This window comes from Homo sapiens, chromosome 11 (genome assembly GCF_000001405.40).
Source record: "Homo sapiens chromosome 11, GRCh38.p14 Primary Assembly".
NCBI classification, from domain to species: domain Eukaryota; kingdom Metazoa; phylum Chordata; class Mammalia; order Primates; family Hominidae; genus Homo; species Homo sapiens.
The window spans coordinates 134006184-134566628 of NC_000011.10; the positions used below are offsets into that span (position 1 = coordinate 134006184).

Below are 560445 nucleotides of genomic sequence, written 5' to 3' on the forward strand. Positions count from 1 at the left end.
TTTTGATTTCTAACTGGCCATTCCCCGATGCCAAATGTACTTCTGAACATGTCCTGCCATCATCAACTAGCATGTATTTAGTGCATACAAATTTATTTTTAATACCAATCTGGCAATAAAGGGTGAACTTTACTATCTGACTCCTCCTGGCCTCTTAAATCACAGAAAGATACAGAAATTAGTTTTTTGTTGTATGGCTGGGGTGCAGTGGTGCAATCATAGCTCACCATAGCCTCAAATTCTGGGCTCAGGCCTCCCAAGTAGCTAGGATTACAGGCATGAGACATGATGCCTAGCTAATGATTTTTTTATTTTTGTAGAGATGGAGTCTTGCTATATTGCCCGGGCTGGTCTCAAACTCCTGAGCTCAAGTGATCCTTCTGCCTTGGCCTCCTAAAGTGTTGGAATTACAGGCATGAGCCAGTGTGCCAGGCCTAGAAATGAATTTTGTTCATCTGTAACACTTTTCCCCCTTACTTGACATAGACCCTGAAATTTATTAATCTACTTAATTCAATCAGTTGATTCCACTGGCATTTGTGCCATATTTTTTAATACCGAGACCTATGATGTACCAAGTACTATGCTAAGCGCAGAGTAAACAAGAGGAACATTTCTTTGTTTTTGTTTTGTTTTGTTTTGTTTTGTTTTGTTTTGTTTTGTTTTGTTTGAGACAGGGTCTTGCCATGTCACCCAGGCTGGAGTGTTGTGGCATGATCTTGGCTAACTGCAACCTCTGTGTCCCAGGTTCAAGTGATTCTCCAACCTCAGCCTCCTGAGTAGCTGGGATTACAGGCATGTGCTACCATACCCATCTAATTTTTGTGTTTTTATTAGAGACAGGGTTTCACCATGTTGGCCAGGCTGGTCTCAAACTCCTGACCTCAAGTGATCAGCCCACCTCGGCCCCCCAAAGTGCTGGGATTACAGGTGGGAGCCACTGTTCCTGGCCCATTTATTTGCTTTCGATAGGATGAGGCAACTCTCCTTTATCAGCAGGTTTGGCTACATTAAAAGACGTTATTGTAGAGAACATAATGAAAGAAGCCTGCCTCCTAGAGAAACAGAAGAGCACGTCGTGTTAGTTATCTATTGCTATTTAACAAATCACTCCAAAACTTAGCAGCTTAAAACAATAAACATGTATTATTTCACACAGCTTCTAGACTCAAGGAGGAATCAGCTCAGCTTGATGGTTCTGGCTCAGGGAGCCTCTCAAGGCTGTAGGTGAGACGGAAGTCATCTGAAGGTGACCGGGGCTGGAGGGTCTACGTCCAGGTGGCCACCCACACACCTGGAAGGGCAGCCCTGGCTGCTGGCAGGTGGCCTCCTTCCTCCCCTGGTGGCGCTCTCTCACGGGGATGTTAGAGTGGCCTCAGGACATGGTAGCTGGCTTCCCCTAGAGAGAGTGATCCAGGAGAAAGCTAGCATGAGCCACAATGGCTTTTATGACCCAGTCTTTGGAATTCACATTCTGCTACTTCTGCAATTTCCTATTGGTCACACAGGCCAAGTCCACTCAGTATGGGAGGGGGTTACAAAGAATGTGGATGCCAGGAGGCGAGGATCGTCAGGGGCCATACAGGGGGTTGGCCAGCACACATAATTGGACAGCAAGGCTGAGCGTGGTGGCTCATGCCTATAATCCTAGCACTTTGGGAAGCTGAGGCAAGCAGATCGCTGGTGCTCAGGAGTTTGAGAACAGCCCGGTCAACATGGCAAAACACTGTCGCTACAAAAAATATAAAAATCAGCCGTGCTTGGTGGCACATGCCTGTGGTCCCAGCTACTCTGGGAGGCTGAAGTGAGAGGATCGCTTGAGCTCAGGGATTCCTGGTTGCAGTGAGCTATGATTGTACCACTGCACTCCAGCCTGGGCGACAGAGCAAGATCCTGTCTCTTAAAACAAAAATTAAATTAATTAATAATTATAACAGAGAATGAACCTCAGTTACATTGACAAATGTTACTCTATAAGACACCATTGCAAGGCTCCTGATTTTGCACTAGGCAGATAACTGTGGCTTCCATTGCACTGCCTGAGGCGGGTCCTTGAGGGAGTGCCTCCTGGGTATTTGCTAGTGCTGAGTGCCCACAGCCTCTGCCCCCAAGTAAATGCAGCTCCCTTTAGCCCCTTGAGCACAGGTGATCTCTCCCTGCTGCCCTTTGAGAGGCTGACTACTGATGAAGCCGAAACCCACCTCTCCTCTCCCTGCTCTGTTAGACCTGAAGACACAAAGTGGAAGGAAGGTGAGGAAGGCATCAAAAATCTGCCCATCAGTGAGCTGCTCTGCTTCAAGGCTGCTCTGATGGCACAGGGCTGATGTGACTCCTGGGCCCGCAGCGCTTTGGGAATCAAGCCTGATCTTAGAGGTTGGCGGGTTCTGCTGACACTGTTTAACCTGGTGAATAATAATAAAAACCTGGACCGGTCTGCTCAGAACCACCCAGCTGGGGCCATCCAGGGAGAACACAGGGCAGAGACATGCTGGCCTGAGCTGGAAGGCAGCTGGGACCTTGTAGCCTGTGAGAATGACGTCATCTGACAAGAGAAACCTGCAGAGTGAAGCAGAGCTACTCCACCGGCCTCCACACACTGCAGGACTCAAGGTAGGTGTCAGGACCTCTGCAAGGAGGAAGCAGATCTGTCCCAAGGCACCTTATGCAAACAGCAGAGCTGCCAAGGGTGAGTTGAGATGCAAATACTGAGGACAGAGATAACAGCATTTCCCTGAGCCCTTGGCTCAGCAGGAAGACAGTTCACCTTCCACAGCAGTCGGGAGCTTCTGAGCTGCCTGGAGAAGCCACCCAAGCCCTTCCCAGCCTCCCTGCCTCTGATCACTACCCTACATCTAGAAAGAATGCACAGCAGAGCCAGCGGCCTCTGAGCCCTTCCCTTCTACAGTGGTCTCCACACCCAAGACAGATAACAAATGCAGGCTCAGAACCATCTTACTCTTCCTAGGAGCTGCAAGAGTGTGCCTAGCTCTAATCTAGTTGTTTTGCATAAATTGTTTCAAATCTGGGTTTATATTGTTCCCTGTTTTAGAGCCTTCTTGTCCCAAATATGCATTCTTTGCTTTTTTCAGCACATACTCAGACAGAGAGGCATCTGTACATTTTCCCCTTTAATTGGAAAGGAAGATCTGAGTCCCTAATCCCTATCCACATGGCCACGCCAAGGCATCCTTACCCGACAAAGGGCTTTAGTACACACACACACACACAAACACACACACACGGACATACACATACATACGTATACACATATACTCTACTAAAACAAATGTTAGAGAACGTATATGTAAATAATATTATACATTTCTTAGAGTATTTAGAAAAAGGCAAATACCCTAGAAGAAAAATTGACAGGAAACCTGAAAAAGCAGTTAACAGCAGAGAATATCCAAATGGCCATTCAATACATGAGAATTTCTCAGTGGTCAAGAAAATGCAAGTTAAAACTATAGTGAGTTACCACTACACACCCATCAGAGTAGTTAAAATTGAAAGGACTGATAATACACACAGGGGCAGTGGCTCACGCCTGTAATCCCAGCACTTTGGGAGGCTGAGGCAGGCAGATCACTTCAGGCCAGGAGTTCGAGACCAGCCTGACCACCGTGGTGAAACCCCGTCTCTATTAAAAATGCAAAAATTAGCTGGGTGTGGTGGCGGGCATCTGTAATCGAATCTGGGAGGCAGAGGTTGCAATGAGATGAGATGGTGCCACTGCACTCCAGCCTGGGCGACAGAGTGAGACTCTGTCTCGAAAAAAAAAAAAAAAAAAAAAAGGACTGATAGTACAATGTTCACAAGGCTGTAGAACAACAGGCACTCTCTTGTGTTCCCGGTAGCAGTTGGAAATGGTATAATCACTACAGAAGACTGTCAATATCCATTACAGTTGAACAAATGCACCCCCCATGACTTAGCAACCTTACTGCTAGACACATACCCTACAGAAATGCATGCACATGTCCCCCAAAGGGCACATGTTAGAATTTCATAGCAGCAGCATGATTTGTATAATGAAAAGGATTAAAAACAAGCCAAATGTCCATCACCAGTGAAACGAATAAATTGTGGTATATTCATATAGTAGAATAACCAATAAAAATTAATGAACTACAGTTATACAAAACAACATGGCTAAATCTCAGAACATAACCTTTAAACATAATCTCTCATAAAAGAAAGTAAACACAAGGAATACATGCCATGTGGTCCATTTATACACAATTTACAAAGGGCAAGACTGCTAGTTTTTAGTAATGAAAGTTTAGGTAGTAAAACTATGTTGGTTTTCATAAGAGAAATGATCATGATCACCTTCAGGGCAATGGGAGGGGTGGTGATTGGGACCAGTTGTGAAGACAGAAGCTACTAGGATATTGGCAATGTTCTGTTTTCTTGACCTTGGGTGGTAGATATATAGGAATTTGATCTATGATAATTCATTGACCTGTACATTTTTGTTGTGCATTTTTTTTTGTTTGAGCATATATTCAACAATAAAAACAGTAACTGGCTGGGCGCGTGGCTCACACCTATAATCCTACACTTTGGGAGGCCAAGACGGGAGGATCACTTGAGGCCAGGAGTTTGTGACCAGCCTGGGCAACATACTGAGACCCTACCTCTACGAAAAAAATTTTTAAGTAGCCAGGCATGGTAGTATGCAGCAGTAGTCTCAGCTTCTTGGGAGTCTGAGGTAGGAGGATTGCTTGAGCCTGGGAGTTCAAGTCTGCAGTGAACCATGATTCATGCCACTGCTCTCCAGACTGAACAGCAGAGCAAGACTCTGTCTCAAAAAAAAAAAAAAGGTAGGTGTGGATAGTCACAACGGTAGCAGTTGTGCTTCTTGCTTTCCCTTAGTTACCTTGATCAGTTCAGCCTAAAATTTGAGATGGCAGAAAGTACTATGAATCTGGAATTACATCAAGAAAGTTATTTTCCTTCTTTAAGATTCAGTGATTATATCTTAAAATGTGATACTACCTATTGTAGATGGTGCTTATGAGGATTAAATCAATGAACATGGGAATGTGTTTGGCACATGCTAGATACCCAAAGTTTGTTCCTCTAGTAGTAGCAATAGTTGCTGTTGGTGATGGTGGTGGTGGTGGTCATGATGGTGATGGTGGTGGTGGTGATGGTGGTATTGTTGTTTAACTTAGGACATCAAATAGTGAGGCATTATAGGAAGGAAGACCAGACCTGGAGGCTGTGAGCTGCTGTTCTGGTTATGTATTGCTACATACCATTCACATTATCCTATAACCTAGTGGTTCAAAACAACAATTTGCTTGTACTTACAGCCACAAGAAAGGCAGGGTTCAGCTGAGCAGTTCTTACTGAGGGTCTCTCATGAGGTTGCATTCAGACCTTGACTGAAGCTGCAGTCAGTGAAGGCTCAGCTCAGCTGGGTCTCCAAGAGGCTGGCTCAGGTGCTTGGTGGTTGCTGCTGGCTTTTGGCTGAAAGCTCACTTGGAGCTACTGGCTCTGCCTTTGGTCTGGGCTTCCTCACAACAGGTGATCCCGTCTCTGAAAGTGAGTATCCCAGTGGGCAAAGTAGAAGCTGCATTGTTTTTTATGACATAGCTTTGGAAGTCATCTAGTGTCACTTCTCCATAATTCGTTGGTTAAGGTAGTCACAAACATGCCCAGATTCAGGGATAGGGGCATAGAATTTGCCTCATCTTTTGGTGTTCAGTTTACCATGAACACTAAGATTGTGTGTGAATTCTGGAAACCATTCCTCTGACATTATAAGCAGCCTTGCATAATGGTTAAGAGTTCTGTCTGGGTTCAAATTCTGACTCTGCCACTTATCCTTTGGAAGTTACTTAAAGTTCCTGTGTCTTAGACTCCTCATTGGTAAGCTGAAGTACTACCTTCACGGACTCTTTTGGAAGGAGTATGTGGTCCATGGTGAACAAGCTCAATGAATGTTATCTTTTAGTATTGTTTCCGCCTAGAACGATATTCAACCCCATGGTGTTGGGCTCCGGTCCTGTCACTCCTAACATCATTCTTAGGCACCCCACATGCTTCCTATGGAGATAGCTTCCTTCCCGGAATCTCAGCCATATGGCTGCCTCTGGAAAGGATGGGCCAGGCCGTTACAGTGGGAAGAACCCTCGAATTGCAGCTGGGCAGGCCTGAGTCCAAATCTTGCTTCTGCCTCCTATTTGAGGGACGTGGGATACATTGCCTGTTCTCTGAGAGGTGGTCTCCTTATCTGTAAAGAGGAGGAAAATGAAACCTCCTTGACAAAGGGGCTGAAGAAATTCAGTGAGAAAGTGTTGATGGGATCACTTAGTACAGTGTCCAACACTTCATGGGTATTTGGATTTTTTGTTTATTTTTAGTTTTCAGAAGAAAAAGAATATAAATCTCAGAGATCACCAAAGAAGCATATCTCAGTGGCCGAAATAAACACCTCAGTTAAACCATTCATCTTCTTTGACCAAGTTCAGGGAAGCATAAAATCTTTGCTGAGGTACTTCTGTTAGAGTGGGAAGAGCCCATTTGCTCATTCTTTCATGCAACGGATATTTATTAAATACCTACTGTGCACAAACAAGCAAAAACAAACAAGTGGGGGTCTTCACTGCCTCCTAAAGGGGTCTCCTCCAGCTCAAGAGAAGATACTACCCACACCAGCAGCCCAGAGGAGCATTGCAGTGGACAAAGGCTTGCTCTGGTGAATGTCCAGTGATGGTCTGTGGTTCCCGACATGGCTGAGGTACAAGGACAGCGTAGTGGAGTGTGAGATGAGGTTAAGGGTGCCACTGCAGGAAGTCGAGGCACAGGCCTTTTCTGAATTTATAGAAAACATCAAGGCCAGAGTTGGATGGAGCCCAGTGGTGCAAGGGGAACTGCACCAGGTCTGACCAGCAACCCTAGGGAAGAGAGTCGAGGGAACGTGGATCTAGAAGCAATGATTTCCCTCTCTCAGGGATTTAAAACCCACAAGCAATGAGGCGCTGGAGATCAGGATTGAATGCCACTCTCCCACTGGGGCTTTACAAACTGCCCAGCCCAGCTGACGGCTCCTTCAAACAAGGAGGCAGCTCTGCTCTACAAAGACAAGGTGGTGGTTGAACTCAGGGCCCCTGGAGCAAGGGCTCTCTACCCACAGTCCTCACAACAATGGGATGCTGGGGGCCACAGGGGAGTCCCGGCTCTGGGAAGAGTATTGCTGCTTCCTCTTCCTTGGATTCCAGCCACCAATGAATTTACCATTTCTCCACTCAGAAAATGTGAGGCACCCCAGAGTTTCTAGATAGAACAAAGCGTATGCACCCCCAAGTAAACTTGTGTTTCAGCTTTTTTATAATGACTACATTCAGTCTCCACAGAGGCTATTTCCATAGAGCCCTCAAAATGAAAACTATACAAATGGGCCAAAGCCAAACAAAATGAGAATAGGTTTGTCACATTTTTGACAAACTGCCCAAAAGTTTGTCAATAGCACTCAGTTCTCTGAAGTCACCTCATGACATCTACTCCATCCACCTCTCAGAAGTCACAGCCAGCCGCAAGTTTCTGCCATCGGAAGGGCACACAGGTCTGCACTTCCGTCCGCTAAAAGAAATAGACTTAGGAAAATAATTGAGGGTTCAGGGGAAGAAGAGTTTCCTGAGGGGACAGCCAGGGACAGATTAAACAAATTACATCAGGGTGACAAACACACTTACCTTGATCTATGCATTATATAAATACTGAATGTCTCATTTTATTTTTCTTAACTTAGTTTTCTGTGTCCTACGGATGGTTGCTCATATCATGCTGTCCATCTTTAGACTTGATTCCTCAAAGACAGGTCTTTGTCTCAAATAATAATTTTTATTTAAAAACATGAACAAGGCCAGGTGCAGTGGCTCATGCCTGTAATCCCTGCACTTTGGGAGGCCAAGGCAGGGGGATCGCTTGAGCCTAGGAGTTTGAGAGCAGCCTGGGCAACATAGTGAGATCCTGTCTCTACAAAAAATACAAAAACTAGCCAGGCAGGATGGCACAAGTCTATAGTCCCAACTACTGGGGAAGCTGAGGTGGGAGGATTGCTTGATCCCAGGAGTTCAAGGCTGCAGTGAGCCATGATCGCTCCACTGCACTCCAGTCTGGGTGACAGAGCAAGGTGCTGTCTCAAAGAGAAATTTGGAAACACCCAAGGAAGTGTATCCCCTGCCTAAAAGCGAGAGCCTAAGCATGACGGAACTGCTGCTGGCAACCCTGGGAGAGAGGCAGGAGGGTTCTGATGTAAAATGTTCCTGATAACTAAGAACAAAAAACTGGAAAAAGCAGACTAGCGATAATATTTGTCAGGGGCACATGATTAGATTAAGTGTTAGAAGAAGGAGCCTAAAAATGGTGTAGAGAGAGAACCATAAGCAGACAAAGCCAAGTTACAGCCATTATAAGGAGCACTGGGAGCCCCTGCAAAGCCCCAAACACCTCACATGGGGGCACTGGAGAGTTGGTGGCCGAAGGGTCCAAGACCTCAGTGAGGCAGGAGGAACAAGTGCAGTTAATAATCATGCGCTGTAGCCTTGGAGGTTGCTAAGGGATTTTAAGTGTTCACAACACACAGTGATAAATATATGAGGTAATGTGTATGTTAATTAGCTCAGTTTAGCCATTCCATAATGTATCAAAACATCACAGGCCGGATGTGATGGCTCACGCCTGTAATTCCAACACTTGGGGAGGCCGAGGCAGGTGAATCACTTGAGTTCAGGAGTTCGAGACCAGCCTGGCCAACATGGCAAAACCCCATCTCTACTGAAAAAGCACAAAAATTTGCCGGGCGTGGTGGCACACACCTGTAGTCCCAGCTACTCAGGAGGCAGAGGTTGCAGTGAGCTGAGATTGCACCTCTTCACTCCAGCCTGGGCGACAGAGTGAGACTCTATCTCAAAAACAAAACAGAACAAAAAACCCCATCATGTTGTACATCAAAAACATATGCAATTTTTGTCAATCAAATTAATAATTTTTAAAATAAAGTTAAAAAGAAAAGGGTGTGGAATATTTAAGGAAGAAGCATTCATTCTTAATGGCTAATCTTTAAGAATGCAATAAGCCACCATGCCCAGCTAATTTGTATTTTTAGTAGAGATGGGGTTTCTCCATGTTGGTCAGGCTGGTCTCGAACTCTCAACCTCGGGTGATCCACCCGCCTTGGCGGGATTACAGGCATGAGCCACCACGCCCAGCCTAGTTCATCTTTCAAACATGACTTTCTCTTTAGATGTATGAAAAAAATTTCATAAAGAATGCTATTTTCCCAAGAAGCAGGTGAATGCTTGGACTTGGAACTATAAGAGCACATGCTAGGTGCCCTTAGTGTGTCATTAGACACCCTTGCTGCACTGCTGGACTGGACCGATTCAAAAATAAAACAAAAGGTCTAAACCCAGATGCATCCACTCCTCCCCAACAACATCCAGTCCACCATGGCTTCATTGCCTGGAGCAGGAGCCTGAGGTGGGCGCTGCAGTCTGGCTGCTGCACTGAGTCTCACACCTTCCACGGAGCCCTCACGCCCAGCTCTGCATTTCTCCTTGATCCAGACTGTTCTGTGGGTATTTTTAGCCTGGCTTCTTGGCAGTTTCACAAATGCTTTTCAAGATGCTTATGGCCATGTACTGAGAACTGCATGGTAGAAAATTGGGGAGCTCCCGTGAAATCTGCCCACTATACCTTTGTCCTACAGCCCCCCTCAAGAGGGTCCCCATCTTGCTCTCTGTCCCAGTTTTGCTCTCTGGCATGCCTGCTGCCAGAACCCTAGGCTGGATCTAGCCTAATAACTTTGGCATGAAATGAAAGGGAAGGCTCTTAAAGATATTACTTTTTTGGTCATTAAGCAAAGAGTCAGTTCTCCAATGGACTAACCTCTATTTGACTTTAGGATGCTAAGCACATGGCTTATGAGCTTGGAAGTTGTGATTCTTTAACTTCAACAAGAGAATGCTACACCAGAGGAGGGGGCCGGGCCACAGGGAGGGCAAAGTTGCCCATTTGACACCTATGGAAAAATAAGTAAGCATGGAGATCCCTTTCCTCTCTCTTCACTCAAAAAGTTTAGGAAGTATGGCAGCAAGGCAAATTTAGATGGAAAGAAAACTTTGCTGATGTTGGGATGTCATGTTCTGTCTTAAGGGCTTGAGAGATGCTAGTCATCTCCTACATACTAGGCTTAAAAGCCCTTTCCCTTATGAGATGTTTCGGAAGAAGAGAGATGGCTCAAACACAAGTATACCCAGCAGTGGAGTGGGGTGAGCTAAAGATGAGTTGGAGTAATGGGAAGAGCATAGAGGAAGGAGTGACTCTAAGTAGCAAGCCACTCAGCACTCCTGGACCTCAGTTTCCTCTTCTATTTAATAAGGAGCTGAAGTGAACGTCCTTAGCTTTCAAGCTCTGACATTGTATGATTCTGGAGGTCTTGTCCAGTTTGAGAAGAATGTAATTCCAGATGGCGAATCCCAGGATTTGTAAGGTTACATCACTAGTCACTGCCAGGTCAACTTTCTCAATTACTTGTGGTAGAGTCTTGGACTCCTCTGATGCCACAAAAAAGAATAGATTATGTCCCTGGCAGGATGCAGGCTCACAGACAATCCCTTGCTTGAATTAAATGGAAACTTTTTCACTTGATGAGCATGGAAAGGGTGGGGCTGTGGGGGGAGAGAGAGAGAAGAAAATATAGCAGGAGAACCAAGACTCTTGAGAAAGCTCCACTGTTGGAGGAGACCTCTCCTGTCCAAAGAAGAGAGGAGATTATGTCATAGAAATACATAGCTATCCCTGCATATTTATTCATGCACCTAGACAAATCACAAGGTGAACAGGGAGATGCCAACCCTGTTACGGTCCTCATGCCCAGATCTTCTGTGTCCTTCTTAAACACAAGGCAGGTGATAGGGCGTGTGGACCTGCCTGCTCCCTCACAGTGATGGATGTTGAGTGGCACTGCAGGGAGGCAGGATCTTGTCACAGCCCTTCCCGTTTCAAATATTTGTGCCAACCACCTGTCGGCATTCCCCTCCTATATCCAGAAAACCCACTGCATCTTCTTCCCTCAAATACGGTGGCACTGGTTGAACAGCACAGCCAAGCCAGAAAGCATTGTGGTTGGGTACCAGATGAGTATCTGCACTCACGTATGAAAACTCTCCGCTATTGCTCACATATAAAATGATGTTAGTATCTGTCCCTTCTCATAAGAAGGTAACATGATGGAAGATGTGGACGTTTCTGAGAAGTCTCGAATGCAGACAGTTATGGTCACTGCCCTCTGTCAAGTGCATGGCTGGCATCCTAGACTTCTTTGTCACACAAAAGACATCTCTGCCTCTCGCCACCTGGAACAGACATCTTGCTTCTGTCTGTTTCATTGATTGCTGTCTCATTCTGTTCCTTGCTTAAAAAATCTTTTTCCCTTGCTGATGCCTCTTACTTCTCTCTCTCAACTGTTATTTCGGCAGCTCTGCTATTTAGCTCCATGGTGTCATAGCAAACAGTTGGTGGGAAGGAACTGTGCTAAGTGACATCGCATCAAAATTCAGGACTGGCTTCTTAGTGGGTAGAAGCCCTCTTCAAAGCTCATCACAATTTCATTGCTTTACAGGGATTTCCCTTTGGCGAGACAAAGGAAGGCAGCCTTTAACCCCTCTACTTTCCCACCTCTAGCTACACAACGACCGCTCCCAGGAGGGAGTCCAGTGGATCCTCATTGCCAACATGGCATGGCTGTGACCATCCTGCCTCCTGGGGGAAGGAGATGTGCCAGCAACGGGAGCTCAGGGCAGCCAGTCCCTGCTTTCAAACCCACACAAGCCCGACAGCCCTCTTGCTAGAATATGTGCTTCATGTTTGCAGAGCTGTGCATATTCTTCTGCACACATTTGAACTCAGCAAAAAGAGAACACGACTCTCTTTTGAGACACTGGCGGGTCTGCGGGCTACCCGGCCTGCACAAGGGACAGCCTGGCGAGCAGAGCCAGGGGCCCCATGCCCGGCTCTACCTCTTCCGGGCTGCGTCACTGTGAGCAGTTCCCTTCTCAGCCTGCTGATCCACAACAGAGTTCACAAGCTGTCGGGAAATCATCGCCTTCGTCCGTTCACGAAGCATTATGATGTGGTGGACTGAACATGAGCCTTAAAATCAGGCAGCATGCTAACCCTGGCTCTGTCCCTCCAACTGTGTAACTACCGGCAAGCTGCTTAACCTCCCCAAATTCAGTTTCCCCATCTTAGAACGAAGATCAAATGATAAAAGATATAAGTCTCCCACTTACACATACATATTCTTCTAGGGATGGGAAAGTGGATTTGAAAGAGAAACTATAACCTGTTCCTTGCGAGTCTGTGAGGAGGCTGGCCTGAGACTTTCAGACCCCTCTGTTCCAACAGTTCCCAATTATAACTCCTACGTAGACTCATAGATCCTGCAGCTACGGTTAAAATCAGCAGCAATTACAAAACCAGTCATTTGTTGAAAACTACTGTGTGTCATTCTACTCTTTCCCTTTCAAGCCTGAAAATAGAGATGGGCTATATATTTTTTAATCACTAAAATATAAGACAGCATATGCTAAGTGGCAGATGATGGAATTGCACAAGCAACACGTAGCCCTGGAGTCCAGGAGGAACTGACTATCCCAGACGCCATGGGAGCGTGCTCCATCCATCCCGTCCCCCACCGACTCAAGGCTCCGCTTGACTCTAACCAATTTCCATCTCAGGTAGAAGAGGACAAGCAAAATGCGTTATTAGGAGGATTTTTAAAACTCGAAGATTTCAGCTTTCAGAGGACAAATCAGGTCATCCTCAAGCCTTCCATGAATGAGTTGTTCTTCCCAGCCCCAGTTTAGGCAGCGATGTCAACAAGAGTGTCACGGTGGCCCTACAGGGGAAGGGGCCTGGCTCAGAGCTGTGTTCAGATGGGAATGCCAGCAAACAGAGGAAAAGGCAGAGCTTTTATTTTTCTATGTTTCTCCTTTTTTTTTTTTTTTTTTTTTTTTTTTTTTTTTTTTTTTAGACACAGGGTCTAGCTTTTTTGCCTAGGCTGGAGTGTAGTGGTGCAATCATAGCTCACAGTAACCTGAAACTCCTGGGCTCAAGCAATCCTCCTGCCTCAGCCTCCCGCATAGCTGGGACCGCAGGCATGTGCCACCATGCCCAGCTGGCATAGCTTTGATCTAACTAGCATCTAGCCAGAATCCAAGTCTTAGTACCTCCCTGGGCTTGTAAGGAGAAACTGTCAAGAATTTTTCTCCCCATTTCAAAGATGAGAAAACTAAAGCACGAAGTAGAAAAAGATGTTTACCCAGGTTTCAAAGAAATTTGAGTAGAAACTTGTAGTGAATACTGCCCGTGAAGGCCAAGTAGCTGGGCAGACCCAGGGAATATCTTGGAGGTGCCATCTCCCTCCCAGCCTGCAACCCTTCCCACTGAGGGCGGGCTGAAGCTGGACAAGAGGCAGGTAACTTGAGCCAGGCAACAGCTTGCAGGGAAGGAGAAAGAGGAAGAGACCTCTCCCTGGGGAGCCGGGTACTCTTTTGCTGCTGGGTTTATGTTTTTGGAATAAATCACTTGGTATAATAATAGAAATGGAGGCGCTGGAGTGAAACATCGTGACAAGAAGAGTTCCCACTGGCATTGCAATCGATTTTTTTTTTTGGCCCTGATGTCCTGTTGCTCATTGGTGGGGGGAATCCTGACCCGACCAAGGGGAAGGGGAATGGGCTTTCTTCACCCTCAGCTCACTCCACCTACCAGGATAGGGCAGGTTCCCTCACCACCATCTTGACCAACCCTGAATCTGACTGTCTAGGAGGTCTAAGCATCCATGAACCATATTTACTTTTGTTTGGTTTTCTTGTGTGTTTGGAAGGCAGAGGATAGTTTTGGAGCTGGAAGGGACGTCAGAGGCTATCTTGTCCAATTCTCTCTTTTTCCTCGAGGTTAGGGTCAGTGACTTGCCAACATCATCGAACTGGTTCATGGTGGACCCAGGACCACACCTGCCTTCTGACTGTCGTTGGATCACTCTTTCCACCACAGCATGCTCGCCCCAGAGAGAGGCCAGCTGCCTCAGAGCCCACCATCCATCTGGGGAGATTTCTAACAGATCCAGCACCTGCCCCGTGCTGTCCCCTTGCTCTCCCAGGTGGAAACGGGTGGCCTCCTTCCTGCCCTTCCCTCAACCTTAGCTGCCCACTTCATCCCTCACCACCCTCCAACGCCCACTCAGGCACCACATCCAAGGGCTTCCTGCTCCCCTGCTTGACTTGACCGTCGCTCCATTCCCTACCTAAAGCTCCTGTACTTGGGGCCATTGCAGCTGACATGGGCCCATCAGATTGTAGTGAAGCCACGGATGTACCCGCTTGCACGAGCATTCCTCTGAGGGCAGAACCCCTGCTTTAGGTGACAAGGCCATGGCGTCTGGCATAGTGCCTGGCAGGCAGGTAGGCAGCGATGTTCGTTGGGTGGATACAGAATTGCTCACATTGCAGCAGGTGTCTGGCCTGCTGAGGGATGTCTGCCCCACCCCCGGGAACTAGCAAGGCTTCCAGTTTCTCCTGAGCCTCCCTGTGCTCTCCTCCACCGCGGGGTTAGGAGGGCGCCTCCGATGGGGGTGAGAACAGCTGTGCAGCTCATGGGAAGAAGCCGCAGGTGGAGTGGAGGAGGCCCCTTGGAGGCGGTGACGGTGGGGGAGGGAGGCCACACATTCCAGATCAGTGGTGGGAGTAGTGACGATGATGAGTCCAAGTGTAAGGAAACGCTAAGTCACCAGGAAAATCAGGAGCCACCCTGGATGCAGGAGAAATCAAGGAGACAGAGAGAAAATGACTGGTTTGTCTTCTGCAACTTCCTTCAGAGCTTTGCGACCATCACAAAGGCTGTGGCAGGAAGCAAGGTGGTGCTTCCCCAGGCTTCATGCCCCATGGCGACAGGCCCAACATCCCTCTGTGTGTTCCCCAGGCCAAGGGGCTACACCAGACCCACAATGCGTATGACCCTGGAGCCACGCAGGGGATGCCTAACAAAGGGTTGGGGCAGGATTGGATTCAGTTCCCGGAGCTGTGCAGCCTACTGTCAGCAGAGCTCCCTGCCTGGAGAAGGCACCAGCGACAACAGGAAGAGCTAGGAGTTAGACAGCCTGAGTCTTATTCCTGCTGTTCTACCAACAAGCAAGATCTTTGATGAACCATTTCATCTCATGAGGTGTCCGTTTGCTATTCTGGAATCCCAAAGGTATATCCTAAATCTATGCTTCCACAGTCACCTGCCCCTCAAGCCTCTGGCCGAGTGTGGTTCTGCGCCCCCACAACCAGGGACTGACAGTGCATCGTAAATGCCTTGTACTCACAAGACTCAGCAAAGATCTGGTTGTGCCAGGAATTCAAAGTAGTTGGATTCCAGGAGGACCAAGACCCAAATTTGCAAATGGAGGACGTACAGGGGAAATCCTTGCAGCCAAGAGCACAGATCTTGGGCTCAGCACGTGCTAACCAGTGGGTCCAGGGAGGAAACAGAACGAGGCCAGCAGCCGAGGCCACCTGGATCTTTCCTTCCCCTTTCCTTTCTCCCGCTGCGTGTGTGTTGGGGGTGGTGGGGAAGGGGAATTTTGTGACCAAACCTACTAGTAAGACTCTTCCCTCCCCTTCACTAAGTGGCGGAGGCAGCCGGCTAGTCCCTCCTCTGAAGAGTGATCTTCTCCCTAAGAGAAGCCAACTGGACTCTAAAACATTGTCTTGGCCGGGCGTGGTGGCTCACGCCTGTAATCCCAGCACTTTGGGAGGCCGAGGTGGGCAGATCGCCTGAGGTCAGGAGTTTGAGACCAGCCTGACCAACATGGAGAAACCCCATCTCTACTAAAAATACAAAATTAGCCGGGTGTGGTGGTGCATGCTTATAATCCCAACTACTCAGGAGCCTAAGCCAGGAGAATGGCTTGAACCCGCAAGGCGGAGGTTGCAGTGAGCCGAGATTGCACCATTAAACTCCAGCCTTGGCAACAAGAGCAAAACTCCTCCTCAAAAAAGAAAAATAAATAAAAAACGAAACACTGTCTTCTCCGTTTTCGTTTTGCCCTCCGTATAGCGGCAGCTCAATCTATATGCTGATTTTTGTTGTCCACACATCAAATGGCAAGAGGCTGCAGCCCACAAATGCTAACTGTGCAGGAAGCTTCACAGGACAGAGTTTGTTTATTGTTCTGCAGCTGGTAGAGGCTGAAGGACATTGGAAGAACTGGGCTTCTTGGGGCTGAGATGGGTGCTTATAGGCCTTCAGCCCCTCCCACCAGGGAGGAACATACCTCTAGGGAGATGTGAAAATTGCAGTTTTATTTCTAATGATCTCCAGGGTAAAGGTCTTGGTTACCTGGCTCCCCACTCTGAGAGTTAAACCATCCTGATTGTCAGAGTTCCTGCTGCTAATGGAATGTTCCAGATGTATCTGCAGGGGAGAATTTTGACAGGCCTGAATCCCAGACCTGCTGCAGGATGCTCCTGAGAAAAATAACCTTTGCATTTCCCAATTTCACCACAAACACTGGAGAACGGGTAGGAAGTGCTGCATAAATTGTTTGCACCTGGTGAATAGGCCAGCTTGCGGCAAGAGTCCCTGGAAGGGTCATGTGGTTAGGCACGGTACCAGGCAGGAGAAAACAAACAAGAACACGAGAATGGAGAGGGAGCATCTCTGGGTGAGGTTGGCAGAATCCCAATCTCTGTGTGGGCCACCCCAGCTGTGGGTCCTCACAGGAGCTGGGGAACCTGGGAGCTGTGCTCTGTCTGGGAGCGCGCTGCGGCTCTGGCTCAGCGTCCTTGAGGATAAAGAAGGAACATGCCTAACTTTGCCCATTTGCATTTCATATCCATCATCTCGATTTTGCATTCTGGCAACTGTGCAAAATCTAATCCTCACTCTTCTTACTGGTCAAGTGTTCTTACTTCTCCTTTGAGGTACACAAAAGTTGAAAAAGAATTAGAACTTCTTTTAAGGCACATGCATGGTGTTGGGTTGGATGAACCCATCCAAGATCTAGCCCCAACCCCATGACACAGTCCACCCCCCCCTCCCTCAGATTGACCACACAAAAGCAGCTGGACCGGAGCATCTTTACTATTCCAGACTCAGCTCCCCTAAAAGTCCACTGCGTCCTGACTTCTGCTAAGATCCTGCACTCAAAACAAAGTACTGCCACCAAGGTCTCCTCAAAAGCCATTGGGCGTTTTCAAGGTATGTGTACCTGGGCACCTTCCCCCAAGGTGTAAGGTCAGTTACCAATAGGAAAACAGCCTCTTTAATTAAATATTTACTGTGTATATTGTGTACAATTTTAGACTACCTGTATGTGTGTGTGTGTGTGTGTGTGTGTGTGTGTGTGTGTGTGTGTGTGTGTATAGGTAAAATAATATTTGGTGATTTGCATCTTCATTTCACCCATCTTACTGTCCCTGGTGACAGCTGTGCGTGACTCACGCTGGCTCTTCTGACCCAGGTCTTCTTGCTTATCTTTGGAATATAGAAGAGAGGTGAAAAATGTGAATGCAGCCTCTTTTAAAACACATGCTCAGTGTGGCCTCTCCCAGGATGAGGCGTTGGTTGCTCCCATCCCAGGTCTAGTCCCGGCTCTGCTAACATTTCACAAACACTATCTCTTTGAGTCCCCATGAAGTAGGTAGTTTTGTCCTCATTGTACAGACTTGGAGAGGTTGAGCCGCTTGCCAGAGCTGGGGAGTGCCTACTTGGGGCTGAAATCTAGGTCCCCTTAACTAGAAAGCCTTAGCTTAGTATCTTGCAGTGGAGGAGCTCCTGACCCCCACTTCTGATGGGGTGCATCGGAAGTGCTTTGAGTGGGGCTGGGCGCAGTTACTCACACCTGTAATCTCAGCACTTTGGGACGCCGAGGCAGGGGGGTCCCTGAGGTCAGGGGTTCGAGACCAGCCTGGCCAACATGGCAAAATCCCGTCTCTACTAAAAATACAAAAATTAGCTGGGCGTGGTGGTGCACGCCTCTAGTCCTAGCTACTCAGGAGGCTAAGGCATGAGAATTGCTTGAACCTGGGAGGCAGAAGTTGCAGTGAACCGAGATTGCACCACTGCACTCCAGCCTGGGCTACAGAGCGAGTCTTCGTCTCAAAAAAATAAATAAATAAAATAAGTGCTTCGCGTGTCCAGGGCCCCGACTCCGAGGGAAGACCCTCAACCTCTTCACATTACCACTGGACCATTAAAGGGTTAAAACATCTTTGATCTGGAGCCTCAGCTGCTCATCCTTCTGTTTTAAGGGCCTCTGAATCATTAGCCTTTCCAAGCAGCCTCCCTCTGCCGCCTGAGGCAGGTGAAGTGGGAGAGGGGAGCGGCCCGCCTGGGTCCTGAGTCAGCGCTGACTCCCCACGCTGTCCTCCACAGATTAATCACCTCCAATTACAGCTTCTGACTGGGCACGAGTCATTCCCAGCGGCGCCTCCTCGGGCCGACCCTCGCCCCCCTGCAAACAGGCTGCCTATCCGTCCAACATGCTTGCTGTACTTCCCAGAGCCCCAAAAAGGTACCCCGGCAGCAAATGACTCAAGGATGAGGACCCACCCTCTTCCCCCTCACCATCTGCTCTCAGCAACATGAGTCTTCTGGGGGCAAAAAGAAAAGAGGACATGAAACTCCTCCCTTCCAGCAGCCTACAGAGGCCTGTGCACCCTTCCATTAGCAGGTTGGATAATTCTTCGTGGTGTTTCTCCTCAGCAGTGACTAATAAAGCTTGTTCTCATTTCCACTAATCACACATCCTCATAGAGAAGGGTGACACACACTTGGCGTGGCTCTGTGACACCCCTTGGAAAGTGTTCCATGGCCCACCCAGCCTCTTTTCCTCGAGCCCCGCTCTGGCCTCCCTCACACCTGCCTCCCTTCTGCCCCTGCCAATGAAGCCGGGGCCCAGCTGCCTCGGTGGAATTCCTAAGCATCCTGCTCTTGGCTGCTGACCCGGGCACATGGGCACCCAAGGGCATTATGCCATCTCCCTCCTCAGCGGGTATCACACTGGGCTCCCTGCCCTGAGCTGCCAGCCAAGGGAAGGGCACACAGCCCCGTGGGGCACGAGCCGGGCCTCAGTGCCAGGGTACTGAGTGCATTGCTGTAGTATATGGCACAGTTTACCAAGAACTTTCCCGATTCTTGGGGCACGAGCCGGGCCTCAGTGCCAGGGCACTGAGTGCATTGCTGTAGTATATGGCACAGTTTACCAAGAACTTTCCCGACGTTGTTTCATTTGATCTTTACGTAATCAATAGTGCTCACTATACAATCATCCTCTATAGAACATGGTGTTCCCTAGAGGTAAGAAAGCTGAGGCCTGAAACATGCACGTAGCCCACCCACACTCAATTAGTAAGTGGCAATGCGTGACTATTATGCCATAACCCAGCTCTGGCATTAGGGTCAGAAGCCCTCCCCCACAAAAGTCCTCTCTGTATGAGCTTTAGAATTAGGCAGACTCATGGCTGAATGCTATTCTAATTCCACTTTTTATCTAGTGGTAGATACTGTCCTATGCACTTCGCAAACCGTTTCAACTCATTTAACTCCCACCACTGTCCTCTGCGGCGGGAGTTATCAGGATCCTTAATTTGCAGCTTTGAGAGTAGAGGCCGGGGTCCCCTAGCTCATAAGGGCTGCAGCTCTCATCTGACTCTGGCCCAGGGCCGGACTCTTCACCACTCCTCTAAGCTACCTGGGGCTTCTCCAACTTCTAACGGCACGAACTTGGACAAGTCACGGAAGTTTTCTTATCATTCCAATACTCTCATCTTTTCAATGGCAGGGGTGAGACCACCCTCCCCACAGTGCTGTGTGGGGGTTAGATGGGATCGTGAGAACAGAGTATATAAAACACTGAGCTCTGGCCCAGCATGGAGGGAGCACAAGCTAATAGCACACTCGGCCCCCAGGACAAAGCTGCAAGAGGACAGGGGCTGCGAAGGATGGACCGTGTTAGGAGGAAGATTCCCCGTCCCCTAGTCCTAGAGGTCCACAGCAAGGCAGATGCTAGATCCTGGGGACTCTTGGTTGGGGCAGGCACAGGGAAGCACGCCACCTGCCCCACTCCCCGCCCTGTGTCGTATTCATTCCTCTTTGTAAGCATATCTCTCAAATCAACCTGGCCAACCAGTCCCTGAGATCATTCTGATTCTAAAAAGCAAAATGTCTCTAATTAAGGTTCTTACCTATTGGGGACCTTAGTCATCTTTGAAAAATCTGATAAAAACTATAAACCATTGTTTCAGAAAAATTCACATATACCCAGGGACACAGGCATGCTCTTACAAGTTGAGGTGATCACCAGATCACAAAGGGGTCCGTTGGAGCCTAAGTTTATGAGCCTCTTTTCTGTATAATTAGGAAACATCCTTATAATCTTATCACTAGTATCATGGGGAAAATTGCCAAGTCTTTCCTTTCCTTTTCCTCTCCAACTTCATACCTAGGCTCTGCCCTCCCACACACTCCTACACCAGCCCCCGATCCTGGCTTCCCTCACACTGCCCCGGGCCAGGGCCGAAGCTGCAGCGGTGGTGGCAACAGCATCAGCTGTTGCTAAGGAAGCTGAGAATGCAGGGTGGGGGCCGGAGAGTGGGCAGCAACCCAGCAGGGCAGCACCCCCCATGCATGTCTGAGCACCTTGGGCCCTGGAAACGGTGTTCCCAGCTGGCTGCCATGGCAACAGCAGGCTTCGGAGCCATTCATCTCGGTCTGGACAGCTTCCCCTACTCGCACTAGCGCTTTGTCTCCCTAAGTGGCTAACTGAGGTGTGAAAGGGTCTGTGGTGAGTGGACAAAGGAGCACAAAGGGCAAAAGGTGGGTCATGCGCCCCACACTGGGCAGGCACCCTGGGGGGTCTGAGAGGCCAGGGAGGGGGTCTGGGCCAGCTCCCTAACAGAGGGCCTGGCTGCTGGAGAAGCAGCTCAGAACACAGAGATGGCCATGCCTCTCCCAAAGACCTCTGCCTGTGAGCCTCAGCTACTTGCCCAAGAGCCATCCTAGAAAGGAGAAGTACTGGTTACATCCCAGGTAAGCCAGCAGCCAGGTGACACTTGGTCACTTCTAGATGTGGTAACTAACTGGATTTTTCCTCAGGCTGATAGGGTGCGTAAAAAGGTGAGAGACTGGGCACGAATGGGAGGGTTCCTAAGGGTGAGAGATTGGGAGGGAATGACTCCTGGGCCTAATTTAAACAAAGCTAAAAGACAGATGAAGTCAGAGGTGAATGAAGCAGTTAAGGTCTTGCCTTCAGCTCAAGACCACCCATCTGGTTGTAGGTACTGTTTAGCACTATTGCCATCTGAAAGGACTGTCCTTGGAAGCACTGTCCGTGGGACCATTTATTGAGTGGAGATTAAACATTGTACCTATCTCAACGTCATCTTCAAAGTGAGATTAAGTACCTGAGTGAAGTATTGTCCTCTTTTCACAGATGAGGAAATGGAGGCTTCAAGGTCAAACCCCTTGCCCAGAGACATGCAGCAGAAAGTGATGAAGCTGAGATTTGAACTTGCACCTGTCTGCCTGCAAATCCCATCTCTTCCTGCTGTGCCAGAGACAGCAGAAGGGCCCACGGCTGTGTAGATGTGGCCTATTAGCCTCTCAAGTCTAGAGCAAGCCCCTCAGTGTGGGGCCCCTCCCTAGCCGCACTTCCTGCCACACCTGTCCTTCAAGCAGCCGCCTTTCTTTAGAACCCCACGTCTACTGTGGTGATCACTCTGCATAGCTGCTTTAGAAACATATGAAGATAACAGAAGGATCTCATCTGCAACCCAGAGCTCTCTGTGCCTGGTGGTGACTCCCAAGAAGCTCCCATAAGGAAGAGGTCCCTCAAAGAACACACTGAACACAGTGGACCCTCTGCTGCCAAAACAGGCAGGGAAGCATCTCCTGGAGCCTGCTTGGTCAGCTCTGCTCTCAGAAGCTTGGAGGGCAAACGGGGGTGACTGGACCCAGCTGGAATAATGGAAAGAATGGGAACTAGCACTTAGAAGCACCTACTGTGTTCCAGAAATTCTGGTGCATTTATCTGTGTAGCCTTCAAAATAGCTCTGTTGGGTTGATAGTATTTTTGCCCCATGTTATGGTATAAGAAACTGAGTTCAGAGAGGTTAGGTAACTTGAATCAGGCCATAAAGCACTTAAGCCCAAACTTAACTGGCTCCAACATCTCCATCATTTCTATTCTATCCTCCGACCTCCCCGACACTGTCTGCTCCTTAGGGTCTGTGAAAGTCAGGAATCCCCAACTCAGTCTCTTAGCTGGCTGTCCAAGTAGTCCACCTTCCTCCTCAGGGCTCCCTCACCCACACAGCAGATGGGCATCTTTCATCCTGCAGCTAATTTTATTTCTCTTTTCCCATTCTTCTCACCCTCTTGGCTCAGTCCAAGCAGGAGAGCAGGAGTCAGAGCCAGAAGCCAGAACAAGGCTCTCAGCCCATCTCTTTCTCCAAGGGGCAGGCAGGAAAGGAGACAGTGGGATTCCCATCAATGCTGAGTGCCAAGGAGGGGTCATCAGGAAAGCCTGCAGATGGGGTCTCGGTCCCAGGCCTGGCCCCATTGCAGGGTGAACCCTCTCCAAACTTTCCTCTCTGATCTCCAATTCCCCAGGAGAAGCTCTGACATCCACAGCCCTTGCCAGGATCATGGGGAAGGTGGGGTTGGGGAAGCACACACCCCAAGAGGCTATTATCATTCTGTGGGATGGGCTCTCTGTCTCCGTCTGACTTTTCCTCTCCAGGCCAGAAGTAGACCTCAGGCTCAGCCTGGTTTGGGTGCTATGTCCCTCTTTGAGACCAATTCTTGGGAGGTAGTTTGCAGTCATTGGAAGGGCTCAGGATTAGGAGTCAGAAGACTTATGTTCTGTTCCCATTTCTGCCACCAAAAAGCAAGGTGGGTTGGAATAAGACAGTTTGCCTTTTTGGGCCTCAGTTTCCTCTTCTGTAGTAATTGGGCCAACTAGTCCACTCAGATTCTCTAAATTGCTTCTCTGAGCTCTGGAACTTCCTTATATGTATTCCATACCTCCCTGCCCCTACTGACATGCCTTCCAACCCCAACAGCCCAATGTTTCTATCCTATCCAGACCCTGCCAAAATAGAAAGAGTACAAGGCAGTTGGTTTGTTGGTGTTATGACTTCTTTTCTTTTCAGGCAAGAAGTCAGATTTAAATTGTGCCTCAATCAGCACCGAAGCTGGAATGCTCAAGTCTCCTACACAATGGCTTACATAAAAACAGCTCACCTCTCATTTCTCTCTCTCTTTGTTCTGCTCTTTTCCAATCACTCGGTCAAGTAATATCTATTAAGTGGATATGTCTGCAAGGCACTGCGCAGAAATGTAATCCAAAATGACAAGGTCCTTGTCCAAGAGGAACTTAACAATTCCACAAGGATCCAGCACAGATGGGAGCTTTAAAGACAGCCCACTGCCCTCATGCAGGGGGGGAAGATAAAGGATTTTTTTAATGCCTTTTAATGTTTTAAAGTTTCTTTTACCTACTTCAGTTGTTAATTTTATAGTGACATCATGTTTTTGGTGTCTGTCTTTGAGTGTTAAGCCTGTCTTCTGTCTCCTCATCCAGGGAGGAAGTCAAGCTGCTCCAGACATCAGCACTCCACTTCACAAACTCACCACCCATGCTCTCTCCTGTGGGGACCTCAGCTTTGCACCTGGATGTGCCAACCTGGCTCCTGCATTTCCATACCCCAACACAAGAGTCTCAATGCAAGGGTTGTAACATGCCAGCAGTGTCTGTACAAGCAAACGATGGCACTCGTAGCATATGGAGGGCGTGGGGCAGTGGAGCTGTGCCTTCCCCTCTCCTGAGGCCCCTGGGCTTCGAGCAGTCTTCACGCTCCTGAGTTCTTTCTCAGAATTCCCTCCTAAACCTCTTAGCGAGTAAATGCTGCTTGCCATATCCTCTCTTCCTTTAGTCTTGACGCCTAAATACTCCACATCTGCTCCATAAATAATAACTTCTCTAGAGCTCTTTATAATTTACGAAGGGCTTGCACCTGTAGTTTCTCATTTAATCTTCTCAACCATCCTGCGGGACAGGGTTATTATTGCTCCTTCTTTACAGATAAGAACCTGAAGCTCAGGGAGATTTAGTGAGGGGCCCAAAGCCTCACAGCTGGACCCAGCTGAACTAAGCTGGACTTAACCGAGCTCTTTCGGCTTCTATATGAAATTAGAGGGAGAAACTGCTTCTCCCCACTGAGTTCTCTCCTCCCCTAACGTGTCACATCCCCTGCACCTGGTGTTCTGGGAAGCTCACATCTCAAGCTCTCTCCTGGACTCCTTATACTGCACAGAGCCCAGAGCTCCAGACACAACAAGAGGGGGTTCCACAGAAGAAGGGGAATAAAAGAGATAAAAGAGAGCCAAGGGCACCTGCTGCTCACTCCCGACCTGGGGACCAGGCAAAGTGGCCCAGGCCAACGTTAGAGTCCTCTGTGGTGGGGTCAAGGGTTTAAAACACATAGTGTGGTTTCAAGGGTTTCTTAGGGTTGATTTTTTTTTTCCTAGACAAATACAAAGAAAAATGAAGAAAAAATTAGGACAATGTCCCAGGAGCCTCAAGTAAAAACTAGGAAGCAGCTGGTGGTGGAGGAAAAGCCACGCCAGGGAGATAGAAATGGAGTCTCCAGGCCGGCTGAGGCGTGTGTTTAATGGAGGCCGGCTGTGCAGGTAGAGGACGGAAGTGTCGGGAGCCCTCCCTGCAGAAGAGGTGTGTCGACCCCACAGCTGCCAACGTGTCCCAGAATGAGGCCCCTCGTGAGTCTGCAAGGGCTGGAAAGCAAGCCTGCCCCAGGTATGCGTGGGGCGGGGGCTGAGCCTCCAGCGCCCCCAGTGTTCATAAGGAAGAGGTGCGTGGGAGCTCCCTGGGGGCTCAGGCCAGGGTCAGGAGCTGTGGAGAACTGCGACCACCCTGCTCCTGGCTACCTCGAGCCCACGCTGGCTCATTTGGCAGTGAGAAGACAAATGCCAGGTGGGGCTTAGGAGGAGGACGGTGGGGAGCATAGAGAGGTCGGTGGATGAGAAAGACGGGAGGGGACTGGGGCAGAGGAAAGGGCTGGGCCCCCAGGATGAAGGGGAAAGGCAGGCAGGTGATCTGCAGGTGGGAAGGAGAGAGAAGATGGGAGCAGAGAAGAAACCATGAGGCCAGATAACAGGGCAGAGAAAGGAGACGGAGAAGCCACAGGGGCTCGGGGAGTGACGTGACATGTGGGTCACCTGTGAGGGCAAGCACCCCAGTCCTCTCTTCCTAAAGGCTGGTGGAAACAGGGGGTAGAAGGTGCCGGATGCCTGCCACTCATGCCCTCTCCTGCCTTCCCCCGTCTCCCTCATCTCTGTACCCTCCCCTGGGGGCTGAGCCCAGGTTCTGCTCTGCTTCTGAGTCCTCTTGTCCCTCAGTTGCCACTTTCTGCGTTTTTCCAGACTCTTTCTGTCCATTCACCTGCCACAGACAAGGGCTAAAAATTCAGAAGCCAAGTTTCTGATGCCAGCTCTGTTCCTCAAATGCTGGGCCGCACTGGTGGAGTGCCCTCTAGTCTGAACTCCACAGCTGCTTCATTGATACCCCTCCCACGGAGTTGTAAGGGGATAATAGAGCGGATGAAAACGGACTGTAAAAGCACCAAAGGATGAAGACACTTTGGATCCTACGTTTATTTCCAGGACTGAAGCCCTCGGGTTTCTTTAAGAGGAGACGTCCTTGTGCTCGTCCTTGTCCTCGTCCTCCTGTGCACCATGGCTTTTGCTGTGGGCCTGACACACCTTGGGGCTGCCTTGTTTCAGGTCAGAAGAGGAGAACTTGTAGAGTGAGCCATGCTTGGGTGGAAGGTAGGTGGGCTCACCAACATCCTCTACACAATTAGTACAGACTGTGATCTGAGGTGGCGTCCTAGAGCTAGAGGCTAAGAAGTCTCATGCCTGAAGCAGATCTAGGCATTTAACACGCAGAATAAGCTAGGTGGGTTTTCAAGGAGCTGCTGAATATGCATGAGAGGCAGCAAGAGAGAGAGCAGGAGAATGAACATGGGGGAGACGCAGAGAAGCACACAGAGGCATGACTGATAAGGGCAGAGGAGGAAAGAAGGTCTCGGAGACCAGGGCATGAATGTGGTTGCACAGAGACGGGGAGAAGGATGGGGAGAAATGAGGAACAGGAAGAAGATTCCGAGAGAAATAAAGAGGCCGAGAGGAGCTGAGCCAGGCAGCCGGTGGAGCAGGCAGATGGAACAACAGAGACAAAGAACAGAGCCACAGAGTGGGCACACAGCAAGGCCTGGCAGCCAAGCCCTGTGGGTTTGGTGGGAGCAGATGCTTGTATGGGAGCAGCAGCTGATGGCCCCCAGCACGTGCATCCTTGTTGACTCCAGGCCCAGCACAGCCTCCTCGGCAGCCGGCCTTAGCCTGGAGGAGCAACCCTGGTCCAGAGAGGCAGACGAATGGCAGCCCTGCCCCGTGGGGGCTCCGGTTCTTCTCCTCCATCCTCCTCCAGGCTCCGCCCACCTGCTCCGTCTGCCTCCCAGGGCCTCGTGAATCCCAGGGAAGCCATGAGCTGCCACATCACGCCCGGAAGGAAGCGGGCTGCGTTGGAGGGGTGAGTGTGAACCGCTGCAGTGTGCTTAGCTCTTCCTCGGGTGGGAGCATGTGCAGGGGTGTGCACGCTGTGGGAGGGGCGAGAGGGGGAGAAACGTCTGGGCTGCACGGGAACTAGCGCCAAGAGGCTGGGACGAGGCGGGGTGGGGACAGATCCCCGGCAGCACTGCTGGCACAGCTGCCACGCCCAGAGCCCTCTCCACCCCTGGCTGCCTGGATGTGAGCATCTGCAGCTCCTTGCCGCCACCCAAGCCACCAGACTGCCATAACCTCTGAGCGGAAAGGATCTGAGTGGACCCTGGTTTTTGGGTCAGAGGAGCCTTGGGGCTTCCTTGACCTCATTCTCTCCAGCTGCTACCCACAGGCCATTTTCCCATCACTCTACAATAGTCTGGTGTGAGTGGTGCCCCCACCCCAAGAAGCTCAGAAGGGCCAGGGAGAGGGAGGTTTCCACCAGGACCTAGCCTTCGCCCCAGTCCAAAGGCAACTCCCACACTGCCCTCCACACCCCCTCAAGCCCCTCCACAAAGGACATCGTCAGAACACTACAGGGACACCCCGACATCAGGCTCCCCACTGTGCCTGGGGCAGTCCTCGCTGGTCCCACACCCAAGGTCAGGGGTGCCTGCCAGTGGCCCAAAGTGCACAAGAGGCAAGCCCTGGGAGGGAAGAGGGTAGAGGGGAAGCGGGTGGGGAGGACAGTGTCGATTGCAGGCGCAATCCGAGCAAAAGACGGGCACCACAGGAGCCAGATGGGCCAAGAAGAAACAGAAGTTCAGTAGGAAGAGACAGATAAACAGCAGACACCAAGCAAGCAGCCAAGCATATGCTTTGCAAGCAGGCAACACAAGCACCCAGTAGGGTTTGGGGGCTGGGGAGGGTACATGAGCCCACAGGGAGGGGGACATTAGGTTTGCTGTGGGCTGACTCTGCCTGGTTAGAATCAGTGATCTAATCCTCTCCACGGAGCCTCAGAAACATGGAGCTGCAGCCGGTGCTGGCAAGGAAAAGCAGCGTTTGGCAGGGTGGAAGGAAAGAGTGCTTATGCTGGTGCCCGAGAGATTGGTCTCTGGTAGAAGAAACATAGCCCCAGACTTGGAAGCCCGAATAGCCACGTGCTGTCTCCAAGACTCAGAGCAGAGACCCCTAAAGCTGAACCGGATTCACAAGAGGAGCAGAGGACCGCCTCCCGCAAACCCGGGAAGTCCTTGAGCCCTGCAGGTGCCGGCTTTCCCTGCTAATGAAGCCCATCTAGGCTGGAGCCCTCAGTCTGGGTGATGTCATCCTTTTGAGCTTCAGGCAGGCAAGGGGTGGAGCCAGGCTAGAGCTTTGCAGAGTTTGCACGCTCCACCCCTGACTGCTCTGACTTCTGGGCCCTGTCTACCCAGCTCCCTCTTGGCCACGGCTTCCTGGCCAGCCCTGCTGGAAACCGGGAGCTGCTGCAGAGCTGGAGGAGGGAGGGGGTCACCCAGATCACCTCTGCAGAGAGCAGGGCCTGGCCGGGGATGGGCTTCACAGAGGCCCTCTTCCACCCATCCATGCTTGTTCCTACGTTCACTTCAGGGAGCCCTGAGGTTTTGCGGGAACCCAGGGTCCTGGGACCCCAGCCTCAGCCTCTCCCCTCCACCTAGCATGTCCAGAAATGCTCATCTGCAGTACCAAGTACCAGGTGTCCCAGTGGAATTTCTTCTCTGAATACCACTCCGGGGAGGAATAAAACTGAGGGAGATAAGCACCACCCTGGGTTTGTTCGTGCTGAGCTAAAGGAATAAAGGCTCTGCACTGAATTGGAGCCTGTTCTAAGCCCCAAGGCCAGCCAGCCCTCCTGCAGAATGGTGCCTTCACCTCTCACATGCTCCTGCTGGACATAAGCCAGCGCTGTGCCAACTGCTGGCCTCCCTCTGATGCTGGCATTGGCCCCAGCTTCCTGCCTCCCCTCCTTCAGGGCTACCCTAACCCCTACCAGCCACCATGGCTTGAAGCATTGAGGTCTCTGGACTAGATAAAAATGTGGTCTTCCTCTGCCCATCATAGATGTGTAGGTGCTACTGGGGGTTTCCTCTGACAGCCCTATGCCTACCCAGGGTAACACAGGTGCAGGAAGCAGCCCCGGCTGGTCGGGGAAACTCACCACACCACAGGGCCTCTTGTTTGGACTCAGCTGCTTGGCACAGCCCCAGTGCCCAGGAGCAGAGAGGAGCTTTCCCAGGTGCAAGCCCTCAGAAAAGCCTGGGAGCCAAGCCTCTGTGTGCCCACGTGCCCAGGGCAGATGCCCCGCTCAGTGCCAAGGCCCTCTTAGCCCTCCCCAAGCCGTCGGCTCTGTAGCCATATGTCTGGGACAGACAAAAGTGAGGATGAGGGTGACACAGGCGGAGGAAAGGAGCGGGTGAGATTTCTACTGCGATTCATGAAGCCCTGGGCTAGGGCCTCAGCAAGACCGACCGGCACAGGCCTGATTCACAGCAGGAAAATGCTGCCCCGACTTTGCCAGCTCTTGACACACCCTGATAGCCTATAGCATCATGCATATTACACTTTGCAGTCTGCTTTCTTAGATGTTGAATTGTATTCCCACAACATTGCCATAATGGAGATAAGGCAGATAGTATTTTAATCCATTTTATGGATGAGGAAACTGAGGTAGGATTTGAACATCTATTTCTGGAAGGCCTCACAAGGCATGTGAAGGTATACAAAAATAAATGAGCAAAATAGCGTGTTATGAAGCCCAGGCTCCCAGAGGCCTGGTATCACCATCCTTCCCTACATCACACAGTTTCCCATGCTCAACTCAGAATGAAGAGACACTGCGATAGCTAGGAGCAGAGGCTCTCCCCCACGGACAGCTGCTTGAGGAAGGAGTGAGGAAAAGAGAGCAGGCAATTGAGTGATGAAGTGGACTGTCGCCTGGCCTGTGTGCCTGGGACCTGGGCATGGCCCGCATATGCAGACGGCGTGAAGGCTGTTGTTTCTGTGTGCACATGTGTACATGTCATGTAGGATGTGTATTCTGTTTTTAGGCCTGTACATACGTAGATCCATTGTGTGTGCTAGGAAAGGGCATTTCATATGTTCCAGCTAACTGTATCCAGTAACATGTATGGATGGCAAATGCGCGGACCCGAAGGATAGAAAAGGAAGACGAGGATGGTTATGTGGAAACGTGAGCAGGGTCTGTACATGTTTGCTGGATGACTGTAAGAGAAGAATTATACACACGGATTCAAGAATCCGCCTGTGAGGCCGGGCTCGGTGGCTCATGCCTGTAACCCCAGCACTTTGGGAAGCCAAGGCGGGCGGGTCACTTGAGGTCAGGAGTTTGAGACCAGCCGGCCAACGTGGCAAACCTCCATCTCTACTAAAAATACAAAAATTAGCCAGGTGTGGTGGCGCGCGCCTGTAATCCCAGTTACTCTAGAGGCTGAGGGAGGAGAATCTCTTGAACCCAGGAGGCGGAGGTTGCAGTGAGCTGAGATGGCGCCATTGCACTCCAGCCTGGGCGACAAGAGCGAAACTCCGTCTCAAAAAAAAAAAAAAGTGCACGTGAGCATAAGCTTGTGGGTGTGGGTGCACAAGCGTGGACTGTGTATAGCGATGGCTAAGTGTGTAAAGAGCTTGAGTACCAGCTGTAGAAGGGCATTTCCTGGGGGGGTCCCTGCTGAGACGCCAACTCAGGTGCTTCTGTGCCCTTCTTGCAGTGGGGTCCTTACAGGGCCGTCCCACGAGCCTGCTCAGAGCCAGGCAGCCCCGGCCAAGCCCGTGCCACAGTGCAGCAGCTCCTTCACCATCCACGCTCCTCCCAATTCCGCAGAGGACCCGAAACCTCAGTCCCGAGCAGATCAATTGCCGCTGATAACATTTAAATTCTGGCCTGGAGGTGCCGAGGCGGCCCTGGGAAAGAGGAAGGGAAAGGTGGCACGGATTTCAAGGGAGGGACTCGGAGTTAACAGATCTGATCCTTCCGAGCCTGCAGTCTCTAGCCGCGCGCCCCCGCCCCCACCCCCACCGCCAAGCCGAAAACCCAATCCTGGGCCCACCCATTTGCGTGGATGCCACAGCTCGGCCGGAAGGCTTCAGCGTGGGAGGGGGTGGGGGTGACACCAGGGCTGCCCCTTGAGAGCGACACCGGCCTGAACCCCGTCCTCCCCGCGCCCCCCAGCCCCGCCTCGCTGCAGACGGTTCGCCTTGTCCACTCTTCTCGACTCTTCTCGACTCTTCTCCACTCTTCTCGACTCTTCTCCACTCTTCTCGACTCTTCTCCACTCTCCCAACCAGAGGGCCCGGGAGGGGAGCGGGAGGAGGGGCGGTGCAGGGGCGGGTCTCCTCCGAGCAGGGCGGCCCTCAGCACCCCTTCCCGGACGTGCGCCCGGCACGCCCACACTCTCGCACGGAAAAGCCCCACTTCTCCTCAGCGTCTGGGTGCTGGGCCGTGCTGGGCCCTCCCCCGTGGAACTGGGATTTATGAAGCCGTAACCGGCCAGCGCCGCGGCAACCTCCGCTTCATCCTGGAGCCAGGCCGGCCTCCTGCGCCGCGGAGGGGAGGGCGGTGGGCGGGAGCTGGGCGGAGGCGTGGGGCCGGCGGAAGGCGGCGGGGAGCTCTTCCCGGGAAAGGCCAGCACCTGAGGCTGCACTTTCTCCCCGTTTCCCCTCAGGAAAAGACGCACCAGCAGCCTAGAATTCGAGGCACTGCAGAGCCGGAAGGGGCCTCGGCGCTGCTCCCTCCGCCCCCTCATTTCACAAACCGGAAACTGAGACCCAAAGCAAGGAAGGGACTTGGCCAAGGTCAGAGCTCACCTGGGACCACACGAAGATGATAACTTGCTAGGAGTTTTGCAAATGGGTTTGTCTACAGTTTGGTAGAATTAAAACATTGTTTTTAGTTCAGATTTGCAACAGTGGCCGGCTCCCTCTAATCCACAGTGGTGGAGCACTGTGATTGACATTCAGCTGCAAAGCTCTTGCTGGGAAACGCGGTGGCCGAGCCGTCAGCACAGGCGGCAGCTGCCTCCCACACTTAAGACAGGACTTCTAAAGCCACAGTCCCTCAAACGGCAGGCAGGTTTGTGAATGTTTCCGTGTTCTGAACATTTTTCTGCAAAAGGGTTCACAGCTTTAATTGATTTACAAAGAGACGTACACCATGGAAGAGATTGAGAATCATTTCCTTAAAGCAACAAGAATCTAGGCTGGGGAGAAATCAGATTTTAGGAACGAGCTGCTAGGCACCGTAGCAGCATTCAGAGACATGAAAGCATTGGATTGTTTCCTAGATTTAAGAGCATATATTTTGCAACATGAAAGGGCTTCTATGCTCTAGAATGTAAGTTCCTCAAGGATAGGGGTCTAGTCTATCTCTTCACCTAAGGTATCCTTAGATCCTGGATCAGTGCCTGCGCGTAATCACAGGTGCGAACACACATGTGATTAATTTGTTAGTCTGCACAGCACTTCCCTTTCCATGCCCACTCCTGCCTGGTCTCCAGCAGTCGTCAGAATTGCCATCGTTAAGGAAACCCTGATGCAAGAATTGCAAGAATGACTCTGTTTGTTTGTTTGTTTGTTTGTTTGTTTATTAAGACGGAGTCTCGCTCTGTCGCCCAGGCTGGAATGCAGTGGCGCGATCTCGGCTCACTGCAAACTCCACCTACCGGGTTCACGCCATTCTCCTGCCTCAGCCTCCCGAGTAGCTGGGACTACAGGCGCCCGCCTGCGCGCCCGGCTAATTTTTTGTATTTTTAGTAGAGACGGGGTTTCACCGTGTTAGCCAGGATGGTCTCGATCTCCTGACCTCGTGATCTGCCCGCCTCGGCCTCCCAAAGTGCTGGGGTTACAGGCGTGAGCCACCGCGCCCGGCCAAGAATGACTTTGTAAATCAGTGTTGACATTCAGGACCTTTTTCATTTCGTGTTAAAGACTGATCACCCTGGGAAAATCAAGGCAGTCCAGCCAAACCCCAACTCCCAATCAAATGCAGTTTGTATCGAACCCCACGACTGCCCAGCACCTTTGGGAAGCCCATTGCTTTCTATGCAGACGCAGAGCTCCCAGAAAGCACAGGTGGATGTGCTCAGCTTGCCTTGTGACGTGAATGCCTGAAAACAGAACAGGACTAAAAATTCACTGTCTCAGAGCCTGCAGCTTGGGAGTCTGAGTTCTCAGGGACAAGAAGAGAAGAGTTCCCAGTGTGGCAAGGACCAGGCGGACCAGCCTTAGGCCGGGCTCTGGTTCCTCCCCTCTCTGTGGATTCCCTTTGATCCTCCCCTCCTGCCCCACTTTGCAGCCTCCACAGCTTAGCTGCTAAATCACTGGGGATTAAGACGCTAGGGGCCGGAGGGGAGGGCAACTCGTCCTGGGACAGAAAGGGCTCCTTTCCTGGGAGGGGTGAGAGGAAGCTGGGGTTCTCAGGGCCCCTGGCTGGGCCAGCCTTCCTGCCCTCCCCCACCAGCCTCACCCCCGTTAGCTGAACCTCCCGTGGACAGGCAAGCTCAGAGAGGCAGTTGTGCAGCTGCTGCTTCTGTCTGGGGCTAAAAATAGTCTCCTCTCCGCCCATGTCCAGCTCAGGCTGGGCCAGAGCTCCGAAGAGGACTCACAGGCAGTTGGGGGGACAGAAGGTGGGGCCAGAGACAAGTGCCCCCATGGGCAAAGAGTAGGTGAGACGGGGCAGGGAAGGTAGGGCTGGGGCCTGCCTCTCAGCTCTGATCCCCCAGAAACTCCCTTAGGAAGGAAATAGAGTTTCTCATCCCTGTGTTTCTGAGGGGAAAAGGAGACAGAGAAAGGTTGGGCAGGCTGACTTGGGTCACGTACCAATACCTAACGTTTATGAAGTGCTTGTCAGACACTGTTTTAAGCTCTGTAGATGTCAAAGGACCCCATGACGTAGGTATTATTATTCCCTTTGACAGTTGAAGAGATGAAGGCGCAGAGGCATGAACTCCCGTAGCCAGAGAGTGTGAGCTGGACTCTACCTGGAGCAGCCTCGGTGCAGAGCCCATGCCCCCAACCATGTCCGTGGTCGAGGCCCAGCCCAGACAGGGCACAAAGGGGCTGAGGAAGAGGAAGTAAGATGCCAGGGTTGCCATGCAGGAGGGCAACCCCAAGTGAGATGGGCATCGTGGCCTAGGGCCCACCTTCCGGAAGAGCTCATCAGAACTTCGGACACACTGCATGGGCCTAGACCCAGGGCTCGTTGAGCTCCTCCCTCGGATTGGCTTCGAATTTTAGGTGAATCCTCTCTAGCAGCCACATTCACCCTTGCAAGCCTGCACTTTGTCATCTTCTGAAAAGGTGCAGGAACATGATGCCCAGCTGACTCCCAGGGAGCGGGAGCCCCAGAGGCCAGCGGAGCACAGCCGCAGCAGGCAGATCTGTTGGGAAACCACGGGAGTATAGGAGCAGGGCTGGGGGCACCTGAGGGACTGTGGAGCCTGAATTATTGAAACGCTTAGAGTAAAGCAGATTTAGATTTCACAAAGACAGAGGTGAAGGTGGGTGAAGACGGAGGGAAGGATTTAAAGGGAAAGAGAAAGAGGAAAGATAAGAATGAGGGAGAAAGAGGAAGAGAGAAAGAAAAAGAGAAATAGAGTTATCGAAGATGACTGCAAGTCTGGCCTCTCTCAACCCAAGGAGCCAAGGAGGGGAAGGCCGGCCTGAGCAGCAACGTAGACAAGAGCTCAGGAGGGCAGGGACAGAGCCCTGGCTTCAGCAAGAGCGTGGGGAACAGAGGGCAAGGGGGTCCATGCAGCCCAGGATGGCAGGGTGCTCATACACACAGCCTTGGTCCTGTCCCCTCTCCCATTGCCGCTTTTGAGCTCACCTTGTTTAAGGCCAAAGCACACACCATCCTCCCACAGAGCCACTAATGCAATTAACAAAACACATTCATAAATCTTGCATGGCGTCCGGAGCTGTCTCCTCTCCCTAAGCACAAAGGCCAGCTCCAGAGATGCTGTGCAGAGAGCTGTCTGACCTCTCCAGCGTCAGGGCCCCCTGAAAAGTGCAGCATAACCCTTAGTAGGACAGAAAGACCATTGTCTTCTGCCAACCATTACAAAGTGGAGTGGGGCTGGGGTTAGGAAACACAGACAAATCAGAAGAGGCTGAGAAGGCGGAGATGAAAGTGCATAGGTGTTTGCAGGGAGCTGGGGAATAGTTCGTGCCTTCCAAGCTCAACAAGAGAGCATTCAGCAGAGACCAGAGAATCACCACTTTTGGAGGGTGATTTTACCTTGTGAGAACAGAGCACAGGGTGTGTGGGACCCAGGGCATCTTCGGCAATGCGGGCGTGACTTGGCGGGATGTCGGTGTTTGTGTTTGCATGTGTGTGTGCGTGCGTGCATGCTCAGTCTGGAAAACTGGTGACTCACTAAAACACCGAGCTTTCTGATCTGAAGAGCTTATATTCGGCTATTTTTAGCTCGTCTTGTCTCTTGGCCCTTTTTTTCCCCTTGTCTGTTTTCAAATGTAGAGGAGTCTGGAGACCATGAATGCCGTGTGTGTGTGTCTGCTAATTTAGAGCTTGGGCCCAGAGGTGGGTACCCCTGAAGGTGCAGAGATGAAGGCACGTGGGGTGTATGTGTGTACAGCAGGGACACACTGACACAGACAGGGTGCACATGCTCTTATTCTGGCATGTACACACGCGTACCATGCATACGTGCAAGCAGGAGTGAGGCCAGAAACGTCCCTGGAAACTCCGGCCTACACTCTCTTCACGTGGGTTGGTGTACAGCTACCCACTATGCATACTTCACAAGTATAACTGCCTCCCCACCCCAGCCCCTGCCTCACACGACCCAGGTGGGCACACTCTCATGAGGCACATGGCCACAGGCACAGTCTGGGCCTATCTTGGGGAATGGCCCCAGCCCCTGTGCCTTGTTTCTTCTCTGTTCAGCCACTCTTCCAAAAATTATGACTTCTTCTCAAGAAGGCCTTTCTCTGCTGGTTGGCAATAGGAAACACGAAGTGCCAGCTTCTGCACTTGGCTTCTCCTGGGACTCATTCAGCTGATCCCACCTGCCCACCACCATTGGCCGAGACCGCCTCCCCAGTCCAGTGGTCATCCAGCTACAGGGGGTCTGGCAACTGCTTAGAGAGGCCAGGCAGGGGTCAATGCTGTGTGAGCTCCGTTCCTCTAGCCGGGAGAGAGGGAGAAAGGAGAGCGAGCTCGGATTGCCATCTGCCTAGGTGCAGTGTGGGGCAGGCGGGGAGCGGAGCTCGGACTGCCGTCTGCCTAGGTGCAACGTGGGGCAGGCAGGGAGCGGACAGCACTCTTCAAGGCTCTAGAACGCTGGTGGGTTCCTGGACCTTGACTCTGTGTGACAGGACTGTGTATGCAACCCAGTGTCAAGAGCAGAAATGCGCAAATGCTGCCTATGACCAGTGCCTCAGTGATGCGGCACGCCTGGGAAAGGGCACCCACAGCCTCTCTTTCCACACAGCACACATGCTGTGCACTCACGCACAGCAGCACGTGCCTGCATGCACACACTCTTAGAAGCCTGCGTGAGAGAGAACACGAGCCTTCGTTACTCCAGACACCAAAGCAAGCTCTGAGCTGCATCATCCCTCAAGTCTGCAGTTTAGGCATGGCTCAGAGGCCCCAGCCAAGGCGGCCAAAACCCAGCCATGTGTTGCTCCTTAAGCCATGTCTTCTGCTGAGAGTCTGCGTCAGCCCAGAGGAGGGGCCCTCGGTCTCCCTTGCCTGCCGGGAGGCCCTGTGGTTCCTGGTGTCCAGTGGGCTCAGCGTCACGTCCTGGAAGGAGCCACTACCCGCCTACTGCCCCACTGCATTCCACTCCACACACATTTGGGGATCCAGCGCTCTGTGCAAGGCACTCCATGTCATCATGATGAAGGAGGACCAGCCGGAGTCCCCACCCCCAGACCCCTGCCCCAAGATAGGCTGGCACAGAATAAGATGCCTGCACAATTAGCCATTGCAGGACTCGTCACCCAGGGTGTGTGTGGTCATGAGCCACGCAGAAGGGATAATTCTCTCTTCCTCCTGGGGCCTGGGGGCCTTCACAGAGAACAGGACAGGGGCTTTTGCCTGGGCCCTGAATAATGAACAGATCTCCCCAGGCCAAAGAGGAACTTCTCAGGCAGGGAACTGGCCTGCATGAAGGTGTGGGATTGGGAAGCGTGGACAGGGGCTCGTGGGGAGAAATCAGATCTTGCCAGCAGACAGACTGGAGCTCAAGCCTGCCTGACTTGCCTCCGGTTCTGTGGCTCTTGCCTGAAGGAGAAGTGATTTTGAATTATCTACCTCTCTTCTTACCCCACATGGAAGGAAAAAGTCTTTTTATCTTGAAAGATCTGGACTCCTTCTGCCTTCTGAGCATCTGTAAGATGGAGATACTAATAGGGCCTTCCCTATAGAGATATTTTGAAGATTAAATGAGAGACCTCATGGAAAGCTGTTAGCACAGAGCTGAGTAAGTAAGCATTGTCATTAGTTATTATTATCCTATTTTATAGGCTACCACAGTGATTCTCAACCGATTTTACCCCTCAGAGGTCATTTGGCAATGGCTGGAGACATGTTTGGTTGTCACAACTTGCAGGAGTGGGAGGGAGGCTGCTCCCCGCCCCTGGTGGGTAGGGCCAGGGTGCTGCTAAGCACCCACCATGCACAGGGCAGCCCCCACAGCAGAGCAGAGCCCCCCCAGAATGCAGAGAGCACAGAGGCTGAGAAGGCCTGGGCTGGGGGGTTTCACCTTCTCCTGAAGACAGTGCGGTGACCACGATTTTCAAGCAGGGAATGACATCATAAAATCTAAGTTTCAGAAAGAAAAATCTGGCAACATTGTGACATGTCTAGAAAGCTCAGCCAGGGGCACTGCAGACCTGCAGATGAGACCGGGGGGAAGGAGGGCTGGGTCTGCAGCAAGACCAGGAGGCCGCACATTGGCAAGAAGAGAGCAGGAGAACCTGCTGAGGGCTAGAGGAAGGAAGGGACAGGCCTGGGGCCACTGGAGGACCCTAAAGTTTCCAGCGCATGGACCTGAGCAGATGGTAGTGCCGCCTTTCAACAGCATAGGAAGAAAAGACTCCATTTGGGAACTGTGTCCTCCAGGGCCCAGGTTGGGGGAAGCTCCTCCACCAACCTGTACGTGAGCCATGCCCCTCCAGTCCATCTGCTCCCACTCAAGGGGGGACCACCCTTCAAGAGACCCTCACCCAGCCCATCAGTGCCCAAGAGAGGCAGGCATCCAACTGCACCATCTCCCTCTCCTTCCCCATGCAGCTCCCTCTGAATGATGATCAGTGAGGCCCTGCAAGACAGCCTCCCGAGGCCGAGCCACCGAGCTACAGGACGAAGATGATCTTTCTGGGCTCCTGATGTCCAGACCCTGTCTTGTCTTTCAGCATGTTCAGAATACCTGTGGCTGCTGTGGGCAGAGAGGAGGTACCGGGGAAGTCCTGGCAGACTTATCTATCGGCAGAGAGACTGAGTCTCCATGCCACCCCAATTCCCCCTGCCCTTTTGACTGAGCTCTGAACACAAGTTAGAGGAGCTGGGGGAAAGCTCCAAGCAGTCAATACATCAACCAGTGAGCACGTGACATGTCCTGTCTCGTGCTCAGCGCTGGGGAGGACATCCCCACAAATATCACAGCTCAAATTCACTGGTTGGGAAGGCAAGACTCACAGGCAGAGAAGAGTCAAAAAACTATTAAAGAGGCCCCTGGCATAGTCTGAGGAGCCCTGGATAGAGGTAAGACCAGAGTTCTATCCCCAGGCCTCAGGCCTGAAGCAGGTCCCTGTACTTCCAAAAGCTCCAGCTACACCAAGTTATAGACAACTTCTCATGGCCTGGATTGTGGATGGCAGTGGCGCATCTGATTGATGGGTACTGATGCCTGGAGCACTGTGCTGAGGAGGAATCCGAGGCAGCAGCAAGTTTAGTAGGACTGTGATGGCCAACCGGCGAGGCGAGCGGTAGGTGCCACCGGGATGTCATGGGGATGTACCTCCTGCTTATTAACCCTTCTGGTTAAGAGCAACTGACTGGAGCCATTTCTAAGGACTCCTCCAGCTCCCAAATGGGATAATTCTATGATGGAAACGTTACATTTCAAGGCACTGGCTGGAGCAGAATAAGGCAAAGCAGGAAGAGATCTGCATGGGTTGGGCTGATCAGGGAAGGCTTTGGGAAGGAGGCGGCACTTTAGTGCGGCCTCAAGGTGGGGGAGTGTGAGTAGCTGTACCGGAGGTGGGAGGACGTTTATGTGCATAAAACTGGGGCTGAGCATGGGCTGTTCTTGGTACAGGAGGGAGGCGGCTAGCATCGCTGGAATGCGTTGTCTGTGTTTGGGGCAAGTATGATTACATATGGGAGAGCACACTGCCTGAGAGCTTCCCACATTGAAGCCACAAGCAAAGATGACGTTCCATGCATGCTGGCTTCCAGTCCTCACAGCTCGTCTTCAAGGCAAATGCTCTTCCCAGCCTTCCCTAGCATTCTGTGACTTGCTCAGGGCTACCGCTGGCAGGTGCGAATCCTGCATTCAGCCTGGGCAGTGCGGTTCTGATGGCTTCGGGCATAACTTCTCTGCTCTGGTGCCTTCTCTACTCTTAGAAGCTGACCAGTAAGGAAACCCAGCAATGCAGTTGAGACACCATGGCCGGATCTGTGGATTCTAGGGACCAGGAAGAGGCAGGAACAGCTGTAGACTGAGGAAGGAGGGCCTTGCTTGAGCCATCAGTCACACAAACAGATCCAAGCAAAGAACAGGGCAAGGTGGACACAGATCAAAGATGGGCACTAAATGCCACTGGGTTAGGGCTTGCTTTAGACCCCCCCAAGTCCTACATAATCTACTGGAAACAACAAAAAGTGTCCCAACCCTCTGGGAATAGGCAAGAAGGTGTGGGAGGTCATGAAATTCCAGGGACGTGGGGCTCAGCCTGTGAGGATGGGAATAGAGCCTGCCATGGTCTTAACACCAGCCCAGAGGCAGAAGGCAACTGTCTAAATAAAGATCTCATTTCAGACAAAGCTTAACCCTGCCTTTGCCCAGGCCCGCAGCCTCCAGCTGTCTCCACGCTGTCCCTGCCTGGCACCTGGTGGTGCGCTGGGGAACTTTCTCCCTCCTTCACAGCCCTCTCTCCTTCCTTTCTCCTTACTGGGTTCACAGACAGCTCCAGCCTCCACTCAGCTTGGCCTCTCAGTTCGACGGCACGCAGAAGATGCTGCTGTGCGCCGCCCTGCCCCAGGCTCCTGAGCAGGGGAAGGTGCTGTCGTGCGCCGCCCTGCCCCAGGCTCCTGAGCAGGGGAAGGTGCTGTCGTGCGCCGCCCTGCCCCAGGCTCCTGAGCAGGGGAAGGTGCTGTGTCTCGTCTTGCTTTCTTCACCTCTCCCACCACCCTGGTCCCCACCCATCCGGGGATGGATCCGAAACCAGCCCGGGTATGAAACTCTCCGGCCTCTCTCCCAAACATCCTCGTGCCCCTGCTCCCCTTGCTCTGGTCCCACTCCATCTCAAGCCCCCTCTGCAGTCCTCCCTTCTGGTTTCTCCCTCTGGCCTCCGGGAGGCCTCTGGTGCCCGCACAACTTCCTGGCATTGAGGAAGGACCAGAGCTGTAACGTGGGGCTGGAAGGTCCCAGAACCACCAGCTAGTCCTGCCCTGCCAGCCTCTCCTTGTTAAGCTCTCCCTCCTGCTGTTCAGTCTATGCTCGACGACTAGAGGCCTGATTTTGAAACTCTCTTTTGGGGCCACTGGGTCAGGCCAGCCCTCCTCACTGTCAGGAAATGTATCCTCATTTCTTACCTTAATTTCTCAACCGCAGCCGTTCTTTCTTGCTCTGAGAAGTCACCCGGCGTGATGCTGCGGCCATGCTACTCCTCAGCGCTCTGCTTCCCAACCAAAACAATGCTCCTTCTCATCTTTTCCAAAGCTTCCGGCCCCAGCAGTTCTCGGACCTGGGGTAGTTTCCTCCCCGCAAGTAACAAAGGAGGACAAGCCCCAGCTTCTCTAAGATGCCTTCAGCTGCCTGGAAGAGGCCTGTGGAAGGCCCTGCAACTCTCCGCAGACCTCTGGGCATTGCTGCTGCTTCTCAGTGCCCCTCGTCCCCTCAGCCAGGTGAGTCACCATCATCCTCGCTCCTCCCAGACCCGAAACCTCTCCTCTCCCATCCTTCCTTCTCTTTGTATCTCTTTCCGTTTAAACACGCGAACGAACGCGTGTCCACACACGCATATCATTTCGGGCCCTATCTGGAGCTGTCATTGACAGAACTCAAATTGTGATAGGCAAATTGGCTTCAATGTCAGAGACAGGAAACCCAGTATGCATCTCCCGGTGCCTGGAGAGCGAGGAGATAAGAGAGCAGAGATGGGCTGCCTCGGCCAGCAGCACCGGAGCAGGGACGGTAGCCAGGGAAGCAGGTCTTCTGCGGCTCCGGCTCAGGCACCAGAGTCCTGAGTGCTGGGGACCCTGGCTTGATTCTTACCCCCAGCGTGATGTGGGATAACAAAAGGAGGATGGAGCACCTCCGAGATGCACTGAGCCCTTCCCGAGGGCTTCTCTAAGACAACCCAAGTTCTTTCCTAGCGGGAATCAGACATCTACAGCAGGGACCCTTAGCCCCCAGATGCCACATCCTACATGTAGGGCCGGTCACTGCCCTGGCAGTTAGGAGGGGACGGGTGAGAGCTGCTGCCGAAAAGAGGAGCAGCCGTTCCAATGCCATCATACCTCTGCTTGTCCCCGTTACATAAAGCTCCAGCTGACTTGGCGTAATGACTAAGAAAACTTTCCAAACTTTCCGAAGACAGTTGGTGATCCTCTACCCTCCCGGTGACTGGTGAGAACTACCCCCACAGAGAGCCAGCAGAGAGGAAGGCTCCCAGCTCCGGGCCCTGACTCATCACACACACAAACACTCCCCAGCACTCTTTCCCAAAACAGTTCCCCTCCCACCCATCCACCCTCCTACCGGGGCTGGGTGACAAAAATGAACGCCCCAGAGATCTTGCCAAGTTCTGGGCCACGCTCAGCCCAGGGAACACGCAATTCCCCGTAGAATGGGAGGAGCAGGCCCCGCCCCCTCTGGAAGCAAACAATGTCCATTGGAAGGAAACGACCACCTGACTCTACAATGATCACTGTACTGTTTTCCAAATACCTTGGACCACTCTCCCCCAAGAAAGAGTTCAAAGCTCTATAATCATAAAATATTAGAGCTTAAGGCAATCTTAAAGGTCATCTGTAGCGCCTCTCCCCTTCCCTGCTTCCATGCATCTACACGTGGATTCATTTCTTTATCTATCTGTTCATCAGATAGCCACTCAGTTCCTACAGTTTGCCCATGTGCAACGCACGCACTGGAGGCCTCACAGACGCACTGTCTCCTCAAGGCGCTTGTCATCTAGTGGGTGAGAAAGCAAGTGACAAGGCGTTGGAATAAGTAGGACAGGCACTGTGGTAGGAAGAGTGCATGTTCTAGAAGCACCGAGAGGGCACGTCACCCCCACCTTGGGGTAGTGGGGGGAATTCATGGAGACTTACTGGGAGATATTATATATATCTATGTATATGTACATAATAAATATAAAAATGTATTATAAGTAAATATATAAAATATAAACAAAAATATAAAATATATAAATATATATTATATAAAATATACATATATATTTTTTGAGACAGAGTTGGGCTGGAGTGCAGTGGCACAATCTCGGCTCACTGCAACCTCTGCCTCCTGGATTCACGCAATTCTCATGCTTCAGCCTCCTCAGTAGCTGGGACTACAGGCACACACCACCACGCCCAGCTAATTTTTGTATTTTTAGTTGAGATGGGGTTTTGCTGTGTTGACCAGGTTGATCTCGAACTCCTGGCCTCAAGTGATCTGCCTGTCTCAGCCTCCCAAAGTGCTGGGATGACAGGCATGAGCCACTGTGCCCAGCCTGGGAAAAATTATATTTAAGTTGAGCTATAAAAAATAAGGAAATTCCTTTTCAATCAATAAGAGGTCTGCTCATCACTCAGTACGGCTAAAGCATAGTGTCAGGCACACTGCATGATGATGAATCGAATGTAGTGTCCACACATAGAGTTTAACGCCTAGTGAGGGACATACAGTAAAGGTACGCATGACTAGAATATTCTATGCTCCCAATAGAAAGAAAAATGTTCAGGGATGGCCATCCCAAGTGCCCTGACTTAATCATCACACATTATATACATGGATCAGAATATCACATGGTCCCCAAAATATCTACGATGTATGAAAAAACCAGAATATACCTCGAAGCACCAGATAATGCTCCTAAAAGAAGGATCTGTGGAGTCCCAGGGAGGGTTTCAGAGAGGATGAGGGAAGTTCCCAGCTGGAAAGACTTGCAAAAGCCCCATGGAAGAAATCTGAGTTCACCTTCAGGATGGCTAGGATTTAAAGGCACAGAGGGAGAAAGAAGGGCATTCTGAGCAAAAGCCATGCTACCAGCAAAGTGGAAGAACCAGTGCCGTCTGGGGGAAGAAGGATACACCAGTCTGACCGAGGCACACGACAGGCAGTCGGGGCAGACGCGGCGTGAACACAGGCAAAGTCTGAGGACGCTCTGAAATTGAAAGCCAGGCCCTGCAGTTTCTCAAGGTCACAGAGTGAGGAGAAGAGCAGGACTTCCGACGTGAACTGCAGTGCTCCTTCACAGATGACAGATGGCACTTTTCCCCTTGTGATGCTTTGGCCCCTCCCTGCTGGAGGAACCCTGTGGCTGACTCCTCCCCTCCCCAGGGGGTCTCTGGATGCAAAGCAAGGAGACCCCAGGCTAACAATCCAGGCTGTTCTACTCTGGCTTTTGCATTTTTTTTTTTGGATAAGTACGTGGCCAGGCAAGGTGGCTCACACTTGTAATCCCAGTACTTCCAGATGGGGAAGCAGGAAGATCGCTTGAGCCCAGAAGTTTGAGACCAGCCTAAGCAACATAGTGAGACCTCATCCCTACAAAAAATTTTAAAAATTAGCTGGAAGTGGTGGCACACACCTGTGGTCCCAGTTACTTGGGAGGCTGAGGAAGACGGATCGCATGTGCCCAGGAGTTCAGGCTGCAGTGGGCTGTGGTCGTGACACTGCACTCAGCCTGGGTGACAGAGCGAGATCCTGTCTCTAAAACACAATCAATCTATATTTTTAAAACTCTTTTGAAGAGGGCAGCAAAATCCACCCCACCAACTGAACTAGGGTCGCACCCTGGCTCCTAAGCAGCCCAGTGTGAAATATTTGGAACTCTTACGGCTGTTCTTTCTTCTTCCTCATCTCCACACAAATACACTAACCTACGGCTTTCAGTCTTAGCCCTTTATTGCTTTATGTACATGCCCGGCTCAGGGCTTACATCCATCTGGGTATCTCTGCTTAAGACTGCAAGTTCTTAAAATACCGGGATGCTGCCTGTAATCCCAGCACTTTGGGAGGCTGAGGCGAGAGGATCCCTTGAGGCCAGGAGTTCGAGACCAGCCTGTGCAACACAGAAGACACTATCTCTACAAAAAATTAAAAAATTAGCTAGGCATAGTGGCACATGCCTGTGGTCCCAGCTACTCCGGAGATTGAAGCAGGAGGATCACTTGAGTGAGGGAGGTGGAGGCTCCAGTGAGTCGTGATCGTGCCACTGCACTCCAGCCTGGACGACAGAGCGAGACCCTGCCCCCTCGCCAAAAAAAAAATACTGGGATGCTATACACAAAATTGCCTTGAAAACTTGAGCACGGAACACCAAACAGCTAAGCGTGCCGGTTTGGGGAGGGCGGGGGAGGAATAAGGAGCTGCAACGGTAAGAGGCCGCCACACGGTGGCGCAGTGAGGCTGGGAAACGGTGCACCCCGCGCAGGAGGGGGCACTCCCCGTCGCGGCCACCCGGGGTGGGCAGGAGGCGGCGCGGGCTGGCTGGTCTCTCCCGAGAAGGTTCTCTCCCGAGAAGGGTGCGTCTCAGGGCTTGTCAGTGGACCCCTGGAACATGGGGAAGACGCACAGACAAGGGTTTCGCTCTTTGCTCTCCTCTCTCCTTGTCAGACCTCTGTGACCAAGAGAGGCCCAGGGGCACCTGAAGGCCACCACGGTTGTATCCTGCTCTGAGAACCCATCCCTAGGTTGGGAGAGGGAGCAGCCGTGTGCAGGTGGAGATCCTAGCGACAGGAGGAAGTGCCTGCCTGCGTGCGTGCGTGCCTGCGTGCGTGCGTGCCTGCGTACGTGCGTGCGTGCGTGCGCACTTGTCCTTGAGGTGCAGAGACTGGTGAGCAGGGTCAAAGATGCTTTTTTTTCTTAGTCTAATGAGCTCTTGGAAACAAAGCTAATCTCTGGAGGGAAGACACACCCTGGACATTTGCTGCTGGCCTGGAATGGATGTTTTAAGAGCCCATCCTACGAGACGGTTGGAATGCTTTTTTTTCCTTTTTTTTTTTCTTTTTGGTAGAGACAAGGTCTCACTATTACCCAGGCTGGTCTTAAACTCCTGGACTCAAGCGATCCTCCCGTCTCAACTTTCCAAAGTGCTGGGATTACAGACAACAGCCGCCATGCCTGGAGGTTTGAATGCTTCTAAGAAGCACAGGACATTGATGATTACACATTGTATCCGTGTATCAAAATATCACATGTATCCCACATGATAATGTACAATTATCATGTATCGAGTAAAAAAATAAGCACAGGAGAGCTTCCTTTCTGTTCTTATCCAAAACCCTTCCTACACATAGACTGGGCACATCAAAAATGTTCCCACCACAGTCCATATTTGTTACTAAATATACACTCCTGGCCGGGCGCAGTGGCTGACGTGTGTAATCCCAACACTTTGGGAAGCCGAGGCAGCATAGTAGTTCAAGACTGGCCTGAGCAACATGGCAAAACCCCATCTCTACAAAAAATACCAAAAAAAAAAAAAATAATAGCCTGGGGTGATGGCATACACCTGTAGTCCCAACTACTCAGGAGGCTGAGGTGGAAGGATCACTTGAGCCCAGGAGGTCAGGGCTGCAGTGAGCCGAGATCACGCCACTGCTTTCCAGCCTGGGCGACAGAGTAAGACCCTGTCTCAAAAATAAAAAGGAGCCAGGCGCGGTGGCTCACGCCTGTAATCGCAGCACTTTGGGAGGCCGAAGCGGGCGGATCACCAGGTCAGGGGTTCAAGACCATCCTGGCTAACACAGTGAAACACTGTCTCTACTAAAAATACAAAAAAAATTAGACGGGCATGGTGATGGGTGCCTGTGGTCCCAGCTACTCGGGAGGCTGAGGCAGGAGAATGGCATGAACCCGGGAGCGGAGGTTGCAGTGAGCCGAGATCGCGCCACTGCACTCCAGCATGGGGGACAGAGCCAGACTCCATCTCTAAATAAATAAATAGTGGAAAAAAAATTCTACCAGTGTCCTTTCCAGACACTCCTGAACAGCTTTCTGCAAAATGCTGATCATAAGCACGTCTATGCACGTGTTACTGGAAAGGGGTCCCAATCCAGACGCCAAGAGAGGGTTCTTGGATCTCACTCAAGAGAGAATTCGGGGCACGTCCATAAAGTGAAAGCAAATTTATTAAGAAAGGAAAGGAATAAAAGAATGGTTACTCCATAGGTAGAGCAGCTCTGAGGGCTGCTGGTTGCCCATTTTTATGGTTATTTCTTAATGATATGCTAAACAAGAGGTAGATTATTCGTGCCTCCCCTTTTTAGACCATATAGGCTAACTTCCTGACGTTGCCATGGCATTTGTAAACTGTCATGGCGCTGCTGGGAGTGCAGCAGTGAGGACGACCAGAGGTCATTCTCTGCCATCTTGGTTTTGGTGGGTTTGGGCCGGCTTCTTTTCTGAAACCTGTTTTATCAGCAAGGTCTTTACGACCTGTATGTTGTGCCAACCTCTTATCTCATCCTGTGACTCAGAAAGCCTAACCCGTGGGAGTGCAGCCCAGCAGGTCTCAGTTTTTTCACCAAGGCCCCATTCAAGATGGAGTTGCTCTGGTTCAGATGCCTCTGACACACAGATGCCCACAGATCCATCTTCACCTCAGCAATGCCTCTCACACACACAGCCACTGCAACCCTGTGTGTCTCCTCCCGAGAGGGTCCCTCAGACACAGTCGTGTATTTCGCCACTCAGAAAGGCGGGTTCGCCTTCCTACCTATGCACACAGAGGCCAGGAGGACAGACACAGTGCGACACAGAGGCAGGAATAGCAGTTCCATGTGGGCTGGGGCCCCCGCTCCATTTGCCCCTGCGAGGGAGGTTTGTTTCCCGCCTGTGCGTGCTGTTCTGGGCTCAGCATGGAGACGGGGGCGGGGGGGGGGGGGTGGAGGAGGAGGGCGGAGAGCAGCTTCTCAGAGTCAGGCTCCTTCCCAGCTGCGAGGGCAAACAATTCCCAAGAAGAGGATTGGGAATTCTCTGTGAGGGCAGAAGAGTGTGAGGAGAACAGGCTCGGGCGGGGCAGGAAGGATTGCCTGAGAACGTTGAACTTGGCCTTCGCAGGGCAACCAAGAGTCAGAGTTTTCGTTGATGCCAGAAAGAGAAGTTAGGAGTGTGTGGGTCTGTGCGTGTGAAAAAAGGGAGGGAGAGGCAGGAAGGGGACAAGGACAGACATCGAGGTGGAAGTAAGCAATTGAGAACATGCACAGAGTCAGACTACGGGAGCAAAGGGGTAGAAATAAGGAATCTTTAACTTAGAAGCGGAAGATTGGGAAGAAGAATAAACAGCAAGAGGCAGGGGATCCAATCTGGGAAGCGTGCAGAGAGAAAGGGGCCCAGAGCAGAAAGCTTGCAGGTGGAAGGAAGGAGGACAGGCGGGCAGGAAGCCCCAGGCCTGTCCAGAGCCCCGCCACTGCAGGAAGGCACTGAAGGCCGGGAGGGCAGCTCAGCTCATCTGTTACTTACAAGCACAAGCTCCCCCCAATCCCGATTAGCAGGAATTACGTGGCATATGGCTAATCCTCCTGCCACAGTTATTAATACTTTCCAGACACTGCCGAGGGAACCAGGCAGCCTCCTTAGGCCCAAGGCTTCCCCCAGCCTGGCAGGGCCGGCCACCCATGCCTGCTGCAGGGGTGCTGTGGCCCAGAGGAGGGGAGGGGAGTGGCTGGAAAGCTTTCTCTAAGTCCTTCAGGCGACTCTGAATCCTCTGGAAGCACATGCCACAAGCTCTTCCTTTTTCCAAAATCCATGTGTATGTTGTTTGGTTTAAATAGTCACAGAAAACTTGTGATAGAAGGAGAATATATGATATCATTCCCATTAAAAACTGCCAGGCACAGTGGCTCACGCCTGTCATCCCAGCACTTTGGGAGGCGGGTGGATCACCTGAGGTCAGGAGTTTGAGACCAGCCTGGCCAACATGGTGAAACCCTATCTCTACTAAAAATACAAAATTAGTCGGCTGTGGTGGCACGTGCCTGTAGTTCCAGCTACTTGGGAGGCTGAAGCAGGAGAATCGCTTGAACCCCGGAGGTGGAGTTTGCAGTGAGCCGAGATTGCACCATTGCACTCCAGCCTGGGCGACAAGGGAGAAACTCCATCTCAAAAAAAAAAACTTAGGAAGCTGGGAGTGGTGGCGTGCGTTTGTACTCCCACCTACTTGGGAGGCTGAGATGGGAGGATTGCTTGGGCCCGGGAGTTTGAGACCAGCCTGGACAACACAGTGAGACCTCGTCTTTATAAAAAATTTTTTAATTAGCCAGGCATTGTGGCACACAGCTGTAGTCTCAGCTATGAAGAGGCTGAGGTAGGAGAATTGCTTGAGCCCAGGAGGTTGAGGCTGCAGTGAGCCATCACTGTGCCACTGCACCCCAGCCTAAGTGACAAAGCGAGACCCTGTCTCAAAACAAACAAAAACAAACAAACAACAACAACCAGGAAAACAAATCCAAGAGAAGGGAAAGGATTTAATCAAGGACTTCTACTCAATAGCAAAGTCTGGCTGTCCTCATTTCCAGCCTAGCGGATGGAAACTGGAAGCTAACTTGCTGCTCCTGGCTTAGGGAGACATAAAAAGATAAACAGGGGAAGGGGAAGAGAGCAAGAAGGGGAGATGAACTTCTGATAGTGGCTAGTGTGCAGCCAGGTGTCCAGCGAGCACTTAGTGAGTGCTTTGTAATTGATGACTTGCCGGGCTTTGTCTTAGGTGAGGTGCAAAGTCGACCCTGAGATGGTTTGTGAGGAACAAATTGCTCCCGTGGGAAGTAACAGAGGAGTGCAGGGGGCAGGGGGGAAGGGAAAGAAGCCAAACAAGAGGGCCATTTCAGACCCGTCCCAGCCTCAGCCGACCCTGCGGGGGAGCTCTGGGGACAATTACTCCTCAGTTTGTCCCAACTGGAAGCAAGGTAGCTGTGTTTCCGTAGATATTGCAAGGGGGCAGAAATTGCCAGGCATTTGCAGTTCCCTGAGCATGATGGAGAGGTGGCTCTGGTACCCCCAGGCAGTCCTCTGAAGAGACCTGTGGGTGCAGGTCTTTAGAATCAAAGGAAACGGGCTGGGCGCGGTGGCTCACACCTGTAATCTCAGCACTTTGGGAGGCCGAGGTGGGTGGATCACCTGAGGTCAGGAGTTTGCGAACAGCCTGGTCAACATGGTGAAACCCTGTCTCTACTAAAAACACAAAAATTAGCCGGGCATGGTGGTGCACGCCTGTAATCCCAGCACTTTGGGAGGCTGAGGCAGGTGGATCACAAGGTCAGGAGTTCGAGACCAGCCTGGCCAACATGTTGAAAACTCGTCTCTACAAAAATACAAAAATTAGCTGGGCATTGTGGCGAGCACCTGTAATCTCAGCTACTCAGGAGGTTGAGGCAGGAGAATGGCATGAACCCGGGAGGCAGAGCTTGCAGCGAGCCAAGATGGCACTATTGCACTCCAGCCTGGGCCACAGAGGGAGACTCTGTATCAAAAAAAAAAAAAAAAAAAGGGAACAGAAGAGACAGCGCCCCAGCAGGGTCTGCTACAAACATAAAGCAAGTGCTCTCAGACCCTCTCTACTCTACTGACAGGTCATCAACTTCGATTTGTAAAATGTTTCTCCCCTTTAGGCGTTCACAGTCCTCGATTTGTAAAATGTTTCCCTGCTTTAGGAGTTCACAGTCCAGCAGCGAGACAGTGGCATGCTATACCCCTGTGTTCATATAGAATGTGCACAGTGATAGGTGCTAGTTCAGCGATAGAACACAGAACAAGTCATTGAATTCTGGCCGGGTGGGTCAGGGGAGTATAAAGTTGGATGGGACTTGCTCTGTGCCACGCCCTCCCCTGTTAGAAAGCCTTCCATGGCTGGGCGCAGTGGCTCACGCCTGTAATCCCAGCACTTTGGGAGGCCGAGGCGGGCGGATCACCTGAGGTCGGGAGTTCGAGACCATCTTGGTCAACATGGTGAAACTCCGTCTCTACTAACATACAAAAAATTAGCCGGGCGTGGTGGCACATGCCTGTAGTCCCAGCTACTCAGGAGGCTGAAGCAGGAGAATCGCGTGAACCCAGGAGGCGGAGGTTGCAGTGAACTGAGATCGCGCCATTGCACTCCAGCCTGGCAACAGAGCAAGACTCTGTCTCAAAAAAAAAAAAGAAAAGAAAAAGAAAAAAGAAAGGCTTCCATTACGCTCCATCACCCATGTAAAACATTCAAAATAACTTAGCCTAAATATCAAGGCCCCATGCTAGATACCCATCCACCTACTATACGATCTGGAAGTCATATATTTCATTTCTATCCTTTTAAGAATTACCCTTAAGCGTTTAAAATATACCCTTAATTTAAAATATACCCTTTAATTTTGAAAGTTTAAATCTAATTAACCTTTACTGACCTTTCAGTACTCTGAATTTCTTCTAACCCTAGTTGTTCATGTTATCATTGTCTAGTATTTTAGTTTTTTTAACCCTCACAGATAGGTTATTACTATTATTGTCTTGTAGAGTCTATATTGACTTACATATGTTCACCTGCTTCCTACATGTTTTGCTGATCGTTGCTCTTTTATCCCCTTGCTTCCTCTGGGTACAGATTTGCTTTTTTTAAACTTAAGCTTTTCTTTTAAATCATTCATTAGTATTTCTTTCAACAAGTAAAGAGGTGACAAACTCTCTCAAATTTTTTTCCCTTTACTCTTGAATCATCACTTAGCTGATACAGAAACCTGGACTGACTTCTTTTTCACCTTAGCACTTTGAAGCAATTATTTCATTTTGTTCCAGCTTCTATTGTTGTTTCCCAGTGAATAGCCATCTTTTGACTGTCACTAACCTTGAGACTTTTCTTAGTCTTTGAGTTCTGTCTTTCACTGTGTTATGTCTAGCAAAGACCCATGCGGCTAGGTGTGACAAAACAAAATGAGATATCTCTTTATCCTGGGGTATCCTATTTAGAATAGCTTCTTCAAACTAAGAACTCGTGTCTTGGCCAGGCATGGTGGCTCAAGCCTGTAATCCCAGCACTTTGGGAGGCCAAGGCGGGCGGGCCACGAGGTCAGGAGATCGAGACCATCCTGGCTAACATGGTGAAACCCAGTCTCTACTAAAAACACACAAAAATTAGCCGGGCGTGGTGGTGGGCGCCGGTAGTCCCAGCTACTTGGGAGGCTGAGGCAGGAGAATGGCTTGAACCCAGGAGGTGGACCTTGCAGTGAGCCGAGATTGCACCACTACACTCCAGCCTGGGTGACAGAGCAAGACTCCATCTCAAAAACAAAAAACAAACAAAATCCCAAAAGAACTCATGTCTTTCACCAATTCTGGCAAATTCTGAGCCATTCCCTCTTCAATTACTGCCTTTAGACCCACATTTTTATTTTATCCCACTACAACGTGTTTCTATAGCGTACATCTCTTAAATTTGTTTTTTTTTTTTTTAGATGGAGTCTCGCTCTGTTACCCAGGCTGGGGTGCAGTGGCCTGATCTCAGCTCACTGCAACCTCCACCTCCCGAGTTCAAGCAATTCTCTCCTGCCTTAGCCTCCCAAGTAGCTGGGATTACAGGTGTCCTCCACCACGCCCAGCCAATTTTTGTATTTTCAGTAGAGATGAGGATTTCACTACGTTGGTCAGGTGGGTCTCAAACTCCTGACCTCAGATGATCCACCTGCCTCGGCCACCCAAAGTGCAGGGATAACAGGCGTGAGCCACTGCGCCTGGCCAACATTTTTTTTTCTATTTCCATATGTTTACCACTGTGGCTCATCCCGGATAGTTTTCTAAGATCCATCTTCTACTTCACAAGTTTTCTTTCAGGCCACTGTTCAATCTTCTGTTGAGAGGTTTTGGGTTTTGGTTTGGGTTTTCCTGTTTCTCTTTTTCTCATCTGCCTGTTCTCTCCAGGTGTCCTTTTTATATCTCTGTGTTTGCTAGTCCTTGTATCTCTCTGTACTTTGCAAGCCCACTTATCTTATTATCTCTTTTGGATCATTCTGTTATCTCAGAGTTTGGGAGGTGCAATGCCTGTCGTGTAGGTCTGCTGGGTCCCACCTGCCGCATAGGTCTGCTGGGTCCCACCTGTCACATAGATCCGCTGGCTCCCGCGTGTCACATAGATACGCTGGCTCCCGCCTGTCACGTAGATACGCTGGCTCCCGCCTGTCACGTAGATATGCTGGCTCCCACCTGCCGCGTAGCTACGCTGCCTCCCGCCTGTGGTGCGCAATTTCCCCTGTGGTTTGTCACCGGTTAGCTCCTCTTCATCAGAGATTGTTCCATTCTGTGGGGGTCGTTGATGTTCTGGGACATGCTAGGAACAGTTGCACCTTTTGCTTCAAGTGGTTGGTCTAGAGGTTTCCCCAATGTGACCACAGGTTTTACATTAATTTCTGGGCTTGGAGACTTCCACACCATGGGAGACGGTGTAAGTTCACACCCAACACCGGCATGTGACGCAGGCCTGGAGACTCTGTCGCCCAGGCTGGAGTGCAGTGGCATGATCTTGGCTCACTGGAACCTCTGCCTACTGGGTTCAAGTGATTCTCCTGCCTCAGCCTTCCCAGTAACTGGGATTACAGGCATCCACCACCATGCCCGGAGAATTTCTGTATTTTTAGTGGAGACGGGGTTTTGCCATGTTGACCAGGATGGTCTCGAACTCCTGACCTCAAGTGATCCTCCCAAAGTGCTGGGATTACAGGTGTGAGCTACCACATCTGGCTGAGACTTGAGTTTCCCACAGGAAATGGTTTTTCTTCTCTCCCAGAACCTAGGGCAGAAACTGAAGGATGGAGTTTTTTCCTGGCCACCTTCCCCTGAGGGAGCAGGATGTCGGTTCCAAAGTCCTGCTTGGAACGGGCCCTAGGGTCTCTCTGACCCACTGGGTGGGTCAGAGCTGCTCCCCTAACTCTTTCTAGGACCTCCTCCTCCTCCTCATACTATCGTGGCTCTGACTTGCAAATTTATTTTGGCTTTGAATTCCTTCCTGTGTTGGTGACTTGGAGGTTTATTTCTCTATTTCAAGCTCCATGTGCATTTTAATTTTTCTGCCCTCTTATTCAGAATTTCTCTGTACAATGTGGTAGTATGGCAGACTCCATCATTCTGAGGTTTCCTGGATCCCCAAGAAAAAAAATATTGATTTTTCTTCCCATCTCTTCCATGGGAACATGGATTCTTTGAGGGGAAAAATAAAACAAAACAAAACAAAAACAAAAAAACAAAATGAAACAAAACTGTGTCCAAGCTCTCTCTGGTGCTGAGTTCCTAGCTCAGTCCGAGGCACAAACACAACATAAAGTTTGCTAGAAGAACAGTTAAATAGTGTTAGGTGATTATCAAGAGTTACTCCAAGTCTTTCCCCATCTTTAGGAAGAAAATTTTCTCAATTATTCTAAGCACGAAGATATTATTTTATTCCCAAAATGCTTCATAGGTGGTTCTGCAATGCACGCCCTTATGACACCTGTGTGAGTGTTTTTCTTAGCATTCTAACGTGTTTCTTGAACAACACTGTGTGGTACACCCCCCGGGATGCCTGAGATGAGGCCCTTCCTGAACTGGTGGTCCGATTGGAAGATATGATGTGGAAACCATAACTCTGACATGATATGTGTCATAGTAAGCCACGAGTATCTTGGCCAGTGGTGAGGGGTAAAAGAATTTACCAAGGTCGGACATGGTGGCTCACGCCTGTAATCTCAGCACTTTGGGAGGCCGAGGCGGGTGGATCACCCGAGGTTGGGAGTTCAAGACCAGCCTGGCCAACATGTCAAAACCCTGTCTCTACTAAAAATACAAAAATAGCTGGGTGTGGTGGTGCATGCCTGTAATCCCAGCTATTCAGGAGGCTGAGGCAGAAGAATTGCTTGAACCCGGGAGGTGGAGGTTGCAGTGAGCCAAGATCACGGCATTGCACTCTAGCCTGGGCAGCAAGAGCAAAACCCCATCTCGAAAAAAAAAAGAAAAGAAAAAAGAAAGTAGGAAAGTACATTGTACGTTGCCAGGGAGCAGTGGGCAAAACCAGCAGGAGAGAAGCTGACTGCGAAGAGACAAAGGCTGGCTGGGGATTTTTATAGGGTGGTTGTTGGGCGAATTGATAATGCCAAGGTAGCAGTGAGCTAACCTGCATTCTTCTATCAGCTGAGGTGTTTGACAAATTGAGGCATTTGATGACCAGCAGGAAGCCTGTGAGTTCTGCACCTTATCTGCTCAGGAGGGCTGCATGTCCTGGGCCATAAAGAAAGGCAGGCCTATAACTTATCTCCTTCCTCTTTTTGTCTATATGTTCCGGACCATGAGGGAAGGCAGGTCTATAGCTTATCTGCTTCCTCTATCTCTTTGCTTTCTCCTGGTGGTGCCAGCCTGACTCCTTTTCCCTAATTAGGACTCCACAATGTGATAGGGAGCATTGTGTTTGTCGTAGATTCATTCAAGAGGAACATGTTTGTTTGGAAGAAAATGTTATAGGACTATTTGGGAGAGGAACTAAGGCTTCAGGAAGCTTGGGAATGAAAGGAGATGCTCTGAGGCCAGAGTGGCATTTCGCGGGTTGAGCCTGAGGGATAAGGAGGAAGGAAGAGGGTGGAACCCTTGGGAAGAGGGAGGTCATGTGCTTCCTCACGTCGCCAGCGTGGTATCACTTTCCCAAACTGGCATGCTGCATGGTGAAGAATAAAAAGCACCTTGATAGAATTATACTGAGATGCTGAGAAATCCATAATCATAGAGTGATATTTAACAAACCTTTTCCAGGAATTGATAGCTGAAGCCAAAAAACAAAAAAAAAGTAAGCAAAGGTAGTAAAGTTTTAAGTAGCATAATAAAGAAATTGAACTGAATAGGTACATATTTAGAACTCTAAGCCCAAACATTTGAGAATACACACGGCACATTTAAAACAATTAACCATTAGTAAGCCATAATGTCAGGCTCAACAAATACAAAAGCATTGATTTTATATGGACCTTGTTCTCTGACCAAGGCAGTCATTGATGGTAACACAAGCCCAGGCTTCATATATTGAGAAGCTTATAAAGCAGACTTCTAAATGATAAGTGGTCAAGTAGAGATGACAAATGAAATTATAAAATACTTGGGACTTAGTGACAGTGAAGACAGTGTGTATTACAAATTGTGGGATGTAGCTACTGCAGTACTTAGAAAGGATTATAGCTTCAAACATACACATTAGCAAAGGAGGAGATTGAACACAGCATTAGACTCTAGAAGTCTGAACTAGAATCACAGTAAAAATATGGAATTACAATCCAATGCAATGGAGTGTGGGAGAGACGCACCCACAGTGTTACAGAAGCACACAGGAGGTCCACCCAAACCATCCTGGAGGGGACTCTGGGGCCAGGAAGTTCTACCATGAGGATATGATGCTGAAAGGGGTTCCAAGAGGACATGGTGATGTTAGGAAACTGACTAGTGTGAAAGGAAAATAAATCTTGGGACCCCAAAATCACTAAGCTGAAAAGTCAAGCTGGGAACTATCAGGCAAGCCTGCCTCCCGTTTTGTTCCTAAATAAATAGCTATAAAGATATTAAAGATACATACCTCCCTCACAATCTGCCCACAAGGAAATTCCTTGTGGGCCTCAAGGTCTTTACTCTAAAAATAGTTCTGTTGAATTTCACCTTGGCCATGTAAATTGATAGCTCATCTTCACAGGTACAGGATAGAAAGTCATCCCTGTGCTCACCTGAGACAAATGCATATCTGTTTGCTTCTTCTGCTCTATTGTTTATGTAAAAATGCAGATTCACTGAGCTGGACTAAGGCATACATGACTATTCCTCTACGCCTCTCTCACATGTAAGTTGTGATTTCAGTGAAAGGCTGATTAAAGACCCAAAATAATGCAGCCTTTTGTCTCTTATCTACCCATGACCTGGAATCCCCGAGTTGTCCTGCCTTTCTAGACCAAACCAATGGACATCTTACATGTATTGATTGATGTCTGCTGTCTCCCTAAAATGTCTAAAAGCAAGCTGTGCCTGACCACCTTGGGCACCTGTTCTCAGGATCTCTTGCGGGCTGCATCATGGGCCAATGGTAACTTATATTTGGCTCGGGATAAATCTCTTCAAATGTTTTACCGAGTTTGAGTCTTTTCAGCGACACCAGGCTGACGGGGAGGATAATACAGGCAGCAAGGACTGCGTTGGCAACTGCAGTGGCTCGCAAGAACCTGGCAAGTTTTAAGAACCACAGCTGACTCAGCGGAGCTAGATTCAAGGCAGTAGATGAGGGGGTGGTATGAGATGCGGAAGTTGTGATGCTCAGGAACATAGGGTGTGTTTTTTCATCCATGACTTCTTTAGTCGTACTAAGGCAGGGGTCCCCACTCCCCAGGCCGTGGACAGGTAGCTGTTACCAGCTGGGCCGCACAGCGGGAGGTGAGGGGTGGGAAGGAGAGCATGACTGCCTGAGCTCTGCCTCCTGCCAGGTCTGCATTAGTCTCATAGGAGCACAAACCCTTTTGCGAACTGCGCACATGAGGGATCTAAGTTGCACGCTCCTTATGAGCATCTAACTAAAAAGCCTGATGATCTGAGGTGAAACAGCTTCATCCGGAAACACTGCCCCACCCAACCCTTCCGTGGAAAGCTTGTCTTCCACAAAACTGGGCCCTGGTGCCGAAAACGTCGGGGCCTGCTGTACTAAGGGGTGTTAGCTACATGCTGAAGGTGCCAAGAATTTCAAGCAGCACGACGTGAGCAGATGTTAGCTCTGCAGGGCGCAGGAGTCTTATATTCATTCATTCCAGAGATACTTATTGAGCACCTCTTACTGTTCTAGGCCCTAGTCACAGTTTTGAAAAGAAACATCTAGATACAGGAAGACATACCTACAGATCATTTTAACAATCCAGATGAAAAATGAGGGAGCTGATATTGGGCCAGTGGTGGTGGGGGTGGCCACTCCTTCCCTGTGGGGAGTGCACAAGGAGAATCTTGTACCTCCAAGCTCAGCAGAGTTTCCTGTTTCCTTCCTGTGTTCTGTCTTGGGCAGCAGCTGGTGGTAGGCCTGGGGCACAGGGACAGTGCAAACCTAGGGAACAATGCCCGGCTGGAAAACAACATATTGCCTGGAAGATAAATGGACTAAGGTGTGACCTCTGAGTGTAAGGGTTGCAGAAGCATAGGTGCCCTTTGCAGATGTGGGATTCAAGCTCTCTGTCCTTCATGGGGTGTGTGGCCATCCGCACTGGAGTAGGTCTCCACTGAGTGTCTTGAGTGCTTTCAGGATTCTGAGAATCACCCAAGAGGACCAAATACGTCCACTCCTCCTGATCCAAAATTTCATGGGAATATAATTTCATGGCATTAAAGACAAAGTATAGAGTCTTTTTTCTTTTTTTGAGACAGAATCTCGCTCTGTCACCCGAGCTGGAGTGCAGTGGTGTGATCTTGGCTCACTGCAAGCTCTGCCTCCTGGGTTCACGCCATTCTCCTGCCTCAGCCTCCCGAGTAGCTGGGACGACAGGCGCCTGCCACCACGCCCGGCTAATTTTTTGTATTTTTAGTAGAGACGGGGTTTCACCGTGTTATCCAGGATGGTCTGGATCTCCTGACCTCGTGATCCGCCCGCCTCGGCCTCCCAAAGTGCTGGGATTACAGGCCTGAGCCACCACGCCCGGCCTTAACTATAGTCTTATCCAGAGCTCTTATCTGCTTGCTCAAGGGGCATGGTCTTGAATAATTTCTGGGGAAAAGGTTTCCTGTGGAATGACCCTCTTCACGTTAGAAACCTAGGAAATCAAATTATGTCCCCCCATTTCCAGTCCTGGAACAGGATATCCAGAACCTCTTCAGTGGCCACCACTAAAAAGTGTCCTTCCCATCCTGGAAAGCTCTGAGTCACATAAATTGCTCTGTCAAATGCCTGGCCCAGAGCTCTTTGGAAGAGCTTTCCCCATTCCAAAGCCCTGAAACCGAGGGTTGACCCTGGCCGGGACTCTGTGTAAAGTGCAAGATCTCAGCAGCAGAGGAGGGAAAAGAGCGGAGGCCCAGGTCTCTCACTGGTGCCGCCAGGAAGTAAACACTCCATGGTGTAATTTGTGTGAAGAGAAAATTATCTCTAATTGGAGGGCTGGAATAAAAATATCTCCCATCTGTAAACAAAGTAGTTGGAGCATCCTGGAGGCACAGAACTGGAGCACCAGAGTGCTGCAGGTACCCTGTGGGCCACCCCACCCAGATCGTCTCAGCCCCAACCCACAAGCAGCGGGCGCTCCGGGACCTCACCGGAAGCCAGTGAAGGCGGCATACCTGTCCCTGAGGCTCATCAGTGTCCTCAGCCCCGAGGCACAGTCCAGAAAACAGCTTCTCACCTTCTCCCCAGGCCAGGGCAAATATTCAACAAGTCAGGTGAAGAGGGTAAAAAAATGCTGGTCTGTTTTATGTCATCACAGGGATCCCTCCTGGAAGGTGACTGGGGACTGCTGTTTACTGGCTATCTCAGACATCTTTTCTCAGACACCTTTTCTTTGGTGTCTGCAGGGGCACCTGCTTCTCCACATCCTCAAAGAAAGAATTGAGGCAGACACCCTGACACAGGCAGAGTGGGTGATATTCTTCATGGGGCCTGAAGTGAGAAATTCCCAGGAACATCAGCCCTAGGGAAGCGATTCTGTGTCAAGGGCTTTCCTTGTGTTATTGTCCACTGTTGGTTGTCCTGTTGTGTTTTAAGGTGCACCAGTAAAGAGCCCTTGGCTGATAGAGATACCACCAGGATACTTTAACTCCTGCCCTAGCATAAGGGTGTGACTCTCTTTAACTCCTGGCATGTATGATATTTCTACTGAAAGACACACACACACACACACACACACACACACACACGAACACCTAGCCTTCTTTTGGTGAAATGCAAAAGGTTTATTAAATAGCTGCTTATGAAAGCCTCTCTCTAGGAAGCCACTTGACCAAAATCTGCCATTGGTATATAAACTTTTTCAGCAAAGGAGAGAAATGTGCAAATAGATCGAACTGCGGAAGAACTTTTCTTCTTTTGCAGACCACAAGCGGCATATGTTATTGGAGAAGATGGAAGTTTTGTCTGCTACTGTTTCCTTAGAGGGAGGTGGGAGAAGGTTTTCCTATTTAAATAAAATTAAAGAAATACTTTGAAGGAAAAAGCAGGGGATAAGAGTTGAGATAAAATGTGGGATAACATAGTTGAAAATATTGTGAGGAAGATGGGACTTAAAGAGAGGAGAGATGGAGAAACAGAAACATACCCAGGTCTTTGAAAAGCCCTGAAGAAGAATGCTTTAAAGAAGGACTCTGAGGTCAGAGACTTCCATTAGTCAAAGGATCCCACTTCTCTCATGCGATGCGGGTTGACTTCAGATGATTGTTCAGGGCTAGAATAGCATAGTAAAGGAACAGAAGTCATGGATCACATTCCTTTTTTTCTTTTTTTTGAGACATGAGGCATCGGTCAATACATGTAAGGTGTACATTGGTTCTGTCTAGAAAGGTGGGACAACTATAAGTGGGTGGGGTTGGGATTTCAGGTCATAGGCAGATTCAAAGATTATTCTGATAGAAAGGAAGGTCTGGTCTGGCTCTGGGGCAGTGGCTCGCTTCTGTAATCCCAGCACATTGGGAAGTTGAGGCGGGCAAATTACTTGAGCCCAGAAGTTCAAGATCAGCTTGGGCAACATGGTGAGATCCCATCTCTACCAAAAAAAAAAGTAGAAAAATTAGCCAGCTATGGTGGCGCACACCTGTGGTCCCAGCTGCTCAGGAGGCTGAGGTGGGAGGATTGCTTGAGCCTGGAGGTTGAGGCTCAAGCATGAGCCACGATTGTGTGCCACTGCACTCCAGCCTGAGTGACAGGGTAAGACCCTGTCAAACAAACAAACAAACAAAAACAAAAAACAAAACAAAAAAAAAGCAAGCAAGAAAGGAACGTCTGTGTTAGAATAACGGTTGTGGAGACCAAGTTTTTATCATGCAGATGAAGCCTCCAGGTAACAGGCTTCAGAGAGAGAGAGAGAGTCTGTTGTATCAGTCTTTTTTGTTTGTTTGTTTTTAGACGGAGTCTCATTGTGTTGCCCAGGTGGAGTGCAGTGGCACGATCTCAGCTCACTGCAACCTCCGCCTTCTGGGTTCCAGCGATTCTCCTGCCTCAGTCTCCCAAGTAGTTGGAACTACAGGCATGCATCATGATGCCTGGTTAATTTTTTGTATTTTTAGTAGAGACAGGGTTTCACCATGTTGGCCAGGCTGGTCTCAAACTCCTGAACTCAGGTGATTCGCCCACCTTGGCCTCCTAAAGGGCCTGGATTACAGGCCTGAACCACCGCACCTGGCCCTATCAGTCTTAAGATCTGTTTTAATGTTGATGCTGGTCAGTTGGCCTGAATTCCAAAAGGGTGGAGGGTATAATAAGGCATATCCAACTCCCCGATCATGGCTTAAACTAGTTTTTCAGGTTAACTTTGCAGTGCCTTTGGCTGAGAGGAGGGGTCATTTCAGATTGTTGAGGGGCTTAGCTTTTTTTTTTTTTTGAGACAGAGTCTCACTCTGTCACCCAGGCTGAAGTGCAGTGGCGCAATCTTGGCTCACTGCAACTTCCACCTCCCGGGTTCAAGTGATTCTCCTGCCTCAGCCTCCCGAGTAGCTGGGATTACAGGCGCCTGCCACCATGCCTGGCAAATTTTTGTATTTTTAGTAGAGACAGGGTTTCACCATGTTGGTCAGGCTGGTCTCAAACTCCTGACCTCATGGTCTTCCCTCCTTGGTCTGCCAAAGTGCTGAGATTATAGGCGTGAGCCACCACGCCTGGCCAGGGCTTAGCATTTTATTGTTGGTTTACATTCAGTTCCCCGAGCTCTTTTAAGAAGTGCATGTCTCCCTAGTAAGCCACACCTTAGAAATAAGCATATTCAGATGAGTAATGCTGTGATGGAGGCAGAGCCTCCTCAGCCCTGCTCACGGAATGCTTCCAGGACTTTGCTGCTGGCCTTATTGAGCTCTGATTCCCTTCTGCACAGGGTCAGAGCTCTCCAGGGAACAATGAAACCCTAAGGAAGAGCAGACCACTTCACAGCCACGTGTGTCCTACCCCACTCTGCTGCATCCCTAGTTAGACTTCCATTCCAGGAACTGTCTCAGCTGTTGGTAATGACATGCCGACTCCATCTGCAGAGGAAAATCAATGTCTTACAATGAAGCACCTGCCATCCACTCTCCTAGGAACCTCTGCCCCTTATAGAATATTCATGCAGCCCTTTTTTGTAATCTCGGTCTGAGTTTCAAAAGATTCCCTAGCAGGAAGACCATTTAACAGATAGACCATTTTACAACGCAAACACTGAAAATTCCGCAGGAGAAAAGAGGCACTGGTTTTTGAAAACCGTGCTCTGTCCACAGTCAGACACCATCTCACATTTCCAAGTAACCCAAACAGTTCCTTCAGTTAGGTAAATATGCCTGGCCATGTGACCAGGAGCTAAAGGGAATAATAGGGAAAACAGAGGGCAGAAAAAAATGTCAGTGGGCATAAGACGAATTTTCTTCTTTTTAATTTCTCGATTTTGTGCTTGATAAAGGGAAAGAGGCCACCATTATAAAACAACTTTTACACACTTTTACTTGTGATTTAGTGCATGGTGACCTGGAACATAAAGAAGATTTATGAAAGGAAAGACAGAATCATAGTAGGTAATTGAGTTATTTTTTAATTTTTATTCTGTCTTTATAAGATTTTTGAGAAGGTAATCAATTAACATAAAGATCTGAGCAGTTATAAAGATTTACAAAGAAGATTATACAGTGATGGAAACTGAAGCATATTCTTGGCAACAATCTCAATCTATTTCACGTTTCCCGGCTTTTACATATATAAATTTGGTATACATAATATGTAAATATACTTCTATTTTGCATGAAAACTAAAAATACTAAAAAAGTAGCATGAGTATATGAAAAAGTTAAACATTAAAAATATTAGTTGGAAACTGGCTTATTTTACTAACAATTATATTCAGAATTCTGTTGCTAGACTGCTGTTTCTGGGAACATTGGAGGTGTACTTTCTATACTTGCTAAAATACAAGCTTTTCAAGTATTTTCCATAGTATTAAGTGAGACTTTAAATACTCTTGCTTTTTTAGATCTAATTTCTGCTTTAATTTATCCTTCTCTTCATTTTTCCTGTTTGTCCTCATCTTACCTGTTCTTCCCTGGTTTTACTATCTCCCAGTATTCAGAAATCAGAGCAAATAATTAGTCTGCTTTTCTGCAGAATAAACTATTGGGTATGCCATCATGCTTTTGATCTACCACATAAACAAATTATTTTAGCAAGACATCACTTTTATATGCTGTATAATGTATGTATTGCTTATGTTTTAAGCAGATTTCAGCTCTTTTCCTTCCATCAATTTGGAATTGGGGGCCCAAAAGATGTGAAGGCGATAATGCTTCCAAGATAACTGGGCTGCATCCTTATTTGTAAAATAAGAAATACTTTATTTCCCAAATTTTAAAGGAGTGTTCCTTCTCCGACCTGTTGTGATGGATTTATTCTATAGCTATGGAAATATACCCTGCTTCACTCTTGTACATACTTCTTTACTCTCCTCCCGCCAAGTTCATTGAAAGAGAACCCATGTGCCGGTCCAGAGCATCGCTGCATCCGTAAGCAGCTAGACCTCAGCTTCCTCTGTCACCATGGTGCCGGCTCGGCTGGGCCCGGCGGTCGCCATGGTAACTGGGGCGGGTCGCAGGGTCCTGGCAGGCTGGGCGCATGCGCGCGGGGACTACAAGCCGCGCCGCGCTGCCGCTGGCCCCTCAGCAACCCTCGACATGGCGCTGAGGCGGCCACCGCGACTCCGGCTCTGCGCTCGGCTGCCTGACTTCTTCCTGCTGCTGCTTTTCAGGGGTGAGTTTGCGCGTTTCCGCTGTTGGGAGACTAGGGTCTGGGGGCGACGGAAGCAGAGCGGGCCGAAGCTGCTGGAGCCGGTCCGGGCGAGGATAGCGGTCCTGGCTCCGAGGGCTCCCGGGGTCCCGGGCCGGAGGGGCGGCGCGCGCCCGCGTCCCCGCAGCCAGGGCTGGGACTCGGGCCTGGCTAGGGCGGGGGCCCTGGGACGCCCGGCAGTTGGACCGGGGCGGGGAGCTAATTTGGGATGGGGGGCCCGTCCCAGGCAGTGAGTCGGTCCCGGACAGCCGTCGGACCCCGGGGGCGGGCTCTTCTCGGGCGGGGTCCTGTGCTGGGCGGTGGGCTCATCCCCCGGGTGGGCTCCTCCCAGGCGGGGTCCTGTGCTGGGCGGTGGGCTCATCCCCCGGGTGGGCTCCTCCCAGGCGGGGTCCTGTGCTGGGCGGTGGGCTCGTCCCCGGGGTGGACCCCTCCCGGGCGGTGGGCACGGCCCTCTGGAGGGAGCGCGGCAGCTGCGGCGTGGGCGCTGGAACTTGCTGGAAGACCCTGCGCAGCAGTGCTGTGCTCTCCAGAAGGGACGGTGAGCGGGGGACGTAGCTGAGGACCGGCGAGGCAGAGCTCCGAGGCCTGGCGGGCTGCTTGGTCACAGCCCTCTGGGGATCTGCAGTTCATTTGACTCGACACAAAGGAACTGCTTTTCTTTTACAGAAATAAAATGGATATCAATCCAGTACCTTTTTTGTCTCTGGCCTGGCCGAGGAGACCACGCAGACTCTTATCCGGAAATAGCATTCGGGGCATTTGATCAAGACACACTAATAAACTTGATAGTTTTGTGCATTTTCTTTCCCTCTGTTTGGAATTCTCATTAGATCCACATTTTCCTGGACAGTTGTACAGAGGACTAAAATAGCTTTCCTTTAGTGAGCTTGTACTGTCTACTAGGCACTTTGGAGCCATTATCTCGTTTACTCCTTTCAGCAGCTCTGTGAGATAGGTTTCATTAATCCATTTTCAGAGTCAAGTCTAGTCTGCTTTCCAAGGCTGCATTCTAAGTAGTGAAGCCTCAACTTCATATTTACCTAAAGCAGGACACCACACTCTTCCCCTGGCAGCCATCCGCAGGTAACCAGACCAGGACCTTTTTCGGTTCTTAGATTATTTTATTGTTTGAATTGCCACTGTCATCCCATGATGTTTTCCAGAATATACAAATTAAAACACGGAGGGACTGTTTAGGAGTGAAGGTGGACAGATTTTGGAAAACAAAGCATTCCTGTGTTTGGTGCTTTATGCTAATGGGATGCTCGTGATGGGCTGTGACAAAAGATGAGTTTTAGCGTATAGATTATGTACGCTAAGGCAAAGTCTGTATACTTTGCCTGAAAGTGATTCCCAAAACCAAATGCTGTTGGGAGATAAGTGATCAAAGGCTAGCCAGGGGACAAGGGTGTCAGGAATGTCCAGCACCCGCTGTGTTGGTCACACTGACACTGTCCTATTCACAGCCTGGAACAACTCTCTATTGTTGAAAAGATCTGTTCACGTGAAAGTTTGCAGTTTTTGTTGCAGAAGCATTTGGCAGTTTAGCTCAGGAATGAATTTCAACTTGGTAGTTTGTTAATAAAACTAGAAAATGCAAAGAGCTTCACTTACCCTTAACCTCTGATTTCCTTCCCCTAAGGGACTAGTTTTGTGGCTTTTTTGCTGGTAGGGGCTGGGATTCACATGCAGAGCGTAGGAGGAAGAATCAAATTTTGCAAACTAGTTCTAATGACAAATAATCGAGGTAGTAGGATGTATGAATCCACTTTGAAGGCGTGTAGCTATCTTTTTTTTAGTAGGGGCTCTTTTTCCATTATTTGGTTTATGCTTTAAGCTACCCTAAAACTGTTCTTCCAGAAGTCATGACTACTGTGTCCTTTTTATTTTTTATGATTATTCTCAATTGCTATTACTATTTATTTTCATCTTAAAAATTTTGGTTCTTGATATAACAGCAAACATTTCTTTTGTGGTTACCCTTTGCCAGGCTCTGTTACAAGAATTTAATGTTTGCTAATTTATTTAATCTTGATAACTCTAAGAAGTCGTTACTATTGTTGTGCCCTTTTGTGGATGAGGGAACAGAAGTATGGAGAGATTCAGACCCTTGTCGGGAGTGTTATCCTGTGCGTTTTAAATGGGAAATCCTTCATTATTTGTGTTAATCCAATTTTTAGTTATTTGTATTATTCCATTTGACGGTGGAGTTCTTTTAATGGATCAGTTTAAACAGATTATCAAGTTTTCAACACTATGTGGTTTGTATATAAAATATTCTTTTGTTGACTCATGACAGGTGCAGTTCAGCTTTACAAATGTTATGCCACATGGCTTTTTTGAATGATTGTGTACTCATTAGTGTTAGGTTTCCAAATCTTTGATATTCTAGAGAGAAGTGCCTTATTTAGAATTAAAACAGCAACAGTTTTCATTCTTCAGATAAGACAACTTGTGTGCTGAAGCATATCAAAATCTGAAAATCAAAATTTCTGGGAAATTTTTGAAAAAATGTTTAATTCTTTTATTTGCATCTGTTTGGACTCCAGTAACGTTTTTTAGAATGGCATATTCTTTTATGTTCTAATTCTTAATTATCTGGCAGATATAATCATTGTCAGACTTGTGTGTATGTTTTAAAAAAAACAAAGAACACCTGTCTTGAAAGCATGCAGTACTTTATATCAGCTGCTCATTCCCACATGACTTGTTGATGGGCATTTGTTCTTCAGTGCTTCAGGCTAAGGAGACTGAATGGATAAGTACTAGAGATACTTAATCATAAGTAATTGCAGTATTACATTCAGGCAGAATTATCCACACAACCCCTAAGCTCCATGGAACTTGTTCTTAAACTCCATGGGGTGGGTTTAAATCAGTTCTTTTGAAAGCAACCAGACTTTCCTCAAGTATAAGATGGCCACATAATGTAACAGACGCAGCTATGGATTTAGTACATTCGACTAGCAGCTGTTAGAGATGTGGTATTAGCAAATTCCTTCTCCATAAATTCTTTGAATTTTTTAAAAGCACAAATGTAGTAAAAGAAAGGAAAATATGTGTGAATGAAGTTAGGATGTATGGAGTCTGCTGAAGAATACCCTAGTGGTGAAGTTGGATTTTTTTTTTTTTTTGAGACTGAGTTTCTGATGCAGTGGCATGAGCTCAGCTCACTGCAAAACTCACTGCAAAACTCCGCCTCCCAGGTTAAAGCCATTCTCCTGCCTCAGCCTCCCGAGTAGCTGAGATTACAGATGCGTGCCACCTTGCCTGACTAATTTTTTTATTGTTTTTAGTAGACATGGGGTTTCACCATGTTGGCCAGGCTGGTCTTGAACTCCTGACCTCAAGTGACCTGCCCGCCTTGGCCTACCAAAGTGCTGAGATTACAGGCGTGAGCCACCACGCCCAGCTGGATTCTCTTTTAAGATATGTTTATAGTTGGCCGGGTACAGTGGCTCACGCCAGCACTTTGGGAAGCCGAGGTGGGCGGATCACAAGATCAGGAGATCAAGAACATCTTGGCCAACATGATGAAGCCCTGTCTCTACTAAAAATACAAAAATTAGCCGGGCGTGCTGGTGCTTGCCTGTAGTCCCAGCTACTCTGGAGGCTGAGGCAGGAGAATCGCTTGAACCCGGGAGGTGGAGGTTGCAGTGAGCTGAGATTGCGCCACTGCACTCTTGCCTGGGGTACAAGAGTGAAACTCCGTCTTGGGGGAAAAAAAAAGATGTTTATAGTCAGGTGGTGTGAATGTTATGCTGTCAAAGTTGAATGCAAATTTCAGATCTTTGCATGTACTCTCAGAATTCTAGCAGTATATGCAAATAGCTTCACTGGAGTGTAAAGCGATCCCGAAAGAAAGTTTTGGTAAGCACATTCTTTTACACCTAGTTTAGCAAGGACAGTATCCACTGTGGTACTCTATATGGAGAGCTAAAGCCTTAATTGACTGTCTCTCTGCTTCTTGGCATGGCACACAGAAAGCTTCCTGAGAGTTAGCCCTTGTTTCTGATGTCCCAGGAATGCTGTAGTGTTTTGTGTTGGTGTGTTTCTTTTGGTTTTAAGTAGTATTTGTTATGTGTTATATATTACATTTCCCATGAGTAGTTAATACATACAGCAGAGGTTTCAGTGCTGCTTGTATAAAGACATCAAACTATTTAATAGAGTTAGGACTATATGAACATTTTTTCTTACATTATCTTTCATTTGCAGTTTCCCAAGGTTTCTATGGTTCAGCCTTCTTCCTGAAAATTATTGCCAAAATCAAATTCTGCCATAGTCATGCTATCTGCTATGTTTGACAACCTCAGCCCACAGTGATCCTTCCTATCTCTAAATAAGCTTAGATCATAGTCTCTAGTTCAGTTTAGTACAACACCCATTTATTGAGTATCTATGACGTGTCAGGCACTGTTCTGTGTGCTAGGGTTGCAAAATGGGTAAAACATCGCCAGTCCTTAAAGAGCCAGGGTAATTGACTCCGATTTACATTGGGCTTTAGTTGTTAGGTGTCAGTGCATTGTATTTTCTCAATGATAATAAACATTTTGTTGGTAACAGAGGCTGAATTTAATTTTTTTGTATCTTTCCAGAGGTGATTCTAGTAAATATTCAGTTTATCTCACTTTGTCACTTGAAAGTGAGTTAACATTTCTTAAACACTCTCTTTGTGTCGAGGCATTTTTAAAAAAATGTCTTATTTCTAGTGGCCCTAGGAACTTCTGGAAAAGTGTCAGTTTGTACTACAGTAGTTATTCTGGAAGAAAGAGAATGGTAATAATTTATTGACTTGGTTTAATTTCAGAATCTTTCTGCCATCTGCTTTTGTGCAGTTACAAGGTTAAGAAGGAGAAAAAGATGGAGAAATGCTTATGATATCATTTAAGTGACACAAGCTGCAGGTATACTAGTATATACTGTATGATTACGATTACACAAAACATCTATGCTTAGGGGAAAAAACAGGATGAGAATGAACCAGACTGTTGATAGGGGCTGTTTATGAGTGGAAGTGTTACAGCAAATTGTTTTCTGCTTTTCTTTGTTTTTGTTTTCCTGGTTGATTCTTGTATTCCTTTGTCTGTTTTCCAAATGTTCTTTGATGAGGATATTTTTTGTGTAATGAAAAAAGTTGCATCTTGGTTTGGCTTCCAGTAGATACAATAGTGGAATTTTAAATTTGGCACTAGTAATGGGAAAATATAATTTGTTTGTTTAATGTGATAGCATGTGGATTGTGCCTTTTTCTAGCTTCTTAATATCAGCCACATTGGATGAAGGAGTGGCTGACTGGAAGTTCAGTTGCTTGATAATGTATTGTTTGTGACTCATTTGAGAGATTAGTTGCCACTGACTTTTGGGTGGGGGAGTCAGCTGTGGTGTCCTCAGCAAATGGTTAGCTGGAAAACTGAGAGCTGCCGAGATTACCGGCCTCCCCCCTTCTTTTTGAACACACTGACAAAACGATCTGAGTAATGGCCTTTGTTCACCTGTTCAAAGCGAGCCAAAATTTATTGAGCACCTACTCTGTGGCAGCCCCTGGAAGATCTCTGTTTTCTTCCTCTTGAGTGATAAAAATACAGGGTGAAATTGACTTCTGTTGAAACTAGACTCTGAAAGATGTTTCCCGAAGCACTCTGTCAGCTGATGTGCCCCATCACTTCTTCCTGCCCAACATGGACTTCCCTGTTGGATGTCTTTCTCTAAGGAAAATATTTAATGTCTTTAGAATGAAGTGCAGCTGCCTGGAAGCTTAGAGACAATGCAACAAATCCAAAGACAGCTGCTTTTTTTTTTTTTTTTTTTGGCAGGGGTGGGGCATGTTTTTCCTTTAAAGCATCTCTGTCAGGGTACTGAAACTTAATCAGCCAATCCATATTTATTTGGTAGTCTCCATTTTCATGGCAGTAAAGCATTCCATGGGCAAAGCAGGAGAACTTAAGATAATGTCTTCCCTTTACCAGAGGGAACATATAGTTTAGTCAAATAACAGAGCAGCATTTGGGTAAATATTCTGTGGGTTTAGAAGTGAGAGCACTTACTCTCTCTGGGCTGACCTGGTAGAGGAGAATTTCAAAAAGGAGCTGGACTTGTACAGATAATTGACTGACTTAAGTATAGATTTGGGAGGGACAGCGGTGTGGATGGGAAAGTGGAGGAAATAATGTGGGCAAAGGCATGGACTTGGGAATGCACATGTTTTGTTTTGGGATGAGTGAGTTATAATGATTAATAACACCTGCCAATTACTGAAAACTATGTGATAAGCATTGTGCTTATTGCTCTATCTGGGGTCTTAGTGAGCTTGGGCTTCTATGACAGAATACCACAAACAGGGTGGCATAAATAAGACATTTGTTTCACGGGCTCTGGAGCCTCACCTGGGTAATTTTTTGAACATTTTTTTGTAGAAACAAGGTCTTACTATGTTCCCCAGTCTGATCTTGAACTCCTGAGTTTAAGGGATCCTACTGCCTTAGCCTCCCAAAGTGCTGAGATTATGGGCATACACCACCATGCCCTCCCTGAATTTCTTTTCAGTTATTCTACTTGTTATATGTTGTGGTTTGTATACCTGTGAGTTTCTTTCTTTCTTGAGAATTCTCAGTTCTTATCCATTCAAATATCACCTAGCTTGTACCTGCTTAACTTTTTCTTTCTGTGACTGCAATTAAACATGTTTAGTCATTCTGTCCTTCAATACTGTTAACCTCCTTTGTCATTTTTTCATGTTCTTGTCTCTCTGTGCTATTCTGGGTTCTTTATTCATTTTTGTTTTACAGCTAACTTTTTCTGCTTCCAGCTGTATCTAACTTATTATTGATAACCAATCAATACACAGTTTTTCCACCAATTATATTATTCATTTCTAAAATTTTCTTGGTTCTTTTTATAATCAAGTTGTTTTTTGCTTGCTTAATTTTTTTACTCCTTTTCTTTTCTTTTCTTTCTTTTTTTTTTTTTTTTTTTTGAGATGGAGTTTTGCTGTTGTTGCCCAGGCTGGAGTACAATGGTGCAATCTCGGCTCACCGCAACTGCCACCTCCCGGGGTCAAGCAATTCTCCTGCCTCAGCCTCTGGAGTAGCTGGGATTACAGGCGGCCGCCACCACGCCTGGCTAATTTTTGTATTTTTAGTAGAGATGGGGTTTCTCCATGTTGATCAGGCTGGTCTCGAATTCCCGACCTCAGGTGATCCGCCTGCCTCGGCCTCCCAAAGTGCTGGATCACAGGTGTGAGCCACCGCACCTGGCTTACTCCTTTTCAAATTTTTAAAACATTGTGTGCACAGCTGTTTTGTATTCCATATGTGATATTTCAAATATCTGAAGTTCTTAGAGATCTAAATCTGTTGTTATTTCTTATGACTTGTACATATGGTGGTTTCTTTGCTTGTATTATAAATGGATATTTGATTGATATTAATCTGTGAAAATCTAGGCCTAACCTAAGGATACTTTCTCTTTTTTCTATTGGTGTGCACCACCACACTGGGGGAAGTATTTTTTATTTTATTTAATTTTTTTAGAGACGAGGTCTCACTATATTGCCCACACTGAACTCCTGGTCTCAGGTGGTCCTTCGACCTCAGCCTCCCAAATAGCTTTCTTTGCAATCTCACTAACATCTATTGCTTTTTTTTTTTTTTTTTTTTGAGATGGAGTCTTGCTCTGTTTCCAGGCTGGAGTGCAGTGGTGCGATCTCGGCTCACTGCAACCTCTGCCTCTTGGGTTCAAGCGATTCTTCTACCTCAGCCTCCCAAGTAACTGGGATTACAGGCTCCTGCCATCATGCCTGACTAATTTTTGTATTTTTAGTAGAGACAGGGTTTTGCCATGTTGGCCAGGCTGGTCTCGAACTCCTGACCTTAGGTGATCTGCCCACCTTGGCCTCCTAAAGTGCTGGGATTACATGCATGAGGCACTGCACCCGGCCTGTTTTTTGATTATTTAATAGCCATTCTGACTGGTGTGAGATGGCATTTCGTTGTGGTTTGGATTTGCATCTCTCTGATGATGAGCGATGTTGAGCATTTTTTTGTATGTGTGTTGGCCACATACATGTCTTTTGAGAAGTATCTGTTTATGTCTTGCCCACTTTTTAATGGGATTATTTTTTTCTTAAGTTCCTTATAGATTCTGGATATTAGTGTGTCAAGGATGCCTTTTTTTTTTTTTTCTTGAGACAGAGTTTCGCTTTTGTTGCCCAGGCTGGAGTGCAATGGCGTGATCTCGGCTCACTGCAACCTCCGCCTCCTGGGTTCAAGTGATTCTCCTGCTTCAGCCTCCCGAGTAGCTGGGGTTACAGGATCCTGCCACCATGCCTAGCTAATTTTTGTATTTTTAGTAGAGACAGGGTTTCTCCATGTTGGCCAAGCTGGTCTCGAACTCTGGACCTCAGGTGATCCACTCGCCTCAGCCTCCTAAAGTGCAAGCCACCGTGGCTGGCGCCTTTTTTTTTTTTTTTTTTTTTTTGAAACGGAGTTTTGCTCTTTCGCCCATGCTGGAATGCAGTGGAAATCTCGGCTCGGAAATCACTGCAACCTCAAGTGATTCTCCTGCCTCAGCCTCCTGAGTAGCTGGGATTACAGGTGCCCGCCACCATGCCACGCCTGGCTAATTTTTGTATTTTTAGTAGAGACAGTGTTTCACCATGTTGGCCAGGCTGGTCTTGAACTCCTGACCACAGGTGATCCGCCCGCCTCGGCTTCCCAAAGTGCTGAGATTACAGGCGTGAGGCACCGCGCCCGGCCAAGGATGCTTTTTCTTGAGAGTGCAGCCTTCCACTGAGTGACAGTGCCTGTCTCTGGGGTGACTAGCTGTTTCAGGATCCCTGGCATTACTTAAAAATCTCAGGCTCTGCTTTCCTCTTGCCTACCTTTCTGCTGGTCCAAGGGCTCAGTGTCCCCACTGGAGTGTTTTTTTATTTGTTTGTTTTTAAGCTGGAGTCTCGCTCTGTTGCCCAGGCTGGAGGGCAGTGGCATGATCTCGGCCCACTGCAACCACCACCTTCCAAGTTCAAGCGATTCTCCCGCCTCAGCCTCCTGAGTAGCTGGGATTACAGGCATGTGCCACCACACCCGGCTAATTTTTGTATTTTTAGTAGAGACGGGGTATCGCCATGTTGGCCAGGCTAGTCTCAAACTCCTGACCTCAGGTGATCCACCTGCCTTGATCTCCCAAAATGCTGGGATTACAGGTGTGAGCCACCGCACCTGGCCCACTGAAGTGTTAAAATGACCCTTTGCTCTCAGTTTAACACTCCTACCCATCTTTCTGCTCTCTGGTTTTAGCCTACAGCTATATTGGTTTGTCCTTTTAAAGATTTCCCCGACTTCCTTGTGAGACATGGAATAAAAACTATGACTTATGTGAGATCTCGTTGTTGGAGCAGAAGGGCCCTCCAGGGCATCTAATCAGCTACACTTGTGAAAACAGGAATTGGAGCTTTACTTCACCTGTTTCCCCTCTCTTAATGGAAGAGTCACACACCCTTCTTTAAGTGTTCTTGTTATTAGGGTAATGTTTTTGTTTTCCTTTTTTAAATACAAAATTATGGGCCGAGCACAGTGGCTCACGCCTGTAATCCCAGCACTTTGGGAGGCCAAGGCAGGTGGATCACCTGAGGTCGGGAGTTCGAGACCAGCCTGACCAACATGGAGAAACCCTGTCTCTACTAAAAATAAAAAAATTAGCCTGGTATGGTGACATGCGCCTGTAATCCCAGCTGCTTGGGAGGCTGAGGCAGGAGAATTGCTTGAACCTGGGAGGTGGAGGTTGTGGTGAGCCAAGATCACGCCATTGTACTCCAGCCTGGGCAGTAAGAGCGAAACTCTGTTACAAAACAAAACAGAATTATGAACTTAAATATTTGCTTTTTTTTTCATCGCATACACCCCCAGGAAGTTCTGATATTCTTGAGGGTTGGGGTTGTATGCCTCTCCCTAAGAATCACTGCTTTAAGGATGGCGCTCTGTTATTTAAAAAATATACCAAACCCTACAACTATAATCTCTGTCCTTGAATTAGTTTGTCTGAAAAGCAAACATCTATCATTAACTTAAACTTTGGAGAATTATAGCTATTCCACACTAGACAGCCACCTGAAACAGCACCTACTTAGTCTACTAGTAACAGCTATAGATGAAGACATTCAGGGACAAAATACAAAGGTAACTTTACCGAGCTTTCCAGCTGAAATCTGGATTCCGTTCTCCACAGGATGAAGTGCTGGTTTACTGAAAGGTGCCGTCTGATGTAATGTGTGGACAAAAACCACCCACTGCATCTCTGGAAGGCTCCGTTGTTTGCAGCCTTTCAGATAGTTTTCTGGGTGAAAAAAAAAAGCACTGTATCGTGGGTGTTAGGCATTTTGGATTCATTTCCTAGCTTTGCATGTGATTCATTTTTTAGACCTTGGGGAAATAATATTGGTTGTAATCCAAATCACTTGAAAGTAATTTAAACCCCACCTCTCTCACACTACCACCAAAACATCCACATTTCTTTCCCTTTCTTATTATATAACCCACCTTAGATATATGAGTTTTAGATCCAAAGGAGTGACTTTGTAGGCATATAATTTGTAACTGATTAATTGAATTAGTTCATATTTGTTAATTATAATTGCATTTGAAGGTTTTGAAAATGTAGTCAACAGAAATATCTTCCTCTTCTGAAAATTTAGGTGTGTTTTGTAGCCAGGTAAACTTGGTTTGAAGCCTTCCTCTATCGAGAGAGGTTGGAAAAATTTATTCAGAACCCTCGTTTTTGTTTGTTTGTTTTGTTTTGTTCTTTTTTTTGTTTTTTAAATCTACAGCTTTACTTACTAGATCTAGTGTTTTAAGAATTCCTGTGTTTGTTTACCATGAAGAAAAAATGAATAACCAATTGGTTGGGTTGTTATTTTTAATTCAATCTGATTTCTAAGCATCAGATATGAAGTTTTCACTCTGACCATACTTGGTCTAGCTGATAAGTCCACTGGTGATAAAGAATGAGCTTAGAACCTTTGCTGTGAATCACTAAAGCAGTAGCTGAGTAAAGAAAAATTCTCAATCTTTTATTTGCCAGACACTGTTTTAGACCTTGGGGTAACGTCAGTGAAATAGCTTAGGTTTTGACTACTTCATAGGAAAAGATGAAATCTATGGACTCCTCCAAAAAGTGCTTTTATGCATGATATGGTTTGGCTCTGTGTCCCCACCCAAATCTTGTAGCTCCCATAATTTCCTCATGTTGTGGGAGGGACCCAGTGGGAGATAATTGAATCATGGGGTGGGTCTTTCCCATGCTGTTCTTGTGATCGTTAGTAAGTCTCTTGAGATCTGATCGGTTTAAAAAGGGGAGTTTTCCTGCACAAGCTCTCTTCTCTTGTCTGTCGCCATATGAGACATGCCTTTTACCTTCTGCCGTGATTGTGAGGCCTCCCCAACCACGTGGAACTGTTTAAGTCTAATAAACCTCTTTCTTTTGTAAATTGCCCAGTCTCGGGTATGTCTTTATCAGCAGCATGAAAATAGATTAAAAGAGTAAACTGGTACCAGTAGAGTGGGGCGCTACTGAAAATACCTGAAAATGTGGAAGAGACTTTGGAACTGGGTAATAGGCAGAGGTTGGAACAGTTTGGAGGGCTCAGAAGAAGACAAGAAAATGTGGGAAAGTTTGGAACTCGGTAGAGACTTGTTGAATGGTTTTTACCAAAATGCTGATATTGATATGGATAATGAAGTCCAGGCTGGGGTGGTCTCAGATGGAGATTAGGAACTTGTTGGGAACTGGAGTAAAGGTGACTCTTGGTATATTTTAGCTAAGAGTCTGGTGGCATTTTGCCCCTGCCCTAGAGATTTGTGCAACTTTGAACTTGAGAGAGGTGATTTAGGGTATCTAGCGGAAGAAATTTCTAAGCAGGAAAACATTCAAGAGTTGACTTGGGTGCTGTTAAAGGCATTCAGTTTTATAAGAGAAGCAGAGCATAAAAGTTCAGAAAATTTGCAGCTGGACAATGTGATATTAAAGAAAATCTTGTTTTCCGAAGAGAAATTCAAGCTGGCTGCAGAAATTTGCATAAGTAACAAGGAGCCAAATGTTAATCCCCAAGACAATGGGGAAAATGTCTTCAGGGCATGTCAGAGGTCTTCACAGCCACCCCTCCCATCACAGGCCTGGAGGCCTAGGAGGAAAAAGTGGTTTCATGGGCCGGGCCCAGGGTCCCTGTGCTGTATGCTGCCTATAGACTTGGTGCCCTGCCTTCCAGCCACTCTAGCCATGGCTGAAAGGGGCCAGCATAGAGCTGAGGCCATGGCTTCAGAGGGTGCAAGCCCCAAGCCTTGCAGCTTCCACGTGGTGTTGAGCCTGCGAGTGCACAGAAGGTCAAGAATTGAGGTTTGGGAACCTTCACCTAGATTTCAGAGGATGTATGAAAATGCCTGGATGTCCAGGCAGAAGTTTGCTGCAGGGGTGGGGCTCTCATAGAGATCATCTGCTAGGGCAGTGCAGAAGGGAAATGTGGGGTCAGATCCCCTACACAGAGTCCCTACTGGGGTACTGCCTAGTGGAGCTGTGAGAAGAGGGCCACCATCCTCCAGACCCCAGAATGATAGATCCACTGACAGCTTGCACTGTGCACCTGGAAAAGCCACAGACACTGAACACCAGCCCGTGAGAGCAGCGGGGAGCAAGGCTGTATCCTGCAAAAACCACAGGTGGGTAGCTGCCCAAGACCATGGGAACCCACCTCTTTTATCAGTGTGACCTGGATATGAGACTTGGAGTCAAAGGAGATCATTTTGGAGCTTTAAGATTTGACTGCCTTGTTGGATTTCAGACTTGCATGGGGCCTATCGCCCCTTTGTCTTGGCCAATTTCTCCCAATCATTTTGGAGCTTTAAGACTTGACTGCCTTGTTGGATTTCGGACTTGCATGGGGCCTATAGCCCCTTTGTCTTGGCCAATTTCTCCCATTTGGAATGGCTTTATTTACCTAATGCCTATACCACATTGTATCTGGGAAGTAACTAACTTGCTTTTGATTTTACAGGTTCATAGGCAGAAGGGACTTGCTTTGTCTCAGATGAGACTTTGGACTGTGGACTTTTGAGTTAATGCTGAAATGAGCTAAACTTTTGGGGGACTGTTGGGAAGGTATGATTGGTTTTGAAATGTGAGGACATGAGATTTGGGAGGGGCCAGGGGTGGAATGATATGGTTTGGCTCTGTGTTCCCACCCAAATCTCATCTTGTAGCTCCCATAATTTCCTTGTAATGTGGGGGGGAACCGATGGGAGATAATGGAATCATGGGGTGGGTCTTTCTTGTGCTGTTCTCATGATAGTGAATCAGTTTTATGAGATCTGATGGTTTCAAAAAGGGAAGTTTCCCTATACAAGCTCTTCTCTTGTCTGCCGCCGTGTGAGATATGCCTTTCACCTTCTGCCATGGTTATGAGGCCTTCCTAGCCATGTGGAACTGTAACTATGATAAACCTATTTCTTTTGCAAATTGCCCAGTCTCGGGTATGTCTTTATCAGCAGCACGAAAATGGACTAATACAATGCATATACATGAAAAGTTTTATATACTATTTTGGGGGATTTATAACCCCCCCAGAAGACCATTTATGCACCACCTCAGGTTGAGAAGCCTGCTTTAGGGCCAGGATCCCTATAGAGGACACATATTTTTAGAGTGTCTGCTGAAATAGATGCTAACTGCATGTAAACTTCAAGAGTGGTATGCAAAAGCATTATGTTATTCTCTTATTTATTCTTTTCATGAAGTCTCTTGAAGCCTGACTTTTCTATTTTATGGATGATGACTATTAGTGTCAAACATCTGGTCATTTTCTATGTATATTTCCAGCTTAAGTTACTCTCTAGAGGTAGGTCAGAGATGAGACTTTGATTTAAATTGAAAACAGATTATGCATGTAATTTTAGAGATGCTTACTTCTGTGATTTTCACAGTGTTTCATCCTGTTAGTACAGCTTGTGCAGACTTAAGGCATATGAAAAATAGGACAAAATGCTGAGATGAATTGGGTGGAATTCCTCTGTCATCTACCTCCGGTGTCCATTTACAGCAGATCGCTCCCTCCCTTTCCCTATTTCTCCCTCACTCTTTCTCTCTCCAACACAGGCAATAGTGGTGAGAGAAGGTTTTTATAACATTGGATGAGGGATTTGGACTTTATGGAAGCCAGAACAAATATTTTCTCCTTTACTACCCTGGGGCTAGTATCCCACATGCTGTTTGCAAATTGCAAAAAACATTCCTTCAAGTGAGTTTGGAGTCAGGTAACTTTTTGAGGAGGAGTGTTTTTGTTTTGCTCTCTCCTGAACTCACAGATTTTACTCTGTGTGCGTTTCTTGTCAAGTACATTTCCTACATGCAGAGTAAGTAAAATCTGTTAAAACTTTGGTTGTCATTATTCTAATGTGTGAACAGCATCTTTTAGCTCACATTAAAAAAAAACACCAAAAAACCTCTTCTAATGAAACCTTGAGGAAGAAAATTAGCTGGAGTTTAGAGGCTCTGATTTTAAGCCTCCATGATGGGTCCTTTTCTATACCTCCTCTGTAGTGGAGTAAGGATGTGACATGCTTGGGGTAAAACCTCAGTGTCCAGTGGAAATCACCTTACCATCATGGCAGAAATCGCTGGATTTGGCTTTCCAGGTGACAGAAATGGGGCACTTCTTTGCATGTTCTTTGCATCTGCCCTTTCATAGAGAATTGGGGAGATGGAATTGGACTCTAAAGAAATATTACCTTTTTTTCTCTTTTTTCTATGTAAAAGAAAGCTTATGGCTACATAATAAGGAGAAAATTGGTCATAAGACTTTAATTCATTTTTCTACTGGGGGATCACAGGATTTGTAGCATGGTCTTTGGCTCTGTAGAATTATTCTGTCACTGTATTCTGAGTAACCCTGAGCATTGCCATTTTTCTTCTTTTGTTATCATGGCCTGTCTACCTCAAATGCAGGTCATGATCTTGTCTTTCTGTTCATCTCTTAACTCATTCCCCAACATCCAGCTTCATATACCTATCTGTAAAGCCTTTTTAATGGATCTCTTCACTGAGGTGATCTCTTCCTCTTCTGAATTCCTATCATGAAGGAGCATAGCTAGACCGAGGTTTGAATCTCATCTCCGCTATGTGATTGTTGAAGTCAATTTCCTTATCTATAAAAGAGTAGTAATAGCGTAAAGTAGCTTTGTGGGGTTGTTTTACAAAATACTGACTATATATAAAGCTCCTATCAAAGCATCTAAAAGTAACAAAAATAACACAAATTAAAATTAATACAGTCAAATTAATTAATTCATGTGAAGTGCTTAGCAGAGTACCTGTCATAGTAGTAAGCTCTCAGTGTTAGGTTTTGTTTTTCATCAATAAGTGGGAGAGATTTGCTGTTACTAACTGTGCTTGTTCCTGCCAGTACTTCCATTACTACTATGTTGCAGTTCATTTGCTTCTTAATTATTCAGAGGCAGATTTAAAGGGAAGCTCATCTAACCAGTTTTAGAGCCCCTCGCTTACAAAGGAACCACTTACAAGGCCCTGGATTTCACCTAGCAGTGTGTCCTCAAATTTTCAAAATAAGATGCTTTAGCTACGGTCAGTTAAGATGGTTCTCTTCTTCCACTCTTCTTCCCTCTGTCATACTTCTCTTTATGTTGGGTACTACTAAATTGCCACTGGCATTTTTCCCAGCCAAGGGAACTTGAATTGGGTACATATTCAGTTTGGGTTAGTGGGATCACTTAGGTGGTCCACAGCCACTGTTGTGGGTAGTTGTTCTTGCTGGGCATCTCAGTATTGGAATGGCTGCCAGGAATACTCTGCCATCTTATTTGACTCACCTAGGTTTGTAACACGAATTTGTAGGGCCTACCGTGAATGCTAGTGTAAGCCCCTGTAATGCCATGGCAGTGTGGATGTGGTTGAAAAACCAGGTTATGAGTTTTCTCATGTCAAAGGGTATTTAGGATTAGTCAAACTACAAGAAAACTTGAAATGCCCCCAGATTTAACAGTGGTCCTTAAAACTCTGCATGATTTGCAATAATGAATTATGAAGTAGAAAGAAACCATTCCAAACTATTAATATTAAATTTTAAAATTAACCATGCTAAAGGGAAGTCTTAACTATTATTTCCTAGGCAGATTACAAAATCATGGGCATATGATGAGGTGATCAAAGATCCTAAATATGTAGCAAAGATTATAGAGACTAAGGAATTAATAAACATATTGTTATTTTTCTAAATTTTGTTTTGTGTTGCCAGCTTTTAAAATTTGTAATATTTTTGTGATTTCTGTTCTCATTCTTAACAAACATTCTTTGTACCTAATTTCATATTCATAACTTTATGTTTGTTTTCCTACTGGGGGCTCCACTATGACTACCCCAGTCATAGTCTTCCTTGAATCATATCATTTGTTGTTGTATTGACCTACTAATTTAAATCTTTAATGGCAATATGCACTTCCTCTGTGTGTATCTTGGCTCTAAGTAGTCTGCGACTTGAGGACGGGAAGCTTGTCTTCTGTGTAGCGTAATATTTGGAACATCATATACATACAAATATTCATTGATAAGAGAACATCACAGTGTAAGGAGGTGAGTTTCTATTCTTTAGTTGTGGGTTTGGGAGTGGGGCAGGTACTTCACTAGCTATTTTGGAAGGGGCTGACAAGTGTTTCTGTTCAAACGTATTATCGCCTTAACAGATGAGAAGCCATGGATGAGTTTGTATGTTTCTTTATCTTTATTTTAAAATAATTTGGAGTTAGAAGACCTGGGTTCTGCTTTGATTGCTGATACTTTGTAGTTTTGAGGTTGTAATAATCTCCTCACATATTTGAGCCCTATCGTATTAATCTGTAGAGAGGTGATTGTAATTCCCACTTTACAGAATCATTACAAGGACCAAGTAAGATTGTGTGTGTAAACAGAATTTTAAGTTATAAAATATTGTGCAAATATAAAATGTTATTCTCTGCTTTGCTTTATTCCTTCTGAGTTCTGAAGTATCATGAGTCCTCTGGTTCTTCAAAACTATAGGTTACAATTCTAATTTACAATAACCTTCTCTTAAAAAAGCTCCCTTTATGGCTTAGTTAGATGAGATAGCAAGTTTTAAAATCTATTTTCCTATATTGGAAAAATATTTTATCTAGAGGACAGACGAGTATCCTGGATTTTTTTTTTAAAGAAAACAAAAATCTGGTTTTAAGTTTCATGAGTAAAGAAGAAAAATTTCTCTTTGACATTCTTGGATTTAAAAAGTGGTTCAGTGATATTTGTAGAAAAGATTAGACCTCCTATGCCTAGGGGAAATTTTCATGCCTGAACTAGGAAACTTTGAATAATAAGAGGTTTTAGTGGAAATTCCAGCATATTTTTAAGTAAAGGAACTGCCAGTACAAATCAGTGAGTTTACATACAAAATAAACAGCTTATTAAATAAATAGCTATTAAGAATGAATGAGTTCAGGACAAGAAAATGCCACGTAAATAGATAGGGCTCCATGTTCCATAGGCTGTTTCCACCTAAGAGGTTTTCTTATTTCAAGTTTTAAAAAGTGTGTGAGTGGTTTTTTTTGTTGTTGTTGTTGTTTTGTTTTTTGATGCGGGGTCTTGCTCTGTCTCCCAAGCTGGAGAACACGGTTCGCTGCAGCCTTGAACTCCTGGGGTTCAAGCAATCCTTCTGTCTCAACTTTCCATGTAGCTGGGACCACAGGGATGTACCACCATGCCCAGCTAATTTTTTAATTTTTTGTGGAGATGAGGTCTCACTTTGTTGCCCAGGCTGGTCTCAAACCCATGGGCTCAAGCGATCCTCCTCCCTCAGTCTCCCAGAGTACTGGGATTACAGGTGTGAGCCACCACACCTGGCCAAGATTTTAGTATTGTCTTTTCCCAAACACGCTTAGTGAAATGAAGCAACAGAAATGTAATGTCCTGAGATTATTGTGCCATGAAGTATTACAATGAAGGAGATACACACACACGCACACACACACACTTTTTTTGCATATTAGGAAAAAGTAGGGAAGAGTATGGAAGAAAAGGAAAACACTGTAAATCAACAAATAAAGTATTTCTGTTTAAGAATCAGAGAGTATATATTTTTCAAGAAATGCTGAAAGAAACCATATGCTTAGGCATTAAAACAAAGCATTATGGACATAAAATCATGACCTCCCACCTCTCTCTTGTGGATTATATTCATATTCATTTGAAAGTGTTAGTTGAAGTCCTTAGAATCTGGAAGAATTTATTATTGCTTGAAAGTTAGTGGCACTCATTGGAGAGCAAAATCTTGGACTCTGCCTTGTTACACACCTAGCTATATAAGGTACTTTTTAAAAACCTTTCTCTTCTTACGTATACAGGTTGTTGGTGTTAGACTTCTCTGGAAGAAAGAACTGTCTTAGAGGCCAAATCTAGTCACTCAGTAACTGGGCTGATGATCAGGGGACCCAGGTTTTGCCATGGATTTACACTATGCTCTCAGCAAGTTACTTAATCCCTTTATGTTAAGTTTTCTACCCATAAAGCAAATACCTAACCCTCTTAATTCGCATGGACATATAGGTTCTAGAATCTTAGAGCTTAAAGGTATTCTGTAAACCAGTGTTTATCAACTTTGGTACTGTTGATATTTGGAGTGGATAATTTTTTGTTATGGAGGCTGTCTTGTGCATTGTAGGATGTTTAGTAACATCTCTGGCCTCTAAATACAAGTGGCAATATCCCAGTTATGGCAGCCAAAGATGACTGCAGGCATTTCCAGATGCCCCATGGGTGGCAGTATCCCAGTTGGGAACCACTGCTGTAAGACAGGATTCAGCAAGAGGTAGCTGATGCCCAGGGATGTTCAATGCCTGCTTTAGAATACATCACTGTTAAGTGCTGGGACCAGGACTAGAACTCAACTTTATTAATATACTGCCAACCCATTTATCCAGCTTTCCCCTTAAATTCACAGTTTCATTCCATTCCAAAAGCAGTGGCATATGTTTAAAATTTCGACACCAAAACAAAAATTGACAAATTCTCTACATTTACCAATGATGTATTACCCACTTGCTTCCATTTTACCACCCCCGAAGCTCTTATCATACCTTGCTAAAGAAGCATTGCTTTCCTTATCCTTAAATGCTTACGAAATGCTTGGGCAACATTTTTTTTTTTATTTTTTATTTTTTTAAATTTTAGGTTTGGCTTCATTGTATCTGTATCAATCCCAAAAGGTAGAAAACCAAGTATAGAAGGTTATATTCTTTAAGGAAAAAACGGAATACAAAATCTATTTTACATGTACATCCTTTTCTATATACTTAAGTTGTACAACCAATTCTAATGACAAGATGCATTTAAATTTGTGTTCTGGAATAAATTGCTAAAATCATTAACCTCTGAACATTAAATCACTAGCAATAGAACAATATATAAATAACAGTTTTAAGACACGGATTTGTGAATATGTCATTGCCACAAAGACAGTAAAATGTCACTTAATTGGGCTTGGTCTGCACATTAACACACCTAATTACTTATGGTTTATATATATCACATCTGTGTTTGTTTATTTTTTGAGATGGAGTCTCACTCTGTCACCCCTGCTGGAGTGCAGTGGAGCAATCTCAGCTCACTGCAACCTCCGCCTCCCAGGTTCAAGCGATTCTCCTGCCTCAGCTTCCCAAGTAGCTGGGACTACAGGCACTTGCCACCACGTTGGGCAACATTTATTAAGGGCAGTCGGAATGGATGGTTTGGGAGGTGTCAGTTCACCATTATAAGCCATATAGGTGATTGTAAGTTGGATATGATCTGTGGGACATTGAGAACTATGGAATTCCATGCTAGTGAAGAGCACTAGAGGATCTCGAATTGAATGTCTGTTTATCAAATAAATCAACATGCTGCCTTAGGTGTATGCTGAACCTCCTTGTGTCTCCCATTCTTTCTTTATATACTTTCCAGTTCGTGGTTTTTAATAAAGGCAAATTCTGCACACATACTAAGCAGCACTTAGGATATTTTGTTTGGTTGTTTAATTCCATATCTGATGTTTCATTATCATATCCTAGGTTTTCTTTTTCTTTTTTTTATTATACTTTAAGTTTTAGGGTACATGTGCACAGCATGCAGGTTAGTTACATATGTATACATGTGCCATGTTGGTGTGCTGCACCCAGTAACTCGTCATTTAACATTAGATATATCTCCAAATGCTATCCCCCCATCCCTGTACCCCACAACAGGCCCCGGTGTTTGATGTTCCCCTTCCTGTGTCCCTGTGTTCTCATTGTTCAATTCCCACCTATGAGTGAGAACATGTGGTGTTTGGTTTTTTGTCCTTGTGATAGTTTGCTGAGAATGATGGTTTCCAGCTTCATCCATGTCCCCACAAAGGACATGAACTCATCATTTTTTATGGCTGCATAGTATTCCATGATGTATATGTGCCACATTTTCTTAATCCAGTCTATCATTGGTGGACATTTGGGTTGGTTCCAAGTCTTTGCTATTGTGAATAGTGTCGCAGTAAACATACGTGTGCATGTGTCTTTATAGCAGCATGATTTATAATCCTTTGGGTATATACCCAGTAATGGGATGGCTGGGTCAAATGGTATTTCTAGTTCTAGATCCCTGAGGAATCGCCACACTGACTTCCACAATGATTGAACTAGTTTACAGTCCCACCAACAGTGTAAAAATGTTCCTATTTCTCCACATCCTCTCCAGCACCTGTTGTTTCCTGACTTTTTAATGATCGCCATTCTAACTGGTGTGAGATGGTATCTCACTGTGGTTTTGATTTGCATTTGTCTGATGGCCAGTGATGATGAGCATTTTTTCATGTGTCTTTTGGCTGCATAAATGTCTTCTTTTGAGAAGTGTCTGTTCATGTCCTTTGCCCACTTTTTGATGGGGTTGTTTGTTTTTTTCTTTTTTGTTGGAGTTCATTGTAGATTCTGGATATTAGCCCTTTGTCAGATGAGTAGATTGCAAAAATTTTCTCCCATTCTGTAGGTTGCCTGTTCACTGTGATGGTAGTTTCTTTTGCTGTGCAGAAGCTCTTTAGTTTAATTAGATCCCATTTGTCAATTTTAGCTTTTGTTGCCATTGCTTTTGGTGTTTTAGACATGAAGTCCTTGCCCATGCCTATGTGCTGAATGGTATTGCCTAGGTTTTCTTCTAGGGTTTTTTTCAATATATGGAAATTCACATTTCGCTTGGGAACATGAAGGAGAAGATATACAAAAGGAAAACTAGATGAGAACAAACAAGCTGAGTAAAAGTAGTTGTCAGAAAATAAACTGAATGATAGGTAGGAAAGCTTCAAACTATTAAGTAAATGCTGTGCTTTAAAGTTAGGGTTAGTAGCCTGAACATCTGGATCCTGGAGTGCTTTCAAGCTCTTTGCTGAGAACATTTCTAGATTTCAGTGTTGTCTGGTTAGCAGAATCTTTTCTCGGACAGCCATGTAACAAAGTTGTCTATCTTTTGAAAACTCCAAACTACTAAAGTGTTGGAAACCTGAAATGCTTTGCTTTGAAGGTAAGATGATTAAAAAAAAATCTATTGAAATATTTGAACTCAGGTATAATTGACTTGTTATGTAATAAGATTCTGAACATGTATACATACACAATATGAAAGAATTTCAAGTCCCAAACTTGAGTTTGCAAATGAAGACAGACATTTAGAGTAACTATGCACCATGGTTAGGTTTACTTGCTGTTTTTCTATTCCTCCTGTTAAGTACATTGTAAACTACCTTAAGCTAATGTATTGGCTGGCTAAGATTCCTACAGGGTTCATTCTTTTCATTGGGCATCAATAGTGTCAGTGGTATTTTCCATTTGAAATGTGATGGAACTGAGAGACACTGTGGATTGGCTTAGAACTGAACCACAGTTAAAAGTGGTCATCTGAGGACCAGCCTGGGCAACACAGTGAGACCCCCATCTCTATAAAAAATAAAAATAAGGGCTGGGCGTGGTGGCTCATGCCTGTAATCTCAGCACTTTGGGAGGCCGAGGTGGGTGGATCATGAGGTCAGGAGATTGAGACCATACTGGCTAACACTGTGAAACCCTGTCTCTACTAAAAATTAAAAAAATTAGCCAGGTGTGGTGGCACGCGCCTGTAGTCCCAGCTACTCAGGAGGCTGAGGCAGGAGAATCGCTTCCCAGAACCTGGGAGGTGGAGGTTGCAGTGAGCCGAGATCGTCCCACTGCACTCCAACCTGGGTGACAGAGCAAGACTCCATCTCTAAATAAATAGATAGATAGATGGATAGATAGATAGATAGATAGGCATGGTAAGCCCAGAAGTTAGAGGCTACAGTGAGCTACGATTGTGTCACTGCACTCCAGCTTGGGTGACAGAGTAAAACCCCGTGTCAAAAAAAAAAAAAATTGTTGTCATCTGAGTTACAGCTTTGGTAGTGGGTGAAGTGGAGGGGCAGAGACAAGTTATCACTTAGAATTTATAGCCGACTAAGTCTGGATCAAGGATGTATCATGCAAATAAATGTGTGCAATGGATGGAAAAGTTGCCTGAGGCAAGGGAAGAAGGGAGCTACTCCAGTGCTGTGTTTGGGGGTGTGGGTTTTTTTTTTTTTTTCTTTAACTGTAGGAATTTATGGATAGTATAAATTTGGGAAGCTTGAAAAGTGTGCATAAAAATATTTATAATCTTACTATCAGGGCAGTATTGCAACAATTCAGTATTTGTAATATATCTACTTCTAGTCATTTCTGTACATTTTAAAAAATAATTGAGTTCGTACTCTAAATATAATTAAGTATACTACTCTTTTCATCCCCTTTCGCAGAATTCTTTAGGGGCTTTCTGTTGCTCTTGGTGCAAAGCCGAAAGCCTTGAGCTTCTTATGACTGCTCTGATTTTCCCTCCCTGCAGTGGCCTCTTGCTCAGTGTAGTTCTGCTCCCTTGGCTCACTTTCATTTTCCCACACATGCCCAGAGCTGTTGCGTGTGCTGCCCGTTGTGTGTGATGCGCTCTGCAGCCACCTTGTTGCCTGGCGGAGCCCTCCTTATTCATCATGTTCCACCTTAAACGTCACTTCCTGAGGGAAGCTTCTCCTGAACCCTCCTTATTCATCATGTTCCACCTTAAACGTCACTTCCTGAGGGAAGCTTCTCCTGAACCCTCCTTATTCATCATGTTCCACCTTAAACGTCACTTCCTGAGGGAAGCTTCTCCTGAACCCTCCTTATTCATCATGTTCCACCTTAAACGTCACTTCCTGAGGGAAGCTTCTCCTGAGCCCTCTTTATTCATCATGTTCCACCTTACATCTTATTCATCATTTTCCATCTTACATGTCACTTCCTGAGGGAAGCTTCTCCTGAACCCTCCTTATTCATCATGTTCCACCTTACATCTTATTCATCATGTTCCATCTTACATGTCACTTCCTGAGGGAAGCTTCTCCTGAGCCCTCCTTATTCATCATGTTCCACCTTACATGTCACTTCCTGAGGGAAGCGTCTCCTGAACCCTCCTTATTCATCATGTTCCACCTTACATCTTATTCATCATGTTCCATCTTACATGTCACTTCCTGAGGGAAGCTTCTCCTGAGCCCTCCTTATTCATCATGTTCCACCTTACATGTCACTTCCTGAGGGAAGCTTCTCCTGAACCCTCCTTATTCATCATGTTCCACCTTACATCTTATTCATCATGTTCCATCTTACATGTCACTCCCTGAGAGAAGCTTCTCCTCAGCCCTCCTTATTCATCATGTTCCACCTTACATGTCACTTCCTGAGGGAAGCTTCTCCTGAACCCTCCTTATTCATCATGTTCCACCTTACATCTTATTCGTCATGTTCCATCTTACATGTCACTTCCTGAGGGAAGCTTCTCCTGAGCCCTCTTTATTCATCATGTTCTATCTTACATGTCACTTCCTGAGGGAAGCTTCTCCTGAACCCTCCTTATTCATCATGTTCCACCTTACATCTTATTCATCATGTTCCGTCTTACATGTCACTTCCTGAGGGAAGCTTCTCCTGAAACCTCCTTATTCGTCATGTTCCACCTTACATCTTATTCATCTTGTTCCATCTTACATGTCACTCCCTGAGGGAAGCTTCTCCTGAGCCCTCCTTATTCATGTTCCACCTTACATCTTATTCATCATGTTCCATCTTACATGTCACTCCCTGAGGGAAGCTTCTCCTGAAACCTCCTTATTCGTCATGTTCCACCTTACATCTTATTCATCATGTTCCATCTTACATGTCACTCCCTGAGGGAAGCTTCTCCTGAGCCCTCCTTATTCATCATGTTCCACCTTACATGTCACTTCCTGAGGGAAGCGTGTCCTGAACCCTCCTTATTCATCATGTTCCACCTTACATCTTATTCGTCATGTTCCATCTTACATGTCACTTCCTGAGGGAAGCTTCTCCTGAGCCCTCCTTATTCATCATGTTCCACCTTACATGTCACTTCCTGAGGGAAGCTTCTCCTGAACCCTCCTTATTCATCATGTTCCACCTTACACGTCACTTCCTGAGGGAAGCTTCTCCTGAACCCTCCTTATTCATCATGTTCCACCTTACATCTTATTCATCATGTTCCATCTTACATGTCACTTCCTGAGGGAAGCTTCTCCTGAACCCTCCTTATTCATCATGTTCCACCTTACATGTCACTTCCTGAGGGAAGCTTCTCCTGAACCCTCCTTATTCATCATGTTCCACCTTAAATGTCACTTCCTGAGGAAAGCTTCTCCTGAACCCTCCTTATTCATCATGTTCCACCTTACATGTCACTTCCTGAGGGAAGCTTCTCCTGAACCCTCCTTATTCATCATGTTCCACCTTAAACGTCACTTCCTGAGGGAAGCTTCTCCTGAACCCTCCTTATTCATCATGTTCCACCTTACATGTCACTTCCTGAGGGAAACTTCTCCTGAACCCTCCTTATTCATCATGTTCCACCTTACATGTCACTTCCTGAGGGAAGCTTCTCCTGAACCCTCCTTATTCATCATGTTCCACCTTAAACGTCACTTCCTGAGGGAAGCTTCTCCTGAACCCTCCTTATTCATCATGTTCCACCTTACATCTTATTCATCATGTTCCATCTTACATGTCACTTCCTGAGGGAAGCTTCTCCTGAACCCTCCTTATTCATCATGTTCCACCTTAAATGTGACTTCCTGAGGAAAGCTTCTCCTGAACCCTCCTTATTCATCATGTTCCACCTTACATGTGACTTCCTGAGGGAAACTTCTCCTGAACCCTCCTTATTCATCATGTTCCACCTTACATGTCACTTCCTGAGGGAAGCTTCTCCTGAGCCCTCCTTATTCATCATGTTCCACCTTACATGTCACTTCCTGAGGGAAGCTTCTCCTGAACCCTCCTTATTCATCATGTTCCACCTTAAATGTCACTTCCTGAGGGAAGCATCTCCTGATCTCTCAGATTCACACCCCCATTATACACTTTCGTGGCCCCTATACTTTTATAGTATTTATTGCAATTGCAATTAATTATATATGTAGAATTAGAATGTTGTTTGTGTGTGTTGTTTATTTGTGTATTATTAGAAGGCAGGGACCATGACAGTAGGAATTGTTCACTGCATTTCTTGGCCCAAATATAGTACGTGCTAGATGCTCAATAATGTTCGACATTTGTTGAATAAATGACTGAATATATTAATAAATGAGGAAATAGGCAGCAGTCTGCTTCCTTCATATGTAACACGTATGTTAAAAGATATGCTTGGTAGTGAATTCTGAAAGTCTAATGTAGTGAATGAAAGTGTAATATTGGGTTCTTTTCTTCATGTGCTGTGTTAAATTTAGTTAAATTTCAGTAATGAATCTTAGAAAACTGTCAGCATTAGGTCTGTCAAACAAATGTGAGAGGCAGAAAAGTTCGAAGAGAGAAAGTAAACCAGCATTGTTTCCCCACTTACTGAAAATAGGTTTTGTAACAGAATGGTGCAGTCTAAATGAAGAAATACACCTGTTAGGAATACCTTCTAAAGATCTGTTTGCATGTACTAATGCAAATATGGAAAACTCTTTTTTTTTTATTGGCACATGAAGTCTTTTGACTAAGATTTGTTCTAATAGGCCCAGCGCAGTGGCTCACGCCTATAATCCCAGCACTTTGGGAGGCTGAGGCAGGCAGATCACGAGGTCAGGAGATCGAGACCATCCTGGCCAACATGGTGAAACCCCATTTCTACTAAAAATACAAAAAATTAACTGGTTGTGGTGGCACATGCCTATAATCCCAACTATTCAGGAGGCTCAGGCAGGAGAATCACTTGAACCTGGGAGTCGGAGGTTGTAGTGAGCCGAGATCGCGCCACTGCACTCCAGCCTGGCGACAGAATGAGACTCTGTCAAAAAAAAAAAAAAGATTTGTTCTAATATTAAATACAAAATCAAGCAAATCAAATAGAAACAAAAGAGTCTAGGTTAAAGCACTACGGAAGTACTCAGTTACGAGTGTGCTGTTAACTTGCTACATGACCACTTACTAAATAGGGGCTACTTTTTCGCCATCTTAGGAAGAAACTGAGTATACCAGACATCTTAAACATAACAAACATCTTAAATGTTGTCATCTAAGATTCAGACAGGTTTCTAAATGTTTTTGTCCTTGACTTGCAAACACTCAGTGGACACATACAGCCCTCTAACCCACTGTGTCTCAAATGTTGATGTACATGATGTCAGTTGCCATGCATTTTATTTATTTATTTGTTTTTTTGAGATGGAGCCTTACTCTCACCCAGGCTAGAGTGCAGTAGTGCGATCTTGGCCCATTGCAACCTCCACCTCCTGGGTTCAGGTGATTCTCATGCCTCATCCTCCCAAGTAGCTGGGATGACAGGTGCGCGCCACTACACCTGCCTGAGTTTTGTATTTTTAGTAGAGACGGGGTTTCTCCATGTTGCCCAGTCTCTGGTCTCGAACTCCTGGCTTCAAGTGATCCTCCTGCCTCGGCCTGGGATTACAGGCGTGAGCCACCACACCCAGCCCGTGTAGAAGGCATTTATGTAATGAACTGACATCCTTGGAGTGAGCTTTCAGTTTAGTATAAATAGGTAAGGGTTTGGATTCTCTGATCATCTTCTTGGTCTGTTCACTTCCATCCAGAAGGCCTGGGTCTGGATTGGCACCATGGATCTGGTTGAGACAAACAATAAGGCAAGGGCTTGTATGTTCTTTCTTTCACTTTATCGTACTTCATAGCCAGTACATAGTAGTGTTTTATTATGTTATGTTATTTCCTCTATTTTAATTTCTTCTCAAATCCAGGGGCCAGTTGTTTGGGCAGATGTTTACTAGGGACTCTAATCACCTGCTCTTCACCCAAGGAAAGGCAGTCTCTGAAGTCTCATTTCTATTATCTAAAAGCTAGTTCTGCATTTTCCCTTCCTGCAAGCAAGGAATGGTTTTCTTTTGACGTTTCCAGCTATGGTTTGCTTTGAACTGACTTCTTTGTTGTATTGGGGTGTGTGCTCAGTTAATGAGTAATGAACACGATTGGATTCTTCTTTCCTTGGGTAGATACTGGCCAGAATTATTCTTTACCTATGCTGTACCAGTTAATAAAGGACTCCTCAGTTTGTGCTTTCTCATAATTCACCAAATCTAGCAAATCTAGTATCTTTAATTTGGTTTATTATTACCATTAAATATTAGCTGTATGCCCACATTTTGCTAACATGTGGCACTTTGTAGAACTGTTAGGGGACTACCCAGAGAGAGTGCAGTGGTGGTGTGTTTTGGGGTTGTGGAAGAGGGCTGGAATGTAGTCACTGCCCTCCAGAAGTCCCTTTGTCATATATAATACAGAAAAGCCTTTTTCTTGTCCCCTCCACACCCCATCCCCCGCATCCCATCAAGCTGCTTAGGGTGAGGGGAAACACCATGAGAGAGGAATGGCAATAGTGAATGTGTTTTGATTACTCTTTACCATCCTCTTCCCTCAATAGTTTGAACTTTCCTTAGAAACAATTTCTAAGAGGGAATTTCTTAAGTGAGTACTAGGAAAGTTGGCAAATTTTGGAAACAGTGTTTAGTGTCTGTGGTTGCTGTTCTGCATTTCAGGGCGCCTTGCCTACAGATTAATCCCAGCTGGCCACTCTTCTACAGCACTTGCTCAGGAACAGGTTGTATTGACTCCTTCATTTGAGATTCGGTGAAATTCGCAAGTACCTCTGGAATCATTTGATGAACCTCTTTGGAGCATTAGTGATGCAACTTAATGTCTTTGGCAGGGACATTTCTTCTCACATCTTATTGATACTGGGTTTGAGGAGCAGGCTGACTTCTGGTTGTGTAGTCAGCTCTCGGTTTTTTTCTACTAATGGAGAAGGGAGGCATTATAGGGAATGGAAAATTCAAGTTGCAAAGCATTAAAAACAATTTAAAATTATGTTTCATTTAAACTAACAATTGCTGTATTTCTGACCAAATAATGTTTACTTCAGGATAATGTTTTCTTGATTTATTTTTATATTACAAGTTGCCACTTTATAAATTCTACAGATCATGGAAAGTAGTTTAAAAGAGTGATCTTCAGATTTTTAAATTTAAAGTCTATTCTTAATTTTCTTTTATATATATGTATATATATATTTATATACACACACTTTGCACTGTAAGATATTGAGTTTATGACATTAAGGACTCTGGCCCTTCAGTTCTTGAAAATTTAGTGCTTATAAAATTGTGAGGACTATATTCTAATCATTTTCAGTCAGTGAAAAACCTATATACTTTATGAAGCACGCAGGAAACATCTCCTTTTCTGCTTAGTTCCCCTAAAAATGTGGATCAGATCCATCTCCTGGGCCTAGTCAGTATTGATTGAGTGTATACCCAGGGCATCGTGCTAAAGTGTCACCCAAGCTCTGCTCTCCAGGGGAAGAAGAGCTAGCCATTCCTTTTACTGTGCATGCATATGTATATAGCTCACCTATATCCAGAAAACTTAGTTTACAAATGGACTGCTTTTTAGGGAAGGAGTGGACACAAAAGTTCAACTTCAGAGAGGAAAACTAAGAGCAATGCCAAATTAACTGAAATCTTCTGTTTTGAAAGAGGTCTTTTAATTTAAAAAAAGCTAGTTCTTGGAAAAAGCACAATAATCAAAACCAAATGTACCTCATTAGAAAGTTCACGTGAGATAATTTGGGATTTGCAAAATTAGTTTTAATCAATTGTGAAGGACAGCAAGACTATTTCTACCTGTGCCAGGTAGAAATAGTATGTATCTAAAGTCAGAACCATTAGTGTCGGGGCAAGTATAGATACTCATTCTCTGTAGTTGGGTCAGTTGTCTTCCTTATATGTTCGCCTTAGCTAAAATGGCAGAGAGAAATCCTTGTTGCATCATAACAAGGACATTGTCAAAGTACACTGAACTCATGAATTAGACAAATAGCAGCATTGTATCTTCTTTTTCTGGGCCTGATTTTGAGGTATACTGCACTTCCTAAGGGTGATTTCAGAGCTAGCTTGCAGGTGGAGCTCCACCTGCTGATACTTGTGAGGGATAGCTCAGTAAGCACTCCTTCAGCTAGCATGTTTCCCACTAACATTCACACTGATACTCCAGCCTAGAGAAAGACCTTTGGGTTACACCAGTCTCCAGAAAGCCTTCATTTAAATGCAACTAGGGAGAGGCGTGGTGGCTCACCACCTGTAGTCCCAGCACCTTGGGAGGCCAAGGTGGGCAGATTGCTTGAGCCCAGGAGTTCAAGACCAGCCTGGGAAATATGATGAAATCCCATCTCTGCAAAAAATACAAAAATTAGCCATGTGTGGTGGTGCATGCCTGTAGTCCTTGTATGCTTGGGAGGCTGAAGTGGGAGGATTACCTGAGCCTGGGGTTTCGAGGCTGCAGTGAGCTGTGATCATGCCACTGTACTCCAGCCTCAGTGACAGGGTGAGACCCTATTTCAAAAAATAAAAATAAAAATAATACTACCAGGTTGCATGGGGGAGGAATGAGGTAATTGTAAAATGAAGGTTTCAGGGAAAAGCCTGGGCAAGCAGCTCTTGGCCTGGGAAAGGCAGGCCCAGGAACAGATTTCAGAGTTGTCCCAACAAGTTGGGTGAAATCTGTTTCTATTTGCTTCATTTTCTTTTTCTCTCCTACTCCTCACTACTTAGAAGGGGATTTGAGGGACCCATTTAGATCCTTTTCTCACTGTCTCGCCCTCTCTCTGATGGTGGTATTGAGGATAAGACAGTATTTGTCATCTGTAATTAACTGTACTGCATTTGTAAGGCAAGTTGTGCTGTACTTGATTTTTATGTTTCTTTCAAGATTTCTGCCCTTTGCCTCCTGTATTTTTCTATTTATTTGTTTATTTATTTAGGGACAGAATCTCGCTCTGTCACCCGCCCAGGCTGGAGTGCAATGGTGCGATCTTGGGTCACTGCAACCTCCACCTCTTGGTCTCAAGCAATTCTTCTGCCTCAGCCTCCTGAGTAGCTGGGATTACAGGTGTGCGCCACCACGCCTGGCTAATTTTTGAATTTTTAGTAGAGACGGGGTTTCACCATGTTGGTCAGGCTGGTCTCGAACTCCAGACCTCGTCATCCGCCTGCCTTGGCCTCCCAAAGTGCTGGGATTACAGGCGTGAGCCACCGCGCCCGGCTTGCTTCCTTTATTTTTCTAACCTCATCATTTTCTGCTTTGCTCAGTGGAGATTTTCCAATAATGTCACCCAAAATATACTTTTAAGTCAATGTGTGCTATTTTTTAAGTCACTTCTGACTTTAATGTTAGACCTCTCCTTTGATGAAAGTTAAATCTCATGACATGGGAGAGTGACATTATATCTTTAATTAAGATGTTAAATTCTTCTCAAATTCTGTTTCTGATTAGAAAAGTACTTTGAGGTGAATCCCCCTTTCCTCCTTAAAAAAAAAATAGTGGTCAGTTCCTATCTCTAGGTCTTCAGTGAAATGATCCCATTTTTCTGATCCAAACAAGTTTCTGTGGCTCATCTGCTCTGCAGAGCCCTGTGTCTTCTGAGGAACGATTGCTTTCTGCATAACATACAGTGTTCTTTGCTGCTTTCCACCCACAGAGCCTTTCTTGCTGAGGAGGAGGTGTGATATAGGAAAATTATGAGGGCTTTTCAAACTCGCTTGCATTGATGGCCCAGATGGTGAGGAAAATCCCTTGGGGAGCTAAAAATTGAATGGGTTATAGCAGATTTTTAAAATCCCTAATTAGACTCTCCTTCTCTTTAAGACCACTTTTGAGTTACCACTGTATTTATATATCTGAGTCCTGTTTCCCAACTGCTAGTGAGCTCCTTGAGGGCATCCTTGGGTCTGTACACCACTGAAATCTCAGCACCTAGAAAGCAGTTCTCTAATAGTGGCTGATACCATGTGAATGCATTCTCTGCGTCAGGTCCTGTACTCAGCACTTTACGTATGCTCTCTTACTCTTACAACTGGAGGAGAAAGGTATTATAATTATCCCCATCGTATGGATGAGAAAACAGAAAGATTGGTGAACATCCAAGCCAGAAACACTTGATAAGCAGTAGAGATAGACTTCAAACTCAGATGTTCTAGAGTTTCAGCTCTTAACCACTATATTATACTGCTTCCTTACTAGACAAACACTTAGTTTTAAAGTAAATATTTTTTGAGTAAAAAAGTGAATGAAGTAAAGTTAACTAAAGTTAATTTCCTGAAATCACAGTGATGTTTATGTCTTCTTTCAATAAACCATTCTCGGTATAAGTGGTCAGCCAGGATACATGTTGCTGTGCCTGGTGCTCCTTGTAACTCAGGAAGATATTGCCCCATTCTAAACAGCCAGCATGGGGTAACAGTGTAAGCACTGTGAACATTTCTTCTCTGTTCTTACCCATCTTCAAACAGAAACAACCAGGAGCAGTTTAACAGTGATACTTGAGTTATGAACTTCATACATATTGCTTAATTGTAATGGCAAATTAATGTGTTAACATTTATAGAATGGTACTGTCATTGAAGTTTGAATTTAAATGTGGGTTTTAACCCAGTTCTATAATAATTGCTGTGCTCTGGGAAACACTGAATCTTTTCAAGGAGGACAGCTATTTAACTATAAGTAGAGTCATTTGAAATGCAGAAGACCAGAATATTTATTCAAAGAGTGGTAGCAAAGAAGTGAGATGAGAACTGAGGTGGAGTGTTCTTTCCATCCTAGTGGAGAGAACACAGAGCTGTGAGTCAGGGTATCTGGAATCTAAGCATGTCTCCAGGCTTAAGTTTCTATTGTGAGTTTAGCTAAGGCATTCCTGTTGATAATACTATTGCTCTAATACCAAAAAGTGTCCACTAGAAAATAGAGTAACCTTTGTGCCTTTGTAATGATAGTGTTCTTTTGGTATAATACTCTACTACCACAAGTATTGCCTTTTATCATCTTAAAAACAAATCTGATCATATTTCTCCCCTTATTTATTCTTTTTCCTCCAGTTTTTATCGAGTGCTAGCTATGTGCCAGGAATTTATAAGTCCTTTATGTGTGATAACTCATTTATAAGCTCATGCCTGTAATCCTAGTATTTTGGGGGGCTGAGGTGAGAGGATTGCCTGAGGTCAGGAGTTTGAGACTAGCTTGGGCAAGATAGCAAGACCGCATTTTTACAAAAAATTTAAAAATTAGGTGTGGGGTACACATCTGTATTCCCAAGAGTCTGAGGTGGGAGAATTGCTTGAGCACAGGAGTTTGAGGCTACAGGGAGTTGTGATCATGCCACTGCAATCCAGCCTGGGTGACAAAGTGAGACCCTGTCTGTAAAAATTATAGTAACCTATTTAATTATCTCAGCCACCTTACGAAGTAGGCACTAATTTAGACATTTCATAGATGAGAAAACTGAGGCACAGTAACATACCCAACGTAGCATGGTAAGGGATGGAGTTCATATAAAACCCAGACAGTTCAGCAGTATTCGCTGTCCTGCAGCCTCCGCTGCTGATAACCCAGGCAAACAGGGTCTGGAGTGGACCTCCAGCAAACTCCAACAGACTTGCAGCTGAGGGTCCTGACTGTTAGAAGGAAAACTAACAAACAGAAAGGACATCCACACCAAAACCCCATCTGTATGTCACCATCATCGAGGACCAAAGGTAGATAAAACCACAAAGATGGGGAAAAAACAGAGCAGAAAAGCTGAAAATTCTAAAAATCAGAGCGCTTCTCCCCCTCCAAAGGACCGCAGCTCCTCACCAGCAACGGAACAAAGCTGGACACAGAATGACTTTGATGAGTTGAGAGAAGAAGGCTTCAGAGAATCAGACTTCTCCGAGCTAAAGGAGGAAGTTCGAACCCATCGCAAAGAAGCTAAAAACCTTGAAAAAAGATTAGACAAATGGCTAACTAGAGTAACCAGTGTAGAGAAGTCCTTAAATGACCTGATGGAGCTGAAAACCATGGCATGAGAACTACGTGACGAATGCACAAGCTTTAGTAGCTGATTCAATCAACTGGAAGAAAGGGTATCAGTGATTGAAGATCAAATGAATGAAATGAAGCGAGAAGAGAAGTTTAGAGAAAAAAGTAAAAAGAAACAAACACAACCTCCAAGAAATATGGGACTATGTGAAAAGACCAAATCTATGTCTGATTGGTGTACCTGAAAGTGATGGGGAGAATGGAACCAAGTTGGAAAACACTCTGCAGGATATTATCCAGGAGAACTTCCCCAACCTAGCAAGGCAGGCCAACATTCAAATTCAGGAAATACAGACAATGCCACAAAGATACTCCTCGAGAAGAGCAACTCCAAGACACATAATTGCCAGATTCACCAAAGTTGAAATGAAGGAAAAAATGTTAAGGGCAGCCAGAGAGAAAGGTCAGGTTATCCACAAAGTGAAGCCCATCAGACTAACAGTGGATTTCTCGGCAGAAACTCCGCAAACCAGAAGAGAGTGGGGGCCAATATTCAACATTCTTAAAGAAAAGAATTTTCAACCCAGAATTTCATATCCAGCCAAACTAAGCTTCATAAGTGAAGGAGAAATAAAATCCTTTAGAGACAAGCAAATGCTGAGAGATTTTGTCACCACCAGGCCTGCCCTACAAGAGCTCCTGAAGGAAGCACTAAACATGGAAAGGAACAACCAGTACCAGCCACTGCAAAAACATGCCAAATTGTAAAGACCATCGATGCTAGGAAGAAACTGCATCAACTAATGAGTAAAATAACCAGCTAACATCATAATGACAGGATCAAATTCACACATAACAATATTAACCTTAAATGTAAATGGGCTAAATGCTCCAATTAAAAGACACAGTCTGGCAAATTGGATAAAGAGTCAAGACCCATCAGTGTGCTGTATTCAGGAGACCCATATCATGTGCGGAGACACACATAGGCTTAAAATAAAGGGATGGAGAAAGATCTACCAAGCAAGTGGAAAACAAAAAAAAGGCAGGGGTTGCAATCCTAGTCTCTGATAAAACAGACTTTAAACCAACAAAGATGAAAAGAGACAAGGCCATTACATAATGGTAAAGGGATCAATTCAACAAGAATAGCTAACTATCCTAAATATATATGCACTCAATACAGGAGCACCCAGATTCATAAAGCAAGTCCTTAGGGACCTACAAAGAGACTTAGACTCCCACACAATAATAATGGGAGACTTTAACACCCCACTGTCAACATTAGACAGATCAACGAGACAAAGTTAACAAGGATATCCAGGAATTGAACTCAGCTCTGCACCAAGCGGACATAATAGACATCTACAGAACTCTCCACCCCAAATCAACAGAATATACATTCTTCTCAGCATCACATCGCACTTATTCCAAAATTGACCACATACTTGGAAGTAAAGCACTCCTCAGCAAATGTAAAATAACAGAAATTATAACAAACTTGTCTCAGACCACAGTGCAATCAAACTAGAACTCAGGATTAAGAAACTCACTCAAAACCACTTGACTACATGGAAACTGAACAACCTGCTCCTGAATGACTACTGGGTACATAACAAAATGAAGGCAGAAATAAAGATGTTATTTGAAACCAATGAGAACAAAGACACAACATACCAGAATCTCTGGGACACATTTAAAGTAGTGTGTAGAGGGAAATTTATAGCACTAAATGCCCACAAGAGAAAGCAGGAAAGATCTAAAATTGACGCCCTAACATCACAATTAAAAGAACTAGAGAAGCAAGAGAAAACAAATTCAAAAGCTAGCAGAAGGCAAGAAATAACTAAGATCAGAGCAGAATGGAAGGAAATAGAGATACAAAAAACCCTTCAAAAAAATCAATGAATCCAGGAGCTGGGTTTTTGAAAAGATCAACAAAATTGATAGACCGCTAGCAAGACTAATAAGAAAAGAGAGAAGAATCAAATAGATGCAATAAAAAATGATAAAGGAGATATCGCCACCGATCCTACAGAAATACAAACTACCATCAGAGAATACTATAAACACCTCTATGCAAATAAACTAGAAAATCTAGAAGAAATGGATAAATTCCTGGACACATACACCCTCCCAAGACTAAACTAGGAAGAAGTTGAATCCCTGAATAGACCAATAACAGGCTCTGAAATTGAGGCAATAATTAATAGCCTACCAACCAAAAAAAAGCCCAGGGCCAGATGGATTCACAGCCGAATTCTACCAGAGGTACAAGCAGGAGCTGGTACCATTCCTTCTGAAACTATTCCAATCAATAGAAAAAGAGGGAATCCTCCCTAACTCATTTTATGAGGCCAGGATCATCGTGATACCAAAGCCTGGCAGAGACACAAAAAAAGAGAATTTTAGACCAATATCCCTGATCAACATCGATGCAAAAATCCTCAATAAAATACTGGCAAACCAAATCCAGCAGCACATCAAAAAGCTTATCCACCATAATCAAGTGGGCTTCATCCCTGGGATGTAAGGCTGGTTCAACATACGCAAATCAATAAACATCATCCGGCATATAAACAGAACCAAAGACAAAAACCACATGATTATCTCAATAGATGCAGAAAAGGCCTTTGACAAAATTCAACAGCCCTTCATGCTAAAAACTCTCAATAAATTAGGTATTGATGGGACGTATCTCAAAATAATAAGAGTTATTTATGACAAACCCACAGCCAATATCATACCGAATGGGCAAAATCTGGAAGCATTCCCTTTGAAAACTGGCACAAGATGGATGCCCTCTCTCACCACTCCTATTCAACATAGTGTTGGAAGTTCTGGCCAGGGCAATCAGGCAGGAGAAAGAAATAAAGGGTATTCAATTAGGAAAAGAGGAAGTCAAATTGTCCCTGTTTGTAGATGACATGATTGTATATTTAGAAAACCCCATCATCTCAGCCCAAAATCTCCTTAAGCTAATAAGCAACTTCAGCAAAATCTCAGGATACAAAATCAATGTCCAGACATCACAAGCATTCTTATATACCAATAATAGACAAACAGCCAAATCATGAGTGAACTCCCATTCGCAATTGCTTCAAAGAGAATAAAATACCTAGGAATCCAACTTACAAGGGATGTGAAGGACCTCTTCAAGGAGAACTAGAAACCACTGCTCAACGAAATAAAAGAGGACACAAACAAATGGAAGAACATTCCATGCTCATGGGTAGGAAGAATCAATATCGTGAAAATGGCCATACCGCCGAAGGTAATTTATAGATTCAATGCCATCCCCATCAAGCTACCAATGACTTTCTTCACAGAATTGGAAAAAACTACTTTAAAGTTCCTATGGAACCAAAAAAGAGCCCACATTGCCAAGTCAATAATAAGCCAAAAGAACAAAGCTGGAGGCATCATGCTACCTGACTTCAAACTATACTACAAGGCTACAGTAACCAAAACAGCATGGTACTGGTACCAAAACAGATATAGATCAATGGAACAGAACAGAGCCCTCAGAAATAATACCACACATCTACAACCATCTGATCTTTGACAAACCTGACAAAAACAAGAAATGGGGAAAGGATTCCCTATTTAATAAATGGTGCTGGGAAAACTGGCTAGCCATATGTAGAAAGCTGAAACTGGATCCCTTCCTTACACCTTATACAAAAATTAATTCAAGATGGATTAAAGACTTAAATGTTAGACCTAAAACCATAAAAACCCTAGAAGAAAACCTAGGCAATACCATTCAGGACATAGGCATGGGCAAGGACTTCATGTCTAAAACACCAAAAGCAATGGCAACAAAAGCCAAATTTGACAGATGGGATCTAATTAAAGAGCTTCTGCACAGCAAAAGAAACTACCATCAGAGTGAACAGGCAACCTACAGAATGGGAGAAAATTTTTGCAATCAACTCATCTGACAAAGGGCTAATATCTAGAATCTACAAAGAACTCAAATTTACAAGAAAAAAACCTCATCAACAAATGGGCAAAGAATATGAACAGACACTTCTCAAAAGAAAACATTTATGCAGCCAAAAGACACATGAAGAAATGCTCATCATCACTGGCCATCAGATAAATGCACATCAAAACCACAATGAGATACCATCTCACACCAGTTAGAATTGCGATCATTAAAAAGTCAGGAAACAACAGGTGCTGGAGAGGATGTGGAGAAACAGGAACACTTTTACACTGTTGGTGGGACTGTAAACTAGTTCAACCGTTGTGGAAGACAGTGTGGCGATTCCTCAGGGATCTAGAACTAGAAATACCTTTTGACCCAGCCATTCCATTACTGGGTATATACCCAAAGGATTATAAATCATACTGCTATAAAGACACATGCACACGTATGTGTATTGTGGCACTATTCACAATAGCAAAGACCTGGAACCAACCCAAATGTCCATCAATGATAGACTGGATTAAGAAAATGTGGCACATATACACCATGGAATACTATGCAGCCATAAAAAATGATGAGTTCATGTCCTTTGTCGGGATATGGATGAAGCTGGAAACCATCATTCTCAGCAAACTATCGCAAGGACAAAAAACCAAACACCGCATGTTGTCACTCATAGGTGGGAATTGAACAATGAGAACACTTGGACACAGGAAGGGGAACATCACACACCAGGACCTGTTGTGGGGTTGGGAGAGGGGGGAGGGATAGCATTAGGAGATATACCTAATGTAAATGACGAGTTAATGGGTGCAGCACACCAACATGGCACATGTATACATGTGTAACAAACCTGCACGTTGTACAGATGTACCCTAGAACATAAAGTATAAAAAATATATATAAATAGTCAAAAAAAAGTGTTTTGAAGTGAATGAAAATAAAAATGTGACATCAGAATTAAGACTAGGCCACTAAAGCAGTAACTAGGGTGAAATCTACAGCATGAAAGACCTATATTCGAAAAGAAGAAAGGTCTGAAATCAGTGAGTTCATCTACTTTATGAAATTAGAAAAAGAGCCTGGGCAACATAGCAAGTCCCCATCTCTACAAAAAATTTAAAAATGAGCCAGGCATGGTGGTAGATGCCTGTAGTCCCAGCTACTTGGGACATCGGGGCAGGAGAATTGCTTGGTCCCAGGAAATTGAGGCTACAGTGAGCTAATATTACGCCACGGCACTCTGGCTAAGCAACAGAGAAAGACCTTGTCTCTAAAATAAATAAATAAACAGAAAAATAGGAAAAAAAATCAGAAAAAGAACACATATTCAAAGTAAGCAGAATAAAGAAGATAATAAAGGTAAAAGCAGAAATCATGAGACTTCAGAAAACAAAAACAACAGAAAAAAACCAGTAAGTCCAAAAGCTGTTTCTTTGAAAATATCAGTAAAATTAAGAAACCTCTACTAGACTAATTGGGAACAATAGAGAAAAGAAACAAGTTAACAATGCCAGGAATAAGATAGGTGACTATAAACACATTAAAAGAATGATAAGAAAATATTATGAACAACTTTATGCTTAAACATTTCACAACTTGGATCAAATAAATTTCTTGAAAGACACAACTACCAAAGCTCACTCAAGAAGAAATAAGTGGCCTGAATAGCCTAACATCTACTTTTTAAAAATAATTTATAGTTAAAAAAAAAACTGCCCACAAAGAAAACTCCAGGCCCAGATCACTGGTGAATTCTACCAAACATTTAAGAAAAAAAAGACACCAATTCTAACGAAACTCTTCCAACAAAGTGAAAAGAAAGAATTATTTCCCAAAGTATTCTATGAGGCCAGAATTACCCTGATATCAAAACCAGAGGCATTACAAGAAATCTACAGGCCAATTTCCCTCGTGAACATAGATGCAAAAATTTCAAACAAAATCTTAGCAAGTCAATCATAAAAAAGACCAAGTTCTGGCTGTTTGTGTGTATAGGAAGAAAACAAAAACAAAAACCAACCGAGGTTTATCCCAGGAATGCAAGGTTGGTTTAACATATGAAAATCAGTTAATGTAATTCATTATAATAACGCAATATCACCATATTACATTCTCAACAGATGCAGAAAAAGCACTTGACAAAATTCAACATCCATTTATGATAAAAAAAACTTTTGGAATAGGAAGGAACTTCCTGAGACAGACAACAGCAAAACAACAGAGGTAAATCAATAAACCAAAAGCTGGTTCAATTAAGCCAAAAATTAGGAATAGAGGGAGTTTCCCAATCTGATAAACAATATCCATGAAAAAGTTATAGGTAATATTATATTATTGGTAGAAACCAGACAAAAATACCTGCTCTCACCAGCTCTTTTAACTTTAATACAGAGTCTCATTCTATCTCCCGGGCTGGAGTACAGTGGCACAATCTCAGCTCACTGCAACCTCCACCTCCCAGGTTCAAGCAATTCTCGTGCCTTAGCCTCCCGTGTAGCTGGGACTACAGGCACGAGCCACCACACCACCCCCGGCTAATTTTTGTATTTTTAGAAGAGAAGGAGTTTTACCACGTTGGCCAGGCTGGTCTCAAACTCCTGGCCTCATGTGATCCACCCACCTCAACCTCCCAAAGTGCTGGGATTACAGGCGTGAGCCACCGTGCCCGGCCTGCTCTCACCACTTCTATTCAACACTGTATTGGAGGTTCTAGCAGTGCAACCAGGGATGAAAAAAAGAACTTAAAAAAAATTAGGAAGAAGTAAAGCTGTCTTCATATCTTTATTTGCAGAGGACATTAACATTTATGTCAGGGATCAGCAAACTACAATCCAAAGGCCAAATATAACTGTTGCCTGGTTTTTTGTTATTTGCTTTTGCAAATAAAATTTTATTGGAACACAGCCACATCCATCCATTTACTTATCAACTATGGCTGCTGTAAACCCAAAAGATCTGAGACAGGTCTCAATCAATTGAGAACTTTATTTTGCCAAGGTTAAGGACATGCCCGGAAGAATAAAACATGGAATCACATAAATGGTCAGTGGTCTGTGCCTTTTTTCAAAAATGATTTTGAGGGCTGCAATATTTAAAGGGAAAAAGTGGGCTGGAGGGGAAAGAGGGAGAATGTGGTAATCCACATGTTGCAAGAGAAAAGGAGCAGGTAGGGAAATAGTCAATTATGTATTCATATTGTGCCCAGTAAATAAATACTTTACATAAGATAAGGTGAACATGGAGTAGCTACCTGGGGAGATACTGAACCTTTTCTCTATAGCTGTCTGCTTAGAAACAAATGGAAAGGCAGCTTCTTGTAGGACACAGCTTTCAGCTTAGTTTTTTCCTTTTGGCAGAGTGAAGTGGGGTCTGAGTTTTTATTTTCCCTTCACATTGCTTTCACTCTAAAATGGCAGAGTTGAGTAACTGTAGCAGAGATCTTATGAATGGAAAATAAATACAAGATGCTTAACCTAATTTGCATCATTTAATTTGCACCTTAATGCAAATTAAAACCACAGTAAGATACCACTGTGCATCTATCAGAATGACAAAAACTAAAAAGATTGACTATACCTAGTGTTGGTGAGGGTATCAAAAACAAGATTTCCCATCCATTGCAGGTGGGAATGTAAAATGGTAAGACCAATTTGGAAAAGTGTGATTAAAAATGAAAAGATAGACCTATTATTTGATTCAGTTATTATACTCCCACATACTTATGTAAGAGAATGAAATCATATGTTTATACAAAGATTTGTACACAAATATTTATTTGTAGCATCTAAAAACTGGAAATAACCCAAATGCCCATCAATAGTAAATAAACATCTGGTGGTATTTCCATAAATGGAATATGACTATTCAGCAATAAAAACTAATAAATTATTGATGCATGCTGCCACATAAATGAATCTCAAAATAATTATGCTGAGTGAAAAAGGCCAGACAAGAAGAGTACATATGGTATGATTCCATTTATTTAAAATTCTAGGAAATCCAAACTAGTGACAAAATCGCTAAGTGGTTGCCTGGGGACAGGGCAGATGGGGTGAATAAGGAAGGAAGGGCAGAAGGGAAGGATTACAGGAGCATTAGGAAACTTTTGAGGGTGGTGGGTAGGTCGGCTAGAAACCTGGGAGTTGCTGGATATGTTCGCTATTGTGGTTGTGGTGGTGGTGGTTTCAAAGCTTTACGTATATGCTAAATTTTATCGAATTATATGGTATAATTTAAATATGTGCACTTTATATGTCAATTATACCTTGATTGTTTTTTTAAAAGTCCAAAACCAAAAAATTGGGCTCTGATGTGTGGCCATGTGAATGAGTGATCTGGTGAAAAAGGATACACTAGCTCTGTACCAAATCCCTGACTCCCAAAACTGGACATAGATATGGAGGTATTCTCTCTCTCCCTCTGTGAGAAGCTTAGGGTATAAGAATATATGGCTCATATGAATCCTTGAATTAATTCTTTGTTCTCACTCTACCTTTCCTATGTCTACACTACATGCCTGTACCATACCCAACACACATCCATCTTTTTTTTTTTTTTTTTTTTTTTTTTTTGAGATGGAGTCTCACTCTGTCGCCCAGGCTCGAGTGCAGTGGCGCGATCTCGGCTCACTGCAAGCTTCGCCTCCTGGGTTCACGCCATTCTCCTGCCTCAGCCTCCCAAGTAGCTGGGACTACAGGCCCGCCACCACGCCCTGCTAATTTTTTTTGTTTTTTAGTAGAGACAGGGTTTCACCATGTTAGCCAGCATGGTCTCAATCTCCTGACCTCGTGTTCCGCCCACCTCGGCCTCCCACCATTCATCTTTTAACTATGGAAAAATACCAGTGAAAATCAAGGCATTCATTTTGTGCCATTATGCACAATCATAAGGGAAAAGAAAAGAGTCAGTAAAATCCTAGTGTTAAAGAGGAAGAAACTCTACTTCTCCTCATACCATTAATTCGATGTTAGGGAAGGATCATTGCATGGTATGACAAGAATCAGAGTTTCTCAGCATTCAGTTTTTGGCCCTGTTTTTGAAATTCTGTAGAATGAGACCCTACAATGTACCAAGGAATAAGGAAGAAAATGGGAAAGCAGGAAAATGGTTAAAATCACAAGGTAAAAGAAAGCTGAAGCTTAGAAAAAAAGTTTGCTTTCATTCCATATAAACAATAAAAAGGGAATCTCCATTTTCTTTTAGATAATGCCTCTCAATTAACAAAAATTTCATTTTCAGCTTCTGTAGATCCATAAATTAATAAGATACCTACACATCAAATGTCCCTCAGTTATAATGGAAGCCCAGTGTGCTCACAGGATCCAAACACCTCAGCGATCTGAAGTCCAGCCTCTCCACCTACCACAACCTCCATAATCACACTAATTACATTTTTAAAATCAAGGAAGACAGTGGATCTCTAAACGTGAAAAAAGAAATACCTTCTACTATGTGAAAACTGCCCATCTCATATGGCAACACTTTTATTACGGTAAAGCAATTTATTTATTTATTGAGACAGAGCCTCGCTCTGTTGCCCAGTATGGAGTGTGGTTGCATGGCCTTGGCTCACTGCAACCTCTGCCTCCCGGGTTCAAGGAATTCTCCTGCCTCAGCCTCCCAAGTAGCTGGAATTACAGGGATGCACCACCACGCCCAGCTCATTTTTTGTGTTTTTAGTAGAGACGGGGTTTAACCATGTTGACCAGGCTGGTCTTGAACTCCTGACCTCAGGTGATCCACCTGTCTCAGCCTCCCAAAGTGCTGGGATTACAGGCGTGAGACACCGCACCCAGCCAGTCAATCAATTTAAAATGGGCTGTATACTTGGCATCAGAGATGGAAGTGCAGGTTTCAAGTCACTCTATCTAAATGAAACTACTATGTGTGTGTGTTCATTATATAAATTATATATGCTGACACAGATATACTTAATTATGTACGATGACACACACACATATTTTGCTAACATTTCCTGCAGTATATACTATGTGTCCACCACCAAGTTCCTTACCAACACTGAACTTTTATTAACATATTCCTCCCAACAATCCTATGAGGTAGGTACTGCAATTACCCCAATTATAGACAAGGAAACTCACTCACACAGAGGTCACATGGCTACTAATTGGTACCGGTGGAGGAGATCAACTCAAGTAGCAACTCCAGAGTACATGCTCTTACTCGTTTTGCCTTGCCCAAACTTAAGATAGCTGCCTTCATGTCGTGTAAGAGGATATGACCTCCAATATGAATGGAGAGGGGTAGAGCATGAAATAGAGCATGAAAATCTTGTCTCATTTGAGGTCTGAAGCCACAGACCAAAGAGAAAGTTATATATGCTGTCTTCTGTGTGATGGGCTAGGGCCTGGAGTGGGCTCCAAGTAATACCCAGCAAGGTCATCAACAGAGCACTCCAGTCCAGTGCACTCTGGGAGAGGGATCACTTGAACCCAAGGGCTAGCATCTCGGTCACTTGAATCTTCAGTACCTAGCATGGTAACTGGCATATATTAAGGGATCATAAATGTTTTACTCAATGAATTTCAACAAATGAATCTTTTACAGAGTAGTAATTGACAATGTGGGTTCTGGGACTGGACTGTCTGGTTTTTTTTTTTTTTAATACTTTAAGGGTACATGTGCACAACGTGCAGGTTTGTTACATATGTATACATGTGCTGTGTTGGTGTGCTGCACCCATTAACTCGTCATTTACATTAGGTATATCTCCTAATGCTAACCCTCCCCGCTTCCCCTACCCCACGACAGGCCCTGGTGTGTGATGTTCCCCTTCCTGTGTCCAAGTGTTCTCATTGTTCAATTCCCACCTCTGAGTGAGAACACGCGGTGTTTGGTTTTTTGTCCTTGTGATAGTTTGCTGAGAATGATGGTTTCCAGCTTCATCCATATCCCAACAAAGGACATGAACTCATCATCTTTTATGGCTGCATAGTATTCCATGGTGTATATGTGCCACATTTTCTTAATCCAGTCTATCATTAATGGACATTTGGGTTGGTTCCAAGTCTTTGCTATTGTGAATAGTGCCGCAATAAACATCCGTGTGCATGTGTCTTTATAGCAGCATGATTTATAATCCTTTGGGTATATACCCAGTAATGGGATGGCTGGGTCAAAAGGTATTTCTAGTTCTAGATCCCTGAGGAATCGCCACACTGTCTTCCACAACGGTTGAACTAGTTTACAGTCCCACCAACAGTGTAAAAGTGTTCCTGTTTCTCCACATCCTCTCCAGCACCTGTTGTTTCCTGACTTTTTAATGATCGCAATTCTAACTGGTGTGAGATGGTATCTCATTGTGGTTTTGATGTGCATTTGTCTGATGGCCAGTGATGATGAGCATTTCTTCATGTGTCTTTTGGCTGCATAAATGTCTTCTTTTCAGAAGTGTCTGTTCATATCCTTTGCCCACTTGTTGATGGGTTTGTTTGTTTTTTTCTTGTAAATTTGTTTGAGTTCATTGTAGATTCTGGATATTAGCCCTTTGTCAGATGAGTAGGTTGCAAAAATTTTCTCCCATTCTGTAGGTTGCCTGTTCACTGTGATGGTAGTTTCTTTTGCTGTGCAGAAGCTCTTTAGTTTTAATTAGATCCCATTTGTCAATTTTGGCTTTTGTTGCTATTGCTTTTGATGTTTTAGACATGAAGTCCTTGCCCATGCCTATGTCCTGAATGGTTTTCTTCTAGGGTTTTTATGGTTTTAGGTCTAACATTTAAGTCTTTAATCCATCTTGAATTAATTTTTGTATAAGGTGTGAGGAACGGATCCAGTTTCAGCTTTCTACATATGGCTAGCCAGTTTTCCCAGCACCATTTATTAAATAGGGAATCCTTTCCCCATTTCTTGTTTTTGTCAGGTTTGTCAAAGATCAGATGGTTGTAGATGTGTGGTATTATTTCTGAGGGCTCTGTTGTGTTCCATTGGTCTCTATCTCTCTTTTGGTACCAGGACCAAGCTAAAACACTTTTTAATTTCCCTTTTGATTCTTCTTTGACTTACAGATTATTGAGAAATGTGTTAGTTTCCAAACATTAGGATTTTTCAGATGCCTTTCTGTACTGATCTCTATTTTAATTTCACTGTGGTCAGAAAACAAACTTTGTATGACTTGAATCTTTTAAAACGTATTGTGATTTGTTTTATGGCTCGGAATATGGTCTACCTTGGTAAATGTCCCATTTGCACTTGTCAAAAATATGTATTCTGCTGTCTTTGGGTTAGGTGTTCTATAAATGTGAAGTAGGTCAAGTTAGTCGATAGAATTTTTAAAAATCAGCATTCTTACTGATTTTCTGTCCACTTGTTCTGCTATTGAGAGTAGTGTTGAAATCTCGAACAAAGAATCCTATGGATTTGTTTATTTCTCCTTGCAGTTCTTTTCAGTTTTTGCATAATATATTTTGAAGCTCTGTTACTAGGTACATACATGTTTAGAATTTTTATGTTCTTTTGATGAATTGACCTCTTTATCGATTTTTAAATTTATTGTTATGAAATGACTTCCTTTATCATTATGAACTAACCTTTTTTATCCCTGGTAATATTCTTTGCTCTGAAATATACTTTGATACTAATATAGCCACTCCACTTTTCTTTTGGCTAGTGTTAACTTAGTATATCTTTTTTCATCCTTTTATTTTGAAGCTTTGTATCTTTATATTTAAAGTTGCCTTGCTTTTTTAGGAGAAAATCTAATCTAACAATATATGCCATTTAATTGGGATGTTTAGACTATTTACATTGCGTTTACTGATATAGTTAGGTTTAAGTCTTTTCTCTTGCATTTGTTTTCCTTTGTTTCATCTGTTCTTTGTTCTTTTGTTCTTTTTATGCCTTCTTTTCTATTGGGTAACTTTGTTTGGTCTTTTTTGTTGGTTTATTAGCTATAACTTATGACCTTGATATATTTAAAGAGTAGTGGTTAGGTGTTTTGCAGAAAGTCTTCAATTTGAGTTTATCTGATGTTTTCTCATGATTAGACTTGGTTTATAGATTGGGGGAGGGGGTCAGGTGCTGTGCGGCTAATGCCTGTAATCCCAGCACTTTTGGAGAATGAGGTGGGAAGATTACTTGAGCCCAGGAGTTTGAGACCAGCCTGGGTAACATGTGAGATCCTGTCTCTTAAAAAAAAAAATTAGCAAGGCATAGTGGCACACACCTGTAGTCCCAGCTACTCAGAAAGCCAAGGTGGGAAGATGGTTTGAGTCCAGGAGTTTGAGGCTGCAGTAAGCCATGATTGCGCCACTACACTCAAGCCTGGGTGACAGAATGAGACCATGTCTCAAAATAAATAAATAAAAAATTGGAGGAGGGGATAGATACCATAAAAGTGCAGTGCCCTTCTCATCATATCAAAGGGTATATAATATCATCATGACATGTTGCTGGTATTGCTACCCTGATCACTAGGTTTAGGTGGTGTCTACAAGGTTTCTCCACTGTAAAGTTAGTATGTTTCTTTTTCCCTTTCTATTTTTTAGGAGTTCAGCCCACACTCAAGGAGATGGAAATTAAGCTTCACTTCCTGGAGGGAGGAGAATCAGATAATTTGTGGATGTATGCTAAAATTACCATAATAATTAATAAATATTTCGGTGGATAAGATGTTATGAGGCTATTCAAGTATTCTGATAAAGTTTTTTCATGAATATTGGCAGTCATTAGTGGATGTTCCCTATAGCAGTTATTACTATGGTGTTCTAATGATTATTTCCTATTTCCCTTATTCTTTCTACATTTGTTCATTGTAATTCTCCTGTAAAGAAAATTTGGCCTCTGTCTCTCATTTATTTGCTTATTCATCATTTATGCATATTAGTGTGGATTTATGGGTATTGTATTCTTTGTATTATAATCCAATAGTATCATAATTTTTTTTCTTAAAATCTTCCAGCTTTGGCCACTGGAAGCTCTTTCAGGTGGCTGGGATTTTTTGTCGTTGTTTGTTTTTTAGCACTTTCTTGCTCTCTGACACTACAGGGTGCTCCAGGCTTATCTTGTATTTTCCCTGTCCTAGAATCAGCCATTTTTCAGGGAGCCCTGATTCTTTTTACTAGAGAATGGTATATGGGAAACTAGACCTGGGTACTAGAAATGCTTTTGGTTATCAGGTGTCACTGCTTCTAGGCTCTCGGTGAACAGGGCTAGGAGATACATGTATTTATATCCACGTATACACACATATCTATACTATTTCTCTATTTGTATCTATGTTAAAATAAACATTAGTTTATAGTGGTATGTCTGACTCAAATTCAGCACTACAGGGTTAATTCTAGCATTTTCCCCTTGCATATTCATTCTTTGATGTGAGAAACTTGGCTGTCATTACCTACAACGTATTTATAGTTATTTGTTTAACCAAGACAAGGATATCTGCTCACACCATTTCTACTCAACACCATATTGGAGGTTCTAGCCAATACAACCAGGCATGAAAAAGAAACTTAAAAAAAAAACAATCCACGGCCAGGCACAGTGGCTCATGCCTGTAATCCCAGCACTTTGGGAGGCTGAGGTGGGTGGATCATCTGAGGTCAGGAGTTTGAGACCAGCCTGGCTGAGATGGTGAAACCCTGTCTCTACTAAAAGTACAAAAAATAAAATAAAATAAAATAACCGGGGATGGTGGTGGGCACCTGTAATCCCAGCTACTCAGGAGGCTGAGGCAGAAGAATTGCTTGAACCCGGGAGGCGGAGGTTGCACTGAGCTGAGATCACACCATTGCACTCCAGCCTGGGCGACAAGAGCAAAAAACTCCATCTCAAAAAAAGAAAAACAATCCAAATTGGCGGGGAAGAAGTAAAGCTGTCTTGATGTCTTCCCTTATTAGAGAGAAATATTTGGTAGTTTGCAGTCTGTTCTACCTCAGGAGAGACTGCAGTAAAACTGATGTGAACATCTCAGAATTCAACTGTTTTGTAAATACCACCACCCCTTCCACTTTCCTTCAGCATCCCAGTTACCACTGGAATATTTTATAGCATATTTATTTTTCCTTTAACATGTTAAACCTAAAGCCCAGGTTTTGCAGCTTGAATATGTTTCCTCTTGTTGATATGACAGTGGGATATGACAGTGGAGTGAAACAAAGCAAACGAATAACTGGTCCCTGTCTTCCATGCAATGGTCTTTGATAGGTGAGATTCCCTTATATTTTCAAGTTCGGTTCCTGAAGTAGCTCATCCATTCAGATTCTGAAGAAGGGTGATCACTCCTGCACTGTCTTCAAGATAACAGTGAAGGCTAGTTCCATGTACCTCCGAAGGGTACTGTGAGCCCTAAAGAGGCTATACTGGATGGGGGTTAATGCAGAATGTCTGCAGTTGGAATGCAGGTGTAACTTTGAATTATTTTTTTGTAGCATATGAGAGCACACATTCCTCTCTTGGAATTCTGATACCAGAATCTGTAATCACATGCAAATAGTGTTTATGGGACTGGGCTCACACAGAAAGTAGCTTCATGCCAAGGTCTTATGCTCAGGGCAAATATTAGGGATAATGTATTTCCAAATGAGTTATTTTACTGAACAAGAATATGCCTTGACACATGTTCTGTGTTTAGTCATACACATTTGTCATGCCTCAGTACCTCTAAGATGGGTCTCATGGCAACAGGCAGGAGGATTTTATGTGTTCATCTGTGCTTTAGAGCCAAGAATATTTTATAATTGGTCTGACTGGTCTGCAGTTAGAAAAAGTAACAGTGCCAGGCTCATGCAAAGATGGTGACCCTCCCTCCACCCATCATTTTTATATTTCCATTATTTCAGTGTAGAACTGAGCCCATGGTGAGTCAAGCCAAGTGCTGTACAGTTCCATCTCCTTTGCACAGGTTCTCCCTGAGTTACTGAAAACACTGGGAAGTCATTGCACCACTACAATGGAAGTGGTGCTGTCCTTCAGGCTATTCTCACTTCCTCCTCTCTGTCCTCTCTTTGTCTCTGGCCTCCCCCTGCCTGTCTCCCACCAACCCCAACCTTGTCTGCTCTGCTGCCTTCACCCTGCCTTTACTCTTCCTCCTCTCTCCCTGCCACCACTCCTTCTTTGATATTTTATCCACGTTTTTACTTGGTGGTTTGATGGTGAAAGTGTATATAAGACCCAGCCATTCCCTTTCTCTTTTGTCTTTCCTCATAGCTTCGATTAACATGGCAATAATTTCCTCCCCATGATAATCCTGGACTTTCCACTTATGCTTTAAAAGCCTTTCAATTGGAGATGAGAGCGGGGTTGGTTAACGGTCTTTCCAGGTTAGCCGTTTCTTCGAACACTTCTATTTAAGGTGGCTGCTAGGTGGAGTTTTACTCTGGTGTTATCTGACTGGATTAATCAGATTTGTGCTCAAGAAATCTTTTTTTTTTTTTTTTGATACAGAGTCTTGCTTTTGTTGCTCAGGCTGGAATGCAGTGGCATGATCTCAACTCACTGCAGCCTTTACCTCCTGGGTTCAAGCAAGCACATCGGCTAATTTTTGTATTTTTTTTTTTAGTAGAGACAGAGTTCCGCCATGTTGGCCAGGCTGGTCTCAAACTCCTGATCTCAAGTGATCTGCCCTCCTCAGTCTCCCAAAGTGCTGGGATCACAGGCATGAGTCAGCACGACTGGCAAGAAGTCTTTGGTGGTTTGGGTTTGGAAATGATAGAATCAAATAGAAAGAAAAGATTGTACACTCAAAGAAATAGCACCTGCTTTGAGGTCTTCCTGCTGGCTTAACCCTGGGGTGTTACATGGTACTGCTCTGACTCAGCTTTTAGGATCGCCACTGGAAGAGCTTTTCATATAATGTCTATACAGTGAAATGACTTAAGATTTTTCTTTTAAGAAGTGCCATTGCCAGAGTATTAGTGTTTAGGATTCTCCAGAGAAACAGAACTATTAGGAGATAGAGAGATAGAGATGTATTATAAGGAATTGACTCACACGATTAAGAAAGCTGGTGAGTTCAGAATCTGCAGTATGGGCTAGCAGGCTGGAGACCCAGGAGAGTCGACGATGCCAGTGAAGTCTGCAGGGCAGTCTGCTGGAGGAGTTTCCTCTTGGAGAGGAGGCCAGTCTTTGTGTTTTATTTAAATGATCAGGTGAGGCCCGCCCTCATTATGGAGGGCAGTCTGCTTTACTGAAAGTTCACAAATTTAAATGTTAATCTCATCTTAAAAACCCTCCAAGTTGACACATAAAATTAACCCTCACAGCTAGGTTTATTTGGAATTCCATGATACTTGGTTGGGTCTTTTTGTACTTTCATTTTCAATGGTCTGTTTTGTATATAACCATTTAGTTAAGCCAGGTCACAAAATATAACCAGGACTTCAGCTGGCTGTGCTCTTGTCAGAACCCATATTTGATCGATTTACTATATACTTTGCTGTGTGTATGGGTGAGTGGGTCTGTAAAATGCTGATATGTGTTCTTTATCCACCCCCACCTCCCACCCCCCATTTTCTCTTAAATTCCTTAAAAAATTGGTGAAGGAACTAAGACATTGCTGCAAAGATGCTATTTTATGGGATATATTCTTCTCTAGGGTAGACTCTGCGAAGCAGCTGTACAGCAGCGGTCTGCTGTGAAGGGTAAACATGTAGCCTTTCTCCACTAGAAAGCCTGCGCTGCCGTTGTATGTTTAGGCTTGAGCCTCAGCGGCTAGTGCAGCCTCGCAGTAATGCATGCTGACGTGAGTCCTGGTCAAGGAAAAATGTCTTTTGAGCAAGAGACAAACTGGACAGAATGCCAGCAAGCTAAATATAACTCCTTAGAGAGCCAGACATGCATAAACTAGTTCTTAGTGAGCAACACATCAGATTCAGAGTGGAAACATTTTCTAAAAGAACTTCTTTTCCTTCTTGGCTTACTGTAATGAGTATAAACCCAAATTAATTTAATTTTTCGTGGAAAGCTAAGACAACCATTGATTTTTCTCTCAGCATCTCTGCAGTTAAATGTTAGTAGCCATTGTTAATGTTGGAAGCCTCCCGTCTCCCAGTGCCCCAGCATTCTGTTCATGAGTCAACAAGTCTGCTCTGCTATTCCGATGAGTTTCACTACCACAAGGAAAGAGGACGGGGAGTTTGCACATTCAAACCTTGACGAATCTGGGAGTTCAGTTTTTCATGGACCCTCACTCTGCTTCAGGATGCTCACGCCATTATGTGAAAACTCTTAGCAAAATCCATCAAAATGAGCCAGGCTCTATGGAATCAGGAAATTTGTGGGCTGAGACTAACATTACCTCAATATCTGTTATGGCTTAAATGTATTGTTTTAATAATATTTTATGTTAGTTCTTTTTGCCTGAAGCTGTAGAAGCATTTTATAGCCAGTAACTCTTCAGAATAGTACAGGAAAGCAGGCGTCATCCTCATGCTCAACAATAGAGCTGTGTTTCTGTGCACCAACCGCAGATGCTGGGTCTGGCCCCCACAGAAGGAGTGCCTCAGTAGGGCATCCCAAATGGGGCTGTGCATAGCGTCACTCCAGAGGCTGGGGACAGTGCAGATCCAGACCTTTCCCAGCCTGTTGAGTTAGAACTGGGGGACTGTGCTCCAGGGCGTGAGGAGGTGGGTTGGGAAATGGTATTTTAAACAAGCGAAGTGATTGTCATATAACTTGTCTGGCATCAGATCCGCAGACTCTGGCAGAGTTTCCGGAAGGTCTCTCAAAACTGAAATAAGAAACTGCAGTTGTTGTCCACAGCTGCTAAAATTGTTCCAAATTAGGAAAGGGAAGGGGAAACAGAACACAGTAGTTCCAGAGAAGAATCTGAGGAGCCGTGTGAGCTAGGAAGGCCATTGTGAGCAGAAGCGAGTCAGTATTTCCTCATTTCCTCTCCTGCCTTATCATTCCCATCTGCCAGCTCCCTCCTTTTTTTTTTTGAGCATGTAAAACATGTTTTGTTGTTCTTTAAAAGGGTTCAGGGTTTGGTTTTAAATCAGGCTGCACACCTTTCAAATCATTCTGACATCTCTCTATGTCAAACTGGCTTCAGCTAGCAATACTTCATTAAATCCAAAAGAAAAAGATTCCTTTAATTTTAAGGAAAAAAATCCAGTTTTGAGAACAATTAACATTAGTCTTTAATTTAAAAGAAAATGAGGGCTAATGTTTCATGTTGCTTTATACATCCTTCTCCTCAATACAGAACCAGGAATGTAATTTTCCTAACTTGGGCAGGCACTGATACTGATGGACACTGCGTGCATGTGTGCGCACACACACACACACACACACACACACACACCCTCCTCCCAAACAAAATTCAGAGTGTGTCAAAGGGAAAAGGTTTGTCATGGTATTGATCAAAACACTTGGAGTCAACACTGTCTACCTTAGCTTAGCACGTGTGCTGTTTTGATCTTGAGTCTATATTAATGGAATCTGTTGTTGTGTTTTGAAATGGAGAATTTTGGATATACCATTATTTTTTTACTTTTAAGTCCCAGAAACAATTTCAGAAAGCATTATTTTGTTTTGTTTTCTGGGATGGGAGAAGAGAGAATCTACAGATTTGTATTTAGTTAAAAATCAAAACTCCAGCAATAGGAAATAGGCAGTTCACATAGCCGGCCAACATTTGAGGTATCATCAGTGTGAGACAAGGTCCCGGTCTGTTCCTACTGGCCTAGCTGACGCTAACAAAATGGGAGGCTTATGGCTCTGCACAGCAAATTCCAGCAAGATAAGATGACTTTAAGCCTGTATTCAGAGCCTTAGAAGCAGGGCACTACTGAGAATGTAATATTTAGAGGTAAAAATAGTGCAAGAGCCCCTGATGGTACCCCTCTACCTGCTTTGTCCATGCAGCCTGATCGTAACTGCCTTCCACAAAGGATCAGAAAAACACCTCTTCTGGATCAGTCCACTAAACCCAGCCAAGAATCTGCAGAAATGCTGCTACACCGCTTCACCAGCAACACAGTCCCTGCGCTACTCACTGCGTTGCCCAACGTTGCTTTTCTACCCTGTTATGGCCTGTGGACACATACTCACTAGGCATCATCGCTGGTTTTAAACCAGGGATATTTTTTAATCTCAAAAGAACCTAGTAATAACAAGGCAATCAATGGTTAAACTGAACTTTACATATAGGGGGCAGTTTGGAAAACACCACAAGCATTTCTCAAGTCGAAAATATGTGAATTCGCTGCTATTTCTTTGACCGTTTCTGAACATTCACAGTACAAGTCCTAAAATAAAAATTTTAAGCTACCAGCATTCTCTGATACTAGACAGAAAATCAGAGTAACGCTACAGCCCACAATTGTACAGGGTGTAGAAAGTAGGCCCACTGCCTGGACATCTTTGTTGATGGCCTGGAGTCCTCCCTTTTAGAAGACAAGTTTCTGGGATATCCACTTAGTTTCACTGGTTAGGGAAGAGAAGAATTCAACTCTCAGCTAACTTCTTTGAGAAGAGACTCCTCTTAAAATGCCATTTCCCCACTAATTTATCAAAATAAAACAAAAGGCTCTTGGCTACTTTGTCTAGTATTAGATAGGGTTTTGAGGAAAAGAAGCTAACATGAACACCCTTTCATCAGTAAAGACTAAAAACCACCTGGATCATATAATATATCTATATGTCACTGCTTTTATTTATTTAGTTATTTGTTTGTTTATTTATTTAAAAGTGCCCAGGTGGGCTTAAGGCTGCCAGACTGCACGTACATCTACGGCAACAAGGGCTTCTATTCCATCTACAACTTGCATCAGGGGAAAAAGGGACATGTAGGAGAGGAAGGAAAAAAGGAGAAAAATACACCACCACCCCCCCCCCCCCAAAAAAGGGAAAAAGATCCCACCACAGGGAGATCTATGTGCCAAGCATAATGAAGAGTGTGCTCCCCAGACAGATGGTTCTGCACAGGCTAATGTTCTGCTGGTTTTCCTTAGAGACCTATTTTGAAAAAGTTTAAAAAGACAGATTTCAAAATAATTCAATCCTGGCAGAAATTCAAACTCCAAAACTAGGAGCAAAATCATCCTTCACTGAATTAATTCCTTTTCTCTTTCTCTTTTCTTAAACATTTTATTCATTTTATAGAGAGATTTCTTTTTTGTTTGCTTTTGTTCCAATCATGAGGAGAGTGGTTGAGGAGTAGTGAATCCATCACTACTTTGATGACACAGGTAAGATTCCAGATTCACATTTCCAGGTACCAAGGGTTCCCTCTAAATGCCACAATCAAGTGAGCCTTCATTTACATTTCTTTCTACTGAACACAGCAGTGCCCGTTGGTATCTCTGAAGCGTAATCACATCTTAGGTCAGTATTTCTCCAAGTAAAGCAGCTGTTTGGAATTGAAGGCCCCCCTTCTTTTTTGTGTTATAAACTGAACTGCATCTTCGTACTTCATTCCATATTCAATCAAAGCAAGTGCAACCAGCACAGGTGCCCTTCCCAATCCCGCAACACAAGGCACTGCAACACAGCCACCTGGCTCTTCACAGAATTTGGTTTATAACAGGTTTAACCAATCATCTACTATCTGATTAGGGGGTGGAGCTCCATCATCAAATGGCCAATCTAGAAGGTGGATTCCTTCTTTTTCAACTGGAGCTTTATCATACGTAGCATCACAAACTCGAACCAAAGTCATCACTCCATACTTCTTAAGTTCCTCTGGGAACTCGTTGAGAGTAGCACTGGTAGGGTTGTGAGTTACAAGAAAACGCATGTTCTCACAGGAAATCTCCACAGGGGCTGGACGGTTCATTATGGCAAATGAAAAATGTGAGTGTGCGTGTGAGTGTGATGGGAAAAGTGAAAGAAATCAATAAATCAAAATGTTTCACAGCAGAAAACATTAAAAAGACCACTAAAATGCCTATTATCAATCAGTGTTTTCTCTATTCAACTTGTTTATTCCTTATGAAGCTTCTGTCTTCAAGATAAGCAAAGTATTTAGAATCCACTTGAATCCAAATTCAACTTGGGCCTCAATTTCTGCAGATGGATACCTTCGGACTCCAAAAAAATCCAACTACATAAGCAGCCTTTACTACATTTAGGCACTAGTGAGGCAAGTTAAAAGTGTAGGTCGCTTTCCACTTGTTTCCTTGATGCCTAATTTTACTGGAGTCATTAAAAGAAATATGCTTGCAATTAAAAAAAAAAGCCAGCTATTTCTGAGGCCGGTCGGTGTGTCCAGGAGTGTTCAAGGCAGTGTTAATTATGGCACATAGAACCTCTAAGCTTGTCAGCGAAAACGCTGTGCTGAGCCCGGCAGAAGTCTGCCCTCACACTCAGAATCGCCGTAAATGTGCAACGTATATTCCAACGAAAAACGCTGGCGAGCGGGGACCGGGCATTGAAGTCCGGCGGTGGCAGGAGCGAGGAGGCGCCCCTCTCCTCAGTTACCTCTGCGGCAGCGGCGACGACACCCCCCAGCCTCAGCGCGCGACACCCGCCCGGTGGCGGCGGCGCGTCTCCACGAGTCTGTCTTGCTGCTGCTCCTGCAGCCGCCGCTGCCCTGTGGTGTCGCCTCCCGAGGTGCACGGCCGCCGCCACTGCTGCTCCAGCCGCTCCCGGACGGACAACGGCTACAGCCCGGCCGATCGTGCCGCCGCCACCGCCGCTGCACGGGCAGCCAAAAGCAGCTCCCGCCCCCTCTTCTCTCTCTCAACTTAGTTCCACATCTTCCCTGGAAGGAAGAGATGGCTGTGTTGAAGATGACGGTGCCAGCTGCACATCATGTCAGAGGCTTTTTTTAGGTCGCTTCCCTTGCAGACTCATCCAAGATAGGGTTTTACTCAAACAATGGGATCTCCTTTTAGGCTTCAAGGTCTGATTCATGTTTTCCTTTTCGTACAGATCCTCTTCCCACTTTATTTGTTGCTTTCTTTTTTAGTTCTGGATAGATTTTAATATTGTATTTCTTCTTATAAGATTATACAATAAAGCAAGAAGTAGGGAGTAAGAGGCAAAACTCCCAGCTTCTGGTTTTTACTTTGTACTTGTAGCCATTGACCTCGCTAGCATCCGATCCCCTGTCTGGGACATGAGTGTAGTCATCTTTCCATCGATGGATGCTGGGAAGCTGAATCGGTGTTGAGAACGTGCTGTGAGACGCAGCACAGAATGTGAGCCCCGACAATACTCAGGAGAATGTACAGCTCGTTCAAGTCCCAGCAGCACTGTGTGCTCATCCTGTAGCTCCTTCCTGCTTTGCTAATTATCAAAATGTTGGTAGGAGAAAGCACAGTGTCTGCTTTGTTTTTTCTCTACATTAGACATCAGTCCTACAAGCTGGTTGACAGGCCTCTTCAGAAAAAGCACCCCGATGGGTTCATTTTCCTCTTCAGCAGAATAGTCAACTGATCTACAGGAAGCAGCGTACCTTCACACTTGCTCTATGTCAAAATCATGCTCTTTGTGAAACTAAAGGTCTCACTTTCCTCTGTCCTTCTCTCTCTGCACACTGCTGATTGGCTGGCTCCTCATATGTGAAAATTCGTGTTCTGTATAGCTGGTAGGTTTTCCTGCGACATCCCTTCCCTGTCCCACCCTTGTCTTCCCAGGAAAAGCATAGATTTTCCTTGTGGACAACTGTCCATAAAGGTAGAATGCTAGTAATACTTGAGCCTAGAAATTACTTAACCAGATGACAGTAAAACTTAGAAATTGATCCCAAGGTCCTCTGGCTCTCTACCCTGCATTTGCTTTGCTGAGGCTCTCTAAACAAATGAGGAAAAGGCTGTTGTTCAGAGGTGGTGACTCATATGCAGATGGATGGCCACAGTGCGCTCCATCCCTGCCATCTCTCTTTGTCATCCTCTGTCTTGCCCATGCTGCAGTGCCTTGCAGATTTGTTTATATGCATGACTTTGTCATCTGTTGCTGAGAGCTGAGGAAAACCTCCTGACTGGTAAGTGCCTGTGCTGTTTATCTTAGGGCAACCCACATTTCTACATGCTTTAAAGCAGGCTTCAGAACTGGGTTACTTTTTATACAGAAGTGCATGTTGCCTGAGCCTCTTTATTAGTGTGGTTCAAACATGAGCACACAGATATGGGAGGGATTTTGCTGAGGACTGTGAGTTGGAGATGATTCAGGAAGTCTATGACAGAGCTAGGATAGCAAAGTCAGTTTCCTGGTCAGGTCTTCCTGTGTAGAAAACTGTGCTAGATACCACTGTGCATGGCAAGGGGCATGAATCTGGAAGTAAAACTGTCTTCTGTCTAAACTCTGAATCCTAATTTTGTCTCCACTCTAAATCCCACTGATTATTAGCTGTTTAATACCTAGTTCTGGCCTTAAGGATAATAATAACTTCTCCTTCTCTGTCATTGTGACAGATAAACTGGCACTGATGCATTGTAGGATAGCTTTGCCTTTGGGCCATCTTAGTGTCACTTAGCATTTGAGAAATAAGTGGCTAGATTATAGAGAAGGAATTATCAAACTATTATCTCTTGCCACATTTCTGGTCAAGCATGCACACAATAAAAACAAAACACCAAAGCGTGTAGTTAATCTCTTGCATGAAGTCATAGGAAGAAGAAGAATTGTAGGCATCAGAATGTAATAGAAAGAGTGTTAGACATGGAGTTTAAGAATACAGCTTGAAGTGCTGGCTCCATCACTTGGCTGTGGACTATAGGCAAGCCACTTGGCCACATCATCGGTTGTAAATTGGAAATGATACCACTTGCTCTGACTGTCTTGAAGAGTGACCCTAAGGAATTAATCTGAATCATTTTCACTTCCTTCCCTACTTCTGGAACTATGATGTCTGATGGCCCTGGTTTCAAGAATAAGAACTAATGCCATTGTAGTGAGTCATTTTAAAACTTGATGCCTTTTGGCCGGGCGTGGTGGCTCACACCTGTAATCCCAGCACTTTGGGAGGCCAAGGCAGGTGGATCATATGAGGTAAGGAGTTTGAGACCAGCCTGGCCAACATGGTGAAACCCCGTTTCTATTAAAAATACAAAAAATTAGCCGGACGTGGTGGCACATGTCTGTAGTCCCAGCTACTCTGGAGGCTCAGGCAGGAGGATCACTTGAGCCCCGGAGGTGGAGGTTGCAATGAGCTGAGATTATGCCACTGCATTGCAGTCTGAGCGACAGAGTGAGACTCGATTTCAAAACAAAATAAAACTTGATGCCTTTGAAAATAAATACAGAATTAGTTTAATATATTTCTAACAAGTAGGCACAACAGAGAATGGAGTGACAACCGCTGCTCCTAGAATCACATTAAGAAAGGCATAGAAGAGAGGAAACAGAAGAGAGTAAGTGAGGCTGGTCAGTATTCAGGGGACCTCTCCATCATCACCTGTGCACTCTCTGGGCTCTTCTTACTCCTCTCTGCACTGGATGTCCAGACAGACATGCCTTTCTTGTTGGGAACCAAGTGCCTCTAAGAAAGCACATATTGACCCCCACTATGAATCAAACAGTGGTTTTTTTGTTTATAAAAGTGAAATCAGTCTTTGGGGTGTTGCTTACAGTTTAAAAAAAAAAGGAAAAGAAAGAAAAAAGAAAGGTTTTCCTCTTGGGCTTTTTAGCCTTGGCCTGAAACTGAGCTGATATATTGTTATTATCACTTGAGAACACAACAGCCTGAGGTCCAGTCGTCTCCTTAATGTAGCTGGGGATGCCATTCCATGTGGTTTTAGAAATCCTTTGTTATTTCTGCTCACCTGCAGAGACAGCCCTCCTGGGAGTGGACCCCAGAGTCTGTATCATCAGAACTCACCTCTCTCTGAGCTGGGATTAAATGTCATTGAACAAAATACTTAACAGCCTTTGTCAACTGTGAATTCAAGCATATTTTGGTACTCAAAAATTTAGAATTTCTGTATTTGGTATAAAGTCAGATGATATGGTTTGGCGGTGTGTTCCACCCAAATCTCATCTCAAATTGTAATCTCCATGTGTCAAGGAGGGGGCCCTGGTGGACGTGATTGGATTATGGAGTTGGCTTCCCCCCATGCTGTTCTCATGATTGTGAGTTCTCATGAGATCTGATGGTTTAAAAGTGTGTGGCAGTTCCCCCCTTATTCGCTCACTCGTGTGCATGTGTGCTCTGTCTCTCTCCTCCTTTCCCCTGCTGCTTTGTGAAGAAGGTGCCTGCTTCCCCTATGCCTTCCACCATGATTGTAAGTTTCCTGAGGCCTCAGCCATGTGGAACTGTGAGTCAATTAAACCTTTTTTCTTAATAAATCACCCAGTCTCTGGTAGTTCTTTATAGTGTGAAAATGGACTAATATATTGGAAAATACTATTTTTACATTTTTTGTATCTTTCTCTTGCTCTGTATTCATTTCCATTCCCCTCTGTATTAGTTTACTAGGAGTTGCCTAACAAAATACCATAAAGAGGTGGCTTGAACAGCAAAAATGTATTTTCACATAGTACTGCAGGCTGGGAAGTCCAAAATCAAGGTGCTGGCAGGGTTGGTTTCTCCTGAGACCTCTCCTTGGCCAGTAGGTGACTGCCTTCTTGCTGTGTCCTCATATTATCTTTCCCCTGTGCAGGCACATCCCTGGTATCTCTTCAAGTTCTTTTTTTTTTTTTTTTTGACAGAGTCTCGCTCTGTTGCCCAGGTTGGAGTGCAGTGGCGTGATCTCGGCTCACTGCAAGCTCCACCCAGGTTCACGCCATTCTCCTGCCTCAGCCTCCCAAGTAGATGGGACTATAGGCACCCGCCACCATGCCTGGCTAATTTTTTGTATTTTTAGTAGAGATGGGGTTTCACAGTGTTAGCCAGGATGGTCTCAATCTCCTGACCTTGTTATCTGCCCACCTCGGCCTCTGAAAGTGCTGGGATTACAGGCGTGAGCTACTGTGCCCAGCCTCTTTTCAAGTTCTTATAAGGACACTAGTCATATTGGATTAAGTCCACACCCTTATGACCTTCTTTAACATTAATTACTGTCTCAAATTTAAAGCCTTTAAATTTGAAACTTGCTATTCTCTGGACCTCTGGAAAGTCATTGGTCCCTAGATAGCAAGTAGAATAATGATAATAAATGGTCCCTCTTCTAAAATGTTTAACTTACTTATCTTCAGTTATTGGTGAAAGAAGGGTAAGTTTTTAAATAATATTTTACATTTGAGAAAAATTGGAGTATGCAAAATCATATTAAAAGTCACTAAGAGGCCAGGCGTGATGGCTTACGCCTGTAAGCCTAACACTTTGGGAGGCCGAGGTGGGCAGATTGCTTGAGCTCAGGAGCGCGAGACCAGCCTGGGCAACACGGTGAAACCCCATCTCTACTAAAATACAAAAAATTAGCCGGGCGTGGTGGCAGGCGCCTACAGTCCCAGCTACTCGGGAGGCTGAGGCAGGAGAATCGCTTAAACATGGGAGGCGGAAGTTGCAGTGAGCCGAGATCGCGCCACTGCACTCCAGCCTTGGTTACAGAGTGAGATTCTGTCTCCAAAAAAAAAAGTCAGTAAGAGTATTAAAAACGGCCCCAGATAGTTCATAGCTTTGTCATGTAACAGAGTTTTGAAGATGGAATTATAAGCACATCGAGTAGTTACCTCTGTCCTGGATTAAGCTACCTAGTTCTGGATTGAAAACACATTTGCTAGTTCTACCTGAAGCAATTAAATCCTGGGAAAACATAAGCCCACAATGCCAGTTTACCGACTTACAGTGAGAATGAGAGCTCCGTTATCAAAGAAACATTGAAAGAGCAAAGACACTAACTCAGTCTATGTTTGGATTGGTGTAGATTTCTCTCATGCCATTTGCTATATTGTATTGAAACTATCTGTGTCTTTTTCCCCTACTTAAAATAAGTAACTTTTCCAGAAACTTCTTGGGTTCTTAGGTATTATGGTTGGGAATCAGATACAAAGATGAATAAGAATTACTAAAAAAAAAATAGTGACAAGGCTAACTTACAGTGATCTCAGCAAAATGGTGGACTGGGAAGTTCCAAGCTCCTGTTCACCAGCAGAAAAATTAAAAAATCACCCAGTAGCTATTTGAACCGACGTTGTAGAAGCTCTGAAATCAGTCAAACGAAGATTATAGCAACCAAGCAAATATCTAACCAAAAAGAGCCATCTTTAAACCAGTAGGAAAGATTTGTGGTATTTTTACACACCCTTGCCCTACCCTCTCCCTGGCATAGTAGCTGATTTGGTCTTGAAGAGGCAACAGCTATTCCGCAGCTTTCCTCTCAAACCGGAGGGAACAGAGCAGACATTATTTGCAAATTAATGTGTATGTCTATTCCAGCCTTTCTGGGGGATACCTGAAGGCCTAATGCAAGGTGCTTGTCTCTGTCTTGTATAATCAGGGAAGCAGGCAGTAAAACCAGTGGGCACTGCTATTAAAAGCTACAGAGTGACTATAAACCTACAGACGCCTGAAGAGATTCTGGCTGGACATGTACAATAGGCCCTGTAAGGCCCAGAGGAGAAACTGGGTGAGATTCTTAGGAAATTACGACTCTCAAAAGCAGCCACATGTATGAAGGAAAATAGAAAGCTGTGATCATGTCAGGCAAGACACATGATCAGAAAAGCCCTGACAAGATGCTAAGATTCATCCCAGGCTGATCTCTAGATTCAGAATAAGCCTAGCTAAGAGATGAAGGAGTACCCCTGCACAGAGCCAGTCTCCAAAGACTCAGACGGCTATAATATGCTCTTTTTTGGGGGGGCGGGGGGGTGGTTGTTGTAGTGTTTGTTTATTTCAGCTTTTGGCACTTAAGACAGTCTTGATTATACTCTTATAATAGCTGAACACAAGGTTAAGGAACCTCAGTGACCAAACTTGAAAAGGAATAGTCTTCTGAGTCTCAAATGGACTACTACAGCCTTAAACAGTAATTTTTTTAAAAAACACAGCAAATCTTGGGGGAGGGGGGACAATCTGATTTCCAGAGTTAACCGTATTATAATAATCAAATGCCAGATTTTCAACAACAGCATCAACAACAACAACAAAAAATAACAGAGCATACAAAGAAACAGGAAAACATGGCTCATTTAAAGGAACTAAAGGGATTGACAGAAACTGTCCCAGAGGCAGCACAGATATTGGACTTATTAGCCAAAGACTATTTGTTTAAAATATGCACAAACACCTAAGGGGAGAACATGGACAAAGAACTAAAGGCAATCAGGCAAACAGTCCCTGAAGAAAAGGACACTATCAATAAAGACATAGAAATTACAGAAATGAAACAAATTTTGGAACTGAAAATACAATAACTGAAATGAAAAATTTACTAGAGGGTTTCAACAGCAGATTGATGCAGATAGAAGAAAGAACTAGCAAAGTAGAAGTTAGGACGATTAATTATCAAGTTTGAGGAGCAAAAAGAAAAAGGAAGGAAGAAAAGTGAACAGAGTCTAAGCGACTCATGGGACTAATAAGTGGACCATCATATGCATTGTGGGAGTTTTAGAAGGGGGAGAAATACTGGGCAGAAAGATTATTTTGAGAAATAATGAAGAATAAACTCCCCAAATTTGATGAAGGGCATAGACCCACAAATCCAAAAATCTCACTAGACTCTAAGTAGAATCAACCAAAGAGACTCACACTGAGACACATGATCAAACTTGACAAAGAGAAATTCTTAAAAGCACCCAGAGAGAGGTGACTCAGCAGATACAATTAATCTTCAAGAAGACTATAAGCTGAATTTTTACCAGAAACCTTGGAGGCCAGAAGGAAGTGGGGTGATATATTTAAAGTGCTGCAAGAAAACAATTGTAAAACACAAATTCTATATCCAGCAAAACCATCCTTCAACTATGAAGCAGAAGTTAAGACATTGCCAGATAAGTGAAAGTTGAGGGAGTTAATTACCACCAGACCTCTATAGGAAATATGAAAGGGAGACCCGCAGGTTGAAATGAAAGAATACTTAGACAATAATTCGAAGGTGTATGAAGATATTAAGATCTCCGATAAAGCTAATTTCACGAGTTAATATTTATAATTTTGGTTTATAATTGTGATTTTTGAAGAAATTATAACACAAATTCAGGTCAGTTATGTCCTGATTATATCCCAGTAGGTTAGACTCTGGTAAGACAATTTCTCTTTTGGGCAGGCCTTGTTAAGGACAGAATGCTTCAGAGGTATTTCAAAATGGCTAACATTTCCCCTCCCTATGCCAGGAGTATGGGGGGATTTTTCTCCCATCTTCACTGAGAGAACCAGGGAGGACCCCTGGAGATAAAACTCACGAGAATGTCTGGGGGGGCCTGCTAAGACTGGGCCCCATAGAGTTTTTAACTCTCAGACTTGTTGGCACTGAGCCTCCAATGATTCATCATTTATAGTTTAGGTTTTCCTACTCTGGTACTGGTGGTTCCTGCAGAGGCTTCTTCTCCTGAGTTTCTGCTCTGCAGGTTGGGATTCTTTATCTGCCTGTCTGTCTCTCCAATCTGGAGACAGTGTTTTGACCTGTGACCTCACTTCTCTGACAAATCTAAGAAGAGTTGATTTTCAGGTTGTTCAGCTTTTTACTTGTTGTCAAGATGGATGAGGGTTTCCAAGCTGTTTGCATGCTAGACTGAGAACCAGAAGTTCTGCATGTTGGTTTTGTATCCTGCAGCCTTGGTGAACTCATTTATTTATTCTAATATTTTTGGTGTGTGGAATATGTAGGGTTTTCTACATCTAAGATCATGCCAGCTACAAACAGAGATAATTTTCCTACTTCCTTTCCAACTTCGATTCCTTTTTTGTCCTTTTCTTGACAAACTGCTCTTGCTAGAAATTCCAATATCATGTTGAATAGAAGTGGTGAAAGTGGGCATCGTTGTCTTGTTCCTGATTGTAGGGGAAAAACTTTTGAGTCTTTCACCACTGAATATGCTGTCAGCTATAGGTTTTTCATATATGACCTTTATCATCTATAGAAAGTTCTTTCTATTCCTAGTTTACTGAGTGTTTTTATCTTGAAAGGATTGTTGCATTAGTTCAGATGCTTTTTCTGCATTAGTTGGGATGATCATGTCATCCCAACTTTATTAATATGTTGTAATACTGTAATTGATTTTTATGTGTTTCAGGAAGAAATCCCACTTGTTAGGTACTTAACTCCAGCCGCCTCTAGTCATCTTTCCACCCAAGGGGAGTGGGGACTGAGACACAGTGGTGAAGGTCACAGCCCAAGGGTATAGTCTTACTGAAAGACTGAGACCTAATCATAGGTCTATAGAATCCTTCCCCCCTACACACACACCTTACCACCACAACACTAAAGCCTTGTTTACTACAGTTTATTTTCCTGGGTAATCATGTCTGGCTTTCAGCAAAAAGTACAAGGCATACTAAAAAGCAAAAACAGTTTGAGGAAATGGAGCAAGCATCAGAACTCTGATATGGAAGAGATGTTGGAATTATCAGACTGGGCATTTAAAACAACTCTGATTAATATGCTAAGGGTTCTAATGGGAAAAGTAGATAACATAAGTAGATAACATGCAAGAACAGATGGACAGTGCAAGCAGAGAGATGGAAATTTTTAGAAAGAATCAAAACGAAACACTAGAGATAAAAAAAACTAGCAGAAACGAAAAATGTTTTTGATGGACTCAACCTCTGAGCTTGAGGATATGCCAACAGAAACATCCAAAACTGAAGGCACAGAGAGAAAGATGACCTAAAAAATGGAACAGAATATACAAGAAGTGGGCAACTACAGAAGATTAACATACTTGTAAATGATAATACCAGAAACAGAAGATGAGAACAAAAATATTTGAAGCAATTATGACTGAGAATTTCCCCAAATTAATGCCAGACACTAAACCACAGATCCATGAAGCTCAGAAAACACCAAACAGGATAAATGCCAAAAAAAAAAAAAAAAAAAAAAAACATCTAGGCATATCATAATCACACTGCAGAAAATCAAAGATAAATAAAACATAAGAAGACAGAGGGGAAAAGTACCTTAGCTATAAAGGAGGAAGAATAAGAATTACATCGTACAGTATTTGGATTGTATAGTAATTCTGTGTTTAACTTTTCAAGGAACTGCCAAGCTTTTCATGGTGGCTGCACCATTTTACATTCCCATCAGCAGTGTACAGGGTTTGGGATTCTCCACACCCTCACCAACTCTTATTATTTCCCCCCTTTAAAAGAAATCATAACCATCCTAATGGATGTGAAGTGGTATCTCATTGTGGTTTAGATTTAATTTCCTTAAAGGCTAGTGATGTTGAGCAACTTTTCATGGTATATCTTCTTTGGAGGCATGTCTATTTGAACTCTTTGCCCATTTTAAAATTTGTTCAATTGTGTTTTTTTGGTCGGTGAGTTGTAGGAGTTCTTTATATATTGTGGATGTTAATCCCTTATCATATATATATGCTTTGTACATATTTTCTCCCATTCTGTATGTTGTCTTTTCACTTTCTTGGTAGTGTCCTTTGATGTTTAAATTTTTTTTGATGAAGTCCAGTTTACCTATTTTGTTCTTTTGTTGTCTGTGCTGTTGGTGTTGTATCAAATCATTGCCTAACCCAGTGTCATGAAGATGTTTCTCTATGCGTTCTTCCAAAATTTTATAGTTTTAGCTCTTAAATTTAATAGTTTTAGCTCTTAAATTTAGGTGTTTTATATGTTTTAAGCTAATTTCTGTATTTGACTTAATATAAGGGTCTAACTTCATCATTGTGCATGTGGATATCCAGTTTTCCCAGCACTGTTGTTGGAAAGGTTGTCCTTTCTCCATTAAATGATGTTGGCATCCTTGTGGAAAATCACTTGACCATATATGCAAGGATTTATTTCTGGGCTTTCTGTTCTATACCTTTGATCTGTATGTCTGTCTTTATGCTGTGGGGGGACCCCACACTGTTTTGATCATCTAGCTTTGTAATAAGTTTTGCAATCAGACGTTGAAATGTAATAAAGATGAATAAATACGGTATTTTTTAATCCTAAAATGTTAGCTCCATGAGAGCACAGATTTTTATCTATCCTTTTTTTTTTTTCTTTTTTTTGAGATGGAGTCTCACTCTGTCGCCCAAGCTGGAGTGCAGTGGCCTGATCTCAGCTCACTGTAACCCCCACCTCCTGGGTTCAAGTGATTCTCCTGTGTCAGCCTACTGAGTAGCTGGGATTACAGGTGTGATGCCCGGCTAATAGATTTTTATCTATCTTATTCATGTATTAGCCCTAATATCTAGACAGGTATCTAGTATATAATAAGAGATAAATAAAAGCTGTTGAATGGCCAGGCGCGGTGGCCCACCCCTGTAATTCTAGCACTTTGGGGGGCCGAGGCGGGTAGAACACCTGAGATCAGGAGTTCGAGACCAGTCTGGCCAACGTGGTGAAACCCCATCTCTACTAAAAATGCAAAAAATTAGCCAGGTGTGGTGGCAGGCACCTGTAATCCCAGCTACTTGGGAGGCTGAGACAGGAGAATTGCTTGAACCTGGGAGGCGGAGGTTACATTGAGCTGAGATCACACCATTGCACTCCAGCCTGGGTGACAAGAGTGAAACTGTCTCAAAAAACAAAACAAAAACTGCTGAATGAATGGAATCTCCCAGAGAGCTTAAGAGTATGATGGACAGGCCAAAATAGGAAATTGAATAGGAATAACAGCATTTGACAAATTAGCAGTTTTCCTTTTTCCGCCTTCCAAAAAACCCTTTCCTCACTCTTAAATAATGTAACTTCAGTATGAGTATTCCTGTAGCACTGGATTCAGTGTGTGCACAATTAAACTTCAGCAGCCACCGCTGCAAGTGGGCTCCCAGAACCCATCTCCTAAGTACTTCTGTCCGAATCTTATCCCCAGGCATTGGGCAGGATTCTGGATGAGTTACTTACGATGTCTTCACGTGTTAGATTTGTGCCTTCCAATCCTCACACTACCATTCTTTTATACAGTTACTACTACATTTTAAAGTGGCACCTTGGTCTGTTGGGGATGGGCAAGAAAGGAGCTCTAGAGTATTAGTAAATTTAAGGATTATTTGGAAATAGAAGAATTGTGAGGAAGGACTCTCAGCTTGGGACCTTATCTGATGTAGTGCCCAGCCATTGCAGATAGTCATTTAAGCTAGAACTTTACATGACTTGTAGTGGCCCTCTGCTCTGGAGTCTTCCTGGGATATACTGCCTTCTAGGATTGGCATAAAAAGCTACCTGTATTTAAATCTCATGTGTAGTTCATGAAAAATAAAATACAAAGCTGCTTGTGAAACTTACCTAGGATAGTTGAACAAGAGAGTGGTCAGGCCAAGGCTTCATTAAGAAGTATAAAAAGGCCGGGCGCAGTGGCTCACGCCTGTAATCCCAGCACTTTGGGAGGCCGAGGCGGACGGATCACAAGGTCAGGAGATCGAGACCATCCTGGCTAACACGGTGAAACCCCATCTCTACTAAAAATACAAAAAATTAGCCAGGCGTGGTGGTGGGCGCCTGTAGTCCCAGCTACTTGGGAGGCTGAGGCAGGAGAATGGTGTGAACCCAAGAGGCGGAGCTTGCAGTGAGCCGAGGTTGCGCCACTGCACTCCAGCCTGGCTGACAGAGCGAGACTCTGTCTCAAAAAAAAAAAAAAAGAAGAAGAAGTATAAAGCATTCATTTCTTTGCCATAATGCAGAGGGATAAAAGAAGTGACGATTGCCATTATTTAGCTTCTTTGAAGTTGTAAGAAACAAATTGGTTTAGTTTACCTTCCAAGTTTATTATAAAGATACATATCTCAGTTGGCCTTCACGAAAATTAAACACCATTTACCTTTTATGTCCTCTAGTTCACCTGTTGTTACCAACTCTAGTATTTCCACCATTTTGACCAATCAGCCTGTATCTCCTTATAATGTACTTCTATTTCTCTAGACTATAAGCTCTCCCATTTTCTTATTTCTCTTGGCTTCATACTTCTTAAGAGAAAAGATGTGATTGGGTTGTCCAGTCATCATCCAGGTGAGCAGTGCTCTCATGACTCACCTCTCAGGTCCTTGATGGTCTTTGGGCCAGAGCTGATCTCTGGTCATAGTCCCTTAGAGCCAGTGGTGGTGCCTCGTCGAAGTCATGGTGCTCATACTGAGAGAAATGTTTATGGCCAATAGTCCCTTAGAGCCAGTGGTGGTGTCTCGTCTAAGTCGTGGTGCTCATACTGAGAGAAATGTTTATGGCCAGTAGTCCCTTAGAGCCAGTGGTGGCGTCTCGTCAAAGTCGTGGTGCTCATACTGAGAGAAATGTTTATGGCCAGTAGTCCCTTAGAGCCAGTGGTGGCGTCTCGTCAAAGTCGTGGTGCTCATACTGAGAGAAATGTTTATGGCCAGTAGTCCCTTAGAGCCAGTGGTGGCGTCTCGTCAAAGTCGTGGTGCTCATACTGAGAGAAATGTTTATGGCCAATAGTCCCTTAGAGCCAGTGGTGGCGTCTCGTCGAAGTCGTGGTGCTCATACTGAGAGAAATGTTTATGGCCAATAGTCCCTTAGAGCTAGTGGTGGCGTCTCGTCAAAGTCGTGGTGCTCATACTGAGAGAAATGTTTATGGCCAATAGTCCCTTAGAGCCAGTGGTGGTGTCTCGTCTAAGTCATGGTGCTCCTACTGAGAGAAATGTTTATGGCCAGTAGTCCCTTAGAGCCAGTGGTGGCGTCTCGTCGAAGTCGTGGTGCTCATACTGAGAGAAATGTTTATGGCCAATAGTCCCTTAGAGCCAGTGGTGGCGTCTCGTCGAAGTCGTGGTGCTCATACTGGAAGAAATGTTTATGGCCAATAGTCCCTTAGAGCCAGTGGTGGCGTCTGGTCGAAGTCGTGGTGCTCATGCTGAGAGAAATGTTTATGGCCACTAGTCCCTTAGAGCCAGTGGTGGTGTCTCGTCGAAGTCGTGGTGCTCATACTGGAAGAAATGTTTATGGCCAATAGTCCCTTAGAGCCAGTGGTGGTGTCTCGTCGAAGTCGTGGTGCTCATGCTGAGAGAAATGTTTGTGGCCACTTTCCTTAGAAGGAGCCCGTGTGGCCTTGGTAGAGACTCGGAGCCTCACATATCATTCTTTACTAGTGCATCACTGGGCGCTTTCATTTTGAAGGAGAAGTAGAAGGGGCTGCACATGCATGGTATGTATTTCTGGCTCCCAGAGGGAGTAGCCATGGTTATCCAAACAAAATAACATTATCTTCACTTGTCCTTTGTTCTATAACTTTTTGTGGAAGTGTTTTAGGAACCAATAGCAATTCAGGTATATTACACTTCTGTTTTCCATCCCTTTTTATTGAATTATTGTTTAGGGCTTTTGCTAGAATTAGTGAAATCTGACTATTTAGAAAGAAAAGATCCATGTAGCTGGGCCATTAAAGAAGATAAAGGAAAAGAATGGGCTGTGTGAGGCTGCCCAATATGCAAGGAGTTAAAGCAGCTTGGAGCAGAGTTGCTCTGTGATTTTCTTTAGCGGTTATCATAAGCCAGGACCCAGAGACCTTCATCAAGGTGTTCTGTATGAAGGCCTTCTTTGGGGATGGCATGTTTTATTAGAGGCATGGCAGCTAAAGAATAATATTTTGTAGGTAGTCCATGTACCTACTTGATCTTCTCTCCAAGATTAGTTGAGAAATTTTGAGACCATGGTAAACAGGTTTCTGATGTTTGCCCAAACCCATAAGGAATCAGATGCTAGTTTTGAAAGGGATTGCCATGCAATTAGTTATCTTGCTTTCATCAATGATATAAACTCAGCTTCGTGAAAATTACCGTGTTATATTATTATTTTTCTCATTTCAACAAAGACCGGTGAAAACTTCTTCGTGGACTGGAACCACCGGGTTGCTCATACAGCGAGGTGGACTCCTAGCTGGTTGATAACCATACCCAGAGAGTGTTGATGCCGTCCCGAAGGGAAGAGTTCCAGCCCAAGAGTCTGGCCCATATCACGTGCCACTGAGGGTGCCTGTGCAGGATTGGAAGCCTGGGGAAGAGGGGAAGATGGAGGGAGAAAGGGCAGAAGGCCCGGGCAGGTCTGGGAGGAGAGGTGTCGAAGGGTCAATAGGAAATGCTTAGACAAAGGCTTTAAAGCTCTGAGGGCTTTGTTCTGGGACTAAAAAGGAGAAGGAATTCTTAGAACTCTTCTCTTTCCCTTGGCTCCTTCCAGTGAAGGTCAGATTTGAGAGAGAAAGCAGTTAACTTGGCTTACCTAAGAGACTTTATTGTGGAATATTTTTCCATCCTCTGTGGTTAGTAACCATAGCCTACGCAGACGGGAAAACCTGACCTCAGTGCAAGGTTTCTCTGCCGTTTGAGATACATTGTCTCTGATTTTACTTTTCTTTCTCCTTCAGGCTGCCTGATAGGGGCTGTAAATCTCAAATCCAGCAATCGAACCCCAGTGGTACAGGAATTTGAAAGTAAGTACAAACGAAATGCCTAGGATAATGGGCACCATCTACTGGACATTTGATGTCTTGCAGCCAACTCAGGACACATCTGTCTCTGTAAGTGTGCCAGGGAGATGTTCCGGGTGGACTGCTCTGCGGTGCACAGGCCTGGAAGCATGGCATCAGCAGGCCGGCAGTGAGCCCTGTGCAGTTTTCCATCAGCTGTCATCGCACTCCTGCCTGGCTTTGTGATCACACAACAAATAAATTTCTTTTTTCTTTTTGAGATGGAGTCTCGCTCCTGTTGCCCAGGCTGGAGTGTAGTGGCGCAATCTTGGCTCACTGCAGCCTCTGCCTCCTGAGTAGCTGGGATTACAGGCACCCGCCACCACACCCAGCTGATTTTTGTACGGGGTTTTGCCATGTTTGGCCTGACTGGTCTCAAACTCCTGACCTCAGGTGATCCACCCTCCTTGGCCTCCCAAAGTGCTAAGATTACAGGTGTGAGCCACCGCGCCTGGCCAAGAAATTTCTTATATACAAGCAGGGTGTTTAAGGGAGGGGTACACTATGTAGTAAAATCCTTGCTAATTATCTTTATTGTTTTTCTGGCAAAAAATCCTTTCTCAAAGTCTCTTGGAGTGTGGAGTTGGCTACGTTTTTAATCTGCATGAAAGGCCTCTTGAATTAGAGCTTGCAGGGTCTGGGTGCAGCTGAACGTAGAAGCACTCCACATTCACCGAGAGCTCTTTTTCTTCTTTGCGTGTTAGGTGTGGAACTGTCTTGCATCATTACGGATTCGCAGACAAGTGACCCCAGGATCGAGTGGAAGAAAATTCAAGATGAACAAACCACATATGTGTTTTTTGACAACAAAATTCAGGGTATGATCCTGTAGTCCTCTTGCCTGCTGACCTTTCCTCTGTCCATAGACCTGGGTATACACTCTTGGCCAGAAACTTACCTCAGACTGGTAACCTGCATCTGTAGCTAGGACCGTTTTTTTTTTTTTAAAGATTTATAATTATGGAAAATTTCAAATATATGCAAAAGTAATGCAAATGGTATATCAAGCCTCCCTGTCCCTGTCCCCCAGCATCAACAAGTGCAGTTCATTAGCTAGGATCTTAATCTGCTCACAGCCCCATTTCTTTGGGGAATCAAAGTGAACATTTTCCTAGGCCATCTTCTCATGATCCTGATGTGAGTGATGTAGGTGAGTGAATGAGAAGGACCATATGTTTCAGCAAGGGCACAGCACAAATGGACTGAGCCACCCACTGTGTTTCTGGCTTGGTGCTGGGGTTGCCGATGGGGAGAAAACACGGTGTACCCTGAAGTGACATCCTCCCGGGTGGGAGGATGGTGGTCAGGGAAGGCTCCCCAAAGTGGCCTCTCTGGGTGCGGTGTGAAGGGTGGCTGGTTAGCAGGCAAGATGGTATGGAGGGAGGTGGTGATCAGGAGAGAATGCTGTGTATGAAGACGCAGAAGCAACAGACGGACTGGCTGATGGGAAAGACTGGAAGTTCCCCACTGTTGCCGGTACATGGACAGGGAGAGAGGGAGGAGAGGGGGGAGAGGGGCTGGAGAGGTTGCCTGGCCAGGCAGACTGCACTGAATGCCAGGCGAGCATGGGCGGTATCTGAGGGCCCGCTGTGAGGCTCTCAGGGGAGGTGCCGTGGCTGCATCTATGTTTCAGAAGACTGAAGTGGCTGCTGTAGAGAAGAGATTGGAGGCGGCACAACTCAGAGCAGAGGCCCAAGTCAGAGGCCTTCTGCAGAGTCCGGGAGAGGGCTGGTGGGGGGCCCCAAGCTGGGGTGCAGGCAGGGAGAGAGACTCGAGGGGAGGCCTGCTGGGGCTTGGCTGTGCCAAGGGGCACAGAGGGAGGCAGGCAGGTGGCTGGAGAGGAGGATGGCATCCTTTTTCTGACAGGAGGGCGGGAGCTGCAGGAGGTACACATGCAGGCTCGTGCATGAGTCGGAGCCTGTGGAGTTCTCAGAGAAGTTGAGAGTTGAGAGGGATTTGTGGAAGCAGCTCCAACACAGTCTTGCTTTGGGTTCTCAGTGTCGCCGGGAGCCTGAGTCTCCTCAAAAGAGTTTTGCTTCCCACTCACGTGAAGTCCCTCCTTTGCCTCTTATTTTTGGAGTGATGGAAATGTTCTTCTCAGAACACAGATCTGTTTTCTTTGGCTACTCAGGCTGACCCTGCTAAACCCTGAGCATGTAGTTAGAGCATCAGAGGAACCAGGTGAGAAACTCTTTAAAGAACTTTCCTTTTCTGGGGATTAAACATTTTGCTCTTAGCCACAGGGATGGGGAGGCCGAGGGAGACGGTTTCCCGCACAGAATGCCGGGGTTCGGGGAGGATGCAGCTGTACTTGGCCTCTTTCCTCGCCTCAGTGCAGGGCTGCACCAGAGGCACCCTGGTGGGGTTTATTTACTCTTTTCTCACATGGTAAAGGTTCGAATCCTCCACTAATGGGTGGGTGTATAACAAAGCTTCCCATTCGAAAATGTTGTTGCCAACGTCTGTGCTCCATCGGAAGCATCTTTTAGTGTGCTGTTTTTAGTGTATTATGGCAAGCCCTTCATGTCCTTGTCAGCAGTTGTCAGGTTTAGCGATGAGTAGTTGCTACTCTTTTGTGTCATGTTTTCCTAACTCCTTCCCCTATTTGTTGTTTTCCAGGTTCTTCCTGCTTCTTTGAAAGTGTTATTATGTCTTATGTTTAAAATGTTTTTTTATGGAGCTGTAATTCGTACCGCATCCTTTTAAAGTGTGCAGTTCAGGGGTTTTTAATATACTCACAGTTGTGCAACCATCACCACTATCAAATTCCAGAACATTTTCATCATCCCACAGAGAAAGCCCGTACCCAGCAGTAGTCAGTCCTCCTCCCGCATCCCTGGCAGCTCTGATTCCACTTTCTGTCTCTGTGGATTTGCCTGTTCTGGACACTGGATAGAAACTGTGGTCTTCCATGGCTGACGTCTTTCACTCAGCATCCTGTTTTCAAGGTTCATCTGTGTTGTAGCCTGTGTCCGTACTTCATTTCTTTTCACGGCTGAATAATGTTCCATTGTAGATATACCACATTATTTTACCCATTCTATTGATGGACATTTGGGTTGTTTCCACTTTTTGGCTATTATCAGTAATGCTGCTATCAGTATTTGTTTACAGGTTTTTGTGTGAACCTAAGTTTTCATTTCTCTGGGATAAATGACCAAGAGTACAACTGCTGAGTCTTACAGTAGTTGCATGTTTAGTTGTTTAAAAAACCGACAGAGTGTTTTTCAAAGCTGCTTTACGATTTTACACTCCTACCAGCAGTGTATTTTCCCACATCCTTACCAACACTTGTTATTGTCTGACTTGTTAAGTTCTAGCCATCTTAGTGGGTTGGAAGCGGCGTCTTGTGGATTTGATTTGCATTTCCTGGTGACTAATGATGTTGAGGGTCTTATTTGTGTATTTTCTTTGGAGAAATGTCTGTTCAAATTTTATGTCCATTTAAAAATATTTTTTTTTCTAGAAACAGGATCTCACTGTGTTGCACAGGCTGGACATGAATTCCCAGGCTCAAATAATCCTCCCACCTCAGCCTTCTGAGTAGCTGAGACTATATGTGTGCACCACTGCACCCACCCTTATGTCCAGTTTTTAAATTAGGTTGTCTATTTCTTACTGAAGTGTGAATTCTTTATTCTGGATGCTAGGTTGGATGTACGATTTGCAGGTATTTCTCCCATTGTGTGGATTGTTTTCACCTGCCTTTGTCCTTTGAATTTTGATGAAGTCCGGTGTAACTGTTTTTAGTGTGTGCTTGTGCTTTTGGTGTCATATCTAAGAAACCATTGCCCAATCCAAGGTCATGAGGGATTTATGCTTATGCATTTTTCTAAGAGTTTTATAGTTTTAACTCCTATGTTAGGTCTTTGTTGTATATGGAGTGAGAGAGAGGTTCAACTTCATGTGTTTGCAAGTGGATATCAAGTTATCTCAGCATCATTTATGAAACATTGGTTGTTTTTCTAGTGGTGTTTTTTTCTATTCATGGGCGGTCCTTCCTGGAAATGAGGAGGAGGAGGTGAAGTTCCTGGTTTTAATGACGGAGACACATGGTAATGAGTGTGTCTTGCACACCAGGAACTATTTTTGGTGTTTAGGTTACAGATAGGAATAGGTCATGGTTCCTGTCCTCAAGAGAGTTCACTTCTGTACTCGGGAATAGAAATAAATATTGATCTGCAGGCTTCCTTGCTGTGGCATCTAGTGCTAGCCCCAGAAACCACCCTCTTCAAGTGGCAAAGATTTCTTTAAAGAAGTTTTTTAGTGCCTCGTGTCTTTTCTGTAGGAGACTTGGCGGGTCGTGCAGAAATACTGGGGAAGACATCCCTGAAGATCTGGAATGTGACACGGAGAGACTCAGCCCTTTATCGCTGTGAGGTCGTTGCTCGAAATGACCGCAAGGAAATTGATGAGATTGTGATCGAGTTAACTGTGCAAGGTAGGAGCTCATGCGAAGGTGAGACATTGCCACCATAGGATGCAAGAGATCAGTTAGTGTCTTGGTTTCTTTCCTTCTAGAACTGTATCCCTGAGGGCTTCACATGGCTTAGGGAGGGGAGAACTGTTGAGAGCTGAGACTGCCTGAGTTGGGGTAGAAGGTGAGAAGGGAAGTGAAGTTCCTGTCACTTCCTTCCACCAGCTAGAGGAGGCGCTTTAACATATGGGAGGGCAGGATGCAGCGGTGGCTTGTCAGTCTGCAGTTGTGATCCTGGGAACAGCAGTGGCGTGGGAACCCCTCGACTGGCTGTCTTGTCTTTGGAGCTGATTTCTTCTGGGCTTTAATAAGAATAGAGCCCTGTCACTGAGATCTTAAACACCACCCCTTTTTCCCCACAGTGAAGCCAGTGACCCCTGTCTGTAGAGTGCCGAAGGCTGTACCAGTAGGCAAGATGGCAACACTGCACTGCCAGGAGAGTGAGGGCCACCCCCGGCCTCACTACAGCTGGTATCGCAATGATGTACCACTGCCCACGGATTCCAGAGCCAATCCCAGATTTCGCAATTCTTCTTTCCACTTAAACTCTGAAACAGGCACTTTGGTAAGATCTCTTCTAAGAGGTGAGGATGGAGATGTCTTTGTTGGGGCAAGAGATGCTTATTGTGAAAAGAAGATTAGGAGAGATACTGAAACTTCTTGATAAGACAGGAGTCAAAAATCTAGAATGTTAGGGATTCTACAGGAAAAATGACCCTTCTTCCTTTTATAAACAAGTACATTCTTAGGGGGTAAAATAAGGAAGAGAAAGAAACCATAGATTGAGACCGAAGAGGGATATTAAGCAAATGTTACTAGGGCCCTGATCGGATAATCAACTGTAAAAGTCATTAGACAATCGGGGAAATTGGATTACTAGGTGGTATTTGATGATCTATTAAGCAACTGTTCATTGCTTTAGGCATGATGAAGGTATTGTGGTTACGATTTTTTACAGTCTTGTAGAGATACTGAAGTATTTATGGATAAAAGGTGTTTGGAATTTGTTTCAAAATAACCCAGTGGTGGTGGTGGGAGGTGGGGGAGGAGAGGAAACAGATTGGTCATGCACTAGAGGACAAAGTGACCTGGCCAGCAAACCACACCAGGCTTTTACTGCATGTGGTTCTCTCCTGGGAGGTACCTTCTGATCTGTGGACCATCCAGTTCCACGTAGTCATCAGACAGATTTTAACAGGGTCCTCTGTGTTCATTTTGCCAAAATGTTGCCCCAGGAGCAGTCATCATTGAAGAGCCCTTTTACCAGAATAAAAGCAAGGTTCCACCTCCCATTTCGGATGTTGCCAGGCTTTGGTGTCTCCAGTCCCAAGGGGATTGGTTGTTGGGGAGCTGTCAGGCAGGTATCAGGGAGTGGGTCAGGGAGGAACATGCACAGTGCTGGGGAAGCTGAAAGCAAGCGAGCAGGTGTCGACCTAGTTCTGGACCCAGCTGGCTGTGCTCTCAGAAATCGGCCCCATGATGGGTCCGATTATTTACTTGTCATTCCCTGAAACAGGTGTTCACTGCTGTTCACAAGGACGACTCTGGGCAGTACTACTGCATTGCTTCCAATGACGCAGGCTCAGCCAGGTGTGAGGAGCAGGAGATGGAAGTCTGTGAGTTTCTTTTTTGAAGAGGTTTCATCGCAAGACTGGGAAGTGAATAGAACATTTTAATTTAATATTATACCATCAGCTTAGAGAACTCTTCCGCCATGGGTTAGCTTTCTTCTGGAGCTGCCTAGGTCCACCAGAACCCACTGCACAGTGAAGGGAAGGCTGAGAAAACCGAGTCCAGATAAGCAGGTCCTCAAAACAAAACCTTCTGGGATCTGCTGGTGTTGGGAACGTGGCCAGCCTTGCAACTTTCACTGCAAGTTTAGTAAACTCCATTCTTTGGTAATTGATAGAATTATCAAAATGTAAGGTGGTGTCAGGTCTCCAGAAATTTATCCAGTTATAACCCTCTTGTAGAAAACTGACAGTTTTAGCCCGAGTAATTTTACCTGCAGACAAAGCTTAGCCCCTAGAGTAATGTTATCTCAGGGCTCTGGTTCCCCTAATGGAGGGGCGTTGAGAGGAGGGTGGGGGCAGAGAGGATGTGTCCAAATCACTTGGGGAGCTTTTTTTTTTCTTAAAAAACAAAAAACAAAAAACACCACAGGGTCTTGCTTTGTTGCCCAGGCTGGAGTGCAGTGAGTGCAGTCACAGGTCACTGCATCCTCAAACCCAGCCTTCAAGCCATTCTCCCACCTCAGTCTCCTGAGTAGCTGGAACAACAGGCACACACCACCATGCTCAGCTAATTTTATTTTTTGTAGATACGGGGTCTCACTGTGTTGCCCAGGCTGGTCTCAAACTCCTGGCCTCAAGCAATCCTCCTGCCTCGGCCTCCCCCAGGTGCTGGGATTAACAGGCATGAGCCACTGTGCCCAGCCAGGAGCATTTTTTGAATCCTTCCCTCCTCCCTATTTGGAGCTCTCCTCAGAGCAGCATTTTCCAAAACTGCCTGGTGATACCCATTTGGGACCACTGTTTCACATACAGATTCGAGCCCACCTCAGACATATGCTAGAAATGTCTGTGTGTGAGACAAGCGTTCCGAAGGATTCTTCTCATGTGTCACGTTTGAGAAACTCTGCTCTAGGGTTGTTTTCTCCTGCAGTTTTGCCCCAGACCTACTTTAGCCTATTGACTTTTTAGTGATGAAACTTGGGAATTGACATTTTAACATCAAAATTGCATGCCAGGCGTGGTGGCTCACACTATAATCCTAGCACTCTGGGAGGCTGAGGCGGGTGGATCACCTGAGGTCAGGAGTTCAAGACCAGCCTGGCCAACATGCCAAAACTCTGTGTCTACTAAAAATACAAAAATTAGCCTGGTGTGGTGGCAGGCGCCTGTAGTCCCAGTAACTTGGGAGGCTGAGGCAGAAGGATCCCTTGAACCCGGGAGGCGGAGCTTGCAGTGAGCCGAGATTGCACCACAGAACTCCAGCCTGGGTGACGGTGACGGAGCAAGACTCTGTCTCAAAAAAAAAAAAAAAAAAACGATTGCAAGTTTACTTTTTGTTTTTGAGATGGAGTCTCGCTCTGTCACCCAGGCTGGAGTGCAGTGGCACAATCTCGGCTCACTGCAAGCTCCGCCTCCCGGGTTCACACCTTTCTCCTGCCTCAGCCTCCTGAGTAGCTGGGACTACAGGCACCTGCCAACACGCTCAGCCAATTTTTTGTGTTTCTAGTAGAGACGGGGTTTCACCACCTTAGCCAGGATGGTCTCGAATCTCTGACCTCGTGATCTGCCCACCTCGGCCTCCCAAAGTGCTGGGATTACAGGCGTGAGCCACCGCGCCCGGCCTGCAAGTTGATTTTTAAGTGTACATTCATCTTTGAGAACCAATACACTAGGATAAAGGAGATTTTTTTAAAACTTCCAAGTTACTTGGCTCTTGTTGATAAATTCCCTGCATAGTTTTCCATGTGTCGCTTGCTTGAAGGAACGGCTGCCAGAGCCCCATATGAAAGTGACCCAGTGCCTTTGCCCAGTGTATAGACATGAGAAAAGGGTTCCAGGGGGTTTCCTCTCAGAGGGCTTATAGATCGGAGGTCAGGCAGCCGGCAGAGACAAAGCTCTAGTTCTTACCTAGGATTCTTTACTTGTTTGTTTTTTGAGACAGATTCTTTAAGGCTTGAAGCTACCTTTCTTCCCCGCAGCAATCTGCAACAAAGGGAGGCCCTGGAAATTAGGGATTCTTTTCTTCTTGGGATCCTGGCTCCTAATCTTGTCCTCATAACCATTTCCTCCATAAGTAATCTCAGGCATTCAGCCAGAGGATTTTTAAGCCTACAGTGCCAAGCCCACTTTAATACACTTTTCAGTGCGACTGCATTTCAACTGTAGAAGTCTCAGTACTTTTCACGTGTGAAGTTAGGAGTTATGGTGTCCTATATGTTCTAGGCTAGAAGGATTGTAAGTGTTCTCTCTTCTAGCTGGGGTAGGCCTGAGGGGGCAGGGGGCAAGTGGGTTTGGGGTGAAGGAAGGAGGCACAGCAGGGCCAGGGCCTTTTTAAATAACAGATAGTGTGTATCATGGCTTCCACCAAACCTCCTTTTCTTCAGATGACCTGAACATTGGCGGAATTATTGGGGGGGTTCTGGTTGTCCTTGCTGTACTGGCCCTGATCACGTTGGGCATCTGCTGTGCATACAGACGTGGCTACTTCATCAACAATAAACAGGATGGAGAAAGGTGAGCCTGCCTTATGTGAAAAAAGGGAAGTTCAAGCTGGCAATAATATAACAACCCTGTTGCTAAACTGCTCTCTTCTCCTCATAGTTACAAGAACCCAGGGAAACCAGATGGAGTTAACTACATCCGCACTGACGAGGAGGTAATCATTTAGTAAACCTGGAAACCTAGGTGTACCCAGCAGGGAAAACAACATTCCCCCTTGGAAACCACACGGGTCTCCTGGGAAGATTTCTGAGTGATTGTGCAGCTCCTGAGCTCCTCAGCCCCTTCACAGTAACACACACACACACACACACACACACACACACACACACACTAATGGGATTTGTGCTTTGCAAGCGCTAGTGATGGTACTTTTTAAGAATGATTATTCCATCTGTATTTAGCCCATGTTAGACTTACTCCGTGTTTTTCCCTGCTTGCCACCAGGCCCCTTGATGGCTCTAACTGTGTGTTGGCTTTGCAGGGCGACTTCAGACACAAGTCATCGTTTGTGATCTGAGACCCGCGGTGTGGCTGAGAGCGCACAGAGCGCACGTGCACATACCTCTGCTAGAAACTCCTGTCAAGGCAGCGAGAGCTGATGCACTCGGACAGAGCTAGACACTCATTCAGAAGCTTTTCGTTTTGGCCAAAGTTGACCACTACTCTTCTTACTCTAACAAGCCACATGAATAGAAGAATTTTCCTCAAGATGGACCCGGTAAATATAACCACAAGGAAGCGAAACTGGGTGCGTTCACTGAGTTGGGTTCCTAATCTGTTTCTGGCCTGATTCCCGCATGAGTATTAGGGTGATCTTAAAGAGTTTGCTCACGTAAACGCCCGTGCTGGGCCCTGTGAAGCCAGCATGTTCACCACTGGTCGTTCAGCAGCCACGACAGCACCATGTGAGATGGCGAGGTGGCTGGACAGCACCAGCAGCGCATCCCGGCGGGAACCCAGAAAAGGCTTCTTACACAGCAGCCTTACTTCATCGGCCCACAGACACCACCGCAGTTTCTTCTTAAAGGCTCTGCTGATCGGTGTTGCAGTGTCCATTGTGGAGAAGCTTTTTGGATCAGCATTTTGTAAAAACAACCAAAATCAGGAAGGTAAATTGGTTGCTGGAAGAGGGATCTTGCCTGAGGAACCCTGCTTGTCCAACAGGGTGTCAGGATTTAAGGAAAACCTTCGTCTTAGGCTAAGTCTGAAATGGTACTGAAATATGCTTTTCTATGGGTCTTGTTTATTTTATAAAATTTTACATCTAAATTTTTGCTAAGGATGTATTTTGATTATTGAAAAGAAAATTTCTATTTAAACTGTAAATATATTGTCATACAATGTTAAATAACCTATTTTTTTAAAAAAGTTCAACTTAAGGTAGAAGTTCCAAGCTACTAGTGTTAAATTGGAAAATATCAATAATTAAGAGTATTTTACCCAAGGAATCCTCTCATGGAAGTTTACTGTGATGTTCCTTTTCTCACACAAGTTTTAGCCTTTTTCACAAGGGAACTCATACTGTCTACACATCAGACCATAGTTGCTTAGGAAACCTTTAAAAATTCCAGTTAAGCAATGTTGAAATCAGTTTGCATCTCTTCAAAAGAAACCTCTCAGGTTAGCTTTGAACTGCCTCTTCCTGAGATGACTAGGACAGTCTGTACCCAGAGGCCACCCAGAAGCCCTCAGATGTACATACACAGATGCCAGTCAGCTCCTGGGGTTGCGCCAGGCGCCCCCGCTCTAGCTCACTGTTGCCTCGCTGTCTGCCAGGAGGCCCTGCCATCCTTGGGCCCTGGCAGTGGCTGTGTCCCAGTGAGCTTTACTCACGTGGCCCTTGCTTCATCCAGCACAGCTCTCAGGTGGGCACTGCAGGGACACTGGTGTCTTCCATGTAGCGTCCCAGCTTTGGGCTCCTGTAACAGACCTCTTTTTGGTTATGGATGGCTCACAAAATAGGGCCCCCAATGCTATTTTTTTTTTTTAAGTTTGTTTAATTATTTGTTAAGATTGTCTAAGGCCAAAGGCAATTGCGAAATCAAGTCTGTCAAGTACAATAACATTTTTAAAAGAAAATGGATCCCACTGTTCCTCTTTGCCACAGAGAAAGCACCCAGACGCCACAGGCTCTGTCGCATTTCAAAACAAACCATGATGGAGTGGCGGCCAGTCCAGCCTTTTAAAGAACGTCAGGTGGAGCAGCCAGGTGAAAGGCCTGGCGGGGAGGAAAGTGAAACGCCTGAATCAAAAGCAGTTTTCTAATTTTGACTTTAAATTTTTCATCCGCCGGAGACACTGCTCCCATTTGTGGGGGGACATTAGCAACATCACTCAGAAGCCTGTGTTCTTCAAGAGCAGGTGTTCTCAGCCTCACATGCCCTGCCGTGCTGGACTCAGGACTGAAGTGCTGTAAAGCAAGGAGCTGCTGAGAAGGAGCACTCCACTGTGTGCCTGGAGAATGGCTCTCACTACTCACCTTGTCTTTCAGCTTCCAGTGTCTTGGGTTTTTTATACTTTGACAGCTTTTTTTTAATTGCATACATGAGACTGTGTTGACTTTTTTTAGTTATGTGAAACACTTTGCCGCAGGCCGCCTGGCAGAGGCAGGAAATGCTCCAGCAGTGGCTCAGTGCTCCCTGGTGTCTGCTGCATGGCATCCTGGATGCTTAGCATGCAAGTTCCCTCCATCATTGCCACCTTGGTAGAGAGGGATGGCTCCCCACCCTCAGCGTTGGGGATTCACGCTCCAGCCTCCTTCTTGGTTGTCATAGTGATAGGGTAGCCTTATTGCCCCCTCTTCTTATACCCTAAAACCTTCTACACTAGTGCCATGGGAACCAGGTCTGAAAAAGTAGAGAGAAGTGAAAGTAGAGTCTGGGAAGTAGCTGCCTATAACTGAGACTAGACGGAAAAGGAATACTCGTGTATTTTAAGATATGAATGTGACTCAAGACTCGAGGCCGATACGAGGCTGTGATTCTGCCTTTGGATGGATGTTGCTGTACACAGATGCTACAGACTTGTACTAACACACCGTAATTTGGCATTTGTTTAACCTCATTTATAAAAGCTTCAAAAAAACCCAAACATTGCTTCATTCTTTGTTATTTGCTCTTACGTTGGGTTTGTCTCTTCTTCCTAGCATTTCAGTGGTTAGGCATGCACACTAAAAATGCTATCAATCACCCATCCACCAGGGAAGTCAGTGCTGGGCAGGAGGTCAGCCTGTGTGCTCAAGAGCAGTGCTGCGCCTCTCCGCCACCGAGCCCACCTGTGTTGCGGTTCCCACTTGGGATGGCAGTGGGCAGATCTCAGTGGCATCCCATCCCCCAAACCAACCAACGCACATCATCACTTTGTACTTTTGCTTTTGTAATACTGGGATTAAAAAACAAACCAACTGCATTTCTTTCTGGATATTGTTGAACAAAAATAGCATTCAGTTTACCCACTAGTGCTAACAGAAGAGACTCAAGCTGTTCCCCCATCATGGGAGCAGCCCTTAACAGAGGGCTGCACAAATCGGCAGTGCTGCTCTGGGGAAGGCTGCAAAGCCATTTTTTCCCAAGAAGGGATGCTGTTCATGTCTGTTAGGGAAAGCACACCGCCTCTGCCTGGGCACAGATGAACTGCCCTTCAAGACAATCATCTTTTTTCTAATAGGGAAGATTTGGTTTCATTCCTCTAACAAACAAACATGCTTTATGTAAAATTAAAATGATTACCAATAAGAGCTCTGTTCTAAAAACAGAAAAATCCTATTGACTACTGGAAGGCTGTATTTATGCTAAACCTTTATTACTTTTAGAAAGCTGTACACTTTTTTAAAAAATTTGCACTTATAAATAATAGAAAAAATATTAGAATCAAAATTTCGTCATTACAGATGGGAAAATATGTACTATAAGGAATTCAAGTTAACAGAGGCTTGATTTATATAAAAGAAAGCTGCAGTTTTAAAGTTGTGTTCCTTAAAGACCAGATTATAGCTTATCTGAATGGGCTTGACACTTTCAAATGGAATAAAGTTACAATATTAAACAGATTAGGGTAAGAAAATCTAAATCTGGCACATCTCTATTATTTGACAGTGTTTAACCAAATACATCATACAGAATAGAAGGTGAGTGCCAGGCCCCTGAGGAGGAGCTCTCGTGTTCCACAGCAAAGCGCTGCCCAAGGACTGCGGGAAGTGATCCAGCTGCCTTCACACGGAGGACACGAGACTGCTTCCTCAAGGGCTCCTGCCTGCCTGGACACTGGTGGGAGGCGCTGTTTAGTTGGCTGTTTTCAGAGGGGTCTTTCGGAGGGACCTCCTGCTGCAGGCTGGAGTGTCTTTATTCCTGGCGGGAGACCGCACATTCCACTGCTGAGGCTGTGGGGGCCTAGGGAAAGGACATGTGCAGTCATTCTGGAACTCAGAAAAACCCTGACAGAAACATCCACCTCAAAAGGAACACTGCTAAACTTACGGTTTATCAGGCAGTGATAAACATAAGATGTCATTTCCTTGACTCCGGCCTTCAATTTTCTCTAAAAGGGAGTCAAACAAACACATTCAGCTTTCCCAGAACCTCAAAGGCAGTGCATCTATCAGCCCAGAAGGACACCAAGAACTTGCCTTTGGCTGACGACGGAGTCCGTGGTGTCCCGATGTAACTGACCCCTGCTCCAAACGTGACATCACTGATGCTCTCTGCATAAAGAGGAGACACCACTGAGTGAAAGCCGCGTGGTCTATCGGAGGTCTCTGTTCTAGTTGTCCGTGGGACGTAGGCAGGGTGTCCACATCAGTGTCCCAGCGGCGGCCCTCAGACCTCCACTGGACCCTGTCCCAGGGCCTGGCAGTGTTGAGGGCCCCTCCTGGGGATGCTCCTTTCCGTCTCTCTGACCCCCTTCTCTGACCCGCAGCCCTCAGGCACTCGGCTGGCCCCTGGGCCTCACTGTTCACGCCTCTGGCTTCCCTCCCGCCGTCTTCCATCATTGCCCCTGTCCCGGTGACCGCCCTGTCCCACTTACTACACCTCCTACTGTGGCTCACCCAGATTCCCTGAGGACACTTCAACTCCTTGCCTCTGCACCTCCACGCGTGCCTGCTGGTTTCCAGCCAGTGACTGGAGCATGCGCGCTGGAAATATGGCACCGTGAGCAGCTCCTCCACATGGAATCAGCAGCCAAGTCCTGTCCCTTCTACCTCCAGTCGCCGCCTCATCCTGTCCCGTCGTGCCACACTGGGAGCGGCTCAGTCCACCTCCCCCCTCGCCCTTGATTGTTCATGGCACCTACCCGCAATGAACCCCCTCCAGTTTGCCCTCAGGAACAGGAGAACACAGTTGAGCAGATTCCACCGCAGCTTGGGTGTGAATTCTGGCTCAGTGTCTCACCAGCTGTGTGAGCTGCTCTGAGACCCTCAGGTTTCTTCATCTCTTAAGTGGGTATAAAAACATAGCTACCTCATTGGGGGGCTGCCAGGACTACATGAGGTTATCCACGTTGAGTGCTTAGCATCGTGCTGGCTGCAAGGGCAGTGCTCAAGAGATGTTAGCAGCCACTGTCATTTATTAGCAGTATCATCCCTGCATCACTGGAGTTATGTTTCATCAAGAAGCTGGTAAATTTACTGCCCTGCTTCAAGACACCTCAATCGCTGTGTTCCTAGGAGAGCCTGAAGTCCACCCTCAGTCTCAGCTGGTCCCAAGCTGCCTTTACAGACTCACCTGTTAGGCTCAGGTGCACGCGTGCACAAACACGTCCACCCTCCTGCGTCCTCTTCCTCAGCAGGCCCTGTCTGCACATTATGCTTCTCTGCACCCCCCCCCCCACCGCCCCATCTGCCTACACATGCCACCCTGTCTTGGAGGCCCGGGTGGTGCAGCCTCACCCCTCCTGGGTGGTGCAGCCTCGCCCCTCCTGGGTGGTGCAGCCTCGCCCCTCCTGGGTGGTGCAGCCTCGCCCCTCCTGGGTGGTGCTGTACCCAGTGCATAAGCTGCCACCAGCACACTCCCGGGAACAGCACGGGCTGGGCAGCTGCTTGCTGGTACCACTGAACCTGCTGCCCTTCTGCAAGCACATGCGAGGAGGCAGCTTCAGAGCGCTCCCCGTTCTCCACTTGGTGTCTTGAGTATGGACTGTGTCTTCCCATTTACAGTTCAAAGCTCATCAGCGCACTGCAGCTGTGTACCCGATGGCTACTTGAGTGTCACTAATAGACGATGGTAGAGAATTCCTCATCACTGCTAGATCTGCTTATTCTGTTTCGGTGAAGTCTCTCCTTGTGCTGTCACATGAAATTCCCTTCCTGACACACACACTGCTCTTCCTGTTTGGAAGCCCATATGCACTCCAGGAAATTAGTCTCCCATCTTTACAGAAGCCCGGGTGCGGGGGCTCTGACGTCCCCCATGCACTGTGCGTAGAATCGAAGGCAGCAGCGTCTGTGCCACCCGAATGGTAACAGTAACAGGGACTTGCTAAAACCCCCACAGATTTTCAGTTAAAATCCTCGCTCTGAAAATTGACTAATTTTCATTTCCATTTAGCAAAGCCACTGTGAATTGGTGCTGAACTGGGTGGCATCTTTCCTGCCAGCTTTGAAGAGCTGAGACACTTCCTGACAGTCTCCCCCACCTAAACTAAAAGTTGCCAAAAAGAATCTGGACGTATAAACCACAGAGAAAACAGAACTGAGTGCTTTTAAACTATCTAACAGTTCTCCCAGGAAGGGGAGACCTCCAGGCATTTCTTCCTGGTTCAGTATAAAGAGAGACGGACAGAGACTGCATCAGCAGGAATATTATGTCCAAGAGCCTGGAGCAAGAACAAGTACTCTACCAACTCAATGACACCGGGCGCCTGATTTCCAGCACAAAGCGTGGCTCCACACAGGCAGATGAGGGCGGCATGAACCCTCCACGCCAGGCTGCCCTGTGGAGAAACACGAGCTGCTAGGAAACAACCCAACACTGACATCAGGGACTCAGGATGAGCACAACGAAAATGAGATGCGTTCTCCCCGTTTCTTCAGCATATGGCACCTCACTGCCAAAATAGAAGCTCTTGGCACTCCTGAGCCAGGAACATCGAACACACAGCAAGCTCTAACACACAGAACATCGCACCTGTCCACGACGCAGGATCCCAAATTACCCACTGCCTTTAATGACAAATGCCGTCATGATTCGGTTGTCGTCTGAGGGTGGGGGTGGGATAAACTCCCTTCAAAGGGGGACCTGGATGAAAATTACCTCTAACCTGTTAACTATTCTAAGAGATCACAGCATCAGTGTGACAGAACCAAACAAGCAAGTAGCTAGAATACAGCAGGTGCTCCACACACATGAGCTGACTGAAGCAGTGACTAAACGAACGGCAGGACACCTTGCTGCTCTGTTACCAGGAAGAGCACCTTAGCACGCTCTCATCTTCCCCTGCAGTCAGGACTAGGAGACAGGCTGGAGAAGGGGCACAAGAGTTGGGACCAGAAGGCCTGGGCTCAGCGCCCAGCTCTGCCCTCCCAGAAGTCTCCGGGAGGAGATCTCTGACACCTCCCAGGTTCCAGGCACTGTGGTCTGTGGAAACAGTGAGGAGTGGAATGGCCAGGGACGAGCGGGGCTGGATGCAGCTTGCTGAGGGCACTGTGCACAGCCGGGCGCAGAGCGAGGGGCACACAGGGACACGGCGGCAGGGCCTAGCCACTACTCCACAGATTTAGGACAGGAAGCATTTCTTCTTCCTGTAAGAGTTTTCTCAAAATAATGGTTTTTATGAGGTTTGACACAATATGAAGCTATCACACAAGATAATAGGAAAAGAATACTCAACTCTCCTAACTCACCTCTGTTTTGAAATCAAAGGAAAAGCACAAACAGTAGGAAAAAACATGGAGGGGAATGAGACACAGGCTCCGAGCAGGGGTCCCCGGGTCTCTGGTCTTGGCAGTTGCAGAGCGTGCATGGTACCTGCTGGTGCTGACGTCTGCCCGCCCTGGGAGCAGGCCCACCCAGCAGCGCCCAGTGCACCCGGACAGCCCAGAGACACGGAGGGCCGCCTCCAGAAGGCACCACTGGGTCAGTCACCCAACCTACCTGTGCCTCAACGGCATTGTCTGCTCCGCGGGCCACTGTGGTGTTTGACTGACTGAATGTAACGACACTGGAACAACATACTCGGTCAGTGCTCATGGATCAAGCGACCGTGGTCACTGTGAAATACTCCACCTCAGCAATGCACTCATGGTTCTGACCATCAGAACTATCCTGCACCGGAAGGAGTTTTACTGCGACTCTAGCAAACACATCACGAATGCAGGAGAGACTGAGGAGAAGCCCACGTGTTCCGATCAGTTACTCACTCTCGGGGGTGCTGATGGCCCGCTTGGTCACGTGCTCAATCTCGCCATTCGACTCTTGCTCCAAACTGTATGAAGACACTAGAACAGAAAAGGTGCTGCTATCCAGAAATACCCCCAAACAATAACGAAGAGCAAAACAACCACATGAGAAAACATATCTGCAAGACGTAAAGTCAAAATCACTAGTGTTTACAATTTTCTTATAAAGAGGCAATTCAGGAAGAAATACAAATAAATGATAAACATGAGAAAAAATGTCCATTCTCATTAGGATTCAAAAAAATAAAAGAGTCTAACTTGGCATAAGTGATAGAGGACAGTTTGACACTATCCAAAGTTTTTAAATATCCATGGCCTTTGACTGCTGGGAATTAATCCCAAGGATTACATACATACAAGGCTATATGTACAAGGATGTTTACTGTGATAGTATTTGTATGGAAAAATTGAAAATCAACATTTCAAAGAACAGGATAGTAATAAATCAGTTATTTCCACAGCCACAATGCTATAAAGCCACTGAAAGCAAAGGTTGGAAAGAAAAGTTCATGGAAGCTGTCTACTACATCTACTACATCTGACTTAAGAATGCAGGGAAACAGGTCATAAAACAATGCACGCACAGATCACAATTCCATAAACAAAACAAAACACGTGTGTGTAAGAGGAACAGAATAGCTGGAGGAAGGAATGCCTCACTGCTATGGGTGAGTTTCATATTTCACTCTATTTTCCAAATCTCCTAGAATAAATATGCATTGTTTTACTACCCATGATCCTAAAAGCCCAATTAACGTTATTTGTTTTAAAGATAAGAAAACACACCGCTTTGAAAGGAATAAGAAGTAGCTTGTTCTGTGTTTTCATCTGTAAATGCTCTACTGTGTCTGGCACCAAACATAAGGCTTACCCTGACTGCACGTTTTTTCTGGGCTTCCAGAATTTAAAGTGAAAGGCAGCACTCCTAAGCTCCGACTCCGATGCCTGCTCTTTGACTCCACGGCTTTCTTGACAGAATTCAGGATTGCAATGGTGCTCAGGGACATGGGCCTGTGGAGAACAGCCACAGCCGCTGACTTTCTCACTGCAGACCACTGCAGAGGTGACAGTGCTGCACTGTGTCCCCGCGTGCCTCCTCACCGGCGCATCCCTCACCACCCTCATTCAAACCTCCCAGGGCACAGTGTGGAGCGGGGTGGCAGGCCAGACAATGACAATGACTTTCCTGCCCACGCTTGGGAATGGCAGGGACGCCTCTGAGAACATCGCCACAGAGAACCAGCCCTGATGTGGCCTCCAGGGGCTCTTTACCTGGCTTTGGGCAGCAACCTCTGCAATGGCCCTGTTTCAGGTGTAGGAGATGATACTGCTACATGGCCAGCACTTGCCCTGGGTGTGCAGGGCTGGCTCACGGCAGGTGACATGGCAGGGTTTTCTTGGCCAGCAGGAACTGGCACTGTTTCTAAACACAGGGCAACCTGGTAGAGAAGATAAAGAGTATGTACATTCTAATACTTTTTAAGTTTTCAAAAACGGATATATGATAGTTGTACATGGTTGGGGGTCCATATGAGATTTTGATACATGTGGACAACGTAATGATCAAATCAGGGTAATTGGCATCTCCATCACCTCAAACGTGAGTATCTTTTCTTTGTGTTGGGAACATTCCAATTCTTCTATGTACTTTGAAATATACAGTAAATTGTTAAACTGTAATATCTCCACTGTACTGAATACTAGAACTTATTTCTTCTATCTAACTGTATTTTGGTACCCATTAACCAACTTCTCTTCATCCCCCTTCTCCCACCCCTTCCCAGCCTCTGGTAATCACCAAAAATCCACTCTCTAACTCCGTGAGATCAACCTTTTTGGCTCACATATATGAATGAGAACATACAATCTTTGTCTTTCTGTGTTTGGCTTATTTCACTTAATATAATGTCTTCCAAGTTCATCCATGTTGCAACAGATGACAAGATTTCACTTTTTATAGATGAAAAGTACTCCACTGTATATGCACCCCATTTTCTTTACCATTCATCCACTGATGGACATTTGTTTCCAAATTTTGCTATTGTGAACAGTGCTGCAATAAACATGGGAGTGCAGGTATGTCTTCGACATCCTGATTTCCTTTCTTTTGACTATACAGTCAGCAGCGAGGCTGCTGCCTCATATGGTACCTCTACTTTTAGTTTTTTGGAACCTCTATACTGTTCTCCATAGTGGCTGTTCTACTTTCCATCCCTACCAACAGTGTACAAGCCATTCCCTTTCTCCATTTTAACACTTTATTGGAATAGAATCTTCACGTACTATGAGCAAGTCCATAAGTAATGTACTTTGAAGCCATATCAACCCTGGGTAAGTTGAATTTCCTTTTCAGAAACAGAATACTATGAGAAAGCTGCCACTTGTAGATGCTGTGGCATGACAGAAGAGAAAAAGGAGTATGCTACTTTGTGCTCATTGGTCTTTCCTACAAGAGATCTGCCTGCATTCCTCAGGACGGTGAGCAACAGCTACTCCTAGAAATGGCCGTGTGCCGGTCTGCTCTAAAGAGGGAGTGCTGGGGGAAGATGCGGACACACTGACACACCCTGGCAGACCTAGGATCTATAGTCACCAGCTACTGCTGCTGCCAGCTCGCTTCCTGCACCACGTCCTCATGGAAGGGAGGTCTGGAGCACAGTAAATCCATCACAGACAGAAAGGCACGAGGGAGTGGCCAACAAGCAGCACTCTCGAGGCCTTCGGGCTGACTAACCTCTGATGACGGAGATCTTGAGAGGTGCCAGACAAACGACAGACTGGTAGCAGACAGCAGACTGGACTGTCTGGTCACAGTGCAGTGGGCCCCACACCTACCTGTGCCACAGGTGCCACCTCAGCACCTCCAGCCGTCCCGGCCACATCTGCATGTTTTGCTAGCTCCTGCTCCTGGACCAGCTGTTCCTGGTACTTCTTCATGTCATACTCAAGCTCTGATGCCAGCTGTTTGTCAACTGCAAAGAAGTCCTTGAGCTCATCTCGGTAATCCTGCATCACCTCCTGAAACAGAGCCAGGAGCATCCTTTCATGTTTTCTTGAATAAAAACGTAAAGCCCTAAACCCCCACGACACACCTTCGCCTGTGTAACAAACCTGCACATCCTGCACGTGTACCCCTGAACGCAAAATAAAAGTTAAGAAAGAAAAAAGCCCCCCAAGTCATGTTGCTTGATAAATCATAGGAACAATAGGACTGACATTACTGAAAGCAGATGATTTCCATTCCAGTAACTAACAGGTACAATGGTATATTTGGAGCAAACACCACTGGCCACACAAGCAGAAAAATATGTGAGTAACTAACAGTTCTCTCTCTTAGGAAGCATCCTGGCTATGTGGCAGTTAATGGGCAATCTCTCCCAGGTTCCCAATGGGAGAAAGACATGCTCAGACACAGCCTCTGGAGCAAGTCCCAGGATGCATGGATCTAAAAGCTGCTCATCTGTCTACATTAGCCTCCCCATTGGCTCTCAGGGGATTCCAACTAAGGCTCAAATCCCATCTTTGTGTCTTCTTCTGAAGATTTTACAGAAAACCTTTTCTCATACCTAGGGAAAAACATTCTTAGGTCTTAAAGAGGGGTGCCAGGGGCAAGACCACTTTGCTAAGAGAAAGAATCATTCCACCTAACAGTAATAGGGAGAAAAAGACACTGCAGTTCCAACTGGGAGGGAAGTCTCAACAAAGAGAAGGAATCCATGCACTTTTCCAGCTGCCACTAGGAGTGGGTTCCACAGGCCAATGAAGAGACTCCCTCAAGCTACTGACAACAAGCAACGTGTGGCCATCCTGTGTGTGTGCTCACAAGCAGGAGGAAGGCTTATTTTTCTTAAGTGTTTAAGTAGTCTATGTAGGATCAAAGCTCTGTTTTTGTTTTTTTTTTTCCTTTCTAGGGTCTAAAGTCAGGCAATAAATACAAGAATATTTGGAAGTTTTTATTTTTATCATACAATGAGACTATCTTTCCTACCTTGGCTTCCTAGTATAAAAAGCTATTTGAAAATTTATATTCAATGTAATTTTTGTTGAGGCCTTTATTGGAAAAAAAATTGTAGCATTTTTTTGAGGAAGAAAAACACATAATGTGAACAGAGCTATAACTGCTGAATTAAAGAAAAACTATGTTGCATTTATTTCTTAGTAAAAGATTTTGCAAGAAAGGTCTGAGGCCCCACTTAGGTCCGCCCTGCAAGTCAACACATCCTGGGTTTGCTCCGACTGAGCTCCTCATGGTCCCCTTGCTTGACAAAGAATTCAGCCTGGTGATGGCAGCTCCGAAGGCAGCTCCTGCAGGGCAGTTATTTCCTGACCTTGTGAATCTGAGTCAGTGCAAAAGGTAAGCACCCTGAAATCAAACCCGAAGACTCACTTTCACCTTACCCCCAAGCAGCATGAACGAAGATGACTGTGTTCTTGACCCCAGCTGGGAAAGTTTTCCAGATGGACTTGAACTCCATTAAGGGAAGACGTGCTTGGCACAGTGGGCCGGCTCTTCACGGCCCTGGCTGCACATCCAAGGGAAAGAGCGGCTTTGGTGGAACCCACAGCCAACCCCTAGCTCCACAGCAGTTACCAAGGTAATGTTGGGTTTGCAGAATTTGGGGTTCTAATCATTCACGGATTGCCTGCACTGTCATAACTGGCAGAAGATCCTAAGTAATGAACTGGTAGGACAACAACCACAAAAGCACAGGCTCCACCCTTACCCTGAGATAGTGCATGAGTTCCCGCAAAGCTGGGATCTTATTTTTCTCCAGCACAGTCTTCAGGGAGATGATAATTGGAATAATATTTTCTATGAAATTCCTCTTCTGAACCTGGTAACACAAACAAAGACATGTTTTAGATGTATGAACTTCTGAAAGACAGGCCTCTCCTTGATCTAGTTCTTTGAGTAGAGCCACCCTACCACACTATGTAAGTTTATTTTTGCTTTTCATTATGATACTGGATGTAGAGGACCTCTGCTTTTCTCTGGGAGACTTTGTAAGCATTACCTCAAAACACTCTGAAGGCTTTGTAAGATAGGGTGGGGACAAATACTACTCATATATTCTAAATGGGGAAAAAGAATTAGAAACATGTTGAGTAGCTTTTGACAAAAGCCCCAAATCTCCACAGAAGACCCTGAGGGACCTTGGCTCTTGCTCCACCTTCAGTCCTCAATTCAACACCCTCCCCTTGGAACAGAAGTCAGCTCGTTCTGGCTACCCAGAGGGACACTTCGTATTCCTGCTGGTGAAGGGACAATGGTCTAAAAATGGCTAAGCATGAAGACAGCCAGCTCTGTCTCTCTCTCTGTGTACACATCTACAAAATACTATGAATTTATATATATAGTACCTGATTTGACCAAGTCTTCACACTTTACCTTGAATGATCACTAACCACAAATATTCTCCAGTGAATCTCTTTAAATTAAAAAAAAAGCACTATAGTAGCCCACATATGCAAGATTTATCCTCCTGAAGCTGAAACTACTCTTTTCCTTCTCATTTAAAGTCACTAGTGTATGTTTCTTCCTTGTAAACTACTCATTTCTAAAAAGTCTTATCAGAGTTCCTGAAACAGAAGGACAACAAGTAGAGAAATAAGCAATTTAATAAACCCAGATGTGAGCAGATGTTATGTTCAGGAATAGTCTTAAGAAGTGGCTTCCATGCATTCACTTGACAAGTATTATCAAGCACCTTCTCTGTCCAGGCAAAGAGCTAACCCTCTGAGGATGCAAAATGAAGCTAAGCATCCCTGCCCTCCAGCCACTTCTAGAAAGTGTGTGTCTCAAGGGAAGAGGTGTTAAGTGGCAGGGTGTTAGGGAATTTAGGTATGGAGATGGGATGCCTAAGGAGTGCATGGCCATCTGATGGATGATCCTGAGGATGTGTGGAGAAGGGAGGATGGGTGGGTGAGGGCGCTGCAGACTTTAGACCCAGAGGCAAGAGCACACGAGTAGGGGGCAGCTCGCAACTGAGGTGCAGATGGCAATTTGAAGTGGAGAGGTTAGAGGTGAGGATGGAGGGAGGTATGGGAAAGGTGGAAGGCACACCAGAAGTTCTTGTTTACCTTGAAAAAGAAGAATCAGGGTTTATTCAGAAGATGACAGGAAGCCACCAGCATAGTTTTTAAAGATTTCACTAGTGAAGTATAACATATGTAATAAATTTACCCATTTTAAACAAACACTTCCATGAGCTTTGACAAAAGTCTATATGGAATAACCAGCACTACAGACCACTCACCATCTATCACCCAAAAGCTTCCTGCCACCCCTCACAGTCAACCTGCCTTTAGTCTGTTTCAGATATAATAAAATGATCAAATTTGTACTTAAGAAAGACTGCTGGGCTGGGTGTGGTGGCTCATGCCTGTAATCCCAGCACTTTGGAAGGCCGAGGCGGGCAGATCACGAGATCAGGAGATTGAGACCATCCTGGCAAACACTGTGAAACCCCATCTCTACTAAAAATACAAAAAAACTAGCCGGCCGTGGTGGCTGGTGCCTGTAGTCCCAGCTACTAGGGAGGCTGAGGCAGGAGAATGGCATGAACCCAGGGGGGCAGAGCTTGCACTGAGCAGAGATCGTACCACTGCACTCCAGCCTGGGCAACAGTGTGATACTGTGTCTCAAAAAAAAAAAAAAAAAAAAAGTTAGCCAGGCACAGTGGCAGGGGCCTGTAGTCCCAGCTACTCGGGAGGCTGAGGCAGGAGAATGGCGTGAACCTGGGAGGCGGAGCTTGCAGTGAGCTGAGATCGCGCCACTGCACTCCAGCCTGGGCGACGCAGTGAGATTCTGTCTCAAAAAAAAAAAAAAAAAAAAAGAAAAAGAAAGAAAGACTGCTCTGGCAGCAAGGTGGTACATGGCCTGTGACAGAAAGAAACCAGAAACAGAAAGGGTGGTAAGGAAACCATGGAAATGGGATAAGCTTAAATAAGGTCAGAACTAGAGAGATAGATTGGTAAGAGAAAACAGGCAGGATCTTGTGGCAAGATATGATCAGAGTCTATATCCTTGGAGTCAAAAGCCTCCAGAGGCCAGGTGGGAAATACACATTGGCAATCCAGGCTAGGAGGAAAACACAGGCCTGCAGAGGCCTGTGGCAGCCAAGCTCTGCCCCAGTCATTCAGATCCAAATTCTACACTTCCTGCCAACAAAAGCCTCAGCCTGACACACCAGACTCCAGTCTGCAAGAGCACCATAAACTGTGGGAGAAAGAGGAGATGAAGAGCAGAAAGAAGAGATGACTGAGGGAGTTTTGACAGAGTAAGTCAGAGACACCCGGAGCACGTCCTGGCAGCAGGGGGACCTGAGCTCAGGCTCATGAGAAATGCTGGAGTGGGAAACAGGTTTGAGAATTGTCACCATCTGGCAAGAGTTAAAGCCATCAGTAAGAAAGAAGTCAGCACCAGAGCATGGCACCAGGATTCCAGGGAGAACACGGAAGCCAGTAGATGGTGAGAAGAGTGGGACACTCACTTGTGAAATGAGCTTAGGGGAGCTGCACACTCACTTGTGACATGAGCTTAGGGGAGCTGCACACTCACTTGTGACATGAGCTTGAGGGAGCCGCATAATCACTTGTGACATGAGCTTGGGGGAGCTGCACACTCACTTGTAAAATAAGCTTAGGGGAGCTGTACACTCACTTGCGACATGAGTTTAGGGAGCTTCACACTCACTTGTGACATGAGCTTGGGGGAGCTGCACACTCGTGAAATGAACTTAGGGGAACTTCACACTCATGAAATGACCTTAGGGGAGCTGAACACTCACGTGTGACATGAGCTTGAGGGAGCTACATACTCACTTGTGACATGAGCTTAGGGGGAGCTGCACACTCACTTGTGAGATGAGCTTAGGGGGAGGGGCACACTCACTTGTGACATAAGCTTAGGGGAGTGGCATGCTCACTTGTGACACAAACTTAGGGAAGCTGCACACCCACTTGTGAGATGAGCTTAGAGGAGCTGCACACACTTAGATTAGCTGAGGGGGAGCGGCACACTCACTTGTGAAATGAGCTTGCGGGAGCTGCACACTCACTTGTGAGATGAGCTTAGGGGAGCAGCACACTCACTTGTGAGATGAGCTGAGGAGGAGCTGCACACTTGTGAGATGAGCTTGGGGGAGCGGCACACTTGTGAGATGAGCTTAGGGGAGCAGCACGCTCACTTGTGAGATAAGCTGAGGGGGAGCTGCACACTCGCTTGTGAGATGAACTTAGGGAAGCTGCACACTCACTTGTGACATGAGCTTAAGTGGAGGGGCACACTCATGAGCTTGGGAAGGGCGCACTCGTGAGATAAGCTTCGGGGAAGGGGCACACTTCTGAGATGAGCTTAGGGGAAGAAGCACACTCGTGAGATGAGCTTAGGGGAGTGGCACACTCATGAGATGAGCTTGGGGGAGTGGCACACTTGTGAGATGAGCTTACGGGAGCAGCACACTCACTTGTGAGATGAGCTTAGGGGAGCAGCACACTCACTTGTGAGATGAGCTTGGGGGAGGGGCACACTAGTGAGATGAGCTTGGGGGAGGCGCACACTCGTGAGATGAGCTTAGGGGAGGCCCACACTCGTGAGATGAGCTCAGGGGAGCAGCATACTCATTTGTGAGATGAGCTTGGGGGAGGCGCACACTCGTGAGATGAGCTTAGGGGAGCTGCACACTCACTTGTGAGATGAGCTTGGGGGAGGTACACACTCGTGAGAGGAGCTTAGGGGAGATGCACACTCACTTGTGAGATGAGCTTGGGGGAGGCGCACACTCGTGAGATGAGCTTAGGGGAGCTGCACACTCACTAGTGAGATGAGCTTGGGGGAGGGGCACACTCACTAGTGAGATGAGCTTGGGGGAGCAGCACACTCACTTGTGAGATGAGCTTGGGGGAGGGGCACACTCAGTGAGATGAGCTTAGGGAGAGCAGCACACTCACTTGTGAGATGAGCTTGGGGGAGGCGCACACTCACTAGTGAGATGAGCTTGGGGGAGCAGCACACTCACTTGTGAGATGAGCTTGGGGGAGGGGCACACTCACTAGTGAGATGAGCTTGGGGGAGGGGCACACTCACTAGTGAGATGAGCTTGGGGGAGCAGCACACTCACTTGTGAGATGAGCTTGGGGGAGGGGCACAGTGAGATGAGCTTAGGGAGAGCAGCACACTCACTTGTGAGATGAGCTTGGGGGAGGCGCACACTCGTGAGATGAGCTTAGGGGAGCTGCACACTCACTAGTGAGATGAGCTTGGAGAGGCACACTCACTAGTGAGATGAGCTTGGGGGAGCAGCACACTCACTTGTGAGATGAGCTTGGGGGAGGGGCACACTCACTAGTGAGATGAGCTTGGGGGAGGGGCACACTCACTAGTGAGATGAGCTTGGGGGAGCAGCACACTCACTTGTGAGATGAGCTTGGGGGAGGGGCACAGTGAGATGAGCTTAGGGAGAGCAGCACACTCACTTGTGAGATGAGCTTGGGGGAGGCGCACACTCGTGAGATGAGCTTAGGGGAGCTGCACACTCACTAGTGAGATGAGCTTGGAGAGGCACACTCACTAGTGAGATGAGCTTGGGGGAGCAGCACACTCACTTGTGAGATGAGCTTGGGGGAGGGGCACACTGAGTGAGATGAGCTTAGGGAGAGCAGCACACTCACTTGTGAGATGAGCTTGGGGGAGGCGCACACTCGTGAGATGAGCTTGGGGGAGGCGCACACTCGTGAGAGGAGCTTAGGGGAGCTGCACACTCACTTGTGAGATGAGCTTGGGGGAGGCGCACACTCATGAGAGGAGCTTAGGGGAGGCGCACACTCACTTGTGAGATGAGCTTGGGGGAGGCGCACACTCGTGAGATGAGCTTAGGGGAGCTGCACACTCACTAGTGAGATGAGCTTAGGGGAGCTGCACACTCACTAGTGAGATGAGCTTAGGGGAGCTGCACACTCACTAGTGAGATGAGCTTGGGGGAGCTGCACACTCACTAGTGAGATGAGCTTGGGGGAGCTGCACACTCACTAGTGAGATGAGCTTGGGGGAGCTGCACACTCACTTGTGAGATGAGCTTGGGGGAGGGGCACACTCACTAGTGAGGTGAGCTTGGGGGAGGCGCACACTCGTGAGATGAGCTTAGGGAGAGCAGCACACTCGTGAGATGAGCTTGGGGGAGGCGCACACTCGTGAGATGAGCTTAGGGGAGCAGCACACTCACTTGTGAGATGAGCTTGGGGGAGCAGCACACTCACTTGTGAAATGAGCCTGGGGGAGGCGCACACTCGTGAGATGAGCTTGGGGGAGGCGCACACTCGTGAGAGGAGCTTAGGGGAGCTGCACACTCACTTGTGAGATGAGCTTGGGGGAGGCGCACACTCGTGAGAGGAGCTTAGGGGAGGCGCACACTCACTTGTGAGATGAGCTTGGGGGAGGCGCACACTCGTGAGATGAGCTCAGGGGAGCTGCACACTCACTAGTGAGATGAGCTCGGGGGAGCTGCACACTCACTAGTGAGATGAGCTTGGGGGAGGGGCACACTCACTAGTGAGATGAGCTTGGGGGAGGGGCACACTAGTGAGATGAGCTTGGGGGAGCAGCACACTCACTTGTGAGATGAGCTTGGGGGAGGGGCACACTCACTAGTGAGGTGAGCTTGGGGGAGGCGCACACTCGTGAGATGAGCTTAGGGAGAGCAGCACACTCACTTGTGAGATGAGCTTGGGGGAGGTGCACACTCGTGAGATGAGCTTAGGGGAGCAGCACACTCACTTGTGAGATGAGCTTGGGGGAGCAGCACACTCGTGAGATGAGCTTGGGGGAGGTGCACACTCACTTGTGAGATGAGCTTGGGGGAGGTGCACACTCGTGAGATGAGCTTAGGGGAGCAGCACACTCACTTGTGAGAAGATGATCTTAGGGGAGCAACACACTCACTTGTGAGATGAGCTTCTTCTGAGCTTCCTGCATGACTACATTTGCCAAGGCCATGTCATCTTCTTCCATAAGGAGGTCTTTGTCTGGTTTAGATCTCATTGCCAAAAGCTTGATCTCCTTTGAGCTGAGGACCTCAAACGTGTCTGAGAGTAACTCACTGGCGTCCAGGTCCAGGGGTAGGATGCCATCAGCAAAGCACGCTGAGAGACAGAGAGAGAGAAAAACGTGAGCTTCTGAGAAATGCTCTGGCCCAGAGAGGAGGTGTAATTCCCACAACTGGGGGGCCATCTGAGGCTGTCAGGGGGTCTGCAAGGGTGTTTTGTCTGGGGCACAGCTGATGCCAGAGAAGGACAAGATGACAGGGGTCTTCCTGCAGTGCCAGGGTCTCCCTTACTAGAGGCCTGCTGGGCCATTATCAACACAGCATTTCATTTGCAAACACACACATTTTCTCCCACACACACTGGGCTTACCCAAAATACTAAGGCAGATTTTGGAAGTGATGTTGAATCGCTGTTCATCTGTGAAGTGCTCTAGAAGAAATTTGTAGATTTTCATTCGTCTCTCTTTGTTTGACTTTCCCTTCAATGAAAACAGCCGCTTCTCTCTGTGGCAGAACGGGACAAGTTCACTGCATCACATGGGCACGGGTGTAAGGGATTTAACACTGCACTTTAACTGCATCCTAAAAGCTGCATGCCAAAGACTCCAGTGCACTACAGAGATCCCAGTGCTCATCACAGGCGCTGCCCTTAGGAAGCGATTCTCACGACTGTATTTTCTTACGCCATCCTGCCAAGCCACAGTAAAGACCTGGGGCAGGGTCTGCGTCCAATCACTACATGCAAAGAGCCTAACCTCCCCTGATTCCCCCAGCTCTTACCCAGATACAAGGAGACCAGACTTAGCTGCTTCACTGACCTCTCTGACTGGGGGAACTTGTTGTACTTCTCATGCTTCTCATAGTTATTAAAGTGAAAAATACATTCAATGAAGTGTTGGAAGAACATGACAGGGTTCCTCTTCAGTAACAGGTGAGCCAGGCAAAACTCCCCGAAGCTGCAAAGGTGAGAGAAACAAAGAGGGAGACCCATTTGCTATGTACCAACAGTCTCTGAATACACCAAGAACTCTGCTGAGCAGAGGAGAGCTGTACATAAGCGTAGGGATTCAAAATCTATCCCAATAAACAGTTCCCTCGGATCCAAAGAAGACAGAAATTCAGCTATTTGGTCTGTCCTTGCTCCACAGCTTCCTTTCTAATCCAAGGTAAGTATATTTTTTCCACCAGGTTTCCTTTCAAAATTGACACAAGGTGTTGTCATCCAGCTGCAGTTCAAGTGGGGAAAGTAATCGACCAACTGAACCCCAAAGCTGCTTCTGCAATCAGAGGCCAGTGGTCTTATAAGACTGATGCAATGACAACAGTCACCAGAAAAGGGATATCTGGCCTTCACCTCCCAACTTCAAGTTTGTTGCCCACAATTATGAACAAAAACCAATTTTAGTAACTGGAACTTTTTTCAAGAATAAGGATTAATGACAAGAGCTTCACAGTTTGGATCAGGAGGACAAGTTCCCTCTGCAAAGCAACTGACTCAATGCGCTTTGGAATCACCAGCAAGCCCTGGGCACTCTCCTTCCACCCATGCCCTCAACATATCTGTGCAATGCTGCACATGGGACACAGATGCCACCAGGACCCTACCAAAATGAAGATTTTCAATGCCAGATGTAAACAGGCAAACTGTTTGACTACAGGCCACCACAGAGTTTCTGTTCATCACGATAGTAGGTGACAGAGTGCCAAAGCACTGATTTTTGCTCAGGGGTCAAACTAACATGGTGCAGGACTCACTGTGATACATTCACACTGTCAAGACCAGTGTTTTAATTTAATATCAGAGCTCAAATGCAATTTCCACCCACACAGGAGCACCAGTCAGCTCTCCTTGGGAGAGGAGCAGTGTCAAAGACTGTCCAAACAGCAGACACTGGCTCTGGAGGGCATTGGGACTGTGTAGGAGACTGACTTCTCCTTTCCCCAGTGGTGCTCCTTATGCCAAAATTCAAATCAGTTTGTGTTCACAGCACACATATCAATTAAAAATCAGAGAAGGTAGATGAGAAATCATGATGGAAGTAAGCCCAGATAAAAATTCCACTGTAGATAATTACACCTTGACTATTCACCTAGGAAATACGGGAGCAGCTTGACCTAGAAATATGAAAACAAAATAAATAAAACTCTATTCAATAACGAGAATTCCTTGAGACAAAATTCACTTAAGGACAACCAGAAGCACCTGTCTGATCTAAGAGTAGTCAGTTACTTTGTACAAATTATGTTGTTTAATGACCCATGTTTGAAAGGCAAAGGTCACAGCATCAGATGAAGTTATTTCTAAACAAGGGTTACTTTGGTAAACCATCTGTGACAAGAATGAAAAAAACCACTAAACAAACAAGGATTTATCTTCTGTGGTATTTTATTATAGTTAATCTACTATGGCATGGCAGTTTCCACATTATGTGAACTTTCTCCTCAGAAATGAAGTCACATATACGAAAATGTAAAGCCAGATAGAATCAGCAAATCTTCCACAAGAAGAGGGTTCCCTCTGAGTTTGGACTTATGTCAATGCCAATCGACTCAGTTTAGGTCAAGAATACACATGGGTGGAGGTGACCAACAGACAAGATACTGCGGAGTTTAAGCCCTAGTGAAAAACTTGCTGAACCATCTATACAAATAAATTCCATAGCAACATAAAACCATGCCAGGATTCACACGCTGAGGGCTGAAAATGTAGTCACAGAGCTTTCTAGCAAGAGAAACTGGAAGCCACAGCCAATGTGTGATATCCACAACTCATCTTGGCTGCTGTATTCACTGGGACTTTATTAAGAGGGCAAGTTTCAGCCTTGATTAGATTAAGATGCACAAATCCTGCAAGCTTCCTAATTGGAGAAGAGGGACTATTTTGTTTCTTGTTTGTCTGCTGAAAAGTTAGGAGAAATTAACATTCCAAGTAATGCTTCCTAGAACATTCCTTTAGAGTGACAAGAGGCAGCACTCTCTAGGTATGTGGATTAGGAAACCTCCAGGATTCTCAAGAAATCTTAGTAAGCTGGGAGCTCGTTCAGCATCCTCTCCCCAGCCCTCAGGACCACCACTAGGAACGCACATACCCACACCACCAACTCAGGGATGCGGTCTATGGATTTCACACAGCACGAGCTGCACGAATTATATGGAACACAAAGGGAAGACCAGCTAAATCTGAGTGATTACCTTATTACAGCCTTGTAAAAAGAAGTTATTACTCTCTCACTAAGAATCGAAATCCAGGATATTCAAACAGCCCAAAAGGCCACAAGGTAAGAGCCATGTGTCCACTTCTGTTTTCAGCTTTAGTAGGAAACATAAAAATCTGACTTCAGATTTCTTCATGAGCTGAATGCCATTCTGAAACAGGGTGTCTGCTCAATAAAGGCAGACTCAAGAGTTCATGCTGAACTCATGTTCCTGACCTGGCCTACAACACATCTATCTCAGGTTAGGACTGGGGCTCAGACCCATTTATACCAGAATTCTACCTGAGGCTTGAAGCAGTATTTCCTACACCCTAGTTCTCCCTGGCCACCACCCCAAATCCAAGCGCCTGTGATGGTCTGTCTAGACCCTGGTCATCCCTGCATTGCTGCTTCCTTCCTCCATGTACTCTGCACTCCAGGTTCCACGGTGAATCAGGCCCTACCCTCCACAGCCAACTCTCAGGGCACTCCCTATGCTTCCCCTTCATAAATGTGGGCCGGCTGTCCTCCAAACACAGCAGTTCTCTCTCAGCCCTCCCAAGGGGAGGCTGCTTCATCCCTCAGTCAGAGGATGAGGAGCACATTTCCCGGACCCCCAGTGCCTTCCTGCCTTCACCCACCAAATGTTCACGGCATGTCTGCTTGGTTTCGTGTTCCTTTTCTAGGGATGCGGAACAACAAAACCAAACTCATGCCCCTCAGGAAACCTACACATAGCGTGTGGACCAGATAGTGTGTTGCCAAAAGTGTTCTGACACTGGAAGACAGCTGGAAGTGGGTCCAGTGAAGTGCGGAGAGTGTGGGCTGGCTGCTGTTAAGACGCCTCCACCTCCACCTCCCCGTGGTGCTCCCACCATCTGCCTCTTGCGCTCTCTGCTACCTGGTTCCCAGTTTTGCTCTCCATTCCAAATCCCCGCAGGACTCCCCATGCAGATGAGCTACTGAATGCCCTAACTTTCTGCTTTCCTGACTTCATTGTTTCCAGTGACCATCCCATCTGGACCCAATGTCACCAGTGCAGCCACGTCGTGGACCCTGTTGCCACACTGGAGATCAACTGATGACTACCCTGCTGATCCTTCCAGTGGTCTGGCTCCTGACTCCCTCACCCCATTCCGATTGTTCCATGGCTTCACTAAGGCCTCCAGATAGTCGCGTGCTTGCTTCCTTTTCTCCCAAACCAGGCCATCCTTGTTGTTGCCCCCTTTTCTATCTCAATGGTCCATTATTTGAGGCGCTGTCCTGCCTTGAGCTTCTGGCCCTGCCTCTCTACACTCCTGTGGCAGTGCCCGCAGTGCCCAGTTAAACTACAATAATCTGCTTAGTACTTGGCTGTTGCCCTGTGATTACAAGGCCACCACCTATCGGGCAGACAGGAAGACAGATCATAGAATTCTGTAGCCTCCAAATTTGGGGTTTATACCAGCGATTAAAAATGTCATACAGGCCGGGGTGGTGGCTCACGCCCAATCCCAGCACTTTGGGAGGCTGAGGTGAGAAGATTGCTTGAGCTCAGGAGCAGCATCGTGAGAACCTAATGCTACAAAAAATAAAACATTAGCTAACTATTTGGGAGGATGAGGTGGGAGGGTCACATGAACTTGATTGAGCCCTGATTGCTCCATTGCACTCCAGCCTGGGCAACAGAGCAAGACCCTGTCTCAAAAAAAAAAAAAAAAAAAAAAAAAAGTCACACAGAGCGGGCAGGCAGTGCAAGGACCTGCAGGGGAGGGCAGAGCCTCATTCTACAGAATGTGGGTGATGGGGAGGCAGGGCTGCAGGAATGAGTGGGGTCCAGCTCTAGCCCCTGTGGCCAGCCTCAGAAGTGACCATCGTCCAGATGCAGCCTGTGGCCAACAGCTCTCCGTGGAGGAGCTGTGACTACTGAGGCCCCCAACCTCATAGCTGTTCAGTAGGGGGCTGCTGAGGAGGTGCTCAAAGCCCCAGATCCCAGGGAGGCGGGGGATGGTGGGGACAGCACAGGTGTGGTCCAGGATGTCCTCTTTGAGATACCACAGATGGATGAAGGCTTGCAGAGCATGTGCTGCTGAGTGAGGCTGATGGGGAGCAGACCTGGTTCTGTGTGCAAGAGGTAGAAAGCCTTCCCCCAGAGCTGTCCGTGCTACCTGCCCCTGGCCCACCCGGACAGAAACTCCTCATCATCCGCAGCACCCCAGCTACTGAGCTGCTGGAGGATAGCAGCACTGGGGCGGCCCCACCATGCTGCAGCCCCTGGCCCCACTGCCACCTGGCCTAGCCTCTGCCTGCACAGGGCTCCTCATTCGACCTGGATGGAGGGCAGACCCTGATGCAGGGACTGCCCTCCATTCAGATTGTCTAGACTCTATCTGAAGTCCAGCTGGTGCACACACCTTGAAGAGAGCCACTGGTACCTTTTCCCACCCCGCACAGAGACCCCAACTCACTGTCTGCTTTGTGTGGGCCGGGGTGGAGGGGACTACAGGCTGGGCTCACTAATAAAGACCCAGAACCTCAAATTAGCCGGGCGTGGTGGCGCACGCCTGTGATCCCAGCTACTCGGGAGGCTGAGGCAGGAGAATCGCTTGAACCAGGGAGTCGGAGGCTGCAGTGAGCCGAGATCATGCCATTGCACTCCAGCCTGGGCGACAGAACAAGACTCCATCTCAAAAAAAAAAAGAAAACAAACAAAAAAACAAAACAAAAACAAAACCCAGAACCTCTAAGAAAAAAAAAGTCATAAAAAATTCAATAGGCTCTGCCACCATAGTCTCTTCCTAAGATCTGCATTAGCAGAAACACACGAAAAAACGTATTGCCTGCTGTGGTGACTCAAGCCTGTAATTCCCACACTTTGGAAGGCCGAGGTGGGTAGATTGCCTGAGCCCAGGAGTTGGAGACCAGCCTGGCAAAAACGTGTCTCTACAAAAAAGTACAAAAACTAGCCGAGTATGGTGGCATGCACCTGTAGTCCGAGTTATCTGGGAGGCCGAGGTGGGAGGATCACTTGAGCCCAGGAGGTCGAGGCTGCAGGGAGCCATGACTGTACCACTGTACTTCAGCCTGAGCAACAGAATGAGACCCTGTCTCAAAAAAAAAAAAAAAAAAAAAAAAGCAAACAAAAAAAACAGTATCTAACATAGCAGATAGGCGTAGCCTTTGGCCTAAAAATCAAAAGTCAGGCACAGAAAGATACATATATATATACATATATATATACACACCACACACTCTCACTCATATGTAAGAGTTAAAAAAAGGGAGGGTCACAGAAGCAGAGAGAAGAATTGTGGTTATCGGAGGCTGGGAAGGGTACAGAAAGGCTGATTAGCACATATAAAATTACAGGAGGAGTACAGGAAAATGCTCAACAGCACTGTAGGTTGAATATAATAACAACAATTTACTGTCTATTTTCAAAAAGCTAGGGAGAGGATTTTGAAAGTTCCTGACACAAAGAAATGATAAATGTTTGAGGTGATGGTTCTGCTAATTATCCCGATTTGATCATTGCATGCTCTATACATGTATCAAAACATCACTCTCTGTCCCATAAATATGTATAATTATTACACGTCAAATAAAAAGAAAAGGAAAATTTCCAGAGAACAGACTAACTTAAATTACAGTTAGCAAATGTAGTCATCAGCTTTTCAAAGCTGAAAATCATGGTCTACATTTGAACCATGGTTTCAACAAACCCAGGATGCGGACATAAAAGGGATAGATTAAGGGGGAAGTGTTAAAATGCTAGAAGAGGCCCTGGTAATCTTACTACACGGTAAAGTATATCTATGCTCTTCATTTGATTGATGATCTGAACACCCATATGTACAAATCCCACATACAGTTTACTCATTGATCATTGCTCTTTTTCACATACACATATAGGGGCTAACAACAGCGGGGAAAAATGAGGAAATGCAGGTTAAGTAACCGATTTTACCTCCCAGGTGCATCATCTGAAAGCATTCCCAGCCTGTCTGATTACACCTTCTCCTGGGCCACGTACTGCGTAAAAAGTCCTGAGAGTCAGTATAGTGGACACGTTGTGAAGGTAAGAGGGTGTGTGAAGCTATCTAAAAAAAGGTGACAGCCTTAGCTTTTTGCCTCTGGTTCTAGAAAGCAGTAAGTAGAATGTTAGTTTTACTGGTTTGTTATGTGAAATGTTCCCCTCCTTGGAAAATCACACCTAAAGAAAACTGAGCAGAAACTTCCACGGAACTCAGGGTAAATTATTGGTGGCTATATTTAGATCCAGAGGGACCCACTGTTAGCAGCCATTTATAGTTAATGAGCTCTGTAAAGACCTCTTCCCCACTGTGGGGCTTTTGCTATGGCATTCAGCATTCTACTTTCCAACTGCAGACTTGCTTGAAAAAGAATTACTGTTACAACAAACTCTAGGGTAGCAAATTCTATCAGACCATTTCTCAACCCCTTGAAAAAAATCTTTAAAAAAAAAGATGCAAGGATAGAAATTAATAATTGCCAAAGTCACTCCCCCACGCCACAGAAGTCTGAAGAAATGCCCATTTCCAAGGAGTCTTGTCATCTGTACACTTGATTCCACATTGTGCAATTTCATCTTAATTCCTAGTTTCCTCCTTAAAATTTCTGCAATTAAAGTCTCAGCTCTTTATCAAAATTAACTTTTTTTTTTTTTTGCCTAGAAATTAACAGTGAGTTTCTAGTGGCTGCTACTCTATACAGTGTAATACAGCAAGCATATAATATTCTTCAAGCTCCTTCAGGAACAGCAAACACTGTCAGCAAGTGCAGTCAATGCTGAGATTATTCAATGATGAATCTAACCATTTTCTTTTAAACTTGTGTGCAAAACAAAGGTTTGTTATATTGCTTAGCATCTTAAAAATCTGCTAATTTTCCTGGCACCTACCGAAAGCTCACTAAATCCTACTTAACTCTAAACCAATCTGAAAAAAAAAGAAATCCAGCATACATCAGAAATGAGGTAAACTGTTGAGTCGTCTGACGTGAGGAAAAGATTTACCTGGCAATGTCTGGGTGTGAATCGATCAGAGTGCTGACAAATCGGAAGAACAGGGAGCCCTTCCATTTCACAAATTCCTCCTGTGCAGAGAGAAGCCGGCATGTTTCAGAGTGCGTCATCATGGGCAAGCCTCACTGTTCCCAGCCACACCCCACCCACCACGCGGTCTGTCCCCGGCACACTGGCTGAGTGCACAGGCACACACTTCCAAACCGTCGGAATGTAGTGCCGAGAAGTGTATGTGCAGAACAACATCACCCTTCTACCACAGGAGAAAAATGACTCAAAGCACATGGCATTAGAGGGATGGTGCCACCCTCTATTTATAATACGGTTCGTAATACATGAAAAGATGAGCATACAGAACATACCAGGACAGACATACAACCTAAGTGAAAGGTGTTCTCCCCATTATAGGCCAAACATGGGCTCTCAGTGTGTATAAAAATATCTAACGCTCTGCAGAGCTCTATAGTTCACTAGGTTTTTCCGCACACGGAAACGTCCCACTGGACTTGCAGAGCCCAGCGCGAACACCATGATCCCCATTTGACGAAGGAAGAAGTTACCTCTCAGAAATGTGGACTTGTCCAAGTTAAAAAAGAATAACAGAATTCAAACTAGAACTACTTGTCTACTGAATATGCTTTTCTCTACATGGTACTTATTTTCAAAATGAAACTTCTCACTGCTTGACAGGATGTCTGAACAAAGTCCCAAAATGAACATTCACAAGTAACGCCGTTTAGAAGGTTGTGCTAAACATCAGAAGAGTAAAACTCCAGACCAGAGATGAGACAATTATTTTTGGATTCTACTACAAAGCAAGCACATTTCCTATGCTACTCAAATATTCCCTTAAACCAGAAGCAATGGTGAAGGGGAAAGGACAGATTGAACCCCCCTACGCACCTGCAAGAGATTGGTAAGCAAGATGAGTGTCTGCTTCCGGATGAATGGGTCGGAATCCTTCAGACACATGGAGATGTTGGGAATATACTTGTCCACCATGATGGTGTAGCGAATGCAGAGATCGCACATTACAATGATGACGTTGTTGCGGACAGCCACGTCCTCACACACCTCGAGCTCTCGCACCAGGGCTGGGATGCTCTTCTTTGCCAGATCCTCGTGCTGTAAGCACAGCTTACCTGGCACAGAAGACAGGAAGATGTCTCAACTGTATTCTAAATCCTAATTCCATTCCTAAATTTTCTCCAGATACATCTTGCTAATGGCTTCTATTTCATCAAAGTTAAAACATCATGCCCACAATCACAAACAACAAAAAACTAAAGGCAGACAGACCCATCTTGAATAGTCGAATAAAAATACCTAAGGAGAAATAAACTCCCCAGGAGTTATATACTATGGGATGTTCCTTTACACTAATAAAATCATCTTCCTTTTAAAGTCAACATTTGAATTTCGCAGTTATCCCCTTACCTGGAAAATGATCAGCAAAGCCTGAGAGGTGAAACATTTTACTCCTGATTATACATATCCTCTACAGATGCTAAATACCCATGCTGAATTTGAAATCTGAGCTGGGTAAATAGGAAAGAATGCATGTCCCCTTTCTTTCTTTCTTTCTTTCTTTCTTGTTCATAGTTGAAAAGGCTGCTGAGTTTTGTTTGTATGTTTCTTTTGTGCCTGGGAAATGTTTTGCAATTCTTAGGTATTTGAAAAATAACTAATATTACAAAAAAATTAATAACTTAGGTAGCATGAAATATACACTCACACTAAAGGAAAAATAAAAAAACAAAAAAACAAAATACAATTTCCAGCACAGAGGTCAGTGTTTTCAAGATTAAAAATAATTTGAGTTCATGGAGAAATATGTAAATAGTCATCTAGCCAATTCTGGAAAGTACTAAATAAACCATTTCCTTTTATGGAAAATTTATTTCTTCATTTCCAGAACTCAGTGCAGTGCCCGGCACAGAACAGACTTCGTGGGGCTGCATTATGAATATTAAAATATTACAGGAATATTCAAGTCAAGTGAAGGTATTGAAAAAAAATTACAGAAACAGGTATAATTGTAATAAATTAACATAACCCTACTGAAAAACAAAAGCTCCCTCTAGACCCTCTAGAGAGTACCTTAGTCTTGAGGACTTATCAGCCTGAGGGCTCTCATGACCAGCACGCAGTTATGCAGAGCTCAGCACTCAGATCAGAGCCACCTCTAGGAACCACATGGCTGAGAGCAGACACAGACAGGCTCCGCAGCCCCTGACACAGTCCCATGGCTGGGCTTACTTAAGACAACAGCTACACACAGAACGATGTCAAGCCCCATTCTCCCATGTTTTTCTTACCTAAGGTAATGATGGCATGTGCTCTAATCACAGAGGGCATGACAGAACCTCTGACCTGGGGGGGTGGCTGAGACGCTGGGGCCTCACTGCTGCCTTGAGATGATGGTGCTGCAAAGAAGGGAGAGAAAGTTACCGACAGAACCTTGAAACGGCATGCGTGCTACAGAGTATGATTTCAAATGCCTTACAGTGGTCAGCATCAGCAGACGAAGCCAGGACGGACTGAATCAGAAGGAAGATGCGCTTCTCCACCCTGGCTGGACACAGCTGGGCTATATCCCCTAAGGTAAAAATGTACTTCACCTACAAAGATAATTGGTTTTACAGTAAAAATAAGGCAAAAGAAAAGTGAACTCTAGCTAGATTAAGGACATGTCAATGGAGTATTTCCTTTATCCCCCAAATTTAAAACAATGTTACTAGTTTTCGTTTCATAAAAATACATGGCTATTGTAAAAACTTAGTCACTATGTAATGAAACTCATCCAAAATTAGGGCAAGCATATAATTTTATCATCTAAATCTAGACACATCTGCAAGTAAAAGGGGGTGCTATTAATAATTATTTTGTGAAAATAGGTGTACGCTAGGGTTATCTTGGGTAAACTGGGATACATCTACCTATAACCCTACCACCCAGAGACACCATTATTGTTTTTGTGTATAACTTTTTCAAAGTATTTCTATAGTCACGTGGCTTTATGTTTACTTTTCTTATACACTTACCAAGTATAGTATTTTGAAGTCTGCAATGATTACTTTGAATATTAGGCATCGTTTCATGTCAATATGTATGACACATATGTTTAATGACTACATAAGTATATGCCATTTCAAAACTAGGACTGTCGTCATAACTTACTGCACTATTCCAGTATCAATGAACACTGATGCTGTTTCCCTTTGCTAATGTTTCGATTAGCTCTGGTGAACACCTGTGTATCCTTAGATACTGCTCTCTTTCCTCAGAAGTAAAATCCAAGGTAAAGAGTATATAAAGCTATTTCACATTTTGAAACACATTTTCAAGTTGCCCTCCAGATTATTTTTCTATGTAGACCCCATCAAAAACCTACTCACAGCTGCCATGCTGTGTTTCTTCATAACATTCAGTTTAACAACTAAGTAATATTGTTCTTTTTTTATTTACACCCCAAATGAAGGGATGATGCTGAATAGTAAAATGTCAAATAAAAGCTTATTCTAGGGTAAGAAAGCCAATAACAAAGTATATGAGTTTAAAAGAATCTTGAAATACTGTATCTCTTCATTAAAAAAATATTTAAGTTCTATTTAAAGAAGCAAGAATGAAACTATGTATATAGGGCAAAACCTCTCCATATATATTTTGACTGAAGAGTAGATTTTGATGACACGGTTAACAGTTGAAAAAAACCTGGGGGAGGAGGGGTGGGGACAAGACTCACTGACCATAGTAAGCATCTTTCTTAATGTGGGCAGAAATGAGAAGAGCAAGACCCTCTAGAAGCCCTGGGCCAAGCCTGTGCTACACTCCCTGGTGCTCTTACCTAAAGCACCCAGGTTCCCATAGTGAGGCTCTGTATTCCTGATCACGTGCACAGTAGTGCCTCAGGCTCAATGGTCTTCTCTTTGAACAAATCTAAGCTTGGTCGGTGATCACTGGGCGTTAGGAGAGCTAGGCCAACAAGCAGAAACTGAACACAGAAAAGACGTGCTCCACTAATTTAAACATATGAGAAAAATGGCCCGTTTTGGTTAAATAATGATCTGTGCTGAATGGCATCAAAAAGCAGCTCATTATTTCCTTTACTGGACAAAGTCAGATGTTGGAACCAGAATTACTGCCATACATCTTATCCCCAGTCAGCCACTGAAATCAGCCCACTGTCCCGTCCTGGCTCACGGGAATTTCTTGCACCGTTTACAGTTTCTAAAGCAGGGGTGCCACAGAAAACAATCTTGGGGCTCCAAGGTCATCTGTGTTCTGAATTGTCAAATCTCTCATTTTATTTCAGTCATTACTTGGCAATTGCTCAGCACTGTTCCCCAGTTCTACTGTCTGATGTTCAAATAGCTCAGAAGACATGTTAAATTTTTAAAAAAGCAAACACACAAACCAAAAACACTATACTCACATTATTATTTCTTACCTTACATTTCTAAGCTTGACTATACCAACCTTACAACACATACTGTGTTTTCCCTACTGAAATCAGGCTTCTCATAAGACTGAACTAGATGAAGCGTATACCATTGAGTTTCCCCACCGATAAAAAGTATATAAGAAAAAAATGAATAGGTTATCAATTTAAAAATATCTTCTAAAAAGAGAAAGTAAGCTCTAGGCTAAGACAGCTCTTTTGTTAAAAGCATTTAAAGCGTACATGACAAAGTCATCTTTAATAGAACCTCACGGATAAAATGGAAGCGAAAAGAATGGTTAGGAAAAGCAGTCGCTTACCAACAGGTCTTCGTCCATATTCCCTGTTCCATTCTCCTTGAGAACGATGTTGGAGAGGCGGTGCTCGCAGGTGGAGAGTACATCCCCACACACCTGCGTCAGCAATTCCTACGGCAAGTCAAAAGTCATCTCTGAAGGGCCCCGCACATCTCCCAGACTACCCATGAAACACCATGTTCTCAGAAGAAACTATGATCTTCAAATGGATAGGCTGTAGGGGTGCTTCCTAGCTTTCCTCTTTCCCACAATTTGTCCAAAACCACAATGACATGCATTTAAGCAATCTAGCCATGAGTACTGGCTAAGTGGAATTTATAAAGAACGGTGTATATATCATCTTTCTTTTTACATTTGCCCTATAAGAGCAAAAGGCCAAATATTTACAATGACCCCATGTAGTAATTTGTAAGAGATCTATAATAGTAGTGCTCCTCCAAAAATACAGAAATAAGCTGTAGTTTTGCTGCCATATACAGATGATGAATTAACTACTGTGATAAACATTTTTTAAAGACATAAAATAGAGTTGCTACTCTTCTGAAATTTATGCATTAGGGACAAGTGTTCCGTGTCTCTCACTGATTACAATAACTTCAAGGGGTGACTTCTAGTGCACATTGGACTGTTCCTCTATGCCAAGGAAGAGAGAGAGCTCCCAACCACATTCTAGAATTCTTGGACCTCATTTTCTGTAGGAAACCATTCCAAAACACCTAGGTTGAGCTAAGGGCCTCCACCCCCTTGCTTCCATGTTACCCGATGCCGACTTTTATTTTAGGAATGATGACATTATGTTGAAATTATCTGCTGATGTGCACGCACCTCCCCCACTCCTCTGTAGTGCCTTAGGAAGGGACCTGTGTTAACCATCATCCAGTGCCTGGCAAGCCACCACTATGAGCAATGCTTTTAGTCTGACTTGCCCTAACGTATCTGGAAACTATTGGCTTTATTACTTCTAAAAGAACTATTACATTTAAAATTTTAATAGATTGCACAACCTGGACCACAACATTGGCCCAAAGAGTTTCTGCAATTCTTATGCTTGATCCCAATGAGGCCAGAACCTGGGTACTAGGACTAGTAAGTTTCGGTATCACAGAATCTGGGAAAGCTGACAAGGCCACCCAATCCTGGCATTCTCTCCACATGGCAGCCTGTTCCAAGTCCTTGTCCAGCTTCTCCTGAATACCTCCAATAACAGGGGACATGCTCTGGGGCAAGCCCACCATTTTGGGCAGACCTCAGTAAGTTTTCTCTGCAGTTCACCAAAATTTATAATTTCCATTCATTGGTCCAGATAGGTTGTCTGGGAATACCAAATAAATCCAATTCTTTTATCTGAAAGTCCTTCATAAATTTGAATTTAGCTAGGCAGCCTACCGTCCCCAACCCTTCCCTTCTCCATGCTAAAGACTCCAGGCCCTTCTGCAGTTCCTTACATAACTTGCTTTGTGATACCCTTATTTAACTGCTCTCCTCTAGTTATATTCAATTTCATCAACACTTCTCTGTAAATTTGTCACTGATACTGAACTATCAGCCAGCACACAGGATCACTGCTCCTCTTGTTCTAGACACTATTTCTACTGATACAAGATCTCATCAATTTTTTAATGACAGTCACAAAACAGATAACAAAAATGCCCAAAGACCACAGTCCTTTCATATATACTGCTGCTGAGCTATATCTTTGGGTAATCTGTTGCTCTCAGTAAAATAAATGATATTCACTTACAGAGAAAAGAAAAGGAGAAGCGTGTTTAGGGGAAACAAGCGGGTCACATGGATTGAAAATATCCTAACATTCCAGACAATCTCAGGGCCTTGCTCCTCTGTCAACCACCAAGTGAGGTTGTGTCGGCAGATTAAAACCGTGGCGGTCTTTGCTAATGCAGTAGTAAGCCCCACCCGCTTCCAGCTCTCAGTGTCTAACCTGAAGACAGTTCTTGCCTTCCTCATAGGCTCTCATGACAATGTAACCACCGTCCTAATGGCCCTGGGCCAGCAGCAAGCGGCAGATGACTTCCTAGGCCCTGACTGCGCGCTGTACACATGATTCTTTTTCCAACCAGTGCTGGTGAAAAGAAAATTAGGAAAAAGTCAGAGGCCTTAGTTCTAGTCCCAGCTCTGCCGGTAGTAAGTTGTGTACCACTGAGCCTGGAAGGCTTGTGGTTTCATAGTCTGTAACGTTAATTCCTCCTGATCACTCTTTCCTCAGTCTTACCACGCCTGTAATCCCAGCACTTTGGGAGGCTGAAGCAGGCGATCACTTGAGATCAGGAGTTTGAGACCAGCCTGGCCAACATGGTGAAACCCTGTCTCTACTAAAAATACAAAAATTAGCTGGGCCTGATAGCATGTGCCTGTAATCCCAGCTACTCGGGAGGCTGAGGCACGAGAATTGCTTGAACCTGGGAGGCGGAGGTTACAGTGAGCTGAGATTGCGCCACTGTACTCTAGCCTGGGTGACAGAGTGAGACTCCATCTCAAAAATAAAAATAAAAGTTTGTCATATAATTTCTTGGGTCTTGAGATAAAGGGTTAGAAAAATCAAATAATGCAAGTATCCCTTTCATCAATAAAACAGCTTAAAGATAGATACCAGAAAAACACCAGGCACCATTTCATAAGAAATAGGTCAACAGTCTTAAGTCCCAAGCAAAAAAGTTACAATCATTGTTTTAGTTGATCTGTTAGAAGTAGAAAATGTAACATCTTAAGGAAGGGCTTTCTCTAATGAACTTGGTCAAGAAAAGGAAACACAGGAAGGTAGTTGGGGAGATCAGCTGAAGCCATCATTTTCTTTTATTCTGGAAAACTTAAATATATCCCAGCAATTATTTAATTTTTGTTTTCTATAGCCATTATTAATAACCCCAGCTCTACATTTTTTCATTATGATTGGTACTAAGAGTATATCTCATGATAAAAACAGAATAAATATATGGTAATAAAATTATTTCTTCAGTTACTGGTATGCATACCTTTTAAGGAGTCAAAGTACCTCTCTGCCTCCCATAAATCACTGATGTGGATTTCTGTTTATATAAAAACACTAGCTGTGGGCTATAGGCAACTGTGGGGACACGATACCAACAAGAGATATTTGAGTAGTGTAACCTCATAGTAACAGGACAGGCATGTCCAAGATTATGACTTATCAGAAGGTCAGAAACCTGTTCTGGAGGGAACTTCCTGCTTAAGTGGAAAATTGTCTATAAGTGTTCTTGGAATGAGAGTGGAAGTCAAGGAGAAAGAGAACCTTGCAGAATTCTCACCAGGAAATGACAATCAACAGGAATGCTTACCTAAAGACACTCGCACCTGCGATCAAGGTGGTGACCATCTAAGGGTGCCGTGTCTCTTAGGCAGCTAAATCTTCTTGGGGAATGTCAATTGCTAGTTATGTAAACCTTGCCTTGTTGCGGCAATAGCTGCGGGGGACATCCTTACACGTCCTCTTATTTATAGAGAATGCTCCTCACACTTCAAAACACATACAGTAACATCCTAAGCTCAAAGAAGTCAGAAACATGTCAGGGAAAGTCTGGCCATACCTGCTCCTCTGCTGGTGTCTCTGCAGATGCTCTACAAAGCCTCTGCAAGGCGTCAACAGCTGAACTGATCACCTCTAGAGACCACTGAAATCCATTCAGCTTACACTTGACAGCATCTATGAAGGAAGTCAAAACCCCTGAAGTTCAACTGCTTAAATATATTCAGGTATATATACACACACACACACACACACACACACACACACACACACACCTGAAATGAACAGCAATGCATTTTCACATAAGATTCTCCAGCAGACACTCACCAGTCACTTTGTCCCGGGTGCTCTTAGGAAGATGCTTTGCAATATGCCCAATCACACAGAGAATATGTCCTAAGGTGTTTGAATTGGGATTCTGCTGACTAGAGAAAGGGCAGGAGGAATATGAAGGGAGAAGCAAGTTAAACACTGCTGCCAACAAAGGCCTTTCTTCTGGATTAATAACACTGGAGGAAGCAGGGTAGGTAGCATGGCTTAGGAGTCAAGCTGTGGGAACATCAAGGCATTTAATGTACTTGGACAAAGGGGAAATGGGTGAAACATGATTCTTATTTTTTTCATGCTTGTTTTTATACCAGGTTTTAAACAGAAGGTCTCTGTATATGAATAGCTATGAAAAAGCTCACTTCCTTAAGTCTTGGGCTTTGTTTCTAAGACTCTTCAGTGTCATTACTGGTTAAATTAGAAGATACAAACCTGCTGATTTTCTCCCAAGATTGTATTATTCTGCTGTAGTCCAGCCTGGGTGAGGAGCCAGCAATCTTGGAGAGCAGCATCCAGGCAGGTGCCGAATGTTCCGTGCCAGTGTGAGATATTACATTGTTTATAAAAGTGGGTGAGAATTTTTCTTTCTTGGACCAGATATGAAAAGCCTTATTTAAATATCGGCTGGAAAAAAAAAAGATAGAAAAGCAGAATTGCAACTGTAAATATACAAAATGATTCAGATGGGAGCCTCACTGAAAGGGTATCAACTTCTGCTGCTCCAGGACTCAAGTGGCACATGAAACTTATATGTAGACGTTCCTAATTAGTGGCGTGTCTGATACCAAACTAGGTATCTTTTAAATTTTTATTATTCTACTATCAGTTATATTCATTTTTCCCCTCATAAAATATTCCTTAAAGTAAAGAATAAAATTTCACAATTCATTTCAGACTCTTCTTATCCTCCTCCCCTCCAAAATTTCTACATAACTGCATGGGGTCAGTTACAGATACATCCAGAGCTTACACAGTTATAGTGACAAAAATTAGTAACATTGTCCTTTTTTTTTTTTTTTTCTTGAGATGGAGTCTCGCTCTGTCGCCCAGGCTGGAGTGCAATGGCGCGATCTCGGCTCACTGCAAGCTCCACCTCCCGGGTTCACACCATTCTCCTGCCTCAGCCTCCCGAGTAGCTGGGACTACATGGCAGGATTGTAAATGACAACCTAACAATTAAATATGATGATATTAAATGAGCTAAAATATGCAATAACTTAATACCACTCAGAAATAGATATTTCAAACCTTTTCAAAATAAAAAACAATGCTTCTGATGTACTAAAGTGTTTGTGTTATATTACTAGTTTTTGAGACAGGGTCTCACTCTGTCACCCAGGCTGGATCACAGTAGTATGATCACAGCTCTCTGTGTAGCCTCCACCTCCTGGGTTCAATCAATCCTCTTCCCTCAGCCTCCAGAGTAGCTGAGACTACAGGCATGGTCACCATACCTGGCTAATTTCTCTCTCTCTCTCTTTGTCTGTCTTTCTTGAGACAGGGTCTCACTATGTTGTCTAGACTGGTCTTGAACTTCTGGGCTCAAGCCATCCTCCTGTCTTGGCCTTCCAAAGTACTGAGATTATAGTTGTGAGCCACTGTGCCTGGCTGTCACTGTTGTTTTAGAACTATCTCTTATTTTACTTCTTCCCAAGTCACTGAATGGGATCATATGATTCATGAGACAATGCCATATTATATATTTAAATGAAGAGAAAAATACACTTCTTCCCTTGATTAATTTTTCTTAGACTTCTGGGAAAACACATACACATACATACCCACACGCGAACATCAGGAATTCCTCATTAAACTGTTTTTAGAAGGGAAATTCTCAAAACATACAGAATAAGGTAACTGTAACAAAATAAACACATCTATATACCATAATAAGCATATGCATATAAATGAAGTTTTGCTAATATATCAGCTATTGATTAAAAATCCATCCACAGATGTCAAGTCTTACTACAGTTAGCTTACAACATGATTTATGTCTGATTTATGTCCAAATACCACAAGATATAAGCAATGAACAAGTATTTTTAAATTTATTTAAAAATAACGATATAAAATATTAAGTAATGTTTATTATATGTAGCCAACAGAATTGGGAAAAAATCCTCTGAACTTGCAGAAATCTCAAACTTGGCTCCTCTTTGACAACTCCCAGCCCTCCACTCCCAGCCAGCCTCCCAGCCCAGCTGAGGGCCACAGCCATTCCCCACCTGGGCAGACTGTGACCCAACACACTAACTTCTATCTTAGTACCAAAACCAACGGCCATGCTTCAGGCCCGTCTCCATGGCCTCCACCAGAGGTTACTGACTACTCTTGCGCTGAGACTCTGGTCCACCAGTTGGATCTCTTTTCATCTCCTGTAACTAATTCCTGTCTTCTAATAACTAATTGCTGATTTGAAAAGCTCTATTCTTAGTCCTCTTATCTCCAACCTAACTCTGGGTGACCTCATGCATTACCAAGAGCTCCCAACTGAGGTGTGACAAAGCATTCAAGTTGAAGCTGGGCTTCCATCTCCAGCACTCCCTCTGTCCTCAACCTGCCCGACTTCTGCTCTCCACACCTCAGTCAACAGCAATTGATTCAGGCATTTTCCTGAGATTTCATAGAGCCTTCTGGCCTCTGAGCTTTTGCATGACTATTTCCTTTCTGGTAACCCTTACTACTCTGGCTGCTGAATTCCTACACATTCCCAAATATTCTACCCACGCCACTACTTCTGGGAAGCCACCCTAAGCCAGAAGAAGAAAGAAAGAGGACAAAGAGGAAGAAATAATCACCAAAATGCCAGGTGCCCTTCCTCTGTTCTCCTGTAGCTCCCTTTCCACTAAAATTGTGACTTGCTTTTGTCTATTTCACTAGACCAAGAGCAACTGGAGGAGAGGAAGTGCACTGAACTATTCTGTGAATCTCCAGCACTTAGAACCAGTCCTGGAAAATGAAGTCCTCAAAATATGTTTGTTCAGTTGAATAAAATATTTCCTCTTCCAACTCCTCCAAACCTCAGGCTCAGCTTTCATCACCTCTACCATTCCCTCCTATAGGGCCTTTACAGAGGTGATGAAGTTAAAACGTGGCTGTTAGGGTCGGCCCTAACCCAAGCTCAAGGTGAGAGGTGAAGCCAGTTGGACTTCCTGGGTCAAGTGGGGACATGGAGAACTTTTCTGTCTAGCTAGAGGATTGTAAGCACACCAATCAGCACTCTGTGTCTAGCTAAAGGATTGTAAATGCACCAATCAGCACTCTGTGCCCAGCTAAAGGATTATAAATGCACCAATTAGCACTCTGTAAAAACACACCAATCAGCACTCCGTGTCTAGCTAAAGGATTGTAAATGTACCAATCAGCACTCTGTAAAAACGTACCAATCAGCATGCTGTGTCTAGCTACAGGATTGTAAATGCACCAATCAGCACTCTGTAAAATGGACCAATTAGCAGGACATGGGCGGGGCCAAATAAGGGAATAAAAGCTGGCCACCCGAGCCAGCAGCAGCAACCCGCTCGGGTCCCCTTGCACGCTGTGGAAGCTTTGTTCTTTCGCTCTTCACAGTAAATCTTACTGCTGCTCACTCTTTGGGTCCACACTGCCTTTATGAACTGTAACACCGCAAGGGTCTGCGGCTTCATTCCTGAAGTCAGTGAGATGACAAACCCACCAGGAGGAACAAACAACTCCGGATGTGCCACCTTTAAGAGCTGTAACACTCACTACGAAGGTCTGCGGCCTCACTCCTGAAGTCAGCGAGACCACGAACCCACCAGAGGGAAGAAACTCCAGGCACATCCGAACATCTGAAGGAACAAACTCTGGACACACCATCTTTAAGAGCTGTAACATGCATCGCGAAGGTCTGCGGCTTTATTCTTGAAGTCAGCGAGACCAAGAACCCACCAGAAGGAATAAATTCCGGACACAAAGGGTATCCTTATAAGAAGAAATGCGGACACAGAATGAGACACCAGGGATGTGCATGAGGTCACAGCCAAGGAGAGAAGCCTCAGGAGAAACCCACTCTCCTGGCACCATGATCTCAAATTTCTACCTTCCAGAACTGTGAGAAAATAAATTTCTGTTGTTCAAGCCACCTACTCTGTGGTGTTTTGTTATGGTGGCCCTGGCAAATTAATACAAAGAGCTGTATCAATTAAAATTTTAGACTAAAAAATGCCTATATAGAACTGTGCCCTTTAAAAAATACTAATACATTCTGAATACTCTGTTTCTGAATGTATACTGAACAAGACATTTGTAGTTGTATCACCCATTTCATCATTAATATTATTTATTTGTACCTTTTTTCTTGTCATATCTCGGCAGAAGTTTATCTTTTCCATTAGGCTTTTTGAAGACTGTTTTTCTTTCCCAGTTTTTAAATTTCTAAATTTTAGCATTTCTTTTCCTCAAGTTTATTCAAAGACTTTTCGTAACTTCTTAAATTGAACCTTTAGCTCATCAGTTTTCAGTCCTTTTCCTTTTCTAATACACATTTAACGTTACACATTTCCTTCTAAGTACTCCATTAAATGCATTCTACAAGTTTTGGCACGTATTCAGTTCCAAAAATCTTCCAATTCACTGGTCTTTGACCTTCGAGTTATTTAGAAGTATCTTTTTTAATTCTTCAAATGCTCTTTTTTGAGGTTTTCCTCTACTACTTATTGTATAATGCTCAGAGAACATTATCCTATTAATACAGAATTGTTGATATTTAAGATTGACTCTGAAGTTGTACATAATCAATTTTTATAAATGGTTCACATAAGCTTAGAAATGTGTGCTTATTGGGCATGGGGTTTTATACATATCCTTTAGGAACACATAACTCTTCCAGGTATAATTCCTTTATCATTATAAGTAACTTTCTTTACAACTGATGACATTTTCCGTTAAATTCTATTTGACTCTATTTTAAATTCTATTCTATTTGATACGGCCTTCTTTTTGCATTATTTTTCTAGTAACCTTTTTCTTACTTTCAGCATTTCTGGTAATTTTATTTTAGGTGTGGCTCTTATAAACAGTATGTAGTTGGATTTTGGTTTTTATATCCAAAGATTTTGTCCACTAACTATTAAATGGAAGTCATTTACATTTATAGAGATTACTGACCTATTGGATTAATTCACCCTTTTATTTTATGATTTCGATATACCATGCTTTTTATTTCCTTCTCATTTTTTAACCTCACTTCTGTTCTGCGTTTTCTTGCACTGAACTTTCTTCAGTGTTACTTCTGTTCTACTGGCTCAGAAGTTACATACGACTATCCCTGGTTGTCTGCAGTGTTAACTCGAGTTTAATGCCAATCAGCATCTCTAATCTCCTCCTATCCAATGCTAGAAATGCAAGTAAATGCACCCTCCAGCTCATCCTACATACTTTTTTATATTTTAGCTTCACCTTGCTTTCAGTCATCTCAGTTAATCATCCTCATATCATTGTTGTTACTGATTTTTAATGGCTATGCTTAATTTAGATTTATCTATGTGTTTATCGATTTCTTAGCAACTTTTCCTTCTCATTCCTCCCTTCTGAATTCAGCTTCCATCCTTCTGAAGTACATCCTTTTTATTTTTTTGAGATGAGGTCTTGCTCTGTCGCCCAGGCTGGAGTGCAGTGGTGCAATTACGGCTCACTGCAGCCTCCACCTCCTGGGCTGAAGCGATCATCCCACCACAGCCTCCCAAGTAGCTGGGACTACAGGCGTGCGCCACCACAAATGGCTTTTTTTGTAGAGACAAGGTCTCACCACATTGCCAGGGATGATCTCAAACTCCTGGTCTTAAGCAGTTCTCCTGCCTCAGCCTCCCAGAGTGCTGGGAATATAGCCTGGCCTGAAGTACATCCCTCATAGATGGCCCTTTAGTGGAGAGGTGGTGGCGATAAACACCCTTGGTTTTCTGCTCGTCTCAATATGGCTTTATTTTACCCTGTATGTTGAATAATCTGGTTGGGTGCAAGATTCTAACTTGATGTGAACAAGTTTTGTTTGAAATGTTTTTGAGACATTTAGAATTGTCGACTACTTGCTTCGCTTGAAATCCTCACTCCCTGTTTCCATTTGAATAATTTTCTCCTAGTTATTCCTCTACTTCTCCATACTTCTGAATTCTTTTGACATGGCTATCTTCCTCTGCTGAAGCCTTCAATGCACATCTTCTGCAAGGTTCCTCTTCTAAACTTGCATTTTTTCTTACTCATTTTATAATCTCCTTAAGCAGTTTCATCCACAACCTGATTCCAGGTTTAATAATGAGCCCATGTTTGTTTGTTTGTTTTAATGTCTCCTTAAAGACCTCTGAAATAAATGAATACCAAAAATAAGACAAAATTTTAAGCAACACTGGAAAATAAGAAGAGTTGCCATGAAATCAGAAGTCAAGAGTAATTTCAGAAAATGTGCAGCACGTGAGTTCTGGGCCACTTTTTTTCAAGTATTAGCCAACTTGGGCAGAGGTGGCTATCACCTACAATGATAAACAGAGATTGCATGGTGGTTACACAGGCATACTCTCTTTGTGATATTTACTGACCTTATGGTTTGTGTACTTTTCTAGACATGCTATACTTCAATACAAAAGTTTTTATAAAGAAAAATAAATTTTAAAACCTCCCAACAGCTTCTCAGGAGCTGTAGAAGGCCTCTCCTGCTTTTTTGCAAAGAATGACTACTACCTTTCATTACATTAACATGAATTAATACATAGAGCATGCATAAGGAGGTATCTCTAAGAAAAGTGAAAAAGCAGTAGACTCTATTATTAGCTAAATCTCTCCATTCTAGAAATCTCAGGAAAGCATAGGGTGGGTAGAGGTTGAGTATCACTCATCTGAAATGCTTGGGACCAGAAGTGTTTTGGATTCTGGAATATCTGCATATACTTAATGAGATATCTTGGGGATGGAACCAAAGTCTCATATACACCTTGTATGCACAGCCGGAAGGTGATTTTATTTTTCGCCTGCGGATGCTGAACAGACTGTATGCTGTGAGCCTGCATTCTCACTGTGACCCGTCTCATGCGGTCAGGTGTGAGATTTTCCACTTGTGGCATCATGCTGACATTCAGAAAGTTTCAGCTTCCAGAGCATGTTTGGATTTTAGATTTTTGGATTACGGATGCTCAACCTGTACTGAGAAAACCATGAAGAGATCCTAGAGTACAACGGCTGCTCTTACAAATCAGGAAACTAAGGCTCAGAGAAAGTGATTTTTGCCAAGGCTGCAGAATGGTATTTTTTGATACTAAATCTATTTTCTTTCTACCGCATGATGATTCCTCCATCACAGATCCTAACTCCTAACTACAATATTCACTGTACAGTGTATGTTCAATAAGTGTTATCAAAGGGGAAAAAGCCTGCAGTGTTAGTTAAGTCAATTAATCCAATGAGGTGTTAAAAACAGTTTAACTTGCAGGAGCTAGGAAGTCATCCTTCGTGATAACCAGTATTGGGGAAAGGTGATATTAATATGTATCTCCATCAGTGTTGTCTACTACATATGAAGACACCAAAATCTGAAACTGGAAAGCGTCAGACAGATGCAAAGGAAGTGACCAAACAGGTGTCACAAACATACAGGCGATAAAAATATCTAAGAGATTGGAAGTCAGTCAGGGAAAGAGAGACCAATACTTAATCTTCACATACACTAAGTAATCTGGAAAGCTGATTTTTCGAGGACCAATAGGAGAAATTTATTAATACAAAGTCCTACGGCCTTCTTCTATAGGGAACACAGGTCATACAGTTAACCTACCTCAGTTCCTGGCTTTCGGTGGTGAGGAGAGTAAGAAGCGCCCAGGCGAGGACCTGGCTGTCGTCCCCAGAGTGAAAATGACTGTGATGCCGGATGTTCTGCAGCAGCAGCTGGTCCAGGAACTCCAGGGCCTTCTCCTGCACAGTGCTCTCGCAGTCCATCACCACCGGGACCACCCCCCGCAACCAGGCTTTCTGGATCTGCACGCATCTAGGCTGAGCCTTAGGAGTGAAAGATTATGACATGAGAAGGTCTAAATACAAGTCAGGGAAGTTGTGATCAACATTTTGAGATGTTAAAAATAATCACACCTTCAACTGCAAATAGACCATAGAGTGAAAAAAGAAAAAAATTCAAAAAATATACAAAAGCAAAGCCAGCTTAATGTAAATCACTGCAAACCAAAATTTTAAACTCATACATTAAAGTCACTATTTTACTAGTAGCTACTAGTAAATCAGTACTTTTTTGGTCATTAAAAATCAAGAGCAAATAATAAATATCCCAAAGAGCAATTAGAACAGATGCTGACAGAAAAAGTCAAAATATGCATTGCTTAATGCCTTCTATTATGAAATAAAGAAATAAACATACTTCTAAAATTCTTTGACTAAAATGCTAACTAGTAAACAAAAGTAAATTAAATATAGTACTTGTGAGTCTGCTTTTTTGGCAATATCATCTATCTATGCCCTAATTGACTAAATTTAATCTAGGCCTCTAGCTTAACCAAATCAATTTTAAATTTTATTTTTCTGTGTGAGATTTAAAGTGAAGAAAAGGGCCGGGTGCAGTCACTCATGCCTGTAATCCCAGCACTTTGGGAGGCCAAGGCAGGCGGGTCACCTGAGGTCAGGAGTTCAAGACCAGCCTGGCCAACATAGTGAAACCCTGTCTCTACTAAAAATACAAAAATTAGCCAGGCATGGCAGCACCTGCCTGTAGTCCCAGCTACACAGGAGGCTGAGGCAGGAGAGTTGCTTGAACCTGAGAGGCAGAAGTTGCAGTGAGCTGAGATTGTGCCACTGCACTCTAAGCCTGAGAAACAGAGCAGGACTCTGTCTCAAAAATAATAATAATAACAATAAAGTGAAGAAAGGGCTAACAATTGGCATTCTCTAGCATTAGTTCCTAATTATGTTTAATAGGAAGCACAGTCTATCACACATAATTCAAAAATACCTCCTCCCTTACATTGTACAGTTCTACAGTGGACTTAGTAGAGTTTTTAAAGGTCAACTTAACGTTTAGCAGCAGGTAATTATTGTGTGGAATTACTTTTAATGTAAAATACCATGCATTACATATATAATGTCCTGCCTCTCACCATAAGGAGTTCAGTAAGAGACTGGAGGGCCTGCTTCCGGACAGACACTGCAGGGTCCCGACACTGGTCCTGCAGAATCCACAGGTCTTCCTTCATGCCTGAGACATCACAGTGTTTCAAAATACTCACTAATACCTAGAAGGCATAGACGCAACATGAACTGTTAACTGCATAGCATCAACTCACAAAGATAAACTGTTAACAAAGGAACACTTCCTTTAAGTTTGTGGTTCTTAACATTTTGGGGTCATGGATCCAACCTTCCTCCTCACAACATCCCATTTTTCAGAATCCAATTTGCTAAGGCCTCTCTCAGAGAAAAACAAATTTTATATAAACAAATATTTACAAACTATTTTATGAACCTATTAAAATCCACCCATGGTCCCTAGGTTAAGAATCCCTATTCTAAACAAATTCAGGATATAAATTTGTGGTTCTTAAAAAAATCAGAAACCCTGTAGGAAAGCTTAAAAATAAAAAATCTTCCAGTTCGTCTATGATTCATATACAACAGGATCAGGGTCAACTAACAGTTAGGCGAAAAGCAAATTAAGTAATGAATATGGCCTAAGAGTTTAAAAAATATTCCTTTGCATTTCCAAGTTTTTAGTGCTTAAAAAAAAAAATGTGCAGAGAAAACTCCCACCTGCAGTGCAGACTTCCTAACGTTGGTCTTCTCATCCCTGATCCTCCTTCTCAGCATTGCCATGACACATCTTTCTGTAGAGGGAATACCAAAGGGTCATCACAGCTGGAGAAAAGTCACACAGCAGCTAACATTTCACCACACAATACCCAGAAAATACACTCATCTTAAAGACTCATTAGCTTGTTTTAAATCCTAAGAAATGAGAGTGTGGAAAAAGAAGAAAATGTGAATAATTAGGTATTCACTGTAATGCATATAAACTTTGGAATATTAAAAATTTGGTTTTAAATCTCAGCCCCTACCTCTAAAATTGTGAATGAATTATTTATCTCTTCCATTTTGTTTAGCTACAAATAGGAGTATCTAACCCATAGGATTATTTTAAAGATTTGATGAGGTAATATATAACAGCAGCTTTAAAATGTTTGACTTGAAGACATTTTTTTATAAGAGACAGGGGTCTCATTCTGTCACCCAGGGTGGTGTACAGTGGTACAATCATAGCTCACCGCAATCTCAAATTCCTGGGCTCAAGTAATCCTCTCTCCTCAGCCTCCCAAGTAGCTAGGAATACAGGCATGAGCCACCATGCTAATTTTTTTTTATTTTTCTGTAGAGACAGGACCTTGCTGTGTTGCTCAGGCTGGTCTCGAACTCCTAGCCTCAAGTGATCCTCCCAACTCAGCCTCCCAAAGCAGTGAAATTATAGGAGTGAGCTACCACGCCCAGCCTTGAGGCTTCTTTATATTCTTAAAAATTACTGAGGACCCTAAAGAGATTATATCTTTTAATACTTAGAATCAGAAATTTAAACTGAGAATTGTAAAAATATTTATTAATTCATTTTAAAAGAGCAAGATATGTTACTGTTAGTACTTTTTCATAAAAAATAACTATATTTTCCAAAACAAATAAACTAAAAATAGTGAAAAGGCTGGATGTGGTGGAATGTGCCTATAATCCCAGCTACTGGGGAGACTGAGATCAGAGGATCAACTGAGCCCAGGAGTTCGAGTCCAGCCTGGGCAACACACCAAGACCCGATTTTAAAAAAAAAGAATGGCATTGTTTTAGAGTTTTGCAAACTTTAAAATGTCTGGCTTAATATAAGCCAGCTTATCTCTCATCTGGCTTATATTAAACAGGATTCTCATCTCTGTTTCTACCTGCAATCTGTTGCAATTTGATAAGTCATGGGACCACTGGAAAACTCCAATATACATTCGTGAGGAAATCAGAGTGTGGAAGGCAAATGAACACTGCACTCATTTTTACTTCAAGGACCCCTGAGGGTTCCCAAAACACACTTTGGGAACTGCTTATATATAAGAAGGCAGCTTAAAAAATAAAAGATGGAAAACAATAGAGAAAAATCAATGAAACTAAAAGTAGGTTCCTTGATAAGATCAACAAAACTAATACACCTTTAGCTAGACTGGCGAAGAAAATAAGAAAGAAAATTGAAATTGCTAAAATCAAGAAAGGAGGGACATTACTACTATTAGCCTTACATAAATAAAAAGGATTACAAAGGAATACTATGAACAATTTTATGCCAACAAATTAAGTAGCCTACATAAAAGAAACAAATTTTTAGAACGACAAGTTTTAGAAAGACACAAACTACAGAAACTGACTCAAACAGAAATAGAAAATCTGAATATACCTGTAACGAGTAAAGAAACTAAATTAGTGGCCAGGCGCGGTGGCTCACGCCTGTAATGCCAGCTCTTTGGGAGGCCGAGGTGGGTGGATCACCTGAGGTCAGGAGTTCAAGACCAGCCTGACCAACATGGTGAAACCCTATCTCTACAAAAAATACAAAAAAATTTGCCGGGTGTGGGGGCGGGTGCTTGTAGTCCCAGATACTCAGGAGGCTGAGGCAGGAGATTTGCTTGAGCTGGGAGGCAGAGGTTGCAGTGAGCCAAGACTGTGCCATTGCACTCCAGCCTGGACAACAACAGCGAAACTCCATCTCAAAAAAAAAAAAAAAAAGAAAAGAAAAGAAAGAAAAAGAAACTAAATTAGTAATCAAAAATACTTTACACACACACATACACACACACCCCTTCCTAAGGACCAGACACTTAGTGGAGAATTCTAACAAATGTTAAAGCAAAAATGAACAACAATCCTTCATGAACTCTTTCAAAAAATAGAAAAGAATACACTTTCCAGCTCATCTTAGGTGAGTACTACCCTGATAGCAAAACCAAAACATCTCAAGAAAACAACGGATATAGTTTGAGTATTTGTCCCCACCCAAACCTCATGTTGAACTGTAACACCCAGTGCTGGAGGCGGGGCCTGGTAGGGGTGTTTGGATCACTGTGGCAGATCCCTCGCAGCTTGGTGCTGTCTTCAGGACAGCAATACTGAGTGAGTTCTTGTGAGATCTGGTCATTTAAAAGTGTGTGGCACCTTCCCCCTGACTCTTTCTCCTGCTCCCACCATGTGAAACGCCTGTTCCCTTTTGGCTTTCTGCTATGATTCTAAGCTTCCTAAAGCCTCCCCAGAAACAGATGCCAGTGCTATACTTTCTGTACAGCCTGCAGAACCATGAACCAATTAAATCTCTTTTCTGATAAATTACCCAGTCTCACATCTTTTTTTTTTTTTTTTTTTTTGAGACAGAGTCTCACTCTGCTGCCCAGGATGGAGTGCAGTCGCATGATATTGGCTCACTGCAACCTCTACCTCCCAGGTTCAAGTGATTCTCCTGCCTCAGCCTCCTAAGTAGCTGAGATTACAGGCACCTGCCACCATGCCCAGCTAATTTTTGTATTTTTGGTAGAGATGGGGTTTCACCATGTTGGCCAGACTGGTCTCGAACTCCTGACCTCAAGTAATCCATCCGCCTTGGCCTCCCAAAGTGCTGGGATTACAAGCATGAGCCACCACGCCTGGCCACGTATTTCTTTATAGCAATGCAAGAATGGCTTAATACAACAGACCAATATTCCTTATGAATATGACACCAAAATTCTCAACAAAATACCAGCAAACCAAATCCAGCAAGATACAACCATGCTTGGGATTTATCCCAGGAATGAAATGTCAACCTGTGAAAAATCAATCAATGTAAATTACAGCATGGTAACAGAACAAAGAAAACCACACAATCATCTCAAAATAGATGCAGAGAAAGCATTTGCAAATTCCAACACCTTTCCATGATAAAAACTCAGCAAGCTTGAAATGGAAGGAAACTTCCTCATATTGATGAAAGTCATACTAAAAACCTCACAGCTAACGTCGTACTCAGCGGTGAAGACCAAAAGCTTTCCCCCTAAGTAAAGAAAAAAGACAAAGAAGTCTACTCTTTGACTTCTTTTCAACATCATTCCACAGACTGTAAACCAAAAATAAAATTCTAAGGCTCTCCAACCATCTGAATGGACTTCCTCCTCAGCCAGGGCACTCTAAAATTTAACCTGAAGACTGGTTCAGACCATGACGGGATGTGGGGGTCAGACATGCCTCATTATACCCTCCAGCATTAACATCAACACAGTCTTTAAGTCTGATAAGAAACGTTTACAATCTATTCTCTCTGAAGCCTACTATCTGAAGGCTTCCTCTGCAGTAATGAACTTTAGTCTCCACCACCCTTTATCTTAACCCAGACATTCCTTCCTATTGAACCCAGTTCTTTAGACAAACTCAGCCAATTTTCAACAAGAAAAATTTAAAATCTACCTATAAGCTGGAACCCTCCCCACCTTGTCCCTGCCTTTTGGGACCAAACCAATGTATCTATTAAACGTATCTGATTGATGTCTGATGCCTCCCTAAAGTGTATAAAACCAAGCTGCACCCAACCACCTTGGGCACATGTTCTCAGGACCTCCTGAGGGCTGTGTCACGGGCCATGGTCACTCACATTTGGCTCAGAATAAATGTCTTCAAATATTTTACAGAGCTTGACTCTTTCTGTCAACAAATAGGTAAGAAAAAGAAATGAAAGATATCCAGATTGGAGAGGAAGAAGTAGAACTACCTCTATTTACAGATGACTTGTTCTTATATCAAGAAAATCCTAAGGAATCCACAAAACAATCATTAGAGCTCGTAATGAGTTTGGCAAGGTTGCAGGACAGAAGATCAATTATCAAAAATAATTTGTAAAAACTAGCAATGAACAATTCAGAAATGAAATTAAGAGAGCAATTTAATTTGCAATACTATTGAAAAGAATAAAAACACTCAGGACAAAATTTAAAGAGCAACAATGGTTCACTGAAAACTACAAAACATCACTGATACAAATTAAAGACCGAAAGAAATAAAAAGACATCTGGTGTTCATGGATTAGAGGAATTAACAAACGAACATGGCAACACTCCCCAAACTGATGTACAGATCAATCCCTATCAAAATCCAAGATGGCTTTTTTTTTCTTGCAGAAATTGGCAATTAATCTTAAAATTCATATGGAAATACAAGGGACCCAGAATAGCCAAACTAATTTTAAAAAAGAACAAAGGGACAGGAGGAGAACTCATACTTCCTGATTTAAAATTGACTATCACAGGATACTATGTTAACACCAAAATATGACTCTGACATAAAAATTATTTCTGGGAAGACAGTTAAAGCAGACAATTAACAAGCAGCAGCAAACAGAGAAAAAGCTCTGTCTATCCTTTCCCTTTTCTTTATTTATATGGGCAGTATATAAATTCTCCTTTACACACGGGGTCTCTGGACCCTTATCAGCCCAGAGCAATTCACAAAACTCACTCCATTGTTTTCCTCCCACATACAGGCAGTCCCTGACTTAGGATTTTCTGATTTTGCAATAATGTGACAGCAATGCACATTCAAACCATACTTTGAGTTTTGAATTCTGCTCACTTCCTAGCTAGTGACATGCAGAATGATACACTCTCACGATGCTGGGCAGCAAGAGTAGCTCCCCGTCAGCCACCCCATCAAAAGGGGACAACAGAGAGTCTCCAGTGTACTGTACTGCCAGCATTTTTTGGATATGGTGTTTTGTGTTACGTAAGTGGAGTTCTAAGCCCTCAGTTACTTTGCATTGAGATCTCTCCCGCATAACACGCACTAGACATGTTAATAAACTTGTTTGTCTTGTTATGGGGATCCATCCCGAGGAAGAACTCATGAGGACTGAAGAAAAAATTATTTCCCCTCTCCTACGCTAGAACGCAACGGCAATCAACACAATGTGGTACATAAAGACAGATATATAGATTAATGAAATAAAATTCCATTAATATAGAATATAGAGCACACAAATAAGCTCATGAGCTTATACAAGTCAGTCAAGTGATTTTTTTACAAGGGTGCCAAGACACTCACAGGTGAAGGAACAGGCTGAAAGAAACAGTGCTATGTCAACTGGATAGTCACATGCAAAGGAGTGAAGGTGGACCCCCTATATCACACCATATTCAAAAATTAACTGAAAATTGATCAAAGACCTAAATGTGAGAGCTAAAACTATAAAACCCTTAGAAGAAAACACAGGAGTAAATCTTTGTGACTTTGGATTACACAACGATTTCTTAGCTATGTGATACCAAAAGCATGAGTAAAAAAAGAAAAAGATAAATTGGACTTCATCAAAATTAAAATGTTTTGTGCCTCATAGAATACCATTTGAAAAGACAACCCACAGACTGGGACAAGTCTTTAAAAATCATATATCTGATAAGGTATATATATAAAAATAACTCTTTCAACTCAAAAATAAAAGATAACCCAATTAAAAAATGGGCAAAGAGCTTGAATAGACATTTCTCCAAAGAAAACGTATGTATATGGCCAATAAGCCTATGAAAATTTACTCAACATCATTAGCCATTAGGGAAATGTAAATCAAAACCACAAGCAGATACCACCTCATACCCACAAAGATGGCTAAAATAAAAAAGACAGACATGGCAAGTGTTGGTAGGAATGCAGAGAAATAGGATTATCATACGTTGCTAGCAGGATTGTAAAATGGTGTGGCCACTTTGAAAAAGTGTGGTGGTTCCTCAAAATGTTGAATATAGAGTTACCATACGACCCAGCAGTTCTCCTCCTAGGTATACACTCAGAGGGAATGAAACCACACATCTATACAAAAACTCATACAAGAATACTTACAGCAGCATTAGTCACAATAGCCAAAAAGTGAAAACAACCCAAATGTTCATCAACTGATGAATGCATAAACAAAATGTGGTGTATCCTTATAACTGACTATTACTCAGCACAAAAAGGAATGAAGTACTGATAGATGCTATAACATGAATGAGCCTTGAAAACACGCTATAGGTGAAAGAAGTCAGACACAAAAGACAACACAGTACATGACTGCATTTATGCGGAATGTCCAGAATAGGCAATTTTTTTTTTTTTTTTTTGGACAGAGTCTCGCTCTGTCAACAGGCTGGAGTGCGGTGGCGCAATCTCGGCTCACTGCAACCTCCACCTCCTGGGTTCAAGCGATTCTCCTGCCTCTGCCTCCTCATAGCTGGGACTACAGGTGTGTGCCACCACGCCCAGCTAATTTTTTGTATTTTAGTAGAGACGGGGTTTCACCATGTTGGCCAGGATGGTCTCGATCTCCTGACCTCGTGATCCTCCTCCCGTCTCGGCCTCCCAATGTGCCAGGATTACCGGTGTGAGCCACCACGCCTGGCCCAGAATAGGCAATTTTATAAGGAAAGAAAATTACTGGTTGCCAGTGTTAGGAGGAAAGGGGCATGGGGAGTGACTGCTAATGGCTATGGGGTTTATTTTTCAGCTGATGGAATGTTCTGGAATTAGTCTGTACAATCTTGTGACTATACTAAAACAACTACATTATACACTTTCCATGGTGAACTTTATGGTGTGTGAACTCTGCCTTAATAAGAAAAAGCAAAGAGAGCAAAGTGCATCTAAGTGACTATACAAAATTTTTAATGTACAATTAATGCCAACAATATATGTCCTTTCAGCTTATGAACAATGCACTGGAAACATGGGCTCTTTGCGTCCCCGAACTTTCATAATTTTTAAGCATCATTAAATCACCTCAACTTGATATTGCTTGAAAAAGTCTGTGCCACCGTAAATCCGTAACCTGTTTAGACGAAGTCTGGAGCCAACACAAACATTCAGCATTTTTCCAGAGTACATTTTCCTACCACATTTAGAAAACCTGTTTATTATAAATGTAGTTATCGCTCTGAATTGGAGTAATACATGCTAATATCTAGCCTCCTGAACCCAATTTCACGCTGACCTTCTAGGCTGAATAATAAAAGCAGTAATGTAATCATCCTCAGGGCGCTTTCTGTGCATCTCGGCACCTATCTCAGTGTTCCGCATACATGTGTGCACAATTGTATATATGAGAACACTTGTGTGCACAAGCACCTGTCTCTCCACTGATCCTTAAGAGATGGAGCTCTGTCTCACAGACTTGTGCATCTCCAATGCCTGGAACGCATCGGGAAGGACCAGATCAAGGTTTATTGAATAAATTAATAAACCCAATTATGTAATTAATCCTCTACGTACATGCTCTTTCTCTCTCTTATCTGTGTCTCTCTCTCTTTAAATCACTTTCTTAAATGTTGTTTCTACAGACTTTCCCAACAGTCGTCTGGGAAAGATGGGAGGGTGTTACAACCGGAAAACGACAGGTATACCCCTAGATCATGCAGCTATTTAGTAACTAAGCTGGTACAAAAAAGCAGACTGCCCTGCAGTGTTATTTTCATTTTTTAATTTTTTAAACAGACTGTCGCCCAGGCTGGAGTACAGTGGTATGATCAGAGCTCACTGTAGCCTGGAACTCCTGGGCTCAAGCCATCCTCCCACCTCAGCCTCCTGAGTAGCTGGGACCACAGGGGCACACCACCACGCCCAGCTGATTTTTATATATATTTTTTAAGAGATGGGGTCTTGATGTGTTGCCCAGGCTGGTCTTGAACTCCTGGGCTCAAGTGATCTGCAGGCCTCAGCCTCCCAAAGTGCTGGGATTATGGGATTACAGGCATGAGTCACCACGCCCAGCCAGCTGTTTCAACTCTTAGGGGTGAATAAATCAGAAAAAAAAAAAAAAATCCAAGGTTTTAGACTCTACTTACGGTTGTCTGAAATCCAGCAGTATTACCTATCTGACAGTGATAAAATCTGACATACCTCCAGATCCAACTGTTTCACCACTGCTGTCTATGTTGATCTCCCCTGAGGGTTCGGAACGGTTAGATGTCTGCCTTTGGTAGGAAAAAGCTTTAAAAAAAAAATTACAGTCATTAAGCTAAAAATGTGTTATACTTTTAATAACATTAGCAGGGCATGTTACTCATTTAAGTTACAACATTATTACTGAAATGAATTTCAACCTCTCTCATGAAAAAAGTACAATGTTAAAGCAGGTAAATAAGGAGGTAAGAAAAACATTTTAAATATTCCACAAATTTTTAAAAGATAATCATTCAATATTTGAAAATGTATTGATCCATTACCTGATGAATTTCTCAGTAAGGTACCAGGGTGACTCTCTATTACAGAAAACGTAGGACCTAAAAACAAGAAGAAAGATAAGAAGGAAGAAGTCAGTATCATAAACTGAGTAATTATCCACGGAGGAATCAAAATCAAGATAATTAGGCTCAAAGACAAGGCAGACAGATTCTAAATTGCTGACAACTGATAACGTTCTCCTTGGGTATGCATTGAAACGGAGATTCATCCTAATACGACCAATGCCCACCAATGCAAAGCAACAGTAAAGGTAGCCACCAATGTCACCTCTCAGATATGAACATCTGAAATACTTTTAAAAGGCCTTGCAAATGTATCAGGCTTGCCTATTTAAAAAGTTATTTGGCAAGAAAATATACTAAAAATGGTTTTGAGAGTAAAAATAGATCATGCCATACCTATTACTTTTGCCACAGAAAAGAACGATTCCCTTGCAGTCTATTTCTCAATGAGCACAAGACCGGTTTACTGTCCCAATAGTCGCCATACTCACTGTTAATCAGGAGCTCCAGGATACTCTCCGACGCACTGGTAACAGTCAACTCCAGACAGTGTGCAAAGCTGGACAGTGCCTTGCTGCGGACAGTAGGCGCCTTGTCTAAGCAACGATCAAACATAATTTCCTGCACCAGGAACTTATGCTTTAAGAACTTCTGATGCTCCAAGGAGAGGGTGTTATCCACCTCTCTTTCAGGCAGTTCTAACAGAGCTAAGACAACATCAAGAGTAAAAACCCGGTGTGGGATCTGGTAAAGCAAGATCATAAGAATTGCCATCAGATAGGAGTAAGAACCAAAGAACCCTCCTCATTCAGACCTAGAAAAAGAGACCCTTTTAAAAAGAGTTTAAAAAGGACCCAAGGTTTTATGCAGAGCTATCTCCTACCTTGGAACTTCGGGAGTATTTGTAAAGCCAGGCAATGAACATAGCGTATTCCCCACAAGGAAGTTTACTGAGCAGCTGGACTAGGGACTGGGCTGCAAAAGTACGATACTCTGATTTATCTACCACCTGAAAAGCAAAAAGAGAAGTTGACCAACCAATATCCACCCGCAGGATGGCTGAAACATATTCTGTAATATAAGTTGAAAGTCAGTGAGTACAACTAGTTCAATGACCTTTAAATGTTACGTAAATGACTAATAAATTTTAGGTTTTAGAACACTTCAAAACTAATCTAAAGGAAATCTATAAACCATCTCTCCAGAAAAATGCACATACAAATTTAGTATACAATTTCAGAGAGTTTTTAGATCCCCAGGTTTCATAAGGTTCAAATTAAGAATCATTTGTCTAAATGGTTATAAAAATGTAGAGATCATCATGGAAATTTGAACACTGGATGTTTGATAATATTAAGGAATTACCGTGAAAGGATATGATGGAATTTGCTTCAAAACACAATCCAGTATACACATGTTGGGGGATGTGGGGTAGGGGTTTAAGTGACACAAAACTGTGGAACTCGGTGATGGGTATGTGGTGGTTCACCAGCCTATTTTCCCTGTTTCTGTGTGTATGTTCAACATTTTTCCAAAACAAAGTTTTTTTGTTTTTTTGTTTTTTATAGAACACTTTTGTCTAGGGGACCATCTAGTGAACATTAAATAAAACCACTTTAAGTAACAATGCACACTCATTCCCAAGAACAAATACCCACACTCACACACACACACACACATTTATCTTCACACACGATATACTTCCATGTTATTAATATTACTAAGGCAAACAGTACCTTGGCACAGATGTGCTGCAGTAAGATACGGACGACTGGGAATATACTCTCCTTTAATTCATCCACAAGGGCGCTTTGTAAAAGAAAAACACATCTACTGTTCACAATACAGTCAGCGACTGTCCCCAAAAACCACTACTCCTATATTTAGAAATCCTAGTTATTAAAACACTCTACCTCACGCTATAAGAGTGGTTTCAGTAGAATGAAGAGTGAAGACATAAAATGTCATCGTAGAAAACTGTGAAGTAGTTCCCGTGCAGTTTTGAGAGCTGCTGCAGAGTAGCTAAGTCATCAGGTAAGAACAAAAATGTAATCTTCATACAATTCTTTTGACTACTTACTAAATTTCATATGAAGATGTAAAATATATCCTTTGGGGATAAATATAAAAATTGACTAAGACACAGTACCACCTCATGGTAGCTCAGTGAAATGCATTAGTAACATTACTTCTCCAAACTTTAACCCAATAAGAAATTTCTTTTTTTTTTTTTTGTAGATGGAGTTTTGCTCTTGTCGCTCAGGCTGGAGCGCAATGGTGTGATCTCGGCTCACTGCAACTTCCCCCACCGGGTTCAAGAGTTTCTCCTGCCTCAGCCTCCCGAGTAGCTGGGATTACAGGTGCCCGCCACCACGCCTAGTTTCTGTATTTTTTAGTAGAGACAGGGTTTCACCATGTTGGCCAGGCTCGTCTTCAACTCCTGACCTCAGGTGATCCGCCCGCCTCGGCCTCCCAAAGTGCTGGGATTACAGGCATGTGCCACCGCGCCCCGCCTCAAGAAGAAATTTCTACAATGCCCAGACTTGATCCATTTTTAGTGATGTTTATCTGTAACATTACATGAAGACTATTGCGACTGGCATATGAGAAACTCTCATGGAAAAAACGAAACGATCGTGTTTTCACTTAAAACATTTTAGTTACTTAATGTTTTAAAAAGTCCTTAGTGAGAGACATTTGCTCAGTCACAAGATGACGTCATACACACCCCATGTCTCCAACTACCCTGCACACTGTGCACACCCAAGGCATGCACACACTTGCACATGCACACCATGTCTCGGCACCACCTCCACACTGCACGCCAAAAATCAGTGAAGGAGGGAAGGAAAAGCCAACAACGCAGCAAACATGTCCTTGCCAGTGAAACTAAGGCATGAGAGTTTTTAAGTGAAGCTGAGTGACCCATGAGAGGAAAAGTAGTCTAACACTTATTGCTACGGAGGTAAAAAGCAACTCAATCCTTTCCTTCAAGTCATTTCTACAGAGGGAAAGGAATAGAAAAGTGCAAAGAAACAAGAAGAAAGTGGCAAAGAACAAAAGCAAAGAGCTGCAAAGTAGAGAGCAACAGAAAAGGGAAAGAGGTGAACTGGCTGCAATGAAGCAGACAAGGGAAAGGAGGAGAGGCCACCATCCTCTCTCTGAGGCTGACCCACATATTGAGCGCAAACAAGCTGGAGGCTGGCGCTGGCCCGTGTTCTGCAGATTCCTATCTCTTTAACAGTGCCCCAGCTGGGAGCCTACCAACAGAGACCCAGACACATAAAGCACATTAGCTACGAAGTGCTTGGTTTTCACCCCCAAAACCACCATCAGGCCAGAAATTTTAAGTCTACATGTATCAGAAATCTTAGTGCAGGGCCCAGAGTACTGAGGGAGACTGACAGGGTGAAAATTCACGATTTGTGTGCTTCACCTGATAAACTGGACCGCCTGGTTTCTACAGTTGATGACTTGGGAGGTAACAGCAAGGGGGGCACGATGGGATCCTTCACCAACTTCTAACATTAATATTACACTGAGCATTTGATGGAAAACACAACTGATGACCTAGAAGAGAAAAGAAAATTCAATTTAAGATCGGATGGAGAACACAAGGGTCTCAGACATAGTGATGCAGACTGTAGTAAACCATTTCAAGCCATCTGAAGGTAGGTCAGGCTGGCATAATTGCTGGCTGAACACTAGGGATATATTTCTTAAACAATGAGCAGGGATACAATAAATGCACAATGTAAACAGTGTGAAAGAATGGCTGACAGATGATATGTCTGATAAAAACAATACCTAGTTTCTCTCCCCACCCTTTGCATATCATAACCCAGAATTTAGGACAAATAGGGAATTAACTGTCATTTACATAGGGCAAAGAATGCTACTAATGTTCCCTTATTCAAAAGGGGAAAGAACGATACTTTACACCTGCTTTTTGCCTCCAGTTTACAAAGCACTTTCCAACATATTATCTCATATAACATAGTCACTAATTAATTTATTCATCCAATAAATAAAACATTTACTGAAAACCAAGTAAGTGGTAGGTATTGCATTAAGCACTTTCATCTACATAGCTAGATTTTACTATATATATATAAAATATACATTTAATTTTAAACCTTACAACAATTCCATAATGTAAGCAGGACATGTATAATTTCCACTTCACAGATAATTAAAAAAAGCTCCAAAGGTGAGCTGTCCAAGATCAAATAATTAAAAATAAGGCTAAAAACCAACATTGCCTGACATCAAGTCAGTACTTTCACAATTAAAAAAAAATACCGACTGGGCGCAGTGGCTCACGCCTGTAATTCCAGCACTTTGGGAAACCAAGGAGGGTGGATCACGAGGTCAAGAGATCAAGACCATCCTGGCCAACATGGTGAAACCCCATCTCTAAAAATACAAAAATTAGCTGGGCATGGTGGCGCGCACCTGTAGTCCCAGCCACTAGGGGGTGCTGAGGCAGGAGAATCACTTGAACCTGGGAGGCTGAGGTTGCAGTGAGCCGAGATCATGCCACTGCACTCCAGCCTGGTGTCAGAGCGAGACTGCGTCTCAAAAAAAAAAAAAAAAAAAAAAAAACCATCTTTAGAGACACAGTAGACCTAAAGGGATGAATTTTCCCACCTATGTTATTGTTTAAAATATTTAAAAGGGCATGCGAATTAAAAACATTACTGTAAATGTTATCACATTCATATTTCAAGCACACAGAAGTGATAAAGATACTAAACTTATAAAATACCGAATGTTTCTAAACAACAGGCATTGTGCTCGGTAGGCGGCCTGCTCAACTTCATTTAATCCTGTGACAAATCGATAAAGAAGGTAGACTTTGGTCCTTTTTGTCCATAAGTGAAATCTAACGCTTTAGCCAGGGTGAATGGCTCATTCAAGGACCCACAGCTAGTAAGTGGTGAAGTCAGAAAGCAAACACAGATGTGCGGAACCCCCCAAGCATCCCCAAAAATATCTTCGTAACCAGGTTACTGCCTCTGCAAGGTAACGCGTCGCAGATACCAAAAGCCACATGACCTTGGTCCAACACATTTTTTTGCAAAATCTTATTGTTTCATTTAAGACATCTAAGTTTAGTAACAGCATCATGCGCAACTAACTCTAACTGCAAAGTTTCTAGTAGTAGTGGCGTTCAGGTAACCTGGAGGCAAAACCCAGGTATCCATGCTGACCACGGGTGACAACCTACAAAATTTCCATAGCATATCAACACAAATAATACAACTACCAATAGAAATACTGAAGCGCACATGAATTGCCAAGGGAAACTTGAAAATTCTCTGACTATTCTACTTTTTAGAATGATTTGGGAAATATTCCTATAGAAGTAAGTGTTCAGCAGCTCATCTGTTCCTATAGAAGTAACTGTTCAGCAGTTTATCTGTTCCTCCTATTTCATTCACAGCAGAACCATTTTTTCTAACTGGAGCCTAACAATAATTTGCTGCAGCCACCAAGTATTCAGATATAAAGTTGGCAATAAAGAACAGAGAGCAAATAGAAATAGTGATACTTTTTATTATGCAAATAATATAAGGTCATGAAAATGAGCTAGTAAATTGAAATGGCATTATATCAAATGCTTTTAACATATTTCCATCATATGGTTCATGTGCCTTCGATTCAACTAGTAACCAAATTAGGTTCTCATCTCCTTTACCTTATCTCCTTCTCCATGAATGGGAGAGCACAGCAAATACAATCCATAATAAGCCAGTTCTGGTATGTATTTTGCTTGGTTAAGAGCTCTAAAAAAAAAAGACGAAATATTAGTTAATGGATATGATTTTACTTGGAATATTTCTTAGTCCTACAAGCCATGTTTAAATGAATAAATTCTACCTGTGTGCCAATTGGGATAAAATGGTATTTCCATTTCTGCTGGAGCAAAAATTGGTACACTATACTTAAATTGTAGCACTGGAAGATTTAATGGCTCACCTGGCTTGTGTAACATGACATTCATGAAGAACTGGCTCAAAATTAGTTAATGAAACAAAGACCTAGAAAACAGATATGAAGAAAAGGCCTGATTTTTTCTACTGATCAGGTATTAGCCATAGTCTAATCCTTTGAAGTTGCCCTAAGGTTCCTGGAATTTTCACTTACCTCTATACAATTCTGTACACATTGTGGCTTTTCTTTCAAGGAAAACTTTGGCAGAAGCCTTAAAAAATTCTTTAAAAGGTGAAAGATGGCATTTCGAATTTGAGAAAGGTCCCGGGCAGAAAAACAAATATTCTCATCTTCTTGTTCTTCTATAATTTCATCCATCTAGATTATGAAGAAATGTACAGGTGACTGTAATAAATGCCAAACACTTTGTCCCATGGTTTTCAATTTACCCAAACCAAGCCCAGATAAACTCCAGGCAGGAGCTGATGTTGAGGTGATATGACTTTGACCAGGTCGCATGACTGTTCTAGGTCTCCTTGGCCACAACAGTAAATCACTGGACTAGATGACCGCTACAGTAGTTTCTAGTTTTGTGTCAATGAGGAATCCTTTTTTTCAGAATTTTTGCTGTCTATGAAATTCTGTCATTCTACCGTGTCACATAAGAATATGGAATTAGGCTGGGTGTTGTGGCTCATGCCTGTAACCCCAGCGGGAGGCCAAGGTGAGTGGATCACCTGAGGCCAGGAGTTCGAGACCAGCCTGGCCAACATGGTGAAACCCCATCTCTACAAAAAAATGCAAAAATTGGCTGAGTGTGGTGGCGCATGCCTGTAGCCCCAGCTACTCGGAAGGCTGCAGCAGGAGAATCACTTGAACCCATGAGGTGGAGGTTGCAGTGAGCTGAGACTGCACCACTGCACTCCAACCTGGGCGACACAGCAAGACTCTGTCTCAAAAAGAAAAAGAAAAAGAAAAAAGGAAGAAAGTAAGAAAGAAAGAAAAATTATATGAAGCCGAAGACACAAAGCAGTATTGGATAGCTTATGATGGTTTAGGACCATTTGCCTATAATCATGATGCCTGAAACCATGTTTAGTATAAAGTCAATCCTTAAATAAAGCAAATCGTGTGTTGGTATATATGTTTTATACTCAACTTACTTCTTACCTCAATATCTTCTCTCCTGGGTGGCTTTCCCCTTTTTCTATGCCTCCCGGGGTTAGCCTGAGAGCTCTTAGGCTGTTCTTTCTTTCTTTTCCGATTCAAGTTAGATTCCTGGGGCCAGCTCTTCTTTAGAGTCTGAATGCATTTGTCAAACATCACTGGGTGGAATACTTGATTGGCTACACTGCCTATTCATGAGGAATAAAGAGTAAGCAAGTTAGATTTAATTGTCTTGAAATATATCTATAACATCAGATGAAAAGTTACAAAGCAAAACACAGGCTTTTCATGACTGTGAATAACAATGAACCTGTAGCAAGAGTACCATTTGCAACGTCAGCCTTAGTAGAGGAGACAGCGCTGCATCAGAGGTAAGTAACAAGATTTCCAAATCTGGCCAGGACAGAGGAACTGGCTTTACACTTGTTAACGACTAGAAAACTGGGCAAAAATTTATAAAGTAACAATTTAAGACACTGGGCACCAGGCAGCATAAGAAGGGCAATCCCTGAAAAAAGGGAAACAGAGGTAAACCCTCAAGTTGCCCCAGTATTGTATCCAGAGGGAATTTCTGGACAACGGCAGAGAAATGGTAAATCCACACAAATTATAATGGTCTTACTATGTTGAAAAAGCAGAGTCAGAAAGACAGGGTAGATGGAATTTATAGAACAGAAGAACCTACACAGAAAAAGAGTTCTAGAAATCGGCCCAGGGCTGAACATAAGCTACACATGCACAGGGTAAAATTCTAAGACAGAGAGCAAAGAAGTATTTCCAAGGAGCAAGAAGATGAATTATTTTCACAACTCACACAAGGCTCAGATACATTTGAGTTGTGGCCAGCCAGAGTGGAGTGATCTTGTTAAACACCTAGAGCATTCAGTAGAGACCTCAGAACAAACACACCTTAACAGTAGGGCTAAACCCGATATAGCATAAAGGCTACTTTACATCAGCTCTAATAAAGCTTTAAAACAAGCCTCAAAAGGATCAAGTTAATCCACCAATAGCTGCCTATCAAAACATACTTCAATAGTATTTAAAGGAAAACAACAAAATCCAGACACTCAACAACATTCCAAATGCCCAACATCCTGGCTAAGGGCAGTGGCTCATGCCTGTAATTCCAACACTTTGGGAGGCTGAGGTGGGCAGATCACTTGAGTCCAGGAGTTTGAGACCAGTCTGAGCAACACAGCAAAACCCTGTCTTTACAAAAAATACAGGGGGAAAAAAAACAACACAAAATGTCCAGCATCCAGTAAAAAAATTACAGGGAGTGCTAAAAAGCAGGAAAATGTGCCCCATAAGAAAAATCAGTCAATAAAAACAGCCCAGGAAATGACAGAGATAATGGAACCAGCTGACAACAACCTTAAAGCAGCTCAAGAATTAAAAGTAAAACATTATCATGAGGAGAGAAATGAAAAAAAAAAATTTTAAAGAAGCAAACAGAACTTCCTTGATCTGAAAAAGAAACATTCACTAGATGGGCTTAATAGTGGCTTGGTTATTACTGAAACAAAGATAAGTGAACTTGAAGATACAGCAGGAGCGTAGAAACCAAAAAGCTAATAAAGACTCAGTGACCCATGGGAGAACATCGTGCAGTCTAACACAGGAGTGACTGAAGTCCCAAAAAAGGGGAAGGAAGACAACATTTGGAGAAAAAGTCACTAAAAAATTTCCAAGTTTGTTGAAACTATAAGTCCACAGATCCAAGAAGCTCAATGAACCCAATCGCAATAAGCACAGAGGCAATCACAACAAAGCATAGATAATCCCACCAAAAAGCAAAAAAAAGTTAACTCAGAATTTTATATTCAGCAAAAAGATTCTTGAAGGTGAAATAAAGATATTTCACACAATCAAAACCTGAGAGGGTTTATGGCTTGCAGACCTGCACTAAATGTTTAAAAATAAAAAGTTCTTCAGGCAGAAGGAAAATTATAGGAGATTAATCTTTCAAATATAAAAGCTGTTTATCTTGTTTCTAAAAAATTCTATAAAAGATAAATAAGCATTAATGAAATGTAGGCTTTATAACATGTAGAAAAAATAACACACAAGAGGAGAGGAGAAAGGAAAATATACTTTTTGTTGTTTTGTGTGTGTGTGTGTGTGTGTGTGTGTGTGTGTGTTCCACTGGAGTCTGGATCTGTTGCCCAGGCTGAAGTACAGTGGCGTGGATCTCGGCTCACTGCAACCTCTACCTCCTGGGTTCAAGTGGTTCTCCTGCCTCAGCCTCCTGAGTAGCATGCGTTACCACATTGGGCTAATTTTCATTTTTTGTTTTCTTTTTTGGTAGAGATGGGTTTCACCATGTTGGCCAGGCTGGTCTAGAACTCCTGACGTCAAGTGACCTGCCGGCAGCAGCCTCCCAAAGTGCTGGGATTACAGGCATGAGCCACCTCACCCAACCTAGGAAAATACACTGTTTTAAGGTTGTTCTTACATCATATATAAATTGGGAGAATATTATCTGAAGATAAACTGTGAGAAGTGCCTACTGCATACACAAAGCAAGCACATAAAACATACACATACATGCAAAAGAGTATAGCTAATACACCAAAAGAGACAAGGGATACTAAAATCCAAAACAAGGCAGGAAGAGGAAAAAATTGAGCAAAAAACAGGTTTAAAGAAATAGAAAATAAATAGAAAAATGGCAGAAACCCAGCTACATTGATAATTACTCTAAATGTAATCAGCTAAACAATTTAAACATTCTGATACAAAAGCAAACATTGTCAGAAAGAAGCATGACCAAATGGGCTGGGTGTGAGGGCTCATGCTTACAATCCCAGCCCTTTGGGAGGCTGAAGCAGGAGGATCACTTGAGGCCAAGAGATTGCGACCAGCCTGGGCAACAACATAGCGAGACCCTGTCTCTACAAAAATAAAATAAAGTAATAATAATTAGCTTGTCATGGTGACTCACACTTGTAGTTCCAGCTATTCTGGAGGCTGAGGAGCCCAGGAGTTCAAGGTTAAAGTGAGCTATGATTGCCACTGCACTCCAGCCTGGGTGACAGACTGAGACCCTGGACCTCTCTTTTTTTTTTCTGAGACAGAGTCTCACTGTCACCCAGGCTGGAGTGCAGTGGCACGATCTCAACTCACTGCAACCTCTACTGCCTGGGTTCAAGCGATTCTCCTGCCTCAGCCTCCCGAGTAACTGGGATTACAGACGTGTTACCATATCCGGCTAATTTTTGTATTTTTAGTAGAGACGGGGTTTCACCATGTTGGCCAGGCTGGTCTTAAATGCCTGACTTCAAGTGATCCGCCCGCCTCAGCCTCCCAAAGTGCTGGGACTACAGGTGTGAGCCACCGTGTGTGGCCTCGTCTCTCTTAAAAAAAAAAAAAAGAAAAAGAAAAGCCATGACCACGTGACAGGCAGTCTACAAGAAAACCTTTAAATATAAACATATGGATAGGTTACAAATAAAAGCATGAGAAATGATGTACCAACCAAGGACAAATCTTAAGATAACTATAGTGGCTATCTTAGTATTAGACAAAGTAGACTTCAAGACAAGGAATATAACCAGACAAACAAGGACATAACATAATACTAAAAGGACCAATCCATCAGGAAGACATGACAATCATAAATACATCTGTATCCGTCAGACTTTCACAATATCTTAAGTTAAAAGAACTGAGAGGAGAAATAGATAAACTGATAATTATTCTTAGAGATTCCAACATTCCTCTCTCAACAACAGATAGAACAAATAAACAGAACATCAGGAAGCATATGTAAGTCTTGAATAACATTTGTAACCAACTTGACCTAACTGACATTTACAGAATACTAGATCCAACAAAGGCAAGGTACACATTCTGTTAAAGTGCAAATGGAAGATTCACCAAATTAGACTCTAAGTCCATTAAAAAAAAAGGCACAACTAAATAATTTAAAAGTATCATAATCATATGAAGTATGTTCTCTGATCCCACCAATTAAAACTCAATTACAGTAAGATTTCAGGAAAGTTCAAATATTTGGAAAATAAACTCAATTTACTAAACAACTCAGAGATGTAAGTAATGACAAGAAAAATTTGAAAATCACTTTGGCCTGCACAACAGTAAAAACATATCATCGAAATTTGTGGGATGCAGATGAAGCTGTACCTGGAGGGACATTTATAGTATTAAATACTTGTATTAGAAACAAAGAAATGCATGTGAGAACAAAGATCTAAGCATCTACCTTAAAAAGTCAGAATAAGAGCAAATTAAACCCAAAGTAAGAAGAAAGGAAATCGTAGACATAAGACCAGAAATCAATGAAACAAGAAAGGGACAAACAACAGAATTTAATTAATGACATCAAAAGGGGGCCCTCCAAAATGAACAGTAAAATGAATAAATCTCGATCTAGATTGATCAAGAAAAAACAAAATACAAATCACCAACATCAGGCATGAGAGGAGATCACTAGAAATTCTACAAACATAAACTTCTTTCAAAAAACTCCAGGCCCAGATGACTTCACTAGTGGGTTCTACCAAACATCTGAAGAAAAAAGAAAACCCAAAATCTTCCAAAATACAGAAGAGAAGGGAATACTATGTAACTTATTCTATGAAAATGGTATTACCAAGATACCCAGATACTCAAACCAGACAAAAATATCTCAAAAAAAGAATATCCCTTATGAATATAGACAAAAAACCTTCAACAAAATATTAGCAAACACTCTGACAACATATAAAAAGGATTATACACCATGACCAAGGTCATACAAAATTGGTTTAATATGTGAAAATCAACCAATGTAATATACTATATTAGAATAAGAAACAAAAACCACATGAGCACTTCACAAGTGCAGAAAAGCGAATGACAAAATCCAACAGCCTTTCATAATGAAGCACTCAGTAAACTAGGAATAATAACTTAATAAGGGCCATCCTGAGAAACCCACAGGTAACATCATACCTAAAGGCAAGACTGGATGCTTTCCCCTTAAGATCAGGAATAGACAAGGATCCCCACGCTCCCCTTCTATTCAACACTGTACTGGAGGTTCTAGCCAGGGCAAATAGGTAAGAAAAATAAATAGAAAGAACCCAGACTAGAAAGAAAGAAGTAAACCTGTGTCTATTCACAGATGACATGATCTTACACAAAGAAAACCCTGTTGGAACCAACAAATGAGTTTGGCAAGGTTCTAGGATAGAAGATCAATAATCAAAATCAATTTTGCTTCTATACAGTACTAATAAACCAAAATAAAATTAAGAAAACAATTTCATTTACACTAGCATTGAAAATAACACTTAAGAATAAATTTTAAAGGGGAGATGCAAGAGTTGCGCACCAAAAATTATAGAGCATTATTGAAACAAATTAAAGAAGATCTACAATAAATGGAAAGACATCCTGCGGCTAGGGATTAGAAGACCTAATGTTGTTAAATTGGCAATACTTCACAAACTCATCTACAGTTTCAATGCAATCCCTGTCAAAACCGCAGCTGGCTTTTTTATTGTTGCAGAAATTCACGTACAGATCCTAAAATTCACATGGAAATGCAAGGGAGGCAGAACAACCAAAACGATCCTGAAAAAGAATATACTGTGATCGAATGTTAAGTATCGACAGCATCCCAATCATAAACCCGAAACATTTAAAAACAGAAGGTAACTGGCAGGAATACGGCTTGCTGGAAAGCTGCAAGTGGCCCACGCAATTAGTAACAGCCACCTCTTTGCTCTGGCATAAATCTCAACCTTAATCAGAAGAAACTGCATCTGGCAAGAGGAGAGTGAAACTGGGTTTCTAAAACCACTACTTTTTTGAGAGAGGGCCTAGTTACAACCGAGACACTGCTTAGCAACAAAATCCTTTAGGAACTTACTCATTTCCAAAGTCATGATGGGAGCATTAACAACAACACAAATCAATGTTCAGGGCTTTAAATATAAGACCTTTTTGCCCATTCCCAGATCACATGGAATAAATCCTTTGCTAAACATTTGTAATTAAACAAAGATAAGCAGCAAGGTGACTGATCTTGCCATTCTCTTTTCCATATGAACTTCAGGTTATCTGACTCAATCTCTATGTTCCACTCTCTCTCACCCTGTGTTTGGAGTAGGGAAGAGAATGGATTTCACTGTCATAGGAGGAACAGCCTCCTCAGTGCTCTGACAATCAAGTAAAACAGTGCTCGAAAACAGACTCCTGGTCAGTGCTCTCCTTCAAGTATTACTAGCTGCTTTCCTGCTTTCTTGATTAGAATGGTTTTAATCTATTTTTCAATACCAACATCGGAGAGGTAAAAAGCAATGACTCCCCACAGCAGTATTTCTCAGTCTAGACAAGGAATCATGAGAAGAAAGGGCAATATCAGAATTTTAGACGGCCGTGGTGGAGGGTGGGCGTGGAACTCTTGCACTCCTTCTCAGACTATTTTTATTAGTTTATAGATAGCATAACTTCGGATGAAAAAAAAAAGGGGGAAGGTTTTCCAAGACCTATAACATGCCATGTACTTTAGAGACTTGCTCCTCGCAACAACTCTCTGCCATGGGTTAGCACTGCCCCATTTATAAGTGAAGAAACAAGAAACAAAGTATAAGAATTGAAAACTGTAGAAAGAAAAAAATGACAGAAGATTTATCCTATCATATCAGGTCTACATACCTGGTACTTCTAGTAGCAAAAAGTAAAGCCCAGCGGCATGAAGGCCATATTCTCGATACTGTACACTGACATTCTTCTTATGAACTATTTGAACAAAATGATAGAACAATGCCACCAGTGTACTATGGGAAACATTGTTCTCAATGAAGAAGGTCCAGATACTCTGTGGGGAGACCGCAAATCACAAAAGCCAGTCATTAGAGAAATGGAAACATTTCCTATTATTTGATTTTTGTAAGTTCTTGGTGCCTTACAAAAAGAGGAATAGAGTAGCCTGGCTCCTACTGCTAAATGTTTACCATCTTCAAAGGGACTGAAACAAAATATCAAAATTAAAGGTATATTATTCAAAATTACCAAGATAAATATGTATATAACATATTTAAATAATTAAACTTTCAAAAGAATTTTTTGTTAAGTTTGTAGCATATATACTTCAGAAATTATAGCTTAAAACTACACTAAGACTTTTGGGACACCATATATTAGTGATTATTCAGGAAAGTTATCCCTCTATTTATATTAAAAGGAACTCAAATTCCTTTACCAATAATTACTAACTGAGGAAATCAGAGCCCTTTATTTAAATGTTCTGCAGATTGCAGGCAATGGGAGCAGGAAATGAAAGAGATCTCGGAAATGGCCCAGGTAAAGGAGATAAACCCTAGAAAAGAAACCACAATTGTATTAATTCTATCTTCATTCCATGTCTTCTCCTACTAAACACATGAAGAAGAAATGGGTTATTTTAATAACCTAAACATAGCAGGAACTAAATATGGTTTATCCTTGAGTATCGTAACAAAAAAAGGCCCACAAAATTCAAGTGAGCAGAGCACTCTCCTTTCCTTAACTAAAAAACTTACGGGAGAAATCATCTCCACTGGGCACAATGGCTCATGCCTGTAATCCCAGCACTTTGAGAGGCCAGGGCAGGAGGACTGCTTGAGCCCAGGAGTTTGAGAACAGCCAGGGCAACAAAGCAAGACCTTGTCTCCACAAAAAATAAAAAATTAGCTGGGCGTGGTGGCACACACCTGTAGTCCCAGCTACTCAGGAGGGTGAGGTGGGAGGCTCATGTGAGCCCAATAAGTTGAGGCTGCAGTAAGCTTTGACTGTGCCACTGCATTCCAGCCTGGGTGACAGAGCAAGACCCTGGTCTCAAAAAAAAAAAAGGGGGGGGGGGGAAGAAATCATCTCCTAACTTTACAGTGTCACATCCTCATTCCTAATGCCACCTGCACCTCCACTTCACACACGAGGGTGATCGATCACCCTAAACCATCTGCTCACCAGGGCTCTGCATATGGGGTCACCTTGGCCCCATGTGATCCCATGGCTGCTGTCTAGTCTGGGCGTCAGTGACCCTGCACTCCCTACATGTGACTGCTCCTCTGCAGACCCCGTCCAATCAGCTCTCCATTTCTGTCCTGGCTGCTTCTCACCCTCGGTGATCTCATGCATCACTGTGCTTCAACCCATACCTCAATTTAAAGAACTCTCTTCTCTCTCCTGGTCTCACATTTCTACTACCTGTTAAACTTCCCAAGGATCTCCTGACAGAATCTCAAGTTCAGAAGTCTAAACAGAACTGTTTCTCCATTTGACCTTGCTCTTTTTCCCTTATTCCCCACCTTGGTTAACAATATCATCATCTTCCTAGTTTTGAAACCCTGGGGATCACTGACTTCTTTCTTTTTCTAATTCCCTATGCCCAGTCAGTTTAGCACTTCACACCATGTTTTTAAGATATCTCAAAAGGGCTTCCTAGTTCACAAGGCCCTATTAATTCTAATTCCAAAAATGTCCCTAGTTTTTAGTCTTCCTTTCCAGTTCCCAAAATTGTAACTCCGGATCATGCCATTATTACTCATAACACCTGGATCACCAATACAGTCTCCCAAGGGCTCTCCCTGCACACAATTTTTCCCACTTCAGTCCACCTACTGTCAAGAACGTCTGCTTAAAACAGATCTATTCATGTTACCTATCTATTGCCCACTGTAACCTCTTTCACACAGGCTGCTTGAGGATTAAATGAGTTAATACATGCAGGACGCTTAGAACAAAACCTCATACACACTCTACCAAACATGTTCAAACTCCACTGCTGAACCTCACGTAAAGCTACCCGTGACCTACCCTTACTCTACCTTACCATCCCGTTCCACCACACTTTTTCTGTATGCCTCTTGACACTTCCTGCGTGTTCCCATTGGGTGGCTCCTTCACTAGGACTGCCTTACAACCCAAGCTTCTGCTAGTCATCTGTGAAGATTCGCTGCTGGCCACTTTCTTTCTGGAACTTTCCCAACCCTACCATGCTCCCTTTTTCACACCCTATGCAACAAATCCGCACCTCTCTTGGAGCATTTTTCACAGTGTGGTTCGTAGAATATTTCCAGGCGCCCAAATGCACAGTGGCACTGAACTCTCCACCCCCTGCAACTGCATGTGGCTGCTAGACCTACTTTGGCTAGTGTTCAAATGTCCACTCTTCCTCCCTGAGGTCCCTGGGGAGGACCTCAACCTAGGGAGATTGTATCGTAATCCCCACTCTGTCAACTCAGGTACTTAAGGCAGTGCTTAGTGTTATGCTGAAGGAATGTTTAATTAGATGATTTAATTTTGTGATGTGAAACTTGGAAGTGAATTTTTTTTTGTTCATTTAAATGTTTCAGAGATGTTAATATCCAATTAGCTTTTGTTCTGTTTCCCAACCCTTTGGTTTTTTTTGAAAACTAACAACCTAAATATTAATAATAATTTATATTTCTATGCATTGGATAGAACTCAATATTTACAGGAACTGTTTGGACAAACCTGTTAATTCAACTAGTCATTCCTCAGTTTAATAATATCAGATTTTCTTTTTTTGTGAGACAGAGTCTTGCTCTGTCGCCCAGGCTGGAGTGCAGTGGCGTGATCTCGGCTCACTGTAACCTCCGCCTCCTGGGTTCAAGCAATTATCTGCCCCAGCCTCTCGAGTAGCTGGGATTACAGAAGCCCGCCACCACAACCGGCTAATTTTTGTATTTTTAGTAGAGATGGGGTTTCACCATCTTGGTCAGGCTGGTCTTGAACTCCTGACTTCGTGATCCACCCACCTCGGCCTCCCAAAGTACTGGGATTACAGGCATGAGCCACCATGCCTGGTCGCAGATTTTCTTAAAGTTAAGGTTAAGGCATGTCTGAATTGTTATTTGCATTTTCCTTGGTCTAGTTTTCTTGTTTTTGCCTTTATATTTTTCCTTTTTTTTTTTCCTTCTGAGATGGGGTTTTGCCATGTTGCCCAGGCTAGTCTCAAACTCCTGAGCTCAAGCAACTGGCCAGCCTCAGCCTCTCAAAGTGCTGGGATTACAGACGTAAGACACCACACCCGGCCTTATACTTTTCCTTTAATTTGCTATTGTAAAAAACAGTCGTGTCTTAAAAAAAAAAAATCAGACAAGTACCTTGAAGCTTTTGGAGGAAAGCTCTTAGGATATTCCAATAAATTAACCACATTCTTTATGTTACTCATATTGTACTCCCTGTGAACTGTACACCAAGAAAGCTAAGCTTCAGATTATAATAATGACTTTCATCTTCTACTTCTAACACCAAACTTTGGCTAGTTTGTTTTTATATTTTTACCTCCATAGATCCATGTTCTCCAGTAGCAAAGGGTAAAAGGCTTTCATAGAGTTTTGTGAATGCAGCCAATCCAGTCTCTATGATCTCTGCTTCTATGCTGGGATCCAAAGGCTCAGTCTCTGTGAAATCCAGTTCCCACACTGTGTCAACCCATTCTAGGGGAAAATGCAATGAAATGTGTAAGTACTCTGTAACAAGTAAAAAAACTAGTCACCTTTAGATTCCAGGTGTGTTCAAGAGGAGAAAAGTTTACTAGTCACGATTCACATTTAACTTGTTTTAATAACATAGGTGTAGCATAATAAAAGAAAACCAGAAAAGGTTAAGAGAATCTTAAATCACAACTGACACTGACTATTAAGCTAATCATCTTCTAAAAATATAAAGGAGGAAATACTTTTCAGATACAAGAGTTTTGGGAAAGGACACTTCAAAACATTCAGTGATCAGGCTTTCCCACATGTTCAATCTAGAGAAGAAACAGAGGTTAATCAGATTGCCCACGAGGTTCCTTTGTGAAAATATCATAACCAAGTTAATAAGTGGAAATAAAATATAGAGCACTTTATTGGGCCCTTGGACAATCATGTAGCATTTAAAAAACATATATAATTTCTCCAGGAAGTTTAAAATAGAAGAGGCAACCCAGATTCAGACTCCCAGGAATACTTGGTGACTTTAAAACACACTGATTGAAAGAATGTACATTGAGAGGAGGGGTATTAAGACAGCACGCTGGCTGGATTCCACCAATCTCTCTTAACTCTAAATCTTCCCATTCTTTTCTTTTTCTTTTTTTTTTGGATAAACTTTTTTTTTTAACTTAAAGTTTTTGGGTACATGTGCACAACATGCAGGTTTGTTACATAGGTATACACGTACCATGGTGGTTTGCTGTACCCATCAACCCGTCATCTACATTAGGTATTTCTCCTAATGGTATCCCTCCCCTATCCCTCCATCCCCCCTTCCCATTCTTTTCTAATACACTATATTTCTTCAGTGTTGTCATTGTCACTTTCCCAAACTAAAATTAGGACTAGATGGAAATGTGGACATCTCAAATTATTAATCAGGTGTTCCTTCAAATTAATATTAAAAGTATTTGTTCACCACTGATTTAGAGAAGTTGGGCAAGGTATAAATAAGGAAAAAACAGAGATGGGAGCATTACACTGCACTCGGCAAATGAAAATGAAAGGCCTTACACTCAACTAGTTCCATCCTTAGAATACAATCTGGTCATCATCTTTTGTCACTTGAACTTGACCCTGAAGGAGGGGGTCTCTGTACCCTAAGTGGCTATGCACAGCATTCCTTCCAAAGACATGGAATATGCTGCCTGAAAGAAGATCTGAAAAATACAATTGTTTCTTTCCAAATTTCCAGTAATGTTTTAAAGGTCATTATAGACCACAGCAAAAGTTATCTCACTCCTTCTTTTGGTTTTGCTTATGACAGTTCCCTACTGTAAATACCATCAAATCTAATTTGGATGGCAGTAACTGGCCCTGTTATCTACCATTTGGTCACAGAAGTCTTCAGTGTTGATTGTTGAGTGAGAGTATAGGAGACACTGAGTTAGTCTTTTTCCCTCAGTATCTTTACACTATTCAAATCTCTCACTACCTATTTTCTCAGCTGTCGAATGCAGGTAACTTCTGCTCTGCTACTTCACTTAGGATGGAAGAAGAGGAAGAAATACATCACCTATTCACTCAACAAACACTTTGAGAAAATACTAGGGAAGCCACTTATACTTCTAGGGATATAAAGATGAATACTAGAGGGTTCTTGTCCACAAAGATCTCAACATTTCACACTTAGGATACCAAAAAAAGCAGCCTATGATAGAAGAGAGGCCACTGAATTTTGAGTCAGAACGAGGCAAATATCCTGACTTGATCACTTACACATAATTAGTCTCTCCTTCATCATTGGAAATACAGGATTTTTGTGAAACATAATGTGTATAAAGGCCCTAACAATGTGCTAGCCACATAAAAAACAGTCAATAGATGGTATTTATTATTTTTGCTATGGATGAGTGTTAAAATAATAGATATGTAAAATGTAAAATGCTACAGAGCTTAATAGGGAATAGTACTGGGGGAGGAGGGAGAGGAATAAGATGATTCTTCAATTGGACCTGAATGTAAGAGTTTTGCCAGGCAAATAAATGCAGAAAAGTGCCTCCCAGCAAGCACAGTGTAACAAAGCACACAAAGGGAAAGAAATTAAAGTGTTTCTAAATGAACAAAATTGTTACAGTGTTTGCTTGTGGGTATTAGTATCTGTTCAGCAGTTATTATGTGGCAAGTACAAATTTATCTTTACAAAAACCCCTGTGAGGTAGATATTGTACTCCCCATTTGACAGATCAGAAAACAGGGGTTTAGCAAGGATAAACAACCTGCACGGTAATACATGGATGCTATGGGGTAGAGCCAAGGGAACAATCCAAGTGTGTCCGACTCCAAAGGTTATGCTCTTGGAAAATCAAACTGGAGAGAATGGCAGCTCTTATAAAGCATGCCAAGGATGTGGTCATTTATTTAGGAAACAAAGGGGAAACATTAAAGGTGTACAGGCTTGACACATTCAAAGCTGTGTTTTCAAAAGTCGTTCTGCAAAAGTGTGGGGGATGGGCTGGCACAGTTAACATCAGAAAGCAGCTAAAATACTCCTGCAATTGCTCGAGGCTATGATGAAGGCAGCAGCATCAGGAATGGAGCGGGGCTGCCCTGAGACACCTCAGAGGCAGGACAGTGGTAGTGGGCATGAAAGGGGAAGCAGAAATGCCATGACTCCTGGGTTGGTGGCTTGGATGGTGCCATTAGCAGGCTTTGGGAATCCCATTTTCACTCATGTGACGTTTGATGATGTCTGCATGTGAGACATCCAGTGGAACCTATGAACATGAAGTTCAAGAAATAAGTCTGGCGGAAGAAAGAGATTTGCAATTTAAAACCATCTTAATAGGTAAGAATAGATAGGTGCACGAAGACACGCACAGGAAGAAGGGGAAGGCCGAGAAAACAGATGCACAGGCGCTAGAAGAGACTGGCCAACATTCGCTTATTCTAAGGGTGGCCTGGCCGGCTTGAGCCCCCACGGGAAACCTGGCTAGCCGCAATCCTGGCGTGGCACGGCCCTGGGGACCCCAGGCACCGCCGACAGCCGGGCGCCCCCACCCCGCCCCCACCGGCACCCCGGCCCGGGCTTAGGCATCGTCGGGGACGCATAGGACCCTCGCCCTGGCCCCCGGGCCTCCCGGCTGCATCTGCTCACCGAGTCTAAGATCCAGCGGACACCAGGGCTGCAGGCCGCTACCAAGGCCCCGCAACGCCACCATGATCCCAGGGCACCGGCTCGCCGCCGCCGTGCTCAACTTTCAAAGCTCGCTCCCGCGCGCGCGCCGAGTCGTTCCTGTGGACCAATCACAACGTACAGAATTTCCCACTGGCCAACCACCGCGCCGAGCCGTTTCCATTCGCTCAACCAATCACCGGCGTCGTCCGCCGCACGCTCAGAGAACTGGGCGGGCCGAAAAGTGGAAGCCAAACAAGGCTCCTGCGGGTGTTCCGCTAATTCGTTCGAGAAGGAGCCAGGGCCTGAGTTAAACCCTAACAGCGTTTTTCCCGCCTCGTTTTTCTTCAATGGGGGAAAATCTAAAGGGTATCTGAGATAGGGTACTTCCGGTAGTAACTGTCACCTTTGCCCTCGTCAGGCGACATTTCGCGTGCGTGTCAAAGGGCTGCCTTTCCCGTCAGCACTCGAACAGCGTAATATCCGAATGTGAAAGGCAGCCCAACGTGTATCGAGCTAAAGTAATAAGGGAAAAGTAGCCGAAAGCACTCCGAGAAGACAAGACAACTGCAGTTCTGTAGGGACTGCGCGGCACGCGTGGGCCCAGAGCCTGTCCCAGCGAGGTAGCAGCTGCCATGCCGACCGCTGGAGCGCCGGCCGCGCTCTCCCTGCGCATGCGCAGCGAGCTCTCCTCCGGGCTGCCGGGAGTCCCAGGAGCGTTAGGGGGTGCGCCTGCGCGCCGCTGCTCCAGCGCATCCGGGCTGGAGCTCGCCCGCCCCCTCCCCCGCCCGGAGCCGCCGAAGCGCCTCGGTGCGTTGCACCGCCGGAGGCTGGGCAGCTCGCAGCGCTGCTCGGCGCTGGACCCCACCCGGCAGGCGCAGGCCACCCACACCCGGCTCTGTGCGGCTGCCCCCCGCAGCATTGCACGGCCGACCCTCGCCCGCCCACTGCCACCGGCCGCGGGACTGGCTGGGACTGGCTCGGCCGAGGGCACTGCTCCTCGGTGCATTGCTGCTCGGGCGCCGCAGCCCGCAGCCGCCAGCCTCCCCCGGCCGTGCCCCTCCCCCGTGGAGCCGGCTGTCCGTCGGCGCCCACTGCCCGGCGGCAGCGGCGGAGCCAGGCAGCCCCGCGGCGGCCGAGCGCGCTCGCGCATCGGGCCCTCTGGCCTTCTTTACCTAGGGCAGCCCGCGCCCCGGTGCGAGGGAGCGGTCCTTACCGAGACCCGCCCGGCCCGGCGGTGCGATGAGCTTCTTCGGCTTCGGGCAGAGCGTGGAGGTGGAAATCCTTCTGAACGATGCAGAGAGTAGGAAGCGGGCCGAGCACAAGACGGAGGACGGGAAGAAGGAGAAATATTTCCTCTTCTACGACGGGGAGACGGTCTCCGGGAAGGTGAGCCTTGCCCTCAAGAACCCCAACAAGCGGCTGGAGCACCAGGGCATCAAGATCGAGTTCATCGGGCAGATCGGTGAGTCGACCCCCGGGACCCCCTCCCCCAGCGCCGACAGCCGGCCGGGGAGCAGGGTGATTCAGGGCCCAGCTCCTCCGGCGAGGCCTGTCACAGTCGCTTGTCAACTGCAGTCTGAGGCCTGGGGTTCAGCTACAAGTCCCGCCCGTGGGCGACTCCCCCTGCGTTACTGTCCTCCCTGCCAAAAGTGACAGCGCGCTGCCAGGGAGATGGGGACGGCGAGGGCGGGAGGAAGCGCCCTGCTGTGCCTCGTGGGATGGGCACCTTGCCTATGGGTTCTCCCCATTGTCTCCGGCATGCACTCGGCTTTGCTTCTTGTCCCCAGGATTTCTGGGTGAGGTGCTCTGGCCATAGCCTGCAGGTGGGTTTGTTAGGGGGAGACCGCTCTGCCAATACTGGCTTTCCCATCGCCCGGCCATCTGCAACTGCCAGACGCAAAGTGAGGCTCGTCCACCGAGCCCCACTTCCCAGAGCCCGCACCAACCCGTTTTTCTCTTTAGATGTGGTGTGAGAGAGCTAACCAGTTCTCTCTTACCTCACCTCAGCCCTGAACTACCTATGCTTGTACATGTTTCCAGAAAGAAGACCCATAATCTTCAGTCTAAATCTGACTACCTAGGCTGCGTTTCTTAGACTTCTTTATTAGAATGCAAGTTTTCAGTTACCACATTTTCTGTTTAAAGACAAAGAAATGGTGTTTCTAAAAACCACAATTAAGTGATCAGAGTTTCTCAATGCTTTAAACATGATTATTAATCATTGGAACTAGACAGCGCCAGGCACAGTGGCTGATGCCTACAATCCCAGCACTTTGAGAGGCTGAAGTGGGAGGATTGCTTGAGGCCAGGAGTTGGAGACCAGCCTGGGCAATATAGCAAGACCTGCCTCTACCCCCAAAAATTTTTTTGTAATTAGCTGGTCGTGGTGGTGCTTGCCGGTAGTCCTAGCTCCTCGGGGGGCTAAGATGGGAGGATTGTTTGAACCCAGGAGTTCCAGGCAGCAGTGAGCTGTGATAACACCACAGCACTCCAGCCTGGGTGACAACCAGCAAGACCCTGTCTCAAAAAAATAAACAAATAAACAAATAAGAACTAGACAGTAAAAGGCAGTAATGGTAAAGTGATTTGGGGAGCTCCCAGTCAAGACTGGGTCGTCTCCAATTCTAAGCCTTATTTAGACTCTTGTGTATTATTAAAATGCTTGGGTACTTTTAAAATAAGTTGTTTTTGTCGTTAGGTTAGGAGTAGAATCACAGTAAATACCCTGTGAGCTACACACCTCTGGTAGAGAATCCATACCGATACCACACACTGCATACATAACTCTGTTTTTAGAGACTTCCTTGGGGAATCTTTGTTAAACTCTCTTATCCTGAGAGTTTAGCAAAGAATTTGCCGTCTTTTTTTCACAGAGGCAGGAAACACGGAGACACAGGTAGGAGAAACCCTGGGAAAAGGAGGCCTTGTGGCCTGGCTCTTGGGTTCACTGCTCAGCCTCAAGCATTTTGCCTCTGGTATTTAAGAACATGAAATCAGGTTGAAGACTGGCTGATCTTACAGGAAGCTCTTTGTTGTTATTTTAAAGCCAGAATATGAAAGGTCTTAGTGTACCAGAAAAGGGGCCGAAGAGTGAGTTCCATGCCTTCTGCTTTCCTGCTTCTGGGTTCAATGGTGGGGTAGATGGCAAGGTTCCTCAGTAGCAGCACTGTGATGTCTGGCATCGTTTGGCATGTTGTCATGGGATGTTTAGCAGCATTCCCAGCCTCTACTGACCAGACAACAGTAGCATCCCCCACTTGCGACCACAAAAATGTCTTCAGATATTGCTGTATATCCTCTGGAGGGTAAAATCATCTCTAGCAAAGAACCCCAGGATAAACAGGATGAGTCCAAAGCATATTATGCTACGCATAGTAAATAGTCGAGAAATCCTTGCCTATTGAGCAAGGTATTTTTTAGTAGCAGTTTTAAAGTTATTGCATTGATTCTTTGGCTCCATAATAATAATTAGTGTTGGCAGGCATGTTTAGTCTGTGTCTATACCATCACTCCCAGATGGTGGTACCTTACCAGTATGTGAAAGATAACCCAGAATGTCTTCTGCCCCAGACAGTGTGAAATTAGCTGTTCTAGGAACCGTGTCAAGGCCTTCCTCTGGTCTAAATGAAAGGGAGTTGAAGAAACTGCTTGCTGTTCCTGCCCCACCTGATTTCTTGTCTATCTCCTTACTCCTGAGACATCCATCATCCCTGCTGAATTTTCTCAGAACCTTTTGTTGCTTCCACTAGTAACTCTTCCCGGGCCCTTGGCCACCCTGCACTGAGTTGACCATGAGACTGGGGGAATTTAGCCACTCTCTGGGCCTCGGCTTTCTCAGCTACCAAGCAAGGAAAATAACATCACTTGGTGAGAATGTTGGGCATGCCAGGGGATCATGCATGACCCTTATAGAGGGTTCCTTTATAAAATTATGGTAGTTGTAGTAAAATGTTTCCATTTCACAAATTGAGTTATCACCCACTGGCTTGCTGCTCTTCCTCCTGTACCTGTTTTACCTGAAGAAGATCGCCCTGTCTACTGATAAGGAGTGCATGTTTCAACCCTTTGCCTTAAATTTCTTACTTTGGCCACATGGGCCAGTCTCAGTTGGTGTTGTAGATGGAGCCAGTCCCAGCTTTGTGCTGAAGTATATTGTTCACGCTCAATTATCCATGGTTACGTGAGGACATGGAAGTAGAATAACACAGAATGATGGACAATATGTTTCTGATTATTTGGCTTTGGGATGTATTTCTTGATCAAGAACAAGGCATTAGAATAACCTTTGTAGTTCTATTTGATGTAAAAGGGAGTTTGTGTTCCTGAAATACACACATGGACAGGGAGTAAAGATGTACTATTTGGAAGTCTATTTGGAGGCACAGAGTGACTTTTCTTAGACAACATGTTTCTTATTATTTGGCTTTGGGATGTATTTCTTGATCAAGAACAAGGCATTAGAATAACCTTTGTAGTTCTATTCGATGTAAAAGGGAGTTTGTGTTCCTGAAATACACACATGGACAGGGAGTAAAGATGTACTATTTGGAAGTCTATTTGGAGGCACAGAGTGACTTTTCTTAGACAATATGTTTCTTATTATTTGGCTTTGGGATGTATTTCTTGATCAAGAACAAGGCATTAGAATAACCTTTGTAGTTCTATTCGATGTAAAAGGGAGTTTGTGTTCCTGAAATACACACATTGACAGGGAGTGAAGATGTACTATTTGGAAGTCTATTTGGAGGCACAGAGTGACTTTTCTTAAACTCTTATATTCCTCCTATTTTATCTTCCTGGTTCCCCGAAAGAAGCATGTTGTGAAGTATTTGTGTCATACACCTGTGTCAGTCATTGTAAACTGAGCTTGGGGCACCAGAGCGAGGCTAGTGAGTGAGTTTGCTGAAGCTGCGGTCGTGTGGTTTTCTCCTTCATTGCATTCTTTGACTATGTGTGAGATGGGTGGAACTTCAGTCTGTTCTGAGGTCTGGCTGACGGGGTGGCATATGGCAGTAATCAAGTTGATAGCACTGAGCTCTGTCCCTCTTCCTTGTTAATTTGGAGGCAGGCAGGCAGAGGTGTCACTTTTATCCTGTCACTTGCTGTGGCAATCTCATCTGCACCGATGACTTATTTTCTTTGTTTTTTATTTAAAAAATTTTTTGAGACATGGTCTCACTCCGTCACCCAGGCTAGAGTGCAGTGCCACGATCACAGCTCACTGCAGCCTCAACCCCCTGGGCTCAAGCAATCCTCCCATCTCTGCCTCCCAAGTAGCTGAGACTACAGGTGCATGCCACCATACCCAGCTAATTTTTTAAATTTTATGTAGAGACAGGGTCTGTCTTTATTGCCCAGGCTGGTCTGGAACTCAAGCGATCCTCCTGCCTTGGCCTCCCAGAGTGCTGGGATTACATACATGAGTCACTGTGCTGAGCCCCATGAATTATATTCTGATGACTCCCAGACTGTTTCTTTGTTCTGACCCGACCTCTCTTCTGAGTTTCACACGTCTTTGAAGCTGTCTGCTAGACATGTCCACCGGGATACCCTACAGGTGCCTCAGTAATGCATGCAAACACAAACCCCTCTCTCTGTCTCTGCTTCAGCCACAGCCCCACTGCGTCTCCTTTTTTCCCCATTTCGGCCTATGTCAGCTGGGATCATTTAGCCTCAGAAATCTAGAAGTCATTTTGAAGTCTTGGCTCCTCCTCCCACACATGCAGTTGGCTGCTAAGTTTTGGCCTTCTCTGCTGGTTCTGCAGTATATCTCAAACCAGTGTCTCCTCTCTCTTCTCAATGCCACTGCCTTTTATTTTCTGTTTGTAGCAGCTTCCTAAGTGGTCTTCCTGCCTTTGTCTTCCTCCCCTTTCAGGTCATTTTCTGTGAGGATGAAGTTTCTTAAAGGCAGTTCTATCATTGTCAGTCCTTTCTTAAAATTCTCGCCTCCCTATTGGTTAATGGGGGAAAGTATATCCAAATCCCTCCTGCTCTGGCCCTCCCTCTCTTTCCAGCCTCGTCTCCCCTAACCCTTCACTCTCACCGCTTGTGGGTTCCACAAACTATCCTTTTCTTCTGGAATCTTGGTATTTTCCCTTTGTATAGTAACATCTTTCTGCAAGATATAACCTTCCACCCAAGCTCTTACTCCTTCAAAGCCTAGCTAACATCACATCCATCAGAAAGTCTTCTCTGACTTCCCCAGGCTGACTTAAGTGCTTCCTCCACTGTTCTTCCAGAGGCCTCATTAATACCTCTTTTCAAGCCGGGTATGACAAGCTTGTGACTTTTTTAAAAAACTTGTCTGTCTTTCTTACTAATTTCTGAGCACCTGAGATCCAGGGACTGCCTTCAGCCCATCATTAGTGCAGTGGCTAGCACATAGAAGGTGCCTAGTAAATATTTGTTGAATGGATATATTGGTCAAATCTAAGAATTTACAGAAACTATTCTTTGTTGTTGTTTTGTTTCATTTTGTTTTCTTTCCTTTTCCCACATCTCCTCCCAGATAAGCAAGAGTTGTTTTAATGAAAGAAAGACAGAAATCAGGTTTGTTTTGGTGGTTGAGCAGCTGAGCTTCCTGCCTTTGTTGTGGAGGAGGCATTGATGAGCAACATGTGGTTGTCCATCAAGGCCACTGACAACTCGGTGACTCTCCAGCTGGTGTGCCCCCACTGGGGCTGCGTCCTCACTGGGGGAACTGGGATAAGGAAGTATTAAAGCTGATGTCAGTTTACCTGCCTTTACATCTTTCTTTCCTCACACTCTTCTGTGCCAAGTTGAAACTGATATCCCCTTGTGTGTAAGAACGTAAGAGTTGTCAAACCTCTGGCCCGTTTGGTCCTGCACCACTGCTCAGATGTGGCAGTTTGAACGTTGCCTCCTGAGACTATAATATCTTATTTATTCACTTATGTGGTGGACGTTTTTCTGTTATCCTCTGCAAGTTTTCGAGCCACACTGGGATCCTTCCTGTACCTAGGATACTTTTCCAGTGGCTTGGTCTGTGTTCTAACAATGCCAACACATGTGGTGAGGGCATCTCTTGGGTCAGGCCCATGGGACAGAAAGGTCTAAGACCTAGTCATCCTACTGGCCCACGTCTTTAGGAAGATGCAGTAGTCTGTAAGGAGCACTGCAAGGAAAAACTGTAACTGTGAGAAGAAGAGACCGTTGTTGAGCTGGAATCCTTTGGGGAACACCAGTGAAGTTTAGAAAGCAGACCTGGGCCGCCTTGGAGACTAATGGGTTAAATAAACCAAACGTAATTAGAAGGTCAGACATGCGGAGGAGGGCAGACAGGAACATCCCTGCACTCCAAAGCCAACAGACATTATCTGGATTTTTTTTTTTTTTTAGGTTTTAATAAGCCCATTAATACCAATCAAGCCCATACTTTTAAAAACTCCAGGGGCTTTCTGTATTTTAATTCATTAGCCCTTGAAACACTAAGTAAAAGGCACATTAAGATGAGGTGGATTGATTCTGGCCTACTTAACAAGCTGCTGGTGGGACTGGAGCAGAGCTGCGCCTGGTGAGGCGTGGGCCGCTCAGAGGTGCCAGTGCTTCTGGGTTTCACAGGGTTGGCAGACAGGAGTAGGGTGTGGTAAGCACGAATCCTGACAGTGGCCAGCCAGCAGACAGTGGCTGGGAGGGTCAGATGAAGAGGAGGCTCTTTGGAGGGCTTTTTTTTTTTTTTGAGACGGAGTCTTGCTCTGTCGCCCAGGATAGAGTGCAATGGCACAATCTCAGCTCACTGCAACCTCTGCCTCCCGGATTCAAGCAATTCTCCTGCCTCAGCCTCCCGAGTAGCTGGGATTACAGATGCCCACCACCTCGTCTGGCTAATCTGTGTATTTTTAGTAGTGACAGGGTTTCACCGTCTTGGCCAGGCTGGTCTCAAACTCCTGACCTCGTGATCCACCCGCCTTGGCCTCCCAAAGTGCTGGGATTACAGGCATGAACCACTACGCCTGGCCTTTGGAGGTCTTTTTATGCTTTGCTGACTTAGGTTTCTTCCAAAACTGCACGAGGCCTAGACTAAACATGGCCTTAGCCAAGCAGCAAAGCTCAGGGCGGCTGTCATGGGTGACCTGTGATGCAAAGCTGGCTCAGTTTCCTTCCAGAATGGCAAATTCACTTCTCAACTGTTGGTGGCAAGTTTCACCATGAAAACATCCTGAGTACAAAAGTTATTTCCTCCTGTTGGACTGAGAAGGAAACCAAAGACAGGATAGTTACCTTAACCAAAAACTTACTCAGTTCCTACTTCTAGCCTGACACGTCTGGTCCCTGAGGACTGGTGATTGGGAAGAATGAAAGATGACGCGTGGTTGCTTCTTTGGGACGGAATAGAGGCTATTTACAATCTCTTTAGGGCCCAGACCTCTCGTGAGAACAGCCTTGGATTTTTGTTTTAATTTATGCAAGAGGAAACCAAACTTTCTGGCAAATAGGAAGCATCGCTGTGTCTGCCCCTTTGCCCCACAGTGTTTGCAGAAGTATTGCAGATGGCTTATAAAGGATAGATTAAAAAGGCCAGGCCAGCCCTGCTGTGACTGCACACTGGCCACTCTTCCATGACATTTGATGTCAGAGCTGATATTAACATGTGTGCAGGAGGAAAGGCACTAGGGAGAACGTGATGCTATGCAGGGAATGACTTCTCCTGCTCCAGGTGCCCTGCTGGGGCAGGCCGAACCTTCTGCACTGTTGCTAGGCTCCACAATGCTGGCAGCCTGAGCGCTCTCTGTGCCTTCTCTGTTTTGTTTATTCCTGATGTTGCCTTTGGGCTGTGTGATCGCATTTCTGTATTTTTCCATCCTTTTCTTCTCCTCTTCCTCTTGACTCTGGACCATTGATTCTGGACACTGGGGCCTTGCTCTGCCTGCTTCTGTCCCCTGAAACTATGGCCAGAATCTAGTGCTTAGAAACTGAGGTACCAGGTTCCCAAGTCAAGGTTTCGGCTTCCACACGAAAGCCAACACCATCGACCAGGACTCATGCAACAAGAGTAAGCCGAGGAGTCCCTGTCCCCGGGGCTGGCCGCGGCTCCGCTTCTGCCTGTCATATACTTCTGACTTTTATTGGGGGGGCACAATTACTGGATTGCTCACTTTCCACCCATAATTTGGAGCTGCCACCTCCCACTCTGAGGCTTTGTGGATTATCACTCACTAACCAGAATGCTGCCTACTATTGAAACCACTGAGTGTTTGGAAAGGAAGGTCATTGTTTGTAATAAAAGATTGTGGCTGATTGTAGTTACACGGGAAATCAGCCACAAGCCACAGCCACACAATACACTGTGAATTCATACAGAAGTGGCATCACTAGTGTGGGATCCCAGAGACTCCAGTCTGTGGACTCGCCTCTTCCTCCCCAAGCAGCAAACAACAGAGGCAATGAGTGTGCTCCGCCTGCTCTGTGTTCCCAATTCATCTGCCCCGCTGCAAGTTGCAGTCTAGCACGGGACTTGAACACAGAATCCTTGAGGGGTGGTGGCTTGAACTGTAATGTGGCCATGCATAGCCACAGTCAGTATTAAGAGCTTACCTCGGCCGGGCACGGTGGCTCGCGCCTGTAATCCCAGCACTTTGGGAGGCCAAGGCGGTTAGATCACGAGGTCAGGAGATCGAGACCATCCTGGCTAACATGGTGAAACCCCATCTCTACTAAAAATACAAAAACAATTAGCTGGGCGTGGTGGCAGATGCCTGTAGTCTCAGCTTCTTGGGAGGCTGAGGCAGAAGAATTGCTTGAACCCAGGAGGCGGAGGTTGCAGTGAGTCGAGATCACACTACTGCACTCCAGCCTGGGCGACAGAGCGAGACTCTGTCTCAAAAAACAAACAAAAAAAGCTCACTTGTGCAGGGCCAGGTTCTAGGAAGCACCAGGGAGCTGGGGATGTGGGCCTTATCTTTAAAGGGCCTGCAGTCCACAGTGGGAGCGGGGGAGACCAGGTATGTAGCAAAACTTATACTTAAATAGAATATAAGCAAACATAAAATAATATAGGACAAATGGGTGGCATGAACTTATCATCAAAAAATACCAGAACTATTTCCTGAAGAGGATAAATTTAGAGCAATGCTTCTTAAAGCGTGGAAGTGTGGTAGCAGCCGTCCTGGGGAGCTTATCAGAAGGGCCAGTTCTCAGGCCCCATCCCAGACTCCTGAATCAGAAACACTAGGGTGGAGTCCAGCCATCTGTGTGTTAACCAGCTCTCTCAGTGACTCTGGTGCACACTAAAGTTCGACACCCCCTGATTTCAGTGGAGGGAATAACATGAAAATGTCCATGTTCGATTGGCCACATGCCTTCCTTTTGGAGTAATAACAGCAGCTACTAACGATGTTTTTGAGTATTTGCTGTGTACTAGATACTGTTCTAAGTCTTTTACCTACATCACCCCTGCTACTTCACACAGAGCCTTGTGAAGTAGGTTGTGTCATGACCTGCATTATACCAGCTGATAGAAATAGACGCAGTCTAGAAGGAGACCTGCTCTAGTCTCAGCTCTGCAGCCAGCTCTGCGACTCCAGGCCAGTCAGTTAAGCATGCTGTGCCTGGGTTTCCATCGTCTTTTAAACGGGGTGATAAGACCTGTCTTAGCTGTGTCAGAAGATTATTATTATAAGGATGATATGATTAAATAGCTATATCCTTTCGGAAGTTGGAAGTGTTAAATGCTGTTTAAAGAAGTGTGGCATTTCTTATATTGGCTCCCATGACTTACCCTTATTAAAAGATGGTGTCCGAGTGTCTTGGAGCAGGATTATTTTGGGTTCCTTTTCTGCCACGGGATTTCACTATATAAGACAGAAAAGCCTTTGGAGAAGAAGGAGGGAGTGAAAGAGCAGAGGTCAAGAAAACAAGGCTAGAAGGGGTCTGTTCTGCAGGGAGGTCCTTCCAGAAAGCAGTCCCTCCAGCCTACAGCCTCCAGCCCCCTACTCGGCCCGGTGTAGCTCAGGGTCTGATAAAGGAGGGCGTCGCATCGCTGTCTCTCACCAGAACTCTACTACGATCGCGGGAACCACCATGAGTTTGTGTCCCTGGTGAAGGACCTGGCCCGGCCTGGAGAGATCACCCAGTCGCAGGCCTTCGACTTTGAGTTTACCCACGTGGAGAAGCCGTATGAGTCCTACACAGGGCAGAATGTGAAGCTACGGTAAGTGATGTCTGCTGGTTCCCCACTGTACCCTAGAACCTGCCCCATGTGGACAAGGACCTGAGGCCGTCCCCACTTTGAGAATCTTCACAGGGATCCCGAGAAGGAAGAGTGTCGCGAGCTGTGGCGTGCTGGTAAACCATTAACCGTGGGCCTTCTAGGAGGAAAGTGGCCCTAGGTTGTAGCATGTGTCAATTTCTGTAGTGTACATAGCCCCGCCATGGCCAATTTCAAGCTACCTAATGTTCCTAAATGTAGAGGTGGGAGAGATGTGCTATTACCATCATATGGAGACACATTCCCTCAAGAGCAGAGAGCATTGTAAAGGGCCGGAAAATAGGAAGTGATGAGATTTTCGCATGTCTTACCTTTGTTTTTAACATGATTCATTTAATTGTGAGTTTATATAATTTAACTTTAAATAATTGCTGTGTTTAACAGCCAGGTCATAAAATTCCTGAAAGTTCAACGTCAGCCACCCCCAGCACACTCCTGCTGGCTGGGTGTCAGGAGATCCTGACCTGCTGTCCGGCTCTGCCACACAGCTGCAGTGTGACCTTGAGCTCTGTAACTCAGCTTTCTCACTTCAAAGTGGGTAATGGACTTGGATTCTAATTCTAGATGTCCTCTTCTTTTGGGGGTGATAAGAAAATAAAGTTCTTAAAATGTGAACACATAGGTACATGGATTGTTTTTACTGTTATAGTGTTGGAAACTCTGAGAATAGAGACTGATGCCAAGGTCTTTTGGGTGAAAAAAAATCTACAGCAGATATAGACTGTTAGGTGTAAACTTGAGGTTATGTGATGCTACTGGGATAAAGCAGTCTCCCCTGTGACTCTGAACACCTGATTCCAGGTCTTGATACCATCTCATAAGATCGGTTTATCTCCTCACCTGAGGACCTGAGTTTAGGATGGTACACACCACAAGACCTTTAACTTCTTTTCTTTCTCTGTCCTCCCTTCTTCCATCAGAAGAGTGAAGGCTCTTTTTAAATCTTTGCAGAGGTGGTGGTTCACGCCTGTGATCCTGGCACCTTGGCCAGGAATTCGACACCAGCCTGGGCAACATATTGAGACCCTATCTCTACGAAAAAAAAAAATTTTTTTAATTTTTTTAAAAGAAAAAAAACAAATCTTTGCAGAGAGGTCTAAGACTGACATTACACCCAGTAAAGACAGTGTCTCATAATCGCACCCAGAGAATGCAGCAACCGCGAGGATCATCTAGTCATCACTTCAGTTTGACCGAGGGATTTATTATTTAATTTTTTTTTCTTTTGCAGTGGATTTGTCTTAAGCGTTTGTACGGCAGAAAGAAAGGTGTTGAAACCAGTATAGCAGTGCCTCAAAAAATTAAACAGAATTACCATATGATCTAGCAATTCCTCTTTTGGATCCAGAAGCGGATCCAAAAGAATGGAAAACAGGATCTCGAACGGATATCTGTACACCCATATTCACAGCAGCATTATTCGCAATAACCAAAAGGTAGAAGCAACCCAAGTGTCCATCAGTGGGTAAATGGACACAGGAAATGTGTTTTGTCCGTACAGTGGACTGTTATACAGCCTTCAAAAGGAAGGACATTCTGTCCTATGCTACAACATGGGTGAACCTAAAGGACATTGTGCTACGTGAAAGAAGCCTGTCACAAAAGGACAAATACTGTCTGATTCCATATATATGAGGTACCCAGAGCAGTCAAATTCATAGAGACAGAAAATAGAATGGTAGAGGCCCAGGGCTGAGGGAAGGAGGAAATGGGGGTTGGTGTTTAATGAGTAGAGTTTCAGTGGCGGAAGGTGGAAAAGTTCTGGAGACTGATGGTGATGTTTGCACAATACGAATATCATTAATGCCACTGAACTGTATAATTAAAAATTGTTAAAGTGGTAAATTTTATGTTATACGTATTTTGCCACAATAAAAGAAAAGTGTTAATGTCCAAATCACATGAAGACTTTAGGATTCATGTTGCGAAAGAGAGGAGGTAGAGATAGGAAAATTAGTTGAGGACAGTTTAAAGATGTAACTTCCAGATTAAAAGCTTTTTCTTATTACACAGGCAGAGGGAAAACATGAAAAGATTATTGTGGACTTTTCTTTTGTCTTTAGGCAGAGAAAAGGTTATTTTGGAAGATTGGAGTCCATATGTAGCATTTGGTGGATGGGAAGAGTGTAGAGACAAAACTATCAGAAGGCTATTGTGAGGTCCTCCGAGTATGATTTTGGTGGCTGTAATGGGAACAAAGAGAAAGTGAGGAATGTAACAGACACCAGCAGAGATTACCAGTGAGTGCAGGCATGCAGCCGTGGAGATGGAGACAGAGGGCTATCAGGAGGAAGAAATGATCTGGAGATAAGGTGATTCATCCAGCTCTAGAGGGCAGGCTGAAATACTGGCAAAATAGAGAAAGCATAAAAGTTTAGCAGACAATTGGAAGCGCAGACCTGGCACTAAGGACAGAGGGGACACTTAGAAATGTGCAGTCAGGACTGATCTGCTCAGAGGTCATAACTGATACGTTTTTGAAGAAAGGGAGCACAAGGAGAGGAGAGCCAGGACCCACCAGGGCATGGCAGGAGGAGGAGAGGGGGGTGAATCAGGGCAGCGCCTCTGTGGAACCGCGGGAAGAGTGTTTCAAGGAAGAAGTGTTTCACGGGACGCAGAATCAAGGGCTGCTGGATTTGGCAGCTGGGAGGCCATGGGTTACTGACCTCGAGGCGAGCGGTTTCTGTTGGGTGGTGGAGACAGAAGCAAGGGGTTGGGAGGAGTGGTTCGTGGAGAAGCCTCAGCTGTTGGTGCAGAACCCGCCTTGTGACAGTTGTCTCTGAAGAAAGGAAAAGAAAGTATGGTAGGTCAAGAGGGTAAGGCCTGGAGAGGGTTCTTGGGATTGGTGACTTTGGAAACCAATTTTTTAATAAGCTCAGAGGAAAAGGCCTTTAGCTAGAGGGAGATTGATGATCTTGGGGAAATCAGAATATGTAGAAGGATCCAGATGCCGGACCAAGGCTTCCACATTAGAATCATGTGGGAAGCTTTTTAAAATGCGAATGCCTGTGTCCCTTTCCAGACAATCACATATCAGGTGTGCCCAGGCAGCAGGATTCTTAAGGGCTCTCCTCTCCTGGTGATTTCATTGTGCATCCATATGGAGAGTTCTTGGGCCGGAGTGGGGAGGAGAGGTCTTGAGAGGGAGAGGTGCTGTTGGAGACAGGATGGGTGAAAATGCAGAGACATGTTTAGGCCTTAAGTAAGGAACAAAGCAGAGGAAGGAGCACATTGTAAGTCTTGACTGGGAAGGCCTTCATCTTCTTAGTGGAGTAAAAGTCAGTGTCTTCCCAGACAGCGGGGTGGGGAGACTTGGGAGGCTGAGCAGTTAGAAGAGGGCTAGGGACAGGTGTCTTGGGCAGTGTGATGGTTACTGAGGTGAACCGAAAGGATCCCCAAGAAGCAGCCAGTGCCACACAGAGGATAGTAGCCGAAATGTGTAGTTGGTATGGCTAGCATATCTTTATGTATTTATTTATTTATTTTTATTTGATTTTATTTTTTAGACGGAGTCTCGCTCTGTTGCCCAGGCTGGAGTGCAGTGGCTTGATCTCGGCTCACCGCAAGCTCCGCCTCCTGGGTTCACGCCATTCTCCTGCCTCAGCCTCCCGAGTAGCTGGGACTACAGGCGCCCGCCACCACGCCCGGCTAATTTTTTGTATTTTTAGTAGAGACGGGGTTTCACTGTGTTAGCCAGGATGGTCTCGATCTCCTGACCTCGTGATCCGCCCGCCTCTGCCTCCCAAAGTGCTGGGATTACAGGCGTGAACCACCGCGCCTGGCCATATCTTTATAACTTCATCTGGTAATGCTTGACAGATGGTGGGGATTATCTAAGTTTTATTTAAAAGAAAATACAATTTATTATATTACATTAGATTATATTAAAATAATGTTTTATGGAGAAGGAAATACAATTAAAGAGCTCCTCCTCATTGAGTGTTAGCACAGTGCTAAGTGCCGGGGATGACAGTGCTGCACTGGCGGGCCACAGAGGGCAGCTTGTTAAACCCTTCAGGGCTGTGTCTCTGTCTTCTCTCTCATCCCCTCCACAGCAGCGTCCTCCCCAGGGATCCTAGGTTCAGCCAGAGACTTGTTATTCAACAGACCAGGTCCTGTCTGCCCCTGTGGCATATAAGGTTTGCTCTCCTGGAATGCCCTTTTCTCCCTCCACACAGCACTGGATCGCAGCATCTCAATTAGCCCTTTCCGTGTGTTCCCATTTCTCTATTTGCCCATCTCCCCCGGTGAACTGTGAGCTTCCCATGAGACTGTATCTTATTCATCCTGTGCTTAGCCCAGTGCTTAGCTCAGTAAATGTTTGTGGAATGAATAGCTGACTTAATTTCTCTCTTTCCTAGTCCCCTCTTTTAACTTAAGAAAGGTTTATTGGGACACTTTAAAAAGGTTTATTGATTGAATATTGTTCGGTGAACAAACATGCAAAGATAAAACTACGAGACGGACTCCTTTGCCCCAAAAGCCAGGAGTTAGCTGATGAAATAAAACCTGTACACAAATACATGGTCAGTAGTGGTAAGGGCCGTGAAAGGCCCAAGAATAACATGTGATTGGGGTACAAGGCAGAGAAATCACTTTCCCTTACAGCAGGATTCTTGACCCGGGGGCATGGGCTCCCTAGAGGGATTTGGGGGAAGGGTCTTTGAACTCCCTAGAATTGTGGTTGAAAAGGTCTCTGTATAGGTACATATGTGCATCTTTCCCTGGAAGAGGGTCTGTAACTTCTTAAAAGGATACAAAGCCCTCAAGGGTTAAGAACCTTTGTACAGGCTTCTCTCAAGTGGGCCAATTTGGTACCTATATCTAGGTAGCATCTGGAGACTGGGAGTGTTTATTCATGACAGTTCCGTCTCCTACAGCTATTTCCTTCGTGCTACCATCAGCCGCCGCCTCAATGATGTTGTCAAAGAGATGGACATTGTAGTTCACACACTCAGCACATACCCAGAGCTGAACTCTTCCATCAAGATGGAGGTTGGGATTGAGGACTGTCTGCACATTGAATTTGAGTACAATAAATCCAAGTAAGTGTCTCAGTGCCAAGGTTGTGAAATGATTATTTAAGGAGGTTAAGATGGGACTTGATGCAGATGCAAACTGATGACCCTCTGTGACTCGACTGCTTTGTGGTGGCATGCGGTGGGGGAAGACCGTGGGAGCAATCCAGTGAGTGTCTATGGCAGGCCAGCTGCAGCTGGACCGACCACGACGTAAACACTTCATTTACCTAAACTAAACCATATTCAACTAAGGTGGTGTCTTTAAGTTAAACATCCTATGATGCCTCTCAGTCAAGCTAAACTAACTTGAGGTTATTTGTTTTGGAATTCCAGCTTCAGCTGTTTCCCGCTACTGCTAAGAACAATCTCAGAATACCATTCCATTATCATGTGCTCCCTCCATCTGTGTCTTCAGAAATCAAAGCGACGAAACCAAATATTGGCCATGATTTGCTGCTTCCTCCCTGAACTAAAATGAATTATAGCAAAGAATATTGGATTTTTTTTTCAAGATGGGGTACAGTGGCCCAGTCATGGCTTACTACAGCCTTGACCTCCTAGACTCAAGCATTTCTCTCACCTCCGCCCCTACAAGTAGCTAGGAGCACAGGCATGCACCGCCACACCCAGCTAATTTGTGTCCGTGTGTGTGTGTGTGTGTCCGTGTGTGTGTGTGTGTGTGTGTGTGTGTGTGTGTAGCCAAGGTTTCATAATGTTGCCCAGGCTGGTCTTGAACTACTGAGCTCGTGATCTGCCTGCCTTGGCTTCCCACAGCGCTGGGACTACAGGCATGAGCCACCATGCCCAGCCCTGATGTATTTTTTATAAAAGTCTTAAAATGACTTTATTTTAACTGGCAAGTTGGGAAGATGTATATCTTTTAAACTGTGTTTACTGTTAGAACATCAAAATAATTAGCCAGTTATAAATAAATCACAAAACTTTCTGACAGGGTATTTCAAAAGCATCTTTCTTTTGAATATGATATTCCTGAGAATGTTTGGAACTCAAATATCCAAAAGTAGAAAGGGTATTCTATTCACAGAGAGCTATACAAAGAAGCCACAAAGTCTCTAAGTAGGATTTTCATTGTGGCACCCCCTGGACCACTGTCATCCAGAGGCTGGGAGCAGTGGGAGCTGCACCAGATGGCTCACCTTTGAAGGGTCAGGAACAGAACTTTTTAAAACTAGGAACATATATGGTTCTTGGAACAGGGTTGGAGGAATGGTGTGTTTTTTCCCCTGGCAGGCCTGGAACCTAGAGGGCCCCAGGAAAATGACCAGTGTGACCCAGAATTGGCTCTGCCTCGCCTAAGCCCACCAGTGAACAGAGAGTGAGGCAAGGTGGGAGGGAGGCTGATCTGGGCCTGGCATGGGAACAGGTTCTCCCCCTTTCTCCTTATAGCCTCAGGGCTCTGCGGTCCTGCCCAGAAAGGAGCCATCCAGAGTGCCTACCCACTACTGTCCTGACCATCTGGTGAAGGCAGAGGCCAGCAGCTGTGCCACCCGTAGGAGCTCAAAGCAGCCACTGGTCATCAGTGCATGCCAGACCAAAGCTAGTGTGGAAAAGGTGCTCTAGAGAGGCAGGGACGGGACACTTTCAGACCACACCTCTCCTTGCACAGCGAGCTGCTCTGTGTGAGTGCCTGATTTATATGCCAGAGAACTCCAGACTTGGAACCAGGTCCTGCTCTTACACTAAGAAGTTGGGCGGTCAGCAGATACTAACATTTTGTATCTCGGCTTCTCATCTGTAAAACGAGGAGCTTGGACCAGATCAGTGGGTTTCAAACACACAGAAAGTGTGAGGTGGCAGCGGAGCTGAGATCCTTAGACCCTCTGGCCTTCCGCTTTTCTTCCATCCACAAGCAACGTTTTTGTTGGGTTTTTGTTTTTTGTTTTTTAACTCTCCCCGCTTACACCTAGAGCAGCTTTTGCTTCTGTATAACATTTAGAATACAGGAATGTGTGATTTGTAGGAGTTTGAAAACATCTCGAATCCATGGTCTCTAAGCATCCCCTGTAAGATGGCGCAGGTGGTCTCCTGCTGCTTTTGCAAATTTGCTGAGGCTGTTTGCTCAGGTGTCTGCAGTCTTCCTGTAGCCTGTGCACAGAAGGGTGGTGTGAAACAGTGGGGAACACTCCAGCCTGGGGACTAGGATCCTGGGTTTACCACCTTTCTCTACCCCCTACTCACATCCTGGTTATCCAAGAGAACATTATCTCTTTTCTTCCAACTGCCTTTTCTTCACCTGTAATATAAGGAGGCTGAATTCTGATGTCCATGCCAGCATTCTTATCCTGTGAGCTGAGCATCAGGTTTTAAGATTTTACTCGTTCTCTCATGCCTGATACGGGCTGTGCACATGTAGACTATTGACTGACCCAGAGAAAAAACCCTGAGGGTCAGGAAGTGTTACCCAATGTGGCTCACTTCGTAACAACTCACAAGGCCAGGCCAGCGGAGCCCAGAAAGCAGGCGCTGATGCCGAGAGTGATTTGCTCTTCTCACTCTACTGCTGCTGCCTGGCCTGTCGGCCTAGAGCGGACAGAACTGTGTGCTTTGAGCCATCCAGGTCCAGTTCTCTAAAGACATTGTGTGGAGATCAGAGGAAGGGAGAGACTGGTCCCTGCGCTTGTGGGACTAGCCTCTCATACATTAGGATATCTTTCAAAAACACAAATATAAAAGGTACTAAAGCAGCTGCATGCTGGGGAGATAGAGCAGATGAACAAACATGAATGGGTACCATGCAGGAGAGACGTCCTTTGCGTGGGATGTGGAAGGGACAGAAGCTACTTTAATCCAAGTAAAGACCGCACTGGGAAACAGTTCAGCCACAGCCATGTGGGCAGTGATGGGTGAGTGTGTCCTGCAACTGGACGTTTAACCAGCACGCTTGGCCGTGGCGTGTGCGCTCTACTGAAACAGAAAGGTCTGGCCACAGTACCAACATCTTACTTTCTGTACTTTCTGTTCCCCAGATACCACTTGAAAGATGTCATTGTAGGGAAGATATACTTCCTGCTGGTGAGAATCAAAATCAAGCACATGGAGATAGACATCATCAAGCGAGAAACGACGGGTACAGGCCCCAACGTGTACCATGAGAATGACACGATAGCCAAGTACGAGATCATGGACGGGGCACCAGTGCGAGGTGAGACTCCAGGCCCAGGCCTCGGCTACCACAGCTTTTCTCCCATGTCCTGCACAGAATTCTGGAGGGGCTTGAGGGATTACACTGTCAAAATAAGATGTCCTCTTAACCTGTAACTTCTTAATCTCTCAGTTTACACCGTGGGTGGCCATAAGGAAGAAAAGGAAGGCTGAGTGTGTAGAACTTGAGGCTACTATCCCATCTTCACCCTGAAAAGTTGCACTTAGACTTGGATTATATATCGGGCTTGTACTGAAGATTGAACCTCAAGCGTCACTTTGGAAGGTCCAGGTTTAGCAGATGTGGTTTGAAAACGTTTCTGCTTCTTCCTGTTGACATTCTGGCATTCTCTGCTGCTCAGGAGCAAGGGATGCATGCACAGCAGCCTGTCTGTGACTTGGCTCTAGCTCCGATTTATTTTCTGAATTCACTTGTCAGGTAGAAAGAGCACTACTAGATACTTCAGCCAACACCACCAGGTACCCAGATAGCCCTGGAATTTGCTGGAAGCATCCTCTCCCAGCCCCAGGGAGCTAACATTACATCTGGGTTAGTAGAGCTGGAAGCCCTTTGTCATTTGGGGACCGTGATTATCTGGAAGAAGCAATCATTTACATTCTTCATTGGCTCTTTAGCCATCCCTCAGGAATGGCGAAGACTCTTCATTTTGAAGTGCATGGTGCTTCCAGGGTTTTATTGGCTTATTCCTTTTACTCCCACAGGCTGTTCCATGTGGAAGGAGGAGCGCCACAGATTTAGCTGCCTGCAGCTCTGGGGACACGCGGGTGTTACCATGCCAGGCCCTTGGAGGGTTGGGACCAAGCTCTCCTGACACTCTCTGATGTCCCATTTTGTCACTGGCTGTGCAAATAGAGCCAGCTGTCATTTTTCCTGTACAAATGAAATGGGTCACTGAGAATGCATGTAAAAGAGCAGATAATGATAAGATGGCTTATATTTAGCTTTAGACCACATTATAGGTTTGGCCTTTCTTGGTAGAATTACTGCCCTAATTTTGTTCCACTGATACTAGAAACGGTCTGATGTTAGAGCTGGAAGGGATCTGTAGTATCACGCAGTCCGATTCTCTAATTTTCCACATGAGAAAATGAAGGTCCAGAGGAAGCAGAGACTTAACTCACAAATCAGAAAAGCGGTTCTTGCAGAACTGAGGCCATAGTGAGGACTTTCTGCTTTCCACCATACCACCTTGCCAGTCCACACAAGAGGGAGGATGTATTTTGGGGGGCATACACTGAGGATGGAGAAAGATGGCATCAGAACTGCTGGGTGAAGTGGTGGCTTAACTGGACTTTGACAGCTGCCTTTTGAAAACCCCAAAACTAAACACACTGCATGTAATCAAAAGATGCTTATACTAATAATGACCTGTGCTGTTCCCACTCAGTTGCTCTCTGTTTTCGAGAAGACATGAGAAGCTGCAACATGACCTGGAGTGGAACTGGAGAGTCACATTTTTGTTTCAGCCACCTGCTGGGCAGCAGAGCGACTGCACCTTCCCAGAAGGCTGAAGTGCTCGTGTGCTGCACTCCAGTGGCATCTCTGCAGTGGTCAGAGTGACCTGGTATAAGGGAGAGGGCATCACCTTGCCCCCTGTGCTGACTCCTGCCCTCCCCCTACAGGAGAGTCCATCCCGATCCGGCTCTTCCTGGCCGGGTATGAGCTCACGCCCACCATGCGGGACATCAACAAGAAGTTCTCTGTGCGCTATTACCTCAACCTGGTGCTGATAGACGAGGAGGAGCGGCGCTACTTCAAGCAGCAGGTGAGGGCCAGGCTCCTCCAGGCCCCGATGCCCTTGGGACAGAACAGGAGGCTCTCTTTCCTATGGAAGGTCAGACTCCATTTTTGCCAAGAGGTGGGAACATTAGGTCGCCCACAATTGCACAACAAGAATGAGGATTCTCACCTGGCCTTAGAGTCTGCTTCCTCGGGCCTTCTCCTGCAACCACCTGCCCTTTTGGCCCACACCAGGGACAGGGAGGTGCTGGCAGCTGCTGCCTTTGGTGAGAGAGAAGCAGAGGAGGTCCTTGCCCGAGATTCCCCACGTCAAAGTTGGGAGCCTCTAGGAAACCTGTCCCCATGCCTCCCTCTAAGGTGTCACATTGCCCCCCTTTCAATTCTGCAGGAAGTGGTGTTGTGGCGGAAGGGTGACATCGTACGGAAGAGCATGTCCCACCAGGCGGCCATCGCCTCACAGCGCTTTGAGGGCACCACCTCCCTGGGTGAGGTGCGGACCCCCAGCCAGCTGTCTGACAACAACTGCAGGCAGTAGGCCCCCAGGGCCGAGAAGATGCTGGGCACCCACCCAGCACCCCCATCTACCAACACCAGCGGCTGGGGGCGGGGGCGGACCTTGTGAGGCTCAGTTGACCCGTTACTTGCAACCTGAAAACAAATCATGTTTTTGACTTAAATTCTTTTCTCTGGAGAACCCAAGGGGCTTGGGGTGGGAAGCAGTCTCTCCTTGGGATTCTGCGGCCGATGTGGGATAGAAGAGGTAGCATCCTGGAAGCCAGCCTCTCTGGGGAACATGAGCCCCCTTCCTCGGGGGGCTGCCTTGCGTCTTAGAGGAGGGAGAGCAGAGAGCACGCATCCTTGGCTCCTGGCTCTCTGAGCTTCCTGATACAGGATCTGAGCATGTCCCTGGGATTCTGAGCTGCCAACAGGGCCCTGGGTAGTCACATCTTGTACTCCCCTTTGCTGTCCCGGAGGTAGTGGCAGGAGTTGGGCCAGCCCCCACTAAGTGGCAGGGGAAGACTCACGATTGGGAAGCTACCTCTTTGGGAATCTTGGATGTGGTGATCTCAAGTTCCCACAGGCCACCTCCTTCTGGCCACTCACTGCTGGGACCCAGGCACCTCCCTTCTCCATCCTCTCTGGATTGTCAGTAATGTCCTGGAACAGAAGCCTGTGGGATGGCCTTGGGCACGGAGAAGCCCTGGGGTCAGTGTCGTGCACGGATGGCGGCAGTGTTGAACCCAGGAGGCTGAACCCGGCCCACCACGGAAGATGAGTGCATGGCAACCGCCTGCCTTCACGTCGCTCCACTTGGTAACCCCAAGGTCTGGGCTGTTCTAGGTATTGCTTCACGTGCCCCAGCAAGCCCTTAACAAGAGGGCCTGGTTCCCTGAAGAACCAATCCCAGGAAGGGGCCTTGATCCCTCCGCCTTGCTGAGAGTGAACCCTCGTCTCTCCTCACCCTCCATTTCATTTCTGGGAATTGGGGCTTAGTTTCGAACCTTTGGCAAGGCTGTTCTTACTAATGCCCAAGCCCCTTTACCCCTCTCCCTATAGGTTACACAGGGGAGACCAGGGCCTCGGCAGAAGACTGCTGCCACACTTCCGAATCATTCTGCTTGCCAAATAGGTCATCTTCACCAGTTGACTGACCCAAGTTTAGGACCATTGGTATCGTGTGTTTAAAAAACACATATAAAAAAACTCTTGTGAATATTCTTGTTATGCTAGAGAGGAAGGTACTTCTCCCTCTACGGCTCTGCGCTGGGGCCTATGGTAGTAAAGTTGTTTACTGTCCTTTTTCTGCTTCCCCTGGAAATGACAGGCATTACTCTCCCATTGGCCTCCCTTCCCTTTATAGAAAGACCAAGCAGGCCCCACTGGCCAAGAGGTACGGTATTTGGCAGTCTGAGTTCTCAGTAATTTGGAAAGTTAAGGAGTTGGTTCCTGTGTCACCTTTCAGTTAGTGTGGGAAAGGAAGACTTCTGTTTTCCTGAGATCAGTGCAGTCTCAGGCCTTTGGCAGGGCTCATGGATCAGAGCTGAGACTGGAGGGAGAGGCATTTTGGGTAGCCTAGGAGGGCGACTGGCGGCAGCAGAACCGAGGAAGGCAAGGTTGTTTCCCCCACGCTGTGTCCTGTGTTCAGGTGCGACACACAATCCTCATGGGAACAGGATCACCCATGCGCTGCCCTTGATGATCAAGGTTGGGGCTTAAGTGGATAAGGGAGGCAAGTTCTGGGTTCCTTGCCTTTTCAGAGCATGAGGTCAGGCTCTGTATCCCTCCTTTTCCTAGCTGATATTCTAACTAGAAGCATTTGTCAATTCCTTTGCCTCCCAACTGACAACACACGTTCATTTTCCAACCTTCCTAACATCTTAAACCTTTCTTCTGGGAGAACTAGAAGACAGAATTTGCTTTGATTCTCTCAGGCGCTGTGCACAAGCCAGGTCTTCTGTTTTCTCTTTCTTACTCTACCCACATTCTTGCCTTCTCTATCCAACTGTGAAAGTGAGGGGAGGCTCCTGTCCCCCTCTCTTAAGGTCCCCAAACCTGGGAGTGCATAGGTACTAAATCAAGCAGTGCAACTTGTAATTAAGCAGCTGCAGTGTTTACATGTTTCTTAATGTGTCATCTTTTCAATGGCTGTATTAAAAGAAGAACGTTTGTTTTAATGGTCTTTCTGATTAAAGAAAGCCCCTGTGGCTTTGGAGGCATTGTGCCCACGGTCCACCAAGTTCTGTGGTCTCTTCCGTCTTACATGGTCCCAACTCCGACACTCAGGGAAAGACAGATCCCTGCCCTGATTTCCCTACATAGTGCCTGTGCTCTCACTGTATAGCCCCGGGTGAAAAATGATGAATACTTTATTAGCCACCTGTTTGAGACAAGCACATGGCTGAGAAATGAATTCAGTTCTTATCCCTATCTGGCAGTTTATCCAGAACTGCTCATGGGATGGTTTAAACCTCTGTGGGACCCAGAAGATGAAAGGGGCAGGTGAGCAAGGCTGGTGTAGAAAGAAGAGTTCATTCCAGTGGGTGTTACCAGACTGAGGATCTCAGCCCTACGTCATGCAATTTGCTACAGAACTACTAGTGATCGTAAAGAAAGAAGGTGGAGGCAGCTCTGCATCTGGGAGCGGCCAAAGGAGCCCGCCTGGAGGTAAGAGGTCTGCAGTGGGGAGTATCCCACTGCACTCAGTGTGGTTTTAGAAGAAAAGTTCTTCAACTTTGATATTTTATTGAAAAAAGTACACAAAAACCACTGAGGTACACAAGCCCAGGTAAGCATACCAAGCAAGCCCCCTCACACCTTTTGTCTGAAAAAAGCTTGACTTCTTTGCAGCAATGTCTCGCCCATTCCAGCAGCAGTATCTCAGTTAACTTGGTTCCTTTTCCTCCAGGCTCAAAACAAAATCAAACTCTTCTACAAAAAAAAAAGGGAAAAAGGAAGGATTAGTTTTTAATGTCCCCTCTTGAACAGGAAAGTTGTGCCAGGCACAGGTACATCTTACATGGTACTAAGGCGAGCAGTCATTCGTTCAAAACTATTTACCAGGTGCCAAGCACTATAGAGTACTGGGTAATAGTAACAGGTAACTCTGGCCACATTCCCTCCCTCATGGGTGTTACAGGTGAGGATGCTGACTGAGAAAGGTGAAGTACCATGCCCAAGTTTAATCAGCTAGTAAGTGGGAATTCATGAGGTCATTCTGGTATATGGACAATAAAGGAGAGGGCCCACTCTTACCCTGGGTCAGGGGCTGGATTGATAATCTCTGGCGAGTGAAGAGAACCATATTTTTTAAGGGGCCACCAGTAGCTTTGTGAGCTTGATGATAGGATTTGAGCTCAGCCAGGGGAATGAAACGTTTCATCATCCGAACAAACTGTACATCCACCTATGTGACAACAGTGTACATGACAGAAAGACGTGTCTAGGCTGACTGTGCCCACTGTATTTTTAACCGCCCACAGGAAGCTCCTATCTCAGTATCACCTCATCTGAGTAAGTGCTGGGCCGTGTACCTTGACCTACAGTCACCCCAACCGTCTTCTTCCCCTGGTTCATCCTTCCCCTGTCATGAAATAGAAAGCATAGTCTTTACCATGGACCACTTAGGGTTGTCCTCTTTGCTAGATGGGTCATAATGGGGATTGTTTTTCTCAAACTGTGTGTGGTCTGGGTAAGCCTCTTTCACGATCTGAAACCAAAACAAAAGCTTTGAATCATCTGCCTGCAGTCAGCTCCACAGCCAATCTTTTAATCCATATCCAACTTTCATTTCTTCCCTGCACATTCTTAACCCATCTGCCTTGCTGTACAGCCAATGGGGGCTCAGATATTTGGAAACAATATATAGTCTAATATATAGACTAGGAAATCAACTCTGTTTTTACAAAAGTCTTAAAAACATGCTCTAAAAACAAATGGCAAAGGTTATTACTGGTACCACTGTTTTTTTCCCCTCTGCACAGTTAATAATTTTATCCTGATAAGCTTGGAGGAGCTATCATCAGGCCTGTTTTCGAGTGAGATCAAGACTTAGAGGTGGAGTGAAGTCTGTGCTAGTCGGACCTGAATGAAGGCCTGCTTTGAGTTATCAGATAGGAAGGGGCCAGGGCAGTTTTTCCCTATTCCTGTAAAAGGGGGATGGGGTGGGGGGGAGTGTACTTTTTTGTTGCCTAATTAAGGTATATCCCTTTATATCTACTTAAGTTAGTCTCCCTGGAGGAAAAGGGATTCACACCAAAACCTGCCCAACTAACCTTCATGAGTCCTGCGATGCCTGGCTCTTTGCAGTTGCTATGGTAGAAGAAGGCTTCTTCTCCCAGCTTCATGGCTCTAAGGAAGTTCCGAGCCTGTCCCGGGAGAAGAAAGAGTAACTATCCTCCCACCAGCTGGAAAGTACTAGCTTTTAGCAGAAATCAAGTCTGCTTTTAATAGATGGGTGATTCTTGTCTGCAACTCCTCAATTCATTAGAAAGTCCTTCCCCTTTGCCAGGACACCCAGACTTTTACCAGGACATTGGCCAGAACACAGGCCAATTGAAAATTTCATGCAGAGTACTTAAGGCATTTTTTAATACATTATCAGGTTTGCTTCTGAGAAAAAGCAACCTTGGCCAAGAGGTTCTGCTACTGAGTACGTCATGAGGAGGAGGCAGGCATTCATCCCACCTGGGTCTCAGGCGACCTCCTCCTTACCCTCTTACCTGGTAGTTACGAACACCATCCCAGCATGTTGTCTGTTTGGGCTGTGCTTTGAGATCCTCAATGCTGAACTAGGCAAGAGGAAATAAATTCAATCATTAAACAATCCTTGGCCAGTTAGTAAGCACATATGGAAGCAGACAGTTCCTTCCCCTAAAATGAGAGGGGCCACTGGCTATAGAGGAAGTATGTAGTTCACCGGGAAGTGGCTCCACAGAGACACTTTTGCTGGGTGAATGTAAGTAAGCCTTGTGTTACCTTGTTATCCTTGCTAATTATGAGGATTAGCTGAATGAATAATCTAGGTGATAAAGTAATCTGCTAGTTACTTGCATTTTACTTTATATTTATAATAGTTCTGCTTATATTTTTCCCAGGCTATATTAAATTCCCTGAAATATACATCAACTGTTGGCAGGGAGACACCTAGGAGCATGGCAGGTGTTCAGAGAAAGGTAACCTAAGATTGAGGTTGGCAGACTATAGCCTTCAGGACAAATCTAACCCCATGCTGGATTTTGTGAATAAAGTTGAACTTGAACACAGCCACAGCTGTTTACTTATTATCTGTGGCCACTCTCTTGCTACAAGGGCAGGGTTGCAACAGAGACTGTAACACGCACAAGCCTACAAAATTTACTATCTGGCCCTTTGTGGCAAAGGTTAGCCAACCCCTGCCCTAGATACACAGGTTCACAAACCAGCTGATGATAATAAACCCTGCCGATTTTATTCATTTTTACCTTTTTCCTTCCCTTCAAAGATAAGAAGCTGGGGATGGAACCCTATGGTGTCCCATATTCACTTCTCATTTAAAAAACACCATGAAGGGACTGGAGACAGGTCAAGGGTCTCACCTTCACATCTACACCTTTCTCTAGGCGGCTCTCTGGCTCTGACTTCATCAGCCAGTGGCTGCTTAGATTCTTCAAACAGTTTTTAGTGGCTGAAGTCTTCTGAGGGTTGGAGTCCTCCACTTTAGCTAATGCCTCACCTGAGTTCTCAGTTTTGGTGCGTTTTCCTGATAGTCCCTTGTCTGCAATAGGAGAAGCAAAAAGAAAAGATCATGCTTGTTAAAGGCAATGTTTCATAATGGAAAAAGCTTAGCTTTGGAGTCAGACCTGGATTCAAATCATGGATCCATTACCAGCTGTAGGAACTTAATCTTACTGTTAAGAAGCTTTCCTTATCTATAAAAATTAGACAAGAATACCTACCTTACAGGGTATCTTCTGGATTATCTATTCAATAGGGTAAGAACACCTTACAGGGTTGTTCAGGATTAAAGGTCCGGACAGTAGTCAATACATGTTTTCCTTTCCTCACTCTCTCTTCTATGCCTTTGCATAGGAAAGAGGAAACTGAGCACCTACTTGCAACTATTTTGAAGCTTAAATGAGGTAATACAAAGGGCCTAGACAATGCCTGGCATTACAATAAGTGCATAATAAAAGCATTATTATTCTCATCTCATACGTCTTTCCTTCTTGCTCACTGTGGCTCCTGGCCCATCTCCTTTCTGCTCCTTGAAGGTGCCAATAAAAGTTGAAAGAAACAGTTCATTCAGGACATTGTAGAAAAATGGTGATGATTCGATTTCATCCCAAGACAATCAGAATGTGCCTGGAACACAGTAGGCATTCAGTAGCTAAGTTGTTAAATTACTATATGACAGGGCCCAAGGTCTATGTGTTACCCTAACCCTAACTCGGTTAATCTACATAACCTGTGAGATGTTCTACTCTTCATCTGGGAAGCATGCTCCAGATCACACATCCAGTAATGGTGGAATCAAGATATGAGGTCAGCACCTGTCACTGAGGTCTATCTGAAGCTACTTAATGACTATACTGCCTCTGAATTTAGTCAAAGTCCCTACATCAATTGTCATTAAATACCATTTATGGCTGTCTAATGCTCTGAACCCAGCATACCTTCCTAACCTAGTTTCCTAATGGCCCCTTAGGAGTTAACAGGCCCACTGCAAACACCACATATTGATAAATAACTGCAATGTGCTGTAGTATATCTGGAACCCCTGTCATTCCCAAAAGAGGTACTTTCTGTACCTTCCAATGTTCCTCCTCCTCCATCCACTTAGAATGCCATCCATCTTTGTGATTATAAAAACGACATCACGTTTTCTTAGTACTAAACTTTGCCCGTGGAAAGTCTCCCATTCTTCAAGGCTGGGCTCAAATTCCACATCCTTCTCGAGGCCTTCCCCGTGATTCCTCCCTCCATAAACTTAACAATCCATTTTCCTGAACCCCATCACATCTGTTTGCAGTTCACCCGCAAGCAGGCGCTTTATATTCTTTAGCACGCCACCTGGTATCTCAAAGAGTCTTTGTGCACAACAACCATTGCCTGAATAAACAAGAAAAAGGAACTGTAGGTAGGAGCTTGGTGAGACAAGTAAAGAAGATGGAGAGTGATTAAGGATAATGGAGTAAAAATATCACAAAGGGTTCTCAAAAAGCAGGGAGTGAAAAATGAGTACTAAACAGGCTCTTCGAGAAAAGTTTTTTCTTGGGCTGCCTTTGTGCAGCCTAGGGGCAGCTCACCTGAACCAGAAGTCCCAGCCAGCCTCTTCCGGGGTCTCGACATGGTCACGCTGCAGGGGACTTTAGTGCGGACGATTCTGGAATCAACGGAGATACAAGAAAGAATGCTAATGTCCTCCAAAACCCGCGCAGAGCGAGATGGAGGCAACGAGAGGCAGCCTAGAACGTCTCCAACTTTTGCGAAACACAGACGCCTACGTTTGAGCCCTCAAATCCTTCCCTCCGTTATCTGCGCCATTTCCATCTCGCATAACCTGCCCCTAAACTCTTCTCGGTTCTGTCCTTGGTCCTTCTCATCCAGGAACCCCTATCTCAGTATGTAGTTCACTGGGAAGTGGCTCCACAGAGACACTTTTGTTGGGTGAATATAAGTAAGCCTTGTGTTACCTTGTTATCCTTGCTAATTAGGATCAACTGAATGGATAATCTAGATGATGAAGTAATTTGCTGGCTACAGACCCAACACTCTGCAGACTCGACTGCGGTCCGCCTCCGCTGCGCCGCAGGCTGTGCAGCGCGACCCCCGCGGCGCTTGGTGGGCGGTGCATCTCTGCGGCGCCGAGGCCCCGAGGACTTCTGGGAATTGTAGTCCTGTCCCCTTGGGAGCCCGCCTGGCACCTGGGTTGTTAGGGCTCGTGGGAGGACTACAACCCCCAGGGTGCAGTGGGACAGGCGTTGCCGGGTCGCAGGTCCCGCCAGTGCGAGCGCAACGGAGGTCGAAGGCGTTCAGACTCTTAGCTGAACGCGGAGCTGCGGCGGCTATGCTGTGGAGCGGCTGCCGGCGTTTCGGGGCGCGCCTCGGCTGCCTGCCCGGCGGTCTCCGGGTCCTCGTCCAGACCGGCCACCGGAGCTTGACCTCCTGCATCGACCGTAAGGATCTCCTGGCGGGCAGTAGGACAGGTGTCCAGAACCCCGGCGGACATATGTCCGCGAGGGGCTGCAGTCTCCCCGTTCCATCCAGTCACCCCGGCGTCAGCTCCCCTTCCGGCCAGTCACCCCCCCGGCCTGGCTCCCTACTCCGGCCGGTCACCCCCGGCCTGGCTGCCCCCTCCGGTCGGTCACCACCATCCGGGTCCCCATCTGGCCCGTCACCCCTGCCCGGGTCCTCCTCCGGCCGGTCACCCCCGCCCCGGTCCTCCTCCGGCCGGTCACCCCCGCCCCGGTCCTCCTCCGGCCGGTCACCCCCCGCAGGTTCCCCTCCGGCCGGTCATCCCCCCGCAGGTTCCCCTCCGGCCCGGGTCCTCCTGCGGCCGGTCACCCTCGGATGCTTAGAGAAGTGAAGAAACTTGGGGCTTGGTTGTTGTTGGGTTGGTTGGTTTTTAATCATAACAGTAGGTCATAAAAGCAGTGAGAATATAAGAAGCTGGCTGGGTGCTGATGGTGACAACTGCACAAGAACTCCAGGTCATACAAGATTTGCTCACACACAAAGATTTGGTATCTTAACACCTCTGGCTATAAGACACTTTTAGTGTTGAAACTCATGCAGGAAAAATAATTATTATTGCCAGTGGGAAACTCTACCAGAGCTGACAAACTTGAGTGTCTTTAGGCTCTGAACAGTAATTTGAATGTAGCGAGGAGTGGTGGAGACCCGGCCAGTTTGTGACTTCTCTGCCAAGAATGTTTATAAACACTTTTTTCTTCTGAAATATTTTTAAATTTATTTTAAATAAATGGCAGTTTTCTTTACAACAGAATAAGTCCCTTAGATATCAGATCTATAAAGTACAGTAAGGCATAGAATACTGTTTTCTTCTGAATGTCCTAAAACTCATTCAAGAGGTGCTGCCCTGGCCTAGCGCTTAGAATTTGATAACCCAGATTACCCTGGTTGATACCGAAGCAGATAAGGAATTATTTAGAGGTGGGTTTTGTTATTGTTTGCATCTTGCTTACACTTGAGTGGCTCTGCAGTCAAAGGCTTTTCCCATTTCATTTGGAGTGTTTTTCTATTTAGCTTTACCTTTTTAGTGTATATGTATTGGCATCTTGAGCTCTGCTAGTAACTATGTATTGGCATCTTGAACTCTGCTAGTAACTGGCAAAGTTCATGAGTGGTGGTATTTGTTTTGTTTTTATACTGTATTTCCTTCTGGGAACTTGTGTTTACTTATGCATATGATTTGCATAAAACTATTTCCTTCCATTAGAATGCAACTCAGATTTATTTCTTAAGCCTGTGGTTCCTTGAACTATTTGTTTTAGGAAGTAGCCATTTACAGAAGAAGAAGATTTGTTAACATTTAATGAGCTCTTGCTAGGATTGAAATAGTCATCCTTTGTGTGAATGGATCTTATTTATTTATTTTTTTGAGATGGAGTCTCTTTCTGTTGCCCAGGCTGGAGTACAGTGGTGCGATCTCAACTCACCGCAACCTCTGCCCCACGGGTTCAAGCAATTCTTGTGCCTCAGCCTCCCAAGTAGCTGGGATTACAGCACATGCCACCATGCCCAGCTAATTTTTATATTTTTAGTAGAGACGGGGTTTCACCATGTTGGACAAGCTGGACTTGAACTCCTGACCTCAAGTGATCCACCTGCCTTGGCCTCCCCAAAGTCTGGGATTACAGGCATGAGCCACTGCGCCTGGCTGGATCATATTTATTTTTGTAACCCCAGCACTGCTACCTAGTAAACACCCAATAAACATTCTTTTGGAAATGATCTTTGAGCCATGGTCTACAGTAACAGCAACCCTTGTACAAAATTGTGTGAATAAATGGCCTGACCCCAGTCAGAGAACCATGAATTGTTTATCCCTAACTCTGTTCCTGAGGGTAATACCCAACATAGGTTTCTGCTCTGAGTTTCTCAAGGCAGCCTAATCGTTAATCCTCAGAACTCTTCATTTCTGACTTTCCCATTTTAATGAGAGTACTGATCACAGAAAGCAGTGCCCTCTCCAGGCTCGCATAGCCAGCCATTACTGATGCCCAGATTTGCCCCAAGGAACAGACTCTGGCACCTGCCCTTGTGTTCTTCTGTGAGGACTGCATCGCTTGTAGGCACTGAAGTAAATTATTGCCAAGTGTGGCGCCATAGTCTTCCCATAGTGCTCTTTTTTCTTTTTTTCTTCTTTTGAAACAGAGTCTTGCTCTGTCACCCAGGCTAGAGTGCAATGGCACAATCTCAGCTCACTGCAACCTCTGCCTCCTGGGTTCAAGCGATTCTCCTGTCTCACCCTCCCAAAGTAGCTGGGATTACAGGCATGCGCCACCACACCCAGCTAATTTTTGTATTTTTAGTAGAGGCGGGGTTTTTCCATGTTGGTCAGGCTGGTCTTGAGCTCCTGACCTCAGGTGATCTGCCCGCCTCGGCCTCCTGAAGTGCTGGGATTATAGGCGTGAACCATCACGCCCAGCCCATAGTGCTCTTCAGTGTCAGTTATAATGACCAAAGTTCTAGCACTGTGGCCTCAACCTCTAGGTCTACAACTGCATTTTACTAAGTGCTAGGATAAGAGATGTCTGGAAGTCCCCTATCCTGTTCTAGGTTGATCTGGATGTGTGCTAGAACTGTCCTTTCTCCATATGACAAGTGGAATAACGACAGAAGCTGCCATTCTCTAGCTGTTAAAGGCTATACCGTGTATGGGAAATACTACAGTAGATCCACTTTCACAACTTCGTGGTGCTTCTTGTTGGCAACACCTTGTTGGCAACACTGACCCTGTCCTAGAACAGTATATGCAATCCTGCCCACAGCTTCCATGGGACTTAATGAAGAGCAGAAAGAATTTCAAAAAGTGGCCTTTGACTTTGCTGCCCGAGAGATGGCTCCAAATATGGCAGAGTGGGACCAGAAGGTAGGCGTTTTTCTTGTGCTTAGACGTTCTAACAACAGATGTCTCAGGCAGACCTTTATCTTTGTCTCCTGATAATGTAATTGTTAAATGTCTCCTCCACTTACCAACTCTTACTGCAAGTGAGAATACCGGTAGTGGATGATTTTTCCTAGAAGGCATCCTGATCATCTTGTACATAACTTTTTTTTTGTTAGTTGAATAAAGATTTGGATATAAAACTAAGGCAGTTCTATAGATAATAAAAAGAAACTTCTTAATGCCAGAACAAGTTTTTACAGGACCCATGTTAACTGATAACCACTGTAAGATGACAAACAGGCATATTAAGAGAATTCATACGCTGTCGCATGTGCAAGCCTCCTAATCCCTCACTGTGCCCTCTAAAAGGAAGGCCGTCTCTGAATCAGCTGCTGATCACCCTGCTCTCTTTTGTACATAGGAGCTGTTCCCAGTGGATGTGATGCGGAAGGCAGCCCAGCTAGGCTTCGGAGGGGTCTACATACAAACAGATGTGGGCGGGTCTGGGCTGTCACGTCTTGATACCTCTGTCATTTTTGAAGCCTTGGCTACAGGCTGCACCAGCACCACAGCCTATATAAGCATCCACAAGTGAGTGCCCAAGCTTGGAAGGCACAATGAAGTGCTCACTCGGGCTGACTGTGAGAGTTCAGATTCGTAGGAAAAAGATTGATCTTTTGAAGCTGAGTGTCCTCAAGGAACTGGACTTAAAAGTACACTCTAGGGGCCGGGCGCAGTGGCTCGTGCCTGTAATCCCAGCACTTTGGGAGGCCAAGGCAGGCAGATCACGAGGTCAGGAGTTTGAGACCAGCCTGGCCAACGTGGTGAAACCCCGTCCCTGCTAAAAATACAAAAAATTAGCCGGGTGTGGTGGCTGGCGCCTGTAGTCCCAGCTACTCGGGAGGCTGAGGCAGGAGGATGGTGTGAACCCGGGAGGCGGAGCTTGCAGTGAGCCGAGATGGACCACTGCACTCCAGCCTGGGCGACAGAGCGAGACTCCATCTCAAAAAAAATAAATAAATAAAATAAGTACACGCTAGGTCTGTTGCTGCCTGTTGGACTTGATTCTGTCATCCTGTGTATTGCTTAGGGAATCAGGTCAGCCAGCTTTCTCAGAAATCTTATTTTGAGCTGGTACCAGGAGACTTCTCCAATAGAGTGATCAGGGTCCTCTCACCCTTTTATTTATTTATTTATTTTTAAGACAGAGTCTCGCTCTGTTGCCCAGGCTAGGGTGCAGTGGCATGACCTCGGCTCACTGCAACCTCCGTCTCCCCGGTTCAAGTGATTCTCCTGCCTCAGCCTCCTGAGTAGCTGGGATTACAGGCACGTGCCACCACACCTGGCTAATTTTTTTTCATATTTAGTAGAGATGGGGTTTCACCATGTTAGTCAGGCTGGTCTCAAACTCCTGACCTTGTGTTCTGCCTGCCTCGGCCTCCCATAGTGCTGGGATTACAGATGTGAGCCACCGCACCCGGCCCCTCTCACCCTTTTCCTCAATCCAAAGATGGAACTGCCAGTGATTTGAGGAAGTAATAGAAACTACTAATAGAAAGCACATATAACTCTGATTTTTAGAGGCTCGTGTAACCTAACTAGAAGTAGTACAAACGTGCTGGTGAGAAGTACCTCAGCCTGGTTATCTCTGGGTAGTCCTTATTCCAGGAATATGTTTTAATCCACCGTTTGCCTTTAAAGAGTCTTCCCAATTGTGACTCTCCCCTTCCCACTCTTCTGCTTTACTCCACTGCCCTGCCCTTTGTTCTCTTTCCCCTTCTCCCCCATTTTTTTTTCTTTTCCATCTTTATTTCTGTCATTGTCTTTTCTTCTTGGTGTACCTATCAGCATGTGTGCCTGGATGATTGATAGCTTCGGAAATGAGGAACAGAGGCACAAATTTTGCCCACCGCTCTGTACCATGGAGAAGTTTGCTTCCTACTGCCTCACTGAACCAGGTGAATTTGCCACACTGCACTGAGATATAGCAGGGAGAGATGCTTCCTGCTCAGATGGCATTACCGAGCACTCCTTCCAGCCTCTTGACATGTCGAGCCACTGTTTATCTAGCTGTTTGGTTGAGGAGTAATAGAGTCCTGTGACCTGATGTCACAAGGACCAAGAAGCCTATCTGGTGTGTTGGGAGGTAGGCAGTGGCCTGACTGGTATGAGCAGTTTCCACCAAGTACAGAGAGTTCCTTTGGCCACTTGGGTTTTGCAGTGACACACTCTGAGCAGGGTCTGTTTAGAGAAGATTTCCTAGAAGATAGAATTGTGCTGGGCTCCCTCGACCTCACTGACTTTCTCACCTTCTCTCTGCTGCCTTTTGATCCCTCCTCAGGAAGTGGGAGTGATGCTGCCTCTCTTCTGACCTCCGCTAAGAAACAGGGAGATCATTACATCCTCAATGGCTCCAAGGTACTAGCGTGCGTCCTCCCAGAGCACTTTGGAGATTGTTCCCAGCTTCCTCCTGACATCCTCTGGTTCCTTCACATCCGCGGGTTAATACTCCCATAGGATTTTTATGTGTTGGGAAGAGAACCTCTGACCCATTTCTCTTTCTTTATTCTCACTGTTTGTATCTCTCCTAATCTGATTCCAGATCATTTCGTTGACTTTTGTCTATCCTTTTTATACTCTCTTGGACTGCCTCTCTGATCTGCAGTCACTGCAGCGACCTTTTACCTCACCTCAGTCTCTGTGCCATTGGACCTTATTGTCAGTCTCTGTGCCATTGGACCTTATTGTCAGTCTCTGTGCCATTGGACCTTATTGTCAGTCTCTGTGCCATTGGACCTTATTGTCAGTCTCTGTGCCATTGGACCTTATTGTCAGTCTCTGTGCCATTGGACCTTATTGTCAGGAGGACCCAGTGGTGTTCCCAGACGCTGTGAGAACTCAAGCATTCCCTGGTCCTTTTGCACCCCTTTTACCCCCACAGGCCTTCATCAGTGGTGCTGGTGAGTCAGACATCTATGTGGTCATGTGCCGAACAGGAGGACCAGGCCCCAAGGGCATCTCATGCATAGTTGTTGAGAAGGGGACCCCTGGCCTCAGCTTTGGCAAGAAGGAGAAAAAGGTGAGTGGCTGTTGGACAGGAAACAATTCAGGTTATGAGACTCTGCCACCTGCCAGCCCAACTCCTGCTCTATTTCAGAAAACAGGTTTGCATACTTGCTAACCTACCTTTGAAGCAGTTGCTTCTATTAGGATTTTCAACAGGAGCATATGAAATACAACAGGGCATTATTAAACACTAGGCCTCTGGGGAAAGTGACAATGTTTGCCAGTAAATTCTTCAAGCCACCTGTGAGTGTTCTGACCTCTCCTGCCTCTGCTTTTGGCCTGTGTTCCTTATCCAGCTGCTTACGTTGGTGCACTTTGTTGCTCCAGGAAGAGACGCTTAGAGAAGACCTGGTGTTGGCCACAAGTCTCAGTAATGGAAGGCGTGTGGTCCCTTTTGCTTCTTTGATTAAAAATAAAGTAAAACTCATTGGAGATGATTGTGGGTATTTCAGCAACCCAAGAAGGACACTTAGGTACTGTAAGTAATTTGAAAAGTAAGATACTTCTAGGATTAAGAGCCGCCATGGCCAGGGCATGAACAGGAGACTTGTGATCATGTAACCGTAATTGGTAATAAGGGCTCAAGACCCATTCAGATTTTTTAGACCAGATGCTCAAAGCAGTCATCTCTCTCTAGTTTGTACTGTTATGGGGGGACTTTGTGAGAGAAGGCAGGTAATGAAATGACCCCTAAGTGTACCTCTTTCTCACAGCTCCTCGGGTTTCTGTATTTTCCTACAGGATCCTTCCTGATCCTCTGTAACTGTAAGGCATTATGCATTTTAGCATCCCCTTCTCTTTGGTAACACAGCAACCATTTCCTAGGCTTCTACTGTGTGTGAAGCCCATGCTAACTCCTGGGCAGGAAGACCTTCAGTAAAAGGCTTAGAAATGGAGTTTATCCTATCAACAAAAGAGAGCAAGGAAATGATGTAAAGGCAGTCTATTTTCAGAGCCAGAGAGGAACTGGGAGATTGTAGATAGTTTGTGGTTTTCAATTAGAGGCACTGAAATTGGGGGCAGTTGGTGTCACAATCCTAAAAGAAGTTGTGAGAAGTGTTTGTAGGTTAGTCAGGTAGAGTAGACATTAGTAGATTCTCTTAATAAGTTAGAAAATGTTTAGCTGAAACAGGTATCTTTCTGAGTGCTGACAGGCCTTTAAACCTGAACTTTTTCTTTTTCCTCATTTTAAGTTCTTGTGGGTCTAAGTCTTGGGTGCTGAAACCCATACCTCACAGGCTCCCGTCCCCAGGGAAGGCCGCCCTACCTGCTGGATTGTTGGGCAACCACGCAGTCCCTGATTTTTGCCAGGTGGGGTGGAACTCCCAGCCAACACGAGCTGTGATCTTCGAAGACTGTGCTGTCCCTGTGGCCAACAGAATTGGGAGCGAGGGGCAGGGCTTCCTCATTGCCGTGAGAGGACTGAACGGAGGGAGGATCAATATTGGTGAGATACGCAGGGGTGTGGCAGGGAGGTAGCGGTCCGGGACAGGCACTGCTGTTTTCCAGCTTGGTTGGAACGTCGGCGCTCTTCCCCTCTAGCTTCCTGCTCCCTGGGGGCTGCCCACGCCTCTGTCATCCTCACCCGAGACCACCTCAATGTCCGGAAGCAGTTTGGAGAGCCTCTGGCCAGTAACCAGGTAACCTCTGCCTTGCCTCCACATGGCTTTGCACTATTTGCAGCCCGGGACCTGCTCTAGGGCCCACATTTCCAGGAGAGAAGCCAGGAAATTCCTCTGTCAGTCCCACCACTGTCCTAGCCAGAGCTTGTGCTTTATTTCTGTCCATCTTTTCTTGGGATATCTTTAACGATATTAAAGTGTCGGGTGAGTGAAGTGGACTTAGCACTTAAAAGCAATAAATTTCCTCTATAGAAAAAGCAAGAGACTTTGAAGCTTTGGATCACTTAGAAAAGGCGCCTCCGAGATGTCTTACCGAGGCTCCTGCACCAGGTGCTGGTCTAAGCCCCTCAGTCTTGTCTGGTTCTCTGCTCCCTGTGCTGCAGTACTTGCAATTCACACTGGCTGATATGGCAACAAGGCTGGTGGCCGCGCGGCTGATGGTCCGCAATGCAGCAGTGGCTCTGCAGGAGGAGAGGAAGGATGCAGTGGCCTTGTGCTCCATGGCCAAGCTCTTTGCTACAGATGAATGCTTTGCCGTAAGTGATTCCTCTGGCTCTCCTGGGATGGACAGGGAACAGCTGCTAGGCCCAGGGGTCTTGAGAGACATGAGTCAGATTTGGAACCCAGCCCTCCTGGAATCCCACAAGGATCACCTTAAGCTTAAGGATATAAATGAACTCATGAGCGGCCTATGTGGGAGCTCTCATCGCTGGCTTTTAGGCCTGCTGCATGCCATTATACACTTCATTATGTCACTGTTGTTTGGTTGTGTTCTAGGCGAGAAACCACCTTTGGAAGGTTCACAGCAGCCCCAATTTAGCACTCTGCCATGTTTACATTGTCAGGCTGCATTGCCACTAGGGGGAACCATAGCTTTTTATCATCCCAGCCAGGGTGGCTGTGGGCAGCTTCTGCCTGGCAGGTAATAAGGGAGAGGGGCAGAGGGCTTTGAGTCGCCTGTCTGGGGGGAACTGACAAGTTTAGTAGGTGAACTTCCCTTGTCTCTAACCATACAGAATGTGGAGGCCCTCTTTGAGCTTGGCTGTTTGTGGTTCTTTCATGGGTTTATGGCGGGCTGCCAGATCGTGGGCTGGGGTAGGAAGGGAAGCTGCTTGCTCCACAGTCTTCCCAGAGTCCAAGACGTCTAGTCCCTGTCTCCCTGCAGATCTGCAACCAGGCCTTGCAGATGCACGGGGGCTACGGCTACCTGAAGGATTACGCTGTTCAGCAGTACGTGCGGGACTCCAGGGTCCACCAGATTCTAGAAGGTAAAAATTGCCAGAGGTTATTCTCTTCCCTTCAGAACGGGGGCGGGATCGCTGCTTTCCCCACTCTCTGTCCCCATGCCTCCTGGGCCTCAGGGTGCAGTCAAGCCCTGTCTGTCTCGAGGCTTCCTCCTCCCTCCCGTTCCGCAGAGCTGTTCTGGCAGGGGCCTGGAGTCCAGAGCCGCAGCTTCGTCCCTTTCGGGGGGCCTCAGATCGCTCTGCTGCTGCCCTTTTCCTCTGGAGATCTGCGAGAAGGGTGAACTGAGATAATGGATGAGAAAGCATGTTGAAAACCACAGCCGGGGCTTTTCTCTAAGGTTATCGAGTACGTGGTTCTCAGGGATCCAAGAACAGTGATGGACAAGGCAAATGTGAGCCAGTATGGTCATCAGTAGCTCTATATTGATTATCAGCCAGATGGCCTAAAAGATACCTGTCTCAATATTACTAGTGTATTTTTCAATAAAATAAACCATCACTATATGGGTATCTTCTTGGTAGTCACAGACATTCTATCGAGGAAACATGGAAGCCGTTGGGGTCGGGCTCGGAGCCTGGCTGTCTCCACTCTCTACAGCCAGTGCGGAAGTCTTGAAATGACACGACTCTTGGAAAAGCAGGAGGGGCAGAGGCTTCTTTGAGTGACTTCGGTGAAGCAACGTGAGGCTGCCTTGCTGGAAACATTATATAATGGGGCTTCCCTGCCCCTTTCACAGCACCCTTCTCAAACCTCAGCCTGTGCTGGAATCGCCTGGAGGGCATGGGAGCGCAGATTGCGGGCCTCAACCCCAGAGCTTCTGCTCCAGAGGGTCTAGTGTGGGCCTGGGAATTTGTATCTGCAACAAGTCTTCAAGTGAGGCTGCCACAGCTTGTCTGAGAACCACACTTTGAGACCCACCGCTCTGGTGTTAATGTCAGAGTCACAGGCTACCACAGGTTAGACCGCTGCTTTCTTCTGCAAACCTCATTCCAGAAAGATGTTTATGGGCTCAGTCGCCAGTGTTCAAACTGAATTCCCGAGAGTCGTTTTCCTTCCATTACTCTTGGAATTGCTTTCTCACTGAGCTTTATGTGCGTAGGAAACTTCGCCTTCATTCTAACTCTCTCTCCACCCTGCAATAATAAGCAGGAAAACATTTATTGTAGGCCACACCATCACCCACTTACAGAAGAATTGGGGCACTCATCACTGTATCACTTTGTTTCATCATGGACTTTACTGTTGGATAAATCTACAGTTTATGCTTTATTTGAGACGATGTGACTACTGATTCCTCGAGGGGGTTTATATTTCTTTTTGCATTAAAGGCCACTGCTAAAAATGAAGCAAATAATTGATACCCTCCTTTCAGGGAAAATGTTTTCATTCTTTTGTAAGTCAGTTTTCTGATTACCAAAGAAATGTGTATTTATTGTTGAAACCTTATAAAATTAGGAAAAGTAGGCTGGGTGCGGTAGCTTATGTCTATAATCGCCGCACTTTGGGAGGCTGAGGCGGGTGGATCGCGTGAGGCCAGGAGTTCGAGACCAGCTTGGCCAACCCGGTGAAGCCCCGACTGTCTAAAATTATAAAAAGTTAGCTGGGCGTGGTGGTGCATGCCTGGAATCCCAGCTACTCGAGAGGCTGAGGCAGGAAGATCGCTTGAACCCAGGAGGTGGAGGTTGCAGTGAGCTGAGATTGCACCATCGCACTCCAGCCTGGGTGACAGTGAGACTCCATCTAAAAACAATACAAAAAATTAGCCGGGCCTGGTGGGGCCTGGTGGCACATGCTTGTGGTCCCAGCTACTCAGGAGGCTGAGGCAAGAGAATTGCTTGAACCTGGGGGGCGGAGGTTGCAGTGAGCCAAGATCACACCACTGCACTCCAGCCTGGGCGACAGCAAGACTGTCTCAAAAGAAAAGTAAAAGAAAAAAAATCACTCATGTTTCTACATCCAGAATGTTATTTTGGTACATCTCCTTTTAGGCATTTTACTCTGCCTTTGTTGGTACATTTTTAATTTTAATTAGAATTATCCTGTATATACTGTTTTTATTCTGCCTTTTTAAACTTTATATAAGCATTTTTACCATCAGAAGAAGTTTTTAAAAAAGTATTATTTCCTGACATTTTTCAGTACTTTGTAGAGAAGTCTCTGATAATCTCATCTCTCCCAGGCTAAAAGCAATGATTGTAGTTTAAATCTGCAGCTACTCTGAACTAGGCCTGGAGCAGCCTGGTCAGAGCTTTACTAAACTCTCAGACTTTGCTGCTGTGAAATTCTTCCTCCTTCCTCCCTCTTACAGGTAGCAATGAAGTGATGAGGATACTGATCTCTAGAAGCCTGCTTCAGGAGTAGAACCCACACTTGTTCTGGCCTGGTGTTCAGTGCGACTGCAGTCAGTGTTGAGTGGTGCCATGTGGGCCGCTCTATTCCAAAGGAATCATGGATTAGACCCAAGGGCTGAGCTCCTCTAGGGCAGGACCTGCACCCTGTGTGTTGGCACCAGCATCGGGTCTTGGACTGGGGCAGAATCCCCAGTGGAACCGGAAGAGCTGGACTGATGAGAAACATCAGAAGAACACATACTACCTTGTTTTCCTAATGCCAGAAGGGTGACCAGTGAAGATTCACCGTCAAACCATGAAAGTCCTTTCTTGGATCCACTTTATCTTGATTAGTCTGCATTTTACTAGTTCACTGGATCCCTCCTCTAGGGGCCTGGGGACTTTCACTGATGCTCTTCCTGATTCTAGAGCAAAGGTGTGGGAAGGGGAAATGGAGGAATGCCCTCCTGTCTGTGTCGTTCTCTGTGCCACAGCTACAGATGCAGAAGGTTTCTCTGGATAGCACACCTCTGAATGTAAATCATGATAAAATGGATATTTGGAAACTTACTCCTAAGCTGTGATTTAGGGTGTATTTCTACTTCTGGACTGCCTCAATATCAAGGGCTGAGACTTTTGAATTTTGAATATTCGTTGGGTTTCATGTTAAGAAGCCTGTGGTCTAGGAGTGCTATTCAGTGTTTCTTTTCCTGATAAACACTTTGAATATTTTTTTTGTGTTTTTGTTTCCTTTTCTGAAGCTGTTCCTCCTTTTAAATATTTTTAATCACATTGATAAAATCTATCCTTCACCACCTCTGGTTCTACTATAGTTGATTTTTATTTTAAATGTTTAATTGTATTTGATTAAACACTTAACTGGATTTTGGAATAATAAAACTCTCGTCCAATTTGGCTTTTAAAAAGCAGGCTCCTTAAATTATTAATAACTTTGCAAACTAAGCATTGTTTATGATGTATGAAAGTAGAATTAAAGTGAGATTCACAGATGGGACTTCAGGAGACCTTGTTTTGTTTGTTTGTTTGCTGTTTTTTGTTGTTTTTGAGACAGAGTCTCGCTCTGTCGCCCAGGCAGGAGTGCAGTGGCACAATCTCAGCTCACTGCAACTTCTTCCTCTGGGGTTCAAGCGATTCTCCTGCCTCAGCCTCACAAGTAGCCGGGACTACAGGCGCAAGCCACCACGTCCGGCTACTTTTTGTATTTTTAGTAGAGACAGGGTTTCACCATGTTGGCCAGGCTGGTCTCAAACTCCTAGCCTCAAGTGATCTGCCCACCTCGGCCTCCCAAAGTGCTGGGATTACAAGTGTGAGCCACTGTGCCCAGCCAGGGGAGCTCTGTTATAACTTACTATGTTACTCCATCCCCTCATCCCTATTGAAAAGAATACGCAAGACATTAACTACAAGCCAATGTTTAGAGAGAAGAGAATATGTGTCTGTAACAACAACAAATACTGTCTTTTTTGAATGAAGGAAGTTTTGGGTGCTGCAGGAGGACAGGGTGTGGGCACACTACAAAGTTTAAAATGTATTCCTGCCGCCCAAGGCCTTATTTAAGAGGAGCTAAGAGCTGTATTGCAAGGCAATGATATAGATCTGTATAAAGCTGAGAAGGCGACAACCTATAAAAGTGATGAGGGAGGAAGGGATTCAAATTAAGCTTTTATGAGAATGTGGTCAGGCATGGTGGCTCACACCAGAAGTCCTAACTACTTGGGAGTCTAAGGTGGGAGGATTGCGTGAGCCCAGGAATTTGAGGCTGCAGTGAGCTACAGTCATACCGCTGCACTCCAGCCTTGGTGACAGAGTGAGACCCTTGTCTCTGAAGAAAAGAAGAAAAGATTTTATGAAAACGTCTAATTAGAATCAAGAAAGTCAATTTCAGACAGGAAGGAACCAGGAGCAGGAAAAGTACAGGATTTATGTAAAAGCTGTTTACACTTTGGTTTAATTGTGGTTTGGGGTTGGCATGAGACAGAAGGAAAATAGAAGTTGAATCCGGATGGAGAGTTATGAAAGCCAAGGGTGGGGCTTTATTTGGTAAGCAGTGGAGAGCCATGGAAGGTTTTTAATGCGGAAGATAGGAGATTGATTCATTCATAAGAGCACTCTGGAATGCACATGTGGGATGAATATGAGTGAGGCAAGACAGAAGACATACCAGTCAATGGGTTCTTGAAATAGTCAAGGAATGTGGCAATTCACGCTGGATGTGGAAGGTGGAAGGAAAGACAAGTGTTAGCAAATGCAGACCTGTCTGCTGTGGAACTTGAAGACCTTGCTAGTAGTCAGGCTGCTTCCTGGCATTCCAGGCCTGAGAGGCTTCTATTTTGACTCAAAGCAAAAACAAATGCTATGTTAATGTCTTCCTATGTGTCCCCTTCATAAGATTTTGGTGAAATCATATTAAAAGTGCATTTCTCAGTATCACTCTCAGTTATTTAGAGATTTCAGTTCCCCAGTACCCTGGCAAGGGATTTGACGAACGTAGCAAGAACGTCGTGAACTTTGAGCTAATTTATATCATTGTTCATTTGTCTGTTTAATAAATAAAAGCAAGAAAACCAGAGCAACAAATGTCTTAAGGAAAAGCCTGTGTGTCAGGGGCTGTATAGGTGCAGAACACATGCAGGTAACCAAATACAACTTCGCTGGACAGACCTAATGGACTGGGGGCTGGGAAACAGGAGACACAATTTCAGTAGGAGGCGGCAAGGACAAAGGCATACACCACGTGCTCTGAGGCATGAGAGGCCTTGCGGTCATAACACAATGACTTAGGTCAGAATTGGATTTCCACGTGGTTTTAATCCTAATAATTCCTCAAACTGCCTCCAATTATTACAGTTGTGAGGAAAATCTAACTGTATACCCACACACACACACACACACAAGAATATTTACAGGATCTTAAAATTTTCTCTTCCTCCTTTATAGATTTGATAAATTAGAAATGCCTTTTTTACTTTAGTGCTGATCCAATGATACTTTTACTTTAAAAACACTAAGATTCCTCCAAAGCATTTTCCATGTATCAATCTCTCGGTTTTTATGAGGGGTTCTTGCACAGAGGAGACAGTCAAGAAATCCTAGCGTGAAATTGACTTGAGGAAAACAGCAACTACCAGTGCTGGCAGCAGCCGCAGTTTGGGCCCCGGATCCAGACTCCTACATCTAGATGTGATTGCCTGCTCTGCCACTGACTAATTGTGTGGCTTTGTTACCGAAATGCCAGGGGTTCAGTCTAGGTCCTGCTGCTCACCGCACAGAAAGCCGATGACTGAGATGACAAGTATTGAGAGGAAGAAGCTTTAATCGGCTGCTGCAGCCGCGGAGATGGGAGCTCAGTCTCAAATCCATCTCCCTGAGGGACTAAAACTAGGGAGTCGTATACCAGGGAAGAAATGTACCAATGTGTTAAGAAAGCAGGAACTAGGAAGGGGCACGGAAGCAATTGTGATGAATGAGGGGTCTGGCATCTCGTCTGGATGTAGTGATCTGGTGAGTTCCAGTTCTTTGATACCTGTTTTGAGAGGCCTGAAGGTCTCTGAGGAAGGAACTCAGATAAAACAAATATAAGGTTCAAGCTTTAACACCAGAAGGTCAATTTCTATGTTTATCCAAAAAACTATCTATGGGACTGCTGGGTCACTGGGTCGCTTTCGGCTTTAAGCAAAATTACCACAACTCTCTTCAGCTTGTTTCCCCATGTATATTGGAGATCATAAAAGCTCCTACCTCATAGCATGGTTGGTGAATCAAGAGGAAGAATAAAGGGCTCAGAACAGAGCATATCAAGCAAAGCGTTATTAACCTCTTTCATAAACGAACATAGTGAGCCCTCCAGAGAATAAAGGGCTTTCTTAGACGTACACGGGTGGCAGGCTGAAGGTCTAAAGCACAACTCTTCCCAGGACCTTTAAGGTATTTAAGATTGTGTCTGGGAGTCTGTGGTGCTGAACACCTAATATTTCTGGTCTGCCTCTCTTCTGGGTAAATGACAGGAATGCATTTCCCTTTTGTCAATTTTACAAAAACATAAGCACATGAGCACATTGCTAAGATTTTTTCCCAGGGTCTTAGAAAGAAGGGGTCCATACAGGCCAGGCCTGTAATCTCAGTGCTTTGAGAGGCCTAGGCGGGAGTATCGCTTGAGCCCAGGAGTTTGAGGCCAGCCCTGGCAACATAGCAAGACCCCATCTCTATAAAAAATGTAAAAACTAGCTGGGTGTGTTGGTGCACACCTGCAGTCCTAGCTACTCAGGAGACTGAGGTGGGAGGTCATGGCTTGAACCCAGGAGTTTGAGGCTGCAGTGAGCTATGATTGTGCCACTGTACTCCAGCCTGAGTGACAGAGCAAGACCCTGTCTAATAAAGGAAAAAAAAAAAAAGGAGGGGGCCACATACAGGTTTCACAGGTTAGGAGCCCAGAAGCTTCAGCTTCATCAGCTTCACAGTGAATTTCCCACCGTCCATAAATTTGCATTGTCTAAATACAATTTTTTTTTTGAGATGGAGTCTTGCTCTATCGCCAGGCTGGAGTGCCGTGCCGCAATCTTGGCTCACTCCAACCTCCGCCTCCTGGGTTCAAGCGATTCTCCTGCCTTAGCCTCCCGAGTAGCTGGGATTACAGGCATGCGCCACCACACCCAGCTAATTTTTGTATTTTTAGTAGAGACAGGGTTTCACCATGTTGGCCAGGATGGTCTCGATCTCCTGACCTCGTGATCCACCTGCCTCGGTTTCTTAAAGTGCTGAGATTACAGGCGTGAGCCACCGAGCCTGGCCCTAAATACTTCCATATGCATTATTCTTACCACAAATTTGTTTCCTCTTTGGCACCCAGAAAGCCTTGCTATTCTAGGGCATTGTGGTCAGTAAAAGCCCCGTGTGGCTGGAAGCTCTCCGTGTCCATATGGACCCGGTAGGGGGACAAGGGGACTGCCGCGTGGACAGGGGGACTGCCGCAGTGGACGGGGGACTGCCACAGTGGTGCGGTAAACAGACTGGAGCAGCATGGCTCTGTGCATCTCCACCGCAGCAATTCCAGGTTAGTAACCCACACCAGAAGAAAGCGGAGAAGGACCCTCAGGGGCCAGAGAATGAAGTGGGATGCCCAACTGGCCAGTCCTTCCAACTGAAAATAAACCCCAGACACCAGGGGTGGATGAGGAGGGACACAATGAGCCAGGGTGAGAGAATGTCTTTCCATTGCTTGGAGTGGAGAAAAATGTGCCACTGCAACCTCCCTGTGAAAAGGCAGGGCCCTCAAAGCTTCTCCCACACTGCAGGCAGGACCCAGGTTCTTTGTCACCACGTGTGAGTGTCGAGTGTGGATGCACCAGCTCCTTGTCCCTGTCTTTCCCGGCTCCCTGCCCCTTTCACCCAGTCTCTGGATCTGGAACCAGAGCATCCTGGGGCTGGGGAGAGTGCGAAATCATGCACCTCCTATCACCACAAACAGAAAGCATGCACCTCCTATCACCACAAACGGAAAGCATGCACCTCCCATCACCACAAACAGAAAGCATGCACCTCCCATCACCACAAACAGAAAGCATGCACCTCCTGTCACCACAAACAGAAAGCATGCACCTCCTATCACCACAAACAGAAAGGAATCTCAGCTTTCCTCCACTAGGGGGTATTTAGTCCCACAGAAAAGAAAGGGATGCCCAATTCCCACCCCAGCTGAGAAGCAGGTGTCTCAAGTCTGAGGCAGCCATCACTGCCCAGGAAAGATGGGGCCTGGGGTTAATTTTCTAGTGTGCGCTCTTCGGCATGGTTCAGTTCTCTGCCTCCCCAACTTCAGTATGGGCATCACCATTGCCTCAAGTCTTTATATAAACAATGCTCCAAGACAGTCCACTGGTTACTTTCCCCAACCCCCACCTGGATGAAGATCCTGAGCCTCCCACACAGAAATTCTGGTCCTTCAACAGAAAATCTGGAAGTTTCTATTGAAACTTCCATTTTATCTGCAAACCAATGTGTGGGCATAAGAGTCTTCCACCAGACTTGAAGGTGATCAGAGTCTGAGAAGCATATTTGAATCATCTCTTCATCCTCAGTGCCTTCCTGGCACATAGTAGGGAACTCAATGTTTATTGAACAAATAGAAAAAGACTGGAAAAAAAGGATCATCAGCAATGATCGCTTCTTGCAGCTACTGGCAAATCTCACACAGTAACAGAGAAGATATCCCATCAAAAGTCAACTCATGGCTGGGCGCAGTGGCTCACGCCTGTAATCCCAGCACTTCGGGAGGCTGAGGCAGATGGATCACCTGAGGTCAGGAGTTTGAGACCAGCCTGGCTAACATGGCAAAACCCTGTCTCTACTAAAAATACAAAAATTAGCAGGGCATGGTGGCGGGCGTCCGTAGTCCCAGCTACTCAGGAGGCGGAGGCAGGAGAATCACTTGAACCCAGGAGGTGGAGGTTGCAGTGAGCCGAGATCACGCCACTGCACTCTAGCCTGGGCAACAGAGCGAGACTCTGTCTCATACAAACAAACAAGCAAAAAAACCAAAAAACAAAACAAAAGCAGCACAGGGAGTGAAAAGGCAAACTCAGAGGCAACACACTGTGTAATCCATTTACGTGGCATTCTGGAATCAATGCCATTATAGAGTTTGAAAACAGGTTAGTGCTGCCAGGGCTTAGAGTTAGTGATGGGAGGAGGAATATCCACACACGGGTGGCATGGGAGCCCTGTGGTGTCCAGGCAGGTCTGCAGACCGGCTGCACAGGGGCAGCCCAGTATTGCCTCCCTCCCTGCCCACAGTTCCGAGCTTGCTTAGGGGAGAGCGCAGGTGATCAAGGATTTGAGTCAAGGCAAGGTGGGAGAACAGGGCAGTGGCGAGACAGGTGGTTGGGTCTGGGCTTCAGTGTTTAAGTAAGGGGTTCTGTGCCTGAGATTCAGGCCCCAAGGGCAGGGTTCAGGAAGCCCCTGTGCTCCATGGCATTCCTCAGGGAGAAGCCTGACCAGAGGCAAGACTTTCTGAGGCCCAAAGCTCTGAGAAAGTGATTGTGCCCCCTCCCCATCCCCACAAACAATATTGAACTGTAAAGGGGTCTGGTATGCCAAGGAGTTGGATTTTATTCTGTAGTAACTGATACCCACATACAAAAGAATAAAATTGGCCAGGCGTGGTAGCTTATCCTTGTAATCCCAGTACTTTGAGAGATTGAGGAGGCAGGTCACTTGAGCCCAGGAGTTGGAGACCAACCTGGGCAACACTGTGAGACCCCATCTCTACAAAAAATACAAAAATTAGCCTGGCATGATGGTGTGCACCTCTGGTCTCCCAAAGCGCTGGGATTACAGGTGTGAGCCACCACGCCCAGCCGAAAAAACAGAAGAATTTTTAAGCCTTCTAATATTTGGATATAGTTTTCCATGTTCCCATAGTTTATTTTATAGACCTGATGGTTTAGAAGCATTTCACTTTCCGCTTTGCTAGCCACGTGGTTATACTTTAATTTTAAGTGCATTTGTGTGCTTTTCCTGAAGCATTTTCACCTAGGCCATCTCACTTAGTTTGAACAAGAGCAGTGCTTCGCACGCGGCTGCTTGCTGAGCAGAGTCCAGCGAACCGAATTGGGCAATATGAGACTGAATCTTTCCATTCCAGGGCCTTCAGATCCCAGCTGTCAACAGCCTGCTGTGTGACGTCACTGAAAGCCTCTGTGCTCTAGTTTCCTCACTGATAAAGGAGGGATACTAATGGTACCCGCTTTCTGGTGCTGTGAGAGTTAAGAGACAATAGACAGAAATGTCAAACATGCAGAACTGTGCCTGGCACACGAGTGCTTGGTAAATGTCAGCTATTCATAACAGAGGAAAAAACCTGATGAAAATAAATCACTTTTGGATAAGGATTTTAATATTCTTACAGACACTCCCCATCCAGCTCTTAGCTCAATGGATCAGGTTATCTGCAAGGACAGCAGCCTCTTGCTGGGTGCCCCATGGAGACAGCGATCTTCCCTCCTCTCTTACCTTCTCAAGGGTGGCCCTTTTCCATCACCAAGGCTGCACTCATGCAGAGAGGAAGCCTTCCCCCCCGACCTGATCAGGCTGATTAACTTCAACTCCCAGGGGAGAAGACTCTTGAGAACACACTTTAACCTTGGGTTCTCACCTGGAGCTCCGCATGATTTTCCATTTCCTTAACTAATGAATGCATCTAGCAGACTCAGTCCATAAAAAAGGCACATTTGAATGATAACAGCCAGAGCCCGGTGGCCGAGCTGGGCTGCCGCCTGCTGAGCAGCTCCTTTAGAAAGGCCTGCACTTGAGCGTTAGTTACCCTGTGGAGGGACAGGAGGCCGGCTGCTTCACTTCCCTCTGCTGGGAGTGGCCCTGCGTGATGGGGTGCATATCCACTTCATTTATTTTTTAATCTGTGGGAGACAGGTTATCAATTTACTTAAAGTTTGAATGTCTGTAAGGATGAAATTTAAAGCTAGGGCTCTGAAGATCTCTAGCAGGGATGTATCTGTCATCTACCTATCCCTCCATCTCAGCCTGTGAACTGCGTGTCATCATGGGTTAAATTAATTACTAAGAGACCACGGAGTCCATTTTATAGCTCAAATGAGCATTTTTCATTTCCTGTAGTAAACATGACTTAAGTAAACAAAGAGTTTCTCTAACAAGGATGGCTTACAAGTAGAAGTGGCTAAATTTTCACTTTTATAAATTTTGCTGCTTTTTATTAACTATCAATAAACCTAGAAAGATGATCTTACAAGTAAACAACAGATTTTGCATACTTTAACCTTAAAGATATCTCTGCCTCAACTCTTTGTTCACAGCTCTCTGACACTGGAATATTAATAGTTGATAATCTTTCCCTTTAATTTTTCACTGATAATATTAGTTCCTAACCCAGGTTTTTGGATCTCACAAGGGTTCTTATTATACAGTTGTCACATACATTTCTTTAAGAAGTTCAACCTAAGAAGAAATCAAGAATTGTCTTTTCTGGTTCATACATTAACTCCTATAGGGTTGTCCACTACTAAAGCAACAGAAAGTGCTGCCTTCTTTTTCTGGAAGCTGCTGTTCTTACAAGAGAGCAATTTAGGAGCAGGAATTGTGCTTTATTAACATCAAAGCACTGGCACAGGAAGTTTGCACACTCAGCTCTGGGAGCTTTTTGATGCTTTCTGCCTGCTTTGGGAAATTAGCTCTTTGTTTCATTATCAGTTATCTGGATGGAAACTGAAGGGAAAAATATTGATTTTTTTTTTTTTTTTTAATAAATTGTACCAGGATGCTGGGTCTGCGGCCCTAGTGGCTGGTCTTTCCTGTGCTTGGGATGTTGGCCTTGTAGAGTTACTTCTGTAATCTCAAGACAGAAACTGACAGCTTTGTTTGATCAAAATTGTTACTTCACCTTGCACATTTTCAAGAGTTCTACAGGTTTAATGAGCACAGAAATCTGGGGGAACTTTCACTCTCCAGGGCTCCTTCATAGAGGTTCTCAAATACTCCATCAGCAGAGGGGAGCCCCAGATGGCAAAAGGACACAGGATATGTCATCTTTCAAATGAACCAATAATCCATTATTTGATTCTTCTACCTTTGTCAAAATTCCTCCAGCAACGCCTGCAGAAAATCACAATTCTTGATACATAGCTTGTTCCAATAAAGCACCACAGCATTTCTAGTGACTGCAGGCCCAGCTGTCAAACTCTTTCAACTTGATAGAGAATATGTACACAAAACCTATAGCTGTCATCATACTTAATAGTGAAAAACAGAATGTTTTCCAGCTGACACTGGGGACAAGGTAACAGTGTCAGTTCCTGCCGCTCTTATTCAACACAGAAATTTTAGTCATCATACTAAGACACACAAAAAAAGGAATAAAAAGCCACGCAGACTGGAAAGGTAGAAATAAAACTCTCCATATTTGCAGATGACATGATTATCTACATGGAAAATGCCAAGTAATACACAAATAACCTCTTAAAATTAATAGGTGAGTTTGCCAAGGTCACAGGATATGAGATCAACATGAGAAACACAATCACATTTCTGTATGCTAACAACAAACATGTAAAAACTGAAATAAAAATAATAACAGTTTAAATCTCTTGAGAGCAAAGGAAATATTTAAGTATAAACCTAACAAAACGTGATAGGATCTGATGTTGAAAAAATCACACAATTCTGATGAAAGAAGTGAAAAAAAAAAAACTATTTAAATAGACAGACATACCATGTTCGTGGGTTGGAAGATTCAACATAATAAGGATACAATTCTCAATTTGATCCATAGGTTGATTGCAATTCCTCTCGAAATACCAACATGGCTTTTTGTAGAAACAGACAAGTTTATTCTAAATTTTATGTGGGAAGGCACAAGCCCTAGAATACTTTAAACTTGACAAAGAAGAATAAAGTGTGTGGCTGTAAAACCAAACTGTAAAAAATTAACAGTTCATTGCTTGCAGTCGAAAAAATGAGGAAAAGATGGACGATCTAGGAAACTTTCAGGGAGCTAAGGTGTCGGAGAGCAAAGTATCCTTGTAAGGAATGAGACAAGATAAACTCCCTCCCCCACACACAGTATTTTCAGAGAACTACATTCTTGGTTTCAACCTGATGTCATAGGCTGTGTTCTTTGCAACGGAAGAAGCAAAGACTTCAAAGGGAGAAATCGGAAGATTTCTTTTTTCATCGTAGGGACTTCACATCAGCGTTTCCAAAACCGAGTCCATCGCCTTTTCCCTCTGCGCAGCCTCTATCCCTTCCTGTGTTTCGCATCTCAATAAACGTCCCCGCCAAGTGACTTCAGCCTGAAACATGCGGCCTCCCGGACTCCTCTCTGTGTCACCGACCTCTTGCGCTCAGTTCTCCGGAGCTGCCGGTTTAACCTCGCAAGTCTTCCCGGAACCCGTGCCCTCCTCCTGGGCAGCGTTACCACCACGAGCGCCTACCTGAGAGGACGCCTGTTCTCATCCAGCCTCCACCCTGCAGCCGAGCAATCTCCGTAAAACGAACACCTGGCTTAGTTTCTGCTGGAAACCGTTGAATAGTCCCCACTGTCTTCTGGAAGGGTCTGGGCAGCTCGGCGTGGCGTCCACGGCCCCACCAGGCCTCTGCCTCCTGCAGGTCCCGCTACTTCGTCACCAAAGCGCCCGCCGCGCTCGCATCTGCTGTGAGGCTGTGCTCGGGCCGCTCCCGCCGAGGGAACGGCCCTCCCAAGGCTCTGCGCCCCAATTCTCGCTCGTTTGCCAAGAGGTAGCCGTGTCGGGGAGCTAGAGTTCTCCGGGGACTCTCTCCTGCCCCTCGTGGCCCTCTGTGGAACCCTCGTTTTAGGATCTGCACGCCGTTTCCAGTCGCGCGCGCGGCACGGAGACCGCCCGCTGTGCCCCGCGCTGCGCTCTCTCCGCCCCTCTCCCGCGCAGGCCTCCCTGTGCCAGCCGGCTGTCGACCCAGGTTAGGAAGCCCGAGGTCGGGGCGTTACCCCAAGGGCCCTCCCGCTTCCCCTCCGAGGGCAGAGAGGCGTCCGCGCCCGGACGCACTGCGGGAACACCTGGAGCGCCGGCGGAGCTCGGCTGTCCCCGCGGGAGGGAGCCCGACGCGCATCCTTGGGACCCGGACCCGGCGCCCGCGCCTCGGGACGGATTTCTGCCTCGGCTGCAGGCGCAGCGCGCAGACCTGAGCCTGCCCCGCGGAACCGGGGCTCGAGTCCCGGCCCGAGCGCGGCGTCGGGGCCAGCGGAGAGGGGCGGAAGCCGCAAGGGACCCTCGGCGCCTCGGCCTGGCCGCGATGAAGTCCCCGCCCCTCCTCAGGTGACGGATCGCCGCTGCCGTCCCGGGCTGCCCACCACCCCGGCGCGTGCCCGGGAGCCTCCACCCTCCCCGGGTTCTGTGGCCGGCCACGCGCCCCAGGCACGCGCCGCGCCGGGCCGCGCCACCAAGCCCGCTGTCCCCAGCTTTCCTCGGCAGATCCCCTGGCTACCCCCACCCTGCGGAGGGGCCGTTCACCAGATGCCAGAAAATCAGGGTGGGGCACGCAGGCCAGGGGCTCCAGCGGCTGGGCACCGTGTCCTTCCCGAACCTGGTGCTGGAAGTGCGCCCGCCTCCGCCTCTCCCAGGCACCCACCGGCACTGCCCAGCCCTGTCTGGAGGGTCTAGGACTGAACGTCTGTCCCCGGCCTTCATCCTGGCTGCAGAGGACTGGCCGGGTGATGCCGCGCTGTCCTGGCCCTGGGCCCGCCTGGAAGACCCGCCTGTGTCGCGGGCCCCCTCCCTGGCTCTGGCCTCTAAAGCGCCCCCGGCACAGCTTCCCGGCCCTTGCAGCCCGGTGGGGCCGGAACCTTCCCCTTGTCACTGTTGTCCTTTCTCCTTTCAGCCCGTGTCTCTCCTGGAAGAGAATGGCGGGCATCTTTTTCCTGCCATTTATCTCATCAGGTTTTGCTCCTCGGTTTAAGCAGGAAGAGAACTTCATGCTTGGAAGAGCGCATCCGTCCCAGCCTAGGTTTGCTTGAGAGCTACATCCCTGGGGAGGGAGGGGAGCGATCTCTCCTTTCTTGGAGAAAATAGTATCGCGAATATGCACAGAACACGTCCTACTAACATATGCACAGAACACGTCCTACTAACATATGCACAGAACACGTCCTACTAACAAAAACTTCTTTTCGCTAGGGTTTCAGCCGTGCCTCCGAGCCCTCTCCCGAATCCTCTCTCCCTTTCCACTTTCTTTCCCTCGCCCGCCCCCTCCAGGTTTAATTGGTCTCATCTGACCCCTCTGGAGCTGAAGAATCGATCTGTGGGACTTGGAACTGAAAGCACAGGTCGGGGTAAGCCCCACTTCACACTGGAGGGCCACAAGTTCCTGATCTTCGGGGGCTCCATCCACTATTTCCGGGTGCCCAGGGAGTACTGGAGGGACCGCCTGCTGAAGCTGAAGGCCTGTGGCTTCAATACTGTCACCACGTGAGTGCCGGCCCCTCACCTCCAGGATCTCGTTACCCTACAAGTGCATCCTGGCCGGGAACCTGAGCCTCCGATTTTGGGGGCCCAGCGTGAGGACTTACCTTCCGCACAGTCGTTTCCAGCACATACATTTAATGCTTAAGCGTCCAGCTGTCACTTAGTCTCATGCTGAGTTTGCTCTGTGATCAAAGACTTGGATAGGGGTTAGTGGGAGAATCTCAAGGGAGGAGGTTATTTCCTCAGGATTCTGTCTGTCTAATGAAGGAACACCAGGCGCCCTTGGGAGCACTCAGTTTAATGACATAAGCTTAAGGCACACTTACAGATAAATATGTACTTACAGATACATGCATGTTTTTAAAACAAAAAAAAATTTTTTTTTTTGAGACACAGTTTGTTGTTCTGTTTGTTGCTCAGGCTGGAGTGCAGTGGCCCGATCTTAGCTCACGGCAGCTTCTACTTCTCTGGCTCAGGTGATCCTCCTGCCTCAGCCTCCTGAACAGCTGGGGCCACAGGTGCATGCCACCACACCAGGCTAATTTTTTGAATTGTTTGTAGAGATGGAGTTTCGCCATGTTGCCTGGGCTGGTCTCAAACTCCTGGACTCAAGCAGTTCACCCTTTAAAAGGGAACACCACGGTCGTCCTCATGCCTGTATACAACTGACCAGCCACCCTGTATGACCACAAAAAAGCAAAACTGCTCCAGAATCAGAGGCCCTGTCCTCCTGAGGGCCTGCCACCACCATTTTGTGGCAAGCTTACCATCACACTCACTGTAAAGGAGAAGATGCTTAGAGGGCCCTGTGCCTTATTGCAGAGCTGGTATTGAAGGGTGAATTTGAAGCTGAGAGGCAGTAAACTGGTTCATTTAAAATGCAAAGAATTTAATCAGAAATAATCGTTGAGTTTTATTGAGAGCTGCTACTGCATGTATTGGGGGGACAATATAGTTTTTCTTCACTGTTCTTTTGAATTGCTGAATTACAACGGCAATTTTTCTGATAGTCAAGCAGCCATGTGGTACTGGTATAAACTCTGCTTGGCTCTGAGATAGGCACACATTACATACACACAGATTGCTAGACTTTATTTGCTAGTGTTTTATTTCAAATGTGTTTATGATTATAAGCAAAACGGATTTAAAATTTTATTTTGTTAGTATTCTTGTCCAGTTTTGAATCAATCTTATAATAAGCTCATAAAGTGAGTAAATCTTCTTTTCTTACTTATTGGAAATATTTTGCACAAGAATTATCTTTACCCTGAAAGTTTCTTAAGATTCACCTGTAAACTCTGTGACTACTATCTTTTGTGGTTTGTGAGGTGAAGGGTTTGGGGACGACATAGCTCTTTGAATGGTTATTAACTCATGTCCTCTATTTCTTCTTGAATACATCCTGCTCTCCCCCTTTTTTTCTTTCCTTTCTTTTTTCTTTCTGTTTTCTTTTTCTTTTTTTTTTTTTTTTTTTTGAGATAGAGTCTTGCTCTGTTGCCCAGGCTGGAGTGCAGTGGCGCGATCTCTGCTCACTGCAACCTCCCCCTCCTGGGTTCAAGTGATTCTCCTGCCTCACCCTCCTGAGTAGCTGGGATTATGGCTCCCGCCACCACACCCGGCTAATTTTTGTATTTTTAGTAGAGATGGGGTTTCACCATATCGGTCAGGCTGGTCTCAAACTCCTGACCTCAGGTGATCCGCCTGCCTCGGCCTCCCAAAGTGCTGGGATTACAGATGTGAGCCACCTCGCCCAGCCTTCTTTCTTCTTTTGAACCCACTGGGACTTAAGAAATTTTTCCTTTCTTTCCTGTACTCACTTGGAAGTTATATACATCACGTTGTGTATTTTGGCTGTTTTTTTCTTTTTTCTTAATCTTATCTATTTAGTCTTTTCAGATAACTAGCTTGTAGCTTTGTTAGTACTCTCTGTATATTTCGGATCTGTATTTCACAGTTTCTGAGTTATGTGTAATTTCCTTTTCTCTACTTTATTAAATATAGTACCTTCTCTTCTCTGTCCTTCTCAGTTTCCTCCTCCTCCTTCTTCTTTTTCCCTGAGTTAAAATTTAGCTTCTTTTACTTCCAGTCTTTTGTGTTTTCTAATATATTCCTTCAAAGATATGAATGTTTCTCTGAGTGTTGCTTTGGTTATATAGCCCACAAATTTTGCTATATAGTGCTTTGAATGTCATTTATTTTCAAATATTTCCTAAGTTTTGATGTTGTTTCTATTAGCTATTTGGGAATACGCTTTCTGTTTTATTTATTTATTTATTTATTTAAATTTTACTATTTAACTGTGATTTTTAAATTTGTTTGCATTTATCTTGGGATCATGGACTATGTGATATAGGTTTTTGGAATTTGTTGAGATTTACTTCGTGACATAGTACATGCCAATATTTTACAACTGTTTCATGCATTTTAAATTTTGGTCTTTTAAATTTTACATTCTTTTTTCATACTTAGTTGTACAGATGCGCTTTTTAAGGGAATGTAGATGCTCCATCTGTTGGCTACTGGGTTCTCTATGTATTTATTACATGCCGACTTTTAATTACACAGTTCAAATCTGTATCCTTACAAGTTTCTTCTTTTTCTTTTTTTGCTGCTTATTTTCTTTGTTTCTTAGAGGGGTACTTTAAATCTTTTCACTGTGATGGTAACTGATGTATCCAGGTCCTCTCTAATTCAGTCAGCTTCTCCTTTACTTACGGCAAGCTATGTTGTAACTTACAACATACAACAAGCTACGTTGTTAAGCTCATAGAAGGCCATGATTAGTATGTCTTCTTGGTGGGCCATACAGTCAGTTCTACGATGTATTGTCAAAAATCTCTGCACTGCACAAAATTGTGTAATAAAAACCACAGGGCTTATAGGAAACATGATGTTAAGGGGCATAACACTCAAACATGTTGCCAGTGGCACAAAAAAACACAGTTGCCTAGTGAACTATGCCTGGTATACCTAATAAAATTTTTACTCATAGCCCTATGGGGGAGGGTCCCCTGGGGGCCCTTCTTGCTAAGGTCTAAAGGTAGTACCCTTACTAGATTTACTGTAACTCCACTATCTTCACAGAAACTCCTCATTTATTCTTATTTTGACTAACTCATAGCAAAAATTTATAAGGAAGATGTAGACATTTTTGTTTTTGTTCTCTTTTTTAATTTATACTTTTAATGAGTGTTACAATAGGGCAGTGAGTGGAAGAATTTATATATAAATCCCAAGAAACCCAGCATCATAGGATAATTGGCAGCTTGAACCACAATTGGATAATAGAGCAAGGAACTATTAAAGATGGTCATGGTTAGTGTAACAGAGGTTTAATTTCCACTGGTAACTTCAACTTATTTCAAAATAGAGCTATGCATGGTTTTGGCTTGGATTTGGGGCAGACCTAACAATTTGGAGGAAGAAATAAGAAGATACTCATCATACTTCCCTCTCACCTCTTCTAGCTATGTTCCGTGGAACCTGCATGAGCCAGAAAGAGGCAAATTTGACTTCTCTGGGAACCTGGACCTGGAGTATGTGGTGTTGCTGCTTCTGTGCCCTGGTCAGGGGCAGGGCACAGAGGTGGCTACTGGGGGTGGATTAGCAACCAAAGAGAACCAGGGAGGGACGTGGGTCTGGAGTCCTGTTCTAGGACTGTGAGAGGCCCTGCACCCAGGACCCAGACGCTCCCCAACCGTGACCTGTCACCCAGAGGGACTGGGCCTGCAGCCTCCGGGCCCCACCTCTCCACTGCAGCCCAGAGGGGCAGAAGACCCTGGGAGCCGCCCGACTCTGCATGGGGTCTGGCGCCTGGGCTGGGGCAGGGCGGCCCCTCTAGGCTAGCAAGGCTATGGGGTCAGGTTCACTGTTGAGACCACTGAGCCCTGGGTGTCACCCTTCCTCCTCAGGCCCCCGATGGGGCTGTGCAGAGGCTCTGAGGCTGGGAGCAGCTCAGGCCACCGACCTGGTGTGGGAGTCCCCACGCTTTGGGGGTGGGGCCGAGCCGTCCCTTCGCCCCACCAGGCAGCTCCTCCACCCTGTGATGCGTGTGGCCCCCACCCGGCCTCATCCTGGGCCGTCGTGGGAGGGGCTGACGATGTGGACCTCCCTAGGGCCTTCGTCCTGATGGCCGCAGAGATCGGGCTGTGGGTGATTCTGCGTCCAGGCCGCTACATCTGCAGTGAGATGGACCTCGGGGGCTTGCCCAGGTAAGCGGGGCTACAGTCCCAGAGTCGTGGTTCTAGTGAAGTATTTGCTTTAAAAAAAGTGAATTTCAAGCTAGTAACAAGGAAAGTAACCTTTATTCACGGAGCCGATGGGAGGTGTGCTGCCCCACGCCACGCACCGTGCCTGTGTTGTCTTGTGGGAAGCCTGCGGTACTGCGGTGGCGGGGGGCGGGGTGCAGTTGTCATCCCCGATTCACAGATGAGAAGCTCCAGACGTTGGTCCTGGGGCCTTGGGCATGCGGTCAAGAGGGTGTGCGCGGGGAGAGGTGGCCACAAGAGGCTCCCACTCTTCTTTCCCCATGCAGGAGGGGCTGTAGCCTCCTCTGTCCTTCTCAAAATGCCCTGGGAAGAAAGGGACCAGAAGCTTTAAGGCCTGCAAGGGAAGGTTCTGACGACTCGGCTTGTTTTGAAAACTTCTGATCTTTCGCTTATTTTGTGAGGGGAAGGCTTGCCTTTCCATGCAGTGAGACCACCCTCAGCTCCCCTCCCTTCCCTCTTGCTTTTCTTTGCCTTGTTCTCTCCTCTGTGATTCTGGCCCCCAGCCCAGACTGCTGAGGGTCAGGGTGAGACTCCAAGACTCCTCTCTGCCACCCCTGTGGTGGGCAGGGCTTCCTGGGGAATCTGGGGCTCTGCCTCCAGTGAGCACCTCTGCACCTCAGAGTCAGATGAGGCCTTTGCTTTTCTCCAGGATGAAGAGAGAGGTCTTTGCTTTTCTCCAGGGGCAGAGAAAGCCTGAGCTGAGGGGAGTGGAGTTTTCGGGAAGCAGTGACTCCCGGCATAGCTTGGCTGGAGGCCTGCCTGGCACTTCCCCAGTGACCTGGAGTGGGTGGAGTATCATTGGCACGTAGGCTCCTGCCCTGAGCCTGAAGCCTTAGCCCTTAGTGGAAATGTGACACTGTGCCTAAGGAAATTTTTTCTGTCCCCAAGAATTTTTTTTTTTTAAGACGGAGTCTTGCTCTCGTCACCCAGGCTGGAGTCCAGTGGCGCGATCTCGGCTTGCTGCAACCTCTGCCTCCCGGGTTCAAGCGATTCTCCTGCCTCAGCCTCCTGAGTAGCTGGGATTACAGGCGCCCGCCACCACACCCGGCTAATTTCTGTACTTTTAGTGGAGACGGGAGTTTCGCCACGTTGGCCAGGCTGGTCTCGAACTCCTGACCTCAGGTGATCTGCCCACCTCGGCCTCCCAAAGTGCTGGGATTATAGGCATGAATCACCGCGCCTGACCAAAAAATGTTTTCAATAAACTGAAAAAGAATAGAGAGTGTTCACCAAAAGGTAGAAGAAAAAGCTCTTTAAGACATGGCTGTAAGAGCCTTGACAGGCCAGCCCCTCAGTCAGACCAAATAGAGCTGAAGGCCTTTCCGAAGTTGTGAAGTGCCTTGGAGGTGGAGGCGGCCGTTTCCTTTCAAATCCCACAAGTCTGTGAGAATGGTCTGAAAGTCTCACGCGGCACAGATCTTTCCAGGACCCGAGTGCTCCGGGACCGGGGGTGTGAGGCAGCTGGGCAGATGTGCGGCGAGCCGGGGCAGCTCTGAGCCCACTCCTGCTTCCCTCTCCCAACCCGTCTCAGACCCTGAGCCCGCCCCTCTTGCCCCCAGCTGGCTCCTGCAAGACCCCCGGTTACTGTTGAGGACAACCAACAAGAGCTTCATTGAAGCAGTTGAGAAGTATTTTGACCACCTGATTCCCAGAGTGATTCCTCTCCAGGTAAAGCCAAATTGTCCCCTGCATCTTTCTTACGTGCCCTTTAGGGAAAGAGTTTGTTCTGGCTTGATCACTGAAGAGGCCACATGCAGTCTCCATGAACAATTGAGTTGACTTTCTTGTAACCTTGAGTTCTGGACCCTTGGCTTGAGGACAGAAGCACTGACCTGTCCTGTCCTTGTTGTCCGGGTAAGCTTCCCCAGGGTTGCTAGAAAGACTCATCACACAAGGCAGGGACTGGTTGTCCACATGAACTTACTATTCCTCAAGCTTGCCAATCTTCCCATTGCTTCTTTCCACTTTTGACATGGCAAAAAGACTCAGAAGGTACAAATGAATTTTTGGTCAGATAAAAATCTCACCTTCCACCCTGTCCCAAAGCCATTTAGTTGCCCTTTCAGGAGACAACCAATTTTACTAGATTTTGTGTCTCTTTTTAGAGATTTTATCAGCACAGAAGCAAATTATACACACGTGTCTATGCCTCTCAGGCATTTTTCTTTTGTTACTTGAAATACGTAGATTTGAAACCAGCCACTCTTTTTAGTGCCTGCACACTGTTCCCTAGTAGGGATGTATCATAATTCATTTAACAGGTATTCAGTCCAGGCTTGGTGACTCATGCCTATAATCCCAGCATTTTGGGAGGCCGAGGCAGGGGGGTCACCTGAGGTCAGGAGTTCGAGATCAGCCTGACCAACATGGGAAACTCCATCTCTACTAAAAATACAAAAAAATTAGCTGGGCATGGTGGCACATGCCTGTAACCCCAGCTACTCAGCTGGCTGAGACAAGAGAATCACTTGAACCTGGGAGGCAGAGATTACAGTGAGACAAGATCATGCCGCCACACTCCAGCCTGGGCAACAGAGTGACACTCTGTCTCAAAAAACAAAACGAAACAAAAAAACAAAACTCGGGAATTCATATCCTATTCATGGACATTTGGATTTTCCATTTATGTTGTAAAAAAATAACTTGCACCCCCCATTCCGTGTCTGTGTAAGTCTACCTGCTATTGCCCTGCATTCTAGTTTGATTTACTCCTACAGATGGGAAGAACACAGGTGCCATGCATTGCCTTTTTTTTTTTTTTTTTTTTTTGAGACAGAGTCTTACTCTGTTGCCCAGGCTGGAGTGCAGTGGCTTGATCTTGGCTCACTGCAACCTCCACCTCCTGGGTTCACGCCATTCTCCTGCCTCAGCCTCCCAAGTAGCTGGGACTACAGGTGCCCACCACCATGCCCGGCTAACTTTTTGTATTTTTAGTAGAGATGGGGTTTCACTGTGTTAGCCAGGATGGTCTTGATCTCCTGACCTCGTGATCCCACCACCTCTGCCTCCCAAAGTGCTGGGATTAAAGGTGTGAGCCACTGCGCCCAACAGCATTGCCTTTTTTATGGTGTACCCAGACCTCATGCACTTGATAAGAAACGCCTTCATTTTTACCATGGCAACCTAGAGCACACAGTCAGGTCTGTGACAAAAAAAGAACATTGTACTGTGCGGTCTACAAGACAGCATTGTTTGATCATTGTAATTTTTTTAAATTTAAACAACATAACTCTTCCAAAAGAGAAGATGCACTTGGATATTAAGTAAAAATAGTTCAAGGACACGTCTCTTGATGCAGCTCGAGATGGGATAAAAATCTAGATTATGGCCTGGCATGGTGGCTCACGGCTGTAATCCCAGCACTTTGGGAGGCCAAAGTGGGAGGACTGCTTGAGCCCAGGAGTACAAGACCAGCCTGAGCAACATAGTGAGACCACAACTCTACAAAAAATACAAAAATTCGAGAGCGTGGTGAGCACCTGTAGTCCCAACTACTCGGGAAGCTAAGGTGGGAGGATGGCTTGAGCCCAGTTGCAGTGACCTGAGATCGTGCCTCTGAACTCCAGCCTGGGTGACAGAGCAAGACCTTGTCTCAAAAACAAACCAAAAAAACACCTGGATTTTTAGGTAGTAGTAGGCTGATATCTTACTCTTCTGTTTGGGAGTAAATATGGCAAACATATAGATCTAGGCCTTTGTAACTAATTTGGAATCATGAATTGTGAGTTCTGTTTTTTTTTTTTTTTTTGGAGACGGAGTCTCACTCTGTTGCCCAGGCTGGAGTACAGTTGTGTGACCTCGGCTCACCGCAACTTCCACCTCCTGGGTTCAAGCAATTCTCCTGCCTCAGCTTCCTGAATAGCTGGGATTACAGGCACCAACCACCATGCCTGGCTAATTTTTGTATTTTTAGTAGAGATGGGGTTTCACCATGTTGCCCAGGCTGATCTCAAACTCTTGACCTCAGATGATCCATCTGCCTCGGCCTCCCAAAGGGCTGGGATTACAGGCATGAGCCACAGAACCCAGCCTGTGAGTTGTTCTTATTAGGATAATTATAAAGAGAAGAATCGAGGGATAACAAAGGAAGAATGTGAGAGAGAGCTTAGGAATGGTGTTGCTGCAATACAGTTTTGAGAGACGGGCACTGCTGAGAGGAAGAAAACCCTGTCTTTAGGATTAAACTCTGGCTCCGTTAGGTGGAGTTGAGGTACATCTTTTGTTTGAAGGGCTGAAGCTGTATGTGTCTGTTTGCATTTCTGCAATCTAGATGGGACTCAGTGGCAGGAGTGAGCCTCAAAACCAGAAAGACTGGTGGCCGGGCGCGGTGGCTCACGCCTGTTAATCCCAGCACTTTGGGAGGCTGAGGCGGGTGGATCACGAGGTCAGGAGATGGAGACCATCTTGGCTAACACGGTGAAACCCCGTCTCTACTAAAAAATAGAAAAAATTAGCCGGGCGTGGTGGCGGGCGCCTGTAGTCCCAGCTACTCGGGAGGCTGAGGCAGGAGAATGACGTGAACCCGGGGGGCGGAGCTTGCAGGGAGCCAAGATGGCGCCACCGCACTCCAGCCTGGGCGACAGAGCGAGACTCCGTCTCAAAAAATAAATAAATACATAAATAAGAAATAGACATGCATTAAAATAATAGATAGGTAGGCTATATAATACACAGAAAACATTTATACAAAATTAATGTCCAGGCTGGGAGCTGTGGCTCACACCTGTAATTCCAGCACTTTGGGAGGCCGAGGTGGGTGGATCACGAGGTCAGGAGATCAAGACCATCCTGGCTAACACGGTGAAACCCCGTCTCTACTAAAAAATAGAAAAAATGAGCCGGGCGTGGTGGCGGGCGCCTGTAGTCCCAGCTACTCGGGAGGCTGACGCAGGAGAATGACGTGAACCCGGGAGGCGGAGCTTGCAGGGAGCCAAGATGGCGCCACCGCACTCCAGCCTGGGCGCCAGAGTGAGACTCCGTCTCGAAAAAAAACAAAAACCCAGAAAGACTGAATATTTGGATGGAAGTTTTACCAGAAGCACAAATGCCGTTCACAGGCACATGTATGCAACGAGGAAAGCTAATTTACAGGCATCCCATTGAACTGTGGGAAATGCTAGGAAACTTTTAAGAAGCAAGGAATTATAAGGGTAAGTGAAATGTAATGCCCCATACCTCGCATACCTTGCACTAATTTAATTATTGATACATCATTAGTATTTTAAGGTCCCTTTACGGAATTGGTTGTCATTATTGTTTTAATTATTATGTAAAAATAATTTTTAGAGTGCATTACTGGTTTACTTGGGACTTTTATTCTTATCCTGTTTATTTCACAAGGCCGACTGGAAATTCCTCTGCAATGGGGTTTTTAGAAGTCTCACCCTTCGGGTTGGAGAGAACTGATACTGTTCAATAATAAAAACAATTGTTTTCAACTCACTCGCTGAGAATATTTATGTCCATCCAGCGAGTAATTGCTGAGCGCCAGGGCCTGTGTGGTCACTGCTGGGTGTACCAGGCACAGCGGAGAGGCCATGCGTCCACTCGGGGGGCAGGCGTGGCGCTGCCCTGTGGAGGCAAACAGAATCTCAGTAGGAGCTGTGGGAAGCCAGCACGCCTGGGCAGAGGGTGAGGCGGGAAGGAGGCAGAGGGGAACCTGCAAAGGAAAAGCTGACAGTCATGCCTCTTCTCCTTCCTTAGTGCCCTCAGAGCCAGCATTCTTTTGTCCAAGAGGGAGGAACGCACTATAAAGCTGGCCATTTATGCTGTAGGCAGTGGGGACCCCGGGCCTGCTGTATGTTGGGACAAAAAGCTCAGACCTTGGCTTTCCAGCACTCAGGCTGCCTTCTCTGTGGCTGGGCTCCAAGGAGAAGGAAATGCATCAGACTGTGGAAGGACCCTGAAAGAGGATACTCTGAAAAGGCCTTTGAGTTTAGCATAACTAGGTCAATGTTGATGGTCTGGATGGCAGGATGGGCTGGAAGCTTTCCCAAGGGAGTTTGAGGAGTGAGTTAAAAGCAAGAAAGCAGGAGATGTGGGTGTAGATGACCGGTAGCTCTTCTAGGAAGTGTGGCTCTTAATGAGGAGAGTGGGAAGAGGGGAACATTCCTGGGCCTCTGCCCCCATCTTGATGCGGAGGGTCCTGAGTAAGTTTCCATGATCATGGAGGTCAGCTTGTTGCAAAGGAAGGTCAAAGGCACGGAGGGGAGAGGGGCTGTGCCCAGAGCCACGTTCCTGATCAGGCAGCGGAAGGCCGTGGGACCCACACGCAAGTGGTGGCATAAGCCTAAGGCAGGAGGGAGGTGGGAATATGGATGGGATTGGCGTGGAAGCAGGTGCATTTGTAGGTTTGAGGGCTCAAATTTAAGTAGCCAGTGTGAGAACCAGAGGGAAACCTGGCAGTTACGTACTGTAACGCACTAGGGAAGGCGGCTCCCACAGCAGCCAAGTGACCCAGCAGACTCTAACTCCAGCGCTGGAGCAGAGCGTGCAGACCACAGGGGCCGTGGATCAGAGCCTGCCGCACCAGCTGTGCAGCCTTCGGCAGCAAGCTCAGAGACTCCAGGCTTTTGCCCCAAATAGCCTCACTCTTTAACCCTCCTATGCTTGTTTCTCAGTACCGCCAGGCAGGCCCTGTCATCGCGGTGCAAGTGGAGAATGAGTATGGCTCATTCAATAAGGATAAAACATACATGCCGTATCTCCACAAGGTAAGAGGGCCTTGGTTTGGCCCCATGTTTACATGCCTCCTTCCTCCTCTGTGCGTTTCTGATTCCTGGATGCATGAGTGATCGGGCTGGACACTGTGCATTCTGAGAATGTTGGCCTGTGAACACGAGGTGCGGAGGGGTGCCGGCCCACTGCATAGCTGAAAATTTGCGTATAACTTTTGACTCCCTCAAAATTTAGTCACTAATAGTCTACTGTTGACTGGAAGCCTTACCAATAATAAACAGTCGATTAATGCAGGTTTTGTATATCTATTATATACTGTATTCTTACAGCAAAGTAAGCTTCAGAAAAGAAAATGTTACTAAGAAAATCATAAGGAACAGAAAATGTATTGACTTCTCATTAAGCAGAAATGGATCATGGTAAAGGTCTTTATCCTCATCATCTTCAGGTTAAACAGGCTGAGGGGGAGGAGGAAGAGGTGGAGGAGGAGGAGTTGGTTTTGCTGACTCAGGGGTGGCAGAAGAGGTGGAGGAGGTGGCAGGAGAGGCAGGGGATTGTAACTCGTATTGAAAAAAATCCGAGTATAAGTGGATCCGCACGGTTCAAACCTGTGTTGTTCAAGGTTCAACTGTAGATCAAGTTCATTTTCTCTGTGAATTTACAGCAGTCAAGACAATCACTATGTACCTAAATAACTATTAGAAGACAGAACATGGCATTAAAGGGCTATTCCTTTCTGCTTCCTGTCTCTATGACCCACGACTCTCATTAAAGCTGGGGCTGGTGAATCTTCCTCCACTGTAAATAATGCTTCAAGAACTTAGTGATGGGACTCTCAGCTTGAAGCTTTCTGGCCTGTAAGATAAACGTCGTCTCTTCTGTCCCTCTTGCTTCTTCACGGAGGGACTGTCAGGCCAGGGAATAACTGCAGTCCTGCCTGCTGTCCTTCCTGGTGGCTCAGCCCCTGCTGGCCCCTGACTTCCCATATTCAGAAAGCTGATGAGAGTTCAGTCTCAACTGAACCCCACCATGGGCTGCCAAGCAGAGTGCAGGGCTGCAGGGTTGGCCTGAGCCGTCCTGACTCCGCCCTTGCCTCTGCAGCAGTGCCTGTGCGGAGACCTCTGGCTGGAGGCCGGGGCGGGAAGGAGAGGGGTCCCCAGCTGGGCAAAGTGGGGAGGAGGGCGGGGCTGGACTTCATCCACGTGCTGGCTCCCGCGCTATAGCTGTGGCTTCTGGAGGTGGACAAGGTCAGAGAGTAATTTCCCTCCCTGTCTTTTCCCAGGGGACGCGTGGCTGCCCTGCATCGGTTGTGTTCAGCCAGCATTATTTAATCGGTTGTATTCAGCCAGCATTATTTAATCGGTTGTATTCAGCCAGCATTATTTAATCGGTTGTGTTCAGCCAGCATTATTTGTTTTTGATTTTAAAATTTACCGGCTGTGCTCAGTGGCGCATGCCTAGAATCCCAGCACTTTGTGAGGCTGAGGTGGGTGGATCACCTGAGGTCAGGAGTTCGAGACCAGCCTGGCCAACGTGTCAAAACTCTGTCTCTACTACAAATACAAAAATTAGCTGGGCGTGGTGGTGCACACCTGTAATCCCAGCTACTCAGGAGGCTGAGGCAGGAAAATCACCTGAACCTGGGAGATGGAGGTTGCAGTGAGCCGAGATTATGCCACTGGACTCCAGCCTGGGTGACAGAGTGAGACTCGTCCCCCCCCGCCAAAAAAAAAGAAAAGAAAAAAAAAGAAAAAGAAAAAAAAACCATTCAACTCCACTCCCAGGCCCAGGTCTGACTCGATAAGCACAGGAGACGCACAGCCAGGCCCTGGCTATCTGGCCTCGTGACCATGGTTTTTCAGATTAGATGTCCCCATCCCTGCAGCCATGGCAGGCTTCCTTGTTCCCCTTGACAGTGTTCGGCAGCACCTGAGCTTGGTGAATTCCCTGATGGTTCTCAGGACCCCACAGCTGCAGCCTCTCCCCTTCCAGCACAGAGTGGTTCCCTGGTCTTCTTCCTCTTCTTTCAGTGACTTAGATCCTCTTCCAGGGCATTTCCTGGTAAACTCAGCCCTTTTTTTCCCTGGAGACTTTGATCATGGGGTGTCAGAACCCACACTCGACCGATTTTAGGGTCATTCCCCACAAAAGTCACCAGGCTGAGACCGAGACAGTGCTTTCCCCCAATTTACTAAGTTGCAGAAGGTCAGACTCTGAATTCAAACCCGTGTCTAGCTCCCATCTCACCCAACTGAACCATGCTCTGTTTAGTTTCCGATTTCCTCATATAGTCGGCCCTCAGCATCCATGGAGGATTGATTCCAGGGCCCCTGTGGACACAAAATCGGTCGGTGTTCAAGTTCTTGACATAAAATTGTGTGGCACTTCCATGCAACCTATGCACATCCTCCCATATGCTTTTTTTTTTTTTTTCTGAGATAGTTTTACTCTGTCACCTAGGCTGGCGTGATCTCGGTTCATTGCAACCTCTACCTCTGGTTTCAAGCAATTCTTGTGACTCAGCCTCCCGAGTAGCTGGAATTACAGGTATGCGCCACCACACCTGGCTAATTAGAGACAGGGTTTCACCATGTTGGCCAAGCTGGTCTCAAACTCTTGACCTCAAATGATCTGCCTGCCTTGACCTCCCAAAGTGCTGGCATGAGCCACCATGCCTGGCCTCTCCCATGTACTTTAACTTACCTCTAGATTACTTCTAATACCCAATATGATGTAAATGCTACATAAATAGTTGCTATATAGTACTCTTTAGGAAATAATGATGAGAAAAATGCCTGTGCACGTTCAGTACAGATGCAATTAAGAAATATATTTTTGGCCAGGCGTGGTGGCTCATACCTGTAATCTGAGTGCTTTGGGAGTACAAGGCGGGAGGCTCACTTCAGGCCAGGAGTTTGAGACCAGGCTGGGCAACATAGTGAGCCCCCGTTTCTACTAAAGAAAAAAAAATTAGCTGGACATGGTGGCGTGTGCCTGTAGTCCTAGCTACTCAGGAGGCTGAGGTGGTAAGATGGCTTGAATCCAGGAGTTTAAGGTTATAGTGAGCTATGATCGTGCCACTGCACTCCAGCCCGGGGAAACACAGCAAGACCCTGTCTCTAAAAAAAATTTAAAATTAAAAAAGTAAAAACATATTTCTGACTGTGATTGCAGAATGCATGGATGCAGAACCCATGAATATGGGGAGCTGTATGTATTTCTTTTTTCCCATGGGAATGAGGGAATTGGGTTCATTTTGGTTAATTTTCTCAACAGGCCCTGCTGAGAAGAGGGATTGTGGAGCTTCTCTTGACCTCTGATGGTGAGAAACATGTGCTGAGTGGCCACACCAAAGGAGGTACACATTTAGAGTTAGTTCACAGGAGAACAGGGCTCTCAGCCAGCCCGTGTAAATCTTGAACACACTGCAGAGAAAACCAAGTGCATCTCGATACCTCCCTTTCCCGTGTCCACTGGGATGGATCCTGGAGTTCGATGTTACAATAAATGAGGACTCAAGGTTAAGGCTCAGGGCCACTCACAGCTCCCTATCTTGGCCTTGCTCCTGCCGTCTTTAAACACAGCAGCACTGGAGCTCCTCTGTTCTCAGGACGCCTTTCCATCTCCCATAGTTTTTCTGTGGCAAGAAATCTGCATTGGTGCTGCGCCTGGCTTGGGATCAGGGCCATCTCCACTAACTTGGGAAACCACAGGGAGAACCAGAAGATGGGTGTTGTGTCAGGAACCCCGCCTAGATCCGGTTCCATTCCTGGGATCCTACCGCCCAAGGCTCTGTGTGGACACTTAGGAGATCCTAGAGAATTAAGTGGCAGGAAGATTCTGGACGGACTCATCAGATGGCAATAGTGAGGGACACGCCCGGGAGTGAGCAGGGGAGCGGGGCGAGCTGCTGCCGGCGGCTGCCGTTCTGCCTCCTTAGTAGTGGCTCTTCCAAGGAAGCCTGGCACACTGGAACACGTGCTGAGCTTGGGGCCAGGAAGCCTGTGTCCCGTTTCCAGTCTAATCATGTCAGGGAGCCTTGGCCTGGCTCACTTCTCTGCACAGAGTGTGGTTAATTTCAACAGTGGGTGTCCTCGCAAGTGTCAGGGATGTGGCGATGGCCGTGGCAGCCCTTTGGATGTGGCAGAGTGGGGTCCAGACAGCATCTCGCCATCCTCACTGCTGAGCATGGGTTCCTCCTGCGTGCGTCCGGGCCGGGGGCGCATTCCTTCCCTTCCCTGACAGCACTTGTCTCATGCCTCAGCTGGGTCTCTCTCTTCTTTATGCAGTGTTGGCCGCCATCAATTTGCAAAAACTTCACCAGGATACTTTCAATCAGCTTCATAAAGTCCAGGTAAGACATTTCAGACAGGCAGGGTTTTACAGCTCCTCCTACCATGACCTCCCTTGCCTATGTAGCTGGTATTCCGTGAAAACAGGTTTGACAAGAAGACCGCAGGTTTTCACCCTGGGTCCTCGGCAGGTTCCAAGCCATTTTGGGAGCCTTTTGGGATGGGGAAGGAGGAGGGAACCCTGCTTGTGTCACCTCCGCTTGTGGATCACGTCATGGAGATGAGTGGGAAGGGCGAGGGGTGGTGGGAATCAGAGGGAGACAATGTTCCCTTTCCCCTGTGAAGAGAGTGCTCAGAGACGGCTATGCGCGTTGCTCACGGAGGCCTCCCAGGGAGTTCTGGTGGGGCTAGCCTTTCCCGCCACAGCTTACATATTATCAGAAGGGATGAGGGTTGTACCTGCACTGATTTAAGACGTGGATTGAGCGGCTCCCACCTTCTCTCAGTGGGTGACCTCCTGTGACATTACAGAGAAGGACAAGCCACAGCCCAGCCTCCAGGGAGTACATCTGTCCTTTCTCTGCAGCCTCCAGGGAGTACATCATCTGTCCTTTCTCCACAGCCTAGCTAGAGTGCGTGCTTCAAGACCAGGCCTGGTCACAGTCTCCTCTGCTTAACACCCTCTCCTGGTTGTCCTTTGTGCCCAGGATGACATGCAGCCCCCACGCCTTGGCCAGCTGGGCCGCTGTGAGCCTCTGCCTCCGCTCCCAGCCCCGCTACCCCTCCCTTGAGGGCCTTCCTTCCATTCCAGCACACTGCAGCCCCGAAGGCTAGCCAGACTCTGCAGCTTCAGGGCTCTGCCCCTACCCTCCACCCACATTATAAATAAGACTCATGAAACTTACTTCTTTTTTTCATCAATTTCTTTTTTTTTTTGAGACAGAGTCTCACTCTTGTTGCCCAGGCTGGAGTGCAATGGTATGATCTCGGTTCACTGCAACCTCCGCCTCCTTGGTTCAAGCGATTCTCCTGCCTCAGCCTCCCGGGTAGCTGTGATTACAGGCACCTGCCACCACACCCAGCTAATTTTTGTACTTTTTGGTAGAGATGGGGTTTCACCACGTTGGCCAGGTTGGTCTCAAACTCCTGACCCCAGGTGATCCACCCACCTTGGCCTCCCAAAGTGCTGGGATTACAGGTGTGAGCCACTGCGCCTGGATTTTCATCAATTTCTATACAGTTTCCAACTCGGTGAAAGGCAGGGGCCCTGCCAGGGCTCTGTGGATCTGTGGCTATCTCTAGTTTTTCAATACCTTTGCTAAGTCTTCTTCCTTTTTGTTCTTTTTTTCTTGTCACTTTCATTTAACAACTTAATTGAAATCTCATTTGTACACCATTAAATTCACCCATTGTCATCATACAATTCAACATACAGAGTTCCACAACCATCACCAGAATCCAAAATGTTCATTGCTTTTAATGCTTATCACAGTTAATCCCGTCTCCAGCCCTGGGCAGCCACCAGTCTTCTTTCCAGTTCTATAAATTTACCTTTTCTAGACGTTTCACATAAGCGCGCTCATGCAGTATTTAGTCTTTTGCATCTGGCTTCTTTCACACAGCGTGGTGTTTCTTCGAGGTCCATTTATGCATGTTGTAGCAGGACTCAGCGCTTCATTTCCTTCAATAGCTGACTGGATTGTGCTTGACTGTCACGTACGTAAAGTCATAGTCAAACCCAAAGGCCGTCCTGCTTTAGTGTGTTAATACAGTGACTGTGGTTTTTGCATGTTGAACCAGTCTTGCATTCCTGGAATGAATCTCATCTGATTGTGAGATTATCATTTTCTATTTTGCCAGATTCAGTTTATTCATATTTTTGTTGAGAATTTTTGCTTCCATGTTTATGAAGGGCATTGGTCTTTGGTTTTCTTTTCTTAAACGGTATTTGGTTTTAAAATTAGGATAACGCTGGCCTCATAAAATGAATTTGGAAGGATGCTCTCCTTTTCTATTTTCTGGAACAGATAGTGTAGAATTGTTAGCATTTCTTAATGTTTGGTAACTTTCATCACTGAAACTATCTGGACCTGAAGTTTTCCTTTTTAGAAGAATTTTAACTTGCAGTTCAATTTCTCTAACAACACAGGAAAATTTAAGTTATTTCTTCTTGGGTGAGTTGTAGTAATTTACATCTTTCAAGGATTTATTCTACTCATTTTATTCTATTCCATCTAAATTTTTGAATTCGTGGACATAGAGTTGTTTGTGATAATCCCTTGTTATCCTCTTAATGTGTTTGTTGTCATAGCGATGGCTCCTCTTTCAGTCCTAATATTGCTAATTTTGTGTATTTATTTTGGTTAGTGTGGCTAGAAGTTTATAATTTTTTTTGATCTTTGCAGAGAATCAGCTTTCGGCTTGATTTTGATTCCCTGTTATTTTTGTGTCTTCAACTTCCTTGGTTTCCGCTTTGAACTTTTAGCATTTTCTCCCTTCTGCTGCCTTCAGATTGCATTTGTTCTTTCTCTTGGTCTTTCTGGTGGAAATTTAGCTTACTGAGTTGGAACTTTTTTTCTTTTCTAATATAAGTATTTATGCTGTAAATTTCTCTGTATGTACTAGTTTTGCTGCATCTCGCCAATTTTGATGGGCTGTGTTTTCATTGAGTTCAAAACTTCAAAACATTTTTTTAAATTTCCCTTGAGACTTTCTTTATTCCATGCCTCAGTTGGGAGTGTGCTGTTTCATTTTTGAATCTTAGGGGATTTTCCAGCTAGTATTCTGTGATTGATTTCTAGTTTAATACTGTTAAGGCCCAAGAACATACTTGTATAATTTCTGTTCTTTTACATTTGTTAAGGTTTGTTTCATGGATCATAATATGGTCATTCTTGGTGAATGTTCCATGTATGTTTGAAAATAATGTGTAGTCATGAAAAAATGCTCACCATCACTGGCCATCAGAGAAATGCAAATCAAAACCACAATGAGATACCATCTCACACCAGTTAGAATGGCAGTCATTAAAAAGTCAGGAAACAACAGGTGCTGGAGAGGATGTGGAGAAATAGGAACACTTTTACACTGTTGGTGGGACTGTAAACTAGTTCAACCATTGTGGAAGTCAGTGTGGCGATTCCTCAGGGATCTAGAACTAGAAATACCATTTGACCCAGCCATCCCATTACTGGGTATATACCCAAAGGACTATAAATCATGCTGCTATAAAGACACATGCACACGTATGTTTATTGCAGCATTATTCACAATAGCAAAGACTTGGAACCAACCCAAATGTCCAACAATGATAGACTGGATTAAGAAAATGTGGCACATATACACCATGGAATACTATGCAGCCATAAAAAATGATGAGTTCATGTCCTTTGTAGGGACATGGATGAAATTGGAAATCATCATTCTCAGTAAACTATCTCAAGAACAAAAAACCAAACACCGCATATTCTCACTCATAGGTGGGAACTGAACAATGAGAACACATGGACATAGGAAGGGGAACATCACACTCTGGGGACTGTTGTGGGGTGGGGGGAGGGGGGAGGGATAGCACTGGGAGATATACCTAATGTAAATGACAAGTTAATGGGTGCAGCGCACCAGCATGGCACATGTATACATATGTAACTAACCTGCACATTGTGCACATGTACCCTAAAACTTAAAGTATAATAATAATAATAATAATAATAATAAAAACAAACAAACAAAAAAAGAAAATAATGTGTAGTTTACATCTATTTATAAATTCCCATCAGGTCAAGCTAATTGATGATATTGGCCAAGTAATCACTATCCTTACTGATTTTCTGCCTACTCATTCCATCAATTTTTGTGAGAGGAATGTTGACACCTCTAAATATAATCATAGATTGTTTATTTTTCTTTTACGCCTATTAGTTTTTGCCTGTTTTGAGGTGCATTCACATTTAGGATTATGATATTTTGTTGGAAGCTTGGCCGCTGTATCATTACGTAATATCCCTCTCCCTTGTTCTGAACTCTATTTTGATATAAATATAGCAACTGTAGCTTTCTTTTAATTAATACCTGCATGGCATATCTTTATCCTTTTGCTTTTTATATACCTTAACATCTGTATTTAAAATGGATTTCTTGTAGATATCATATATTTACATATTGCTTTAAAAAATTCAATTTGACAGTTTTTGTATTTTAAGATAATGTGGCTACATCATTCACATTTAAAGTAGTTATTGATATGGTTTGACTGAAATTTACCTTTTTGCAAATTCTTTTCTTTTTTGTACTTTGTTTCTTTCTTGTTCTTTTTTTCTCCCTTTTCTGGAGCTAATTAATAATTTTTTGATTCCATTTTATCTGTTCTGTAGACTTATTACTTATGTCAGTTTAAAAAACTGTAGCTGTTGACTTAGAATTTAAAATATAGGCCGGGCGCGGTGGCTCACGCCTGTAATCCCAGCACTTTGGGAGGCCGAGGTGGGCGGATCATTTGAGGTCAGGAGTTTGAGACCAGCCTGACCAACATGGTGACACCCCATCTCTATTAAAATACAAAAATTAGCTGGGCATGGTGGTGGGTGCCTGTAATCCCAGTTACTTGGGAGGCTGAGGCAGGAGAATCGCTTGAACCCAGGAGGTGGAGGTAGCAGTGAGCCAAGGTCGTGCCATTGCACTCCAGCCTGGGTGACAGAGGGAGACTCTGTCTCAAAAAAAAAAAAAAAAAAAAGAAAGAAAGAGAGAAAAAAATATATATATATAATTTAAAAATTAACCTGACACGACTAATCATACTGAAGTGTAGGTAGTACTAGGATTGTACAATAGTGTCTTCTTAATTCCCCACTCTAAAGATGTCTCTTCATTATTGTTTCTACTTCCATGGTTTCTGATGAGAAGTCAGTATTAATTCTTATCTTTTTTTTTTGTCTTTTATCCTCTGGCTACCTTTAGAATTTTCTGTTTGTCTTTAGTTTTCAGAAGTTTGAGTGTAATATGCCTAGATGTGGTTTGTTTCTTAAAATTTATCCTGCTTGGTGTTCCAGGAGATTCTTGGATCTGTGGTTTGGTGAAATTTACCAAACATTAAGTAAGAAATAATAATAATTCTACACGATATGTTCCAGAAAATGGAAAAGGAGAGAATACTTCTAAACTCATTTTATGAGGTCAGCATTGTCCTAATTCCAAAACCAAATAAAAACAACTAAAGCAAAGAAAACCAAAGACCAATTTCCCTTATGAACATGGAAGCAAAAATTCTCAACAAAGGATGAGCAAATTGAATCCAGCAATATGTAAAATGATAATACATTACTGATATGGTTTGGCTGTGTCTCCACCCAAATCTCAACTTGAATTGTGTCTCCTAGAATTCCCATGTGTTGTGGGACAGACCCGGTGGGAAGTAATTGAATCATAAGGGCCAGTCTTTCCCGTGCTATTCTCATGATAGTGAATAAGTCTCACGAGATCTGATGGGTTTATCAGGGGTTTCCACTTTTACTTCTTTTTCATTTTCTCTTGCTGCTGGCATGTGATAAGTGCCTTTCCCCTTCTGCCATGATTCTGAGGCCTCCCCAGCTATGTGGAACTGTAAGTCCAATTAAACCTCTTTTTCTTCCCAGTCTCAGGTATGTCTTTATCTGCAGCGTGAAAATGGACTAATACAATTACATCCTAGTGAGATTCATCCCAGGAATGCAAGATTAGGTCATTAATTTTGTAGAATTCTGAGCTGTCACTTATTAGATATTTTCTCTGCTCTCTCACCTTCTGCAATTCAAATCGCACGTACATTAGACCACTTAGTGTGGTCTCACAACTCTTGGATGCTGTTTTCTTTCCCACTGTCTTTTTTTCTCTTTACTTTTCAGTTTGCTTAATTTCTACTGACTTATCTTTAAGTTCGTTGATTCATTCCTCATGCCTGTTGAGTTTAGCGATGAGCCTATTGAAGAAATTTTTCGTTTCTCTTGCTATGTTTTTGATTTCTAGTATTTCCATTTGCTTCTTTCTTAGTTTTCATCTTTCAGCCAAAATTATCTATCTGATCTTGCATGCTGTCTTCCTTTTCCATGATAGTCTTAAGTATATTAATCATAGTTATTTTGAATTCCTTGTGAGATAGTTACAACATCTGTGTCTTATCTGTTTCTGATGATTGCTTTATCTCTTCCAAGTGTGTTCTTTTCTTGCCTTTTTGTATGTCTCATAATTTTTTATTGAAAACTGCGCATCATGCATAGGACATAGATACTGTCTTGGAGATCAGCCTGCCTTTCATTCTGCTAGGCCATGTGGGATTTTGTGTTCCCCTCGTCTGGAGTTAGGCTGGTTGTGGGGTTTGTTGTTGCTGTGTTATCCTTTGTGCATCATGGGCTTCAAATGTTTCTGGTGGTACCTTGTGTCAAGGGCAAGTGCTGGTTTGGCAGAGGTTGTTTTCTCTGTGTCTGCATTCCCCTCTGAGTCTCGCCTTTGCATTGAGTCCCACAGAGAATCTGTTGCTTGCGGATCTCTCAGCTATAGTATGTGTTACTTTTTCTCCAGCTTGGTTAGCCTGCTGGTGAGGGAGAAAGGCTTCCCCTGATGTTCTGATTATGCCTTATTGCCAGCAGATGCTGTCTGTGGGTCTGAGGGGTGTGGCCTTTGCAGGTGCTCCTACCCAGCTCTTCTTCTAGCGGCAGATCTGATCCTAGCATGTGTTCCTCCTTTCCCAAGGATAGTGCATCCCCTGCCCCTTTCCCAGATGCAATGGATTTTATCCAGTTAAGATGTCCTTAAGTGACAGCTTCTGTGCTGTTTCTCAGCTGATTGGGGCTTTTGTTCCCTAGAGAAGATGGGCTGGGAGAAGGTCTGGCAGTGGCGGTGGCTCTCTCCCCTCAGCCAGCACCAGAAAGGAAGCTGTGTTACTTTGTTAGGGTTGCCATAGCAAAGGACCATAGACTGTGTGGCTTAAACAGCAGATGTTTATTTTCCCACATTCTGGAGACTACATGTCTGAAATCAAGGTGCTGGCAGGGTAGGTTTCTTCTGAGGCCTCTCTCCCTGGCTTATTGGACGGCTGTCTTCTCCTCCCTGTGCCCTCACATGATCTCTTCTCTGTGTGTGTCTGTGTCCTAATCTCCTCTTCTTATAAGGACACCAGACATATTGGATTAGGGCCCATCCTATTGACCACATTTTTTTTTTTTTTTTTTTGAGACATAGTCTTGCTCTGTCGCCCAGGCTAGAGTGCAGTGGTGTGAACTCGGCTCACTGCAAGCTCCACCTCCTGGGTTCACACCATTCTCCTGCCTCAGCCTCCCGAGTAGCTGGGACTACAGGCGCCCTCCACCACGCCAGGCTAATTTTTTTTGTATTTTTAGTAGAGACGGGGTTTCACCGTGTTAGCCAGGATGGTCTCTATCTCCTGACCTCATGATCCGCCTGCCTCAGCCTCCCAAAGTGCTGGGATTACAGGCGTGAGCCACCGCGCCCGGCCCCTATTGACCACATTTTAATCAAGGCGCCTACAGGCTGTTCTCCTCTGAGGCCTCTCCTTATCTTGCAGATGGTCACCTTCTTAACGTGCCCTCGCATGGTCTTTCTGCCGTGAACACGAGACCCTGGTGTGTCAAAATTTCCTCTTCTTATGAGGACCCCGGTGACATGGGATTAAGACCCACACTAACAGCCTCACTTTTACCTAATTACCTCTTTAAAGGCTCTGTCTCCAAGTACAGTCACATTCTGCAGTACTGAGGGTTAGGCCTTCGTGTGAATTTGGCTGGGGGACGCAATTCAGCCTGCAACAGAGACTTGCCCGGGATTCTCCCGAATCTCCCCTCAGAACAGCTGGTAGACTTGGGGAGTTAAAGCCAGCATCAGGGTGTCAGCCGCCATCCGTCTCGGCTCCCTTGACTTCAGACTCTCACGCTGGCCCACACTGTCTTCAGCACTTCTTTAATATGATCTATTTGTGTTATATTAGAGGATCTAGCCCCAGGTAAGCAAGTGGCTTGGGTCCAGCTTCTTCCTGCAGGCATCAGGTTTTCCATGGATTTTAGGTATTTGGTTGCTCTGTGACCTAGGTTCTCTGATGGACCCAAGAAGCCATGAATTTACAGTTTTTCAAGTTTTGTCCTCGCTGTGAGGATGGGATTTATGTTTTTCCCACTGCTATATCTCTGAGCTGTACTCAGAAGTCTGTTTCCTTCTGAGTAAATGTAGTTGTTACAGTTTTTCTAGGAATATGTCCATTTCACTCAAACTAAAATATAATGGCATATAATTATGCACACTATCTTCTTGTTTTTAATGGCCGTATCATTTGTGCTGGTCTTTCCTTTTCATTTCTGATCTTAATTATTGATTCGTTTTTACTCTGTCTTAACATTCTCATCAGAAGCATGTTGGTTCTTTTCAAAGAACCGATTTTTTTTTAAGTTGTCTCTATTGCAAATTAATTTCAATTTCACTGCTTCTACCCTTAGGTTTATATTTCCTTTATTTATTTTACTATTTTTGGTTTATTTTGCTGTTCTAATTTCTTGAGGTGGGTAATTAGCCTTCACATTTTATCTGTATGTTTTATTATGAACATTTAAGGAATGGATTTCTCATTAGTTCATGAGTTTTATATTTGGTATATTTGATATACTGTAATTCAGACTAGTGTGAGTATTCAATATGATTGTTTCTTTGGCCTATGAGTATGTTTAGAAGTTAATTTTTAAATTTTCAGACATACGGAGTTTTTCTATTTTTTTCCTTTATTTCGCTGGTCAGAAAACATACTCTGTACCTTTTCAAACTTTTGTAAATTGTTTTCTTTGATTATTAATTCATGACTTTTTAATATGTTTAATGCCTTCTTATCAATTTTAATCATTACGTTGTTGAAGCTTAAAGTGGCTTCTCGCTGGCCTGCTGGCAGCACCTTCCACCTGGCTCCTCTCTCCTCTGACGTGACCCCATCAGTCTTTCATAGTTTACTTGGTTTCCAGCCAAATACAATGTCCCAGACTCACCTGATACATTTCCAATCCTCAGCCCAGAAACAGCGATTTCTCCTAAGAACCCTGTTGCTTCTGTAGAATACAAGCTGTGCTTACTATCAAATTGCTGTTACTTCTAAGCATTTTCAGAGTGTAGGGCCAGGATATTGGCATGTTTTAAACGAGGAGAAAACTGTGGTTTCATTGATTTCTTAAAAAATACAAATTTAGAATTATAGAGGTTATATTTAACTTTTCTGATTTATATTTTTATTTTTTCTCTGACTTTGGACATCATAGTTGATAACAACATTCACAATTTTGTTATTCACTTAATTCTATAATATATTCATAATAGGTTTGAAATAACACTGATAATATTACTGAAAATAAGAAAAATCTAATGATCTTAAAGATTTCTGTGGTTTTTCTTTTATCTTTAAGGTATATCACACAGAGAATGTGTAGTGAAAATTCTATGTACTAAGGTTACATGGAATACTTTCTTTGTTTTATGTAATTGTTTTACCAACTTGGTGTAGAGTTAGATTCATTTGTTTTCAATTTTTAGGTGTGATTCTTTATTTTTTATGTTTAATTTTGTTTGTGTTTATGTCCTATCAATGGTCAGTTTTGGTAAATGCCCTGTGTGTTTGTAATGAATGTATTTTGCGGTACTGGGTGCAGTATTCTGTTTAAGTTCTATGTCAATTTTATTTATTGTGTTATTCTAGTTTTCTATTTCCAATTGATTTTTTTGGCTGGTTGTATTGGTCACTGAAAGAGATGTGTTAATATTTCTATCATAATTGCAGATTTGCATATTTCTACCAGTAGACCTTAGTATTTTACCTGTCCTTTAGCAAGTTTATCAAAGTTTGCTTGATGTATTTTGAGGCTATGTAAATGTGGACTTGTTTTATCTTCATGGACATGAAATTTTATCACTAGGGAGTCATCCTGTTTGTATGCAGTATTGCTTTTTGTCTTAAGGTCACTTTTGTCTGTCATTGATATTGCCATGCCAGACCTCTCTGATTAATATTTGAATGTGTATCATTTTCTATATCCTCATTTGGGTTTTAATCTTGCTGTAATTCTACATTTTTCTTTAGACATCTCTCTTATTAGAGATCAGAAATTAGTTGAATATTTTTATTTTAGTCTGACACAATTAAACTTTTATTTGGAGCTGTCAGTCATTCATATTTCATGTAATTCTTGTTAGACTGAAGTTGAACCTGCCATCTGATTATGTGCCTGCTTTTAAGTGTTTCTTTTCTTTTTCTTTACAATCTTGGCTTCTTTTTATGGATTCGACTATTTAAAAAAATCAATTTCTGTTTTTTCCTATGTCATTCTGGAGTTACAGAGTCTGATTTTATCTTTTAAAAGTCATCCTTGAAATTTTAATGTAAGTACTGAGTCCCCTGCAGTCTAAAGTTCTGCTCTCCGCCTGGATTGTACAAGTGCCTCAGGGCAAGCACTGACTCTGGCCACTCCATCAGATGCATCTTCTGGATTTTTCTTGTATTTGATTTCTATCTTTTTAAAACTCTAAAAATATCATGTATTTGTTTTATACAATCAATATTCCTTCAGTTTTAGCCCAATATTTATCTTTTTGCTTTTTATTATTTTTCATATCTTGGAGATTCTACTCAGGATCAGTTTTCTTCTGCTTGAAGTACATGCTTTAGTGATGTCTGTTTATGGCAGACTCTCTGTTTCCAGGCTTCAGTCTCTTCCCGGCTCTGAATTCTAATGTGGCAGTTTTCTTTCAGCACACAGTCTGCTGACTTCACTGCTGTGATGGGGAGGGCTTCTGTCAGGCTTTCTTTTCTCCTTTATTACTAAGAATTTTTTGTTTCTTTTTTTGTTTTCTGCAGTTGAACTATGTCTCTTTCTGAGTGTCTTTTTATTTATTATTCCAGTTTGTCGGGCTTCTAGAATGTGTGTGTTCCCAGGTAGTAGTTCTTCAAATGTTGCTTCTCCTGTGTTGTCTCACTCCTCTCATCCTGGAATTCCAGCTAAATTCATTAAACCTTCTCAAATGTGCTGGGTATCTCTTTAGTTTGTACATTTTTGTCTACTTATGCTGCTATTTGGATACTTTCTTCTGATTTATTTTCATATACACGAATTCTCTTTTCAGCTGTATCTATGGTGATACTGTATTTGATTTAACTTTGTAAAAATCCTCAATGAGTGGGTTCGTCCAAATAACATAGATCATGATTGTTGGAAATTGTGAGTCTTTGATCATATCTTTAAATATGTTAAAAAATTTTTTTATTTGGTTTATTCTCTTTAGGGACACAAGTTATGTGTAATGCAAACTTCTTCTGTCTTACTTTCACATCTCCTGCATCCATTTCCTTCTCATTCTTTCTACTCTCTGTTCATTTTAACTGTGCTCACTTTTCACTCCTTTTCTTTTCATGTCCCTCACAATGTTTATTTTCCTTTTAGCTGCTTCCAGTTTGGACTTAATATTTTCTATTTTATCTGCCTTAAAAAAAATCTTTGTTAGGTAATATTTTAGCTCCTTATATTTCCTTATCATGTCTTCCTTGAGTACTTTTAGTTCTCTTTTTATGCTCTCCATTTATAGAGGTGATTGTTTCATTGGGGTTTTTAACTTTATAACAATATTTTTGGGTCACAATTTTGACCTATGCTATAGAAAGTTTTTGGTGTTCCTCCTCTAATTTCTTTCCCTGTTGAAAAAGAAAAAAACTCTTTTTTATTAGAATTTTAAATGTAGATTCTATTGTTGTTTCTTTTTTATTATTACTCATCTTTGATGGAGATGAGTTCTTATTGGCTCAAGGACTCAAGAGAAGTTGCTGTGAGAGCCCGCATGCGACTGCGCTAACAATGTATCTTAGTGGCATAATAACAATGTATCTTAGTGGCACAATGCTGTAGGCAGGGATGAATTCTTATCTTTACCCATCTTCCTTTTTGCTTTCTCTCCTCCCAGGGAGCCAGTATAGATGCAGGACTGCTCTCAGATGCCTCACAAGCAGCAACTTCTTCCTCCTTATAGTTCTTATCTGTGATTCTTCCATAATTTTGTCCTTCTAAGCTTCTGATGCACTGAATTATGTAAAGTGCATTCCCTTCACCAGCTTGTGCACCCTATTCTGTAACTGATAATAAATGGTTGGTATTGCACTATAGAGTATGCTTCTTACTTAGGAGAAATTTGTGCTGTTAGTCTTTCCTAAAATCTTCGACAAAGAGCATTCTCTCTCTACGTTTTTTGAACCCCTGATAGACCTTCAATGCTTTTGCGCTTCTTCCTCCTCATTTATATTTTGAAGTTTCAGATGACTCTTAGCTTCACAGAGGATGTTGTTTGTGTTTCCATTTCTCAGTCCTTATTTTGATTTGGAAGATTTCCAGGAGGAGAATGTCAAGCCCACAGTACAATTTTAACACCAGAAGTCAGTCTTTCCTCTTGAATACAAATGGAAAATTAAGGATCTGTATTTATTTAATAAAATTTCACAAAGAGAAAATAATTAAATTACAAATAAAGAAGAAAATGGAAATCAGGGAACATGGAGTTAATTCAGGCAACAAAATAGAGTAGTAAAAAGGCTTATTAATATGCATAGAGATATGAATAAGATTATACCTGAACAAGAGTGGGCTGTTAAGTAAGAGGGACAATCAGGGAACCAAAAACAACTCTTTGAAATTAAAAATCTAATATTTGAAATTAAAAATTAAATATAGAAGTTGGAAGGTAAAGATGATCAAATTCCCTAATATTACTATTAGTATAAGCCCACAAAACAGAAAAGAGACAAGATAAACGTCTTATAGGAGTATTGTAGGAGACCCAACATCTTATTAATACTGGTTGCAAAAAGAGTGGACAAAGAGCATGGAGGAAAGGAAATTGCAAATAACATAAGAATTTCCTTTAACTGAAGTATCTATATGTCCAGATGAAAAGTGTACCTCAAATAGTAAGCACAGTAAGTGATGAAAAAGACCTAAATTGTGAAATTAGCATCCTACAGAGAGAAAAACCACAGGTTTACATGCCAAGCAAAAACAATTAGAATGGCATAGGATTATAAAATATTGGATAATAGGAAGCAATGGCATATGCCTTTAAAATTTGAGGCTAAATGAATTTTAACTTAGAATTTTATACCCAATTAATAATTTTAAATATTAATTGTGTTGATAGCCAGACATTTAAGGACTCAGAATATTTATTTTCCACTCATCTTTTCTATGGAAGTGTTTGAAGGATGCAGGAAATGAGAAATGAAACCAAAGTAGAAGAGAACATAGGATCTGGAAAACATCATAATCCAAATCCAGGGAGCAGCTAACAAAAGTCCTAGGTTGACAGATCTTTGGGCTTAGAGTGAGACAATCTTAGAGCAGCAGCATGCCAGAGGACTCCAGGAGTGCAGCTGAAAATGCATGCTGAGTGGCTGACATATCACCCAGAAGAAGCTCAGCTATGATCTTCCGTTTTAATATCCATGGCACAGCAACAGCCAGGCCTACTGTAGAGGAGGTGTCACCTTTTAAAAACAGAATCTACGTTATTCAGCAGCACTGAAAATGCTAGGCTACAAGTGGAATGCAGGTGTCAGGCTGAAAGCCTGTGGCATCTGAGTTTCTACATAAGGAATTGCGGTCAGGTCCTCGTGTATCCAAAACCCATTCTTTCAACACCAGCCTTGGGTGAGACAGGGTTGAAATTGCTGATGGTGCTTTCCGGGTATAGTAGGGAGGCACATGAAGCTGGAGACCATGGACGTTTAGGAGTGGAGGAACCAGAGCTGTGAATGACGGCCAAGGGCCGTGGGGGAAGAAATACTGGATCAAAACGGGAAAGCTCTGAATTGGGAAAAAGGAGAAACGCATGAGTTCCTTAGTTCCCATCTATTGCATTCAGGTTTTCTGATTTTTCTTTTTTGTTTTTTGCCAGACTTAGTATTTGCTTTGGTTTGTTTTTAGAGAGATAAGCCCCTTCTGATTATGGAATACTGGGTCGGCTGGTTCGACAGATGGGGAGATAAGCACCATGTTAAAGATGCAAAGGGTGAGTGTTTTGCAGTGTTTGACTCCAGGAAGAGATGGCCCCAGGTCCCATGAGAACTCATTCATACAGTTCTCTGCTAATTGATTCACTTGATCAGCCGTAGATATTCATGCAACTTTTCACATACAAGCACTCAGCCAGGCCCTGAGGATGCTCTGGTGGATAGAAATTACATGGTTCCCACCCCCAACAGAGTATAAGTTAGTGAGGTCCACAGATCATTACAGAGTAAAACAATCAATATGTAGTTCCATGTTTGGTGGATACTTTGAAGCAAACAAACAGGGTGCAGTGATAGAAAAGACAGAAGAAAGACCTGCGCAGGTAAGGTTAGGTGGTCACCGAAGCTTCTCTGAAAATGTGACATCTCTGAGGAAGGTGGAACATTAATCATCTCTAGCAGTGCATAGGCCCTCTCTATGGCATTGTCAACTAAGCACTAATAATAGTCAGGGGACAACATGCAGCGATAGCCAAGAGCATGGATCTTGGAGCCAAAGAGATCAGGTTTTAATCTCAGCTCTGCAGCGCTAGCCATGCGCTAGCTTCATGCAGGCTTCCTTCATTTTAATTCTCAGTGACCTCATCCAAACGTGAGGATTATCATAAAACCAACCTCATGAGGCTGGTGTGAGGATCAAGTGCTGCCACTTAGAGCAATGCCTGGCAGTCGTTTACTTAATAGGCATTTGTGTCTACAGAAGATATTTCGAAAGAGCTGTTATGAAAACAAGGCCACTTGTATCTGAAGTATAGAAAAACATTGAAAAATACTTGGGAACTGAGAAAAGCCTGTTTTAGGTTGAAAAATAGAAAAAAAGTCAAAAGAAAAATGCCACTATTACCACCAATAACACCAACAATAATACCATCACTACCACCAACAATAATGCCAGCAACAATACCACCACCATCATCACATCACCACCACAATCACCATCATCACCAACACCACCACCAGCACCACCACCATCACCATCATCACCATCACCACTACCACCACCACCATCACCATCACCACCACCACCATCACCATCACCACCATCACCACCACCACCACCACCACCACCACCAAATACCACCACCACCACCACCACCACCACTACCACCACCATCACCATCACCATCACCATCATCACCATCACCACTACCACCACCACCACCACCACCATCACCACCATCACCACCATCACCATCACCACCACCACCATCATCACCATCACCACCACCACCACCATCACCACCACCACCACCACCACCACCAAATACCACCACCACCATCACCACCAAATACCACCACCACCACCACCATGTCCACCACCACTACCACCACCATCACCATCACCATCACCACCACCACCACCATCACCATCACCATCATCACCATCACCTCCACCACCACCACCACTATCACCACCATCACCATCAACACCATCACCACCATCATCACCACCACCACCACCACCAACACCACCACCACCACTACCAAATAAAACTTTTCTGGTCTCTTGTATGGCAGGCACTGTGCCTTTTTTCCACATATATTACCTCATCAATGAATTTTCTCATCAGTCCCATGATATAGCTGGAATTAATACATTCATTTAACAGATCAGGAAGCAGTGGCGTTGAGAAAGAAAATAGGTTGCCCCAGGTCATACAAATAGTAACGAGCACAGCCAGAATTGACTCCCACTCTAAATGACTTTTAACCTTCTTCTTCCCACTGTGGCCAGTGGAGAGATGATTGCAGCTGTTTAAACACAGTACAAAATGGAAGTTTTGTGGCTAAAGATTAAGAGCAACCACTTGTGGACTATGGCGGTGTTTCCAAGTCAGTGTTCCCAGAAACATTTCACTGGAAGGTAGTAATGAGGGTGTACTAATTATATGTATGATTTCAAAAAACTTAAGGAAAATTAGATATTTAAGTGACATGAGGGTTCTTAGGTTATTATTTAATAGATGTAGTTTAGAGTCAAATTATGTCAATATTTTGGAAAAAAAGTGTTCAAAAATCTCTTGGGATTGACAAGATTCGGTGTCCTAGAGTAGTTCTGGCCAATTCTGCCTATTTTTTTGTTGGAATCTTTGTAGAGGTTGAATGATAAAACATTTGCAGTAGGTCTTTAACGTCATCAATAGGTTCTTGGAAACTAAACAAAATGATGTACAGCATATCCTCATATAATACTGTTTTCTTCAACATTGTTTCATTATAAAATTGAGAGAAAAATTGTTTTTTTTTTTATATCATTTTACTTAAAGTCTCCATTCCCAAGAATGTATATAGCCGTGAAGCGAGGAGTTACTGTAACTGATTGTGGAGTGGGGTTGGAAAGGATAAGAGTTTGCCAGAGGCTTCTGTCTCCTCTTAATTTCTAACATTCTCTGTGTTCTCATGTTCCCCTTTGCAGAGGTTGAACATGCTGTGTCTGAATTCATCAAATATGAGATCTCCTTCAATGTATATATGTTCCATGGTGGAACCAACTTTGGTTTCATGAACGGGGCCACATATTTCGGGAAGCACTCGGGCATTGTCACCAGCTATGGCAAGTGTCGCTGGTGTAGTAGCCTCTCCAGCATGGGCGGTGCTGGGGCTTTACAGAGGAGGCTCCGGAAGCCTGTTCTGGCACCACTGGGTTCTTGACCTATAATCTATGCTGAGTACTGAAGATTTTCCTATCTACTTTCCTTCCTTCTGTATGTTCATAATGCCCCAACAGGCTGTCATTGCAGTAGACAGGGCTTTCCGGGACTTAGAGCTCCGCTTCACACATCTGGTATACTGCCCTGTTGGCTTGAACCTCTGAAGAGAGGCAGGGTAGGAACGGTGACTGCTGTAAAGGCACAGACCTGCACGGCCGGGCGATACAGACTGAGCAAAGAAAAGAGTACCCGTTGAAGGGGTGTCCACTCTTTTGGCTTCCCTGGGCCACACTGGAAGAAGAAGAATTGTCTTGGGCCACACATGAAATACACTAACACTAATGATAGCTGATGAGCTTAAAAAAAAAACACAAAATGTTTTAAGAAAGTTTATGAATTTGTGTTGGGCTGCATTCAAAGCCATCCTGGGCCGCCTGTAGCCCATGAGCTGTGGGTTGAACAAGTTTGCATTAGAAAGTGAAGAAGTGGGGGCAAGCCCAGTGTCATGGCTTGACACTGGAAGCCAGTGGAAGGTGCCCAGGAAGAGTTGTGGGGAATGTCCTTAGACTGGCATCACACACCCACGTGGGATGGAAGGTGTCTTCCTTTTGTCTCACTCACGGTGGCCCTGGCCATCTCCTGCCAGCGGTGCTGAAACAGGGCCTCCTGCAGAGACTGCATGGCTGGTGACTGGCCCTGGTGTCTTGCAGACTATGATGCAGTGCTCACGGAGGCTGGAGATTACACAGAAAAATATCTGAAGCTTCAAAAACTCTTTCAATCTGTCTCAGGTACTCAGCACCCATTTAACTTACGGGCCAGCCCTCCTCATGTGGAGTCTCTGTTCTGTGGAAAAGTGAGGAAGGCGTGGGTCTCCCTTGTGGGCAGCAGTTACACCAAGCTCCTGAGAACAAGGGCAACCTTAACTTCGAACCCTGGGGTTAAAATCTGTGTGATTTTTTAAAATCAGGGTTTCTAAGCATTTTATAAGCCTCAGTTTCTTCACTGAAGCATAAAGATAGTAACCTTGGTCTCCTGTGATGACTGCGAAGATTGAGTTACTCTTTGTAAAGCTCTTATACCATGGATGACATAGTAACCCCCAATATGAAAGGAAAAGCCATGCTGGATAGGCATGGGGGGCTTAGAGAAGGCAGTGGTCATCTCAGGCACTTTTTGCCCTGTGCCCCATCTCCATTGCAGCAACTCCCCTGCCCCGAGTACCCAAACTTCCTCCCAAGGCTGTGTATCCCCCCGTGAGACCGTCGCTGTACCTCCCGCTGTGGGACGCCCTATCCTACTTAAATGAGGTGCGTGCTGCCTGGCCACAGGAGGCGGAGTGGCCATTGGAGGGATGGGGGAGGGATTCCTTCAGGAAACTTTTTATTAGGAAGTGGGAAAACAAATCCTCTGCATTTCATTCAAATTTAGAACTGTGGGACAAGAGCCACCAGCTCCTTCCGGGTGGACTGTGAAGGGGTTTGACCTTGGAGTCAGTGTGCAGGGGAGGGGCAGCAGGACGTCGGAGGATCCCGGGTTCCCGCTTAGATGAACCTGTCTGGAGATGCTCTTGTTTGGACTGTGTGGTCCTTACGGAATCCACGTAGGAAAAGCTGCTGAGCTGGAATCGGGAGACTAGCTTCTGCCCGTGCTTCACCAGCAGCTGGGCCTGAACTTCCTGGGTCACTGCTCCCCCTTTTCCATCAGCCTTCCTGTCCTATTTTGAAGAAAGGTGAAAGCTGTTTGGAACTGAAACTGTAGCCCTTGGATTCACATTGGTTTTACCTCTGCTATCACTATTTTAGAGAAAAGGTAGTGACTGGTACACTAAAGAAACTACATTTATTTAATGTAACTAAATTTAATTTAATGAAATAAACATTTGCTTGGTGCCTCATTCATTGCTAGACTTCAACTATTTTAGAATACAATTTATTTACTCTTTTTTTTTCTTGAGACAGGGTCTTGCTTGGTGGCTGTGGCTGGAATGCGGTGGCACAATCATGGCTCACTGCAGCCTTGAACTCCTGGGCTGAAGCAATCCTCCGGCCTCAGCCTCTTGAGTAGCTGGGATTACAGGAGGGCACCACCACGCCCAGCTACATTTTTAAGTTTTTTGTAGATGTGGGTCTCACTATGTTGCCCAGGCTGCTCTCAAACTCCTGGCCTCAAGTGATGCACCTGCTGCGGCCTCCCAAAGTGCTGGGATTACAGGCGTGAGCCCCTGCGCCCCATCCATTTCCTCTGTTAATCAGTTCTTAGGATTATAACGATTGCTCCCTCATCACCATGCCCTGCATTTCCCTGAGTTTCCTTCCTGGGCAGTGGAGACGTAAGCACAGAGCAGTGTCACATGGCATCTGTTTCATCATTTCCCATTTGAAGAACCCTTGGGGACCATTAGGCAGGACCAAATGACAGGGTCTTAGGAAGGAGGATCCTGACTGCTCAGCCCTTGGACTTCTGCTCTTGCCATTTCTCCTCATAGCCAGTCAGGTCGCGTCAGCCCGTCAACATGGAGAACCTTCCCATAAACAATGGGAGCGGCCAGTCCTACGGGCTTGTCCTGTATGAGAAGTCCATCTGCTCCGGAGGCCGCCTCCGTGCCCACGCTCATGACGTGGCACAGGTAGGGCCAGCAGGCTGTCTGTGTGGGAAGCAAAGTGCATCACCTCCCCATGCTGTCGGGCAGGGTAGTTGACTGAAGGATGCACGTTGCTGTTTGGTGACCTACTATATGGGAGGCATTGGGACTAAAAAGTCAGGCCAAATAGACTTGCTTTCTGCTTTATCACCACTGAGAGTCTCTTGGGGCCTCCAGGCAGCTTCATGCCATCAGTGAGCACCACAGCTGGTCCCTGCCTTCATACTGACCTCCTTCTCCCGAAACCGCGGCCTCTCTTCTCCCTTTCTTCGGGTGGGCCTAGCAGTCTGACGCCGGCTCTTCTTTTGCAGGTGTTTTTGGATGAGACAATGATAGGGATTCTGAATGAGAATAATAAGGACCTGCACATTCCTGAACTCAGGGTATGTAATTTGAGAGTCCAGGTGATGCCCTCGACCCCCCTCAAATGCAGACGGAGCCTGGTCCTGAGACAGTCAGCCTCCCTTCTCCACCCCTGCTGCTGGTGCTGCTGCTCACCTGGGGCGGCGGCAGGAAGTGTGCAGGGCTGGAAGCCAAAGTGCCTCCCAGGCCCTGGCCCCTCAGGAGCTACCGCATGTGTGCTGGAGGGGAGGGGATTTCCTCACCAAGTCCTGAGCCTGTCCTCAGCCCCTGGTTGGGTTTCTGTGCCTTTTGGAGTTGGTTAAAGGTACAGCTGAGTCTCTCTGCCTTTCCTAGTAGGATCAGCAGAGGGGAAAGGGAAGATTGACTATAGGAACACAAGGCAGTCCTTAGGTGAAGGGAAGACTGCTGGGCCCTGGAGCCTCCTGTTCTCCCATGTGTCTCTCCATGTGGGACTCAGTGAAAAAACGGGTTGTCGGGTAGACGCCCTCCATGGCTGCGTGGTCTCCATGACCTGGCCTGTCCCAGCAGGACTGCCGATACCTGAGGATCCTGGTGGAGAATCAAGGACGAGTCAATTTTTCATGGCAAATACAGAATGAGCAGAAAGGTGGGCTCTGGCTGTGGCTTCTCCTCAGTTGCTCAGAACCGAAGACCCGGGCTATGCACTGGAGTCGGGGGCGGGAGAGGGTGGGGAAACCAGCCGCTCAGCAGTGGGCTACCCAGGCCCTGGGAGCAGAGATGCAAAATCGGCCCCTCGCCCTTGTCTTGCCTTCTCTGATCTCCAGGGCCAGAGGGTGGGGCCAGTGTGTTCGGTGCTGGCTTGTCCTCAAGCAGGGCCAGTCTCCTTTTGGGAATTTCAGGAAAAGTTCCAGTACTAAGTGGGGGAACTTTCTTGGTAGTGTGGAAACATACAGCTAGAACCCTTCAGTCACAGCAGGTCAGACAAATGTTTGCCCTCCTGGCTGTGCCCCTGTCCTAAGGCATGTACAAGTCTGCATTGCTTTGTCCCAGATGCTAGAGAATATCCAGTCCTGGCTCATATTCTCTTTCCTGCCTCCCATCTGCATCTGCAGGAATAACTGGATCTGTCAGCATCAATAACTCTTCCCTGGAGGGCTTTACCATCTATTCCCTGGAGATGAAAATGAGCTTCTTTGAGAGGTATGCTCCAGCTGGCCCCCAGTGCACACTTCAGTGATCGGGGAACTCAGAGATTTCAGATTCCTCATTGCAGATAAAGAGTCCAAGATAGAGACTGAGTGATGTACTCCAGGCTGTTGGGTACTTCGGCGTCAGAACTAGGGCCCTGGAACAAGTGTCCTGATTCTGATCTTAACGCATCTAGTCTACTCTATCTCATTGAAACAGAACCTTAGGCTCGGCCCACGCCACCTGGGGTGGGTACTGGGAACTGGGTTGGGAAGGGGACTTCTTCTCCCCCATGGCTTGGCCTTTCTTCCAGGCTCCGCTCTGCCACCTGGAAGCCTGTCCCAGACAGCCACCAGGGCCCGGCCTTCTACTGTGGGACCTTGAAGGCTGGCCCTTCTCCCAAGGACACCTTCCTGAGCCTGCTGGTAGGTGATGCCCTCTGCTGCCCTGGTGTTCCAAACACCAATTTTATTTTTAAAGAGTCCTGAAGCAAAGCCAGCGTTCCTGGAGGAATACTTCCCTTTCTTCTTTTCCTCTTCTTCCTCATCTCCAACCAAGCCTTCCAACATTGATCAGTCTTCCTAATTTATCACTGTTCAGAGAATAACACATCAAAGCACAATTAAAAATTCAAACAATAACAAGAGGGAGAGAGCAAAGCATGAAGTTCGCCTTTGAACCCACCCCCATTCCAATTAGTCTCTGCTTCTCAGAACTCAACACTGCCAACAGTGGTACATTTTTATATATAACTTTGCCTGAACACACACGTACACAATTATTTTTACACTAATAGAATTGTACTATGTATTCTGAAGCTTGCCTTTTTTTTCTGTGTGGGGTGAGTTGGTAAGTTAGTTTTTACTTAGAATATCTTTTTCTGTATAAATACACATAGATAACATAAATGTACAAAATGTGAATGTACAGATCAACAAATGATCACAAAGTGAACACCATATAATTATCACTGAAAGTTAAAAATATTGTTGGCACCCCTCCCAACTGCTGCCTTGACTTCTAACACCCTAGGCCAGTGTCTCCTATTTTGACTTTATGTAAATGGAATCATACAGGGCATCTTTTTTAAATATGTTTTCTTTTGTTCAACATTGTGAGGTTCAGCCATTTATCGATGTTGCAGTGATTTGTTCATTTTCACTGTTGTATTGGGTTCATTTAGTAAATACATTATAATAATTTATTTAACCATTTTACTTTTTCTGAACATTTGGATTATATCTAGGGCTTGTCTATGGTAAATAATTAAGACTTCGTTTGTGTTTATGTTCATAACTGAGATCTCTTTGTCAGGTTTTGGTGCCAATGTTTAGGGATCTCATAAAGGATTTAGGAAGGCGAATTTGTGTAAGACAAGTATCACTTCTTAAACATTTAATGGAGTTCATTAGTGAAGCCTTCTAGAGCTGGCATTTTCTTTTTGAAAAAGTGTGTGAGTGTGGATTCAATTATTGAAAGATTAAAGTACTATTCAGATTTTGTTTCTTTTAAAGTTAGCTTTGAGAAAATATATTTTTCTGGAAATTTTCCCATTTCATCTAAATTTTCAAATATATTGCCTTTAAAATATTCGTTTTTGATGTCTAGATCATTGGTAGTAACGTTCCCCTTGTCATTTGTTACAGGATATCGATGCACTCTTTTTTCTTGATAATTCTCACCAGAACACTATCAATTTTATTAATTGTTCAAAGTACAGTGTTTGGCTATGACTCTTACTGTGTTAAGTATTTATTTTCTGATTCTGTCATTATCTTTATTATTTTGTTTATTCAATTTCTTAGTTTAGGATTAATTTGCTTTATTTTTATAATGTCTTGACATAGATACTTAGATAATGGACTTTCAGTCTTTGTTCTTTTTAATTATATGAATTTAGGTTATTAATCATCATTTACGCGTGGATTTGGTTGCATCCTCTAAGTTTTAAAAAGATTTTTTGAGGTAAAATTACATAACATAAAATTAGTTCTGTTAAAGTGAACGATTAAGTAGTCTTTCATGCCTTCACAATGCTATGCAGCCTCTATCTCCAGTTCCAGCACATTTTCATTATCCTATAAACATTGGGCAATTACTTCTCCATTTTCCCCTTCTCCCACCGCCTGGCAACAGCAATCTTTTTATTATCTTTATGGATTTGCCTATATTGGAAATGACTCCCATACCTTTTTTTTTTTTACACGTAGAATAAGAATAAATTTATTGTATTTATTTTCATGACTGAAGAATTACATTCTTCAAAGCAAGAATTCAGAATGTACATAATTATAAGCCATATTTCATATCAGTGCATTATTTTTATATTATACTTTCTATTATATGGGTAATGGTTCATATTGAAATACAGAAAAAATAAGTTGTAAGACAAGCGATGTCTATATAGGAAGAGATGAATCATTTTAGTGTCTTATTAGTTGGATAATTGCTGCTTTAAGGTTGCCATGTTAGCCTAACAGTTTAATCATAACTATAAATTCTATCTAAAAAATAATAAAGGTTTCATAACAAACAGCTGATACTAAAGGTGAGCACTTCACCTGTAGGTGCTTCTCTGAAGGTGTCAAGTAGACTTCGGTATGTGCATTTTAGAATGTCTTAAAGATGATTTTGTAAGGAGCTGGCAGGCAAATTAAGCCCAACAAAAGAGAAGGTCTGCAAATTATCCTGCAGGTTAGGGCCAATCTTCTTGAGTCTGCTAGGAATTATAAAATACCTACTCTTGCTCTTTCACCTCTAAGTTTTAAGTTGGAATTTTACTTTTCCTTCATACGGCTGTGTGGATTGTTGAAGGTCACATGCTTCACAAGCACTTGCCCATAATGACAACTTCCATGTTTTGGGGGACATTGAGAAGCTTCCCTGGGTCCAGAACTTTGCTATAGTAGGGCTGTGCTTTCTTCTCATATTAAGGCAAATAGTGTAGACCGAAGGCGCCATTTGGCAGGTAGTATTCAACCTGAGGCACTGGATGTCCTGGAGGCAGTGTCCAGAAAGCTGCAGGCCACTCTGGGGGCCATGTTGTTGCCGGGGGGAAACTTGATGATCTTTACCAATCAGTTTATACTTTTTGTGGATTCTTGGTACTGTTTAAGTTCCTTTCTTTTCAAGTTGAAGGACTTCCTTTAGCACTTCTTGTAAAGCAGGTCTAGTGGCGATGAACTCCCTCAGTTTTTGTCTGGAAGTCTTTATCTCTTATTCATTTTTGAAAGACAGTTTTGCTGGATGTAGTATTCTTGGTTGCCAGTTGATTTTTCTTTTAGCATTTTAAATATATCGGTCCATTCCACGCTAGCCTGCAAGGTTTCTGCTGAAAAATCTGCTGATAGTCTTATACCCTACAAGTTTCTATCAATTTTATCATCATCATCAAAGAATTCAAATATTTTCCAACTTCCTTTGTCATTACTTGTTAGATTTATGGTTTATTTAGAAGTGCTTTTCTTAATTTCCAAGAATTTGGATATTTTAGGGTTATCTTTTTTATCAGTTTCTTTCTTAAATGCATTATAGTCTGAGAAGTTTATGTGAAGACTAGTTTAATACAGGATCAAGCTTGTAAATATTCTGAGGTATACTTGAAAGAATATGTGTATACTGTAGATGTTAGATCAATGTTCTATTATGTCAATTAGTTCAATTTTGTTAATCATCTTCTTTTAAATGTTTTATGTCTTTATTGATTGTTATTTGCTTTGCCTATTGACTATTGAAAGGTTGTATAAAAATTTCCCGCTATGGTTGTAAATTTATTTATTTCTCTTCTGTCAATTTCGCTGATATGTTTTGAATCTCTGCTTTTATCTTTCTTATGTATGTTGTATATACATTTTTGGTAAATTAAGAATTTTACCATCATGAAATGTCCCTCTTTATCTCTAATAATGCTTCTTGCCTTAAAGTATTATTTTTCTGAATATTAACAGAGCTATAGCAACTTCCTTTTGGTTAGGGTTTACATATCATTATCCATTGTTTTTCTTTTATTTTTCCAATGCCTTATGTTTTTGATGCTTCTCTTATATGTAGCATATAACTACTTTATTTGAAATCAAGACCAGCAACCTTTGCCCTTTAATTTGAAGCATTTCAGAGACTCCAATTTTATGTGCTAGACTGTTTTGTTATATCCCAGAATAAGCAGGTGCCTCTAGTGGAAAAACTGCCTAGATGTCTCCTTGTCTCTCCATTTTCTTCTTCTAGATCTTGATCCTGTAATTCTTCATTATATTGCAAGCAGATTTTTAAAAATGTGCAGCTTTTATATTAATAGCCACTGTCAGCAGTGGTGTTCATCACTATTACCTGATATTTATTTCTGGAAGTAGAAGATCTGCTTTTTAAAATATATAACATTATATATCACATAACAGGAACAATAGCAGCCTTACCATTAAAGGGTTGGTTCTATTTATGCTTTTCTCTTTCATTCCTAGACAGCAAGGTAGAAGTTCTATAACATATCCCACTCTAAACTCACCTTCATTTGAGTGCCATAAAGTATCTCAATCTTGCTCTCACTCTCCAAGTGCCTTAGGTTTTACCTTGCTAATGTGAACCAATTTCCAAATCTCAAGCCACCATTCCTTTCAGAACTGGAATTATGGATTTGTGTTCATCAATGGACGTAACCTTGGGCGATATTGGAATATTGGGCCTCAGAAAACACTGTACCTTCCTGGAGTTTGGCTTCATCCAGAAGACAATGAGGTATGTCACTCCAGTCTCTGCCTTGAGATCTCATAAACTTTCAGATCAAAATGTGAGTTGCAGTGTCTTTTTCAACCTGTACTAAATAGGCTTCACCTTTCCCACTGTCAACCTTTCTTTTCTTCTCAGGTCATCTTGTTTGAGAAGATGATGAGTGGCTCAGATATCAAATCTACAGACAAGCCCACGCTGTAAAACTGTGTCTGAACATTTTTTTTTTTTTTTGAGATGGAGTCTCACTTTGTCGCCCAGGCTGGAGTGCAGTGGCACAATCTCTGCTCACTGCAAGCTCAGCCTCTCGGGTTCACGCCATTCTCCTGCCTCAGCCTCCCCAGCAGCTGGGACTACAGGTGCACGCCACCACGCCTGGCTAATTTTTTGTATTTTTAGTAGAGATGGGGTTTCACCAAGTTAGCCAGGATGGTCCCAATCTCCTGACCTTGTGATCTGCTCTCCTCAGCCTCCCAAAGTACTGGGATTACAGGCGTGAGCCACCACTCCCGGCCGTGAACATATTTTTTGGGTTGCTGGAGTTCATCTATAAGTCATTTTTGAGGAATAAGATTTATGTTAAGACTATCAAACACAGTGTTGCCTACAATAGCAAAAATGTGAAAATAACAACAACAACAAAACAGCAGAGGAATTGTTATGTATTTTGTAGTCTATCTATATGATGCCTATTTTTAGGCTTTAAAAAGTCTTCAAAATCTTTAATGACTGATTTATCTAGTTAAATGCTTAATCCTTAGCAGGCTCTTATTCTTTAATTAAACGTGCCTTTGAGTAGATGTGAATAAAATAAAAACAAGTTTCATTTCTGCCTCCCATACTCAATTGAAGGGAAGGGAAAGGTCTGAAGCCTGGGGAAGAGTAAGGATACTGATTTCCTCATGCCAGAGAGAGTATTGCATGTACTAATGGGCAAACTCACGGTCTCCCTCCTCTCTCTCTCTCTCTCTCTCTCTCTCTGTGTATGTGTGTGTGTGTGTGTGTGTGTGCGCGCGCGCGTGCATGTGTGTGTGTGTATGTAGGAGTAGGGGAAAGGAGAGGGCAATGAACAATGTCTTTCATTTCCCTTCAACTATGTGTCTACAAGGTGACCCTGCATGTCACATCTAATCAGAGAAGGAACAGAAATTTGGTCATTTGCTTCAGACACGTGTGACAACAAAGCTAGCGCAGGGTTCTCTGTGTCTTCTTACTCCCTGTCTATCTGGCTATAGTCAAGGCTACTACTGATAGTGGGTAGGCATTAGTGAGATTAGCCACACACACATGAATATTCCAACCACTATGAAAAGCCAGTGGAGCCATTTGAAAAAAATGGCACCATTGGGAACCAAGCACTTTCTTATATACAAAACACAGCACTTGGCCTAAATTCAAACCAATGCACTATAAGCAAATCTTATCACCCTGTTAAATATAGTGCCTAGGGCTTTCAAGTAATTTAGTAAGTAATCTTGTGTCCAGAGGGAAGAGAACCCTCTGTTTGGATTGGAATGAAGATAAAGATGTCAGATTATCTTCTCTCCCACTAGTCTGAATGACTATTTCAATGGAGGAAACTTCTGTGAGATACCTCCACAATTCTACATAAAACTTTATTCTCTGGGGATCTAGCCTCAAACCTATGAACTCTATAGAAACTGCAATGTAAAGGAGGGAAGCAGAACTAATAATCATAATGATCTTGAGTACATATTATATTTCAGGTGTAACATCTGCAACATCTAAACTTAACAACAACCATGCAACATATCCATTTTACAGATGAGAAACCAAGGTTCAAAGAGGTATTTGAAATCATGTCTCTCTGATTGGCACCTCCTCTTTCGCTACTACCTTAGTTCCACACGTATGCCAGTCTTTTCCAAATATGAATGCAAAAATGCTATTCAGAAGATATAATGCTTTCAGTGCACTTAGAGAAAAAGAGCTCACAACTTAGAATTCTTTACCCAGCAAAACTATTTTACAAGAAAAACAAAAAAAAAAAACAAAATATAGAACTTTCTGACAAACAAAAACCAAGAGAGTTATCATCAAAAGATCCCCACTAAATGATGTTCTGTAGCGGCCTTTCTCAATGTCCCATAAGAGAATTAAACACTGCAGAAAGTGTCTTCAGTGACTAGTTTCTCATTATATCATCTGGATGCATATTAGAGACGTTAACTCATTACATACTGTGGATGTCTTGGGGCATTACATCTTCACGCTCTCAGGGAACCACAGTTGAGAAGAAATTTCTAAAAGATATGCCACGAGCAGATGGAAAGTCTGACTTTTAAGAAAGAACGTGGAATCCAAGAAGGATGCTGACATATGTGAGAGTGAATATGGACAAACGTTAACTCCATAGAAATAGAGCCAATGTCTAACTTGAGGTAGCATCAGCATAAAACTCTAAGACCAGGCAAAAACACTGTGTAAAGCGAGAGGGATGTGATGGCCAAAAAGTGATCTAAGATTTCTGTAATTCTCAGATATTAACTTTAGACTTTGTTGAATATTCCTAGTTAATAAACTAAGCTTAATGTTTAAAGAATATACATAGAGCTTTTAACTTTCTAAAAAAATTAGGAGGATAAATAGAGTAAGAAAAAACAAACAAACAAAATCCTCTAACCAATAAAAGACAAAAGATAGTAGAAGATAAAGAAGTAGAAAAATAAGTACAAGTATAAATCATGCTGCTATAAAGACACATGCACACGTATGTTTATTGTGGCACTATTCACAGTAGCAAAGACTTGGAACCAACCCAAATGTCTATCAATGATAGACTGGATTAAGAAAATATGGCACATATACTCCATGGAATACTATGCAGCCATAAAAAAGGAGGAGTTCATGTCCTTTGTAGGGACATGGATGAAGCTGGAAACCATCATTCTCAGCAAACTATCGCAAGGACAGAAAACCAGACCCTGCATGTTCTCACTCATAGGTGGGAATTGAACAATGAGAACACATGGACACAGGAAGGGGAACATCACACACTGGGGCCTGTCATGGGGTGGGGGGAGTTGGGAGGGATAGCATTAGGACATACACCTAATGTAAATGAGGAGTTAATGGGTGCCGCACACCAACATGGCACATGTATACATATGTAACAAACCTGCACGTTGTGCACATGTACCCTAGAACTTAAAGTATAATAAAAAAAAAAGTACAAGTAGAAACACATATTAAGACAGTAGAATAAATACAGATATATCAGCAACCATAGTAAATTTTATAAATGCGCTAAACTCTAAACGGTAAAAATTGTCAGACATTATTTAAAGAAAACTATAAATATTTGAGTTTTACAAGAGATACACCTTTAACATAAAGATGCAATGATCGAAAGTCCAAGGATAAAAAATATGCTATGCAAATTCTAACTGAAGGAACTATAGTAACTGTATTAACATCAGGCAAGTAGACTTAAAGACAGAAGGTGTTACTAGGTATAGAGGGTTACCCATAGTAATGGAAATTCAATTCCTGAGAAAGATATACTAATTTTGACTTGTTTTTGTCTGAAAATGTAGCTTCATAATATGTAAAGCAAACATTTCCAGATCTATATGTAGAAATAGAAAAATAAAAGTACCTTGTACTTGAGAAACGTTTGTTCTACTTAAAAAGTTGAGATACGATTCATATACCATAAAATTTTTCAAAATGAGTTGTAAACTCTTTTAAAGTCTACAATTCAGTAGTTTTTAGTAGGATATATTCACGAGATTGTACCAGCATCATCACCATCTGATCTAGAACATTTTCATCACTCCAGATAGCAGCCCTTAACCTGTCAGTAGTTACTCCTGATTCCCCTTTCCACCCAGCCCCTGGCAACTATGAATTTACTTTCTGTCTCTGTGGATTTGCCTATTCTGAACATTTTACGAAAGTGGAATCGAATATGTGACCCTTTGTGTTTGGCTTCTTTCATGTAGCTTAACGTTTTCAAGCTTCATGGATGCTGTAGCATGTATATTCTATCCTTTTTCATGGCTGAATAATGTTCCATTGTATGGATACATAGCATTTTGTTTATCCATTCATCAGTGGATGATTATTTGAGTTGTTTCCACTTTTTGGATATTATGAATAATGCTACTATGAATATTCATGCATAAGTTTTTGTGTGGTCGTATGTTTTCCATTCTCTTGGTTATATACCTGGAAGAGGAATTGCTGGGTCATACGGTAATTCTGTGTTTAACTTTTCCATAAAGCATTAAACTGTTTCCAAAGTGGCTGCAGCACTTTACAGTTCCCACCAACAAGGTATTAGGTTTCTAAGTTCGCCACATCCTCACCAACACTTGATTTTAAGCTCTCTTTTTGATTACAGCCATCCTAGTGAGTATGAAATGTTATCTCACTGTGGTTTTGATTTGCATTTCCCTAAAAACTTGTCCTCTTAAACATTGAATCCAAACATGTAACAATGAAGTCATGCAATTGGACTTTAAGATAACAAAAATTGGCTGGGCGCGGTGGCTTATGCCTGTAATCCCAGCACTTTGAAAGGCCAAGGTGAATGCATCACCTGAGGTCAGGCGTTTGTGACCAGCCTGGCCAACGTGGTGAAACCCCGTCTCTACTAAACACACACACATGCGTGCGCACACACACACACACGTACACACACACACACACACACACACACACAATTAGTCGGCCTGGTGGTGGGTGCATGTAATCCCAGCTACTTGGGAGGCTGAGGCAGGAGAATCGCTTGAACCCGGGAGGCGGAGCTTGCAGTGAGCCGAGATGGCACCACTGCACTCCAGCCTGGGCGACAGAGCGAGACCCCGTCTAAAAAAAAAAAAAGTAATCTCTTAAATTGTATGTGCATTTCAGCTTTCATTTCCACAGAAAGGTGGTAGTGTTTTTCATCAGGTGTCATGGAAGAATAACTTCTCTCTGGCCATATCAATGGATTTACTTCTTCAGCACATTCCAGCAAATAAATCATTAGTTGCTTGTAAGGCCTGTGTTGCTGTTATTCTCTGCAAAGTGTAATATTAAGCCTTTTTTTTTCTTTTTTGCTGAAGCTTTTTAAAAAGCATGTTTTAGTTGCTATTCAACCTTTCTGAACGTCTTGCATAAAGTAAAGAGACAAGAGAGTTTCAAAATCTTTTTTATGTCGTGTACTCTGTTTTTGGTTGAAGAGGCCCTACCTTATACTGTGCTGAAATTTCTTTCTAAATACAGAGCTAAAAGTCGTGAATGAAGCAATTACACATCTGTAATTCCTAAGCCACTTATGGCCTTAGCCATGTTTGTTCTTTCTTTGCCAATGATAATTGCATGGCAACTTTATATCCTAATTTTTCATTTCATAACTATTTCTTGGGTTGCTGTGCTATACTCAGAAATCATGGCAAAGAATAAAGGAGAAGAATTGTTAAAGTTTTCGTTAATCTACCATACCAAACTTAATCTACCGTACCCAACTTTAAGGCAACTTCTATTTGTTTCTGCATGCCCAAATATCTGATATACAAGACATGGATATTTTAATAATATCACTGATTGATACACAGTAAAATATAATTCAGGAAAACATATTTTAGTAGCATGTTTTGTAGAAGGAGCTTTGTACCTCGAAGTCATAACTTGGGCAGATTTAAACAATTCTTTGGCAGCCAAAAAACTACTAAAAATACCAGCATATAGCAATTATCCTGAGAAGCTTTTTATTTAGTCTCTGCAGACTCAAAGCTATAAGAAATTATCTTTTAAAAGTGTTATTATAAATCTGTCTTTTGAAGTTGGATTAGTGAGAACATAATGTGCCTAATTTTTGCCGACCACTATCGTTTTTTCTTTGTACCTTGTCTGTTCTTTGTTCTGTCTGAGCTGAAAATGATTTATCATAGATGTAGCTGCACATAATTTTGGAGATTTGCCTTCTCATGAAATTTGAGGTGGCAAGAATCCCCAAAGAAGACTTTTTCTTCAAAGATTCATGGCCTGAATGATATTAAATAATAACAATAAATTTGGTATAAACCACATTTTTATAAAAAACACATGCATGTTGTTTAGTGTAATAAATGGTACTCATCAAGCAATTCTAAAATGATAAAAATTGTGATATAACATAATCTTTATTGTGTTAATATATATTTATTACTTATACATTTAAATTTATAATTCATATGATATAAAATGTTTACATATTTTATACTACATTTTATATTTTAAAAACATATTTTCTATACATTGTTGGCTTAAAGAGGATATCATATTCTTCCCAAAGTTATAAAGTTATAAAGCTAATGTATGCTCTCCACATTCACATGAGCTGTCAATCTGTTTCCTTAGGTGCTTCAACATTTGAAAATTCTTAATAATTGTTTTTGGACATTAAATCAACAGTTTTTATAATAATCAGTAATTGCTTTATTTCACTTTAACCTGCTGATAACATTTTAATGTTTCACTTTATGTTACATCTCAAATGCATACTTGCATTTCAAAGTGAGTACAGTCGTCCTGCAGCATCCGTGGGGGACCAGTTCCACCATCTACTATGGATACCGAAATCCACAGGTGCTCAAGTCCCTGATATGAAATGAGGCAGTATTTGCATATAATCTATGCACGTTCACTTGTATCCTTTCAATCATCTTGAGATTATTTATAATACTTAATACAATGTAAATGCTATGTAAATAGGGTTATACTGTATTGTTCAGGGAATAATGACAGGAAAAAAGTTTGTACATGTTCAGTACACATGTGTTTTCTTTGTAGTTTTCTTCGTTTTAATTTAAAAATCTATGGGTACATAGTAGGTGTATATATTTATGGAGTGCATGAGGTATTTTGATACAGGTGTGCAATGTGTAATAATCACATCAAGGTAAATGGGGCGTCCATCACCTCAAGCATTTATCCTTTCTTTGTGTTACAAACCATCCAATTATACTCCCATGTAAACGGACTCTCTCTGTCACCCAGGCTGGAGTGCAGTGGCGCGATCTTGGCTCACTGCAACCTCCCAGGTTCAAGCAATTCTCCTGCCTCTGCCTCCTGAGTAGCTGGGATTACAGCCATGCTCCACCATGCCGGCTAATTTTTGTATTTTTAGTAGAGATGGGGTTTCACCATGTTGGTCAGACTGGTCTTGAACTCCTGACCTTGTGATCCACCCGCCTTGGCCTCCCAAAGTGCTGGGATTAGAGGCGTGAGCCACCGTGCCTGGCCTCCCACAGTTATTTTTAAATGTACGATAAGTTATTGTTGATTGTAGTTATCCTGTTACTACCTATTAGATACTAGATCTTATTCATTCTATCTAAATTCTATCTAAATTAGATACTAGATCTTATTCATTCTATCTAAATATATTTTTGTACCCATTAACTATCCCCAGTCCCTCCACTCTAGATGTGAATTTTTTACAAAAAAAATTTTTAATCCATGGTTGGTTGAATCCACAGATGCAGAACCCACAGATACAGAGGGGTAAGCGTGTTCTGATATTAACAACAAATTCCGGTGACACGCCTCACTCTCACATCTGGCAGGGTTACGACGTGGATTTGAAATTAACCTCAGTGATCACTCTGTTGTCAAGAGTTCAGTGAGGACTTAAACTATCTCATATGCTCCAACCTAAAGCTAATCCCTTCACTTGGTCACCTTGTCCCTACACTTTACCTCCTCAAGGGTTTCACAACAGAAATTCTCTACGGTCTGTCCTACCTCACCAGTTTTGTCTGCTGATCAAGATCACTATCAGCATACAAGCATGCTGTAGTAGAAATGAAAATAGAACACGGCTCTTGATTCAGTTCCCTCTTCTGCCCCAGTTACCATCCCATTTATGTATTCCCTTTCTTATTTATTTATTTATTTTTGAGATGGAGTTTTGCTCTTGTTGCCCAGGCTATAGTGCAGTAGTGTGATCTCAGCTCACTGCAACCTCTGCCTCCCTGGTTCAAGTGATTCTCCTGCCTCAGCCTCCTGAGTAGCTGGGATTACAGGCACCCACCACCACGCCCAGCTAAGTTTTGTATTTTTAGTAGAAATGGAGTTTCACCATATTGGCCAGGCTGGTCTCGAACTCCTGACCTCAGGTGATCCACCCGCCTCGGCCTCCTAAATTGCCGGGATTGAAGGCGTAAACTACCGCACCCAGCCTATGTGTCCCCTTTCTAGCCTATATTCTCAAAAGAGTCATCTACATTAATGGTCTTAGATTTCTCTTCACCCTTCCTTCCCGAACCCATTCCAGTTGGCTTCCCAAATCCCATGACCCCCAACTCCACCCAAGCTGCCTGTGTCCAGTTCACCAACGTTTACCACATACTAAATCCACGGGTCGATCCTCAGTGTTGCTTTAACCTCACCTGTTGGTGGCATGGTTCCTTGCCTTTTCTCAGTGTTAGGTGTGCCAGGGCTTGTCCCCATCCCCTTTCTCGGTCTGCACTTTGTTAATTGGTGCAGGTTCTTGCCTTTAAATACCAGCTCTCTGTCAACTCCTAAATTCGTATCTCCATCCCAAACCTCTTTCTGGACCATCAGGATTGATGTTCAGCAGCCTGCGTGGTGTCTCCACTCCACTCCACTCAATGCAGCAGGTCCAAGCTGAGCTACTGATGTCTCCCAGAAACTTGCCCATGACCTTCCCCATCTCAGGTCACAGCGACCAGCACTTCTTGTTTCTCAGGCCCAGCCTGTGGGAGACATTCTTAAGCCCCCTTTATTTCTCTCCCCCTACAAACAATCCACGAATTGCAACAACCCTCTCATGTCTGCTTTCCGAATACTCCCAAAAATTCAACACTTCTCACTACCTCCACCGCTGTCCCCTGAGCCAGCATCGTCTCCCATATGGATTACTGCATGGCACCAGTGATCCTTCTAAGTTATCATCACCGCCATGTTCAAACCATGCAGTGGCTCCCATTTCATTCAGAGTCAAAGCCCTGCTCTTAAAGGCCCTGCATGATCAGGCCCCTGTATCTCTCTGTCCTCATCTCCTGCCTTCTTGCCATCACCTCCCACGCTGTCCTCCTAGCCTTTCCTTGGACACCAGGGACACCAGGTCATGCTCCTTCCTGAGGGCCTTGGTACGAGCTGCTCTGTCTGCTTGGACAGTGCTTCCTCCAGGTTCTATCTTGGTTCGCTTGCATGGAGAACTCCCACTGTGTTCCGATCTTTGTTCAGCTAATGTCTTTCCGGGGAGACCGCCTCTCTGCAGACCCCTCCCCACCACATTCCCAGTCCTCCTTCCCTTATTACTTTTTTTTTTTTTTTTTTTTGAGATGGAGTCTCACTCTGTTGCCCGGGCTGGAGTGCAGTGGAATGATCTTGGCTCACTGCAACCTCCACTTTCAGGGTTCAAGCAATTTCTGGCTAATTTTTGTATTTTTAGTAGAGACGGGGTTTCACCATGTTGGCCAGACTGGTCTTGAACACCTGATCTCAAATGATCTGCCTGTCTCAGCCTCTCAAAGTGCTGGGATTACAGGCGTGAGTCACTGGGCCTGGCTCCCTTATTACTTCTTAAATTTTTGCAATGGAGTTTACTACCTTTGAATATACTCTACAGTTTACTTATTCATTCTGTTAAGTTTTATTGTCTTTCTTCCCTAGCTAGAACAGAAATTTCAAAGAGAAGAGATCTTTGTTCTGTCCACTGATACATCCCAAGCATGTGAAACAGTGTTCAGTATGTTGTTTATGGTCATTAAAATTTGTCATTTACTTTTTAATAAATACAATGCTGCAGAATTAGATCTTTGGCTATTAGGCCTTCAAAGGCTGAGCCTACAAAATGATAGTTAGGCTTGGTAAGGCCAAAGATCAAGTTCTGTGCATCCTTATCGGATGTGCACAGGCCCCTTCCAGTCCCACTCACATATCTTTGGGGCTGAAAAGCTTTGTCTACTTCCTTTATCTTAAATCTGCCTTCTCTTTTCTTTTTCCTAGGCCAAATCTCCATTCCAGGACTTTCTATTTTGTTTTGGCTAGGGTTGAAATGGCCCTCATTTATTCCCAGGAATTCTCCTGTGCTCTGAATTTCTTTGTTCAAGACCCCTGGCAACTTGACATCATAACTGGACTTTGCTTCTCCTGAGGGGAGGGTGGATGGGGGTTGCTGGACAGAGGTGTCTGTCCATAAGGAGGAGGTGGGGAGGAGAGGGTTATATCTTGGTCCAGGGGCCCAAGTGACTGTACTATCGTAGAAGCCACATTTTTCATCTTATTCTCATGACTAAAAGAAATTTTGCCAATGTTTTCCTAAAATTCAGATATCCTGTGTTTAAAGCATTAGCAGAGTGCCCTCAAAAATGAGTTACGTGAATGAATAACTGATCTGTAAACCTGTTACCTATTAAAAATAAAAAGTGAAACAGCAAATGAGACTAGTTTGACATGATCGCTTTTCCCACGTGACTTCACTGTACTGATTTTGAGCGAGTGTGGTTTTTATTCTCCTGTGTGTGCATTTTGTATGTGTTTCGGTTTCCCGCTGATTATCTGTGATACAGGAATTTTCAAGGAAGGAACTGTGCCCTCTGGGTCTGTTGGAGCTCTGACTTAGAGCAATGGAAATGGCACACCAACAAGATTTAACTTTTTTAAAAAGCATTTCTTGTATTTTCTAAACCCTGGACACTAGAAAGAAGGCCTGGGAAGAGGATGATTCCTGTGTACCAGGGATTCATTACCAAGCCAAGCACCTTGGCAGACCACTTTTTTACCCCACTCTTATGCCAGCTCATTGTAACTGTAGCTTTTGTTCCCAGGGATTTGAGTATTTTCACTGTCTGCTTTGGGTTAAGATCACTAAACATTTTGGAAAGGAGACACTGAAGGAGTATCTTGCTAATTTTTTTTTTTTTTTTTTTTTGAGACGGAGTCTCGCTCTGTCGCCCAAGCTGGAGTGCAGTGGCACGATCTCGGCTCACTGCAAGCTCTGCCTCCTGGGTTCACGCCATTCTCCTGCCTCAGCCTCTTGAGTAGCTGGGACTACAGGCGCCCGCCACTACGCCCGGCTAATTTTTGTATTTTTAGTAGAGATGGGGTTTCACCGTGTTAGCCAGGATGGTCTCGATCTCCTGACCTCGTGATCTGCCCCCCTCGGCCTCCCAAAGTGCTGGGATTCAGGCTTGAGCCACCGCACCCGGCCTAATGTTTTAAAAAACAAAAGTCTCAGGCTGGAAATGGTGACTCACGCCTGTAATCCCAGCCCTTTGGGAGGCCGAGGCAGGTGGATCACCTGAGGTCAAGAGTTTGAGATCTGCCTGGGCAACATGGTGAAACCCCGTCTCTACTAAAAATACAAAAATTAGCCGGGGAAGGTGGTGGGTGCCTGCAGTCCCACCTATTCGGGAGACTGAGGCAGGAGAATAGCTTGCATCCCGGGAGGCATTGCAGTGAGCTGAGATTGCACCACTGCACTCCAGCCTGGGTAACAGAGTGAGACTCTGTCTCAAAAAAAAAAAAAAAAGTCTCAGCCTATGAGCAAGACGCATCTCGGGTTAGTGCTAACTTTGTAGCATTCTGTGGTATCATTAAGCCCAGATAAAGTAAAATTGTTCCTAGACTGTGAGCAGGGTGTGTCCCTAGTTCTGAACATCCCACAAGGTTAAGGGGAAATTTTTTTGAAAACACTCAGTTATGTATATTTTTCTCGCACAAATAAAAACGAAGGATACAAGGGTGGGCCAAGGAGTTCACGGTTTTCACAACCCATGTTAAGTTTTTGCTAACGTTTGAAGAAAAATGGAGATGCTTGTATTGCTTAAACCATTTGAGAATTCCCTTATATTTGATAGATTCTGCCACTGTTCAACGTGACCAGAAGTGAGAGGATGAATGTGGGGTGCATGTCTTTCGGATGGTCCCCTGCAGGCAAAGGGGCTAGCCTTTGACAATTTCTCCACACGCTTCGGGGCTAGCTGGTATATTCCAATTAAACCAACATGTTTCCATCACAGACTTCATAGCCATCAAGCAATCATAGCCTTACCCAATGGAGAAAAGGAGCGGGCTTGGAGCGCGTCCACGGGAGTGGGCCTCCCTCTGCGCGCCTCTGGGAATGTTTGCGGTGCTTAAGTCAGACCCGGATTGCTCCAAGCCCAGCTTATCCTCCCCAGTTCTGCCAGGGTTTTTTTCCTCTTGTTTGTTCGTTTGTTTTTGCCTCTCTTTGATTTAACTTTTGCTCCTTGACTAAATATGTGCTTAACGCTAGACAAAGGACACTTCATACCCAAGTCTGTGTCTTTGTTCCAAGATCTGCAATTTCATTTGGTTCCTGTCGGCTTTACAAGTTCAAAACTATGCCCCCGTTTAGGAAATGAATTCAAAGCATGCGGCAAGGGAGACATTCGACAAACCCGGATGCTCTGGAAAACGTTGCCCTTCCTCGAGTTTCTTTCAGTAAAATCTGAATTTTGTTCCCGGGAGGAGTTGGGTTTGTGATTGCTACAGTGTAAGTTGCACCGAAATACTACATCATGTTCTTTGGGACATACATTCTGTTTCAGAATAAGAATGATATTCTTCCTTTCCTAAAATGTGAGAGTTTTATATGGACCTTTTTAAAATAAAAAATTGGAAGCCCTTGGAGTCAAGGCCAGAGTAAGACTCGCAGAAACCAAAGACAGAAAATATTTGGAACCCCCCCTCCTCAGACATGAACCACACTGAAATGTGTCCAGATACAATTCTTCAAAATCCTGGCTTTTCACAGGATGATTTGTTATTGAAAAAGTTGTTTGCTTCAGAATCTGAATTGTTTTAAAAGATTCTGTTGGTTGCCCCTGCTTTGCGGACGCCTTTTGTACGTTCTTCCTGATGTAGCGCTGCGAGGGGCGACTTTACCTCGGCGTTTGACAGGTACGCAGCATTCCCGCACCCGCCTGCGCCTCGCGAGCAGAAAGACGGCGGACTCTGCACCGCTCCACGACACTGGGGACCCGCCCCGGCCAGACCCGTCCCCTACCGAGACCTTGTCCCCGCCCCGCCCCCGGCCGGGGCCCCGCCCCGCCAGCCCCGCCCCCGCCAGCCCCCTCTCCTACCGAGACCTCGTCCCCGCCCACCAGCCCCGCCCCGCCCCCCCCCCGACAGAGGCCCCGCCCCGGCCCCGGCCAGCCCCGCCCCCGCTTGCGCGAGGCCTAGGGCTGCAGGCGCGGAGCCGCGAGCCCCAGCCAATGAGCGCCGGCGGGCCGGTTGCCCAGGCGACCAGTGCGCGGCTCCGCCCCCCGCGGCGAGGCTCCCGCGCGCGGCTGAGTGCGGACTGGAGTGGGAACCCGGGTCCCCGCGCTTAGAGAACACGCGATGACCACGTGGAGCCTCCGGCGGAGGCCGGCCCGCACGCTGGGACTCCTGCTGCTGGTCGTCTTGGGCTTCCTGGTGCTCCGCAGGTGAGAGAGAGCTTCGCGCAGCACCTGCCGGACCCCACATTCCCCAGCCCTCCGCACCTCGGGTTCTCTCCTCCCGCGACCCGCGAATCCCGAGTTCCCGGGGGGAGCAGCCCCAGCTGCTTCTTTCTGGGAGCTCCCCAATACCCCCGAGTTCCCCTGCGGCTGCAGGCACTCTACTCCTGCCGCGCGATCCAGGCCTCTGGGCGACACCCGGCGTGCCCTCGGGAGCCGGCGTCTGTGCCCCGAGCCGCCCACCCCGCCGCGCCTGTGACGCCGGGCTCTGCCCCCCGTGGACGCCCGCAGCCCTCCAGCCGTCAGAGCCCTCTCAGACGCACCCCATCGCGGCCCCGTCCCCACTGCTCCGCGGAGAGCTCCCTCTGCCCTTCCCCCAGGCCCCCCTTTTCCTCCCAAGCCTCTGGGAGGCGCCTTATTCCGCAGAGGCCGGCGCTTCAGCCTGGCAGGTATGGTCTAGCCAGCTGGCCTGGCAGGGTCGTAAGAACAGTGTCCGTGGGCCTCCAAGATCCCGGGCCATGATTTATTTGCACAGTAGGACTGATAGGTCGTCTCTCTCCACTTTCCCACCATTCACCTGTTACCAGCTCACCCTTTCCTCTCCCCCTTTTCCAAATGTTGTTTATGGCAAAGGAGTGGCTTCAGTGATACTGTGATTTACCCACAGCCTGTGAAAAAGTTTTCTGGGTGCCCTAGCCCAGCATTTTTCTAAACTGTGCTTATTTTAAGGATTCTACAGCCCTGACCCTATCTTTCAGGTCAGCACTTTCCATATTCAAAACCTCCAGTGGGAAGCCGACCGGCAGTATCGAATGAACTGAACGGTTGGAAGTGGTGGCAGGCCCTACGCCGCTCGGCTTTGTCATTTGCTTCTTTTTTACTTAGAGAAACTAAGTTCTTAGTTTCTCTGCACTTCCCCTGGGAGACAGGGAAGTTTTTGATGGAGATAAATATCTGGAAGTCCTTTGTGGCCAGAAGAACACACTGACAAACTCTATGTTTACACCTTGTCAAGACTGGATTCTTGTTTCTGAGATAGTGGGGACGTCATGATATTGTTTGGGAGAAGGACGGATTTTCTTCTCATTCTGGGGCCCAGAAAACTTCAGGCATTTAACTTCTCCGGTTGTTCCCAAGATGTTTTCTGTCCTGCCTAAGATCTCTAAGCCATTCCTCTCTGAAGATTGGCCCTGGCTCCTGTGGGATGCTCAGCTTTCCTCCCTGTGCAAGGCTTACGCAAACCCCAGAAGAATTACTCAGAGCAGCGGCAGCAGATCCTCCTGCATACAGCAGGGTAGCAAGGCGTGCAAGCTGCCAAGAGAAAGGCTAGCGGCTGCAGGCCTGTTGTTGGTCAGGGATACAGGAGTCCGTGCAGGGGACCCAGGCAGGTCACTATTTGGGGCAGCACTGTGGGCTTGAGATGGGCTGAGTGGTACACCCAAAAAGTCCCCAGGAAAAGGTATGCGAAGGAGGCTGAGGGTTTGTTATTGTTTGGTGGGACAGAGGTGAGGTGGCAGGGAGCTGACCTAGCTGGGAAGACGCCTGAGCTTCTTTGAGGTGAGGTAACTGTGTCCCCACCTAGGTGGGGTGACCGCACTAGGAGTCAGTCTTGGGCCATTGGAGCAGGTGGAATGGCAACAGAGAATAAAGAGCTGCAACCAAATTCTGTGAAAACAGTTTGGCCTGCCTGGGAAGGATGTTTTTCTTGCCTCTCCATCCTTCTAGCAGGTAGAACAGAAGCTCAAGGAGCTCTGAACCAAGTTCAGGGCCGTGTCTTCAGATCCTGTGGAATACGTGTCTTTTTGGCATCTTTTTGATTTTTTCACCCTCATGGGTACATTCTGCCAGTTCCTCCTGTCTGACTTGGGCTGGACACCAGTGAGTATGAGTTGCTGTAATATCTCTGGAGGCAGGAGGAGAACATCCTCTTTGTCTTTCCCTCTTCCTGTCTTGCCCCAGCTCTGACTGGGTCATTAACTGAGTGGGAGGTGGGGCCTCTCCCAGCTGTTACTGGGCAGTGTTGAGGTGGCCAGTGGAATATAGGTCACGTGGAAACTGGCCACCAAGTTCACTCTTTGTGGAGCCGAGCTGTCAGGAGCAGCCCCTTTCCTGTAGCAGAAGGCAGGTATTTGGACAGTGGCTGGCATGGGCTGGGGGATGTTTGGCTATAGCTTTTCTTTTTTTTCATCAACTTTTCCTTGGGCTGGTTCACGGTCAGTCATAGCTGGTGGGTTACATCATATCAAAAGACTAGGATGACCAGGTTGACTTTTGGGGAGGATTTCAGTCTTAGAATTTTTATTTTTATTTTTTTTAAGCGTAAACAGTGGTCTTTCTTAAAAATTACCTTTATTGGAGTTTAATTAATATGTACAATTTGATAAGCTTTGACACATATCTAAATCCAGCTGTGAATCTATCACCACAGTTAAGATTGTGAAAACAGCCACCAGCCCCCAAAGTTTCCATGTACCTCTCTGTCATCCCTCCCTCCTACTCCTCCCTGCTCCCCAGCCCCAAGCAACCACTGATCTGTTGCTTTCCGACACGATATATTGGTTTGCATTTTCTAGTGTTTTATAGAATTGTAATCTTAAAGCATGTTTTCCTTTTTGGTCTGGCTTCTTTCACTCAGAGTATTATTTTGAGGTCTGCGATGCACGTATCAGTGCGAACCGTGCCTTTGAGCCAGTTGCCTTTCATTCTCTTCCTATTCGCACTCCATGAACACAAGAATGCCTGCTTGATATTATCTAAAGGCATGGTTCTCATTCATGATTTTTTCCTTAATATAAATGAATCACCGAGCAAGAATACAGGCAACGCTGCATCTCTCATACCTGAAATTTTAGCTGGGAAAGTTGGGAGAGGGGAAAGCCTTCATGTGGGCAGCCAGCATCATGCTCCTAAGAGGTAAGTTCATTTCTTCTCTGAGGTCCGTCTCACACACTGCCCTGCCCTGCTGTTTTCTTTATTCCAGACCCCAAATTCTTCCTATAGAAAGGAAAAGGAGGAGATGTATCAAACTCTTTCTCCTGAACAAGGTGGCTAACTTAGCAATGCAGGTCACTTTTTTTTTTTTATGTGAATCATGGCCAGTCCTGTCTTCCAAGGGTATGTGGCCAAATCATGCCTCTCCTCTGGAGCTTCTGGGAGGTAATTGATTTTATGGGCCTTGCCTATTCTAGGACTCTTCTCTGCTTGAGGCCTGAGTCATATTTCATGGAATGTTCAAACTCTTTGAACAGTGTTCCTTTCATCTTGTAGTAGTAAAGTTTTCAGCATCGGGGAAGTGTCTCTTTCAGCAGGTGATCACCTGTTGGATACAGGTGTTGAGGGATGTCTGAATCACCCTGTGCTAGGAAGATCGAGTTGGCTCTGGGATTCTTACAGGACCATGCTAGCCACCAGCAGAAGGAGACCAGAGTTGTCTTGGAGCAGCCATAGTATTGGTATAGGTGTGATTCAAGGGAGGGACTGGGCTACCAAGAAGATTGGAGACAAAGAGCCTGGGCTGCAGAAATAGCAGAAAGTTGACCAAAGGGTTCTTCCCACCTTAAGGTAAGGAAGTGGCAAGTGAAATAAAAACATGTAGTCCTTGATGAAGTGGTGCAGAGTTCCACGAGGTCATGTCAGACGCTCTTCTGGGAAGAATTCAGGAGATGCTGTAGCTTGCGGAGAAAGGTTTGAGAACATTTGGACCTGAAAAGGACTCTGGGGTCTAGGCACGTCCTCCCTCCCTCCCTCTCCACCATCACCAGCAGGGGCAGGGTTTTTTGGTGTCAATGTTGGGATATTTGCTGCTTCCTCTCCACTCAGTTTTAGCTTTTGCTTAAATCTATTGCTCTGGATATTAAAGACCGTATTGAAAAAGAGTTCTCATGTGTGGATGTCTCCTGGGATAGAAAGGCAGCAGGTGTTTTTAGAGGCTCCTGCTAACGAGGTAGATATTTCTTGACTCGTGTCTGCCTGTTAGAGACTCCTTGTTGATACTCACAGCTTCTGTTCTTTGACACTCAGCGAAACAGTCAGTGGGCTTGTTCCTTTCAAGCACAGATTGTATTTTTTTCCCTTAAGAAGTTATTTTGTGAGTAGGCAATTAATGAACATGGTAAGTATTCAGAGTGTGAAGGGGAATAAAGTGAAAAGAAACTCCCATTCCTGGCCCCTAGGCTAGGCACCCTTCCCTATCCCCTATTCATATCAGCTGTTACTACTGGTAATGGCTTCTTTCAGAAATATTCTATGCATATACAAGAAGATAGCTACACATATTATCCCACTTGTCCATTAGACACATAATTTATTTAAACAGCCTTCTACTGATGGACATCGATTGTTTGCAATCTTTTAGCTACTGTAAACAAAGCTGCTGCAGATATCTGTTGGATGTATTTCTATAAGTAGAATTGCTGACCGTAGGATAGATTCATTTTAAATCTTGATAGACATTTCCAAATAGTACATTTTATTTCTGTTGGATCAATGTAAAGGAGATTCCGAGCCCAACTCAATAGGGCCAAGTCGATTCTTGAGTCTTGTAAGAGCCAGTGCATCTCTTGTATATCTTCATAGATAAGTCCTATGTGGTGGATTAAAAAAAAATTTAACATAATAATGTTTTTCCGTATTTGTGATATCATTTCATTTAGAGTCTACAAGCATCTTGAAGATCAGGGGCTTGTTATCAAGAGTAGAGGCCTTGTGTTATCTAACAGAGCTTTCTCTCTGGGTGAGACACAGTCCTTTTCCTGTTTATGATGCTGTCAATGGTCCCAAAGTACTGCAAAAGTACAGAGTAACAGAATGTTAGAACACTTTTTGTTGTTGTTATTGTTGTTATATGGTTGATTAGAGTGAGGGGTTTTTGTTACTTTACTATTGGATCTCAAGGTTTTGGTCTAGTAAACTCTTCTTCATGTACTCACTTCCTACAGTCTTTAGGAAATAACTGCTCTCTGAACCACCAATATTGCTTCCGGGTCAGAGCCTGGATGTGAGGCCAGGGTTCCTGCCTTACCTGGGAGCCTTTTCAAAGGAAAAAGCAGAGGAGCTAGGATGGCAAGAGTGCTGTGGACCTCTTGCTGGGGACCTCACATCTCTGCAAGATGCATATACTTGCCTTGGGAATGGCAGGCCAAAGCCCTTGGGCGTATTTAATGCCTCTCCCAGCAAACAGGAGTCCAACACCTTGGGCCCAGACCAAGGAGCACATATAGAAAGCTGGGCCAGAAACAGGGACCGACTTCCATTTCCCTGAGGCTGAAGTTCCTGGAGCCCGGGGATTGGTCCAAGAGGCAATATTTTGGAGTAGAGGCATTAAGGGCACCATCTGGGCCAAAGAGTGAATAGTTCCTTCTTCAGGCCCTCAAATTCTTTTGCTGAGGGTGGAGAGAACATGGCTGAAGGCTGCTGGGACCAAAATATCCCCAAACAGACAGTTTAGGGCAGCAGGATGTCCAAGGAAGTTGAGCCTCATGGGAGCCTAGAACCGAACCAGAATCCTGAGAGTGATGAAGTCTGCACTGAAGACACATCCAAGTGAGGAATTCCCATGTGTTTGATGTCTTTGTGGGCAGCTGAACACACTTGCCATCACATGGTGGCCTCTGGCATGGCCACTTGGAGGAGGGTGGAGGTGAGTGTTTTCTTGGTCAGGATCTTCATGGGATGCCCTGGATTTGGATTCAGTTGAACCTCTGTTTAGGAAGGCCCTAATAGGGCCACAGTGTACCTAAAAATTGAATTTGTAAGCTATCGTCTCAGATGAACAAGTATGTGAACACGTTATGTTATAGCATCAAAATAACCAGCCTTTGGGGCCGGCAAGGACTTATGTTCTGGGAATCGAAGGACAATGATTGCAGTTCCTGACTCAGATACCAGCTTGCGTATGCTGGTGGCCAGCCTCGGACTGCGTGAGTGCTGCCTGGTCTCCACCGGCGGTCATCGTACTCCGGATGTTCACGGCACTCCGGATGTTCTGCTGTGCCCGGTTGCATGGATCCTGGCCTATCTGTGTCTGGTCATACTCTGCATGGCAGACCAGAAAGAGATGACTGTGACCCCAGTGAGGCCTCCCAGCCGTACCATGACCCCGGTTCCTGATGAGTGTTTGCAGGATTGACGGGTGATGCAGGGATGCCCGCTGGCATGGCAGGACGCATTTCAAGCCTGGCACACTTCACTCAAGGAGATCCTTTCTGGTGGTGACAGGATCTGGCTCACCTCCCACCCAGCCGCCCTGCAAGATCCCCTCTGAAACTTGACAGCCAGTCCCATTCCCAGAAAGAGGTGGTGACCTTGCCACCTGCTCATCTGCCCTTTTCCATCCACTCACATCCGGGAGCACTTTTTACTACACCTGGAATCTCCTGCCTGCTGGGGCCTGCCCTGTACCCTTCATCCTCAGGACCCACCTCACCAGTCAAGGAAAAATTACTCCAGAGGGCTCCACCTCCCCCTGCTTCCTCACCACGGGGCACAGCAGAACTTGGTACCTATGTCCTCTGCTTCAGGTTTCCATTGCAACCAATTTTTGTGTCTGCAGCTTGCCCAGCCTTCAGCACGAATAGTGCATGCCCCTTTTCCACTTGCCAAAAGGGAACTGGTGAGGATGGGCTGTAGAGGTCTTGTTAGGTTGTGCGCGGCCCCATCAGAAGTCCTGATGTGCCTGCCTTCCTCCAGGAACCCCACCTTGGACCATGACCATGGCCACCCTCTCCATCCAGGTGGAGGAGCGGAGCCTGACTCTGAGCAGAGCAGACCTGGGCACTGAGCACTGAGTTCAGGGTTTGCTGTCCGGACTCTTCTAAGGTGGAAAAATCGCTTTGGATAAATGAAGCCGAGATACATAGGCAACAGGAATCCTAGCAGAAAGTGTTAACATAAGCTCCAGTTCAAAAGAAGGCAGGTGTTCCTGGTTTCATCAGATAAAGGTCCATCGTGGATGAACTGCTCCCCAAGAAAAGTGACAGAAACACGCTGGGCTTCCTTAGGATTTGGTTAGCTGCTTGGTATCAAGCCTAATTTAGGAGTAAAGTCTTGCTGACCTTTAAACCAACCAACTCCAACCACACTGTTGATATTTCCTTTATTTTATTATTACTGAGTTACTCAGGAAATTATGGGGTTATTCTCCGTCTTATGATTATTAGTATTAATGATCATTATCAGTGTTAATAGCCATTTACATGATGCTTCGTTGTTTATGAAGCTGTAACTCGCATGGTCTCATTTACTAGCAGTGAATTCCTTGGAGAAACCCAACACGTATCATCCTCATTTTCTTGGTGAATCCATCCCTTTTAATAAGGTATTGACAACTTCTCTAGTAACCTACCAGAAAATTCCCATGAAGAAACAGTTGAATTCACCAGAATTTGGAATTGGATAACAGCTAGATTGTTTTTTATTCTTGTTGTTTATTTCATTCCTCTTGCTATGCACTGAGAAGAACGTTTCATTCTAAAAATATAGAAAATGGTGTGTTATAAAGACACTAGCAAAGACAAGCTCTATCCAGGGAGGGAGTCTACGTAGTGTCCAAGGAGAAGACGCAGATTGGGCTTCTCGAGCTGTAACCTTGGGATTGGTTAGAATGCAGATTTTGATTCAGTAGGTCTCAAGTAAGGCTTAAGGTTTATGCATTTCTGACAAGCTGCGGATGAAGACCTGGAAATCTGGTTGGTGGATAGAAGTTGTTGAATTGGGATGCCTCTTTCCAGGTGTCTGCACTTTGAGTCAGGCGGCTGTGACCCTGAGGGAGTTCAGAGGTGTGGCTGTCTATAGACCACACCTGGAGAAGTCAGCCTAGAGGGAGGTTTCCTGATCCTTAGTCATCAACTAATCAAGGGGAGAGGTTAAAGGTGTTGGTTCCTAGCAGGGACTGTGTTGGAATGTCGGTCAGAGAGGCTTCTCCAACCCTGCCTACACCTCTGCATTTAGCAGGGTGGGGAGTGGAGGCTCTCGCACCCATAAGTAGATGTTAGGATAAGTAATGTGTGCTTTAATAAGAATTGGAGATTGTGCTTTTGAAGTTCTGGCTGGAGAATAAGGTTTGGTACCTGGTGGAATGATTGCTAAGTTGTATTGTCACTGTCTTTAAAAACAGTGATATTTTGTGTGTGTGTGCATGTGCATGTGTGTGTGTATTTTCACCACCAGGTTGTCAAAATGCCCCTGTTTTTAAGAAAATAATCTGTCCATCCAGTTCTTCCTCATTCTGGCCTGGGGTGAGCCCAGCATGTGCCTCTGAGGGAACCAGGGGGAGAACCTGTGTTGCGGCGGGCAGGTGAGTCTGGTGAGTACCTGAGGCAGGGAGGGCTGAGCAGGTGGCAGGGTGTGTGCTTTGGAGCAGGTGTGGCCTGAGCAGTTGTGAGCCTGTAGCCAAAGCAAAGCGCCTGGTGAGCAGAGCAGGGGGCACCAAAAGAAGGCCCGGACGGTGGCCCAGAGGGGCCGAGGCCTTGTCTTAGCACTCCAGGGCTTCATCTGCAAGGATGTGGGCCAGCAGAGTTTCTGGGAGAGGGCAGATCGCACATATTTTCAGCTTTGCAGGCCACGCAGTCTATCGCAAGTACTCAACTGCAAAAAGCCATTCGTAGATGGTGTGGCTGTGTGCCAATACAATGATTTATGAACACTGAAGTTCATATAATTTTTTATGTGTCCCAAAATATTATGCTTTTGATTTTTTTCCAACCACTTAAAAATGTGAAAGCTATCCTCAGCTTGCAGGCTGCACAAAGACAGATGGCAGGCTGGATTTGACCCGAGGCCCAAGTTGGCCCACCTCTGGCCTACAGGCTGTGTTGGTCTAATAGGATCTCAGTGTACAGAATCTTTCATTGTCAAATTTTAGAAATTGTCATAAGATGGCTTGGCACAAAGTCTAGCACATAAGCTATATACCACCATGGGGAGAATGGAGAAGTTGGGATTATTCCACATTAGGGACATAAAACCCACTTGTGGCTATTCTCTCTAAAGCTTTCTCTTTGGAGAAAAAAGTGTGGTGAATAGGTTCCCATAACTCTCTAATACGCAAACACATGCTACAATAAATTGATTTCAGATAGAGATAAGACCCTTCGACTCACAGCAGAGAGTGTTGCATTTCTCCGGGACCCTCACAGCAGCCTTTCTGAGCAGTTGGGAGAGGCATTAGACTCGTTTTATAGAGGAAGAAGCTCCTGCCCACAGAACTGGTGTCACTAACCCAAGGCGACAGTTCTACCAAGCTGGGGGCCAGGATTCACATCCGGATCTTCCTATTCCAGCTAGCGTTTTTGCTGTCACTGTCTCATACAGTCCTTTGGAAGAACTGTGTCCTAAAATGTCATTTGCAAGCCATTTACTAGAACATGGAAGTTTTCTCTTTAGAAAAAGAAAAATGTGGTGAACAGATTCCCAGGTTGCCCAAGATGAGATGACCCTTTCATCTGTAACACAGCAGAACCATAGTCCTGGAGCTTCGGTGTGAGTTCTAAGGCCCTGGGGCTGTGAGAAGTAGGAAGGAGTAGGTAAAAAAGCAAATTTCTTTGCCTGAGAGTGGCCCCAGACAAAATTCCCAAGAGGCTGGCGATGTCCGAGCTGTCTTCTGCCCTGTGGGCACCCTGCCCCCTCCCCGTCTCTGGCCATCTGGGCCCTCTCGCTTGTTCCCTCCCTCTGTGACACTCAGCTGAGGGGCGTCTTGTGCAGTGGGGCCCGGCTGGCCACCGCCTGCTAGTGTCAGGGCAGGAGCGAGCGCCGGTGGGGACGAAGGCACAGCCCACACCGGCTCCTGCCCCGGACTCAGCCACCCAGCACCGGCTCCTGCCCCGGACTCAGCCACGCCCTTGTTTCATGCCTCCAGCTTTCCTGACCTTCCTGACTTGAAATGTGGGTCTCCCCAGCTTCTCGCACGGCTTTCGGGAGACAGGGTGGGAAGGAGACCCACCCGGCAGCACCGAGTCACTGGGACCCGGCTGAGGGGCTCCCTGGGGCCGACCCCGAGAGATGCCGAGAGGCGCTTTCTCGCGGACCGGAGCCTTCGACGGCCTTCCCGTGGGGGACTCTGCTCTAGCTGGGTCACCTCGTGGGGGGTGCGCGGTCTTCAGAAAATAATGAAGACCTGGAATCGGGTGGATGGGTGGACGCCGCCAACGCAGACCCTCTTTCCAGGTCTCTGCTCCTGCGGTCGGGCGGCTGCGACCGTGCCGGGGCTCGGAGGTACCGTGTGAAGTCGCTGTCGCGCGTGGCCGCGGGGCTGGCCACGGTGAAGCCCGTGCGGCGCCCGCCCCGCCCCGCCCCGGCCCCAGCAGCAGCCTCTCCCGTGGCGTGACGGCTGCCGTCTCTCCTTTCAGCCCGCCGGCCTCCATGCCGAGTGCTGTGCTTGCTGCCGGCTGCAGCCTCGGCCTGCCCTTCCCCTGCCGCGGGGCCCCGTGCTGAAGAAAGACCCCTTCCCAGGTCTGGCTGAGGCGGAGGGGAGCTTTTCCCAGCCACCTGGACGCAGGCGCCCTCGAGAGAGAAATGCCGAGGACCTGCGAAGGGGCGAGGAAGCCGATCTCTCTGCGGCCCGGAGCCTCCAGGCTCCAGAATGTCTTTGTCTTTCCAGGCTGGACTGGAGCACCCTGGTCCCTCTGCGGCTCCGCCATCGACAGCTGGGGCTGCAGGCCAAGGGCTGGAACTTCATGCTGGAGGATTCCACCTTCTGGATCTTCGGGGGCTCCATCCACTATTTCCGTGTGCCCAGGGAGTACTGGAGGGACCGCCTGCTGAAGATGAAGGCCTGTGGCTTGAACACCCTCACCACGTAGGTGCTGCCCCTGTCCCCCCGGAGCCTGGTTCCTAAGCAGGGCGCCTGGTGTCTGCATGCGAAAAAATATAAGAGGAACCGGCCCAGGTCCTCTGCCCAGGGCGAGAGAGCCAGGGTCTCCCTCCTCCTCCCCACCACAGAGCTCCTGACTCATGGGCGCCAAGGGACATGAAATGGATGTGAGGTCTAGAGGAACCGCAGTAGCAATGTCGCACAAAAGAGTATAGGGAAGGCGGTGAGTGCAGATTGAGGAGGTGATTCAGTGCTAGCGAATCTTTTTGTGTTACAAGCAGTCTTCCCACTTCCAGTTTATACAGCCAGTGAACGGAGTCTTCTTCAGGAGAGCTGCCTGAGAGGCTCTCTGGCCCCAGTTTTCAGCACTCCTCTTGGGCAGTGGTCTTAGAATGCTGTGGTTGCCATCCCAGCCTCTGCTGTGATGATTGGCACATGGTAGGCACGCACTAAAATGTCGAACTTGCAAATCATTTATAAAGTGTGCTCAGTTGTGAATAACCTGGATCTTTTCATGGGTTTTCCCCCCAAATTGCCAACTGATACTTGACGCTAAGTCTATGAAATAAAGGGGGTGATCAGGCTGGATTATTCCATGTTTAGGCAAAAATATGTGATTACAAATCAAGGAGATGGCTTTTCATGGGTGGTTTATGAACTGATTTTGAAGACAGTTCCTTAAAGAGTTACAGAAACCTGCCGAGCCTTGACAACTTCCCCGAAAGGACTCCTGAAGGCTGTGGGAGTGCTGCAGGCTCAGCACTCTGACTCGCAGAAGCAGCACCGACGACACTTGCTGAAAGGCAGAGCTCGTGTGTCTGGGTTGGAAGCCAGGCAGGCTCTCCTCCTTCATCTGAGAATATTCTTTGTAGTGGGCAGAGGCTCTGCGAAAGCCAGCGATGGGGTGGGGCCGGGAGAAGAGCAGCTGCCATCACTGTGTCATCCATGAGTCGTCCCTTCCGCCTCTCGAGTTGAGCCTGTCCATGAGCCTGCTCCATCCCTTGTCCTGTCTTTCGAGTTGGAAGCTTCATTCTGTTGCCCGTTTTGGAATTCCGGGGCTTCAGTAAATATAGGATGATCACCGAGCTTTCCCCTTACTCCTTGTAGCTGTTTTTTTGATAAAGTTACATTTTCTTCTCCAATGGGGCGTGGGCATGGTAAGCTAACTGGGGTCAGAGCGCCTGACCTTTTACTCAGCCGGTCTTATGCTTCATCCAAATCTTGTTGATGCAGAGGGAAGAGGGCTTGCCCTCGATTCTGGTCCCTAGATCAGTTCACTTAGTTCTTGGTTCCAGTCCTAAAATCATGAAGAAACATATCTTTAGCCATCATATTGGATTTTTGGGCTAAAGAAGGTAATGTGAGAGGTGAAATGGAATGAATGACATGCTCTAGCCTATAATTATCATTTCTGTTGCAGCTATGTTCCGTGGAACCTGCATGAGCCAGAAAGAGGCAAATTTGACTTCTCTGGGAACCTGGACCTGGAGTATGTGGTGTTGCTGCTTCTGTGAACTGGCCAGGGGCAGGGCACAGAGGTGGCTACTGGGGTGGATTAGCAACCAAAGAGAACCAGGGAGGGACGTGGGTCTGGAGTCCTGTTCTAGGACTGTGAGAGGCCCTGCACCCAGGACCCAGACGCTCCCCAGTCGTGACCTGTCACCCAGAGGGACTGGGCCTGCAGCCTCCGGGCCCCACCTCTCCACTGCAGCCCAGAGGGGCAGAAGACCCTGGGAGCCGCCCGACTCTGCATGGGGTCCGGCCGCTGGGCTGGGGCAGGGCGGCCCCTCTAGGCTAGCAAGGCTATGGGGTCAGGTTCACTGTTGAGACCACTGAGCCCTGGGTGTCACCCTTCCTCCTCAGGCCCCCGATGGGGCTGTGCAGAGGCTCTGAGGCTGGGAGCAGCTCAGGCCACCGACCTGGTGTGGGAGTCCCCGCGCTTTGGGGGTGGGGCCGAGCCGTCCCTTCGCCCCACCAGGCAGCTCCTCCACCCTGTGATGCGCGTGGCCCCCACCCGGCCTCATCCTGGGCCGTCGTGGGAGGGGCTGACGATGTGGACCTCCCTAGGGCCTTCGTCCTGATGGCCGCAGAGATCGGGCTGTGGGTGATTCTGCGTCCAGGCCCCTACATCTGCAGTGAGATGGACCTCGGGGGCTTGCCCAGGTAAGCGGGGTTGTGAAGGGTCCTGTGTGCTGTGGCAAAAAGCTCACAGACATAGGTCTGGTTTGTTTCTGTGTTCCAGTTCCCATTCTGTACTGAATTGTGTTCCAGTTCCCATTCTGTACTGAATTTCCTTTTCAGGAAAAGCAGCACCCAGAGGGGATCGCTTTCAGTGATGCTGCAGTGAGTGCCCTCACGTAGCCATGCATGGGCTGCTTGTGTGACAGGCAGCAGCAGGGCTGGCCCTCCTGGCATCTCATGCTTCAGGACTCTGCTGTGGAGCTGTGAGTCCTGGCAGGTCATTCACCTGCGTGTCTGCAGTATGGGAAAAATCCGACCTTCCCTGTCTGTTTCTTTTTTTTGAGACAGAGTCTTGCTCTGGCACTCAGGCTGGAGTGCAGTGGTGTGATCTTGGCTTACTGCAACCTCCGCCTCCCGGGTTCAAGCGATTCTCCTGCCTCAGCCTCCCGAGTAGCTAGGGTTACAGGTGTGTGCCACCACGCGCAGCTAATTTTTGTATTTTTAGTAAAGACAGGGTTTCACCATGTTGGCTAGGCTGGTCTGGAACTCCTGACCTTGTGATCTGCCCACCTCGGCCTCCCAAAGTGCTGGGATTACAGGCATGAGCCACCGCGCCCGGCCTTCCCTATCTCTTTCTTAGGAATGTTACCAAGCATATTTTGAAAAGTCCAAGTATTTTGATAAAGTATAAGAGAAACAAATTCTTGTTATGGTTTTGTCTTCCTATCTCGGCCCACGTGTGTCATCTTCCCAGTGCTAGTCTTGGCTGAGTTTGGTGTTCTGTGGTTGGAGTGGAAATCTGGACAGGAATCAGCTGGGACTTCATTCATTCCTCATCCTCAACATTGTGGCCTTTAAGATTTTCTTGTTAACTGGTGTAACCTTTCTCAGCCTCCCAGTGTACCAGGTGGTTAGACCCAGACTGCCTCAGGGAAGAGGCTGATCCTTGTCCCCAAGCCGTCTCCCCTCCCCTGGTCCCTGGGGAGCCCTGGGCTTCTTTTCCTCCTGGTTTCCAGCATGACCCGCCCTTCCCTCGGGGGCATAGCTTCTGTCTCCACTACCCAGGGCCACTTCTCAGGCACTGATCCATCCAGCCTGGTAGGCTCACCCTAGTCACGAACACAGCCAGGGCAGCCTCTCCCATCCCTGTGGATTAGAAAGCTGTGTGCCACCGTCAGCGATTTCCTCGGCTCAGCCGGGGCCGGGCACAGGAGGACGAAGGGTTTAACAGTCTTAACTTAGAAGCAGTGGGGAGCTGTGGCACTCAGACTCCCCCTTCTCACCCCGCCCATGTGGCACCTGGCCATGCATGAGAGGGGCATGTGGGCACACCTGCGGAGGGGGCGTCCGGGCGTGAGTGAGAAGGCTAACCTGTCAGGTGGGGTTAGAATGTGGGGGTGTCGGTCTGGAGGAAACTGCTCTCTCCTCACCCCTTGTTTGACCCACAGAAATGGGATAATTTCCTGACCCTGTTTAGGACTTCCAGACCAGGGCAAGAGGAGCCTCAGAGCCTTTTGTTAGAAAATATGTGTCTTCTCAGAACCTGAAGTGAGAAGGAAGAGCCCTGACTCCAGCTTTGGAACCAATCCACGCTGCTGTGTTCCTCTGGGGAGTTTGGGATCATAGCAACAGGGTGGAGGGAGAATTCAACTCTTGCTCACCTGCTGCTCTGGGCTGTGCGCCACTGATGCCAAGGCGTTAGCCACGTTGGCAAGGATGGGGACTGCCTCCTGCTCAGCCCCTCGCAGTCTCTGTCAGGCTTGTTTTTTGGGGTGACGCTAGAAGGTTGTGTCTCCTCCTTCCACAGCCTCAGTGATTCCTAACCCTTTTGACTTCACTTTTTGAAATGGGATCACAGAGCAAGTTGTTGAAAACTAGGCCTGGAGTCCTGTGAAAAGCTTTTCTCACTGCTGGCAGCCAGGCCCTGTAGCTGTGGAGCTGGAAATGAACTTCCACCAGGCTGTGTCCTTGGGGAGGGAAGCTGCAGGAGTGCGGGTGGGTGCTCGCCCCAGAATCGGTTTGCATTGTCTCCCCACTTCTGGGCTCAGTGGGGTGGAGGAGGGCACAGGTCATTCTGGAGCACTGGGGGGCCTCTCCCTTCTCACGCATCAACAGCCTGCTCACAGCAAACCCACTGTGACACTAACATCCTTCCTTTCCCCCGTTTACACTTCAAGCTGGCTACTCCAAGACCCTGGCATGAGGCTGAGGACAACTTACAAGGGCTTCACCGAAGCAGTGGACCTTTATTTTGACCACCTGATGTCCAGGGTGGTGCCACTCCAGGTACAAGCAAATGGGGTCTTCTTTGATCTTGGTCTGTCTTCCTCTAGGTCGTGGATCATCCTTGGTTAGTTCTCAGACCAAGGGTCCTCCAGTGTTTTGAACACACGAGCAGGCTCTTCCTCACCGTCCGAGACTCGTAACTGAGGGGCTTGCAAGAGTTGTCTTTGGAAAGATCTGTGCATTTCAGTGTTGTCTCACTTGGGTGCGTTACTGAAAGGACAGACAGATGTAAGGGCTCACATTGCCACATACAGCACTGGAGAGACAGGGATGCTGTGATAGCCGGGAACACGCATCCACTGGCATCTCCATGGTTCCACAGAGACAGGGATGAGGTGATAGCCGGGAACACCCATCTATCTACCAGTGTCCCAGTAGCACTGCGGCTCAGTTTTGCACAGGGTGGAGCACATGTGGATTAACCTTTGCCTATAAGACTGCAGGACTTTTTATAAATTATAAAATTCCTTTCGCTGACTTTACGAGATACTTCCCTCTGCTACCAAAAAGGTGCTGCATGGTACACACTTACTATTCAAAACATGCGTTAAAGTACGTTTTGGGGGAGGAAGTACCTTAATATTTTATATAATAATTGGAAGCTTTGGAAAGCAGGAATGGGAAAAATCAACCCAGTTGCTGTGTAAAACCAGAAAGAACGGCATTGAGAAATTAGTACATCAATAAAAAATTAGTTCAAGTCAGTGGTATGGAATACTCACCACACACATAAATCAAAGGGAACTGCCAGATGAAACACAGGATGCTCAGTTATATTTGAGTTTCAGATAAGCAAGGAATAATTTTTTAGTGTAAATATATTCCAAATATTGCATGGGTCATACTTACACTAAAAAATTATTTGTTGTGAATTCAAATTTAACTTTATGTCTGGTATTTTTGTTTACTAAATCCGGCAGCCTTAACCATGACAGAAGCAAGGAACTAGGAAGTCATTAGCCTAGATCTTGCTGGGAAGCTGGGGATCAGCAGGTTGTAGGAGTCGGGTGGGCAGCAGGATGGCCGTCCTGGGAGCAGGCTCAGAGGCACTTGCAGACGTGCAGCGGGTCACCAATGCATCTTTTTGAAATAAACGATAACATAATTATTATTATTTAACATATTTAAATAATCACATAGTTATTTAATTTTTGTGACTATGGGATAGTATACATAACATAAACTTTGCCATTTTAACCATTTTGAAATGTACAGCTCAGCGGCATTGAGTCCACCCACACTGTTGTGTGCTCATCTCCACAGCCTTAGTTCAGGCTGCCACAACCAAACACCTAGACTGAGTGGCTTACAGACAAAGAAATTCATTTCTCCCAGTTTTGGAGAGTGGGAAGTCCAAGAACAAAGCACTGGCAGATTCGGTGTCTGGAAGGGCCCCCTTCCAGGGCATATACGGCCATCTTCTTGATGCAACCTTACATGGCAGAGAGCGTCAGAGAGCTCCCTGAGGTCCCTCTTATAAGAGCACTAGCCCTGTTGGCAAGGACTCTATGCTCATAACTAATCACCACCCAAAAGTCCCACCTCTGAATACCGTCACAGTGGGGGTTAGGATTTCAACATGTAAATTTTGGGAGAACACAGTCTATTGCAACCACTGTCTATCTCCAGTCCTTTTCTGTCTTCCCCAATGTAAACTCTGTGCCGTTAAACCCTCCATTCTTCCCTCTCTCAGCTCCTGACAGCCATTCTACTCTCTGTCTCCATGCATTTGATCATTTTAGCTACCAAATATAAGTGAAATCACATAGTATTGTGACTGGATTATTTCACTTAACAGCGCCCTCAAGGTTCATCTGTGTCATAGCCTGTGTCAGAATTTCCTTCCTTTTTAAGACTGAATTATGTTCCATTGCATGTATATAACACGTTTGTTTATCCTTCATCCATTGACGAACGTTTGAGTTGCTTCTGCCTTTTGGCCACTGTAAATAAAGCTGCTGTGAGCATGGGTGTACAAATACCTTTCTGAGCCCCTGCTTTCGCTTCTTTTGGGTATATACCTAGAAGTGAAATTGCTGGATCAACTTGTCATTCTACATTCAGTTTTTTTTAGGAATTGCCATACCGTTTTCCACAGAAGTTGCACCAAATTACATTCCCACCAGCAATACACAAGCTTTGCAATTTCCCCACATCCTTGCCAACACTTGTTATTTCCTGTTTATCTGGGGAGAGCCATCAGTGGGTGTGAAGTGGTATCTCATGGTGGTTTTGATTTGCATTTCCCTGGTGATGTTGAGCATCTTTCATGTGCTGATTGGTCTTTTGCATATCTTGGAAGAAATGTTTATTCAAGTCTTCTGCTCATTTTTGAATCTAGTTGTTTGTTTTTATGTTGTTGATTATAGGAATTCTTTTTACTTTCTGGAGATCAATTCCTTAACAGGACCTGCCAGGACTGGGTCCTTCGCTTCAAGGCAGCAGGTTCCCTTTTGGCTCAGGGTATGTCTAGAAGTGTCTGGAAGCTAGGGCCTGGAACGAGGGCCTCTTGACTCTGCCGGCGCCCTTTCCTACTGTGGTTGAGCTGGATCCAAGATGCAAGACAAAGTCCTCTTTACTCTTTGCTCTCCTCTCCTTAAGCAGAAGGAAGGAGCCACTTTCGTTGCTGTGAGCTGCGCTACCTGGGCTTGGGGGAGGGATGTGCAAGAACTCCCTTAGCCATGCCAGCTGGTGGCTCCTTAGGCCATGCGCTGTGCTAGTACACTGGCTGTAAGCTCATCCTAGCTCCAGGAGTTGCATAGGAATTGCGGTCTTTGTGTCCTAGACTGCCTTTCATGTTTACCTAGGACTCCAGAGCACTTCAGCCCATGGTGGTGAGGCTTCCCAAGAAACTCAAGTTCCAATCACTAGGGTGGGCAGTTCCTCTCTGGCTAGGGCTGGTCCAAATGCTCCGTCTACGTGGATGCTGGCTGAGCTCAGCATGGCTTTATCCTGTGCTGTGACAAGGCAGCACTGAGTTCAATGTAAAGTTCCCCAGTCACTGTGCTCTCCCTTCCCCAAATGCACAGATCCTCTCTCCTCACCACTTGGCTGCCGCTGGGAGATGGGAGAGGGTGGCATCGGTGGTGTAAGGCTGTCTCTCTTGCCTGCCTTAATGCGTCTTTTGGTGATATGAAGTTAAAACCAGGTACTGTGACGGGTCACTTGAGTTTCGGTTTTTGTCATGGTGCTTTTCTGCGTGCAGATCACTGTTAAAATTTCGTGTTCCAGCAGGACGGATGAACGGTGCAGCCTTCTATTCCTCCATCTTGCTCCACTGTCTTTTATTTTCTTTTAGTATTTTGTTTGTAATGTACAATCAGTGTACAAATATTTCACCTCCTTGATTAAATGTATTCCCAAGTATTTTGTTGTTTTTGATGGTGTCGTAAATGGAATTGTCCCCTGATGGTGGATAAAAACAATGCATTTTTGCACATTGATTTTTTTTATCCTGCAAGCTTACTGAATTATTAGCTAGATAGTTTTTTTTAGGGGTGTGGGGATGTGCACTGTTTTCTGCATTTAAGATCATGTTGTCTGTGAACAGAGATAACTTCTTCCTTTCCAACTTGGTTGCCTTTATTTTTTTCTTGACTAATTGCTCTGGCAGGACTTCCAGTACCGTGTTGAATAGAAGTGCTGAAAGCACGAATGCTTGGTTTGTTCCTGATCGTAGAGGAAAAGTTTTCAGTCTTTCACCAGTGAATATGATGTTGACTGTGGGCTTTCTGTATGGGGCCTTTACTATGTTGAGGTAGTTTCCTTCTGTTCCTAGTTGACTGAGTGTTTTTTATCATGAAAGAATGTTGAATTTTATCACTTTTTTCTGCATCAATTGGGATCATCATGTGGTTTTTCCTCTTAATTTTGTTAATGCGGTATATTACATTGATTGATTCTTTTTCTTTCTTTTTTTTTTTTTTTTTGAGATGGTGGTTCCCTCTTGTTGCTCAGGCTGGAGAGCAATGGCGCTATCTCAGCTCACTGCAACCTCCTCCTCCCAGGTTCAAGTGATTCTCCTGCCTCAGCCTCCTGAATAGCTGGGGTTACAAGCACCTGCCACCATGCCCAGCTAATTTTGTATTTTCAGTAGAGATGGGGTTTTACCCTGTTGATCAGGCTGGTCTCAAACTTCTGACCTCAGGTGATCCACCTGCCTCAGCCTCCCAAAGTGCTGGGATTATAGGCATGAGCCACCATGCCTGGCCTACATTGATTGCTTTTCACATGGCAAATCATCCTCGCATTACAGGAATGAATCCCATTTGATCATGGTTTATAATTCTTTTAATATGCTGCTGAATTAAGTTGGCTAACATGTTGTTGAGGGTTTTGGCATCAGTATTCATCAGGACTGTTAGTCCGTGTTTTCTTTTCTCATAGTGTCTTTTGTTTGTAATAAAAGAAAAAAGTGTCAACTTTTTTTGACACTTCTATATCCAGCAAAACTCAAAAATGAGGGAAAAATTAAGAAATTCCCAAAGAAAAGTGAAAAGAGTTTATTACTGTATTCTACCTTATAGAATAAGGTAGGAAGTGTTCCTTCCCTTTCAATTTTTGGGAAGGGTTTGAGGAAGACTGGCGTTAATTTTTCTTTAAATATTTGGTAGAATTTACCAGTGAAGCCATCTGGTCCTGGACTTTTCTTTGTTGGGAGGTTTTTAGTTACTGATTCAGTGTCCTTACTAGTTATAGGTCTGTTCAGATTTTATATTTCTTCATGATTTAGTTTTGGCATATTATATATTTCTAGGAATTTGTGTGTTTCATCTAGGTTATTTAATATTTAATTTGTTGGCGTACAATTTGTTCATATTCCTCTTCTGTAATCGTTTTTATTTCTGTAAAATCAGCAGTAATAGCCTCATGTTGTTTCTGATTTTAGTTGAGTCATATCTTTTTTCTTAGTTTAGCTGCAGTTTGTCAGTTTTGTTGATCTTTTCAAATAACCAACTCTTGGTTTCATTAATTTTTCTTTATTGTTTTTCTATTCTCTCATTGTCTATCTCTGCTCTAATCTTTATTATTTCCTTACTTCTGCTACCTTTTAGTTTGTTTCCCTTTTTCTGGTTTCTTAAGGTATAAAGTTAAGTTGTTGGTTTGAGACCTTTTGTCTTTTAAATGTATTTATAGCTATAAAATTTCCCTCTTTGCACTGCTTTCACTGTAATTCATAATTTTATTTCCATTTTCATTTTTCTCAATATGTCTTCTTTTTTTTTTTTTTTGAGATGGAGTCTCGCTCTTGTCGCCCAGGCAGGAGTGCAGTGGCATGATCTCAGCTCACTACAACGTCCGCCTCCCAGGTTCAAGTGATTCTCATTACTCACCCTCCCAAGTAGCTGGGATTACAGGTGCCCGTGACCACGCCCGGCTGATATTTGTATTTTTAGTAGAGACGGGGTTTCCCCTTGTTGGCCGGGCTGGTCTTGAACTCCCTATCTCAGGTGATCCGCCCGCCTTGGCCTCCCAAAGTGCTGGGATTACAGGCGTGAGCCACTGCGCCTGGCCTCAATATATTTTCTAATGTCTCTTGTGATTTCCTCTTTGGACTATTGGTGAAGATTTTATTTCCACATACTTGAATTTTTCAGGACTTTTTTGGTTATTGATTTCTAGTTTCATTCCATTGTGATTGGGAAAAATAAAACTTTGTAAGATTTCAATTTTTTAAATTTATTAAAGCTTGAGGCTGGGTGTGGTGGCTCATGCCTGTAATCCTAGCACTTTGGGAGGCCGAGGCAAGTGGAACACTTGAGGTCGGGAGTTAGAGACCAGCTTGGCCAACATGTTGAAACCCATTCTCTACTAAAAAATACAAAAATTAGCCAGGTGTGGTGACGGGCACCTGTAATCCCAGCTACTTGGGAGGCTGAGGCACAAGAATCACTTGAACCTGGGAGATGGAGGTTGCAGTGAGCCAAGATTGTGCCACTGCACTCCAGCCTGGGTGACAGAGCAAGACTCTGTTTTTTTTTAAAAAAGAAAAATTTATTAAGGCTTGTTTTTTTGGCTTACTATATGGTTTATCCTGGAGAGTGTTTTATGTGCCCATGAGAAAAATGTGTATTGTGCTACTTTTGGGTGGAATGTTGTGTATATATATGTTTGGTCCAACTGGTCCATAATATTGTCTAGGTCCTCTATTTGGTTACTAATTTTCTGTCTGGTTACTCTATCCATTATTGATATTCAGATATTGAGTCTCCTACTATTATTGTCTATTTTTCCCTTTAATTTTGCCACTGTTTGGCTCATATACTTTGGAATTCTGGCATTTGGTGCATATATGTTTATAATTGTTATATCCTTTTGGTGAATTGACCCTTTTATCATTATATATATTTTATCATGTCTTTGTCTCTTGTAACAGTTTTTGATATAAAGTCTATTTTGTTTGATATTAGCAAAGCCACCCCTCCTCTTTTGATTACTGTTTGCATAAAATATCTTTTTCCAGCCTTTCACTTCCAACCAATAAATATCCTTAGATCTGAAGTGAGTGTCTTGTAGATAGTATATAGTTGGATATCGGTTTGTTAAAAATCCATTCTGCCAATGTATGTCTTTTGATTGGGGAGTTTAATGTGTTTACATTCAAAGTAATTACTGATAGAGAATCACTTGCTTTTGCCATTTTGTTGCTTTCTGTATGTCTTACAGCTTTTTGTCCCTCATTTCCTTTATGACTGCTTTACTTTGTATCTAGTTGATTTTTTTATAGTGACACTTTTTTATAACGATTCCCTTTACCTTGGGATAAGGTAAAGGATATATAATATCCTAAAGTTGTGACATTCTGTTTTAAATTGATACCAACCTAACTTCAACTGCACACAAAAACTCCTTTACAGTTCTGCCCTTCCACTTTATTTTATTGATGTCACAAATTATGTCTTCATATTGGGTGTACCCATTAACTTAAATTTATAATTATTTTATGTCTTTTAAAATCTTGTAGAAAATAAAAAGCCACATTGTAAAGAAAAATTATAATAATATTTTTATATTTTTTATGTGTCTATCTTTGCTGGAGAACTTTATATTTTCATATAGCTTCAAATTACTCTCTAGCATTTTTTCATTTCAACTTTAGGTGTTTTTTTTCTAGGGAAGGTCTAGTGGTAATGAACTCTCTTAGCTTTACTTTGGGAATTTCTTAATTTTTCCCTCATTTTTGAGTTTTGCTGGATATAGAAGTGTCAAAAAAAAAGTTGACACTTTTTCCTTTCAGCACTTTGACTATATCATCTCATTGCCTTCTGGCCTGAAAATTTTCTGGCTGAGATATCCTTTATAGTCTTATTGAGGATCCCTTGCCTGTGACCAAAACTTTTTCTGGCATTCAAGAATCTCTCTTTGTCTTCAATGGTTTGATTATAGAGTGTCCCTGAGTGGTTCTCTGGAATTTTTTGAGCTCCTTAGATTTATATAATCTTGTCTTTCCTCAAATTGGAGAAGTTTTCAGCTATTATTTTGTAAAAATAATCTCCCTGCCCTTTTATCTCTCTTTTTCTTCTAAGAAACCCATAATTCATATATTATTCTGCTTGAAGATGTTGTGTAAGCCCCTTAGGCTCTGTTCACTTTTCTTTATTCTTTTATCTCCTCAGACCTGATCATTTCTGATAACCTGTGTTTAAGTTTGCTTTTCTTTCTTCTACCTGTTTGAATCTGCCGTTGAACTCCTCTAGTGAATTTTTCAATTTATATATGGTATATTTCAGCCCCAGAAGTTCCTTTGGTTCTTTTAAAAATAATCTCTGTTTCTTTGTTGATATTCTCTTTTTCTTCATATATCATTTGCCTGGTTTCCTTTAGCTCCTTGAGCATATTTACGACAGCTGTTATAGATCTTGCTCTACTGAGTCTGGTGTGTGTGTTTCTTCAGATACTGCTTTTGGAGATTTATTTTGTTCCTTTGATGAGTCATACTTCCCTGTTTCTTTTTATGTTTGTGTTTTTTTGGTTGAACATTGGGCTTTTGAAAAAACAAACACCTATTTCAGTTTTTGCATGTTTTCAGGGGAACCCTCACTAATTAGTGGGCCCCTAAGCCCGGAGATCAGCCCAACATGAAGACTTAAGAGCTGATATTTTCTGGGCATGTGTTCTGTCTGTATCTGTGTGTGTGCTTCCCTCCCTACCTCCCCTCCCTGGTCGCTTTCAAGGGTCTTTAATTCCCAGAGTCTCACCCCAGCTTCTTCTTGTGGCCTTAGATGCTTTTCATTTTCTTTTGCTGTAATTCTTTTCCCCCAGGCATCCAAGGCTTTATAGTCCTCTGGCAGCTTTCATATGCTGCCATCTTTAGCTTCCAGCCTGAAGTCCAAACTATGTTGACGATTCCTGTTTGAGCTCCATGTCAGACAAGACAGAAACCAGTACGTTGGGCAGAACAAGTTAGAACATCGTGAACAAGTTAGAACATTGTAAACAAGTTAGAACATTATCAACAAGTTCCATTTTGCTTCTTCCCCATGAGGGAGCGGGGAGTTGGGACGCATCCTCCTGACCACACCATGCTACATTGGGGTGGGGCAAGAACTTGTGAAAACATCATACAATTTTGTACCATTTTGCATATGACTTTTTGTTTTGATTTGGTGGTCACTTGTTTGGTTAGACACTTAAATGGTTTCCAGAGCTCCTATTAAGTTATTTTAGTCAGTCTGGAGTTGTTTTCTTGATGTTTTCATGGGAGAACAAGGGCCTAGTGCTTCTTCCACTGTCTTATTGATACTAATCTTTTGAGATTTTAGTTTTCAATGGGATCTTTTGCTAGTCACTGGTGATGGGCGTGGCAGGGTTGGATACTACAGTTCCCCTGCACACTCAGCTCCTGGTTTTCTGTCTTTTCTCCGCAGTACAAGCGTGGGGGACCTATCATTGCCGTGCAGGTGGAGAATGAATATGGTTCCTATAATAAAGACCCCGCATACATGCCCTACGTCAAGAAGGTAAGAATCCTCTTAGTGCGTTTCTTTAGATTCCTTCCTCTGGAGTGTGCTATAGGCTGTGGTGTGACATGTGGGTCTAATATTTTTCTCATATTAATACATCCTCCAACATCATGTATTAGTGAATTTTCTCTGTTGTTTTATTTCAACAGGGTTGTCACTTATTTACCCTTGATTGAGTTTCATCTGGGAATTTCAGTACACACCTGGTATTGCAGGGGCTGGGAATAAAGGAATTGGCTTAATTGCGTGGTGATGATTAGGAAGGCTTCCTGGAGAGGCGGCTCCAATTCTAAAGTCTAAAGCAGTGGTTCCCAGCCCAGGCTGCACACTGGCTCTATCTGGGGAGTTTTAAGAAATCCCTGCGCCCAGGCCATGTACCATACCAAGCAAAGAAGAATCCTTGGGGTTCTCAGACATCTGGTTTCAGTGTGTAGGGAAGGCTGAGAGCCACTGACTCAATGCATGACTGACCAGCGAAGGGCAGAGCCACACTTAAAATAACAGGCTACATTCAGATCTGCTTTCTGTCCCTTAGTAGCTGAGACCTTGAACAAATGCCTCGAGTTTTTTCTAAACCTCCTTTCTCTCTTCTATAAAGTGTGACTAATAGGAGTATTTACCTTTCCAAATTGTGAGTATGATGTGATATCCCGCAGCTCAGTACTGTTCTAGTAAGTCGTCAATAAATAAGACCTTGATGGAATCATTGGCATTTGCTGTGGAGTACCTTGGAGGTTCGGCCATGGTGTGAGCTGAGGAAGTGTAAGTGGCCGCAGTGACTCCACCTACCTGAAGGCCGGACGGCTTTGGGCCTTGATGCCTGGGCAGCATCCCTTCTGCTACGACGTGCAGAGCATTTTCCGTCTGGAAATTAATTCAGTCCCTCCACGTGGGAGACCGAGGCTCAGTCCCTTCAACTTGTGGGTTCATGCGTACTCTTCCCCCTTCTCACCTGCAGAAAGCCCTCTTAGGAGGAAGCAAGGCCGTGTCCAGGAAGGGTGGCATTCCTCAAGCTGGAAAGGGGCAAGGTCCATTCTGATGGCCATGCCCAGCCACGGCCTGGAGTAGGGCACTCCTTCAGCTTCCTACAGAAAGATCCCATCCCAGCACAGGACTTGAAGCGTCTCCTGCGATACCCCATTCCCGCAGACTGTCTCTTGGCCCTGGGGCCTCTCAGCGGTTGTTGACTCAGTTACTCAGCTGCAGAGAAGGAGAGCCCCACGAGAGGAGAGTGCAGCTCCCTCAGGGACGTCCTGCTCCACTCATGCTTCCCTGGTGTCGGGGCGGAGGCGCCCATGTGTGACTCAGGTGGGCAAAGAGAAGCAGCAGCGTCCAGCCTCTGTGGTCCGGAAGCTCTTGGGAGAATTCACCAGCCTCTCTCTGAGGCTGCTGGGAGAGTGGTGTGAGAGAACAGGTGCCTGCTCCCAGCCTAGCTCTGCAGATCTCTGGTGCTCAGGCGGGAGCAATTATCCCCTCTGGGGTGGAGTCGGTAAATGAATGCCCAGGAAATGTTAAGTGTGTGTGTATGTGGTAGGGACCTAAGTAAATGCTTGCTAAATATCAGTGAATGATAGTGTGAGGTGGTAGATACAGGACTCTTGATTAATCCCACCTGGGCTCATGGATTGAACTCTGCAGCTCTCCTGTGCCTGAGACCAGAGCCCCCTCTGCTCTTTCCTTCCCCGCGTGTGGGACTGGACACGAGCCTTATTCGCCCAGCAGATGATCTCGCTGTCTATCCACTTCCAAAAGATTTCAGCGGAAATAAACAGTCTTGGCATAATATCTGCAGGGAAGATTACGAGAAGACACCTCTGTTGGGATTTTTGATCCAAAAGATCCTAGCACCTCAGCACAGAGCCTTTGGCTCTGGGTTCAGGCCCACGTTGCCATGGGCCCTGTAACCTGCGATGCTTGACTTCACGCCTCCGAGGCGCGTCTCTACTGTGAAGACAGCAACTGCAAGGCTCGCGTAGGACAGTCTGTGTATGAGCGGAGGGCCTGGCGTGGCAGTGACTGCTCTGCGGATGTCAGGGGACGCTCTGAGTGGTGATTGTCGTCACTGCCCCTCAAGCACAGCGTTTCTTCCACTTCACTCTCTGCTTTACAGCTGGGAGGATGCTTCCTGCTGTTCTGGGCATGGGCAGTGCACCGTGGGCACGTGACAGGGCATGGTGGGCCCTCCTGGGCCTTGCCATCCCCCAAACCCACACCGGCCAGCGTGGGGAAGGGACAGGCCTGTTGCTTGTGCTGTGAGAGAAGGGAAGGATGTAGGTGTCGTCCTGGAGGCCTGACCTACTCGCTGGAGCCCAGCAGACAGTGGCGGGTGACACGCGGCAGCAGGCTTCCCTGAGCTGGCCTCAGTGTAGACTCGCCTAGGCATGCTAGCTGGCCCACCGGGCACCTTCCAGATCCGGAGCAACCAGGGGCTGCCCTAGTTTGCCAGCCCTGCCCCTGCTGTGATGGGAATTCATGCTGATTGGAGCTGTGCTGAGCATGGCCGGTGCAGATGGCAGGAGACTTTTCTGTTTTTGGCAGAGAAATAAACGCTTTATTTGTCATCTCTCCTTCTAGCTCTTCAGGCTACCCAACTGCAGCTGTGTGTCACTGCAGAAGCTCTAAGGAGCCAGGGCAGACGAGGGCTTGTCTCATTTCCCCCACAGGCACTGGAGGACCGTGGCATTGTGGAACTGCTCCTGACTTCAGACAACAAGGATGGGCTGAGCAAGGGGATTGTCCAGGGAGGTAACTGCACTTGTGTTGGGCCGTGGGGGCTGGCGGCGGCCCTGGGCTGGCTGTGCACGCTCCCGCTGTGGGACTGCGACCCAAGTAGGAGTTTCTCTGGTGCCTGTTATTCTCCCGTGCATATGGCACTGGGCTGCAGACACCCTTGGGTTCCATGAGTGGGGAGGGTCTGTGTGAGAGATTGTGGTGCGTGGCTGGCTGGGTGGCTGTTCTCCTGCCCTGCTGGGCACTCGGGCTCCAAGGGCACTCTGCAGATGACTGCTTCACGTGCGGGCTTCCTGTTTTCAGAACATCGCAGCTCCGTTCTTCCCAGCTGCATGGGCCCCGAACCTGGTAGTGACTGTGAGCTCCTCTCCATTCCGCCTGGCACCTAAGCCATTGTTTGCTTTATCTCCCAGTGCTCCTGGAATCCCTACAGGCCTAAGCAGTTGCCTGCTAGCAGCACCCCTGGCCTGCATTGCTGCAGTAGCATTTTCACTGTTGACTCCATAATGTGTTCTCAGCATATCAGCCTCCGTGTGCCTCTGAAAATGTCGTCCAGATTACCCTATCCTGCTGAACGCCAGGCATCTCTGTCACACTCAGAGTGAAGCGCAGGTTCTGGGAATGACCTCGAAAGGCCTCTCCACTTGGCCTCCAGGACCTAGCTGAGCTCACCTCCTGCTCCTTCCCTTTGCTCACACCGTTTCACCCTCTTTACTGTTCCTCCAACATCCAGATCCCCAGCCTGGGGGGCTTTGCTCTTCTTCCAGAGAGCTACATGGCTGTTCTCCGAAGTTAGCGAGGCTTTCTGTAGCACCACACTTGAAATTGAACTTCTTCCTTCGTGGGGCTCACTCAATCCTTCTCCCTGCTTTCTTTTCGCCCTCTCACCTTCCAGGTAGTTTATTTATGTCATTCATCTGTTTCACCCAGCAGTACTCTTGGCGGGGCTTGGGCTTTGGCTGGTTCAGGCTGTGCTCAGGGGCCCAGGCGTGGTTTGTGGCCTTGGTGAGCATAGCGCCCTCCCATCGTTGCAGCGGGGCCCTTCCTGTGGCCTCCTGCACCCGTGCTTGTGTCTGCTCTGGCACATTCCACGCTTTCTTTTCTTTCTTTTGCATTTCCTTCCACAGACCGAGCTGCTGGAAGATCTCTCTATATCCCTGCAGCAGCGCCTAGCTGGCACCCAGGGAGTGAAGGTCCATGAATGGCGAGGAAAAGGCTTTTGTCCCCAGGCAGAGTCAGTCAAGGACCCAGACCTCGTGTCTCCGGCATGGGGAGGACCAGCAGTGATCCCCACGGCTTCCACGCGGTGGCGCCGTCTCCCCACGGCTGCTTCCAAGGCCTGCTCCGGGCTCCGCAGGGCTGTGGCTGTGTTGGGAGACTCCTGGTGCTGGAGCACGTTTTAGCGCTTGGCGGCCTCCCGGTTTCAGGCCTTGCAAGGAAGCCCGGGAGCCGCCACTGCTTTTCCCTGTGGCCCTCCCACCTCCAGGCACCCACCTGCGTGCCCCTGTTGCCACCTGCTGCCCGGAATAACTTCTTTTTTTTTTTTTTAATTAAAAAAATTAAATGGTCTAAAAGTGAAATAATCGAAAATGTTGGTAGAGAAATACAGTGTTGCCTACTCTTCGTTACATTCTCCAGAAATGACCATTTTCAACTCTTTGACTTTTTCTTTGGATATTTTCCTTCTTATTTCCAAATACTGTGAACATACAGCCCTGCATCGTTTGCTTTAAAAGTTCTGCCTATTGGCCGGGCAGTGGCTCAGGCCTGTCATCCCAGCGCTGTGGGAGGCCGAGGCGGGCGGATCATGAGGTCAGGAGATCGAGACCAGCCTGCCCAACATGGCGAAACCCTGTCTCTACTGAAAATACAAAAAATTAGCCGGGTGTGGTGGCGGGCACCTGTAGTCCCAGCTACTCGGGAGCTGAGGCAGGAGAATCCGTGAACCCGGGTGGCGGAGTTTGCAGTGAGCCGAGATTGCACCACTGCACTCCAGCCTGGACGACAGAGCAAGACTCCGTCTCAAAAAAAAAACAAAAAACAAAAAACATTATCCGAGCGTGGTGGCGGGTGCCTGTAATCCCAGCTACTTGGGAGGCTGAGGCAGGAGAATTGCTTGAATGTGAGAGGCAGAGGTTGCAGTGAGCCCCGATGGTACCCCTGCACTCTAGCCTGGGTGACAAGAGCAAAACTCCGTTAAAAAAAAAAATTCTGCCTATTGACTTCTTGTTCCAGTAGGTGATGAGTGTTCTTTCCTGCCAGCATGGCTGTTCAGCCCTGATAGGCGCCAGCGTGGGCCTCGCGGATGTGTATGACAACGGTTCACTGCAGGCACCTGCCACGTGGGTGATGCCCTGCACAGTATCTGTGAATTCTCAGGGTGCCAGCCGGCTCTGCAGTGTGCTTAGTTTTCAGTGTAATTATTCTGTTTGTTTTTCTTTTCATTTCAATTCTCTTTCCTCCCCTCAACTCCCCTGGTGCCGCTTTCTCTTTTAAACAAATGCTTTGCCAGAGATGTCGCAGATGCCTGTCGATGGTGTTCCTCAGGTCCTGTGCCTGTCCGGTTCTGCCTGGGTCTGATCCGGCTCGTGTGGAGGCCTCGCTCTCATTGTTCTGGCCTGCATGGTGGGGGGTCTGCTGCTTGGCTGCATCCCGCGTGGAATCCTGCTTCCTGGAGTTCCAGGAAACAGGATGTTTCTTGGTGCTCCGTGGCTTCCCGGCACCTGCTGTTGCTGCTTCGGCACAGGGGACTCCGGCTCCCGAGCGTTTCCTGGGTCTTCTTCCTCCTCGCCCCCGGCCAAGTTCCTCAGGGAGCCCGCCCTCCCCTTCTCGTGCTGCTGCGCATCCGGGGAGCGGCCCAGTTACGCTCACCATGGTGGGCCGTGCGGGTTGTGCGTGTCTTTCGTGGTGCTCCACCCTCTCGTCCTCGGGTCTTTCGGTCATCCTTGTGTTTGTGTATTGGGTGCTTCTGTAGATTGTCTACGTCTTTTCTGTTCTTTATCTCTGTGCCTTTCAGCTCTTCTTTCTGGGTGACTTCCTGAGCTTTTATCTTCCAGTCCTCCCGTCATTTCCTGGGTCACGTTTTTCTTGAATGTATTTCTCTTCTCATAGCATACTTTAGAAATGGATACTACCTTTCTTATTTCTCTCCGAGGGTAGTTTGCTTTTTACAAAAGCGCTGCCCGCGTTCCCTTCCCCGGCGCTGCCCGCGTTCCTTCCCCGGCGCTGCCCGCGTGTTTTTCTGCTGGCTGTTCCACTCCATCTCCTGCGCGAGGGGATGCTCTGGATCAGCCGCTACCCAGCAGCTTAGGAAAGAGGCTCTCGGCTGCCACTCGGAGCGCCGGGTGTGGGAGAGGCTGTTGACAGGAGTTCTTCCCCCTGGGATGACTGGGCCGTGGGGCTTTTTCAAGAAGGGACACTCACTTGTCGGAGTGTGGGGCTGTGTCTGCCACTGTTGAGTGTTTCTGGAGAAGTCCTGGGTTCTTGCCGCAGCTGTTCTGGGCCAGGCCGGCGGTGGACAGGAATGTGCTGTGGACACTGCCTTTCTTCCTCTTCCCGCCCTCCCCTCCACCTGCCACACACGCCCACTCCCGCAGCAGCTCGGGCCCAGGGTTCTCAGGCAGGATGGCCCCCGAGGAGGGGATGGGCCCAGGTGGGAATGAGGATGAAGGCTGAGGACAGGGCATCCTCCCATCTCATGGTGACCAGGTCCTGGGGCTGGGAGTGGGGTGAGGCCTTGGGCTGGAGCTGGAGCCGACTGTCACCCCTTCCGCACTCCTAGACCATTTACTGTCCCTGTGTCCTTCTCAGTGTTCCAGGATTTGCCAGTGTCTCTTCTTGTTGCTGTTCCTCATGGCCGTCTACCTGTCCACTCTCCGCTTGTATTTGTGAGACGTATCAGGAAGGACAGGACAGAGATGCTTGTGTTCACTTAGCCCTGTGCATCCTGCGGACTTTGAGTTCAGCCTGCTCAGTTTCAGACTGGCCTCCTGTCTTCAAAGGGCTTCTGGCTTGAGGGGAGGGGTCTGGGTGGAGGGTCCCACCCAGTGGGCTGCTGGAGGGCAGGGACAGGGCAGAGCTATGGTATGGTGTCAGGGAGACCCAGGTGTGCAGTCCCGCTCTGCCGCTACCTGAGGCCAATTATTGTGACCTAGAGGCAAGTTATTTCACTTCCCCGGAGCCCCAGCTGTCGCTTGCGTTCCTTCACTGGCAATCAGAGGCTTTCGTCCTGCAGCAGAGCATCAGGGTGGCCTGGCTTGCCAGGCTGGCTCAGCCTCTCTGGTGTGTGCCTAGGCTGTGCCTGTGAACTGACTGTTAGGCAGATAGCAGGCAGGTGAGGGGCCCCAGGATAAGGCTGTGCCACTGGGGTGGGCGTGGGCATGCCCGGGTGTCAGCCAAACAGAGCGCACCTTTCTTGAGCATATGTTTCACTGATAGAAAGCCACTGAAAATAGCATTTTAAATTTTAAACGGAACATGTTATGGGGTAGAATACAGAATTAGCCCTTATCAAGAAATCAGAGAGGAATCTTTGTTTACATCATTACCTTGGACCGGATGCTTGGGGTGCCAAGGAAGGATCAGGCTCTGGTTCGTACAAAAGAACAAGGAACAGAGTGCATGCTCGGCTTGTAGAAGTCACAGTTGATTGAGATCAGGTGCACAGCGAGTGACTGCCTCTCAGCTCTGTGCTGCTGTGGCGGAGTCTCCAAGACAACAAGATAAGTCTCCTGGCGTCCTGGCTGACTTATTTATTTATTTATTTTTGTGAGACACAGTCTCACTCTGTCACCCAGGCTAGGGTGCAATGGCACAATCTCAGTTCACTGCAACTTCTGCCTCTTGGGTTCAAGTGATCCTCCCACCTCAGCCTCCCAAGTAGTTGGGATTACAGGCATGCACCACCAACCCTGGCTAATTTTTTTGTGTATTTTAGTAGAGAGGGGGTTTCACCATGCTGGCCAGGCTGGTCTCGAACTCCTGGCCTCAAGTGATCCACCTGCCTTAGCCTCCCAAAGTGTTGGGGTTACAGGTGTGAGCCACCGCGCCTGACTGTGGCTGACTTCTAACTGGAGGTGGGAAACGGTGTCAGGGCCGCTTACTTTATTGTGCTGGTGGATTGAGAAGGGTCTGGGGTCACCTAGAAGGTCCCTGGCTTTGAGACAGTGCTTTGTCTCTCTCTCTCCTCTTCCCTTTAACAGTCTTGGCCACCATCAACTTGCAGTCAACACACGAGCTGCAGCTACTGACCACCTTTCTCTTCAACGTCCAGGTAAGTCCAGCCCCAGGGAAGCTGCGGCCCGCCCTGCTCAGCGGCCTATGGGAATTCTGAATGCCTGTCAGCGTGCTCAGCTTCCCCAGCGCAGGGAGCTGGACTCAGGGCTGATGGCCTCTGGCCCCCCGCCCATGCCACTGTGTGCCTGCAAGGCCCGCTGCCCAGAAACACCTCTGAGGGCTGCTGTGTAGGCTGATGCAGTGTGGACATCACCCACTGCCCTGAGAGAGGGGCCCTTTTGGTGCACTCCTAGAGGACTCGACTTTTGTGGCCTCAACTAGCTCCAGACTTGCTCCCAGGGATTGAGGGGGGAAGGAAAAACTTCCCTGTCCTATACTACACAGGCATCCGACCTTAACCTGTGAGGCCCCTGCAATCCTAGAAAGATTATTGTCATCAGCAAGGCAGAAAGCCTGGTCCACTCCAGGTGCGGAGAGAGGGAGGAGTTTCCAGATGTCCCTCAATATCTGTCAGACTGATGGGCATTTATGCCACCCTGTAGTTCTGACTGGCCTCTTTCTCGAGCTCGCGTGCCCCTCCGAAGCAGGTGGATGGACAGGGCCATGCTGCAGCCCTCTGCAGACCTGAGAGGCCCCAGCTGTCCCCTGGCTCACTGAGGGGCGTGGATGCTCCAGACTGCCCCCACGCTGCATCGTCACACTGGTCCTGGGCCTGGAGTGGAGTTGTGCTTGGATGGACAGGCATGGATGGCTGTGGAGACGCTGGGCTGCTTTCCATTCCGGCTGATGGCCTTTCAGAGCAGGGGCTGTGTCCTCAGGCACATCTGCGTGGAGCCACCACAGCCGTGTGGGGCCGTGTGTGTGTTTGATGTGGCTTCTCCTGGAGTTCAGCTGCCAGAGTAGGCGAGGAGGCTCCCAGGAGGAGGTGGGAGGGCTGGCCCCGCTCCCAGGCAGGCTCCTGTGACGCAGATCAGGCGCGATCCAGCTGGGTCTCTGCCTTCCTTTCTTGGCATTTCCTGAGTGCCTGCCCATGTGTGCAGTGGAGTGGGGGGTGCCTCTCATACTTGTGACTGAGATGACAGGGTCTCCTGCCCTGTGCTGTGTGACCTTGGGCAAGTTACTTAACCTCTCTGTGCGTCTCTCTTCTTCTAAGTGGGGATGATGAGAGTACATTTCCTTATGGTGTCAACTCACAGGGTTGTTTGAAGATTAAATGAGGTAATATTTGGAAAGTGCCTAGCACAGCAGCTGATACAGCAGAATGCCTTATGTTTAGCCTTCAAGGTCATCCTTAGAGGGGTAGCCACGCGCGAGCCTTCCCAGGCCAGCTGTCCTGCTAACAGAATGGCCCTGCTGAAGGGCTTTATGTGCGCAGTCCAGAGATGTCTGTTTTCCTGAAGGAAGGGGACTTGGACACCTCCCTGTTTAAATCAAGGGCTCTCTGAATGCACAGCACAGGCCTCCAGGTGTGCTCCATGTGGCGATGTCCGATAGCACCTCACTCGTCCTCTGTGTCCATGACCCGTGATGGACAGAACTATGCAAGTGTTTCTTGAGCACCTCCTACCTGCCAGGAACAGTGTGCTAAGGGTGTTATGTGCACTCTCCCGTTTAATTCTCCCAATAGTCATATGAGCCAGTGAAGGAGACAGCTATAGAGTGTATAAGACACCCTGTAAGTAGTGGCTTGGGGACTGCAGAACAGTCTCACTACAGAGCTCCAGCTCTTAGCCAGTTGTGCAGTGCAGTGGCCTGGCCCATGGGTGGACACCCACCTCCGCAGCTCTGGTACCCTCAAGCCAACAACCTTGCTTCTGGCATGGGAGATTTCTGACTTGTGGGACTTTGAATCTGCTTCTCCCTTTTTAGTGATTTAAACGTGGTATGGTATGTCTCCTTCTTGGAAGGTAGGTGGCTTGTAAAGAAAACCAAGCCGCCAGTCTTGCTAGAAGAATTCTTGTAACTACTTTGGCTTTAACCCGGGTATGGCTGGTACCTTCTACTCAATGGACCGTGAGTTTGTCCCATCCCCCTGGATCAGATTTTGTTGCTGTGTATGCGGTATCCCTCTAAACATAAGGCTATCACTGACCTAGAGATACTTGACAAGCTGTCACTGAATAAGTGAGGAAGGCTCTCTCATGCAGAGCCTGAAATACTAGCGTGTTAGTCTTTACACCTCCCCCAGGTGCTCTGGGCTTCTGCAAACGTGGCAGAGTGGAGCATGGTCCCAGGAATGATCTTGGCCTCCTTGGGGCCGTCCTATGCCAAAGTCAGTATTCAGAAAGAAGATTTAAGATTTGTTGAGTGGCCCAGCCAAGGTATAAATCCAAACTGTCAGTGCAGAACCTGCACCATGAATAGCTGTGCTGTAAGGCCCTGATTTTCTGGTTCAGAAAATGCTGCAAACTGCTGTTTAAACTGAGTTGGACCTTGAAGAGGGCCCACTCTGCAGCGTCTGATTTTTCTGCTAATGGAGCCAGTACCCAGGGTGGGGGGGAGGGATCTGCATCCACAGTATCCCTCTCAGATATGGAGTTGTCCTGGGTAAAACATCCCCCTTCCCTGGAAGAGGACAGGCAAAGCTTGGCTTGATCCTGGACCAGTGTCTTCTTGCTAACACGTATGCAACATTAAAACCATCAGGGTTTGCCATATCGACTTTGGGAGCTTTATCTGCTCTATACCTGCAGGAGGCCACATGTGGCAGGAGAACTGGTGTGCAGGCGAATTTGGCCCTCACCTATGCCCCACCTCCAAAGACCTCTAAGGCAGTGGGTATGCAGACAGGGAAGAGTAGAGAGGGCAGAGATCCTGGGGCTCCCCTCCATGAAGAGCTTCCCTCTTTTTTGTCTGGCCAGCCTGCTTGTCTAACTCTCATTTTGTGGTGTCCAGGGGACTCAGCCCAAGATGGTGATGGAGTACTGGACGGGGTGGTTTGACTCGTGGGGAGGCCCTCACAATATCTTGGATTCTTCTGGTGAGTGCTTGCGGTGACTACATCCAGAATGTGTGCTACTTAAGAAGTGAGGATGAGTTTCAGTCACCTGCTAACTAATGTAAGCCATAGGGGGTGCAAGGCTGCTGGGATTATCTGTGTGCAGAAGTTGGCTTTGGATATTCCTGAGTCATTTGTCTTGACACTTGGATGAATGGGAGGGCTTTTAACATTGCTTGTTCGTGTTTTTGTAATTAGAAGGGTAATGCATGCCTATTGCAAACATCCAGAAAATACAGAAAAAGTATAGAGAAGAAATAAAATTCCCAGAGCACAGAGAAAACACTTAGCTGTTTACCACGCAGGCAGTTCTCTCTGTATCTCTGCCGACAGCTCTATACGCACACACAGATAGAGACAGATGCCATCACACTCCGCTGCATGTCACCTGCTTGTGCCAGTTAATGCACATACGGACAGCTTTCTGTATGACCAAATACAGATTTACATGACTGTTTTAAAGAATGTGAAGAGCCCCATTCTAAACCACACTTTGTGGACACAGTCTCCCGGGTTGTTTCTGGTGGTTCTGTTAAGCGCACGCCATCCCGGCGAGCATCCCGGTGAGCATCCCGGAGCCTGCGCTCTGCGCACCCGGCTTTCCCTGGGATGAGCGGCACAGGGGCTCCTCGGCACCGTGTAGATGTGCATGCTCGCCCCTCAGCCCCCGGAAAGACGGCAGCTTCAGCCGCTGCTGCTGAATGGGTGCACCCATTTCCCACAGATTCAGCAACACCGAGTATTAAAATAACTTTTAATATTTGTCTACTCAGTACATCATTGTTTAGTCTGCATTTCTTTGATTTATATTGATAAAATATATATTTATTAACCATTTGTTTTTCTCCTTTGCTATGATCTTGTTATGTCATGGTTCATTTCCTAACAAAGGTAGAATAGGAGGTGTCAGAGTTTTCTCTCTAAGGATGCATCCCATCTTTGTGCACTTGATACACCTGGTCAGGCAGACTCACATGGAGACTGTGCTGGCTGGAAGGCCCTGGCCGACCTGGGCTGCAGGTGGTCCACATGGAGCTCAGAGACTTGACCAGGATTGACAGACAACTGGAGGCTCGAGCTCTGGGGCCATGATTCTGGCCCACACTTCCTCCTCCACCCCTAATCTTCTGTGATTGGGGTTTTATGAGAGCTAGAAGGACAGAGTGACAAAGTTGGCCTTGAGGTTTTGAGGTGGGACTGGGAAAGAGGAGAGTAGTGAAGGGACCCCGGCTCATCTCAGACTTTAACTCACTCTGCACATCCCCTTTCTCCCTCCTCCGGCAGAGGTTTTGAAAACCGTGTCTGCCATTGTGGACGCCGGCTCCTCCATCAACCTCTACATGTTCCACGGAGGCACCAACTTTGGCTTCATGAATGGAGCCATGCACTTCCATGACTACAAGTCAGATGTCACCAGCTATGGCAAGTATTCATCAGCACTGCTCTCCCTGGTCTGCCCTGCATGGGCATGGCTGGGACTTGCTATGGAGAGGCCCTCAGGGTCAACTTCTGGCACCTTCGTGTCTTTGGCAATAGAGTACCTGGAGAAGGTACTTGCCTGGACAGTCATGTTACACTCCCAGAGGAGGGAAGCCTCAAGGGAGGTGGTGTGCCTGTGAGCTGGTCACTCTACAGAGAGGCCTCTTTGGCAAAGGTTGGCCTGAGGAAGTGGAAGGAGACCGCCCTAGGGGGACAGGGAGGGACGGTGGCCTCCCCTCCCTGCCCAGGCCCTTGAGGAGGTGTGATCCTGCCTCCTTTAGGTTGAGAGTCCCAGAAAGTAGAAATTACACCTGCAGCTAGAAATTTAGGGCCATGCTGTGATCATGGACAGTTTGTGTTTTTTTGAATTTGTGAGAGAGTTATCACTCTGACACCCAGGCTGGAGTGTAGTAGTGTGATCATAGCTCACTGCAGCCTCAAATACCTGGGCTCAAGTGATCCTCCTGCTTCGGCCTCCTGAGTAGCTGGGACTACAGGTGTGCACCCCCACCTCTGGCTAATTTTTAAAATTTTTTGTAGAGGTGGGGGTCTCGCTATGTTGCCCAGGCTGGTCTGGAACTCCTGGCCTCGAGCGATCCTCCTGCCTTGGCCTCCCAAAGTGCTGGGATTACAGGTGCGAGCTGCTGCACAAGCGATCCTCTTGCCTTGGCCTCCCAAAGTGCTGGGATTACAGGTGTGAGCCACTGCACAAGCGATCCTCCTGCCTTGGCCTCCCAAAGTGCTGGGATTGCAGGTGTGAGCCGCTGCACCTGGCCTTATGGACGCTTGTTGTAGTTGCCTGGTCTTTCATGTTTACAGTATTTTGACTGAATGGCTCAAAAGTGTCTTGCCTCCCCAATGGCTGAGATGAAGACCTGTGGCCCTTCCAAGCTTCTCCCTGTTCTTCGTGCTACATGTGCTGTGCTGGGGACAGGAATGACCATGACAGGGCCCGGTGTCTTGCAGACTATGATGCTGTGCTGACAGAAGCCGGCGATTACACGGCCAAGTACATGAAGCTTCGAGACTTCTTCGGCTCCATCTCAGGTACCCAGCAGACAGCAGACTCAAGTTCCAACTCAGGCCCTCGCTTCTGCTCTCAGACCCCTAAAGAGTTACTTCCTTACTGTCCCACCTCGACCCCAGTTGATCTGCGTGCAAGAATATCCTAGACAAGGACAGGGAGGTGTGTGAGGCTGTTTCCATCTTGCCGGCTTCACCTGTTACAGGTGTTAACGCTCCTTATCTCCTGTGGAGGACGGGAGAACGCCCTGGCTTTCCCCCAGGCCTGGCCTTCCTCCCTGGCCTCAGCAGGTGCTGAGAGCTAGCCTGTTGTTCCTCTTGGTGCTGGGACGCAGGAGCACATCGGGTCTGTGGATGGGAGCCGGGTGGGGAGGACGAGCAGGCAGTGACATTTGGGTCCGTTGGGGGTGACCCTGTTTTCTGTGTTGCAGGCATCCCTCTCCCTCCCCCACCTGACCTTCTTCCCAAGATGCCGTATGAGCCCTTAACGCCAGTCTTGTACCTGTCTCTGTGGGACGCCCTCAAGTACCTGGGGGAGGTGAGTGCTGTGGGCAGTCATCGGGAGGTGAGTGAGTGCCGGGGGCAGTCGTTGGCAGGGAGGTGAGTGCTGGGGGCAGTCGTCGGCGGGAGGTGAGAGTCGTCGGGGCAGCAGGGCCTGGAGCCCCTCCAGACAGGGAGTGTGGGGGGAGGCAGGCCAGTGCCTGGTGGCTCTGGGGTCTGCTCTCCGGCCTTGGAGCTCAGAGGGAAGAGGACAGACTCATGCTGGAGTGTGAAGTGGGAGAAACAGAGGTCCCTGAGGAACAGCGGCTGGCCCCGTGGGCCTTTCCTTCCTCCAGCCTCAGAGAGGAGAGTGAGGGGCAGAGGAACAGGCCGTCCCCTCCCCAAGAAGGGGGTGCCTCCTCCGGCGGACTGAGGCTGTGATGTGTGTCCCCTGCCTGCGGACTGCACTCTGCTGGTGCACACCCCTTTGCCCCACTCCTCTTCCCCGTCACCCTGGAGAGTTGTATGTTTAGTGCAATGAGAAGTCAAAGTAGAAAACACCCACCAAACCTCCGCTTCCACCCCATGTGCCAGCCCCCAGGCAGAGTCTGTCTGTGACCCCACTCCTCCTGAGCCTGCCCACCCCTCCATCTCTTCTGTACGCAGCCAATCAAGTCTGAAAAGCCCATCAACATGGAGAACCTGCCAGTCAATGGGGGAAATGGACAGTCCTTCGGGTACATTCTCTATGAGACCAGCATCACCTCGTCTGGCATCCTCAGTGGCCACGTGCATGATCGGGGGCAGGTAGGAGCTTCTCTTCTAAATTCCTGTGACCTTCTGGTGAGCAGCTCTGCAATAGGCGTCTCATGCCCTCCCCTCAGAATCAGCTCTTACCAGTGTGTGACAATGGCCCTTCTGAGTCAGCTCTGTGAGCCTTCAGGGGGCATTCATGTCTGCTCTGCCCACTGGCCCCTCGTCTGCCTACAGGCACGCGTGCTGCCCTTCTTGGCCTGGAGGAGGTCCCGCTTACCCTCCTCCTGTTGGTCATGGATGTTCCTGCCTGTTCCCTTTGGCAGGTGTTTGTGAACACAGTATCCATAGGATTCTTGGACTACAAGACAACGAAGATTGCTGTCCCCCTGATCCAGGTTCGTTGTTTTTGGGAGCTGGGTGATGGCTAGCCCCCGCTGCTTCGAGGAAGTCTGGGGGCAGTCACTGAGGAAAACCTGGGAGACCCGTGGCTCCTTACCCACAAGCTGTAGGTGGAGAGGGCGAGTGTGGCTTTCTGCCCAGCTGGGATGTACACTCCCATCCCCAGAGCGTAGGGAAGAACTGGGGTCCACAAGCAAATTCTGAGGGGCAGCTGTGGCCTTCTGACAGTCATCGTTAGCCCCGTGTTCCCGGCAGGGTTACACCGTGCTGAGGATCTTGGTGGAGAATCGTGGGCGAGTCAACTATGGGGAGAATATTGATGACCAGCGCAAAGGTGGGTCCCAGAATGTGTCAAAAGAAGAGTGGCCATGCTGGACACACAGGTGGCTATTGCTTCTCTATGCTAGCAGGCCACCAGGCCATGGAGGCCTCTTGCAGGGAGGTGGAGGCTGGGTTGTCCCATACATGAGGCCAGTTCTGAGTGGGCCAGAGAAACTCCGCTGGGCTGTGGCCCCTGTCCTGTTAGCACTGCACGCGTGCATCGTCTGCGTGCTCGTGATAAACACTGTGAACACTGAGCTGGCCTCTTGTCTCCCCTGGGCTGCAGTCGGTTTCTGCAAGGATGTCTGCTTGGGGGGGCGGCAGTGAGGAGCAATGAATGTGATTTCCAGGAATCCAAGGAAAGGCACAAGACCCCTGCCTTCTTGGGCCTCCACACTGAAGTTCTCTTCTTGATCCATCTTGGGAAAGCTTATCTCAGATGTTGGGGGAGGAGGATGCGGGACATACAGCAAACAAAACACCTGTTGGTAGCGTACCCCTCTGGGAATAGGCCGCCAATTTGCTTTATGTTTCCTGGCCTACTAAATCTTTTATGCTTTAATTTAGCCCTTCCTTTTTTTTTTTGAGACGGAGTCTCGCTCTTTCACCCAGGCCAGACTGCAGTGGTGCAATCTCGGCTCACTGCATGCTCCACCTCCCGGGTTCATGCCATTCTCCTGCCTCAGCCTCCCGAGTAGCTGGGACTACAGGCGCCCGCCACCGTGCCCAAATTTAGCCCTTCCTTTTTAAAAAAAATCTAGCTAAATGTGGGTGGTTTCAGGTAAGTTATAAAAAAAGAACTCAGAACAAAATGAATGCGACTGTGGTGAGCAGCACCGGTGACCTCCCAGCTCTCTCACGGTGTCTGCGTTTGTGACGGAGGAAACTTGAAGAGCTCTTATTGGTCCACATTTCCTCCGAGAGCCGTCTGGTGGCCTGCCAGGAAAGCCACGTGGCCCAGACACTGGGGCCTGGATCCTGGGGATCAGGGCCCTTCTAGATGGGCCTCAGAGCGGCATCTAGCACCACCCAGGCCCACACTCCTTTACCCTAGACAGCTCCCTCTCTGGGCCTGTCCTCACTTCTGTTGTTCTCCTGGGAGTTGGAAGGAGCACCAGCCTGACCATTGTTCCTAACTTTGCTTCCCTGAGCCCTTGTTGAGGGTCCCCTGGGCCCACACTGTGGAGTCCTGTCCTCTGGATCACAGTTCAATGTTTATAAGTCACAGACCTCCCTTGAGAAATGCGCGTGCCCACATAGACCCGCACCTGCCATTTCGGAGTCTGTAGGCCCTGCAAAGCCTCTCCACAGTCCTCGGCCTCCAAATTCCCAAGCTAGCCACTCAGCAGCTCTGTAATCTGAGACTGGCAGGGCTGGCCCGGCCCCGGGACACTGATGAGTGGCTCCTCAAGAGGACACATCTCTTCCCTGTTGGATGCCCGAGGGAGGGTGCCATCTGCTCACAGTCCAAACACTCCTAATGCACAGCTTTAATCCTAGGTGGCAGAGATGATTCTGGCTGAGTTATTAGGTCTGTGTAGCTTGGGCCCCACTGAAACTGGCCCTGCAGCTAGGCCAGAACCCTCTCGGTCATCTGGAACTTCCTTCAGAGAGAGGCCAGAGGTTGTTCTCGCCCTGTAACACCTCAGCTCTATATCCTTCCCATGGCAAATCTTAGGGTCTTCCTCCTTCCCGTCCCCCACAGAATTGCTAGGGAGCTTTGCTTGCAAGCGAACGGCTTCCCAGGGAGCGTACACTTCAGTACCCCTCACCCCAGCTTCTCAGGGAGCGTACACTTCAGCACCCCTCACCCCAGCTTCCCAGGGCTTCCCCTCGTGGCCCCGGCCCAGCTGACTCGGCCCCTGCCTTTGGGCTACCCACGTGTCCTGCCTCCCTCCCACAGGCTTAATTGGAAATCTCTATCTGAATGATTCACCCCTGAAAAACTTCAGAATCTATAGCCTGGATATGAAGAAGAGCTTCTTTCAGAGGTGGGTCCCTGCCCAGCACCAGCCCTTGCACTCACAGGTATAGTGCTGTGTGGTGGGGCCCAGGGGTCCCTGGTGCACCGTGGCCTGGCCCGCACCCAGGTGTGAACGCCTCCAGGGGCCAGATCGGCTGGCCGAGGTGAGGGGTGGCACCCGCACTAGAAGCCGCATTTGCAGACTAGGAATTCCCAGCATCCTACCGTGCTGCCATTCTGTGTCCTGGTTAAGAGGCGGGGGGCCTTGGATGGGGAAACGGTGTCAGGGCCTTTTATTTTGCTTTATTGTGCTGGTGGATTGAGAAGGGCCTCCTCCCTCTCCTTCTCTGTGTTCTGTCCTTAGGTTCGGCCTGGACAAATGGAGTTCCCTCCCAGAAACACCCACATTACCTGCTTTCTTCTTGGGTAGCTTGTCCATCAGCTCCACCCCTTGTGACACCTTTCTGAAGCTGGAGGTTGGTAACGCCCTTTTCCCTGCCAGTTTCTCCCACCTGCCTCCCGCCTTGGAGGGCTCTGAGCCAAAGCCACGAGCTTGGCGAGAGTCGTTGGTGGCTTCTGTGCCCAGAGGGTCTGAGAGGGCCGCTGGGGCCTCCCTGGGCCAGAGGAGTGGGTTCCCAGCAGAAGAAACACCTCATGCACTAGGGGGACAGGAAATAGAGCATCCCACCTGCCCACCCTCATGGCTGTCCAGACACAGCTCGCTTTGGTCTCCTGGACCTGAGAGAAGCACGCATGCATGTCTCCCTCCACTTTTGCTGTGGCTCTCGTGGTAGATGAACACCCTTCCCCTCTGTTTCAAGGGCTGGGAGAAGGGGGTTGTATTCATCAATGGCCAGAACCTTGGACGTTACTGGAACATTGGACCCCAGAAGACGCTTTACCTCCCAGGTCCCTGGTTGAGCAGCGGAATCAACCAGGTGGGAGCTTCCAGCCCCTTCCTGTTCCCCATGACGCCCTGCCCACCTGCCGTCCCAGGGAGCCTTCGGTCAGGGTGGAGGGGCGTGTCAGCGGGTTCTTCCTCCCTCCTCCTCGCTGCAGACGAGTTGTTGGTCCCTGTCCCTTCCAGCCTGGTTCCCAAACCCTTTCCTTCTGACCCTGCCACCTCTCAGCACCTCCCCTGGCTCCAGGACAGACGTCAGCTGCCCTCCCAGCCGGGCCCTCTCTCCACAGGTCATCGTTTTTGAGGAGACGATGGCGGGCCCTGCATTACAGTTCACGGAAACCCCCCACCTGGGCAGGAACCAGTACATTAAGTGAGCGGTGGCACCCCCTCCTGCTGGTGCCAGTGGGAGACTGCCGCCTCCTCTTGACCTGAAGCCTGGTGGCTGCTGCCCCACCCCTCACTGCAAAAGCATCTCCTTAAGTAGCAACCTCAGGGACTGGGGGCTACAGTCTGCCCCTGTCTCAGCTCAAAACCCTAAGCCTGCAGGGAAAGGTGGGATGGCTCTGGGCCTGGCTTTGTTGATGATGGCTTTCCTACAGCCCTGCTCTTGTGCCGAGGCTGTCGGGCTGTCTCTAGGGTGGGAGCAGCTAATCAGATCGCCCAGCCTTTGGCCCTCAGAAAAAGTGCTGAAACGTGCCCTTGCACTGGACGTCACAGCCCTGCGAGCATCTGCTGGACTCAGGCGTGCTCTTTGCTGGTTCCTGGGAGGCTTGGCCACATCCCTCATGGCCCCATTTTATCCCCGAAATCCTGGGTGTGTCACCAGTGTAGAGGGTGGGGAAGGGGTGTCTCACCTGAGCTGACTTTGTTCTTCCTTCACAACCTTCTGAGCCTTCTTTGGGATTCTGGAAGGAACTCGGCGTGAGAAACATGTGACTTCCCCTTTCCCTTCCCACTCGCTGCTTCCCACAGGGTGACAGGCTGGGCTGGAGAAACAGAAATCCTCACCCTGCGTCTTCCCAAGTTAGCAGGTGTCTCTGGTGTTCAGTGAGGAGGACATGTGAGTCCTGGCAGAAGCCATGGCCCATGTCTGCACATCCAGGGAGGAGGACAGAAGGCCCAGCTCACATGTGAGTCCTGGCAGAAGCCATGGCCCATGTCTGCACATCCAGGGAGGAGGACAGAAGGCCCAGCTCACATGTGAGTCCTGGCAGAAGCCATGGCCCATGTCTGCACATCCAGGGAGGAGGACAGAAGGCCCAGCTCACATGTGAGTCCTGGCAGAAGCCATGGCCCATGTCTGCACATCCAGGGAGGAGGACAGAAGGCCCAGCTCACATGTGAGTCCTGGCAGAAGCCATGGCCCATGTCTGCACATCCAGGGAGGAGGACAGAAGGCCCAGCTCACATGTGAGTCCTGGCAGAAGCCATGGCCCATGTCTGCACATCCAGGGAGGAGGACAGAAGGCCCAGCTCAGTGGCCCCCGCCCCCCACCCCCCACGCCCGAACAGCAGGGGCAGAGCAGCCCTCCTTCGAAGTGTGTCCAAGTCCGCATTTGAGCCTTGTTCTGGGGCCCAGCCCAACACCTGGCTTGGGCTCACTGTCCTGAGTTGCAGTAAAGCTATAACCTTGAATCACACCCCCTCTGGTGATAGTCTCTGGTCATGTGTGCCACTCTTGCCAGAAGGGAAGGCTGTCTGAGAGCTTGGTTTTCTTGGTCAGGTTCCCATTGGGCCCCACTTGCCGCCTGGGGGTCCAGATGGGGACCGTCCCTGGGGTGGGTGGGCCATGATCCTGGCCTCATATTCCCCTCCTGACCCCGACTTCCCTTCAAATGTCTCTGGATTGGAAGTGCCCTGGAGAGGACAGTTCAAATGCAAATTCATTCTCATGCTGGTGGGCGGGGGTAAGAATCTGCCAGGCAGTCAAGGGCGCTCCATATGAGTTAACTGCGGGGTTGAGTTTTGCTTCACAAACTACATCTGGCATCTACTGCCAAAACCAAATTATCTCCAGTAAGAGTCAGAAAGTCAAGTAGCACACACATCCCCGGCACAGCGAGAGCTCTGGGAGCCCCGTGAAGGTGGGCTGGGGGATGGTGAGCCGTGGAGCTCACTGAGGCCAGCAGGCTTGCTGCCCGTGTGTGGCTGCCCAGGGGGAGTGCAGGGGACATTCGTGGTGTGCAGCCCAGCAGCTGAGCCGGGTCAAGGGCTTATTAAATGGAGCTTATTAAAGGAAAGCTTGTGGACAGTGGCTTGGGAACAACATGGGGCAGAGTCCCTGGTTTTGCCCAAACTCACCAGTTCTTCTGGAACTGCCTCGGAACGACAAGCATGGGGCTAAGATGTGGATGAGACTCGGGCTACTTGGGTGTGGCCTGAGCCACCTGCAGGGTCTTCTGCCCCGCTTTACCTGAGTGTGTGCTTCTGCAGAGCTGTGTATGAGCTGGTTCCGTCAGAAAGTGATGGAATGGAAGGGAACCTTCCTGCAAATCCTCCTGTAAGGTGGAGAAGCCCCTTGGATCACACTTCCACGCAGACCTGAGCAGGACACACTGTGGTTTCCTAAGGTGAGGTCTTCCTACACCAGCTTCTTATTCTCACCCTTATTTTCTGCCAGTTAATTGCTCAGCTTCTCTATCAAAGTACCTCTTGGCAGAGCTTATTCTCCAGCGTTGACTAAAGATGTTTCCATTATCTTCCACACGGTATGGCCTCATCTAGGTCTCTTTGGAGAATCCCTCTTCATATCCAGCCTCTGAATGCTGGGGGTCTCTGGCCCACTCCTTGGGCTGTTTCTTTCCTCTGTCCACACTCACTGCATAGGGTCTCACCCGTGCACCTGTGGTTTGTAAACAGGTTGGACACCCGCGCCCGCCGATGCTGGGCTGCACCTGAGCTCCAGGTGTGTGGGGGCGCATTTTCTTCTGCATGTGTCTAACAGGCACCTGACACAGAGCTCCATTTCCCCACATTACCCCTCCTGCACGCAGCCCTGTATCTGGAAATGGCAGTGCTGTTCTGTGTCTCGGGCTATTTTGGACCCCTCTCTTTATCTCCCACATCCAATCCAGCAGCAGATCCTCCTGGCTCTGCCTCCTAAACTTGGCCAAAATTTGACTGCTTCTCTCTGCCCCAACCCCATGCCCCCACTCAGCCCACTGCATCTTGGCCTGGATGATTCCAGGAGCCACGTCTCCACCTGCCCTTGCCCTCTCCATTTATCCTCCGTGGAGGAGCAGGGCAGTTCTTCTTAGAGATGGATAGATTATGTTAGTCCTCCGTACTGGACCCCCTATTGCCTTCTGGTTTCACCCGGTGCCTGGGGACTCCCTTCTCCCACGCCCACCACATCCCTCACTGCTGTTGCCCCCAGCAGCCCCCGCCCCGTCAGTTGAGCCCGATGGCCTTCCTGCTGATCTGTAAGCAGGCTGAGCAACGCTTGTTCCGCCTGGTGGAGAGTTCGTTCTTCTTGGGCCCGGGGAGCTGCATGTCAGGGTGTTGCTGCTTCGCTCAAGGGTCACTTATCACGGAGGCCTCTGTGGTCACCCTACAGAGCACTGACCCTCTCCACTGCTACCTCTGTCTCCCCGACTCACCCTCATCCTCCATACAACAGATTGCATCTGAAATAATATGCATTCGTTATTGCCTGTCTCCTCTCGTCAGTGGGTCAGTTCTTTGAAAATGAGAGCCTTGTTTTCTCACTGCTGTGTGTCGGCTCCTAGAATGATGCCTGTTCATAACAGGCACCTGATACATACTTGTTGGGTAGCTAAATTAATAAATGAGAACAAAATAAGGCAGGGCTGAAGAGGATTAGGACTGTTAAAAACTGTATTTGACTTTTAATTTTGAAAGCAAATTAAATACAGTTAAATTAAAACAGACCAGATGCAGCTGCCTGGGTGCCACCCTCACCCCAGCCTCTGTTCTTAGAACTCCTAGCCCCTGGCCTCACTCCTGTGTGGTGGGGCTTGCCAGCGAGGGAGCAGGGAACAGACTGGGTTTGGAAAACAGTGGTCATCATGGACCCATTTCTGATTTATAACAAACTCATTCCCAATAAAGATGAAGGCTGCAGTCCACCAGGGTTATAATTATAAATAAATATACATGCAGCTAAAAGAGGATATTAGGTGAAAACAACTGACCTAGCATCTGCCCAAAGAAGTCCCCATTTTGTTGTTCATTATCAAAGTCCTGAAAATGAACCCTAGGTTTTTGGCTAAGAAGGTGGCCTCAGACCAGCCAAGCTGACCTTGGCACTTGGCTGGCTTCTGTGAGGCAGTAGAGTGCCCACACATAAGCTCACCACCTGTGCCCACCTCCTCCCTTCTCTCCCATGCCACCCCACTTGCTTCCAAGGGCTTGGTTTCCAAAGTGACATCCAGGGTGTAAGAGGTTGGGGAAAACGTCCTGCAAGGTGGCTCAGGGATCTGATTCCATCAGATGGTCTCATGAATACTGTGGGAGATTAAATCCATCTCAAAATAGGCAACCAATGCTATATTCTGAATGTTAGGTCTCTGGACTGAGTCCCACCCACCCACCCACTCAGGAGTGGGTTCTGAATGGCCCTCAGACCTCTCCTGGTGAGTCTTAATGGGGTGGGAGGCTGTTAGTTAAAAAATAAACACCTCTTCAGTAGGCTGGGGCCCTTTCCTTTTCCTCCACTTGGGGGGAAAATTGTGCTTCCAACTTGCAGGAGAATGAGCCGGATCACCACTAGAGAGCCCGGCTGGGCCAGGGGGTCAGAGCCCTTTCCAGTGGGCCCCAGAGGCCTGGGGAGGGCAGGAGTTTGAGGCACACTGTTCTTTCTCCAGGATGGAAAGTGGACAGCTGGACATGAGGTGGGCTAGCTCTGCATGCTCCTGACTTAGGGAGAAATAACATTTTCTTTCCCTTTTTTGTGTTTAGAATAATTTCCAAAGCAGTGTGCTCAGGCCTCCCTCCTGCTCAGTGTCCCAGCAGCCCCTGCCCCCTCTTTCCCAGCCCCTCTGCTACTCCAGAGTCCCTCCTCCTCAGACCAGGGGCAGGAGGGAGTTAGGGAATGGCCTTGGCCTCCCTCCTCTTTCCAGGCTGCAGGAGGTCCCACCTTGCCCACCACCCACCGCCTTGCCCACTGCCCACCATGGGCTCACTCCACCCTGAGGTCTGTGGCTCTGAAGAGCTGCAGGAAAAGGCGCTTTCCCTCCCCAGTCCAGTCCAGGCGAGGGGCCTAGCAGCCGAGGTGGGCGGTGGGGAGGCAGTGTGTGGACAGTGGGGCCGTGGGGTTCTTAGTCCAGGTCAGGCAGTGACCTGTGCTGGCTCTAGAGCCTACCCCTTTGCCACTGCTGGAGGAGAAGGGGTAAAGGAAGAGGGGCCGGAGGGGGGGACTCTGCTCCCGCCACAGCCTGAGGTACAGGGGGTGCCTATTAGGCCCAGGCTCCCCCCATGCAGGGCTGGGTGCCTGTTGGGATCCAAGACAGCCTTATGCTCTGTAAACGTGAACCAGAGGAGAGCCACAGAGGTATGTCTGATTTGGGGGCAGCTCTCGGGAAGAGCAGGGGCCCAGGAGAGGAGCAGAGCGCTCGTGATGCCCGTGGGCTGCTCTCTGGTCTTCAGAATTCCCTGGCTGGGTGTCCTGTGTGGTCGTGCTGAGCCCAGGGACAGGGAGCCAGGGAGGGCCATGCTCCACTTGACTGCGGGGTCTTCTTATCTCCCTCCCGCCCTGCATCACTGCAGGGCCAGTGTGGGCGCCCACTGCACCTGCTCCTGCAGCCCCGTCAGTGCGGGGAGCTCTGGGGAGGTGCGCTGGAGCACCAGCTTGGCTGGTGCTGGACACCCCACCCTGGCCATCAGGTCTCTCGGGCCCTGGTCACGCTGGATGGAGAGAACAACAGGTCTGGGATTTCTGTGCTTAAATTCTCTGTCCTTTGTTCTGGCATCAGGCTGGGCTCTCTCAGAAGCCCCCAGAATAGAAAGGAGGGTGATGGTGATTCCTTAGGAGTCGGCCTTGGAGGGACCATCAGCCGTGGGGAGAGGATGGAAGGCCAAGAACAGGGTCTGAGGAGGAGGCTCCTGTGAGGGGAGAGGAGGAATGAGTGAGGTGTCGGCTGAGGGTGGGGCCGGGGAGGGAATGGCCAGGCAGGGCCACCAGGACCTCTGCAAAGCCCAGGCCCCCAGGTCCTGTGGGGGCCTTTCTGAGGGGCAGGTGGGGAAGGTGCTTCCAGTGAGGGCAGTGAGGGCAGGAGGCAGAAGTGAGGCTCGGTACAGATGCATTCTAAGTGGCGCTGGCCAAGGTGACTGAGTGACACCCTGTGGTCCTCTGCGGGCAAACACAATACAGAAGCTATTGCTTAGCTCCAGGGCAAGAGGACAAATGTCTGTCTCAGGCCTCAACCTCTGTTTGGCATAACCTAGAGTAGGGAGTCAGGAGTACCAGCTGCTTTTAAGAGACAGGATAAGATCACAGAAAAGCCCCTGAAAATGCCTGGCTTTGCCAACCACCCAGCACAATTCACTCGTGCCAGTGTGTCACCTTGGAACATTCATTTAGCTTCTCTCAACATCATTTCTTTGCTTCTGAAGTGTAGGTGGATCCTGTGGCCTACTTCCAGAGAGGGCTTTAAAGACTTGAATAAAAATAGCCACACTGATGAGATTTAAGTGCCATGAACTGTTCTAGGTGCTCTCAGCAACCTACTTCACAGATGAAGAAACTGAGGCCCAGAAAAGTCAAGTCAGGTCAAACAGTGAAGAGCAGGGGTCCTGGGAGCTGAGGTGGGCTCTGGGTCCGTGCTGTCACTCTGCGCTACCTCTCACTATGACAGCCGTGGGCTCATTGCTGTGGAGCAGCGAGTCCGTGAGTCCTCACCATGGCCACGTGGTGAAGGAATCCACAGGGGAAGAGGCAGACTTGGGGGGACAGACGCTGGCCAGCGAGAGTCTGAATGGCAGTGCCTTGTGGGGTGCAGGCGTCACTGCCAGCAGAAAAATCAGCAAGATGTTTGGAAGGTGACACCCTCTGAAGAGTCTGGTGGCAGAAGGACCCAGCTGCGTGGGTGAAAGTTAATGCCTGGATACTTTCAGGTGGCCCAGTGGGAAGGGGACTGTGGTGACGACGCCCTCCACTCCTGCCCACATCTGCCCTGTCCTCCACAGTGAAAGCCCAAGAGGAAAAGAATGAGACAGTTGATTCGGCCCAACCTGGTGCCGCCCTGCCCAGTGTGTGGCCCACCCTCGTCATGCCCATACCTGCATCCTGAGGCTCAGATCTCCACCGAGGGGTCAGTGAAGCCCTTCTTGCCCTCATTCACCAGCACTGGCTTCTCTGTCCGTGTGTGCCACACCAGGATCTGTGTGCCCAGAGATGCAAAACATGGTGGGACAGGCCCCTGACCTCACTCTGCTGCCTCCCTGCTCCCTCCCACACTGTGTAAACATTTCTCCTGCCCCTCCTTTTCCTTCGAGAGTTTTTCAATTGTTCCATCAAGATTTTCTCAATTGTTTTTTATTTATTTTCTGTGGCTCTCGACTACCCCCTCATTTTTGCTGTTTTTACATGTGATGCCTTCGGAATACCTGCTGGAAATGGGAAGTCTAGAACTACAGAAAAGAGAAGCCCCAAGACTTCCCAAGTGTGTGTGTGTGCATACGTATGCATGTTCATGTGCATATGTGTATATGTGCATGTCTGTGCATGTTCACCTGCATATATGTGTGCATGTGTGTGCATCTGCATGTGTGTGTGCGCACATGTGTGCACGCGTAGGCATGTGTGTGTGCATGAGTGCTCAGCAGGGAGGTGCTGGAGCACGGCTGTTCTGTGGGAGGTTATAACTCCCCAGTGGCCATTGCTCTCCCTTTCCCTGCCTGTCCGCAGTGTCGCTGCCTTACAGGTGATACACTGCCTTCCTGGGAGGGGGTTCCAGAAAGCCCAGGCTATTTTGAGGCCTCTGTTTCCTTCTCCCGATCTGTAGGGAGGGTCTGGATGTACTTGAGACATTGCATCACAGCTGTCAGTTCTGCGGAGGGTCTCACCTTGGTGCAGTTGGCTGCCTTGGGCTCCAGGTCGTTGAGGGTGACAAGTTCTCGAAGGAGGCTGCTTTCCTGGTAGCCTCCCTTCACACCTCGCAGCTTGAAGTAGGCCTGGCTTCGCTGCAGAATGAGCCGCAGGTTGACGGCAAATCCAGCCATGTCTATTGCAAATGGCCGGTGGGGGTCAAACACCGTCTTCCAGCCGACCACCTTCCCTGCCCCGTTCACCCGTGGGGCCTCGTACCGCAGGCCACCCACGAAGGCGACGGGCCACACGGACACCCTCCTGGTGCTGCGCATCTACAAGGGGGGGGTCCAGAGTCAGGGCGCCGGCACTGCAGATGAGGACGGCCGCGCGTGCCCAAGGGAGGCGACATCCTTCAGCCACCTCTATCTATGCCCATGGCCAGCCGCGGCCACCTAGGGGGTGTCCAGTACAGCCCTGCCCCCAGGACCCATCCCATGGGTTGGGCACCTGAGAAGAACCTGCCCTGGGCTGCCGGGGACACCTGACCTCTCAGACGGCCTGGTCTTCCCCTTCTCAGCGTGGCCCTGCTGCTGTTTTCTCCCTTGTCTAAAACCTTTCAGTCTCCCCGCTCTAGAGTGTGAAGTGACTCCCCTTGTCCCCGAGACTAACACAGCCCATATACTCAGGCGAGCTCCAACTGTTCCACCTAAGAGGTTTCTGGTAGTCACGCAGAATGACCTACTCACAAACCCATTCAGGAGATACCTCTAGGGCCAGGAATATGGTTTAGGGGCTCCAGAGCCACCTGTCTTCCCCCTAACTTGTGGGGGATGCTTTAGCCCGCAGTTCCATCCCTTTCCCTGGCTCTCTGCTGCCTGCCCCGCTCCCAGCCCGGCTTCCCGGGTTCCCCCTGCGCGCGCCTCCGCACCCACACCCCCTTCTCGGGAAGCCCCTCCACTCCCCGCAGCCGGAGGTCCCGCTGCTCACTGTCGGGCCCTCCCTCACCTCTTCGAAGAGCTCCAGGCTGTAGGTGTTGTCGTCGTCGGCGAAGTAGACCACGCCAGGCTGGCTGGAGTTGCGCGGGAAGGTCTCGCGCAGCCAGCGCAGGGCCAGGTTGCGCTGCATGGTGCCCCGCGGGATGCGTGGGTCGCGGGCGTCTCCGCGCAGCTTGTAGTTGCGGGGCGTCTCCACGTGCAGGTGCGTGTAGTTGAGGCCGGTGTCGCGCAGCAGGCGCGCGGTCAGCGGCGTCCGGCGCGGCGCATCCTCCACCACCAGCCAGTGGAGGTTGGGCACGTGCAGCAGCGTGTTGGCCATGCGCGTCAGCTCGGCCTTCTGCACCGGGCGGCTGTAGGTGGGCGTCACCACGTGGATGGTGGGCAGCGTGTCGGACCATGGCGGGGGCCGCGTGTACACGTACTCGGTGCGCACCACCTCCACGATGTCGCGGTCAGACGTGCAGTACTCCCTGGGGTCGGCGCCGGGCGGCGTTTCGCGTCGGGGGTCACTGCCCTCATCTGCGGAGTCGGGAGACCGGCGATGTGGGAGGAGAGCGCCGGCTACGGCCCTGGATTCAGAGCGGGACGCCACCCACCCTGCCAGGGCACCCTCCTCCTCCCCCGCTGCAGGGGCTGCTCAGACCCCCGCCTTGCCTGACCTGTTAGCTCTAAGGTTGAAATCTGCAGCCCTGGAATCCTCTCTGGGAGGGTCCTAGCTCTGATGACACAGACATAACCTCTTCCTTCCCACCTTTGCAGCCCTCTAGCTATTTGAGCGCAGTTGCCCATATTCCAAGATTGCATCCTCAGTTCCTGAATGTGCTGACTTTCCTATGAAAAGGCGTCCCGACCCTCCCCTCCCTAGCCCTACTCATCTGGAGGGAGCTGGCCACACTGCCCTGTGCAGGGCTGGGCTAGCAGAGCACGTGGCACTGCCCCGCTGTGGTGTGGACGCCACAAAGCCCCAGGGCCGCAGCACTGCGGCAGCAACCAGGGCCCACTGTGGGCCCGCAGGAGCCTGAGGCAGCTCCCGGAGTTCTCAAGCCCTCCAGTCAAGCGGGGCCTCTTCCCTCCTGGCCTTACGTAAGGCATTCTCTGAATCTCGGTGCAGAACTTCCTATTTCACCGCATTTTATTCTCGTGGGTTTTGCCCATAGTTGCCAAGGTATATGTAGATCTAGCAGTCCTAGCAAGAGGAGAAATCAGGGCCATTGGGATTCTTGTTTTCCATGCGTCCCTTCTCTCCAAATTCTGTCCTTCCATCGGAAGGGCTCATGCACCAATGACGGTGTGGCCCTCCTGTCCTAGCTTACCGTCGGGTGGTAAAGGTAAGAAATCCCGGTGCCTGGGCTGAGACCCTGCCCACTTCTGCCGTTACGAACCCTGTGCCCTTGAGCAAGCTGCTTAGCTTCTGGCGCCTCAATTTCAGCAACTGTAAAATGGAGCTAATAATAGCATCGAACTTATCGAGTTATTATGTGGATTAATGAGTCCACAAGGGCTGAGAGCACCGCCAGGCACAGTTTCCTCTCTTGCGGAAGGGCAGTGGCCAACTCTGCTTCCTTCTGGCTTCAGGCAATCGGTGGGGACAGAACCAGCAAGTCACACCAAAGGGGAGGACCCCGGGCATCAGCTCTTCTGCTGCCTCCCTCCGGCCACTGTCATCGGCAGCATGTGGGGTGTGTGGCACGCTAGCGTGGAGCTCATCTGAACGGACCCAGGAGGCCTGCTCGTGGCTCTTCAGGAGTTCTCATGGGCAAATGGCACCAGGCACACAGCAATTGCTGAGGGTCGGGGGAGGAAACCAGCACACACGCAGTCGCTCAGAGGGGGCTGCTTAGAGGAGTCTGGGGTCAAACTGTGAGAAGAGCAACGTGGAAGAAAGCGGGATGGGTGTCTAGGGTTCTGACCTAGACAGAGGACTTAATTCATCCTATGGGCAGTCAAGTTTTGGAAACTGAGGCCTTGAGAGGAAGTTTGGAGCCACTTTGTCCACCTCTCTGCCACCCAAATCATCCCAAGGCCGCAGAGGACCTGTGCCCTTGGACAGTCCCCATACATTAGGGCACGGCTACTGCGTGTGCTCCTGGGCTTCGCCCTTCCCATTGGCTTCAGGGCGTCTGCAATTTTGGGTCCTAAAGGCCTCCTGGTGACCCTAACTTCACTCAGCTGCAGCTTTCATTCGCTTGCTCTTGGCATGCTCTGGGGAGACAGAATGCCAAGTCCCCAGCCTCAGGCAGCACCATCAGTGCTTAGCAAACAGCCTGACGTCTCCAGCGCTGGAGCTCTGCCAAGAACGCAATCGACACGATATCATGTCGCTTTATATATAGTAGTTTTAACCCCTCTGGAGTGATGTATTTGCAAGATAACAATGATTCTGAACTGACAAGCACAGAGAAGAGGCCCTAGGGTCGGGAGGAGAGGATGATGTCAGGAAGACAGGCGCCAAGTGCCAGCCACGGGCAGTGGGCTGCCGCAATGTTGAGCTTGGCCCTTCCTCATGGAAGCTTCAGGAACAGCTATGGGTTTGCAGGACTTGGTATTTGACTGTGAGGAGCAGCACGACTTCAGGCTGTGATTTTTGGACACTGCCTGCATCTTGGGGTTACAGGCACTCACCACCTCTCTCTGCATGGGCTTGGTGCTGCCTTCTTGTTTATCACACTGCCAGGTGGTATCATGCACGCTGCAAACGAACAGCTGCCTGACCCCACGTGAGCCTGTGCATGTAAGTGGGGGAGGGGGCAGAAAAGCACGAGACAAAGTGCTGAAGAGCTGGGGCAGCCAGCTGTGGGGTGCGTGGCAGGTTTGGGAGTGAGAGGGAAAGGCGACCCAGGACCCAGAGCCAGGGGAAAGGAGTTCTACCCCTAGTTCTTCCACTAGTTCTTCACGGGACTTTTCCTCTCTCCAGCCCTATTTCCACCAGGTAGCACTAGATCAGGGTTTCCTACACAGGAAAAGAAGAGAGGCAAACAATATACTCTCTGTGAAAGGGTTTAAAACACACTGCAGGCCAGAAATCCTATTCCTCCCCCACCATCCACTTCAGAATGGTCGCTTTCCTTGCATGTCATGAAATGGCATGTGAAGTTGTACATGCGTGTCTTTCTGTGTATGTGTGTGTATTAATGATGTTTGTTTTTTAAGTTTTTCTGTATTTTAAGATGCGTCGACATCTTGGGGGACTTGCAGATATGGGGAGGGACTGCCCCTCCCGGGACTAGCTAATTCCTAGTGACAGTACACACCTTGCCTGCAAACACACTTTTCATATGCAAACTACCTGATCTAGAGCTCATACCCACTACCACCTTTATGGAGCTCTCCCACCCAAGCCAATCTTCCGCTGCCCTAAACCACCCCAGGGCGATACCAGACAATTAGAAACCACACCCATATCCTAAACCCACTGACTTTCTTCAGACTATGCAATTCTGGGCCAGCTCAGCTGCCGACAGTGCTTCGCCCTTCCCTTCCTATGAAAACCACTTTCCTTCCTACCAAAACCACACTAAAGACTCCCACTCCCTCCACTTCCCACCTCCCCCTCCCTTCACTTCCCACCTCCGACCTCAGCACTTCCCCAGGGGGCAGGGCGTGCCCCCTCCTCTTGGGTGCTGAGAGTAACAAGCTCTTCTTTCAAGGCAACTGTCTTGGTGTCTGCCAACCTACCATCCCAGGCATCTTAAAACTGTGTGGGTAGCTTCCATTAGCTTCCCATTCCCAAAGGGGTGCAAGACTCATGAAGGGGCCTAGATGATCCCGTGGTTCCTCCTAGCTGCTAAGTGAGTGCAAGCAAGAACCCTGCGTGTCAGCTGTGGTCACTGTCACTACCAAGGCCCAGCTGGGCAGGCAGGGCATGCGTGCGTGCTCACCCTTATGTACCGCGAGCAGGGGTGCGAGGGTGCTCTGGTGCCAGACAGTGATGAGCAGAGTCCAGGGCAGCACGATGAGGACGATCGCTAGGATGTCCCGTCTCTTCGGCATCTCCAAGGCTGGCTGCACCCACGGCTCCTCATTACCTGAGTGGCGGTAAGTTCAGGAGAGGGGCGGCCACGGGCGGCGGCAGCACAGGGGAGAAAAGAACAGGCATGGGCCGGGCCGGCCAGGCATGGAGAGGACAGAGCAGCTGAATGTTGGCTAGCAGGTCTTACCAGCACTCACAACCCACCCATTGCGGAAGCAGGTTTGGAGAGTCCGGCCCAACTGGAGTCTGAGAAGGGGTCGCTGTCCAGGGGCAGGGGTCAGGAACCCTGGGGGGTGGACACCTGCAAGAGAGAGCAGAAGCGGATAGCCAGAGACCCAGGTATAGGAATGGATGCCAGCAAGGCTGGGCCCTGCTCTGGGACACACAGCATCGGGGGTTCCACAATGGAGCCTCAACTGTCCATCACCTGAGGACCTCTTTTGTCTGCCTGTTAGAGTGGAATGGGCTCTGTCCTTCCCACAGGCACAGGGCCATGGCTCTGCTCCATTTATGAAAGTCAGTAGGGTGCAGGGGTCAGAAGCACAGACTGCAGAGACACCAGGTTTAAATCCCAACTGTGCCACCCACAGGCTGTAAGACCTTTGCCAAGTCATTTCCGTTCTCCATGCCACAGTTTTCCCATCTATAAAATGGGGCACTGTGGATCCCTACCTCATAAGGTCATTCTCAGAATTAAACAGGGTAACTCCCGTGCAGCCCTAAAATGCCAGCTACTTATCAAAGCCTGGATAAAGGGGTGAGAGGTTTTATTTTCTCTCTCTCTTTTTTCTTTTTTTTAACCATATATGGACCACGAATTATTATATTAAAAATAATTTCAACATTTTAGATTTGGGGGCACATGTGCAGGTTTGTTATGGGTCATATTGCATGTGATGCTGAGATCTGGAGTATGATGAATCCCGCTGCCCAGGTATGAGCATAGTACCCAACAGGGCGTTTTTCAGCCGTTCTTCCTTTGAGAGTCCTCAGTGTGTATTCTTCTCATGTTTACAGTCATGAGTACCCAGTGTTTAGCTCTCACTCATAAGTGAGAATGCATCGTGTTTGGTTTTCTGTTCCTGTGTCAATTTGCTCAGGATAATGGCCTCCAGCTGCATCCAGGCTGCTGCAAAGGCCATGATTTTGTCCTTTTTTATGGCTGTGTAGTATTCCTTGCTGTATATGCACCATGTTTTCTTTACCCAGTTCACCACTGATGGGCACCTAGATTGATTCCATGCCTTTGCTATTGGGAATAGTGCTGCGATGAACATACAGGTGCAGGTGTTTTTTTTGTGAAACACTTTATTTTCCTTTGGATACATACCCAGTAATGGGACTGCTGGCTAGAATGGCAGCTCTGTTTTAAGTTCTTGAGAGATCTCCAAATTGCTTTCCATAGTGGCTGAACTAATTTACATTCCCACCAACAGAGTATACGTGTTGCCTTTTCTCTGCAGCCTCATCAGCATCTAATATTTTTTGGCTTTTTAGTAATAGCCATTCTGACTGGTGTGAGATAGTATCTCACTGTGGTTTCAATTTGCATTTTGGTGACAGTCTTTTGAGGACAAAGAAGAGATGTTTCTGGGATGGTCCCTGGGGGGAAGTACGAGAGTGCCTTCCTCTTCCGTGTCAATAGGACATCCTTGTGGAGCACCGCTCTGTGCAGGACAGAGCACCAGGTGCTGGGCTGGGCAGCAGCAAGAAGAGGGGTCCCCGCAGGGGCTGCCACATTGAGGGGAGACAGTCCTCCAAAATGAGAACAGCAGGGGGCCCAAGTGAGGAGAATGAGCCACTGGGATTCCTCAGTCCTGCAGAGGGTCCACTGGTAGCATCTCTGGGAACCGTTCTCTCACATGGCAAGGACACTGGGCGAAGAGACCTCCTGACCGCCTTGGAAACTGTCACATCCTCTTCTCCTCCCTTTTCACTTCTGTGCTGAGCACCATGCATGATGCAGCAGGGACCCGTGGGGGTGGTGGGGAGGGCAGGCAGCCTCGGGCAGCCCAGCCAGCCTCACTGTGCCCACCCGTCCCAGTGCCCAGTGTTGGATACGGACAGTACCTCACCTGGGGGCCATGCTGCCTGCTCCTGCCCCAGCTCACGTGTGCTCACCATTTCAGGCAGAGTCGAGTGCTATGGCCGAGGAGGGTTTTTAGCCCCTGAGTTTCCAAAATAGCGTGTTTTCCTCTCCTCACCGGGTCCTCTCTCCAAATAGTTCTGACGCCTGTGGAAGACCAGGATTTGTCTTCCATTAAGGAGCACTGTGGTTTCCCGGGACGGCCGGCATCCCCTCCATTAAGGAGCACTGTGGTTTCCCAGGACGGCCGGCATCCCCTGCCCACACCCCGCCATCAGAGGCCCACTCCATCCAGAGAGTCTCCCCCACCCATTCCCCGGGGAGTGGAAGACCCACTGGGGTTCAACGTCACAGGCACGTAGTTCCCCTAGTGGACATTCTAGGCCGTGTGTGTCTGTGTCCGCCCGTAAACTCCTCTTTGCTGGCCCAGTGAGGGACAGAGCCTAGAACCCCACACGGGATGCCTGCTGGGTCTTGTGGTCTGAGATGCAAGTGACTTCATGCCACATCCCCCAGATTTAGCCTGTCCCTCCACACCCAGGCCACTGCTGGGGCTGCATGGGGCTGCGTGTCAAGACACGTTTTGGTTCTTTGGCCAAGACACGTTTGGATCTTAGGCCACATCTGATGAAGGATGGGGAGGCTGGGCCTGGCTGGGGCTTCAGAAATGTCCAGGAAGATTTCTTCTGTGTTCTCAGAGACTCTCGAAGGAGCTTTCTCAAGTGCTCCTGGTGTTGGTGCAGGTTCTAATACCAGGATGGAGAAAGCCAAGGAGAGAAGATGAGTGTCCTGCCAGCTCAGTCCCTGTGGGCCACTGCCTTTCCTTTGGGGCAGCCTCTCAGCCCCCGCTTGCACTGTTGTTTATACAAACTTCCCTATAGCATGAGAGATGTCCGAAGATGAGGCTCAGCTCTTCACATGCACCTGCTCCTGCAACGTCACAGCAGCCCTGTGCAGTAGGCATGGCTGTGGTCCCTGTGGGTTCATCGAGGCCAGAGAAGGGGAGTAACTTGCCTGAGGTCAACCATTAGGAAATGGTGGAGCTGGAATTGAGTCCAGGCCATCTGGCTCTATGCTGTCATCGGGGGCATAGGATAAGAGGTCCCAGGCCTCCAAGCCTCTCGAACCTGGGCCAGGCGCAGGGTGGGTAAGGGGCACACACAGGCCAAATGCTTCCTCTGGCCTGGACCACAGCCACCCTCCTCTGCAATGGCTGCCCCCACTGCAGGGCCCTAGCACCTGCTTGGAGGCTGAAGCAGGAAGGAGGGGCGGGAAGGGAAGAGAGGGGAGGATGGGGCCTGTGGGCAAGGGTGCCGTGGGGTGCCTTCTGCTCCCATCCAGTCTTTTTGGTCAAAACATCTATGAGAGAAAAGGGAGGGGGAGAGAGGGAGAAAACCTCTAAAAATAAACTCAGCAATAAACCCAGTTGTGCATTAATTACTCTGGAAGCCATTATGGCTTGAAAACCCCATAACTTTAATGGAGGCTATTATAAGCATAGTAGCAAAATCGTGGAGCTAATTACCAGGCAGTTATCAAGCAGAACACAGAGAGCCCCCAGCCTGGAGAACGCCAGCTGGCCGGCAGGGGGCAGGTCGTGGGATGTGATGCCTGGGCTGGGCAGGGGCTTGGGGCCAGGCAGCGGGTGGGCTGCACCTGCCCCCAGCTCTGGGCCCCAGTCTGAGACGGGGCTGCAAGGTTGGCCAGCACTGGTCCCCTCTCGCAGCCTGCTGCTTCTGCCTGGGGCTTGGAGGAGGGCGGTGTTTGTCTGTGGTCGCAGGCTGTCTCTAACAAGGACCCCAGAATGGCTTCTAGGACCTTGGGTCAGGCAGAAGAATCAGCACAAAGGTGCAGGAGTGGCTTGGCCACACCCAGGAGAGCCCAGGAGATGGAGGCAAGCACGGGGAAGAATGGGGTGCTGGAGGAGGAGATGGGTGGAGGCACAAGGGGGACTTCGTGGAGAGGCAGGACGCGGCGTGGGCAGTGTGTGTGAGTGTAGGGCCCAGGCCTGCCGTGGTCACAACTCCCATCCTGACACTTGCACCATATCTGTGACCAACCTCAGATCTCAGGCGTCTCGGCAAGTAGAGACACAAAAGGCTGTGCCCTGCCCTCCCCGGGTGCCCTCAGAGCCTCAGAGGGAAGCAAGCACTTCCCTGTGGGAGAGTGGAGGGTGGTTCCCAGATGGGGAGCAGAAGCTGGGGCAGCACATGGGAGTGGGAGGGTGGCGGCCTGGACGTGTCCGGCAGGTGCTCCACGGGGACCTGGGTCATGCTGATTGCCCTCCTTGACCTCGTCTTTACAATAGGGAGGTTGAGCTGGAAGTTTCAACGATCCTGCCATTTTAGCAACTGGAGGTTACCATAGGGCTCTGCGAAGATGAAGGGATGTCCTATGTGAGGAAAGTGTAGCTCAGTGGGCACCTAGGGCCAGAGGCGAGGCAAGAGCGCCAACAAAACAGCCTCCGTGGAACTGAGTCCTGACTTAAGGGCCAGCACCCGTGGAACTGAGTCCTGACTTAAGGGCCAGCACCCATGGAACTGAGTCCTGACTTAAGGGCCCGTGGAACTGAGTCCTGACTTAAGGGCCAGTATGCCTATGGAGATCGGCCATACTGGGAACACCTCTCTGCAGGAATTTGTGGCATTTGGTTTTGTTTTGAGAGACAGGGTCTCACTCTGTCACCCAGGCTGGAGTACAGTGCCATGATCACAGCTCTCTGCAGGCTTGAGTTCCGGAACTCAAGTGATCCTCCTGCCTTAGCCTCCCAAGTAGCTGGGACCACAGGTACCTGCCACCATGTCCAGCTAATTTAAAATTCTTTTTTGTAGAGACAGGGTGTCACTATGCTGTCCAGCTGGTCTCAACCTACTGGGCTCAACAGATCCTCCTGCTTTGGCTTCCCAAAGTGCTGAGATTACAGGTATGAGCCATGGCACCTCCAGAGAGGAATTTGTCTATGGGTTTTAGGGTGCTGTGCGCTGTGAATAAGGACTAGGGGGTGTCTGGGACTCAGATGGGAAGGCTCTGATTGACCCAGGCTGGGGCAGAACATGTGAGGCTGGAGCATGTGCAGGGGTGGTTCAAGGCTGGCCAATTGTAAAAGCATGGAAAGGTTTTCTTCTGAGCCTGCAGGTGTTCAAACGAAGGCCTCAGCAATGCCTCAGGCCCTGAGGAGAGGAGCTTATTTAATTTCACTCAACAAATATTAATTGAGCATCTGTAGCAGGCAAAGCACTGTGTTGGATTCTGTGGGCAATCCAGGGTGGGGAAGCTTTGCTCAGTCCAGAGCGGAAGAGACGACACAGCTCGCTCCAGTGCAGGTGACGTGTGAACGCAAAATGTTCCCAAAGGCCTGCATGCGTGTGCGTGGTAGGTTACAAACAAGCTCAGACACTGTCCGAGGTACTCATCCCTGGAGGACGAGAAAGGCCTTTTTACCCAGTAAGATGGGAACAGTAGTTAAGTGGTTCATCAAAAAAGTCCATTAAGGCGAAGAATCTTTCCAAATGATACATACATGCCATACATTTCAATGTAAGTAACTCGCAGAGCCAGTTGTCCCATAGATGATGTTTCCCCAGGACTGCACAATGCATGCTAATTTTTCCCAAATCCGAACGACCCATCCTTGCTGGCTCTCAGCACTTCCGCTCAGCCGACACGGGGTCAGGGAGGTCTGTGCTGACCGTCTGACATCAGCCACATCGCAGCATCCCGCTGCGATCTCGTTTTGATTTCTTCAAAGTGATTCAAGGGCTGAGGAGCACTTGGTGAGCAGTCTGAGTGTAGCACCCTTTAGAATATGACTTTTCCCTGCCAGCCTTTACCTAACTTGGAGAACTTTTTTCTGGACTCACCTTATGAAATTTTCATAGAAACAACACATTTACTTCAACACGCTATTTCAACAGTTTACATGACATTCTGTGATGACAGTAGCAAGCGAGACGGTGAGTGCTGTGAACAGGCTGGGAACCGGCGTCACTGACTCTTGAGGGCGTGGGCTCAGTGGTGACAGCAGAGGGAGCCCCAGGCATCACACGGCGCCGGTCAGTGTGCTGTGCGGACCGGGTGCAGGACACCAACCTGCTGGTTAAGACAGCTGCTGTTCATATCATCTCTGTCACCCAGGAACCCCAGTGCCCCCAAAGAGAGGGAGGGACAGGCTTTGTCCCACAGATCTCCAGGTGCCCCTAATGGGATCAGCGGATTAGTATTGATTCTGCAGGCGCTGCTCAGGAAACGCCTGATGCCACAGCTAATCAGCTCCCAGCCCAGTCAATCCATACTTCATTAACCTAACCCCGGCCCTCCTGCCCCCAGCACCACCGCCTCCCGGGCCCACCACAGCCCTGCTGGGGGGCAGGACACAGGCACTGACCTCACACCATATAGGAGCCACTTTCCCAGGCCCCTGCTCCTCCTTTGCCCTGGTCACCGACTGCAGAGGGCTGGGGAGGGGCCCCATAGCAGATTCCACTCTGAATCTTACATTGAAACAGTAAGACTCCCTTTTCCATAAAGCCCAGTCCCTCGATGTTCAGAGCAGCCACAGCATGAGGCAGACACACAGATCTCGTCCCCATTTTGCATGTGAGGACACCAAAGCTCAGAGAACCTGAGTGATCGGCCTAAGGTCACTGCGTTAGGTGTCAGCAGAGCTGCTCAAACTCGGGCCTTGGCCTCTGTGTCCAGTGCCACCCGTGCCCACACCACGTCCCCCTGCAGACCCTCCCCTGGCCCACCCTCGTGCCCACCCACTGGGCAACCCTGCTCCAGGGCCAGAGCCCCCTGACCTTTCATCCCCTGCATGGCCTACCTCAGTGGTCGGGCCGAGTGCCCCCAGGAAGGCACTGCTGCTCTCCCCCCACCCTGCCCTCGCCTTGCTCATGGAGGAAGAGTGGCAAGCTTGGGCCCTGGGATGTCTGCACTCTGCTTCCCAGCCTGGGTCACTGCAGGCTCACGCTTGGGACTGCTGATGGAAGGGCAGCGTGAATTCCAGAGCTCAAACCATCTTGTTCCCTTCTAACTGGGAAAACCCAGCCAAGGACTTGGGCAGAAGGAAGTATTAGTTTTGTTCTGATTTGGTGCAGAGAATATTTTCACGCTTTGGTTTTCTTCCAGCATCAGAAATGTAATTCACTGACTTTTTTTAGGTAGTTCCTTTGTTTTTCTTTTTTTCAGAAATAGTCTTTGGCTTTGATTTTGATTATGATTCAGTAAAAAATGGAAACTGGGGTTTGGCTTAGTATAGTACTCTGCAAGTCAAAGTCCATTCTGGCTAACTGCAGGAATCTCAACCGAATACACTGTTGGCCCCGGCTGGTGTCACTGAAGTTCCCTGAATCATGTAGCTAGTGGTCTTCAGGCAGCAGTTCATCCACTCACCCCAGAGCCTCCATGCAGGAGGCCCTGAAGCAAGAATTGGGGCTTCACCGTGTGACGACATCACTTGCTGCTGCTCTCTGCTGGGGCACGCCCGGGGGCGGGTGGGGAAGCGGGGATGGGCACACAGATGCTCTGCAGGGGGACGGACAGCCGGAGAGGGAGCGGCAGCTGGAGAGAAGGCTAGCTGAAGGAAGCAAACCTGATAAAGGATTGTGGGACGCTGGACAATGGTGAGCCAGGCCCATGGAAGACCCCAGAGAGGAGCCATCCCACAGCAGGTCATGATGGGTGATGGGAGTGGGGGTGCTTCTGCTTGGCCGAGTGGAGGAAGGCGTTCGGCAGGAATGTGCTAACCATGACCGGACGATGGTGCACAGAGCACCACTTGGCCACTTGACCCCTGCCTGCGTGATAGGGATTACTGAGGGTCATGCTATCTTTGGGATTTGTGGGACTGGCAAGTAGTCCTTGTACAGAACCCTGGAGCCCAGCCTGGGATTGGGGGAGAAGTCTGGTATTGAAAGGTCCTCGCTCCCCAACCTCCTTTGCCCTCCTTCCTTGCTACCTTTCCATCCTTGCCCTAGGCCCATTCTAAAAGCCAGGCCCACTTTTGGAAGGAAATGTCCCCACTCCCAAGACAAGTATATTCATTTCCTATCCTATTGCTATCTAACCAATTCCTACACACTTGGCAGAGGACAGCCCCCATTGGCTCTCTTCAGTTCCTAAGGGTCAGGAGTCCAGGGTCTCAGAAGGCTGCGAAGTATTGGCAGGGCTGTGTCCTCATCTGGAGGGCTGACTGAGGAAGACTCTGCTTCCAAGCTCACTTGGGTGGTGGTGGGAATGCGGGCCATGGCTTCCTGCTGGCTGTTAGCTGGGACTGCCCTCAGCTCCTGGGGGCTGCTTGCAGATCCTTGCCACATCGGTTTCTCCAACATGGCCACTTACTTCGTCAATCCAGCAAGGAAGGGATCTAGAGCCAATCTGCTAGCAGATGGAATCTTACAGAGCACAGTGTAATCCTGGGAGTGATGGCCCAATGCTTTTGCACAGTCTGCTGGCTAGGAGCTGGTCACGAATGCCATCCACACCAAAGGTGAGGACTGCACGAAGGCATGAGCACCGGGGGGTGGGGCTTCCAAGGATACCTGAGAGTCTGTCCCCCACACCAAGGCAGATGGGCCATGTCTGGCCCTCAGCTCCTCAGACCCTGCCTAGTCCCATAGCTACTGAGGGTGACGGCAGAACCCAGCCACAGTCATAGCCTTCTGCCACCCCCCTGCCACCACCTCTTTGCTCTCCTCTGTCCTGGAAGAGCCATGCATGGAGGGGCCCTGCGATGCAGAAAGGTTCTGAACCCCACAGCCAGACGACCCTGTGCACCTGCCAGCCTCTTTCTGCCTCTGCTACGGGATTCTGGTGAGGTAACCTCTCTGGGCCTTCATTTTCCCATCTGTAAAACGGGAATAAAAATACTGCTCCTACCACTAGGCTGTCAGGATAACTAGAAAAAAAAAAATCAGGCAAACCGTCTGCCACATAGTTGGGCCAATAAAGAGCAGCTGCTGTCACTGCTGACCTTGCAGCCTGGAAGGGCCAGGAAACGGGTCTGCTCGGCCTGGCTTCCTGCTGCCTCCTTCCAACCAAACTCCGGGCTGCTTGCTGGAGGGCAGATGGAAGCCACGGACCTGAAAGCCCCACGTCACCTCCAAAGAAGAGGCAGGTGGAGAGGAGAGGGTCTGGGATCGTCAGAGGAGAAAACACCAGCACGAGGCCCCTGACGGCGTCCTTTGATTTCCCTTGGCCTCAGCTTCCCCATCTCTCACACGGAGCTGCTACACCTCTTGTTGTCTGGCATGTCCCATTGTGACCTAACACACAACCTCAGATCCAACCACCATCTTTCCTCTGGAAGCAGCTCTCATCCAAGCCCCCTTCTTTCTGTCATGGTCCCGGCATGAAAACCTCAGGGCTGCCCTTGACTCCACCTTCTCCCTGCATCAGCGGGGCCTCAGCTCCTTCCACTGCTGCCCCGGCCTAGGGCTCCATCCCCTAATCCTGGGCCAGGTCAAGTTTTTACCCACAATGGCCCTTATGGTGATCTCTCTGACGCCTGCCTTTCCTCCTCAATTCAGAGTCCACACACTGTCAGACCCTCCAACCCCAGCCTGCGACCTGCTCAGATCCTCCTGTGCACTCCTGACTGCAACGTACCCAGCCTGGCACTCAGGGATGCCTGCCCTGCGCCCGCCCACCACTCCCACCATGTCCCTCCTGTTCTCTCCTGTTCCCTGGCCATCTCTGCCCCGCCAGCTTCCGTCCCTGAAATTCCAACATGGCATGCTTTTCCTCGTCCTGTGGTGAGATGCAACGTGGCCCATGCCAGAGGGCAGTGCCCCATTCCCACCCAGAGCCACAGGGGGGGCCAGAGGGCAGTGCCCCATTCCCACCCAGAGGGCAGTGCCCCATTCCCACCCAGAGGGCAGTGCCCCATTCCCATGCCAGAGGGCAGTGCCCCATTCCCACCCAGAGCCGCGGGGGGTCCAGAGCCAGGGAGAGGGTTCTCAAGTTGAGTCAAGATGCCCAAGCGCAAACCAGGCCTGGCCATTGCAAACCAGCACCTGTCTCGTTTCCTTCCAGCTGTCAACTGCTCCCTTGCCTGGGCCTCCATGCCCTGCCTGCTCCTCTCTGCCAGGACTTGGCCAGGGTACAGTGCGTGTGGGGGTATACCTGGGCCTGAGTGGCAGTTAGGGGGCCCCGCAGTGAGGAACAGCAAGCATGGGTTTGGTCCCGGTGTCCCCTCCCCCTTGCCCAGCACTCTCTTGAGGCTGATGATTTGGGGAGACGCCAGTCTGACCACAGCGACTCAGGTGCCTGCTCCCTGCCTGCTCCCTGTCCTCCTCAATGCGTTGCTTGGAATTCGACTCAAGAAAACCCCTGGGGTTGAGTATTCTGTTCTGACAGGGCATCGAGGCTGTGCTGGCCACCACAGAACTGCCCGCCTGAGTGACTTCACAGGGCAGCTGGCCTGCTGCTTGACACCCATGTGCATGCGTGTGTGCATGTGTGATCATGGCCGGCACCCCGTGAGTCAGCACACGTGTATTCACAGGCACGTGTCTGCACGCTCTTAGCTGGGTATCAGTGTTGCTCTGTGCCCTGTTGACAAATCCACAATTGGGTCCCTGTTCAAATAAGAGAGTAGCTCACGTGCCTGTCCTTGGCACCCAGTGGCTTCGGATCCTGGAACATAGATGGGGTGAGGCCAAGAGGCCAGTTCTACTCTCTCTGCAGCCCTGGGGTTTGCGGGGGCTGCTGCTCCTAAACCTACTAAACACAACAGCTCACACGCAGTACTGATTTATGGCTTCCAAAAGGACTGCACGTTGGTTATCTCATTTAATGTTTAAACCCTTGTAATCCCAAAGGTTTGTTCATGTTTTACAGATGAAGAAACTGAGGCATGAGGGGGTTGAGTGACTGTCTCAAGTGTCCCAGGTCCAGATAGAAAGCAGCCATCCCCTTGCACTCCTCTGGGCAGCAGTGGCCAGGCAGGGGTCCTTGCCGTGCCTCTGTCCCACCTCTCCTGGCCCTGGGTCCACTGCTGGCTCCCTCCCGGGCCCCCTCCTGCCTATGGCCAGCTGGCCCCCGGCCTCTGGGGACATACGGGTTTCTTCCTAGCTGTGTGCTCCGGGCAGGCCTCTGTGCTGCAGCTGCACACCCGGCTGGCAGCTGAGACTTCCCTGCCCTTGTTCATCAGAGCTAGTGTGACCTTACACTTCCTGATCCAAACCAGGATGCTTTTGAAAAGGCGATGAGCTGATATGATAATGGATCAACTGCAGGTCTGTTCTGGGTGCGGTGGGTGGTGGGTTCTCCAACCAGAGCCCACTGCTACCTGCTTGCAGGCTGGATGGTTTCTCTGCTTTGCTCCCTCCCCGGGGGGGCTCACTGCAGCCTTCATGAGCTGGTGACCCCAGAATGGCTCCTCTCGCCTGCATGATGGGAGCAAAGGGGTTCTCACTTGCTCCTGTTCAGAGGTTTCCCCACATCCCTACCCGCCTCCAGCCTCACCTCACCTGTTGGAGACAGGTGGGGTAGAATCAGCCGTGCACATCATTCCAGCTCTATGAATAGACCACGCCAGGATTTGGGTCCTGCCCTTGGACCCTGGTTCCAGCAAAACGCTCTTAACACACCAACCAACCTGCTCCCGTTCTGAGAGACTCCCCAGTCAGCCAGCAATGTATGCACCCTAGGAGAGGCCTGTGGTTTGCTCAGGACACCCATGGGTGGAATGCTGCCTCCAGTGGGCGCACACCCACCACAGGGCGCCTGCTCAGTGGGGGCCAGGCCCGTAGGGCCCCAGAGTGTGAGGCACATTCTGCTACCCAGTGAACGGCAGGGTCCAGGGGCAAGCCGTCGAAGCTGCTGCTGCTAATAGCACTGACCTCCCCTTTTGCCAGGCTGCCCAGCAGTGGCAGAGGGCAGTCCAGAACCCAGAAAGGCTGGGATGCCCTAGAATCCTGGACCCTGGAAGCTAGGAGGGCTGTGACCCTCGCCTCATCTGACCCTCTCTACAGAGGAGGCCCAGCCCAAGGTTGCACTGCTTGGGATGCTGAGTGCCGGTTGCAGCAAGGGTCTCTCGTGATGGGCTGGATGAGTGTGTCCATCCACAGCATGGAGCCTGGCACAGGTCATGGTGACTGACTTGGTACCTGCTGGAGCCCAGCACAGCCTGGACATAAGCAAGCCAGGTGAGCAGGTGGGTCTGGCCCTGGAACTGAGTGTCCAAGGCTTGGGTTAGCTGAAACAGCCCTGCAGAACCTCTCAGGCTGTGAGCAAGGTGGGGACATCCCAGAGGGAGGATGTGAGCAGCCAACTGCCCCACAGTACTGCCTTCCTGCTGTCATGCTGCCCTAGGCTGCTCAGTTTCCCTTGGCGCTGTTGTCTCTGTGGTTCTGGGTGAGGTGCTGGCGAGGGGAGACTCTCCTGGGCTCTGTGCCTTTGGCATTCCCTCTCCCACTCTGAAGCCTTCCCTGGCCCTGCCCCTGCCCCGATCTGCTCACTCAAGGTGCACACACTGTGGGACTTCCTGCCCTGGGCCCTGCCTTTTGCTTGCCGGTTTTCACATTTGCACCCTAGCCCCGAGCCAGAAGCTCCTCCGGGGGCGCCTGGTCTTACTCACCTCTGCATTCCCACACCAGGGCCCAGAGCCCAACCCAAAGCAGGAGCTATGCCAATATCCCTGTGACTCAGTTTCCTCACCTTTAACTCTCACAGGGCTACTTTCAGATCAAATGAGGGAATCAACGGAAAACACCTAGCATAAGGCCTGGCACACAATTGGCACTATGAATGTTAGATCATATAGAACACAGTGGTGAATACAAACACCACCACCTCCACCTTGTTTTAAGATTCAGCGGATGGCTAGCCATGTGCAGAAGAATGAAACTGGACCTCTGCCTCTCACCATATGTGAAAATGAACTCAAGATGGACCAAAGATTTAAATGTTGTAAGACTTCAAACTATCTAAGAATCCTAGAAGAAAACCTAAGGAACACCATTTTGGACATCAGCCTTGGGAAAATTCTTATGGCTAAGTCCTCAAAAGCAACTGCAAAATACAAACAAAAATCAACAAGTAGGACCTAATTAAACTAAAGAGCTTCTGTGCAGCAAAAGAAGCTCTTAACAGAGTGAACGGACAACCTACAGATCTGCATCCAACAAAGGTCTAACATCCAGAACCTACCAGGAATTTAGACCATTTAAATGCAAAGAACAAATACCCACATTAAAAAGTGGGCAAAACACATGAACAGACACTTCTCAAATGAAGACGTACAAGTGGCCAACAAATATGAAAAAATGCTCAAGATTAGTGATCATTAGAGAGATGCAAATCAAAGTCACGAGACACCATCTCACACCAGTCCGAATGGCTATTACTAAAAAGCCAAAAAACAACAGATGCTGGCCAGGCTGTGGAGAAAAGGGAACACTCGTACATTGTTGGTGGGAATGTAGATGAGTTCAGCCACTGTGGAATGTGGTTTGGAGGTTTTCAAAGAACTTAAAACATTTGACCCAGCAATCCCATTATTGAGTGTCTACACAAAGGAATATAAGTCGTTTTACCGTGAAGACACATACACTCATGTTTATCGCAGCACTATTCATAACAGGGAACTGATGGAATCAAGCTTGGTGCCCATCAGCAGTAGACTGGATGACGAAGACGTGGTACACATACACCATGGAATACTACGTAGCCATAAAGAAGAATTAAATAATGCTTTTTTTGCAGCAACATGGTTGCAGCTGGAGGCCATTATCCTAAGTGAAGTAACACAGGAACAGAAAACCAAATACTGCTCACTTATAAATGGCAGCTAAACATTGGGTACTCTTGGACATAGAGATGGGAACAATAGACACTGTGGAGTCCTAGAGGGAGGAAGAAGGGAGGGGGGAAGGGTTGAAAAACTACCTACTGGTTACCATGCTCAGTACCTGGGTAAGAGGATCAGTTATGCCTCAAATCTCAGCATCACATAATATACCCGGGTAACAAACCTGCACATGTACCACTGAATCTAAAATAAATGCTGAATTTATAAAAAATTTAAAAAAAAGTAAAACTCAGCTGAATCCAAGTGCCTGGGAGAGGAAGGGCAGAGGAAGGAGGCACCTTGGCCCCTTCCTCATGGCTCAGTGGCGACCAGCCTTCGGGCAGCCTTTCCAGCACATTCTTCTCTCCCCAGCACGAGGCGGTGCTGTGGCTTGAGCTCAATGGAAACTGGGCACACCAGCATGCAGTTGTGACAAAAGGGTGTGGCCTGGGGCGGGGGGGGGCGGGCAGCCTGACCACTGTCGGGAGGCGGGGCCCCTGGAACCTGGCGCTGTGGCCCTGGCTCCCTCTGTTCCTGCTTGGAGGACGTGCCCCTGCACAGGTGGACCAGGCGACAAGGCACTTTCTCATGCCTTTTCCTGCTGTAGCCTCGGTGCAGCCACCTGAGATGAGGTGGGCACCCATCCTGTCACCCTGCTTCTTCAGGTGGGGAGACTGAGGTTTGGAACTGACACACTGAGCTAGAGTCAAGTCGCGGGTATGCCCCAGTGTGCGGTTGCTGCTTCCCTCCCGTCACCCTGCCCAGTCTGGTCCTGTGTCTCTGCCCAGCTTCCCAGAAAGGCACTCAGGAAGGACCGGTGATTTCAGAGATTCCCCATCCCTCTTCTCTTCTCCTGCCTCCAGAGCTGTCAGAGAACTGACTTGTCCATGGGGCTCTAGGGCCAGCGAGCCCTGGGCACTGTCACTCCCTGCCCCGTCTCCCCAGGATGCAGGCTCAGGCTCCTGGAGAACTTTCCTTTCACCACCTCCTACTTCCAGGGCTCCCCCACCTCCCTCTGTTACACCTGCCCTGCCCCTAAGGTCCCTCCCTCCTCTGGGGTGTCAGCTAACCCCCCTGCCTGAAGAAGAAACAATTAACATAAAATGTTGAACTGGGTCAGGCACAGTGACTCATGCCTGTAACCCCAGCACATTGGGAGGCTGAGGTGGGTGGATCACTTGAGGTCAGGAGTTGGAGACCAGCCTGGCCAACATGGGGAAACCCTGTCTCTACTGAAAATACAAAAATTAGCCAGGTGTTGTGGCAGGTGCCTATAATCCCAGCTACTGGGGAGGCTGAGGCAGGAGAATAACTTGAGCCCGGGAGGTGGAGTTTGCAGTGAGCTGAGATTGCGTCACTGCACTCCAGCCTGGGCAACAGAGCGAGACTCTGTTTCAAAAAAAAAAAAAAAAGTCGAAGGGGCTTGGGTAGGGGACTTGCCCCCTGAGCACATGTGTGAACCAGAGTGGGCAGTGTGTGCCCTACACAGCAGAGGAGGTGTGGGTGCGATGATCCCGCGGTCCTCAGTCTCAGTGCCCCTGACAGTGGAGTGTGCTGATACTATCTCTGGGTTTCCCAGGCTACCTATCACACAGTGAGCACCAGGGCGGCTACGGATCCACGGTCCACCACCGACATGTAGCCCAAGGCACAGGCTCAAGACAGGCCTCCACATACCTGGGGGAGGGGATCTCCAGGCTCTCCTGGGCTCCCATCCCCAGGTAGACTCTAGGAGTACCCGGCCGATTTCTTTCTCGGGGTCCCGGGAAGGCAGCAGGGATGAGAGCAGGAGGCTGGCATCCCTTCACACCGGTACGTTTGCCTGGGACATGCTTCCCTCCCTCATAGTCCCTCCACTTGCTGAGTTGCTTGGCCCCCAGGACCAGGCCAGGTACACTCAGCCCAGGGGCTTCACACTCAGGGCTGGGCACCACAGGGTGCCTGGGCAGCCCTGGATGCAGGAAGGGAGCCCCAGAGGCCAGACCAGATGCCAGGTAGAATGGGGTGCCTCCTTCTTGATGCTCCCATGACACTGTGACATAGCTTCCCTCTGGGCAGAAGTATTTGCTGGGTGGCCCCTCTGCTCAGACATCTCCTGAGTGGGAAGGGCAAGTGGGGAGAATTGCCATTTATTGAGCTTTTGCTCCACAGCCTGACATCAAATAACCTGTCAACCAGATGACTGGATAAAGAAAATAAAGAAAATGTGGAATACACATGCAATGGAATATTATTCAGCCTTAAAAAGGGAGAACATTTTAACACATGCCCTGACATGGACGAATCTTGAGGACACTATGCTAAGTGAAATAAGCCAGTCTTAAAAGGACAAATATCACAGGATTCAATTTCTATGAGGTATCCAGAGTAGTAAAATTCATAGAGACAGAAACTAGGATGGTGGCTTGTGGGGGCTGGGATGTTGTGGAGAATGGGAGTCATTTAACGGGTACAGAGTTTCTTTCTTTATATATATATATATATATATATATATATATATATATATATATATATTTATTATACGTTAAGTTCTAGGGTACATGTGCACAATGTGCAGGTTTGTTACATATGTATACATGTGCCATGTTGGTGTGCTGCACCCATTAACTCATCATTTAGCATTAGCAATATCTCCTAATGCTATCCCTCCCCTCTCCCGCTATCCCACGACAGGCCCCGGTGTGTGATGTTCCCCTTCCTGTGTCCAAGTGTTCTCATTGTTCAATTCCCACCTATGAGTGAGAACATGCGGTGTTTGGTTTTTTGTCCTTGCGACAGTTTGCTGAGAATGATGGTTTCCAGAATGGGTACAGAGTTTCCAATGGCCGAGATGAGACAGATCTGGAGATCTGTTTCACAACAATGTAAATATACTCAGCACTGCTGAACTGTGCACTTGAAAATGGCTAAGATGGTAAGTTTTATGTTATGTGTTTTTTAAATAACAATGAAAACGAGTCTGTCATTCATCCAGAACATCCGTTTAGACACAGTCAAGGACAGCACACTCCTCGGAGCCTGCACCCTGGGCTTCAGTGAGCATTCACGGCTGGGTTGGGTGTCTGTGTGTGATCTCAAGCATGCACCTTCCTGGGAATCACGGGGTGACAGGCACCAGGTATGCCTGCGGGAGGCCCCCCTCCAAGGCTCCAGGTACGCCACTCGGAAGAGTGTGCACGCCCCACTGACAGCCTGCAACCGCCTCGCTGTCCTCAGGCCTGGGGAGCCGCAGAGACACAGTGCTGGAGCACTTGTTCTGAGAGAGAGATTTATGTGTGGGAGAAGAAGCTAATATCGACAGGCGATGAGTTAGGAGAGTAATACTTCAGCTACCACGCAGAAACTCTCTGACCGTGAGGAAAGCAGCTCGCCCGGAGGCTGTACTTCAGCCCAGGCAGGCTGGCAGAGCTGGGCCGGGCCTGTGTCGGTCAGCTGCAGTGTGGGTGCAACTGGCCGGTCCCTTGGCCTCTCTGGGCTCAGTGTCCTCCCCGTGCCACGAGCGGCCGTCTCTCCCACTCTGTGGTCTGTGGATGAGGGAAGAGGAGGGAAGAAGAAGGGCTGGGGCAGGCAAGCAGGGCTGGGGGGGTGACGATATTGTTGATATGCACCTACGGCCTGCCAGCAACTCCACGGGGGTGGCATTTGCCACAGCCCTGCCTCAGAGGGACCCAGCACCGGCACTCCTTGGGGGTCAGGACTTATCTTCAAGGGTGTCAGAGCAGTGGTGACCTCCTTAGGCTTCGGAAGACGCCCCCAAGGGGACCCCCCATCAGCTACGGGGACCCAGAGGGCTTCAGGTCCGGGCTAGGTAGGCACCGGGCAGCCCCAAACCCAGGTCTGAAGCCACGGAGGGTCCACTGATGGTCACCCGCCTGGTGAGGTCCTGTGGTCAGGGTGCGTAGACACACTCTGGCAGGCTAGCAATTCACGGGTTTCATTAGTTTGTCTGTATTTTTAATTTGCCGCCTGTGGCCTGAAGGAGCTGACCTTCCCCAGGGCTCTGTCAGGGATAGTTGAGGTTGGTTTTCCTGGGTCCAGCCGTCTGAGGGAGAAGAGAGGAGGTGAGGGGCCCTGGGAGTCTCAGCGTTGCGCCCCGACCCCGGGGGTGGCAGCCCCCAGCCCCACACATCTGCCTGCCAGTAGTACCAACAATCTGCCCGGGAGGGCACTGGGGCATGCAGCCTCTGCCTTGTGTGAAATTGCTCTGTGGCCCCTAGACAGGAGCAGGGCTGCTCTGGGTGTCTGTCCCCTCATCTGTGAAAAGAAGGGAGTAGCCCAGGGTTGCACAATCCAACTTCTGGGAGAAGGCTGGCAGCCAGGTAGCCTGGGGTGTCCAGCACCAGCCTGGCTACCAATGGCCAGCTCCTGCCCCTCAGGCCAGCCCTCACCTTCCACCCCTGGTGGCTTGGTGGGCAGGGTCCCTCCCTCTGGCCTCCGGCTTGGGTCGCTCTGTGGAAGTGATTTTTCCAGGTGAGGAAACGCTCATGCAGCCCTGTCCCTCCTGTCTTAGACGAGGAAACTGAGGCCCCACCAGTGTCTGTGGCACAGTGAGTTGCAGACGCAGCTGGGACCAGCGCCCGGGGGGCTCGTGGCAGCACAGTTGGCCTCTGAGACCTCCAGGCTCTGCTCCCTCCACTAAGCCCACAGCAGCCTCTGGGCTCTCGCCCTCCAGACCAGGGAGGGGTGAGCCCAGGCAGGGGCCTCTCACATCCCTTCCTCCATCCCTGCTCGACATGGTGCTGGCTGGTGGCAGCTAACCATGCCTCCTTTGCTGCTCTTATTCTGAAAGTGTGGGGGCTTAGCAGATGCTTTTTAGTGACAAAACAGAATTTCAGTGGCACTCACCTCCAAAAAGCATCAGCCCCTCTATCTGGCTGCGTCTGCACAAAGCAAGGTTGCTTTCCTCATCTCATTCTAGCTCCCTGGGCTTCAGTGAGCACTCAGTCAGGAATAATCCCATCCTAGGGGAGGAGGTGGAGGCTCAGGAAGGGTCACAGAGGTAGCCAGGACTTGTGTTGATTGGGTGGGTGGGGGGGCGGCCTGGCAGAGTGGGCTTTTCAATAAGCCTTTAAGTGAATTGTTAAATAAATGAATAATAAAAATGGCTTTCTATTTTCAAATAAAAAATAAAAAAGCTCTTGCTGTTGCATGCTCTGAGTGATTAGCATGATTAACTGTAATGACTCATTTCCTCCTCAGAAACATCCTATTATTACCCTCATTTTAAAAGTGAGAAGTCTGAGGCACAGAGAGGTTAAGCAACGTCCTGAGGCCACACAGCTACTAAGTGGCAGAACTAGGACCTGAATCCAGCCAGTAGGACCTGGCACTTAGCCACCCTGCCAAAACACCTGTGCAGGCTCCGGTCCACAACACTCTGCCCACTAGAACTTTCCGTGCCCAAAACACCTGTGCAGGCTCAGGTCCACAACACTCTGCCCACTAGAACTTTCCGTGCCCAAAACACCTGTGCAGGCTCAGGTCCACAACACTCTGCCCACTAGAACTTTCCGTGCTGCCGGGAACGTTCTGTATCTGTACCGCCCAAGATGGCAGCCTCTAGCCACATGTGGCTGTTGCCCACTTGAAATGTGGCTGGTGTGACTGAGGAGCTGCTCAGGGTGGGGACGGATGCAGCCCCCCATGCCCAGTGTGGGGCTCTAACAGTTTCTGAACAATGGACAAATGAGTAGCCCAGGGTTCAAAGAGAGACTCATGGCCTCAGAGGCCAGATTGCTCACCTGCCACAGACAGAGGAAGCAAGATGGGCAGAGGGGAAGGAGAGGACCCCAGCCCACATAGCCAGCCAGAGAGGACGGGCAGAGCCAGGCCTCCAACTACAGTGCCATTGGCACTCCCCACGCCGTGCCGTCATGTCTCCACTCCCCCATCCCTCTAGGTCTTCTTCCTGTGAGCAGAGAGCTGGCTCACATTTCCCACGTATGAGAAGAGAGAGCTCCTGCCATGGCTCAGAAGACTGAGCCGTGGAATCCACAGCCCCCTGGGCAAGGTTAGTCCTCAAATCCAGTCAACTCTTGATCCAGACTCATACTCTCCACTTTTGCGCTTATCAGAGGTAAAGCCTTAATCCCTGCCAGGCACTTGGCGCGGAGGCTGCCTCCTGCCCTGCTGTCAGCTGGTGTGTGCGCAGGGAGCGCAGGCTCATTTTAATATTGGCTGGAGCTAAACCTCATTAGAAAAGTAAATTTGCTGTAGCTGCAAAAAAAAAAAAAGCAACCCACATAACCCTTCCAAAGCTAAACAGAAAACACTAGATTTGGACTTTTGGATTATTTGATGTTTCACGTTCCCAGCACCTGGTGCAGAGCCTCCAACACCGTAAGTGCTTGGTCAGTGTTGGTGCAAGTGAACTGAATTTTGGGGGCTCTCTGACCACCCTGTCACCTTTCAGCATGGATAAGAAGGGCTCACAGATCTGGAATTTTGGTGTCAAGATTTTTTTTTTTAGACGACCATTTGCTGATAAATTGGAAGGATTACATTTAACAATAATTAGACACGAAAGTATTATTTTGTGTTTGGCAAGGACGAACTCTGAGCCAAGGCGGGCTCTGGGTTCTTTGGGTTGGGATAAGGAAGGGTGGGTCCAGCCCAGAGTCTGGAGGTGTGAGGACTCAAGCGGGTGAGGAGGGAGGTGGGACAGCCTGCACCGATTCCAGTGGGGTGAGGAGGGAGGTGGGACAGCCTGCACCTATTCTAGTGGGGTGAAGAGGGAGGTGGGACAGCCTGCACCGATTCCAGTGGGGTGAGGAGGGAGGTGGGACAGCCTGCACCGATTCCAGTGGGGTGAGGAGGGAGGTGGGACAGCCTGCACCGATTCCAGTGGGGTGAGGAGGGAGGTGGGACAGCCTCCACCGATTCCAGTGGGGTGAGGAGGGAGGTGGGACAGCCTGCACCGACTCCAGTGGGGTGAGGAGGGAGGTGGGACAGCCTGCACCGATTCCAGTGGGGTGAGGAGGGAGGTGGGACAGCCTGCACCGATTCCAGTGGGGTGAGGAGGGAGGTGGGATAGCCTGCACCTATTCCAGTGGGGTGAGGAGGGAGGTGGGACAGCCTGCACCTATTCCAGTGGGGTGAGGAGGGAGGTGGGACAGCCTGCACCGATTCCAGTGGGGTGAGGAGGGAGGTGGGATAGCCTGCACCTATTCCAGTGGGGTGAGGAGGGAGGTGGGACAGCCTGCACCGATTCCAGTGGGGTGAGGAGGGAGGTGGGACAGCCTGCACCTATTCCAGTGGGGTGAGGAGGGAGGTGGGACAGCCTGCACCGACTCCAGTGGGGTGAGGAGGGAGGTGGGACAGCCTGCACCTATTCCAGTGGGGTGAGGAGGGAGGTGGGACAGCCTGCACCGATTCCAGTGGGGTGAGGAGGGAGGTGGGATAGCCTCCACCTATTCCAGTGGGGTGAGGAGGGAGGTGGGACAGCCTGCACCGATTCCAGTGGGATTGGCTCCAGGGCTGGCCTGACGCTGCTACTCCAAATTCTAGAGCCATCCTCATCCTGGAAGCAAGGGGGTGAGGGTGTATAAAATAAATAGATTAAATTAAAATTCATCTAGTATTTCTTCTAAAAACTGGTGAGATGACAGTTTCCCAATTTATAGACTGCCAGGAAGCCGGGGCTTAGAGAGCTCTGTTTTTTTCAAAGTCTACTCGGCTAGCCACAGATGGAGATGAGACTGGACCTCAGACAGCCTGGCCAAGGGCCTGTCCCCACTGCACTTCTTCCATGTCCCCTGGCTAGTCTTCAGTAGGGTCCCCAAAGGTCTTTTTGCCTGGGGGCCTGGGGAGGGGGTGCATGACTTCTCTTCTTCTCCTGAGTGCCAGGTTTCCCCAGACCCCACATCCTTCCCCACTGCCCTGCATTCCAGGACCAGGAGGGCTGGGGCAGGGCCAGAAGATGGAGAGGAGCCCTCAGCATTGTGAGATGCTCAGGGGTGAAGGGTGTCCCTGAAAGTCCCTGCAAGCTCTTGATGTGCTTGACCTCATAGCCTGGCCTCCCTCTGCCTTTGGGCTTCTGTCTAAAAGACCCTCACATTCCTGAGAGCCACAGGAAAGCACCTTCCTCAGTAGAATGTCCAACTGCTCTAGTGAGGGGCCTCCTGCAGGGGTGGACAATTGCTGAGGTCGATGTAGGGGAACAGGGGGAGGCCCCCAGCCTGCCCCAACTCACCACTCAGTCAGGGAGGCCCTGACTTCTGCCTGTGTGCCTCCCTCTGCTGTCCGCCAGTGCGCCTCCGTGCCTTTGTCTCTTGTCTCACTGCCTCTTTCTCTGCCTCAGTCAGGCTCTCTCTCGGATTCCTCCTCCTCCTGAGCCCGTTCCTCTCCTCCTCTCCATTCTCATCAGAGAGGAACACTCATCCCTCTCTTCCAGAAACAATGGAGCACCATGCTCCTGTCCGCTCAGCCTTTCGGTTGGTGCATCCTCTTCCCCATCTCACACTCCCAGCTCCTGGCCGGCCTCATCACCCTGTGCTCCACACCTAGGAAAAGTATATCTGACTTGGTCCCCTTATCCCCGAGAAACCACTAAGAGAACCTTCAGGTCTCCCCAGAAGCCGAAGCTGAGGAACTGGGCTTGCCCCAGGGCATCCTCCTGTGAAGCTCCTTGGTCTCCGCCACGGGCTCCAATCCTGTTGCTGGAGCTTATCTCCTCAGTGATTTACCTGCCCCCTGCTTCTGGTGGAACAGTGAGTAACTGCCCAACCAGAAACCTACACACACATATTCAACACAGCGCCTGCAAGCTTCCAGCTCACCTGGACCTGGAGTGATCCCCAAGCATCCTGGGGTCAGGCACAGAAACAGGAACAGCGAGCTCCTGGCTCCAGTGCTGAATGGGGCACAGATGCATTAACTCTCCCAGTCCCATTAACCTTAGCAAGTATTTCTGCTTCCATGAAAAGGGGAAGAGGGAAAATGTCTCTAAGCTCTGGAACCTTTGGCAGTGCTGGGCATGGACTGGGCAGAGTGAGAAGTCTGTCTGAAGACCCTGGGAAAGGGTCTTCACCCCATGGGAAGAAAGGGAAGGCTTGATGTTTGGTCCAGTAAGGCCATTAATGGTCACCAACTGAGCAGACTCTGGGAGGAAATGTCTCAGTCTCTGCAGTGGCTACCAGCAGAGGTAGGGCGACATAAGCACAGAAGACAAATCTTAGAAAACCCTAGAACAACAGTCCTGTGCAGCCACATGCCCCACAGCCCTAGTAACTTAGGGAGTGATGTGCCTCCCATTTCCACACAAACACATCCAGGCATTGCACAGTGCTAGGCCCTACGACATCCGTACCCCAACATTTTCAACAGTGCGTGCTACACAGCCCAAGCTCTAGGCCCCATTGGGCACCCCACCTATGCAGGTGCCCATGCACTGGGCTAGCAACTGTCAGTAAAGGTCCCCTTCCTGTATGTCCAGAGTCCTTCAGCTCCAGCTTCTACAAGAATCCATGCAGCTAGGCCTGGCTGGGGGAGGAAGGGGACAGGGAAGTTGGCCAAGGCTCCCATGTGTGTGCATGTGGGGGTGGTTCTTGACCTTAGCTGCTTGGTACGGGGCTGTCACCTCCTTACCCTGGCACTGTCGGACCTGGTGGCTTCCTTCTCTATTTCCTGCCTCAACTCTCAGCCTCCTTTTTCTGGAAGTTGTGTGCTCTGACTTTGGAGGGATTGGGACCTCAGACCTGAGCCCAGGTGCAGATGGGAGGGTGGTGAACTGGTCGCGCCTCCTTCCTCCTTGCTACACCGAAGGTCCCAAGGGCCCTTTGCCACCCTTGCTACCCCTGGGTCCCTCAGCGCGCCCCGCAGAGCTCGGGCCCCCTCAAGAGAGTTAACTTGGCAGTGCCCAGGAGCCAGAGAGCGATCCAGAGAGCGCTGTTGGGCAGCAGGGGTGGGGAGGTGGGGGACGACTGACCCCTGACTCCTCATCCGGCCACCAGAAACCACCTGCTGAGGGGGCCGGGAACTGACGACTGAGAGCCCGGGCCGATTGTTAGAAGCTGCTGAGAACCAGCTCTTCCCCTAATCCCGGTCGACGAGGGCAGGCTGTGCCGGGTTTTGTTTCGCAGCCCCTCGGCAGCAGCGCCTCCCAGCCCGAGCTCGGTTCTCGGCCCCCTTTCCAGCTGCCCCCAGCGCGCGCAGCGCACACACACACACACACACACACACACACACACACCCCAGCGCGCGCCCGGGAGGACATGGCGTGGGCACCGATGGGGACGCAGAAAGGGGCTCTGTGCGCGGCGGGGCGCCCGCGGGGGCGCGGGGAGCACTGACCTGCGGCGACGAGTCCGGAGCGTCTCCGGTGCGGTCCATCGCGGGCAACGGCCCCTACGCCCCGGCCCCGGCGCCCCTAGACCGCTGCCCTGGGCCGCGTGCGGCTCCCTCCCCGGGGACTGTCGGGCTCCGGGCCCCCGGGGGCCACTTCATAGCCGCGGGGTCCGCGCGCCCGCCCGCCCCGCCCGGCCCCGCCGCCCCGGCCCGGCTCGTTCTGGGCTCAGCGAGGCGGCGGCCGAAGGCTGGGAGCGCGCGGGAGGGAGGGCGCGGGCAGGGAGGCGGGGGGCGGGGGGCGGGGAGGGGGAGCGGGGAGGGGGAGCGGGGAGCGGGCGCGGGGGCGAGAGGGGCGAGGGGGGCGCGCGGCCGGAGCCGAGCCGACCGGGCCGGCGCAGAGTCCCCGAGGTGGCGGCGGATGCGCCGGTGCCGCCGCGGCTCTGCCGGCGCCTCCCGCCCCGCCCCCACCCGCTCTCCGCCCCCGCCCCGCCCCCGCCCCGAGCCCGCGCCAGCGCCGGCGGGACCCGAGCTGCTAATGGTCGGTACCAACCTCGCCAGCCTAGGCGGGGGCGCGAGGAGGGAGGCCGGCGAGGGGACCCCCCCCCGGGATTGGTATCACCTCCCCACCGCCCCCCACCCTCCCCCGGCACCGTCCCCCGCGGAGGCGGCTCCCGCTTCAGGCGGCGGAGCAGGGGTGGCGGGCAGGGGCCGAGCGCACCCCCAGATCTCGGCTCTCGAGAGTTAAAGCTCGGCCCCCGCCTGCACCCCCATTCCACCCCGCCTCCATCCTGGCTGCTCCTGGCGCCCAGCTTGGCAGCCTCTCTCAAAGGGTGATTGTTTCCGGCCGGGCTGCTGCAGGAGGGCGGGGGGCGGCGCTCTGGGACCGAGAGGCCGAGCTGGGAAGCCGGTGGGGGATGCGGCTCCTTCCTTGGCTCCAGGCACCCCGGATGGGAGGTGGCCGGTGGGGGCGGACGGTGCCGTGCCGGGGTACGGGGTCTGCTGCCCCGTGGAAGGGCACCTCGAGCCGCCGCGCGTCAGCCTCACCCCAGCCTCCCCTTCCGGGCCGGTGCACCCGGCGTTCCGGAGAGAGGCCCGGGAGGCCTGCGTGGGCGGACGGGCGCGGGGAGGCCGGGGGCAGCGGGATCTCCAGGAGTTTCCCGGGCCTCTGCCGCGGTGTGTTGGTCGGCGGGGGACGGAGGCCAGTGAGTGGGCGCGCACTTGGACGTATGTGGGTGCACTGGTAGGGTGCCTCTGTGGAGCTGTATATTCCAGATACTCCTTCAGCTTGTCGGAGACTTTGAAGCCATCCTTGCACTCGTTTTAGAGGTTGGCATCTCCCGGTGCTCTTGGACACCTGTATTCGGGCCACACCCGCTGTGTCCTCTTCACAGCCCCAGGAGAAGGCCACCTCCCATGGCGGGGTTCGCGGCGGGACCAGGGACTGTCGGTACTTTCTCTAGGGTCTCCCTCCTTCCCGGGAAACCAGTTCCAGCCCCACTGCTAGGCACTGCTTAACCAGAGCTGTGCCCCCGTGCTATGGGCTGGGGCTGAGGACCACGGGCCTCTTTTCCATCAGCTTTCCTGCCCTGTTAGGACCAAGCCGGGCCCTGCTCTTCCCACTGAGGATGTGCAGGTGGGGAGGGGGCAGAGACTCCAGAATCAGCCCCTTTGGTCAAGATTTTGAGGGGAGGAAGGCACCTCACCGTCCGTATCATGCCACAGACATGTGAAAGTGTCCTTAGTGACTATCTCTAGGGATAACTGCTCCTCCTTGTCGTGCGCTCTTTCATTGTTGTGCTTAACAGCCCCCTTTGCCGGCAAGAAACTTCCTCTGAATCTAACCTCAGTACCTCCTGCTGCGGTACAGGAGCATTTCCCCCTTCTCTTAATGAGTGGAATCCCAGCCAGCCTTGCTCCGCCTTCTTCTGCCCCTACTACAACCCTCTCTTTTAGACTCTGCTAAGAGACCTTTCCTAAGTCGGTGTTCTCTGGTATTTTCCTAGTCTCCATACTCTGCTTCTCCTTAGACTCCACACCAGCTGAAGGGAGGGGAAGGGCAGGTGCAGAAGCAGGATGGGCGGGGGTACCAGAGAGCACCAAGGAGGGGCCAGGCCGTCCAGGAGGGCACATTGCCTCCCTCCTCTGCTAAGCCAGCCAGCCGCAGTCACACAATCACCAAATGGGAGGACAGAAATGACCGTGAAGACTGTCTCGTTCCAGACCCTCATTTTACCAACAGGGAAACACACCCATGAGGGGTGATCTCAAGAGAGCTCAGGGACATGGCGACGAGGAGGCCTGGGTTTCAGGCCGATTCTGAAGGCACTAGCAAAAGACTTCCCCTCAGGGCTGGTTTCAGTAATGAAACAGAGGGTTGGACTAAGTGGGCTGTGGTCCGACTTGTCCTGCTGGGCTGTGGCTCGGAGATGCTGTCTGCAGGGGTTCTCGGCTTTACCTCAGCATTCTGGCAGGAACAATTGTGATAATAAAGCCGCTTTCAAGGGACCTGTCTTGCATCTTAGTTCCAGGCTCTGTTTACAGAATTTTTAGTATTAATTTTTAGAGCCAATTTAAAACAATAATAGGAGATTAAAATTAGCATGATAAGGCTCAGTGAAGAGACAACAGCCTGCCATTCGTTTTGGTGGGAAGTTTTGGCAACATCCCAAGTGTATGGACACACACAAATGTACTGACATCTACGCAGGCACAAAACATGCTCATAGAGGCAGCTACACATGCAGATTCACCCACATGAACACACACACACACTCTGAAATACATCATGTGCACATGTAAACGCTTGCACACGGATGTACCTGAAGCACCTGCACCCACACAGACACACGTGTACACACACCATCCCCCGGGTCAGCCACACTCCCACCCCTGTCTTCCTGCTTGGCCTCTGCAGGACTGTGGAAATCCTTCCCTCCCATGTCTGGACTTGGTGCATCCTCACAGCTTGACCCTTGCTCCAAACATCTGGAGCACCTCTAAGGTCTCCCTGAATGATTGATCTTCCCCTCCCCCTGCCTTCCCTGCCAGTAGTGAGCCCCTCTTCTCAGAGGCCCCCAAAGCCTAGCACCAGCATGTTTAGTATGCAAAGCCCGGGTTTGTCCTCTGGGACAAACCGTTATGTGTTTATTGTGTAGTTAAGCAGGACGGGAGCCCTGCCCCCGCTCTGATCCTGGCCCACTTCCCATAATCTGAATCCCAGAAGAGTCCTGTAAAACCGTCATCTGCAATGCAAAACCTGCAAAACATCTGGGATGGTCTGTAGGTTTTCTCCAAATCACCTGTGCCCTAATTTAATATGAATAACAATTAGTTTACTCTTATCAGTTAATTGTTCCCCTCGTGGGTTCTGTCTGCCCTGGCCTCTCTTTCAGCAGGAGTTTTGGTCTGCTCCAGACTCCTAATGATACTGCCTTTTCAGCCGTGCCGTCCTTCTTAGCTACCACCCAAGAGAGGCAACGCAGCTGCGCTGCTTGCCGCCCTGGCCTGTGGGGCCCAGGCCCTCACCCCACCCGTCTTAGCCAGTCTGATTGTTGGGGGCCATCCAATCTCCCCTTGCCTTCACCAGGAATCTATAGCAGTGATTTTGCTGATGTGAGTGGAAAGGTCCCAGTGGGATTCTTCAGTGAGGAATCCCACCCCACAAGGTGCCCGTCCTCTCCCGTCATTGCCCTGGCAAGGGTGACAGCACATGCACATGCATGGGCACACCCAGATGCTGCCAGAGAGCAGGGGGAGTGAGAGGAGGAAGAGCTGCCCTCTGCCTCGGCAGGCAGGGTGAGCTCCCCAGGGACCCAGCCATGCTATCAGGCGTGTCTGAACTGTTCCCACAGTGGCTCCTGGACGGATGTGTGTGGATGTGCTGTTTTGGGTGGTGGAGTTCATGGCCCAGATACAGAAAGAGGAGGAGACCTTTTAACTCTTCCCTTTCATTAGGTTTCTGGTCTGAGCTTTGGATCTTGAACACCCTTGTTTGTCCATAAAAAATTGAAAATGGTCATGTGGTCAACAGGTTTCCCTCTGCCCTCCTCTCTTCTCAGAAGCCAGGCCGGCATCTTTCCTGAGCTGGTGCAAAAAGGCTGACTCCTGCTTCTCTCCAGTCTCTGCCTCCAGGGAAAGGGTGCAGTTACATGGCTTTAGAACACTTCAGTCATGTCATTTTGTTTTGCCTTCTTTCCTCTGTGGCTGAGGGAGGGATGAGAGGTGATAGGAGCAGAGCCCTCAGACTTAGGGGAGCATCTCTGAGGCTAACCTGGGACCGTTCTTTGTCCTCTTGCAGAAGTGAAAATAACCCAGATTGCCTTTTGACCTCCCCACTATCCCCTAACTACTCTGCAGAGCCCACACCTCCAAAGTCTCACTGAAGCCTTTCCCAACCTGAGCTCTGTGGCTTGTGCTGTCTCCTATAGCCCTCCCGACCCTCAGGCACCTCTGGCAGTGAACTGCTCTTCCCCTCAGTCCCATAGCACTTTATCCGGACACATCTGGAGGCTCTTACCCATCTGTGCATGCTTTCCTGTGTTCAGCTAATATTTACTGAGCTCCAGTCATATGCCAGGCACTGTGCTGGGCACCAGAGACATGCAGTAAACAACAGCAATTAGGAGTGTTAACTTCAATTAGGCCATTTATATGTATGCACCAGGTTAGGTTCCAAGTCTTCATGCACGTTAGCTAATTTCATATGTAAGGTGTTATTTACAAGGTACTGTTTGTGACAAGTTTCGATTATAGTTTCCATTTATAGGTCAGGAATCTGGGGCGTAGTATTTAGGTAATTTAATTAAGGTCACATGCCTAGTAAGTGACATAGCCAGCATTTGAGGCAGGCAGCCTAGTTCCAGGACTCAGGCTCATCGTCAGAGCACAACTCAGGGATTATATGCTAGTGGTCCATAGATGGGCAAATGCACAGAACAAACAGAGGTGGAGGAGATACAGGAAGGGAAGAAATAGGGTCAAGAGCTGGAGAGAGTCCTGGGAGGGTAGGATCAGGGAGAGGCTCTTTGAAGAGGCCATGTTTGAGCCAAAACCCGGGGGAATATTGGCCCAGCAAGGAGGACAGCGATAGGCGACCTGAGGGGTTTGCGGGAGGCTTGGTGTGCTTGAGGAACACGTGCAGCAGGTGAGGCTGGAGAGTGGAGAGAGAGGAGAGAGCCATGGGGAGCGGAAAGGACACTCTCTGCTTGGAGTTTGAGGATTCATGTGCGTGAGTGACCTCCTGCACTAGCGTCTTCCAGAGAGTGGCTGTTCAATAAATATGATGGATGGAGTCGTCTAATTTCCTGCCCAAACTCCCCTCCGTGGCTTGGGTGATGGGCAGACATCCTAGACCTTTGGGTATTAGTAGAGCATCTGCAGAAAGGACTCCTTACCCTTTCCTTTTGGGATTTGGAAGAAAGAAAAAAGGTGCTAGGAGTCCTGCCACATGGATGTGCTGATTCCATTTATTCATTCATCAAAATTCTGAGCAGCTCCGATGGCCAGGAATTTTGATAGGTGTGGGAAAGACAGAAATGAAGGGCCAGCTCCTGCTTATGGTCCCATGGTTTTCTCCAGCCTGAGGTTTCAGTGTTTCGCTTCTAGTGTCTGCCCTTCCCCATGTGCCTACCACGGATTCTTCTGTCTACTGTCTGCCCTTCCCCATGTGCCTACCACGGATTTTTCTGCAGGGGAGAAGAGCCGGGCAGAAGGCTGAGCTGTTGAGAAGCCACACTGAGACCTGGGCAGGGGCTGCTGCAAATGTCAAAAACTGGGAGAGGCAGAGGGGTCTCCTGTGGGCAGCAGCCTTCAGAACCTTTTTGTGATCACCCAAGGGGTTGGGGTACAGCGACTTTTTGGATGGAAGAGGAAGAGAAGACCATAACACTTGTTGGTGAATTCAGACTTACAACAGTGGTTTTTGTTCAGGCATATTCTGAAAGAAAGGCTGCATACTGAAAGGTTTGAGAAGCGTAATTCAACATATTGGAAGATCTCGCTCCTCCATTTCAAGATGACTCAGGCCGGTGACTTTCTTTCTGTTCCCCTGGAGCCAACAGGGTGGCAAAGTTGGGAAGAAAGACACTTGGAATTACTGGACATTGATGTCCTTTGCCCAACCTGCATGTGGTCTGAACTATGTGTTATGCCAGATAGGAAAAGAGATAACTCACATCAAATACTTCCTGGCAGATTCCTGGCTGATTGTGGGAAGCTGGCGGGACTGAAGAACGTTTCCCTGTTGGCTTTATGAGACAAGAAAGAGTCTGGCAGGATTTCTGGGAAGTGAGAGAGAGGAAATATGGACCCGTGAATAGAAAGCATGTTGAGTGTTAGGGACAAAGCTCCTCCCTCCTTAGATATTGAGAAAACATGATGGAGCTAGGCCACTGGAAACCCTGGGTACTGCTCTCATCAAAACATGAAACGGTTGGTCCTTCACTGAGATCCCAAAGATCGAAGTCCTGGGCCTACTGCCCAGACAATTAGCTCCCAAGCCTCTGTGGCTGCACCCATGCCTGGAGCTGGAAAAACTGCTTTTTATCTGATTACGACTTCCTGGCTGAAAACACTCAGGGGCTCTGTAGGGAACTGGTGATCTGTCCTCCCATAGCCTAGTGATAGATTAAGGGTCTAGGGAGTTAGGGAGAGCTTTAATAGGGCCCCCTGGGTTTGAGCACACATCTGACAGTTGTAATCCTCCAGCTATGTTTTCTGCAAACGGATGGTCATTTTGGGCTTTCTGGTCTCTAATCCTTCATTCAGCAAAGCAAACACCCTAAATCCTCAATAATGTAGGTTTTACAGTCTCATATATACATATCCATGTTTCAGCACCGAGGCCAGCTCCACTCATGCGCGGCATATGTTCCCGCATCTGGATGTAAGCAGTATCAGGACTCTGGAAGCCGAACTTGGGTTTGGCAGGAAGGCATCGCATTGTGGAAGCCAGGTGACATCCACACGGAGCCCTTTTTCCAGGCATTGTCATTGTGTTTCTTTGAAAGAGGCAGGACCTTCTTTAAAGTGACAGCTAGATAAGGCATGTGAGTGGAAACTGTACTATTTGGGGAAGGACTGGAGAAGGTTAAGAGGACTCATGTTCCCAAGGAGGGGGCTGAGCTGGATCTGGGATGGCAAATCAGTTTTATCCTGGATGCAGATTTCAGTAAACTAGTTGTAGCTGGGTGAAATGTACTGAAGCTACATCTGTGGTAAGGAGCACAGGGCACCATGACCAATTAGTGATGTCTGCCTTGAGTGGGTGGCAGGGTAATCACACACACACACACACACACACACACACACACACACAGAGAGAGAGAGAGAGAGAGAGAGAGAGAGAGAGAGAGCAGGGGGGCCATTTCTGGTTGCTAGGTGATATTTAAGATCCTTTTAACTTGTCATATTATATGTCTGTAAAAATCAATAGTTCTATATGTTCTCATCTTTCAGTTCCTCCATTTTTTGTTTGCTCACTTAACCACCATTTACTGGGTGCCGCTAGATGCTGGTTACTGGGCAGTACTTCTTACTTACCCTCGATGAGCTTACGGTCTAATAGGGAGAAGGGACAATGGAAGAGTTACAATGCAGGGGGATAAAGACAGTGTTCTATGGGGCTGATGGCAAGTTCCTGGTGTAGAGAAGGTATGATGGAGTCCTGGTTCCTGGTCTTCAAATCAAGGTGCAGTTGTCTTTGTGTGATGGTGGCCCAACTGGCAGAACTGAAAGCCGATTTCCATGAGTTAGTTCTGTTGTGCAGTGAGGAGGTCCCCGGCTCCAGGCCACCAGTTGTTTGATAAACCTATGCAAGGCTTTGTTAAGTGACATTTGCCTGTTGACGTAGCTGGGACAATCACACAGTCCTCTCCTAGGCCTGGCCTGGTGTGGCCAGCCACAGACCACCTGGAGATGTCCACACTTGCTAGATAGGAAGGCCCAGCAGAGCCTCAGTGTGAAACCACCTTGAGAGCTGCAGTGTTGTTTTGCCAGGGAACTGGAATGTCCACATTCTAGACTAAGGATTAGGGGCAGGATGGGAGTGTCCTGGCAGTGAAAGCACCTGGGAAGACCACTAGAGATGCTTCTGGAAACCTAGTGTGGGTGACTTCTAGGAGTCTCCAGGACAACCCACTTCTAATGACCTATAAAACCACCATTATTATTGTAAATCTCAGCAGATTGATTTGTGATAAACCAGGCTTGAGAAACCTTAGGCAGTGGGAAAGTAGATATTTTAACTTTACAACTGGACATATTGAGGATCCCGGAGGAACGAAAGTGGCCAGGCCACATCTTAGGGCCTAGCCCTCCAGCTCCTTCCTCCACAGGCCTAGAGAGCCAGGACATGACAGCATCAGGGGGCCTCCCAAGGCTGACACTGAAACCCCATCCATTCATGCCAGTGGTGAATGGTGAATCTCTCTGCCTCTTTTGAAGATCTCACAATTAAACAGGCAGAGGAATGTATTTCATAAAATATGCATACTGTTTGCTTTGTACAAAAGCATTTTAATGTCTTTTAGCTCGTAGCCAAGATGAGCAATAGGAGGAACAATCTTTCACTGCACATGAAAATCAGTCACCAGGCAGTGGTGCCTTTGTGGAGGGATGCCTGTCATCACCGCCATCATCCCCACCACCATCCTCACCGCCGTCATTCTTACTTGCCTGTCATCACCGCCATCATCCCCACCACCATCCTCACCGCCGTCATTCTTACTTGCCTGTCATCACCGCCATCATCCCCACCACCATCCTCACCGCCGTCATTCTTACTTGCCTGTCATCACCGCCATCATCCCCACCACCATCCTCACCGCCGCCGTCATTCTTACTTGCCTGTCATCACCGCCATCATCCCCACCACCATCCTCACTGCCGTCATTCTTACTTTTTATGGTCAGGGCATAGTTTCACTTCAGTTCTTTGGATGTTCAGACTGTGTCTTGTTCATTAGATCGGCTGCTTTGCCTGGCACGATGTCTGCCACACGCCTGATGCCTAATGAACATCAGCTATTGTAAACGTTTATTAAAAGTCAATGAATTATGTTCTTTTTTGTCACGGAGTATAATCCCATGAGATGAGGAGCAGTAGGTGCCATCATCTCCCAATCGTGTATAAGGAATCGGAGACAGACACGTGTATTGTATACACTGGTGCACTCAGGGGCATTGACATGGGCCCTGTCTTGTGGTCTGGCTTGGTAGAGATATATTATCCTGCTCTGGTCATGTTTTCCCCCAGCAGCAGAATCTGGCCCTTGTCCTCCCTGCCTCTCCCTCTGGTGCTGGCCTGGGTGCCTCTCCACCGTGAAGCTCCCGCGTTCTATCAGACCAGCCTCACTCCCGTAGATAGTGGCTCCTTGTCAGTGCGAGAGCCAGAGGAGCAAATTCTTCATTACTGCATGGAGCTGACATGCAAGAACAATTGGACTAAATTGATTGTATTTTCCAAATCATCACCCGGCTTCTAATTCTATCTGTGAGATGGACTAATGTGAATGAGAATTAGCTTCTAAATTGAGAATCCAGGCCCTTGACCAGGAAGGGAGAAGGGGCCCTCCTGCAGTCCAAAAGGAATGAGGTTTCCAGGCTTGTAGTAGACGCAGAGGCCTTTTTTGGAAATGGTCTCTGTGTGACAAGGGAATAATGTGGTCTCTGTGGGGCCTGTCACTCTCCTCTACTGTACTCTACCCTCCCACAATGGCATCCATGCTTGGTGATGCCATCTCAAAACCAGTGAAGATGACCAGTGGGCATGAGTTCTGGCTCCCTTCCGCCCTGGAGGAAACTGAGGCAATGGCAGAGTCAGAATTTAAAAATCTTATACCCTCAAGTTAGAAGGAAGCCTGCAGGCGAAGGCATCCACACTCCTACAGAATACTCTGTTCTGTACGACGTCCTTGAGAAGTGGCCATTCTGCTTCTGCTTGAACCCGATGGCAGAGATCCTTACTGCCTTCTAGACAACCCATCCCATGTTTGGTCTGCTCTTTTTGGTGAAAAGTTCTTTCTCTTTTTCAAAACTGAAACCTGCCTCCCTTTGACACTTTGGGCTGTGTCCTCTTGAGTAGTACCTCTCATACTGTAAAGCACTTAGGAATCTTCTGATTCTGACTAGAGTCTGAATAAAGTGTAGATTCTGATTCTGGAGGCCCCGGAGGCTGCATTTCTGAAGAGTGCTCGGGTAATGCAGATGCCTCTGGTCCACAAAGCTCACTTGGAGTGACCAAGCTTCCTGGGCACCAGACAGGATCTAAGTGTGAAAGCAGCATCATGTCCACCCTTTGATTTCTCTTTACCAAGATAAGAGTCCTACATTCCATTAAATTCATAGTAAAAAAGTCGTATAAATTCATTGGATGTCAATTCTGGGTGAAATCTTCTCCAGAAGGAATCTTGTCTGTAATTTGATTTATTTTACAAAAGAGGAAATGCAGGCCCAAGAAGGCCCAGAGAGTTGCCTAAGGTCATGAAGCTGGTAGAGCTGAGAATAGCTAGAGTTAGGGTTTGCTGACCTAGGATCTTCTCTTAAACAGTGCCACCTTTGGATATTGGCAGCAGGAGCAGCAGAAGAGAGAGTGATTGACTGCAGTCCCCCCGCTGCTGTGTGAGGCAGGAGCACAGTGGGGCGGTCCTCTCCTGCCAGGGAAAGGGGGATGGTGTCAGACAGATGGGTGAGAGGAAGGAGGTATCCATCAGAAGAGAGTGGGATGCCCATGGGGAGTGGGACAGGGAAGATGCAAGGCTACTGGGGACTCCTGCTGAATAGGAAGAGTAAACGAAACTTCAGGGAAGAAAGTAGGGGTTGGATCCTTCACATGAATCAGAGGGAATGGGCAGCTATCCCTTCTATCCCCACAGTACTCGGCCCTTATCCCTGTCTACCCCTGGCCCTATGTGCAGAATTCCCTGTTGAGTTCCATGTTTTCATACCTGCATCTTGAGGGCCATGTTTTGTTCACCACTGTTTCCCAAGCACCTAACCCAGGGCCTGGCCTTCAGTAGGTACTTAATACATATTTGTTGAGTGCATGAGTGCCTAAATAAATCATTAGAAGTAGGCAGTCAAAATCCAGGACTGTACAGCCTAATTAAGAAAATCTGATTACTGTATACATAGCAAATATCTTAATGGGAAAATGTGGTAATTAGACCTGGGATAACCAAGACTTGGGTTTTGGATGTGCATGGTGAGGGAAGTCAAGGACTCAAGGGCAAGGCCTAGGTTTGTGCACTGGAGAAGGAGGGGAATAGTGGGAGGAATAATCAGATTTCCTAGGAAAACCCAAGGGTTCTGTTTTGGATGTTAAGTTTGAGATGAATATTAGCTAATTCAGGGAAGATTCTAAGTAACAGTTGGATACAGCTGGTCTCCCTGGACCCAGAGAAGCTGCGGGAGGTGCTAGGGGTGGGCTGAATCCCTCCCCACCGCCGAAGCTGAGAGAATGCTGCGGAGGCTACCAAGGCGTAGAAGCAGAGTGGCTTCATCCTGGAGTCCCTGTGGAGGGCGGGTGGCTTCCCACGAGGACTCACAGCAATCACAGTTCGCTGCTGCTCGAGGGAATTCAACAGCCTGCCAGGGCCCAGAAGGTAAATGTGGGGCATCTGAGGAAAATAAAACACACCTATGGGGACCTTCAGCAGGACAGAGGAGAGCAGCTGGAACACAAGAGTAGGTGGCTCTACTCGAGGACACAGAGAACAAACTAACTGTAGTGATTATGAAACTAGAGCACGAGAGAGGTTAAACCACAGCACAGTGAAGACTTTCTGGAAGACAAAGTCCTGCTTTCCAAGTTGGAAAATTCAGTAGCTATGTTAAAGGAGATGGCAAGTACAGAGAAGTAAATCAGTGCCTTAGAAGATCACGTGGAAGACAAATCTCAAATATGCAGCAAAAATGAAGAGTTGGAAATTAGGAGGAGAAATAAGATACTTGGAGGACAGATTCTGGAGGTTTCATATGTAAATAGTAGGCATTCCAGAACGAGAAAAGTGAACAGATGGAGAAGCAATAAATAAAGAAATAATACAGGAAAATCTTTTTGGGTTTGCCAAATACTTGTGTCTGAAGGTTGAGAAAGCTCACTGAGTTCTAGGTGAGACTGACATAAACATACCGCAGAGGCGCAGATTGGAAAATGCACAAAGCATGCCTTCATCCTCTCTGGTCTCCCTGTATCCTGGAGACGAGTGTCTTTATCTAGGTATGTCAAAACTCTTAATACAGGTTGGAGAGGAGCTTGGGGAGAGGTTCCACGGGTCCCATCACTGGGGTGATGGGATGATAGGGGAGAGGAGGGGCTTCAGACCACAAGCTGCCAGGAGTGACTGGATGCAGGTTGATATCCATCCATCCGTCCACAGAAACACACAAAAAGCCAAATCTCAAATGCACGTTGGAGAGGAAGATGTGTTAGGAGCCAGTGTCTCGGTTCAAGCTCAGTCTCGGAGGACTGGGAGCCATGGGCTTATTCCAGACACCTGGGCCTCTTCAGCAGAGGGCAAATTTGCTTCCAGGTGCATGGCTGCCAGTGGTCCTGAGTGGCCCAGTAACACATCACAGCACTGCGGGCAATGGGGCTTAAGAGCTGAGCCAGGATTCCACGTGCCGGCCCATCGCGGTTAATGTATCAGGACAGAGATGCCACAGCATCAGTTTGTGTCTTTCCTAATATCAAGGTACCAGGCAGAGCTCTTTGGAACAAAATACATGGGGATCACAACAAATTTATCAGACAGAGCAGGGCCTTTACCAAAAGCTCTAGTACTGCGGACATCCTGAGAGTGATGTAGCTGCTGACTACCTGGGATCTATGTGTTCCTGCAGCCCAGAATGATTGACGGTTTCAGGAGCAGGAGTGTAATGTTAACTGGGGACAGATAGAGTTGGGTGCTATGGTGAAAGGATCCCTTGGCTGGGCATTCAGAAGTATCACTGTGGTCTCTCCAGCAGGAAGACTTGGGTCGACCCAAGGGTGGCCTTCTGCTGTGCTTTTCACTGAGCTGAGAGCATCAGGGCAGGTCGGGTGAGTAAATGAATACCGACACGCAGTAGTATGCAATCTGGCCACACAACACAGACTTGGAGAGCCTGACAGAACAGAGAGGTCATCTGATCTACCACCCTCCTTCACCTCTTGGACTCACGTATAGGGGTCACAGGCATGTTGGCTAATGTACATATCAGCCCCTACGGTTTAGAAATCACTATCAAGAACATTATCTATTACATCCTTGCATTACTTCCATGAGAGAGTAGGGGTGGGGATTACTGTGCACCCATTTTATAGATGGGATAATTGGGAATTGAGAATCTTTTGCTGATAAAGGAAATAAGAAACTGTAAGGATGAGTGGGCCCCAGTTCTTCACTCCTCTGTGTGTTGGTCCACATCCTTTGACCCTGCGACTGACTGTGCAACTTCCTTTGGACATTGCATGGGTGGAGGTGACCACGAGCCTGTTCTGACATCAGGCCCCAAGGCCTCCTGGGTTTCCACCTTGTCTTCCTCCTCTTTGCTGTGGGAAGAGTTGTTGTGCCCTCAGCCTGGGACCCAGAATAAATACACGTGGAGCAGCCCCCAGCCTCCTGGCAATCCAGGGTCTACAGCTGGAAACTGAGCTGCCTCTGCTTCCCTGCTGATCTGTGAGAACAAACGACTATTGTTTTACACTATTGAGAGTTTCTGAGTTTATTTTTGTTATGCAGAATTTTTATAGCAATAGCTAACTGAGGCTCTTAGAGACAACATGTCACCTCACCCCTTGTGTGCAAAGGAATCACCTGAGGTACCTACTAAAACACTGACTCACTGGGCCCTAGTGGATTCTGATCACTAACTCTGGAGAGGGATCTGGAATCCTATTTTGTGTTGCTCATCTGTGGTTCTTTGAGGTTGTTTGCCTCCCACACTGAAGGGGAAGACCTGTGTTATTTGTCTCACATTCACCAGTGGCTGGTGGGTATGTGGCGCACTTTCAAGAGCAGGACATTTGGCAGTCAGAGTCGAAATATTTCCCCCGTGGCCAGGCTGCAACAGGTGGAGAATGAGTGCGGTGGGGGATTGCGAGTGGGTATAGCCTGAGTATTGAAACTTGGGACCCTCCTCTATGTGCTGTGAAGGGCACAGCTCTAATCTCACAGATTGTTCCGAGAACTTGGTTGATGCTGTTCTCTCAACTGCTTGCAGCTGCCGCTTCCCGGAGTGTGCCACCCCTCCCTGCACACACACATGCCCGCTCGCTCGTGCATACACACACAGGCAAAATGGCACTTTTCTTTCTGCAAAGATCAAATTGGCCTCCTTGTTGCCGGCTCAAAGCAGCTGTTTATTTGTTGTTTTCGTGTTTTCAACTGTTGTGATGAGGTTTGCTTCCTTCTCCTTTAACTGAATTACGTGTCATTTAGCTCTTCAGCGCAAGCCACAGATTGAGCTGGAACCTTCTGTCATGTGGGGCTTCAGATTTCTCCTCCTCCTACAACCCAATTAGATCAGCACAGCCATCAGGCACTGGGGCCCTGAGGCTCCTCACATGGTGTTTCTTTGGCTAGGCCTGTTGTCCTCCCTCCTCCCTGGGAGCTCAGCTTTGCAGGGAGGACCAGGCAGGAAGCTGAGGTTGCCGACAGAAGCATATTCTCTCTCCCAAACTTGTCCTCAGACCCACAGCCTGTGGGTGGCGAGGAATTCAAGAACTTAGATCTGATTTGCCTTAGTTTATAGGTCCAGTGGTGACATTTAGTTGGACCATGTTAGTGTTTAGTTGGGTAAGTGAGAAGGAGAATAGAAACAGGATTGCCAAAGACATGGTGAGGATACATACATGGCTGGAGGCAGCGACATGGACCAAATGTTTTCAGAACCTTTCTTTTACGACTTGGGACCCAAGTTCCATCAACACCAAGTTGGAGGGGCCAGAGAAGCTAGCCATGGGCACATGTTCATTTTCCTGCTGCTGAGCCCTGGACTTCACACCTGCCATTGAGTCCTATTTCTGTCTCTCAGCAGGACTATACCTAGACCATCAGTTGGGTGTGGAGAAATCCATATTGCTTTTATAAGTGATTGGCTTGCTGTGTGACCATTGGCAATCATTAACCCTCTCTGAGCTGGAATCTTTTTAACTCTGAAGTGAGGTGGGTGGGCTGGATGAGCTAGGTCTAAGATTCTTGCTGCCTCTAAATGCCTGTGATTTGCATGCATGGCTGTGTCTAAACTTAGTTACTTCTTAGTTATTCTGCAGTGAACTAGTTTAGCATCACTGTGATAAAGAACCTTGATCCTAAGGTAAATGAGGCATAGTGCTGGGCTTGATAACATTCAAAGGGAACTGGGCAGACTCTGGAACCAACATCCTTAGACCTCAGGTTTATTTGGCAGCTGGTGTGCCTGGGGACTGTGGGGTCAGGAGACTGAGAATTGCAGGGAGGGCATCAGGGCAGGTTTCAGCAGCAGGGAAGCCAGCCAGATGGATTGCCAATGCTGGGGAAAGTTGGGGTAGGCTAAAATCTTGGCAGGTGGGGACTGCTTGGTACAGAGGCACCCAGGAGAAGGTCAGCCTGGCAGGCAGCGGTTGCAGGAAGGCCAGGCAGCTGTGAAACAGGACCTGCCATAGGGACTGAAGTTTCCTAGTCTGTGGAAAGGTCACAGTAAACGTGAGGAAATGAGTGCTGAGCAGCGAACAGAGACGGGGCTCCCATGGAAGGATGAGCATGAGCTGCCACAGGTCCACAGTGTCCATAGTGCATTGGGCCTGCAGGTCCCCCTATCCCCACCATCCCAGCCTCTCATGAGGCGAGAGCATCTTTAGGTGTGGGGACCTCACACTCTCCAAGGCAAACATTTTGATGGCAAGGCCCAGGCACCTTCCCTTTCGTGGGTGTCTGTCGGCCTGGGGTCCTCCCGGGCGAGGCAGGACTGGTCCTCCCTAGCATGCTGGGTCAGGTCTGCAGGGGCATTGGACATTCTCCTCCCCGGCCTCCCCTGCACCCAGCACTTCAACAGGGGCAGGGACGTATCCTGCTAGGAGCCAGAAGCTCACTGCACTCTGCTGAGCCCCACCTAGGTAAATCGCATCTCCTCACAGCAGGATTAACTGATGCAGGAAGATCATATACTTTTCCTTCTTAATGAAAACTCTGTGAAGAAATAAACCCCAAACAGAATTCTGAATAGAGCAGTGCTATTTCTTAGAAGCAGAAGCCAGTGCTTTCTCTTTGTAGCAGGAAAGGAAGGAGGTACATCCAGGCCGCTGTCAGTGGTGCCCCTCCATTCCCTGGGTCTCATGTGGAGCTCAAATGCTCAGGACAGCCTCTCCGAGGGCCTTCAGTGGGTCAAACTCATGTCCAGCCAACTGAGAGGGACCTGAGGGAGATGAGAAAGCAAATTTCTTCTCTCTGTGGAGCCTCTGGGGCAGGGGTAAGGGGCTGCGAAGGAGCCTGTACCCTTGTGGCCCACTGCTGTTGGTGGGGTTGCACGGTTGCTGAGACCCCAACTGGTGGTGAGGACCTGGGGTTCCTCGCAGAATGTTAACCGGCGACGCTTTATCAGTTTTGCTGAGGGTCGCTTTACAGCCTGAATCAGAGCACCAGGAAGTTCACTGTCTGCCTCCGCCCTGCTCCACGGAGATGCCTTTTCCTCTTGGTGGAGCTACAGGTGCTGCATGTAAAAGGCTCTGTTGATTCTCGTGATTGTATTCATTTCAATAACATGCATTCCTTAGACAGGACACCATTTTCCAAACTTTGGTCTAGAAAACATGGTCACCATAAGTAGAACTCAAAATTCAGGAATTTTCTGGCCCAAGCAGGGCCTTGGCCCTCCCAAGGTGAGGTGGGTGCCCCTAGGTTCGCCCCTCCTGCTCCCTCCTGCTCCCTCCTGCTCCCTCCTGCTCCGTTTTCACTCCCAAAGCGAGTACCAGCCACTCTACCTAGGTCCTCAGCACATGGACATCCAGTGGAGCTTGGGTTTGCTGGAATTTGTTTTCAAGGTGAGTGCCTACTATGAGCCAGGCACTGGAGGCCCAAACAAGAGCAAGATTCAGTCCCTGCCCCCCAGGAGCTCACTGTCATGTATGGCAGAGGACTAGAAATGGAGAGATCATGCAATGTGGCAAATTTGCAGAGAGGCTTCTGAGCACCTGGAACTGAGTCTTCAAGGAGCAGCTATACTGGAGGGGGGCCTGGGCACAAGAGTCCTATGCAGGGGGAATGACAGATGCAAGACCCATAGACCCAAGGGGCATGTCATCTACATTTAACTTTTTTTCAGAGAGTCAGGGAGTGCAACTTCCACCTCTGATCCTATTTTCCTAGAAAATAACATTGCAGTGAAAAAAAACCATCCCACAAGAGTCCCCTGGTTCCAGCCCAGAGGCGGCTGCCCAGCTGTGAGAGGCAAAGCCAAACCAGAAAATAGCTCGTCTGCCTGCTGCCCAGTGATGGAGAGCACCCCGGGGGAAGGTTAGCACGGGAGCATCATCATTAGATCAGCAGACAGTGGCTCCGCTCCCAGGCCCAGGCAGCCTGCTGGATCCGCTCTAATGATGGGAATTGGGCAACTAATTACCATGAAGTCACCCCGTATGCAGCCACACGGCAACTGCAGGCTCCGTGGAATCAGTAGACAGGTTCTCCTCTCCTCTGTTCTTTAACAATGAGAGTCTTCACTTGCCTTTTCACGACACTTTGCAGTTGATAAAGAACGTTCATGACCGCCGATTTCTTATTTGCTGTGGGTATTATTTTTCTCATTCACTGGTGAACAAAGGAAGGTTCAAGAGGGGATCAAATTTACATTGTTAGGAGGTGGGGGAGCTGGGATTCGACATTGTTTTTGGACCACATCTCTTTCTGGTTTATCTCTGTGTCTGGCTTGGAAAAAAAGAAAGGAAGAAAATAACATGTATTGACTACCTTCCATGTGTGAGGCACTTTACCTCTGCGAACTCGTTTAATTAATAACACCCATTTTATAAGTTAAGAAACTGAGGCTCAGGGAAGACAAACGATGTGCTCAGTGTTGCACAGCTGGTGAGTGGTGAGTGGAGACTGGGCTTCAGGGCTGTCCGACTGCGCCTTTCCTCTTCCTATGGCATCTCCACCCAGCTCTCCGCCTGTGGGTTGAGATTCTATGGAGCTCTCTTAGGTCTGTGCAATTGAGCCTTGCAGGGGGGTCTGTGATTTTATTTCCTTCATCCAGCACCATACTTGGTGGGTCCTCTGCAACGTCTTGTCTGCTTGGGTACATGGTGGTCTCGGAATTAGAATTCACCTGTGCAGCAGCGAGGACCCTTTTTCTGGACATCCCCGTGGTTCTGCTGCTAGGATTTGTCAGGGCGTGCGGGCTCACCTGAAAGGCCACTGGCCTCCCTGCAGTGTCCATGGCTAGGGCCCTTGTCATCCAGCCTTGGTCCCAAAGACCCGTAGCCAGCGGGAGACCCTTTAGACTCCCCCGTCTTTCTCCAGCTTGTACTTCAGTATTGGGAAAAAGCACCAGGAGGCCGATTCAGTGTCTTAACAAGTGTGTCATCTCCTGCAAGTCTGGGGTATTCGGTTTGACCTTAGAGCCACAGATGGTAATGCAGAACTCAGATCGTATATTATATAATTGGAGTTATACAATTGGGCCAGTAAATGAGGCCTCCCAGAATTTGTTAGTCAGTAAGCAAATGCAGACATGATAGTTTGCAAATTGGCTGGTAAAAACCCAGAGAAAAAAGGAATTTCGGGACCACCTGGTTTAAACTCTTCACTTGGCAAATGCGAAACTGAGGCCCGGAGAGGGGAGGGGGTGCTTCTGCATGTGCCGGTGACACACAGGCAGGCTGAGATTAGGGTTCATGTGTATGGGTGTCCTTCTTTCTTTAGTTGAAAAAATTATGCCATAATGTTGCTACTGTCTACATCTTGCTTCTCATCTTCATTTTGGCCCAATTTACCAAATTAATTCAGATCAAAATGTTCATTCAGATTGTAAATTAGCTGAATAATTGCTGTATGGATCTCATCCTCACAGCTCTGTCAGAGAATCCCACAGCTTCAGAGAGCCCTCAAAGCCAGCATGGGCATACTCTGCCTCCAGGGGTAAAAGCCCTGCTGGGAAGGAAAGGCCGAGTGCTCCCCCATTACCCACACGTCCCACCCAAACACCACCCAGCACATGCAGGGAAAGCCTGAATAACAGCGGGAAAGAGAAAACTGGAGATCGTGAAGATGTCGATTCTTCCAACATTAACTTAGAAGTTTAACTTTTCCTTAAACTGTTTTTTTTTTTTTTTAGGAGAACAAAAAGATTTGAAAAAATAAATGTTAAGTTTATCTAAAAAATATATAGGTGAAAATAGCTAAGAATTATGACAGAGGAGTTGAATGAGGGGGCTTGCTTAAACATATGTCAGAACATATCATAAATCATTACTGACCATGGCAGTGCGGCTGTTCAGAGAGGTGAGAGATCTATTGAGGGTCACCCAAACAACCATCCTTTATACAGGCAGAATGGCAACTCAGTGGGAGGGAGGGGCCCCTGAATATGTACCACAGGGAAAAATGGCTTTTTCTTTGCGAATAGAAAATGTTAGGACCCTGATTCATACCACAAAGCAAAAGGGACTAGGGGAGAAAAAACATATTAAAATTAGAGGTGAGAATTTAAGTCAATGCTTGCCTCTAGGTGTAAAGGACATTCCAGGCACGAATATGATGGAATTAGTGATGGTGAGCATATTTTTAGCATATTTTTTTCATATGCTTGTTGGCTGTGTGTATGGCTTCTTTTGAGAAGTGTCTGTTCAGGTCCTTTGCCCATTTTTTAATGGGGTTGCTTGTTTTTTGCTTGTTAATTTGTTTAAGTTCCTTATGGCTTATGGATATTTATTTACAACAGATTTGGCTATATATTTTTTAAAAACATCAGTACATCAAAAGGATCCTACAATGAAAAGGCAAAGGTTACAACTATCAAAGAAAAATAATAAATTATGAGAAGGGTTCTTACTTATTATATTCATAAGAAAAACATTAAGGGCCTGCTATAGTTTGGGTGTTTGACTGCTCCAAATCTCATGGTGAAATTTAATCTGTACTGTGGTGGTCTTGGGAGGTGGGGCCCAGTGAAAGGTGTTTGAGTCAGGAGGGCAGATTCCTCATAAATAGATTATAGCTCTCCCTGGGTCAAGTGAGTCATCCCTCTGTTCGTTCCTAGCAGAGCTGGTTGTTAAGAAGAGCCTGGTATCTTTCCTGTCTCTTTTGCCTCCTCTCTCTCCATGTGATCCCTGCACTCCAGTTCCCCTTCACCTCTGCCATGAGTGGAAGCAGCCTGAGGCCGTCTCCAGATGCCCGATCTTCCAGCCAGCAGAATCCTAAGCCAAATAAACCTATTGTATTTTCAAATTACCCAGTCTCAGGTATTCCTTTATAGCAACAAAAATGGACTAGAACAGACCTCAGTAGGAAAATGGACAGAAGATTATATACATACAATTTGAAATGCCAAGGACTAAGAAACATAGTAAAAATGTAAATTCTTTCCAGAAACAAATGTGTTAAAAATGAGAAACTATTTTTATGTACAATATTAGCAAAGATTTAAAAGACGTACTTTTAATTGGTTTCAAGTGTTGAGGATTACTAGTAGTCTTCTCAAATGGCAATTGCTGATGGAAGAATAAATCACTGCCTTTAACTGAAACATTATGAACACACATGTTGAAGCTTTTATACATGTTCAATTTGATTAAATAATTCTCCTTTCTTTTTGAGATTCATCCACAATAATGTTTACCACAGTGTTATTTATAATGGCCATATGTTGAAAACAATCCAAATGTTCATGCCTTCTTTAAATAATTTATTCAATAAATACCAAGATCTGTTATGTTCTAAACACTGCATTAGACGTTGGGGACACATTGGTGAATAAAATGTATGTAGTTCCTGCTCTTCGTGGAATTCATCGTTTAGTGGGAAATACAAGCAGCAAATGAATTAACAAACAAGAATTGTCCAAAAATTATGGTTGAACAATGGTATTATTGTTCAGTATGTTCTGTCATGTTATATCCTTCTAATAAAATACTATGGGACCATTAAAAGTGATGTCCATAAAGAATGACATCTGTCCATCCATCTATCCCTTCATCCGTCCAACAAATGTTTATTGAATACTTAATACACAGCAAGAACTAGGGCAGGCACAGAGGATGCAATTGTCACCACAAACACAGCCCTCACATAAGCAGGAAACCATGATCCTGTTGCTAAGGACTGTGATGGAAGTGACAGATTTAATCCAAGAATAAACTCCTAACTCTGTGGTCACAGTCCCAGGTGTCCTAAACTTTGGCTCTCGTTGACCTTGTCCTCTTCTGGAATATGCTCCCCTTTCCACAGGTTACTCCTTATGACCTCCCCTTCTTCGTGTAGTCTTTCCTGATCACCCCAATTCAAACAGGCGTTCTTCTCCAAATTTTCTGGCACTTACCAAGTGAAACACTCATTTGACATTTATCACATTTTGTCCTTTATGGCCAGTTATTTGTTACTGTGTTTGCATTGCCCTTGCCAATGTGATGATAATACTGTCCTCTTTCCATAGAACACTCTCTTCTCCCCTTTCCAGCTGTCCAACTCCTACTGAACACTCCCAGGCGCAGCTCAGTAGTCACGCCCTTCCCTGGGCACCCACAATGGCTTTTTGTGCATCATAATTTGAGTCAATTAATCAGAATGTATTCCCTATAAGGCTAGAAAATCTATCTGCCTTGTCTTAGCATCTCTGGAGATGTCTAGCTCAGTGTTGGGGTCAAATAGGTGAGGCCATCAAATATGGAGTCAATGAGTGAATAAGGAATGAATTGAGGGCATTTTGAGGATGTCTTTAACGTGTTATAGATTACAGGTTGGCCATGTTATGCTTTCTTTTCATATTGCATACAGAGTACTATGCACATAGCAGGTGCCTAATAAATATAAATTGCTTTATTAATTGTGATATATGTAATGATAACTTTGTTATTAACATTATTGTTCAATACTGCCATCCCTGCAAGTAATCTGTCACAAAGAAGCAGGGGCTTGGTCCATTTCCCTCTCACCCTTAGAGAGGAGAACTTCCTTCTGGGGCCATGTCTGTCCAGAGAAGACCCTTGTCTGCATCTGGGGGCAGGGCCCCTTACTTTTGTGCAGACTCGGTCCCCAGGCGGGCGCCTTCATGACACGCCTCACAGGAGGCATGACTCCCACCCAGGGCGTCACTCCGTGTGGCAGCCGCAGGTGGCAGGGGCAGACGCCTGAGTCTTCCTACAGTCTGTGCACCTGGATGGCACGTGTACCTGTGGCCCGTAGAGACATATTGGAGCAGCAGTCAAATACCTGAATAGTCCTAGAGGGTGGAGAGCCCATTACTAATGGAGAATGCCTATTTTCCCATCCGACTTACCTGCTAAGACAGGGGTCTGAGCTCAGGACCTAGTATCAACCTAGGTGGTTTCTGCCGACTCTTTATCAGGAAGCAACGGCTCCTACTTCCCTCCTCCTGCAGAGTGGCGTGGTCTGCACCCCACAGTACCTCCTCCAAGCATCTCAGCAAGGAGAGAAAAAAGGCACAACAAAACAAAACCCAAATATCCAGTTTAGCAGAGCCGCGCTGTCCAACTGGCTGTATATATCCTGACTATTTCGGTCCCTTGTCTTTTCCCCCTGAGTAAAGCTGTTCTTTTGATCCCAGCAACTCTGAGAGCAGCACGGCACTGAGATAACTTTTTATAAAAGTTGCTGGGGCATCATAGCCACAGAGAGGTCCAGCCTCTAAGACAGCGATCCTGCTGAGAGAACATCTCCCAGGCTTTCTCTTCCATCCTTGGTGCATGGGGCTTGGCTCTTGTGCCCGGTCAGAGGCAGTGTGTGAGGTGGGTACAGGTGCCCAGGGTTCCCAGGGTGGTCCCTGGGTGGGACCTGGCTGGTAGTCTCAGCCCTTTCTGCTCCTGGGAAGGGTTTGGGTCATGCCATTGTAATGTACAAAAAATCCTGTTGGTTGGGGGCGGGGGGCAGGCACCGTGGTTCACACCTGTAATCCCAGCACTTTGGGAGGCCGAGGTGGGTGTATCACCTGAGGTCAGGAGTTTGAAACCAGCCTGGCCAACATGGCAAAGCCCCATCTCTACTAAAAATACAAAAATTAGCCGGGCACGGTGGTGGGTGCCTGTAATCCCAGCTACTTGGGAGGCTGAGGCAGGAGAATCACTTGAACCCAGGAGGTGGAGGTTGCAGTGAGCCAAGATCGCACCATTGCACTCCAGCCCAGGTGACAGAGCGAGACTCTGTCTCAAAAACAACAACAATATCAACAACAACAACAACAAACAAAACAAAAAAACCCTGGGGATATATCTGGGGGCCACCAGAAAGGGGCTCAGGGTAAAGGGATGAGGAGATGGAGTGGGAGATTGCAGTGCCTGGGTGATGGGAGAGAGCAGGGGAGGGCGGGTCGGGGGAACCACTGCTGATTTCATAGGGAAGCAGCTGGGATGGGGCAGAGGAGCGAGAACTAGGATGTCCCATATACAATACAATTGCATATTGGACATACAACCCAGACAATTCCTTCTTCTATCAAATCCACCATCCTGGAGAGTAAAGCTGAAAAGCTGATGACATAAAGTCTGTCTGGGATCAGGCATGATTCTGCGTGCCCAAATGGAGCACAGATCCCTTCCTTCCCAGGGTTCCAGGCTGGCTCCTCAGCCAGGCTCATGGTGTAGGGAGCTGGTCTTTCTTGGCCCTCACTGGGACCTGGCTGTCCATGAGTGGGTGGAATTCTGAAGCCTACCTCTTCTGGATCCCTTTGGCTACATCCTTTATTCATGGGCCATGCCCTTCCTTCAAAGGCTTCAACCTCACACAGATCTGGGCTAGAACACGGGCTTGCCCCATATGTCTTGACAGCTCACCGAACCTTTCTGAGCTTTTATTCTCTTACCTATTTAATGAGAGTGGTGTGTGAGGGTCCACCAGGTAATCTGAGTGATGCCCCTCGCTGCCTCTGTCCCCTGGGGGTCATTCTGCCCAAAGGGGTGCATAGCGTCAGGACCACCAACTCCTCCCAGAGCACTGAGGTCCCTGCTGCCCAGTTAGTGGGTCCCAGGGAAGCCACGTGGCATTTGGAGTGGCATTCCAATCTTGCACTTTCAGGGCCCCCTCTGTGGTTCTGAGAGGAGGAAACAGCTCTAACCTTGGTGATCCCGACTGTGCTGGGCCCTGGGTTGTGAGGCAAATGGAGGGCAGAGGCCCTGGGGGAGGACACGTCCCTCACCACAGTCACTCCCCAGTGCAGCAGTCAGGGGATTTCCCAGGGTGCACTGGGCCAAGGGGCCAGACTCTGAAGTTCATGGGGTTAAGGTCTCCCCGCCAGCCAGGTGACGGCAGCCTCCTCGCCTTGCCCAGACAAGAAAGCCTCGATCTAATCTCACTCTGAACTTTTCCCAAGGCTTTTGCTACGCTTTGCTGTAGCTCCAAAGCCGCATTAGTGAGCACCACGCTCCTTTATAAATGGTCTGTGACCCCAGAGGTCTGCTCGCTGAGGGAGCTGTCTATTTCGGGCATTGTGGGTGGAGGGGGCATCTCAGAGGCTTCTGGAAAATTCCTGATGGGATTGTGTCTGTGTTCTGTCTCAAGCCTCCAATCAACAGATCAGACAGCTTGTACTCACAGGCCAAGGACACGTGGAAAGAGGCTCAATTTTCTAGATGGGTGGCAACAGCCATGATCTTCTGTCCTCTGGGTCCCCACAAGCCTGGATGAACTCAAGATCTGACTCAGTGGCACAGTGAGGAGACCTTTGAGGCCTCAGTGACCATCCTTGGACTTCACCTCTCACGGCTTTCAGGCAGAGAGGCCCTCCCATGCCCACAACAGGCTGAGCCCAGCCTTCCTCGGGGTTTGCTTCCAGGCCTGACTTTTACTCCCCTTTCTAAGTGGTAAGTAGCTTGGTGATGGTGGCTGAGAAAGAAACAGAGAAAAAACATACCTTACAGGCAGAACTGTCATAGTTCTCAAAAGACCAAAGTCACAAGGGCCTGTGGGTGCCTGCACGGCTGCCCAGAGGGAGGGTGACGCCAGCCACAGGCCCATTGCCTTTGTAGGCCAGGGTCCTGCAGTGCTGGCCCGCAACGCTTGATGGGAGGGGGCGGCTCTGTCTACGTGTGAAGAGCCCAGGGTGGCTGTAGCTTGCAGCGGATGGCATTCTCAGTTTGCCCGTTACTCCCCAGACAAATCTCCCTCTGGCCCCTTTTCCTTTCTGTCTTCAGTGGGGGTCGGGAGGCGGCAGCCCCAAAGACCTCTCCTTACCACCTTGTCTTTCCCATGGAGGTTCCCATGCAACACTTGTCCCTGTCCCTGAAATTTCAGACTTCTTTCCACAGCGCAAAGCCTCGGGCCTTGAGAAACTGCAGTGAGCAAGGGGAACCTCACCCCCAAGCTAAGGCAAGAATGCTGGCTCTTCCATCGCTCCTAAGTTCCAGGCTGACCTCTTCCTCCAACTCAACATATTCAAAATGAAACCCAGCGTCTTTAGCTCACCCTCCTTCCCCGCTGCCCCTGCCAGGGCCATGGCCACACTGACCCACACCCCCCGGTCACACCTCCAGGCCTGGCAGTAATATTGCCTGGACTCCTTGAGAACTGCAACCAGATTAATCGTCCCAGAGCTCCGCTTTGATAATATCACTTTTATAGACACATGAAAGGAAGCATTTAGGCAGTCAGTCATGCTAAATCTTAACCACCTTTACAGATTTTTTAGTGCAGCCCATCAAAATTGTCACCAGTCCTGAAGGTCCCACATTTATGGTGTCCATGATAACACCTCCCATGCCAGAGGCAGCAGCACTTGGAGGTGGTGCAGAGCTGGCACTGCAGGAGCTGTCCTCGCCAGGCCTGATCTCACAGCCAGGGCTGCTTCTCCTGGTTCCGCACAAAGCCCATGGTGACCTCCTGCACCTCCCACTCCAGAGGCATAACTGAGCAGTCTGTCTGGGCACCATCAGCACTCCTCTGCGAGGTGACAGATTACAGCTCTAAAGATGTTGGGCCGTTAGGCATTACCTTTCCAGTCGCTGGGTGCAAGGGGGCCTGGGAGTCCTTGGCAGGGGCTGGCATGGGCAGGCTGGTCGGGCTTCAGCAGCAGCTGTGGGCCAAACAGCATGGGAACAGTTGTACCAAGGCAGAGATTGGACTAGAGGGGAACAGGAACAGGACCAACAGTTTTGATTCGCGGGCGTTGCGTTCCAGGTGGTTGTTTTCTGTGAAAGCCCCATTGATGTCACAGTGACGTATAGTAATAATTAAAAAGACAGCACTTGTAAAGACATAGAGACAGTGATGAATAATCACAATTTGATGAGCTTTGTGGAGCTGGACTCCCTGAGTTCAAAACCTAGCTTCAACACTTACTGGCTGTGGGACCGCCCGACCTCATCTCCATTTCCCCGGGAAGCCTTCCCTGCCTGCCTTAGTGTGCTGTCAGCTTGGTGTCTTCTGGTCTCCCAGGACTGACCTGTTGGGTCGTGTACTTGGTGTTTTGTGTATGGCTTCTGTGGTTGCGTATACACTCACGTGCATAAGACGTGTTTTCCCAACTAGTTTGTCATCTCTGAGCGCACAGACTTGATTTAAATTTCTTCTTGACCCTGCAGTGCTCCCGGGAATGCTGTCTACTTGTTGCGATTTTACTCCCGTGGCCTGTGCTAGCTGCCTGCTTGGCCGTTGGGACTGAAGGGATGCTCATCCACTTGGCACACTGACTGCAAGCCTGGCACCGGCCTTGCCTTTGTTCTCCCATGAGTCCTCTTGAAGGCAACCCACTTGTGGTAGGAGGCGTAGAGTCCAGCAGGGCTCTTGCCCCTTTTGCCCTCCTGAATCATGGAGGAAGAGCTCGGTTCCTCGTCCATACAGTGGGAAAAACAAATGAGCAGTTACCTTGGGCAGAGTCCACAGTCCAGCCTGCTTGGCTGCCCGGGGGGAGGTGCCGACTGCAGAAGGCGTGGGCCCTTCCAGGTGTGGACTCGGCCCCTGGGCAGTGCGACCTGTGGCCTCCTTACCAATGAAGAGGAGTGGAAAAGATGCTCTCTCTGCTGCTCACGGCAGCCTCAGCCCACACAGGCTGCTGGCATTTCTGTGCTATTAAATAATTAACTTGGTACTACATGGAGTGAAACGCGCATTGGTCTGGTAAAAGGCCTCAATTAATTGCTTTCATGTTAGCTGTGTACTGTGTCTCCAGGAGGAGATAAGAGGTGGGAATGTGGGTTTTGAAGCCAAGCTGAGAGACACCCTCACAAAAGGTGACAAGTACCCCTCTTCCCATGTAGCTGGGTCTGTTCACTGACGCAGTGCAGAGGTGGCAGCCGTTGCCAGCTTTGGCTCTGGTTGTCTTTTGGGGAGTAGGGAGGGGGATGTGGGACCCAACTCCCTGTTGATGGATGGTGTATGACTGGCTGCCTCGAATGGGCCGACCCAGGCTGTGACAGGTGGTGGCAACATTGGGCTGCTTTTCTGCCACTGCTCTTGGAAAATGCTCTGAGTCATCACATGCCTGCCTTCTGCGCCTTCTGGAGGTGGCCTTTGCTGACTGCATGTGGCTGTCAAGGCTGGGGACATTCAGGGCGCCTGCAATGCCACCTAACACACACAGTGATCGGGAGGCGTGTCTCATGGTAGCTTGCACTGTGTGGATTGGTGCCCACCCCACCATGCTGCCCTCATGTGGTGTAGTGTCCACCTCCCCACAGGATATCCCGTCCTCAAGGGCAGAGACTGCTTGATTCTTGTGTTTCCTGCCCCAGCTCAGGGTCCAGGGCCCCTGCCGCTCGCCAGGACTGTGCCAAGTTCCTACAGGTGGGGGTGCAGCGGCCCTGAGAGTAAGCACTTAACAATGACTTCAAATAAATGATGGACGTTCTCAGATGTGCCTGAGTGCCCCTTTGGTTTTAGGGACCATTGTGGGCAGTGGAGTTACAGTTAGACCAAGACAGACCAAAGCTCCCTCATAGAGCTTAGATTTTGGTGAGAGGAGATGTGCAGTAAACAAATACAAAAGGAAGAGATACAGGATCCCAGGTGGTGATCAGGAAAGGACAATAGAACCAGAGGGCAGGAAATGCCAGGGCATGGGGGATGGGAAGGAGCTGCCGTTTCTTTTTAATATTTAATTTTTGTGGGTACATAGTAGGTATAGATATTTACGGGGTGTGTGGGGTATTTTGATACTGGCATACAATGGGTAATAATCACATCAGGGTGAGGGGGGGTGTCCATCCCCCCCAAGCATCTATCATGTATGGACTGATAGATGGGTGGATCTATCTATCCATCCATCCATCCACTCATCCATCCATCCATCCACTCATCCATCCATCCATCCATCCATCCATCCATCCATCCACTCATCCATCCGTCCATCCGTCCATCTGTCCATCCATCCATCCACCCATCCGTCCATCCGTCCATCCATCCATCCGCCCATCCGTCCATCCGTCCATCCATCCATCCATCCATCCATCCATCCATCCATCCACCCACCCACCCATCCATCCATCCATCCATCCATCCATCCATCCATCCACCCATCCATCCATCCATCCACCCATCCACCCATCCATCCATCCGTCCATCCGTCCATCCGTCCATCCATCCACTCATCCATCCATCCAACCATCCATCCATCCATCCATCCACTCATCCATGCATCCATCCATCCATCCATCCATCCATCCACTCATCCATCCATCCATCCACTCATCCATCCATCCATCCATCCATCCATCCATCCATCCACTCATCCATCCATCCATCCACTCATCCGTCCATCCACCCATCCATCCATCCGTCCATCCATCCATCCATCCATCCTTCCTTCCAATATTTACTGAGCCCCCACTACATGCCAGGATGTGTTCTTAACACCAGGGACACAGCCTTGAACAATGCAGTTATAGTTTCTGTTCTCAAGGGGATAGCATTCTAGTGATTTGATCCAGTGATATCAACCAGAATTTAAGTTAAATATTTTGGATGTTGATTACCTCAGAAAATGAAAATATGAAGTCTACAAGGAGCCTTAAAGATCATTTAGTAAAACCCCTTTGTTTTACAAGTGAGGACTCTGAGGGCAGAAAAGAAACACTGGGTGGCCAGGGTTCCCCTGGCTGGACAGCGGCCCAAACAAGATGCAGCCCAAGTCTCTGGCCGGAGCATTTCCCATCGTGTGGGGCAGCCCCCACAACCTGTGATTTCCGGGTTTACATTTGGCATCTGTGGATGGGTGCTTTATAAGGCTGATGTGTACACACTGAGGTCACAGTTGGAAAAGGGAATACAGAGACATTTCAGGTGGCTGAAATCTGGGTGAGAGGGAGCACTTCTAAAATAGAAACCCTGTATATGGGAGGGACACGTGGTCATGTCTCAGGGAGGGGTGTCTGCAAAAGCCTGGGAGCATTGTCCCAAGGGGTAAGAGCAGATAGGTACACGCAACTGGCTCTGCAGCGTTCACCAGGCTCCCAGGCAAGGCCAACAAACCCTACATGCCTCTGTCCCCACCCAGGCCTGCTGGCTTACACCGCCCATGACTGTGCCTCAGGGTCATGCCTCTGCAGCCCCCTGCTTTTCCCGCAGTGCGGCTCCCACCCGGGGAGCTGCTCCTCACACGCAGGCTCTCCTGGGAAGGCTGTTGAATCGCAGCTGTCCTGGCTCTGCACATGCACATCATCTTTTATTCATTTCTCTCTGATTCCACAGAGCTTCCCAAGCTTGCTGCTTTTTCATGTCATGGCATGCACAGAAAACAATATTCGAGGGTTGCACTGCAGCAAAGTGGAGGGGACTTGGGGTTCTGTGTGGGACCCGGTCAAAATATTCATTACATTTTTTTACATTAAAAGGTTGGTGAAAAATGTTAAAGCACACAGTTTAAAAAAGATATTAAAAATAAATTTGTGTGAGAGTTCTAGAAATCTATAAAAGTATTTAAATGAGAAAATTGAGGGCTTTCCTGAGCATAACCTTTTTGAAGTACCCGTTTTGATGCTTAAAAAAATGCCTACAGTGCAATTTATGCCTCGGACTTAGTGATAATTTGTTCAATTTCCTGATAGGCACCATTGACTAGAAACTTTGTTCACACAAGTGGGTGAGAAATTTTTGAAACCATTTTTTTAAACAAACATTCAGAGATTTATGACAGTTGAATTTATATTTAAGGTCTCAAACAGTTCTTCCTTTTCTTTGGCCGACAAAAGTAATGTCGAAATTTCTTGTAACGGATTTCTTATTGGACTTTTTTATATTAAGTATTTTGAAATAATGAATGCATGTGCACTGTGAGGGCAGTTAGTGTGCTCCCTGCTGCCAGCTCAGACACCACCAAAGGGCACATCAGACAGACACAAGCAGGCAGATGGACCCAGGGTGTGGGTAGGGAGACTAGGGCCTCTGTATACAGCTGCACCTGCCAGAAGCCCCTGTCAGCCCCACTCACAGGCTGGGCCCTTGGGTGCTGGCACAGACTCCTCCTATGTTGACCAGGGGCCCAGCTGCTGGAGAGGTGTGGTGGCGGCGGAGCACCCCCTTGGCCGCACATATCGTGCTGGTGGTCCCGTTGTGCCGCAGTGTGCTGAGCCACCCTGAGATGCCACAGCGGGGCCGCTAGAGCTGCAGGTGCTGACCAGGTCCTCTGTCCTCAGGTCTGGTGGCTGACAGTACTCTGGCCCTCTGATCTGCCCCAGCTCCCCGCTGGGAAGCTTTCCTTAGCATATCGCTCACAGGGGTCTCCACAGCCTCCCCAGGTTGCTGAACCCTCTAGCACTTCCCCACCTGCTGCATCTTTGAGCAGATGACGTTTTTCTCCTGGTCATCTGCAGAAGTTGAGATTATTCAGTAGAACCTCCATTTCTCTTCTTTTATATCTCAAATTCTCTATTCCTCACTTCCCTCCCCTCTCTTTCTTTCCTTCCATTTTCATTTGCAGGTATTTGCGCACCACCTTGTATTTGGTGGTGGGTGTGGGTGTTGTGGATAAAGAACAGGACAGATCTCTTCTGCTGGGGACTGCCGAGCCTGCTGTGGGAGGCAGCTGGGACTCAGCAGACTCCCCTTATGTAGGTCCTCTCTCTCCAGCACTTCCCACACATCACTCCCCCACATCTCCCCTCTGACACACTCCCCGGGTCCCTGTTGTCTATACAATCTCTGTTGCCCCCTTTTATTACTTTGCTGCTGCTCCCTCTAATTCACTGCCTGGGTTCCTAGTGCTCCCTGTGGTCCTCCTTGCCCCCTCAGCCTTCAACTTTTCACCATCTGGGTCCCGCACTCCCCACAAAACAGAAATTGCCTTCTCAAAGGTCACCAGAGACAGAAACGCCAAGTCTACTGCATGTCATTGGCCCTCCTCTCCCTCAGCCTCTCTGTGAGATCGCACCCTGATGGTGGCCCTTATTCTTGCCACCTTCCTCCCTGTCTTGGGGATATCACCTTCTCCTGGCATCCTCCTGCCTCGCTGGAGTTTCTTTTCATCACTGTGGGAGAGACAGGCCTTGAGAAGCAAAGGTCACTGTGGTAGGAGCGCAGGCCTGGGCTAGGGGAAGGCAGGCACCAAGCCTTCCACATACCAGGATTGCGGGACTTCTGTGAGTCACTGTCAATCTTTGGGTTCCCCTTTGGTTTTCACCTCTCACCATTACTGGTAGTGAGCACCCTCAGGCAGCAGAAATGTGCTTCACGTTTGTTTAAGAAGCAGTAGGGAACAGGTGAGGGGCCAGATCCTGTTTTCCGGGTCAGTCATTTGGATCAAATTCGAATCTCCAGAGGCAGCTCACAGCATGGGCTGTCCCTAGAGTCTCCAAGGTAGAGAAGCCACACTCATCTGTCTGGCAATCCGAGGCCCTCTTGGAAGAGGCCTTGTCTGCACCAGAGCAATCCTCCCTCTCCTGCCTGATAAAGCAGGCTGAGCAGAGCCTCTCTCTTCTGCCCTCTGCTCCCTCTCTGACATCCCCCCTACCCCAATGGCTTGAGCCTTCTCTTCTCTGCATTTGGAATCCTAATCTGTAACACTCTAGTCCTCTAGTCCTTGTCTTATCTAGGTTTTTCCCAAAAAGGGCCCAAGAGAAGGGCTTGGCAACAATCCATTTATTTGGACACTGATACCAAGCAACTGGAGTGAGGGCCTGGGGCAGTGGCCAGGCAAGCAGAGCTTCTCCAAGGGGACATCACTGAGCTAGCCATCCTCAGGGCCTCTGTGTATGTAGGGTGCATCAGAAAGCCCCCTAAAGAATAGAGTAGAGAAGTCCAGAAATGCCCCATGGGCATTAATATGCTCCCTGAGTGATTAGAGAGTGTATTAGTCTGTTTTCATGCTGCTGATAAAGACATACCTGAGACTGGGCAATTTACAAAAGAAAGAGGTTTATTGGACTTACAGTTCCACGTGGCTGGAGAAGCCTCACAATCATGGCAGAAGGTAAAAGGCACTTCTTACATGGCAGCGGCAAGAGAGAGAATGAGAGCCAAGGGTAACGGGTTTCCCCTTATCAAACCACCAGATCTTGCGGGACTTATTCACTACCATGAGAGCAGCATGGGGGAAACCTCCCCTATGACAAACCACCAGATCTCGCGAGACTTACTCACTACCACGAGAGCAGCATGGGGGAAACCTCCCCTATGACAAACCACCAGATCTCGCGAGACTTACTCACTACCACGAGAGCAGCATGGGGGAAACCTCCCCTATGACAAACCACCAGATCTCGTGAGACTTACTCACTACCACCAGAGCAGCATGGGGGAAACCTCCCCCATGGCAAACCACCAGATCTCGCGAGACTTACTCACTACCATGAGCGCAGCATGGGGGAAACCTCCCCTATGACAAACCACCAGATCTCATGAGACTTACTCACTACCACCAGAGCAGCATGGGGGAAACCTCCCCTATGACAAACCACCAGATCTCGTGAGACTTACTCACTACCACGAGAGCAGCATGGGGGAAACCTCCTCTATGATAAACCACCAGATCTGGTGAGACTTACTCACTACCATGAAAGCAGCATGGGGGAAACCTCCCCTGTGATTCAGTCATCTCCCCCTGGGTCCCTCCCACAACACATGGGAATGATGGGAGTACAATTCAAGATGAGATTTGGGTGGGGACACAGAGCCAAACCCTATCAGAGGCTTAGGACTTTGAGCCCCTGTGAAGGGAAGCCGGCCTGGAGACTCATCTTGGTAAAAACATTTTTTTTTCCTTTTTGAGACATAGTTCATTCTTGTTGCCCAGGCTGGAGTGCAGTGACCTGGTCTAGGCTCACTGCAACCTCTGCCTTCCAGGTTCAAGCCATTATCCTGCCTCAGCCTCCTGAGTACCTGGGATTACAGGTGCCTGCCACCATGCCTGGAAATTTTTTTTGTATTTTTAGTAGAGACAAGGTTTCACTATGTTGGCCAGGTTGGGCTTGAACTCCTGACCTCAGGTGATTTGCCCACCTCGGCCTCCTGATTACAGGCGTGAGCCTTGGTGCCTGGCCTCATCTCGGTAAAAACTTGAGCAACACCATTAGATGAGCTCGCAGGCTGCTGAGCTCCCAGGCTGCTGACCATGTGCAGGTGCTGGAGAGGGGCACCCAGAGAGGGTGCAGCAATGTGCGTCCTCCACAACCCCCACACCTTGTGCACCTCTGCATCTGGCTGCTGTTCTGTAGCCTTTGTAATTGTGAACCAATATTCAGTCTGTATAATCAACTGGCAAACCTAAATAAAATGTTTCTCCGAGTCTGTGAGCCGTCCTAGCAAATGATCAGATCCATCGGGGGGTTGTGGGGTCCCTGATTTATAGTGAGTTTGTCAGACACACAGGCCCTAGTCTGACACTTGCAAGTGGCATCTGAAGCAGGGCAACCCCGTGTGACTTAGCCGGAAACCTGTGGGATCTGATGCTATCTCCGGATGACAGTGTCGGGATTGAATTATTGAACACCCAGCTGGTGCCCACTGCAGAATTGCTTGGCATGCAGGGAAAACCGCAAACACATCTGGTCACAGAAGCATTCTATGTTGAGTGTGGGAGAGTTCGTTTTTCCCTTTTCACAAAGTGACTTGCCCAAGAACCATTTCAGTAGCCCAATCTTGTCGCCTACTCTGGAACTCACTGGGTGAGACAGGGCCAGCAGTTGGGAGAGAAAGGGCTGGTGGTGGTGGTGGGTGGGAGGACACCCAGGTACACATTCAGTGAGCTAGGTTCAGAGAGACAAAAGCGGCTGCACTTGCAGAAGGTGAGAAGGCGAGCTGAGCCTTTGACAGGTGTCGGCAGGTAAAACCATGGTATCAACAGCTGTGCTTTGAGCTGCACGAGTGAAGGTGGAGGAGAGGGTGGCATCCCAGCATCGTGCAGTCCACCTGGGTCTCCAGAAGAGGTCCAGATGGGATCAGAGACGATGCTGCCAAACACAGGGCTTGAGAGGGTGTTCGGTAAATATCAAAGAAACATTCTACATAGTCTTCTTAGTGAGGAAGAACTGGAGCTGGCACCACAACCATACAGTGTCTTTATAGTCACTGCATGTCGCCTTGTGGGAGAAACTATGTATTTCCCCTTACAGAATGTGGCCTCAGGCATTCTCCAGAAACCCTTTTGCTATCTCCCTAAAGTCCTGAGTTCAACAGCCCCTCTAGTTATTATGATCCATAGACCCCTGGGCTCCAATCCCTACTGGATAATGAGTCAGGGTAAAAATACTGAGAATTTTTTTTTTTTTTTGAGATGGGGTCTTGCTCTGTTGCCTAAGCTGGAGTGCAGTGGTATGATCTCGGCTCACTGCAACCTCCGCCTCCCGGGTTCAAGCGATTCTCCTGCCTCAGCCTCCCAAGTAGCTGGAATTACAGGCGTGCACCACCATGCCCAGCTAATTTTTGCATTTTTAGTAGAGACAGGGTTTTGCCATGTTGGCCAGGCTGGTCTCGAACTCCTGACCTCGTGATCTGCCCGCCTTGGCCTCCCAAAGTGCTAGGATTACAGGCCTGATCCATCGGACCCAGCCAAATACTCAGAATTTTAAAGTAAAACTGTAATTTGTAAGGACTGCATTTGAAGAAGGGAGAAGTATCCTCTCCAGTCAGACTCTGAGGACCAACACATACCCACTTCTGAACGCATGACGATTACAGGCTTTTGCTCATACAGAAGTTCAGTTTGAGACCCCTGCAGGCGTTCCCTGCAGTCAGCTGTCGTGAGAGGCCTTGTGACACTTGGGCTGGAGAGGAGATGACCTGTGATACTCATCAGGTGAAAGGGAGATACAATATTTGTCTAGTAACATCTTTGAGGCCGATAATGATTTCATAGTGTTTATCCAGGGGAACAAAACATTCATACCCTTGTTGTTAGTTGGGACTTTGACTTTCTTTCACCTGTTTCTTTTTACTATTTTTTTTTTTTGAGACGGAGTTTCGCTCATTGTTACCCAGGCTGGAGTGCAATGGTGTGATCTCGGCTCACCACAACCTCCACCTCCTGGGTTCAAGTGATTCTCCAGCCTTAGCCTCCCAATCGGCTGGGATTACAGGCGTGCACCACCACGCCCAGCTAATTTTGTATTTTTAGTAGAGACCAGGCTGGTCTCAAACTCCCGACCTCAGGAGGTCCGCCTGCCTCAGCCTCCCAGAGTGCTGGGATTAGAGGCGTGCGCCACTGCACCCAGCCTAGAGACTTTGACTTTCTCTCTCTCCTACTGGTGTGAAGCCGTGCCTCATTCAGGGAGGTATGTGTGCCAGTTTCCTCTTCAAAGGATTCCTACACCCAGAAGAGGAGAAGCAGAAGCAGTCTTCAGGTTCTCTGCGTGCGAGCTGACGCAGCTTACTTTGGGCCAGGTGCACTGGATGCGCCCTCGCTCCCTCCGTGGGGCCCTGGCTGGTGTCGGAGCCCTAGCGCAGCCATCTCACAGGTAGAAACGCCCGCGCGGGGCGCTCACTGCCTCGGACTCGGCCCTTCCGCTGCGAGGCCCTGCTGTCTCGGGTTCCCCCATCAGTTTTGGGTAGGATTATCAGAACCCTTCCCAGGAGCGCGCTTGGAGCGCTGTGGACACTATCCTCTCCTAGCACAGGTGGCGCGGTGGCTTGGGCCACTTGCTGGCTTCATTCCCTGGCTGGTGTACACCAGGGCAAGCCGCTTCACCCCTCTGCTCCTTCTCATCGCACCTGCGAGCTGGGCACGATGGCAGCACACCCTCGATATGTTTGCTGTGTGGGTTAAATGTGGTCACGTGTGTGGGGCTTTAGGCCAGTGGCCACCACATGGCAAGACCTCAGTCATCACTTGGTATAAATGTGTCTCCTTAGTGTGGTATAGTCATTTCCTTCCCGAATTTTAGTACCTTTGCAATAAGAACATGCCACCACTCCTCACAGTGGCTTTATCTAGGTGTTGGCCATGAAGAGTGCCCATTGCTGGCACTTGAGTAAACATCAGAGGCTCCAGCCCCAAAACTTGCAGAATGGGTGTCAGTGGCCTAGAAAACCACCCAGAGGACAATACAGGTGGATTTTCTAGGCCCTAGCAATCAGACAGCTGTGGGTGATAGTGAGTTAGGCATGCTTAGTAATATTCCCAAAGCAAGAGTCAAAAGTAGGCTAGCTCTACATAATTGCAAAACCCACTTAAGTGCTCCCAGTGGCTTCTAGTTCTCATATTGTTTCCTATAAAACACGGCACCAGCCAGACTTGTGATGCAGAGACAACATTGAGTGGAAAGATCTGAACATCACCAGCTCTGAATGCAAAAGTGGTACAGCAGACTTTGATTCTGAATGTGAACTTTTAAGAATATCTTACCTTACTTTACAGATATTTTTTCCTTTTACCTATGTAGAAGAGTATATATAAGAAAAAGTTGGCTCACGCCTGTAATACCAGCACTTTGGGAGGCCAAGGCGAGCGGATCACAAGGTCAGGAGATCGAGACCATCCTGGCTAACATGGTGAAACCCCCATCTCTACTAAAAATGCAAAAAATTAGCGAGGCATGGTGGTGGGCACCTATAGTCCCAGCTACTTGGGAGGCTGAGGCAGGAGAATGGCGTGAACCCAGGAGGCGGAGGTTGCAGTGAGCCGAGATCACGCCACTGCACTCCAGCCTGGGCGACAGAGCAAGAGTCCGTCTCAAAAAAAAGAAAAAGAAAGAGCATTACCCAAATAAGCCCAAACAACTCTTTGAATAAATATAAAATAAAAATTGTCATAAGAATGCCTCATGTCCTACTTTAATTGGCAATCTCTTTTAAAATAAGTAGCATGTAAAACAATGCAATACATTTGGGAGTGTCTTACAAAAAGAATTCAGGCTGATATGCTAATGTTTCTTTGGGAGTTTATTGTGTCAGCTTGGCTGGGCTATGGTGCATGCTGTTTGGTCAAACACTGGTCTGGATATTGCAGTTGGATATTGTAGTTGTGATTAACATTTACAATCAGTGGACTGTAAAGAAATAAAACAGATTACCTTCCATAATGTGGGGTGGGGGACCTTATCCAGTCAGTTGAAGGCCTTAGGAACAAAACCTAGGGTTTCTTGAAGAAGGAGGGATTCAACGCTTACCTAAATTTCCAGCCTGCTGGCCTGCCCTATGGATCTCAGACTTACAACCCCCTGTAATTGCTTGAGCCAATTCCTTAAAATAGTTCTGTTTCTTCGGAAACCCCTAATATAATCTTTTTAAATAGGTTGGTTAGAATTGAGCAGTGTGACCCATGTAAAACAAAGTTATATTTAGAGATAACTTGCTTTTCTTTATGCAGACTATCTTTTGCACCAGCTTTCTAGGTGGCTGGTTGCTGCCTACCTAGTGACTCTCACTGTCAACTCAACCTTTTCCCTGTGCTCATGTGACTGGCTTTTGCAGCCCCATGTGCAGGACCTTATATCCACCCCAAGCAATTTCCTTTTCACAAAATTTGATCAATTACTTTGGGCATCCTTCACTACTCAGGGGGACATCCTCTGGCGCCACCTTCCTGTCTGTGGCAACGGTGGTACCTGGAAGGACCCAGGTATGTGCCCCTGCAGGTTCAGGTGAGGTGGTGCCACTGACATCATCACTACCAGGCATGGAGCAGTCACCTCGGGTCCTTGCAGTGCAGCCCAGGGTCTCCGGAGTCAGTGGCTCTGGGCTCGGCCGCACATGGGCAGCGATGAATGAGCAGTATTAGTGGTTCTTCCAGCACAACCCATCATCCCTCAACAATGCATTTCTGGAAATTAATTAGAAGCCACACAGTGGAATAACGAACACCATGTTTAGAATTACAGTCTATCGCTAAACGACAGCTCAGACAGCCCATGGCTGCCCATAACCCTGGATGTCTTGAGTGTCTGCCCCCAGTGCCTGTTGAACCCTCTTTAGTGACTAACCTGCAGAGCGGGTCTGGATGGCTTAATCGCTTCTGAGGCTGGGATGCTACCTGGGCAGGGGCAGGAGCTAAAGGAAGGAGGAAGTGGACTCAGCACCTGGAGAAGGGAAACTGCTGGTGCCTACGGCAGCAAACCAGTGTCTTTCCCTGGTATCCAACGCTCCGACAGGAAGCCTTCTGCCGCGTTCTTGTTTGGGGGCAAACCAGGTTCCCTGTGTTTACTCACACAATGGGACACCCTCAGGGCCTCTCTGTACCCTGAGGGGGCTTCTGGGGAGCCTCCAAGATTAGAACCCAGCTCCACAGCATTGATTTACCCTGGCTCCTACTCACTGTGGGAAATTCAGCTTCCTCATCTATAAGAGGGGCAGAAACCACTGTATATTTCTTTGATTGCTAGAAGGGATAAATAATGTAATCATTTAAAGTCCTTGAATAATTGCATAAAGTATCCTGTCTTACACACAGTAAGTGATCAGTAAATTTGTTCCGTGTGTGTGTGTGTGAGAGAGAGACAGAAAGAGAAAGACACACACACACACACACACACACACACACACACACACACAGAGTTCACTTTTGTGGTCACTCACCTTTTTTTTTTGTTTTTTTTTTTTTTTTTTTTTTGAGATGGAGTCTCACTCTGTCACCCAGGCTGGAGTGCAGTGGTGCGATCTCGGCTCACTGCAAGCTCCGCCTCCCGGGTTCACGCCATTCTCCTGCCTCTGCCTCCCGAGCAGCTGGGACTACAGGCGCCCGCCACCACGCCCGGCTAATTTTTTGTATTTTTAGTAGAGATGGGGTTTCACCATGTTAGCCAGGATGGTCTAGATCTCCTGACCTCATGATCCACCTGCCTCAGCCTCCCAAAGAGCTGGGATTACAGGCGTGAGCCGCCATGCCGGGCCAGTCATTCACTTTTATCTGTAGTTTCCCCACCACAGGCGGGAGCTGCATACTTGGGGGACAGGGCACTTTCCTTTCATGCCTTGGGGGTGGGTGGGACATGTTTCCAGATTCTATTCTAGTGGACAGAGCTCTTCACTGGCCTAATGACAGTGTGTCTCTAAATAAGTTTAAGAATAGGTAAGAGAAAACCAGAGTTTATTTTATTCTAACCACTCAGGCTTGGGAGCAGGGTTGCAGGGAGGGCCGTGGTATACTGATAAATGCTTATAACCTGGCAGGCAAGAAAAGCCTTGGTTTAGAGATGCTGGTTTCAGTGGTGTAAATACCCTCACCATGGCTAACCTTGAGACCTTGGGGTTGGGATGGGCACGATGCTGGTTTCAGTGGAGTAAATACCCTCACCATGGCTGACGCTGAGACCTTGGGGTTGGGATGGGCACGATGCTGGTTTCAGTGGTGTAAATACCCTCACCATGGCTGACGCTGAGACCTTGGGGTTGGGATGGGCACGATGCTGGTTTCAGTGGTGTAAATACCCTCACCATGGCTGACGCTGAGACCTTGGGGTTGGCATGGGCACGATGCTGGTTTCAGTGGTGTAAATACCCTCACCATGGCTGACGCTGAGACCTTGGGGTTGGGATGGGCACGATGCTGGTTTCAGTGGTGTAAATACCCTCACCATGGCTGACGTTGAGACCTTGGGGTTGGCATGGGCACGATGCTGGTTTCAGTGGTGTAAATACCCTCACCATGGCTGATGTTGAGACCTTGGGGTTGGGATGGGCATGATGCTGGTTTCAGTGGTGTAAATACCCTCACCATGGCTGACGTTGAGATCCTGGGGTTGGGATGGGCACCAGCGGCTCTTCTGAGTGGGTCTGAGTCTGCTCCTGACACCCTGGGGAGGGTGGATGCAGGGTAAGTGGGGTCTGGGCTGCTTGGCTGGCTGAGTTTCCCCGTATGAGCTTCCTCCTGCCCCATGCCAGGCTGTCAGGCCACCTGGAAGCTAAGGATGGCTCCTTCTCCAGTTGTTGCCTAAGGCGCCTGCACAGGCTGTCAGGCCACCTGGAAGCTAAGGATGGCTCCTTCTCCAGTTGTTGCCTAAGGCCCCTGCACAGGTCTGCTTGACAGGCCCACGCTGCAGCCCCAGAGTCTCAGAGCCTGCCTGGCTTAGCCTGCACGAGATCCCCTGCCGGATGGCATTTTACCCACCTTTGTAACCGCATTCCCCACCCTCCCACCCTCTTCCAGCCTGCAGCCTGGCATGGTGTAGGCGTTTTGTGAAAGCCTGTTCAGTGCAGACGTTTTCAATCACGAGGCACACGTGGGCACAGGCAAGAAGAATTAAAGGCCCTTTGAAGCTTCCCTTTGCCTGAGTCCTGGAGTGGTCTGAGGGCCTTTGTCTATCAGCATTTGTGGGGTTCTCACTCAGTGGCTGTGCTTGTTCCTCTCCATATCTAACAGCAATGCACAAGTCAGAACCTCTCTGCTCACAGGCAAGCTGAGTGTAGAGTGGTTCTGCCAGACTCACCACACTCCCTGTTTGTGGAGGGAAGGATTCACGGGCCTTTCCCAATTCACCAGACCAGGGCCTGACCCAGAGAAGCCTGCTGAGTGGACGGGGCTCCGTTCCCAGCTCTTGGCTCTGCCAGGCAGGAGGAAGACACACTTGAATGATTCACAGTTGCAATGCCTGGCTACAACTTTATGAATAAATTGGGTGCTTTGCAGAAAGATCACTGTATCTCCGATGCAAATCCCCACAAGACAATAAATATAGATTCCTTTGTCGTAATCACAGCAGCATCTTGATCTGCCTGCGGTGATTAAAGTGTAACCAAACTGCCATTTAATTTCATTCCAGGCCATTTCAAATTGTGTTGTGTTAAGCTATCCTGATGCAGAAATACTCCCTGCAGCTCTGGCCCTGTGTGAGACTCCAAGCTGAAGATCGTGGCTTCTGCTGAGGAATATGCGTAGGTTGTATGTGAACATCAACAACCTCCATCTCCTGTCTTTGGCTCTCTCCACAGAGGCCATTTTTGGTCTATGGTTTGGAAGCCATCTCCATCCTCTTATCTACGGATGAGGAAGCTCAAACCTCAGTTCAGAGAAGCTCAAGCCCTCGCCAGGTCTGCTGAGTGCCTGCTCAAGAACTGCTTTTAGGAAGGTCCCATGGCTTTGCCCCCAGTGGCAAAGGCCATTGAACAGGGCCTATGAACATGGCTCTTTCTGGGACAGCCGAGCTTCTGCAGAGACTGCTTCAGCACCGCAGGTCTTATGCATGCCAGAGGGAGAAAGGCAGAGGCCTCTGGGCAGAAGGGAATTTTAGGCTTGAGCTAGGAGGGATGCAGAAAGGAAAGCAGGGGAGGAGGCTACCAGAGCCGCTGGTGAGGGTGAGCCCATGACCTCTTCCAGCAAATTGGTGGGGCTGGCCTGTGGGTGCTGCTGTAGCTGCAGTGGCAGCCAAGCAGATTAATCTGATTTCCTGGCAGTGATGCATCCAAAGTCACGAGGCCCCAGCTGCACGGCGGCTCTGGCCAGCACTGTGCCGGGGGTGTTGGGAAGGGGGCCCCAGTTAACTTGTGTGTGTCTACAGGTTGACTCAACATAATTGTGAGCTCCCAGGAACATCTTTCCACCCTGTTGGCACTGGGAGGAGATGGAAATGTGACTGTGGTCTAGGCGGCAGGAGAGTGCGATGGGCTGGGAGGTGGGGGTAGGCTGGGGTGCTCCTGGGCTGTTACAAGCTTCTGTTTGTCCTTTCAGAAGAGGTTGCTTTTGATTATGCAAGGTCCTTACATATCTGTGATCCCATTATTTTTAGCCTGGGCCCCAAGGCTTCCAAAATAGGGAGCGAGGAAAGAGGGTGGTTAATAAACAGAGAAGCACATCTTTTGAAGTTGCTATGTGTTTTAGAGGAGAAACTGTCCCTGCTTCTGCTGCTGCTGCTGCTGCTGCTGTGTGTGTGTGTGTGTGTGTGTATGTGTGAGAGACAGCATGCACACAACTAGGTGTGAGCACTCTAATGGAGACAGCAGGGACAAGAGTTTGGTTGCCTGGGTCCAGGATGCTGGGAGGGTTCCATTCTGGAGTTGCCACCTGCAGTCCAGGACTGAAGGGAGGTCTTAGGGGAACTCTGGCCATCTTATTTATGCAGCTGCTGCACCTCCCCTATTCCTAACTGCCTTCTTTCCGGGCTCACCAGCAAGGCATGGAAGCTCACTTACAGCAAGACCAGGCTACACGGGAAGGCTGAGGAATGGCCCTGGACCCAGGACCACCAGGATCCAATGGCAGGGAGGTAGCCACCCAGGCTACGGAGCTGAGGTCAGCATGGCAGGGAGAGCAGGTTCAAGGCTGGCTTCCTACTAGCTGGGCAGTCCTGAGCGACTGTATCTTCTAGCCTCTGCAAAGCACCAGCTCAGGGAAGGGCACATGGAGCTGCTCAGCAAGTGCTGGTTGAGTAGACGGAGATCCAAACTGCGGGTCAGGCAAATAACATGTGGGAACCTCAATGTATGTTCCTTCCTATCTTGGTGAACAGCTCTGCTCTGTACCTGATCACCGAGGGCATCCTTTTACTCCTCTCCCACCACACCCAATAGATTTCCGATACCTACTGATTTGACATCCTGAATGTTCCACAAATCCTTCATGACTCCTATCCCTAGCATTGTCACTCGGGCTCCAGCCACCACCATTCCTTGCCTGTTTGTCACAGCAGCTTCCTAATAGGTATCTGTCATCCTCCCACCCATTCTCTGTGTTGCATTTTTGGTACCTTTAAGTTTGTGAATCTGCTCATGTCATCCATTAGCTCTAGTTCCTTTCATGGCTTCACATTGTCCACAGGATAAAGGCCAAGGCAAACCTCTAGGTCTGTCATGACCTGATATCCAATATCATTTCTCTCTCTCCACCGCCCAGGCCTCCAGCCAGGTTAAACTCCTTGCAGTTCCTGGAAGTGCTGCCCTCTCTTTTGTGCATGGACATTTGTGTCTCTTGTTCCCTCTGCCTGTCATCCCTTGAATCTCTTGCCTTGGCTAAGTCCTCACCTTTCAAGCCTCCCTTAGACATCAGCTTCCCCTGACAACTGCACTGGCGTCCCTTCTGGGTGCTCCTAAAGACTCTGTGCATCTCCCCTCCAGCCCTTCCACATAGCTCGTGATCACCCCACCTGCTCACGGTCTCTTCCATTGGCCTGTGAGCATCCTGAGGGCAAGAACCACCCTGGTTCTATCAGAGACGTTTGAACCACAGCAACTCCATCTTGAGTAGGGCCTTGCTGAGACCTGCTGGGCTGCACTCCCATAGGTTAGGCATTCTAAGTCACAGGATGAGATAGGAGGTCAGCACAAGTTACAGGTCATAAAGGCCTTGCTGGTAAAACAGGTTGCAGTAAAGAGGCTGGCCCAAACCCACCAAAACCAAGAAGGCAATGAGAGCGATCTCTAGTTATCCTCACTGGTACACTCCTACCAGCACCATGACAGCTTACAGATGCCATGGCAACACCAGGAAGTTAGCCTATCTGGTCTAACAAAAGGCGGAACACTCAGTTCCAGGAATTGCCCACCCCTTTCCAGAAAACTCATGAATAATCCACCCCTTGTTTAGCATAGAATCAAGAAATAACCATAAAAACGGGCAAAACTAGCAGTCCTTGGGGCTGCTCTGCCTATGGAGTAACAATTCTTTATTACTTTACTTTTTAAATAAACTTGCTTTCACTTTATTCTTTATTACTTTACTTTTTAAATAAACTTGCTTTCACTTTATGAACTCACCCCAATTTCTTTCTTGCACGAGATCCAAGAACCCTCTCTTGGGGTCTGGATTGGGACCCCTTTTCAGCAACAGTTCTGATACCTCACACAGTGCCTAGGCCAGAGCAGACACTCAAATGCTGCACTGTATTTTCTTGCTTCTAAGGAAATTCCATACTGTAATACATTCCATCTACCTGCATTTTAGGAGGAAACAGAGGTGCCCCATTAAATGTATGCCAAATTTTTTTAAATAGTGAAATTCTGCACATGTGTGTAGGCCAATGCATGTCTTTTTTCAGAAAGGGTTGAGATTAGTGGTTGGATCTTCCTTCTCTGCACTTGGGGTGGGTGCTTCTCCAGAGGCTGCAGCAGCAGTTCTGCAGAGCCTCAGATGGCCACTGTGTTCCTCTGGGCATGCTTGACAGGGACTCCTAGAGCACTCGAGGATTGCCAAAGTAATTTCGAGCGTATTGAAAAATGCCATGATTTCTTCTGTTTTTGCCGCTTGATTAAACTTAGTTTCTCATTTTTACCTATATTGACTTATATTGCTGGAAGTAAAACAGAATCTCAGGAATCAGTGTGATGCGTTTGACAGATGCTGTTCTGCTGCTGAGTGATAGTCCCACGAGGGCTGTGAACTTTCCCCCTTCCAACCCCCCTCTCCTACCACCATGCGGTCTCCAGGCTCAGGAAGGGGTTCTGTGGTCTTTATCAGAAATGGAGGTACTGCAAGGTCTGGTTTTCTAGCCTGATGCTCCATTAACTACCAAGAGTGAAGAAACAGCCTCATCCTGTCGCTTAAGTCCATCTTCTCCCATGGGATTTCTTCCACTTTTGAGGAGCTCAAGCTCTGTGGGCCATGCGAGCTCTCCTCCTTTGTGAGCATACATGTTCCCTCATTTGTCAATATCCACTTAGAAAGGCGAGAGGGGTCTTTGTCTTTAGAAGACAATGCTGGCAGGTGGGAGGAGTGGGGGTTCAGAGGCCCTTCTGTTAGTGCGTGTGGGAAGGGGCAACCTTCTTTGCAGTGTGAGAGGTTTGTATTCTTGTCTGTTACAAATCTTCTCTCCCACCGTGATCATAAATGTAGCCTGTGCATAGCCTTCCCTTCTGTTTCTCTTCTACCCATCTCTAGTTGGTCTATTTTCAAGGTATTCCAGGACATGAAAAGGCCTCAGTGAGTGGTAATGTCTAGGAGTGCAATGCGACCTAAGGGACAGAAAAATCACTTAAGGGATAACCTGCTTGGAAAACAAAATAAAGCTAAACAAAAAACCAAAACCACTGCTTCACTGTGACTCAAACCTTGGCTTTAAATGGCTATCTTTCCTCCTAAGACCTTTCATAAGTGTGCTGTCATACCACCCTTGCATAAGGTCTCTGTCTCTGTGCTGTCACACCACCCTTGCCTAAGGCCTCTGTCTCTGTGCTGTCACACCATTCTTGCCTAAGGCCTCTGTCTCTGTGCTATCACACCATCCTTGCCTAAGGCCTCTGTCTCTGTGCTGTATCACACCATCCTTGCCTAAGGCCTCTGTCTCTGTGCTATCACACCATCCTTGCCTAAGGCCTCTTTCTCTGTGCTATCACACCATCCTTGCCTAAGGACTCTGTCTCTGTGCTGTCACACCATCCTTGCCTAAGGCCTCTGCCTCTGTGCTATCACACCATCCTTGCCTAAGGCCTCTGTCTCTGTGCTGTGACACCATCGTTGCCTAAGGCCTCTGTCTCTGTGCTATCACACCATCCTTGCCTAAGGCCTCTGTCTCTGTGCTGTATCACACCATCCTTGCCTAAGGCCTCTTTCTCTGTGCTATCACACCATCCTTGCCTAAGGACTCTGTCTCTGTGCTGTCACACCATCCTTGCCTAAGGCCTCTGTCTCTGTGCTATCACACCATCCTTGCCTAAGGCCTCTGTCTCTGTGCTGTGACACCATCGTTGCCTAAGGCCTCTGTCTCTGTGCTATCACACCATCCTTGCCTAAGGCCTCTGTGTCTGTGCTGTCACACCACCCTTGTCTAAGGCCTCTGTCTCTGAGCTGTCACACCACCCTTGCCTAAGGCCTCTGTCTCTGAGCTGTCACACCACCCTTGCCTAAGGCCTCTGTCTCTGTGCTGTCACACCACCCTTGCCTAAGGCCTCTGTCTCTGTGCTGTCACACCATCCTTGCCTAAGGCCTCTGTTTCTGTCCTGTCACACCGTCCTTGCTTAAGGCTTCTGTCACTGTGGTGTCACAGTATTTTTGCTGCCGGAAAACACAGATAGGGAGAGAACTTGTAAAGATAACTTCAATAATAGTACACACTTTGGCTGGGTGCAATGGCTCACGCCTGTAAACCCAGCACTTTGGGAGGCTGAGTCGAGTGGATCACGAAATCAGGGGTTTGAGACCAGCCTGGCCAATATGGTGAAAGCTCATCTCTATTAAAAATGCAAAAATTAGCTGGGAGTGGTGGCACGTGCCTGTAGTCCCAGCTGCTCGGGAGGCTGAGGCAGGACAATCACTTGAACCTGGGAGGTGGAGGTTGTAGTGAGCCGAGATCACACCACTGTACTCCAGCCTGGGAGACAGAGTGAGACTCCGTCTCCAAATTAAAAAAGAAAAAATAGTACACTCTTGGATAATTATTTTCAGATTGCAAAACACTATTATTCATTATATAATAAGTGTTCCTCACATCAACCCATTCATTGTAATTCTCTTTTTACAGACCTGGATTTGGTAAGTTATGTTGATTTATTCATTTAGGTATGTGTTCATTCATCTATCCAAAATACATTCCCTGAGTCTATAATATGTGCATATTATTGAGCTGACGTATATCAAGGATGCCCTCTAAGAGCATGTAAACTTGTGGTATTAATATTAATAATGTAATAATTAGTAATATTATATGAATAATATTTCATATTAACATAATAATATGAAAATGTAAAACTAAAAATAGTATAGCATAAGAAGTGTTGAGGTGGAATTTGCTGTGGGATTGCACAAAAAGGGGAATGAAATCAGGTGGGAACTGTGAGAAATGTTTATAGGGTGTAGGACTGTAGGACTGGGTTTGGGACCTAGGGTTGTTCAAGGGTGGGCTGATGAGGCTAAAATGTTCTGTGGGAACTGTGAGGGAGCAGGTTTTGAGGTGCCAGGCTCGGCATGTGTCATACTGGCTTGGAGGATGCTTGAGGGGAAGCCAGGGCCTGACCCCTTGGGGCAGCATGGGAGAAGTAGGAAGTGAGGATGGCCTGGTGAGCTGGCAGCCCCTAGTCAGCTGGTGCTGGGTGAACATGGAAGCACAGAGTGTGTGCTTCTTTCCTCTGACCACAGCTACCTTGTTCTTGGAAAGGTCCTGTTTTATAAGCAGGGACATGGAGGCATGGGGAAGTCGCGCAGCTCCCACCATTGCCCTGGGCTTGGCAGCAGTGAGACATGGCCAGCAGCCACCCTGCACTCTGGCCTGAATGCCCAGCTTGTGCAGATGTGCAGCGGTAGTGCAGGGTCAGTGCCCTCTCATGGCCCCCTCGCAGGAGGCTGCTTGCTGAGTGGTGCCAGCTCAGCCAAGTGTTCTCTGCATCTTTGCTCAGGCTCTTCTTTCTCAGAGGGCTGGAGGAGGTGGATGATGCAGAGAGCTTCCCTGTGGCTCCCGGCCCTCCTCAGGGCCTGCCCGGGCAGGGAGGTGACAGCAGTCCCTGACAGATCCCACCCTTCTCCCACACAAAGCGGGCCAGGGGTGAGGAAAGGGGTCCCTCCAGCCCTTACCTCTGAGTACTTGCCCTGCAGAGCTGCTGCTGTTATCTGTCAAGGCTGATTTCTCTGAGGTGACAGCTTTGACTTCAGATCTCCTTCTTTAATTGAGTCTTTGTCACTCCATTGATGGTAATTTACACATCCAATAACTATTGCTAATGTGGGATGGAGGTGTAGGGATGTTGGCTGGGGCGAGGGAGCTGCTGAGGCTGAGACCTGATGGGAGGAGCCTTGGAGGCTGGGCTGCTGCAGGCTGTGCTGCCCCAGGCTCAGGCTAGGGTGCTGCACGGTTCTGTCTCTCATTTGCCAAACATTTTCTGAGCTCAAACTCAGTGTAAGGAGGGCGAGGATATAAGAATGAATGATAGAAGGTCCTTGTTTTCGAGGACTTTCCAGTCTCATGAGAGAAAGAGACATACACAAATAGCTAGATTGGAGACTGCATAGGTGGTCAGTCACAGGCGCGTCTGCACGCTGGGTTCTGGGAGCCGAACAGCCACCTGCAATTCAACTATATTCAATTTAATTGAACCATCTGTTTTGGGCACCTATTTCTGGGTGAGCCCAGTGGAGTGATGGGCTGGGGGTGGGGAGGAACAAAGGCACAAAGACTGATGCTGCTTTCCTCCCTGCTCTCTCTTGCTCTCTGTCTCCCCACCCCCGGCTCATTCTCATCACTCTCTCTCCGTCTTCCCTCCTGCTCTCTATCTGTGGCATGCACTCTACTCTCAGCTCTGTGCTTGTCTCTGGGGCCAGAATGGTGAGCTGAGACATTGTCTGTCCTTGTGGAACTTACTGAAGTGTGTGGGAGACACAACCATTCATCAAATAAGCACCCGTAAATGTAATGGGGAGCTGTGCTCAGGAGGGACTCAGGGAGCTCTGAGCATGACCCACGGGACCCAGGCTCATCTGTGGGCCTCAGGGAGCTGGGCATGCACCACAGAACTGTGGAGCAACTGAAGACCTATTATTTCTTATTGCAGATATAAATATTATATTTATACATTGGTATATATATACTTTATATATATTTGTATAAATTAAGTTGTAACCTACAGAATAGGCCTTCTGGCAATGAGAATGTATCTGCTCAAAAAGCTGAACAGCCATGGAAAATGGAAATTCACTCTCTGAGATTTTACATATTCAAAGGAGTCCGGAAAAATACTGAACAAAAACATGAATGAATATTTGTATAATCTTTGGTGGCTAAGGCCTTCCAGAAGCACGAAGGAAGATAGATCATTCTGATCACATAAAATTGTAAAGCTTTAGAAAACCACAAACAAAGATGGAAGACCACTGAGAACCTGGAAGCCTTCTGCCTCACACATGGCATGCTGGTGGTGATGCCAGGCTGGTGAGGGCTGCACAGTTTGTCTTCGAGTTAGAACATGACAGCCCACCCACACCAGCTGGCAGACAGCTGCCTGTCTGAGTCTCCCAAGGCTGTGGACCCTGCCACTGACTTCCCTGGGACCAGCTCTACCTTTTCCCACATTCAGGAATTTATAGATTAATGTCTGCTGTGGTTTGAGTGTGTCCCCCAAGGTTCATGTGTCGGAAACTTAATCCTCAATGCACACTTTTGAGGGATGGGATCTTTAAGAGGTAATTAGGTCATGAGGGCTCAGTCTTCATGAATGGATTAATGCCATCATCTTGGGAGTGGGTTAGTTATCCTGGGAGTCAGTTACTATCTCAGGAGTGGGTTAGTTATCCTGGGAGTGAGTTACTTGTCTCAGGAGTGAGTTAACTATTCTGGAAGTGAGTGAGTTATCCTGGGAGTGAGTTACTATCTCAGGAGTGGGTTAGTTATCTTGGGAGTGAGTTACTTACTTCAGGAGTGGGTTAGTTATCCTGGGAGTGAGTTACTTGTCTCAGGAGTGAGTTAGTTATCCTGGGAGTGAGTTACTCACCTCTGGAGTGGGTTAGTTATCCTGGGAGTGAGTTTACTTATCTCAGGAGTAGGTTAGTTATCCTGGGAGTGAGTTACTCATGTTGAGAGTGGGTTACTTATTGTGGGAGTCAGTTACTCACCTTGGAATTGGGTTAGTTATGATGGGAGTCAGTTACTTATCTTGGGAGTGGGTTAGTTATTGTGGGAGTGAGTTACTCATCTTGGGAATGGGTTAGTTATCACGGGAGTCAGTTACTTATCTTGGGAGTGAGTTAGTTACTGTGGGAGTTAGTTACTCACCTTGGGAGTGAGTGAGTTATTGTGGGAGTCAGTTACTTATCTTGAGAGTGAGTTAGTTATTGTGGGAGTCAGTTACTCATCTTGGGAGTGGGTTAGTTATCATGGGATTGGGCTCCTGAGGAAAGGATGAGTTCAGTCCCCCTTCTCTGTCTCTTGCTCTCTTGCACTCTCTTGTCCTTCCACCTTCCACCATGGGATGACACAGCAAGAGGGTGCTTGCCAGATGAGGTCCTCTCGACCTTGGACTTCCCATCCCCCAGCACTGTAAGAAATGAATCTCTGTTCTTTATCAATGACCTAGACTGTGGTATTCCATTGCAGCAGCACAATACAGACTCAGACAGTGACTTCAGGATGCTGCTCCAGTGCTGCAGCTGATTTCCATCCTAATGGGTTGATGTCCATGCCACATAATTGTCAAAACACCTTGACTTTCACCCTATCCTTAACATAGTATTATTGAATACTTACTATGTGCCAGGCACAGGCTTATGGATGTTGGACTCGCTAACACATATAATGCTCACAACTCTAAGAAGGAGATATCATTACCATAATTACTATCCAAGATTACAAATGAACAAACAGAGACATGGAGAGCTCAACTCTTGCCTGGGCTTATGCAGATTTAAAAACATGACAGGAGGTTGAACCTGGACAGTCTGACTTTGAGCTCATGCTCAACCACTGAACATCACTTCTTCTTCCAAATCAGTAAGAAAAGAACAAGAACAACCCAAAAGAGAAAAATGGGTGAAGGGTTTGAACAGGTAATTTGCACACACAAACATACAAAAGAGATACAAATGTATAATTAGGCTATGCAAAGATACTCATCCTCACTAGAAATTAAAAAAATGCAAATACCAACAATAATAAGATATTTTCTCTTATTGTATTGAAAAAAATTTTAAATGGACAAAACCCAGTGTTAGAGGTGTTGTGAGGATTTGGACAATCTTAAGTGCTATTAGGGAGAGTTGTCATATCATTTTGGGGGCAGTTTGGTACTATGTATTAAATATAAAAGTGTTTACTCTCTGAATCAATGAGTCCACTTCCAGGTTTATCATAAGTAGAAAATTACAGCGGTATAAAGAGATGCATACTCAAGGATGTTCATTAAAGTATCATTTATAATTGTAAAACAATGGGAACATTGAAAATGCCTATCAATAGTGAATTGGTAGAGCAAATTATTGGAGATCCTTACAATAAAACACTAACCCTTAAAGATAGTGATGAAAATGAAGAGACTTGAATGCCATTTTTCATGAAACAGAATAATAGAACGGCATGTATAGTATCCTATAGCCTGGACAGTATCCTACAATGCCCATTGTATAGTAGGGTATATCAATGTCTATATGTGAAAGGGAGTATTCTGAAAGGGAGGTCACTAAAAAGTAAGTGGTAAGTGTCTTCAGGTCTGAGAGAGTTTTTTTTTTCTCTTTTTTGGGGGGATTTCACATGTTTGAATTTTTACATGGAAAATATGTCATTTTTATAAAAAGAGTAAATATATTTAGTTAAAAATAAACTACCTGTACGATATCAGCTGTGGCATCTCACTGAGTCTCCTGGAAGGCTTTGCGTTTCTTTAGAGCAGCTTTTTCACACTGCAGGTTAAAACCCATGACTGCTTGTGAAATCAGTTTGGTAGGTTATAGACAGCATTAAGAAACAAAAAAAAATGTATAAAATTGAGCATTACCTTGTGAAATAATAATAATTTGATAAATACGTCTGTAAGTCCCATTTGTGAGGTAAAATGCTATCCTTTTCTAGGGCCAGGAGCCCTGCTTTGGAGTTTGCTAAAGATGTCCTTCTGAGCAGCCAGGTTCCCAGGGTACACTGAGGAGCCCCTCCACCCCTTGAAGTAAGGAACACAGGGGCCCGCAGGGATGCTGGCTTTCTCCTCATGGCTTACGGCGTCCACACTGGCACTCACATCTCGCTCTTTCTCCTTTCTTTTATCCAGGGCATTGGATGAGCTGTGCTTGTTGAAACTGTAGGATAGAAACACAGCTTTCCATGCCCACCAGCTTGCTGAGGGCCGTGCTGCTGGCACCACAGAGCCACACCCTTGTGAATGTTTGAGGAGAATGTGCAGGGCCCCCTTGTGAGGTTCTGTGGAGGATTCTTTAGTGCTTCCTCTGGACTGAATTTAACATTATGTTGATAATGATTCAAAAGAAGGGTATAGACAGGGAGACCATGTATAGCAATAAGACTAATGACACTACTCATAAAACACTTTATAACTCAAATGCAATATGACCACTGGAAAACGTTTTATTAATTATGTTTTTATTTTCTGTATTTTATGATGCCCTTGAGGACCCAGAGAGAGACTGCCTCTCCCAGGGTTTGCTCATTCCTGGAGATCACCAGCAACTTGCCTGCCAGCAGGTCTTTGATATGCAAACCCACCAGGCTGGAGCGCCCGTGATCAGGATCCTGCAGTCTGGGACACTATCTCCCTGCCCTAATCATCTCAGGGCCAGGTGCCGGGCAGCTAGAGACTGCCCGTGTAACCAGAGCCTTCTGGAATCCCAAACTACCCAGGCCTGAGCCTGCCCAGCCCTCCCCCTGCCTCCCCATTCCTTTTCACCACTCCCAAGGATTTTGCCCAAGTTCTCCTCTCGTCCCCACCCCTGACTGACCTGGTGCTTCTCCACATGGCCCTGAGCGGGGTGGTATGGACTGCCCCTCCTCTTGGGAACTGTAACAAACTATCTTTTCAAAGACAAGCGTCTCCTGATCTGTTGGCCTTGTCGTGTCCAATTAAAATAAATCCTGGGTACATTTTAAAATCAGGGTCAGTCACCTCCAAGCTTTCAAAATTCCCAGATTATTCAGAAATATGAACAGCAGGCTCAAGTCACTGAGGATTTACATCCTCATTTTGCTAACAGATTTAAGACCACAGAGAACTTATTCTGTGAGCAGAGGGGCCACCTGGAGGGTGAATGGCATTTAAAACACACCATAATAAAGTCCTGGGATGGGATAGTCATGGCCTTAATGTTTCCTATGAGAGTTAAGAGGTCTGGATGAAGATGCTCTTCTGTGCTGCCTATTTGCAAGAGCGCTCATTTGTGGCCCCGAATGCAAGGTGAGAATCACCTCTGCCTGGGATGAGTTGGGAATGGAAGCGACACCCTCTAGATAATCATTTCTCACAGGCCTCTTGCTGAAGGTGCTCGGCCTCCCGATGCCCTTTCCTATCACAATGAGCACATACCTGGAGCTATGTCATGCATGGGCTGTGTGTACTCTTTCACGGAAAAGCTTCTCATCTTCCTTGCCAAAGGATGGTGTAAAAACTTTCAGGCCAGTTCACACCAGGGAGAGTCTATGCTGGACGCATTCATGCTGCTAGAACAATTCGACAACAGGAAATTGTCAGCTGATTTCTTAAGCTCCCGGGAGCTTACGAGGGGAGTCCAGGATCCCTCCTTCTGGATTCAAGCACTATACCAATTCACTTACAAAAGAGAAATGCTCTAGGAGAACAGGAGTTATGTACTGAAACATCACAGCAAACAAGGTAGTCAGCGCTTTCCCATGTCTGTGGGCTGGTCCTAGTGGCCCTTAGGAGGAGATGCTTGGTGGATTCCGTAAGTGCCCTGTGAAGCTCTCCTGTTTCCAGGCATGGCATGCTGGATCTGCTGGGGCAGGAGGGGTGGGTGGAGTGGAGACCATATGACACTGTATATGCCTATGCCTAACAATAGAACTTCTCTAGACCCTGATTTCCTGAATTTTGGGAGAAGCCATATTTCAATTACGTCTCAATGATAGGTGAAGTAGGGTGGTTGTAGGGAAAAACACATGTTGAGAATTGTCCCAGCAAAAAACAACCCCTGACCTGCCCTCCCAGTGTCAGGCCTGCATTCTCTCTGCTCCGTAACTGCCCACATGTATGGGGGGCTTACCAAGTGCTTAGTTCCACCCATGTGTCGCCTCTTCAGTCCTTACAGTGACTGTGTCAGGGTTATTATTACAGCTTATTAGCATGGAGCCTTACCCAGAGGTTGAAGAACTTATCTGAAGTAAGCGCAGTGAGAGTAGGGTATGGATTTGAGCCTGGTATGTGCCACACTGAAGCTCACACTCATAACCCAAACCACATTGCCCCAGTGGCCCCATATCCAGCCAAAATTCACCACGGGTTCCTTCTACACAGTGAGCGGGAGGGTCAAATTAAAAGATTTGTTACAGTTTGTTACAGTTCCCTTCTGGAAGCAATTCAGTTTCAAGCATGTTTTCCTCTCCGCAGAGGCAGCCATGACTGGCCACTTCATGTGCTCCTGGAGAAGGGCTTGCACCAGCCGTTTTCAGGAAAGTCAAGCAGCTGTTGACTCCTGAGTCTGGGTGAATTTGTGTGAAGAGCATAAGGCGCTGTTTCTTAACCAAAACGCTTCCTCTTGCAGTGCAGATGGGATGTGCTTCTCCACAGGAGGCCCCACGGCTTCCCCACCCCTCAGAGGAGCGCCGTGCGTGCGTCTGTGTGGAGGATTGGCAGCTCCTGCAGTCGGCCCTTGGTCCTATTTGGCGACGCCTCTGCCTTCCCCTTAATTATACAGTCATGAGCCGCCCTGGAATCACGGCAGCTCCGGATGGATCCTGGATGCCAGAATGCAGCCTCAGCACGGGGCTGCAGGACAGGAGTGAGCGAGGGGCTGCAGAGCCGGCGGCCGCGGTGGGCACCATGGAGGGGGCTGCCCTGGGCAGCACGGGCATGAGTCTCAAGGCCCAGGTTTGAGTAACAGGTGTTGAGAGCTTACTTACTTTTCCTGAGACACAGTTTCCTCATCTCGAGAGCACGGAAAATCATTCTAACTTCAGAGGATTGTTGTGAAAGTTAAATGAGATTAAAGAGGTAAAGCCCATGACGTGCTTAGCTCGTGCTTGGCTCTTGGTCAATGCCAGTTAGCGCTGCATTTTCTCCCCTCTCCCTCCCTCCTTCTCTCTTTCTTTTCTTCTATTCTCCATTCCTGTTTTCTCCCCCACCCCACTCCCCAAAGCTCTGCGTTGAGAACCAGATGCTGTCTGGTGGGTTAGGGCCAGAGGAGGAAAAGCTGCCCGCCGTGGGCTGCACCCATACCCTCTTCATTCCAATGACATGAGGGGAGGGGAAAGGACAGAGGTAGACTGTCCTCCCCTACCTCCTCCTAATACAAATGGAATTCCTGGAACTGGAAAACAAAGAATACCCCCATAAAAATAAGACAGTACTTCTGGTGCGGTGTAATAAAGGGGAAAGTAACCCTCAATGTCAGGAAACTCCGCACCTCCCAGCTCATATTTGTGTGGAGGAAAAGTTAAATATTAATTTGGACTCAACTGAATGTGGACACAAACAATGGTCACCAAGTCCCGGAACAGGTTGTGTGAGCCTCTTCAGGGGTTCATCCAGCGCTGTTTTGGAGAAATCTCTATTTCAATTTATTCCTATACGTTAGTTACTGAAAAACAACAGACAATCGCAAAAGCAAGTTGCCCGTTTTGTGTTCCTTGAGCCCAATCATGAAGTGCCGTCGTGACTGGGCCTCATGACAAACAACTTGTAACAAGTAACAACAGAGCTCAGGTCCCAGACCGCACTGAAGCTCTGTGAGACCTCTCCTCATCTGTGCATGAACGAGTGTCTGACTCTGGAGCCCAGCCTGCTGCTTCCCAGTCTGGTGGTGAATCCTCCGTAGTCTGGTGAGTGTAAATATATATATGTCTTTTCCCTTCTCCCCTTCCCATTGCAATTTGCTTATATCATTTGCGTATTATATCTGCATTACCATTTATGTGAGATAAAGCTTGTTCACCCTTAAGGGTATTGTGTGTGTGTCTTTTCTTCTCTCCTAGTGCATTTTCCTCACAGAACAATTTGAAACCAGAGGTCCTTACTGCTGCTGGCTTACTCTTTCCAAATATTAATTTCCTTTTTTCTTTTTTCTTGAGATGGAGGTTTGCTCTTGTTGCCCAGGCTGGAGTGCAATGGCACAATCTCGGCTCACTGCAGCCCCTGCCTCCCAGGCTCAAGCAATTCTTACGCCTCAGCCTCCTGAGTAGATGGAACTACAGGTGAGCACCACCATGCCTGGCTAATATTTCGTATGTTTATTTTTTAGAGACGGAGCCTCACTATGTTGGTCAGGCTGGTCTCAAACTCCTGACCTCAAGCCATTTGCCTGCTTTGGCCTCCCAAAGTGCTGAGATTACAGGCATGAGCCACTGTGCCCTGCCTTCAAGCAATAATTTTCTATTATGAATAAAATTGATGAGCTTCGCCAGTTTCTGGTGCCCATAAAGTTGTTGCTTTTCATTACCAAGGTTAACAGCCTGCTGGTGATGCGGCCTCTGGCAGAGAGCCTACAGGGAGTGGGACTGGGCAGATGCTGCTCGCTGGGGCAGAGGGGAGGTGAGGAGGAGGTGCTCACAGCTGACCTGCATGCCTCTGCCTGGCCCTGGGACCCCAAACTCCTGCTCCTTTCTCCTCGCATTCTGCCAAGCTCCCCCTGTGTTTGACCTCCGGCTTGAAACTTCCTTCTCTGATGACTCCTGAGCAGGCAGTGTGAGCCCCAGCAGTATCCTCCTAGCACCTGAGCACAGAGTCTGTGCCTGAGCAGAGTGTGACAAAGGAGGCGACCGGGTGATGCAGCACAGTGCAGCGGGCTTGGGGCCGGGAAGGTTTTCTGAAAGGTGTGATAGTTAAGCGTCTAGGCTGGGAACTGCAGGATGAGTAGGAGTTAGTCCAGTGAGATGGAGTGGGGGTGAGGAGGAAACCTTCATGCAGGGGGTGTGCAGCTGCACACGCCTTGTTCTGAGCCCAGGAAGAGCACGGTGTTGAGGTGCTGAGCACTGGGGGACAAGCTGGAGGGGGCACAGGGGCATCTGTGACCTTCTCCGGGCCTTGGGACAGATTGCTGCAGAACTAGGGCCTCCTCCATGTCTCTTTTGCGTCTTTTCTCACAGGACATCCCTCTAGGCAGGGGATTGGCAAACCAGGCCCTGCTGGCCAAAGCCAGCCTGTTGCCTTTTTGGTAAATAAAGTTTTGTTGGAATACAGCCATGTTCTTTCATTTACACATTGCCCATGGCTGCTTTTATGCTGTGATGGCAACATTGAACACCTGCAACAGAACCCGTATGGCCTGCAAAGCAAGAATGTTTACTATAAGGCTCTTTACAGAAAAAGCAGGTTGATCCTGCTCTAACCTCTGCCTGCTGCTTGCAGCAAACCTTCCTCATCTGGGCCTCAAATATTTCTGTCCTTTATTCTGGTGCTTTGAGTCTATCTGTAGCTCAGGGTAAGGTGTTGAGAATTAGTAAGATTACAAACTGCAAAAGCAAAGGTTTGGCTGTTAGAATACTTATGTTTCGATCTTGGCTTGACCTAGTCATTAGTGATTATATAATAATAATAATGCTACTAGTAATAGTAGTAAATGCAGGAATAGTTTCTATTTATCCAGCAATTATTATGTGACAAGTTTGGAGCTGGACTTTTAAAATATATTATGTCATTTAAATTCTCACAAAGAAGTCTTGGATATAGTTTTTTTTTTATCCCCATTTTGCAGATGCTAAAATTGACACCAAAAGCGTAGGTGATGAGCTTGAATCAGGTAAGAATTATATTCTACTTCCAGCTAAAGAAGAGGATATAGAAGATCAATAGCTTAAACAAAACAGAAGGTTTGTTTCTCACCCTTCCTGTAATAGAAATCTGGCAATGAGCAAACATGGTAGTATTTATATTCTGAGTTCTTGTCACATTATTTTCATTTTCAGGTCTTCTCATGGACTAAAACAGTGACAGTGAGTGCAACTCTACCTATCATGTTCATATTCTAGGTAGAAACTGGGGAAAAGAGAAAAGGCGGGAAAAAGGCGTTTCTCTACAAAGATCACACATAATCTTCTGTCTGCATCTCATTGGTCGGCATTTAGTCACATGGCCATAACTACCAGCAAGGGAAGCTGGGAAATGTAGTTTTTCAATGGCACATTGCTACCCTTAATAAAATAAGGATATGCTACCAACAAAGAATGAATATGGGAAAGGCCCCTAGCAATGTCTGCTGCATCTGCCACTGTGGTTTTCTCTGATTTCCACAGACATTGCTCTTCCACATAGAGCGCATTCTGATTCCCAAGCCACCACTCCCAAATCACACCCAGTTTCTGCATCTAGCTTGTGTGTGGGCAGTCTGCTCCATCAGTCCCAGATGTGGCTTCTCATGGCTGGTGACCTATGAACTAAAAGACAGGCCATTTTTTTCCCAACCTACCCTACCTTTTCTCCTTGAGAGGAAAGATAAAATAACCACAATTTAAAAATGTCAATCTTCCATTCAGAAAAGGGAGGAAAGAGAAACACAGAGATCACTGGTTTACAGTGATGGACCCACCCTGCTAGGCAGGAGTGAAAAGGCCTCTCCGTCCGGCAGTGGACTGGGTTCCTTGGCTGGCCCATGTGGTCCCCACCCACTGTCTCCAGGAGCATCGCCTTGAACTGTGTCTTCATGGCTTTTGGCTCCGCCTTCAGAAGGGTCCTCCCTGTCAATCATCCTCCATTGCCACCTCTGATGTGGGCACTAGGGAGCTGGTCCTTCCCAGAGGATGCATGATTTTGACACCGTGCAGTGTGGGATGTTGGACCAGGGAATCCAGCATATTTTCGGGCTTTTGTAGTCTCAGACTGGGCCTGAGATTTCTTTAGAAATATATTAACGGTTCCTTCAACACTCCAATGGGCATATAGCCTATTTACTTCTGATCATTGTAATGTGCAAATAACCACAGCCCCATTTCTTTGTGTCCAGATGCAGTTTTTAGGCTTGAATATTCATCTGTTTTACTCACTGGCCTCTGTCACTGAGTCTGTCCCCTTAGCTATTAAATTAATGGTGACTATGATAACACTTTTCACCCGATCCTTGCTAGTGCATTGACTTGCGTTGTCTGCATCGAGTTCTTAAAAGATGCTTGGTAAAGTCTTGGGTCACAGTTTTAACTTCTGCTGGGGTTCCTGCTCCACAGCCCTCATTTAGAACTGTTTCACTTTGGCTATTGTTTAGCTTTGGGCCATATTTGGCTGTTTTTTAGCTTTGTAAAAATGCTCATTTAACGGACACAAGGCCTGGGTTAGAAAATGTAGTATTTCCTTCCCCCTCTGTTTGCGTAGGAGCTAGCGCTAGTGGAAGCCCATCTCTCCCTTGCAGGATTTTGTGGAAAGTGACGAAAATAACTCAAACCACATCAGTGTTCTGCTTGATTTCCACCATTCTTGGATGCTATAACTTCAGAAAGCACATGATCTAACTTCCCAAGGGACAGCAGGGCCTCGACCAAATGCCGTTGTGCTGAGGGCTGCCGGCCGCCCCGCTAGGCTGCTGCACCCTCCCCGCGCTGCCCCACACCTTGCACAGAGCTCAGGCAGCATTCTAGCACCATCAGACAAATTCTTCATGAGTCAGAAATCGCACCTGTCTCTTAATAGCGATCTGGCCTCAGGTGGCTGAAACACACAGGGTTGAAATGCTGCGGTGCCTGCGCTCATTGTGCGGTGAAGCCATAGAGTCCGCGCTGAAACCCGGGGCGCCCGCCTCCTGTCCGCGCAGGCGCTGCACGCTGTCGCCGGGGCAGCTTCACTCAGCTTCAGCCTCTCCATCTGCAGAGGAGGAGTAATCCCGTGCTGCCTCATGGGGCCGTTTCAAGAAGGAAATGAGATGTGGTATAAAGTGTTAGAGGAGTATTTAGTGTTATTATTAATGTGTTTTCTCATCTGGGAACATGATTTGCATTTTAAGCAGAACTTCAACATTTGGACTCAAAGGAGTGATGTGGATGGGGAGAATTTCAGGCATCGTGCAGGCTGGCATTAGAAATGCTCACCGGAAATGGAGCACAGGCAGCAACTTCAGCCCCTAGAATTCTTCCTCCTATGTCACTTCCGTCCCTCAAACCCTTTCTGCAGCCCCTGTCCTCTCTCCTGCAATGGCAGTGAGCAGGTGGTCTCCTGGTGTCTCTGGAAAATTCCCATATGGAGTCCTGGTTGAGATGAGCCAGAAGGCTAGGAAGGAGCCTACAGTCCCGGTCTCAGCGCCCAGGAGGTTTTTCTAATGGAGTTGGCATGCAGAAGCTGGGGCATACCCTGGGAGCAGCCCTGTGGCTGGATGAGGGATGGACAGCAGCACTGGGCGGGTGGAGCCGGGTGCGAGGTCCCCACAGCCTGCCTCCCAGTCCCACTGGCCAGCCCGGGGAGGGTGCTGAAGACAGGCTTCCTCTCTGGTCAAGCTCTGGCTAGCTTGGCAAGTGCAGGCAGGACCCTGGACCTGCCATATGGTGCACATTTTGAGGACATCATTAGCAGGTTTGGAAGGTTGTGATTCTGGTTGTGGGAGAGAAGGAACCTGGGAGTTGAGCAGGTGGTGGGTGGAGCTATGCATGCAACTGAGTGTGAGGAGTGCTTTGGCCATGCTAGGGTCTCCTCTGGGCTGGAAGCCTTGTCTTCAAGAGGGTTGGGGTAGGAGGCTTTTTATTATAGTGGGAAGCCTCAAGCCTGGACCTGGGAAAACACTTTCTGGGTATGAGGAATTAAAATAAACCTTGAAGCACTATTTAGGAAGAACATAGTATCACTTCATAGATATTTTCCCCCCTAAATGGTTACAAAGTAAAATGGCAGAGGTACAAAGAGGAAAATGAAAACCACCCAATCCCTTCCCTGAGCGATGGCCCTGTTATCCTTGGGCTCTGTGGCCATCTGACCTCTCTCTGGGGACAGAAGTACATGAGGAGAGGGGCCACTTCATAAGACGGAGATGCTCTCTTCCTGTTCCCTGCCTCTGCATCGTGCTGGGGATGTCTGTCCTCATCAACTAAGAGACCCATGTAGACCGCAGCTCTGAGATCTTCTATTTTTGTAAACAGAACAGTTTGTAGGGAGATGTGAGATGTTAGGTGGTGCTGGAGAGCCTGGGCTTTGTCTGTTTGGACAAGGCTCCATCAAGGCATCCTTTGTCCGACGGTGAGGCATCTTGAGGGCTCTGGACCCAGAGCTGGTCCTGCAAGAGTCCTGTCTGAGAGCCCAGGCCCCACTCCACTAGGAGGGACAGGAGGGAACAGAGCAGAGCTGAGTCCCTTCACCTACCCAAACCCATACATGTTTCTAGAGCAGAGTAACTGCTTGTGAAACAGACCATCAGAGCACAGGGCAGCACCGAGCTGCGTTCTGCAGGGCTCGGTCTAGGTGATCTGGAGGGCTTGGGGAGCTGGCTTCTCCCCTCATCCAGCATGTAGCTACCCACAGCCACCTGCATTTCACAGGGCCAGTGCCTAGGGACATTGGGCCAGAAGCCAGAATTTCTTTTTTCTTTTTTTTTTTCCCCTCTAGCATTCACTACTAGCGCAAGCTAGTGCATCCCAAAGTTTTGGCCCTGCGTGGATAATCAATCCACAATTTATCTTCCGTCTGTTGCCAAAGTAATTTAGCTAAAATGCAGATCTCAACTGGTCACTTCCCTGCGTAAAAGCTTCAATAGCTTTCTATCGCCTACAGGCAAAAGTCCCTCTTCTGAAAAGCGGCTTGCAAAGCCCTAGTAGCTGGCTCCATGCCCCCCAGCAATACGTGGCCTCCTCAGACGCATCTTCTAGCAAAGGAGAGCTGCTCAGTGACATCCACAAACCGAGCTGCTTCTCACCTACCTGTTTTCCTTCTCTTTGGGATGCCCCCCGCCCTCACCTTCTGCTTCTGGCTAACTCCTAGGCATCCTTGAAGGCTTGGCTCAGTATCCTCTCCTCCAGGAAGCTGTCCCTCACCTTCTCTCCTTTCCCTCCATCCCAGTCACCATGCACCACACCCATATCCCCATTGCATCCTGCAGCTACCTTGTGCCTGCACACGTTGGGCTGGGCATGCATCTCCTTCTCTCTCAAGACCTGGATCCCTTCACTTTGTGTCTCTGGACCCCCCAGTGTGCTGATAATGGGGTTGGAACCCATCATATTTCTCTTGAACGAGTTAATGATGGGACTGCTATTTCTCTAACTGTTGCCTTGGAGGCCCTGTCACGTGCTCATGGAAGAGAGCCAGGGGGGTGGAGGTGATTCTTGTTACCCAGAGGACGTGGGGTCTGGATACACGTTTCTGCCATCTGCCATCTGCCAGCTTCTTTCTGGTTGGTAGCTTTGGAGCCTGGTGCAGCTGGGGCCAGTCCCGAGCCTGGACTCTGCTGGGCAGTGGCAAGAGCACTGTCTGGAGCTCTCCTGAGGAGCCCACAGATCCAACTCCCTAGGCCAAGGCTGCAGCCTGGGGCAGAGATGCAGAGGCCTGGAGGAGCCTAGGGCACGCGGCCTGCGGGCTGGCTGGGGTTCAGAGTTCGTATGTGTGTGGAGTGACTGGGCAGGTGTTCAGAAATGAAGGCTGGCACTGCCAGGTAAGGCCCTTCCCTCCCTGATGTGAGAGCCCTGGAGCCACCGCAGAGGCCCAGTCAGATCTCTGTTCTAATTCTGGCCTGGTGTGGAGGATGAGGAGAGACGGCCCAGAAAGGAAGGCAGACTGTGCAGACCCCATGTCTTCTGGCCCGCGAGGCCCTCCTCCTGTGCCTGCTTATCTTAAAGAATCCGGGATAAGAGGTGACTTGGGCCTTGGCCGGGAGGCCCCTCCTCAGCTTCAGACAAGGAGGGAGCTCTGGGCATGAGGACATTGAGCAAGAGGCGATGGCAGTGCCCACAACTTACCCTCAGCTCGGCTCTGTTGGGTCCGAGAAGTTGCATGGAAAGGGCTCCTTGGGGGCCAGTTGTCAGTAAGCTGCAGAAGCCTGGAGCCGGCCAGGAAATAACCACGTGTAGGAGCCTTCTCAGCTGAGAGGAAGGAGGACTCACGCGCGGCGAGCACATGCTTGGAGCCAGGCACAGGTTTGAACTAAGCTATTTCATCTCGATTCTTATGACAAGCTCCACGTAGTTTGCTCCTATTTTACAGATGTGGAAGCTGAGGCTCAGAGAGGTTAAGCGACTTGTCCCAAATCGCATTGTCAATCAGTGAAGGGGCTGGGATTTGAGCTAGTCACCTGCCTCTAGGTTCAGTGTGCTTTCTACTCTGCTCCCCTCCATGCCTGCCCGACCCTTTGCTGATGACACATTCCTGAGACCTCAAAGGAGTCCTACTTTGAATCATGAATGGCCTCGCGTTTCCCCAGAGGGCATGACGCAAGCTTCGCCACCTCACTCCCACCCTCACCACTGGCTGGTTGCTCTTAGGAAGATGCTGTTTACAGGATCACGCAGTGGTTCAGGCCACCACGATGCCACTTCCCCTGCTCTTAACCCCCCACCAAACTGCAGGTGGCTTCCCTGGGAGACTCGGGGCAACACCCTCTCGTCCTGTATGAAGCTTGTACCTTTCTCCACCCAAGTGAGTGACAGCTGGCGGGAGTTTTGCACTGTGGAACAGGGTACACAAAGACACTGGAGTGAGAAGGCAGGGGCATGGCCAGTCTATGTCTAGGAGGTGGTGGCTCCACCTTCCTTGTGGACTCAGCTTTGGAGTCATGCAGGCTGCTCTCTGGGCACTCCTGTGAGCCATTTCTTCTGCTGATAGGGAGGAACGTCCCACTGCCCCAAGATGGGTTCTGTGCAGAGTCTCCCCAGGGTCAAGACAGGAGCTAGAATGTATGTCATAGAAGGATGATCTAAATGGTGACTTCTGGCTGGTGAGGAGAGGCTATGGCACCTCCACGGCTGGTGGCCTCTTGCTGAAGTAAGCATGGTCAGCATCCCCCCTGCACCCTGTGGAGGTGGCTTAATGCATTCCCTTGACTGCAAAGGACTCCTTGCCAAAGAGACCTTCTTCCCCATGAGGCTGAGGCCTCCTAGGACCCTCAGTGCTCAGGAAATTATAACCAGCCACCCCCATCTCCATTCATTGGAGAAGGAGTGACGGCCGCCTCAGTGCCATTAACTCTGTGCTGTGATTAAATGGATCCCAAGGAGACTCCTGCTCAGGGACACCCCCTGTAGGACTGATGCCAGGGCTAGGCTTGCCGCACAGTGCTCTATTCCTTTGGTTATGCACCTTCCTTGGCAGAATCCACGCTTACCAAGAGGAGTCACTCTGAGCTGCTTGCTGCCAGTCACATGCTTAGCAGTAGAAGATATCTTGTGCTTGTCAGGTGACTGTGAGTGAGAGGGAAGGGGGCCCAGCGTGAAGCCAGGTGGGACGGCTTCTGCGGGGCAAGACACCCCACTGGAGGAGGCAGGGGCGCGCTGTGCAGGCCTCAGCACCAGCTCTGGCTGCTGTGGTGGGATCTCAGATCAGTCACTTTGCCTTTTTGGCCTCAGTTTTCTCATCTGTACATCATGGATTTGGGATTAAAGGATTTCTGAAGATTTTACTCATTCTGAGATTATGGTCCCTGGAAACCTTTAGGGAAAAGGGAGCTTCTTCTCTTCATTATTTTAACATACTTGATCTTTTATGTTCTTTGGTAGGGAGAGATGATAGGTAGTTAGAGAAGAAGCAGCTCAGTGAAAAAGCTGAAAGCCTTGTGGAAAAATAAGTTAAATTGACCCACTGTGACTCCAGGGACCTGGGGAGACTTTGATGTCCGTGTTTTTGATTACACATCTCTTCTCTCAGAGTGAAGATGCGCAGTTCTAAGGAATTATGCCCAATGGCAGAATTGGCAAGGGACAGGGAACTGTCCAGCAGAGAAGCTGCTGAAACCCTTCAGGGAACATTCCATTCCGCCAGGGCCCGGCTCTCACGCTCTGCTCTGCAGCGCATCCGGTGCCAAGGAGGGGAGTAGCGAACGTTGACCTTGTCCCTAAGGAGCTTACACGCAGGGAGGTCAGCACAGACACTGGAATATCTAGGACTCTGCTATCGAAAAACACAATTGCTGGCACATGGGTTCAGAAGACAGAGAAGGAAAAGAGCTGTAAAGAGTTGGGTGGGCTGAGGTTTGAAATGGGCTTTAATTATGACTGGACACAATTTGGTGACAAATGGGTGAAATTTCAAGCAGAAGAGGTAGCATGAGCAAAAAGGGGTGTGCAGTCTTTGTGAAGAGAAGGGGGAGGGAGTGGCAAGGGAATAGGACAGAGAGGAGGAGGAGGGAGAGGAAGCCAGAGATAAGGAGCCAGGGGGGGAAGAAAAGGGCAGAAACGAATGTGAAGGAGATTCTGAAGACAAGCCACTGTGGTGGTCCAGGTGGTTCCATGGTGCCGCGCCAAGCCAGGGGCTTGGAATTTAGTCTGGGAGGATGGTGCTGAGTATGGATGAGGAAGGAGAGGAATGGAGAGGGGAGAAACGGGAAGGTACTTCACACTGATTAAGCAAGCTCCTCACAGGGCTATGACTTCTCCCTTCTCAGAAGGAGGTGCCCTGTGGCATGCCTCTAGGCCCAGAGTTAAAGAGCTGGAGCCATTAGGAGCAGCAAGGGGCTGCCTCCCCACTTGTCTGGTTACTTCTGGTTACTTCTCCCTCAGGGTAAGTCCTCATGAGGGATCATCTCTGCCCATGGAGCTGCTTCCGCTGCCCTTAGGCTGGTGTAAGAGGAAGGCTGTGTACCAGAGGTAGATCTTGCTCCTAGTCCACCAGCAAAACACATCCAGTTATTTCTATGCCTCAGTCTCCCTTCCCCACACTGATCTCTTTATTCCCCTACTACCTAGAAATGGAAGGGAGACAATGAGGTGGGAAATAGAGTTTTTCGAAAGGTGTTTTTTGGATAAGACAAAGGCCTCTCAGAGCAGAGCTGGCCATTGGAATGGTTTCCTTTTGTTATTTAATACCGGGGCTTTCACACAGGAGTTTAGCCCAGCTTTTAAGTCTTCAGTATCAAATAGTAGTTGGTGTCACATCCCTGCTGAAATACAGCCATGAAAATGTTTCTTAGTGATAGATTTAGGTTGTACTCCTTAAGAAAAGCCCAAATGTCAAGAATTGCTTCCCACTGGTACACTTTATTGGGGAGAAGGGCATCTCAAATAGAAGGATGGTTGGTCTGTCTAGAAATGGTAAGAATACTACAGGTTAAAGGCAGTGGTGGTCTGGACTAAATGACCCCTGAAACTCGGATTTTATGGTGTTTTCAATCTCTGGCTGAGTACAGGTTCCTCCCTCTCCCTTTGTGCCTCCTTGGGGACCTGGGCTATTTTCTCCTCCGTGAAAGAGAATGGATACATCCATTATGAAAACCAATTGATATAATTTGAGCCTGCATGCAGGTAAAAACTATATTAAGAAGGTTTATAAAATCTAACCTTCTGGCTTAACAAGCTGATTCTCAAAGTGGCCTCTCAGACCCTGGCTGAGGGATGGTGGTCAGGGGTTGCAGAGGGACCCGCACAGCTGCTGAGGAGGCTGTGGGACAGGAGGCGCTATCACTGTCTACCTCTTCCATCCATGCACCTGTGTGCAGGTGTGAGAAGGGCACCGTGCTGCAAAGAAGGGTCCTTTCCACCCTCTGCGGGTTGCTGCCGGCTCCCCGATGCCTGCCTCTGAGGCCTGAGCCTGGGGCTGGGGAGTGTGCTGGCCTCACCTCTGGAGGATACTGCCTCAGTGTTACAGCCTGACCCCCCACCTTGTCATCACTGCCTACTACAGACCAGAGGGGACGGCCACAGAGACTCTGCAACCATGGGCTCTGCCCTTCTTCCTTCTGCCTGTGTATCTGTGAAAAACTTTTTTTTTTTTAAATGGAGAAAGCTACCTTGACTTCTCAGAGAGTTGAATGGGGTCAGGGGATAGAATCTATATTTTTTAGTTATGGGCACTTACCCATATTCAAAAAGATTTGAGGAGGCTGGCAGAATGGAGCTGGGAGAAGAAAACCCTCCCCTGGGAGGAAGCTGTCCTGTGCATGTTGGCCAGGCTGCCTCTTTGATTAGGGACAATGGAAACCGGCCTGAGGGCACGGGTGAAAGCAGTTGAGTGTAGAGGAGGCTCTGCAGCAGAAGCCAGAGGACACAGGAGCCAGTGAAGACACACAATAAGTCAGAAAGGAGGGATCTTTGCAGCCCCAAAAGTAGAAATTCTTACCATCTACTGCAAAGAGCAAAAGTTGAAAATTGGTCTGATTTCTATCTAAATGTGCTTACATATTCGTGTTCTGTTAAATACTTCTGTAACCTGTGTGTCTCACATAAATGCAGCTTTCTTTAGTTTTGGAAATAAATCACATGAATCCTGAATAGTAGTCTTTAATAATTTGCTTAGTTGTAGGGCAGTGTTGTGTTTTCAGAAGGCAAGTGTATTTGCTAGAAGAGTGAGCTGGGAGGTGTGAACCACATCGTCACATCTGCTGTAAGCCTAGCCGTTCATAATACGGAGTTACAGTTAGGACACGTCGCCCTGAAGAGCTACCATCGAATGTGTGCTCATCAAATGCCTGGCAGCGTCCTCGGTGCTTCACCTGCCATAGCCGACAGTGGCTGACCTCCCATGCCTGTTGCCTTTTCTTTCTGTTGGATCAGGGATACACTGCCATGTGTGTTAAGAAAAGCTGGCCTTACCTACAGGGCTGGCCAGTCCCGGTCACGTTTCTAGTAAGCCATTGCCTTACATAAGGGTAACGGCATGGGACGCTATCTTAGCCAATGTGATAAAAGTGGACATGAGGTGAGAGGCTTCAGAGAGAGGTTTTAAAAAAGAGACAAAAGCAGGACGTTGCCTCTCTTCCTCCTCTCCACGTGTCCTACCCGGATGTGAAGCCAAAACAGATGCAGGCTTAGTGCAACCATGGGGAACCCAGCATAAGCACAGATTCAACAGCAGAAGAGTGGCAGAGGGAGAAGGTGAAAGGAACCTAGGTTTTCCTGTCCTTGTTGAGTCATTCAGTTAAAAATCCCTGGAATTTTCCTCTCTCCGGCAGTGTGTTTTGTGGGATAATGAGTTGCCTTATTGGGGTTGGCTTGCTAGTCGGGATGTTTCGCTCCCATCAACATCCATACGCTTGCTCTGTGAACCAATGACCTGATGAGGTAGTATTAGCACCACCATCATTATGCTGAGGATGAGATTTATGGCACAGTGGTTCAGTAGCTTGCCCAAGGCCATGCGGCTGGTAGGTTCTGGAGGAGGGCTCAGGGCACCCCCTGAGCTACCCCTGCTGGCCATTGCACCACCCCATAAAGCTGCTGGCAGTCACTTCTCTGAGGGGTTAGCATGTAAGAAATGTCCTCCTGAATGCTGGCCAGACAAATGGAAATCTGCCAGGGTTGGGTACCCCCATGACAGCAGCCAGCCTGCCCTCTTAGTCCCTGACAGCTGCAGTGACAGCATCTGTGATTGCAAAGCGTGACAATTTATATCTCTCATTTCATCACACCATCTATCAGCAGACAGTCAGGCTTTAAAAATCAATCCCACACTGACTCAGTCCCCAGCAGAGATGGCCTCTGACAACAGTATCCACACTGCAGGCTGGACAAGGGCCCTATTAATTTTGAGACTCAGCCAAATTTCCTTCTGACCCTAAGCTGGTGAATCCCTGCTCCTTTGCTTTGGTTGGGGTTGGTGTGAGCTAAGGCTGTGATCCCATTTGCTCCTATGGCCTCCAGGTGGCCTGGGCCTCCATGAATGGGCCACATGGTCATACTGAATGCTTGATTACACTCAGACCTAGCAGTCGTCTGGGCGCAGCTGGTTTATGGATCACTTTGTCACAATGTTCCATCCTTCCAGGTCCCCATCCCCGCGGTGGGAAAACATTGCTTTAGGCAGTGCTAGAGGACTTCAGCAGGCATTGGCAGCTTCTGGATTCAGGATTAGAACAAAGAAGGAGGAGTCACAGCAAAGATAGGAACAGAAGGCAGAGAGAACAGACAGATGGGGGTGTTTGAGAAGGAGGGCCTTTGAGACCTCAGGGAGTGGGAGACACTGGCTCGAGAATAATAATAATGGCAATTTCTCTCATCTGTGTTTTCAGGGCATGGACTGGAACTCCCAATACCCCTGACATGGGCTGAGTCAACGTGGTCATGAACATGTGACAGGTAGCAATGACAATGGCTATCTCTTCTTGAGTCCTTATTTTGTGCCATCACTTCATTAATTACATAGATGATCTCATTTGATCCTCATAACAACCCTGTGAAGTACATACTATTACTGCTTCCATTTTATGGATGAGTAACTGAGACCCAGTGGAATTAAGTTAGTTTTGCAAGGTCATATAACTGGTAGACATCAGAGCCTGGGATGGAACACAGATCTTCCCTTTCCAAGTTTAATGGGCTCCCAGCTAGCCTAGAGAGATGGTCCTGTTCCTGAGCCCTTAGGATAAATTTGCCTCTCACATCCAGAAGTTGGAAGAAATGCCAGAGAGTTGCACCTTTCATTAGGAGGCAGAGAGAAGAGTCCGTGACCGGGATTTGCTTGTGCAGTTGTTTATTAACTACCTGGGCATTTTGCTGATGGTGCAATTTGCAGAGCTGTTAATGGTAATGAAACTCCTGTGACTGTCAGGAGACACAGGGGAAGCCAAGGAGAAGTGAGAGGTGGCTGCCAGGTCCCTGAGCTGCCCTTTGCAGGGATTAATGAGGTCTGTGTCTTCTCCTGCTTTAGACAACTCCCGAAAATGTCAGGTGCCCCCTAGACTGTCCTGTGAGCCTGTCAGCCTCCCTTCCTGCCACACCAGTCATTGGAGGAGAAACTGCCATGATGTTATGCCTTTGCCGTTCCCTCCACACTTGAATTTGGGGCTCTGAGGGCTGTTCAGGCACACGTTGTATAGTTCCAGAGCCAACTTTGAGTCCAATCGCTGGACCTCCAAAATCATGCTTATTTAATGGCCTGTGTTGCTTTGTACAATAAGGGTTGAGAATCAATCAAATCCATAATGAGGGGAAGCTAGATTCTAGGCATTCAATGTCCATTCAGGTCCTTACAAGCTATGTATGGCTGTGGAGAAGAGGGAAATAGGAGAGTGCATGCACCAGCGGAGAGCCTGAGCTGAGCTCCCATCAAGCAGCCTCAAGCCTGGGCTCCTAGGGTGTGGGTTCTGAACGGTGGTTAAGCTCAGAGCCCTGGGGCCCTGCCTCTTCAGGGTTAAAGGAGCTGGAAGAGGCCACAGCAAAAGCTCGCAAAGTTGTCCTCCACTCTCAGCCCAAGGGTGTAGGTCTGCATCATTCCTTCCACTGTCACTGAGCACTTTTCGTGGGTCAGCCACTCCTCCAGTCTGGGGAAAAAGCACTGTTTAAGATGCAGGGCTGGAGTCCAGGAACTCCGTCTGGTGGCAGAGGTAGACAGGCAGCCAAGTTCATTTAAGGAGGAACAGTGGTGGCCACTGCTGGGAGGGAGTACCCAGGGAGGAGAAAGAAGTACCCAGGGAGGAGAGAGAAGTCCCCAGGGAGGAGAGAGATGAGAGGCAATGATTCCACCTGCGGGGGTCTGCAGAGCCCTCAGAGGGTTGCCACTGGGTGGGTGGGGGGCACTGAGGATTCCCCCAAGCAGAGAGATGGGGAAGAGGTGGTGGAGGGTGAGGGAAAGAAGGTGGGTTTCACAGCCTCAGAGTGGGCACAAACCTTGATTCTGAAAGATACTTGCTGTGAGACCTGGGCATGCTCATGAATGGGCCCCAACTTCAATTTCATCAGCAAAAGAAGGGTGAGGCCCATTTTTTGTGATTGCAGTCAGCATGTAATGTGGATGAGGCATCGATCCATGTGAGCACATTTCTCTGAATGCTGGTTTCTTCTCTACATTCCAGGAGGCAGCAGAAGTTGCAGAGAAGAGTGAGGCACGTTTGAAAAAGGCTGAAAAATGTTTCTGTCCAGGCAAGGGTGTGTGCTGAATGACTCAAGGATTTTTTGGGTATGTCATTTCCCATTTCTCACCCTCAAATAGGACTCCGCTTCCCATCTAAGCATTTGTATAAATATTGATTATTGGTTAGTGTGTATCAGAGAGCTATTGAGTAAAAATTATATCAGAAAAATTAAGAATCTCTAGAGATGGCAAGGTGTGAAACAAAAAACGCCAGGAAGGTAAATGCTCAAAGTTCACCACACACCACAGTGAGAAGTGTTGGGGGCCCAGGTCTCTGAGGCTGCCCAGAGGGGCTCAAGGTTTGTAGTGAATACAGGAATCAGCTGGAAGCTGTAGGCCATGTGACCCTTGGACCCCCATTCCAGGAGTAGTTGAACACGTCTGGGCAGGACCCCAGAATCTGCATTCCCAAGGGAGTGCCTGGTGATTCTAATACAGCAGGGCCTGATCCACCCTGAATCCATTGCCCATCTCCATCAAAGCTTCCTTTCACCAGTCAAGCCCCTGGCTGGGGAAAGGTCTGGAAACAGAAGTGGAGAATAAAGTTCTGGGAAGAGTTCTATCCCCATGGCCATCCTGCCAATAGGAAGCCTGCCAATGTCGTGGTCTCAGGGGTGTTGGGTGTGGCCCAGCTGGAGAAGCATCCCTGGGGGTGGTCAGGAGGCTTCTGGCTTCTGGGCCCTTCTGCAGCCAATGCCTAAGGCAGCGAGGCCAGCCATTCCTAGAGAGCCAACTCTCAGGCGGGGATCAGCTCCCACACACAGTGGGACTCGAGGGGCACTGGAGAGCTCCTCTTTCCAGAGTATCTCCCCCTCCGGCCGGAAGTTCTGTCTAACCGATACGGGTTATCCAGAGTATCTCCCCCTCCGGCCTGAAGTTCTGTCTAACCGATACGGGTTATCCAGAGTATCTCCCCTTCCGGCCGGAAGTTCTGTCTAACCGATACGGGTTAAAATCCTGAAGGCCCCCTGCCAGTGTGCAGGCATGATGTCCCAAAGGGGCAACATCTTAGACCAGCTGCACTCAGAGAGCTGCTCTAAGTAGAAGTGAGCCGGGCTCCGGAGCTGTGGACCAGGACACAGAGGGAATGACATATTCAGATTCAGTCTGAATCAAGAAGAAAAGTGTCCAGATGGGCATGAGTTATTTTAACCTGATGCATTTAACCCACTATTTATTTGGCTCTGAAATTGGTTCTGTGGAAAGACAGTTTCTGCTCCTACCCGGAGCACCCAATTAGTCACAATACTGGGAGACTCAAATCCATGTCAATAGGAACGTTGTATAGAGGGTGGTTGAAGATGAGGGCCTGGCATCTGGGTGAAGTATTGATGGATGTGCAGAATTCTAATGGCAGAAGTGAGGTATGTGTGCATGGGCGGGTGCGTGTGTGTGAGTAAGGTGAGGGTGTGTCTCCAGAGGAGGCAGTGGCCTAATAAAGTTCAGTTGAACTGAATGAAGGATCCTTACAGGAGGCAGTTAGGCTTGGGGCTTGAGGAACTCCTGAATGCCAGATTCAGAAGTCTGTACTTCTAGGGGAGCAGCTGGGGTTTCTGACCCAGAGACTGACATGTGCTTTGAAAAGCTGATCTGGTGGCGTAAGATTGGAGAGGGCCTGATGATGGCAGCACAGAGAACAGTCATGAGGCTCTTACAGCTGTCTAGCGTGGTGAAAGCTTGCCCCGGCAAGTGGCCTTTGGAGAAGAAATACTCTCAGGTAGTACTCACTAAGTGCCTGCCATATGCAGAGAGTTCACACTGGTAACTCTAATCGTAGCAATCAGCCAGTCGGGTGAAGGCGATTCCCACCGTTCATTCTTCCAACTCAATATGCATTGAGCGCTTCTTTGATCCACTTGTGGGATAGACACGGCCTTCACTCTCAGAGAGCCGACCTTCTCATATCTTTTGCATGGCTCTTTTCAGAGAGGAGAAAACTGAGAGAGAAAACCAGCAACTTACTCAAGGCTCACCAGCTAGTAACTGATGGGGTGTGGATTCAAACGTGTGCCTTGCTGGCTGCAAATGGCCTAAAAACACTCCCTGATATTTCCTGATCATTTCCTGGACAAGGTGATATGTGGATTATTATTTATGTGCTATCATTTGATCATCCTAACAACTTTAATGACGGAGGTATTAATTATAACCCATTTTTAGATGATGAAAGTGAGATGCAGAAAGGTGAAGCTGTCCAAGTCACAGTGAGTGGAAGAGCCAAAATTAGATATTTGTGTCCAGGCACGGAGGCTCATGCCTGTAATCCCAGCACTTTGAGAGGCCAAGGTGGGTGGATCACCTGAGGTCAGGAGTTTGAGACCAGCCTGGCCAACATGGTGAAATCCCATCTCTACTAAAACAAACAAACAAACAAACAAAAATTAGCCTGGCATGGCAGTGCACACCTGTAATCCCAGCTACTTGGGAGGCTGAGGCTGAGAATCACTTGAACTAGGGAGGCGGTGGTTGCAGTAAGCAGAGATTGAGCCACTGCCCTCCAGCCTGGGTGACAGACTGAGACTCCATCTCAAAGAAAAAAAATAGTTAGATCTTTGTTTCCAGGCCATCTGATATCAGAGCCTTACTCTTAAGCATTGCACTATCCAAAGATCCTCTCTCCCTCCCTCCCTTCCTTCTTCCCCAAAGAATTCAATATGGTTTTGGCAACCGTGTGCAGTGTGTGTGTGTAGGTGGTGGTGGGGAGGATAAAAAGAGAAGAGTCGAAGGTGGTGCTGGGTTCTCAACCCCGTGCCCCTGGCAGATAGGGAACCGGGAAGCAGAGCAGGCCTGGGTGGAGGTTTGGGGAAGGGGAGCCAGGAGGGAACCCTAGTGTGTGGCCTTGGGGATCCAGGGGCAGCAGAAGGATGTGGGTCCTCTGGAGGAAGAGAGACCGAATGGAGAGGAACCCTGAGTGGAAGACTGTTTTCATCTGTGGCCTGTATTCAGACAGCTGCAGACTGAGGTCCTGATAGGAGAAGGCATTGTCCAAGAACACACTGCTGGACAAGCTGGGGGTGTTGCTCTGACAATGAGAAGAATTCTGGATCGGGAAACAGGACTAGCTCAGGTGTGGGAGAGGGGCAGCTGCACGTCCCCACATGCGGGCTCCCTGTGCACAGGCAATGTGGCATATCTGAAGGTGCAGCCCCTGCCTTCAAGCCTCCATCATCTTCTCCCCAGGACAGGGATGACTGTAACTTTCTAGGCACCACCATCCAACTCATGTGCTGTGACCGTCTGTATGACATCTCTCTGTATGTATGTCTGTCTTCCCAGAGAGAATTGGAGTGTCTCACCAGAGGAGACCACGTCTGAAGGGCTTTGCATCCCTCCTTGGACATGTCTAATACCTAACACTCAGAAAGCATCCAGTAAATATTCGTGGAAAGAAAGGAGTGGAGAAGGGGAGAAAGGGGAAAGGGAGTAGGCGAGAGAGAAGAAAGACTCTGCTTCTTGCCCAGGGCCTGGCATGGGGCGGAGGCAAAGCAGTGGGGTCCTCAGCTATGTCCCACTGTGAGTGCACAGCGAGTCCTGACCTTCAGAGGGTGCAGCCCGAGGGGCCCTGGCCTGTCTGAAGGGTGCGCCAGCCGAGTGGCCTGCTCTGACCACCAGGCTCACCCATGACTACCTGGGTGGCTACAGCCAGTTCCTGACAATGAGTACAGCACTCAGTTATCGGGGCCCTTCCACCCACACGCTGTCCACTTCCTGGGGTACTGCTGTGGGCATGTGAGTGCTTGCTCCCCGGGGCACTGCTGTGGGCATGCGAGTGCTTGCTCCCCGGGGCACTGCTGTCCACTTCCTGGGGTACTGCTGTGGGCATGCGAGTGCTTGCTCCCCGGGGCACTGCTGTGGACATGTGATAGCTTGCTCCCCAGCTCCACTAGTGACACTGGCGGCCCCTCGCTGGGGCCTTCCCCGCCTGCTCCGCTCCATTACCGCTGCCGGGCTCCTCACGTCTCTCCTTGCTGCTTCCTGCACTGGGGTGAGGAGAGTGGGGCTGGTCCCCTTGAGACCGGAGAAGCTCCAGGCTTTTAAGGAAAACTGCCAGGGACGAAGAGAAGATATCACTTCCCCACGTGGTTGGCTTCCAGATTCAGAAGGAATGTCTGTCCTTGTGGATTCCGTACCAGATGACCCCAGATGCTGCCTCAGTACTAGGTCCCTGTGGCTCTGGAGCCTTTGCTGGGTCTGGGCAGTGTCTCTTCCTCTCCAGTTCATCCTTGGGTCTCTTCACCCTTGCCAGGGGCAGGCTTCCTGGTGAGAGGTCGACCTCCTGCATGAAGGCTCTCAAGAGGCCAGTTCAAAGCCAAGCTCCGGGTCTGTGCCTGTGGGGCTGCTCCTCGATCAGGAGATGGTCACTCCCCTCCTGGTCTGTATCTGTGGGATTCTCCTCCATCAGGAGATGGTCTCTCCCCTCCTGGTCTATACCCGTGGGATTCTCCTCCATCAGGAGATGGTCACTCCCCATCCTGGTCTATACCCGTGGGATTCTCCTCCATTAGATGGTCACTCCCCTCCTGGTCTATTCCCGTGGGGCTGCTCCTCCATCAGGAGGTGGTCACTCCCCCTCCTGGTCTATACCCGTGGGGCTGCTCCTCCATCAGGAGATAGTCACTCCCCCTCCTGGTCTATACCCGTGGGATTCTCCTCCATCTGGAGATGGTCACTCCCCTCCTGGTCTATACCCATGGGATTCTCCTCCATCTGGAGATGGTCACTCCCCTCCTGGTCTATACCCATGGGATTCTCCTCCATCTGGAGATAGTCACTCCCCTCCTGGTCTATACCCGTGGGGTTCTCCTCAATCAGGAGGTGGTCACTCCCCTCCTGGTCTATACCCGTGGGATTCTCCTCCATCAGGAGATGGTCACTCTCCCTCCTGGTCTATACCCGTGGGGCTGCTCCTCCATCAGGAGATGGTCACTCCCCTCCTGGTCTATACCTGTGGGATTCTCCTCCCTCAGAAGATGGTCACTCCCCCTCCTGGTCTATACCCATGGGATTCTCCTCCCTCAGAAGATGGTCACTCCCCCTCCTGGTCTATACCCGTGGGGCTGCTCCTCCATCAGGAGATGGTCACTCTCCCTCTCGGTTGCTCAGTCCAAAAACAACCTCTCTGGAAAACTGCGTGGAATTTTTTTTTAAAGAATTGAAACTAGAACTAGCATTTGATCCAGCCATCTGCCTACTGGGAATACACCCAAAGAAAAATAAATCATTATATCAGAAAGATAGAATATGCATGTGGATGTTCATTGCAGCACCATTTACTATAGCAAAGATGGGCAGTTGAGCTAAGTGTCCAACAGTGGTAGACTGGATAAAGAGAATGTGTTACACACACAGCATGGAATATTACTCAGGCATAGCAAAGAATGAAATCATGCCTTTTGCAGCAACATGGTTGGAGGTGGAGGTCAGGAGTTAGAGACCAGCCTGGCCAACATGGTGAAATCGTGTCTCTACTAAAAATACAAAAATTAGCCGGGCATGGGGGTGCACACCTGTAGTCCCAGCTACTCTGGAGGCTGAGGCAGGAGAATCGCTTGAACCCAGGAGGTGGAGATGGCAGTGAGCTGAGATCACACCACTGCACTCCAGCCTGGGCAACAGAGTGAAATCCTGTCTCAAAAACAAAAATAAAAACAAAAAAAGCATACAAACCACAGGAGCTCCTCTTGGTCCCCCTTTGTCTTTCATTCCACCTCCAGAAATCCCAGCAGAATCACCTTCAAAAACTCCTAGAATCCAATTTTTCCCCTCCATTGCTACTGCCCTGATCTGAGCCTCCATAACCCTTACCCAAATGCTTCCTAAACGTATCCTGGCTGGTGCTGCTGAATTCCATGTCTTTCCAGCTGCCCTTTAAAATACGGTAGGAGGCAAGTCTTTTCTCAAAACCCTCCAGTGGCTTCTCTCTCAGAGTTAAGATCCTGCAGTGGCCTTCCTGGCCTCAGGTAGTGTCTGCTGTCCTGTACCCTCGGCCACTATACTCCAGCCACATGGCTTTGTGTTTCCCTTGGACATATCCAGCATGTTTCTGCCCCACGGTTTTGGCACTTGCTGTCCTTTCTGCCTGGAGCTCCTTCTCCTCCCTCTGCACTGAAGACCCTCCCTTCCTTTCAGGATGGCAGAGACATTATGCTGTCATAACCACACCCCATATTCACCCTTACACGATGTGTCCCTCTCTGGCCAGCTAGGGGCTCAGCTCCATGAGCCCCTTGTCCTGGCAACAAAGCTGGCTGGGGCGGCCACCTGAAGTATGTCTCATGGAGCTGACTCAATGAGAGACACAGTTCATTCCATGCACAGTCCACGCCACAGTAAGTCACGTGGCCAGCGCTGACTTCCCCTGCACAGGAAGAACCTGCACCCACCACCCGCGGAGAAGGATCTAGAGCTGGGATGACTGAGCAGGATGCTAACAACCTCAAAGTTCTTCTTAGACCTCATGTCTTGAACAGCCCTAGGCAACATAGCAACACACGCCATGACAACCCCACAAGAAGGCAACCCGTCCTCTGACAGCTTCTGGTGACAAAGCCACCCCGCTTGTGACAACCTCAGGTCACACAGCAGCTCCTCCCCTGACAACCTAAGGTCACACAACAACTTCTCCTTTTAAAGTCTCAGGTGACACAGCAGACTCTCCCCTGACAAACTCAGGTCACACAGTAACCCTTCAGCTGACCTCAGGTGACACAGCCACCCCTCCCCTGACAACCTCAGGTCACACAGCCACCCCTCCCCTGACAACCTCAGGTCACACAGCCACCCCTCCCCTGACAACCTCAGGTCACACAGCTACCCTTCAACTGACAACCTCAGGTCACACAGCCACCCCTCCCCTGACAACCTCAGGTCACACAGCCACCCCTCCCCTGACAACCTCAGGTCACACAGCCACCCCTCTCCTGACAACTTCAGGTCACACAGCCACCCCTCCCCTGACAACCTCAGGTCACACAGCCACCCCTCTCCTGACAACTTCAGGTCACACAGCCACCCCTCCCCTGACAACCTCAGGCCACACAGCCACCCCTCACCTGACAATCTCAGGTGACACAGCCACCCCTCCCCTCACAACCTCAGGTCACACAGCCACCCCTCCTCAGACAACTTCTGACATAGCAACTCCTTGCCTGACAACCCTAGGTAACATAGCAACCCTCCCTTGACAACCCATGTGACATGGCAATGCTTCTCCTGACAGCCACATGTCAGCAACCTCTGCCTGACAACCCAGGTGACATAACAGCACCCCCCGACAACCGCATGTTACCTTGCCACCCTCCCATACCGACTGTATGTGGGTATCCCCTCCTACCCCGCCTTGGGAGCCCCATGTGAGGTAGCCAGCCTTTCCCTGGCCCTGGGCCCTCCATTTCTGCTTGCTGTCTCCTCTGTTCCTCCCAAGAACTCACTGCTCTACCGTGTAATCTCTTGTTTCTCTGCTGTCTTAGTCCGCTTGGGCTGCCGGAGGAGCACACCTTGGGCAGGGAGGCTTAGATGCACCTGTGCATGGTTCTGGAGGCCCAGGGCTGCGGAGGATCCACCTGTGCATGGTTCTGGAGGCCCAGGGCTGCGGAGGATCCACCTGTGCATGGTTCTGGAGGCCCAGGGCTGCGGAGGATCCACCTGTGCATGGTTCTGGAGGCCCAGGGCTGCGGAGGATCCACCTGTGCATGGTTCTGGAGGCCCAGGGCTGCGGAGCCTCTGTGTGCTGGGACCTTCCTGCTTTGCAGGCGGCTGCCTCCTCACTTGCCCTCACGCGGCTGCAGGCAGATGGAGAGATGCGGTGCTTCCTCCTCTTTCTCATCATGGGGGCTCCTCCCTGATGACCTGATTACCTCCCAAACACCCCATTTCCAAACACCATGGCACTGGGCATTGGATTTTGCTGTATGCATTCTGGGGGATACACTTCTGCTCACAGGCATTGGATTTTGGTGTGTGCATTCTGGGGGATACACTTCTGCTTACAGGCAGTGGATTTTGGTATGTGCATTCTGGGGGATACACTTCTGCTCACACGCATTAGATTTTGGTGTGTGCATTCTGGGGGATACACTTCTGCTCACACGCATTAGATTTTGGTGTGTGCATTCTGGGGGATACACTTCTGCTCACACGCATTAGATTTTGGTGTGTGCATTCTGGGGGATACACTTCTGCTCACACGCATTAGATTTTGCTGTGTGCATTCTGGGGGATACACTTCTGCTCACACACATTAGATTTTGCTGTGTGCATTCTGGGGGATACACTTCTGCTTACACCCATTAGATTTTGATGTGTGCATTCTGGGGGATACACTTCTGCTCACACGCATTAGATTTTGGTGTGTGCATTCTGGGGGATACACTTCTGCTCACACGCATTAGATTTTGGTGTATGCATTCTGGGGGATACACTTCTGCTTACACCCATTAGATTTTGGTGTGTGCATTCTGGGGGATACACTTCTGCTCACACGCATTGGATTTTGGTGTATGCATTCTGGGGGATACACTTCTGCTTACACGCATTAGATTTTGGTGTGTGCATTCTGGGGGATACACTTCTGCTTACAGGCAGTGGATTTTGGTGTGTGCATTCTGGGGGATACACTTCTGCTTACACCCATTAGATTTTGGTGTATGCATTCTGGGGGATACACTTCTGCTCACACGCATTAGATTTTGCTGTGTGCATTCTGGGGGATACACTTTTGCTCACACGCATTAGATTTTGCTGTGGGCATTCTGGGGGATACACTTTTGCTTACAGAAATTGGATTTTGGTGTGTGCATTCTGGGGGATACATTTCTGCTCACAGGCATTGGATTTTGGTGTGTGCATTCTGGGGGATACACTTCTGCTCACAGTCAGTGGATTTTGGTGTGTGCATTCTGGGGGATACACTTCTGCTCACACGCATTAGATTTTGCTGTGTGCATTCTGGGGGATACACTTTTGCTTACAGACATTGGATTTTGGTGTGTGCATTCTGGGGGATACATTTCTGCTCACAGGCATTGGATTTTGGTGTGTGCATTCTGGGGGATACACTTTTGCTTACAAGCATTGGATTTTGGTGTGTGCATTCTGGGGGATACACTTCTGTCCACAACACCTGTGTTGTGTACTGTCTCTCCTTGATCAGAGTGCAGTCTCTAAGGGGGTCTTTTTCGATTCTGTTCACTATGATGTTGTAGCATCTAGAACAGTGACCAGCATGTAGTGGGTTCAGAATCAATATTCTCTGCCTAACTGTTACGGCCTGAACTGTGGCTCCTTCTGATTTACATGTGAAAGCCCTAACCCCCCATGTAAGTGTATTTGGACATAGAGTCTTTGAGGAGCTCATAGGGTGGGGCTCTCATCAGATAAGACTGGTGTCCTTTTAGGAAGAGGAAGAGACACCAGGGCTGAGAGTGCCACATAGGGAAGGAAAGACCATGTGAGGACACAGTGAGAAGATGGCCATGTGCAGGCTAGGAAGGGAGGCCTCACCAGGCACCATCCTTGACCTTGAAGTCCCAGCCTCCAGAACTGTGAGCAATGAATGCCTGTTTTTTTTCTGTTTTTTTTGTTTTTATTTATTATCATTATTATTTTTATTATTATACTTTAAGTTCTAGGGTACATGTACACAACGTGCAGGTTTGTTACGTATGTATACATGTGCCATGTTGGTGTGCTACACCAATTAACTCATCATTTACATTAGGTACATCTCCTAATGCTATCACTCCCTGCTCCCCTACCCCACAACAGGCCCCAGTGTGTGATGTTCCCCTTCCTGTGTCCATGTGTTCTCATTGTTCAATTCCCACCTATGAGTGAGAACATGCGGTGTTTGGTTTTCTGTCCTTGCGATAGTTTGCTCAGAATGATGGTTTCCAGCTGTATCCATGTCCCTAAAAGGACATGAACTCATCCTTTTTTATGGCTGCATAGTATTCCATGGTGTATATGTGCCACATTTTCTTAATCCAGTCTATCATTGATGGACATTTATGTTGGTTCCAAGTCTTTGCTATTGTGAATAGTGTCACCATAAACATACATGCATGTGTGTCTTTATAGGAGCATGATTTATAATCCTTTGGATATATACCCAGTAATGGGATGGCTGGGTCAAATGGTATTTCTAGTTCTAGATCCTTGAGGAATCACCACACTGTCTTACACAATTGTTGAACTAGTTTACAATCCCACCAACAGTGTAAAAGTGTTCCTATTTCTCCATATCCTCTCCAGCACCTGTTGTTCCCTGACTTTTTAATGATCACCATTCTAACTGGTGTGAGATGGTATCTCATTGTGGTTTTGATTTGCATTTCTCTGATTGCCACTGATAATGAGCATTTCTTCATGTGTTTGTTGGCTGCATAAATGTCTTCTTTTGAGAAGTGTCTCTTTATATGCTTTGCCCACTTTTTGATGGGGTTGTTTGATTTTTTCTTGTAAATTTGTTTAAGTTCTTTGTAGATTCTGGATATTAGCCCTTTGTCAGGTGGGTAGATTGTAAAAATTTTCTCCCATTCTGTTGGTTGCCTCTTTACTCTGATGGTAGTTTCTTTGGTGTGCAGAAGCTCTTTAGTTTAATTAGATCCCATTGGTCAATTTTGGCTTTTGTTGCCATTGCTTTTGGTGTTTTAGACATGAAGTCCTTGCCCATGCCTATGTCCTGAATGGTATTGCCTAGGTGTTCTTCTAGGGTTTTTATGGTTTTAGGTCTAACATTTAAGTCTTTAATCCATCTTGAATTAATTTTTGTATAAAGTGTAAGGAAGGGATCTAGTTTCAGCTTTCTACATATGGCTAGCCAGTTTTCCCAGCACCATTTATTAAATAGGGAGTCGTTTCCCCATTTCTTGTTTTTGTCAGGTTTCTCAAAGATCAGATGGTTGTGGATGTGTGGTATGGCTCTGTTCTGTTCCATTGGTCTATATCTCTGTTTTGGTACCAGTACCATGCTGTTTTGGTTACTGTAGCCTTGTAGTATAGTTTGAAGTCAGGTAGCATGATGCCTTCAGCTTTGTTCTTTTGGCTTAGGATTGACTTGGCGATGCGGGCTCTTTTTTGGTTCCATATGAACTTTAAAGTAGTTTTTTCCAATTCTGTGAAGAAAGTCATTGGTAGCTTGATGGGGATGGCATTGAATCTATACATTACTTTGGGCAGTATGGCCATTTTCACGATATTGATTCTTCCTATCCATGAGCATGGAATGTTCTTCCATTTGTTTGTGTCCTCTTTTATTTCATTGAGCAGTGGTTTGTAGTTCTCCTTGAAGAGCTTCTTCACATCCCTTGTAAGTTGGATTCCTAGGTATTTTATTCTCTTTGAATTAATTGTGAATGGGAGTTCACTGATGATTTGGCTCTCTGTTTGTCTGTTATTGGTGTATAGGAATGCTTGTGATTTTTGCACATTGATTTTGTATCCTGAGACTTTGCTGAAGTTGCTTATCAGCTTAAGGAGATTTTGGGCTGAGACGATGGGGTTTTCTAAATATACAGTCATGTCATCTCCAAACAGGGACAATTTGACTTCCTGTTTTCCTAATTGAATACCCTTTATTTCTTTCTCCTGCCTGACTGCCCTGGCCAGAACTTCCAACACTATGTTGAATAGGAGTGGTGAGAGATGGCATCCCTGTCTTGTGCCAGTTTTCACAGGGAATGCTTCCAGTTTTTGCCCATGCAGTATGACATTGGCTGTGTGTTTGTCATAAATAGTTCTTATTATTTTGAGATACATCCCATCAATACCTAATTTTTTGAAAGTTTTTAGCATGAAGGGCTGTTGAATTTTGTCAAAGGCCTTTTCTGTGTCTATTGAGATAATCATGTGGTTTTTGCCTTTGATTCTGTTTATATGCTGGATTACGTTTATGGATTTGCATATGTTGAACCAGCCTTGCATTCCAGGGATGAAGCCCACTTGATCATGGTGGATAAGCTTTTTGATGTGCTGCTGGATTCAGCTTTCCAATATTTTATCGAGGATTTTTGGATCAATGTTTATCAGGGATATTGGTCTAAAATTCTCTTTTTTTGTTGTGTCTCTGCCAGGCTTTGGTATCAGGATATGCTGGCCTCATAAAATGAGTTAGGGAGGATTTCCTCTTTTTCTATTGATTGGAATAGTTTCAGAAGGAATGGTACCAGTTCCTCCTTGTACTTCTGGTAGAATTCAGCTGTGAATCCATCTGGTCTTGGACTTTTTTTGGTTGGTAGGCTCTTAATTATTGCCTCAATTTTAGAGACTGTTATTGGTCTATTCAGGGATTCAATTTCTTCCTGCTTTAGTCTTGGGAGGGTGTATGTATCCAGGAATTTATCCATTTCTTTTAGATTTTCTAGTTTATTTGCATAGAGGTGTCTCTGATGGTAGTTTGTATCTCTGTGGGATAGGAGGTGATATCCCCTGTATTATTTTTTATTGCATCTATTTGATTCTTCTCTCTTTTCTTCTCTATTAGTCTTGCTAGTGGTCTATCAATTTTGTTAATCTTTTCAAAAAAAACAGCTCCTGGATTCATTGATTTTTTGAAGGGTTTTTTGTGTCTCTATCTCCTTCAGTTCTACTCTGATCTTAGTTATTTCTTGCCTTCTGCTAGCTTTTGAATGTGTTTGCTCTTGCTTCTCTAGTTCTTTTAATTGTGATGTTAGGATGTCAATTTTAGATCTTTCCTGCATTCTCTTGTGGGCATTTAGTGCTATAAATTTCCTTCTACACATTGCTTTAAATGTGTCCTAGAGATTCTGGTATGTTATGTTGTGTCTTTGTTCTCATTGGTTTCAAAGAACTTCTTTATTTCTTCCTTCATTTTGTTATGTACCCAGTAGTCATTCAGGAGCAGGTTTTTCAGTTTCCATGTAGTTGAGCGGTTTTGAGTGAGTTTCTTAATCCTGAGTTCCAGTTTGATTGCATTGTGGTCTGAGAGACAGTTTGTTATAATTTCTGTTCTTTTATATTTGCTGAGGAGTGCTTTACTTCCAACTATGTGGTCAATTTTGGAATAAGTGCAATGTGGTGCTGAGAAGAATGTATATTCTGTTGATTTGGGGTGGAAAGTTCTGTAGATGTCTATTAGGTCCACTTGGTGCAGAGCTGAGTTCAATTCCTGGATATCCTTGTTAACTTTCTGTCTCATTGATCTGTCTAATGTTGACAGTGGGGTGTTAAAGTCTCCCATTATTATTGTGTGGGAGTCTAAGTCTCTTTGTAGGTCTCTAAGAACTTGCTTTATGAATCTGGGTGCTCCTGTATCGGGTGCATATATATTTAGGATAGTTAGCTCTTCTTGTTGAATTGATCCTTTTACCATTATGTAATGGCCTTCTTTGTCTCTTTTGATCTTTGTTGGTTTAAAGTCTGCTTTATCAGAGACTAGGATTGCAACCCCTGCCTTTTTTTTGTTTTCCATTTGCTTGGAAGATCTTCCTCCATCCCTTTTATTTTGAGCCTATGTGTGTCTCCGCACATGATATGGGTCTCCTGAATACAACACACTGATGGGTCTTGACTCTTTATCCAATTTGCCAGTCTGTGTCTTTTAATTGGAGCATTTAACCCATTTACATTTAAGGTTAATATTGTTATGTGTGAATTTGATCCTGTCATTATGATGTTAGATGGTTATTTTGCTCGTTAGTTTATGCAGTTTCTTCCTAGCATCAATGGTCTTTACAATTTGGCATGTTTATGCAGTGGCTGGTACTGATTTTTCCTTTCCATGTTTAGTGCTTCCTTCAGGAGCTCTTGTAGGCAGGCCTGATGGTGACAAAATCTCTCAGCATTTGCTTGTCTGTAAAGGATTTTATTTCTCCTTCACTTATGAAGCTTAGTTTGGCTGGATATGAAATTCTGGGTTGAAAATTCTTTCTTTAAGGATGTTGAATATTGACCCCCACTCTCTTCTGGCTTGTAGAGTTTCTGCCGAGAGATCAGCTGTTAGTTTGATGGGCTTCCCTTTGTGGGTACACCCGACCTTTCTCTCTGGCTGCCCTTAACATTTTTTCCTTTATTTCAACTTTGGTGTATCTGACAATTGTGTGTCTTGGAGTTGCTCTTCTTGAGGAGTATCTTTGTGATGTTCTCTGTATTTCCTGAATTTGAATGTTGGCCTGCCTTGGTAGGTTGGGGAAGTTCTCCTGGATAATATCCTGCAGAGTGTTTTCCAACTTGGTTTCCTTCTCTCTGTCACTTTCAGGTACACCAATCAGACGTAGATTTAGTCTTTTCACATAGTCCTATATTTCTTGGAGGCTTTGTTCATTTCTTTTTCTGTTTTTTCTCTAAACTTCTCTTCTCGCTTCATTTCATTCATTTGATCTTCAATCACTGATACCCTTCCTTCTGGTTGATCGAATCGGCTACTGAAGCTTGTGCATTCATCACGTAGTTCTCGTGCCATGGTTTTCAGCTCCATCAGGTCATTTAAGGTCTTCTCTACTCTGGTTATTCTAGTTAGCCATTCGTCTAATGTTTTTTCAAGGTTTTTAACTTCTTTGCCATGGGTTCAAACTTCCTCCTTTAGCTTGGAGAAGTTTGGTCATCTGAAGCCTTCTTCTCTCAACTCGTCAAAGTCATTCTCTGTCTATCTTTGTTCTGTTGCTGGTGAGGAGCTGCATTTCTTTGGAGGGGGAGAGGAGCTCTGATTTTTAGAATTTTCAGCTTTTCTGCTTTGGTTTCTCCCCATCTTTGTGGTTTTATCAACCTTTGGTCTTTGATGATGGTGACATACCGATGGGGTTTTGGTATGGATGTCCTTTCTGTTTGTTAGTTTTCCTTCTAGCAGTCAGGACCCTCAGCTGCAGGTCTGTTGGAGTTTGCTGGAGGTCCACTCCAGACCCTGTTTGCCTGGGTATCACCAGTGGAGTCTGCAGAACAGCAAATATTTCAGAACAGCAAATGTTGCTGCCTGATTGTTCTTCTGGAAGCTTCGTCTCAGAGGGGCACCCTGCCGTGTGATTGAAGTCCCCCATTGTTTTGTTTTGGCAGCTGATTTAGTAAACAAACAAGAATGAAGAAGGAAACCATAGCTGAGTGGCAGAGCGTGCCTGGCTGTTTACACAGGACTCCAGGGCAGGGCTCCTGGAGAGGGACGTGCCAGAGGGATGGGCCGAGGCCCAGGAGGAAGTGAACCTGCTCAGGGGCAGAAAGGAGACAAGAGAGAGGTGAGAGAGGAGGGCAAGAGCCAGGCCTTGGAGGCTGGGCCACCAGGAAATGAGTTTGCACCTTATTGGGAAGCCACTGGGAGGCTTGAAGGAGGGTAACAAACTATGATTTTAGAGACCAAAAAAAGGGTTCCTTGGTGCCTGGGTGGAGGACGGGCTTCAGAGGAAGAAACTGTGAGCTCCTGGAGTGCAGGCATGAAGGCAGGAGTGTCCTCGCTCCAGCCCTGGGCACGGGCCTAGCTCCTTGGTGCTCAGTGTGTAGTGGGGGCATGTATTAACTGGAATGGTGCTTTGCTTTTGTTCTCTGTACTTTGGGTGGTGGACAGCTTTCCTCTGTGGTGCTCTTTCTCCTTCCCTTCATTTTCCCAGGGGTCCATCCTCTGCATTTACCTGGGAGGGAGCTCTGTTACCTGGGGAGGGGCTCACAGTCCTAGGCAGAATGGGGGCTCCCAGTGCCAGCTCCTAGGGCAGGAGCGACAGCCTCAGAAGCCTCAGCACTCAGATCTGTATCACGGTCCCAACCAGAGCCTTGTTGTGTGCAGAGCCCTCCCTCTGCAGTGAAGAGCCTGAGGAAGCCATGTTCTCGCTGAAGCCGGAGTGGGCTGGCTGGGTGCCTGGCTCTGGCACTGAAGCTGCCTCTCGGCTCACCTCCCAAGCAGCAGGGCATCTTGGGGGAAGGCAGTGTCAGCCCATGGTGCTTTGCTCTGTCTCTGGCTCCTGGACTGGGCTCTGAGCCCAGACAGTTTAATGCCACTGTGGACTTCATTCCAGGGGGTGTGGGGACCTCTGGAGAGTTCCACAACCCCATGGGGTAGGGCTCCTGGTGCTGGTTGAGGCCAGGCCTTCAGTTGGACACAATTTTGTCGTTGCCGCCACTGACTGCCATCTGGGTCGCTGCTGTTAGTTCCCAGTGGGGCTCAGCTCCCCTACAGATGATCTCTGTAGCTCACCCCAGCCTGCAGATGGAGAAAAACAGTAGGCCCTGCCGGAACACGCTTTGGGAGCAGCCCATGGTGGCCTGGGGGCTCTACAGGAGCTTCCCCTCCCCCTCCCACCAGTGAAGAGGAAGGTGCCACCGGTACCCGAGAGTGTTGTGTGTGCCTCCATGCCTCCCATGTGCAGCGTGGCTGTGCACGTGTGAGAGTGGGTGAACATGCCCACGTGTGCATGCAGGTGCGTGTCCCACAAGACACCCGTGCTCACATGCACACTCCTGTGTGTCTGCTCATGTGTCTGTGTATGTACTCGACTCAACCCAGGTTTATCGAAGACCTGTTATTGAAGGTCTGCTATGGGCCAGGCCCTGTAGGGTACTCCGGGACTGCAAACTCGATCTTTTTTTGCTCTTATGGACTGTTTAGTCCAACAGGGGAGGCGGATATGAATTGAGCAATTAAAGGTTACATGTAAACTGTCAAATGTGAGACACGCTCCTGTGAGTTTTCATGTATTAGTGAATGGACGCTTCTGAGGGGCATCTGTGTCCCTGGGAGGAAACTTGTGTCTGCTGGTGCTCCCGTGTGTGCCTGTGCACACCCATGCTGGTTCTTGCACACACCTCGTCTCTATAAGAGGGCTGCAGAAAAGAAGACTGGATGTGCACGACATACTGAATCTGAGGATCTGGAAAGAGAGAGCAGGGAGCAATGTCTGAGGATGTCCTGGAGACTCTGTTGATGGGCCCCAGGAGACCGAGCCATGCACGGGACTCTCAGGTCCCTGAAAGAGCCGTTGAGTGGCCTGGTGGGACCACTCAGAGTCTGGCCATCACCCTCACTCTGCCCCGATCAGTGATATGATCTCAGGCTGTCGCCTTGGTTTTCTCATTCGTAAAATCATGATCGTAGACTAAACAGTCCTGAAAGCACTATTGAACCTTGACATTCCATGAGTCTGGACATGACCCCTGCCCTTAGGGATTGTATCTTACAAATAGGGCTCGAAGAGATACCTAAGTACATAACCGCAAACACTCACACACAAACAATCACACACGTACACTCTCACACACATGCACACACACGCACACACACGTACACATGTGCACGGGCATGGAAATGTATAAGGTTGAGTGAAGGAGCTCCCAAATAAGTAGTCAGAGGAGGCCTCTTGGAGGCATTAAAGACATGATTGGAAAGCTTGATCTTGGCAGGGAGGGGAGAGGAGGTCTCCAGAGCTGCTGGGGACATGGTGGGCTGCCTGTGAGTGTCGGCGGCTTGGAACCTTTGGAGGGCAGCGGGGGCTTAGTTTGCACTTCCAGTGTGGAAACCAGAGGTGTGTGAGTTGGCTCAGGCTGTCCTATGATGAACCTCCCAGGGGTTGGGCGGCTCAGCTCTCAGAATTGTGTAAGGAACTCCCAAGGCTGGAAGTCTGAGATCAAGCTGTCAGCAGAGTTTGTTCCTTCTGAGGCTTCCTCTCCTCTCGGCTTGCATGTGACTACGTGGCTATCTTCTCCCTGTGTCCTCACATGGCCGTCCTTCTGTGTGTCTGTGTCCCAGGCTACTCTTCTTAGGAGGACGCCAATCATCCTGGATGGGGGCTGCTCCAGTGACCTCCTGTTGCCTTCATGGCCTCTTTAAGGTCCTGTCTTCAAATACAGTCAAGTTTTGAGGCATTAGAGGTCAAGACTTCAACATATGAATTTCTGTGGGACACAATTCACACATAACAGAAGGGGTGGCATAAACTTCCTCCTGTGAGTTGAGACACAGGAAGAGCAGCCAGACATGGGCAAGTGTGGAGGAGAGTGGCCTCTTTCCACCTGTGGATGTGGAGTGTTGCCCAGAGAGGCAGGTGAGTGGGGCTTGCCCAGGACCTGGCCAAGCACCAGCCACTGAATCCTTGGTCTCTATAAAACGAGGCTGAGCCTGCCAGCTTGGCCAACTACACATGGTGGTGGGGTGCAAAGGAGCGAGTAAAGTTTAGAGTGTTACGCAAAGAGACAGTCGTCAGAATAACGTGAGTAATTCCTTGGTGCTGAATGCACGCCGGACTGTGCTAAGAGATGTGCCTGCGTGGCAGGGTGGATTTGCAAGTTCTTATTCTCACAGGTGGCCTGACCTGATGGAATGGGGAGTGCAGCTCAAGGCCCAGACAGAGACCCACACTCTTTTTCCATAATTATATAAATGTCAGAAGTAAGGCTCAGATGCTTGAAGTCATTCGGAGTCACCAAGCCGGTATCCAATGCTGATGGCTTGTACATTCTTCTGGATTTTGTGTGGGCTGCAATTGCACTGCATTTATTTTAGAGATGTTTGAGAGATGCATTTATTTTGTAGTTGTTAGATCTTCTGCTTTCCTAAGCAGATGGAAGAGGGCACAGAAGTGCACACACAGAGTGCCGTGCCGTGGGCAAGGCTGAGGAGTGGAACGTACAGTCTCGCTGTGGGGGTTCCTTTTGCTGTTGATGCTTCATGATGAAATTCTAGACATTTGGGGCAGTTTTATTGGGGGAGAAATTTGGGGCAGGTTGAGAGGAGAGCTTTTTGGCATCCTGGAAATGTGCTGTCCAGAGGTTTCCCTTTCCACAAATGATGCGTAACACACGTGCGCTTGAGCGAGGCCCGTGAAAGGCCTTGCATTGCTTTTCTGCTCTGGAGCGCCGCTGCACACCCCAGCCCTGGACAGTCTTGAGCTCTGCCTGACACTGCACATCCCAGCCCTGGACAGTCTCGAGCTCTGCCTGACCTGGGGGAGCACTGCTCTTCTCTGCCCTTATTCTTCCCCAGGCCAGGCAGCTTCCAGCTAACCTTGTCCAGCAGGCAGGGTGGCTGCTCTCCTGCCCGTGAATGTGAAGAGCTGATTTTTCCAGCAAGTAAGGCTTTGGTGTAGGGCTGCCCTACGCTTCCCTCTCAGCATGTTCTAGCAGCTTGTTGCATGAAATCACTCACTTGAGTGGCTTTTGCTGCAGCCTGAAGCCGTGCCATCCAAACCAATCCCTTTCCGTCTTGACCACCTCACCCCAAATCCAGAGGCCTCAGTGTGCCTCCTGGCCCTGCATGCCAGCCAGTCTCATCACCTGGCTGAGTGTGGAGGAGCATGGCCAGGCGTCTGAAGGGTGGGCCAGGTCCAGGGGCAGGGGCTGGGCAGGGGCTGGGCTGGGCAGGGATGGGGAAGACAGCCTCCTGCTGTGGTAGGGAACTGAGGGAGCTGCACAGGGTGGGGCCAGAGGCAGGAGGTGGGGCTCCGGGGTCTCCAGAGCCTAGGAGGGACTTAGGAGATTCCTGCCTGGGGAGAGCCGGATCCTGGAAACAGGACTCTTCCTATCCGGGCAGGTTTTGGCAGGTCATCTTCCCAGCACTGCCTGGTGGTTAAAGGAAAGATTTTAAACCCATGCGGACCTGAGCTCCACATTAAATGTAGAACCCTAGGTGGCTTCACCGCCTGGGCCTTGTTCCATCCCACAGCTGTTAAATGCCAGTGATGCCAGTGCTGAGAGGCTGTGTGAGGCTTCAGCGAGGTGTGCATGGACGGGGTGGGGTGTTGGGCAGGGCATAGATCTGGCTCTGGGGGTGCTTATTTGGGGGTGCATCAGAACTTCCAAGCACAGTGGGGACCCTCAGGGTGCTGAGGTGGGAGAGGGAGGGTCTCACTGCATGGGCCTCCTTCCCTCTCTCTCCCCCATGTGTCACCCCCTTCTCGTCTCTCCATTTCTGATGATTGGACCTTGGGGCCTCTTCCCCTTTGAAGACCCTGCCCGGGCTTCTGCTGGTGCCGGGTGTGCTTGAGCCTCCCTCGTGGGCCCTGATCCCACATCCTCCCCAATGTCCTCCTGAAACCCAAAAATTATTTCCCAATGTGCTTTCCAGACTCAAATGACCCCACCCCACCTGCCCCACCAGGACTCTCCTCAAAGGAAACAACTTTAGGGAAAAAAGTGAAGCTGTTTTAAATATAAATGGCCAGGGCACAGTAGGCTCTTATTAAAATACAGAGAGATTAACAAGGTCTCATTCCCCTCAATTATTAACAATGTACTTGTTCTTCAGGAAAGTACCATGAAAATTTAAAACAGATGAAAATGGTTGTTCACGTAAAACTGCTCAGTTAATCTGTGGGGAATGTTTTATTCAGTGCATTGAATGAACAGCGGGACATTGGACACCTGCTGATCCATCACCCCGGGCCCGGGCAGGCCCGTGGATGAAGAGAGATGGAGAAGACCAGGCATGAGACTGTGGAGAAGCCACACCACCAGAAACCCCTGCCCCATGCGCCGTCCAGCCCACACCTGTGGATGCACGGGGGATTGCAGGCAGGGCTCCCACCGTGGACTCAGGAACAGGCAGGGAAGCTGCTGCCTCACCAGGCGAAGGGGCCAGGAGGGGGAGGCGGAGAGGCCCGTCTAGCCCCTGCGGCTGTCACCGTGGTGCCTCCTCACTGGCCAGTGCGGTCGCGCCTCAGCTTCGTTAATAGGGGAGGGGGCCTAAGAGTTTTCACGTCCAGGCTCGGGCAGTGGGGAGGCAGGCAGGAGTGGCCGCTGGTTTTTCAGACCTCCCAGGGAGGCCGAGGAAATGGCCCGTCCTGGAGTGGGCGTGGTTCTGTCTTCAGATGGATGCTGGAGGGTTGGGCTGCGTGGGACCCTGGGCCCTGCTGCTTCCCGGAGGATGCGCTGTCCGGGGCTGCACAGGTTGGCTGTGTTTTTTGGATGCTTGATATTTTGTTTTTTCTTCTCTTCACTCTGTCATGAAACTGGCAATAGTAGTTTGTAAATAAATATGTGTTATAGATGAATATTTGCTATGAGTAAATTAATAAAGGAGTGAATAAATGAGCGATTGATGTAGGGCCTGTCCTGTCTCAGGGAGCCCCACGAAGGCCTGCGCGCCGGCCAGAGCCTGCCTGCCTGCCAGGGTACTGGGACGTCACTCTCAAAGCGGCGGGACCCAGCCGCTGATCTTGCTGAGGAGGCCCGGTCTCAGAAAACTGAGCGGCTGCTTCTGCAGACCCTGCATCCTCCCCTCCCTGGAGAAAGAAGCTCTGGCTGAGTCCTGGGACCGAACCCTTGGGTGCCACAGAAACGGGCTTTGCTGCCTGTCAGTCAAGCGGCGGGAGAAACAGACCTGGGGAGGAGGAGGCTGGGAGGGCTGTGTTTTCTGCACAGCGAGTAGCTCCTTAGCCTGGTGCCATTTCTCTCCAAACACCCTGAAGGTTGAGTCCAGGGTGAAGATGTAGAGGCAAGTTTTGGGGGGATGGAGTGGGCTTGGAGGGATGCTGGCGCCTTAGCAGGCTGTGCTCCTGAGGTGCCCAGTGTCTGCGGGCACAGGAACATGTTGCCGAGGGCATTTGGGTGTGGGTGGGGTGGGGAAAGGGAGACAGGGCTGTCTCTTTTAATGGGTATCTGCGAGCATGTGATTGTAAGAGAGGAAGAAGTAGGGGAGGAAGAAGGCCTCCTTGGGAGGTGCGTCATCCTGAGGAAGGCTGAACAATGAGGGTCTTGGAGAGTCAATTCAGAAGCACAACCTTGCAGAGCAGGCAAAAACAATAGGGCTTCTTGAGGCTGCCCGGGCACTCATGCAATCACCATTTCCTGCTGTGAATGAGCCTACATTTTGTTGGGGAAGAGACGCAACGACGCCAAACGATGGACTCTGAGTCAACGATAAGATGAAACAAAATTAAAACAAAGTAGGAAATCAAGAGTGGCTGCTGTGATGGCGTTGCGGAGATGATGTTTGCTTTGAGAACTGGACAAGTGAGCCCCTGAGCTGCATCTGCACCCAGAGGCTGAGCCGGTGCACAGGACTTGCAGAGGGATGGGCCTGGGCTTGTAGAGCAGCACAACGGCCCCAGGCCTGGAGGAGCAAGGGTGGGAAGGGGGGCAGGCCAGCTCCTGCCAGGCTGGAGAAGGACTCGGACCTCAGGCCACCTGTGCCTGGGTGATTGTGAACTTGTAACAAATGTGATCTTATTTATGTTTTGAAAAAGGCAACACAAACCAACACGAGCCGTGTGAGGATCAGGTGACAGCTGCCCAAAAGCTGACACAAGGAACAAGCCTGGAGGAGTGAGGATGGGTGCTGTGAAGGAGGTTGTGCAGCTGGGCCCGCAGTCGGACCTGGTGAGATCAGAGGAGGGGGTGCCACCAGTCTGTGGACGAAGATGAGAAGCTGGAATAGAGCAGAAAACAGGAGGCTGCCACTCTCCATCTTTCCCAAAGTCACTCCAGGAGCAAGGGTGTCATTTACTGAAATGACAGACTCTCCATTTCACATTTTTCCCCCAAGTGCAGAGTGCAGGGAAGCAGATGGGCTAAATTTTTAGAGTCAGGGTTATTAATGTATACTTTACATAGTAAACTTTCCCCTTTTAAGTGTGCAGGCCTGAGGTTTGCCAAATATGTGTAGGCATTTAATCACCACCACGATCAAGATGTAGAATATTCCCACTATCAAAAAGTTTGCTGTGTCCCTTGATGGTCATGCCCCATTCCACAGCCCCAGCCCCAGCCCCTGGAGATTGCTGTCTGCTTTATGTTCCAGTGGTTTTATCTTTTCCAGACTGTATGGATGTGAATGGAATCAGATGTGATTCCAAGGTGTTTTATCTTTTCCAGATGTGAATGGAATCAGATGTACGAAATCCTATGGTAGGGGGTCTTCTGAGTCTAGCTCCTTTTGTTTAGCGTGATGCATTTGAAATTAATCCATGTCTCAGGCATCAGGAGTTCATTTCTTTTTCTGCTGAGTAGTATTTCATTGTATGGATGTACTGCAATTTGCCTATCCATTCACCTGTTGATGTACATTTGAGATTTTTGGCAATTATGAATAAAGCTGCTATAAACAGACATGGATTTTATGTAGACACGTCTTCATTTCTGTTGAGTAAATAACAAGGCATGAGATTTCTGGGCCATAGGGTAAATGTGTGTTTCACTTTATAAGAAACTGACAAGCTGTTTCCAAAGCGGTTGCTCCATTTTGCATTGTGTGAGCGTTTTAGCTGTTCTGCGTCCTTTCCAGCACCTGGTGTGCCCATTTAAAAGACTTCAGCCACTCTCAATAGGTGTGTAGGACTGGACTTAAATTTAAATTTGAGAGGCATCAGTATGTGTGTGTGTGCCTTTCACACCTCCACAGTCACCGGCCACATGCACTCGTAAGGAGTGAACACACACAGCAGCTGGGAAAGGTCTGAGCAAAGGGCCATGGGCAGGGCACCCAGCTAGACAGAAGGAAATCAAGGACCGTGCTCTATGGTCCAACCAAGAAAGGATTTTAAAAAGAGAGAGTGAGCTAGTGGCCAATTGTTGCTGAATGCCTGCATATGATAAAGAGTGAAAATTGAGCACTGGATTTAGAAAGATGGTGGTTTTTGTTGACCTTGACAAGAGCAGTTCCAGGGTTGCAGCAGTGATGAGACCTGCATGAGAGGGAGTTCAGGAGGGCAGGGACTTGGGCGATGGGACTGGCTCCTCATCCAAGATAGGGCAGTGGAGTCTGCAGGCTGTGTCTCCAATTTTCTCCTTTCTCCTTAGTAATAGAAATCTAAATTTATTTAGGATGGCAATGTGCCCAGATGAAAAGACTACATTTTCCAGCTCTCTGGAAAGGCTACAACTAGACAAGCTGATGACACTTGTTGAATGGACTTCCATGAAAACTCAGTAAGAGTGGGGAGGTGATAGTTGGCCATGATCCACTTGCCTTTCCCTGCCCTCCTTCCTGGAATCGGGGGGACATACTGACTGCAGCCAGTGGTGATTACAGGACCTTCAACTTGGATGACCTTGAGGATGCAAGCCAGCTTGAGGATGGCAGAGAAGAAAGACAGGAGTTACTGAGCTCCCTGGTGGTTCTACTGAGCTGCCAAGCCAGCCTCCAGCCTGGGCCTCCTTAAACCCATATGTGGCTAAACCAATGCACTTGAGTCTATTGGCTGTTGAACAAACCTCCTAACCGAAACAGACTGTAAGCCTCAATATTAATGTGTCAATTCTCCTCATTAATCTATAAATTTAATTTGATCTTCAAATATATACAGAAATAGCATGTTTTGGATTGAGTCAAGCTGTTGCTAAAATTCACATAGAAAAACGAGCAAGTAAGAATTGTTCAAGAAGTTCCAAAACAGAGATGTAGTAGTGGGTGATGAGGGATATAGCTATATGTTTTAAGCTATAATAAATAAAACTGTGTGGTGCTGGTGCATGGATAGGGAATCCGGTCAAGGGAACAGAATATAGAGTCCAAAAACAGAACCAGTTACAGGAGGAAACTGAAAGTTGTATGATGATTCTTCCTCAGATATTCTTAAATAGTGGGGAAAAGATGGGTTATTCGATGAACAGTGTTGGGACCACAAAGCAGCCATCTGAGAAAATTACTGGCCCATAACTAGGCTAGTAATGGAGATCTCCAACTGAGATATATTCCAAATGAATCAAAGATTTAAAGGTCAAAAAAAAAAAAAAACCAAACACATACTACTCGAAAAATTAAAACATAGGAGAGTTATTTATAGTCTCAGAGTAGTAAAGTCCTATGACAGTAAACAAAGAAACAAAGAAACCCCAGAAATCATAAAATAAAGTCTTGATAAGTTTGACTACCTAAAAGAATTCTGCATGACAATATCCACCCATAAGCAAAACCGAATAATAAACAACAAACTGGGAAACAAGTTTGGAACTCTGATCACAGACTGAGGTCAATTTCTTTAATACATAAAGAGCTCCCACAAAATAAGACCAAAAATTCAAAATAAAAGTAGGCAAAGGATTCACAGAGACAATTCACAGTAAAGGAAATACAAATAGCTCATAAATGTGAAGAGATGTTCATCTTTACTGAGATGAAGAGAAACACAAATTAAAACTCCCTGGAGATGCCCCTTTCTCACCCAACAGGTCCTCAAGGATTGGAAGCTGGGTGACACTGCGGTGGCCATAGTCTGCACATGCAGGCCTTGTGATACTTGTAGCCTGACAGAACCCAGGAACTGTACCAAAAACTCCCTGCTGTTACAGCATCACTCCCCAGCATGCTAACCGCCTTCCTCCCCAGCATGCTAACCGCCTTCCTCCCCAGCATGCTAACCGCCTTCCTCCCCGGCATGCTAACCGCCTTCCTCCCCGGCATGCTAACCGCCTTCCTCCCCGGCATGCTAACCGCCTTCCTCCCTGGCATGCTAACTGCCTTTGCAAGCTTTCCTGAGAGACAGGGGCTCCATCTTTACTTCCCAGATGAGGATGGTGAGGCTCAGAGAGGCTGGGGACAGTTAACTGGGGCTAAATCAGGAATGAACTCAAGCCATGGTATCCAAAAACAAGTGGAAGGACAAGTGGAAGAATGAAGGGTACCCTCAGCCTGTCTTCCTCCTTTCTTCTTCTCTCTCTTTGTTCTGTCTTCTCTCCTCTGCAAATGAATACAGGGTACTCGACTGACCTGTGCACAAAGAAGTATCATTAAGTCCTGCCCTCAGGCTTCCAGCTGGTTTCCTACAGATCTGAAAAGCCATGGCCTAGGCCGGTGTAGGCCGTGGGCCCCCTAAGCAAGACTATGAAAGAATCTGGGCTGTGTGGACTGCTCTTTCCTTGAGTGTTGCTGAGAACCAGGCTGCCCCCGCACCGTTCTGAGAAGGAGACTCTTCTCTGGATGCCATTGGAGGCCCTGGAGCCCAAGATGCCATCCACGAGCCAGTCCAGCCGAAGCTCAAGCTGGAGACCAGGGTCCTATTTTGACTTTGCTGCCACTGAGATGCGATGTGGTATTCTATGGGGGGAAGGTTCTCTCTCAAAGAAGAGTGAGGCCAAATCAGCTGTTTCGGAAGGAGAGTAGAGCTTGACCACCAGGGAGTCAAGAGGCTCATCAGCAGTGGGTCCCAGAGGGTGAAGGGACGGGGAATGGGGCATAGGGGATGCAACCTGCCAGGTTCCTCGCAGGGACCAGATATGCTGCCTCTGCCCCTCCAGGCGTGAGGAGGCTAGCCAGGGAAGGCCTGTGGGTGAGGTCGGGAGAACACGCTGGGAGGTGCATGTGCCGCACGGGTGCGGGAAGTGTGTGAAAAGTGGTTGTGTGGGGGCAGGGTGAAGGCCTAAGAGGCAGCTGCCATTCACCAATCTCCTTGTTGGTGTTCAGTCTTGTATGGCAGCTTCCTTTAGCTTCCCTCTTCTCAGAAATATTCATGGTTCTGAGCCCACGCTTTCCGTAATGTGGATTCACCCGCTCAGCCAGCCACTGGCCAGCTTTTAAGGGCTTAGGCTCATACTCCTCAGCTCTGAAAAATGTTCCTAGGAAAATGTATCACTTTATTTGCTTATGCAGCAGTCGATCAACAAATTGTGTGTGTGTGTGTGTGTGGGTGTGCAGGTGTGAATGAGTGTGGCCAGGGTGGGTGTGAAGGAGTGGGTAGAAGATGGATTTTGCTCTTGAGGAACTCGCAGTCTAATTCAAGAGGTCAGACACTTGCGCAGATAATTGTAGTCCACGGCAGAAAACAGTAAGCCCCAGAGGCCAGTGAAGTGGCCCTGAGCTGGACAGGTGGAGGAGGCCATGAGCATCATTGCTTTCCTTCCCACCAGGGAGGCCACGGAGCTTTAGCTCTCTCAGGTCCAAGAACTGCACTTGGCCAGGGGTGGTCCCTGAATCCCGATCATGAAAGCCACCGCTGGGCGGGCAGATGTCTTACCTGGGGGCTCCCCAAGCCGTAGCTGGGTTCAGATGTTCATGCCGGTGACCTCAGCCAGCCACGTCCTGGGCCTGCCTTTCTTGCCTTTCTCGCTGATGCCCCTCCAGCTCCCAGGGCAGACCCCGTGCTCTTAGCTGATTCTGGAGACACCTCCCACCCTCCTCCCCTTGCCCTCAGCCCCAGCACCGCCACCTCTTTGTGGGGTGGTTTGCACCTTGCAGGGTGCCAGGTGGCTCATAGCCCCTGCCGCCACCACCTCCTAGCTGTCTCCTGTGAGCTGCCACCTCTCCCAGCCGCATTGTGCCTTCTTTGAGGCCAGGGCTCCAGCTACGCCTCTCCGTGGCCTTGGCAGTTCTCTAGGTAGATGCTTCCCAACTCACTGATGGGCCAGGAGTGAGGTGTGGGGCTGCCTCGCTTAGCCCAGGCCCTGTGGAGACTGCAGTCTGAGAAGCTGGGCCTCTGTGCAGAGGGGCCTCCTGGTCGTCAGAGCAGCCTGCCCCTGTGGCAGGCGTCCCTCCACATCCTCAGCTCCCAGGCTGGCAGCCCCCTGACTCTGCCTGAACACTTGAGTGGCAGATTTCTCACCATTTCCTGGGGAAGCGATTCCAATTTCAATGTGAGAACGTGACTCCTTTTAATGAGTCAATATCTGTCTTCCTGAATCTTTCACCAGTTGGCTCTTGTTCTGTCTTCTGGAATCTCACAGGAAAAAAAATCCCACCTCCGCACCCCCGACAGCGTCCAGTGGAGACACTCACGGAGTGAGAGCTCTCCATCCGCAGGGCAGGGCGGGCGACTCCATCCGCAGGGCAGGGCGGGCGACTCACACCTGGGGGTTCTGACCCCACCTTGGTGGGGGCCTTCTCTCACCACAAACAAACACGGTGGAACCAGCACCCTGCCCTGCCCAGCCAGCAACTGGGGGAGACTGGGAGCACCGGGGTTAGCCTCTGCAGGAGGCTTCTGGCCCCACTGGCCCTCTGACAGGCAAATGCATAGGAATCTCACCATGTTCAGCCTTGGACAAACACACATTCTCAAGACAGCAGCTGGTGGAGAAGGAAGTGAGCCTAGAAGTCCATGTCAAGCCCACGGTGCCTCCTCCACCCAGCCTGGCATCCTGCCTGGGGGCTGAAGGGAGACTGGTGCCCAGGGCCTGCCGGGGCAGCTCAGCCACCTCTGTCTCAAAAGGACCCGGGTGCCCCACAGGAGAGGCTGAGGCTGAGGCCTGGAAGTCCTGGTCCCCTCCCACACGCAGCCCTCCCTGCTCCTCCAGCTGCCCCTGCCTGCCCCTGCTCACCCAGCCTTCACCCCCGACTCTCTCATAGACCAGAAACCACGTGGCGAGGCTGGGTGCATATTCACATGAGAGAGAACGCCACAGCAACCCTGAGACAACAAGAACACTTTCCTGACAGATGCTGGAGACGCCCCTTCCTATGGGGGTGTGTGTGAGCCCTGGAGCCACCGAGCCACAGGGGCAGGATGCCCTCTCCTTGGTAAAGCTGAGGGCATTGGCCCGCATGGATTTTGAGGAGGCTGGTTGTGTATGTGTGGTGAATTGGGAGTCTCTGCTGCAAGCTGGCTTCTGAGTTGCCTTGTGCCTTGGAAAGCATGACAAGTTGCTGAGTTCAAAGGCAGGTGGGAGGGGAAGCTGCACACTGGGAGGCAGTGTGCTCAGTGTGGCCGGCAAGGATGCTGTGGGCATCAGGAGGCATCAGCTGTAGCAGTGGCTTTGGGGTTCAGGGTGCACAATCTTGCTTGGTATTTTCTAGAGACTAGACATCTGGCTTAGGAGCCCAGAGGTCTGGGGCTCTGACCTGACATCACACAGCATGTGTGGATTAAGATCATGGGTTCTAAAGTCACACTGCCTTGGGTTTGTGCCTGTGCTGTGACTTCCCATATGGCCTGGAGGACCCCTTCTGGGCCCACGGTACACTGTGGGATAATAGCACCTGTCTCAGGAGGCTGGCTAGGACACAGGCTCAGGAACCCTGTGACTTTGGGCAGCCACTCCACCTCTCTGTGCCCAGCTTCCTTTTCTTAATAAGGGAGGCAGAATGGAACCTGCCTCATTGAGGAGCCGTGAAGATTAAATGAGATGAATCAGGCAGAGGGCTTTGAATAGTGCCAGGTCCACTGTATGTATCTGATACATGTGAGTTATGTTGAGGAACTCAAAGGGTTGGGTGGGGGTGAGACAGATCTCAATGCATGTGCTGTAGCACATAATACACAATAATACACACTCACAACTGATGATGATGACTATGATTGGCAGTAATAGCAGTGCTATGACCCATCTCCTCTTTGTTTCTCAAGAATAAGGCACACGTATATCTATCCAAAATTTGTACATGCTTTTGGGGAACATAAACCCAGAAATACATTACCACATATAAAAAATCTGCTCTGCACAAAATCAGAAGCAAGTCCCTCAAGCTTGTTTAAATAAGACAGAATCCTCACTCTGCTTCCATGAGAAGAATGGAAGACAAGAAGGGAGAGTGAGATGGTTCTCTCCTTGCCGAGAGGGCTTCACCATCTGGAAGGAAGAAAAGGGCTCTGAATTAAGAGCAAGGAAGGGAAGGCGAAAGGGAACCTAGGGCCCAAGTGGGGAAGCCTACGGGACTCCTGTGCATTGGGAGTCGGGGCACTGAGCCCCCAGTCCCTCCCACTGGCTGGCAGCGGTGCTCCTGCAGAGAAGGGCCTGTCAGTAGTCCAGGAACCCCAGAAGGTTCCACAGCAACTTCACTGAACAGCCACCTGACCCTCCTGGAGTCTCCAGCACCCAGGATAGAGTCTATAGTGGTCCAAGTGTGATCCCTGGATCGACGGTGCCAGCACCACCTGGGGTCTTTCTGAAGTGCACATTCCTGGGCCCCATTCCAGACATACTGGGGAAGAGCCTCCGGAGTGGGCCAGCAATCCTTGTTTCAACAAGCCCTCCTGGGGGTTGCTGATGCGGGTCAGTAGGAAGACAGAATTGTGGACATCTTCTGAATTGTAAGATGGGGCGACACCACTGTCTGCTTTCCTGCGTCTCAGTGTGCAGAGAGCTTGAGTTTGGGTGGTGGGCAAATCTGCATTCAAATCCCATTTTAGTCTCTTGTTGTTTGTGTGATTTGGGGAAGCTGGGCTCCTCTGTTGTGATATCTCTAAAATGGGGTAATAATGCCTAGTCTGAGGGTCCTCGTAGGGATTGGAAGTAACATATGGGAAATTCTTGGCACAAGTTCTTGTCAAACGAGAAGACAGATGAAGAAGCCCTCCTCCATCTGTACCTCTTCTCCCTATTTTCCCCAGAACTTGGAATGGTGCTTTGCTCTTAATTGGCAATTAATATATAAACAAAATTAATTGAAAGCATTTTAAGCACTTGTCATCCGGAGCTCATTCCACTGGATGGTTCCCTGTCTTCCCGACTCACCCCAGCAGACACTGAACACAGGAGGAAGCCGAGGTAGCTGTGCGGGACACATTTCAACAAACAGAAATCCAGCGCAACTTCTAAGGCATCGCCGCCTTCCTGTCCCATTTTATTTCCAAATCCTAATGCAGTTTTGCCAAGAAGCACCCAACATTCCTCCAAAATCTTCTTCCAACCCAACCAGCCAATCCCCACTTCAGCCAAAAACCAAACCAAACGAAACCAACTAGCAAACCAACCACAAGTGCACACACCCACACACACCTGCACACACACCCGCACACACATGCATGTGCACGTGTGAAAACAAATGCCTGTCCTCTCTCTGGTCCGGTTCAGGGTGGGTGGCTTTCCCCAGCTCTGCAGGTGATGTTCTTGCCTGTATCAGCGAGAGCCGTGTGGGGCTGCAGAGGAGCTGCCCTTCTTTCCTGGAGAGACGAAGCCCCGGAGGTGATGCACTGCTCCAGGGCAGGACGGTGAGGGCTGGATGGGGAGCGCGTAGCTCCAGCACCCTGTCCTGAACTGGAGCCAAGGGACTGTCGGCAAGAAGAGCCAAGGGCATTTTTGTTCCTGTTTTCAGTGCCACATTGGGTGCAAAACACCAAGTGGACAAAAAGGCTATCAATACTTGCCAAGCCGTGAGGGAAAGTGCAGCTCACTTAGCTGCCTTGACATCGATTTTCACCTGCTTTTGTTGATGAAGCTGCATTCGTAAGAGTGATAAATCCATTAGACAAACATGGCGCTCCGTTATTGACAGTGTCTGCCACGCAGGTGTGCGGGGACAGGGCTCTGCCGGGGCTGGCCAGCCTGGCCAAGGGGTCAGAGCCTGCACTCCGTTATTGACAGTGTCTGCCGCGCGGGTGTGCGGGGACGGGGCTCTGCTGGGGCTGGCCAGCCTGGCCAAGGGGTCAGAGCCTGCAGAGACTGGCTGGGCAGTGCAGAGGAGGGGTCCGGGGTGCTGGTGGCCCCAGTGCTCTTCCCCAGGTATGGCTAGGTGGGCCTTGTGAAACTTACCTGCACCTTTCTGAGCTCCAGCTCTCACCTGTCCCTCAAGGCTCAGAGAGGATGGCTGGAGAGAAAACCAAGCACAGAACGGATTTTCATCCGCCTCTCCCTACCTCTCCTCGCAATCACTCTATGGAGCAGGTGGGAGGAAGCCCTCCCGCTTATAGACAGGAAACTAATATTCAGAGCTAGGAAGTGATTCACTCCGGGCCTCACGAATACTGCAAACCAGGGCCTAGAACCCAGGGACAGAATTTCTGATGCCAGCTCCAGCTGGATCCACAAGCAGCTGCCTCTCGGCTCTGTGTGTTGAGAGAGAAATGCTGTTTTCTCCTCATCAGTTGGTACAGGGACCCAGCTGAGAAGCTTGTGGTCCCTGGAAGCAGCCTCAGGGCAGGGACCGGAGTTCCTCACTAGAGGGGGTGCCCATGCCAGGGTTGTTGGCACAGTGACCAGTGCAGGCTGACTCTCCAGGGAGGCGGTGCTGGGTCTCCACTGGGAAGATGCAGCCTGGTGGTGGATATGTGCTGCTGGAGGCAGTGCCAGTGAGGCGGGGCTGGCCTGCATGGGCCTGGTGGAGCAGAAGTGGAGAAGCTCCCACCACACCAGAGCTCAGGTGCTGGGCACGGCAGGTGCCTTCACAGTCCTGGCAATGCCCACCAGTCTACACAAGGCCCCTGAGTGTGTTAGGGGTTCGCTGGGCCCCCACATCCCCCTGTGGCAGAGCTGGAACTTAACTTGACACTCTCCCACTCCCGCCTCCTGACCCTATCCGCTGTGCCCAACTACACAGAGGGCTGGGGGCCCAGAGTGAGGGTGTTATGTCCGACCTGGGCAGGTGAGGCCACTCTCTGTCCCAGGCACCTGGGAAAGCATCCAGAGGGCTGGGAAGGCTGAAGAAGCAAGAGGGCAGCTCGGTGGAGGGAGGGGCACTGCTGGGCGTGGCAGTGAGGCTGAGGAGGGCTGGAGGCTGAAAAGGTCAGGCTTGCTCTGCAGGCACTCGCCCCCAGGAAGCCTTCCTTGATTTATTTCACACCCAGATCGCTCAATCCTGCAGCCTGGTGGGCAGACATCGTGAACACTGATTTGAAGGGCTGCTCTTGTCCTTCCTCCTCGGCAGGAGGGTGAGCCTTTGAGGGCACAGAGGGGACGCTCTGGGCTCCATCTCCCCTCCCGCCTCTGCCCCGCACGGCTTCCCCACCTCAGCACCACTTTGACACTGTGGCAGGGCACCTGAATCTAACAGGGACTGCAAACAGGAATTGACTCAAAGAAGGTGGCGGTAGCAGGTGGACGGTGAGGTGGCGGATAACGGTAGGTGGTCTTTGGCACTCCCCTCCAGGGTCCCCCAGGCCTTTTAGCCTGTCTTGAGAGCACAGAGTATGTGCCAGGCAGGACCTCTCAGCCCACCCAGAGCTCTGGGTCCACCAAGGGCCCTGAGGGAGAAGGCGCCCTGGACGCTGACGTTCCTTCACACTGCACCCTGCACACCCAGCACCGAGCACCGCTTTGGGGCTGGGGAGGGCACGCTGGTGTCCCTGCCTCTCGCTACCTGGTAACTAGGCCGAGGGTTACCTGCCAGGGCCTGGTTCTTGCACAGTAATTATGCCCTCAGAAGCCGGCCTGCTAATTGCTTTTGCTATTTCTGGACTCTGCCCCTTCTGATCCGTCCTCCTGCTAGAGACAGAAATAACCAGACACTTGGTGGGTAATTACTGCGTAGCAGCCCCAGCATCAGCAGTGCTGAGCAGCAGATGCAGACCCCTGACTCAGCGTGTGGGTTTGGGGCTGGGAATCACCGGGAGGTACCTGACCCTGGCATGGGGAGCACACCCGGAGCCTCCTCCCCCTGGAGACGCGCTCCCGCCTTTCTCCCGTGCTGAGCTGGTCTTACAGCAGCCCTCTCTCAGTCCTCTCCCCTCACCTGCACCACCTCCTTCTCTTCCATGTCTCCAGCTTATGGGATAGAACAGCAGGAACTGATTCCCAATTGTGTCTTTTCCCCCCATTGGTCCCCACTACCTTTGGAGAGGAAATAGGAAGTCAAAATATTATGGTTCCTATTTGCAAATACTCTTACTTTTAAGAATGAATGAATGATGGCAATAGTGGACAGACAGTAAGGAGGAGGGGTTCAGAGGAAGGTGAGAGCCTCTGGGGTGCAGCCCTGGCAGGCTTCGTGAAGGAGGTAAGGCCTGAGCTGGCTTTGAAGGGCAGGCAGCCCCTAGATAGACAGGACCATTGCTCCAGCCGTACAGAGAGACTGGGTGGTAGGAAAAGTTTGGGACACCAGGTTTGCAGGTCTCTCAGGGGCAGTGTCATAGGCAGGCACAGAGCCTCCCCCTTCTCTAAGCAGGGCGAGCCCTTTCCCTTCACACCTTGGAGCCTTAACTCTGCAAGTGAACACTGATAACAGGAGGAGGCTTCCATGGTTGCCCAGGCTGGGGTGTGTGTTAAAGGAAGCAGAACTGTTTCTTGGCATCTGAGGCTGAGCCCCTCCCTAACCCCACTGCTGGGTCCTCCTCCTAATTCCCAGAGCAGAGGATACGTATATGCATAGTTGAATAAGGAAGGACCCCGAGTAAATCACTGTCCTCATCCTTGAGGGCACTGGTCACTCAGCTTGTGGTTTGATAGCCCCTCATGGCTGCACTGATCGCCGCGCATGCCGTGGTGTCACCACCTGAGCTGCTCTTTGGGCATGTGGCATCTGCCGCCTGGGCTTTGCACCATCTCTTTCTGCCTAAACACCAACTCCCCAAACAGATGAGAGTACTTCAAAAGCAGCAGCTCCTTGCATACCCCTGGGGGCCCCCTTGCCTGACACAGTGCCCAGGCTCCGCCCCCAGCCATCTGTTCTGCAAGAGGCACGCCTCCATCCATTCACAGTCATCTCTTGAGCACCTGCAGCATGCCAAGCGCTGTGCCATGAGTGAGAATAAGGTTGGAGAGACACAGTTCCTGCCGGCAGGGAGCTTGGAGTGGAGAGGGGGACAGCAGTTTCAATGAGGGACCAGAGGAGGAAGCCCAGGGAACCCAGAGAAGGAGCCTTTCATTCTGCTCGTGCCGGGCTGGGGGCAATGTCACGGGGATGGAGGACACCGTAGGGTTTAAACAGGTTCAGAGGGAGAGATGCTCAAGGGAGCTCAGGGAGGCTACAGCTTTGCTCCCGGTGCCCACTGGGTACACCTGGTCATTGACAGAACTAGAGACAGTCCCCAACTTATGACGGTTTGACTTACAGTGTTTTGGCTTTTCAATGGTGCCAAAGCAATACACATTCAATAGAAACTGTACTACCGACACAACCATTCTGCCTTTTGCTTTCACAGTATTCAAAAAATTCCCTGAGATATGTAACACTTTATTACGTAATAGGCTTCGCGTTGGATGGTTTTGCACAATGGTAGGTTAATGTCAGCGCTCTGAGCATATTAATGTAGGCTCAGCTAAGCTAAGCTATGATGCTCAGTAGTTTAGGTGCATTAATTGCATTTTTTACTTAAGATATTTTCAACTTATTGTGGGTTTATAGGGACATAATCCTGTCATTAAGCTGAGGGACATCTGTAGGTCTACAACCTTGGGTTTGTGACTCTGAGACCGGGGGTCCCCTTCACCCACCTATGCTGTAGGTTGTGTTGGGGCGGACGCTACAAACCCAAGAAAGACAACTCGCGTGGCTTTGGGCTTCTGCCGACACAGGGGCCTGGTGGAATCCTGGACACCTCAGATGAAGAGTTTGCGAAGGACTTTGGTGGTGCAAACAAAATGTGCTCCACTGCGGAGTGTGCCGGTGGAGGAAATTTAGCGCTTCTCATGCTCTGTTCTCTACAATGTTGACACAGGCTGAGCTCAGATGCAAACAACAGAAGCAAAGCTGATGTTTGGGCCTGTCTAGGGACTATCCCTGTCTCCAGGAAATCCGGCAGGGGACCCAATGTTTATTTTCCTTCTTTCCTCAAGTCTGCTCTCATGCATGGTGAGACAAAAGTCTGAGGCCAGGTGAGAACAGAGAGCGTTCAGGTTTACCTCCCAGACTTGTCCTCATCAATAAATGCTATGCTTCGTATTTGTGCTCCCACCCCAAGCTCCCAGAGGCTCCATCTCAATTACAGACCCCACTGGAAGGATGCCAGCACATGCCCAGTTCCCGTCACTGACTGGAACAGACCGGAAAAGCCGGCCTGTCGTTTAAGACCCAGGACCTCCTTATCTTGTGGTCATTTCACTCTTTGGGACTGGCAGGTACTGCCTCTCAGACCTACTAAAATCAGGCCCAAGACTGTGGGGACTGGAGCTGGGAGAGGATGGGCCGTTTTTTCTCCCAGGGAGACAGTAATTGCAAATGTGTCACCAGCAGTGACATGGTGGTGAGCAATTAATTCTGGGGGACTCCCTGCCTGTCACCAAGTGTGTCTTCTGCCCTGAGCAGCCTCTCTTGCTTAGAAGCCTACCCCACCTTTCAGTAGACAAGCTGATTTATTGTAGACCCTGTTCCCTCAGGGCAGCAGGGGTCTTGCAGCTGAGGGTTTGATTTTGGAGACATGGCCGTGTGAGGTAAGGAGAAGAGATACAGACAGAATGCTAGAAATGGGTAACACTTGTGTAGAGCTTACTATGTGACAAGCCTGCTTCCAAACGTATGCTTATTACAATAGCCCTATAGGGCAGCACTATTATTATTTCCATTTCAGAGATGGGGAAATCGAGGCTCAGGGGGTTATTAATCAACTAGCCCAAGGACCTACAGCCCAAAGTGGCAGAGCAGAATTCCCATCCAGCCGGTCTTGCCCTGGAATGTGTGGTCTTAACTGTAGCACTGCACGGCCGTTCCTTGCGTGTGCCCCAAGGAGCCGGTGAGCACACCAGAACCAGGCCGGCTGCTTCAAAGCCAGAGTCACCCTCACGATGTGTGCGTGCCTGGGCCAGTCACTGCTTTTTCTCTTAAGCCTCAGTTTTCTCATCTGTGAAACAGGACAGTGGAACCCACTTCAGAAGGTTGTCATGAAGGCAAAATGGCAGAACACCACGCAGTCTCCCGACCCCCTCCTGCTCCTCTCCCAGATCCCCCGCCTGCTTCTCACCCTGCTTGGCATGGAAAGCTTCACTATTACTTCCCCGGTGCTCCATTTGGTAATCACTGTGTACTACATTGTTGCCAAGAATCATGCTGATTTCTAACGCCAAAGGACAACATCTAGAACTGAACGCCGTAGCAGTCTGGACCCCTGACTTCTGATGACATGGCCAGCAGCAGTGAGGAAACTCATGCTAACAGCACCAGCCCTGACGGGGTGTGCATCCTGCGGGCTGCCTGGAGGTCTGAGGGTGCAGAAGCGCTGTTGGCCCTTTCAGGAGGAGCATTGCAGGGCAAGCTTGGAGTGGAAAGGCCGCATGGTTCTCTGCAATCTGCCAAGGTCAGCTGGTGTCAGAGACAGCAGGTTATCCAGGGAGAGGCTGGAAAACTTACGTGTTCGGTTGGAGGAAGTCTTACTTTCATTATGATTCTTATTATTTGAAGCTCATGTTGAAGTAAGCTATGAGCTCAGGCACCAGTTGCCCAGGGCTGGGTGGCAGGTTCATGAGGCAGAGAGGGCTCCCTCTGGGGCGGGGTCCCATGCGTCCAGGCCACACAGGGGTCCTGGGCAGGACCATACATCCAGCCCAGGGTGCACGACTTGAAGGGATGGCCTTCAGTAAGACACTTCACCTCACTGGGCCTCAGTTTCCCCAGTTACATACCTAAAAGTTTGAATCCTGTGTCTAAGATTTAGCTTTCCCTCTAGCTTTTATCTTCTGTAAGCGTTTTGATCTATAAGCTCAGTGGAGGTTTAAGGGCAAAGTGCACACCCTTGGGCCCAGAAAGAGGGAGCCCATTTGCATTTGAAAGATCCCAGAACCTTCTGAATTCTGCCTTGAGTGAGGCTGGATGATGGCCTGGCAGCCCCAGCACGAAAAGCAGGTTCCAGGCCTTCCCCCAACAGCTGCTGACCAGAGCACAGCAGATGCTTCCTGCTCCAAAGCTGACTTCTTTCTTTACAGAAGCCTCCTGGGGACCTCACGGAGGATGCGTTCCGTGCTCGCCTTTCCCTCCCTGTCCCTCTGGCATGGCCTGTAGTTGGAAACAGTCACAGCAAAAGCAACTAGCTCGACTAAGAGCAGGACGAGGTTCTCTCCATAGCCAGGAAGCAGGCTGGGATTGAAGGGAAGGTGAGACTGTGAGATGAGCCATTTTGGTAAAAAGAGGACACTGGCCCCTCTGCTGTTTTGCAGAACTCAGGGTTAAGGCGGCATCAGAGTCTCTGTGTTGGCACACGTGGATTGGAAGGTTTCTGTCACATTTGTGGTTTAGTTAGGAGGATTGTGACAGGAGACAGCAGGGTTGGAAGAATCAGGCCAGTGTGGTGCCATGTGCTCCTGTGGATTGGTCCTGTCTGCCTCTGCCCACCCCAGGGAGAGGGAGCACAGCCAAATGGTCAAGAACTTTGACTTTTCATTCCAGCAGCTGGGCTGAGGTCCTATCTCTTCTTCTCACAGGCTGTGGGATTTGGACAAATCGGTCAACCTTTCTGTGCCTCAATAATGGGATAATAGGAGTGTCTCCTCGCAGGCTTGTCGGGAGGTCTAAGTGACAGGGGGCTTGTCAACAGCTGGTTATAGGCCACAGCCCACAGATGTGAAGGTTGGCACCATCCATCCATCTCCCGCTGCCTGTGCCAGTTACCCATTGCCAATCATTTATTCCCACCAAATAAAAAATATTCTTTATACTAATTTTCTTGCCAATTTTCATTTTTTCATTTATTTCTTAGGTTTCTAATGATTTTATTATTTTTGGTCTATTACTCTACTAAGACACTATTCTCCAAAACCAGTTACAATACATATCTTCAATCAATCAATCATCCATCTATGTATCTATCTTGTATCATCCATCCATCTGCCTCTGTCAATCTATCCTCAACTATATTAAAAGCAGGCTCATTTGCAGAAGGACACACATCTTTCAGACAGGTCCATCACTCCTGCCCCACGCAGAGGAAAATCTCATTTTCAAGGGAGCATTGAACTGTGACGACAGTGTGCAGATGAACAAGCCAGCAACACGTGGTGGCAGGTGTTTGGAGCACCAGGCTTTTAGAGTCGGAGACACACGCCAAAGTCTCAGCTCCAGGCCCCTTAGACAGGAGGTTCATCCTGCATCCCAGCAAACAGATTCACCTCCCAAAGGCCGATGGGCTGGAGAGGGTCCCTCCTCTACAGGTAAGGTAGAGGGCCCCATTTTCAGATGTGAGCCCTTCACAGTCCCTGCGTCTCTGGAATTGCACCCATGCTGAGTGGAGCCCTGCGGAGGACCTCTCACCGCCGCACCGTGAACATACGTGACCAGCGGGCTTTTCGTTGACACGTGATATTCTCCTTATGGGTCTCTCAATGCTGCTGTGGTGACTTCAGCCACTGTATCTGTTTCACTGGAGTGTTTCCTTGTTTCACACTTACCCTTTTCTGTCTCTTTTCTGTAAAAGCTTTCCATCCACCTTCCCCACCCAGGCCTGAGTCCTGGTGCCACCTCCCAGCCTCACGTTGTCAATGGTCATTCTCTCCACACACCACGCTCCTGCCTCGGGATTTCCAGGGCTGCCTCAGTCCACCCAGAACCGTAAGCACTGCAGACCCCTCCTCTCCCTGGCCACCCCTTCCCACGGGCCAGTGGATTCCCCTTTCTCCATTGCATTGACTGTGGAGTGATTCCCGTCCATCCGCTCTGTCTGCAGTGTGGACAGAGTGCAGCGTCTTCCACACTGAGCAAGCAGTGGGGCCTGGAGTGAGGGCGGAGCAGGGAGACAGATCCTTCTCTGGAGGCTGTGGGTTACAGGCTACCTCCAGATCCTGGAGGAAGGGGCCCCACCCAGGGAGTAGGAGGGGGTGGCCCCCAGGGAGACCCGACATCTGTGCTCACTTTGCAGATGCCGAGGTTAGCACCAGGGAGGGGCGGAATGTGGTGACATGGAGCTGGGAGTCCATAGGCATGCACACCCACGGACACACACATGCACAGACCAGCACACCCACAGACACACATGCATAGATCCATTCACACACAGGCACACCCACGGACACACATGCACAGACCAGCTCACAGACAGACACGCACAGACCAGCTCACACACACACATGCACACCCACAGACACACGCAGACCAGCTCACACACACGTGCACAGACCAGCTCACACACACACACCCACAGACCAGCTCACACAGAGACATGCACAGACCTGCTCACACAGACACACATGCACAGATCCATTCACACACAGGCGCACCCACAGACACACACATGCACAGACCAGCTCACACACACACAGACACATGCACACACACAGATAACACTCACACAGACTCACGCATACAGACACATGCACGCATACATACTACACAGAGACACACACAGATACAGACACACAGATCCACTCATACATGCAGAGACACCTGCAAACACAGAAGCACACACACAGACACACACAAACACTGGGGTACTTGTGACCACTCCCTGTGTGGGCACCATCACACACACTGGATCAGAGCCATGGGCATTGTGGCTTTCTTGTGGATGTGGTGGCATTTGCTGACATAAAAAGAAAGAGCGAGAGGGAGGCGGCACCCATCTGAGGAGCACAGGCACTGATGAGGAGTGTGGCTGATGGGACAGGCAGTGAGTGAGCGGTCGGGTAAGCATGTTTATAAATCAAGAGGAGCGCAAGCTTGTCCTCGTGTGGATCTGCTGTGTGCACAGGGGTGCAGTTCGTGTACACTTGCCCTGGGATGTTGGTCATGGGTGCTAATGGCAGGCATGTGTTAGACACAAGTGCTGCCTGTGTCTCCTTGAATACGGGTGTGCCTGTCCTGTCGTATGTCCTCGGTGCTTGCTGGAACTGCTGCTCAGCCCCTCTCGCCTCTGGCCCAGCTCCAGTGCCTGCCCTGAGGGTCCTGCATCCCGCACTCACACTTGCACCTGCAGATTCCCCAGGGCAGCCGGCTCCAGTCCCCACAGGGCTCCTAATAGCCGAAGGCATGGGAAACACCTGGTCACTTCTGTCTAAGCCAGTGACCTTTGATCCAATTGATAGGAGCGCCTTGGAGGGCTGCAGGCCAGCAGAGAGTGGGGATGGAAGGAAGGTGGGTGATTCCTTCCTCCCCCTTCCCACCTCCCCAGCAGCAGGTAAAGATGGTGATGGATGAAGCTGGAGGAAAAGGCAGATTGGTTTTGGGTCCTGATGAATAAAGTCTTTCATGCTTCCTGAAATTGCTAGAAGGCCGGGGGAACACAGCCATTGCAGGAAGCTGAGGGATTTTCCTCCTGATCGGCGGCCCCAGGGGGAGGACTGACAAGTGGTTATCTTGTTTATTGTTGGAGGGAGAGAAACGAGCTGTCTGGCATTGTCCATTCTGGGATGTTCTGGCTCTGACACGGGGAGGTGCTCTGGGAATGCGGGGAGGCTGGCCCGGCCGCGGGGAGGCGCCGTGAGAACCGGGCCCGCCGCGGGGAGACGCAGTGAGAACCGGGCCGGCCGCGGGGAGGCGCAGTGAGAACCAGGCCGGCCGCGGGGAGGCGCAGTGAGAGCCCGCCCGGCCGCGGGGAGGCGCAGTGAGAACCGGGCCGGCCGCGGGGAGGCGCAGTGAGAGCCCGCCCGGCCGCGGGGAGGCGCAGTGAGAACCGGGCCGGCCGCGGGGAGGCGCCGTGAGAACCGGGCCGGCCGCGGGGAGGCGCAGTGAGAGCCCGCCCGGCCGCGGGGAGGCGCCGTGAGAACCGGGCCGGCCGCGGGGAGGCGCAGTGAGAGCCCGCCCGGCCGCGGGGAGGCGCAGTGAGAACCAGGCCGGCCGCGGGGAGGCGCCGTGAGAACCGGGCCGGCCGCGGGGAGGCGCCGTGAGAACCGGGCCGGCCGCGGGGAGACGCAGTGAGAACCGGGCCGGCCGCGGGGAGGCGCCGTGAGAACCAGGCCGGCCGCGGGGAGACGCAGTGAGAGCCGGCCCGGCCGCGGGGAGGCGCCGTGAGAACCCGCCCGGCCGCGGGGAGGCGCCGTGAGAGCCCGCCCGGCCGCGGGGAGGCGCAGTGAGAGCCCGCCCGGCCGCGGGGAGGCGCAGTGAGAACCGGGCCGGCCGCGGGGAGGCGCCGTGAGAGCCCGCCCGGCCGCGGGGAGACGCAGTGAGAACCGGGCCGGCCGCGGGGAGGCGCCGTGAGAGCCCGCCCGGCCGCGGGGAGGCGCCGTGAGAACCGGGCCGGCCGCGGGGAGGCGCCGTGAGAACCGGGCCGGCCGCGGGGAGGCGCAGTGAGAACCGGGCCGGCTCCCGCCTCAGGACCCTGCGGCGGCTCTTGCTGCTGACTGTGGCACCTCCTCTGCCTGGATCCCAAGGCCCCTAACCGAGGCCTGCTTTCCCTCCTGAACCTTGTTCCCCATCTTCTCAGAGCCACCTTGCCCCTGCACGGACTGCTCTTAATTGCCCCCAGCCCAGGAGGGGCCAACTGTGTAGCGGTTTCCACCCAGGGCTCAGATCTAAGCCCAGTGATTTGCTGGCCATGTGGCCACTGGTGAATTGCATACATCTTTACGCCTCGATTTCCTGACTACAAAATGGGTGTCGACACTGATCTCATTGGGCTACGTGAGGATTAAACGGAATAATGTGTAGAGGACTTAGCTCAATGCCCAGCACCAGTAACTGGTAGCTAAAATGTTCTATTTCACCTCTAATGGGGCTTGCCCATTATTTAACCTGCTATTTCCTTCTGAATTTTCCAGGCCTAGCTCAAGTGCCATTTCTTTCTTGAAACGTACCATGACTAATATACACTAAATTGGATTCCTTTGCTTCCTTGAGAACCCTGTTGAGTTTGAGCCTAATGATTATCCTGTATAATTAATCCTGTATTGTATAATTAATCCAACTAAGTCATCATCGTTGAGCATCAACCATGTGCCAGACATTTTTGCTAAGAATTTCCTCCACTGAATGTCAGTTCCATTAGAGGCGGGAACATGTCTTACAGGCCTGCTTGTCGGAGCATCTGGCATAGTGCTGGGCACTGAATGGTGCCTCAGAAACACGGTTCAGTTGCTGGGAGGGTGGTTAGCAGGGATCGCTGGCTCTGTCCAAGGAGTCGTGGGACTGGAACAAAGAAACAAGAGTCGCCATGCCTTAACGTTGGATGCCTAACAAAATAGATGAACTCACAGGGTGATGTCAGAGAGTGCAGCAGGCGTTCAGTGGGTCGTGTCCTGGAATCTATGATTCTGAAGGGACTGAGAAGAATTCTACCCCAAGCTCTCACCCAAAGTGAGAAGCGCCCGCTGTCCCATGCTGCCTTGAGCACTGACATCCCTTTGGCCTGTCCGAGAGCCAGAGGGCTCATTACGCACAAAGAGGCGTATATGTCTGCACGGGGCATGATTGATAGCAGTTCTTAGAACTCTAAACAGGGTGGAGCTTGTCGTTTGGAGAAATGTGAAATGAATCGAATCAGGCTTCTGCATAGCAACTCCTCGGATGTTCCGAGACCATTGGCCCCTCCTCTGAAGCCACACCCAGCTTCGTGCTCTTTTTCCCAGGCCCCATAAGAAGGGGTTTCTAGATCTCTTACTGCCCTGACCCCTCTTCTGTGCACACACCCTGTTTGTGCACAGCCATCTCTCTGCGGGTCACTGGAGCAGAGCAGAGCACCGCCGGCTCTGAGCAGGGCACCACCCTGAGTGGCTCGTCCCTCCTTTACCTGAAACCATGTTCTGCAAATCCGGCCTGAGAAAGAGACACTGTCTTTATTTATTCGTTTTGTTAAGCAATGGCATGAACATGGACAAAACCGCACATGAGTGTATGGGGGCAAGGATATATTCTGCAAATCGAGTACACAAATGAAGGCCTGCATAGATTCAGGATTGAGTAAAATGTGATATATGCTCATGCCTGTAATCCCACACTTTGGGAGGCCGAGGAGGGCAGATTACCTGAGGTCAAGAGTTTGAGACCAGCCTGGCCAACATGGGGAAATCCCCGTCTCTACTAAAAATACAAAAATAAGCTGGGAATGATGACGCATGCCTGTACTCCTAGCTACTCTGGAGGCTGAGGCAGGAGAATCATTCGAACCTGGGAGGTGGAGGTGGCAGTGAGCTGAGATCGTGCCACTGCACTCCAGCTTGGGCAACAGAGTGAGACTCTGTCTTGGAAAAAAAAAAGTGATATATATATGTGCCCAGCTCTTCAGAGGATGTAAAATATCTGCATTGATATTGTTCAAAGGGATGGAAGTAAGTGAAATACTCCTCTTCAAATTGCTTTATTGTGAGAAAATATACATAACATAAAATTTAGCATTTTACCTGTTTTAAGTCATTCAGTGGGATTAAGTTCATTCACATGATTATGCAATCATCACCAATATCCATCTCCAGAACTCTTTCATCTCGTAAAATGAAACCTTTGCACCCAAGAAATATGAACTTTCTATTTTCCCCTGCCCCCAGTCCCTGATACCCAATGTTCTGTTTTCTACCTCTATGAATCTGACGACCCTGGGTAGCTCTCATAAGTGGAACCATAGAGTATTTGTTCTTTCCTGACTGGCTTATTCACCAGCACAATGGCCTCCGGTTTCAACTGTGTGGTAGCAGGTGTCAGGATTTCTTTCCTCTATGGGGCTGCCTGATGTTCCACGATACGCATAGACCACATTTGGCTTATCCACTTAACCATCCATGGACACCTGGGTTGCTGTTTTGGCTATTGTGAATAAAGCTGCTGTGATCATGGGTGCACATATCTGTCTGAGTCCCTGCTTTCAGTTCTTGTGTGTATATACCCAGAATAAAGCTGCTGTGATCATGGGTGCACGTATCTGTCTGAGTCCCTGCTTTCAGTTCTTGTGTGTATATACCCAGAAGTGGAATTCCTTGATCATGTGATAGTTTTAAGTGTAATTTTTGGAGGAACCACTGTACTTTTTCTTACAGAGGCTGTAGAGTTTTATATGCTCATTAGCAAGGTATAAGTGTTCCAATTTCTCCATATCATCACCAACACTTACTAGTTTTCATTTTTCTGATAATATCCTAATGGGCATAAGGTGATCCCTCATGGCTTTGATTTGTATTTTCTCATGACTAGTCATGCAGAAGGTCTTTCCATGTGCTTATTGGCCATTTGTGCATCTCCTTTGGAGAAATGTCTACTCAAGTCCTTTGCCCATTTTTAAATTGGGTCGTTTGTGGCGTAAACGACTTTTTGAAATAAGTGTGAAGGTATTTTTTATAACCATGTTTAGATTACATTGTGTTTTATTTGGTGAGTATAAAATATTCAGTAGAAAATATTCTTGTCTCTTCAATACCTGTGATTTTAAAGGGGAGCATCCTTTAGCAAGAGGATCAGAATATGTCAAATAGAAGAAAATTCTCCTTTTCCCAGTGCAGTGCCACTGACAGAGAAAGAGCACGCCAGGTTCAGAGTCCCAGACGAGCAGGCCCAGGCGAGCCCAGGGCTCGGGATTGGGTGCCAGCTACAGCTCAAGCTGCCCAGTTAATCTGAATCTCAGATAAACAAGGAAGAACTTTTTAGTACAACATGTCCCCAATACTGCATGGGACACACTTGTACTAAAATGTTATTTGCTGTTTATCTGAAATTCCAGTTTAGTTCGGTGTCCTGTCGTTTCATTTGCTAAATCGTGGCCCCCTACACAGTGTGACACAGGGCAGGGTGTTCGGTGAGTCAGTGTCACTGGGAGGCACCAGACTCAAGAACAGTATCGAGAAGGCCGCATGCCCAGCTGAGTTCCACACGAGTGTGGCTCAGCCTCCTGAAGACTGCAGGTGTTCTTTCACGTGAACTGCGTGGTTTTGAAAGAAGCCCAGTGGGGGTCTCTCGGGGGTGGTCTGCCTTTGCCAGTCAGAGCCGTTTGTACTATGGAAAGGTTCTTGCAGCACGCATTTCTTGCTGGGGCTGGTCAGACCCCACCCTTTCCTTTAGAGGAAGGGTCCCTCTTTGCCAACTGCATGGTTTGGGGTGGGGGTCGCTGATCAGCATGCTCCCTTGTGATGTGGGGAGCACATGGTAGCACCACCCACCCCAGTGCCCCCGCTCCTGCCTGGCCTGACCCATCCAGGGACAAGAGTGAACCAGTCTGGGACCAATCCCAGGCCTCCCTTGGCATTTTCTAACCAGAGCTGGTGGAAGAGGCTTCTCTGCTGTCTGCTCTGGGTGTGTGAGGATGTGCTGCCAGGGTGCAGCCTCGCAGGGACAACAGCTGGCCCACAGGGAGCAAGAAGCTGTGTGTGTGTGTGTGTGTGAGAGAGAGACAGAGACAGAGAGAGGGAGACAGACAGGAAGAGACAGGGAGGAAGAGGGAGAGAGATGGGGAGAGAGATCTGAATCAAGCCTTGCATGCAGCCCCCGCTGAGGCCGCATCTACCCTTCTGGCCTTTCCCTTTCTACAACTTGATACTAAGTAAATCAATTCCCCCTTGGACTGAGCTGTGATGTGGCCGTTAGTTGCAGAAACATAGCTGTCTATTCCTTTATGTGGCCATGTTTAGTGGCCCGTCACTACTCCCCTGCACTGGACAGGCTAGGGAGAGGCCGCTCAGGATGTCTCTGCTCAAGTCTGAGGGCCACACACCACAGCAGAGGGGCCAGAGACTGCGGGCGGCTGGAGGATGGAGAAGTCCCAGCCTGGATTGGGTAGTGGCAGGGTAGAGGAGGCTGGATGCCCCCAGTTCTTAACCCCCTTGAGGATTTCTTCTGGAATGGTATAGGCACAAATATATTTTTGAAAAGAGGTGACCCGAATCGTATGTGGCAATGTCTCACAGATGCACGTGCAGTGGTGTTGGGGAGGTTCACCAGGTTGCAACGTGCTCCTTGCAATTCTGCGCTGCGCCCTGTACTACACATCGTGAATGCAAGAAAACACCTAGAGCATAGCCTGTGTCACCATCCAGTCTATCTTGTGCTGTAATATCAAAGCCATTTACTACCTACCGTTACCTGTGCTTTCGGAACTTACGGCCACACTGTAGCTTGCTTCTGTCCCTTGAAACACAAGTTTCCAGATCTCAAGCGCTGAGCCCAGGTGAGAACTGAACTCTGTGGATGACACAAAGGCTTTGATGAGAGCAACAAGGCCTCTGGGACAGCTCTGGTGCCTCTGAGACTCCAGGCCTTGGGGATCCCAGGGCAGTTCATCTTTTATCTAGAAAAATAGCGCTGATTACTTATCATTGTCCCGATACTCTGTGGGCATAGATTGCCTTAAATGTTTCAACTAGGATGCAGAAACCAAGTAAGACAAAGCCCACACGGCCCAGAGTCTGTAGCTCCTGCCTTGCAGGCAGTCCTGGGCCAAGTTAGCCGCTGCTGATGCAGTGGCTCTCGGGCTGGAAAGGCCCTCAGCTCACAGCAGCTGCTGCCTGGATTCTTCCGAGGCTGGCCTGCCCTCCGCTCACCACCCCACTGTGCAGAGCCCTGTCCTACCAGCGGCTTCCTCTGGTCCTGCGGATGTGAGCACCCGGCCCTCCTTACTCTGAGTCCTTAGCAGGAATTCTCAGAAAAGAGGTGAACACGCACACGGAGCTCTCCCGCAGAGCCAGAGTAGCTACAGAGCTCAGGGACAGATCCTGGAGGTGGACTTGGGAGAGGCTTTCGAAAAGAAGGAGAGGTCTGCAGAGGGGCAGCCAGCCTAGGGCTGAGGGCAGGTGAGAGGGGAGACCCCTGGGGCAGGGCCGTGCACGCCCGTGGAGAGGCGGGGTGGGGAATGGGAGATGTCTTGTGGATGTGGGTGGGGACCAGAGCCCAAGACCTCCATGCTGGCTGGGAGCACCGTCTCACAGATGGTGGAGGGCTGTGGGGGTCTGGGCAGCAGCACCACGTGAATGAGGAGTCTCGTCTGCTCGGCTTGTTGGGCGGGCCTGGAGCCTCTGCCTCCCAGAGAGCTGACCGGCTCAGGGGGTGGTTCTGCAGGATCCCGCAGGAGGAGGATGAATAGGAGTTTCAGAGTCAGAGAAACCTGGATTCCAGCCCCAGCGTTGGCTGATCTGAGGCTCTGGGCAAGTCCCGCAAGGTCTCAGTGTCTTCATCTGTAAAGTGGGACTAGAGGCACCTTCTTCACAGGGCTTAGGTGAGGGCCAAATGGGATAAACACACTTGGCTTTGATATCAGTGAGTGGCACACGCCAGGGACTCAGTGAGTGTGGTCTGCTTGGTCCCCACCCTCCTCCGTTCCCCACCCTCCTCCCCCACCCTCCTCCGTTCCCCACCCTCCTCCGTTCCCCACCCTCCTCCGTTCCCCACCCTCCTCCGTTCCCCACCCTCCTCCGTTCCCCACCCTCCTCCGTTCCCCACCCTCCTCCGTTCCCCACCCTCCTCCCCCACCCTCCTCTGTTCCCCACCCTCCTCCCCCACCCTCCTCCGTTCCCCACCCTCCTCCCCCACCCTCCTCCGTTCCCCACCCTCCTCCCCCACCCTCCTCCGTTCCCCACCCTCCTCCCCCACCCTCCTCCGTTCCCCACCCTCCTCCGTTCCCCACCCTCCTCCCCCACCCTCCTCCGTTCCCCACCCTCCTCCCCCACCGCCACTGTCTTCCCCTCTTCCCTCCCCGTCCGCATAGTGTCTATTCTGGCAGGTCTCTCCTCCCCAGCCTCCCAGGGAAAGGTCAGATTTCACATCGCATGTATGTATCTGTGTCTGTTTTCCTCTTTCTCATGGTGAAATCCTTCAAGGTTAGCCCCAACTACTCCCCTTGCTGGGGAACAAATCTCCATAGCAACCAGTTCCTGGCTCTGTCCTTCCTTCTTCCCCAGGCTGAGACCTCAGTCCTCTTAGGATGCAGCTACCCGAGCTGCTGCTTCTAGGGGACGGTCCAGTCCCTCTGCCCAGTGACGCCCATGACAGTGGCAGGACTGTCTAACTTAGGGTGGTCAACCAGAGAAACTCAGATCCCTTGGATTTCTGCCCGAAGGCCACTGGAAATGCATGTCCTATACTCTGTTTGTGAGCCCCGAGGCTGAAGGAGGGCTGAATGGCTGGGCGCATCTGGCAGCCGGGCAGGGGATGTGATGTGGTGTGCGTGGTGGTGCACAAGCTGTGCAGCAGAGGTGCAGGCCTGACTCTTCACTGGAAGCTCAGCATCTCTCCTGAGGATGCCGCCTTGGAAAGGGGGAGGCCGTCAACGAGAGATGAAGCTCTCTGTTCTGGGCCAAATTTAAGCCAGTTTTAAATAATGCAATTGGCTTCGGAGGCCCCAGAGTCTCCAGGAGGAATTAATAATGGATGAGCTTTCCTCCTGCATCCCTCCTCCCTTCCAGGGTGCTGCAGAGGATCCTCTCTGCCGAGAGCCTGCCTGGTCCTGCCCTGGCCTCACACGGGTCTGGCGGGGGGCTGGAGGGCGCCCAGCTTGGGGAGCAGGCCTGGGTTGGTCTGCGTGGAAGCATGCAGAGGCCTCGCTGCTGCATGGAAGAGCCTTTCCTGGGCCTCTCCTGCTGTCCATCACCAAGTGCTGGCCATGTCCCAAGGGCCGTCCTCACCTCCTCCCTCTCCCCCACATCCCCGGGCTGCCAGGTCCTGGATTCTGCTGCTCTGTGACCTCAGCTCACCCTCTGGTTTCCTTCCCTACAGCCTCTGCCTGTGTCCTGGCCCTCACTGCACCCCCAAGATTAAGGCCATGGCCTCTGCAGCCCCCCACCTCCAGTGCAGCCACCTGCGGGGGAGTGGCCTTGCTAAGTCCCATCTGACGCCTACAGCGGCCTCACTCAGCAAGACCCATCTGACGCCTACAGCGGCCTCACTCAGCAAGACCCATCTGACGCCTACAGCGGCCTCACTCAGGGCCCTTCTCTGGCCCCCATTGCTCCCGGGACCAAGTACACCCTCCTCGGCTGCTGTGAGAGTCCACACCCCTGAGCCCCTCCTCGGTGACCGGCACTGTCTGTCCCAGTCTCCCAGGTCTGCCGGACCCTCTTCCTGCCCTCCTGTGCTGACACCCCTGACCGCTGCAGGCCCAGCTCAGGTGGCCCCTCCCAGACTGGCTGGCGGCTCCTGCCCATGGGCTTCTTTTGGGGACATTTAGGACAAATCCGTGGGAATGTCTGTTTACGTGCCTGGCTCTCTCCTGAACTGCAGCTTTTCAAAGCAGGCCTGTGACCTCTCATTGTTTCCTGAGGGTCCAGGGCCTCTCCTGGCATGGAGAGGGCTTCGCAGAGTTGATGAATAAATGAACCATGGGTGAATGAACTCAGAGGCAGCGGAAGGAAGGGAGGAGGGAGTGAGGAATTAGGAAGGCAGGGGGGCCTTTCTCCTCTCCTTTGGAACAAGCGATGGACATGGGTTGTGTGTGCCAAGCCAGCAGGCTGGCATGTGCTGGAGGGCCGGGCTGAGGCTGGGTGCAGGGGAGCGGATTAGCGGATTAGCTCCAGCTAATCCAGCTAATCAGCAGATCAGCTCCAGGCTGTCTCAGGGACCACTCGGGCTAGCAGAGTGCACTCATCTCCCACTTCTCTCCTCTGCCCAGACCTCCTCTAAACAGTTGGGTGTAGGAGGAACCGAGCACTGTCCCCGTGCCTCTCAGGGTATTTTCACGGTGGGCCATGGGGCAGAAAGTCAGGGTGCAAGGCTTGCTCCTCTGCGGTCAGGGCCGAGGGGGCACCCTTCCCCCAGGCAAGGCTGGGCTGCCCCTGGGTATGGGTGCATTAGCTGAGGGGCAGGACGGGAGATGGTGACCTTCCAAGCTGGCCCTTTCGCAGGGCCTGTGCAGTCCTCCTGCCGCCTGGGAGGAGGGTGGCTTGGGCCCAGTGCTCTCGGGGCTTGTTTGGCCGCCTGGGACCCTGCACCGGCTCTGCCTGGGAAGCACGTTCCATTCTGCTGCACTGCAGAGCCGTGAGGGGCTGCTGCTGTGGGCACAGGGGCTGGCCCGGAGGCCCCGAGCGCTGCGGGCACATCCTCCCCAGGCTTGGGGCTGGCAGATAGCAGCCGTGCAGGGCACCGGGCCAGCCCACAGGTCGGGGAGGGTCAGCAGGAGACCCTGTCTGAAGGCCAGGGTGTAACCGGGCAGAGTCGGCTCAGGTTCCGGCCCGGGAGGGCATGCACACTCTGTTTCCCAGGCAGGGGCCGAAGTGCGCCGCCATGCTGCTTTTGTTTGGCTGTGTGTCGTGGACTGGCTGCCAACCACCCTGGATGCCAGGGCCTGATGCTGGGATCAGGGGTTCAGGCTGCAGGGAGAGTGGGGGGTGCCCAAGGGCCAATGTTCTAAGTGACAGTTGTGCCAAGCTGGCCCTGTGTACCCTGTCTCCATTCTCTTCCTACACAGTGGGAGATCTGGGCTCGTGTCCCCTCAATGACCATCAGATGGCAACAAAGAGGCCTGGGAGACCCTGGGGAGCCAAAGCCCTGCTCTGTGGGCAGCTGAAAGGGACACAGAGCACATTGCACCCATAGAACACAGTGTGACTTCTGGTGCCAGCCCCAGGGCCCATGGGGCAAGGGCCGGGTCTTTCCCCAAACAAGCTTACAGATTTGTTGAATAGATGACCTTACACACATGCTTTACATGTACAGGTGAAGACACAAGAAAGAATTTCAAAACCCCAGATGCCAGCAGTAAAAAGTCACTAAGAGCCAGCACTGTGGGAGCAGGAGAAAATGCTCAGTGACCGTGTGTGCACACATGTGTGTCTGCGTGCCTGTGCATGAGTGTGTGTGCATACATACGTGCACATGTTTGTGTATGCGTGAGCATGTGTGAAAGCTTTGGACTCTTATCATGCAGGGATGGGACGGGAGGGCTTGAGTCTCCTCAGGGAAGGAAATGGAAAGGGAATCCCCAGGATACAGCAGGATGGCACAGCTCCGCCTGGGATTCTGGTGGGAGAAACTCTCCGGTGAGAAAGGGGTGTCCTGAGCCTCTGTTGTGAGCTGCTTTGGAGCTGGAGCTGACACTTTCCAGGTGGGGCCAGAAGTTCCAAGCAGAGAATGATCTTACGAATCAGTCTCAGGCCTGGGATACCTCAAGGTGCTGCGAATAAATCAACAAAACACTTAGGTCTTGTAGGAGTTATGTTGAGAAGAAAGTCTTGATGATTACCAGCTCACAATACAGCTTGAGCAGGACCCCATGTGTTTCTTTATGAACTCAGCTCAGCAGCCCAAGAAGCAGGAGTATCGGACTCTAAGCGCTGAGGGTAATGAGGCACAATGGAAGAGTAATAATGATGGTTATTAAGGAGCTGAGAGGAGCACAAACCCTAAAGGGGGAACAAGACATTATGATACAAGAACAGGGAGGTTTGAAAAAATGGACCTCTGAAAATAGCATGGGTAACGCTAAAATGAAACCCTGAACAGGTGAGTTCAACAGCTCGTGAAATACAGTGAAGAAAATCACAAGTGAAGAGGAGATTGGTTAGAGGACATCACCCAGGCTGTGGCATGGGGAGACGAGATGAGAAATACAACAGAAGGCTGGGTGCAGTAGCTCACACCTGTAATCTTAGCACTTTCGGAGGCTGAGGCTGGAGGATCCTTGAGGCCAGGAGTTCGAGACCAGCCTAACTCTCAGACAGAGCGAGACCCCATCTGCCCACAAAATTAAAATTTTAAAAAAATTAGCTGGGTGTGATGGCAGGCATCTGTGGTCTCAGCTACTTGGGAGGCTGAGACGGGAGGATCACGTGAGTCCAGGAATTCAGGGCTATGGTGAGCCATGATCATGCCACTGCACTCCAGCCTGGGTGACAGAGTGAAATCCCATCTCTAAAAAATAAAAATAAAAGGAATACAACAGAGAAGTTCGAAGACACAGAGGAGAGACTTAGCAAGTGGGATGATAAAGAGGGTGGGGGAGATGCTGTACTCAGTGAGAAAATGGCTGAGGAATTAGCAGGACCAATGAAAGACACGAGTGTTCAGATGGAGAAAACAGAAGCACGGAAATTGAAGAATTGTTCCCTTATTGGGCTGAGTCAATTTATTCATACAGCAAATATATTCTGAGCACCTCTGAGACACGGGCACGGGTGGGTTAGCTGAGGAGCAGGACGGGAGATGGTGACCTTCAGAGCTGGCCCTTTCGCAGGGCCTGGGCAACAGCATTTGCTCCAGATTACAACAGTCTGCGCAGGAATATTGAGCACGGGAGTAGCTCTGAGAGAGGTTAGATGATTTGCCATTGGTCCATGGTGGGGGACCAGCATGGCTGAGCTGGGGGCCAGGGCTGTCTGCTCCCTGTGGGCTCTGCTCACTCTACCTCCTGTTCCAGAGGGGCCGGAGCCAGGCAGCAGAGGGGTGAAGGCACCCTGTGCTCCTGACACCTGCTCCCAAGACATCCCTTCCTTCTCCGGTGGTCCCTCTCGGTTTCTAGCAGATGCCTTGCTCTAGGCTAGAGACTGGCCCATGTCCTGAGGCCTGGCAGTCCCAGAGCTTTGGGGCCCCCTTCCCCACACTGTGTGGGGCCCTGCCTGCTCTTGTCTATTGGGACCTCTTTGAAGGCCTCGAGGCCCTGACCCTGGACCCTGTTCCCTATGAACGACATCCCTGGCAGCACCTGCTTGTGCTCCAGGCAGAGTGGAGAAGGTCTTGTGCATGCAGGGGAGCCAGGTTAAAAGTGCATTTCAGATAACAGCACTTGAGAAATCCGAAGTGTGTCTCTCACACCGCAGGGTGCACTGTGTGTACGTACATGTGTGTGTATGTTGCATGGCTACACGGTAGAGGCAGAACACTGGGTCAGCTCCTAGCATCACAAGGTGTGGACAGGGGCCTCATGGGGATGGGATGGAGGGGTGCAGGCTGCTGGGGGGCCCTTCCGGAGCAGGGCTGGAATGCTCCCTCCTACTCCGACTGGGCTCCGTGCTCCTCCTGCTGCTCTTACAACTGCTCAGGTTCGCACCAAGCTCCCAGCGTGAAGAGGTGCGGGTGCTGCTCGGCGTTCTATGCCCGGAGCTCTGTGGCCCTGTGCCCGCCCTTCCTCTCTGAACCACTCTTCCTCATCTGTGGAAGGAAACTTTGGCACAACAGCTTCCTTCAAGCTCCCACAGTTCATGCTTCCTCACAGGGAGGCAGGCAAAGCCTAGGGGAGAGGCTCACCCTGTGGAATTTCTCTTTGGAAAGAGAAAAAGTTCCATCCATCACTCCCGGTGAAGGCTCTGTGATGGGTGGCCACGGCTCCCAGATGGGCCCACTGCCCATCTCTCAAAAAGAGGAAGAGGGAGGCTTGCCAGGGTGAGATAAGGGAGTGTTTCCCTGGATGGCCCTGGGCGTTCATTACCTGTGTGGCCAGGACAGGAGAGCATTCATCCTGGGCCAGGAGACGCACTCTCCGCAGAGCCTTCACTGTGGCTACGAATTGCTCAGTTCAGGCGCAGACAGCCATGGTGTAGGGAGCAGGGGAGGAGAAGGCAGGCCCAGAGCAGGTGCAGTGGGGCAGCGGCACCCAGGATACAGGCAGCGTGGGCAGGGTGCTGTGGGCTCCGCAGGCCACGCACAGCATGGCTTTGCATGTCCTGTGAGCACCCGTGGCACTCGTGTGCCAAAGGCGGTGCTGGGTACAGTCACACCCACCCTCTCGTTCAGTCCTCCCAGAAACTCCGTAAGGGATATGCTACTTTTTTTAGTGACGACATTATTTATTGTCTGAGCTGAGACTCTTGGAAGTGAAAGAAGTGTGATGGATGATTATGTGGGGGCACGAGAACGTTCACTGTGAGGGTCCCAGGCAAACTGAGCGACCAATTCCCCGGTGGTAAAACAGACTCAGGTGCGAGTTAGTTTTGCGTGAGGCTCAGAGGCAAATCTAGGACTTCCAATGCTAAGCTTTTAGCCCTTCTTCTGCCCTGTAACCCTGGACTGCAAGGCCGGCCAGCAGGTTTAGTGGGGCACCATCCCCAACTCCGCTGGGGAAGTGCAGAGGCCACAGGCACTTCCTGATGGCAGCCCACCATCCCCAGAGGTTTGGGGCCACTTCCTCCCTGCCTGACCCTTCATTCACTGGCAGCCGAGTGCTGCTCTCTTTCTTTCTTTCTTTTTTTTTTCAATTAAAATAAATAATGAATCAACTTTAAAGCTCTCATAGAGAATATAAGCTAAATTACAATGTGTCAGAGGCACATTACCCCAATGGCAATATTTTCTAAAATGTCTCTTCTCTTTTTTTTGAGACTGAGTTTTGCTCTTGTCACCCAGGCTGGAGTGCAATGGCGCGATCTCAGCCCACTGCAACCTCTGCCTCCAGGGTTCAAGTGATTCTCCTGCCTCAGCCTCCCAAGTAGCTGGGATTACAGGCGCCCACCACCGTGCCCAGCTACTTTTTGTATTTTTAGTAGAGATGAGGTTTCACCATATTGGCCAGGCTGGTCTCAAACTCCCGACCTCAGGTGATCCACCCTAGTGCTGCTCTCTTTCTGGGTCAAACCTGACCAGGGGCAGACGGCAGTTCCCTCCACGGACTGCCGGGGCCGGACTTGCTGGCCACCCAGGAAGCTCCTCTCCCGCCCAGGAAGCTCCTCTCCCCCTCCCCGGTTCTGCTTAGGTCAGTCCCTCCACACTCAGATACGCAGCTCTATGATCCTGGCCAGCGTCCCTTTGCTCATTCTTTGAAGAGTGATTTGTTTGTCTAATGTCTTCCTTTTCCCAGCATGTGACAAATTTTTCTCCTGGAGCGTGGCTTTCTGAGCATAGAGGTTGGGTTTCCTCTTGCTGGGCGTCCTACCCACACACCACTTGTATGTGCATGTTTAGGTACATGTGTGCATGTGTGTGTATATAAATAGATGTACATTTTCACCTGTTTGGTTGTAGACAAATTATTTTGCTCCTTCCTTCATTCAACACCTATTTTTTGAAAACCTGTATATATAGGTTCTGAGGATACAGTTTTTTTTTTAAAGATTTTATAAAGCCTATAACCCAAATCTGACATTTTATTGGAGGACACAGGCAATAACCAAACAAAAAATACATTTAAAAATATTAGATAGTTTTAGGTGTTATGACGGCAAATAAATCAGGATTAAGGGCTACAGTGACAAGGTGCAGGTGGAGGGACCACTTCACCCAGGGCACAGGGAGATCTCCGTGGTGAGGCCGTCTGAGCAGAATCTGACTGAGCTAAGGCAGTGAGCTCTGCAAACGTCTGGTGGCCAGAGGGCAGAAAGGGCCCAGGCTTGGCTTGACTTACTCCAGGATTACCAAGGGGCCAGTGTGAGAGACTGGGAGAGGCAGGCAGCGGATGGAGCTCCTGGGTCCTTGAGGGCCATGAGGCCTGACTTAGATTCTATTCTGAACGTCATGGAAGCTACTGGAGGATATTAAGCACTGAGTGAATGAGAGCTGAGTTACATTCAAAAACCGGACTTGGGTGGGTATGCTGAGAAGCTGAGAAGATGTAGCAGAGAAGCAACAGGCGAGGCAGCAGGGATGGCAGGGCAGAGGGAGGCAGGAGACTCTTTAGCTTTAGGAGGCCGTGGTAGGATCCTGGAGTGGAGGACGGTGCCTTGCCACAGTGGCAGCCAGCAGCCTTGAGGAGGTGAAGAGCGACTTCCCAGGGATATCTTAATGAGGAGGAAGTAGCGACTTCCTGATGGATCGAAAGCAGATGTGAATGGAAGAGAGGAGTCAAGGACGCACCTGGGATTTTGGGCACATTGGTGAAAACTAGTGCTGTGCATGGAGAAGCAGGTTGGGAGGTGCAAATCAAGGAGGCTGTTTGAAGCGTGGCGCCTTTGAGATGAGTGATGAGCAGGTGCCTATTCGACAGAAGACAGTTCTCATGTGACGCTGGGGAGGCCTGGAGAAACGGCTCAGATGCAGGGGGAGAGGCAGGCTGGAGGGAGGGGGCTGGGAGCAGGGCCAGGACATGCTTCGGGCACAAAGGCAGCGAGGAGCTGCAGACAATCACAGGGATGCCCAGTGGAAGAAGATCAATGGCCGGGCTGTGTGAGGAGTGGCTGACCGTGCAAACAAGCCCTGGACAAAGAAATCTGTGAAGAGTTGAAGGGAGCCTCCTGGGAGCAGGGGAGCAGCTCCTGCCTGGAACCCCGGGGCGACGGACGGGCAGTCGAGGCTCTCAGGGAAGGAGTTCCGCTGCTCTGACCCTCCGCACTGGCCAGCAGCCCTGATGAACTCATTGCAGGCGTTCTTCCTCGGCCTGCTCCCCTCTTAGTCTGCAGCCAAGGCTCCCCTCCCCATCTTTTAAGGGCATAATCTATTTGCCACCTCCACTTTTGTGTCACTTACTCTCAGCTCCTTGCAATCTGACAGTGAGAGGAGGGGTTAACTGCCCAGGGCTGGGAGATGGAGACAGCATTTTCCTCTCTCTGCCCCAGCTCCTTGAAAAGATCTTGGGTAGCAACACAGAGGTATGACTCTGGTCAGGGAGCTCAGGTGCCAGTGCCCTCTTCTAGGATGGCCCTGGGCCTCTTCTTCCAGCCCTGCCCACCCGATGGAGGCCTTACTAAAGAAAAAGCACACTGTTATGACAGCCTCTCTTTATAACACTCAGGGAAGTGGGTGTAGGACTAGCTTCCCAGGTGGCCCCAAGCATGGCTGGAGCCAGCACAGTGCGGGCACTCAGCAGGTGCTCATTAAATATTAGCTGCTATTGTCAGTTGCTATCGTGAAGCACGTGGCAAGTGCCTGATACTGTGGTGAGTGTTTTACAAAAGTCTGTCTGATTTTATATTCACAAATTATTTACAGGGCATATATTACTGTATTGTTCCATTTCTATAAATGAGAAAGCTGAGGGTCAGAGAGGGTGGTGAGTGCCACAGGTCGTGCGGTTATTACAAGGAGGACCGCGTGACAAGAGTGTGTGCTGCCTAGGAGGGTGAGAGTGGAAGGCCTCTGTCAGCCGCACGGAAGAGAGCCACGTGCCTCCCCTCCCCTTTCCAGTGGCTGGGGAAGAGCATGCATGGGGCCACATTTCACGGTGAATTATGGAATTATGCCTCACAGCAAACAGCAGTCATAGTGCAGTTGGATGTAATGAAACGAAGTTTGTATTGGAATCTATTATGGTCCCAACATAAATTAATTATAACCCTTCTGCTGGAGGGAAGCTTCTTACAGAATTAAAGTTTTGCTGGAGGAGGAGGAGGGAGTGGGGAAGGGCCGAGTAACAGGGAGCCTGAAATGATTCTCTTTGCTGGGGCTCAGGTTGGCAGGGACCCCAGCCATCATCCCCCACATTGGCTGCAGTAATGGTGCCTCCTCCTGAGCCCCTTTAATGTCAGGTATGCCGTATACGTTGCCTAGCTTGATTTTTGAAACACTCTTGTGAAGTATTGATGGCTTGAGTAGTTGTCCCCTCCAAATCTCATGCCGAAATGTGATTCCCCAATGTTGGAGGTGGGGTGTGGTGGGAGGTGTTTGGGTCATGGGGGTGGATCCCTCATGAATGACTTGGTGCCCTCCCTGTGGTTATGAGTGAGTTCTTGCTAATAGAGTTCTCTGGAGAACTGATTGTTAAAAAGATTGTTAAAAAGAGCTTGACTAACTGGGCATGGTGGCTCACGCCTGTAATCCCAGCAATTTGGGAGGCCGAGGCAGGTGGATCACCTGAGGTCAGGAGTTCGAGAGCAGCCTGATCAACATGGCAAAACCCCGTCTCTACTAAAAACACAAAAAATTAGCCGGACGTGGTGGTGCAGGCCTGTAATCCCAGCTACTCAGGAGGCTGAGGCAGGAGAATCACTTGAACCTGGGAGGCAGAGGCTGCAGTGAGTGGAGATCATGACATTGCACTCCAGCCTGGGTGACAAAAGCTAAAACTCCAAATCAAAAAAAAAAAGAAAAAAAAACTAAAGAAAAGAGCTCGACACTGTCTCCCCTCTTTTCTCTTCCCCCTTCTCTCACCATGTGAAGCCAGCTCCTCTTCACCTTCCACCACGAGTGGAATCTCCCTGAGGGCCTCATCAAAGAGGGGGTGGCCGTCATAGGTCGCACAGTTATTACGAGGGGTCTGTGTGAGCTCCTGGTCGTGCTGGCTCTGTGCTTCTTGCACAGCCTGCAGAACTGAGAACCTAATAAACCTCTTTTCTTTGTAAATTACCCAGTCTCCAGTGTTCCTTTAGAGCAAGATAAAATAGGCAAAGACAGGTATCATCAGCCTAGTTTACAGATGAAGAAACTGAGGTTGAGGGACTTACACAAGGCAGCACTGCCAGTGAGGCCTGCTAGTCTCCAAGGCTGAAGCATGACCGCCTCCCACCTCTCAGCCTCAGGCTGCAGGCCACACTTAAACTCTTCCCCGCTGTATAATTCTGATCAAGCCACTTAGTCAACTCTCCAGCCCACAGCTCCTCGGTCTGTAAAGGAGAGTTCATATCTAGTTAGTCACCAGATCTGCCTAATCATGGTGAGGCTGGAGGAATCCAAAGTGGGCATGCACTCTGCACTCATTTCTTTATTCATGTGTGCCCATCCCAACAAGCAGGGAGCCTGGCCAGGAGGGCCCCTGGGAGAAGGCACTGATGGGCTGTGTTCCATTTAGGAAGGATGGACGGTTGTGAGACGGGTAAGTCAGAACGGGCTGCCCACCTCGGCCGAGAGGGCCCCGTGGTGGGTTGGCACCATCTGGGCCTGGAGAGCTGCTCAGGAGGCTCTCTAGGGCTGGGTGACCAGGGCTGGGTGACAGTAGCCATGGGAGCAGGTGCTTACCTGGGGCTGTCCCTGAGCAGGGGCTGCATTGGGTGCTCTGTGAGCACACACTTCTCTATTCACCTGAGTCCCCTGAGTGATGAGAACACCCTTGTTTTGCAGATGAATCTGAGCATGGAGATGTTAAGTGGCTTGCCTGAGCCACACAGCAGATGGATGGTGTAGCTGGGACCTGAGGGCAGGCAGTCCCAGCCCGAGGACTTCCCAAGGTTGTGGCAAACTCTGACAGCATGACCCCAGGGAATACCCATCTCAGCTCTGGTCAGACACTGTGGAGTTGTGTTGTAACCCACACAGCTGGAGACAGCCACCCTAGCCCCACCCTTATCCTCTCCCAAAGGAACCTGCCCTTTCCCTTCATTTTCCTCTTACTGCATTGAGGGACCACACAGTGTGGCAGAAGGAACATGGATTCAGGACCCAGATGGACTTGCTTCACAGTGCAGCCCTCCTGTCCTCTTGCAGAGTGCGTCTTCCACTGTGAAGTTGGGACAGTCACACCAACTCAATACTGCTGGGCCCGTCACACGGTGGGCAGGCAACGGATGGCAGTCACTGGCTGTGGGTCTGCAGAGGTGGGATCCAGAAGGTCTGGTGGGGAGGCCTGAGTGTGGCCTGGATCAATGAGTGAAGGTTGCACCCAGGGTGAGCATGAGGAGCCAACTCAGTTCTTCCCTTGGCCCCTTAAATGTTCCCTGAAAAATCACTGACATGAGGCTGATGGATTCATAGGAGAAGAGGCACACAAATGTGTCCAATGTGTGTACACAAGAGCCTTCAGAAAGAAGACCCAAAGATACAGGAAAATTGTCCATTTTCATGCTTAGGTTCAGCAAAGTATGGACAGTCATGTAGAAAGAGGACTGGACAAAAAGGGCGTGGTCTAATGCCAACAGAGTGAGTGGGGAACCCAGCAAGGCCTGTCTGTCTAGATTCTTTCTGGTCTCTCTGAGCAGCATATCCCGCCCTTCCGGGTATAGGGCGGGGCCCTCTCTGGAATGGGGGCCTTATGACCTACAGTCAAACAAGGCAGGTCAGGTCATTTTTTTATGGCCAGTTTTAACACAGAAGTCTGATGGCTGGCATTGGCGAAAAGGGGTTCTGGTTTCTATGACTTGCCTTCGTAAAGAGGGATTCTAATTTGTATGGCTAGCCTTTGGGGAGAATGGGACAGCTTGTAAGGCTGAGGCCTGCATTTTGGGATACTGTTTTCTGAGCCCCAGCTTGTGCATGCATGCGAACATATGTGTGTGTGTGCAGGAGGCAGCCCGGCAAAGAAGCTGAGTGGGGAGTGGGCCTGTGGGTCAGAGGGTAAGGGGGTGCAAAAGGGCCACAGTGGGCTTGGAGCCCAGGGCAATGGGGCAGGGGAGCTTGAGGCTCGTTACAAAAGGCCTGGCTGCTGAAAGTCCCCTCTCTGCCTCCTTCCCAGGCCAGCAGCCTGCACACCTCCTTTGCTCTCGGCAGGAGGGAAGTTGCTTTCATCACCTGAGGTTCTGCTGCTGGAAAGTCTGTCCTCCTTTCCTCTTCTCTCCCATCTCCCCCTCTCCCAAGGGTGCTCTGGCCCCCATGCTCACACCATGCTCAGTCCTACAGGTACAGAAACAGCCAGCCAGGGTGTTGCCCCCAGTCAAATGCAGGGGCTTTGTGCCTGGGAGCTAAGCATATCCGCATAACATCTGCTTGCACTTGCTCTGGCAGACTGCAGCTTTATCAAGTTCTCAGGGGGCTGAGCAGTGAGCTCAGAAATCTGAGATCTGACCTACTTTCCTCAAAGCATCTTTGGGCCTGTTTCCATCCTCCCTGCTCCTGGGCCTTGTTTCATCTGTCCATGGGCAGGTGCCTGCGTCCTTGCTGACTGCCGGCTACCTTTGCTGTCCTGCTGCCAGACCTCCGACTTCCTCCCTCTTCCTTAGCACAAGGTCTTTAGAGTTGCAGAAACTCAGGCCTGTGGAGTGTCTGATGGCCCCTGAACAAACCATGCAGATCCTCATGACTGCCCTGATTCTGTCAGTCAATCTGCATTAGGAAGAGACACAGAGGACAAGACATGGTCTCTGACCTTGAATAGAGCAAAGTCTGATGAAAAGAATGAGCAAGGGTGGACTAGAGGGCTGAGAGCAGCACAGCTTAGCCACTTGCCACCACCCAACCCCGGGGCCTTTGCACATGCTGGGCCTCATGGGAGCCAGCTCTTGGCCTCTGTCCCCTTGGATCTCAGACGGGCTTTGCCTCCCTCAACACGATCTGAGTTAGGACCCTTTCTCCCCTCCCCTGCTCTGTGCAGTCCTCCTCACGGCTCTCTGATGGCTGTGATTGCTGGTTTAGAGGCTATCTTCCCACTAGACTGCAGGTTTCCTGAGGACAAGGCCCACCTCTGCTTCCTTCTCCACTTGATAGCCAGGGCCCGCAGGGGGTCAGGCTCTGGGTGGACATCAAGTAAGTGTTACTGAATGAGTGAATAAGTGAGTGAGAGTGTGTGGACCCCTGGTTTGCTTTTCCCTGTGAAGAAACAGGAAGGAAAGCCCTCTATGAGAATCCTGAGTTGAAAAATCCTGTGAAGCACTGACTTCCTTCGAAAAAGGGAAAAGAGGAGAAAAGTAACTGCAGTGGAGAACTTGACAAGCACTCCCTCGGCCAGGCGACCAACGCAGCATCCGCAGGGATGAGTCATGCTGACACTAAGTGCCCTTGAAGAGATGGGACGGGAATGGCATTTTACCTCCAGGGTCTTCCTCCCACAGATGCAGAGCACAGTCTAATCATAACAAAACCACCAGACAAACTCCGACGGAAGGTTGTTCTACACAATAACCTGATCGTACTCGTCAAAACTCATCAAAAACAAGAAAAGTCTGGGAAATTGTCCCAGCCAAGAGAGGTCTGAGGAAACATGATGGTAAGAGGTAATGTCATGTCCTGGATGGCAGGAGTCCCCAACCTTTTTGGTGACCTTTTTCCATGGATGGTGGTGGGGGAAGGTTTCAGGATGAAGCTGTTCCACCTCAGATCATCAGGCATTAGTTAGATTTTTGTAAGGAGTGTGCAACCTAGATCTCTCACGTGCGCACTTCACAATAGGGTTCACGCTCCTATGAGAATCTAATGTGGCCTCTGATCTGACAGGAGGGAGAACTCAGGTGGTCATGCTCCCTTGCCCGCTGCTCACTTCCTGCTGTGTGGCCAGTTCCTAACAGGCCACGAACGGGTACTGGTCCACGGCCCAGAAGTTGGGGATTCCTGCTGTATGGAATCCTGGGAAAGAAAAAGTATATTAGGGGAAAATTAAGAAAATAAGAATAAAATACAGACTTCAGCTAATATTAATGCATCCACATTGGATCATGAGTTGTAATAACTAAACTATAATAATGTAGGATGTTGACAATGGGAGCCTGAGTGTGGAGTATATGGAGACTCTCTGGGTTGTCTTCTCAAATTTCCTGGATATCTGAAACTATTTTAAAATTAAAAGTTTATTAAAGGCTGGACGTGTCCCAGCACTTTGGGAGGCCAAGGCAGATGGATCACTTGAGGCCAGGAGTTTAAGACCAGCCTGGGCAACATGGTGAAACTCCACCTCTACTAAAACTACAAAAATTAGTTGGGTATGGTGGCACATGCCTGTGGTCCCAGCTACTCGGAAGGATGAGGCATGAGAAGAACTTGAATCTAGAAGGTGGAGGCTGCAGTGAGCTGAGATCATGCCACTGCACTCCAGCCTGGGTGACACAGCGAGACTCTGCCTCAAAAAAAAAATGCTATTAAAGGACTTCAGTTTATGGTTTGACGTGTAAAGAGCTTGGAAGTCATGACTCTATCCTAACAATAAGAAAATGTTGAACAAACTGAAAATTAACAACTCTCCTTAGATCCATTAAAGAATGGAGGTCACAAGCAAATGTCTGTCCCCGAAGTTATAGAGATGAGCTCTTACTGGAGCAGAAGCCCAAGATCAGTAACTGCCACAGAACCCTGGGCCAGAGCAGGACAGCCTAAACTAGAACCGTCAAAGTGAGGGAGGCTCCATGTGGACATGTTTGCAAGTTAGAAACTGCAGGAGGGGGTCTCGGTTGCAGGGGGGCCCACACATTCTCATGAGTTTTACCTCCAGAGCCCTAGCAGGTTTTTACAGTGAAGGCAGGAGAACGATCCCCCATGCTTGCAGCAGAGGGAGGGAAAAGCAGCCATTTCAAAACATGCGGAATTTATGCTGTGTTCTTCACAAGACCTGACCCCAGGGGAATCTGTTTTACCAAAGCCTAACTGACTAGGGTTTTAGCAGGGCCTAACCAACCTAGGGAAATATTCTACTCTAGCTCTCTCTAACCACTCTGTGTCACTTAAGGAGGAAAATAAAGCATAACTTGGAAGAATGCATGATGGTCACAGCCCAGGTATACAAGCTCAGTAGAAGACTGAGACCCCATCATAGGGCCATAGGATGCTTCCAGCCCCCACACACCTTACCCCCACACACCGTACCCCCACACACCGTACCCCCACACACCTTACCCCACACACCTTACCCCACACACCTTACCCCCATGCCGATGGGGTTCCTGTAGAACCACAAGGATTACAGCTAAAATAAATGCAAGATTCAGACTCTACTTAAGGAGGAGTTTCTTGGGAAAATCTAAGACGAGAGGGGAGATGAAAACAAGGATCCAGAAGCGATCTAAACTTGGATAGCCACAGTACAGCAATCGTGAACACAGGCAAAGAAACCACCTAAGAGACAGGGCAAGCATCAGATCCAGACTCAGACTGAGAAGAGACGATGGAACCGCCAGACCAGGAGTACGATACATCCATGACTAATATGCTAGGGGTCTAATGGGAAAAGTGGACAATATATTAAAAAAATGAGAAAGTTTCTTATCAGTAGACTGCCTTGCAAGAAATGTTAAATGAAATTTTCAGAGAGATAAAAAATGATGCAGGTCAGAAATCGGATATACATAAATAAAGAAAAGCACAAGAGAAGGAATAAATGAAAGTAAAATAAAATGTTTTTATTTTCTATTCTTATAGTAACACAGAACAGTTTGTTCGAAATAATAATAGCCACACCCTATGTGATGATTATAGCTTATGTATAAGTGAAAGGAATGACAGCAATGTTATAAGTGATCGGAGGAGGGAAGGAATTGGAAATACTCTGTTACACAGTAATCGCTCTACTCGCTAGTGGTATAGTGCTATTACAGAGGGGGCTAGAATTAGTTATAAATATATATTGTAAACTCAAGAAAAGCATAAAAATATACAACCATTATAAAAAGTTAAAATGTAGTATAATTCATACGCTAAGAGAGGAGAAGAAATGGAATTATACAAAATATGCCATTAAAACCAGAGAGGGCAGAAAATGAGTGGAAGACACAATAAGAAAAGAAAAGGAAACAAAGAACAAAGGAATTAAATAGAAAAGGGTAACAAATATAATAGATATCAACAAAAAATAGATACCAATGACAATTTTAAATATCAGTGTTCTAAAGACACTAATTAAAAGACAAAGAGTGTCAGAGTGGATGAGAAAACAAGACCCAACTCTATGTTGTCTGCAAGAAGCCTGTTTTACATATAAAGACACAGCGTAAAAATAGATGGACAAATAGATACCATGCTAACACTAATCAAAGGAGAAAGCTGGAATAGATATTAATTTAAAAAAGACCAGACTTCAGAGCAAGGAAAATTATCAGGGGTAAAGAGGGAAAAAAGCGTTAATTCTCCAAGGAGACACAGCAGTCCTTAAAGTGTATGCGTCTAACAACAGTGTCAAAATACATGGAGCAAAAATGGATAGAACCACAAGGAGAAATAGTTAATCCACTATTACAGTTGTAGATTTCAACACTCTTCTATCAGTAACTGACAGACCCAGCAGGCAGAAAATCAGTAAGGATGTAGTTGAACTGAACAGCACCATCAGTCAACTGGGTCCAGTTGATATTTGTAGAATAGTTTATTCAACAGAAGCAGAAAGCACATTCTTCTCAAGACCACGTGAAATATTCACCAAAATGGAAAGAATTATGGGACATGAAACGCACCTTAGCATATTTAAAATGACAGAAATTATACCAAGACGTCTTGGATCATCTCTAAAACATTAATGAAATTAAAATTGAAATCAATAACAGAAAAGTAGCCAGAAAATCCATAATATTTGGAGATTAAACAACACACATCTAAATAAAACATGAGTCAAAGGAAGTCTCAAGAGTAATTTAAAAATATTTCAAAATAAATGAAAAATTAAAATACAACTTATCAAAATTGGTAGGATACAGTTAAGTCAATGCTTAGAGGGCTATTTTTAGCATTGGATGCAGATATTAGGAAAGAAAAAATTAATAATCAAATTTTCTACCGTGGGAAGCTACAATAAGGAGAGGAAATTAAATTCAAAGTATATAGAAGAAAAGTAATACTAAGTAGAGCACAAATCAATGAAATTGAAAGCAGGAAATCAATAGAGAATATCAACAGGACCAAAAGATGGTTCTTTGAAAAGCTCAATAGAATCGATAAGCCACTAACCAGGTTAACTAAGAAAGAGAGAACACACAAATGATTGCTATCAAAAATGAAAGAGAGCTAATCTCTGCTGACCTTATGGACATTAAAAGGATAATGAGAAAATGTTATAAGAACAACTGTACACCCACAAATTTGATAACCTAGGTGAAATGGACCAATTCTTTGAAAGACACAATTTTTCAAAACTCACAACAAAAGAAATAGATAATTTGAATAGGCCTATATCTCTTAAAGACACTGAATTAATAAATAATAACCTTCCAAAACAGAAAGCACAAGCCCACATGGTTTCACTGGTGAATTCTACAATACATTTAAGGAAGAAATTATTACAATTCTCAACAATCTCTTTCAGAAAATAGAAGTAGATCGAGTACTTCATACTCATTATATCAGACCAGCATTATGTTAATACCTAAACCGGGTAGACATTACATTAAAGGAAAGCTACAAACGTATATTTCTCATAAATATACATGTAAAAAATCTCAAATCTCAATAAAATGCCAATCCCAACAACGCAGAGAAAGAATTACATACCATGGCTAAGTAGGATTTATCCCAGGTACACAAGGGTGGCTCAAGAGTTGAAATTAAATTAATGTAATTCAAGATACCAACAGGTAAAAGGAAAAAGACATATTATTATGTCAATAGATGCAGAAAAAGCAGTTGACAAAATCTAATACCTCTTCATGATAAAAACTCTCAATAAACAAGAAATAGAGGGGGGATCTTTCTTAACTTGATAAAGAACATCTACAAAACAACTACATCTAACATGGTGAGAACATGGTGAAAAACATCTGAATGGTGAGAAATTAGATGCTTTTCTGCTAAGATCACGAAGAAGGCAAGAATGTCTCTCCTGCCACTCCTTTTTTTTTGTACCATATTTTCTTTTTTCTTTTTTTTTTAAATATACTTTAAGTTTTAGGGTGCATGTGCACAATGTGCAGGTTAGTTACATATGTATACATGTGCCATGTTGGTGTGCTGCACCCATTAACTCGTCATTTAGCAGTAGGCATATCTCCTAATGCTATCCCTCCCCACTCCCCCCACCCCACAACAGGCCCGGTGTGTGATGTTCCCCTTCCTGTGTCCATGTGTACTCATTGTTCAATTCCCACCTATGATTGAGAACATGCGGTGTTTGGTTTTTTGTCCTTGTGATAGTTTGCTGAGAATGATGGTTTCCAGCTTCATCCATGTCCCTACAAAGGACATGAACTCATCATTTTTTATGGCTGCATAGTATTCCGTGGTGTATATGTGCCACATTTTCTTAATCCAGTCTATCATTGTTAGACATTTGGCTTGGTTCCAAGTCTTTGCTATTGTGAGTAGTGCCGCAATAAACATACGTGTGCATGTGTCTTTATAGCAGCATGATTTATAATCCTTTGGGTATATACCCAGTATTGGGATGGCTGGGTCAAATTGTATTTCTAGTTCTAGATCCTTGAGGAATCACCACACTGTCTTCCACAATGGTTGAACTAGTTTACAATCCCACCAGCAGTGTAAAAGTGTTCCTATTTCTCCACATCCTCTCCAGCACCTGTTGTTCCCTGACTTTTTAATGATCACCATTCTAACTGGTGTAGATGGTATCTCATTGTGGTTTTGATTTGCATTTATCTGATGGCCAGTGATGATGAGCATTTCTTCATGTGTCTTTTGGCTGCATAAATGTCTTCTTTTGAGAAGTGTCTGTCCATATCCTTTGCCCACTTTTTGATGGGGTTGTTTGATTTTTTCTTGTAAAGTTGTTTAAGTTCTTTGTAGATTCTGGATATTAGCCCTTTGTCAGATGAGTAGATTGCAAAAATTTTCTCCCATTCTGTAGGTTGCCTGTTCACTCTGATGGTAGTTTCTTTTGCTGTGCAGAAGCTCTTTAGTTTCATTAGATCCCATTTGTCAATTTTGGCTTTTGTTGCCATTGCTTTTGGTGTTTTAGACATGAAGTCCTTGCCCATGCCTATGTCCAGAATGGTATTGCCTAGGTGTTCTTCTAGGGTTTTTATGGTTTTAGGTCTAATATTTAAGTCTTTAATCCATCTTGAATTAATTTTTGTATAAGGTGTAAGGAAGGGATCAAGTTTCAGCTTTCTACATATGGCTAGCCAGTTTTCCCAGCACCATTTATTAAATAGGGAATCCTTTCCCCATTTCTTGTTTTTGTCAGGTTTGTCAAATATCAGATAGTTGTAGATATGTGGCATTATTTCTGAGGGCTCTGTTCTGTTCCATTGGTCTATATCTCTGTTTTGGTACAAATACCATGCTGTTTTGGTTACTGTAGCCTTGTAGTATAGTTTGAAGTCAGGTAGTGTGATGCCTCCAGCTTTGTTCTTTTGGCTTAGGATTGACATGGCAATGTGAGCTCTTTTTGGTTCCATATGAACTTTAAAGTAGTTTTCTCCAATTCTGTGAAGAAAGTCTTTGGTAGCTTGCTGGGGATGGCATTGAATCCATAAATTACCTTGGGCAGCATGGCCATTTTCATGATATTGATTCTTCCTACCCATGAGCATGAAATGTTCTTCTATTTGTTTGTATACTCTTTTATTTCATTCAGCAGTAGTTTGTAGTTCTCCTTGAAGAGGTCCTTCACATCCCTTGTAAGTTGGATTCCTAGGTATTTTATTCTCTTTGAAGCAATTGTGAATGGGAGTTCACTCATGATTTGGCTCTCTGTTTGTCTGTCATTGGTGTATAAGAATGCTTGTGATTTTTGCACATTGATTTTGTATCCTGAGACTTTGCTGAAGTTGCCTATCAGCTTAAAGAGATTTTGGGCTGAGACGATGGGGTTTTCTAGATATACAATCATGTCACCTGCAAGCAGGGACAACTTGACTTCCTGTTTTCCTAATTGAATACCTTTTATTTCCTTCCCTGCCTGACTGCCCTGGCCAGAACTTCCAACACTATGTTGAATAGGAGTGGTGAGAGAGGGCATCCCTGTCTTGTGCCAGTTTTCAAAGGGAATGCTTCCAGTTTTTGCCCATTCAGTATGATATTGGCTGTGGATTTGTCACAGATAGCTGTTATTATTTTGAGATACATTCCATCAATACCTAATTTATTGAGAGTTTTTAGCATGAAGCGTTGTTGAATTTTGTCAAAGGCCTTTTCTGTGTCTATTGAGATAATCATGTGGTTTTTGTCTTTGGTTCTGTTTATATGCTGGATTATGTTTATTGATTTGCTTATGTTGAACCAGCCTTGCATCCCAGGAATGAAGCCCACTTGATCATGGTGGATAAGCTTTTTGATGTGCTGCTGGATTCGGTTTGCCCGTATTTTATTGAGGATTTTTGCATCGATGTTCATCAAGGATATTGGTCTAAAATTCTCTTTTTTTTGTTGTTCTGCCACTCCTTTTTAACATTGTACTGGAAGTTCTAGCTAATGCAACAAGAAAAATAAAGGAAAGGAAATGAAATGTATACAGATTGGGAAGGAAGAAATAAAATTGTGTTTGTTCCCAGATGACATGATTGTTTATGTAAAAAATCCCAAAGAACCACCACCACCACCACCACCACCACCACCACCACCAACAACAACAACAACAAACTCTTGGAACTAATAAGTGATTATGACAAAGTTGCAGAATACAGGTTATGCTTTCTTTTGAGAAATGAATGACTAGAATTTAAAATTAAAAGCTCAATGCTGTCTATATTACCAGCAAAAAGTACTTATGTAAACATCTAACAAAATATGTACAATATTCATATGAAGAAAACTACCAAAATCTCATGAAAGAAATCAAAGAAGATGTAAATAAAATAGATATTCCATGGACATGGACAGGAATACTCAATATTATCAAGATGTCAGTTCTTCTCTACCTGGTCTATGGATTTAATGCAATCCCAATTAAAGTCCCAGCTAGTTATCCTGTAGATATTTTAACAAAACTGATTCTAAAGATAATTGGAAAAGGCAAAAATCCAAAAAAAAAAAAAAAAGATTCACTGGAAGAGGAAAGTTGGAGGACTACCTGTACGTGACTTTAAGATTTAACATAAAGTTATAGTAAACAACACAGTGCCCTACTGGCAAAAGAACAGACAAATGGATCAATGGAACAGAATGGAGAGCCCAGATATAGATCTACACAAACATACTCAACTAACCTTTGACAAAGAAGCAAAGACCACTTAATGGAGAAAGAGGCTTTTCAACAGACAGTTTTGGAGCAATTGGACATCCACATACAAAATAATACGCAGACCTTACACCTTTCACAATGAACTCAAATGGATCGTAGACCTAAATGTAAAATGCAAAACTATAAAATTTCCAGCATATAACATAGGTGATAAGCTAGGTGAGCTTTGGTTTGGTGATGACATTTTAGTTACAATGCCAAAAGCATAATCCATGAAAGAACAAACTGACAAGTTGGACGGCATTATAATTAAAAACTTCCACTCTGTGAAACACACTGCTAGAAGAATAAAAACATGAGTCAGACTGGGAAATAACGTTTGCAAACTTATTGGATAAAGGACTGGCATCTGAAAAGAACTGTCACAACTCAACCATAAGAAAACCAACAACCTAATTTAAAAATGGGGAAAATGTCAGAACAGACACCTCACCAAACAAGATATGCAGCTGGCAAATAAGCCTATGAAGAAATAATCAACATCATGTCGTCAGAGGATTGCAAAGTAAAAGAATGAGATACCACTATACACTTATTAGAACAGTAAAATCCAAAATGCTGACAACATCAAATATTGGCAAGGATGTGGAGCAACAGGAACTCTTGTTTATTTCTGGTGGAAATGCAAACTGGTACAGCTACTGTTGAAGACAGCTTGGCAGTTTTTTAAAATAATAAAATTAAACACACTCTTACCATAAATCTAGCAATTGTTCTCCTAGGTATTTACCCAAATGAATTGAAAACTTATGTCTGCAAAAACCCCGCACGTGACTGTCTATAGCAGCTTTAATCATAATTGCCAAAACTTGGAAGCAACCAAGTTGTCTGTCAAACTGTGGTACATTCGGACAATGAAACGTTCAGTGGTTTTTTAGAAATGAGCTATCAAATCATGAAAAGACATACAGGAACCTTAAATGCATATTGCTAAGTAAAAAAACCAATCTGAAAGGGGTATATTCTGTATGATTCCAACTATAAGGCACTCTAGAAAACTATGAAGACAGGTCATTGAGTGCCGGGGGCTGGTGGGCGTCAGGGGGAGGGAGGGATGCATTGGTGGAGCACAGAGGACCTTTAGGGAAGTGAAACTATTCTATATAATACTGTAATGATGGGCACATGTCATTACATATTTGTCAAAATCCATAGAGTGTATAATACCAACAGTGGCCCCTAATGTAAAGTATGTACATTTAGTGAAATGATGTCTCACTCTTGGCTCATCAATTGTAACAAACATACCACATTTAGGCAAGATGTTAAAAATAAGGAAGATGTGTAGGGAGGGTAAGGGGATCTATGGGAGTTTTTGGATTTTCCAATAAACTATTCTGTAAACCTAAAACTGCTTTAAAAAGTCTATTAATTAAAAATAAATAGGCTGGGTGCAGTGGCTCATGCCTGTAATCCCAGCACTTTGGGAGGCCAAGGCAGTTGGATCACCTGGATCACCTGAGGTCAGGAGTTTGAGACCACCCTGACCAACATATAGTGAAACGCTGTCTTTACTAAAATATAAAAATTAGCTGGGCGTAGAGGTGCATACCTATAGTCCCAGCTACTTGGGAAGCTGAAGCAGGAGAATCTCTTGAATCTGAGAGGTGGAAGTTGCAGTGAGCCGAGACAGCATCACACAACTCCAGCGTGGGCAACAGAGCGAGATACCATCTCTTAAAAAATAAATAAATACATAAATATGTAAATAAATAAATATAAAAATAAATACATAGAACAAAAACGTTCATTAAAAAACATGGAACATCAGACCCCTTTCCCTGCTGCCAGGGTGCAGACTCCCCAGCTCCCTGGAGTGACAGCGGGTGAGTGACAAGGAGGGCTGTTTCCATGGGCTTGGCCAGTGGCTCCAGGACAGCTGCCCAGGGCTCTTGCGTCACTGAGTGCACTGAACCCGGTACCTGGCCCACAGGCTGAGGGATGGTGGTTTTGACTCGACATGGGCTTGGGGCTGTGTGTAGTCAGTGAGGTCAATGCACAGCTGTTGGGGGGACGGGAGGTCTTTTGTGGACCTGGGGACTGAGATTCAGGATGTCCTGACAGAGTGGGACTGGGGCTCTAAATGGAGATCTCTTCTTTGGAAAATAAAAAAAAGAAATAAAAAGCAAATCTTTGCCCAACTCATGCACTCTGGGTCCACTCTGGCTGGCATTTCCCCTTTAAATGCCTCAGGAACTGTGTAAAACGTTTCCACAACCACTTTCACTGCGGTGCAAGAAAAGATCCAGGCCCTACACCATCCACTGTCCATTTTCAACCTGCTTTTTCCTCTTCTCCCTTAGCTGACTTACAGCTTACTGATGTCCTGCTTGAACTGTCTTTTCTTCCTAGTTCTAACGTAGCATCGTCTTTTCTCCCTAGTTCTAACGTAGCATCGTCTTTTCTCCCTAGTTCTAACGTAGCATCGTCTTTTCTTCTTAGTTCTAACGTAGCATCGTCTTTTCTTCCTAGTTCTAACGTAGCATCCCCAATTTGTTGTTTGCTGGCTACCTGATTAGGAGCTGTCCACCTGGTCCTGGCCTCCAGCTTCCATCCTCAGGCACCGTTCCTGCAGCTGGAAGCCCCAGGATACTCAGTCCTTGGCACTATGGCCCCAGACTATGCCCCTGGTTTCTCTCCTCTCCTTCCAGGCCACAGGGACTCACACACTTCAGTTCTCCTGGAGCCCTCCCTCTATCCAGGAATGGGAGATGTGGCATCGCTCCTAGCAAAGTGAGGCACACTGAGGCTTTGATACTGGGGTTGATGCAATGGAGATTTTCACAAGCCTTTAGGTGACTGTGCCAGTGGGAGGTTGGATTGGTGGATGCCATCATTCCTTTCAACATCCTTATGTCTGCACAGAGGCCAGATCCCAGAGACTGAAACTGCAGAGGAATAAAAGTATAAGATTTTTTAAAAGTCTTTTTGCATAAAAGTTTCAGAGACCAAGTAAGGTTATCAAATATTTGGGATGAAGTGGTGCATACAAAAGTGTGGAGAAATTGGTCCCCCACAGGGTCCTCTCCAGCCCTTTCACCAACACCTCCCCACTATGAGTCACAGGTAACTGGAACTAACAAGGCCTCTGAGACCATCTCAAGTCACCTTTTTCTTTTATCGATGAAGAATCTACAGGCCAGAGACATGAGGGACACCCCTCAAGGTCGCACAGGGTGAATGGAACCACCAGGGCTGAAACTGAGGTCTTCTGACTCTCAGTTGGCCTTCCTCCACGCACCCACCCCTTTTACCTCCCAGTTCTCAAAGCACCCAAATCTCTGGGTCGCGGAAGAACAGAGTTTGGCCCTGGGAAGGCAAGGCTGCAGGCCAGGATGCAAGCTGTAGCAGCTTCCAAGTTAGGCTGCATGGTTTTATGGAGAAGGACGTACATGCTGATGGCCTTCATTGATGTAGAACTAGTCCTGTGGGAACAGAGGCGGGAACGGTGGCTTCAGGACAAAAACTCCTCTGGTCAAAGAACTTTGAGATTGACTGCCCTGAAAAGTGGTTGACCTTGTCCAGGCCGTGAGGAAGGTTAAATGTGTACTCATGAGACATAAGCAGAGATGGGCTAGCTCTTGTTATACAATCTGTAAGAGTTGCCCTACAAACTTGAGGTGCAAACACTGATACAACGAATTCATTTTTCCAGTCAAATGTTGACACTGTAGATATCGGTAGGGAAGTTAATATATTATCTACTTTTTTAGGTTTTCTCTATGAATTGTCTGAAGGTTATCTGGGGCTTTGGAAGCTCAAAAAGGAAATCGGTTCACTTCTACAAACAGAGACCTGAGGCCTAATCCAATGGTCTCGTGTCTCACCACCATGTGGTGTCCCTGCTGAACACTGGTTCTGTGTTGTTTTCAGCCTGAGAATAAATTGTACTGGAATGTTTCTTCCAGGAGCAGCTGGTGGGATCCAGATGCCTGTGTCTGGAATGATCATTTTTCCAGGGAGGAAGACTCCATCCTCTGGGCTGAGCTTGGGTAGGGACTGTCTATCGGGCTCTTGTCTGCAACCTCACGCGTGGGATCCCAGAGTTCTAGCTGGCTCCAGGAGGTTGTAGGGGCCAAGGCAGGAGAGTTATCCTTTACCCTCTGAAGGTTGGCTGAAAAACCAACTCACAAAAGTCAGAATGATAGGAGAAAAGGCACACAAATTCATTTAATGTGTGTACATGGAGGCCTTCAGGATGAAGATCTAAAGTTACAGGGGAAATTGTCCATTTTTATGCTTAGGTTCAATGAAGTATAGACAATCACACAGAAAGAGGATTGGACAAAAGCAGTCTGATCTAATGCTAATAGACTGAGTGGGGAGACCAGCCAGGCCTGTCTGTCTAGATTCTCCCTGGCTTCTCACAGCAGCAACCCCCTTTCTGGGTAAGGGGCAGAGCTCTCTCTGGAATGGGGGTCTTATGACCTACTGTCAAACAAGGCAGGTAAGATCATTTCTTTGTGGCCAGTTTGTACACACATAGGGTAGAGAAAAAGTTAGAGTCATATTTTAGGTTGTATGGCTGGCTTTGGGGAAAAGGGGCTTCTGATAACTATGACCTGCCTTGGGGAAGAGGGATTCTGGTTTCTATGGCCAGCTTCAGGGGAGAATACGACTGAGAGACAGGAGGGGAGAAGGTCAGAGAGAAACTCTTACTTCTGAGGTTGCTTCTGAGGCCTTCTGGGGTATTGGTTTCTGAGCTCCAACAAGGTCAAGGTTGAGGACTGAACAGGTTTTGGGATCTGGTACCTCTAAACCCAGAGCCACAGACCCCTTATTCTTAGAGAGCCATCCTAAGGGTTGGACAGTTTTTCTCTTAAGCTCTCAAAAACAAACAAAAACAACAATAATGCCCAGACATGAAGCCTAAAGACAGACACACTTAGTCTAGGGTAGGACTCGGGTATCGACATGGAAAGACTTCTCTGTAATTTTAATAAGCATCTAAGGTTGTGAATCATTGCTCTTCAAGAATAGGACACAATGGGGCACTCTGCCAAATTTATTACATATCCCTACATTTTACTCCTTGTGCCTGTCAGAAGAGCTTATAGATGAGGTACTTCTCCAGCCAGGTTTTCTTGCTCAGTGCTCGTGTGATGGGTCCAGGTAGCCAACCCAGAGAGACACAGGCCTTTGGCGAGATCGACAACATCATCAATTACATTGGAGCTGTGTCATGAGCTGACTGGCTGGCTAAGGAGGATCTTCTTGTTTTCAAAGTGTTCACCTGGCTTTCTTCATAGGATAAATATTGTTTTCTATTATCATTATTAAATGAAGGCAGATGCACTTTTTCCACCACACATGCAAGGGAATGAATAGCTGTGAATTCTCTCAGAGGCTGTTGGAGGGGCCCCAAGTCTGCCTCCCGCTGTGCTCCCCACCCCAGCCAGCAGGGGTGTGTGGAGCCCAGGGCAGCTGCTGCAGAGTGAAGTGGAGAGGGCAGAGGAAGAAAGAGAAAGGGCTGATAGGGAGTGATGCGGTGGCTGAAGAAAAAAGAGAAAGAGACAAGGGGTAGAGGCAAGCGGCAAAGAGAAATAGAAGGAGAAGGAGGTACAGGAAAACCGGAAGGAATGATACCTAACTTGGTCTTAGTACTTTGCAGTTTTGCCAGGTTTATGACTGTGTTTGACACTCTACATGGCCCTTGGAGGTAAACAGGGTAAGTGAGGTTGTTACTATGTCATTTCCATGAAGAAGCTGGAATTGTGGCGGGATGTTGAGTCATTTTACCTAAATGCCTAAAGCATGTCTCAAAAGAATGGAGGTGAGGCATTACTGCTGTCTACAAAATTTGAAACGGCCTTGTGTAGAGAAGGCTGAGCTTTAACTAATCATTCTCCTCCTATGTGGAGGAGGCACTCTACACGCATAAACTTACTTAGTCCTCACAATAGCCACTTTGAGGTAGAGATTATTATTCTTGTTGTTCAAATGGGGACAAATGACTGCCCAAGAGCACATGGCTGCTGGGAAGGGTGAGCCCAGGTCCCCCAACTCCTGTTTTCCTCATATGACCTCCTATGAGTGGACCAGAACCTATTGCTCCAGGGTAGTGGGAGATCCATTTCAGATCAGTCCAACGAGAAGTCCTTGCCTCAGAACTGCTCATGGATGAAAGGGTACACTGGGAAGAACTGGGTTCTTGGAAGGATCCAAGCATAGGCTGGACAAGCTGTTGCCTGGAATGTGGGGTCAGATGTTCCCGCCATAGATAGATGGGGAGACCAGATGCCTTTCCTCCCCATCCTGGGAGCCTTCGCCTTGGGAAAGTGTCCTGGAGTGCATTTCTCCAGGCTTGTGTTGGGCATCTGAGCTGGGACTAGAGGGTGGGTGTCCTGATGCCTGCTGAGAGCACCTTGTACTTCATCTGGAGGCACTCATGAAAGCAAAGGAGAAAAGCAAATGCTGGGAGGAACACAGGAAGGAAAACATAGAAGTAGCTCAAAGATCCCAGAGAAGAAGAAATGTGGGGAGACGCGGGCACACAGGCAGGGCGTCTGCACCGGCAGGGGCAGTGTTCGTACCCCCTACCCCCCATCTCGATACTGAGATAGGAGGACTCTCTTCTTAAAGTTGTTTGTTTTTCTTAGTTGACTGGGAAATTTCACCTTTAGTAATTCCTTCTGTTGGGCGTTAAGATCTCAGTTTATCAGAATATGCTGGTTAAAATGCAGATACCTCTGGGAGAAGTAACACAAGGTGTCACCTGGAGGCACTGTTTCATCAGTTTCTTTCCCCAAAAGACAGCAAAGTGGCCTGGAAATGGAACTCAGACTAGAGGTGGCGGGGCAGGGAGGCGAGGACGGGGCAGGGAGGCGAGGACGGGGCAGGGAGGCGAGGACGGGGCAGGGAGGCGAGGACGGGGCAGGGAGGAGGGTTCCAAAGAAGCACGTTGCTGATTTCTAAGCATCACTCCTTGTGAGGACCAAGAAGGAATATTTTTGCTACTCTCACCCTGACTAAAGTGGTTCTCAAGTAAGTCTGGGGTCCAAAGCATTGAGGAGACCCCGGGGAGAGTTGTCAGAGGGTCTCAGAGGAACCTAGCTCAGGAGGAGAGGCCGAGGCAATCAAGATGGTTTATCTCTACAAAGAGAAGGCTGAGGGGATACCTAGTGTCTTCCTTTAAATATCTGAAATTGTTCTTGAGAGCGGCTGGTGAAGATTCCACTTAAAACCTCGGGATCAAGGACTTCTCTCAAGCATGAGGAAGTGCTCCCTTCTCCAGAGGGATGCAAATGCTGGCGTGGAGTCTGCAGGGGGCCTGGCTGCTTCTGGGACATGGTGAGTGTGGGGAGAGGTCCCGGCTCTGCCGGATGACCAGGCACAGCCCTGCCATGGAGGCCTCCCAGCGGGGCCTGGGATCCATCTCGGCTGCTGGCCCAGCAGATTCTCTCCCGTGCTGCTGCTGTGGTAAGTTACCCAAGCACAGAGGTGGGTTTCTGTGGGGGCCGGCGTTGGGACCCATGCCAGACTGATGGTGTAGATAAGAGGAAGTGTGACTCCAGCAGAGAGCATCAGCTTTGCTGTAGGACTGCCCCAGCTTCCAACCTCATTGCACCACTTGGCTCCGTGACTCTGAGAAACTTACTAACCTCTCTTACCTTGTTATCCCATGTGTTAAATGGCAGCAATGATAGCCCCTTCCTCATAGGGCTGTTGATAGCCATATCCCAGCTGAGGACAGGAGGTGAGGCTGAGAACAGTCCCAGCACTCAGACATGGAAGCAGCGCTACTGGGAGGCTTGAACATCCACTGTCTCTCCAGTCTCTGGACTAGCTCCTCCGTGCCCCCAAGGCTGATGTGTCAGAGATGAGATGTGAGACCTCAGCCCCTCCCGCCCCTGCTGCCTGGCTGCCACTTTGCATGCAGCTTTGGTCTGAACCCCACCTGCTGCTCCAGACCACAGCTGGGCCCAGCCCACGTCCTCCTTCTTCCTTGGTGAGGAGACGGATATCTTTCCATCAGCCTGGCCAAGGAGGGGTGTAGCAGCAGGTTGTCCTGGGGAGGGAAAGGCTTCCGGTAGCCCTCCCTTCATCCCCCTTTCCATACCTCAAAACCACCAGCCCTCAACCAGGAAGCCCTAGGTCTTCCTTTCTGTCTTCCAAAGAAGAGGAGGACAGGGACAGAGGCAAACAACAGCCGCAGCCACCACCCTCCCAGCCTCACTGTCTTTGCTTGAAAGCAGGGGCATATAAAAATAAAAAATAAGGAAGACTAACCTTCTGGCCAATCTCAGTTTAGATACCCTGCAATTAAACAAATCCACAAACCCGCAACACATATTTACATCTCATTAGCAGAAGCCAAATGCAACAACGGCATTAAAATTAAGAAATGAGGCACAATTATCCCGTCGGCGGCAGTGGGGAAGCCGTCAAGGGCTGGTTTCTTCATTAGTTTGCTCAGAAGTTCAGCAGCTCCCTAATTGTGGGCTGCTATTTTTTACCCCCTCCTCCTCCTGCTTAAAAAAAATTGTCTGAGGTTTTATTTTTCTGCAGTGCAGCAGCTTCGATGGGGGGGGGCCAGCAGGGCCCAGGAAGCTTGGAAGAAGTGCTGTCTCCTCTCTGGCCTCTGTAACCTCAGCCCCCAGCTGGGCCTGGCTGAGTGGCAGTGGCTGGGGGTTAGGAAGGCCTGGGGAACACCGGGTGGTGGTGCCCACAGATCCCAGTGGACTCCCAGGGAGGGCTCTCGACCGCTCACAGCCTGTACTGCTGCCATGGGGCTGGAGCTCCCTGGGGCCAGCTGCATCTCAGGAATGCATCCTGCTTCCCTTGGGCAGGCAGCTGTCCCAGGCACAGCTCTCAGGCCGGCTCTGCTGGCCCTCAGTGGGCCTTTCAGGAATGTGTGTGGGGTGGTGAATGAGAATGTTCTGGTCATAGCCCTTTAGTGCAGGTGAGGGGGGATTCGTGGGGCCCCAGGCTGTGCCCAGGTGGGTAGGCTTGGGCTCCAAGGGGGGTTGAAGAGCACTGGCCAGCTCCAGGGAGAGGCTTTGCCTGGAGCGCCCTCCTTTCTGGAGGGAGTCTTGTAGTGGCTGGCACTAAAATTGCACAGAGCCTTGGTTTTCTCAGCTGTCAAATGGCATAAGTGAGACACCTTCCTCCTCCCTCAGGGCTGCGTTTTGAGGTGCTTTGCGAGTGTCCAGGCTTGTTTTATTGTTGTCCAGCCTCTCGGTCCCCACTGGGAAGCCTGGGCGCTCTCCAGGGCAGGCCCGTCAGCTGGGAGAGCAGGGTTGGTCGGTGCCCTCAGGGCGGTTTGCCTCTCCCTATCAAAGTGGAGGTTTCACAGGCTTCCAAGTTACTGAGCTATGGATTTTCCTAGAGTCTCCAGGTGAAGAATTTTGTAAATATTCTACTTTATTTAATATTTGTGTCAAATCAGTACTTACAAACACACATTTCAAACATAACTAGAAATAAATTATTTTAGGATATTAATCAACAAACCATCAAATGCGACATTAATTTAGTGACTGTTACAGGGACTGCAAAGACGTCCTGCCCCTCTTCCACACTGCCACACTCTGCATGTTACAGGGACTGGAGAGACTCCCTGCCCCTCTTCCACACTGCCACACTCTGCGTTAGAGGCTGCTGCCATTTGGAACGGCTGATGATGAAGGGATCTCACCCCAGGATTTTCTCACATCAGGGATGCAGCAGCAGGTTGGCCCAGGGGTTTGGGGGAGGGCTCTTTGTTGCGGCTTCAATTCTTATCTTCCCAACCTTACCCTGAAACCTCATTCATTCATCCATTCATTCATTCGTCTGTCTAATATTTATTGAGCAACTACTGTTTTCCTGCTGCCATGGTCAAGGCTAGGGTTGATGAGGCCACAGGGTCCCTGCATTTGAAGGCCAGTGGCAGACAGAGAGAATGACAACAGGGCGTGATAGTGCTTAGGTGAGGCTCAGTCAGAAGTCACTGCCCACGGAGCTCAGAGAACAGCTCTCATGCCTTTCTTAGGGGTCAGGGAAAGGACAGCCTGGGCTGGGACTGCCCACTCTCCACACCACAGGCCACACCACTGTGCCTGGCAGCTTTTGTCCCAGGCATCTCATCTCAGGGTCTAAGCAGCTGCCTCTCCGCTTGTTCTGGGAGGGGGGATGGGGACTGAGGCCCACAGGAGTTCCTGGAGTTTGACATCATATGAAGGCAAAGCAGGGAAAGGAAGTTGAGCCTCTTCTGCGGATTGAAAAGCAAAATACTCACAAGGAAATCCCTCTTTCGAATCCATTCACTGTGGCTACATAGCCCCATTGCACTGGGCCCCACATCAAGGATAAAATGACACTATTGATATTTTCCTGAGACTACTCTACCTAATTAACATATGATAACTCTTTCATCCTTCCAAAACCCTACCAGGAATATACTATTATCACAGTGTCCATCTTAGAAAAGGCCAAAGAAAGGCCCACTGAGGCTGTTTAACTCGCCCAGGGCCACAGAGCTGGAGGCCTCTGCAGACTGAGCCCCAGGCTGTGGGTGGCTCCCTACCTGAGGCTGCTTGCATAGAGTGGCAGTTAGAGTCCACTCGCTCATGGCCCCACAATCCCCTGGTATGTGTTCACAGGTGCTCACGAGCACTCTGCAGGGGAGAAAGGCCCTCTCAGCTCCCTGGCATCAGAGTGTCTCTGCCTGTCCCCACCTCTGTGGCTTGCCCCTGGGAGACTCCAGGCTGGCGAGAGAGTGCACTGCAGTCCCACTGCCCCAGGCCGCTGCCCAGCCCCTTCTCACCAGAGGACGTGGTGGTCTGCCCCGGGCAGGCAGGCAGTGCTTGGGGGTCTGACTCCTGCTGTTCACAGGGGGTCGAAGTGCTGCTCTGGGCTCTTGGGGAAGCTGGAGGCTGAGATGGGGAATGCTCTCCAGACCAGCTGTGGGACTGCCTGGGGAGGGCAGGTGTCAGGTGGGGCAGCTGATAAGGAAGGAGAGCTGGCTCTGGGTGGGGGCAGTGGGAGGGGATGGCAGGCCACCCTCAAGGTGACTTCATTTCAGACTGGAGCTCAGCCGGCTGAGGTGGTGGGTCTGAGGAGCCTCTGAGGTAGGTCCAGGGATGGGGCCTTCCCTTTAGAGAATTGCTGAGAGGAGCTGGAGGACAGGTAAGGCGAGGCTGATTTCCAGCCCTGACACGCGGTAGGCTTCTGAGCCTTTCTTCCTCTTTAGCTGGATTGTGTTGTGAAATGTGCTCCTCAAGGACAGGGATGGTGTTTGTTCAACATGTCCGTGCCTCCGGCCCCATAATGAGGACTCTATGTTTTAATGCTTGCTGTGAGTTATCCGAGCATTTAAAACGGGAGACTAGAGACATCTCGTGTGCTCCTCGTTGTAGGCATGGTGGGATTGCCACCATCTTCGGAGGAATGATGGAGCTTCTGTTCTGTGCAGGCACCACTCATGTCCATAGTCAGCAAGCCCACAGCCAGTGCAGGGGGCAGCACAAAGCCTTGAGAACTATTCCACTTGGTGAGAAGGCCAGGACTCAGGGGCCCTCAGATCCGAGTTAAAATCTCAGTTATAGCTGGATTTGAGACTTTTTTTTTTTTTTTGAGATGGAGTTTTGATTTTTAGCCCAGGCTGGAGTGCAATGGTGCGGTCTTGGCTCTCTGCAACCGCCATTTCCCGGGTTCAGGTGATTCTCCTGCCTCAGCCTCCTGTGTAGCTTGGATTACAGGCACCCACCACCATGCCCAGCTAATTTTGTGTTTTTAGTAGAGATGGGATTTCACCAAGTTGGCCAGGCTGGTCTTGAACTCCTGACCTCAGGTGATCTGCCCACCTTGGCCTCCCAAAGTGGATTACATCCAAGCCTCCCATGCTTGGATTACAGGCATGAGCCACCATGCCCGGCCAAGACTTTGGATAAGTTATCTAACTTAGGACTCATTCTCTTCATCAGTAAAACGGGGATAATTACAGTATCTGCCTTGCAGGATTGTTACGGGTATTAAATTAGATGAGCTATATTATTTAAGGCACTTAGTATGATATTTCATGTGTAGTAAATGCTTAAAAATTGAGAACAAAAAAGAAATAGAAGTGCAATGGCTGGTAAATGCATAGCAGCAGGAGTGAAGACCCGGAAAAGACTTCTCAGGAGAGGTGACATCTGTGCCATATTGTGGAGGAGGAGTTGGAGGGGTCAGAATGCAGGAGGAGGCAAGAGCAAAGAGCATAAACCAAAGCTTAGAGATGCCAAATCGTACGCCTTTTTCAAGTGTTGGAGAGAAGTTCTGCGAGGCCATGCCCAGAGAAGGGAAGCAGGGAGTGAGGCCAGTAAGGTCAGTGACAACCCCATGATGACAAGACCCTCTGCTGTGCCTCTGTGGTTGATTTAACCTGCCAGCCACATGGGACCTTCAGGAGTCTGAAAATGAAGTTGACATAATAAGACTTGAGATTCTTGGGGCCAGCTTGACAGATGGGTGTGTGTTGAAGAGGGAGAAGATGAAGGCCAGTGTGATAGGTCCACAGCAATGACAATAATGATAATGATGACAATGATGATGAAAATGACAATAATAATAACAATAATGATGCTGTTGCTGAAGGTGATGATGATAATTATGGTAATGATAATGATGGTTATGGTGGTGATGATGACAATGATGATGATAATGACGATGATGATAATGACAATAACGATGATGATGTGAACCCAGGAAGTCTGAGACAGGTCTCAGTTAATTTAGAAAGTTTATTTTTCAAAGGTTAAGGACACACCCGTGACACAGCCTCAGAAAGTCCTGATGACATGTGTCCAGGGTGGTTGGGGCATAGCTTGGTTTTATACATTTTAGAGAGACATGATACATCAATCAATATAGGTAAGAAGTACATTGGTTCGGACTGGAAAGGAGGGGCAACTTCAAGCAAAGTCAGGAAGACTTGAAGACTTGAAGTAGGGAGGGGCTTCCAGGTCACAGATAAGGGAGACACAAACGGTTGCATTCTTTTGAGTTTCTGATTAGTCTTTCCAAAGGAGGCAAATCAGAAATGCATCGATCTCAGTGAGCAGAAAGATAACTTTGAATAGAATGGGAGGCAGGTTTGCCCTAAGCAGTTTTCAGCTTGAGTTTTCAGTAGTGATTTTGTGGGCCCAGAATACTTTCCTTTCACAATGGTGACAGTGATGATGATGGAGATGACGGTGACGGTGATGGCGATAATGATGACGATGGTGACAGTGATGATGATGGTGATGACGGTGACGGTGATGGTGATGGTGATGATGGTGACAATGAAGGCGATAATGATGACGATGGTGACGTGATGAGGATGGTGATGATGGTGACAATGATGGTGATAATGATGATGATGATGGCGATAATGATGATGATGGTGACAGTGATGATGATGAAGGCCAAGGGGAAGCAGAAAAAGAGACAGATTGAAGTGACTCTTAGATGAGGCCTATAGAAACAAGGGCACTGTTAGAATGTTATACATGAAAAACAAGAGTATGAGGGCTATCAGGGACGACTCCAAAGTTTCCAGTTTGGGCAAATGGGGAGAAAGAATATCAGAGGAGAAGTAGGCTTTGGGGGTAGGTGATAAGCCTAATTCTGGATGTGTTGGGTTTGGGGCACTCATAGAATGTTTAAGTGGAGACTTCACGTCCCACGCCTTCACACTCATCCCCTCATGGAGTTGCTCAAAGTGATGTAATGTTGCTAGTGAGAATGATGAGAGGAAAGAGTAGGAGAAAATAATGGTGAGGTTTATTTGACTTTGACCACCTAGGAGCTAGCCTTGAGAGCTACTCACTTATCCCTGTAGCTGTACTTTGCTCTACAGAGTTTGTTGACATCAAAATTTTTGCTTCTAGGAATGGGACTGAGGGAGACATAGAGCTCCCTAATGCTGAATCTCTTCCCTGTGCTGAAGAAAACTCCAGACCTCCCAGCCACTGGAACTAAAATTGGGTAATTTTTCTCCGAGACATTGGAAATAATTTCTAATATTTTTCAGCCAGTGAAAAAGGCCAGATAATTCTCTTTCTCTTTTCCCATCACCCACACAGCTATGACTTTGTAGTCCTATCTGGATCACTTCCGCAGCCTGCAATCCCAGCCCCAGCAGCCCCATCTACTGCCTTGGGCATTGAATAGAGTCTTGTCCTGCTTAATAGCAAATGCTGCTCAGGCATCCTGCTAGGTTTTTTACGGCCAGGGTAGAGGAGAGAAGAAAAGAGAAACGGCAGGCTTACAAGCATCTTCTCTGCCTCTCTAATAGCTA

At 47.5% G+C, this 560445-nt stretch overlaps 8 protein-coding genes, 6 long non-coding RNA genes, 1 other non-coding gene and 3 pseudogenes across 61 annotated transcripts in view, besides 60 other annotated features; 11 read left to right on the top strand and 7 right to left on the bottom strand.

Annotated features, from left to right (window-relative positions):
• The first annotated feature begins 2031 nt into the window (after window positions 1-2031).
• Window positions 2032-22219, top strand: LINC02730 (long intergenic non-protein coding RNA 2730). Of its 4 annotated transcripts, none has more exons than NR_186708.1 (2): window positions 2032-2610; window positions 21500-22219. It is a non-coding gene; the product is annotated as a long intergenic non-protein coding RNA 2730 (long non-coding RNA). The 4 variants fall into 4 exon arrangements; NR_186706.1 differs by lacking the exon at window positions 2032-2610 and adding an exon at window positions 20799-20883; NR_186709.1 differs by lacking the exon at window positions 2032-2610 and adding an exon at window positions 20900-21183.
• Window positions 14639-15142: an enhancer, noted in NCBI's record as "H3K4me1 hESC enhancer chr11:133890717-133891220 (GRCh37/hg19 assembly coordinates)". NCBI's record gives its function as "activates a minimal SCP1, AML or CMV promoter by ChIP-STARR-seq in naive H9 embryonic stem cells {active_cell/tissue: H9 hESC(naive)}" and the evidence as "EXISTENCE:reporter gene assay evidence [ECO:0000049][PMID:30033119]".
• Window positions 17953-18755: an enhancer, noted in NCBI's record as "H3K4me1 hESC enhancer chr11:133894031-133894833 (GRCh37/hg19 assembly coordinates)". NCBI's record gives its function as "activates a minimal SCP1, AML or CMV promoter by ChIP-STARR-seq in primed H9 embryonic stem cells {active_cell/tissue: H9 hESC(primed)}" and the evidence as "EXISTENCE:reporter gene assay evidence [ECO:0000049][PMID:30033119]".
• Window positions 20189-20760: an enhancer, noted in NCBI's record as "NANOG-H3K4me1 hESC enhancer chr11:133896267-133896838 (GRCh37/hg19 assembly coordinates)". NCBI's record gives its function as "activates a minimal SCP1, AML or CMV promoter by ChIP-STARR-seq in naive and primed H9 embryonic stem cells {active_cell/tissue: H9 hESC(naive and primed)}" and the evidence as "EXISTENCE:reporter gene assay evidence [ECO:0000049][PMID:30033119]".
• Window positions 20761-21331: an enhancer, noted in NCBI's record as "NANOG-H3K4me1 hESC enhancer chr11:133896839-133897409 (GRCh37/hg19 assembly coordinates)". NCBI's record gives its function as "activates a minimal SCP1, AML or CMV promoter by ChIP-STARR-seq in naive and primed H9 embryonic stem cells {active_cell/tissue: H9 hESC(naive and primed)}" and the evidence as "EXISTENCE:reporter gene assay evidence [ECO:0000049][PMID:30033119]".
• Window positions 24953-25452: an enhancer, noted in NCBI's record as "H3K4me1 hESC enhancer chr11:133901031-133901530 (GRCh37/hg19 assembly coordinates)". NCBI's record gives its function as "activates a minimal SCP1, AML or CMV promoter by ChIP-STARR-seq in naive H9 embryonic stem cells {active_cell/tissue: H9 hESC(naive)}" and the evidence as "EXISTENCE:reporter gene assay evidence [ECO:0000049][PMID:30033119]".
• Window positions 26089-35158, top strand: LINC02731 (long intergenic non-protein coding RNA 2731). The gene is made up of 3 exons (NR_027276.1): window positions 26089-26677; window positions 31329-31458; window positions 33579-35158. It is a non-coding gene; the product is annotated as a long intergenic non-protein coding RNA 2731 (long non-coding RNA).
• Window positions 26153-26880: an enhancer, noted in NCBI's record as "H3K4me1 hESC enhancer chr11:133902231-133902958 (GRCh37/hg19 assembly coordinates)". NCBI's record gives its function as "activates a minimal SCP1, AML or CMV promoter by ChIP-STARR-seq in naive H9 embryonic stem cells {active_cell/tissue: H9 hESC(naive)}" and the evidence as "EXISTENCE:reporter gene assay evidence [ECO:0000049][PMID:30033119]".
• Window positions 26881-27608: an enhancer, noted in NCBI's record as "H3K27ac-H3K4me1 hESC enhancer chr11:133902959-133903686 (GRCh37/hg19 assembly coordinates)". NCBI's record gives its function as "activates a minimal SCP1, AML or CMV promoter by ChIP-STARR-seq in naive H9 embryonic stem cells {active_cell/tissue: H9 hESC(naive)}" and the evidence as "EXISTENCE:reporter gene assay evidence [ECO:0000049][PMID:30033119]".
• Window positions 30675-31646: an enhancer, noted in NCBI's record as "H3K27ac-H3K4me1 hESC enhancer chr11:133906753-133907724 (GRCh37/hg19 assembly coordinates)". NCBI's record gives its function as "activates a minimal SCP1, AML or CMV promoter by ChIP-STARR-seq in primed H9 embryonic stem cells {active_cell/tissue: H9 hESC(primed)}" and the evidence as "EXISTENCE:reporter gene assay evidence [ECO:0000049][PMID:30033119]".
• Window positions 30791-31000: a silencer, noted in NCBI's record as "silent region_4090". NCBI's record gives its function as "represses an Ori minimal core promoter by ATAC-STARR-seq in GM12878 lymphoblastoid cells {active_cell/tissue: GM12878}" and the evidence as "EXISTENCE:reporter gene assay evidence [ECO:0000049][PMID:35858748]".
• Window positions 31081-31370: a silencer, noted in NCBI's record as "silent region_4091". NCBI's record gives its function as "represses an Ori minimal core promoter by ATAC-STARR-seq in GM12878 lymphoblastoid cells {active_cell/tissue: GM12878}" and the evidence as "EXISTENCE:reporter gene assay evidence [ECO:0000049][PMID:35858748]".
• Window positions 39432-39932: an enhancer, noted in NCBI's record as "H3K4me1 hESC enhancer chr11:133915510-133916010 (GRCh37/hg19 assembly coordinates)". NCBI's record gives its function as "activates a minimal SCP1, AML or CMV promoter by ChIP-STARR-seq in primed H9 embryonic stem cells {active_cell/tissue: H9 hESC(primed)}" and the evidence as "EXISTENCE:reporter gene assay evidence [ECO:0000049][PMID:30033119]".
• Window positions 39933-40433: an enhancer, noted in NCBI's record as "H3K4me1 hESC enhancer chr11:133916011-133916511 (GRCh37/hg19 assembly coordinates)". NCBI's record gives its function as "activates a minimal SCP1, AML or CMV promoter by ChIP-STARR-seq in primed H9 embryonic stem cells {active_cell/tissue: H9 hESC(primed)}" and the evidence as "EXISTENCE:reporter gene assay evidence [ECO:0000049][PMID:30033119]".
• Window positions 39933-41481: a biological region, named in NCBI's record as "CDK7 strongly-dependent group 2 enhancer GRCh37_chr11:133916360-133917559".
• Window positions 40282-41481: an enhancer, noted in NCBI's record as "CDK7 strongly-dependent group 2 enhancer chr11:133916360-133917559 (GRCh37/hg19 assembly coordinates)". NCBI's record gives its function as "activates an origin of replication core promoter dependent on BRD2, BRD4, P300/CBP, MED14 and CDK7 cofactors, with strong dependence on CDK7, by STARR-seq in HCT116 cells {active_cell/tissue: HCT116}" and the evidence as "EXISTENCE:reporter gene assay evidence [ECO:0000049][PMID:35650434]".
• Window positions 47246-48098: an enhancer, noted in NCBI's record as "H3K4me1 hESC enhancer chr11:133923324-133924176 (GRCh37/hg19 assembly coordinates)". NCBI's record gives its function as "activates a minimal SCP1, AML or CMV promoter by ChIP-STARR-seq in naive H9 embryonic stem cells {active_cell/tissue: H9 hESC(naive)}" and the evidence as "EXISTENCE:reporter gene assay evidence [ECO:0000049][PMID:30033119]".
• Window positions 62694-62883: a silencer, noted in NCBI's record as "silent region_4092". NCBI's record gives its function as "represses an Ori minimal core promoter by ATAC-STARR-seq in GM12878 lymphoblastoid cells {active_cell/tissue: GM12878}" and the evidence as "EXISTENCE:reporter gene assay evidence [ECO:0000049][PMID:35858748]".
• On the top strand, window positions 62889-145818 carry JAM3 (junctional adhesion molecule 3). 2 transcript variants are annotated; one of them, NM_032801.5, is made up of 9 exons: window positions 62889-62976; window positions 133668-133733; window positions 134474-134587; window positions 138058-138210; window positions 138609-138811; window positions 139763-139862; window positions 142364-142493; window positions 142581-142635; window positions 142963-145818. In NM_032801.5, exons 1-9 carry the CDS (start codon window positions 62901-62903, stop codon window positions 142996-142998), a joined length of 933 nt encoding a protein of 310 aa, NP_116190.3. In that variant the 5' UTR covers window positions 62889-62900; the 3' UTR covers window positions 142999-145818. The 2 variants fall into 2 exon arrangements, with proteins under 2 accessions (NP_116190.3, NP_001192258.1); NM_001205329.2 differs by lacking the exon at window positions 138058-138210.
• LOC124902797 (uncharacterized) lies at window positions 81946-88502 on the bottom strand. Its single transcript, XR_007062960.1, has 2 exons — window positions 88346-88502; window positions 81946-88165 (listed from the first exon to the last, which is right to left on the bottom strand). It is a non-coding gene; the product is annotated as an uncharacterized LOC124902797 (long non-coding RNA).
• PTP4A2P2 (PTP4A2 pseudogene 2) lies at window positions 116947-119019 on the bottom strand (annotated as a pseudogene).
• Window positions 118356-118894: an enhancer, noted in NCBI's record as "H3K4me1 hESC enhancer chr11:133994434-133994972 (GRCh37/hg19 assembly coordinates)". NCBI's record gives its function as "activates a minimal SCP1, AML or CMV promoter by ChIP-STARR-seq in naive H9 embryonic stem cells {active_cell/tissue: H9 hESC(naive)}" and the evidence as "EXISTENCE:reporter gene assay evidence [ECO:0000049][PMID:30033119]".
• Window positions 118895-119431: an enhancer, noted in NCBI's record as "H3K4me1 hESC enhancer chr11:133994973-133995509 (GRCh37/hg19 assembly coordinates)". NCBI's record gives its function as "activates a minimal SCP1, AML or CMV promoter by ChIP-STARR-seq in naive H9 embryonic stem cells {active_cell/tissue: H9 hESC(naive)}" and the evidence as "EXISTENCE:reporter gene assay evidence [ECO:0000049][PMID:30033119]".
• NCAPD3 (non-SMC condensin II complex subunit D3) lies at window positions 143930-219278 on the bottom strand. 5 transcript variants are annotated; one of them, NM_001372070.1, is made up of 37 exons: window positions 218914-219278; window positions 217680-217817; window positions 214389-214543; window positions 214208-214308; window positions 210753-210915; window positions 204087-204271; window positions 203130-203294; window positions 202962-203023; window positions 202681-202768; window positions 200416-200549; window positions 198716-198788; window positions 197863-197988; window positions 197471-197723; window positions 196959-197015; window positions 196633-196722; window positions 188482-188555; window positions 187833-187967; window positions 186506-186726; window positions 179152-179343; window positions 178720-178817; window positions 178454-178569; window positions 174894-175001; window positions 172639-172753; window positions 172451-172558; window positions 171036-171274; window positions 170124-170203; window positions 162734-162871; window positions 162286-162419; window positions 161813-162012; window positions 155598-155708; window positions 153709-153891; window positions 152146-152312; window positions 151745-151884; window positions 150835-150912; window positions 147106-147180; window positions 146957-147017; window positions 143930-146869 (listed from the first exon to the last, which is right to left on the bottom strand). In NM_001372070.1, the coding sequence occupies exons 6-37, from the start codon at window positions 204237-204239 to the stop codon at window positions 146761-146763; spliced, it is 4083 nt and encodes a 1360-aa protein (NP_001358999.1). In that variant the 5' UTR covers window positions 204240-204271; window positions 210753-210915; window positions 214208-214308; window positions 214389-214543; window positions 217680-217817; window positions 218914-219278; the 3' UTR covers window positions 143930-146760. The 5 variants fall into 5 exon arrangements, with proteins under 5 accessions (NP_001358999.1, NP_001358997.1, NP_056076.1 ...); NM_001372068.1 differs by lacking the exons at window positions 214208-214308; window positions 218914-219278 and having other exon boundaries at window positions 143930-146827; window positions 217680-217784; NM_015261.3 differs by lacking the exons at window positions 214208-214308; window positions 218914-219278 and having other exon boundaries at window positions 217680-217784.
• Window positions 145105-145180, bottom strand: SNORD153 (small nucleolar RNA, C/D box 153). The gene has a single exon (NR_145790.1). It is a non-coding gene; the product is annotated as a small nucleolar RNA, C/D box 153 (small nucleolar RNA).
• Window positions 151567-152068: an enhancer, noted in NCBI's record as "H3K4me1 hESC enhancer chr11:134027645-134028146 (GRCh37/hg19 assembly coordinates)". NCBI's record gives its function as "activates a minimal SCP1, AML or CMV promoter by ChIP-STARR-seq in primed H9 embryonic stem cells {active_cell/tissue: H9 hESC(primed)}" and the evidence as "EXISTENCE:reporter gene assay evidence [ECO:0000049][PMID:30033119]".
• LOC100533644 (zinc finger protein 628 pseudogene) lies at window positions 165426-167501 on the top strand (annotated as a pseudogene).
• Window positions 169853-171052: an enhancer, noted in NCBI's record as "CDK7 strongly-dependent group 2 enhancer chr11:134045931-134047130 (GRCh37/hg19 assembly coordinates)". NCBI's record gives its function as "activates an origin of replication core promoter dependent on BRD2, BRD4, P300/CBP, MED14 and CDK7 cofactors, with strong dependence on CDK7, by STARR-seq in HCT116 cells {active_cell/tissue: HCT116}" and the evidence as "EXISTENCE:reporter gene assay evidence [ECO:0000049][PMID:35650434]".
• Window positions 191907-192107: a silencer, noted in NCBI's record as "peak1520 fragment used in MPRA reporter construct". NCBI's record gives its function as "represses an SCP1 promoter by STARR-seq MPRAs in K562 erythroleukemia cells {active_cell/tissue: K562}" and the evidence as "EXISTENCE:reporter gene assay evidence [ECO:0000049][PMID:32103011]".
• Window positions 201342-201401: a silencer, noted in NCBI's record as "silent region_4093". NCBI's record gives its function as "represses an Ori minimal core promoter by ATAC-STARR-seq in GM12878 lymphoblastoid cells {active_cell/tissue: GM12878}" and the evidence as "EXISTENCE:reporter gene assay evidence [ECO:0000049][PMID:35858748]".
• Window positions 207698-207898: a silencer, noted in NCBI's record as "peak1521 fragment used in MPRA reporter construct". NCBI's record gives its function as "represses an SCP1 promoter by STARR-seq MPRAs in K562 erythroleukemia cells {active_cell/tissue: K562}" and the evidence as "EXISTENCE:reporter gene assay evidence [ECO:0000049][PMID:32103011]".
• Window positions 210138-210338: a silencer, noted in NCBI's record as "peak1522 fragment used in MPRA reporter construct". NCBI's record gives its function as "represses an SCP1 promoter by STARR-seq MPRAs in K562 erythroleukemia cells {active_cell/tissue: K562}" and the evidence as "EXISTENCE:reporter gene assay evidence [ECO:0000049][PMID:32103011]".
• Window positions 218225-218274: an enhancer, noted in NCBI's record as "active region_5768". NCBI's record gives its function as "activates an Ori minimal core promoter by ATAC-STARR-seq in GM12878 lymphoblastoid cells {active_cell/tissue: GM12878}" and the evidence as "EXISTENCE:reporter gene assay evidence [ECO:0000049][PMID:35858748]".
• Window positions 218395-218864: a silencer, noted in NCBI's record as "silent region_4094". NCBI's record gives its function as "represses an Ori minimal core promoter by ATAC-STARR-seq in GM12878 lymphoblastoid cells {active_cell/tissue: GM12878}" and the evidence as "EXISTENCE:reporter gene assay evidence [ECO:0000049][PMID:35858748]".
• VPS26B (VPS26 retromer complex component B) lies at window positions 218488-241605 on the top strand. 2 transcript variants are annotated; one of them, NM_052875.5, is made up of 6 exons: window positions 218488-219162; window positions 228714-228870; window positions 233808-233972; window positions 236936-237111; window positions 238755-238897; window positions 239261-241605. In NM_052875.5, the coding sequence occupies exons 1-6, from the start codon at window positions 218940-218942 to the stop codon at window positions 239405-239407; spliced, it is 1011 nt and encodes a 336-aa protein (NP_443107.1). In that variant the 5' UTR covers window positions 218488-218939; the 3' UTR covers window positions 239408-241605. The 2 variants fall into 2 exon arrangements, with proteins under 2 accessions (NP_443107.1, XP_011540867.1); XM_011542565.4 differs by lacking the exons at window positions 236936-237111; window positions 238755-238897; window positions 239261-241605 and adding an exon at window positions 234282-234897.
• Window positions 219065-219124: an enhancer, noted in NCBI's record as "active region_5769". NCBI's record gives its function as "activates an Ori minimal core promoter by ATAC-STARR-seq in GM12878 lymphoblastoid cells {active_cell/tissue: GM12878}" and the evidence as "EXISTENCE:reporter gene assay evidence [ECO:0000049][PMID:35858748]".
• Window positions 219225-219374: an enhancer, noted in NCBI's record as "active region_5770". NCBI's record gives its function as "activates an Ori minimal core promoter by ATAC-STARR-seq in GM12878 lymphoblastoid cells {active_cell/tissue: GM12878}" and the evidence as "EXISTENCE:reporter gene assay evidence [ECO:0000049][PMID:35858748]".
• Window positions 241606-242098: 493 nt separating the features above from the next.
• THYN1 (thymocyte nuclear protein 1) lies at window positions 242099-247169 on the bottom strand. Of its 5 annotated transcripts, none has more exons than NM_001037305.2 (8): window positions 247116-247169; window positions 246657-246733; window positions 244947-245125; window positions 244092-244160; window positions 243645-243737; window positions 242984-243079; window positions 242626-242776; window positions 242099-242301 (listed from the first exon to the last, which is right to left on the bottom strand). In NM_001037305.2, the coding sequence occupies exons 2-8, from the start codon at window positions 246697-246699 to the stop codon at window positions 242255-242257; spliced, it is 678 nt and encodes a 225-aa protein (NP_001032382.1). In that variant the 5' UTR covers window positions 246700-246733; window positions 247116-247169; the 3' UTR covers window positions 242099-242254. The 5 variants fall into 5 exon arrangements, with proteins under 5 accessions (NP_001032382.1, NP_954995.1, NP_001032381.1 ...); NM_199298.2 differs by having other exon boundaries at window positions 247044-247169; NM_001037304.2 differs by lacking the exon at window positions 242626-242776.
• Window positions 246930-247299: an enhancer, noted in NCBI's record as "active region_5771". NCBI's record gives its function as "activates an Ori minimal core promoter by ATAC-STARR-seq in GM12878 lymphoblastoid cells {active_cell/tissue: GM12878}" and the evidence as "EXISTENCE:reporter gene assay evidence [ECO:0000049][PMID:35858748]".
• On the top strand, window positions 247385-259672 carry ACAD8 (acyl-CoA dehydrogenase family member 8). 7 transcript variants are annotated; one of them, XR_007062474.1, is made up of 11 exons: window positions 247385-247526; window positions 250365-250465; window positions 250905-251074; window positions 252332-252441; window positions 252825-252901; window positions 253425-253562; window positions 254861-254996; window positions 255092-255189; window positions 255555-255707; window positions 255949-256093; window positions 256337-256420. XR_007062474.1 is itself a non-coding variant. In NM_014384.3 (11 exons), the coding sequence occupies exons 1-11, from the start codon at window positions 247418-247420 to the stop codon at window positions 258775-258777; spliced, it is 1248 nt and encodes a 415-aa protein (NP_055199.1). In that variant the 5' UTR covers window positions 247385-247417; the 3' UTR covers window positions 258778-259672. The 7 variants fall into 7 exon arrangements, 6 of the variants coding, with proteins under 6 accessions (NP_055199.1, NP_001428065.1, XP_047282724.1 ...); NM_014384.3 differs by lacking the exon at window positions 255949-256093 and adding an exon at window positions 258725-259672 and having other exon boundaries at window positions 256337-256439; NM_001441136.1 differs by lacking the exon at window positions 255949-256093 and adding an exon at window positions 257153-257762 and having other exon boundaries at window positions 256337-256439.
• Window positions 254398-254447: a silencer, noted in NCBI's record as "silent region_4095". NCBI's record gives its function as "represses an Ori minimal core promoter by ATAC-STARR-seq in GM12878 lymphoblastoid cells {active_cell/tissue: GM12878}" and the evidence as "EXISTENCE:reporter gene assay evidence [ECO:0000049][PMID:35858748]".
• Window positions 255950-255999: a silencer, noted in NCBI's record as "silent region_4096". NCBI's record gives its function as "represses an Ori minimal core promoter by ATAC-STARR-seq in GM12878 lymphoblastoid cells {active_cell/tissue: GM12878}" and the evidence as "EXISTENCE:reporter gene assay evidence [ECO:0000049][PMID:35858748]".
• Window positions 266659-267214: an enhancer, noted in NCBI's record as "OCT4-NANOG hESC enhancer chr11:134142736-134143291 (GRCh37/hg19 assembly coordinates)". NCBI's record gives its function as "activates a minimal SCP1, AML or CMV promoter by ChIP-STARR-seq in naive and primed H9 embryonic stem cells {active_cell/tissue: H9 hESC(naive and primed)}" and the evidence as "EXISTENCE:reporter gene assay evidence [ECO:0000049][PMID:30033119]".
• Window positions 269355-269464: an enhancer, noted in NCBI's record as "active region_5772". NCBI's record gives its function as "activates an Ori minimal core promoter by ATAC-STARR-seq in GM12878 lymphoblastoid cells {active_cell/tissue: GM12878}" and the evidence as "EXISTENCE:reporter gene assay evidence [ECO:0000049][PMID:35858748]".
• Window positions 269525-269654: an enhancer, noted in NCBI's record as "active region_5773". NCBI's record gives its function as "activates an Ori minimal core promoter by ATAC-STARR-seq in GM12878 lymphoblastoid cells {active_cell/tissue: GM12878}" and the evidence as "EXISTENCE:reporter gene assay evidence [ECO:0000049][PMID:35858748]".
• On the top strand, window positions 269584-319121 carry GLB1L3 (galactosidase beta 1 like 3). Of its 15 annotated transcripts, none has more exons than XR_002957120.2 (20): window positions 269584-271268; window positions 271517-271729; window positions 275194-275262; window positions 275842-275937; window positions 277554-277662; window positions 282615-282707; window positions 285949-286030; window positions 286962-287026; window positions 300941-301025; window positions 303443-303580; window positions 304388-304468; window positions 304881-304987; window positions 306166-306306; window positions 306633-306704; window positions 307213-307291; window positions 307758-307845; window positions 308147-308258; window positions 312448-312616; window positions 314283-314363; window positions 319061-319121. XR_002957120.2 is itself a non-coding variant. In NM_001080407.3 (20 exons), the coding sequence occupies exons 1-20, from the start codon at window positions 270558-270560 to the stop codon at window positions 312757-312759; spliced, it is 1962 nt and encodes a 653-aa protein (NP_001073876.2). In that variant the 5' UTR covers window positions 270196-270557; the 3' UTR covers window positions 312760-313381. The 15 variants fall into 15 exon arrangements, 14 of the variants coding, with proteins under 14 accessions (XP_011540869.1, XP_011540868.1, XP_011540870.1 ...); NM_001080407.3 differs by lacking the exons at window positions 314283-314363; window positions 319061-319121 and adding an exon at window positions 312694-313381 and having other exon boundaries at window positions 270196-270580; window positions 271143-271268; window positions 312448-312564; XM_017017155.3 differs by lacking the exons at window positions 314283-314363; window positions 319061-319121 and adding an exon at window positions 312694-313381 and having other exon boundaries at window positions 270196-270580; window positions 271143-271268; window positions 285949-285994; window positions 312448-312564.
• Window positions 269805-269854: an enhancer, noted in NCBI's record as "active region_5774". NCBI's record gives its function as "activates an Ori minimal core promoter by ATAC-STARR-seq in GM12878 lymphoblastoid cells {active_cell/tissue: GM12878}" and the evidence as "EXISTENCE:reporter gene assay evidence [ECO:0000049][PMID:35858748]".
• Window positions 270305-270374: a silencer, noted in NCBI's record as "silent region_4097". NCBI's record gives its function as "represses an Ori minimal core promoter by ATAC-STARR-seq in GM12878 lymphoblastoid cells {active_cell/tissue: GM12878}" and the evidence as "EXISTENCE:reporter gene assay evidence [ECO:0000049][PMID:35858748]".
• Window positions 304918-305103: a silencer, noted in NCBI's record as "fragment chr11:134180995-134181180 (GRCh37/hg19 assembly coordinates)". NCBI's record gives its function as "represses an EF-1alpha promoter that drives an FKBP-Casp9 reporter gene in an ReSE screen in K562 erythroleukemia cells {active_cell/tissue: K562}" and the evidence as "EXISTENCE:reporter gene assay evidence [ECO:0000049][PMID:32094911]".
• LOC100421417 (ATPase H+/K+ transporting subunit beta pseudogene) lies at window positions 310588-311089 on the bottom strand (annotated as a pseudogene).
• Window positions 325655-325954: a silencer, noted in NCBI's record as "silent region_4098". NCBI's record gives its function as "represses an Ori minimal core promoter by ATAC-STARR-seq in GM12878 lymphoblastoid cells {active_cell/tissue: GM12878}" and the evidence as "EXISTENCE:reporter gene assay evidence [ECO:0000049][PMID:35858748]".
• On the top strand, window positions 325805-370141 carry GLB1L2 (galactosidase beta 1 like 2). 6 transcript variants are annotated; one of them, XR_007062523.1, is made up of 20 exons: window positions 325805-325964; window positions 336571-336768; window positions 338204-338272; window positions 338851-338946; window positions 341142-341250; window positions 350118-350210; window positions 352877-352958; window positions 358145-358215; window positions 361074-361158; window positions 362461-362598; window positions 363622-363702; window positions 364110-364216; window positions 364825-364965; window positions 365238-365309; window positions 365569-365647; window positions 367538-367625; window positions 367962-368073; window positions 368419-368535; window positions 368789-369559; window positions 369630-370141. XR_007062523.1 is itself a non-coding variant. In NM_001370460.1 (20 exons), exons 1-20 carry the CDS (start codon window positions 325879-325881, stop codon window positions 368873-368875), a joined length of 2073 nt encoding a protein of 690 aa, NP_001357389.1. In that variant the 5' UTR covers window positions 325805-325878; the 3' UTR covers window positions 368876-370141. The 6 variants fall into 6 exon arrangements, 5 of the variants coding, with proteins under 5 accessions (NP_001357389.1, NP_612351.2, NP_001357390.1 ...); NM_001370460.1 differs by adding an exon at window positions 353677-353838 and having other exon boundaries at window positions 368789-370141; NM_138342.4 differs by having other exon boundaries at window positions 368789-369618; window positions 369829-370141.
• Window positions 343445-343504: a silencer, noted in NCBI's record as "silent region_4099". NCBI's record gives its function as "represses an Ori minimal core promoter by ATAC-STARR-seq in GM12878 lymphoblastoid cells {active_cell/tissue: GM12878}" and the evidence as "EXISTENCE:reporter gene assay evidence [ECO:0000049][PMID:35858748]".
• Window positions 352534-353057: an enhancer, noted in NCBI's record as "H3K4me1 hESC enhancer chr11:134228611-134229134 (GRCh37/hg19 assembly coordinates)". NCBI's record gives its function as "activates a minimal SCP1, AML or CMV promoter by ChIP-STARR-seq in primed H9 embryonic stem cells {active_cell/tissue: H9 hESC(primed)}" and the evidence as "EXISTENCE:reporter gene assay evidence [ECO:0000049][PMID:30033119]".
• Window positions 370278-371177: an enhancer, noted in NCBI's record as "H3K4me1 hESC enhancer chr11:134246355-134247254 (GRCh37/hg19 assembly coordinates)". NCBI's record gives its function as "activates a minimal SCP1, AML or CMV promoter by ChIP-STARR-seq in naive H9 embryonic stem cells {active_cell/tissue: H9 hESC(naive)}" and the evidence as "EXISTENCE:reporter gene assay evidence [ECO:0000049][PMID:30033119]".
• LOC124902798 (uncharacterized) lies at window positions 370613-372158 on the top strand. Its single transcript, XR_007062961.1, has 2 exons — window positions 370613-371071; window positions 371881-372158. It is a non-coding gene; the product is annotated as an uncharacterized LOC124902798 (long non-coding RNA).
• Window positions 372159-372320: 162 nt separating this feature from the next.
• B3GAT1 (beta-1,3-glucuronyltransferase 1) lies at window positions 372321-406059 on the bottom strand. Of its 9 annotated transcripts, XM_047426772.1 has the most exons (9): window positions 405624-406059; window positions 403525-403834; window positions 387403-387634; window positions 381661-381757; window positions 381365-381511; window positions 377497-378005; window positions 376527-376823; window positions 375741-375841; window positions 372321-374564 (listed from the first exon to the last, which is right to left on the bottom strand). In XM_047426772.1, exons 4-8 carry the CDS (start codon window positions 381662-381664, stop codon window positions 375755-375757), a joined length of 1044 nt encoding a protein of 347 aa, XP_047282728.1. In that variant the 5' UTR covers window positions 381665-381757; window positions 387403-387634; window positions 403525-403834; window positions 405624-406059; the 3' UTR covers window positions 372321-374564; window positions 375741-375754. The 9 variants fall into 9 exon arrangements, with proteins under 9 accessions (XP_047282728.1, XP_047282727.1, NP_061114.2 ...); XM_047426771.1 differs by lacking the exon at window positions 403525-403834; NM_018644.3 differs by lacking the exons at window positions 387403-387634; window positions 403525-403834 and having other exon boundaries at window positions 381644-381757; window positions 405624-405735.
• Window positions 387249-388079: an enhancer, noted in NCBI's record as "H3K4me1 hESC enhancer chr11:134263326-134264156 (GRCh37/hg19 assembly coordinates)". NCBI's record gives its function as "activates a minimal SCP1, AML or CMV promoter by ChIP-STARR-seq in naive and primed H9 embryonic stem cells {active_cell/tissue: H9 hESC(naive and primed)}" and the evidence as "EXISTENCE:reporter gene assay evidence [ECO:0000049][PMID:30033119]".
• Window positions 391404-392263: an enhancer, noted in NCBI's record as "H3K27ac-H3K4me1 hESC enhancer chr11:134267481-134268340 (GRCh37/hg19 assembly coordinates)". NCBI's record gives its function as "activates a minimal SCP1, AML or CMV promoter by ChIP-STARR-seq in primed H9 embryonic stem cells {active_cell/tissue: H9 hESC(primed)}" and the evidence as "EXISTENCE:reporter gene assay evidence [ECO:0000049][PMID:30033119]".
• Window positions 398226-398727: an enhancer, noted in NCBI's record as "H3K4me1 hESC enhancer chr11:134274303-134274804 (GRCh37/hg19 assembly coordinates)". NCBI's record gives its function as "activates a minimal SCP1, AML or CMV promoter by ChIP-STARR-seq in naive H9 embryonic stem cells {active_cell/tissue: H9 hESC(naive)}" and the evidence as "EXISTENCE:reporter gene assay evidence [ECO:0000049][PMID:30033119]".
• Window positions 404648-405207: an enhancer, noted in NCBI's record as "H3K4me1 hESC enhancer chr11:134280725-134281284 (GRCh37/hg19 assembly coordinates)". NCBI's record gives its function as "activates a minimal SCP1, AML or CMV promoter by ChIP-STARR-seq in naive H9 embryonic stem cells {active_cell/tissue: H9 hESC(naive)}" and the evidence as "EXISTENCE:reporter gene assay evidence [ECO:0000049][PMID:30033119]".
• Window positions 419370-419871: an enhancer, noted in NCBI's record as "H3K4me1 hESC enhancer chr11:134295447-134295948 (GRCh37/hg19 assembly coordinates)". NCBI's record gives its function as "activates a minimal SCP1, AML or CMV promoter by ChIP-STARR-seq in primed H9 embryonic stem cells {active_cell/tissue: H9 hESC(primed)}" and the evidence as "EXISTENCE:reporter gene assay evidence [ECO:0000049][PMID:30033119]".
• Window positions 419872-420371: an enhancer, noted in NCBI's record as "H3K4me1 hESC enhancer chr11:134295949-134296448 (GRCh37/hg19 assembly coordinates)". NCBI's record gives its function as "activates a minimal SCP1, AML or CMV promoter by ChIP-STARR-seq in primed H9 embryonic stem cells {active_cell/tissue: H9 hESC(primed)}" and the evidence as "EXISTENCE:reporter gene assay evidence [ECO:0000049][PMID:30033119]".
• Window positions 430299-499478, top strand: B3GAT1-DT (B3GAT1 divergent transcript). Its single transcript, NR_033852.1, has 6 exons — window positions 430299-430601; window positions 460157-461432; window positions 461682-461804; window positions 474662-474728; window positions 476444-476547; window positions 498615-499478. It is a non-coding gene; the product is annotated as a B3GAT1 divergent transcript (long non-coding RNA).
• Window positions 432859-433359: an enhancer, noted in NCBI's record as "H3K4me1 hESC enhancer chr11:134308936-134309436 (GRCh37/hg19 assembly coordinates)". NCBI's record gives its function as "activates a minimal SCP1, AML or CMV promoter by ChIP-STARR-seq in primed H9 embryonic stem cells {active_cell/tissue: H9 hESC(primed)}" and the evidence as "EXISTENCE:reporter gene assay evidence [ECO:0000049][PMID:30033119]".
• Window positions 459815-460380: an enhancer, noted in NCBI's record as "H3K4me1 hESC enhancer chr11:134335892-134336457 (GRCh37/hg19 assembly coordinates)". NCBI's record gives its function as "activates a minimal SCP1, AML or CMV promoter by ChIP-STARR-seq in naive H9 embryonic stem cells {active_cell/tissue: H9 hESC(naive)}" and the evidence as "EXISTENCE:reporter gene assay evidence [ECO:0000049][PMID:30033119]".
• Window positions 460381-460945: an enhancer, noted in NCBI's record as "H3K4me1 hESC enhancer chr11:134336458-134337022 (GRCh37/hg19 assembly coordinates)". NCBI's record gives its function as "activates a minimal SCP1, AML or CMV promoter by ChIP-STARR-seq in naive H9 embryonic stem cells {active_cell/tissue: H9 hESC(naive)}" and the evidence as "EXISTENCE:reporter gene assay evidence [ECO:0000049][PMID:30033119]".
• Window positions 467553-468252: an enhancer, noted in NCBI's record as "H3K4me1 hESC enhancer chr11:134343630-134344329 (GRCh37/hg19 assembly coordinates)". NCBI's record gives its function as "activates a minimal SCP1, AML or CMV promoter by ChIP-STARR-seq in naive H9 embryonic stem cells {active_cell/tissue: H9 hESC(naive)}" and the evidence as "EXISTENCE:reporter gene assay evidence [ECO:0000049][PMID:30033119]".
• Window positions 470338-470538: a silencer, noted in NCBI's record as "peak1527 fragment used in MPRA reporter construct". NCBI's record gives its function as "represses an SCP1 promoter by STARR-seq MPRAs in K562 erythroleukemia cells {active_cell/tissue: K562}" and the evidence as "EXISTENCE:reporter gene assay evidence [ECO:0000049][PMID:32103011]".
• Window positions 501958-502459: an enhancer, noted in NCBI's record as "H3K4me1 hESC enhancer chr11:134378035-134378536 (GRCh37/hg19 assembly coordinates)". NCBI's record gives its function as "activates a minimal SCP1, AML or CMV promoter by ChIP-STARR-seq in naive H9 embryonic stem cells {active_cell/tissue: H9 hESC(naive)}" and the evidence as "EXISTENCE:reporter gene assay evidence [ECO:0000049][PMID:30033119]".
• Window positions 503185-503714: an enhancer, noted in NCBI's record as "H3K4me1 hESC enhancer chr11:134379262-134379791 (GRCh37/hg19 assembly coordinates)". NCBI's record gives its function as "activates a minimal SCP1, AML or CMV promoter by ChIP-STARR-seq in primed H9 embryonic stem cells {active_cell/tissue: H9 hESC(primed)}" and the evidence as "EXISTENCE:reporter gene assay evidence [ECO:0000049][PMID:30033119]".
• Window positions 503715-504243: an enhancer, noted in NCBI's record as "H3K4me1 hESC enhancer chr11:134379792-134380320 (GRCh37/hg19 assembly coordinates)". NCBI's record gives its function as "activates a minimal SCP1, AML or CMV promoter by ChIP-STARR-seq in primed H9 embryonic stem cells {active_cell/tissue: H9 hESC(primed)}" and the evidence as "EXISTENCE:reporter gene assay evidence [ECO:0000049][PMID:30033119]".
• Window positions 510490-511015: an enhancer, noted in NCBI's record as "H3K4me1 hESC enhancer chr11:134386567-134387092 (GRCh37/hg19 assembly coordinates)". NCBI's record gives its function as "activates a minimal SCP1, AML or CMV promoter by ChIP-STARR-seq in naive H9 embryonic stem cells {active_cell/tissue: H9 hESC(naive)}" and the evidence as "EXISTENCE:reporter gene assay evidence [ECO:0000049][PMID:30033119]".
• Window positions 521318-521819: an enhancer, noted in NCBI's record as "H3K4me1 hESC enhancer chr11:134397395-134397896 (GRCh37/hg19 assembly coordinates)". NCBI's record gives its function as "activates a minimal SCP1, AML or CMV promoter by ChIP-STARR-seq in naive H9 embryonic stem cells {active_cell/tissue: H9 hESC(naive)}" and the evidence as "EXISTENCE:reporter gene assay evidence [ECO:0000049][PMID:30033119]".
• Window positions 530254-530753: an enhancer, noted in NCBI's record as "H3K4me1 hESC enhancer chr11:134406331-134406830 (GRCh37/hg19 assembly coordinates)". NCBI's record gives its function as "activates a minimal SCP1, AML or CMV promoter by ChIP-STARR-seq in primed H9 embryonic stem cells {active_cell/tissue: H9 hESC(primed)}" and the evidence as "EXISTENCE:reporter gene assay evidence [ECO:0000049][PMID:30033119]".
• Window positions 534879-535379: an enhancer, noted in NCBI's record as "H3K4me1 hESC enhancer chr11:134410956-134411456 (GRCh37/hg19 assembly coordinates)". NCBI's record gives its function as "activates a minimal SCP1, AML or CMV promoter by ChIP-STARR-seq in naive H9 embryonic stem cells {active_cell/tissue: H9 hESC(naive)}" and the evidence as "EXISTENCE:reporter gene assay evidence [ECO:0000049][PMID:30033119]".
• Window positions 535380-535880: an enhancer, noted in NCBI's record as "H3K4me1 hESC enhancer chr11:134411457-134411957 (GRCh37/hg19 assembly coordinates)". NCBI's record gives its function as "activates a minimal SCP1, AML or CMV promoter by ChIP-STARR-seq in naive H9 embryonic stem cells {active_cell/tissue: H9 hESC(naive)}" and the evidence as "EXISTENCE:reporter gene assay evidence [ECO:0000049][PMID:30033119]".
• LOC124902799 (uncharacterized) overlaps window positions 555666-560445 on the top strand; it is a 4952-nt gene continuing 172 nt past the window's right edge. Inside the window, exons 1-3 of the long non-coding RNA XR_007062962.1 lie at window positions 555666-555872; window positions 560036-560132; window positions 560231-560445. The exon at window positions 560231-560445 is cut by the window's right edge and continues 172 nt beyond it. This is a non-coding gene — a long non-coding RNA (uncharacterized LOC124902799). The remainder of the gene's footprint in view (window positions 555873-560035; window positions 560133-560230) is intronic.

Bases quoted from the DNA above. Each gene is read 5' to 3' on its own strand.
- JAM3 (NM_032801.5), top strand. From the start codon at position 62,901: ATGGCGCTGAGGCGGCCACCGCGACTCCGGCTCTGCGCTCGGCTGCCT. The intron at 139,863-142,363 runs GTGAGTTTCTTT...CCTTTTCTTCAG, and splicing joins GGAGCAGGAGATGGAAGTCT to ATGACCTGAACATTGGCGGA. The intron at 142,636-142,962 runs GTAATCATTTAG...TTGGCTTTGCAG, and splicing joins ACATCCGCACTGACGAGGAG to GGCGACTTCAGACACAAGTC.
- NCAPD3 (NM_015261.3), bottom strand. From the start codon at position 217,743: ATGGTGGCGTTGCGGGGCCTTGGTAGCGGCCTGCAGCCCTGGTGTCCG. The intron at 203,024-203,129 runs GTAAGTGAAAAT...TCTGTTTTCTAG, and splicing joins GTGTACAGAATTGTATAGAG to GTCTTTGTTTCATTAACTAA. The intron at 202,769-202,961 runs GTGAGCCATTAA...TTTTTTTTTTAG, and splicing joins TGTCATGTTACACAAGCCAG to AGCTCTTAACCAAGCAAAAT.
- VPS26B (NM_052875.5), top strand. From the start codon at position 218,940: ATGAGCTTCTTCGGCTTCGGGCAGAGCGTGGAGGTGGAAATCCTTCTG. The intron at 219,163-228,713 runs GTGAGTCGACCC...GTCTCTCACCAG, and splicing joins CGAGTTCATCGGGCAGATCG to AACTCTACTACGATCGCGGG. The intron at 228,871-233,807 runs GTAAGTGATGTC...CGTCTCCTACAG, and splicing joins GGGCAGAATGTGAAGCTACG to CTATTTCCTTCGTGCTACCA.
- THYN1 (NM_001037305.2), bottom strand. From the start codon at position 246,699: ATGTCGAGACCCCGGAAGAGGCTGGCTGGGACTTCTGGTTCAG. The intron at 243,080-243,644 runs GTTAGTTGGGCA...TTTTGGTTTCAG, and splicing joins GCATCGCAGGACTCATGAAG to ATCGTGAAAGAGGCTTACCC. The intron at 242,302-242,625 runs GTAAGAGTGGGC...TTTTTTTTGTAG, and splicing joins AATCCAGCCCCTGACCCAGG to AAGAGTTTGATTTTGTTTTG.
- ACAD8 (NM_001441136.1), top strand. From the start codon at position 247,418: ATGCTGTGGAGCGGCTGCCGGCGTTTCGGGGCGCGCCTCGGCTGCCTG. The intron at 247,527-250,364 runs GTAAGGATCTCC...TCCTGCCCACAG, and splicing joins CTTGACCTCCTGCATCGACC to CTTCCATGGGACTTAATGAA. The intron at 255,190-255,554 runs GTAACCTCTGCC...CCTGTGCTGCAG, and splicing joins AGCCTCTGGCCAGTAACCAG to TACTTGCAATTCACACTGGC.
- GLB1L3 (XM_011542566.3), top strand. From the start codon at position 270,979: ATGCCGCGCTGTCCTGGCCCTGGGCCCGCCTGGAAGACCCGCCTGTGT. The intron at 271,730-275,193 runs GTGAGTGCCGGC...CACCTCTTCTAG, and splicing joins GGCTTCAATACTGTCACCAC to CTATGTTCCGTGGAACCTGC. The intron at 301,026-303,442 runs GTGAGTGTTTTG...TCCCCTTTGCAG, and splicing joins CCATGTTAAAGATGCAAAGG to AGGTTGAACATGCTGTGTCT.
- GLB1L2 (NM_001370460.1), top strand. From the start codon at position 325,879: ATGACCACGTGGAGCCTCCGGCGGAGGCCGGCCCGCACGCTGGGACTC. The intron at 362,599-363,621 runs GCAAGTATTCAT...GGTGTCTTGCAG, and splicing joins GTCAGATGTCACCAGCTATG to ACTATGATGCTGTGCTGACA. The intron at 364,217-364,824 runs GTGAGTGCTGTG...TTCTGTACGCAG, and splicing joins CCCTCAAGTACCTGGGGGAG to CCAATCAAGTCTGAAAAGCC.
- B3GAT1 (XM_047426771.1), bottom strand. The intron at 378,006-381,364 runs GTGAGCACGCAC...CCGACTCCGCAG, and splicing joins CCTGCTCGCGGTACATAAGG to ATGAGGGCAGTGACCCCCGA. The intron at 375,842-376,526 runs GTGAGACCCTCC...CTGGGCACACAG, and splicing joins AGGCAGCCAACTGCACCAAG to ATCCTGGTGTGGCACACACG.